Consider the following 469,987-nt stretch of genomic DNA (forward strand, 5'->3'; position numbering starts at 1 on the left):
ATCATTGTATGAAATTTTAGTTTGTACTGACTTCACTAGTGCTTTTCATGCTGCCTGATGTAAAATCAGGCAATTATCTAGATGAGTTGATGTACCCAGTTAGACCTCTGTGTACCCCTGGCTGAGAAGCTCTGCACTAGGCTAAGGGCGATTTGGAGTGTGCCACAGAACTATTCATTCTTTCATAACGAGATAAACGCTGCTGATGTCGTTCAGGGTTAGTTTGGGCTCTGCTCCGTGTCACCCTCAGGAGGTGCCGGGCTGGCTGCCACGGGCCGCACTCGGGGGGCAGGGTGGACACAGCACATGCCCGGTGCTGTCCCCCGAGGGGCCTGTGGGGAGGGCCCCGGCCTGTTCCTTGCGGGCGGCCCGCCCCAGGGGCCACTCGGTGGGGGCCTGGTCTCCCCCAGGCCCAGGCTCAAGGGGGCGGACGAAGGCGGCTCTAGCCCGGCTCCCGGCTCCCCCCTCCCGGTGGGTTGGCCCTGACAGAGCGAGCGGGCGTCCACCCCCGTCACTGGCCCCAGTTAGCAATAGGTCGCGCGCGCGCCTCCAAAACGCCGCGAGATTTCTCTGTGCCTGACCTCTCGCGAGCGGAGCGCGGTGTGTCGCCCTCTGACCCGCTGGCCAGTGCAGCGCATGCGCGCGAGCGGTCTGTGAGGGTGCGGGGGAGGCGCCATTTTGGGCCCGCCACAGCAGGAAGCGCCGGGGATTTGATTGTACGCGGCGCGGGGGTTGGAGCGGCAGGTCCCCGGTACCAAGCCCCGGAGTCGGGGCCCTGCCCCGCCCCCTCCACCAGCAGCCTGCGAGCCCTGAGAGGGAGGCGGGGGCCGGAGGCCCGCGATGGAGGCGGAGTATTACGGCGGGGACCAGTCAGGTGCGGGGCGGGAGACACCGTTTTGGGGGGTGGCGGGTAGCGCTGGCGGCTGCCGGGCCCGGGGCAGCTCCTGCAAGGGAGAGAGTCTCATCCCCTTTCCCGGGCAGCGCCGCCAGGCCCGTCCGACCTGAGGGCTGGACTCCTGTCTCCGCACGGCCTGTCTGGGGCCTAGCGCGGGGTCGCCTGGGCCAGGGAGAGGGGAGTGGGCTGTAGGGGACGGCACGTCCTGGGAGTGCGCGCCTGGCTCTGCCCCCGTGACAGGCTGGCTCGGGGGGAGCTGGGAGACAGGCTGGAGGTTGATGGGGGGGGGGCTCTTCTGGGGGCAGCGAGCTGGGTGACATCCTGGCTGCTGACAGGGTTGTTGTCCTTGGTGGGGAACTAGGTGAAAACTTGGGTGCTGATGGGGGCTGTTTTGGCCAGGAGGGAACGGGTGAAAGGCTGGAGGCCAGCGGGGCTGTCTTTGGGAGGTGGTGCCTGGGTGCTGGGCTGGGCGGCAACAGGTCTGTCTTGGGCAGAGCTGCGTGGGTGACAGGCTGAGTGGTGACGGATTATTTAGTACTGCTTGGAAAAGGACAGGCTTGGTTTTGACCAGTATGGGTGAGACAAATTAAGCATGTAGTTGAGAGATGCTATCAAAAGCCAAAGAGATTACCATGTCAAGTTCTCATTACTGTCAACTACCATTTTTAAATCAGGAGGAGTTATGGAAGCTCAGGATCTCTGAGAATCAGGTCATTAAGCTTTCTGTCCCCCCGCCCCACAAATAAAAGTTTTTTCTAAACAAAGTATCCCATTTGTTTATTACATGTGGAGGTTCTATTAGGTCAGAAACACCTTTAAAGACAGTTGTAGATATCTTAGCTTCAAAATGGTGCCTGCATCACATTGGCTGGTGAATTATTGTAGATTGTCTAGGTTGTTGAGGATGTCATCTTCAACCAGGTTGACCCAGTTGAGCTAGCAAGAGGTTTTGCCTAAGCTAGGATTTAATGTTGACATAAGCACATTTTAACACATGCTAGGTACTAGGTTTTAACTTGACTAGTTTAGCTTATACCTTGACCACAATAGATTTTTAAGACTTATTAATTAGCACTGTTGGCTAACATGCTTAACATCTCAAATCTTAGACTAGATGAAGCCTACTGGCTACAGCATGATCAGCTCAAATGATTTAAGGTCCTGGTTTGGTGAGCAAAAAAGTGGTTTTCAAATGTCAGCTCGATCAGGTTATTTTCACACAGTTAAAATTCCTCTTGATTCTCATTAATAGCATGTCTGCCATGGAAAAATGGGGGTGCTTCTAAAAGATGATAGCTAATATGTTTTAAAATCCTAGAGCAGTCAGGGCAAGTTGTAGTTCTAACATGTGTTAGCTGGTTGAGGTGAACCAATACTTGTTAAAACTACAGCTTGTCCTATCTGCGCTAGACTCTTAAAATATGTTAACTATTGCATTTTAAAAAAGACACCCTTTTCCTAGTGTAGATAGGTCCTAAGATGTAGGCCAACATGTTTGAAGGTTTGTTAGGTGGCTGTGTTATCCTAGACTCCTCTCTAGGATACAGCACAACCAGCTAACTTGCTTTCAAATGTGTTAGCCTGCATATTAATGAGTATTAAGGTGACTTTGAAATTGTGTTAAAGTAATTCGATTGTGCTGATACGATGGAAGAAAGCACCCTTTTTGGCTGTTAAGACAGCCATGGCTGAGGGCTTGACTACATGCCACTTTTGTGCAGTTCTTGTATGGTACAACTCTCTAGTGTGGCTGCAGCTACTGGTGTATATAGTATAACTGTGGTTCTCAACCTGTTTACCATTGTGGGGTATATATGCATATGCATACTGTGGTTCTCAACCTATTTACCATTGTGGGTTGCATATGCAGCTCTCTGTGTTATATGTAGGCGGCATCCACGCAATATATATACTACCTGGATGGCCCTGAGGATGTCATATGGGCTGATTGGGCCCTGATCATGGGAGTTTTACCATTTTAACTACATCTGTTTCTTAACAGAAGTTGTTATAGTAGTACAAAAACTATGCAGACAAGCCCTAAAGCATGTAGGTAATTAACATCATTAGATCTGTGACAGGTCTACTTAAGTGTGATTGAATATGAAGTGATTGATTTTATGATACACATAGTATTTTTGATGATCATAGGAGCCTGTTGGTCACATTGTTATACTGTAAGTTTCTATGGCCTGTGTCTCTGAGAGTAGTGAGGATCACAGTGGCAAATTTGCCTCTGCCTCAGATTTTCTTGATAAATTTTGTTCTGGAGATAATCTAAAGTGATTCATTTTAAAAATGTAGGTGATGGGGAATCGCAACCTGTAAAGGAGCTGTTATAAAAGCAGCAAACTTTATTCTTTTGTCATTTAACTGGTAGTGCACTGTGGCTTCTGGTTTTATGCTCTGAAATCCACTACTTGCTGATGTCTTTTTCTGTCTTTTAACTGTGTCTATTGTTTTAATACTGGAACTGGAAGTTTTGGTTGTGAGTCATGCCTGTTGGCTCTCTGATTTGCAGAAATGTCAAAATGCTCATATTATATAGATATTGAAAGATGTTATTGAATCTTACTTTTTTTTTTTTTTTTTTAATTTGGTGTAGATGATGGTGGAGCCACCCCAGTACAAGATGAGCGAGATTCAGGGTCTGACGTTGAAGATGATGTAAATGATCAGCATTCTGGATCAGACAATGAAAGCTTAGGGCATCATTCAGAGGTACCAGTGAAATATTTTTATTTGATCAAACCAAATATGTCTTTCTGTAGCCTGAGTTTAAATGAGAGAGGGCCTTACTCTTAATGGAGATTAATTTTATATTGGGTTCCTTAAACCAGACCCTTAGAGTAGTCTTGCAAAATTTACTTGCCTAGAGAGCCAGGGGATGTAATTTTTTGGTAAGTGAGTAGGATAATAGTTTTCTTATCATGATAAAATAACAGATTCTGTGCTTTAGCTAGTAAAGTTTACTCCTGAGGGAATTCTGCACCAAAAAAAAAAATCTGCACACAATATTTAAAAATTCTTCATGTTTTATTTGTCAAATAAATGTGGAGGCTCCAGCATGGCAGTGGGGAACTCAGGCCACCGGTTGCACAGAGGTGGGAGATCACCTTGCAGCCCTCCCCTCCCCAGGATACGGACTTGGCAGTGAGGCTGCATCCAACCCTGACACAGCACAAAGGCTGGGCCTACCCCAGAAACACCCTGGGGCCCTGCCCCTCCGTGCCAGGTGCACCAAGATAGTAAGCGAGAGGGACAGTCTTACACGCACACCCAGCTCTGGCCCATGCTCAAGGTGTGGGGCAAGCAGGCTCAGCCCAGCAGGCTCCAAGTGTGGAGGTGCTTAGTGTGGGGGGATCCAGGTATAGAGCTAGAGAGTTCTTTGTGGGGCAGTATGGGTGCAGGTGACTCGGTAGGGGGTCTGGATGCATGGGGGTTTGGTGGGGGGTTCTGGGTGCAGGTGAAATGGGACTCTGCAGGAGATCCAGGTGAAGGTGGCTGGGTCTCAACAAGGTGGTCTAGGTGTGGGGGAATGCATGGGGGTCCCGGTGCTGGGGGAGTGGGCTTTGTGGGGTGGAGGTCTAGGTGCGGGGGCCTTGTTGGGGTGATCCAGGTGCAGGGTGGAGGTTGGGGGGGGGCTCAGCAAGGGGTGGCCTGGGTGTAGGGGTGGAGGTCCAGATGCAGGGAGGGTGGGGCTCGGTGGGGGAGTTCTGGATACGGGCAGCTGAGGCTCAGTGGGAGGTGGGAGGGGTTCTGGATGCACTGGGGTTGGGTGGATGGGGGAGCAGCTCCCCATATAGTGACCCCTCCTCCGGCTGAGGAGGAATGTGAGCAGGAAGCGAGGGGAAGGGGTGCAGAGCTTCTTGCAGCCGGGAAGCTTTCTGGGGGTGGGTGTGACCCTGCCCTGGCTGCTCCTTGCAGGGGAAGAGAGAGTCTTATCCTCTTCCAGCCCAGCCGGGACTAGCAGTTGAGCCTGGTGCAGGGTAGAGCATCTCCAGTGCGAGTCCGTTCTCTATCCTCCTTCTCCCTCCCACCCAGCAGTGATTTACATCTCCACTGGCTGCTCCAGGTGCCCAAAATGATGTGCCTGTGCTGCTTGTAAGAGACTTTTAACCACTCTTTTAGCTTCCTTATCATTTTCTGAAGGGAAGAAAAGAAATCTGTGGGGGACATGAATTCTGCACGTGTGCAGTGGCGCAGAATTCCCCTAGGAGTAAAAGTTTCATGATAGTTTTGCAAGGATGCTTTAGAAATATCCTTACAGATATTGCAACACATTAACATATCTGCAAATAATTTCCAATATATTTGAAATGATAAATGATGTTTTTCAGGGATTTGTAGCTCAGTATAAAATTTTGCATGTTTATGCTGAAGTTTTTTAGTACAGGAGTAAATTTTCTTGGGGAAAAAAAATCCCAGAACAAACACATCAACCCTCCTGATCAATTAAGTTACAGAAAGGGCGTGGGGAAAATACATTTTCGCTATTTTGGGTGTGTGGTGATGTTTTTCTATGTCAACAAGCTCATCCCTGTGGGAAGAGTACAGGCGCCTCTCTTGCAGTTCATGGTATGGATGGCTCCTCATGTGGTCTGGAATCCATATTAGGAAAGGGGATAGAGTTGGGCTGGCCCAGGAGTGGGATGGGGTAGACTCAATGTACTATGACTGGAGTTTGGGAGTGGGATGTGGAGAGGGAAGCACTGCCAGAGCTGTTGCAGGGATACAGCACTTTCATGCACTTCCCATGGGATCTACCAGATTAAAAAGCAAGTTTTCCATGGGCTGTAGAGGATTTCCCCACCCCTTCCCCTCTCCCCTCCACCTGACAAGACATTTATGAAGAAATCTCAATAAGGATTTCTTTGCAAAGTTTTCTCACCTTCCTATTGCTTCCTTCATGAGACGGTATAATCTGGGCCTATGAAATTCTTTTCCTAGTCAGTGATGTGGCAAAGGCCTATTCACACTCATTGTGAAATGCCTTAATTACAATTTGGATATATGCTTGCGTACAATAACTTTCTTGTGTAAGTTGGTTCTCTGTTCCAGGTTGACACTAGGTGATGTGGATGTCTCTGGATGTGTATTATGTGTTACAAACTGTTTAAATACTTAATGTGATACACTGTAACATTTCACTCTTATATAGCTTAGCATGCAAGCCTATTTTGTTCTCGCAGAAGAGCTATTCGTGTACTATATTTTATTCAAACCCCAAATGTTGGAAAGAGAAAATAGAACAAAATATTTTTATTAACAACATGAAATATCATTTTTTAAATTTACTTAAGTTCACATTTTAAATTTAGAATGCCCTGCATGGGGGAAAAAAAGTCAGTGCTTGCAGTAGAAGAAGCCAGATCAGAAATGGTCAGTGGAGGTGATCAGGGATGTCTTCTGTGGTAGTGGGGAAGCTTGAGGGGTGGCCTTGTGTAGGAGCAATTTTCTTAGCATAAGTGAGATGATAGGGTCTCAGAGGAATGGCTTCAATAGATGCAGGATGGAGATCAGGTAGTATTTTAGGGAATTAATAGTTTCAGACTATGACAGGAATTGCAAAACAAAAGAATTGCCAGTCTGATCAGGGAAGGTAACATTGGAGCCTTGGGGCCATTAGCATTTCATCTGATGTATGAGGGTTGTATGTATACTGATGTATGTATACTCTTGTATAGTCTTGTGGGGCATTAGTGTTACATACTGCATTTATGGTCATTTGAGATCTGGTTTAAATACACAAGCAATTGCTTTCAGACTGTCCTTTGCATTGACAAATACTTTTTTCACATATGAGAATACTAACATTAGGGAGCTATCATCACTCTTAAGTGACCTTGTTGTACATGCACATGGCACTATGTAAGGGATATGTAGTATGTAAGGCAGTGGTCTCCAACCTTTTTACGCCCAAGATCACTTTTGGAATCTAAGGGAAACCCAGGATCTACCCCACCCCTTCCCCCAAGTCACCACCCCTTCCCCAAAGCCCCATCCATCCCCCCCCCCCCCATCGCTCACTCTCCCCCACCCTCATTCACTTTCACCGGGCTGGGGCGGGGGGTGCGGGCTCTGGGCTGGGGCCAAGGGGTTCACAGTGTGGGAGGGGGCTCTGGGCTGAGCCTGAGGTAGGGGGTTGGGGTGCAGGAGGGGATGCAGGGTGCGGGCTCTGGGAGGGAGTTTGAGTGCAGGAGGGGGCTCCGGGCTGGGGCAGAGTGTTGGGGTGCAGGAGGGGGTTTGGGGTGCTGGCTCTGGAAGGGGGGTCAGGATGGGGTTCAGGGTGCAGGATAGGATATGAGGTGGTGGCTCTGGGATGGAGCTCAGGGATGGGGGTTAAGTGCAGCCTCCCATGGGGCAGCACTTACCTCCGGCAGCTCCCGGTCAATGGTGGGTGCAGCAAGACTAAGGCAGGCTCTCTGCCTACCTCAGCCCCACGCCGCTCCCGAAAGGGGCGGGCATGTGGCTCCATGCGCTGCCCCTCTCTGCAAGCACCATCCCTGTGGCTCTCCCAGCCAATGGGAGCTGTGAGGGCGGTGCTTGCAGGCAGGAGCAGCGCACAGAGGGAGACGCCTGCCCTCCCGGGGCCACAGGGCTGCGCTGGCCATTTCTGGGAGCAGCATGGGGCCGGGGTAGGCAGGGAGTCTTCCTCAGCAGCAGCCAGAGATTATAATGGTCAGGGAGATCCTCTAGGATCAACCAGTCGATAACGATTGACCAATTTGTGACACTGATGTAAGGGGTAGGTACGCTCTGGCTTGCTTGGAGACTCCCCTGTATTTGAAAATGGATAAAATAATCAGTCCAGTTAATTTCAAACAAGACTCCTAACACTAGATTTTAAAGATATTTGGGTAATCTTAAAAACAAATTTATTTTAAAAAGTGTTAATTTTGCATGCCAAGTCTTAAGGTACAGTAATTTCCAGATTTCCTACAAGTCAAGATTAGAGATGTAGTTCAAATTATAACACACTAGAATCGCCCCCCAAAAGGAATGACTTCAGTGTTTCACCATATTCTCCTTTCTGAATTTGTTTTCTTATGTCCTCTTATTTTCTTCATCCATAGGAAAATGTGGGAAGAATGACATTCAAGGGTAATAAAACCTTTGAGAAAGCCTAATCAGATAAGTCTTTTTAATTACTATTTCGTCTCTAAATTAGAATTCAATTAGATTTTTTTAAAACTAACTTTTAAAACTTTTTAAAATTTTCAAATTTCTTTTCCAGGTTCTTAACTTAAAGAAAGAGGGCTCTAGAGGATTTATTTATGTAGGTCTTAGGATTGTGGGTCTCAGGTATGTCAGGGGAGTGGGGGGGTTCTTTCTACATTTCTTTCCTGGCTTTCCTTCCCCCATCCCACTTTATCTATAAATGTTTTCTTTGATGTCCTTATCAGTTTTGTTTTAGCTAAATAGAATTAGATAACACACAGTTTTAGTACAGTAATGCATATTAAATCAAATTTACAGTGTTGGTATGATTTAGGGGCCAGATTCTGTGACCAGGCCCATCTGGAGCCTTATTGACTGCAATGGGGCCCTGTGGGTATAAGGATCCATCCTTGCATATTCAGTTGCAGAATTGGGGTTCTAGGATTTTATGGAAAACATTTTCTTCTTTACCTTGGATTTTTAAATCAAAATTAATTGCCAGATCACCATTTGATGATTATATAAACTTTGATGTAATAATTCATGGGATCATACTGGGTGGCTAACTTTTTAACTTTATGCATTGATCCAATAATCTATTTACTAATCTGTTAATGTTTTACATAGAGGATTAAAACTATAAATTTGATTTTAATATATTTGTTACATTGTACTGTACTAAAGTCTGCTGTTGTTGAATTCTTTCAGTTAAAAAAATATAATTTTAAGAACATCTCAAGTAAAAAGTTCATAGATAAAGAGAAGGAAGAAAAGAAAGCAAAGGAATTAGAGCAAAAAATAGGGTGGGGGACAGCTATCTGAGACCTATTATCATTGACATTGTCTGATCTTTTCTTTGAACTAAGTATTTGGAAAAGAAAAATAGAAAACTTCTGATATTAAATGCATATGTGTTGCATAATTTCTGCTGAACAAATTTTTAGAGACGAACTAGTAAAATAACTGACTATCTCATAAGGCTTAGATACCAAGCTTCTTCCTTGCTTCATTTTCTAGTTCATCATATTTAGTCATTTAACTAAAATAATATCTCTGCAAAGTCACATTCTTAATGTTACACACATAAACTATGTACTCCAAGACAGACTTTCATAAACTGTATTATTCATAAACACTTTTCAGCTGATATAGTTACCTGTGTATTTTCTATTGTATTCTCTGAAACAGGTCTTTAGAGTGCTTGTTATTTATTTCTAGTAAGGTAGGGCCCAGAGGCCTTAAGCAGGATTGAGTGAGGCCCTATGTTGCTGGGCACTCAACAAACAAAATTAAAGACAATTCCTGCACCAAACATCATACAGGCTAAATAGGATGTTAGCTCCTCTTCATTCTCAGGGTTGACCTGACGCTTACTGTCAGTCTGTCATAGGCTTAGAGAGATACGTTGTTTCCATAGGATGCAACATATATTAATGCGGCTGGAATTGCTATGATTTGCTATAGCAGTATGATTTCTAAGATACGCTATTAATGTGTCTGCGTGATTGTCCTGCTTTGATTTCTTACCAACTAATATGAATACCAAGTTACCAAGATCTTTCTAGTGTATTCCGAAAGACAAACCAATAGCCTGCAGTCAACACTATTGACCTGGGGATCGAATAGTTTTACTTTCTCATTACATATCCCCCAAAGAGTTTCCAGCTCTGGCAGGTTGTAAGATAAAGGACTTAAACATTAATGTTTGTACCTCTGCTGCTCTTTCCCTTCCCAGCAAAATCTCATGCTACTGCTGGCATCATGAACAGTTCCTGGTTTCATGATGCACTGTTCAATGAAATTAAATTAAAAAAAATAACTTGAGGAGAGTGAGTGGGAAGGTACAAGGCTCTTCTACCAGAAGGTGACCAGAAGTTCCTCTAATCCTCCCCACCTACAGCGCTGACCAGCATTCACTCTGTAGATTCCATCCTGACATTCTTGATTACAGCGCTGACTGCCACAGGCATTCTTGACCTTTCTCTTCCTCAGCTGCAGCTTTCTTCTTGATCGTAGCTCTCTTCAATAATGTGTTGAGAGAAAGCACGTCAAATGCAGCAATAATCTGTAGATGTACTTGACATGTTCCTAGTACATTACTTAGGAGATACCTTGCAATGGAGGGGAAGAGAATCAATGTTATGATTAGCTAGTTCCCGAGGTAACCTGCAGTGACTTGTGGGAGGTGGTTAGTACTATGGTCAAGCAGAACTACTGGCCCCATGCTGCTGGAGGAATTTTTCTACCTTTATAATTTTTTGTTTACTTTTTTTCTTAAAATTAATATATTCTCTAATTGTGGCACTGTGGTTTCTTATAAACATAGAAAATGGGAACTACTAACATTATCATCATGAGATTCAAATGGCCTCCAATGTTACAGGGAGAGAGAACCAAACAAGATAAAATGTTAACTTGCTTTTGTGGTGCTGCTGAGAGATTTTACACAAGTAACATTCGGTAACGTTTTGAAGATAAATTTGGTCACATGCATGCTTTAATATCATGTAGCTCTGATACTATCTTGCTGCTTCCTTGTGTCTATAGCAGTGATGGAATTTAGCAGGTAATATCTTTGGACTGCTAGTTAGAGATGAATGCATCACGTGAAATCTGGCATCTAAGACTGAATAGTAAAGAGCATTGCTTTTTTAGCTATCATGATTCTGGAGACAGCAGTTGCTAAAATCAAGATCAAATTTCAAGTGTATGTACATGAGAGAATTTTAAGTAAAACTGGAAATTAACAGTGCTCTTCAGTTTAGCTCTGGTGTGAATGCATCTGAAATATTGTATGCCATTCTCAGTTGTAGGGAAAAATGCATGTAGAAGAAATAGGTGAATAAGGAATGCAGCTTCCCAAGAGAGTTAAACTTATGGCCAAGTGAAGACGTGGGGCGAGATATGTCTATAAATGTGTTCGTGGTAAATAAACGAAAGAAGTTAGTAATTTTGCAAAGATGGTAGAGCATGGAGTCTAAAGCTAAGGAGGAAAAAGTTTATACTAGGCAAGAGAAAAAACTTAGTGAGAAGTGGAGATGTCCCACTTGAATCAGTGCTGTAGAAAGAACAACTGAGTTATTTCACTGTGCTATATTCTCTGTTTGGGAGGAAGACAGGCTTATTCTGACATTGGAAGCTTGCTAAACTATTGAATTAGATAGTATCTAGGGGATGGAAGTCTGAAAAGTTTCTCTGAAGTAATGAAAAGAACAGGAGTACTTGTGGCACCTTAGAGACTAACAAATTTATTTCAGCATGCTGAAATAAATTCCTTAGTCTCTAAGGTGCCACAAGTACTCCTGTTCTTTTTGCGGAGACAGACTAACACGGCTGCTACTCTGAAATCCGAAGTAATGGATGATGATGGTGTTTGTTTTTTTTAACAGGAAAATTTAATATTCAGTTTTTATCCTGGTGGGAGACTGGATTATATAAGCTTCCTTTTTCCATCCAGGATAAATTAAAATGTTAGACCTTGTTACCAGCATTCATATTCAAAAGTTTTTTTTTTAAAGATTGGGCTTGTGACTTTTTTCATTTATTTGTGACATACAAAAGACCTGGTAGGATTGGTTTAAAAATGGCTTGTTTTACTTCTTAAATTAAGTATCAATAATGTCAGCTTTGATCTTTGTTTTTTGCTAAGTGATTTTCTGGGTATCTGAGGAGACATATTGTTAGCTCACTGCTTCATTGAAAGGGCAGAGGTGTGGAATCTTTTAAAAAAGATGTCCTTTCCCAAAAACGTTCATTAGTCATTGAACACGTTAATAAAAATAAACAGAAACCACTGTTAAGTTTGATTAAAAATCTCTTCTTCTCTGTTGTTAAGCTTTCACCCTCTTGATATCAATTCAATAGATCTCCAGTCATAGTTCTCCAGAGCAGACAATACCTACATTTCTAATATAACACAGCAAGCAGGATTAAAAATAAAGTAAAATTCAGGCTGCCTTTGTACATTCTAAGGGCTTGTCTACACTTACCAGGGGTTTGAAGCGTGATGATCAATGCATCGGCCGTTGATTTAGCATGTCTAGACATGCTAAATCGACCAGCAGTTGCTCTCCCATTGACTCCTGTATGTCACGTGAATGAGAAGCGCAAAGGGAGTCAATGGGAGAGCGTCTCCAGTTGAACTCCAGTTCAGCTTCAGTTATTCACGTAGCTGAAGTTGCATAACTTAGATCGATCTCCCCCCGTAGTGTAGACAAGGCCTAAAGAACAAGGCACAAACCCATTCTTTTCCCCTTTGCAATATGTTATAATATAAAGAATAACAGTAGCTGTACATGTTATTTTAGTATGGAATATATTCCATACAAACAACACAATCCCTTCTTTGGGAGTTTACAATCTTAAGGCCAAGATTTTCAAAAGTAATTAGTGATTTTTGGATGGCTCAGTGTTTGGGAGCCCAAACTGAAACACCTTACGAGCCTGATTTTCTGAAAGTGCTGTGTGTGCATCTTCTGACAATCAGGTCCCTTAAGGTGTCTCAGGCTTGGTATTCAAAGTCACTATTTTCGTAAATCTTGGCCTAAACAGATGATTGGACAGTAAAGTGGACAGAATTCTCATGGGGATCGTCTTTTAATGTTTTCATCACTTGGAATAATTTGATGATGGAGCGCTGTGATATAATCTGTTTATTTCTGTGTTTAAAATATTTTCAGATTGCCACACTTAAGCAAATGGAAAGTTATTCTTTGTGTTACTGTGCTGTTTAACTTACAGTTTGTCTGGGATTGTTTTTCTTTTCCAGAATGAACAAAGTGATGGAGAAGATGATGGCCAAACTAGAGGCCATCACGTGACAGACTCTGAAAATGAAGACACCCCAAGGCAAAAAGATAGTGATTCTGAAAATGAGGACCCTCTGAATCACAATGCCAGTGATTCTGAAAATGAAGGGGCTCATGGGGACAAAGACAGTGATTCTGATATTGAGGACCATCCAATTCATCATATAAGTGACTCTGAAAACGAGGATGCCTTAAATCACCATGCAAGTGACTCGGAAAATGAAGAACCTCAAAAAGTTCACAATAGTGATTCTGAAAATGAGGATCTCCATAAGAATCTGCATAGTGAGTCAGAAAATGAGGAACATCAAAAAGGTCATGCTAGTGACTCTGAAAATGAGGAACCCACACAACATGTAGCTAGTGACTCTGAAAATGAGGAACCCACACAACATGTAGCTAGTGACTCTGAAAATGAGGAACCCACAAAACATGTAGCTAGTGACTCTGAAAATGAGGAGCCTTTAAAACAAGCAGCTAGTGACTCTGAAAATGAGGATCTCTTGAAACATGCTGCCAGCGATTCTGAAAATGAGGAGCCTCCGAAACAGGCAGCCAGCGATTCTGAAAATGAGGAGCCCCCGAAACAGGCAGCCAGCGATTCTGAAAATGAGGCGCCCCCGAAACAGGTAGCCAGCGATTCCGAAAATGAGGAGCCCCCGAAACATGCAGCCAGTGACTCTGAAAATGAGGAGCCCCAAAAAGTTCATGCTAGTGATTCTGAGAACGAAGAACCTCAGAAACATCCTGCAAGTGACTCTGAGATCGAAGATGTTCCCAGACGCAAACAAAAAATAGAGTCTGATGACAGTGATGGAGGGAATGGGAAAGAGGCAATGCAGAATGACTCTCGGCATTCAGATAGCGAGCAGGCAGGAGAAGGATTTCATGCGTCTGACAGTGAGGAGGAAGGTCCTAAGAGACGGAAAATAACAGACAGCGATGAAGACGAGGAGAGAGATGAGGACAAGGCAGTCAAGAGGAAAGCAGCAGTCTTTTCTGACAGCGAGGATGATGAGAAAACACGTAAGGAAATACTAACTATATGAGAAACAGTTGTGTAATGGATAACTAACTCTTTCTCCAAGGATCAAATTTCGGTTTAAATAATAATTTAAACTAATAACTGATAAGTTGTGGCTACATATCTTGGAGAAGGAAGGTATACACTAAATGCTTCCAAACTGTTGCTGGAAAAGTTCATTCTATCAGTTTTTCTTTTCCCACCTCTTTATTAACTATACTTCATTGTTTGAGATCCCCAGATAAGAGAAGTTCAGCCTACTATTGTTGTTAACAGTGTGAAATTACTCAGATGTCTTTTGAATATTTATTCTCAGTGTCCATCTTTCCCATAGGAATTCGATGTAGCTAACTTCCTGGGGTTGATAGTCCCCTGTCTTCAGATTGTTCTTTCTGGAAACCCTGTTCTATATAGGAGCAGTTGCTAGGTGGCAGCAACTCTTTTTCTTGATGTATGTAGCCAGCTAATCTATGAACCACTAAGCAGTATCCCAGCTGATATTTTTTCATACACTTTCTTCAAGAATGATTCTGCCCTGAAAAGTGGCTTTGTAAAAACAGCACCTTCTTACCAAAACAGTCTGCTCCCTATATGTATTTAGAATTGTATTTAATTATTGCCTAAAACAAGTTTTTACTGCTATCTATTTGGGAGTGACAGTGAATCAGGGAATGAACAAGAGTAAGTACTTCTGTAAATGTGAGTTCCCATATGGTAGTGAATAGTGAGGTTTGCCTCAAATGAAAAGAGATGAGTCCCAATAGCAGTGTGAATGTCCGCAGTATGAACTTCAGTTCTTAAATGTTTTTCAGATATTCCTACAGTTGCGTTAGTAATTGCCTGGCAAGCTAACTTATATTACCCCCTGCAGAGTTGTTACAGCTATAGGAGAATGAGGTAGATTCCATAATGGCTTGTCAACAGGAGAATTGTTCATTAAGTTCCTGTTACAGAATTTTTATTGTTGGTGTTACTCGAATGAGAGAGAATCCAGCTTGACTTCTAAGCTTGACTTCTAAACTCCAAACTGAGTGTTTAAGACTTGCAGAAAGACATTTTTTTCCTTGAAAATTAAGTAGCTTTCACATAGGATTAAATGAGAGACCACAAATATGAAACTCCACACCGTAGTTTTTAGATAACTGCACTCAAAAGGATCGTTTGCTAAAAATTGTACTGTTCTCTTAATTTTTTATTTCTAATTTACAAGTAACATAAGTTTATTAGAACTATAAGAGATTAGAGAAAAGTTTTTTGGTTTTTTTTTTTGCAGTATGTTCACCCCATGCATTTGACAGCACTTTGAATAAAGTCACTTTCACTGTTATCTTTATATAGACTGTTTCTCCTCTTTTTCACACAACGGGAGAGAGAAACAAAATTTTGAAAATAGGAAAATGATGGTAAAACTACAAAAATTGTCAGTGGGGCTCTAGGTTAAGTGTAGCATCTAAAATCACTTTCTTTATTGAATTGGCTAGATTTCAAGATGACAGTCTCCCTTTAGAGAAGACATGCAGGAGTGTATAAATGATTTTTAGTGAAGGTTATGTTTTAAAAATGAGTATCAGTGGTGACATGGTTAGGAATGCCACTGTGTCTGCACAAAAAATCTCAGCTAAGAGATTGCTGTCAAAAAAGAATTGGGCAGTTTCCATTTCTCTCCCTTGTCTTGTAGTTTTTCTTGCCACAATGTAGTTAGTTGGGAGGACCACTTGTAATTGAGACAACTTAGTCACTATGTGTCCTGTAATATGTTCCTGTGTGTTAGAAGCTGCAAAGAAAGGGCGCGTCATCTCAGATGTGGAAGAATCTGATAGCGATGCATCAGAGAAATCTGACAAAAGAAAGAAGAATGCTGTAGCATCAGATAGTGAGGAAGAGGAGGAGAGCAAGGACAGCACTGGAAAGAAAAAAGAAGAGAAGGATCTTTTTGGGAGTGACAGTGAATCAGGAAATGAACAAGAGTAAGTAAGTTTCTTTCTAAATGTGAATTCCTATAGGGTAATGAACAGTGAGGTTTGCCTCAAATGAAAAGGGATGAGTCCCAATAACAGTATGAATGTCCACAGGAAAATCACGTTAGTTCTTTGTATGTTTCAGATATTCCCACAGTTACATTAGTAATTGCCCAGTAAACATTGTTCTAGTCATTGTCATATTATTCTTGGGTTATCTGTTAGACATGGAGAATATAAGTATATTACTATTACTTTTGCAGGAACCTGATTGCAGATATATTTGGTGAGTCTGGTGATGAAGAGGAGGAGGAATTTACAGTAAGTATGTAAACCCCTGGACAATGGATCTGGTTCAGTTTTGTTATTATTAACTTGTATTTTAGGAGCCCCAGTCATGGACCAGACCCCATTGTGCTAGGTGCTGCATAAATAGAACAAAAAGACAGTCCTTGCCTGAAGGAGTTTACAGTCTTAAGTATAAGCCAAGAGTCATCAGGTAGATACAGATAGACCAATGGGGGAGCACAAGGAAACAATGAGAGAGCATTGGCTAGCATGATAGCTAACCATTGTTTTAGAAGCTTGTCTGTATGTAGTGTTAATCCAGAACAGGTGTTCCACTTTAAAGTCACACTTTACCTTATTCCAGATTAACTTTCATGTGTAGACAAGCCCTGAGTCTGTGTCAGATTCATTGAGGCAGTTCATGAATTAGATGGTCTTGTCTTGCTGTTTGGAGAGTACTGTCTGTGTAAGAATCCTTGTTGTAGATGAGAAAAGTGTTGGCCTGGGTTTAGAGAATAGCATGAAGAAGAGAACAGTAAAAAGATAGTGCATGTATTGTGTAAATTGAGAAGATGTGAGTAAATATACAAAAATAACTCCCCATATTTACTTGCACTGTCTATACCACCAGGGTTTTAACCAGGAGGATTTGGAAGAAGAGAAAGCCGAGGCAGAGATGAAAGAGACAGCAGATGATTCAGACTCTGATGACAACATCAAAAGAGGGAAACAGTAAGTCCATGTGAAGACACGGCAAGGGGTTAATTTTATTTTCTCTCAGACAACTATATATCCCCCTTCCCACCATCCAGCACATGATTTCATGTGACAGGGATCCTCAGAGGCTGAGTGGGCTGCCCGCTGGCTTAGAAAGGCAAGGGACCATATTCAAGTAACATGTTCTGCCACTGGGCCACCAAATCAGCTCCTCTTTCTTTTCACTTTCTAACCTGGTTTTGTCAGTAACTTCTGAGCCCTTAGCAAACCACCTGTGCTGTTCCTGAGGATAATAATTCCCCATCAGAAGTTGAGTGAAACTGACATCTAATCAGTTCATTCTCAATTTTTGATGGCCCACTGGTGAAGTGCTACATGTAGGAACATTGGAGGCATAGGTGTGATATTCTATTAGTGCAGGTGATGAGGTGTGGAAGGAGATGCAATCGGTACGTTTCCTCTTCCTTCCTATGCTTTTGCATATTGCTACTCTAGTAACAGAGCACAACATCTGTGTTGCAGCTGCTTCAGCATAGAGCCTTTCCCCTACAAGTACAGCAAAGTGAAATGGATCCTTGTCAGTTTCATACTGCTGCTATGGGCAGGTGAGAAAAATCGGATTTATTTCCAGATTATAAACCAGTGCATAGGATAAGGATCTACTACACATATCTCTCCAGTGTAGCATTTCCACAATTCACAGGAATCCAGTTCTATATCACTTACATTAGTTCAGTCCTGGGTAGCTTCTGATCAAAAGTGGCCAATAGAGCTGTGAAGTGTCTTGGGAAGGCTGACACAAATGTGTGGTAGGGGCTAAATTAAGTTTCCTACTTTCATTTGTATTCTTAGCAGATTTGAACTCTGGACTTTGTATGTGTATTTTCTTTGATTGTTTCAACAATCAGAAGGTTCTTACTGTAGATTTTGTCTATGCTGGATGGCTTACCACTCACAATCCTTGTTTACCCATCCTGTGAGAAACCCTGCTAAATGAAACCTTACCAAGTTCACAAACCCATAGAATACAGTACAATTTTTATAATATCTCCTTTCCTTGGGAGTTTGAGAGAGAAATATACATAAGCTTAGTGGAAAACTATTTCAGAAGAACAAAGCTAGTCCAGTTTTGACAAAGATTTCTGTGAGACCATGGAAATCACTTAGCCTCTTTCTCTGCCAGTTTTTCACACTAATAGGGATATTGTTTACCTCACAAGGACGTAATGAGGCTTGCTCAGTGTTTGTAGAGCACTTGGAGATCTTTGGATGGATTGCATTATAAAAGTGTGCAAAAGCCATTACCTGCAGAGAGAAAAATGAAAGGGGAAGATTCCTTATCAGACTTCCAGTAAACTCTTTTCTTGCATTTCAGTATGGACTTCATGTCAGATTTTGAGATGATGCTGCAAAGGAAGAAGAGCATGAGTGGCAAGCGCAGACGAAACCGTGATGGTGGGACATTTATTAGTGATGCAGATGATGTAGTCAGTGCTATGATTGTTAAAATGAATGAAGCTGCAGAGGTGAGTTTTCTCATGTGCCAGGAATATTGGTTTAGTTCCCTTTTTGCTCACTGGGAAAGTAATTGTTTTCAGCATAATATAAGACGCAATCTTGTGTTCAGTTGTAGTACACTGCAAATAGCTGAACATTTCAAATATCCAAATACTTTCACTTATCTGAATTTCAAAGTTTTCTGCTGTTGAAAATGAGAATAAAACTGGTGCTTATGGTCTAAACTTTGTTAAACCAGTTATGTCTAGAGTTTTGTATATTTACTTGTTTTTTTGTTTGTCAGCTACCTTGGATACTCAGAATGTATTTCTCAAGTTTCAGTCAATGTTAATTTTATTATAACATTACTTGAATATATAGCACCATTTGTGTTTGCTCTTCTAGACAAGCTTCTTGGGATTGAAACCGTCTTTAGATTACCTACAGCGTTGCTAGTAACAGCACACCATGGTAGATGATGGCAAGACAACAGAATTATGGGAAAGGAACAACTGATGGCAGAGCATCCTTTCTCAAGGAAAGCAGATTATGCATATTTAGTGTATTTTTGTTGCCTTTTTTGGCTCTGAGTATCTATGTAAGGTCATACTCTAGGGAAGAGTATGTAGTGTAGAGGTTGTAAAGGTAACCCAAAGAAGTTTTAAGGAAGCAATTAGGTCGTTTGAAGCATGAGAAGGAGCAAACTTTTCCAGGCTAGATAGCAGAAAAGGCAGTGAATCACACTGAGAAAGTGAGACTGAAAGAAACAGGAAGTGCAGACATTGTGAGAGGGAAAAGTATGGGAGATGAGAAATTAAATATAGAAGAAAGCTGTGTAGAGCCTTGATGTTAAGGACAAGATGCCAGTGAAGTGTCTCAAATGGAGTGATAAGGTTGGAACACTGGAAAGAAGAAAGATTTTCAGTTCCAGCATGTTGGATAGTCTTGAGAGTAGGAGGTGGGAAAAGAAGTTGTTGTACTAGTCAACATGAGGTGATCAAGGCGCAGGTCTGTTGACTGTAATGGGATTTCTTTGCGTCTGTAAAGTCAGGCCCTTGCCACAAGTCTTTTTAGGATCAAAGCTTTTGATAATAAGCCCTTTGGAACTGGGACCACGTCTTTCTATTTGTTTTTTGAAGTACCCAAGCACAATCTGGGTGGTGGTAAATTAGTAATATAATGTGTTGTGCTTTGCCCAAAACTTCTAGGTTAAATTAGCTCTTTGCATGCATTTTACATAGAACGCATGTGTTGTTTTATGTTTTCTGTGGCCTTGATACTTACATTTTATATATATTTGAGTAGGTTTTTTGTGTCTTTTATTAAATAGCTCTGTAGATTGGCTACCCATGTATAATGTGCAGAACTTTTTACAAAACTCTAAATTGGAATTACAATAGAACTGAAGCAGAAAAAGTGAATAATTTTACTGGGAATTTCCCCTTTCCAATTTACCATGTTTTAAGGAAAACGTTGACTGACTAAGTTTGAGACTTCTTAGAGAAATCTTTCTTTAAGCAGGTTTTAGGGCCACATGAAGGCAAGAGTTGCTTCACAACTGGAGTTTGGGTACATCTCAATTAGTGAATTGTCCACCTTCAAGGGTTAATGTCGTTTCCCAGATAGCCATTCTCCTGCAAGAGAATACAAATCATTTTGCTATGACTGTCTGAAGAGTTGGGGTTTATTGCTACTCTTCTCTTCTTTTGAAATAATTATTTTGAAATTCTCTCTTCATGAACTCCCCACAGGAAGATAGACAGCTGAATACACAGAAGAAACCGGCACTAAAAAAGCTAACTTTGCTGCCAACTGTAGTTATGCACCTTAAAAAGTAAGTGTTTGAGTCTCCTCATTACTTATTCTCCTGGGGGAATACTGGGAAGGCTACATATATTAACCCTCTGGTGCTGAGTGTGTGCTAAAAAAATCCGATTCCTTTCTGTTCTAGCTACAATGTGCTGGAGTTTAGGTGGCTTCTCAGAAAGATAATTAAAAAAAAAAAATCCCTTATCTTGAAATGAGTTAAAATGTGTTGCCATGCTGAGGATACAATGTATAGAAACCACTTGCTGTGAAGTAATGGCTGCCTGGCTTTCCCCTATTTAATCTATGCTGAGATGCTTGATAGCTTTGATTTCTTTCAACAGCTTGAGTAGTTTTATAGATCTCAGTTGCTGTTTGGAACAAGTATTTCCTTTAGTTCTGTAGCTTATGTCAGGGCTTCTCAACCTTTTTCTTTCGGAGGCCCCCCCAACATGTTTTAAAAACTCCACGGCCCACCTGTGCCACAACAACTGTTTTTCTGCATATAAAAGCCAGGGCCAGCATTAGGCAGCAGTAATTAGGGCAGTTGCCAGGGACCACATACCACAGGGCGCCCTGCAAAGCTTAGTTGCTCAGGCTTCAGCGTCAGCCTCGGCTGGGAGGGCTCAGGGCCCTGGCCTTCAGCCCCATATGGCAGGGCTTCATCTTTCTGCCATGGGCCCCAGCAAGTCTAATGCCAGCCTTGCTTGGCGGGCCCCCTGAAACTAGCTCGCGGCCCGCCCATTGGGCCCCGGACCCCAGTTGAGAACCACTGGCTTATGTCATAAGTTTTTTGGGGTAAGAGAATGATGGGGTCACTTTCTCTGTATTCGGGAGCCACTATAGAATAATGTCTGTTGTGGAGAAACCAAGAGCAAGGCCCAAGTCTTGTAAGTGGATGTATCTGTGCAGCAAGAGGAGTAGGTGGTTTTTAGAGCTTGCATTAACCAGGTCTCTGAAGTGGGACATAGCTGTTCTTGAAAGGCTGACCTTCCTTTATTCTAAACTTTCCAGACAGGACCTTAAGGAAACTTTCATTGACAGTGGTGTGATGTCGGCCATCAAAGAGTGGCTTTCCCCTCTTCCAGATCGGAGTCTACCAGCACTAAAGATACGTGACGAGCTCTTGAAGATCCTGCAAGAGGTTAGAAGCTGGTGCCTAGCTGTTTGCCTTGGTCTGACTTGCATCCTGCATGCTGAATCTATTCATTAGTGATGAGTAAGGCTATGTTTTAGTCACGGGTATTTTTAGTAAAAGTCATGGATAGGTCATGGACAGTAAACAAAAATTAATGGCTCGTGACCTGTCAATGATTTGTACTATATACCCCTGACTAAAACTTGGGTGCTCTGGGGTAGGGGGCTGCCCGGGGGCATGTGGCCTGGGACCCCTGCTGCTGCTGTGGGGGACGAGGGAGGACTCGCAGGCTCCCTACCCGGTGCCGCAGGGCTCCCAGAAGTGGCCAGCATGTCCCTGCAAACCCCTAGGCAGAAGCATGGCCGGGGGTGTATGCGTGCTGTCACCACCCCGACCACTCGCTCCACAGCTTCCATTGCCTGGGAACCGCAGCCAGTGGGATCTGTGGGGGCAGTGCCTGCAGACAGAGGCAGCACACAGAGCCACTTGGCTGGCTGCGCCTCCGCCTAGGAGCTGAGGGAGGGACATGTCACCACTTTTGGGGAGCCTCCTGAGGTAAGCGCCACCCCAAGCCCTCACTCCTTCACATGCCCCCGCCCTGAACCCCCCCACACCCAAACTCTGGCTGCTGCTGGGGGCGTGGGCGCACGGGCGTAGTAGCCCGGGACTGCCCCAGCAGTGATAGGTACGGATGGCCTGGGGGCTGCCTGAGCAGCTCAGGCAGGCCACAGGCCAGTCGTATCGGCTGCTGAACTTCCCAGACCTCTGTGACAGACTCGCAGCCTTAAAGTGATGAGCCTTTATGAACTTTTAACTCAGAACGTACGTTTCAGGAAATGGCATGTGCAGGTAGTAGTGAGATGCAGTATGGATGCTGCTATCAACTGACCATAGTGGTGAGGCATAGGGAGGATCAAACTCTGAAACAAATGTTGAGTTTGCTTTAAGAGGCTTTTCCTGTCTCATACAAATGTCGTCTGGCTGAACAAAGCTTGGGCAACTAGGGCAACTAGGAAACTTCAATTCTTTAATCCTGATCACTGTTTTGATTTTTCCCTTATTTACTCTATTAAACAAGTCATTATGCTAATCCCTGGCCGTAAAACTGAAAGAAACAACCCACCGAGAGGTCTTTTTGTCATTATCAACAAACTATTGCTTCAGAGCCAGATAGTGGTAGACGGCAATTCCAATATAGCTGTTTGATTAAAAAAGGTCTCTGGAGTGTTTTTGTAGCTATGATGACAATAGCAAGTTAGTAACAAAATATATACTCTGCTTTCAGTTTTGTACGCTAACTATTGGGCTTAGTTTTTGTTAATATCTGGCACCAGTAAGATCAGATGTCATTTATGGTTTACTGAGTATTTTTCTCTCCTCCAGCTGCCTAGTGTGAGCCAAGAGACCCTGAAGCACAGTGGAATTGGACGAGCTGTGATGTACCTCTACAAGCACCCCAAGGAGTCAAGACCCAACAAGGACATGGCAGGGAAGCTAATCAGTATGTAAACCTCCCCCTACAATGCTGTGTCTGCTCACAGAGGTCTCATTTTAGTGTTTAACCTCTGTTTCTTCCACACACTGATTTTCTGTTCTATGTAGAGCAAATTGAACTGGTGATATAAGAGAATCTATATGATCATAGATTAATCTGTGTAACATTGCTTTACATGTTCAAATCTCTGACAAGACGTGTTACATTTAGTTCTTTGGTTTTTTTTATAAAAATTGAAGGACTGCAAGTTGTAGTCTGTATGGAGCACAACAGGTATACATTATCTTTAAGGCTACGATTTTGCCACGGTGGTCGCTGGAAGTCACGGAATCCGTGACTTCCAAAGACCTCCATGACTTCTGCTCCGGCAGCTGGGAGCTGCAGGGTCCCGCTTCATCCCGCAGTGGCAAGGAGCTGTGAGGCACCCCCACCACCTGAGGCAGTGGGCCTCCAAGCCACCATGGACAGCGAGGGACCCCCGCATATCCCCAGCCAGCAGGGCAGGGGGACCCCCGCAGCTTTCTGGCCAGCAGGGCAGGGGGCCCCTCGCAGCTCCCAGCCACCTCGCAGCTGCCAAGCCCCTTCCCATTTTATCATGGATATTTTTAGTGAGTCTGGGACAGGTCACAGTTTCCGTGAATATTTCTTTATTGCCCATGACCTGTCTGTGACTTTTACTAAAAATATCCATGACAAAAACTTAGCCTTAATTATCTGAAACCACATCTGCTATGACATGTTGTAATTCCTTGATACTCATGACACTAAATGCTTCTTCCAAAGCTCTATAGATGGGCAAGAACTCACTTTATAATCCAATAGGTTGGGTTTTAGAAGTCACCTCATTCTGACATGAGACACTAAAAGTGGTTAAAACCCTATTAGTTAAAAAGACAAGCAGCACAAACACTAGCCTTAAGCTGTTGCAAGTTGCATTTAGACCCATTGAAGTTCACTGCAAGTAAAACGTATGTGCCCAGTGATACTGTTTCTGCATTGAAATGTTTCTTTTTACAGATGAATGGTCTCGACCCATCTTTGGCCTTACCTCAAACTACAAAGGAATGACAAGGGAGGAAAGGGAGCAGAGGGATTTGGAACAGATGCCTCAGCGAAGGCGATTGAGCAGGTAGGAGTTACAAATATGGACAAACAAAGAATGTTGTGAATCTGAGACTCTGTTTAGGAAACCTGACCAATATGGTAGATCAGATAACTTGCTAATAAATTGTTAGGGGAAACCTGCAGGCTTCCTCTAAGCAATCCTTTCCCCTTAGTAGATTGCTGTTGTCTTTACCCATGTCCAATTTAAAATGTGTTGCAAGATTTTCTACACTGGATAATGAACTGAGGTTTTCCTTTCTAAATTGGGGCCCTCCTGACTGCTCTCTCAGCGTGAAGCCCCATGTGTGATGGTAGTCAAGTCGCTGTTATTTTAATCTATCCAGAAAATCTACTCCTTTTCTGAGACAGACAGACATAATTGTTCTGTTGCCGCTATCACAACCAGGAATCCTGTGCAGGTTAATTCCTCTAATGTGCTGCTATAGCACTCTTTACTTGAAATTCACCCAGGTAGTTGCTCTGGTTCCTTGAGAGTAGCAGTGGTGTTGGTTATGCCTGCTCTCCATAATCTGGACTGAGTGCCAGCATGCCAAAGGGATATAGTTGAAGCACTTAGTATTGGTAAATATTGCTATCCATAATCTTGGCTCTAAGAAGTTGTGTAATTACTTCTTGCTTTGTCATCACCTGGCAGATGAGTCAGCCTAAGTCACAAGCCACCACTTGTTTTTGCATTTACTCTTGTTTATGGTTTTGGCCTCCTCCTTTGTTCTGCATATTTTTTGTATCTGTGAAGCCTTTTTTTTAAATAGACTTGGTCCCTTTTTATTTGGAGTGAATTTGCCCAAGAGTTATGGGGTTTGCCCTTGTAGCACTCCTTTAGGTTGGTTTGTGTTCTGTTTGAGCTGGTGGATCTTATTTTAATGTGGTGGGTTTTTACTTTATTGTGTAGTTCATAGATGCAGCTCCAGAGCAACATCAGATATTTTGAATACGTGGGGGAGAGGCTGCTGTGATAGGTGGTCTTTGTCCTATGGAGGAAACCCTGTATTTGTCTGCAGCTGTAACATTCTGCTTTGTCTGTACAGTTCTGGTGGTCAGACCCCTCGCAGAGACCTGGAGAAGGTGTTAACAGGAGAAGAAAAGTAAGTTCTCTTTTTTCGCAGCATCCTAGCAATGATGACAAGACTGTCTGTAGGCTCTTCACTGCAGCTGTTTGTTTTCTCTTTGTAATGAAAATGCAGATGCTTGAAGTGGTGGTGCTTTGTGTTTTTAAAGGTGTCAGAAAATACAGCTGATTGAAGGGATTGTATTGATTGTATATCTTTCTGTGTGAGAGTGATCTATTTAACATACATACTTTCTTTTGTTCTCCCAGAGCTCTTAGGCCTGGTGATCCTGGATTTTGTGCTCGTGCAAGGGTTCCAATGCCCTCCAACAAGGATTATGTGGTCAGACCCAAGTGGAATGTGGAAATGGAATCTTCCAGGGTAAGCCACAGAGCAAAGGGAAGAAATTAGTGTCTTATGCTGTCTTAGTGTCTTATATCTAGAAACTCTGTGGTTAAGACTGAGAATCAGTTGATCCTTTAATCACTGCTATATTATTTCAGGTGCCATTGGCCCTTGTGCACCACTTTACTGTTACGTCTATTGTAGTCTAAGGACCATAAGTCCTGCTCATAGGTGGACTCTATAAATCCTATTAAATGGTTTATCTCGTATAAGATCAAATGAAAATCAATAACTGACACAGAGGAACAAGCTATTTATATCAAGGTTAAGACTCTGACTGAAAACCCATTGCTCTAGACCATCTTGGAATCAAAGAAATCTCTTACTATAACTCCTCTTACCCACTTCCAAGTTTTAGTATCATGGCCTTCCTGTTGGCTTTCCCAGAGCTATGAGAAATCAAACACTTGGTAAGTATTAACATTCTGCCACTAAATGTGGCCCATGCATTCCACCTTGGTTCATCCATTTATCTTGTACTAGTTAATTCGTAGCGATGTCAGTATCTTCATATGGCAAACAAAATGTAAGAGGAAGGAGAGATCATTAGATTCTGCTGTCATAATTTTTCCTTCCTTTCATTAATTGAGATGTTGTTCCTAGCCCGGGAGTGTTAAAAAAGGTATTAGTCGCTTGGAAAAGCACAAGAGACGATTTGCTGAACAGAAACGACTCAGCAAAGTGCATCGAGCCATCAAATTCAGCATTGAAGGCAACAGGATGCCCCTGTAGCCCTGACACTCTGCCTTCCTCAAGTTTTAGAGGTACCTTTTAAGGGAGGTATGAACAGTGCATGTGCTTCAGTTGGCAGTCTGCACATCCAGTGGAAGTAGTGTGAATTCACTAACCTGCACATAGGCAGCTCGTCTCTTTTAATCTCCGTAATGTCTGTACTGTGACCTACAATTGTGCAAATTGATTCAGAAAATAATCTGATGTAGCACATAACTTCTGCCATGATCCTGCTACTACAGCTTCCACATGCCCTGATGGCAGGTATTATTTAAAATACCCACCCACAAAAATATCTTTGGTAGGCAGCTAAGTAAAAAGGAAGCCACCTCTGAGTAATCTGAGATGAGCAGGTGTAACGTTGTAAAACATGTTTATGTTTTAATTAGGGCCTCCAGTTTAATTGAAACAGTTACCTAGGAAATGACACAGAACGAGCATTCTTAGCCCTTAATTTAGTACCTCATTGTCACTTCATAATAGCCTCTGTGGCTGAGTTTTTAGTAGTATGAACAAGATCTAAAAGAAGAAACCCTTCAACCCTTTTTGGTCTAGGAAGTTATTTGTGTTGCAAGGCCTTAAGGAGTAAGTGACAGTATAAGGCAAGAGAGTCTTCTGGGGACTGGAGGAAGGCTGATCCTCTGCTGAGGATCTGAGGTGGAGAGAGAACAAGTAGTAAATATTAACCAGAATTTCTTTTGACAACTTAGTTTCTATATTCCAGTTCTTTGAGCGGGGATGGCAGAAATTGATGGCTAGAAAGGATAGTGCAAATAGTGCTAGAATATCCCTGCCACTCTTCAGCTTCATATTTCATTTTTTTTAATTATTGTAGAAAATAAATGAAAAAGCAGAGAAGCCCTGCATATAATTCCAGTCAAGAATCAGTTTTCTCTCTGTATTGTGAATAGAATGTCTGTCTGGATCCAGGTGTTGGAGAGCTGCTACCTTACTAATGGTCTGAATCTGATTATGGACTGGGTACCATTTGGATTCCCAACAAGTAAAAGCTGAGCTTCTGAAGACATCTCCCAAACCCTTTTCTATCCAATCTCCCAAACCCTTTTCTTTCCATGAGTCTCCATAATTTATTATTACTGCACGTTGTGTTGGGATACAGTCTGAATACTCATCTTTTCAAGGAAATATTGCTTATTGACTGAAAGGGCCCTGCTGTCTTTCTGTTGTACAGTTCTGCAGAGCCTTTACAGTTTGTCTATGCAAAATAACTTACCTACTGCTGCATCTCAGCCTTCTGGTTGCAAATAGTCAAAATACAGAAATGAAATGCAAGCACACCTGTAATAGTAATACTTTGTGGACAGTTTTTCTCAGGCATTTTTTCTCCTTTCCACTTACATTTCCCAGTATTCTCCAGTCTTGTTGGTGCCTATTACGGTGACCTGTAGAATCACTTTCAGTTGACCAATTAACATCACCAAGTATGGTCATGTCCTCACATTAGCCACCACCAGGAAACCTGCAGTTTATGAAGCTGTGATGTAATGTACTTCTGGCACTAGATCAACGTTTCTCAAATGTGGCCACCAGGGGCTTTTCTTGTGGTCACAGCCTCCTGGGTGGTGGTTGGTGGGGGGCAAAGCAGCGGCCCCTCCCCCAGGGTCACCAGCAGGTGTTGTTCCCAGCCCCCTCCTGGAGCCACAAATACTGTAGGAGCCAGGTGACCAGTGGGCGTTTCCCCCCCCCCCTTTCCTGGGGCGGTCAGCTTGGGCTTTGGGCTTCAGCCCTGGGGTGGTGGGTGGTCAGCAGGCTCTGTCCCCTAGCTGCAGGGTTTCGGGCTCTGGCCCCAGGCTCTCACCCACCCCACCCCCACGTCGCCCCTAGCTCCAGCTGCCTCCTCCAGCCCCCACTTGTGCAGCAGGACCGCAGGCCTGGACTGACCCCCCACTGCCTCCTCCACCCCCCCCATTCAGTCCCCCCTGGCCCTCCTGCCTCCTTACCTACCTCCCCATCCAGGTTTTAATTTGTCCCCCAGTCTTCTGTGAAAAGTGATATTAACAAATATCACTTTTCAGAAAAGCAGACTTACTAGCTAGCAAGTCTTAAAGAAGGAAAAAAAAACCCACCAGAAAAAGCAAAACAGGCAAAACACCTTATTTGTGTTTCTATTCTGTATCAGTCCACTAAGGAATAGGGACAATTGTACATTATTTGTATTATTGAGTCTGCAAAAAAACCCCTACATAAATAAATTACAAAGATTTGGACATGTATATGTGCATATTTATTTATTTTTTTCCTAAAGTTAATTAAGTATTTTAGGAAAAATTGTCAGCGTGACCACCAGCAAGAATTGGTGGCCGCACTCTGAGGCCACCTAAAATTTTGTTGTGAGAACCCCCTGCACTAGATTATGTTTAATGCAGTTTCTAAGAACTATTCTAACTATTGTGCATTTAGCTAGAATGTGGACAATGAAATGGCCACTTTATTTTCTTTATTCTGAAAGCTTTTATTGTGTGCTGTGTGTGTTTGTAGTGCATATACTTGTGGGATTCTTCTGTCCCAAAAAACCTGTTGGAATTTTTCTGGAACTTTATCAGAACCCTCATTGCAGGGCAACAGGTGCTGGAAGACTTAACAATGCATGCTTCATCTTTCTTGAATCTCTGGGCTTGCTTCTGTTTTTTTCAGTGGTAATTTATGTTTTTTATTTTTTTTTAGTACCAAGGCACCTCTAAGAAGGGGGTAAGTCGACTGGACAAACAGATGCGGAAGTTCACAGATATCAGGAAAAAAAGCAGATCAGCCCATGCAGTGAAAATCAGCATTGAAGGCAATAAGATGCCGTTGTGACCCTTCACAGAATACTCCTTGATCTCTGCTGAGAGATCTGCACCCATAGACTCTTTGGAGACCTTGAAATTTTTTAACGTTGTTTTTTTTAGTGTATCTTTAAATTGTTTGTTCAGCTTCTGATATAAAATGTTGTCTGAGGATTGTGAATCCTGGGACTTTTCCCCTCCTGACTGTATTTAAATTTGTTCTGTTGTGTCCTTTGTACAGATCAAATACTTGTTGTACTGCTGCCCACTTTAGACAATAAAATATACTTCTGTTTTTTGGGGGGTGTCTGTTGATCGGTCAAAGGGGTGGGGTGTGGAGACAGCCAGGACAAGACAGTAAATACCTAATGTTTAGAAACAAGCATTCACTTAGTAATTGTGAATTCTGTTCATACCATCTAGCTCTTCAGTTTTTTCCTTTATTTTGGGGCCAGTGATTTTATTTTAATTACCTATTCTGCCTTTTGACATCAAAGCTGACACTTGCAGCTCTCCAAACACCTTAAACAGTGACTGTCTCCCACTAGTAATTTTTCATCTCATGATGTAGACCCCAAGAAGGTAAGACTTATGTGCATGTCTAAAAATTTGAAGCTTTGTAGAGCTGAAAGTTCCAGTGACTAAAATGATTGGTTGACCTAAGATTGCACAACATTTAGTCATCACTGATAAAAGATCAAGGCAAAATCTTTAATCTGTGAATGATACAGAGCAAATAGCTGCAGTTGGTGAGCAGTACTGTGAAGTATGATGTCATCTTAACTAAAGAAAATTGTCCTTAGTTCAATTACTTTCACTGTCTTAAAAACTGAGCTATAAGGGTGAATCTTCAGGATATCAGGGGTGCTCAAGCAGCCTGACTTAGAGTGCTGGATATTTTCTTTGCTAAATGGCCCATAAAACCCCTAGATGATCATGTTGTTATTTCGTCTTTGCTGCAAAAAAGACTAGAGTGGAATTGTGTACCTCTATCTCTGAAACTGTTCTTGGTGTCTGTAAAACGGGCTGAGAGAGAGGATGCTGGTCCCTTCAAGAGGTTTGGTGTTTAGTGAGAAAACAATGATCTTTCCAAGTAAGCACATAACACTTTACAATCAGAGTGGATACACAGTGAGTTCCTTGAGGCAAGAGTTCTGTTGCCTTCATAGAATATCAGGGTTAGAAGGGCCCTCAGGAGGTTATCTAGTCTAAACCCCTGCTCAAAGCAGGACCAATCCCCAACTAAATCCCCAGATCGCCCCCTCAAGGATTGAACTCACAACCCTGGGTTTAGCAGGCCAATGCTCAAACCACTGATGTGGAAAGCACTTAACATGCTATGGCTTCTGCTAGAAAAAATTAGAACTCCAGGCAACTGGATGCTTCCTCTTCCAGTTTGTTCCCTCTGAAACTGAGCTTGGACCATGGTCATGAAAAATAAAGGCCTGATGTGAGAAGTAGCAGGGAACTGACAATGATGCAGAGAAGCAAACCCATAGATTCTGATCTAGAGCCTATTATTTGAACTTGAGTTGTCGACTGTTGCATTGAATTGCATGGCTTTCTGTTAAGGTACAGTATCTGTTCAACTACATCCTTATGGTACGCTGAGAATTGATTTAGTTTATTAAGAATTCCTTGAAAAAAGGTGCAGCCAAATTCCATTTCTGCTACAGAAGTAGGTGCAACTCTATGGAAACCCATGAAGTGATATAAAATATCAGGGCTAAATGTGGCCCTTAGAGCTTCCTTCAACTAAGCTTTTTCCCCTGTCATTGATGCATGAGTATTTTAGTGCTATTTGCTTCATGGTTGAATGAAGCAGTCTGCCACTCCCCACATGGGGAAGGGTTGAAATTTAAAATTGCAGATTGTGCTGTAGCTCTACATTGTACTTTCTTCCACTTATCAACTGCTCCAAGAGTTGATGGCCTTTCCTGCAATAGGAAATGAGCAGACTTTTCCTTTCAAGTTGATGGGAATCAAATAATCGTTAAAGTTGCATTTAATTTTCTCCCAGGGGTTAAATGCTTTGAGGAGTGAGGGGGAAAGGACACAGATTTCTATTAATTTGAATGCCTATTATTTTTGAACTCTGAAAACTTAATAGTAAATTTGAATGTTTGGTCTCATGCGACCTTAAAAAAATTGAAGTGGGAAGGAATTCTTTTCTATCACTTCCAAATACTGCACAAAGGTACACAGGAAAAGCTTTGGGAACTTTTGAATTTCATTTCCTGTTTGGTCAGCGTGATGAACTCAGCACCACGTAGCAACACAGGTGACCATGCAGTCCTCCCAGAATCGTAGAGCGTAGAATGTTTCTATGCTCCCCGGGATCATCTCAGTCCCTGAGGTCATCACAGATTAGAAGGTGATGACATGTTTTCCAAGCGCATGCAGTCCACCTGCACTGATAGGGCACAGCTTAATGCATGGAGGCATTCAGTGGCAGAGGCTAGGAAAGAATTGAGTGAGTGCGAAGAGCGGAGGCAGGACACGATGCTGAGGCTAATCAGGGAGCAAATGGACATGATGAAGCATCTGTTGGAGCTGCAGGAAATCCAACAAGAGCACAGATCCCTGCTGCATCCACTGTATAACAGCCTCCCCGCCTCCCCATGTTCCATAGCCTCCTCCCCCAGATGCCCAAGAACATGGGGGCGAGGGGAGGCTCTGGGCACCCAGGCACTCCACTCCAGAGGATGGCCCAAGCAACAGAAGGCTGTCATTCAAACAGTTTGATTTTTAGTGTGGCTACAATAAGCAATGTGGCCTTGTCCATCCCTCCTCCCCCCACCCCACCTGGGCTACCTTGTCCGTTATCTCATTTTTTTTTAATAAAGAAAATGCATGGTTTCAAAACAATAGTTACTTTATTTTGAAGTGGGGAGGGTGGTTGGCTTACAGGGAATTAAAATCAACAAATGGGGTGGTTTGCATCAAAGAGAAACGCACACAACTGTCACACCATAGCCTGGCCAGTCATGAAACTGGTTTTCAAAGCCTCTCTGATGTGCAGTGTGCCTTGCTGTGCTCTTTTAGTCTCCCTGGTGTCTGCTCAAAATCGGACACCAGGTGCTTTGCCTCAACCTCCCACCCTGCCATAAATGTCTCCCCCTTAGTCTCACAGATATTATGGAGCACACAGCAAGAACAATGGGAATGTTGGTTGCACTGAGGTCTGACCTAGTCAGCAAACATCGCCAGCGAGCTTTTAAACTTCCAAAAGCACATTCTACCACCATTCTGCACTTGCTCAGCCTGTAGTTTAACTGCGCCTTACTACTGTCCAGGCTTCATGGGCCATGGGAGCAAGGGGTAGGTGCGACAGCGCAGTGCTGCCTGAGGCCTGGTCTACACTACGCGTTTATACCAAATTTAGCAGCGTTAAACCGACTTTACGCTGAACCCGTCCACACAACGAAGCCCTTTATATCGATATAAAGGGCTCTTAATACTGATATCTGTACTCCTCCCTGACGAGAGGAGTAGCGCTCAAATCGGTATTGCCATGTCGGATTAGGGTTAGTGTGGCCGCAAATCGACGGTGTTGGCCTCCGGGAGCTATCCCACAGTACACCATTGTGACCGCTCTGGAAAGCCATCTGAACTCAGATGCACTGGCCAGGTAGACAAGAAAAGCCCCGTGAACTTTTCAATTTCATTTCCTGTTTGGCCAGCGTGGAGAGCTCATCAGCACAGGTAACAATGCAGTCTCCTGAGAATCGAAAAAGAGCTCCAGCATGGACCGCACGGGAGGTACTGGATCTGATTGGGGAGAGGATTCCGTGCTAACGGAATGCTGTGCCAAAAGACGAAATGAAGAAACATTTGAAAAAATTTCCAAGGCCATGATGCAGCGAGGCTACACTAGGGACGCAGTACAGTGCCGTGTGAAAGTTAAAGAGCTCAGACAAGCCTACCAGGAAACCAAAGAAGCAAGCAGAAGGTCCGGGGCAGGGCCGAAAACATGCCGCTTCTACGCTGAGCTGCATGCAATTCTTGGGGGGGGGGGGGGGGGTGTCCGCCACCACCACCACCCTGTCCGTGGATTCCGAGGTGGGGGTGGTAAGCGCAGCCATGGCTGAGGATTCTGCGGACGGGGAAGATGAGGAGGAAGAGGAGGACAAGCTTGTAGAGAGCACCCAGCACTCCGTTCTCCCCAACAGCCAGGAGCTTTTTCTCACCCTGACGGAATTACCCTCGCAGCCCTCCCAAGCAACTATCCCAGACAATGAAGCCATGGAAGGGACCTCTGGTGAGTGTACCTTGTAAATATAAGACATGGTTTAAAAGCAAGCGTTTTTTAATGATTAATTTGGCGTGAGGACTTGGGATGCATTCGCGGCCAGTACAGTTACTGGAAAAGTCTGTTAACATGTCTGGGGATGGAGCGGAAATCCTCCAGGGACATCTCCATGAAGCTCTCCTGGAGGTACTCCAAAAGCCTTTGCAGAAGGTTTCTGGGCAGCGCTGCTTTATTCCGTCCTCCATGGTAGGACACTTGGCCACGCTATGCATGAAGCAAGTAGTCTGGTATCATTGCATGACAAAGCCTAGCTCTGTATGGTCCCGGTGATTGCTGGCATTCAAGCAACATCCGTTCTTTATTTCGCTGTGTTATCCTCAGGAGAGTGATATCGTTCATGGTAACCTGGCTGAAATTCAGGAATTTAAGTAAGGGGACAGAGATGGCCATTCCTACTGGGCTGTTTGCCTGTGGCTTAAAAGAAATCCTTCCCTGCAGGTAGCCACGCGGGGGGAAAGGGGGCGGGCACGATTGGCACTGCTTTTTTCTGCCTTTGGCTGGCAGGGATCTTTCCTGCTACCAGCCACGCGGTTGGGGGTGGTGGTGGAAAGGGGGGGTGTTTAGCAGCGATCTTCCATGATACCAGCCACAGGGTGGTTTCTGCTGCTGCACGTTAACAGGAAAGAAGCAGCACTCAATGGGCTTTGCTTGCTATTTGGGAAAGGAGGGCGCTGGATAGATGAAGGCTGCACAAGACGAAAGACAATGGCTTACCATGGCCACATGCAAGCAGAATTCTGATGCCCGGACCTGCGTCTGTGATCTGTAACACCAAAGCCGCAGGCACTCAATATTAAGAAACAAAATGCGACCTTGTAGTGAAAACACATGTGCTATGTAAGGTGAATAATGTTGTTCACCGTGAAAGAGTATGACCCTTGTTCTCTAAAATGTATCTTTTTAAATACTTCTCTCCCTTTTTTCCCTCCCTCATACAGCTGCAAATTTTTCAAGCATCCCTACTCCGTCCCGAAGGCTATCTCAGATAAGGCGGCGGAAAAAAAAGACACGAGAAGAAATGTTTTCGGAAATCATGGAAGTGACCCGCAATTAAAGAGCGCATCTGAATGAGTGGAAGGACGTGGTAGCAAAGTACAGGAAAGATGCCAGTGACCGTGAGGACAGGAGGGACCAACGTGAGGATAGGAGGGACGAACGTGAGGACAGGAGAGACGCTCGAGATGAGAGGAGAGATGCTCAAGATGAGAGGTGGCGGCAGGAAGATCAGCGGTGGCAGGATGCAATTCTGGGGCTGCTGCGTGATCAAACTGACATGCTCTGGCGTATGGTGAAGCTTCAGGAACAGCAGCAGGATCACAGAGTGCCGCTGCAGCCCCTGTATAACCACCCTCCCCCCTCACCATGTTCCTTAGCCTCCTCACCCGCCAGACGACAGCCCAACCAAAAGGCTCTCATTTTTATAGTGGCCTTTTACTTCCCTACTATTCTCCTCTGAAACCCCACCCAGGCTACCTTGTCAGTTCTCTCCCTCTTTTTATAATTAAGTAATAAAGAATACATGATTTTTAAACAAGAGTGACTTTATTTCCTTAGAAAGCAAGCTGTGATCGAAGGGAGGGTGGGTGGCTTACAGTGAATGAGTCAATCAAGGGGGGAGGGTTTCATCAAGGAGAAAGCAACACAACAGTCACACCGTACCCTGGCCAGTGATGAAACTGGTTTTCAAAGCTTCTCTAATGTGCACCACTTCCTGGTGTGCTCTTCTAATCTCCCTGGTGTCTGGCTGTGCGTAATCAGAGGCCAGGTGATTTGCCTCAGCCTCCCTCCCCGCCGTAAAGGTCTCCCCCTTACTCTCACAGAGATTGTGGAGCACACAGCAAGCAGCAATAACAATGGGGACACTGGTTTGGCTGAGGTCTGAGCGAGTCAGTAATGTCCGCCAGCGCGCCTTTAAACGGCCAAATGCACATTCTACCACCATTCTGCACTTGCTCAGCCTGTAGTTGAACAGCTCCTGACCACTGTCCAGGCTGCCTGTGTATGGCTTCATGAGCCATGGCATCAAGGGGTAGGCTGGGTCCCCCAGGATAACAACAGGCATTTCAACATCCCCAACTGTTATTTTCTGGTCTGGGAAGTAATTCCCTTGCTGCAGCCATTTAAACAGAGTAGTGTTCCTGAAGATGCGAGCATCATGAACCCTTCCTGGCCATCCCACATGGATGTTGGTGAAGCGTCCCTTGTGATCCACCAGTGCTTGCAGCACCATTGAAAAGTACCCCTTGCGATTTATGTAGTGGGTGCCCTGGTGCTCCGGTGCCAAGATAGGGATATGGGTTCCATCTATCGCCCCACCACAGTTAGGGAATACCATTGCAGCAAAGCCATCCACTGTGACCTGCACATTTCCCAGAGTCACTACCTTTCGTAGCAGCAGCTTAGTGATTGCTTTGGCTACTTGCATCACAGCAGCCCCCACAGTAGATTTGCCCACTCCAAATTGATTCCCGACTGACCAGTAGCTGTCTGGCGTTGCAAGCTTCCAGAGGGCTATTGCCACTCGCTTCTCAACTGTGAGGGCTGCTCTCATCTTTGTATTCTGGCGCTTCAGGGCAGGGGAAAGCAAGTCACAAAGTTCCATGAAAGTGCCCTTCTGCATGCGAAAGTTTTGCAGCCACTGCGAATCATCCCACACCTGCAAAACTATGCGGTCCCACCAGTCTGTGCTTGTTTCCTGGGCCCAAAATCGGCGTTCAATGGCTAGAACCTGCCCCATTACCAGCAGGCTCTCCAAAGCGCAGGGGCCCGCAGTTTGACAGAATTCTGTGTCCATGTCCTCATCACTCTCGTCGCCGCGCTGCCGTAGCCGCCGCCTCCTTGCCTGGCTTTGCAAGTCCCGGTTCAGCATTGAGTGCATGAGAATGCGCGAGGTTTTTAAAACGTCCATGATTGCTGTCTTGAGCTGAGCAGGGTCCATGCTTGCTGTGCTATGGCGTCTGCACAGTTCACCCAGGAAAAAAGGTGTGAAACAGTTGGCTGCTGCTGCTTTCACGGAGGGAGGGATGAGGCTGTACCCAGAAGCACCCGCGGAATGTTTTTTGCCCCATCAGGCACTGGGATCTCAACCCAGAATTCCAATGGGCGCGGGAGACTGTGGGAACTATGGGCTAGCTATGGGATAGCTACCCACAGTGCAACGCTCCGGAAATCGACGCTAGCCTCGGTACATGGACGCACATCGCTGAATTAATGTGCTTAGTGTGGCCTTGTGCACTCGACTTTATACAATCTGTTTTAAAAAACCAGTTTATGTAAAAGCGGAATAATCCTGTAGTGTAGGCGTACCCTGAGGCAGAAGCCTCCAGCTTGCATGATATTCCAGGCAGGACTGAATCTCCATTACACAAAACTTAAAGAAGAGAATGACCTGGACTCTGTGGCTCCCATTCGGTGCTCTAGGAGGAGTATAGCCATATCTGTCCAGGCGCCCCGATCACCCTCACCAAGGTCTGCCAGGAGCACCCAGGAGACATACAATGGCTATCAGTCCTACTGCACCATCTGCCGTGAAGGCAAGGAACTGCTGCTGTGTAGCCATGCTGTACCCTATCTGCCAGCAGCACCCAGGACATGTACGGTGATGGTGAGCTGAGCAGGCTCCATGCTTGCCATGGTATGGCATCTACACAGGTAACCCAGGAAAAAAGGTGCAAAATGATTGTCTGCCATTGCTTTCACGGAGGGAGGGTTGACTGACGACATGTACCCAAAACCACCCGCAACAATGTTTTGCCCCATCAGGCGTTGGGCGCTTAATCCAGAATTCCAATGGACAGCGGAGACTGAGGGAACTGTGGGATAGCTACCCAGTGCACTGCTCCACTAGCCACGGTAGTGAGGATGCACACCACCGACTTAATGCACTTAGTGTGGACATACACAATCGACTGTATAAAATCGGTTTCTAAAAATCAACTTGTATAAAATCGACCTAATTTTGTAATGTAGACATACCCTTACCTCTTTTTTGCTAGAATGTGTAAAAGGGAAATACCAACAGGGAAAACTGGCTCCATGATATGTTCTGTTTCTGACCCATGGTAGGAAACTACTGCCGCAGCTGCTGTATACTGATGGGCAAGGTCCCCTGGGAGAATAACATGACGGGGAAAGGAGTTGAGGAAAGCTGGCTGTATTTTAAAGAATCCTTATTGAGGTTGCAGGAACAAACCATCCCGATGTGTAGGAAGAAAGGTAAATATGGCAGGCAACCAGCTTGGCTTAACAGTGAAATCCTTGCTCGTCTTACACACAAAAAAACCTACAAGAAGTGGAAGATTGGACAAATAACCAGGGAGGAGTATAAAAGTATTGCTCAGGCATGCAGGAGTGAAATTAGGAAGGCCAAATCACACTTGCAGTTTAGCTAGCCGGAGATGTTAGGAGTAACAAGAAGGGTTTCTTCAGGTATGTTAGCAACAAGAAGAAAGTCAAGGAAAGTGTGGGCCCCTTGCTGAATGAGGGAGGGAACCTAGTGACAGAGGATGTGGAGAAAGCTAGTGTACTCAATGCTTTTTTTGCCTCTGTCTTCACAGACAAGGTCAGCTCCCAGACAGCTGCACTCTGCAGCACGGTATGGGGAGGAGGTGACCAGCTCTCTGTGGAGAAAGAAGTAGTTCGGGACTATTTAGAAAAGCTGGACGAGCACAAGTCCATGGAGCCGGATGCACTGCATCCGAGGGTGTTAAAGGAGTTGGCCGATGAGATTGCAGAGCCATTGGCCATTATCTTTGAAAAATCATGGCGATTGGGGGAGGTCCCGGATGACTGGAAAAAAGCTAATGTAGTGCCCATCTTTAAAAAAGGGAAGAAGGAAGATCCAGGGAACTACAGGCCAGTCAGTCTCACCTCAGTCCCTGGAAAAATCATGGAACAGGTCCTCAAGGAATCAATTCTGAACCACTTAAAGGAGGGGAAAGTGATCAGAAACAGTCAGCATGGATTCACCAAGGGCAAGTCATGCCTGACTAACCTAATTGCCTTCTATGATGAGATAACCGGCTCTGTGGATGAGGGGAAAGCAGTGGATGTGCTATTTCTTGACTTTAGCAAAGCTTTTGATACAGTCTCCCACAGTATTCTTGCCAGCAAGTTAAAGAAGTATGGGCTGGATGAATGGACGGTAAGGTGGATAGAAAACTGGCTAGATGGTCGGGCTCAACGAGTAGTGATCAATGGTTCCAGTTGGCAGCCAGTATGAAGAGGAGTGCCCCAAGGGTCGGTGCTGGGGCCGGTTTTGTTCAATATCTTCATTAACGATCTGGAGGATGGTGTGGACTGCACCCTTAGCAAGTTTGCAGATGACACTAAACTGGGAGGAGTGGTTGATACGCTGGAGGGTAGGGATAGAATACAGAGGGACCTAGACAAATTAGAGGATTGGGCCAAAAGAAATATGATGAGGTTCAACAAGGACAAGTACAGAGTCCTGCACTTAGGACGGAAGAATCCCATGCACTGCTACAGACTAGGGACCGAATGGCTGGGCAGCAGTTCTGCAGAAAAGGACCTAGGGGTTATGGTGGACGAAAAGCTGAATATGAGTCAACAGTGTGCCCTTGTTGCCAAGAAGGCTAATGGCATTTTGGGTTGTATAAGTAGGGGCATTTCCAGCAGATTGAGGGACGTGATCATTCCCCTCTATTCAGCACTGGTGAGGCCTCATTTGGAGTACTGTGTCCAGTTTTGGGCCTCACACTACAAGAAGGATGTGGATAAATTGGAGAGAGTCCAGCGGAGGGCAACAAAAATGATTAGGGGGCTGGAGCACATGACTTATGAGGAGAGGCTGAGGGAACTGAGATTATTTAGCCTGCAGAAGAGAAGAATGAGGGGGGATTTAATAGCTGCTTTCAACTACCTGAAAGGGGGTTCCAAAGAGGATGGATCTAGACTGTTCTCAGTGGTAGAAGATGACAGAACAAGGAGTAATGGTCTCAAGTTGCAGAGGGGGAGGTTTAGGTTGGACATTAGGAAAAACTTTTTCACTAGTAGGGTGGTGAAGAACTGGAATGGGTTACCTAGGGAGGTAGTGGAATCTCCTTCCTTAGAGGTTTTTAAGGTCAGGCTTGACAAAGCCCTGGCTGGGATGATTTAGTTGGGTTTGGTCCTGCTTTGAGCAGGGGGTTGGACTAGATGACCTCCTGAGGTCCCTTCCAACCCTGAGATTCTATGATAGTAGTTTAGAGTCTAATGTGCTTAAATGCACTAAATGCCTTGCAAGAAAAATCAAAGGACATCACATGAGCAATAAGATGATTAAACCTGCTTTACTGCATGTTGTTAGTTTGAATAATTGCTGCTACTGGGAATTCTAATAGTTCCCCACTAGTTACTATATTCTGTTTGTTCCTCTCCCTTCTTACTGGGTTAAATGTCCATGCCTTTGAATGCTGCTGCTGCTACATAAAGTTTCAATTTTCTTTAGAATAAAATGGATATTTAAAGTTTTTCACCTTATTTTCCTGATTACCATAAAGCTAACAAATGATATTAACATGTTTCCTTCACTCAAACTCCAACTCAGTCTTATCATTAGACAACTGGATGAATTCTGAAGCTTCCACATTGCAGATAACAATCATACTATAAAGTGATTAACTCAGGTATATCACTGTTAACATAGTGAACTGTCCTGATTCTTTTAACAGTTAATGTACTTTCACATTGAGTGGAATAGCTGGAGAACAAAGTTATTTCCTTCCACGGCAACATAAAGACAACAAAATCCCTAAAGCTGTTAAACCCTACACTTTCAACATTTCTAGTGCAGTGGTTTGTATTACAAAAGTCTCAGGAGCAGCAAATACTGTATTACATTTATTAGCAGAACAAGGAATACTGAATAGACTATATTTAGCTTCATATTGAATAAGCTACTTTTTAAAGTTAAAATTTCCAGTTTTATTACTGGTAGCATTTCTGATGTTTTAGAAATGATCCTCATTAGAATGAAGGTAAAAATCTCCCTGCATCAGCTACGTTTTCAACAACCTCCTTTATCCATGGTACATAGTTGGCTACCCGCGTATATGCACCATATTTCCTTTCTTCAGCACAGCCCTCACCCCAACTGACTACCCCTAGAAGGTACCAAGTGTCGTGGTAAGAGACAGCAAAGGGGCCTCCACTGTCTCCTTTACAAGCATCGTGGGCTTTGGCAGCATAGCCTGCACAGAACATATTATCAGTAATGAGCTTTGCTGTTGACTGCCTACAGGTTTCCATGCTTACTATGGGCAGATTGACTTTCATGAGGAAGCGTGTTCCAGGACCCCTGTGATGTGTGGAACCCCATCCACTCACCATCCCCCTAGTCCCTTCTGCAGTCAGCAAGGTTGCCAGGTTAGGGTTTGGAAGGCAAATGGGGAGTGCATACTCATTAAATACGACATCGCTGCTCAAGTAGAGCAAAGCAATGTCACCATTATAGTTATCTGAGTCATAGTGTGGATGTATCCAGCTCTGTTGCACTTCAATCTTTTGTTCTTTCACTTCCCTCTGGTGTTTGTCAAAGTCTCCTGCAATTGAAAACAAAGGTGTTAAAGAATTCTAAATCCCTTCTATAAGAGTTTCATGGGGGAAGCAGCTATGGTAGTAGATTAATGCTTTAACCTCCCAAATTAAATCAAAATAGGTTACAACACCCATGAACCTAAATATGGAGGTTACAGTCTAAAGCCAGCATTGCTACCACTTTATAATTTGGCATGACAACAGCTATGCACAGCAAAGGGTGGGGAGGGGGGAACTATCTGAAATTGTTTAGTGTGAGAGTTTATTGAGTCCTCACTACCATGCTCATGAAGAATTTAGATGCATTTTAAAACACCCACCACAATTTAACTACAGGCTCAAAGCTGGTTGGAACTAGAACTAGCTGGTTTATTAGAATGAACACTGGACTGTTTGTTAATTTGCATGGAGATACAAGCCTGCTCAAAGTAGATAATGAAAGTCACGTGTCCTTTGAAATTTCACATCCTATTTTACGTCTACATGGGTATAGATAGATTAAGAGAAGAGGATACTGATTAAAGTTTCCAGTGCTGCAGGTATTCAGAGCAACCAGTTTCCTCTCCAAGAAAACATTACTCCATCTTAAGAGGGAAGAAAAACTCACTAGCCTTAGTATGGTGGCTTGACTCTTCATAGGGATACAGGGCTCTTCTAATTAGGAATCTTAATGACTCCTAATACAACCCGTAGTGGATTTATCCATATAACACGTTGTAAGGGAGGGAAGTACTATCCTCATTTTATATAGGAAGAATTGAGGCACAGCATAGATTAAGTCAGGGGTTCTCAAACTTCACTGCACCGTGACCCCCTTTTAACAACAAAAATTACTACACGACCCCAGGAAGGGGGACTGAAGCCTGAGCCCTCCAGAGTCCCCTCTACCCTCGGTGGGGGGAGGGAGGGGCACAAAGCCAAAGCCCAAGGGCTCCAGCTATAATCTGAGCCCCACCACCTAGGGCTTCAGCCCCAGGCCCCAGCAAGTCTAAACCAGCCCTGGCAACCCCATTAAAACAGGGTCACGATGCACAGTTTGAGAACCACTGGATTAAGTGACTTGCTCAAGAAGTCTTTGGCAAAGCTGGGAATTAAACCCAAGTCTCACCTTTCTGAGTCCCGTGCCTCAACTACAGACTATTTTCTTCCTCATCATCCAGTCCCCCCATTCCTGCTAAAGGAAATTAGAATCCTGCATACAGTTGCTAAGTAAGTTCTGCTGATTCAGTGAGGCAGATGTGACTTGTTACTTTCACCATGATAGACCATAAGAGAAACTAGCATGTTCTGCTTGGAGGGAACTAGATGCACACACTAGATGGTCCTGCAGGAAACCCTACGAACAGCCAAACTTGGGCTGAGGTTTGTTTTGTTATCAGTGACTCTGTTAACCACAGGTTTGCCCTGTCAGCTGTCTGCGGAAACCTGAAGCTGAAAGTAACTCAATTCCTGCTAGCTGGTTCCATTACCCTGGTCACAGCAGAGCCGGCATTTGCAGGGCTGGGAGTTAGAAAAAAATTCTTTCTATTTATAAACTGAGCAGTGAGAGTCAAGGAACTGGAACACCTCCGATGCCTTTCTAGTCACTTTTCAGAGCAGACTCATGCTTTCATAGTGTCTCTGGGAGCGTAGAGACTTTTCCAGTTGCGAGTTCACTCACCTACAGTAACATGATGTGGCTTAACAATCTCAAGGCAGTGGGCAGCAGTGACCACCCAGCGGCTGCTGATTAAACTCCCGCCACAGAAACCATAACCTCTGCTATTTCGGATAAATACCTACAGTGAAAAAACAAGAGCAAGAACACACTCAACAGGACTTATTTAAATGTACTGTAGTAGTTCCCTAGAAAAGACTACTAATTTTATGATACAGAGGATGAAAATGATTAGGGCTAAATCCCAAATACTACACAGGTGTTCAGAATTAATCAGTGTGATATCACGAGGGTGGATATGTCTAAGGAGTTTAATTGTGGAAAATGATAATAAGATTGTAAGAACAGAGCAGAATAATCACCAGACCAGGTGATTCAAGCAGAAGGCGATAACCAAAGTGAAGATGTCAGTCTTGTAGGGAAAACAAATCTAATGTGAGGTCCAGTACTGGTTGCAAAGCTTTGGGAGATCCTAGAACAAAAGCAAGCAAGGTCAGCGCCAAGAGACTATGATAGCCAAATAGTGCCTAGTTTAAAAAATGCTGTATATGAAGCTGCACAAGAAGAGCGAAAGTTAAGGGCCAAGACAAGAAACAGAAGTATTAGAAATAATGAAGAGGAACTGATCCTGAGCACCCGCAATTTTAAGTTAGTGGGAATTGGGGACACTGAGCCAGCACCTCACAGGTCTCCAGATTTATAAAGTTGTGCAAAACCACACCAAAAAAAGGGCAAGGAAAAATGATATTGGACTTCAGGGTGAGCTGTAAAGGGTAAAAGTGTGTGCGGGAGTGGGGGAGGGGCGGATATCTCCCTAGGCCCCTCTTTTTAATATTAGCTGTTCAGCTGTTGTCTACCCTGCATGGAGTGCTGGCTTTGCTAAAGAATCAACACCATAAACACTTTAATTAAAAGGGCTGAGAAAGATCAAAACACACATTCCCTGAAATTGCAAATAAGTCCTTCACCAAAGCTAAGGGAAATCAGACTTGATATTCCTCATATTTTTAAAGTTAAAATTAAAGAGGCAATGGGGAAGAAATGACATTTTTTGGGGGGAAAACAACAAACTTTCATGCCCTTTTAAAATACAGTATCGTAAAGAAATAAAAAAGGGAACACGCTATAAAAGAAAGCAGTACTAAGGCATAGCTATATGTGAACAAGATTAAAGATGAGCATTAAACCTGAATGTTTGGTATTTCACGACTTTTGTGAGCTTGATGCTTATACATTTTAGCCCTGATTCTGAACTCTTTTACGGTGCTTTGGAACAGGAGTAATGTCACACAAGTCACTGGAGTTACGTCTGTGTAAAAGAGCCAGACTCAGGCCCAGTTATTGTACTGTTAAAAAAGTAAAATGTGAACACAAAAGTGGCAAAGGACAATGAAGCAAGGGATGGCACTACCTTGGATTCTGTATTAGATCCGGGAGGGAAATTATTCACAAAGGGGTCAAAAGAAAGCAAAGGTACAATGTTGTTAAGATAGACCACTATAACAATGGTGTGCATTCAGAAGGAGGCAAATAAGTTGCAGTTCACTAACTATAGAGCAGTCAATCGAGTGTTAAAAGCTGAAAAAAATCTTTAGCCATCAACTAATGAAGAGAGTACAACATTACTGGACTTCCCGCATTGATTTAGATGTAACTTTTCACTCATGGATCAATGAGCCATCATATATGACTTTATTTTGCTGGGATTTTCAAAGGAGCTTAAGAGAATTAGGCAACCTTTAACCCATATGAGACTCCTAATGAAGTCAATTTTTATTGGCTTTAATAGGAGCCGGAGGAAGCCCTTAAATGAGAGTAGAAGGAAGTATGTTAAATCACATGTACCTAACTAATTGAGAGGTACTTCAGCTGACAAAGTGGGTGAAGAGATCGGGTTGGCAGTAGAGAGGTAGACAAGGAAATATTAAATGAAATGCTTCTTCTTATCTGTAACATGTTGCCAGACACCTTCAAAGGGAAACTCGCTTGACTAATCTATTGCTCTGAAAATAATAAGGGATCCAGAAGAACTTCTGATGACATTGTCACCTTGCCAAAAACACCTCAAAGTTCTAGAAGCAGTGAACACGTAAAATAAGAAATACAGATGAAGAACAAATATGGAGAAGGCCAAAATCATTTTAATTACAGATATGGCCAAAATCACAATGGATAGGAAAGGCTTAGGAGTCTTTTTCCCTGGGTTCACTGTCACATGCTGTTATAAGATAGGAAAATGAAATAAAGAGAAGCATCATGAGTGAATATAAAGGTCTGTGAAAAGCTCAGTATCTAAAGAGTAAGTGCCTTTTCTGCTGACGAGAGATGGTATTCGAAACCATGATCCTGTCAGGCAGGATGCATGGAGCAGAAACACAGCCACATACCAAGCAGATGATGCAGAAGTTAAAATCTGAACAGTGATTCATGAAAATATTTGCCACTGACCATTGGGTAAGTAAGTAAACTAAGGTGAAGGACATGTTGGAGCCTGACGATGACTGGCTGGCTGTGCTGCAAGAAGAGGAGCTATAAGATGGACTATATTTAGGATCCCATGTACACCAATGAATGAGGCACAGTAACGCCTCACTTAACGTTGTTATTAACATTGTTACGTGGCTGATCCATTAGGGATCAAGCTCGTTTAAAGTTGATCAGTGCTCCCTTATAATGTCGTTTGGCAGCTGCCTGCTTTGTCCACTGCTTGCAGGATTCTCTGGAAAAGCAGCCCCTCCTTGTGGGGATTAAAACCAGGGGGGGCCGGCAGCCTCCCCCCATCAGCTCCCCTAAATTCCCTGTAAGGTCTGTGGCTCAGCAGCTGCCCAGCAGCAGTTCAGCTGGCCCTCCCCACACTGCTGTGCTGCTCCTGCCCTCTGCCTTGGAGCTGCTCCCCGGAGCTTCCTGCTCGCTGGAGGAGGGAAGGAGAGGGGTGCTGATATCAAGATGTCCCCCGCTCCTGCCCCCCCCACTTTGTACCCCCCCCTCCACAAAGTGGAGGAGGCCACAGGGCTCGGGGACAGAACGGAGGGAGCTTGCTGGAAGCTGGTGCTTCCTGTCAGAACCAGCTGATCTGCTTAAAAGGGCAACATATTTGAAGTGGGGTCACTGTACTTAAAGGGGCAATGCACATCTCGCTCTCTCACTCATGTATGCACCTCCCAGCACTCTGGAAAGTCAGCACCTGTGCAGCCGTGCATGTGCTGTCAGGAGGAGGGTGTGGTGCACCCCAGCTGGATAGTGTGGGCTCATCATCATATTCAGTTTTTGCAGGGAAGTGTTTGCAGCTACTGACCTGCATCTATTGTGTTTCCTCCCTCCTGCCTCAGTCCATGCTGCCTTGTAGAGTGTGAGGCTACATTAACAACAGCGTATTAACCCTTGAGGGCTCAGCTGAGTGCTAGTTCATCATTTAGCAGCAAGGCATTCCCTGGGAAATATTCCACCCTCTTACTCCACCACCTCAACCAGGCTTCACAATCATTCATTGCTGTGTATAATATTAAACTGTTTGTTTCAAATTGTTTAAAACTTATATTGTATATGTATATAATGTCTTTTGTCTGGCGAAAAAAATTTCCCTGGAACTTAATCTAAAGGGGTTGGGGAGTAATTCTCATGGGGAAATTGGATTCGCTTAACATCATTTCACTTAAAGTTGCATTTTTCAGGAACATAACTACAACGTTAAGTGAGGAGTTACTGTAACTACAGTGTGGGTCACCAAAAAAGAAGCTTCAGAGATACACTGAGGATCTACGTGGTTCTGGGTGGCCCTGAACAGGGATACTTGGCAACACCCTGATGAGGTCCTGGCTGTGGCACAGAGTGAGCAGTGATAAGGGAAGGAGATGCCGTGTTCATGACTCAATATGCAAAAGAAATGTTACCTGCCAGGGACAATGGCCACGACGGCACAAAGATCCCCCAGTGATCCTGGTATCATCATGCTCTGCAGTTTGGTAGTCACTTGTCCAGCTGTGTAGATCTTCATCTGTCAGGTTTCCTTCAGCTTCGGTCTGATTGAGGCCGTCATGCACATTCTGCCCCTCTGCCGATGTATTGAGTTCAGGGGTGCCCCCCGCCGCCGACCCATTGAGCCTGGGGGTGCCCCGCTCTGTCATCCCGCTGAGCCCAGGGGCACCCCCCTCTGCCGACCCATTGAGCCTGGGGGTCTCCCCCTCTGCTGACTCATTGAGCCTGGGGGTGCCCCCCTCTGCCAACCCATTGAGCCTGGGGGTGCCCCCCTCTGCCAACCCATTGAGCCTGGGGGTCTCCCCCTCCGCTGACTCATTGAGTTTTGGGGTGCCACCCTCTGCCAACCCATTAAGCCTGGGGGTGCCACCCTCTGCCGACCCATTGAACCTGGGGGTCTCCCCCTCCGCTGACTCATTGAGACTGGGGGTGCCACCCTCTGCCAACCCATTGAGCCTGGGGGTGCCACCCTCTGCTGACCCATTGAGCCCGGGGGCAGCGCCCCCCTCTGCCATCCAGTTGAGCCCAGGAGTGCCCCCCTCCACCGACTCATTGGGCCCGGAGGCGCCCCCCTCCACTGATTCATTGAGCCCGGGGGCACCCCTCTTCACCTTCCCGTTGAGCCTGGGGGCTCCCCCCTCTGCCATCCCATTGAGTCCAGGGGCAACTTCCTCCAAAGCATGCATGGATCTTTTAATCAGCCCACAGGGAAACTGAGCTGAAAAATAAGAAAAACAGCCTTTGGGTTTAAGTGTAAAGTTTTGATCCCTAAACTAATTCTGCTCCTCTTCAGCTGTCTGAAGATGAACCATTGACCACCCATTAATCCTTTCCATCATTCAAATGCAAGTGAAGAGACGTACAATGGGTATCAACTCCTGATAGATCAAACACATTGCATCCACTGGTTCCTAGGCTCTAGGAACCCCGTTACTCATGCCAAGTGCTTTTACTCATTGTACTGTGAGCAGCTGTGTCTGGTACCTCCCCAAGCTCCCTGTCTGGTCACCGAGTCAGCGGTGTACTCCCTGCACTACATAGCACAGTGTAATCTCCTTTTCCTTTGCCCAGGAATTCCTCTCTGCTGAGATAATGTTGGCAGAGCCTGTAAGTCCTAGAGCGATATTTGGGCTTCGAGATCAGAGTTTGCCTTCAGTAAAGGGAGTGGAATAAACACAGTGGAGAAAGCCAGCTTTTCCAGGCTTGCTGGTGTTTCCATTGGCAAATGAATATACTTCAATTCTACATCACAGCAACCAGTTTTTCCCATTGATTCATTGGTGCATGTGACAGTCCAAGGGCAAGTGGGCAACCCAATGAAGAGGGAAGGGCAGCGGCTGTAAACCTGTCCTGCTCTTCACTCTAAGCAACCCAGAGTCCCGGAGCCATTACCTGATTGCGTGCACCTCTTCCTGTCATCACCCAGGGCATAACCCTCCGCACAGGAGCACACCACACGAAGGGAGTGTGCGGTGTCTTGGCAATACTGCCAGCAGCCGCCGTTCTTGTACCAGCATTCAGACTTCTCTGCAGGGGAAAGACATTGAGTCGTTTTGCTTATTGTTAGGAAAGGGCCCAGTAGCACATCAGCGTCTCAGCAGCAGCAGCATCTCAGCCAATGGCAGAGAAGAAATACATGTCTGTGCTATTTGATCTACTGCTTTGGAGGACAGAAGTAAAACCACATCCCACAATTTAACTGAATGGCCAAGATTTGTGTGATTTTGACACACGCTGTCTTAATCCTTTCCCTCCCCTTGCTCATTTATTATTTGCATTACAGTAACATCTAGACACTGCAAGAGGATTGGGGCCCCACTGTGCCAGGTGTTATCCTGACAGAGTGAGAGGCAGGGCTGGATTAATGCAGGGGCTTTAGGGGCTGCAGCCCAGAGCCTCAGGCTAAGGGGGGCACCTCAGGCCTGCGGGCCAGATGCGACCCGCTGTTTCTTTTCATCTGGGCCACGGCAAGTCTCTGCGCTGCAGGCCAGACACCAGTCCCCGAGCCTCGGTGTGTCCCCCAGGGCTGAAGCCGCAAGCACCAGCTCACCAAGATGCCCCTGTGGCCTCTAGGCGAAGGGCATTCAGGGAATCTCTGCGTCCTGCCCCCAGCACCAGCTCCACAGCTCCCATTGGCGCAGAGCGGCCTGGACCCTCTGCCTAGGGACCAGACATGCCGGCCACCTCAGGGAGCAGAGCAACGCGGAGTCAGGGCAGGCAGGGATACTGCCTTAGCCCTGCCGACCAGGAGCCGCTCAAAGTAAGCACCTCCCGGCCAGAGCCTGCACCCCGCACCCCCTCCTGCATCCCAACCCCGTCCCATCCTTTGCCCCACCCCAGAGCCCACCTGCCCCAGCTGGAGCTGTACCCCTCCCTCACCCCAATCCCCTCCCCAGCCGTGAACCCACTCCCTCACTCCAAAACCCCAGCAGCCCCACAAAATCTAGTAGCCCGAGGCGAGTTAATCCGGCCCTGCCCTGAAGAGCTTACAGTACTATCTAGCTCCCTTCTGCGGCTAGTCTGTAAGCGCCTGGGGGTAGGGAAGATGCCTTCACTTGTTTCTGGGAGGTGCTGAACATATTGGTGCATGTGAAAAGATAATAAATAATAGCAACATTGCTCTAATGAGATGCATTTGGCAAATATAAGTGAATGAAACTTCACTGGGAGATCATTGCGGACAAAGAAAGAGTGATTAGTAATTTTTCTTAGTTCCCACTTATAGTTATTCTGGGCAGTAATTTCCTGCCGTGTTCTTTCTTGCAGACTGTAGATGGTGTTTGACAGGGGAAAGAATCAGAAGGTTTTTTTTAAAAAAGGCAATAGTGCCACCATTTTGTTCTAGAATAGTTAACGAAACATGAACTTAGTACATATGGTTTCCTCCATGTTTGTACTGTACACTGAGTGTTGGCTAGCATGTCTGATACATTTGATGAAGCTGATTACTAAGATAATGGAGCCCCAGTCCATGCAGCTCTGTGATCACAGCATTTGTTTCTGTGGTATTAGGGCACCGGAGGAGCTGTGTCTCAATCAGACCAATGGCGTTAATAATAATGTCTTCTTTATAGGTGAAATTCAGCCCTGCTCAGATAGCCAGCACAAGTGCCTACGGTGAATTTCACCCTTTATCCTTTGTTCAGGAGAATGCCTGTGTGCATTTCCACACTCACCTATTTCACACTGCTTTCCTCCGAACAGTGGGGGACAGATACAGAAATAATCATAGTGTTTCAGTTTGCAGACGCCACCGTTCTTACAGGGATTTTCTTTACAGGGATTTAAATCTGTTTGGAAGAAGAGACGCACATTGTGCTACCTTGTCACATCACATACAGTTCCGTGACTTAGCAAAGGCCTGGCACGAAGAAGCTGACATGCATTCTGTCTGGGTCTTCTCTCCACACTGCCTCGGGGCAACCAACAACAGCATAAGAAACAGATAAAACATCTCCCCCGCTCCTACCTTTGTAAACAAACCAAAACTCCATCTGCAAGAAATAATCACAAGAGGGGAAAACATTAGTTAATAGGGCAAGACACATTATCTACTGACTATAGGAAATAATGATCCCTGTAGCATTTTTCCTTAACTAATCTATATTGTGGCAGTGGGTTCACCCTTAGCTGCTGAGAGTGCCTCTTTCGCTAGCCAGTTAACCACTGGGCCAAAGTGACAGTTAACTAGTTAAACTAATAGCGAACCAGGTAGCGAGTGACAGATGATTTTTCTTGCTTTTGCTTTGGAAAATACAACATGGAACGGCATAAGGATTTCCACAAAGATTTTCCTTTTTTAACTTGCCAGTAGCCAAGCGCCCTAATTCCTGTGTTCAGAGACTGAAACTTCTGATCTTCTAGCCTCTTAATTGATCACCTGGGGCTCTCAAATAAGATTCTATTAAAGAGTTTAACAGGTAACCATCCAATCACCTGGTTGTAGATCATTCTACGTCTCTTTGTTAAGTGCTAAGCTTGTCCATCTCTGGTCTTGACAGATCCTGTATCTCCTTTATATTGTTTCCTATATCTGGGGTGGTGAGGGGGGCTTCCCAAACCCCTGCATCTGAAGTAAGCTGGTGGGATCTCCAGAATCAGCAAGGTCAGTATTGACATTGGCCAAGTTTTTCAAAGTTAATTAGTAGTTTTGGCTCCCAACCTCAGGCACTTTAAAGGGACTCAATGTCCTGACAGTGCTCCACATCCACCCACTGAGAATCACCCTTCAACATGTCTCAAGTGGGACATCCAAAAAATCACCTGTTGCCTTTGAAAATTTTGATTTCCTTTATGGCATGCTTCAGTAGCACTGAATTATTCAACCAGCTTTCTTGGCACCATATTTGATGCTTTGCAATTCATCAGAAACCTGGAGTAAAAACTCATGTTCCTTAGAAATGGGGGAATGGGACGTCATAGCCTGTCTGTGCTCTTTTGTTAAGGTTACATATTTTCTGGGTTGTTTGTTTTATGCTTAATTACATTTTTGAAATTAGCTAATAGTAATGATCAAAATTATAATTTTTTTCTACCATTAGCATTCTGGTGGCCTTTGGCCTTGTGGTTTATCGTATATAGGGCCCTACCAAATTCACAGCCATGAAAAACGTCACGGACCGTGAAATCTGGTCTCCCAACGTGAAATCTGGTCTTTTGTGTGCTTTTACCCTATACTACACAGATTTCACAGGGGAGACCAGCATTTCTCAAATTGGGGGTCCTGACCCAAAAAGGAGTTGCAGGGGATCACAAGGTTATTTTAGCAGGGATCATGGTATTGCCAGGGCCAGCTCCAGACCCAAGCGTGCGCTTGGGGCAGCGTCCCACGGGAGGGCGGCAGGCGGCTCAGGTGGACCTCCCGCAGACGTGCCTGCGGAGGGGCCGCTGGTCCCGCGGCTTCGGTGGAGCATCTGCAGGCATGCCTGTGGGAGGCCCACCGGAGCCGCGGGACCAGCGGACCCTCCGCAGGCACGTCTGCAGGAGGTCCACCGGAGCTGCGGGGCCGGCGACCAGCAGAATGCCCCCGCAGTGTGCCGCCGTGCTTGGGGCGGCGCAAATCCTAGAGCCGCCCCTGGGTATTGCCACCCTTACTTCTGCGCTGCTGCCTTCAGAGCTGGGCAGCCGGAGAGTGGCGGCTGCTGACTGAGAGCCCAGCTCTGCAGGCAGTAGCGCAGAAATAAGGGTGGCAATACCATACCATGCCATCCTTACTTCTGTGCTGCTGCTGGCATCTGGCTGGGGGGCCGCCCAAGTGGCTGGCTGTGAAGCCGCTCCAGCAGTGGCTGGTGTGGCTGTCCCCGGGCTCACCTGAGCAGCTGGCCCCAGAGCCAGCTGCTTGGACGGCCATCCGGTCAGTCACACTGGTCACTGCAGAAGTCACGGAGGTCGTGGAAAGTCACAGAATACATGACCTCTGTGACCTCCGTGACAAACACGGAGCCCTAATCATATCAATGAAAATCCTGGGTGAGAACAATCCCAACTGATCAGCTTTTGCTTGCTGCTTTTTCTGAAGTGAAATGCCTCACCGTTTTCTCCTGCGATTGGAAAATCTCCTTTGCCTCCTCGAAGGAGCATGTTTCCTCAACGCATTCTCTCTCCAAGTTCCCTGGGTGAATTTCCTCCAGGAACTGGTTAGCGCGTTTACGGATCTTCAGCACCTGGTGTGCTTCTTCTTTTCTCATAAACACTATGAAAACAAAATTGGATCTGACCATTAATGCTGTCACAGGAAGCCAAAGCTTCATCTTTAGGATAGAAATGAGTAATTTTTGTTTTAACTTGGCTAAATAATGCAGTGGAGGAGATAATTTAAAAAAAATCAAAACAGACGTAAGGACAACTTCATTCAGTCTATGCCCCAACAAAGAGTCAGTATTTCTCTAGGCGGTGAGCAGCTGGATAGTATTTCAGTGGATTAAAAGAATACTTCATTTAAAAGGAGCCAGCCTCAAAATTCATGAGGTTGGGTTAAAGTTCATTTATTTGTGTTAATGGCCAGGCATAGTGTTAGGCAGGTCTCAGTTAATCAAGGACTTACTGTGTCCAAATGAAATAAATAAAACTTATCTAAATATGTTATGTCCAAAATATAAAAACAGAACATTCAGTCTCTCTGCTGTGTCACCTCAGAGATGAAGCCAAAACCCAGGACAAGAAAAAAACAGTAGAAATGAGAGAGAACACCCTGAATATATATCAATAAAGCATACCCATCTTCCCCCGTTACAATGCTTCTTGGCAGAACATTTCTTCCAGTGTAAAGCAACTTTGGACAAAAAAAAGCTTCTGATAGAACATAGCAGTGGAGGAAAGTCTACAATATGTCACCTCCACCTGCTTAGCTATTGCTTACAATCACCTTTCTGAGAACATCAGTGCCTATAGATAATACCTTAAAAGAAAACTGCTACCACTTGGCTTCATGCAGCATTGTGAAAAGTTCCCCACCTATCCTTTGCTTGGGCAGTGACATCACTCTCTTCCCATTTTGGCTAAAACATTCTGTAGAGATTGTCAATTGCATGTCAGATGTTTGGTTTGGCATATCTGAATTTCACAGGGACTGTTGTCACTCTCCTGTTGAACAGTGGCCCTGGAGAAATGGGGAACCGATATCAGAGGTTGTTAAGCAGTTTTTAGTCTCTTATAGTTAAGCAATTGTATCACTGCACCTCTGCTGGATGAGATAATAATGCAATTCCTGAGTCGGTAAATTACTAGTTCTGGGATCCTGGAACCCAATGAAACAAATTAGATTGTTATTATTAGCTCATCTTAAAAGAAACCCCAAAAATCATAGGAATCGTAATCAGCAGCTTCACTGGATGAGTGAAAGGGAACTTCCCGCTCACTGAGCCAGGAGGAGCTGTCCAAAGCTTGTCTCAGCTGGGAGTCTCTGGGCTAAATTTTCAACCTGGCTGCCTGAAGTGAGCCACTTAAATACAATGTGAAGCACTTAAATGCTGATATACGCTCTGATCCTTCAATCAGATGCGTGAGGCTTTTTGTTTCCTTTGCCATTCCAGTTGCAGGATTGGGTCCTTTGTCAGGAGGCACTGTGGAGTCTGGGGGATAGCGCACTGGGCTGAGAGTCAGGAGACCTGAGTTCTGTTCCCATCTGACCTGTGTATTTTGGCAGGTCACTTCATTTCTCATTACAGCTCTACAAAACGGGGTTAATGATACCTGCCTTTGTGAAGCGCTTTGTGGGCGACGTAGGAAAAGCACTACAGAACAGCAAAGTAGTAGTATTAAATCACCACAGGTTCCTAAAACACAGATTTAGGTGCCTCACTTTGGTCACCCAAGTCTGAGAACGTGGCCCTCTGTGCATAACTCATTGGATCCTATAAGTCCAGCATCACAAAGAGGTTATTGGGCCTCAAGTAGGAAGCTCAGATATGGTGAGTTCATTAATAACTATGAATGAATTCAGGTATCAGAGGGGTAGCCGTGTTAGTCTGGATCTGTAAAAGCAACTTTAATCCTGAGCTGATGGTGTCAAATTTGCAGATGAACTCTACAGGTTTTTGCATATTGCCATTCCTAATATCTGATTTGTGTCCATTTATCCTTTTTGCTGGCATATGATGGCATATATTACATGCAGTTACTGGTGAGAATATCTTGGGTCAGTAATGTTAGTCTATAAGGTGCCACAGGATTCTTTGTTGCTTATGAATGAATTCTCATTTTTCTCCTGTGCATTTCAGGAAGTGCCTCTTGCGAGCTGAACCTTCCAGATGCTGTGCTCAGAAAACGGGTGCAGTGTAATTTTAAATGCAGGCTCTCGGTGTGAGAAAGTGAAGTTAAAATGTAGGTCAGAAGTTCCTACCTGAAAATGAAACTGACCAGCTGCTGTAGATGGAACACATTAGTAAGAGAAATGTCACAAGTAAGGAACCTCTAGCCATTTTCGTGATCATGCAGAATCCTCTGGTTTACAGATGGTCACCTGCTGGGAGAAAAGGAGAATGAAGTAGACAGATCCTGGACAAAAACAAGCAGAGAGCAACACATAGTGAGAGAGAGAGAGAGAGAGAGAGAGAGAGAGAGAGGGAAAATGGACTCAAGGGAAAAAAGGAGGAGGCAATGCAGAGAAAAACTAGGTTTTGTTAGTCTTATTCATTTGTATTCTCTCTGACAATGCACATTGTACTAGGAAGCCAAATGCTCCGTTCACAAGGCAAAGGGTGCAGACTGGCAGAACCCAGGAAAGCTGCAGAGGATAAAGAGCCTGAGCCAAGTCCATGGAAAGACACTGAATGACTTCAACGGGCTTTGGATCAGGCCCAAGCTGAGCAGAAACCAGTTCTGACAGCCCTGTTTAAAGTCTATGGAGAACCGCACACCCAGATCTGGCTCACACATTGGCTAGTCGAGCCTGGTGTCTCGTAGCTGCTGTTGAGCTCCTGATGGGCTTGTCAAGTGAGATCCAAATGCTAGACTTTTACACAGTGAGCCACCCGCCAATGCAAGTCCAGAGGACAGCAACACACCCCTGCCAGTAAGGGCTCTGAGGGAACGATGGGATCTCTTCACACTATCATCAAACGCTAGGGAACCTTGCGAGTGGGTCAGTGCAGACTGTTTTGGGACACCGACAGCCAGGGCCCAGAATACATTCGCATTTTGAAAGCGCTGTAATTATAAACACTTACCGTTTTAGGGCACTAGAAGTAATATTTGGATGAACACCAAAGACAGAGATGGGGCCTAGAGGTTGATCATTAACCTATCACAAATATTGACAGAGGAAGCAAAGCCCTTTTGAGCCCATGGAGCCAACCTGCACTCTAAAGCAAAAATGTTTTGTTCCATCTTTAAATCCTGCAGTAAAGGCTGTTTCCCTGAAGCGTGCTTCTTGGGGAGGGTTTTGGTTGTATCATTTATGCTTTTGTGGGAGGGCTTCTGAAATCCCGTCTTTTGGCGGTGCATTGGTATCACCTGGTTTGAATGACCCATGAACCTTTGAGCTCTGTAAATATCTGCTGCAATGGGTGACCCTCAGATTTGTGTGTGGGCAGAAGGATTCAGAGGAGCCATTTGCTGAAAGGCAAATATTGCTCTATGATAATCATGGCTATTCATGTTTGCTGCCATTAGTTGGAACCTTGGCTTAGAAGCTTTGACAAGGTTATTACTTATAGACGAGGCAGATCCTTCTAGCTCAGTAGGTAGCAGCCCCAATACGCTCAGGTGCAAAGGTCCCTGGGGTTCAATTTCTTGCAAATACTTCCCTATCAAGACAATCCTGCATTAATATCCTTAGTTACTCGCACTGCCTTAATTCTAGTCAGGACCAGCTCTACTGTTTTTGCCACCCCAAGCAGCACGCCAAATTGCCGCCGCTGACGGCGGGGGCAGTCTGTGTGCCGTTAGGGCAGCACGGGCGTTTCCGCCGCAGCGGCAATTTGGCAGCAGCTTCTGTTGAACATAGAAGCTGCCGCTGAATTGCCATCGCCGCAGAAACGCGCGTGCCGCCCTGATGACACACAGACTGCCCCTGCCATCCGCAGCGGCAATTCGGCACACTGCTTGGGGGCAAAAACACACAGACTGCTGCCCCTTGTAGATTGCTGCCCCAAGCACCTGCTTGGAATGCTGGTGCCTGGAGCCGGCCCTGATTCTAGTCCCAAATGAAACACACTGTGAAAAGAGCAAGTGTGTTTCAGAGGAGTCCAGGGCAGCACCAAGCATTTGCCCTTCTCTAGCATTCCACTGGACCTGCTCCAGGTAAGCATTTAAGTGCATGCTTAACTTTAAGCATGTGAGCAGTGACACTGGAATCAACGCAACTACTCACATTCATTAAAAAATGTGCATTGCTGAATGGGGATTAGATTTCTTACCAGTATTTGCACATGTGCGCTACAATTGGATCACCACATTCCCTGACCCAAGCTGGGAAAGGTGGGTGGGTGAGATGCTATCATCATTCACCACAGTGCCTAAATTGTTTGATTTCTTGAAGGCTCATCTTTACTCTCTGCAGTAACAGTTATTTTACCAGGTTTAGGGACGAAGGCAAAGCCTACAAAATGTGATTATGTTTCATTTTAGTTTGACTTTGAGTCAATCTTGTGACGCTTACTGATTACACAGATCTGTAAATAAAGTAACAGAACTGGTTGCAATCTCTAGACCAGTGGTTCCCAAACTTTAACAACCTGTGAACCCCTTTCACTACAATGTCAAGTCTCATGAACCCCCTCCTAAAAATGAATATTTCCAGGAATTTTCTCCTTTTCCTGAGTATAAATTATAAAAGCAGTGATGCTGGAAATATAAAATTTGTTTTATGACATGCTTACACACTATTTATTATTATTATTTATAATTACAGTATTTTTATTACATTATGAAAACGGCAACACTCTCCCAAGATCTCACTTTCGTAGCTTGTATCACTTTGAATAAGCCTGTTATAAGACAAGGCTCCTGTGTTTCATCAAGGAGTATCAGATGTGAAACAGCAGGAAGGTGTTTAAGAAGCCAACTCAAAGAGCTCCTCCTACACAAGCATTCAGGTCTTGAGCAGTCCAGGCAAACAACACACGTTACAACAAAGCTTAAACTTGTTCTTCATAATCATTTTAAAAACAATACTAGCTGCCTATTTAATTTAAAAAACAGCAAAAAATATCCACCTCCCTTTCCATTTCTTATAAGAAGTCTTGAAGTTTAAATCTTCCCGGAGTGATAGATAAACTTGCTTTGATCTGCTTAGCTCTTGGAAGTCCAGGGGCTCTGGGCTGCTGGCCTCCTGTTGCCTGGGGTCCCTGGGGACAGCTCTGTCCACCATGAGGGAATTTTTTCCCCGAGAACCCCCTGTAACATTTTACGAACCCCAGTTTGGGAACCACTGCTCTACACCAACAAAGGGACATTAATAAAATACACCTGGTTTTGTCCAATAGTTGCGAGACAAGGGAATCACATGTGCATCATTCATCTGGATGGTGCTGTAAAAGTTAGGAATTAAAGCTCTTCTCCTGCTCCTTTTAGAGTCAACAGCAAAACACCCATTGGCTTCGATGGGAGCGGCATCATGGCCTGAATTTGCAAGTAACTAAATCGGAGGGGAAGTCTCACTTAGCTCACGAACTCTGAACACTGGGAGAAGACATGGATAAACGAGTGGATGCAGCAGTGTTATAATGGCAGCACGGAGTTGAAAGACTGGATTGACTGTGAGGGAGCAAGCTGAAAATCGTGAATAACTAGTAAATGTGCCATGCACAGCTGAAACAGTAACCCGGGTTAACGATGATAGAGTTATCTATGATATCGTTTACTGTTTCCCGAGTGAGAAAGTACCTCTTTAAATCTTGCCTTTTAAAACTGAAATAATTTCCCTTTAACCTGGCATATGAAAAAAAACAAACTCCCACTTAAACTTTAATTTTAAGAAAACACTTTAGGAACATAACATTTAGGGATTTTCAAAACTAACCCAAGGGGGTTAGGTGCCCAGCCTAATAGGAGTCAGTTCCTCTATTTCCCTATGCTGCTTTCAACACCTTAGTCTTATACTGCTTTAATGTGAACTACTGTTATGTTCATCTGGACTGTTCAACTTGCACCTCAGCCCCCAAACAGCTCAGGCGACTACATAAGTCAATTACAGGTTGGTGCATAACATCATATATTTTGTCTCATACTTGGATTGCAAGTTCTTTGGGTCAGGTCCCATCTTTTTGTCACGTAATTGTATAATACCTAGCACACTGGGGGCCTAAGTCACAACTGGTGCCCCTACAGATGAATAACTACCTAAGAAGGGGGAAATAGCAAGGAAAAGAGTACACACAGTTAACATATTCTTGCTTTATATACTCTAGCTTTAATACCAGAAGACATGACAGCACTTTGTACTGTGTATTGTCACTAGCATATGGCCACAGTGGTCCCAATTCCTCTTAATGAGAATCAGCCCTTAGATGAGACGTCCATTGTTTTAATTTGCTGGTGGATCCACTCCAGGTATTGGCTGACTTTGGTGTAGACTCCAAACTTCTCCAGTTTCCCACAACCTTCTCCCCAGCTCACCAGTCCCACTAGGAACCAAGTGTTCTTGAACTTAGTGATCATGGGGCCTCCGCTGTCCCCACCACAGGCATCCTGCTTGTCTCCAATAATCCCTGCACACAGCATGTTCTCAGAGATGTCATGCCTCATAGCTTGGGCACACTCACTCTGTGGGACCATGGGAATTTCAATGTAACGCAGAACAGACGAGTAATTCGAGGAGTCGCCACTTTTGCTCCCCCAGCCAGTCACCACCATCTGCTTCCCATTTGCCGTCAGCTCCTGCTCTGCCAGTTGCTTGGTGGGAAGACAAACAGGGAGCACAAATTTGTTGAAAATCATGGGCTGAGCCAGATGCAGTATGGCTATGTCATTATCGGAGGTCATCTTGCTGTAGTTTTCATGGCTCACTAGCTTGTCAACCACAATGGTTTGCTCTGTTTCCTCATTCCGCAGACGGTGGTATTCCCCTGAAAGAGCAATGAGGAAGGAGATGAGAGATGTTACTGGGCTCCTGGACCTCCAGCCCCACCCCCTGCATCAAACCACATTAGGACTAAAATACATTGAGAGCTCAGATTTGTCCTTGTTTTCTTAAAATGTGAGTTTGCTCAAGTTACCCTGTTCTATCTTAACAGGATTATACTTAACTGGCCTCCCACTCCTTGCTCCACAGGGCAGGGACATCATCTTCTGATTTGCCTATAAAGTATTGTGCACATATCATGCAGAACTGCATAAATATATCAACAGAATGAAGACACTGAAACTCTTCAGTGATGCTCTAGAGTGTCCACATTACAATGGGAATTGGACAGCTGGAGAGAATTTCTTGGGTGGTCCTTTCGTGGGACCCAGCATAAAAGTTTGGTGGAACATGCCTATAACACAGCAAAAGCAATATGCTTGTACAAGTTCTTTGATGTGTTTTTAGTGGCTGATTGGTTGAACTCCCTGACGTAAAGGCCATTAGGGACTGACTTCCTGGACTAGTCCATCCTAGAAGCTGGGATCTGTATTGTAAGAAATCCATGACCACCTAAGACTTTACAATTGTCACTGTGCTGCACACCCATTGGTGATGAAACTTCATCACCCCAGGGTAGTGACTTTATGGACAATTCCAGGAGGACAGTTCCATACCTAAAGGGCTACATGGAAGACAGAGTGAAGGGGCTTATGAGAGAAGTGTACAAACTGGGGGTAGAGGTTTGCACTGCTGGCTCAAAGTGGAGGCAGTTAGGGGCAACACAATGAGATACAACAGCAGATTAACAGGGAGGGCCCAGACTGTGAAGAGCCTTAAAGGAAAGGACAAGAAGATGCATCTGATGCAGTGAAGAAAAGAGAGCCAGTGAAGGGGCTCAAAGCCATGATCAGAGTGGTGGGTCAGAAAAGATGCTCATAGTGGTTTTAATGCCCATGCTGGCATCTCAGATTTTGGGGCAGTGGCACCATTGATTCCCTTATTGGGTACTTCATACCTGTATCTTCTGTACCACACTTAACAAAAAGTATTTTCACTGACTAAGCAGCTGAGGCAGAGGCTGTATTATCCCTTTGCTGTCAGAGCAGATAGGTAGAAAATGCTCCTCCGGAGGGGTTTTATTTGAATGTGAAAGGAACAATGCTTGTGGTGGTTTTTGTTTGGTAATTCAGGGGTAAATTTGGTGGACATTTTCCCATGCTTCGTATACTTCGTATATGTGCAGAGATAGCAGCGCTGGCTATGGCAATGTACAGGGCCGTCTCTAGGTTTTTTGCCGCCCCAAGCAAAAAATGTTTTTCCTGTCCCCCCCCCAGCCCTGGGCTCCCCCACACACCTCCCTGCTGCCCCAGCCCTGGGCTCCCCCTCAGCACCTCCCTGCTGCCCCAGCCCTGGGCTTTCCCCCCTCACCCGCACCCCCTGCCGCCCCAGCCCTGGGCTCTCCCCCCCCACACCCCATGCTGCCCCAGCTCTGGGCTTCCCCTTCCCCGACCAGTGCTCCCCACCCACACACCCCCTGCCACCCCAGCCCTGAGCTCTGCCTCTTCCATCCGCACCCCCTGACGCCCCAGCCCTGGGCTCTCTCCCCCCACACCTGCACCCTCCTTCCGCCCCAGCCCTGGGTCACTGGTAACCTGCTCCCAGGGCAGGTCATTCAGCAGGAATTTTGGATGTGCACAAAACACAGACAGGATTGGTTCCCATATGGTTACAGAACTGCAGTAAAGTGGAACAATTTTCAGCTTGTGTGATTGGAGGATATCTGGATGCATATTATAAGACTGTCCTCCATAAATGAGGAAAAGTTGAGGTGCCTTTATTATTCTTTTGTTCCACTCTTTCTTTCTATGGGGAATTTGCCAATGCAATATCACTGTCTTCCTTTTAAACAAATAAAAGTAAAGGCAATGGCTGTTGAAAATAGAAATTCCAGTCCTAAAAACCACTGGGAAGCATTTCTTGCTCAATTTTATCCTACTTTTTCTACAGCAAATTACAGTGGATCAGTATATTTGATTTGGGAGAAATGAAGTAACAGCTGCCCAAATTGAACTTGAGCACTCCTGAATTTTGAGGTGTTCAAATCTGGAAGACAGGTGCTAGATTCCCTTTCTGAATATTAGCTAAATCTGGAAAGGAAAAGTCAATTTCTGTTTCCATGGCTCAGAAATGGAAATCCTCCTAAGTGCTGGGTACTGTACCTAAAGCTGCCCAGGTCCAGTAGAGCCTCCCCTCCCTTACTTTTCATTTTAAATTCTAGTGGGATCCACGTACCTCCCTTGCTAGGCTTCAGATAGAGAGAGGCACTGTCCATTTAGTCCACTCAATTCCTTCTTTGGGGGCTGCAAGGCGAGGTCACACCGGTATCCCTAAGCCAGTCTGGGGATGTCTTCTGAAGGGGATATCTGGGCCAAAACCTTCTACTCCTTGGGCACACTTGTTCCCCATTCACAGTGCCACCCCGCTCTAGCAGTGAGCTCTCCATTCACAGCGAGCTGCAGCATGAGGTTTTCAGCTACCATACTCCCTCCCCCCCTTTGCTGTTGGTAGTGGCCAAGGGAATGCTGGGAAATGTAGTTCTTTCCCTGCTCCAGGGCTGGTTCTATAGGCATGGAGCTAACCAAGGAACTACAGCTCCCAGGGCCCCTGTTGGTTCTCACCTCCCAGGCTCGATCCCTGCTAGCTGCCACCCCTGCAAATGGGCTGCCCCAAGCAGCTGCTTGCTTTGCTGGTGCCTAGAGCCGCCCCTGCCTGTTGGGTAGTTTTGCAAGGTGGATACATGCCCAACTAAGTATAGATTAAGACTCCTCTGCACGTCTAGTACTCATGGCCTATTCCAGATTTGGGATCAGGAATCTAGAGATGCTTCCTAAGCAGCAACATTCTCATTAGCCCTGGGGCACTGAGTGCAGGCCCACTGCCCCGCTGTTGGGGTGCAAGTACACAAGGTTTGGGAGTAGAAACACAAACCAATCCAAGCTCCAGAGTGTGGGAACTTTACTTCCCCTTTACTTCACTTCCAAGATACGCAGGAGTGCTCACAATGTATCAGCCCACTTAGTTCATAGTCAGGCTCTTAGCTGCTCAAATGAAATCAGATGGGTTTAACAACATATTTTTTAAATCTCAGGTAGATCCGACGGGCTTCCTAGCCAACCCAGTTCTATATGCAGAATGACATGCTCTCTCTATAATCTGGCATCCGTCTCCCAAAAGGACAAGCCTCAGGATCCTGAATTAGAATGTAATATACTAAAAGAGGGTAGCACAGGAGCTGGTCTTTTTTCCATACCAAGTTTTACTTTGAACCTCCCTTTCTCCTCAACGCAGTGTGCTGCCGTTAGAACCCAGGAGGGATGGATGAGAACACCTCCGCACATAAACTTTCCCCTGCCATCTAGCAGCATGGTCTGAAACAAATAAATAGAGAAGAAAGGCACCACAGGATCCAGCTCAGACACGTAGGATATGATATATTCCTTCTGCATGCAGCAGTCTACACTGCATCTTCAGGTACCAGAGCATGTGACATTAGCAGAGGTCAAAGCTCCTCGCTTGGTGGACAGAAGCATCCTAACAAGATATTTACAGTCCACATGGAATGAAGGTTTGGGTTTCGAGCGTTCCATCTAAATCAGTTTTCATGTTTCTCGCTGGCTGGGCTCACTGCTCCGGAGATGCTGCAGACCAGCAGTTGGAAGCATTCTGGTCCTTCTGAGTTTTGGAGATTCTTAGCTCAAGCAAGAGATGGTTTAGCCCAACAACCACCGTGTGCCTGAAGTGAGTAAAACATCTTGGGCTGATTCTCATTTATGCTAAGAGCTCTTTATGCTGCCACAGTGGTGTAAAGAGATCTTAGTCTACATGAGACTCGGGCTGGCAGAAAAGCACTTTCTCTAATGCCCTGGTAGGGTCCATACGGTGGATCCTTCCTCTGTGAGCCCCCAGCATGCTCTGTAAAGGTCTGGTATGTTCTGTTAGACTAAAGCATGCTCTGTAGCTCTAACCGATGCCTGGCAAGGCTTGTTTTACATTTATAAAAACAAAGCTGTCCTAAACCAACAAAGATTTCATTCAGATGCTACTGTGATAGTACTATGATAGCCAGAGTGTGCTGCAGGAGGTATTCAATACGTTCATGACGTGGCCATCCCCCTCTTGGTGGGACACCACAGGCAGGTACATCATGATGCTGCTTGCATTGGAATGGTTAGCAAGAACAAATATAGCTTGGCAAAGAGTGGTAAGGCTAATAAAATACAACAAAAGTTACATTCACTTCAGCTCTCCAACTTTTGATTTGGCCTTGGAAAGCCTAAAATAAGGGGAAGCTTAGCTTGCAATAGCGCCATCATTTGTGACCTAAGTGCTTTACTGTGCATATGAAGCAGTTCTGGGTACAGACTGAAAGCTCCACCACAAAAGATTATGTATTCCTCACCTGCCAAGGGCTGTCTCCTTTTTTTCCCATTTTCCCTGCAATGAGTCGAATTTGGACACCTGATTTGAGCTCCATGCGATCTGCCTTCACCCTTCCACAGGGGAACTCCACTACAAGAGATAAATCAAAAAGAGGTTAACCCGCAAAATTCAGACAATTCAACACAATCACTGTCAGCTTATTAAACAAGAAACTCTCCAACTCACTACTGTTCTAAAAAACCCTCACCCTGTCTCCTTATTTCTGTGAGATGCTCGCAATGGCTTCTCTGCATTCCCTCATTGTTTCACCGAGGGGGAAATTCCCTGATCCTGTGGAGGAGTTTGACTATGTGAGGAGTTCCTAACACAGAGATAAATGATTGATTTCTAATTCCAATAAAAGGAGGTTATTTACCTGTAACTGGAGGTTCTTCAAGATGTGTGGTCCCTATCTGTGTACCACCAAGGGTTATACACATGCACCATATGTCTGGAACCAAAGATTTTGAAAGCTGTAGTATCCATTAGTCCATGCATGTGCCCTTCCTCCACCTTATGTTTTTGTCTGAAGTGATAAAGGGCAAGACGGACTGACCATGCCTTCAGTTTCTTCTCCACCGCAAATGGAAAAGATCCGCAGCAGCGGGGAAGGTGGATGGGGTTGTAATACAGATAGTGACCATACATCTCGAAGAACCTCCAGTTACAGGTAAGTAACCTCCTCTTCTTCTTTGAGTAATGGTCTCTATTGTATTCCATTGAGGGTGATTAACAAGCAGTACCTAGTTAGGAGGACAGTGGAGGAAGATGATGGAACTGTGGAATGGAGAACAAGGCATCCGTCACAGTCTCACACTAAGGCATAATGGGAAGAGAAGATACGTACCAAACTCCACAGGCCCTCCCCCCACATATGTAAGTGGTATGTCATGAAGCGCGGCCGAAGTCGATGTTTGCACTCTCGTGGAATGGGCTCATACCCCAAGGGGTGGAGACAGTCCCAATAACTGATAGAGTGTAATGCGCCCCAAAACCCACTTAGAGATCCTCAGAGTGGAGATCGCTTGCCCCTTAGTCCCTTCTGTTAGAGCGATACACAGTCATGGGGATGTCCTGAATGATCTTGTCCTCTGCAAGTAGAAGGCCAGGGCTCTGCGGATGTCGAGGGAGTGAAGGTGCCTTTCCTCCGTTGAGGTGTGAGGCTTTGGGAAGAAAGCAGGTAAGTGTATGGGATGGTTGAGATGAAAGCAGGATACAACCTTTGGCAGAAACTTGGGATGCAACTGCAGGGAAACCTTGTCCTTCTGAAATGTGATAAAGGGAGAGTCCATCATGGCCCCCAGTTCGGCTACCCTTCTTGCGGAAGTAATAGCTACCAGAAAGGCAACCTTCACGGAAAGGAGCGACAGGAAGCAGGAAGCCATAGATTCAAAAGGTGATTTCTTCAACACCCAGAGGACAAGGGTGAAGGAGCAATGGGATGAACGGGTGGATAAGTCTGGAGGAGGCCCTTCCAAATCCTGGTAGTCAAGGGGAGACTTGGTTTTGTCTGAGGTGATAAAGACGGGGGTGGCGGGCACCGAAAGCAGCTTCATCAGGGGTGGCCAACATAAGCCTGAGAAGGAGCCAGAATTTACCAATGTACATTGCCAAAGAGCCACGGTAATATGTCAGTAGCCCCCCATGAGCTCCCTCACCCCGCTCCCAGTGCCTCCCACCCACCGGCAGCCTTGACAATCAGCGCCTCCCCCTCCGTCCTCACACCTCCCAATCAGCTGTTTCATGGCATGCAGGAGACTCGGGGCGGGGGGAGAGCAAGGGCACTGCAGGCTCAGGGGAAGGGCTGGGAAGGGGTGAAGTGGGGGCAGGGCCTGTGGCAGAGCCAGGGATTGAGCAGTGAGCACTCCCCAGCACATTGGAAAGTTGGTGCCTGTAGCTCCAGCCCCGGAGTCGGTGCCTATACAAGGAGCCGCATATTAACTTCTGAAGAGCTGCATGTGGCTCCATAGCCACAGGTTGGCCATCCCTGGGCTACATGCACCTTGATGGAGTTGAGAGTGAGTCCTGACGCCTTCAGGGACAGAGGTAGTCCAGAAGAAGAGAGATGCCTACATTCTCAGGGGAAAGACCCCTCTTGCTGGGCCCATGAGGTGAAATACTTCCACTTGGCTATATAGGATCACCTCATGGACTCTTTTCTGCTACACGAGAGGATGTCTTGTATTGCTGACAAACATTCTCACTCTAGCGAAAATGCCCATTGAAAAACCAAGCTCGTAGGTGAACTGTCTGCAGATTGGGATGCCTGATCCTGCTGCCATGTTGTGCAAGGAGTCACAGGAAAGCTGGCAGTGGAAATGGGGGATGCGCTGACATGTGGAGAAGGAGGAGAAACCAAAACTGGTGAGGCCAGAATGAGGCGATCAGAATGACCGTTGCTCTCTCCTGTCGGATCTTGTGTAGGACATGCAGCAGGAGCAGTAGGGGAGGAAAGGCATAATTGACCTGGTCCAACCAGTGGATGACTAGGGGATCGCCTTGGTAAAGGGTGCCGAGGCATCCCCTGGCCCCCCGGTGCATTTGCTGTTGGTGTGGGAGGTGAAGAGGTCCCTGGTCAGAGTCCCCCAGTCGTTGAAAATGTCTGTGGCCATGGTGTCATGGTGCTCCCATTCGTGGTCAGCCATGAATTTCTTGCTGAGAGTGTCTGCAGTTACATTCTGAGTCCTGGGAAGATATGCTGCCAACAACAGCGTCTTGGGTGTAACACACCAATCCCGAAGATGAACAGCTTCTGCACAGAGTGCTGAAGACCTCGTGCCCTCTTGTTTCTTGATGTAGTAAAGGGCAGTGGTGTTGTCTGATATGATGAGAACATGATGGGAGTGAATGGATGGGAGAAATGTGCAACATGCTGTCCGCTTTGCCCGAAGTTCCAGGATGTTAATGTGCATCCTGGATTCCCGAGCACTCCAAGTCCCCTGTATCATGTGCTCACCCATGTGGACGCCCCATCCAAGGAGTGATGTGCCTGTGATGATCGTCGTGCTTGGGGAGAACAGGAGGAAGGGTATCCCGGTGCAGACCTGACCAGGGTCCTTCCACCATTGGAGGCAGGAAAGAACCTCGTGGAACTGTCAGTAGGAAGTCCATGGTATGGTGCATGGGAGTATAGGCCTTCTGGAGCCACAGCTGCAGGTAGTGAAAGCGAAGACGAGCAAAGGGGGGGGAAGGGATAGCTCAGTGGTTTGAGCATTGGCCTGCTAAACCCAGGGTTTCAGGGGAGGGAGGGATAGCTCAGTGGTTTGAGCATTGGCCTGCTAAACCCAGGGTTGTGAGTTCAATCCTTGAGGAGGCCACTTAGGGATCTGGGGCAAAAATTGGTCCTGCTAGTGAAGGCAGGGGCTGGACTAGATGACCTTTCAAGGTCCCTTCCAGTTCTAGGAGATTGGTATATCTCCTATTATTAAATTAAAGGCAATAATGTACATACAGGCCACCAAGAAGGGAAAGGCAAGTCCTGGATGGACCAGAGACCACCTTGGTAATCAGTTCTTGTAGGGCCTGGAACCTTTCCTCCAGTAGGTAGGCACGTGTCGAGATTGCATTGATGCAGGCCCCAGTGAATTCTAGAGCCTGTGTAGGATCCAAAATCTATTTTTCTATGTTTACATTCACCCACAGGGAGGAGAGGCATGTGAGCAATATGGAGGTCAAGGCTCGAGCCCTCCTTTGGATCACACTGCTGTCAGCCAGTTTTTGAGATAAAGTAACATAACAACCGCTTGATGCTGATGGTGGGCCACCACCACAGAGAAAACTTCAGTGAAAACCTGTGGAGCAGAGGTGAGTCCGAATGGTAGAACCCTGTACTGGAAGTACTGAGGACCTGCTGTGAATCTCAAGAAATGTTTGTGGGTAGGGTGGCTATCTACATGAAAGTAAGCATCCTGCATATTGGGAGCCATAAACCACATGTCTTTTTCTAGCGAAGGTATGATGGCTGCTAGGGTGACCATACAAAACTTTGCCTTGCATATGAAGTGGTTGAGATGACGGAGATCTAAGATTGGTCTCCACCGATCACCCTTTTTCTTGGGAACCAGAAGGAATAGAACCTTGTGCCCTAATAGGTCACGGGAACAGGTTTTATCACTCCCTTTGGAGTAGGGAGTCCACTTCTAGGGTGAGGATACTGTCATAAGAGTGATCAATGAGGTGAGGCAGCGTCATGAACTCAATTGTATAACCATGTTGAATGACATCCAGGACCCACTTGTTATCAAAATCCATGCTGGTGAGAAGAGTGCTAGATGCCACCCCAAAAGGGGGTGGGCTGGGTGTAAGGCAAAAGGCAAGGTGGTTGGTGGAACACCAGATGCACTCAGAAATATCAATTCTGCAAAGACTGAGTATGAGATGCTGAAGGCTCTGACGATGAACTGAGAGGATGGGGCTGTTGGATCTTCTTTCATTTGTGAGGAGGCTCACTAGGCCACTGATGGAAGGATTGAGAAGCTCTGAATTGTTGTGTCGGTGGTAAGAGGTAGAATTTGCGCTTGGGTGCTGGTATGTAGATACCCAGCAATTGTAGAGTGGCTCTGGAGTCCTTTACTGAGTAAAGGGGAATCGTCAGTCTTCTCATTGAAGAGATGAGACTCATCGAAAGGGAGGTCCTCCATGGTGTGCTGGACTTCCCTTGGGAAATCTGATGAAGTAGCCACCATGCCCTTCACATGACAATCCCCTTAGCCATCGTGTGTGAAGAAGTGTTTGCTGCATCCACTGCAGCCTGAAGTGTTGTCTTCATGACCAGTTTTCCCTCCTGTAAGATAGCCTGGAGGAAGCTTGTCTGCAAAATCCACCACCTTGCCACAGTAAGGAAATAATATTTAGCAAATAGATCCAAGTAATTTGAGATTCCAAATTGAAGGCTGGCAGAGGAGAAGACATTGTGATCCAGAAGATCCAGTCACTTGCCCTCTTTGTCTGCCAGGGTAGAGTGTGGGTGTTGTTGCCACCTGTATGATGAGGGAATTGGGTGGGAGGTGAGAGAACAGAAACTCAACCTCTTCGCTGGTACATAGTACCTCTTCTTAGCCCCCTGGGGGGGGGTGGGTGTGCAAGTGGTTGAAGTGTGCCAGACAGTCTGGGATGGTTGCAGAATGGCCAATTACTGTGGTTGGTACCGAGGCATGCAAGATGTCAAGCAGCTGGTGCTCTTTGTCCTGTACCGCCTCCAGTGGGATGTAGAGGTGTTCAGCCATCTTATGTAACAGGTCCTGGAACTGGTGATAGTCTGGGGACAAGGAGGGAGCTGAAGACACTGTGGCATCTAGGGACAAGGAAGGGAACTGCTCCGGTTCTGGTGGTACTGTTGGAGTTGGACTAAGCGGTTCTTCCTCCCAGTATTGGAGTTCTGAGCACCTGCTCAATGATGGTTGAAGAGGTGAGATGGGGAACTCCTTTCAAGCTGAGTGGGAAGGTTCTGAAGGTAGGTACTGGGGCTGGAACCCCCAGTATGGCCAGCAAGGCAGATTTGATGGTTGCTGTGGAGGGCCCCAAGGAGTGGTGTACCAATGACTTCTTTGCTGGGGATAGGAAGGACACTGCCACTGAGCTGTTAGAAATATTGGTACGGGAGGGGCGGACTATGCGCTTTTGTCTGAGTCCTCCGATGCCGAAAAGTCAGAGCCTGGTTCAAATCATGGAATTCTAGGGAAGTGGGCGGGAACACAGCCCGAAGGGGCTAAGTACAAGGTAGAACAGCCCACCCCCTTAGGTGGCGACTGAACCTGAAGATGTGGAGATGTCACCTCCTCCAAAGCCAAGAGTTCATGAGGCTCAGGGGCCAACTCAAGCTTCCCGGGCATCAACAGTATGTGCTCCGCAGTCAGAACTGGAACCAGAACAGAACTGCCTTTGAACTGAAGGTTCCTTTGACTTTGGCGGTGCCGATCTGGAAGGGGTACATGGCTCAGTGGCAGGGCCAGCTCTGGCTTTTTTGCTGCCCCAAGCAAAAAAAACAACAAAACAACACCTGAGGGGCGGCCGGAGTGGCGAAGCAAAAAAAAAAAAAAAAGGAAACCTGTGGGGCAGCTGGAGTGGCAGAGCAAAAAAACCCGTGCAGGGCATCTGGAGCGCGGGTGCAGGGGGACTCCCAGTGCTGCAGACGTGTCCTGGGCAGCGGGGGGGGGAGGGGGAGAGAGAGAAGGGGACGGCCAGGGCTTCCGCCGCGCCACCTGCTGGGAGGGCTCCGCGCTGCTTGGCGGGGAGGGAAGGACGTGGGCTGCCCTGCCGGGCTTGCTACAGACCTCGCACCAGCTGGGGCAGACGGAGGGTGCAGCCCGCTCGCAGCAGGACGCTCCCCTCCTCCATGCTGCCGCCCCCTAAAGGGCGGCCGGAGCGGCGAACCAAGAAGAAAAAAGAAAAAAACTTGCAGGGCGGCCGAAGTGGCAAAGCAAAAAAAAAAAAAAAGGATTTGAGGGAATGCCGCCCCTTAGAAGCTGCCGTTCCAAGCACGAGCTTGCTCAGCTGGTGCCTGGAGCCGGCCCTGCTCAGTGGACAGGACTAGCTTTCTGTGCAACTTCTTGTCATTCTTGTGAGATTTGGAACATGCCGTTTTCTGTGGCTGGAACTTGTGGATGGGACAGTGTCCTTCCTGGGCCCGGAGGAAGATTTACTGCCAGGCTTATGCACATACTTCTTTGCCTCATGATTAGGTCCCGGCATGGGGTCATAGCACTGGTACCAATGGAACCAGACTGGATCTCTGCGGTAGGAGGTGTGCTCCTTGACTGCTCAGACTGATGTACAGGGGGAGTTCCCCAGTCTGGATCCGACTGTGGCCTCATGGTGACTTCCACAAAGTGCTTCTTGAGGCGGAGAGCCCGGTCTTCCCAGATGTGGTTTGGGAAGGAGAGGCAGACACTGCATCTGGATGCAATGTGGGCTTCTCCCAAGCAGTAAAGGCAGCATTGGTGCTCATCACTGACTGAGAATGAGGGAGGGCAGGAGGCGCAGATCTTGAACCCTGGTATCTTCGGCATAATCAGGTCTGGGTGCTGGGGAGGGTGAGGGTGAGGGGGAAGTGGAAGACCTTTAAAATGGCATCCCAAAATCCTGAAAACTATCACTAATCTACTGCAAAACAACAAGAATACTAAGCATATAGAAGTATAAAACAGTCTTTTTTCTGTGTTTTAGAAAGCGCATCACAAGAGATGAGAGAACAGGAGAGGTCTGACTCAGACCATGCAGCGGTGAGAAGGAACTGAGGGCATGGACGGTACATCCCACCCTTTATCGCCTCCGACGGAACCACGAGGCAGAGCAAGGGTGCATGCGTGGCCCAACGGACACTACTACTTTCCAACTCTCTGGCTCTGGACACATAGTCCATGTGTATAACCCTCAGTGGAATACAATAGAGACCATCACTCAAAGAAGTGGAAAAATCCCAAGCAGAAAATCACTCTGCATGGAATAGATGCATTGGAACTATTAGAAACTGTTGCATATGGTTCTCACATTTCAGAAAAGAAGTGTCCCCCCCATTCTCTTGTTTGAAGAACGCTGTATAAAATTGGAATTTTGGGTGTCCTCCCACCCCACCCTTCCTTCTTACCAACGGGCTCGCACTTGGAATGGTCGTCCATCAGCTGATAGCCTGAGGCACAGCTGCAATAGCGGCGCTGGCTCTGCTTCGGATCCTCATGGCAGAAATGTTCACATCCCCCATTATAAGTGGAGCAGTCGGTGTAGTTAGCCTCTGGGAAACAGAGGAGGGGAAAAGAGATGCAAGGTTAGAAGGCCTAGGAATCACCTGATGGTAAGGTCTGAGCTGGACTTGATGTTCCCCTTTGAAATTGGAATAGGTGCACTGTGAGAGGGAATTGTCCAGTGCCTTGATTTGAAGGAACAGCAGTTGATGGATTTGGGATTCCAGCTTCTGTTCTGACTTTGTGGCATTTGAGCGGCAGATTGAAAATGGGGGTGGCCACTGGGAGTGCTGAGGGAGAGGCCAGGGGCATGATACCAAGGAGTGTGCCAGGAGGTAGTAGACTGAAGGTCTGATAATTCTGCTCCTTGCCATTGAGCATGAGTCTACTGCATACACTGGTCAGCAGTTCGCCGGGAAAGAAAAACAGCTCTTTTAAAAGAGTTCAGCTCAGAATTCACTCATCTCTGCATTGGATTGTGATGGGTTTTTTTTCATTATCTTGCAAACAAAATCCATCCTTTCTTGTTTTGCTGACAGCTTTAGCAGTTGTGGCAGACCCTGTTTTACAGGAATATTTTCATTGGCGAGAGACTTAGACCTCTCCCATGATTACAGATCAGCTTTATGTTATTTTAGAAAACAACAAACAATCCACTGGCAGGCCATGAAATAGAGAAAAACAGCATCAGAAGCAGACAGGTTCTGCAATGACATAAGTGTTGGTTTTCCTATACAGGCAGAGGTACTTCCGCCCCTTCCCCCCAGTTTTATTTCTAATATTAAAATGGTGGATTGAAGCCAGAGTTACCATGTTGGCACAGGCGTCCCTCCCAGCCTTGGTTGCAAATGCAGTTAAATCGTCCAATATTGTCCAGACAGGTCCCATTGAAACAAGGATTGGATAAACACTGATCTCCATCTGAAATACACATGCAGGGAAACCCAGATCATGAACCCTACATCTGACCTCTTCAGTCCCAACCACCCCACATCAGCTCGGCAACTGGGCATTGCGAGCTCGATATCTTTATGGTGCTTTTTTTTTTTTTTGCCTGTTGTATATGTCGCTCTAGAGGTTCTCCAAGGCACAAGGACAATGTGATGGACTCTGAGTTACAGCTGTAGGGCATGTGTGCTGGGGGCAGGAAAGAGGGCAGACAGGCACTGAATGCAGCGGGGCATGGCCTGGTTTTCTTAGAACTAGAGAGCAATGGTGGAGTTCATCCTTTGTGTGCACCAGGGAGGTCTACAGTAATCACCGGGATTAGGAAGGATCCCCCATCAACTTTGACCAGTGACTTGGCTCTAGGAGAGGATATGGAAACAGGCATAGAGGTGTTTGGAATCTGCCCCTACAGTCCATGTAGTAGACGGGGAAACACACTGTGACATGAGAACATAGACTTTGATGCGTAAAAGCTGGAACGAATGACGTAGAGAGAATTAATATACAGTACATGGCAGCAAGGATGCAGAGGTACCCGCTGTGGAGGGGAGGCGGCGTGGAATCAGAAACTTTTCCTTACTTACCAACATACTTAGTCCAAAAGTTTAGCTGTGGAGAAATAAAAACAGGGTTAGGGCTGGAAGTAGACTGTTCAAATGAATGAACTTTAACTGTCTCTCTGCCTTGGGGCAGCGGAGTTCAGGTCTCCAGTTAATAGCAGTAGTATCTCCCCCTTTGACACAGTAGTAATAAGACTCAATTACCTGGCTGGGTGGAGGCTAGGATGTGATGCTGCAAACACAGGTCATACTATCTTCCTTGTGCAGGTCCCGCTCCTCCATTCGTCACACCTCCCCACCTGCCCCCAACCAATCGCCAGCCCAGTACACTGTACCACACCAATCCCAACCAGCCTTTTCCCAGACCCCCCCACCCCCGCCGCAGCCAGCAGCCAACCCCCCATCACAGCACACACATCTTACATACTGCTGAGAGCTCAGGGACATTGGTGCTGGCTGGTCCTGAGTGTGTGTTTGATTCTGCTGATCCAGAGGGGTTGATCCTGGTGGCTCTGGGAGGACCCAGCCGTATCAGTGATGGGCCCAGCTGTGCCCCTTACCTCCCCTCAATCTGCATCAGCTTCTTTGCTGTCAGAAGGCAACTGCTGACTGGGTAAGTCCCCTGTATTTCTGGTGTACAATTACAAGCAGTGCCCAGCCAGGCAAAAAGACAGAGGACAGCAAAGCCTTTTCTTCTAGGTGATTGGCTTGAATCCCACCCACTTTGGTAATGGCCACATGTTGTTACCATACATTCTCCCTTGTGTTATTGCCAATAAAGCTCACGGGGACACTGAAATGTGGGCCTCACCGTGCTCGCTGCCAGGCATGCACATGGCCAGAGGCAGTCTCTGCCCCAGAGAGCTTACCATACTAGAAAGACAATACGCTGAACCCTGGATGAGGTGAATAGTGCAGGAAGGAGGAGCACATGGAAGGAGAAAGTGATTTAAATAAAAGGAGGCTGTCAGGAGGGATTTGAAAGAGGAGAGAGGGGATGGCGCCTGGCAGAGGCTGCCAGATGACTGTAGAAGCTGGGAATGGGCAAAGAGGAAAAGTTCAGAGGGAAGTGACAGCGAGATGTCAGTGGGGCAAGCTTCCAAAGGCCTCCTAGGGGAGGAGGAGGAGCCTGAATGTGCTGTGGTAATAGACAAGAAGCCAATGGAGGGAGTCAAGAAGGGGCAAAGTGGCTCCGAGACTCAGGCTGGCAGGGGAGAGCTGGGGCAGGAGGCAGACAGGAAAAGGCTACCGTGGCCGGGGAGACCCACCAGCACGCACAGGAGAGACAGGGCTGGCTTTGGTTTTGACAACCAGAACTGCGAGGAATAGATGGAGACTACGGGCCAGATCATCCGCTGGTGTAAATCAACACAGCTCCATTGACATCAGCGGAGTGCTGCACATTCACACAAGCAGGGGCTCTGGCCCTAAGAGAGAGGAGGGGTATTTAAGGGAAGCTCTCGTTATGCTCCTGACGTGGATACATTCCCCAAATCAACATTTCACTGGTTAATTCATTCTCACATCCAGCTTTAGGGGGAACGACTTACAGTTGCTTCCCTGGTTTCAAATATCTCATGGGCCTCCTCCAAGTCACACTGCTCCTCATTACATTCTCGCTCCACAGAGCCTGGCTTGAGCTCCTCCAGGAAAGAGTTTGCCCGCTTCTGGATTTTCAGGATTTGGTTTGCATCTTTGCTGCTGTAAAATACTTGAAGCCGAGAGAGGAGAACCAACACAGGGCTATGCATGCACTGAATCTTAGTTTGCAGCCCCTTTCAGAGATATTCACTTATTTATTATCTCCAGCTTAAGGTGCCTGATTTTTAGAGGTGCCCAAGACCACAGAAGCACCTCTAAAAGCAGGGCCGGCTCCAGGCACCAGCTTATCAAGCAGGTGCTTGGGGCGGCAACTCCGGAGCGGGGCGGCACTTTAAGGTATTCAGCGGCAATTTGGCGGAGGGTCCCTCACTCCCGCTCGGAGTGAAGGACCTCCCGCTGAATTGCCGCAGACCGTGATCGTGGCTTTTTTTTTTTTTTTTGGCTGCTTGGGGCAGCAAAACCCCTGGAGCCGGCCCTGTCTAAAAGTCAGGCACAGAAGGTCTGAAGCTGGACACCCAAAAAACCAGAGGGACATAGACTCCGTGACGTTTCCTGAGAACATTGGCCCTGGTTTGGTACTTCTCAGAGACCACGTTCAGGTGGGCAGTGGGAAGATGGCTGGGGTAGAAATATTCAAGAACAGACTGAAGGACAGGCCAATGGTGTGTCTGGGTTTGAGACACAGAGGCTGCATTTCCATTAGAGAACTGAATCATTGGTAATGGAACCACTGGGATTGCACGGTGAAATTAGCAAGTGCTGTGCAGTCACGCTAATTAGTCTGTTTTGGGTATAGTTCTCATAGACTTATAGACTTTAAAGTCAGAAGGGACCATTATGATCTTCTAGTCTGACCTCCTGCACCACACAGGCCACAGAATCTCACCCACCCACTCCTGTAACAAACCCCTGACCTGACCTATGTCTGAGCTATTAAAGTCCTCAAATTGTGGTTTAAAAACTTTGAGTTCTGCCCCATGTCAATGCACAGTACTGCCTTACAAGTATTGCAGGGCCTTCCACCTCTTGCACCTTTCCCATAATGCCTGGTACAGCTCCATGGGGCTGGTACCCCTCCATTCTCACCCGTTCACAGGTTTGGCTTGTTCCTATGGATGTTTCAAGAGAGTTCACTCCTGCACAAATTGCTGCGAATGTGCCGTGAGGTGCAGGGCTGCACCCACCCATTGCAGACGCCGTGCCAAAACACTGTCCAACTGCCTCTGGTGGCCTGGAGCATATTGCAAGAAGCACAGCTTCCTTTGGCTGGAGGGTCTCCAGGAGGCAAGAGGCCTGGGGACTATTCCTATTTGATGTTGTGTTGCAGTCGGTTTGCTTGCTTGTTTTAACTAAACAATTCTTTTTTGTATTTGCCTCACAGTAAGAAGCTGACTGAATGTTGTGGTCACTGTGCTGGTCTCAGGATATTAGAGAGACAAGGCAGGTGAGTTAATGTCTTTTATTGGACCAACTTCTGATGGTGAAAGAGACATGCTTTCGAGCTACACAGAGCTCTTCTTCGGGTCCTGAAGACAAAAGCATGAAGAAGAGCTCTGTGAAGCTCGAAAGCTTCTCTCCCTCACCAACCAAAGGTCCAATAACAGATATTACCTCCCCCAGCCTTGTTTCTCTAGTAAGAAGCTGAGATAGGAGTGATTTAAGCCTGGTTTCAGAGACAGGAAATACTACCAGACCCTGAGGCCAAGCTGTCTAGACTTCCAGGCTTGGGCTGGCGCCCCCTCCCACCTCACAGGGTCCTGGAGCAATGAAACAGCCCTGCAGCCCAAACCCATGAATCCCAAACAGTTGGCCTGGGCCAGTCATGCATATTTAGTTGCTGTGTAGACATACCCTATACCTGTATTACAGAGGCAGCAGGCATGACTCCTCCATGTTCTCACATGGCTTTCCATGGGCCATACACTGGTTTCTCCACATGGGGTGTCCTCTCTGTGTGAAGTGTTAGGTTTCTGGTTGGGTAGAGTCTGAAGTAGGGCTCTGGCTGAAATCCGACAGGGTTCCCTCACAAAAGGACATTACCTTTATCATCAGGATGAGCCTTATCTGACCGTGTGAGGGCTCCTTGCACTAGGATAGCTGTTCTGTCAGCATTACCAATCACTGGGCTGCTGCACTGTCCCTGGGGTACCTCCACCACAGCCAGTGGTGGGGAGAGCAGCATATGCCGGACTCAGGGTTTTAACTGCCACGTCATCTCAGCCTGCTCTGGGCAGGATTAGATACGATGGCAGCAATGCAGAGGCCTGTCTGCAACAGTGCTCTCCCCATGGATACCACAGTGGTAGCTGCACCAGGATAGCACCAAAGGAGACTAGCACAGGGAGAAACTCAGAGTGGAACTTACCTGAAGTCCCATGTCCACGGTGCACAGAGCAGGCAGCCACCAACACCCAAAGAGTACAGAGCCTCCACATAGTGCAGAACGGCACACCTAGGAGATTAAAAGGGAGGAATGAAAGCGCATGTCCCGACGAGGCCCAATGTACTCCCCGAGATGGAGGAATTTCTAGCTAGGCAGCAGGTCAGACTGTTCCCTCCTTTGTTTTCCAGGCCGCCGGAGCCCATCTGAAAGGCTGACTTGCTCCTCAGCTGGAGTGCAAACCAAAAGCAGTGGATCGTTAAAGTCCATCCTAACGGTTCCGCTAGTTCCCTTTGTTCCATCGTCAGCCTCCCCACATAAGTCCTCTCTCTCCTCTTCCCTCCCCAGATTCAGGATTTGCCAAACAAGCCTCCCTTCTAAATCGAACAGGGTATAATACTTTGGAAGCACTTACTGACCGACAAGTTTGAATCACTGCTCTCTACTCTTCTGCCATGAGCACTGGTGGAGGCTAGTTAATCCCTAACTTCAAATATTTACTTATCCCACACGGGCCTTACTTTCAGTCAGTCAACAAACAGGGACAGCTCCTGGGACAATTCCTTGCTCCAAGGAGCACGAGTAAAACGGCCCCTCTGGGGGTCTGAGTTGTTCATGTCCAGGCTTCCTGTTGCTTTATTTTTTGCCACTGACAGGTAAGATCCACTTGAAGCTGATGGTGGTAAATGCAACCATGGCAGAACTGAGAAACCTTCTTGGTGAATGCTAAAACCTGCAGATAAGGATCCACTGCCTTCTCCACACTGGGTGGGTCCCATTCCCAGTATTATTCTACATGGGGGCAAGTGCGTTAGTATTCTCCCACTTTCTTCTCACCTGGACAGTCCCTACCCTGCAATGGGACCACCTTTTGAGCTGAGGAGGCTAGCGCCGACTCCTTACAGCCACATGGGGTCACTAGAGTGCCATAACATGCGCTTTTGCCATCCTGGGAGGAAGAGCTCTGAATGCATATTTCAGAGTAGCAGCCGTGTTAGTCTCTATCCGCAAAAAAAACAGGAGTACTTGTGGCACCTTAAAGACTAACAAATTTATTTAAGTATGAGCTTTCATGAGCTACAGCTCACTTCTTCGGATGCATAGAATGGAACACACAGACAGGGGATATTTATATATACAGAGAACATGAAAAGGTGGAAGTATGCATACCAACAGGCAGAGTCTAATCAATTGAGATGAGCTATCGTTAGCAGGAGGAAAAAATGCATAGATTCCCATGCCAGCACCCCCCCAGGAACTCCCATTCTGTGATTAAATAACACATCATCCTCCCCACTTCACCCTCACTGATGTGATCAGGAGGGAGATCTTTGCTATAATTCCATAATAAATATGTTACAAAATACACACACACATAATCAGAACCACAATAATACACCCTTCACCCCCGTTTTTTTTTTAAATGTCCTCCTTTCAGGAGGACCAAAAATGTTAATTTTTATTCTGATTTAGGTTGGGTAATTTGAGAGATTGATCTTCTCTCTGGAACCCCGAAAACTGCATATAACTCTACATGTTTGTCCCACTGTCCTATTTTATCATTTCAATAAAATCTGTATTATAAAACAGTGGAGAGATCCTAAGAATGAAAAAAGAGAAGCGAAACTATTCCAAATGTGGTCGCACCAGTAGCCGTAATAATAAAACCCTCTGAAAATGGTCCGTGTTCAGCTCTGGTTCAAAAGTTGGGAGAAAGGGGCTGATGGCTACAGTGGGGGAGGAGCTTCCAGTCCCCTGGATCACCAAAGGGAAAGCAGACTCTGCTGACTTAAGAAGGGATGGAGGAATCCCTAAGATCAGAGTGGGTGGGTCTGACCCCAAATCCCAACTCCAAACATCCTCCTGGCATTTAGAGTGATTCAGATCAGGATACAAAGGCCCTGGCCCTGCAATTGGATCCATGCAGAAGGCTCTTGCACCTGGGCAGAGCTACACTGACTTCACTAGGACTCCAGGCAGGTTTAAGGGTCCATCTGTGTAGATCTGACTGCAGAATAGGGGGACAAAGTTTTCAGCTGAGCCCTTCTCTACCTACAACCAGGGTGTGACCTCTGAGATGCAGAAACCTGGGACATCTGGGATGACCCTGAGCCAATAACACTGGACAGGTGGCAGTGTGTACTGACCACCCTTACAGATTGCCTGGGACAGTTACCTCCAAAAAGGGACAACCCTGGGAAAACCTTGTCAGGTGGCAAGTCTAGTCAGCATAGGACTCAAGAAAGAAGGTGCTAAGATAGCCAGGATGGTTAGTACCATTAGAGGCATTAAAGGAAGCCTACACTGTTTGGTAGTAATTTCCATTTTATGGGATACATTTAACATCAACAATAGCTGCACAAAACCAACAGGGACAACACATACCCGGCAAGGGGCTGAGTTAACCCTGCGGCTGGAACCTTAACCTTTGCATTCCCTGATTTTTCAAAATTTCTGCTGTCCCTAATGGGACACAGTAACACGTGCAATTGCCTGATCTGACTCCCCTGAAGTCAGTGGAAATACTGATTAATTCAATGGGTGCTGGATCAGCATTGAAAACATTTTGGGCCCTCCTTGTAGTGACAGTTCTAATACTTGACTGTCTTTTTGTTCATTTGTGCAGCATCTGGCACGAAGGGTTCTGGTCCATGACTGGTGCTTCTAAGTGTTACAATAATACAAACAAAAAATAACAGTATATCAAGTACCTGTTGGACTACATTACCCAGAGGTTGGGTGCGTCTTTTTTGGAAGAGAGAAGCATGGTAAGATCAAGGTAGCTGTATTACCTTACAAAAATACATGCCAGCTGCATAAACTACATGTATTATTGCATGACTGATGGGTTTTTTGGTTTTGCATTTAATTAATCTGATAGTTGGAAAATAGCCCTTTTTTATTTTAATACAACTTATTTAGTGTGGACACCTCTCCAACTGACCGTCTTTTTGGTATCTGGGTTTATGATGTTAAAGTCAGTATTTCTGCTGTTTGAATTTTGACTGTATCCTGTCCATTGATAGCCAAAGCCAGAAGACAGCCTGCTTAAAAGCCATGTGAAGCATGACCTGGGAAGTGAGGGGGACACTTTGGGTGGGATTTTTCAAAGAAGGTTAGAGGCCCGAATCTCACCTAATTTCAGTGGGTGCACAGCCACCATAGTCTCCTTTGAAAGTGCTGGAATCAGGGCCGGCTACAGACCCCAGCACGCCAAGCACGTGCTTGGGGCGGCATGCCGCGGGGGACTCTCTGCTGGTCGCCGGGAGGGCGGCAGGCGGCTCCGGTGGACCTCCCGCAGGCGTGCCTGCGGAGGGTCCGCTGGTCCACCGGAGCTGCGGGACCGGCGGACCTTCCGCAGACACGTCTGCGGGAGGTCCACCAGAGCCGCGGGACCGGCGACCGGCAGAGCACCTCCCGCGGCATGCCGCCGTGCTTGGGGCGGCGAATTCGCTAGAGCCACCCCTGGCTGGAATGATGCAAAGTAACTGAGTTTTAATCACATTGTGCAGCTGGAAGCCAATTTTAGTGGTGACTGGTGGATTAATAAGTAGGAGTTGCTTGCATTTTTTAATTCTTTCTAATGTATAAAGGTGACCTGAAAGGGTTTGTTTTTTGGAGACCTGGAGGGTTTTGGTTGGTTGGTTTTATTTTGGGGGGAAGGGAGGGGGAAGGAGGGATAGTAAGATTTTTTTTCTGCTTTACGTTAGAAAGTCAGGTGCAGTTTGGATTGCAGGAGCCCATTACAGCTGCAGACCTTGTGAAACAGTAACACCAGCCAAACCAGGAGTATGGTGAATCCCAGCGACCCAAAGGAGGACACAAATCAATTCCTCCCATCCCCTCCCTTTGCAGGTCACCTTAAGGCAGCTTTTCTAGGGGTCTGCAGCGTGCTGAGTGGGACTGTCCATGCTAATTGTCCGCACAGCAGCCCATGCTACCGGGTCTGTGATCAGAGACTATGTCATTGCCATGCCAGAAAGAGGTGGGGCTCCACTGGGTCCCACCAAAATAAATTCATTTGATGGTCACTGAATATGCTCAGAAGTGATTTTTCAATGGCTTATAACTCTTATTCACCACTTTTTCTGAACCTGGTCATGGGCAGTCTCTTTGCATGCCAAGGTTGACGGTTCAAGGGTCAGCCATTTTTGGAGTTGTGTGAAAAACACTGTGGCAGTTAAAAGTTGAAGAAGTTATTTTTTTCAACTGTCCCAGGCTTGCCGCGGTCCAGCCGGAGCTCCAACCGGGAGAGCGGGGCCGCGAGGCTTGCCGCACTCCGGCCAGAGCTCCAGCTGGGAGAGCGGGGCAGTGGGGCAGCCGCGCTCCCGCCGGCGCTTTGGTCGGGGGAGCGGGGCCACGGAAGACCTTGGAGCAGACCGCAGCCGGGGTAAGTAAAAAAAATTAAAAAGGCCCCTAAGGCCTAAAGCCAGCCCTGGTCCCAGCAAAGTTTTTCTTCAAAGCTTCCATTTAAAAAACAAAAACTTTCAGCTGAGACTAAACATGGAGGATTTGGGGTGAGGGAATGTCCAGAAAGTTAAGAGCAAATGAAAACAGGGGCTTATAAATGATACTATTGTATTACTTTAACTACTGTATCAGGTTTATCCACTCAGCAAACAGTAATATATTACATGGAGCTGGACTAATTGCCTATAGACAGTGCTCTGTGTTACCGTGTAGGAAACCTGCATTTGACTGGTAATCACATGACCCCAGGAGCTGGAGGTTTAAGAAAAAACACCAAATATTTCACGATCTGTGATAAAATCCTGATGAGTTGGCAACACTGCTCAAGCCCAAGGGCCAGACAGAGAATGGCTTGAGCAGGGCCGTCCTTAGGCATCCGCAGCTGCGTAGGGCACCATGAAATTTGGGGCACCAAATTGCCCCACATTTCATGGTGCCCTAGGCAGCTGTGTGTGCTGCATATGCGGCAGCACCAGCCGTGGCGACCAGCCCTATCCCTCGACTGGCCCCCCTGCAGGCTGCGCCCAGTGCAAGGGGCAGGGCCATCCCTACTGGGTGTGGGGCCCAGGCCAGCTCCCTCCGGCCGGCCCGTCCCCATTCCACCTCGTCCCCCAGTGACCCTGCACTCACTGGCAGCGGCAGGAATCGCAGCAACCTGACCCCAGCCCGCTCCACTCCGCCAGTTCCCAGCTGCGGCGCTCCGCTTCCCGACGCTGGTGAGTAGGGGGAAAGGATCGCCCCCACCACTCACCGGCGGGGGGAAGTGGAGCAATGTGGCCCCAGCCCGTTCTGCTTCCCTTGCCCCAGCCATGTCACTCGGGTTGGGGAAAGGACCACCCCCGGGTGTCACTGGCAGCAGGAAGCGGAGTGCCGCGGCTGGGAGCTGGCTGAGTAAAGCGGGCTGGGGCCGGGCTGCTCTGCTTCCCACCGCTGCTAGTGAGTGTGGGGGGGATCCCTTCCCCCAAACCCCCTCCCCTGAGCAACACGGCTGGGGCCGGGGCGAGGGAAGCGGAGCGGGCTGCTCCCAGCCCCCTGCTAATCCCCTGGGCCACTCTGGGCCTGTGGGGACCCCAGAAGTGTCCCCCCACAGCTTCTGCCTCCCAGACCCTGGGGGGGGTGGGAGGCCTGGGACCTCACACAGCCCCCCTGTGGGAGGGCTGCATAGGGCACCCAAATGGCTAGGGACAGCCCTGGGCTTGAGTCATAAGAAATGATACAGGGACTCCTAAGGGCAGGTCTACACTAAGGGCAGGGGTCGAACTAGGGTACGCAAGTTCAGCTACGTGAATAGCGTAGCTGAACTCGAAGTACCCTAGTTCGAACTACTTACCCGTCCAGACGCCGTGGGATCGAAGTCCGCGGCTCCAAGGTCGACTCCGCCACCGCCGTTTGCAGTGGTGGAGTACTGGAGTCGACCGGAGCGCGCGGGGAGTTCGAACTATCGCGTCCAGATTAGACGCGATAGTTCGAACTCCGAGAAGTCTAACTCACCGCGTCGACCCGGCAGGTAAGTGTAGACTAGCCCTAAGAGACTACTTTCTGGTCCCTCTTGGTCAGAAGGATGGTTAAAGTTTGAACTCTGAGGATGAGAGGAAGATAAAGGGGAATAAAGATAAGGATCTTTGGCAGACTGACAGGAAAGAGGATCCACAGCAAAAATTAAATAATACTGTAGTGAGAGATCACATTCCGAGGATATTATAAATAGATAAAGGCATTAGAAATAGACATCACAGAGGAAAACAATCCTGTAAAGTGAAAAGAATTATGGATCATAAGATTTTTTAGCTCAAAGCCATCCCCTCACAAAGCTGATCTGCAAAGGCAAATGATGGGTTTGGGCTCTGTTGCTTCTTTCTCTTTGATAAAGAGAGCTGAAAGGTTTATTTTCCTTTACACTTCCTTTTCTTTCTGTGCTTTTGCACTAACAATATCAAGTCTGGTGTTCCCTGGTTTTTCTGGAGGACTCCTGAGAGTTCTTAAAATGTGGCTCAAGAGCTCTCTCAGTCCTTTACAGGAGGGGTAGGGTGCTGAATCTTTACCAAAGACATCTTTTCTGTCCAGTGTTTCTCAGGTACTTGAGTTAAATAAAAAAAATGTTCAACAGACTAAGAATCCCTTTCCCCCTCAATTAATCAGGTTTCACTTGCATGATTCTTCTTGGTATCCTGTGTTCTAGTCATCTATTCTTAGGAGATACAGGGTAATAATAATAATGGCTCGTTCTTATTTAGCACTTCCCATCAGCAAATCTCAAAGTGTTTTACAAGAGATGTCAATATTATCCCCACTTTACAGAGGGGAAACTGAGGCAAAGTGCCTAAAGTCACCCAGCAGGCCAGAGGCAAAGCAAGAGTAGAACCCAGCTTTCCTGAGTCCCAGTCCAGTACTCGTAAACAAGACCTGAATTTGCAATGTACAACAAACCACACAACCCTCAGGGCTTCTTTACCCATGATCAAGCAAAAGGCACAAACACCTTTCCCCTCACAGGTTACTTTTACAAGCCAAGTGCTGGTACAGCGCATATGGGAGCAGAGCAGTGTGTCCACAGGATCCTACAGCTACCCCTTCAGTGAATGTACCTAGTAGGGAGGCAGGGCAGAAATTGTTCATTCGCTTGTGGCTGAGAACTCCAGCTTGTCATGGCTTGATCCTAGCACTCATGTTCTTACCAGGAGAGGAGCATTTAGATGCTGTGGAGGGAGCAAATTGGTCATATGACACTCCAGTCCCAGCCTAGCACTCAGTTGATTCATGGACATTTGTTCTACAAAACACCTGTCCAAGGCTCTAGCTGCTCATAGATATTAACAAATGCACAGAAATAAGAGACTAATAGCCACACTGCCAACACTTCGCTATCCACTCCAACCTGACTCCTCCCCTCACAAGACTGGTCATCCTTTGTATGGACCCACTGTTCAAAACTACCACCAGACTCCCCTGACAAACCACCCCTTCTCCCTCTTCCTTCCACTTAATGAAAATACTGGGTTGCGCAGTATGTCCTGAGTCAGCCAATACAGGTTCCCTGCTGTGTCTTTTCCCCCATTGTGATGGAGTGCCCATGTCACACAAGGCCTGACAGGGTAAATTAGGCCAATTAACCTATATGCTGCACCTGGAGGAATGCCAGGGTGTGCTATGGCCTAATGGGCAGATGACGTTGAGCTGAAAGAGGAGTTCGGCTGAGTTTATAAAGCTAGGAAGCTGGCACTAGGAAAGGGCTGCAGAGACATAGTCTGCAGTCACTCCCTGGGAGGAGGGTGGTTTGAGCTGGTACACTGGGGGGGAACGGGGACTAGAAGCTGTAAGTAGTCCAGGGAAGGCGCAACAGGGAAAGCAGACCACAGTTGCCAGATATAGGGTCCCTGGACTGGAACCTGGAGTAGTGGGTCGGCCTGGAATTCCCCTGCTGGCCACTGGGCCATCAGGGCAGTGCTGGAGAAGGCTGCCTGAGACCATTGGTGCAGAAGTGCTTGGGTACCCCGGAAGGGGGAACTGCGTAGTGACCTGGCCAGAGGATCAAGTCACAAAGAGGCAGCAGCAGCTCGTGGGGCGAGAGAGGGGCTGCAGACTAGGTGAGACAGAGATATGGGATGCAATCAACAGAAGGGGTGTTGGCCTCGCAGATCTAATCCCCAGAACTGTGAGGAGGTGCTGTCCAGTGGTGAGTAGCGCACCCACTCACACCAATGTACAAATGTCTCCATCTGTCCACTCACTGTGGGGATAGTAATAGTTACCTACCTTGCAGGCTGCTTGGGAAGTTTGTAAATCTTTTGAACTCCTCCGCTGGAAGCTGCTAGAGAAACGTAATGTATAATTACAATGGGGAAAATACACCATGCCAACTCACTAAATGTAACTGCCCGGTTATCTGCCCACTCAGGAATGAAGGCCTCAAGCCTTTCTACTGGAGCTCCCCTAAGACGTGGGTGCGGGGCTACACAATATGCCAGTAGACACTGCCCACTGCAAACGCCTTTCTCACAGAAGAGCAGCCTTCTGAGTGCTAGGATGTGGGGAGCCACTTCCCTTCCCTCAGTCACTTCTGGTGCCCTCTAAACCAGTCTGCTTCCAATGCTGCCAGCACTGCAAAGTGAAGAAGGGTCTCCAGGGCCTCCCCTCTCCCCATTTTTCACACCAAGTGAGAAAGAAGGTGTGTGGGATGAGGAGAGGTGTGTAGACATGCTTGAATGACAGAAAATCCATTGTTGCTTCAGCACATTAAGGGCCTTCCCCAGTTCACACTGAAGAAATCCACTGGGCCATGTTCAGCCATGTCAGTGGAGTCAGAGCAGTGCTAATAGTGGCCCATTATCCCTGGTGTGACTACAGCTGTATATGGCAGAGATTTGGATATGAGGCTTCTGCAATCCAAAGAAAGAGATGAACTAACCTAAAAATGTGTTTGTCTTAATGGTCTAGCTAAGTGGTAACTCATCTGGTTCGTCCCTGCTGGGGTTTGTCTTCTTTGATAGCTCTTTCTATAGCACTATTTACTGCCCAGTGACCTAGACTCAGACCTGGGTAAGTGGTTCAATTCCACTGAAGAGAATGGCCCTTAGGATGTTATTCTGATCTGGGGGTAAGTGGGTGCATATTTTAAATTAAAATCTGTGCTTTCTTCCCTGTTGTTAAGACTTTGGGGGTTAGTTTATAGAATACAACATAATGTGGTGGTTAACCATTTCTATCTAGCATCAGGCCTACACAACTGCTAGGATTTCTAACATCCCTGATACATTAAAAATATTCCACCTTTTCAGTGGAAAGGCTCCAGCAACTTTCACTCTGTAATTCTTGCATGTGAAGCTCTATTTTCCATCTGAAAATATTCATAATTTATTCAAACAAATATTACTGAGTTTCCACTTACTTTGAAATGTTGTTAAACTGTAAGAACTGTGCCCTAAGGTCAGGAATAACTTGTTGCAAGGTTCTTAGTCTTACAAACACATTGATCGTTATCTGATTACACAGTTGGAAGGAGAATGGAGTTAGAGCGTGGCCTATGTCATTGCTCACTCAAATCCCTCTAAATTTTTAGGTTTGAAGTTTAAAGATTCATTGTTTACTTTTGATTGCAACTGATTTCTACATTTCCTTGGAAAAAAGTATGTTTCTTGCTTTACAAATACATTTTCGCTTATCTCCTGAGTCTAGAAACTGTGTCCGCAACAAGCTGATGATCCAGGAGCCTGCATGATCAAGCTAGAGATAAGTTACAACAGAATTCAAAAAAATTGATGCAGAGCTATACTAGATCACAGGAGGGGAATAACCTCTCATGTTTAGGAAGGTGTTGGAATTTCTCTTTGTCACTAAAAAATACAGCTGGCACTTGAAAGGGAAAAGGGACCTAAATGCCTCTCAAATCCCTAAGGGGTCTATGCCCATTCTAGCAGTGGGTCTTACACCCACAGAAACTATGCAGTAGCATTTGCAGTGTTAGAACCAAGGAATTTGACATTTTTTTTCCTCTTTACACTTCCTGCTATAGAAACTTGTCTAATAAAGTTCAAATAAATACTTCCTCCTGCACACATTGATTAAGCTAATGTGATGAGGAACAGCTATAAATTAATGTACACCAATCAGAGCTATGATGGCTTCACTTCCTTGATAACCCGCAACCCACCCCAGAAGCAGCTTTGAAGCCTCTGAGCTTTTGATGCTATTCAGGATAAAATCATTGTCCCAAAGCAGAGCTTCTTGTTGGGAAAGAGCAATAAGTGGACTTTGTAGCCCACTTGCATGATGAAGATAATAAGAGAGGAATTCCTTTCCAGAAGTTCAGAAACAGGTTTGCTTTATATACAAGAACAACTTATTTACAACAATCAACTGCAAACTATGTACATAAAATACAAGAGGCGTTTCCATGGCAATCACTGTATAAATTATGATAATAAATAGGAGGGGAGCAGATCCCATTCTTAAGGCACAAAACCTTCTTTCCAAGACTGTACAGAGATCCAGGTGCTTCCCTATGCTTTTGACAGGATCACAGGAATGGTATGGACACCCCTGAGGAACAACAGTTGGTGGGCAGCGATACGGACATGCGATAACTGCCGACAGCCTTATAAACAATATTATTTTTCATCTTTCTTTTTTACAGTACACACGTTTCTGAAGATACAAATTTTTTTTGTGTAAACAGTCTTTCACTTTATCACACAGCTCATATATGCATCTTTAAATACTAAAATAACAAAAGAAGCTTTGAATAGGAGTCAGGAGCAGTCCAAGAAATTCTGGGACTAAGCGGCTCTGTACAGTCTGTGAGATTCCTAGCTGCAGAGGCGCCTTCCTAGAGATGGGATCTCTCTAGTGAAATGTATACTGACCAAGTCTTCATTGTCTGACAGAGTACAAGTCACCACTAGAACTAAACAGAATAAATAATACACTTTACCTACACTGAACAGCTGGCACATGCAGCTTTTGGTCAAATGTTTATAGTCTAAGCACTGTAAAGGAACTCCAGCAAAACAGGTAAGACCATGTTATAAATAAAAACCCTTTCCTCCCCCAGGAGGCCCACACTAGGACATTCTTGATCAGCTAGTGGGCAAATCTTGTTCTAACTCATACTGCATGCAATCGCAAGAATTGAATAGGGTGACAGGGCAGAATATGCCACCAATGAATAAATTTCCACTGCAATGCCTGGTAAACGAGGCACTGAACTTCCATTATTGGTAACAGAAACCACACGCCCAATTTGCCACAGTAAAACACTGCTCTTCCCCTCCCAAATCATTGTCAGGGCAGTGGAGTGATGAGGCAGAAGGTGACCTGAAGCCTTGACCCTAGTAACATTTTAATTAAAAGACTGAACTTGTACAAGAGAGCAGTGAAATTCTAACTTTTCCCAAGTGGGTGTTTTGCTTGACAGGGCAGGAGAGTTTTGTTTTTGGCAAAATAGCAATGACATTTTTTTTCAGTCTGGTTTTCCTGAGTTGTCCAAGCCATTTTCTCTCCTACAGAAAAGCTTATCAGATACCAGAGGGACAACTCTGAATAAGTAAGCTAAAACCTCAGTCTGACCACCCAGCACATGGAGACATCTTTCAGTGATGCTTGACACCAGTGCTCCCATTTTAGGCCCAGAGCCTGAGCTATAGAAAGTCGGCATTACTCCCAGTGGCACTGAGGTACACCCTCTCTTTAGATATGTACCTCATGCACAGCCAAAGGCACTCGGGTTAAATATAAGATCCCATTCTCTAACTCTTAAAAAGAGGCAGAACGTGTGTCTCCATTCTCATGGGATGCTGCTGGAGGATAGCTAATGCAATGGAGAGTGACACTGCTATAAGCGTATTCGGAAAAGTCACCAATGAAAAGAAATATATTGGGATACACAGAGGGAAATAAAGAATGCAGAGTTTAACTCCTTGACAAAATGGACACATTGCCAAAAGCAGATGCACAAGTGACCTTCAGTCCTCCTAGGCTAAGTTGCTGTTCTAAGGAGTATGTCTGAACAGGAGGGGACCTGCTAGGATCTCACCATCAGTCTGATTAGGAAAAAAAAAATACAGAGGAACTGTTCCTATTGAGACAAGAACTGAATCTATCCAGGACTAAGTAATGCAAGCATGGTAAGCACACGTTGTTCCTCTAACCATGAGACGTCTTAAAGAAGCATAATCAGAAAGAATTGTGGTTCTTTCACAATCTGAGCAAAAAGAGAGAAATCCTCTTTCCTTGCTGCATCTTCACCAGAATTATCACATGGTACTTCTCTTCCCTGATGTGTTCTCCTACCTGTGCATACACTGCTACCAACACACACACTCTTGAAGATACCATGAAGCAGGCGCTAGTTGGTTATCATCAGTGAGAATGAAAATGTGCAGCAATACTCTTTATTAGGTCCTACGGCTTCGCTTACCCGTGGGTTTTCCTAACACTCACACAGGCCTTGATCAGCATCCAAACAAGCAAATGAAAGCAGCTGTAAGAGAACTATGATTCTTACTTGTTCAATACACTAGGGGAGCCAATGCAGCAAGAGGGCTTTGTACTAATAATTTAAAAAAATCACCGTGGAAAGGGATGATAGTGAAAAGTAAGGAGGGAGAAGCCCTGGGAGCAGAGTTGCAAAATTTCCTCTCTCTGCTCCCTCCCTACAATGGCTTATATCAGGGGTTTTGCTATGGGAATCAAGCATAAGCAAACCCTGATGTCCTCTGTTCGAAAAGGAGACGTGTAGGGAGACATGAACTGGAGAGAAAACAAGACCGTACACTCAAGGCCCAAATAACCCTTGGAGTAATTCTCTTGAATTCAAAGGAGTTGGCACTAGGGAGACTATGGGCCAATTTAATCCCATCACAGAAAACATCATGTCTGACACTGCAGATTCAGTTAACTATACAGACCTTATGAAGAACAGGAAAAAAAAAAAGTTGCTCTCAGAAATTAAATTGTGTGCCACTGTGTATGTGCTCATTTCCCTGTCTATGGGCAGGGTCAGCCAAGTGCCACTCATTTAAAAAAAACAACAAAAACCAAAAACATACAAGAGATGTAACAAAACAGTCCTCCCCTCTTTCCAGCTTTTTGGTGCTAACTGCCAGCAAGCCCCCTCCCCAATGATAATCACACAAACTGAACTAGGTCTGCTGGGCTTTGGGCTTCGCCAGTCACTTGACAGAGGTTAATCAATAAAACAAGAATCTAGAAGCAGTCTATAACCTCTGATTCAGAAGTGCTGATTTTCCCATCTTCCACATGCTGGCATCAAAGGCTAGTTGCCAAAGGGGCATCACTTTTCAACATGATGCTCCTCTGCCATGTAACACTAACTCCAGATGCTTCTACAAAATCCCTCAATGTTCCAAGGCACATGCTCTCTTAGTAGCAGGTACAATGCCATGAAGAGTAAGTAACCCTGTTTCCTTTGGCATCCACCAGCACCGTTGTGAGGGAACAAGGCAGCTTGAGAGAGACAGGAGGGGGAGCAGCAGCACAAAGACTTAAATAGGGGAAAAGATGCAAGTTTCAATGATAGCTTTGTATCCTTCAAGAGAGGGGAGTGTTTTCTGCCCTTGTATACAAATTAAAGCCACAGGTCTATTGTTAGTATCCATTCACTTGTGGTTATGGAAGTGGCACTGACCTGAAAAGAAGCCACTCCTAACCGGCTCCAATCTGGTGCCTGACATGCTGCTCCCCTAACAAGGTGGGTTGAATTGTTTCTGTATCCCATTTGGCTAATTTACCCCTCCTGCCATGAGTGGCTCTTCCCCCCAGCCTCCTAAAGATGAATACTGAATGGGTGATTTAATAAGTGAACTGCCTGCAGGGGCGGCTCTACGTTTTTGGCCGCCCCAAGCAGTCATGCGCGGGAGGCGCCCCGGAGCCGCGGGAGCAGCGGACCTCCCGCGGGCATGACTGCAGAGGGACCGCTGGTCCCGCGTGGCTCCAGCCGAGCCGCGGGACGAGCGCCCCCTCCGCAGTCATGCCTGCGGCAGGTCCGGTCGTCCCGGGGCTCCCGCGGACCTCCCGCAGGCATGACTGCGGCCGGTCCGCCGGCCCAGCCTGCCGCCCCGCCCTGGCCGCAGGGGACGCCCCCTAGATTTTGCCGCCCTAGGCACCAGCTTGTTTTGCTGGTGCCTAGAGCCGCCCCTGACTGCCTGTACTATTTTTGCTCTATCGTCAAGGTATAAGGGGCTAGCCAGAGAATGTCCTTTGTGACTGGCTGGAATTTTCACCTAACTCCAGTGGCTGTGAATTTGGCTGCACCACCATCATTGGCTGAAGAAGGACAGACACAGGCTGAGGGTGAGACTGTAGGCTGGTGCAAAAGGCTGTAACCACATGCATTGTTTGTTGCAAGGCATAAGTGACAGAGAGAGAATCACTGGAAGGGCAGACTTGCACTGGCTTTGAGCTTCTCTTGCAGATCACATGCAATTGAAGGATGTATCCAGAAGGGGGCTCCAATAGGCCAAAAGGACAAGTGTCGCCCCATTTGAGCAATATCAGATACAGCTGTCACATACAGACCAGTGGGAAAGTCTCGGATCTGAAAAGACTATGACTGGCCAATACATCTTTTGCCCTAATAATTCCAATACGATGAAATCACACACTAAAGGTAGCTGTGTTGCAATTGTCAGTTGTCCTGCATTGTCACCAGAACTAAGACTTTCCATGTCTAAGGACAGAGTTCTTCAAACGTCTGATGAGTTCTCTTCTGGGAGGCTCCACCCCCCTCAGCAGATAAGGTGCCTCCTGCTGGATGCAACTGTACCCCACATGAAAAAAGGTAGCACCATGACTGGCTGATATGAACTCTGAACAGTGACAGTTTTGAGCATAGCTGTTCTGGGAGGTGAATGCTGTGCAGAAGTTAGGGGGAATGGTAGACACAGGCTGTGAAAACAGAGGCTAAACCTCGCTGACAAGAGTATTCCGGCTCAGCTCCTTGATCCCGTGTAATATCCTCTTCATGTGACCCACTTTGGTCACTCCCAGGTCCTGGAAGAAAAGAGGAAAGCACATCTTAGATCACAGAAAAAGAAAAAAGCTAGACAGCCAATCAACAGTTACAAACTAATCAGCCGATCACGAATAACAGAAGGAAACCATATGGAAAGACTACAAACCTTACAGTCATATGAATGCTTAAACCAAGCATCAAATGCTTACCAGAGTAAGACAAAGTAACCAACAATCACAGAACTGGAACAAAGTAGTGACTAGCTACAGCTGCAAACCATGTGGCCAGCCGCAGATGCAAAATACATGGCTAGCCAGGAGATCAAACCCTGTGCAGAAAGGACTATATATATCCCAGGGAACTAAGTCAGCAGCCAGCCACAAAACACATGGGTAAAGAACACAACTAGGCACAGATCACACAGAATAACTATGGGAACACTCAAATACCATGCACAGAAATCACAGAAAATAGTTAGAGATCATGCACAGGAGTCATATTATCACTCGTATATCACATTAATCACTGTACAGACAGAACATAAGGCAAGTCACAAATTAAAATCCTATGGACATTCATTTATATCACACACAACTCATGGGCCACAAATACTCTTGTATCACATGCAAGTCACAAAGTCAGTCACAGATCTTCCCAGAAAAAGCTTCTCCCGATGATGGGAGGAGCGCTGTGAAGTATTGCAGACTGGGTCTGCGGTACTGTTTTCTCTCCTCTAAGGATATGACTGGCTAGTCAACAAGCAGCATAAGTAACAAATCTCTGTCCAACTGTCTCATCTAAGACTGTGGTTGTTTCTTTTTAAAAGCAAATGCAATGATCTGCAGGCCCTCAAATATAGCCACACACTCAACTCCAACTAGTCCAAATCGTGACTCATACTGTAAAGGGCTGGTAGTGAGGTGAATATTGAAATCCTCCTGTTACACAGTGCTCCAAAATAAAGAGATTCTCAACAATGACTAGTTTGGGTGTTGGATTGGACCACAACTTCAGGAAACTGGGAAAGAGCTGGACTGTTGGCCTATGGGCTAATGGCTGACTATTTATTCTAGCTTCCTACTATACATTTTAATTAGGGACCTGAGAAGAGAGTAGAATGAGGCCATGATGAACCCATTCATCTAGCCAAAGCCACAGGGAATGGATGGGATGCAGGCCATTTCCAAGCACATTCAGCACAGAAGCCATGCAGATGCAGCTGGCTATTTCTGATGAGCTGATCATGAAAGTACCTTGAGGTCCCTCCGTTCGAGATGCAGGAGCTCAGAGCCCCGGACGTCATGCCGGATGAAGATATCCTTATACTCACAAAGACTGAGATGCTCAAGCCAGGCCGCAACCTCCTCCGTTCCCCAGAGGTGAACTGTCGGAGATGGAAAAGCAGGAGTGCATTGAGTACCCAGAAGCCCAGAGGAAAGAGAGAGTGAGAAAGAACACCGACAGTAGCCAAAACCAAAAGGAAAGCCAAGGGAGAACGTCAAGCAGGACCACAACCCCAAATGAGGGAGAGGAGGACTGACAACAAGATCTATAATCTCAAACAAAGAAGGAGGTCAGATTAAAATCAGAGCCATTCTCTTAAAAAGAGACTAGATGTAATGAACCACAGGAGTCAGTTTATGTCCATGTCCAGTCACTGCCTTGCTGGGACTGAAACTTTACCACCATGTCTAATAAGAAACTCAATTTCCCTCCAATTAAAAAACAAAACAGAGCCATGCAAAATGTTTAGGAGAGAATCATGCCCAGGTTAATTTTCTATTGTTCTTTTAGAGTAAACAGTACATACTGACACTTACATTACTCTTTACATTCATGGCTCATCAAGTGTTTTATAGACAATATGTAAAATCATGCGGGAGGGAGGACTGGCAATGAACACAGGGTGACCTCCAGCTTCCAGATTAGTCTCTAAATAAGAGAAAGAAAAGTCCCCACAAACCCAGTGGAGAGAGATGTCATGGAGGAAAGACTGACAGGACCCACAATTCCATGGAAGAGGACAGTACCCATGATCCCACAGAACAAGTAGTACTCCCAAATTTTAGTGGCAGAGAGTCTTCATAGGTAGAATATAAACCAAAAATCAACTAACCCAATTGGAGAGAAAGTGTCCTGATAACAGTCAATTTGTTGATTTCATGGGCCAGGGTTTTAATCATACTGACCAATAGGATTAGAGCTCAGGGTGCACCAGTGGTGATGCAGGATCCCCAGCCAATTAGACATGAGACTTGATTAAACCCTAGGGGTGAATCAATGAAAGAAACATCATTAACCACATCAGGGAGCATCAGCAGTGGGAGGTTTGGAGTTATGCGGATTTGGGCCCCACAGTCATTTTGATTTCTAAAAGCCTAAGTCCACTCCCACAGCCCTCCCAAAACATTCCAGAAAACAGTCCAAGTCTTGGTAGACCTCTTCGGAGGGTGCCATCAGATTGTCTTTGGGAATATCCGCTCAGTGCAGGGTGTTACAGTTCAAGAGAGAGCACAGCAAAAAAGCTACTTTGCTAAGTGAAAAAGAAACACACTAAACAGAAGTGAGTGTAATGTGTGAGTAAAAGTACATGAAAGGGAAAACAGAGGAAAGAGAGAGAAAAAGACACAAAATGGAGACACAGGCAGAGGAGGGGCAGAGTGTGTGTGCACAAACAGGAGATGCAGGGGCACACAGAGTGAATACACAGCCAGTTGGTACCAGGCAGTCCCATGCTGCTACGAGTCTCCTTATTCTTGTTGTTCTTCTCCTTTTTAAACTTGGTCACCAGTCGAAATTTGCCACTGCGGCTGCGTTTGGAATAATCCAGCATCTGGTTCTGCAGAAACACACAGGGAAATCAATGTAACTTATGTCTCAAATCCATACCAGCTGAATTAACCTAGCATCTAGTGCAGCTCAGAGTCCTCGTGGAGAGGAAAGAGCTTCCAATCTCATGGTCATGAGCGGGGAAGAAAAATGGTCAGTTCCATGTCAACCCAGGGACCTCTGGCAGTAACTCCATGGAGGTTTTTTCTGAACTGATTCTGTCTCACACTGTGACCCACCCACAGGAAGTCACTGAAGCAAGATGAGCAGAGCTAACTAACTAGGACAGCACCTAAGGAAACTGTTTTGCTTCTGTATTTGAGAGTTATTACTTCATCATCACTGGGCTCCATGAGTTGCCATAGCCAAGGGATGTCTGCTAGCTTCCTCAGCTGAAGGTCCATGTCTGTCAGCGCTGCTAGGAGCTGCTCCTTCTGTGGAGGATCCAGCTGCTGCATCAGAGACAGAACCAAAGGCAAACAGCGTTCAGAACCACAGGCTAGAATGCAGAGCATGTTATCTTCTTCAGGATATTTTTAAAGAAACCACATATCAAGACATTCCTTTCTAGACAACATTAAGTTTCCTCCCTCTCAAGGAACCAGAGCTCAGAGCTAACCAGCCTGATTTTGTCGTATAATGTGTAACGTTACCAAACCATGGACGGAATGGACGGCACAATTTGTTTAAATCCCACTGGTAAAGTTTGCACTGACTTGTTACAAAGCCAAATGAGTCCAGGGGCCACCAAAGCTTGTCTTCGTGCCATGGCCACAGTAAAAGAACAGAGGAAGTAAACGGACTGAGGGAAACTACCTCCAAGCCCGTCCCTCCTGTTTAGCCCTCCTTACCAGTGCCATCTTGCCAGCCAGCAGAAGCTCTGTCTCACTATGCAGGGCTTTAACGTTATTCACCATCTCTACAACAAGGCTGCAGTTCAGACCCTGTGGCAACAACAAACATGTGTAAGGGCCAGAAAACACAGCAGTCAAGTGGCTAGAGGGAAAGGAGTCTCAGAGAAGTGAACAAGAACCAAGTAGAAAACAGTAACAAAATTGCGGCAAAGCTTAAGAAACAAACTGCCTAGAAGTACCTCTGTCGATTTGGATTTGGCATATACTTTGTCCATAGATTTGGAGCTGGCATTGACTGCATGAGCAAGTTCCTGTTCCATGTCTTGATAGGACTGGGCTATTTCCCGAATGCTGGGGAGAGAAACATAGACCATGTCAGCTGATCCTCATTCTTTTCTATTCCAATGCCATTCTGGGTGCAGAGGCTATGGACATAGCAGCATGGCAGTGCTCATGTAGGTAATCTGACCTCTGGCAGATCAGTTCCCATCCAGGTGATCTGCCATGGATAGGGCAAGGCAAGCGAGGCATCCCTTTTATATGATCTAATGAAAAGTAGCACAAGTCTAACCCTGGCACGTTTTACCAGACCACAAGCAAGCACAGCCCTAAGACAGCTGAGCTGATTGCAATACCTGTACTTGTATGTCTAAAGGGATTTTTGAAAGAATACACTAATTTATACACTTTGGCACTAAATTGTGCCTGAAAATGAATACATACATGCAATTACTTACACAGATGCAGGGCATGTGCACATTATTTTTTGCAAAGCACAAATTAGGGCTAGATTTTAAAATATGGCCCTATACTACACGTAGGCTGTGATTTTAGCAGCAGCTATGTACATGGTAGTTCAAAGAAAACTTCTGTGGTGTTCCGCTCTGTGCATTTTCTCCTAAATGTTAGTATCAGTGAGCAGGACACCTGCGAAAAGAGTGCAAGTGTGTGTATTGGTGTGAAAGTCCTCTTTCACCAATCTCTGCTGTGGCTCTGGGTTAAAGGTCCCCAGCAAGTCTGGCTTCTTCCCTGAGAAGCAGCTGTTTCACTTCTGACAAATTCACTGGCAACATCTAGAGCTAGAACAACAGATGAACCTAAGTCCCCATGTTCTTTAAAGATATAAAATTAACCTCAGCCTGAAAGAAGCAACAAAGGGAGCTGTGCTTGCTTGTGTCAGGACTGAATTTGGTCCACAGTGACTGAAAAAACTTCACTTTGTAGATTTAAATTCTGGTGCAGCTGCAGTAGCGCAATGAGCAGATGAAATTATACACTGCTCTAGGCTATTCCCAGGGATACAGATGAGCACTGCAGGTGATCAGACAAGACAGACTGCTTTGGAAGGAAAGGGAATGTGACAACAAGCACCACACTCAGAAGCCAGGAGGGGGCCTCGTGAGCCCAGAGGAACAAGATACCACAGTAGGACTGTGAGCCCCAGGAAAAGAGAAGCGGGTCTCACCTATGAATCAGAGCTCCTGCTGCTTGACCAAACTGGTTAATCTGGGTGGACTCTTCTTCGGACATGATCTCTGGGTGCAGGGAGAAAGAGGAGGGCCGGGGCAACTCACACTTCTGTTTATCTTCCCAGGACTTTAGGGTGCTCTCAAATGCCTACAAACAAGGAAAATGCACTCAAAACTACCTTGCAAATCTCCCAGAGAAAGCATGTCAACGTTTACTCCATCAGCTTTCCCACTGGGACTGTGTCTGTATTACAGGCAGGGCTGGCAGCACTGCCGATTATGAAAGTTGCTTGACACTCCCCGTTATAAGACCCTCCTGTTTTCAGTTGCTTACAACTGTGACAAACATTTGGGCTGAAATTTCCCATGCTGGACATTTGACTCAGACTCATTCCTTTTTTTCTGTGTTGGAAAATTTCAGTCCAAACAGTTCAGATATTCCTGAGAATGAGTTTAGGGAAAAATGCATTGTTTTGGCCATGTCAAAAAATTGTGGCCACCTTTTCTTGGAGAAGCTTTAGCATCCCCATGCTTTGGAGCAGGGACTTGAAATTTGGTAGGGGGTGGCCTTTATGTCAGGAACAGGCATTTTGCTTTCCCCATGAAAATCCACACAGAAAAACTGTAGGTCGCACATGCTCAGTAGAAACTTGCTAGAGCTTGACAGGTGCCGTCCTTGAAGATTCCATCCACACTGGGCATACTCCAACTTGGGGCTGAGCAGGCTTTCCCTGGGGCCAGGTATCAGAATGGAGAGCAGGGAGTGACCCCACCTTTGCTGGCAAGGCAGCATGGAAAAAGAAGGCTAAAAATGTGGGGCTAGAACATGACCTCAGGGGATAGGGTATTGAGAGGGGGTAGGGTGAAGGCTGGGACTGGGGAAGAAACTGGTCTGGGACAGGTTGGAGGGAATGGGGCAGAAGGGACCAAGCTCAGGGAATGGACAGAAGAGTCAGGGCCCACTAGAGCACGCTCCCATCCAGAGCCTGGAATGGAACCCTGGAGTGCCACCTTAGTTTGCTAAGCAGTCTGAAGGTTAAGTCTCACCGTTTCTCTGCTGTCAACTAATATCTGTGAAACCCACTACCAAAGTGTCTGTCCATTCCCCTCTAGTGCTGGTCCATACAGAGGATGACAACCTACTACTGCTATCAGTTACTCTGTTAGCTCAAATGGCAGAGGTCTAGGTGATGAATCTGAAATTTCCAACCCCGCTGATGACCCATGTAGGTGTCAAATACTAGAACTGTTTTTCCAGTTTGCTTTTAAAAAAAATAAAAAACAGGAAATGAAACACACAAAACTACGTTAAAAGAACATTAAAAGTCAAGCACTCAAAAGTTAGGGAATGACAGAATTAAGGTTGCTTGTGCCACCTTAGTTTGCCCTCCCTTGTGTATATACATTATGATACAGCCTTTAATTACATGATCATATACTAATTTTCCACAGGACCATTGCTCTGCTTCATTCAGTGCACAGGATGGGCCTGCTCTGGGGATGACGCAGGGTTGTGTAGAAAAGTAGACTTGTCTGTAGGCCCCCTACATTTGTTGCAGAAGTTGGGAGGTGTGTACAGAATGAAACAGGGGACTGCAGGAAGAGAAAGGACAGTTTCACAGTTAAGGCCCTGTCTTTGCCACTGAGTTCTTAGCTGATGCTGGGCAACTCACTTAAACAAAACTTTTCACAGATGATCACTAACTGTGTGTTCCTCATTTTCTGAGTGGCCAACTTGGTACCCTGGAGTCTGCTTTGCAGAAGGGTTGAGCATTTAGAGCTGCAACTGAAGCCAGTGGGAACAGGGCCTTGAGCACAGAAAGTGCTACAAATGCTAAGCAGTCTGAAGAAAAATCAGGCCCTAGGTGTCTCCAATTGGGCACCCAAAATGAGTGGACACTTTTGACTGTACTCTCTCCATGCCTGCGCTCCCAGCTGTAAAATAGGGATGAGACCCTGTGCTGTGAAGATAGAATGATTAATGTTTGTGAACACTCAAGTGATGCACACCATAGAAAAGTCCAGGAGGAAATTAGCACTACTCTCTTAGTAGTGTGCAGTGAACTAGAGGTCATCCACTTTGTTGCTGCTGTAGGCCAAGCTCATCACAGACACCAGGGACTCCAGGCACCCCTCCACTCCCCCCAGAGGCTCCCCATGTGCCACTCTCCCCTCTCCCTCTATTTAAGGGACTCTCTGCAATGGCTCTTTTCCCCGTATGCCAGGGGCTTTGAGTGTCTCTTATGTTCCCCTCCCCCATACCATAATCTCACATTCTCCCCCCCCCCATTCCAGGGGCTCTGTGCACCCCCCATCTGTCACATGCCTGGGGCTCTATGTGCCCCCAATTCCACCCCTGCTAGGAGTTCTGTGTGCCCCCCATTTCTTCACTGTCCTCTTTCCCCTTACCATTGTCCCCCATTGTCTTCCCATGCCAGGGGCTCTGTGCAACCCATTCCTCCTTCCCCCATAAAATTGGTTTTGTGTTCCATCATTCCCCGGTTCTCCCAACACTCCCTTCTCCACCATGTCATGGGCTCTGTGTCCCTCCCATACCATGGGGTCCCCCATTCTCCTACCAGCCAGGGGTTCTGTTTGCCCCCTCCATTGCCTCTTCCCCCATACTAGGGTCCCTCATTCTCCCCACAGCCTAGGGTTTCTATGTGCTTCCCCAATCTTATATCTTTTTTGGTCAGGGATAGAAGACATTCAGGAGGTCAAAATGTTAACCTCTACTGAGAGCTCACATGGGGAGTGTTGTTACTCTGGAAGGTGTCAATAGCTGGCCTCAATGGTCTATAGTCAATGTCAGAGCTGGCTGAAACTGCTGAGTCTGCTAACCAGATGCTAGTGGCTCCGTGTGTCCACATTTCCTCCTTCCAGGTTTCCTCCAAATCACTGGGGTTCCGGACAATGATGCCTAGAACATTCCCTCAAATTTTGGAATTGATTGGGTACAGCATTCAAATATTATCATGTTACAGACAGAGAAATGCCGTTCAGTTGAGTGTAGGACAGGGCTGCCCAGAGGATTCAGGGGGCCTGGGGCAAAGCAATTTTGGGGGCCCCTTCCATAAAAAAAATGGCAATACTATATTCTTGTGGGGGGCCCTGCGGGTCCCGGGCAAATTGCGCCACTTGCTCCCCGCCAGGGGCGGCCCTGGGAAAAATAAACCTTCCGCATCTCGGCACAAACCCAGTTTTGAGAAAACTTCTTTACAAGGTATCACTGGTTCTCAGCATCAGCTAGTGCTAAAAGGCACTAAAGCTCATTAAAAGGGTTGGACAAATATTTTCCGTCAAAACTTTTTTTGGATCGAAAACTAGGGGTTTTTAAAAAGCAGAAAAAAATCACGGACAATATCTGCTTTCCTTCAAAATTTGTTGTGGTTTTTTTAATTGAAAAGCTGAAGTTAGTCTGCCAAAACCTGAATATGGTTTGGGGTTTCAGAAGTGTGTGACCAAATATTTGCTGCTTGCTGTGTTTGATTGTTTAAAGAAACACTAAAAAATTCTGCTTAAAAAAATCGAAAACTTTTGAACCACCTCAGCTTGTGACCAAATGCCTGAGCCCATCCAGTCAGAGATTTTTCCAGGTTTCTGATACTCTGATGGCTTCCTTGACTTATACCTGTCTCCATAACTTTGGGTTCATTTAGGTTAGAACATAAGAACAGCCATACTGGGTCAAACCAAAGGCCATCCTGCCCAGTATCCTGTCTACCGACAATGGCCAATGCCAAGTGCCCCAGAGGGAGTGAACCTAACAGGTAATGATCAAGTGATCTCTTCCCTGCCATCCATCTCCACCGTCTGACAAACCGAGGCTAGGGATACCATTCGTTACCCATCCTGGCTAATAGCCATTAATGGACTTAACCTCCATGCATTTATCTGTTTCCTAGAGACTGGCTCCATGGGGTCCCTCACAAACTGGAGACGGTTACTGTGGGTTTGTCTTTAGTATAGCTTATGTACATACTCCACAAACTGAGCATTTGAGCTTGCTCCAGAATCTGGGATGAGCCTATGTTGTGAAAACTGACATGCTCAAAATAGCACATGCATGTGAATGGACACAGGGTGCTAAAATTAAATTAACCCAGGGGTTCTCAAACTGGGGGTCGGGACCCCTCAAGGGGTCACTAGGTTATTACTGGGGGTTGCGAGCTGTCAGCCTCCACCTCAAACCCCGCTTTGTCTCCAGCATTTATAATAGTGTTAAATATATAAAAAAGTGTTTTCAATGTATGGGGGGGGGGTCGCACTCAGAGGTTTGCTACGTGAAAGGGGTGACTAGGACAAAAAAGTTTGAGAACCACTGAATTAACCCCTCTGAAGCCTCAGGGAATGCAGGGGAGGGAGGGGGTCTCCCTTGGTAGGGTAGGGAAGGAGGTACGTGGTGTAGGATATTGCTCTTCTCATGTGATCCCTCCCCCAGTGGCTAATTTTAAATGAAGCTACCCTCCCCTGACATGAATCTCCCTATGGCACTGAAATTAAATGTAGACTATAATTTGGCATGTGAGAAGTGAAAGGGATGGTAGCCCTAATGGAAAAGCTAACAGCTTGGCTCTTCTGCAAGCCTCAAACTGCTGAATGAGCTTTAGAGTAGGGAAGGCTGTGCCTCCCAAACAGCCTGGCCCTGCTCACAACTGCCCACCCCCCGTCAGAATCCCTGACCCATCCTGCTCCTTGCCCCCTCACTGTCCTCCAGAGACCGCCCACCACCACCACCACCCTGGGACCCCACCCCTGCTCCCGGTCCCCTGACTGCCCCAACCCCTATCACCCCCTCGCTGAGTCCTGACAGACCCCCAGAATGCCCACAATCCAACCCTCCATTCCGTGTACCCTGACCCCCCAACCTCTGCACCCTCCCTATCCCCTGACTGTCCCCGGGACTCCCTGCCCCTTAGCCAACCCCCCCGGCCCCGGCCCCTTACCCCGGCGCCCCGCTCACCCGGAGCCTTAGCGCGTCGTATCCAGCAGTGTCCCTGAACAGCGGTGCAGCATGGCTCCGGCGGGGCTCCTGAGCTCCGCCTCGCGGTAAGGGGATGGGGCTGGGAGCTCCAGGCCGAGTGGAGGAAGCTCAGGCCCCCTTGGAGCACGCAGCCCCGCCCCTTACCACACGGCTCTGAAAGGGGGTGGAGCTCAGGGGCCCCGCCGGAGCCACAGTGCACCGCTGTTCAGGGACGCTGATGTTTCCGCTGAGGCTCCGGGTGAGGGGCGGAGGCGGGGTCGGGAGCCTCACCCGTTCTCTTGGGGGCCCCTGCGGAGCCCGGGGCAAATTGCCCCACTTGCCCCCCCCTCTGGGCTGCCCTGGTGTAGGACCTCGCTTCTCCTGGCCAATAAGGCCTTGGGCCACACACTGAACAATGAAGAGAAAACAAAACATTGACTAGCTCTTCATTAATTGAGTCTCATCCATCCAGTGCACAGAATGAGGCAGGGGTCCTGCGGAAAAAATAGTATGTGATCATGTTATTAAAGACAGTATGCATACGCACAAGGGGGCCAAGGTAAGGTGGCATGGACAACCTTAATTCTAGCATTTCCTGTTTGATGAATGCTTGATTTTTGCAAAGTTACCAATATTCTTTTAACAGTGTATATGTGTGTGTGTATATATATAAAAGTATACATTGCACACCTGTCAAGTATCAGAGGGGTAGCCGTGTTAGTCTGGTTCTGTAGAAGCAGCAAAGAATCCTGTGGCACCTTATAGACTAACAGACGTTTTGCAGCATGAGCTTGCATACGAAGAAGTGGGTATTCACCCACGAAAGCTCATGCTGCAAAACATCTGTTAGTCTATAAGGTGCCACAGGATTCTTTGCTGCTTCTATTGCACCTCTGATATGTATGTCTCTCTCTACAGTCTGTCAGGTTATTGCATTCCTCTCTGGGGTATATATGGTGTTAAAGTACATGTACTGTACTGCAGGGTTACTCTTACCCTGTCTCTAGTTAGTGTCTGTGCCCTGTTCTTATGAACAATCCAAATATAACCAGGGGGTTGAATCCAGGCTTCTCCATCCACTTGTACAGGCACTCCCTCATCTCCCAGGATTGCTATCTTCACTGTCCGGCACTGCGAGAAATAAATGCATTAAATAGGTCCCAAAAGACAAGACATGTTGTATACATTTCCTCTCAAAATGTTTCCCTATGTCTGACAGCCTTGTTCTAATTGCTGCTGGTGGGGCGGGACCACCTGATTCAGTTCTTCCTGTGCAGGGCAAACTCCCTTGGGGCCCTGGCCTTCAATGCATCATCCCTTGGGTTATCTAATGGATTGCTGTGCTAGTCAGTGTTTCAACTGCCACAATCTATCCAGATCACAGTGAACAGTGGAAAACCACTCCATGATCGATACCATCTGAAGCTACTAGCTCTGATCCCTGTAGGCCCCCACATCAGGACTAGGGGAGTCTAAGAGCCACAGGCTTTGATTTCTCTGCCCTGTTGGGATTGACAGCAAGCAGAAACACATTGCAGCCTTCAAACCAAGTGTTCTGGGTGAGGGGGGCATGAGGTTGGCCAAGAAGTTCACAAAAGCAACAGATACCTGTGCAATCCGGTGATGCTGTAGATTTATCACTCGTGACACTGCCATCTGCATGCTACCAAACACGGCTACCACCTCCAAGATCTTGTCATCAAAGGAGGGGGCTGTAAATGTCTAAGCAAACACAAAGGGAGAGAGAATTCAATTCCCATATTTCTCTGTGTTAGAAGAGCTTCCTTCCCTCCCATGGATGGAGGTTTGTGGCTTTCTCTTTTGCTGTTTACTCACTATATAATTAACAATGAGGCTACAAGGTGGATTCTGAAGTGATCCAGGAAGGAGAAAAAGTAGCCTCTGTATTCCCAATGGGCTTCCAAAAGCAGCTAAAGGATCATTCCTGCACAGTGATGACACAAGCCTCTACACAACATTCTTCTTATTGGACTTAATTATCTCCATTATTTGACGTCAAAATTTTGGACCCTCACGCAAAGCCCACTGAAGTTTAAGGAAACACTGCCCTTAAATGGGCTTTAGAGCAGGCCTTTTGAGCGGAGAGGAACAGGGGGGCATGCCAGAGCTCATCTATCGCGCTTCATGAAAGTCAGAAGGATTGGAATAGGATCTAGCTCCAGTATGAACCCCTGTGGCTGACAAGTTGCTGAAGTTTGACTTTTGGGTAGCCACACATTTCAAAGAGAAACCTCAGCCAGACATGCTCTTGTTCCAATTGTCAGGTCTCAGGTGCTACTGGTGCACTCAACAGTAAATACTGAAGAAATTTGTCATGTTCCCATTTGCCACCTTCAAGGAATACTCACATCATCTTCTTTGGTGCCTCCCCAGAAGTTAGTGCCTCCAGCATAGCTGGGAATGTTGAGTACAGCAATCCCCTGAAGACTGGGCAAAGGGATCGGACGCCCATCACACTGCACAGAACAGAAGATAATGTCACATTTATAGCTATGCTGATGTTAGCTGGCAGCAATTTTAAAGCCTCTCCAGATTACTCAGTCATCACTAGGCAGACTGCTGAAGAGAGTAGAACATTGTCAGGATACTGCTGAGGGCACAGTCACTGGGCTGGCACTGAAGCACACTGCCTGCATAACAGGATGAATTCCTAGGACTACTGGCCTTGTCTACACCAGGAAATGATATCATGTTATAATATCAGGGATCAAACAGCTGGTACATGCTCATATGCTGTCCCGGCACTTCTCTGAGTGACTGGCTTGCTTTCCAGAGTCTCAGCTTTTATTTAAAAAGAGAAAGCAAGTCTCCAGCTGGTATGGTGGCAAAAAAACACTCAAAAATGTGAGCCAAGAGTATTTGATGCAGAGAGGCATAATAGCTCTTGGGGTAATGAAGAGCCCTATTCATGTCACCGAGATGTTAACTCTTGATGCCTATTGATGACAGTTTAAATGGCAACATTACTTCATTCCTCATGTAAGAAAGAAGAGGGAGGGGCAAAATTTCCCGTGAGGGCTGTTTCATTCTGGTGACACAAGCAGGTGTCACCACCCCTTTTTCCCCCCAGTCAAGCATGAGCCACGGCTTAGAAATGTAGCAGAGCTCTTGGGCACATTTAAGCCCCAAGTGAGGGGGGGGGTTCAGCTGAGAGAGCCTGGTGGAGCCAATGGCATTGCGATCTCACTTTGAACATCCGTACAATTTGCTGAGAGTGGTGTCGCATTTTGACAACTCATGGATGGAGCTAATGTTGTGGGGGAAGCCTGGAAGAATATCACCATTTTCTTCCCCAATCTGACCCCCGTAGAACATGTGTTAACTAATACAATGTTAGACAACCAGAGTAGATAAGGACAATGGTATTTACAGGAGATACAATGTTAAACACAAAAACCCTTGTCTATGCTGAGGGCTAAGTCTTTGCTCAACAGCATGTTAGTCAACGTTTTCTAAAACGATGTAATTTCCTATCACAAGCACAGATTGCATGTGTGGAGAATGGGAATATCTTCCTAGTATCAGCAGAGGCTACTTTCATCAGACTGAGGGTTGACGTATGCTAATAGTGCAGTGGGGTTGGGGGTGGGGAACCCCAAGGACTGAAAATGGAAATGTTCCTCTGGAATCAACAGGTTGGGTCAGATTCAAGGTGACTGACAGAGATGCTGGAAGGGCTTTGTGTGTTCACTTAAAGACTGATAAATGATGCTAAAATAAATGTGCCAGATCAGAAGCGAAAAATTAAAAATTGACTGGGATGGGAGAAGGAGAGATTTAACCACGTAAGGACATTTTCTTTCTCACCTCCAGCAAGACTTTTTGCTCCAAGTTCTTGTATGTTCTGTGTAGTAGCTCCTTGGTCCCAAGCACTCCATACCACATCATGTTTTTAGTACGACTTCTTAGAGGGGCAAACAAAGAAATAAGAGATACAACAGTCAGCATGAGGCACTGTCATTTACTGTCTGATTGCAAGAAAAGATTATTTCAATGATACCTCCCAACCCGTAAAAACAAGAGTCCTCCTCTTTCAGAAGACACAAGAACTGGAAATTGCCACCCCTTGTATTCTGAAAAGAGGCTGCCCTTGAAAAAAATGAAACAGGAATTAGGGATGATCCACTAACATGAGCTGTCAGAAACATGTGCAGATGCTCCCAAGAGGGAGATGCAACCAGTCACACATATCACTGAGCTAAGGGTGTTGCAGAACATTGCTCAGGACAGAGAAAAACCTATTAACCGCAAGTTGCTTGAAGGACCCTGTTTCTATACAGGTATCCTGAACACTATAGAACTTAGGCTCGATTTATAGGGCAGGGTGTGGGCTTAGAATGGAGTTCCATGGCATTTGGAGTTGGGACACAATTCTTTCATAGCTAAAAAGCAGCCACATGAGAAAGGCTGCTAGTGAGGTAATGAAGTAAATGCCTGAACCACTGCATTCAGTCCATATCAGAGCTAGCTACCTGGATCTCCCATATTATTTACAATGTCTTGAATTAGGAAGTAATCAAGGTGAAACTACTCATGCCGGTTTCAGATGACCAGCTTCAAGGTGCCATAGTAGATTATAAACTGTAATCACTTCTGATGCAATCACTATAGACCGAAAAGACCAAAATCTGCCTCCCAAACAGGGGCGGCTCTAGCCATTTCGCTGCCCCAAGCACAGCGGCACGCCGCAGGGGGCGCTCTGCCGGTCCCGCGGCTCTGGTGGACCTCCCGCAGGCGTGCCTGCGAAGGGTCCGCTGGTCCCACGCCTGCGGGAGGTCCACCGGAGCCGCGGGACCAGTGGACCCTCTGCAGGCAGGCCACCGAAGGCAGCCTGCCTGCAGCCCCTGCTCCCAAAGAACTGACCTACCTGCACTTCTCTGGGTGCTCATCACGTTTGTTGTTGAAGTCCAGAGAGATCTTTGCATCCAATCCAATTCCAAAATAATTATTCATGACACACTTCTCAGTGTAACACTCTCTGTCAAGTTAAAGAAAACAATTTTTGTTAAAGTGACCCATATCTCTTACACCCCTCTCAGCCATCCCACATCTACTGACACACAGATGGTTGAAAGAAGAGGAGGAGACCAGCAGGAATTTCTGTAGTCTAGTGAGAGCTGATTCAACTACCTCATAAGAAACTTCATAAAGAGCAGTCTGGACACACTGTGTTGGAGTCCAAGGTCCTGTGGATTCTGCCAATCCCTGGCCACAGAATCTGCAGTTGAATCCACTCCTGTGCCCCAGAACTGTGCTCAAGAGTCTATGATTTCATTTTGAAAACGTTACATTTCTAGCCCTTATGGCTGTGAAGAAAACCTCGCAAGTGTGGACAAAGTGTAACTGACAAGGTGATAGCTGCCTGACTCAGCAGAAAGCCTGAAACAATAACTCAGTGTGGTCAACTGCTCAGCTCAATGGGGTGAAACCTAATGACGATGATTTAAATATCAATATTTAGCTATTTTACTGCTAAAGATTTGAGTGGAAACATCCAAAAATGGGTTTATCTCACAATTCCAAATCCTTTCCCACTCCCTTTCTGGACACCAAAAGGCCCAAACATCCCGTTAGCCCACAGCCAAACTCCCCCTGTACAGCTTCATCAGACATACCCAATACAACAATCTGCAGCACACCAATTGAAAATTTAGGGACACGGGTAAATGAATGTGATTTACTTTGGGGACAAACACCACAGGGGGATTGCATTTGTCACTTTCACAGCTAAGTCAGTGAAAAATGTGTCATTTTTGCATTTTCATGAAGCTGCTGAAGAATTTACAGATTGCTGCAGAATCTAAGGGGCCTTATTGGAGAATTTAGGTCTTGCTTGCTGAACAGCTAACTGGACTTTGCCCATATCACACTAACTGGGAGAGAGAGACACTCCCTCACATCCACAGGTCCTAGGAGGAGACTGGCCTTGGTTAGATTCTCTCACTAGAAGCCCCATATCTTCTGCATTGACTCCTCATGCCCATACACCTTGATAACTGACATCCAACATGGGAGGGCTGATTTACACATCTCTTCATCCCAGTGCCGCCTACATCCCCAATTAACTCTCAAAACCAACCCTCTTCCCTCACCACAATTTACTGATGCTGAGGTTCATCTGGAACCATTCATTCCCATCTAGCTCCTCTGCATACTCACAGGTTTTCTGGCTCAGAGTTAAAGGGATCTGCATTGATCAACAATCGGCTGATGACCGAACTCCCAGGCAGAGAACCAGACATACCAGCACGAATATCTGGGGGAGAAATAAAGAGGGAATAGTATGTAGAGCATATCATGGAGTTTATTAAATATGGAGGCCAGGGCATGTTAACACTGGGCAAAGAACTGCTATTTACTGCCAGAGCCAAGAGGACAGGGGTGAGAGACATATACCCCCGTTGGAAAAACAATAAAATCAGACATATGACAAATACTAGTCTCAGGGCTCAACCCTAACCAGCACTGGATCCAAACATAGGTGTTAATTCTTCTATTTGGGATCAAAACATTACAATGCGCCAGAAAAGGGCTGTCATCGGGTTTGGCTCTTTCTGGAAACATGAGATATCACTCACTCACTCACTCACACACACACACACACACACACACCCACACCCACACCCACACCCACACACACACACACACACACACACACACACACACACACACACCCACCCACCCACACACACCTCTTTATGGTGGGAAATCCACCTTTGCCTTTTCTTTTTTTTAAAGGAAAAAGGCAAAGTAAAAAGCCCACGTGTCTCCGTTTGTACAGCCCCCAGCACCAAGGAGGGCTCCAGAGCATTCTTCTACCCTCCAGCAAGACACAATCAGCAATCAAGCTGTAAAGGGGGTGGGAAGGGAGTGCATAAGTCTCTCTGCTGGTTTGGGTGTGGTAGGGTCCGTGCCTGGGGAAAAGGGGACAGAAGCAATCTTACTGCAATAGCTCTCTCCTGCTGCTGGGGCAAGGAGCGCAGCTGGGTCTCTGCCTGACTAGACTGAGGGAACAGAAGTGGGGCTCAAGGCTGCACACCGCTCTTCAGGAGCTGCTGCATCTTGCTCCCCACATTATCAGCTATCAACAAAGACATGCCAGGTTTAGTCAGGGAGAAAGTGACCCCGACGCTTTCTGGACAAGAAAAAACCAATGTAAACAAACAAGTCAGGATTTGTGGTGTTAAAAGTTATCAGTGAGTGACCTGCTAAGAACACCAAAGGCTAGAAACAGCTGCAGGATCTCTGAGATGGGAACGAGGGAGACTGAAAGTACTGCCAGTGACTTTGGCCTTGACTTGGAAGGACCACCCTTCACTCTCGGGCCTCTCTTGAACTCAGACTCCAGGACTGTATTGAGAATTTTACACTTATTTACCATTGCAACAACCTCCTGTTAAGCTTATGTTGAGGTTGTTACCTTTGTGCAATCATCAAGACCTAAATCCGGTCTCTGCACTGCACCCATTACATCTGTGTCTCGGTCTCAGCTGAGGGTCGTTCTAATCTTTTCCCAACATCTTCACTATTCAAGCCCATTGGAAAGTTCCCTGAAAACAGATTACTCTCCAACTTGGCTCTGGCAACGGTTTATCTGCGAGAACGGATATCAGGCAAACATTTCATGCCCTCAGCTGGAGAGCTGAAGCTATGCTGTTGTCACCCCAGCTCAGCAGGCTGCCTGAATGGGAAGGGGTGGGTGAGACACTCACTCGGGTAGAGGATCTTTGTGTTGAGCATTGGCAGGTTGTCCCGGTTTCCTGTCTGGGGAGGAAGAGATGCAGAGCTGCCCAACGACAAACTTCCTTTGTTTATTAGCCTTTCACAAGAAGATTTGGACACTACAAAATACAACACAAAACACTGCAATTGACAAACATTGTGTATTGCTCAAACAAGCATACACCAGCACTGCACAAGCAGTAAGGAACAGGGGACAGAAGGTAAAATTACCAGTCACTCAACATCAACACATTCCAGACAACACAAAGCACAGTTACGCAAAGAGACAGAACCAGACTCATGAAGAGACAAAAAGGTTTGGCCCAAGTGCAGCAGACAGACACACAAACACTTGGTACCAGCAGTGAGGCACACAAATACCTTGAACTAATACTAGGAATGGAGATGAGAGAGGTCTGGCTTCAGCTGAAGAAGAAAACAGATGATGGGTATTGGCCTAGTCCACAGACCCAGTTCAGGTCTGAATGTATTTGGAGTGAATAGGGCTCTCTTACAATTTTCTCACTTAACAGTGATTACAAGCTGGTTCCTTGCTTTAGTATCTGTGCAGGAAGGCCGGGGTCCAATAAGAAAATGTCAAAGGGGGAGTGGAGTGGATGACACCTGAGAGCATGGCAAGCTGACAGCACTGGGAAGACTAGCTGCTGCTATCAGCATAAGGCTAATGAATCTCCTGGGTCTTACAAATTGCACACTAAGATCATGACCAAACCCTCAAAAATCTGAGAGGGGTTCCTCTTTGAGAAGGAAGGAGACTGTTTGGCAAAGGGATTGAGCATGGAGAAGATGTGAAGCCTCTGAGCTGAGGTTATAGAACTATCGCCAACCTCACACAGGAGGAAAACGGGTTCCAAGAAAAGATGAGCACAGAAATATTTTAAAGCGCCTATAGAAAAGGGAACCCTAGTGCTTGTCCAAATGCAGGAACCTGGGCTGTCCGACAGCGACTAGTACCTTTCCGATGACTCCTCCCTTTGGGAACTCCATAGTTGCCACTGTGCAATGGCTGCAGGGAGGTTTTATCCTCGTTCCTCAGCTCCTTTCCCTCCTCAGAGGTGGAAAGCCCCAGGATGAAGCCTTCCTGCTCCTGAGTCTGGGCATTCTGCTCATCAACAGCTGGACAGAGAGAGAAATCAGATATGTATCTTACACCTCTGTCATGAGAGTACAGAGGGAAGGGGGAAGGCTGGAAAACAGCAAGGAAATACAATACTGCCCCAAAATTCTATTCCCACACCAGAACTAATCCAAACAGTTGCCCCAGGGTCTTGAATGGGGCGATCCACAGAACTCCTTGCTTAAAAAAACCCAAAACACGTTAGTTTTCATGAAAGATAACAAATTATGAGCCTGATTCAGCACCTATTGATGTTAATGACAAATCTCTCTCTGAGTTAAATGACAGTAGGATGAGGGCTCTGACGGCACTGAATTCATCTATCAATGAATGGCAGTGAAAATGCAGACTTTCCCACACCGTTTAACATGAGTCAGCTCTGACCTGGAGGACTCAACTGTTGGGGTGAGGGTACTTCAGTCTCCAGGCCCACCCATTTCTTGGTCTCTCTGCTGAGACCACGATCAAGAGAGCTTTGATGGACTGTGAAAAAATGTGTCCAACTTTAATGCTTGCCATAACTGTATTTATACTACCTAAGGACCTATCTCTAATTTGAGCTATGCTACAAATAAAGGACCTGCTTTTATTTGCATGAGTTCCCCGGAACTGCTAGCCAAACAGAAGGATGCTAACTGATGTGCATGTCAGATTTCTGTTGGCTCAGCCCAGATTGTGACAATAAAATAGGCCATTTGAAGTGACCACCAACATTAGTATCATGTGGAAAAAAGAGAGGTCTTGGGCATAAACCAATAAAAAGGAAGGAAGGAATTAAATGTGTGTGTGTTGGAAACGAAACGGCACAGAGGACTTAATCAAATATGTTCACAAAATGCAACGGAACTTGTTTGTTCAAGGGATGGTGAAGTCAAATTCTTATGTATTACTCGGAGAAGCCAAAACCTCCTCTGGATGGAACTAACACAGACACAACCTCTCCGCATCAGTTCTTGTTTCTCTGACAAAGGACAGTGATCACCCAGACTATTACACTGTTGTAAATCCAGGTAATATTTCAATGATTTGCAACTTCAGGCTTAGTGCCAAGTTTAAGGTTGCTTACGGTTGTACTCATTTAGGTGTGCAGACTTTAAATCTCTGACTTTTATGCTTTTCTCTCCCTTCTGTAACACACCAATACATACTTCCTTCTCAGTTCAACTGGGATTTCCTGCTTGACTTTTGAAGGGACTGGAACTTGGAGCTGAGGGGAGGCAGGGAGAGGGGGATAGGTCATGGCAGCTGGCATGTTCCACTGGAGCTGGGCCACAAAGGGCCAGTGAGCACACAGTGGGCCTAATGAGTATGAAATAGTCAGTCCAGGTGCCAGTTAAAAGCCAACCATGATGTTAGGTTTTGGATCCAATCTATCTAAAGTATTTTTAAAGCACCTCCCCTCGGAGTATTTACACATTGTACATGGGTTGCGGAAAACAGCAGGCTAGCCAATTTGCCATTCTACTCTTTGGTTTAATTGTTGCCTTCTACCTTGGAGTGTGCTGTGCGATCAAGTAAGCCTGGACAGCTGTAAGAGAACGATGGAAGGCAGGTATTTTAGCCCATGAATGATAAAGGCCCTTCCCGACAAGCTGAATAGAGGTTACCTCAGGTCAACTAGGGACACATGGATCCAATTAAGGGCTGAGGGCAACTTTTCAAAACCTCTGGGGGGCGGTGGAGGGGGAAACAAGCTGCTGCAGGGCCAGTGGCAGCAGGGATAAAGGCTTCTCTAGGGTGAGAGGCTGCTCTCCCCTCTATGGGGGAAAACAACCAACCTGACTGCCTGTTTAGGAGAAGGACTGGCACTCTGGGGCCAACAACAGGACAACACCCCCAACCCACAGAGAGGGGTCAGGGAAAGGTATCCCCCTTTTATTTTGTGTTGTGAATTTGTTTCTTTTATTCACTGGAGAAGTGCTCCTTGGGCTGGCCCCGAGGCCTGCCTTGGCAATACTGATAAATAACCCTGAGGGGAAAGACAAACGCTGTCCAGGCGGTGCTGATTTACCCCAGTCCCCACCACCACCAGAGGGAGAAATGCTAAGTCAAAAGAGACGGAGGAGGTGCCCAGCTGCCAGGTTTGGTTCTGCTCTGATTCTTTAGGGAATGCTTTACTGGAGAGGTGGGTCCTACTGTGCGATATGAAGATGGAGAGGCTAGGACTCTTACTATATGCCTTTGATGTGGGCCCTTTAACTGGGGCCAGACTGAGAATAGCACTGAAAAGATGGCAAAGATTTTCTAACTGTCGGCCTAGGGGTGGAAGGTCAATCCTGTAGGAACCCTTCTTTGTATGGGGAAAAATGCATACAGGCTTACTGGAAGATTGTCATACAGCTCAGGAATGTTGTGGTTAAATCATGAATCCTGCTCCTCCCTGGAGTAAAGGCAGTGTACATGTCCCAAGAGCAGACAATGAACTGCAGGCAGGATCCCCCACCTCTTACCTTTTTCTGCATGCTCTATAATCTGACGAATGGCTTTTTTCAGGCTGTTGGCTCTCAACATTAGCTGCTCCCTAGGCCGGAATATCTGGGGACGGGGAGTGCATGATGATCCCATGGAGTGGTCACTAGAAGAATCACAAGCACTGCCAGATCCATCACCATCTTCTGTCTCCTCTGCAATGGTGGGAGGTGGGTTTGACAGAGACGAAGAGGCTTGAGATTCATCATTTAATGTCTTCAAAAGGGAGTCCAGCTTCTCCTTCAGGACAGAGCACTGCAGGTTAAAGCAGAAGGTTTGTGCACAACCATACCAGTGGAACTGGGCAGCCTGTTGGATTGCTGCTGTACGCGCACCAGCTGGGTCTCTCTGACAGCAGAGTGGTTTTCTCCCATACCTTTCTACATTTGAAGTGCTCTGTTCCCAACATACCTTCCTGGCCATGACCTCCGACTCCTCCGAGCTTTCCGTCGCTTTCTCATAGGCCTTCCCTACTCGAGCCACAAAATCCTTCACTGTCTCACAAAGCACCCTAGGCAAAGGAGGCAGGCAAGACAGTCATTCACAGGTTTGTCCACCATTCTCAGGGTGACTTTTCTCCCTTGATCCCCTGCAATGGGCTCTCCTGGACATACTCACTTGGCTGAGGAGATAACCACAGAGTGTTGGTCAGAAGTCAAGATTTTGGACAAATGAGCAGCCACAGAGTCTTCATAGAAGAGAATCTTCTGCACCTGGTGACAGTCAGAAACAAGCTGTTAGATTACTGTTCCCATGGTGCACCTAGGCCCATGGCCAGGGTTACCATATGCTGTGTTACACTTGGACTTCCCACAGTGCTCTCTAAGGTGCAGGGTCATGATTTCTATTCACTCTATTTTCTTTGGGTTTCCTCTGAGAGCTCTATGGTACAGATCACAGTTACTGGTCTGGCGTGACTATCTGATCAGGAAACGAATTTCTATCAGCTTGTCAATGTGGTACAGAGCTGGGGCTCAGGACTATCCACTTGGGAATAGAAAACACTGTTTTTTATGATTCTGAGAATGTTGTGCAGTTTTCAGTAGCTCCTATAGCATGCCAGCTTGTATGGCAGTTTATGGAAAAGCCAATATAATTTCCAATCCAACCTGTCTTCTTCTACGGCCCTTCACTTGCCTAATATGGAAGCGTCCCCATTTCTGCAGCAACCTATCTCCTATCATGCCTCCTCAGGAGTCTATTGCTTTCGTTAGCCCAATTCCCATCCTTCTCTACAGCAGGTCACCCCTCTGATGTAGAGCCCATGCCCACTTCATTTAAATTCTCTTCTCCATAGCCCGCTCCCTTGTCTGGTTTGAGCCCATCCGCTGCTGAATCCCCACCCAGTCTTTAGCCCTTTGCAGCTGGCTAAGTACCTCAGAATCCTCACTGAAATCTTCAGTGACTGTGGAAGTTGATGACTGACGAGGGAGTTTGGTTTCATACACCATGATGCTCCACCTATTGAAATAAAACCATTGCAACTATTACTACCAAGCTGATGGCCTCCTTGCCATGAGAAATACAAACAACTGGGGACTAAGACAGAATGAAAGAGCTTTTTATATGACCTGAATGAAAGGCTATGCACATGCGCATTCAGAATAAAAAAAAGACCGCATTCCTATAGATGCATGTGTCACATACAGGGGTGCTTAATGTCACAGCATGTCACCTGTAAAGGGGTTTGAACTGGGGGAAGGGAAGGAGTGATACCCTCCAAACAAATATCCTTTTCCATCCCCACATCCCTAGTATTCCCTATTCGCTACCCTCACCTTCTCTAACAGAAAAAAACTGCAGGTTTTGCTATGAGAATTTCCATGGTGCAACTCTCAAAGGCTGCTGCAGACATATTTTTTAAGTGTCAGCTTGATCTAGAAATAAACACTAGCAGTACAGATGTCCACTTCAGCTTTCAGTTTTACTTTTTGATTCAGACATGAAATAGCTATTTCAAATGCTGAGTGAACACCTGATGGCAAAATCACAGACTGTAATGCAGCCAAGTTACACTGAGAAGATTTCTGGAGTACAGAGATTGTGGACCGTGTCAATTTCACTATGCTATCGAACTCCACCACCCAACTTCTAGACATGACATAATGCTCAAGACTATACCGGGGGATAGGGAAGCGGATGTACAAAATGACATAACATCCTTGCCATATCTAAATACTATGAGTTTATTGCAGCCTTAGATCTCCTCTGACCATCCATACCAAACTGTGTAGTGGTTGGGACTACGTTGAAACCACCAAACTCATTTTACAATCATCACTGATGCATGTGTAACTCATGGGAAGTAAGGGGAGGCCTCTGCCTCTCTCCTGCCAGGTGTTACTAGTCACTTCTATATTGCACAATATCTCCTTGGAGCGACTATTCTGCAGGGGTAATAAGCAATGTAAGGCTGCTTTGCCCTGATAACTGGGGGCAGGAGTATAATGGGGAACCACTGGTGAAACTAGTCAGTAATTCAGGCAAATAATAGTCAGGAACAGTATAACTATCCTGGCAGGCTGATGTCTCAGAACAGAGCTTAGCGCACACTCCGGTGGCAGAACTTGAGTCAGAGATGTGAATGTGTGGTTGGGCTGACACTCACCTGTCCAGCATTTTGGTACTGGCCCTCTCCAGCTTCTCCAGGATCTGTGGTAGCTGGGTGTCGTCATCACATGCAGATCCCCAGCCTAGCACCCGGGCAAGATCATTTCCTGTACCCAGGGGAAGCACTCCCAACTGGCACTGCACCAGGAGAAAAGAAACCAATATGGATATCCAAAAGAGAAAACGCAAGCCCCATCCATCCAAAAATAACACTGAGAAGAACCTCACTGATTCCCAACCTAGATCAATCCCTGAGAGAAAACTAGTCATAAGATAAAGAGGATGCCAGCTAGGGCTGACCACAACCAGAAAAAGCTGTGAATCGAGAGAGGAGTAGATTCCAATGATACTCCTGACCTATTCACTACAAAGAAAACCTTTCAACAGCTGGGCAGAGCTCAATATTCTCATTTTACACCAGGTGGTGCTGTTGCCTTTCCTAATGAAATGGCACAGGGATCTCCAGGAGAAAATCTCCAGAATTAACACAACACACAGAACACTCACTTTGGGAAAGTATTTAGCTATTCCTGGACTCTGATACCAAAGGGACTCACACCCTCTCCTAGAATTATTAGAGGGACTGGAGTAGGAGCACTGGCCTTTTGGGAGCTAGACCCAGCTCTCTTCCGGGAGAAATCTATGTAGGGAATGGTGTAGGAGCACTGACCGAGCGAATGCTCAGAGCTACTCCAATACCTGGCTGTCACAGGAGGGAACTGTGTAGGAGCACTGACAGTGAGGGGTGTCACTGTTAGTGTAGTGCCTGGCCCCATTCAGCAGAAGTTACTGCAGGAGCACCGGCTATGGGAAGCTTTTAGTTGCTTCACTCCTGGCACAACTGTATTTCTGTCTGATCAGACTCCTCCTCACCCGTAGTTGTCTGTTCTTCATGCTTACACATGGACAAGCCCTGTGGGCAGGTACCTGTTTGTGAAGATTGAGGCTGTCAATTTCGGACAGAACCCATCCAACACTTCCATCCCCACCACAAACCAGAATCCGGAAAGTGTCAAATTTCTGGAATAAACGTAAACTACAGGAGGAAAACAAAAAACAGATGGGAAGAATAATGTGCTACTAAAGAAACAAGAGTGATTAGCTATTTCAATCTGGGTTACAAACTTTGCTGGGTAGCTTTGACTAGGCTGGTTTTTTCAATGAACACAAGTCACTGCTAGATTTTAGGTGAATTTGAATTCTTCATTGTAAAAAGGAAGTATAAATACAGCTATGTGCAATGTTCATATCTATTCACTGTACAGAATGGAGAATCTATACCAGGGCACTCCACTTCTGCATCAGCCTACTTTACTCTCAACAGTAGAGGAAACAAATATTTGGCAGTTGATAATCTGCTGAATTAATACCTGTCTGCAGATTTTTGGTGTTCTGTATACAGTTAGGTTATTTGTCATGGCTTGGATTGTTCTGAATTCAATATTCAGAGCCATGCTAATTAAAGAAAGACTGCAAGAATGGGGATTCACAAGTGTTCAGGAACAGGAGATTAAACCTCACAATTCTCTCACAAAGGTACTCTGCAAATCATTGCTCTGCTGCCTTGTCTGCTTTGCAACCAGGAAAACAACTCACCACCAAGAAAAGTGTAACTTTCTCATTCATCTGGGCTAGTATGGACACTGTTCAGAATATTAGGCCTAAAAATCAACCATTTTTAAAAGCTGTCTGTGGTTCTTACTGTAAAGCATCTAAGGGTATTGCCTGTACTAAATAAATTTGCTACTGCACTACAGAAAAATCCTATTACTGAAAGCAATCACCACCGCATTGAGAAAAAGCTCTCATAGAGGATGGCATTTTGTGGTGCACAGTTTGACTGGCATGAGTTTGAAATTACTCAGCGAACATTATACCACACCATCATTTATTTTGTTATTGCCACTTTCTTTTTCTACAAAAAAGCAATTAAAAAAATTTGATAAAATTATTTGATACTATATTTCATATCCCTCTCCTTTGAAAACATGTGCCTTAGTACCACAAATTCAACCATACAGGCAGAGAGAAGAAATAACTAGCACTATTTAATTTTATAACCCTCTAAAAATGATCTAATATAACTTTTCCATCAATCAGGGTGCTTCAGTTTTCTGGTCCACTATCTTGCAACCTGCTAAGGTGAACAAAATGTCTATGGTAGCTACAATAGTCCACGAGCCATTAGATTTTAAAATGGTCATGGTCCAGGAGTGGATGCTGCCTGATCTCGGACCCCAACTTAGTATGGTTTGAAATTCCTGCTTTTACTAAAGCCATATTGGGGGAATAGAAAAGGAAACATGTGTAATGGGCTTTTTTTCTTTAAAAAGGCATTCTCCCATGTGAACGAGGCTCGAGATGTTAGAAACAGCCCAGGAGCAATGACTTAGTGGTCAGGGTGGAGGTCAAAGTTTATTCCATGGATGTAATTTTTATTTGCAGCTATTTCTATACAGCTCACTTTGACAGCATCCAAGTACCATCTACAATATCCTGTTTCTCATCATAGCAAATGCAACAGTAATAGTTAGATCAGGATGGCTCTTAGAAGCCTGCCTTCACATAACTTGCTTTTTGGGGCTGAAGCTTTCCATGCTTGGTCTCATCCCAGAGGGGAGCTTCTGGAATCTCAGGGAAATCCTTAGCTGTTTTGCAGTTATTGGAGAATGGAAATGACATATTTCAACATTAACATATGGTTTTGGCTGATCAGTAACTCAACAACAGCTAGGGAAAGCCCCTCCACACTCTTGCTAGATTATTTTTTTTTTTGGAGTGGGAGGGGGGAAGAGAGAGAGAGATTTCAAATCAAAGAGTTAATCATTGCTGTTTCTTTGATATTTACAAGGAATCTGCTCATCCAGAGAATATTTCCCTACCCAAGGTGAGGTCCTCCATTCATAAGATCAAAGACCTGTGCCGGATTCAGCAGCTGTTTGAATCTTCTTAGGAATTTGACACCCTGGTTGTCTCCACTTTTTGAGTTGACAAAGACCAGCAAGGGGCTTGTGCAGGACGGAGGGCAAGTGGCTTTCCAGAACCCTGAGTGGGAAGAAGGAACACAGAAAAGGTGAAGCTGCACTAGGGGAGGAGCAAAGAAAAAACCTCACACCTAGCAGTAACGTTCCCCAAGCACAGGGATGAAGAAGTTAATTCTTTCTCTGAGGTGCTGACATATGCAGAGTAAATGCCAAATGGACACAGCACTGAATCCAGCACGAACCACCTTCCACCAATCATGAGGTCAAATGTTGCAGTTCTTCTAGCCAGATGCTTGAATTGCCAGCTTCCCCACCTCCCCAAAATTGCATTTTGCAGTATGAACAACAACAGCTGCAGCAAACTTTGGGGGCAATAGCAAATAAACTGAATGCAATATCAAAATAAACAGCCCAAGGAACCCAATGCTGATAAGATCATTCATTCTCATGCTTCAGTCAAAACCTCCAGTTTGGGTTTTACTTGAAATTTTAGCAGAATTCATTTTAGGGCCTTGGAGTAAAAATATCTAGTTGAAAGGCCTGTAGCTGAAAGCGAGAGGGGAAGATATTAGTGGATACTTACCATCTGAATCAATGCTGTTCAGAGCCGTGGGAGGGATGACAGATACTTTACAGAGGCCAAGGGGGCACTTAGTTGGTAACAAGTCTTTACAGGTTGTGTGTACCTAAAATAATAAAACTGTATTCAGCCAGCTCCTTCTAAATCTTATTCCACAATGCAGAAACCCATCCCACTTTGAAAAGAGGTCTTGAACAGCCAGGAAAGAGGGAGGGCATCCAAAGAAACGGGAATCAACAGTATGAAGTGACCAAAGATATTTTAAAGAAAGCGGTCTAAAGGCTTGTCTACTTGAGGATTTAGGCCACTTAACTACATGCGTGAAGTTAATGTACATAAATTGAAGTGCATGAAAACTATGTGGACACTCATTCAGAAGTAAAGTTGCCTTAATTCATAAGCTACATTAAACACAGGTTTAAAGCATTTTCACTTATGCACATTAACTTCACACCTTTAGTTAACTGTCTTAACTTTCCTGAGTAGACAAACCCAAGGGTATGTCTACCTTTCAGCTGAGAGCAAAACTCACGCTAGCAAGGCTTGAGCTAGTGTGCTAAAATTAGCATTGCGGATGTTGCAGCTTAGACTTTCAAGCACACTGATCCCTTGGGGTTCAAGCTCTTTTGGCTAGTCCAAGTCTCTGCAGGAGCGCAGTGTCCACAGTGCTATTTTTAGCATGCCAGCTCGAGCTCTTCTAATGAGAGTCTGTCTACCTGGGCTAGGCAGATCACTCCTAGCTGCAGTATAGATACACCCCATGCAGCAAACTGGGTTCACAGTTCATTCATCTCTTCTGTTAGCTTTCCTCAGCCCTTCCTGTTTATACACGCTGCCTTTCCTTTCGCAATGGGCACTTGGCACTCAGAGCACATGATAACAAGGTTGGACCCACAGGGCCAAGTTAATCCCTGGTATAACTTCACCCACCTCAGTGGGAACAGCTGGGTGCTCAACATTTTTGGAAATCAGGCCACTTAGTTAGGTGCCTAAATCTGGATTTAGAAGTCTCACTTCAGGCACCCAGTTTTCAACATTTTGGCCCAAGTGGGGACACAGAAAGTAGGAATAAAATGAAAAATTGGGAAAGAAAAAGGAGCAGTGGAAGAGGGAACACAGAGAATGGGAAAGCACGGAGAAGGGAGGAAGTAGGGTAAATATACAGTGTGGGTGCAACTTACATGGTGTGGGGTAAGATAAGAAAGAAAGGAGGGTGATAAAGTGCCCTGCACAGGTAAACAGAAATTAGGTTAGTGACCTTTTTGCTCCCTTCTGATGTATGGAGAAGGCCCAGCACAAGGGATATTTTGTTTTTAATTTCTGTTGTTGTTTATTTTTAACATGAGAAATTCATGTACTGCTTTTTTTCCTTAATACCCCTGTAGCCAACTGGAAAACTAGCAGGATTTATGATGTCACAGATATTAAGCAAGTGAAATCTGTTGAATTGGGAGGGGAAATGGTTTTTATTGCAGTGGTTTAAAACTCCCTGATTTGTTGTTTGTTTCTGTTAATACTTACTTAGCTCTAAACAGTGGTTTGTAAAAGATTCATCATCTCTACCCACTGCAACTAAGGGCCAAGGACACGCCCTCTACACTTTAGATTCTTTCATCAAATACCTCTGGTAGAAGGATGATGGATAGACATGACAATCCAGGTATTTCTAAGGGAACACATGGGCAGAAAAAAATCCAGAGTATTTTTGGTGTGAAAAAGCTTTTCAGACCTTATATATTCACATCCCAGTGAAGCAACTAGGCAGAAGCCTTACTTCTTACCCTTTGCAGGCCACCTATGACATAGAGAAGAACATGGATACATTTGAATGAGAGCTTGGCCTGAACTGTCGCTTCACACAAACGGCAGCAACAGAGCACACAGCCACGTGTACACTGAGCAATGAGGAAATGACACTATCACAGAGGTGCACCACGTTCACTCAGCTTACCATGGCTTTGCACCAGAGGCAGCGCCAGTCTTGTAAGCGCAGAACGCTGCCACATGTTTTATCGCACACCATGCATTTGGCACTCACGGGGAGGTTTCCTTCCAGCCACTGGTGTGGCATTGAAATCTGCAAACCAAGCACAGAGGGATCACTGTGAGATTCCAGACTACAACTCTAAGAATATAAGACATGGTGTAGCAATGAGACACACACAGATGTGATGCTTGAGGCCAGCAAGGGCAATCTCTAGGAAACACCTATTTATCGATCTTAAGTACTTACATGGGACTGAGGCACAGATAGGCTAAGTGACTTACCCAAGGTCACAAAGGAAGTCTGTGGCAGAGCAGGAACTTGAATCCAGGTCTCCCAAGTCCTAGGCTAGTGCCCTAACCACTGGACCATCCTTCCTTTCCCAAGACTGAGACATAGGGAACCATACCCTTAACTAATCAACCTCAAAGCACCATGTTCTGATGGTCCATAAGTCTACAGTTATGTCTCTGGCCAGCATGGAATCCTATCAGTATAACACATGAGTAATAACGGAAGGCTCTTTCATAAAGAACACCACTTTCTGACACCAAGTGGCTTTACATACCATTCGCATTTAAAGACAAAGTCGGTTATTTCCACAGGACAGTTAATTGTACAGAGTATTTGCCAGCCCCGGCCCATGCAGTTCCGTCTAATTTTTCCACCTCAGGACTTGGGGAAAGAAGGCTTCAACTGCTTCTAGTCATTCCACCCTGATGTCTCAAAAGCAGCATGTGTGGAGGGACATATGCAAAGTAGACTCCACAGTTCCAGCTATTCCAACCCAGCGGGGACATGGTCTAGGCCAATACATACCCCATCTTCATCTTCAATGATATCCTTCCCAATAGACGCCAGTGTCGTCCATTTGCAGTTGTTGGTTGCCCGGACAGCACACCGCTTGTGAGCCTTAAACTTGCATACTAAAGAGGAAGAAAAATAAATTAATCCTGCCACTGAACACATACAGAATGAGCATAAAGGCTGACTGAGCAGTGAAACACAGAGCTTCAAATGTCTGCTCCGAAAGAGAGCACCCTCTGCCTCGTTAGCAATGGCAAAATTATCAGAGCTTAATGCACTGAGTTGGTTAAAAACCTCTATTTTGCTCTAACTGCTAACTCTTGCTCCTCATTTTCACCACTGGATTGTACAAGGGTTAATTATCCCCTTGTTAAATATGACATGATATGTACAGTAAAATATGCCTGCACCCCTTTATACATCATGAGTGTAACCTTCTCCACGCTAGAAGTATGAGCTGCAAGAAGCTGTGAATGTCTCCTATGCCAAAGCTGAGCAAGATTAACCTCCTGCAATTCAAACACTTACATGCACTTGCTGCTGTGGATAATAACAAACACACTTTCAATTTGATTCTTCAAAAACGGATACTTTCACACTTTGGATTTGGAAAATTCTAATATTCTATAGAAATGATTTTGGCAGATCAAAAATAAGTGCTTCACCACACCACTGCCAGATCCAACAACATAAGAACCCGCATTAAAACTACACACACTGTCATCTTCATACAACCCTCTAAGGACCAGATCCTGCATTCGTTATGCACCCAGCAAATTCCCCAGGAAGCCAACAGGAATCTGAGAGCAAAAGGAATGTAGGCTCAAGCCCATAAGAGTTCCATTCTTACATACTCTGTAGCTTTCTGAGTGATCGGTGTCACTTTTCTTCTGGCCCATTCTGTAGACAGTGAACAACAATTCCATTGTTTTAAGCGATCTTTGGAATACAGTAGCGAGTCACCATGGCAATATGCCCTGAGTGAGAGACAATAAAGTGCTTTTACCTTCACATGAGAGTCCATGCGACGTGACCCCAGATAATGCCTCCCGGCACACATTGCAGTACGTTGGCCGAGCATGTGAGCAGGCGTACCAGTTATGCATCCCTGAGAAATGGTCCATACTGTACTGCGTAGACTTAAAATAAATACAGTACAGTAAACCCTAAGGTGGAGGTTGAGAGTTTTCCTAAGAGAGAAACTCAAACATAACAAACAGAAAAGGCAAAAACAGCACAATCTTTTCTGGGGGGTAGGGAGAGTGCAGGCTTTGTGCAGTTAACACACTAGGCAGGCTAAGCACGTAGAACAGGGGTTCTCAAACTGGGGGCTGGGACCCCTCAGGGGGTCGCAAGGTTATTACATGGGGGGTTGCGAGCTGTCAACCTCCACCCCAAATCCTGCTTTGCCTCCAGCATTTATAATGGTGTTAAATATATAAAAAAATGTATTTAATTTATAAGGGGGAGGTCGTACTCAGAGGCTTGCTATGCGAAAGGGATCACCAGCAAAAAAGTTTGAGAGCCACTGACGTAGAAGGACAAGGAGTTAGGTTGCTACGGACCAAGCACCTGGCTACACTGCAGTTGCAAGAGGCTGAATCCTGAGCAGGTGTGACAAGTAGGGCAATGGTGATAGGCTGACCCCAAGCAGTTGAAGACAAGGGGTGCGAGGTATGTGTTCTGTACCTACCTATCCTGTGGTAAGTGTTCTAACACTCACCAAGAGGGGAGTGTACAGAGTACAAAAGTCACTGTAAGAGGGAGTTGTACACAGGCAGCAGTTTGGAGGTTTTGTATATATGATCTGATCCAATGCCCACTGAAGTCAATGAAAGGACTCCCATTAATGGGCACTGGGTCAAGCCTTTAAACAGATGCTATTTGGGAGGAACTGCACAAAACGCAGCTGGTAAATAAGAGGGTTCTTCTATTACCTCAAAATGCTCACGGTTCTGTATAGTCTTCAGTGCTGCAATCCAATCTTCCATCTCTTTTCTATTATCTGCACAGAGGATGAGCTTCCGACACGGGGTGATAACCTGACAGGACAGAGAAAATCACTACGGTGAGTCCCAGGGCTGTCAGGAAGAACAGAGAGCAGGGAACATAGAATAAGAACAACCTTTATCACATGAAATTAAACTGCTTCTGAGGACAGCCTCAGCAATCAGCTGTGTATCTCTCAGCAAAGAGCAATGACACTTTAATGGTATTGCTTGCCTCTGAGGCTAATGCTCTTTTTCTGTAGGGTTTACAGAGCTGAAGAGTTTTTTGTTCCTACTCTGACTCCTGAATTCACTAATAACTAGAGTTTGAGAAAAGCACTGGAGAGTCATCCAAAGAACAGCACAATACAGAAATCAATCACATATATAACAGCAATGTCAACATATTAACTGCATGGATATTGCATGAGGTTTTTTAAAAAATAAACATTTGATGGAATTTTTCATATTAATTTGAACAATATTAAACCAATTTCTATTTTATTTTGTTTACATGGCAACATGCCAACTTCTACCAGTTAACATTCCTATGTAAAATATGTGGCACACTGAAGTTAAGGCTGCAACTCTCAATTACTTAAAAACCTCAAAACCAGGATATGATCCTGTCCTACAACAATACACACTTTCATCACATGAGTGACTGTGAAAGTTGCAAAGCAACCTAACTGACTGTCTCACTCTTACTGCCCTTCCACTCCATGTGGTTTCTCTCCTGCTGCTTCCTCCATCATGGCCACCTGCTTTGCGGCCACATGGAGTTTATAAACTTCTCACGGAGTCACCAGGCCAAAGCTCTGGACCTAGGTTATATGAAGCCAGTCAGGACTCTGGTGTAGCATGCCTCCTCTTTCTGAGCATTCTGCCACCAGGGCAAGAAGCTTACACAGCTTTGACCTTCCTGGATCTGACCTCAGAGCATTCAGCATCCCTTTCCAAACCGTGCGCTTCCTGCAGCGAGTCTGCTCAGGCAGGACTCCTGGGGAAGCCAGAGGGCCCTGCACCTCAACTCGTCAGCAGTGACTCTCAGCCAGCATGTAGAACAGAAGGGTTTATTAGTTGACAGGAACACAGCGTAAAACATAGATTGGTAGCACAGAAATCAGTGACTTTCTGCCAAGTCCATCTTGGGAAGTCCCAGGCCAGACGCCCTGGACTTCCCCTCTTTCAGTTCCTGAAGCAGATTGCCCAGCTACCAGCAATCCGACCTCCGAGACCCCCGTTGCTCCTCCTCCTGGTCTTTGTCTTGCTTCCCGGGCAAAAGAGTCACCTGGTCGTCACCTGGTTGCATCCCCCTCCTGGGTCTCAGGTTATGAAGGGCACCTGCCATAGCATACATGCAGACAGCAGGAGCAGCCTCACCTACCCCAGAGAGTCCCAGCCAAATTCACACATCCTTATTCCCGCCACCTAGGCACTGGTGTAGCACACAGGGAAACTGAGACACACACAGTATTCATTCTGACAACAGCTCTCCCAAATGTAAATTCTTGCTAAAACCAACAGACTATAGATTAATCAACCCATTTTGGAGCTGGGACAAGTGAAAATAAGTTTAAAAATTAGGGAAATATTCCAAAATTGAGATCATCATATTGTCCTATTAAAACATTCAACAAGGCCATCGGTCTGGGGATGGTAGACCGATGTTCTTAGGGTCCGTATGTGGAGCATGGTACATAGGTCCTTCATCAGTTTAGACACAAAGGAGGTCCCTTGGTCCGTCAGGATCTCCTTAGGTATTCCTACTCTGGAAAAAATCTGGACTAATTCTTTGGCTATGGTCTTGGACATGGTATTCCGTAGGGGTATGGCCTCGGGGTACCGGGTGGCATAATCTAGCACTACCAGAACGTACTGATGGCCCCGGGCTGACTTCTCTAATGGCCCTACTATGTCCATAGCTATTCGCTCAAATGGAACCTCGATAATTGGCAGAGGTACCAGAGGAGCCCTTAAGTGTGGTCGGGGCCCATGAATCTGGCATTCCGGACAGGAGGTACAATATCGCCGGACTGCCACATAATTACCTGGACAAAAAAACCTCTGTAGAATTCGATCAAGGGTCTTATCTACCCCTAGATGGGCCCCGAACAGATGACTGTGGGCCAGATCCATTACCGTCCTCTGATGCTTCCGGGGGACCAAGAGTTGTTCTATAACTTGCTCTTGGACCCGGACTACTCTATATAGCAGATCCTTCTTAATCATGTAATATGGCCCTGGGCCCTTAACTCTCCCCTCCACTGGGACCCCATTTACCTCGACTACTTCCTTATGAATATTGTGGTATATGGGATCATTGGCCTGATCCTGACCAAAATTCCCGCGTGCGGTCCCCATTTGTCCAAATTCTGGGGGGGTCTACCTCTGTCTCCCCCTCGGGGAAAGCCCCTGGGGAACCAGGTCCAATGATAGGGTTGTTGATGGCCAACCCAGTCCCGCTGCCACCTGAGCCCCTTCTTTCCCCTGCCAGCGTAGACTACTGGTACTGGGTCAGGATCCTCATCCCCCTCCTTTTATTCACCCTCCGTTCCCTCCGAGTCTTCCTGGGCTTCCCCGGCGGGGAGAACAAATTCTGACTAAACTCATGGAAGGCTGGGAAAGAGTCATCTATCTGGGCCACACCTTGGGTCCCAGGGTCATTATTTTCTTCTACCTCATCCCCAGGGGGTAGGCTATCAAACCCCGGGAAGTCTCGTCCGATAAGGACAGGGTAGGAGAGTTTTGGAACTACTCCCACTGTCAACTTAGTGGGGTTTCCGAGAACTTCTATGCTTACAGGGATGGTTGGATAATAGTTGACATCCCCATGCACACAGGATATTCTGGCACCTCCCTTCCTTGGTGGTCCGAGAAAGTTCTTGGGCTGCTAAGTGTCTCTCTACGAGAGCAACTAGTTCATCATAAGAGGAGGGATCATTTTGGCGGATCCACCCTTGTATGTCTGGTGGCAACCCCCTCATGTACCTGTCCAATACCAGGATTTCCACTACCTTCTCCGGCCCATGGGTGTCGGGGCAGAGCCACTTCCGGGCGAGGTGTATCAAGTCAAATAGCTGGGACCTTGGTGCTTTGTCATCCCGGTACTTCCACTCATGGAAGCGCTGGGCCCTTATGGCCAGCGTCACGCCTGTCCTCGCCAGGATTTCCGCCTTCAGCTGCGGGTAATCCATAGCTGCTTCTGTGGTCAAGTCAAAGTAGGCCTTCTGGGCTTTCCCACACAGGAATGGGGCCAGGAGGCCTGCCCACTGGTCTTGGGGCCAGGCCTCCCGCAGGGCCGTCCTCTCGAATGCAAGGAGATATACTTTATATCATCATCTGTTGTCATCTTCTGTAAATAGTTGCTCGCCCGTAGCAGCCGGGTCCCCTGGGCCCTGTGTGTCAGCGTGGCCAGGGCTTTCAATTGGTTCATTACTTCATTCAGGGTGGCTCGATCTTGGGCCACCTGGTTCATCAGCAGCTGGTTTGTCTCCTGTTGGACACGTACTGACTCTTGCTGGGCTGCCACCTGTACTCTGGTAGCCTCTTGTTGGGCCGCAGTGGCCTGTATCAACGCCTTCACTACGTGCTCCATTTTTTTTTTCTTTGTGATTTACCTTGCCCTGAGATGGCTTGCCACAGAGCCTCATAAAACTATCACATCCCACCCCTGACACCACATGTGGCAAAGTACTTGCTTTTCCTCAGCTGGCTCAGTCCCTTTTAGCCTTGGAGACACAGGCTTGGGCAAAGCAAAGTCCTTCCCGGTCACGCAGGGTCTGGCTGATCCTTTTCTCAGTCAGTCCCTTGCTGTTTTTCTCCCCTTCTGGGGACAGAGTGCAGTCTTCCTTGCTGGAAGAGGTCAGAGTCTTGCTGCACCTACTTGCTGGCAGCTTCTCTGCTTCTCTCACTCCACCCTTTTTCCCTGCCAGGGAGGGTTTAAAAAGGTCTCCAGCAATTGGGGCCAACTGAACCTAATTAGTTCCCTGGTAACCCCTGTTCCAGCTGAACCTAATTTCTCCATGGCTCTCTCTCCTCAATGGATAGGGAGAGGCCTTTTAACCCCCCTGGGACTAATTCCTACCCCTCCCTTTGTAGCCATTTGTCCTGGGTTTGCCACAGTCCCATATTGGCCTCTCACTATTCTGTCTACCTTTCCTTTGCATTAGGATAGTTTACAGTTTTGCCTTTAATACTGTCTCCTTGAGAAACTGCAAGCTCTCCTGAACTCCTTTTTCCCTTAGATTTTCTTCCCATGGGATCCTACCTTTTTTTTTAAAACCCACTGTCCTTATTCTGCTGTTTTTATTCCTTCCCTTCCTTAGAATCATGAAATCTATCCAGTATCATCACAATAGCTAATATCAATTTTTTGTATCCTCTTAAAAGAACAAGAATCTGAAATATTGGCCCAGTAGACAGAAGAATTGAAGCTGCTTTTTGTAACAGATAGCCCCCCAACCTGAAGCAAATACTCACCAGCAACTACATGCCACACCACAGAAACACTACCCCAGGAACCAATCCCTGTAACAAACGCCATTGCCTTCTCCGTCCCCATATCTACTCTAGCGACACTATCATAGGACCCTACCACACCAGCCACATCATCAGAGGCTCATTCACTTGCACATCTACTAATGTGATATATGCCATCATGTGCCAGCAATGCCCCCCTGCCATGTACATGGGCCAAACTAGACAGTCTCTACGTAAAAGGATAAATGGACACAAATCAGACATCGGGAACGGTAACATACAAAAGCCAATAGGAGAACACTTCAATCTTCCCGGACACTCAATAACAGATTTAAAAGTAGCCATACTTCAACAAAAAAACTTCAAAAACAGACTTCAAAGAGAAACTGCAGAGCTACAATTCATTTGCAAACTTAACACCATCAATTTGGGCTTGAATAGGGACTGGGAGTGGCTGGCTCACTACAAAAGCAATTTTCCCTCTATTGGTATTGACACCTCCTCATCAATTATTGGGAATGGACTACATCCACCCAGACTAAATTGGCCTTCAACATTGGTTCTCCACTTGTAAGGTAACTCCCTTCTCTTCACATGCCAATATATATTTACGCCTGTATCTGTAATTTTCACTCCATGCATCTGAAGAAGTGGTTTTTTTACCCACGAAAGCTTATGCCCAAATAAATCTGTTAGTCTTTCGACTCCACGTTGTTTTTGCTTTTGGTAAAGGTTCAGTTCTGGGGTCTCAAACTTCCTGCATTTCCACAGAGAATTGGTCCAATGAAGAATGTTAGATTCTAAAGCCATATAATGCAGCCATGATAAAATGCCAAAATCCAGCACTGGGACAGATTTGTGTTCAGAGAAGTTTACATGCTAGGAGACAAAAAATGGGTGAAAAGATTGTAAGCTCTTTGTAGCAGGGACTGTCTTTTGTTCTGTGTTTGTACAGCACCTAGCAATATGGGGTCCTGGTCCATGACTGGGATTTCCAGACGCTACAATAATTAATTAATTAATTAAAGGTATTTTCATACCTTATTCTGCTAGACAAGAAATCACAGATCTGAAACTAGAAGTCTGGCACACCAACTACAAGCCCAGAAGTGAGGATAAAGTTGTAAATAGGTTTCAGACAGCAAAATTCCCAACTTAATAACAGCTCTAGAGAAACATTTAGCTTGAGATTCTTGATGTCATCGTGATGGGAACTGATGGAATGAGTCTAAAATGCTTGCTTCCAAACCAAGAATATCACAGCCGACTTCCAGTTTAATTAGAAATCGGGTGATATTCAAGATTTTTGTAAAACTTTGTTAGAGATTTTAACTGTAGCAGCTTTGTCTAATAATTCCTGGAAAAGGAGTATGAAGACCTATCGTAGTTGTGATATAACTATCAGCAGTGAAATAGTGAACAAGGTTATATATAAACAATAACGGTGACAAATAAGAACCCGGAAAACACAAAAGAGGTATTTCCCTATCAGAATAGGCCAACAGTTCATCTAGTCCTATATGTAACCTGTCTCTCATAGTGGCTAATGCCAGATACCTCACAGGAAGACGTATACCACTCATTAGGCAGCTAATTGCTCTTACACTGTCTGGTACACCAGAATCCTCAATGATAATCTACTAAGGCCTGGTCTACACCTAAAACTTAGGTCAACCTAGCTATGTCACTTGGAGTGTGAAAAATTCACACGCATAAGAGACGTAGTTCAGCTGTAGACACTGTTAGGTTGGTGGAAGAATTCTTCCCTCGACCTAGCTTCCTCTTCTCAAGAGGTGGATTTACTACAGTGATGGAAAACGCTAACACTCAGGCAGGGGGAGTAGGCAAATCACAGGACTGCTCTTGATGGAACAGGGAGCACTGAACTTGATGGAAAAATTGTCCCCACTGAGGAGAGTGAGGAGAATGGTTTGGGGGGAAAAATGGGTCCAAGAAGCCAAGTGGGAGGAAGGCCCCATCCTCAAACATTTGTTTGTGCACATTTAAACTTGAAATTTCAACCTGAAACTCAGGTTTCAGAGAGGTAGCTGTGTTAGTCTGTATCAGCAAAAAAACGAGGAGTACTTGTGGCACCTTAGAGACTAACAAATTTATTTGAGCATAAGCTTTCATGGGCTAAAACCCACTTCCATCAGATGCATGCAGTGGAAAATACATACAATGTGCCATTTTGCTCAGACTGCTGATTATCCAGCCTGATACCCTGCTGCCAGAAGTGGCTAATTTCTGATTGTTCAAAAGGCGGCAGTGGCCCTCCACCAAAAAAAAAAAAAACCCCAAAAACCCCACACCTTTCTAATCAGGGAATTGTATACATTCATTTCTCACCATGGCAGTGATCAGCTGACACACTGACCCATGAGATTTGGTTACCCTCTCTTGGCTGACATGGCTACAAATATTAATGGTCCGACTATTTTTTTAAGTTCCAGTTCCAGTTTTTGACTAACACCCTGGAACAGCAAATTCCACAGGATGATCCTGCACTATGTGAGTAGCACTTCCTTTTATTTGTTCTAAATTTACCAAGCAGTAATGTCATCCAGTGACCTCTTGTTCTCATATAATGGGATAGCACAAAAACAAGGGACTGATTCACTTTGAATGAGGGAGGGGATTGCTTCCCCCGACAGTTTAAAAAAAAATATCAGAAGACAGAACAAACAAACAGAATCCTGAGATTATTAATAACCCTTTTTTTTTTGGCCTATTTTGGGGTTGGCAGAACTCTGAGTAGTCAGACCCTGAAGTGGCTCAAAGGTTTATCATGATGTGAACTATTACGTAAATTAAACTGGCTTGCTCTTCCTAAAAAGGGAATGCCAAATACCGATGCAGCTGTGGAGCTTTCTGGCATATGAATCTCAGGTTTGGTCCCTAAAATGGTTAGCTAGCATTAGAACACAGTCTATAACAGGGATCGGCAACCTTTTAGAAGTGGTGTGCCTAGTCTTCATTTATTCACTCTGATTTAAGGTTTTGCGTGCCACTAATACATTTTAACGTTTTTAGAAGGTCTCTTTCTATAAGTCTATAATATATAACCAAACTATTGTTGTATGTAAAGTAAATAAGGTTTTTAAAATGTTTAAGAAGCTTCATTTAAAATTAAATTAAAATGCAGAGCCCCCGGATCGGTGGCCAGGACCCAGGCAGTGTGAGTGCCACTGAAAATCAGATCGCGTGCTGCCTTTGGCACGCGTGTCATAGGTTGCCTACCCCTGGTCTATAACATCACTGCTGGTGCATAAAGCAATTGCCTGCTAAGGCCAAAGGTACCATGGCATCAGAGTTAATCAGTAGTGGCAAGGAATGTGCCATTCATTAACTCCATTCTGAAGAGTCATCAGAATGGATGGGAATGACAGAAAATGCTTAAGGATATTGGTGGCAGAGAAACTCTTATTCACTTCAGACAGGACTCAATTTAGTTTACTAGTACCACAGAGAACGTCATCACACCGTTTATGGAAACCACAGTAAGTGTGTCGCTTGTTGGAATCATGGTAGTTCGGCCAACTACCCCTGGGCAATCAAGAAGATTCACAGATTCTCCAGTGAGTCTTTGCAGACACTTCCAGCTGAGGCATCTCAATCCCATCACAGAAAACCTATTCTTCAAGCCATCCAATTCAAAATCATTGACTGAAGCCAGTGCCAAAGGTACGTCTACACTGGGTTTTAAAATGATCAGCAGCAAATCTCAGAACCTGGGCACAGACTTGGGCTCATGCTATGTCACTAAAACAGCAGTGTAGGCATTCGGGCTCGGGCTCGAGCTCTGAGCCCATACCCACAGAGTCCCTGAGGCTAGACGCTGACACTACCCTAACACTTCTCAGGGACTCAGCATCATCTCCTGCACCTTTTCACCAAGAAGTCCATCCACCAACCAGGTTTGTCATCTCCCTTCTGGCTGATGATGCCAATTAGGTCACCATGATACTTCTCTGTCCAAAAAGTTATCACCAGTTTAACTCAACTGACTTTTCAAGTCAGGCCAGCTGGCAAATGATGGAACCAAGTGAGGAAAATCTCAAATTTCACATTCAAAAAACAGACTGAACTCCCCTGGATGTCAGTCCCCAGTGAACAACTGTGAACCTCTACATTAGAAAGCTAACCCAATAAGGATTCCCTTCCTTAAACCAAAATGTAAAAAGAAATTCTGCTACATTTCAACCTTTTTGTGTTTTCTTTTACTGAGCCACTTCCCTTCTTCCTCCTAGCAGTGAGAGTGAAGCCTAATCTTCATTCTCTCAGCTTGCTTCCCTCAAAGGAGTCCTTACCCATTGACTTCTTCATTCTGGTCCTTCCCCAGTATTTCCTGGCTGCCCAGAAACTTCTCAGAGCTGAAGTGGCAGCTTTGGCCAAACACAGTATGATTCTGCTTTATCAGAGTGGATCTGGTGAGCTCAGTGACCACATGAGACAGAAAAACAAGTTAACACTCTGGCCCAATCACAGAGCTGGTTGCAAAAAGACACAAAAGGAGTGATAGAGGAACTTGAAATGATTCTGCTAAATATAGCTGTCCTGGTGCGATATACTGTTGAAGGTAGCCAAAAGTGGGTGTATGACAGGACCTGATAATTTTGGCTGCTTCCTTTTGCTCACATCCTGTTCAAACACACAGCCCTGCACACAAATTTATGAACCCTGAATCCCCCAAGAGCTCCTAACATATTCAAAACAGCCAGTGATTTAATGTACAAAGGGAGGGAGCTGGTCGGGAGCTCAGGGTCGGGCCACTGTAGTTTGCCCACCTCTGATCTTGACTTTAGCAAAGCTTTTGATACGGTCTCCCACAGTATTCTTGCCAGCAAGTTAAAGGAGTATGGATTGGATGAATGGACTATAAGGTGGACAGAAAGCTGGCTAGAGTGTCGGGCTCAATAGTTAGTGATCAATGGCTCTATGTCTATTTGGCAGCCGCTATCAGGCGGAGTGCCCCAGGGGTTGGTCCTGGGGCCAGTTTTGTTCAACATCTTTATTAATGATCTGGATGATGGGATGAATTGCACCCTCAGCAAGTTCACTGATGACACTAAGCTGCAGGGAGAGCTAGATACATTGGAGAGTAAGGATAGGGTCCGGAGCGACCTAGACAAATTGGAGGATTGGGCCAAAAGAAATCTGATGAGGTTCAACAAGGACAAGTGCAGAGTCCTGCACTTAAAAAGGAAGAATCCCAAGCACTGCTACAGGCCGCAGACCGACTGGCTAAGCAGCAGTTCTGCAGAAAAGGACCTGGGGATTACAGTGGATGAGAAGCTGGATATGAGTCAGCAGTGTGCTCTTGTTGCCAAGAAGGCCAACGGCATATTGGACTGTATTAGTAGGAGCATTGCCAGCAGATCGAATGAAGTGATTATTCCCCTCTATTCAGCACTGGTGAGGCCACACCTGGAGTATTGTGTCCAGTTTTGGTCCCCCCCACTACAGAAGGGATGTGGACAAATTGGAGAGAGTCCAAAGGAGGGCAACGAAAATGATTAGGGGGCTGGGGCACATGACTTATGAAGAGAGGCTGAGGGAACTGGGGTTATTTAGTCTGCAGAAGAGAAGAGTGAGGGGGGATTTGATTGCAGCCTTCAACTACCCAGAGGGGGGGTTCCAAAGAGGATGCAGCTTGGCTGTTCTCAATGGTGGCAGATGACAGAACAAGGAGCAATGGTCTCAAGTTGCAGTGGGGGAGTGTAGCGGCGCAGTTACCCTGCTCCGGCCCTGAAGGGGTTAAACCAGCCCTGGGAAAGGGCTGCTCCGGGGAGCCAATAGGGTAGGCTGATTGGGGAAGGGACCACAGCTGGCCCTATAAAAGGGCTATGAGGCAGGTGCTGAGAGAGTCTCTCTCTCGCTGGAGAGAGAAGGACCGGGCTGCCTGGGAACTGAGCAGGGTACCTGAGGGTGAGTAGGGCTGGGGATGGGCAAAGGACCGGGGGAGTTCCGGCCTGGCAACTCCCCAGGCTGCAGGCCTTGGTGAAGGCCCAGAGCAGGTACTGGGGTTGCAGAGGTGCAGCCCAGGGTTAGGCAAAGGCAGCAGGTCCAACCCCCCCCTTGCCAGTGATGAGTGGATTACAGACTGCAGTCTGCCCCAGTGAGTGGGGGGCCTAGATGATGACTGGCAGTAGCCACTGAGGCAAGATGGGGATAGAGGATTGGGGGTTCCCCTGGGAGGGGAGACCCAGAGACTGCGGGGGTACTGCAGAGGACAGAACCCTGAGGGAAGGGGCACCGGGGTCCGGGAGGCACACGGGGGTCTGAGGCAAGCGGGACATGGGCCAGTAGAGGGCACTCCAGAGCTGGAGAGCTAATTCCCAGGATGACCAGCAGGAGGCATCACACCGGAGAGTCTCACCTCGCTATAGGGAGGTCTAGGGTGGATATTAGGAAACACTATTTCACTAGAAGAGTGGTGAAGCACTGGAATGGGTTACCTAGGGAGGTGGTGGAATCTCCATCCTTAGAGGTTTTTAAGGCCTGGCTTGGCAAAGCCCTGGCTGGGATGATTTAGTTGGTGTTGGTCCCCCTTTGAGCAAGAGATTGGACTAGATGACCTCCTGAGGTCTCTCCCAACCTTAATAGTCTATGATTCTAATATTACAGTGGCCCAGCCACTTATCAGCTCCAGCTCCTGGAGCAGCTACAGTTGTAAAGTGAATAATGACATACCTAAAAACAGATAGTTATGTTTACCAGCAAGACCAGTAACTCATCAGCACTAACATATTTCAAGCACGCTGCTGCTAAAGCTCATAATGCACAATATTGATGGGACTGACTGTAAGGAGTTCCCTGGTGTATGGCAGATTCTCTGCTTGACATGCTGCTAAGCCAAAGTATAAAGTGGACTAAGCATGGCTAAAGCAGCTCCTGTTCCTTCAGTGAGTATGTTAATTCATACAGCAGGCAATGAAAAAGGGAGCATAAGCATAAACTTCAGCCTTGCATTAGCAATTTACACTTCAGATTAGGAGCGTGTGTCACAGCTCTGGTAACACTCAGCAGGCTGCTGTGTTTGGGGACTGCAGAATTGGAACTGTGCGCTCTTAAGCTTCCCTTGTTCCGAGTAGGTGCCTTGCACTGTCTCTTTCTCTGGCCTCTCTAGCACACGCCCCAGGCACAGACTACATTACTCCTTCACAGAAATGGGACCTCAAGGTCCAGCTGCTCTATACCCCCCAGGGTACCCCAATAGCGACAAGATAGCACAAGAAATCTACAGATCCAGATAAAACAACACAACATCGATACACCCTTCCCTGCCTCGGTCTTCTCATCCCTCGAGCACTCTTTGGGATTCGGTCACCATTACCTAGGGTGTCCAGGATCCCCACTTCTGCCCATCGCATCTCCTTCGAATCATGCAGTGTGTACATCTCGCTCTTCTCCCCATCCCACAGCAGCCAGCTTCCTTCTTCCTTGACTGGTCCTGCAGTCCAAAAAGGGATCCCTGTGCTACACAAGCACACTCCTTTTGTTCCTCTCTCTCAGCCTTTGTGGTTTTTAAAGGCTAGCACTAATGCCAAGTTTCATAGTTTCCCTTTTCTTGGGAAAGTCCTCTGCTTCAAACCCCAGCCCCCTGCAAAGAAGCTGGAGACAACTGTTTTCACCTAGGGTGTGTCCATCGGATTGTCCTAATGTGCTCCCATCTGAATGGGAGCTATTCTTATCCCTGGTCTGGAACATGCCACCATTCCTGATGGCACAGGGCTGACACCACATCCTCTGAGCTATTCAATGATACAGCAAGTTATAAAATCAGCCAGAATTCATAAGCTGTACATACACTGCTCTCCCAAACTGTCATAGTGTATCTCATTAATGTCAATTAGACAACTGAATTTGGAGGCTGAGATCACAATTCTACAGGCTGGAATAACAACGTGACACAATTTAGGCAAGACTCTCTCTTTCGGGAAGCAAGAAGTAAATTCTGTTGAATTTTCATGCTTCAGAAGATGAGGGATTGAAGCATGGCTTCCTCCACACATCTCTGTCAATGTGCCTCTGTCCTGCTTTACAATGCACCCTTCACACAGCTCTGCCAATGCACCCAAACCCTGATGTTCCAGTGCTGCACTCCAAGAGAGTTCAGTGAATTAGAGCTTTATGAAACTACCTATGTTTGGGATATTCCCAATTAGCATTCACAGCCTAATTGTGCCATACCTCTCCCCTCATCTCCAGATGCCACACTGAACATTCTTCATCCCAGACAGAACTCACCACTTTCACAGAGAAATGTAGTTATTTTATAATGAAAATATCTTTTCCTGACAATCAGATAGTTTCCACCTATGGAAACTACCTTTCATTTCCATCTGATAAAAGACAAGTTAATATTTTAAAGAACCTTCTAAAGCCTGAGCAATACGATTTTTTTGGTAGAGCTGCACTCCCTACCTGAATACTAACCTGCAGCACCCTTGGTACTTTGACCCTGGACTTAGAGGTTTTTAAGGCCCAGCTTGACAAAGCTCTGGCTGGGATGATTTAGTTGGTGTTGGTGTTGCTTTGAGTAGGGAATTGGACTAGATGACCTCCTGAGGTTTCTTCCAACCCTAATCTTCTCTGATTCTACACAGCTCTTAGACTTAACTCTGAACAGGCAGATTTCAGGTTAGACCAGATGACAGAGAGATAGATAATGTTTTCACCCCTCAGCCACGCACTATGTTGCACCACTTTTTGGGGACTAGATTCAATTAACTAGATGTGTTTCTCTTCTGATATATACCAGATCTGTTAGGCCTACATGCAATAAATGCACTAGCCCCCTGCCTTTGATAGTATTTGTTGGCACAACATGTCCCCAGATAAAGTTTAATTTTTGTTTATTCTACATCTTGATGTCTCATCTTCTTCCCTGATGCCGGAGTGGGAAAGCTGACAAGACAGAGCATTCTCTGGGAAAATGACCATCTTTCATCCCAGGGTCACATTCCTATATGCCTCTGGAAACTCTGTTCCTAAACAAGAGGCATTCCTCTTCCTGGCAGTCAGCAGAATGAGCACAGACAAGGGTAGATTCCAGGACTCCTATAATCAGAAAGGAAGTGTGTTGAAAGGTCCTCATCACTGGTCAGCAGGTATAAAGCTCAGTCAGTTCATATGGTGAAAATCTCTGCCTACTCACTTATTCCATAGAGCACTGGGAAAACGCCCTTTCTTCCCTTTGTACTTCCACAGGACAAAGTCCTTCCAGAAAAAATGTTCCCAAATGGAACTACACAATTCTGAAATAAAGGTGAAGTTGGGAAGCTAAAGACATTTCAGAGAAAGTTTCCAAGTCATTCACCCTGAAGCAAATAATCATGAACTGAGGAACAATTCAATGCTCCCTATTGTTATTAGCTGCTGTCTTGGTGGTATAATACCTGTCACGGCTAGCAGCTAATAAAATCTGAGCAAGACAAGACTTTGCCTACAGTAGGAAAATGATCTGTTGCTGACAGCTTACTGTTAGCAATAGCTCCCCACAGCCCCTCACTTAAATAGTGTTGAAAACAGGTTAGCTGCTAGCACAAAAGGAAGTACACTGTTTTCAGCATAATTACTGAAAGCATGACAAACCGAGTGGCTTACCACACTTAGCGTCATGGTGTTCAGGATGGTTTTGTTCTGTCTACAATAGCCGTTAAACCATTTTGAACATCAGTAGAGGGGGGAATGAGAGGAGAGCCTTTGCTGATAACTGTCAGCTGCAAGTCCTTTTCCTGGCTGTAGACAAGGCTTCAAGAGTGTGCATCCGCACAAGAAGCCCTTTTCTTCTACTGCAATTCCAGTTCAAAATTACATCTGCCATGTTCTGAAATGGCTTCTAGTGTCCCTCAGACTCTTCTGGCCTTTTCCTGCTCTTCAGGGATAGGCAGAGAGTTTGTAAACTCACTCAGGAAGGTAGATTAAACACAGGATATAACGCACTAAGGTTACCAAAGAGCAAACAAAGTAGAAAACAAAAGCTGCTAGTGTTCAGGCACAAGGGCAGGAACAGGTGCTAATTCCATACCAATCAATTTCCTTGTAGGGGAATAAAATCCCTTTACAAACAGACATCCTCATAGCTTTCTCCTTCACTTAAACTCCCTATTTATCCTGCCCCTGAGATGTGTCAGAGATGTGGAGTCACATTTCACCTCTTCCAAACAGCATTTTCATCTGTCTGAGAAACACCTAGCACATTTTCGGGTGTTCTTGTAATCTAAAGAAGAAGAAGAATCACCAATCTCAGCAGTACAACTTCTTATAGGGACCATTCAGCTCTTTCCTCTGTATTTGAAGCAATGCCCCACAAGACCTCCCTTAGATGGCTTCTCTCTACTTCTGCATGTCCTGTGTGAGCAGACTAACAACCAGTTCCAGCAAGAGATCAGATTAAAAGTCCTGGAATCCTAGACAGGAAAAGGATTTCTAAAAGATTCTTTTCATAGGCTAGCACTGAGTCAGAAATGTCTGTTTACCAAGGGCCTGTCTCCAGCACAATTTTTTTTTTACTGAGGACTGGAGTGCAAATAACTAAAGCAACAGAGTATTTAGAAACTCGAGCAAATATAATAGGAACTGGGGACAGCCTGCACTGAATGAGGGGGAAAAGCAGTGACACTCTCATTAGTTAAAATGAAGACAGCATTTCCTGTCTGCAGCCTTATTTTCAGTTCTTATAACTCTGATAGAGAGGAAAATCTGAAAGCAACCACTATTACTATAGATATTAAACGTATCAGCAGAGTACGTACAATTTTTTAAATTGTGTATGCATGCAGGAGTGGGAATGACAACAATCCGCTCAGGAGCCTGGTTACTCAAACTGCATTGTGATCTTGTCCTGTTTATAGAAGATACTTTGACAGGGAGAAGATGGGGGGATTTCTCCCTCTGTTTGTGAGACTATGCAGCTGGTCCCTTTCCAACGCCCACCCTCCCAGAGCCCACTACCTCCCTGACGCACACCGTTTGTGTACAGAATGGTGTGGTTGGGGGCAACCTCCCCACTAAGTTTGGTGGCTTCCTGAAGTATGTGACTGTATACGTTATGGAGTATGCATTGGAATGGGGAAACTCTCCTCCCCTGCTCTGTGCCTTCATCCTCATTACCCGGAAGAGCCAGGTTACTCCCTGAAGCATACTGTGCTAAGCTTGTGTCTGTGTGCTGAGGAATTGGGGGCGGGAGATTCCCCTTCCACATACAACAAGACTGGTTATTCCCAGAAGCGCATTATCTATGTCCCTGACGTCTTGGGGAGTTCAGGGTAGTTGCAGACCACAAGGAATTCTCTGCTGTATCCTGACACAGTCATGTCTGACCCTGGTCTCGAGGGCTGAATCTGACTTCTTGCAAAGAGCTTACAACAGAAGTTCCTATATTTCTTCTCCTGATAAAAACAAGTACACCTCTACCTTGATATAACGCTGTCCTTGGGAGCCAAAAAATCTTACCACGTTATAGGTGAAACCGTGTTATATTGAACTTGCTTTGATCTACCCGAGTGCACAGCCCCTCACCCCCGGAGCACTGCTTTACTGCGTTATATCCAAACTATATATATATCCATTCTATGCATCCGAAGAAGTGAGCTTTAGCTCACGAAAGCTCATGCTGAAATAAATTTGTTAGTCTCTAAGGTGCCACAAGTACTCCTGTTTTTTTTGCGGATACAGACTAACACGGCTGCTACTCTGAAACATATCCAAATTTGTGTTATATTGAGTGGCGTTATATCAAGGTAGAGGTGTAACATGTTCTTCCTTGGTGCTTACATTTCAAACCAGCTCAAGGAACCGTTGATCCTGGTTCCTCTTGTTCCAGCAGTGCCTTACAGACACCCAGCTAATGAGCCAACAAACTGGGAGCTGACTTCCAGCCTGATAGCTAGCTGCAACAGTTCTGAGTAGTCCTTCATTCAAGGACAAGCTTCTTCAGCGAAAACATTAACACCAGCTACTCTCCAGTGGCAGAGTGCAGGTTACTCTGGGACAGTACAGCACACACATTCACCTTCAGGGGAAAATATCCGTTTCCATACCACTTCATCAGGCAGGTGCTGTCATCTTACTTGCCTGATGATGATAGTGTAAAGTAGCAAGAAGATAGCCATATTTGCCTCTTGTTACGATCTCACATGCTTCCAGAGAGGAATGGCTGGAAAAGGACAATGTCCTATGTACCCTCCCCCTCACAAGAAATGACAACATGCTCTCATTTGTGAGTGCAAGCAATTCCATACACGTCTTCCTGAAATTTACAGCAACTAGTCCCTTTTCCCCATACCAATGAGAGAAGATGAGAATACTCCACTGGAGTAAGATATTTCTCTAACCTGAATTACCATGCTGCTCCTTTCCCTGTGACCCTGGTTCAGGGGACTCATCAGTTATGAAATAGGATGTACTTCCAACTGTACCACAGGCAACAACTCACTTTTGCACACCCATTCCAGTTCTATATAACTTTTACATATGCATCAGCACAGAAGAGGAGAGTATAATTCACTTTACAAGACAGAGAGCCTGAAGTACACTTACTCCAAAGAATCTGAATTCCTGGTGGGCGGTTGTCCAGGGGCAAGTGCTGTCTTTGTTGATGCCTAGTCCAGCAAACCCTGTTCACTCTTCTGGTCTTAAAGCTGAAGATCCATATTCAATCCTTTTCTAAATTAGAGGGTCCTGACCATATCTCCTCCATCTCAGAACAAACACGATCGACTGTTTGACATAAAATTAATAGGATTATTCCTCTCTGCAGCCACTCTCTTGGAGCACTGGTCCACTCTCCACAAGATGATTAGCTGTGTGCGTAAGGAGGAGCTGGGACAGATTTGCTTCTGCTGGCAGTGAAGCCGGGAGGCAGGCGCTGAGTGTAATAATATGCTGTTTCCTGTTTTATGCCAGAGCTGAGAGGTACGTCCCAACGGAGAGGGGGTGGAGAGGAGTTTATGGAGGCGTCCAGGAGTTCAAGCTCCACCTCTTCAACAAACCAGACTTTAACAGCAGAGGAGGGGTCAAGAGGAGGGCTACTGGCAGCCCCACTGTGTGCTGTGTCTGGGCATCAGCTCCAATCAGCAGAGTTCAGGACAGTATCAATACAGGGGGATCAAACCACTAAGGCTCTTCACACATACACTGCCTGCTTGCCACAGCTGACATCTGGGAACTTTCTCCTGCAGAACCGCTAGGCTCTGAGTAAACTGACGATGAATTGATGTTGAAATCTGCGTAAAGGTCACTAGAAGCAGAAGTTGAATGAAAGTCCAAACAGATCCCAGAGAAGAATGTCTGCTAGAAACAACTGGAAAACCAGTTCCACAGCTGTTGGCTGGAAGTGACACAGGATCTGTGGCTGGAAAGATCCAATGGCCCATCTAGTCCATCCCCTGTTATGGCAGGTACATTTTACTCTTCAGGAAATACACAATCGATTTTTTTATTTCAGCCCTGGGCTTTCCTTTAAAAAGCATTTGTTAACTGCTCCCATCACACCACTTGGCTCCACAGCCAAATCTGGGATCGGAGTGTTTCCCAATAGGCCTCCTAACTCCTATTTCCAGTTCAAACCTGGGCGACATACACTAAAGAAACCTAAATAAGATAAGTAAATAAATAAAATCACATTATACCCTTTCCTTGCTCTAGTTCTCCCTTTTAGCTACCTCTACACAGCAAAGAAATCAGCTGCCAGATATTACCAATGTCTTACATAAAAGACTTATCAGTATCTTTATATCTGAATTGTATTCCTTTATTTATGCAACAGATCACCATGTTGGCCCTGGTCTGCTGCAGAGCACTGTGATCCTACCTGCATTGTGTTTCTAATCATCAAGTCTGCCTCATCTAATTCACATAAGCATTCTTTGTTCTTGTTGCCTCTCCCCAAACGTATCATCTTACAATTCCCAGCATTTAAAAACATCTTCTCTTCTGCCCATTTCCCTGATTTATGGGCATTACCTTTTCCTTGGGCTAAAACCAAATCAAGCCACTCTCCTCCCAAAATGGAACCAAAATCTGTTGTGCTAGTTATCTTAGGGCTTGTCTATATGAACATTTAGTTTTCAGTGAGCTGGGATGTAAATCTACACCAGACTAGCCTGCCATGGACTAACTGTCCTTGTGGACCCTGCTGCAGTGCATTAACAGTTTTAGTTCACTTTGATCTAATTCCGTTTCAAAGATGTCTAGATCAAAGCGAATTAGTAAACTGTTAATGCATTGCAGCAGGGTCCACACAGACAGTCTGTGGCAAGCTAGTGTGGGGGTAGTTTCACATCCCAGCTTGCTGTAAATTAAAATGTTGGTATAGACAAAGCCCTTAATCTTCAGGTACTTCTCCTGACTGCCTGATCTCTCCCGATCCTGTGGCTTCTCTTCACACCAGGTATCCCTCCTTCCACTCTCTTTCTTGCTTCTTTTACTCCTTGCTTTTTCTCCCTTCCTCCCAGTGTTCTGTCCCCTCTTTCCTCACAACCTCTTCCCCAACTTCTCCTCCTACTCCAGTCACTCCTGCCCTGCGTTTTTTGCAATCTCCTCCCTGCTTGCCATCTCCTTCATTAGCTCCCATGCTTCCCAGGGGCGGCTCTAGGAATTTCGCTGCCCCAAGCACAGCGGCACGCCGTGGGGGGCGCTCTGGAGGTCCACCGGAGCCGCGGGACCAGCGGACCCTCCGCAGGCACACCTGCGGGAGGTCCACCAGAGCCGCGGGACCAGTGGACCCTCCGCAGGCACGCCTGCGGGAGGTCCACCGGAGCCGCCTGCCGCCCTCCCGGCGACGCGCCCCCCGCGGCATGCCGCCCCAAGCACGCGCTTGGCGCGCTGGGGTCTGGAGCCGGCCCTGATGCTTCCTCCTATCAAAGAGTGTTGTTCATGCAGCTCTCACACAGATGATCCACTCTTTAGTGCCTCTAACTGTACCACTCTTTGTAAGACAAGAGGACAGAGTAGGGTGCTGAGCTCTGGCCAGCTTGGAGACCAGATGTAGTGTCAAGAAACAGGTCACCCTGCCTAAATCCAGGAAGATGGCAACCTTTTTATTATTAAGGGTAGGTGACATGGTCAGTAGATTTAGGAGCAGAGGCAATACTAACTGGGAGTTGGGCCCATCTCCTGAAACTAAGTCAACTGCTAGTCTGAACTTGAAGTGCAGTATTTACCCATTAAGCAGCACAACTGCTTGGATGTTGGAGCTGCTTTTCTCAGAGAAGGGCCAGTCTTTGCCAGGTCAGAAATTAAATTTTCCATTACAGTGAAGACAAATGGAACTTATGAAATGCAAGGACAACTGCCTTTGTTAGATAACACTAGATGTTTGATATCTCGGATCTAAACCAACACTTGTTAGTAAACCTCTTTGCTTTGAAAAACCAGGAAAAAGTTCTCTCTTAAGTGCACTTTTAAAATGGATCCAAAAACTCTGCATTTGGGAGGGGAAGCGAGCTGAGAAGACACAGAAGGGAAATCAGAGAGCACTCACAAACAGAACTGGAGAAAATTGTAGGGCTCTGAGGAATCCAAAGCAATGACTGCAGTGATGTGGCAGACCAAACAGTATAACAACTACCCAACCTTTTGATTAGCAGAGTAGTTTTTATAGCTCAGGGTGGACCACAGTCAAACCCACGTATGAATCTCAATAGATAGAACAGGCAGAAAGCCACAGAGGCCAGATATTTTCCTACAGACTACCTGAGCAGCCATGATACATAAGCCAGAGAGACAGAGCACCATTTGCTGTTTCCTGAGAACCAAGCTAATTCTCCTGTTCCCTGAGCCCCTAGGAAAGGCAGGGGAGTAGCATGGCCTGGTGCCACTGTCCTGGAAGTGATTCCTCCTTCACAGCTGTGCTCAGATGCAGGAAGTTGTATAAGCAACATGATGATTCCCTCTGCCTCCCCACAATACATCCATTGCCCCTGGCAGAAATGAGAGATGTTCCCAAATTATCACAACTAATACAATAACAATGTTGGCACTTCTACAACGTTTGCATTACCCGAGCACTGTACACATTGTAAATAATCCTCACTAGAGTTTTTACCTATAAAATTATTCTGATTTATAGATTGGGAAGCTGAGGCAGGCATTGGTGCTTTCCCACAGCCACAGGGAGAATACGTGTCAGTGCTGAGATTAGAACTCAAGGGTTCTTGATTCCCTGTCCTGTATAGAAATCACTGGACTCTGGAGAGTAGTTTGGGTACTCACTCTCAGACTCAGCAAGGCCATCTCTGAGCCCTTGAATATCAGACTGGAAGATGCCTTCTATGAGCAAATGCTGGAATTTAACCAGATTCTAGGATTTATGCCATAGCCACTTTGTCCAGATCCATCTGATCAAAGGGCTACAACTTGGGATAAGGCTAATACCTATTGCCAGGATCCTCTGGCAAAGGCATACACAGAACTAGCCCCAGTTCTGCAGCCTTACCTTAACTATCCCTTATCTTCCTCTACTCTCACTATACACATCAGTATGCAGCTCGTTGTGAACTCTGTAGGATCTCTTTTACTTCCTCCTCTCCCTAGGGGTTTATAGCTACAATTTGTAATTTGGCCATGACACATATATAGATTCACACATTCTAAGGCCAGAAAGGACCACTACGTTCATTTAATCTGACCTCCTGCAAAGCACACGCCACAGAACTTCACCCATAATTCCTGCTGCAGAGGGAATTATGCTGTCCTGCTATATAAATGAACAGTATTAGAGAGGCCCAATAAACATGTGTTTAACAAGTGTATCTTTAAAGATATAGATTTAACAGCATACTCAGTCATCCAAAATATTTCATGTATGAAGGGGGATGATTTACAATTGCTGTGGGGAACATACATTTATATTTCTTGACTTTTCTGCACAAAAATCTAGCCATAAGGTTGCACTCATCATACACCTGCATTGAACAGGAACATTCAGTTGTGTGTACCATAATGTAGAAACAACTGCAACCCTCAGCAGGTAATAATGGAATCTCTCTGCCACAAACCAAACCACGTACCATGGTCCAGCATCTTCCTATGGCTTGGTTAGTACAGCAGCTGCCCTTTCAACAATGGCTGAACAGCACTGTTAGACTTCCCCCAGGGAGGGGGCCATGAATGGAGCTGAGAGCTTTTCAAACCAGGCAGAATCTTCAGATTTAGAAAGTGAGGAGAAGGGGGGAAATGGAGGGAGGATGGAAGTGGTCTGATAAATCCTACCGTGAAGCTGTTGTTGATATTCTTAGTGCTAGATTCTGCCACACTGGCATCTGTCAGATCAACCTCATCAAAAATTATCGACTGAGGGAAAAACAAAAAAACAAAAAAAGGAACAGTGAATCAAGTGTGTAAGAAACATCCCCAATGGGGTTCCTATATAAATGTCAGCCCCATACTCTCCAGTAGGGATCTGTGTTGAAAGGGACTGGGACTGACGGTATGAAATGGGACACACAAACAGTTCCATGAATGCACCAGTGCCCACATTTGCCCCAGCCTCCCTTCTCAGTCAACACTCAGGGATCACTTTCATGACATAGTTACATTTTGTTGTTGTTGTTGCTGTAAATGTAGTACTTATGAAAGGAGTAAAATTAACAGCCCTAAAGAGTAGACACGGTCAGTCAAGATACTGACAAGGTGAGTGACAAGGTGGGTGAGGTAACATCTTTTATTGGACCAACTTCTGTCGCAGAGAGAGACAAGCTTTCGAGCTTACACAGAGCTCTAGGTCGCTGATATGGCAAATTCTAGGTTCCCCAGGTCTTCCCTTCATCCACATTTTCTCCCTCCTACTTCAGTTCCTATTGGGTTTGAGCTCAGTCCCAACTATAGAGGATGGAGAGGTAGGTCTGACACACAGCATCACTGCTGGAGTCCCATAAATTCATTGTGTTTTAAATACAAAGGAGCATGGTATTTCAAGCTGTGCAGCTGAGTAAATGAAGGCTTCTGTTGTGATAAAGCCTATGGACAGACACCTCAAGGGCCGCTGCTCTCTCCTGGATCGAGGGCTCACTGCTCACATACACCCATACACCTTCATCCTCCCAGCCGCCCTTTCCTCTGGCTCAGATGCACACTCAGCACCTCACCTTTGCAGTTTTTGCATAGTAGAGCGTTCGTCCTCGCAGTTTGAAATATCGCCTCTTCCAGCGCTGGAATGAGCTGGTCTGTTTCATCAGCATCCCCTCTTTTATGACAGTCTAGAAGCCAAGAAAATATAGGGTGAAATTTTATTTACATACAACCCTCTCCAATACACACCACAAGAGGACTACTCAGATTTATATCAGTATTCTTAGCACCCTCTGCTGGAAACACTTCACAAATTCATTCAACTGAGCAGGTGATTTTATCAATGTTTTGGACTGTAACAGAAAATGTAGCAAATCCTGGGGTGGCATTCAAGCCTTGACACTATGATGTTATGATTTCACAGGGGCACAGATCCTAGATTTGTTCAGGTGATCTTCTCCAGGTGTAACTGTGATGCAGAATGTATAACAGTCATACTCACTGGGGTCACACTCCAGCCATGTCCAATCAGAACCCTTTGATCTTAGAGTGACTATGAACACACACACCTGGTTACACCAGGCCTGTCCATTCCTGCTATATGAGGCCATCAACATTTAACTAGCACAGGAGGTAATCTGCAGGCATACAGGGGTGAAGAGAGAAGCAACAGCAAGGCAGGAAAAGCCTACAGCTTCAGCATTTGGCATTTTTCAGATACTCTTGGCATTGCCTCAGTGTTCTCTGGCTGGCTGCCATTTCCCAGGGCTGACGTGCCAAAACTCTCTACGCACACTGCTCTGGGTTTTTTTCATTGCTCCATAGCTAGAATGACACACAAGCATAGACACACCCCATACACTCATTCACATACTATGCATATGAAGGCTACACAGCTATATTTACACATTCATTTCATCTTACATCAACAAATATATCTGTTACTCCAGCAAAGGGTAGATGCTGGATACCAAGAGCTACATTAAAATAACCTCCAGTTTCTACCTTTAAAATAGAAAAAAGCAAAAAAGTTAGCACAAAGATTTCAACATTATCTTACTGGCTGTGCATATATGCTGCCAGTGCTTCAGAACAGCAAGAGCCATTGTGCAGGGTGTCAATGCTCCAGGACACTTTCCTCTCCTCCAAGGGAAACATAGCCCCCAGTAACCCAAATCTGTCAGTGACAGTCCTATCACATAACACCCAATTAAGAGACAAAGAACAAATGTTTTGGTAACCCTGTATGACAGGTTATTCTCTAAATGCAGACTAGGAAAATGACACACATTTAACATACTAGAGGTCTCAATGAAACACAGGCTCTAAGAGAGTCAAGTCAACTGATGAGTATCAATTAAGACACAAACCTTACCCTCACTGCATAGTTGCTGACAAGCTACTACACCGATGTGAAATCCATCAGAGAGTTGGTGGGAAAATACTCTTGAATTGTTCCAAGGATTTAATGCTTTTTTACGAATCCTTACAAGGGCACTAAACTTGCTTTTTAATGTGCTTAATCTGCTGTGTAAAGCTGTAACGTGGGGCCTTGCTTTCTTAAACAAATGCAGATTTTAATACTTTCTGCAAACTGGCCTTTGCCAAACTCAAAGCCAAAGTTTCCTCAAAAAGCCCTTTGAAAGAGAGTGCTGCGTACAAGAAACATCAGTATGACTCACTACACGCCTCCATAGCATTGGGTCAAGCTAACCTCAAACTAGACAGTGATAATGGGGTGGGTGGCAGCACACTGCTCTTAATACTCTCAATGAAAACCCTGTGGGACAAGAGTGGGATCCTCCATATGTCCGGCCCAGACACTGTGCTCCTCAATAGTGCCCTTCTACCACCAGAAGGAGAGAAGAGTGGTTTCTTGCCAACGAGCTCATCAATACCTCCCCATCATCTCTATTTGAGGTTGAAGAGGTGTCTCTACCACTAAGACCATCTAAATCCCCACCCCAGCCTGTACGCTGAAGTGCTTCCATGTTGAGCTGGTGAATTTACAGGCAAGCACAACTGCGCTCTGCAACAGGCCCATACTCCACTCTCTACAAACCAGGAGATGCTAGCTTGTAGGCCCAAGTACTTTCACAAGGCTGAGGCCTGGCTACTAGTGCTCTTTCCCCTCAACAGCCCCACCCTAACAGACTCAGCTATTGGTTGAGATACCGATTCACTGACTGTGCCTAACCTCATTCCAGCCAGCAAGACAAAAATCTGTGTTTTCTTGAGCACTAAAACTAATCAAAAATTGTAAAACTAAAGACAAAGCCCTAACTGATGACGAAGGCCCTCCTCTTCCCTCTCAGCTCCACACTCCCTAAAAAAGAATGCGGAAAGGCATTCTGGAAATCCATTTTCCACATGTCAAAATGGCAATATATGCCAGAAGAATACACAATATTAGAAAGATCAGGACTATTCAAAATCTCAAGGTAATCTGAATGCTGCTGCTCCTCTGCAGAGAAGCTCAGAAACAAGACCAGAGGGCTGGCCTAGAGGTGGTGCTATGCAGCGCTGTGCAGGAAATCTGTGTTCAGTTAGTGACCCTACTCTGACCCCCCCACTGCAAGAGCGGCTGGACATCCCTGGGAGAGGGAGTAGCTAGAATCACTCCCATCCTTAGATGCTTAGGAGGAAGGGTGGTGCTAGCCTGGGACTTTTGAGACCTGGATTTAATCTCCTACCCCACCACAGCTCCCTGTCTGACCTTGGGCAAGTAACTTAGTCTCATTGTTCCCAACCTGTAAAAAGAGAATAATAGCATTGCCCTGCCTCACAGGATTGTTGTGAGGATAAATACATTAAATATGGGAAGATGCTCAGATATTGGGGGCCATATAAATACTTAAGATGGACAGATAAGGAAGGGGGCAGCATCTGACAGACTTTGCCGAAAGTCCTCTGCAGTCCTTCTTGGTCAGAAGTGGGAGGTTGGGGGGGGGGGGCGCACAAGGTGGCGAGAAGGTGATGCAAGCGTGGACAGATGGTGGGAGGGGAGAGATTCTTGGGATTCTGACAGAAACAAGGAATAATCTTTTCCATTCCTTGGGGGGGTAGGGGGGAGAACAGATACCAAACAATGCCAGGCTCTGGGTTTGGTGTCTGGGAGAGAATGAGACAAATCATCTAAAGGATCCCTGGAAGCAAATCCCACAGATTCCAGTGTCAGCACTCAAGCAGGAGGCCTGCTTATAGGATGCCAATAGATATCAGAATACACCAAGTGGGTTATTTCAAGGTCTTCTTCCAGTGCTCCTTGTTCCAAGACACACTTGCTTTGGGAGCAGCCAGAATCTGACCCTTCCAGGCTCAGCCCGCAGCTTCCTGGCTGGCTTGAACTCTTCCCCAGCCCGCAGTCAAAGTACAAGTTAGTTTGTAACAGAAAGGCATCTCTGCTTTTTCTCACAATCCCCATTTTGTTCCACTCACTCCTTCTACCTTCTGTACTGCTGCTCACATCCCGCTCCCAATCTGATCAGGATGCTCCCTCACCTCCACAGGCGTCACTCACCTCTGCAAGAGACATGCACTCCTCCATCTCTTCCTTTAAATCAAGCTCTTTTAAAAAAAAGAAAAAATACTCTACAGAGTGGTCACCTCGCCCCTCCCTTAAGAAGCAGTTTATGTCACTCTCTAAGTCTATAACTTCAGAAAACCTCAGCGCTACATAACTCAGACATGAAAGGCCAGCGAGAACCCCACACGGTTCTTGCTCTTTCTCACACACACGGCTCGGGGGAGAATGAGCCTCTGGTTTAGCGCTGCCCATCTCTGCATGAGAGCTGCTGTTCTATTTATAGGCAAACAGACAGCTCAGTAAAAAGTTTGGTGGGTTTGGGCGGAAAGGGCTGGCGATAAGATCAAGATGACTTTATAAAACTTTTCAGACTGCTGCTTTTTTTGTACTGTTTTCATTTTACAGTCCCTCTCCACTGACAGTGGAATACCAGCGAGTAAAGTTTGCTGGAGAGAGGGCCACACCCTGTAAGCAAGATGACATTTAATAAAGATTAACTAACACCTGGTCTACGCTACAGAGTTAGGACGATGTAAGGCAGCTTACGTCGACTTAATTGTGTCAGTGTCCACACTACAGTCTTCCTTCCGCCGACCTAAGTGCCCTGCTACACAGACATAATAACTCCACCTCCACGAGAAGCGTAGGGTTTATGTCGGTGTAGTTAGGGCAACTCAGTGTCCGTGCAAACGCTGCGTTACATACCAGTACATTGGCTGTTCACTCTCATTCTTGTCAATTTAATAACTCAGTGCTGGATCTGTGAAACTGACAAGAAAGGCTGGTAAATTCTCTGTTGTGAACCCCGCATCCACCTCACAGCTCGGGCTGTTACCCCAGGACGGGTGGGGGGCTCCAGCTAGAGCCCGGCTTTCCCCCACAACCCGCTCCCTCGGCTCTGATCCAGGCTCCCAGCTCCAAGCCTGGCTGTCACCCAGGCTCTAGGTGGGGTATGGAGCTCCATGTGCAGCTGAGAGCCCCGGCAGCAGTACCCAGGCTCCCAGCAGGAGTGGAGCTGAGAGCCTGGGCTGGGCTCCCAGTGAGAAGCTCTGCGAGGAGCTGAGAGTCCAGGATCTCAGCCCCTCAAACTGCTCCTCTTAAGTCAGTGGAAGCACTCCTGGTGAGGATATGCACCACTGACAGGAGGGTAGTGTGGACATGGAAAACCACAGTAATTACTGCAGTGGCTGATCTACTATACATTGACTTAAGTTTGTAGAGTAGACGTGCCCTAAGAAACTGGGGCAATTATTTCTTTCCCCCACCACAAACACACCAGAACCTTTTAAAAAGCTTGTTAACTAAGGATCTACAACAGTGGTTCCCAACCTGCGGCCCTTGGGCCACTTGCAGCCCAGCCAGCACAGAGCTGCTGCCTATGTGACATCCTCAGGGCCATAGAGGTAGTACTGGATGCGACCCACTTAACACATTGTGGGCCACATATGCGGCCCACAATAGTAAATAGGTTGAGAACCACTGAATTAGGCAAGTATCTAGATGAGTTGATGTACCTCCTGGAAGACCTCTGCGTACACATACCCCTGGCTGAGAACTACTGATCTACACTGACCAGACAACTGGCTATGTAGCCAACTGTTGCTTCCAAGTAAGGTGGGTGGGGGGGAGATAAAAGAATGTAGCCTATTGTTCAGTGCTATACATTGTGGGGAATCCTTCTAGGCCACTGTGGTGATCAGCTGATGCTCTGAAGCAAAATGCAATTTTATTACTTACATCCTCTGAGGAATAACTACATTGGCCATAAGATTATTTGGGCTCTATTTTCAGTCCAGCTACAATATCTGGCTCTCTGACATCTTATGGCAGGATTCCACAGGCTGCCTATAAAGTGTGAAAGGCAGAGTATTATTCCCTCATATTTAATTTACACTCATTTGCTGTTAGTTTTATCAAGTAAGCCCTGGTTATTTAGTTACGGGTAATGTAAGAATGTTCCTGCAACAGACTCACAGTTTTAAATAATGACATGCAAAGCAGATATCCTCACATACAATGTTGAAGGATGTGATTAGACAGCTAGAAGACCCCACAACTCAAATAATTACTCCCAACACCTGGACTTTTCTGCATATTCCATGTGTCTGTCTTTAGAATGTAAGAGCTTCAGGGCATGGACTGCCTTTATTTTTATGTAATGTACAACTTTAACCATGGTGCTGGTGCTAAACAAGTAAATAAATAAAAATAATAATAATTAAAAGATGAGTGAGAACTGAAATCCCTTGAGCAAGCGTTCTTTGATCTCTTGGCAACACTACGGAATTTCACTAAAAAGTTCCCACCAGTTCAGCTGTACCAATAGGGATGGTATTTTTTCATAAAATTCCTAGTGTAGACATGTCTATAAAGGTGCGACTTCACTTGCTTTAATTGATTTTTTAGGATGCTTGACACCTTTACAGCTGAAAACAACAGTCATGATTCAGCCAATCATTAAGATAATGAATATGCACTACATGAGTCAAATATTTTTTCAGGAAAAATGCTGTCAGATTACTAGCAGTCTGACTACCTCTGCCAGCTCCCCTCTCCAATGGTCTCATTGCTGTTGCCACTAGGACTGGATTGTATCCAGCCAAGAGTTTTCAAGAAACTAACATGAGATGGCTGAGCTGCTAAATAAAATCAGATATTATACTGCAGAACTAGAAACTAGACATTGTTGTACCTGTCTTTAAGGTGGTCCTATGCATGATCTTAGCAATCACAAACAAGTGAGCCTTACTTATCTGGTAAATGAAAAAAATGATAAAAGATACTGCTTTGGGTACTTAAACACACATACGGAAAATTAGTAAAGTAGAAAGAAAAGTGATCTAATGGTTAAAGCAGGGACACTGAGCCCTGGTCTACACCTAAGTTCCCTCTGAACTGCGTGGCCGCCTGGCAGGCTATCAAGGGCCGCGCAGGTGGGAAGAGGCACCCCTCCCCCAGCCCTGACCAGCCCCTCCGAAGATAACATGGCCAGGGAGAGGTGCTATTCCCCTGACCCGGCTCAGCCGGAGCTGCCGCAGCTGGGGAGACGCATCTCTCACCCAGCCCTGAGCTGCTGCGTCGAGAGAGAGCTGGGGAGTTCTCTCTCTCCGCTGCAGCTCCAGGGCAACCTGCATCCCAAACCCCTAATCCCCGGCCCCACCCCAGAGCCCTCACCCCAACCCTCTGCCCCAGCCCTAGCCCCCTCCCACACCCCTCACCCCCGGCCCCACCCCAGAGCCTGTACCCCCAGCCGGAGCCTGCATCCCCCTACACCTCAACCTTCTGCTTTAGCCCTGAGCTCCCTCCCACACCCCAACTGCCTCATCCCTGGCCCCACCCCAGAGGCCTCACCTCCCCCCCTGCACCCCAACCCTCTGCCCCAGCCCTGAGCCTGCTCCCACACTCCAAACCCCTCGGTCCTACCCCCACCACACATCACCTCCATATTGGTGCACATAACAAAATTCATTCCACACATGGACATAAAAAATTAGAGGGAGCACGGATCTACACTACAGAGTTAGGTCAACATAAGGCAGCTTACATTGACCTAACTCTGTCTACACTAAAATGCAGCTCCTACCGATGTAGCTCGCCCACTACACTGAATTAATAACTCCACCTCTGCAAGCAGTGAGTGCTTCAGTCGATGTAGTTAGATCAACTCAGGGCTTGTCTACACTACTGCGTAGGGTTGATCTAAGATATGCAACTTCAGCTACGTGAATAGAGTAGCTGAAGTCGACGTACTTAGATCTACTTTCTGCAGTGTCTTCACTGCGGTAAGTCGACAGCTGACGCTCTCCTGTTGACTTTGCTTGCGCTCCTCGTTCTGGTGGAGTACCGGAGTTGATGGGAGAGCGCTCAGCGGTCGCACAATAAATCAACCCCCGCTGGATCGATTGCTGCCCGCCGATCTGGCGGGTAGTGTTGACAAGTCCTCAGTCTCAGTGTAGACACTATGTTGCTTACATCGACTGTTGCTGCCTTTCAGACGCCATCTCACAATGCCCCACACTGATAGTTAAATTGGTGCAAACGCTCCTGGTGCGCATGCGCACCACCAACATCCTGGACTCCCGGGACTCCAGAGAGATTACTGATAAACCCAGGAAACTGAGTAGCAGATACTGCCTCCTCAGCCACCCCAGAACCTGCATGGCACATATAAAAAGCTCAGTGTTCTTCCACTGGGAGCCTGCGGGAGGCATGCCATCTTTCCCCTTCTCCGGTCGGCATGTCTTGGGCCGGCCCGGGGCTGCTCAGGTTGGGGCTGCTGGGGCCGGTTTTGTTCAACATCTTTATTAATGATCTGAATGATGGGATGAATTACATCCTCAGCAAGTTCGCAGATGACATTAAGTAGGGGGGGAGAGATAGATACGCTGCAGGGTAGGGATAGGGTCCAGAGTGACCTAGAGAAATTGGAGGATTGGGCCAAAAGAAATCTGAGGAGGTTCAACAAGGACAAGTGCAGGGTCCTGCACTTAGGAAGAATCCCATGCACCACTACAGGCTGGGGACCGACTGGCTAAGCAGCAGTTCTGCAGAAAAGGACCTAGGGATTATAGTGGACGAGAAGCTGGCCATGAGTCACCAGTTTGCCCTTGTTGCCAAGAAGGCCTTCTTGGCCAACGGCATATTGGGCTATATTAGTAGGAGCATTGCCAGCAGATCGAGCAAAGTGATTATTCCCCTCTGTTTGGCACTGGTGAGGCCACACCTGGAGTACTGCATCCAGTTTTGGTCCCCTCAATACAGAGGAATGTGGACAAATTGGAGAGTCCAGCGGAGGGCAACGAAAATGATTAGGGGGCTGGGGCACATGACTTATGAGGAGAGGCTGTGGGAACTGGGGTTATTTAGTCTGCAGAAGAGAAGAGTGGGGTGGGATTTGATAGCAGCCCTCAACTACCTAAAGGGGGGTTCCAAAGAGGATGGTGCTAGGCTGTTCTCAGTGGTGGCAGATGACAGAACAAGCAGCAATGGTCTCAAGTTGCAGTGGGGGAGGTCTAGGTTAGATATTAGGAAACACTATTTCACTAGGGTGGTGAAGCACTGGAATGGGTTACCTAGGGAGGTGGTGGAATCTCCATCCTTAGAAGTTTTTAAGGCCCAGCTTGACAAAGCCCTAGCTGGGATGATTTAGTTGGTGTTAGTAGTGCTTTTTTGCAGGGGATTGGACTAGATGACCTCTTGAGGTCTCTTCCAACCCTAATCTTCTATGATTCTATGACTTGGGTAGCTTGGGTGGCTTGGGCCAGTCTGGGGCTGCTCGAACTGGCACGGCTGGGGCCAGCGTTGGGCTCCTCCAGCAGCAGGAGGGGGAAGGGGGCCTTGAATTTCCTCTGGACCAGGGGCTTCTCCAGTCATCGGGGGGGGGGGGGGGCGGGCTATGGGGCGAGGCCAGGTAGCTAGCCTCCCTGAAGCACGTGTCCATTCGCCCATGCTTATTACAACAATCTGTAATCCAGTAACTCATCGTTTTGTTTTGTTTTGTCCTATGAACGCACAGGTGTTAACTCTACCTTGAATGGTCCCTTACAATATGTGCTAACTACTTATGCTAAACAATCTCTTCCACCTTGCATTTAGCTTTGACATTCGGAGTGCCATTCCCAGACCTGAAAAGAGCTCTATGTAGCTCGAAAGCTTGTCTCTCTCACCAACACAAGTTGGTCCAATAAAAGCTGTTATCTCACCCATCTTGTATCTCTTGAACAAGTCACTTAGGTTTTGTGTACACTAATACTTTTGTCGGACAGAGGTGTACAAAAAACAACACACACACACACCCCCGACTGACAAAAGTTTTATTGACAAAAGCGATGGTGTGGATAGCGCTATGTTGGCGGAAGACACTCTCCCACTGACACAGATACTGCCACTCATTAGGGGAGGCTTAATTATGCTGTCGGGAGCTCTCCTGCCAGCATAAAGAGGTTACATGGGAGACCTTACAGCGGTGCAGTTGTAGCGGTACAGCTGTGCTGCTGTAAGGTCTGTAGTGTAGACAAAGCCTTAACCACTCTGTGCTTAGATGAAGCCATATGCAAAAAGAGGGATAATACTTCACAACACCCCTGTAATGTAAATTTCTTAGATAACGTCTAAAGGGTTTTGATGTTCTTGGATGATGTCTTAAGTTAGATTTATACTAAATAATAATAAATACTGATCAAGCATCTTTCATGCTAGATTTGGTGAGATGAACATTCCTTGCTTGAGCAGTGACTTCCAAGTTAGGACAGAGGTGCTTTTGCAGAGCTGTATGTACAAAGGTTTGGATAGCCTGTGGCTGGTGCTATTAGCGCTCCCTGGTCATAAACATGGAACTAACAATATTTACAAATAAAATGAAACACTGTAAAGCAGAAAAAGAAACAAAGAGAACAGATTGAGGGCATGTCTACACTAAAAAATTAAGTTAATTCGCCATACAGCCACCACAGTAATTAAATTGCTTTTGCAACAACACTATGCTCCTTGTGTAGACGGTGCACGTCCTCACTAGCAGCGCTTGAACCAATGCAGACAGCAGTGCACTGTGGGTAGCTATCCTACTGTGAAACTCGCCACCATCTAACATAGGGTTTGCAATGCCTCATGGGGGTAAACGAGTGGCGTAGGGGTGATTAGGAACATGGTTTCAACATCCCATGATGCAGTTTTGTCCATGCCATAACTTCATTGGCACTCCATAATGTTTCACACCTCTTTTCAAAAGCCCAGCAAACCTGCACATCTGCCATCTGTTTGAGCATGGATACTGCACAGCCCTGCACTAGTGCAACAAGTGTTGCGAACACAGGGTGCCTGATCCTACAGGATTTGCAGAGCCACCACAGGAGCAACAGGGAACATGATGATTCCTTGGAGGCTATCTTGCTGTGGGACACAGAAAGCAACAATTCAAAGTTGTTGGCAACCACGGAGCAGCTGCAGATGGTGGAGCGCTGGTTCTGGGCCCAAGAAACAAGCACTGACTGATGGGATCAAATTGTTATGCAGATATGGGATGATGAGCAGTGGCTGCAGAACTTTTGGATGTGCAAGGCCACATTCGTAGATGTTTGTGCAGAGCTCGCCTAGCCCTCTGGGTGCAGTGACACCAAAATGAGAGCTGACAGTGGAGAAGCAAGTGGCAATCACTGCGTGGAAGCTTGCAATGCCAGATTGATACTGATCAATCAGGAATCAATTTGGAGTTGGGAAATCCACCGTGAGGATTGCTGTGATGCAAATGTGCAGGGCCATTAATAGAGCCCTGAAAATCCCTGGGTATCCATTTTATATCCACGGATGCAAATATCCTGGGATCATTTTTGCAAATAGCAGCTCAGATGCGGATACAAATTTTGTATCCATGCAGGGCTCTGCAGCACAGATTCACCAGAACGGAGCAACTGTCACCTAGCCCGCAGGCTCCACCTCAGCTCTCTGAATCACGCAGCAGTGGGGATAGCCCGCTGGGCATTCTGGGAGTTGTAGGCCCAGCTTGCTTGGACAGAGGAAGTAAACTACAACTCCCAGAAGGGAATGAGCCAAGCGCCATTTTGAAAGAGGTGTGGTGGTGTAATTTAAACTAGCAGGTGGCAAGGGCCCATGCTATGAAGGAAGAGTAATTATCGCTGCTCTCTTGCTGGGCCTGGTCTGCATGCATTACAGCCCCCACAATTGAATAGGGATGTGATATCCCCTTGGGTGGCACTGCACACAAGGGCCCAGGATTGTAGTCTTCCTACCCAGAGCGGGGAAGGAGGTATGGCAGGGGCAGCAGGAGGTCTCTGAGGAGAAGTGGGAGACAGTTGGAGGTCAGGGGCTTGGCACAGCCCTACGTCACCGCTGTGCGGTGACCTGTGGAGCTGTAAGAAGAGCTCAGCGGGGAGCTATACGGCTCAGGGAAGCTTTGAAAGACCATTTTAATAATGAGCCACAGTAATGTGTGTTGCTGTAGTGTGCTGTGCCTGGCATTGTTGTTTTTTGCACCCCAGTATGAACCTTATAATTAGTGCTGTGTGTGTAGTAATATAACATTGCAAATGCACCTATTGCTGTTATCTGTGAATAGTGTCAGCCCCAGCCTGCATATGCTGTGAACTAATAAAGATTAGTTCAGTTTCCATGGATAGACTTTTATTCCAAAAGCATGCAAAACAGATATGTTTATAACTGAATGAAGCTTTATAAATATACGAAAAAGAACCCTTGAAGGAAAAACAACAGTCATTTCACAAACACATACACCAGTCTCTCAGTGTATGTGCGGCCATGACTGTCTGTACTCTCCCCCGGGGCGGAGTGGTAGAACATAAGAACGGCCATACTGGGTCAGACCAAAGGTCCATCTAGCCCAGTATCCTGTCTTCTGACAGTGGCCAAATGCCAGGTTCCCCAGAGGGAATGAACAGAACAGGTAATCATCAAGTGATCCATCCCCTGTCGACCATTCCCAACTTCTGGCAAACCGAGGCTAGGGCCACCATTCCTGTCCATCCTGGCTAATAGCCATTGATGGACCTGTCCTCCAGGAACTTCTCTAGTTCTTTTTTGAACCCTATTATAGTCTTGGCCTTCACAACTGTGATGTTGCACTCTATATGATTTTATGAAAATATGCTAATGTAACTGGAATATGCTTCGTGCAAAAGGTCTCTTGTAAGGTATCATTACAAAGCTTATAATCTACTGAATGTGATCATCCTATTTGTATAAATGTACCACTCTTGTATCTGAAATACAACTCTGAGGGCCTATTGTAATTATGCAAAGTGTGGGCCATTAATGGTGGTTTGGAATCTTGATGACTCCCATTAACCAGGACAACTGACTGCAGATGGCTCTATTTTACCTGTAAGTCTTCCTGTATAGGTGGCAAGTGAGTAATGAAGTCTTACATGTGATTATGTCACCTGAACTGGAATCCATCTTTAACCTGGTGCTTTTCCATGGGGGTGGGGACCCAGAGGGACAAAGGATTCCCGCCTTATGCAAGAGATATAAGTGGGTGGAACAGAGAAAAGAGAGAGCCATCATGAGGAATCCCCTAGCTACCGCCTGAGCTGGAACAAGGGCTGTACCGGGGAAAGGATTGTGCCTAAAATAGGAAGGCGTCCAGTCTGTGAAAGAGACTTATTGAAATATCTTTCAGGGTGAGATTTTATCTGTACTCAGTTGTATTACTGTATTAGGCTTAGATTTGCGTGTTTTATTTTATTTTGCTTGGTAATTCACTTTGTTCTGTCTGTTACTACTTGAAACCACTTAAATCCTACTTTCTGTATTTAATAAAATCACTTTTTACTTATTAATTAACCCAGAGTATGTATTAATACCCGGGGTGGGGGTAGGCAAACAGCTGTGCATAGCTCTCTATCAGTGTTATAGAGGGCAAACAATTTATGAGTTTACCCTGTATGAGCTTTATACAGGGTAAAACCGATTTATCTGGGGTTTGGACCCCATTGGGAGTTAGACATCTGAGTGTTAAAGACAGGAACACTTCTGTAAGTTGCTTTCAGTTAAGCCTACAGCTGTTAGGGGACGTGGTTCAGACCCTGGGTCTGGGTTTGCAGCAGGCTAGTGGGTCTGGCTCAAACCAAGCAGGGCACAGAAGTCCTAAGCTGCCAGGGCAGGAAAGCAGAGGCAGTAGTAGTCTTGGCACATAAGCTGGCAGCCCCAAGGGGGTTTCTGTGATCCAACCCATCACATCATCATCCTCTGGCAAGGAGTTGCACAGGTTGACACTGAGTTCTGTGAAGAAAAGAGAAAATCAACTGATGTGTCAAGAGTAAATCAACGGATGTGTTCCTGAAATATCAAAGCAAACTGCATACTTACCAGAGGTTCCTTACCCTGCATCATGCTCATCTCTGCTGGACTGCAGGGACTAGCTCGACTGCTCTGGAGTCTAAAACACGTCCTGACTTGCTGCGCCACTGGATCTCCCCAATCGCCTGTCTCCCATACTCCTCCTCCTCACTGTTCACTCCAGGGGCCTGTGTCTTTGACTCCTCTGAAATATCCACAGGGCTTTTTTTGGGAGGGGGGTGGAGGGAAGGGACTCTCTGCTGAGAATGGCATACAGCTCTTTGTAAAAGCACCATGTCTGTGGCTCCGCACCACAGTGACTGTTAACCTCCCTTGTCTGCTGGTACGTATGCCACAGTTCCTTGGCTTTTTAAGCAGCACTGCTGTGGGTCCCTCTTGTTCTCCCCCTCATTCCCCAAACAATCTGCTCATAGATATCTACATTTTTATAGCTAGATCGGAGCTGTGCTTGCCTCTTCTCTACAGTCCAGGAGATCCACCTCCTCCTGTATACTTGAGGTGGGAGCAAGTCTGCCGGAAATGGAATTTCAAAACTTTGCAGGGCTTTAGAGGGGAGGGGCCCTTGGCAGTGGAGTTCAAAATGGTGACCACAGCAGGACATTGTGGGACACCTCCTGGAGGCCACTAAAGTCAATGTAAGTAATGCTGTGTCTACACTGACACTATGTCAACCTAACTATGGGCTTGGCTACACTTACAAGTTGCAGCGCTGGTGGAGGCTTTCCAGCGCTGCAACACACACCCGCCCACACTTTGCAGGGCACAGCCAGCGCTGCAACTGGTTGGTTGCAGCTGGCTGAAAACCCATCCGTTGGGGGGTGCAGATGCAGGACACTAGCAGCTCAAGCACAGGTGAGCAGCACCACTCACCACAGCGCTCCTCCCTCAGGGAAGGAGCTATCCCAGAATTCTTTCAGCCAGCACTCTGCACATCAGTTTGCACTCTACTGCTCTCTCTTGCTCCCGCCCCGCCTTTAAATGCCGAAAAATAAAAATCTCCTCTTCTGTTGCTGCAGCCAGGTGTGGAGTGGCATCAGTTAATCAGTTACAGGTTACAGGTAACCACATGCCTCCACCAGCAAGCGAGCCCCAGCATGGAGCACAGGTGAATTGCAGGACCATCCAGTCAGTGTTTGAGGAGGCTGCAGTTCAGAGCACAGCTGCGGCCGGGGCAGGGAATTACGATATCTTTGAGCAGATATCAATGGACATGCTGGACCAGGGCATCGACGCGGGGGCACTACAATGAGTGGAGAGAAAGAAGAGTGCCTATTACAGCCCGAGCAGCGAGAGGAGGAATCGCAGATCCGGATCCTCCCCCGCCCCGTGTTTTTGGAGATGGACATGGGAGGGGGACTGGACAGGGGGGCAGGGGAGGAGGGAGACAGAGCTGAGGACAGGAGGAGAGGGAGGGAGGAGAGGGAGGAGGAGAGAGAGGGGGAGGCTGGGGGGGAGAAGCTGAAGAAATGATGCCTGAAGAGAGGGATGAAAATGGAGGCAGCCAAGCCAGGGAGGAGAAGTACCCAAGTAGGCAGAGCCAGCGGTCGCAGCAGCCAGCAGCAGCAGAAGATTGCGAAGAGGCGGGAAGCGGGGTTATGGATGGGAAAGCTTTTGGAGGAAGAAGGAAATGTTTCTGGAGGCATGTAGGATGTGGATGTGGAATAGCACGTGATGTGGATAGCCCAGCCGCTATCATCTGTCTTCAGTTATCTCAAAGCTTCATCCAGAGCAGCAAGGCAGGCATGTGCCGCATGTTGCAGAGCCACTGTGTCAGGTCAGCCACTCTTCCAGTGACGTGACCGCCACTCGACCGCCACAGCAGGGGGCTCAGCGGGAGAACACAGGATAGCAGGGCAGGCGGAATCCCCGCTCTCTAAGGTCCCCATAAAAGGGCCCCCTGTTCCTAAAACATCTCTTGCTCTAAAAGTCTTGAAAAGAGTTGGGAGAGAGATAGGAGAGAAGATCACCCTGTGAAATGAAGAGAGACTCTTTTCTTGCACCAGCTCCCTCCCCACTCCACCCTACTCCAGCCACCTAGTCCCCTCCTCTCACCTCTCTCCTCACTCTCCTCCAACTCCCACTTTGTCTTGTTCTGTTTTTCCTTTTTTGGTTAGTGTTTCCTTTTGAGATAAAGATCCTTTTGCAGTAAAGAGGAGTGAAAACTGATCTGTGTACAATTCATGTGTGGAATGATGTTGTTGTGTTTTACATGACAGATCTGTTGTCATTTCTGTGTTGACAGGACTGCCCAAATGTTCAACAAAAAAGAAACAAAACAGAGGCTAAAAATTTGAGAGAAAAAAAGAAGAAAAGAGCAAAAGGACAAAAAAGAAAGAAGAAAGAGAGAAACTGCTGAAGAAAGCAGAGAAAGAGCGAGAGAAAGAGAAGCAAGAAGAAGCTAAGCATCAAGAGGAAAGCAAGAGCGGCTAAGAGTGCGCATGCAGAGCCTGAAAGCCCACCGCCCAGGCCCTGTGCCTGCACACCAAGCAGAGCCACACACCCGTGCCCCCCCCCCAGCCAGCTCCCCCCACCCAGCCCACCCCACAGCCAGCTGCCACCCACCCCCCCCAGCCAGCAGGCTCACCCACCCCCAGCCTCCAACACCTGTACCACACCACCACCCCAGCCTGATACCTACCACCCCCCCCCCCTCTCCCAATCACACCACATCATATGCAAACCACCCTGAAGTGCAGGATTCACAATGCACCCACCCCAGAAGTGCAGGCAAAAATTTGTGACTGTACTGTTCATGGCAAATGCAAACCTGTGTGTCTGTTTGTGTGTCAATTTCTCATGTCTGTCTGTCAAAAACAGTTTTTAAACAATTCTTCAATTCTTGGCAAAAAAATTTTGTATTAATAGATCAATAACAGTTATTTAGAAAAAAAAAAGAAGCAGAAAGAGCAGAATTATTATTATTATTATAATTAAAGAAAGAGTGCAAGTGCTACAGTTCCCTCAGTGCAACTCAACAACAAACAAATCCTTCTGTTCACCTGCTCCTCTTCCCTCTCTGGCTTTCCCTCTCTCCCTCCCTTGCTGGCCTCTGCCTGCTGCCTCTCTCTATTTCTGCTGCTCTTTGGCTGTGCTATGGACCTCTCCCTATCACCCCTGCCACAAATATGCCTCCTTCCCTTGTTTCACTACATGGCAAATATTATGCTTCTTATAAAGCTGGGGGCGCTGCTAACAAGCAAGTCTAGCTTCCCCATCCCAAAGCAGCCTGTTCAGCCCCCACGCCTTGCTCCACCAGCCACAGTCATTCTGCACCATTGTCAGCCAGGCTCTCTTCAGGTCCTTGCTCCTGTCACTCTCCCTGCATCCCTGGTCCTCAGTTCATGAAGGAACTGCTATGGTCTCCCTGATGATCTGGATATGATGGGCATTGGTCATATCATGCATGCCTGTCTCAGGCCAGTCTGCCTGCTGTTGGTCTGCCATCTTCTGTTGCATCCACTGTTCATCCACCTGTAGAAGAAAACCAGCATGCCCAGCCTGTGTATCCCAAGCCCAAAATGAAAGGTGATGAATGCCCCGATCCTGGAGAGCTTGCTCCACAGTTAGAGAAACGAACGATCATCAATGCCAGCCAGGGGCCCCAGAATCATTCTATCGCGGCCCTCAGCCCCTCCACAGAAACCCATTTGCAAAGCCATCACGACCATTGTTGCCCCCATGCCCGCGGTCTTTCTTGCGGATTGCCGATTCACGATTCCCGACATGCACTTGCCCACACCACATTCACCAGTTCCTTCCCACACATGATTCCCGACCGACAACAGAGCTCTGCAATTGCCATCTTCTGCTCCTCTCCCAGCACCCCAGCTTTCTCGCAGTCCTTGCGGCTCTCAATCTTGTGTCCTTGCGCAGAGAGGCTGCGAGAGCACACAGTCCCATGAAAGTGGTTCTCAGTCCCATGAAGTGCTTTGCCTGCTGCTTCTGCTGCCACCCAGACTTGTGCAGCAGTGCCACGTCTCAGTGCTCAAGCCATTGCAGTGCGAGCCACGGCTCAGCTGAGCATTGCCATAAATGAATAATGCAATGACGCCGACTGCACTCTAGTGTCAGACGCTGATATATCATCGATATGTCTGTCACTTTGCGCTACTCAAGGTTGCCTGACTGCAGAAGTCGTGTCAGTGATTTGTGGTGCTGCATCCAGCAGAATCAGCAAGCAGGGCTCCATTTGCCACAGAAATCCAGATTGCCAGACAGAATAACAGACGCTCACCACTCAAAAACTGCCCGGAATGGAATGCAGGGATGTGAACTCAGCAGCGGAATGGATGCTGGAACAGGACCACGGACCGCCACAAACAGGAAGCGGAAGTGCTCGAATGCAAAGCGCGCTGATGCGCCAGGGGATACCAAACGACGCAAGCTGCCTGGCCACACTCAATGCAGACAGCTGGTGCAATGCACAGCGCTGCTGCAGCGCCGGCTGGCAAGCCAGCGCTGGCCTCGCCACCTATGTTGACCTAAGTGCTACGCCTCTCGCAGAGGTGGAGTTATTAAGCTGATGTAGTGGGCGAGTTTACAATGGCTACAAAATTTGGTCACCATAAGCTGCCTTACATTGATCTAACTCTGTAGTGTAGACCAGGCCTTAGACTAACCACGGAGATTCATAGAAAGAGCAACAGACACAGAAAGTCAAAAGGCCAGCAGCAGTTAAACTAATCCAAATGCAACATCCTTCCACTGGTCACACCCTTGAAACCAACTCCAGAAAGCCCTGGGGGAAGCCCAAACTACTCAGAAAACAATACCAACAAAACAATGAAAGACAGGATATGCAGAGAGATATAATTGAAGAGCCATGATTTAGCATCACTGAGGAAAGCACAGTTTCTATATTTGAGGCTAACTGATTACTACTGTTTGGAAAATCAACTTGAAATTTGCCCTGCTAATGCAAGTAAATTAGCTCTTGAAAGGTGAAGAATGCAATTTGGAATTCTTCCACTGTTATGAAAGTGATAATGTATTTATGTGAACTCATTATAACAAAAGGAATCCAGAGAGAGAAAAGAGGATAAGAGGTGAGCCACAGGAATCCAAAGCCAGACTGTATATCGGGGTAGCGGGTCAGTTGGTCCAGCAACAAAAGCCAAGCCTTTCACTGTGGGCAGTGGGTGACGAAGTGGGTATTCACCCACGAAAGCTTATGCTCCAATATGTCTGTTAGTCTATAAGGTGCCACTGCACTTTTTGTTGCTTTTTCCAGATCCAGACTAACACGGCTACCCCTCTGATACTTGACTGTGGGAGGGGTTTTCTCCAGGCCTTTATTCTTACCTTAGTGTGAATAACAGTTATTTAAAACAAAAGTATGTTATAGGATTTTATACTAACTGAAAAACCCATCTCAGGCTACTGATGGAAGCAGCAGCCAGTAAGTCCCTTGGCCCATGCCGCTTCCTGCAGCTCCCATTGGCCCAGAGCAGCAATCTACGGCCAGTGGGAGCTGCGATCGGTCAGACCTACAGACAGGGCAGGTAAACACAGAGACCCGGCCCGCCATGGGCTTTCCCTACACAAGCGGTGACCCCTGTTTGAGAAACCCTGGAATAGATTAACAGCCAGGAAATATGGGAAATGTTGCATCTGTACAGGAAAGGAAACCTTACATGCCAACACATCAGTCACTCAGCTCCCTCATAAGACAAGCCCAGTCAGAGAGCTTCCAGCAAAGCCCTTAAAATAGATGAATACTTTGGTCAGCCTCTTACAACAGAGAGAATGAAAAGCACATCACCACAGCCTGACACAGAATGAGTTAGTAGTTGAACAACTCCTTGTAGCACTATTGCTTAAGCCCTTTTATGCCTTCCACAGGCTTCAAGCATCTTTCCAAAACACATTTATCAGAGGATAGATGTACATAAAGTTCAGATCAACCCAGCAGGTACAGCAAAGCTGAAAGATAAGAGCTCAAATCCATGTAGAGACATGTCTAAAGAAAGACACCAGCTTAAATGTTATCTGAACACTAGTGTATAGAAGAGAGATTTAAAAGGGTCCTAATCCTTTAATGTGAGCTATGTAGACTTAGCTCAAACATGAGATATATTGTATCTTCGACCATCCTACGCTATACATATAACATGCTAATATATTCCTTATGTTATCAGGCTGCAAGAACTCTATTACCTCTACAACACTGCAGCACAGCAACAAAATGCATTCTCTCTCATGAAAACTTCAGCTCTGGAACATGACTATCAAAGCATCTAGGAACCTCCAATACTAACACACAATTGCACTGCCTCTATTATACTGCAATTACCTTAGTTCTCCTACAGCACCAAATCTGGAAAGCTAAAACATGATTGCATTACTAGGGATTTAAAAAATGCACTCATCAGAGGCGAGTCAAATTATTACCCAAGAACACTTTTTTCCCACCAGACCTGCCTGTCACTCCTCTCATTCTGCCTGCTTTTAGAATGAGTAGTGCATTGATCCAGGAACATTCCATGCTCCCTCTGATACAGGAATAATGAACACACAAGCAGAAAGCACATCCAGGAACAGAGCAGGGTTCTTAATCTCAAAGTCACAACCATCCAGCCCTTCCCCTTCTGCTAAATGAGAGAGGCGTGGGCGGGGCTGTCTTGGCCAAGTGGGAAGAAAGGGTCAGTGGGCAAGTCCTGGTATGGTGACGGGAAAAAGTTGAAAACTACTAGAATAGAGGAAAGACAAAAGAGTCATAAACCCAAGGAGGGAGGGAGACTGGAGTTCTGATTCCCCTCTGCAGCCTTCTTCAGTAGCTGATAGATTATGGTCCAAATCCTGCTCATTTTACTCCACACAGTAGTCCTATTGACTGCAATGGGACTACATCCAGGAGTAAGGTGTAATTCAGCCATGTAATTAGTACTGAAAGGATCTTTTCAATTTTTGATCTCTGTTATTTTGTAACAACTGATTTTATCAAATGCTATTCAGTATTTATGCATCAGACAACTTGTGCTTTTAAGTCCATTTTTTCTCATTTACTTTCAAGTTTCCTTTAAAAAATTTTTTTTTTAATTTTCCACTGTTTGTAATGCCCTTTCAGAATGCTCAAAATACCTTTGATCATCTCAAAACACCTTGATCTCTGCAACAACAGCTTCAAGGGAAATCGACATAGCTCTGGGAACAATGATTTATTAACTCGCACCCACAGTACCAGCAGAACAGAAAGCTGGTTTAGCCAGGGACCCCAAAATATTGATCACTGAGATATTTTTTAAAATCTCAAAAAAGCAGAATACAGATGGACCTTCCTCATGAGATAGCAATTTTAAAAGCTATGGACTCTTCCCAGCCACCCAAACTCCATTCCTGCACAGTCTTCCTAAGAAACAGCGAGTGAACAATATGAGAGAAAGGTAGCCTGTGATCAGGGCACTACATTTAGACTTGAGAGACTGGAGTTCACTTCCTAGCTCTGCCACCTACATCCAACATGATGTTGGGCAAGTCCCTTGTGCCTTAGTTTCTCATCTGTAAAATAGGAATAATAATTTCCTGCCCCACAAGGCTGTTGTGAGGATAAATGTATAAAGACTGTGTGCTCATATACTACCATGAGAGAGAGATAAGAGAGCTTTTTTGTTTGGTTTGGTTTTTAAGCCAACTGGTTTCAGATGCAGTTCATTAAGTTTCACCAGTGAAACTGCAGGGAGACAAAACTGATTCCATCTGAAACCAATGGGTTAATCAATTATTATAATTAGTCGTTAGGGCATACAAACAAGCTGAAGTCCTCAGGGTTTTTTTCACACCCCTGAACAACAAAAGTTTTGGCGCAGAAAGTGGCAGTGTAGAGACAGCCTAGGATTATTTTATTTCTTACTGGCACTACTAAAGGTTTCAGTGAACCAGTGTTAGCAATGACTAGTGTAGACAAGGCTCCTGCTTCTAGACCTATTTTTTATTTTCAGCAGCTGCAGGAGGGAAAGACAGCATTGATTCTCTCACCAATTTACTACATTTGAAAACAGGTCACCAGCCTTCCATAAGGCCTGAGCACAGAAGGCATTGAAGTACACCCCACTGGCTGACACCCTGAGAACCGAGGACTATGAGGTCCAGATACGCCCTGACTGTGGGAGCCCTGGGTTCATGGGACTCCCACAGTGAGCCGGTACTGAGAGTGTGCGGAGTCGGTCAACACTACACCCAGCTCATGAGACAGCTCATGGTGTCCGACACCATCAGGTGGTCCAGAGACATCTATACGGAACACATCACGGGACACCGTCAATACCAGGTTGAGTAATCAAGATCGCCAATCAGGGAAATAACCCACTTCCTTCCCTGATAAACCAAGGGATGCATTCCACCCATGTACTTATTCGCTACACTGATACTGACTTGGACTCTTAATACATTTCATGGGTGGCGTACCTAAGCCCACTTATCCACTGACGCTTTAAAAACTCCCGCACCCCAATCTGGGTCTATGCTGATATGTATGTATCTTGTGATCCTTGTAAGCGATACCTGTAATCCCTCATAACTCAAGCCTGACCCCAGATGTACAGTACCTTCCCTCTTAACTTGTGTATATTTAATTTTAAACATTAACTTTAATAAAAATTTTAAATCTGTGCTTATACCCTTTGGAGTGGCTTTCTCTCACGGCCTCTAGCTAGTATGTGTCTATTTCAAGCCTGGCATTTGAGGCTAAAAATCACAACCAACACCCCATTAAATTAACCAACAACACTTGCTATGGCTATGGGTGTATATTTCAGTCAAGAGCACTTAATCATCAGGCAGGTTTGGAAATAGTTGTAATGAAAGTTTACACACTTATAAGTCAGAAGTCCTTTTTAATCTGAAGAAAGGGGAAAAAGATCTTGCAGATGGCAGCAGTACAGGAAACAAAACATAACTCTGAAATATTTGAGATTTACTGTAATGAACAAGTAAATGCAGAGGAACTGACTGGCAGGCTTAGTTGTAAAAGCTTCACACTTGCAATGTTATGGTGAAGAGGCCCCCTACCGGCCACAGCCCAGTAAATTCCTCACATGATTTAGCTGTACAATCAACTGTAGGAACAGCCTTGAGGCAACTGCACCTAAAGAAAGGTGTGGTTAGCAGAGATATACATCCTCAGGGTGCATTGGAATCGTTCATCTGTCATTTCGAACTCCTGAACCGTATGGTAGCCTGCCCTATGTTATTCAATAACTAAAAATACCCAGTGGAAAATTAAGTCTCTCTCTGTAAAAAGAAATAGCTCCTTATCTTCAGCCTGCTTGACTTTTTCATAAATCTAACCACAACTGTGGCTCCTCACACACCAGTCTTGTCTGGCTTTTCTCCACCTTCCTTGGGACAGCCTGACATAGCATGTAGAAGAGAAGTGGATGAAGCAGAAATGATGAAATAAAATGAGGGAAAGCAGCAGAATGAAGCAATCCTTAATGCTGTAATATTCAGGGTTGCTTGGAGAACTTGACATTGTTTAGCAGCTAAAGGTCTTCTGCAGATTAAAATAAGGGAGGCTTAATGGCTATAGACAATTTCTGTTTATAATCCTTGTTCTTAACATGTTTATTTTCACGTTGTGCAAGTAGCTGGTTTAGGCTTTTTCCAGCCACACTGACGTAGGAAATGATGTAAAATACAGCTAGTGATTAAGCAGGGATGTCAGGAAGAGTTGTTTTATTTGAACTGCCGCAAATCTAAGGCACCTATAACCTTGGTATGCCTAGTGTCCTGCAGTTAGGGAGAGGAAGGTTCCCATTCCAGTACTGTAAAAGGATTTGTCCTTGTTTTTATTACTTGCCACAATGCACAGATACTAAAGTCATATCCACTAGTGTGACTGCTGCATCCTTCCTCCTTGTCCACAGGGGATTCCGGCTGCAGGCACTATTAAGAGAATGCAGGGCTCATCCGGCTTTCTGTGGGAAGAATTTCTAACATCCAACCCTTCAGGTGTAGTAGAGGATACAGAAAGTCCTTGATATTTAAAACAGACTGACAGCTGAAATCTAACTATCTGTTTGCAGAGCATGGCTGGGATCTGCTCAGAATGCTCAGGGTTTTGCTGTTTGGTAGACTTCCTCCTGTATTGTCACAGCTAAAGAACCATCTCCCCCACACTGGGAAGAGCACCGTTGGTCTCAATAGTTTTAAATCAATAAGTGACACAGGGTCTCCAGCACCAGACTCCAGCATATGTGCTGAAATGATGATTAAATAGCCCTCAAAATGACTATCTTTCACTGGAAGAGGAGAAGCTCAGAACTGGGACCAGTGTAATGATCTTGAGCAGAATGATGAGAACTCCCACATGTGAGAAGAGGGCAACAATGTCAGGGGCAGAGTCATCACCAGAACTGGGTGTACATAAAAACTATTTATGAGATGGCTCTGACAAGATACATCTGCTCTCCAACCCCCATGAAAAAAAACCCTGCACCACAAAATAAGCCTTCAGCATCCCAGTCAGTACTGTGCTCACCCTCTGGAGATATCAGCAGGGGTGAAAGGATGTTTGACCTGTTATTTCTAGGCAGTAAAACAATATGTAAAACCCCAAGGAACATAGAGGACTTCACAAAGCTATAGGGAGAAGCCAAAGAGCTGCAACACACGAATTAGCACTCCTCTAGGACTGTTCTTATCCCTGACCCAAGGGGGCCCCCATGTCTTCTACCTTGGGGTGGCACCATAGCAGGGGTGCAATGAGAGTTCCTCTAAAGTGGGCAAAATGCTGCCACTGAGACTGACAGCCTAGCACCCTCACAACCAGGGGCGGCTCTAGCCATTTCACCGACCCAAGCACGGCGCGGGGGGCGCTCTGCTGGTCGCCGGTCCCGCGGCTCCAGTGGACCTCCCGCAGACGTGCCTGCGGAGGGTTCGCTGGTCCTGCGGCTCCGGTGGATCTCCCGCAGGTGAGCCTGCGGATGCTCCACCGGAGCCGTGGGACCAGCAGACCCTCCGCAGACACGCCTGCGGGAGGTCCACCGGAGCCGTCTGCTGCCCTCCTGGTGACTGGCAGAGCACCCCCCGCGGCATGCCACCCCAAGCACACGCTTGGCGTGCTGGGGCCTGGAGCCGCCCCTGCTCACAACCACCACCAGGAGATGAGGGAATGCAGCCTGACTACGGACAGGATGGGGGTTGCAGCCTGATCAAGGAAATATAACGAGGAGGAGGACTGAAGGAAGGAGAAGCACAGTCTAAGGGGGCAGCAGGGGCTGGAGTGGAGGGATGGGGGGGGACACAATCTGACCGGGAGCAGATGGGGGTTGGAGGGGTACAGTCTGACTGGAAGGGGGACACAGTCTGATGGGGCATATGAGAAATGAAGGGCACAGTCTGGCTAGGGAACATGGATGTGGAGGTGACAGGGTCTGTCTGGAACCATAAGTATGGGGAGTGCAGGGCATAGTCTGACAAGGGTTATGAGAGTGGTGGTGGGGAACAGTCTGATGGGGGCACAGTCTGACATGGGGTTGTACGAGTCAGGGCACAGTCTGATGAGATGAGGGGCACAATCTAATGGGGGACACAGTCTGACTGGCAGGTATGGGGGTGAGGAGCACAGTCTGACTGGGGGGCACAGTCTGACATGCGGTTGTCGAAGTTGGGGCACAGTCTGACTGGTAGATATGGGGGGGCACAGTCTGACTCAGGGGGATGAGGGCCACAGGGACCAGTCTGGCGGGGGTGGGGGGGGACCAGCCTGGCTCGCGGAGCCGGGGCAGTGCCCAGGGCAGGCTCCGGGCGCTGGGCTCTCGGACCAGAGCCGGCCCAGCGCGGCGGCAGCCCGAGGCCCGACCCGCGAGCCCCCCGCCCCCCGGCCGCGCCGCACGCACCTTCTGGCGGATCTGGCCGGACGTGGAGACCTTGCGGATGAGCTTGTGCGGGGAGCCCGGCTCCTGCTCCGGCTCGCTGTCCGACGACTCCTCCGCTGTGGCGGCGGCAGCAGCGACCCCGGCCTGGGGCCGCGAGGCGCCCGCCGCCGCCATGCTGCAGGCTGAGGAGCGGGGCCGCCCAGCGCCCCCTAGCGGCCGGCGAGAGGGTCTCTGTGACGCGCCCCCTGGCGTGCAGAGGCGGAGCCGCAAGGTCCAGCCGGGAGACACCCCCCGCCCCGCCCCGCCAACATCCCGGGCTGCGAGAAGGGCGCAGGCCCAGCCCGTGTGCTCACCTCGGGTAAGGTTCTGGGGTGGCCCTGGTCTGTCTCCTGAGGGCTCAACGCCCCCGCCCCCCACTGTGTGTGTGGGGGGGCATCAGCACTGACCCCCTGCCCCACACATTGGCTGGGGGGAGTCTGGCCACCCCCAGGAGCTCTCACCCCCAGCCCCTCTGTCCAGCCTCCCCACTGGCCCCCCGCTCTCTCCATTCAGCCCCCCCTTGCCCATCTCAGTTCAGTCCTCCCATTCGCCGCCAGCTCCCTCTGTTCAGCCCTCCCCCCACAGCTCTGACCTTCATCTCTACTGCTGAGACAGGCACACCCCTACCCACGTGATGGACCATCCTCGATGACTTCCCCAACACCAGCCCGGACAGTACTGATGCACAGTGGCATTCAGATCCCAGTTCTGTAGTCAAAACCGGCGCCGTACTGGCCTGAGGCACTTTCACTATGACTGTGGACAATACAATCTCCCATGTTCCCCCAGTGCTGAAGATTTTTGACCCTTTCACTGCATTCCCAACCTCCATCACACAGAAGACCATCCCCTGGGGCCTCCTTGATGGACTGTTGAGAGATGAGAGCTTCTCCACAACTATGAGCATAGAGACCCAGAAATTGGAAACGCCCTCCTGGCATCACTGTGCACTGGTATTGGCAAGAAGATGCCAGACAACTTGTGGATGGGCAGCTGAATTAGACCATGCGAATCATCATGGGAACTTTAAAATCAACACCTCTACCGTGGCTTTCTATATTAGCAAACATCAAACCTCCAGTTATCCATCGAGATGTAGCCACAGCATGATAATGTAAATGGTTCAAAGACTACCCAGCACTTCCCATCTGGCAGGCTATGGCTAACATATGCCAAAAATGCCTGAAATTGCAAAAACGACCATGGACCATACGTGACCACCTCATGTCTCTAGATCTGACCAGGGAATGGCAAAGTGTCTGGAGCTCACCTACCATTCCAAATAAGCACATTATTATTGAGCCAACAAGGTGCTGGCTTAGTTTTGATGTGCCACACTGACTTTGGACCACACTGAAGCACATCCAACAAAGTATGGAAGATACTGCTACTTTATGCACAAGTGGAACATCAAAGACTCCCCTTCATGCGACTGTGGTGTGAACATCCAAACCATCAAACACATTACAATACAGTGCCCCAAATATGGATTCAAAGGTGAACTGAACAATATCTACAGTGTCAAAGAGGCAGCCTTGAAATGGCTCATGGACCTATAACTGCAGCTATAGAATGTTGCTCTGCAGATGTCATATGCATGCAAAAGAGAGAGGCTGTCCTCATTCAACAGTTTGTCCTACATTGTCCCCCAGTTCCCTCGATTCATCCCCCCAGCCTCCCCTCTGCTCCTCCTGAGGCTCTTCACCCACCTCCCCAGGCCTGGGGGGCTGCAGCAGGGTCCCTCGCCCCCCTTGGCTCCTACCCAGCCCAGGTGTTGCAGTGAGAGGAGCAGAGGAGATGACCTGTGGCTCACAGCAGGGGAGGCGGGAGAAGGGGGCAGCCCCACCTCAAGCTACAGGACTCTCTCTCTCTCTCCTTCCTCCCCCCACTCCTGTGCAGGTTCATGGGGAGAGGGAGTAGAGCTCAGTCTGGCCTCTGCTACAGCTCTGATTGGCTGCTCTTCCCCAGGAGACAAGGCAGGGGGGCAGACAGCCAATCGGGGGGCTCCCCTTCCCCCCCACAGGGCTGAAGTCCAGGAAAGGGCTGAAGCTGCTCAGGAGGTGCGATGGGGTGGGTAAAATCCTCTGATGCAGGAAAAAGAAATCAGGAGAGTTGGTAAGAGGGTCAGTCTGCTCCCTCCGTCTCTGCAGCACCAGACCTGGGGAGGGGCAGAGGGGGATGAGGAGCCCTGGAGCTGCAAACCCCTCCCCCAGCCTGCAAAGGGAAGAGGAGACTCTGCGGGGCCCAGAATCACCAAACTCTTTACATTTGGGAAAGTGGGCAAAACTAACAGTCAGACACACACTGGGGTGGGCGGGGGAACGTCAGAAAATCAAACCAGATCAAAAAGAACAGTATCTTTTAAAACCCTCATGTTAGGGGTCTAATTAATAGTTTTTGAACTTCTGGAGTCCACAACCCTGGTATCTATCTATTGCCAGCCGTAAGTATTTAAAAATCATGAGTCAGGTCTAAAGTACAATGATTGGCTTAAAGCTCATGAGATTTTTAAAAAAATAATATGGGTTTTTTATTAGCTTTCTGGTTTTCAAGCTTTTCTCTATAAGCATGGGGGCTAGAATATTTTTTTTTAATGAAAGATTTTTACCTACTCAGAGGATTCTAGTAACTGAGGTGCTACGAAAATCCCCAAATAGTGTGCAACTTACACTAAAATCACATAAGTTGGAAACACTACACAATAGAAAGTGGAACCAGGTTTAGGCACTTTTTAGAGAACTGTACCTTTTAGACAAAGGATAGATGTAATGCAAAGACCAGTGAGGTCCCATCAGTGGTTTAGAATGACAGAACAGAAAGATAAATGAAGCTGTGAAGCAGGTAGAAAGCCTTCATTTGGCCCCACTGTTGCCATTATGCTGACAAATGGGAATCGAAGAAGAAAAAGGCAGGTTGGCTGATGCAGCAAGAACTTGCCTTGAGATCTGTTGCTTCCAGAGCTGATCAGATTGGCAGTGTTGTGACTCACTAACCCAATAAACAGCATATTCTCCCACTATGATACACGTTTCTGCTTCTGCATTTCTCACCCTCCCTACAGCTTCTACCCACTACTGGTGGCCAGGGAGGCTTTACTCTGTCCCGTTCCAATACAGGACCTGACAAGCGTCTGTATTCGAGCACTGATTGGGAATAAAACACTGGGTTGGCAGTAATTGCCAAGAGAAATTGAGTGAGCATGCTCAGCTCTGCCATCTCAGCCCCTCACTCATCTAGACATAACTTGAATAGACATCAAGGGACATTCATTAGGTTATGCTCTATTGGCAGGGCATGCTTAATGAATAGGGGCATACATTTGTCTCACCCCTAACTTGAGACAAAACTGCTGACCTTTAGGGTCCCCCCCCCCATAACAAGGTAACAATCTTTGTAGCCTACATGATTTTTCACTCCTGTATGATTTTTCACTAATTTGACTATATATATTTCCAATATAATCAAAGGTGGGAGAATAACCTGGGCTGGGTTCTGAATGGTTTTAAAACATTAAATAGATTTAAATACACATTACAAAATAAGGTTTTGATCAAAATAATGGGGCATCAGGCTTTCAGCATTTTTTAATCAGCCTTATTAATAACGTACTGGAACAAAGAATTACTGCCGCCTAAAAGAGATTGTCTTTGTAACTTGGCTACATGAATGACTTTTGGGAAAATTAAACAATCAAATGAGATTATGCAGTATTTTTGATAATCTGCAGGGTTTTTTCGAGGAGGGGGAAGAGGAAGTAGGTAGAACAGTTATGCTGGCTTTGTTCTTTCCTTTGAGAAATTCCACAGGTAGACTGGGCAATACAGTTACTTGACTCATGTGTGAGATGCTAGCTTGTGTATAGGTTTCTGAAAGGAGCTTGCCTCTCTCTTGCAAGACTGTGTAGTCTTCAACACAAGTAGTGTATTGATACCACTCAGTTCCTTCATCAGACCGAGCTGGAGTGGTAATTTTGCTTACACAGCATGTGACTAAGACTAGGGCATACATTAATATTTATCATACAGTAACACCTAGAGGCCCCAATTGAGAACTGAGCTCCATTGTGTTCAGACACAGAGTAAAAGATCGTCCCTCCCCTGAAAGGCTTGCAGTCTAAACAGACAAGACAAACAAAGGGTCGAGAGGAAACAGGCACAGAAAGGTGAAGTGACTTGCCTAAGAAGGTCACACAGCAGGTCAGTTGGAGAGCCAGAGATAGCAATTGGGTCTCTTCATTCCCGCCTCTTCTAGAGGAAAGTGAATTGACTGAAGATAATTTCAGATAAAGGTGAGGAAGTGCTGGGGTTGAGGGAGCAGCAATCTCTAGAGAATATGACAAGGAAGAGATCAGTTCTTACTTGTTAATGAATGCACGTGACATTTGTCACCAAGGTATGCCAGAATTGCCCCTGATTTCCAGGTAGCTGCAGTAACCAGAAGTGTTTACCCATGTAGGCCAAGGCCTTGCCCGAGTTCTCCATCCCTGTGTGCCCTCAAGAATGGAGTATCACAATGTATTCTCTATGGGGATATGTTTGAAGATTCACTTGGAAGAACTCTATCTGTTTCCATAAAGCACTATGTACATCATCAGCAATTAACAACAATAAACTTCAGCTAGGGTAGACTGCTTATTGTGTTGATTATGTGTGCTGTGTTAGCAGCATTGACTGATATTCTCCTGCATACGGCTCAAAGGCAGGGGTAAAAGTAACTTAAAGGACTTACCGGTACGCCGGAGTCCTGAGCAGGGGTGTGGCCTCAACCGGAAGAGGCGGGACCTTTCAAGATTTAAAGGGCCTGGGGCTCCCTGCTGTCCCCACCTGAGCCCGGCTGCCAGACCTCAGACAGCACTTTAAAGGGCCTGGGGCTCTCCGCAGCAGCTGGAGCCCTGGGCCCTTTAAATTACTGCCGCAGAAGCTGGTCCAGTCCGGCATGGCGGACCGGACCGGCTTACTTTCACCTCTGCTCAAAGGGTTGACTTTGATTTATAGAGCCCTAGAGGGGTTGTGTCTGGGCTACCTTAGAGAGCTTCTCTCTGCTTCTGCACCATTCTAACTATTGAGATCAGCTGGTGCACGCATAGTAACAGTCCTCAGACTAGAGTGCAGTCTCCCAGGAGAGGGAGGAGACAGAGCACGCTCTTGCCTCTAGAATGTGTTTCTCCTCTTGTAGTAAGAGGAGGCCCTAAGATATAAACCTTGGTATCAGAGGCCTGGTATGAGGCCTGAGGCCTAAACTAAAGTAATGGTCAAGACTTTGCTAACATAAAGCAAAGTTAAGCTGTCAGCCAGAGGCAGGCCCTGCTCACAGAAGCTGGCAAGGAAAAGGCTGATGCTGCAAGAAGATACGTACCTAAAAGGTATCGAACACTAGATATCAGAACATTCACATACTTGCACATTCCACGCAAATAACAAGGAACAGGCTGGCCCATCCCAATGACAGGGGCAAAAGGGTAATATGATGGATAGAGTTGTTTTGTTCGAACCAACATGTACAAGGTGAGAGGCGGCACCTTACTACGTAGAGAGGTTGCACCTCATACGTCAGGAGTGATGTGTAACTTGTTTGTACCTGTGTATAAGAATGCATCCCTGGGGCGGTGTCTTTGTCCAGCCGAGGGGGCAGTGGAAAGTCCCACCACTGACTGAGCTGAGTCCATTGCCAAGAGGCACTTTCTCGTAGTATGCCCTGAATTAGGCTAAGAAACCTACAGGGAACTGCCATTGTGTCCGAGGTCGCAATAAACCTAGTCGACGTGACTTTGCATCTTACTAGACACTGTGGTTATTGGGGGTTCTCGTCGGGTCTGCTGTGTCAGCTATCTGCACAGAGCTGGGGCAGCACACAGAGGGAACACACGCACGCAGCCGAGTGATATCAACATTGGAAAAAGCAGAGCACCACACCAGTAGCATCTGACAACACCTCTTAGTCCAACACATCAAAGTGTTGTCCTTCAGGGAAGGATGAAGTGCTCATCTATTCAGGCTTTTGCTTGTGGCCAGACACATTTTAACTGAAAAATAAGTAAGACTGTCACTAACCTCTGTCATTCGCTTGCAACCATTTCCACTCCTAAACTCTTCCACAGCAATCTAACTGAATTTCTAGGCACAACAACAGAGGTTAACAACAGTTTTTTCTTTTCTTTCAAGGTAGCAACAGTAGAAGCAACCTGCCATGGGTATTTTCCACTTGCTTTATTTTGCAACCTCTTAGTCTCCTGCCCTCCCTTCAGCTCTGACATCAGCATCCTTTTAATCTGACACCACTAATGAATAGCAACCAGTTTGCTTTTCCTCTTTCCCACCTACTCAGGGTGACAGCTGGTTCCTGACACCAAATTGCACTGTATTTGTCAATCTAAAGCTATGCTTTTCTGACTCTGTCTTTCCATACACCATCCTTCAGTTATGCTGTTAGCATTAGACAACCCAGCACTGAAACACTCTCTAGCAATCTCCCAAGAGGCCTAAGGAAAGCCTGCCTATCTAATGCATGGATGCTGGTGTATTAACTAAAGGTTTTTCCAGTCTTCCATTCAGAACTTCCATATGAAGGAGATGGGATAGAGGAAAAGAACACTTGTCACCAGGGTAAAACTGGTTCCTTAAATCCGCTAAGCTTTCCTGGCTGTTTAACTGATTATGGAATTTATGTTCAAAGCAGGCAGCTTCGTATACACTTGCATTAGGAAACTTTAAAGCTATCATAGTATCTATATAGTAATATAGAGTTATGGGAATCTCTTCTGTAAATGGTCAGTTAGCAAGGTTCATAAAAAAAGTGTATTAACTTAATTTTAGGTTCCTGCCACTGGTATCTCATTTTTGTTACATCGAAAATGTAGCACAGAAAGCCTCTGAAGGCAGAACACACTGGAAATGACAGAAAATCATCAAGAACGCTGACAATCATAGAAATGTACGGCTAGGAGGTACCTCAAGAAGTCATCAAGTCCAGGCCTCTATATTATAGCAGGACCAAGTAAACCTAGATCCTGTCTTGGTCCTGTGCCTGACAGGAGTTTGTCAACCCTGTTTTTAAAAACTTCCCATGAGGGAATGCTACAATAAGCTTAAACTAATTAAAAAAGAATAGAGGGCATCAGCTAAGAACCTAGAATGAAAACCAACTAGATCAAAGACAATTGGATTATTCTATTACAGCTGTAAACTTCTGACTAGCAGTCGAAACGTTTGATTTCTTAGAAGACAGTGTAACCTCAGAACCAGAATGCATGAAAGATAAAAGGCTAATCACCCTGAAACTAAAGACAAAGGTCAGCATCTTTTGGTCAAGGGACAAGAAAGTTCAACTTCACTTGCTGAGAGCTAATGAACAGATTGAAAAAGCTGAATTCTCCTCCCTCCCTGTAAGAGAGTTAAAAGTGCTAGTACAAAATTAGTTGCTGAAAGTCTTAAAATATTTTTCTAGGCCAACCTGAGAAAATGGATACTAATCATTAAGGCTGCAATTCTTTCACTGAGGTTGCAGAAGTCATGGATTCCATGACTTTCTGCCACCTCTGTGACTTCCCAGGGCCAGCTGCTCAGGTGCCCCATGGCCAGCCATACTGGCTGCTGCTGGAGCGACCTGGGGCCAGCTGCACCGGCAGTCCCAGGGGCCAACTGCACCGGCAGTCCCAGGGGCCAGCTGCACCAGCTGCTGCTCGGGAGGCCTGAGGCAGCTGGCTCCAGGTACTGTGCAAGCAGTGGCCAGTGAAACTGGTCCAGGGGACCAGGGACGGCTCTAGCAATTTCGCCGCCCCAAGCACTGCGGCACGCCACGGGGGGGCGCTCTGGTGGTCGCCGGTCCCGCGGCTCCGGTGGACCTCCTGCAGACGTGCCTGCGGAGGGTCCGCTGGTCCCGCGGCTCCGGTGGAGCATCCGCAGGCATGCCTGAGGGAGGTCCACCGGAGCCGTGGGACCAGCGGACCCTCCGTAGGCATGCCTGTGGGAGGTCCACCGGAGCCGCCTGCCGCCCTCCCGGCGACAGGCAGAGCGCCCCCCGCGGCATGCCGCCCCAAGCGCGCGCTTGGCACGCTGGGGTCTGGAGCCAGCCCTGCAGGGGACTGCCCAAACAGCGGTCCTGGGGGAGGCCCATTGGGAACTTCAAGCAGCGGTCCCAGGCGCTGCCCCAGGGCCAGCCACACCAGCTGCTGCTCGGGCGGCCCCGGGCAGCTGGCTCCAGGGACCGCCAGAACAGCGGCCGAAGTGGCTGGCTCCAGGGAGCACCCAAGCAGAGGTTCTGGGGGTGCCCTGTGGATCTCCGAGCAGCAGCTGTTCCGGGGCGGCTGGAGCAGCAGCCCGGAGGCCGTCAGAGAGCAGTCCCCAGGAGCAGCGGCCAGGGGGCAGTCAACCCCCAGCACTGGAGGAGGGCCCTCCCTCAGCAGGGGCCCCCCAGAGAAGCAGGCCGCAGAAGTAGAGATTTAGTCACAGGTATTTTTATTTATTGCCCATGACCTGTCTGTGACTTTTACCAAAAATACCCGTGACTAAATTTTAGCCTTACTACTAATCATTGTTTTGTGCAAGTCCATCCCTGCCTCATTCACAGTGCTGTGCATTATTACTTAGTACTACATTGAACTTTCAAAAGTTGTCCGCAGTAGACGATTTTTGTGAGGAAGCTCAGGACACCTTGCAGGCCAGATATACAAAAAGCTCAACTCTGTCATAGCTCCTGAAGCTGGAGCTAAAAGATAAGTGGGAAGCTGCGTTACCTAACTCATGCTTAAAAATAGATTAGGAAGAATGTCAGAAATACATCCAATTAATTATTTCAAGACTACCTTAAACAGAGTTCACTGGATGCTGGACCATCTCTAGAAAACAGGCTTGGTTAACCATTGTAAAAGTCGGAGATGCTATCAACCTTCTGCTAAACTTGCCCATGTCTTCTTCCCTTGAATTACAAAAAATACTAGAGCAGCAGTTCTCAAGCTTTAGCAACCCGAGGATCCCCATTTTGATTTAAACATTTTTGTGGACCCCCAAGCCGACCGCTCAGCCCCAGGCCCTGCCCCCACTCCACCTCTTCCCCCCAAGGTCCCACCCCTGCCCCTCCTCTTCCCCGCCCTCTTTCCATCCCCTCCCCCGTGTGTGCCACGTCCCTGCTCTTCCCCCTCCCTCCCAGCACCTCCTGCACACCACGAAATAGCTGTTCCCTGGCATGCAGGAGGCACTGAGAGGGAAGGGGAGGAGTTGATCAGCAGGGTCGGCAGACCCGCTGGAGTATGGGGTCCACGGACCCCAGTTTGAGAAATGCTGTACTAGAAGAATAAATACAAAAGCCTTTCCACAGTTCTGAATACAAAAATCTGACCCTCTCCAAAGATCCGTGTTGAAATCAGTAGAGGAATTAAATCTACCAGTGAACAATAGAAAATGGGTAGTGATGTGTCTGTTAGTAGCAACACATGCAATACTTAGAAAAGGATATTGATCACTCTTCCACTTGACCGAACTGTGACACTGCACCTCATATTCTTCATAGTGATATTATTATATGATTATGACATAATTATGATGCATATTATGCAAGACGGGTCATGTAAGGTGTCATTGGAAAAATTATGATTTGCTGAATGGGATTATCCTAATTTGTATGCATGTATCATTTTTGTATCTGAAGTTATAAATACTGACTATGTATCTGTACTTCAAATGTAGTTACACATGGGTAATGCTCAGTAGACAAGATGCTTTCAGTCTAGATAGATGGTTGGGAAGGACCTATTCAGGGCAATGAGAAGCTTATTTCCCACCTGGTGAGCCTTCCTGAGAACACTCCAGACAGCCTGTAAGTAATGGCTGCTATGACTCTACAAGGACATGTGACCAGGCCACACGATTCTGGATTCCATCTTGGGATTTCAGTGTTTTTCCACAAACCGGTCTGGGAACTAAGTTTTGAAACAAAGGGTTCTTGCCATATGCTAAAGTTATATAAGGCAGGGAGTGACATCATCTGTGGTTCTTCACTCCCCACACAAGAAGACTCCTGGAAACACCTGAGGAACAAAAACTGAACTGGGAGAAGTGCTGGACCCAGGCTAAAGAGATTTCTAGCCTGTGTATGAAACAGCTGGGAATTCCAAGCTGCAAAGCAAGTGTAGCTTGTGGCTTAAGAATCTGCAGCCTGCTTGTACCATTTCTCAGAGTGAGAAACTGCTAGTTCATATTCAGTATAACTAGTGCAGTGGTTCTCAACCTGCGGCCCAATCAGCACCCATGTGCAGCCCATGTGACATCCTCAATGCCATAAGAGTAGTGTGTGTGTATATATATATATATATATATATATATAGTGTGGATGCGGCCCACAGCTGCATATGCAGCCCACAGTGATAAGTGGTTCTCAACCTATTTAACTAGTGTGTTAGACTTAGTTTTCATTTTTGTTTATTTACTAGGTAATCTGCTTTGATCTGCTTGCTATCTTTTGTAGTTAATACATTTGTTTTATGTTTTAATCTAATCCAGTGAGTTTGGAGTGAAGTGTATGGGAAGCTTAGCTCAGAGGGACTGTTGCATTTCCTTTCCACACGGAGGGGGAGGTGAACTGGATAATAAATTCATAGTGGTTGGGGTTTGGACCAGGGCAGGACAGTATGCTCTCTGGGATCCTAGGCTGGTTGTTATTGTGGCTGTAGCCTCTCTATTATTGGTTCACATGTAGTGGCTGGTTAGCGAGCCTGCATGTAAGTGCAGCTGGGAGTATCCCTGACTGTGTGTATGCTGGTGGAGTGTAAGACCGGGAGTAGGTCTGCAGCATATCACAGCAGCACAGTGTGAGAGGGAGCCCAGGCTGGTGGGTCAGAGGGCTCAGTGGTACCCCACTTAGAGGTGGCACCATGGGGGGAACCTGTCACACCAACTTTGATAAACAAACACAGTTGTGACAAAAAGGAGTAAAATAAATTAAAATGCAGTGTGACACAGGTGCATTAATATGGTTGGGGTACGTCATAGCCTAGACATCGCTGGCTTTGGTTTTTTGACTGGTTTTGGTGCCTTAACTGAGGCACAGAAACCTAAGTCTCAGCAATGACAAACCAGATAGTTCTCTCTGAAGCTATGTCTACACTGCATACCGCTGGTGGCAGCACGCAGGGTAAGTGTAGCTACATGCCACAGTGAAAAGCAGGCTGTGCACACTCTGCAGTGCGTAGCTGCATGTGTCAGGGAAAGGTTTCAGCTTCTCCCCACTGTCAGAGCCTTTCCCCACTGGGAAGTCTTCTCCTAGGGGGAGGGAAGTCTCTTGCAGCAGGGAGGCAGCGGGATGCTAAACTGCTAATAGCAGTGCAGATGGGGAGGCCTGGCTCGGGCAAGCAGAGAACATATATGGTACACACTCGCCCCCCCACCCTTCAGGCATGTCTTTACTACCCTAAGCCATGCCTCACAGCTACACTGCTATCTATACCCGTGCTAGAGAGCTATACGTATATGTGAGCTACATGCCACCAGAAGCAGCATGCAGTGTGGACCTACTTTGATAGGGGTAGAGGGAGTACCCGGGCTCTTCTTTTAAGCCACCCTGTTAGGGAGCATTAGAACCCTGCATAAAGCTGCTCAGATCTTTTGTGAGCTATCGTGATAAATGGGCTTGTTAACACCACCAGAATCCAGATGAGCAATGGCAGCAGCCTCTGCTCAAGGAACTAAGGGAAGATGTAAGGAGGCCACACAGGAAGCCCTAGGAACAGCCTGGCTGGGGAGAAAGCTGAGGTGGAGGTTTATGTTCTGTTATTACCATAGAAAGCCCAAGCTAGGAAGAGGGCAACTTTGACCTCATCCAGCTGTGCAGTGTATTTGGATCAGGTTGAGAACGACACCTACTCAGAGCTGGCTTTCATGAAAAATACTGCCCATTGGTGAGGAAAAGGACTTCAACAGCCTCTGTGTCCCTGTTTCCACTGCTGTTCCACAGGGTCCTCTCCTGTTAGCTGAACTAAGACCCAGAAAAGAAGCTGCTTAATTGCATCTTCCCATGCCTGGAGGAGGAAGCAGATTCATATTAGTGAATTTGAGATCACCATGCAGGATATGATGGAGGGAGAAATGAAATTAGGGACTGTCATTGGGTGGTCTCCCAAGCACCTCCCACCTAGCCTCTGGGATGGCCCCTTGCCTCAGTTTCCCCCTTCAAGGGGCTTTTTCAGTAAATCACAAACCCTTTTGTCCCTTCATAGCCCTTCTTGGGTTCTGGTTTGTTAAATTAACAAAACATTCAACATAAAGTTCTCAAGTCCATTTCCGGGCTTGTGTCTCATGCCCCAGGTTTCCCTGCTGACGCCTTACTCACTCCAGCAGCTTCTATCCACCACTCTTTTCTTCCTGGGAATGAACTCACTCTCCCTGTTCAGGACTAGCAGCCCGGCTTCTTCTTGCTGCTCTTTACAGGGGAATCAGGTAACCCTGTGCTCATGTGTGCTTTCTTAGTAACTTGGGTTAGGTGGCCCCACTCTCGAGCTCTTAATGGGGCAAGTCACCCTGGTACATTGACATTTGATTAAATTGACAGGCACCATATTTAGAACCAAAAAGGATATATTTCTATATATACATAAAGCAGTTAGCCAGTAGAACTCATTGCCTCAAGGAATCATTGAGGTCAAGAGCTCAGCAAGATTCAAGAAAGGTTTAAACAGTTATATGGATAATGAGAACATGCAGAGAAACAATAGTATCTTTAAAAAAAATCCAAAGTTTGGAAGAATATAAACACTCACGCTTTAGGGCACACAAGCCAGTCTCTAACAGATGGATGTTAGGAAGAAACCTGCCTATGGGAAAAATTATTACATAATTGTCCAGCTTTGGGGTTTTATTGCACCTACCTCGGAAGCATCCAATATTAGCCACTGTCAGGCAGGGTACTGGACTACATGAAACCCTGGTCTGATCTGTTACGGCAATTCCTGTTTGTGTGCAGGAGTTTTGGTTAATGGGGTAAAACCTTCGGTTTAATGTACAATGCAGATTGCTCATCCATCTTTACTAAGGTGGCTGTTTTCCACCTTGTTAAATGAGCAGTGTAGCACAGCATTACAAGCAGTGCGGAATAAGTTTTGCAAAATATACTGCTGACTAGAGACAAAGCTCTGATTGAGAACCACTGGGGGAAAAAAAACAAGATTGAAGCAACGATCATGAGATCACAAAACATTATCAGATTTTGCTAGTGCTAGATCGCAGTCCTTCAGAAAGGGAAGTAAACTGCATGCTTTATGGCAGGGGCTGGACTCACAGTGCAAATCTTATTCAATAACCTTGACAGAATTTAGATCCAAAAGTGATCAAAAGAGAAACAAACAGCAGCTCCTTGTAAGCCATTGAGGGGCTCTAGCACATCACCAAGGGCTGGCTAGGTAACCCTTCAAACCATTCCTCCCCTTGCTCAGATTACACAAGCAGTTTGTTGGTCAAGATAACCAGAACTTAATTAACTAGAACTTTTGAGTCACTGGCTCTTTGATCTAACATTAGGCTAAGCAAACTACGAGAAAATTCAGATGCTACAGATACATAATCAGTTTGGCTTTAATAACCTTTTTATTTGGTAGCATCGTAAATAAACATTGACTCATTATCCTCTCTGTTCATCTCTACTGGCTGAACCACAGATGTTTGAGTCTGTTGCATCCTTTGGCTAACAAAGCCAGGTCTTTTAGTCCAGGCAGGAGAGGATCATGCTTTTATATCCACTGCTCCAGAGTTTGATCCCTGCTGCTGACAGCGCACCTAGAGATATCACATTACAACAGCAAGACCTGGCAGTTTAATACAAACAAAAAACTACATCCTAACGTGTTTGTAACTACCATCAGACCCCATAGGTCCTCCAGAAGCCTGTTCTCCAAGTCACTCATCATTTGGAGAAACAGCCTTATTCTCATCTTCATCCAAATCTTGCAGCTGTTGACGAGAAAACTCTTCAAATACCAGGTCTTCATCCTGGGCACTGAAATGAAGGAAAGACAGGCCTTTCAAAACTGCATACCCCCTTCATACCGAGCTCAGTTTTCCACTGGGAGCCCTTCATCGTCAGTTCTCTTTTCCCCTTACATGCAGTGCCCTCTCACTTCACCAGTGTTGTCTTAAGTCCTGAACCAAAGCCCCCTGAAATCAATGGGTGTCTTTCCATTGACTTCAATGGGCTTTGGATCACATGCCTACAACCCAGCCCTGTTGAGCCAGCTGGCACAGCAGTCAGCAGGTGTTTTCTACACCAGTCAGGATAGTAGCCATGGAAGTTTACTAAATGCTGTAATGTCCTTCCCTGCTGAATAGCATCATCTCCAGCTGAACAGCTTGGAAATGGGAAGGGCCTTTACAGACTACTAGAATTAGCCTGTGGAACAGGTCTCATCTTGCTCATTCTACATTACAGTTCTGGACAAGACTAAGAGAATTTCAGATGCATTAATTCACCAGGAGCTAGAATGACCAGCGGGACAATATTAAAAAGAAGCTTCATACCTCTCCATCACTGTAATTACCAGCACGCATAAAAGAGGAAAGAGGAGACACAGCAGAGGATTAGAATAGAGTTTACTCTAAAGCTAAACAGGAATCTCACAAAATAAGAAGAGACAAAAAGATAACTGGTTTAGGAACTGGTGTTTTTTTCTGGAGCGTGAGGAGCAACCCAGAAAAGCCTTATGTCGTGAACTCTATCTCAGTGGATAAAATAATGGTGCCCGGATGAAGCAAAATTAAATCACTTTAGGGCCTGTTTACATGTGGAAACTGACTGGCATAGCTACAGCAATGTAACTATACCATAGCTATAGCTATACCAGTATAACTCCGCATGTGGACACTCAGGGCTTGTCTCCACTTACTGGGAGAATCAACACATGGCGATCAATCCACCGAGGGTTGAAGACCCACTAAAATCAACCGCCACTCACTCTCCCGTCGACTCTGGTACTCCTCCGGAACGAGAAGCATAAGGTAAGTCGACGGGAGAGTTTCTCTCATCGACCCAGCGCAGTGTATACACCGCAAAAAGTCAACCTAAGCTATTCGTGTAGCTGGAGTTGTGTAACTAAGATTGACTGTGCCCCACAGTGTAGACCTGCCCTCGGTCGGAAATAAGAGAGTTTATTCCAGTATAATTACTTGAAACAGAGTAATATGAAGCTAAAGCTCTTAGTGGAAACATATTCCATTAGCAGAGCTCAGACATCAAAGGGGCTAAGGAGCTAAAAAAAAACTTCCCATGCTGGCTTGCTAGGAACAACTGCTGTGAAAGGCGTCTGTGTGCTCACCTATTAGTACCAATCAGAGGTGATACTGTTTTGTGACATGGTGTTCCTCTTAATTGGTCTGTCACTCTTATTTAAAATAAGTAGCCAGCTTGAACGGGGAAGAAGTCATTAATAAGCATTAAGTCAATTAAATCAAATGCTGTACAGAAGACAGAAAGTGGTAGGGACCACATTTCAGCTCTTTTTTTTGGTAGCTTTTATTTTAGAGTGCAGAGCTCAGAATTTTACACTTGCTTAAATCTTACACTTAACCCTTTGGCACTAGCTGAATGCATTCACATGATGAGATTTTAGCCTATGCTTTCCCAGTGAGGCAGCATTCACTGCTGCGTGCTTCCCTTTCGCTAACTTGGTGCTTTCAGCGATCTCTCCATAAAGCAGTGATTAAGCAGAGTGTACTGTGTTGTGGTGGTGGAGGGTTTTTTGGGGGGAGGTCTGCTTTTCTGGTCACTTTAGCTCACCCAGTGACATCTGCATCACCCACCCATCCCACCGAGCCTAATTGCAGCCAGCTAGGCCAGACTGTCCCAGAAGTGGTCAGCGATTCTGGGTGTCTTAGTAACTTGGTGCCATAGGCTACGTCTACACTACCCACCGTATCGGCGGGTAGCGATCGATTTTTCAGGGATCGATATATCGCGTCTCATCTAGACGCGATATATCGATCCCCGAACGCGCTTCTATCGATTCCGGAACTCCACCGCGCGTCGACATGGAAAGCCCCGGACATCGATCCCGCGCCGTGAGGACGGGTAAGTTATAGATATAAGATACTTCGACTTCAGCTACGTTATTCACGTAGCTGAAGTTGCGTATCTTATATCGATTTTTCCCCTTAGTGTAGACCAGCCCTGAGCTCTAGACTCCCAGAGGTGTTAAGCACACACAACTCCAGCTGAAGTCAATGAACGGATGATTCTCAGCACTTCTGAAAACCAGGCCTTTAAAGTGCATCAGACCCAGCACCCATAAACAGAACCGCCTAAAATTAGTGGATCCTTTTTTAAAGCATGGGTCTGTGTTTGTATTTCATACTCAGAGGATCATTTACTGTACTCATTGACTCCATTAAGATATCTGGGATGTATGAATCTCGCCCAGTGGTCCACGCTCAATTGAAAGGAGTTGGAAATTAAATATTTAGAGCAATACGTTTAGAACTGCCATCATACACCGTTTTGCTTTTGAATCAATGGTGTTATTTTTTTTCTTTAAATACAGTCTTTTGCTTTTTCTCCCATTTGAAGTATGATAGTTACTAAGGAAACGATGACATCACTGATGTGGGCGAAGCTTAGTGGTATCCACAAGTGCAGTACGCAGTCAATTTTATATAATGGGCAGGGGGAAACACGTACTGTTTTAGTCAGATTTAGAGTTTGTCAGGAGACGGGTTACATAAGTAGGTACTGTGCTATATGCAGCACCATAACGCCCATGACACACTGCTAGGTAAGATTATGCGCCAAAAGATGCAATTATACTAATTTTAGCTTAAAGCAGCCTCTCTTTCCTACAGGCTCATTAGCTAAAGGCCAACACACTCTAGCAGGGCTTGGGCCAGATTCTTGCCCCGATGCAATGTCATTCTCTGCCTCTTAGTTCATGTACAATTATCATGTAGCTAAAGTTATCAAGAGCCTGAACAAGGCTATGCAATTTCTTGCAACAATCCAATGTCTAAATAAATACAACTCGGACTTTCAGATTTGGGGGTGTGGGTTGTCTCACAGGACAAAAAATAGTATTTCATCACATGGTGCTATAAGCTTGCATTGTGCAATCAGAGCAGTAAATCTATAGAATTAAAGTTGGGACAGATGGTAATTTCTATTATAAGCCTGATTTTATCCTCTCCTAGCTCTTGGGGGGAGGTGGTGAAGCATGTTTACTGATTTTTTTTTCAATTTTAGTAATTTTTGAAAGTTACTATGTAGCTAAGTGTATTACAGGTATGAAATAAGGTTTAAAGAGATGCAACCAATGTGTACACACTGTACGAGAAATCCAAGGCACTGAGACTATACAGAAATCTGAGAAAGGAAAGGTAGTAATCCGTTCCTGTCCATCCCCCAGGCATAGAAATAAAAAAGGAGAGAATAGTTATCAATAGCCCTACACTTCCGATATAAGCTTTTAACTTTCAAAACAGCACTGTATCATTTATAAACACATTTAAGGGACAAAATCTACTGATGCAACTCAGCACAGCTCCATTTATTTCAATGGAGCTGTGCCAGCATGGACCAGTAGAAAATGTGGTGAGAGAAAGAGACCAAATCCTCGACTGCTTCCTCTGCTTCACACATTGTTTGAGATTCCCTAGGCTCAATTCATCCCTGCACAAATAAACATGCTGATACTGGATACATTCTATTTACTCTGACCCTGTATAATCCTGGGTGAGTTTTTTGGGTGGTGATGGGGCAGGGGGAGAAACAGAGGTGGAATTAGCTTAGCCCAGCCCACTGAGGGCATCTTAATATGGTTTTCTCCCCTGGCATTTTAATCCCACTATATTTTTGGCTTTATAAGGTGATCTCCTTCCTGTTTCTCAATTGCATCCTGCCCTCCCTTCCCCCCCCCACCAAAAAAAAAAAAAAGACAGCAAAGTAAGTAGGGAGGCACAACAGACAATTGGTAACTTTTAGCTCATCAGCAATAATGAAGGGAACAGAAAAGATGAGGATGACAACTGATCTCAAAGTCCCCACACATAAACGCATTTATCTATCCCTCTTAGAGGCTGCACAATCAGCTACAAGAATTAGTCTATCTCCTGGTGCTTCTAGATTCCCTAAACACTGTTTGCTGCAGCTCAATCTCTGCCCTTAACTTTTGATCCACTTAATGAAATAACATCTAATTTGGAACTAACAAAGCACATCTTTTTTCTCAGAGTTCAGTGAAAAACTGGTGGAATCACTATCAAAAATCAAAAGCATGAAATCACTAACAGGAATAGTGACTAGAGATAACACAGGAAGCCAGAAACTGCAGGATCTGGAAAGATTTTTAGTTTACCATCTTAATTTGGTAGGTTTAATTCTCTATTGTGGGACCCTAAAACACACATGTTGTGTTTCTAAATCTGCTATGCAGGTTTCAAAGGGACTTTATTTTATTCATTATGTTTTCCTTTTTGAAGCGAAGGCATTTCTTTCCCCAATTAATTGCTTTTAGGGTTCCCTACACAATTACTGGTGAGTCTGTCCTATTATTAAGTTACAGAAAATCTACTATTTTCATCTGTATGATAACCTAAAAATGAACTGTTAGAGAGGACTGTGATTTAGCAAATGATATATGGGCTGCTTCTTTGGTAAGAGGATGTGGTGGGGGAGTGTTTGAGAGGGATGTTTTGCAATCCTGAATTTCCAATGTATCTTTTTTTTTAAGGCCAAGAAAAAAAGATCTATACTCTGGCTGAGACTGGATTGAAGTAAGAGGAAGACCCCATGGCTCTGGCATTAGCGTTTTCCCATAGAGGCACCAGGCCTACTTCCACTGTTAAGTTGCTGAATGTTTGAACATGACGGCACGTGCGCACACATGCTTATGTAATGAACTGTAGCTCCAAACAAACACCACAGCTGTCAGCATCAATCAAACCTGTAATCTTCAGTTCCCATTCTATTTGAATTATAGGAGTAACAATTAGGTATCCAGAAAGAAGTATCTTTGCTGGGACCAGGCCCCAAGCTCATTCACAGTAGGACGAAGTATTACACTCTCCCAGTCGGATAAACTAATCCCAAGCATCTGAGTCCACAAGAGTTCAAGTCCATCTAGAGTGCTGTTTTGCAAAAATCAGATTTGATCCCCAATGTATGTATACCTGTATGGTATACATACAGATGTGCTCACTGTGTTACACTTAGGGCTCATCTTCACTGCAACACCTTAGCCTGAATCAGTACAGTCAAGTTAGCCTAGCTCAAGTAAGAGTGGCCACACTGCAAAATGACAGGCAAGCTACACAAAGCAATTGGATTAGCATCTGAGTTGTGCAAACAGTAGATGGAGCCTATAGCTGGTCACTGCTTTATTAGCTTGAACATCAGCAACACTCAAACTTCAACTCACACCCAGATGGGCCAGCTAGCTTGAGTTTAAAGCACCCTTTAACTCGAGTTACAGATGTATTTGTCAGGGCCAGCTCCAGACCCCAGCGCGTCAAGCGCGCACTTGGGGCGGCGTCCCAGCGGGAGGGCAGCAGGCGGCTCCGGCGGACCTCCCACAGGCATGCCTGCGGAAGGTCCGCTGGGACCGCGGCTCCGGTAGACCTCCCGCAGACGTGCCTGCGGAGGGGCCGCTGGTCCCGCGGCTCTGGTGGAGCATCCGCAGGCATGCCTGCGGGAGGTCCACCGGAGCCACACGGCCAGCGGACCCTCCACAGGCATGTCTGCGGGAGGTCCACCGGAGCCGCGGGACCGGCGACCGCTAGAGCACCCCCCGCGGCATGCCGCCCTGCTTGGTGCGGTGGAAATCCTAGAGCCGCCCCTGGTATTTGTGGACAGGAAGTGGGTTAGGGGTAACAAGTTATATCTTGACCCAACACTGCAGTGAAGACAAACCCTTAGTTGTGGAAATGTTTTTGAGGAATAATTTAAAAGAAAACAAACAAGCAAACAAAAAACAATTATGTTTGAAAGGATATCTACTGAAGTCACTAGAACTGAAAAGCTAGTAAGTGTTCCCACCCCCAAACCCCATTTACTTACATTGTGCATTTGATAGCAATTTGGGTAAAGTTTGCAAAAGTACCTATGATTTAGGAGCTTTGTTTTGCTTTCAAAAATGACTCAGGGCCTCCTAAGACAATGGGACTCAAGCATTTTCAAAAATTGTGCTCTACATGACTCTGGAGCTGAAAAATCCCATGGATTTTCAATGAGACTTTGGCTCCTTAATCACTTAGGCATTTGAAAAATGTTACCCTTGAAGATCTCCAGTCATTTCCACTGTTTCCTCTGCACAGTTAATCAGTTTATCCCTTGCTGGAAAGACCCTTATAAACATCAAGAGGGGAAAAGGAAAAAATAGTTCTGATTTCTGTAAAGCAATCTTTAGTTTAAAAACCCCTATGATATTCTATTTAAAAGATCAGCAATGGAAATTTTCCAAAATTAGCAAGTTTATTACAAATACAAGGTTGGCACAATGTCCCTTATAACGTCTCCCCCCCTCCCTTCCACGTGTGTGTGAAGGTGCCCTATTTTTATATTTTATACATGTGCATTGAGAGAATGTATGTGCCAACTTCTTGAAAACATGGAAGTGGTCTTAATTTGAAGCACTCTGCATCTATTCAGATGTGATATCTGCCTGCCCTCCATTTCTCCTGATACTCTAAATTCTTCTACCAAAATTATCTGCCTGAAGTGTGGGGAAGTAGAAGAGGGCTTTGCTGACAGCATGCGTTCAAAAAAAACAAAAACAAAAACAAAACAAACCACACCACACAAAAAAAATCATGCAATTAAAAAAAAAATCCATAAGATTTTTGGTTCTTTTGATTTGCCTCCTGCTTTGAGCCCTCCAGTTATACTCGCTAATATTTTCAAGCTTTTCTCTGCAGCCATGAGAGTTAGAAATATTGTAAATGAAAGGTGAGATTCTCATGCGCTCGATTCCAGCCATTGAGGCTTTTAAGAAAGACTCCAAAACATGACAACACTCATGATGATAAAGTCACAACAGTTGACAACACTGTCTTCTTTAATCTGCTTGCTTGAGGAGTAACAAACCGTTTGTTACTCATTCCCTCCCCCGAAAGTCAATGTGCGAAGCTTAGAGTTTTGTGTTTCTCATATATTTGTGGAGCCATGTGTCTCCTTAACACTGCTATGGAGCACGCATTTCGTTCAAATGCTTTAGTTTTTTGTTTTGATTTGGTGGCGTAACTTCTTAACATGGAGTTAGAATATTGAGCTCCGCTCTTATTTATTCAACATATCCTGCCATATACTTTATGGCCACTAGGTGTCTCGCTAGATATAGTTCTGCCTACGAATTTGATGTAGCATTTTTCCTTCTCTGTCGTGCAGTTTAAGATTCCCATCAAAGGGAAATCTAGTATGAGAAACAGTTTTAGAAATTCCTTCAGTTCGCGGCATGCTGGCTGCCTTGGCTCGGCGTGGCTTTAATACAAATATGTTTTTAAAAATTAGATCACTTTTTTTAGACCAGATCACTACCCAGCCTTGAACAGCTTTATGAAAACATTACACCCCTTCCAGAGCCATGTTAGCTGGAACTGAGTTTCACTTCCTAACAAGGGCAAAATTAACACGGATAAGACCTTTAGTCTGCGCCCTGATTTGTGTTGTTTCTCTCTCTCGCTACTAGTGTCATCCTCTAATTCAAAGCAGATTAAAGACGACAGGATTGATGTCTGTCCCTTTCAAGTGGGGGTTACAGTTTAGGACAAAATGCCCATCTCTACAGAACCCTTCCCTTTTGTCCCCTCTGACCCTTTCCTTTCGGTACATCAGGGTTGGTTTGCTCATTCGACTTGGTGTCATCTCTTTGCTAAACTTGTCCTGTAGTTCTCGCTTCATCCCAAAGAGCAATAGCTATGTTCTTGGGCACAACAGGATTGCACATAACGCTGTGCTTTAGCTTTGGGCATTTAGTTATTTATTTTGCGTGCCCAAAGACAAGGAGAGAAACAGTGGAGGAGCAAGGAATTTTTCTTTGAATACTGTCTCTGTACACATGCAGAAGGCAGGGCAACTCAGCTAGAAGGGCCTAGAAACATCCAGCAATAAGGTGTGTCAGTTATTAGATAGTGTACCTGTTTCTGAAGTGGTATAGGAGGCCCCGCATAGGCACCGACTCAGTGGGTGCTCTGGGGCTGGAGCACCCCAGGGAAAAATTAGTGGGTGCTCTGCCACTGGCAGCCGAGCTCCTCTCCGAGCGTGCCGCGTACCTGCTCCTCCGCCCACCTCCAAGCGCTTCCCACCCAGACGCCGCCAAACAACTGTTTGGCAGCGTTAGCACGCTTGGGGGTGGGGGAGGGAGGAGCAGGAACATGGCACGCTCAGGGAAGCGGGTGGGGCTGGGGCAGGGATTTGGGGAAGCACTTAGAATGGGGACGGAGTTGGAGCGGGGACTTTGGGGAAGGGGTTGGAATGGAGGTGGGGCCCTCATGGAAGGGGTGGAGTGGGGGTGGGGCTAGGGCAGAGTGGGGGTCGAGCACCCAGGGGAAAGAGGAGAAGTCGGCGCCCATTAGGACGGTTCCATTTAGGACAAGCAGTTTGGCAGGTTCCTCATATATGCACCATCTGAGAGCTGAGCCAATCAGAGCTCATGGGGGAAAAGTTATAAATACTGTAGTTGAAGACAGCCCTGCGGACTCAGTAGCTGATTGACCAAGAGATGGTGTTTGCTTTCAGGGCTTGTACCACTCTGGATACAGGCTACAGATTTCTGTTTGACCAGCAACTGAAACCAGTCAACTATTAATCCAAAGACTGGAATTTTGCTAGCTATAAGAATCCCAGATTTGTTTGCTAACAAGGCTGAGACACATTTGGAAAGCAGAGAGAGACTGCCATTCTTCTCAAGCTCTGAAGAGTCCAGGTGACACACACTACATATTATGGCCATACGATAAAGCCTGAGAAATCATCTCTGAAAGAAAATCAGAGGGGATGTTTGTGTGTGTGCAGGTTAAAAACAGAGAATTGTAAGTGTTTTGTAAATATTGAAATCTTGCATTTAAATGTGTAAAAGTAACAAAAGTGGAGAAGTTTGTCTAATTCAGGGGTCGGCAACCTTTCAGAAGTGGGGTGCCGAGTCTTCACTTATTCACTCTAATTTAAGGTTTCACGTGCCAGTAATACATTTTAATGTTTTTAGAAAGTCTCTTTCTATAAGTCTATAATATATAACTAAACTATTGTTGTATGTAAAGTAAATAAGGTTTTAAAAAATGTTTAAGAAGCTTCATTTAAAATTAAATTAAAATGCAGAGCCCCCCGGACCGGTGGCCAGGATCCAGGCAGTGTGAGTGCCACTGAAAATCAGCTTGCGTGTCACCTTTGGCACCCGTGCCATAGGTTGCCTACCCCGGTCTAATATTTAGCTCTTATACAGCACTTTTTGACAGTAGATAGCAAAGCGCAAGGACTTTACTATCTGATAGCTTTTGTTTAAAAGTTATTCATAAGTATTCCAAATGCTATTTACAATGTTTGTGTATATTAAGTGTTTGATTACTAAGAAACTGTATGATACTCTTTCTTTGAAGCTGACTAGGGACTGTTAACTATATTCAAGGTTTTACATACAATAGCCCTGAGATTAAACTCTGTGTAATGCTTTCTGAACATTTTGGAAGAGACAGAACTCTGACCTGTGCTGCAGCAAAAAGGTAAAGTTGAAGTGCAGGAAATAGGGTGGAAATAATAGAGTTTAACATAATATTACCTCAGCACCCACCTGCCCATTACATATGTTTTGAGGTTATCTGGCACAGCAAACTCAGTTCAGGTCTCTTCCCTGCTCAGGAGGAGATTCTTCTGCTGGGGGAGGAGGGGTTTAATATGATAGAGGTCTATAAAATCATGACTGATGTGGAGAAAATTAATAGGGACGTGTTATTTACCCCATCCCTTGAAATCAAAGGCATCAGGTTTAAAAACAAACCAGGAAGTATTTCTTCACCCAATGCACAGTCAACCCGTGGAACTTATTGCCAGGGGGACGTTGTGAAGCCAAAAGTATAACTGGGTTCAAAAAATAATTAGATACGTTTATGGAGGGTGGGTCCATCAATGGCTATTAGCCAAGATAGTCACGGACATAAACCCATGCTCTGGGTGTCCCTAAACCGCTGACTGCCAGAAGCTGGGACTGGACAACAGATATTGGATCACTCATTAACAGCCTTCTTCCCTTCATTCCCCCTGAAGCACTGGGCACTGGCCACTGTGGGAAGACAGGGTACTGGGCTAGATGGACCATTGGTCTGACCCAGTATGGCTGTTCTGATGTTATTTCGAGGTTTCCCCTACAGCAGGAATCAAGGCATTCATAGCGAGCATCATAATATGCAAGAGACTGCAACACATGGTGTAAGTAGTGAAAGCATGGAATGTGGCGTTACTGACCTCTTATGTTCGGTTCCTCAGGCTTGGGGTGCATGAGACGGAATGGCAGCTCTGTGCTGACTTCACTTTGGGGAGAGAAGAGAATGTATCATACCTACATGCCCATTAAATCCTGTTCCAGTCAAGCTACACCTCCCCAGTATGATCTACCCATGTCTACTAGATGTGAAGTCCAGTTCCACCCATTCCTAAAAAACTCAGCTACATTCAAAGTTCCCTGCCCGCACAAAAACCAAAACCACCAAGTTCTGATTTGCTCGCTCAAAACCCAACTGCAGCCATTGCTGTCCTCTACCATTGGTTCTAGCACAAGGCTTGTGCTTAGTCCTAAGTTACTCGGTTTGCTCCTTTCTAGAGACCGTGCACATAACTAAAGCATGGACATCTTTATCACACTGGAGTATTCAGAGTCCTTTGACCTAACAGGTTAAGGGGTTTTTAATTTATGCGGGGGGTGGGGATAGGAAGCAAAGTGTCATGGCCATGATTGTGTGGTTTGGAAAGGCAGAAAATGTAGCAGCTTTACCTGGAGGTGAGATCTCCCAGCATGCTAGGTAAACAGAAAAACAAAAAGTGCTTGTAATGGGGTCTTTGCTCCATGAATACATCCAAAAAGGACAAAGCCTCCAGCTAACCACCCAGGCCCTATTCTCTCTTCAGTCATCTAACACAATGGCTCTCCAATGGGGGGCTCTGATGGTCCAGAGCACTTCCAGGTGGTCCATCTGCAAGGCTTCCACACAGATATTTCCTGCTCACTGGAGCACAATCCAGGATCCTAAGGCTTTCAAGAGGTTCTTTAGGTCAATAAAATTAGAGAAACCCAAAGCCCATCTCTACACCCTGCATTGTTACTTAATGTCTATCTTTGCTGGATGTTTCTTCTGTGTAAATTCAGCTATGATCAATTCCGCAGAGGACACCAAAATTTGGGGTAGCAAACACATGAGTGAACTAAAGTGAGCTAGAGAAATTAGAGCAGTAAGGGCTGCAGGCATGGAAGAAAGATTCCATATTAACATAAAATCCTCTCACCAGGGTGGGAAGAAAAAGCACATACAAATGGTGGAGTGGGCACCACCAGGAAGCCTCATCCCATTATATGACAGTGAGCTCATTTTCCTCATCTTCTTCACATGGTCTCAGTATTTCCCCCCCCCCGGTATAATCAAGTGCTGTAGGAAAGGGGTGGTGGGATTTGGAATTGGAGGCTGGGAAGAGTTGTCCATCAGATCTTTAGTCATTCGATGAGTTTATGAACCACTGAGTTATAGCAGCATCTCCACTGAATTCAATTCCCACTGGTCCTTTCCCCAAACACCCCCATGACTTTGCTCTCTTCTCCTGCACAATGCAATGCTCAAATATAAACATCTCTGCTTCAAAAAATTAAGCAAGAATAAGAAATCAGACTGTAAAGAATCAGATTAGGTGATACTTATGTATAAATGTTACTTTGTCAAATCCATCTTATGGACTGAGGGAAGGGGGGTCTGAATCTCAAAACGGCAAATGTTCACATGACTCCATTCACAGCTGCCCCCTAAATCCACAGGATGAATCAAAACACAAGCCAGGAGACCATGCAAGACAATAGTTATTTTATCATAAGTACAAGCCAAACCATTGACCCTGTTTTAGATTATAAGAGGATAGAGACACAGAGACTCCAGCGATGCTGAATGCAAGTGCAAATCAATACTTCCCACCAGCTGAGAGTTATTCTTATCCCCTTCCATATTGGCAGTGATATCAGGAAACTGAACTTCCCCCAAGGAACTAAGTAGTGGGGGATAACACCAGCATTTCCCAGTAAGCTCAGTGGGTAGAAGGTCTGGACCACAGCATGTTTGGGCCCAGGGGTGTGCATCTCAGCCTTGTGCAGCAGGCAAGTGACGACTTGGAGATACATTTTTGATTGAAGCTCTATTTGCACTCTTACAGCGTAAAAAACAACACATTTTCAAAATCAGAGAGGAGGTTACACTCAGAATTGAGCTGCAGGGGCATCTAGCATCTGAGGAAGGTTCTCCCCTTACAGATTGGGGAGAATTTAGGGCTGACCAAGTGAGATGACATTGCCTAGAGCAGGGGTCGGCAACCTTTCAGAAGTGGTGTGCCGAATCTTCATTTATTCTCTCTAATTTAAGGTTTTGTGTGCCAGTCATACATTTTAATGTTTTTAGAAGGTCTCTTTCTATAAGTCTATAATAGATAACTAAACTATTGTTGTATGTAAAGTAAGTAAGGCTTTTAAAATGTTTAAGAAGCTTCATTTAAAATTAAATTAAAATGCAGAGCCCCACAGACTGATGGCCAGGACCCAGGCAGTGTGAGTGCCACTGAAAATCAGCTCGTGTGCTGCCTTCGGCACCCGTGCCATAGGTTGCCTACCCCTGGCCTAGAGGCTTCCAATCTCAAGTCAGCATGTTGACTGCACCCCCTTTCTCCTAACTATGGACTGTACTGGGTATTCCTCTACAAAATGGACACATTTTCCATCTCTATTCTATACAGATACCAAGTGCATTGCTCTTACCCTGAGACAATGAGCTTCACCTTCACCTTGTAGGCAACCAGAATCCCCAGCACTGTCTTGTCTATCCCATCCTTAATACTACAGGAAAGAAAAAGAAAAAACAAACAGAGTGAGAACTACACAGTGCACTATTAGCAGATGACTAGAGTCAAGCAGCCAAGTGAGCACATTCCATTCTCAGGTATTAAACATATTGAGACACCTTGGGACAGCCGATAGCCTTCCACACCTGGAAATATATCCTAGGGGACATACCAAGGTGAAACAGATCCCATCCTGAATGAATATAAGGCACTCTTCCAACTCAACCTATACGCAAAACTGAATGTGATATTATAGGACAGTCTCTCTCTACCCTCGCTTCCTCTGATACTCTCTATCAGTTGGTATCAGCTTCAGAATAGGACTCACATGGTACTGGAAGCCAAGTTGGTGTCTTCATCCTTTAACTTTCCATCGAGTGCTATGCCCCGTTTCTCACGGTTATTTGCCAGCAAGGGCAGAAGTATCAATGTCTTGGTGATGATACTATTTGGCTGCACTTTCTCCCTTGGAGTGGATTGGGAGTTAGGGGAGAGAGGAGAGAGAAACAAATTCAGTTTAAGTACAGATCTGGTTATGGGAATTTCAGAACAGATTGCAGACCTGGGCACCAACTGCTCAGTACTTTCCAGGAAAAAAAAAAAAAGCCTCAAAAACAAAGCTATGTCTGGCTTGATCTACAACCAAAAGCAGAAAATCCAACATTTCAGGCCAGGCCCTGTCCATACTAGCAAAGCAAACTTCAAAGCATTCCTGAAAACGGAGCAAGTGGTTTCAATACAATAATCATGTAACTGGTTTTCATGCATTAAGGCCAGAAGGGACCATTATGATCTAGTCTGATCTCCTGCCACACAAAGAACATTCAACTTCATCCAATTAATTTTCAAGCCCTTGATTTCTGGTTGCACTACCTCATATCTTTTAGAAACACATCCAGTCTTGATTTAAAGCAGGCCTGCACAACTCGTAAAGCGGCGAGGGCCATGTTACTCCAAAGAAAACAGCCGAGGGCCGAAACCTCCCGGCCCCGCAGAAACACCCTGCCCCAGGGCCGTCCAGCCCTGCAGAAACAAACCCTCCTTCCCCAGTGCCGCCCCACCAAAACAGCTGTGGGCCAAAAAGGAAGGTTGGGGGTGGGGAGGTGATACTTTATTTTAAATCAACCAGGGGCTCCCAGCTGAAGAGGTGGCTGGGAGCCCACAGGGTGAAATTAAAGGGCCTGGGGCTCCGGCAGCTGGGGGAACCCGGCAGGGCCGGCTCTAGGTTTTTTGCTGCCCCAAGCAAAAAAAATTTGGCTGCCCCCTGTCCCAGCCCTGGGCTCCTCCCTGTGCCCCCCTGCTGCCCCAATCCTAGGCTCTCCTCCCACTGACCCACACCCCCTGCAGCCCCAGCGCTGGGCTTCCCCCTTTCCTCCCCATCAGTGCCCTCCCCCCACCCTGCTGCTGCCCCAGCCCTGGGCTCCCCCTCACCAGTGCCTCCCCCTCCCTCCACCAATTCCTGCCTCCCCAGCCCTGGGTCACTGGTAACGCTTCCAGGGCAGGTCATTCAGCAGGAATTTTGGATGTGCACAAAACACAGACAGGATTGGTTCCCATATGGTTACAGAGCTGCAGTAAAGTGGAACAATTTTCAGCTTGTGTGATTGGAGGATATCTGGATGCATATTATAAGACTGTCCTCCATAAATGAGGAAAAGTTGAGGTGCCTTTATTATTCTTTTGTTCCACTCTTTCTTTCTATGGGGAATTTGCCAATGCAATATCACTGTCTTCCTTTCAAGCAAACAAAAAGGCAATGGCTGTTGAAAATAGCAATTCCAGTGCTAATAAGCATTTCTTGCTCAATTTTATCCTGCTTTTTCTACAGCAAGTTACAGTGGATCAATATATTTGATTTGGGAGAAATGAAGTAACAGCTGCCCAAACTGAGCTTGAGCACTCCTGAATTTTGAGGTGTTCAAATCTGGAAGGCAGGTGCTGGGGTGGGGTGGGGGGGGGAGGAGCAGGGTCGGCTCCAGACCCCAGCGCGGCAAGCACGCGCGTGGGGCGGCCCTTTCCCGGGGGGGCGGCTGGCTGGGCCGGCGGACCTGCCGCAGTCATGCCTGTGGGAGGTCCACCGGAGCCCCGGGACGAGCAGACCTGCCGCAGGCATGACTGCGGAGGGGGCGCTCGTCCCGCAGCTCCAGTGGACCTCGCGCAGGTATGACTGCGGACGGTTCGCTGGTCCCGCGGCTCGGCTGGACCTCCCGCAGGCACGCCTGCGGCAGCTCAACCACAGCCGCCGGACCTGCGAACCGTCCGCAGCTGCGGGAGGTCCAGCCGAGCCGCGCGACCAGCGGACCCTCCGCTGTCATGCCCGCGGGAGGTCCGCTGCTCCCGCGGCTCCGGGGCGCCTCCCGCGCATGACTGCTTGGGGCGGCCAAAAAGGTAGAGCCGCCCCTGGGGAGGAGGGGGCTGTGGGCTCCACGGGGGAGCATGGCAGCAACATGTCTGGAGCTCCATGGAGCCAGACACGCTGGTCTGAGTGGCACGGTAAGGGGGCTGGGGGTTGGAGATGGGGTAGGGGTTCCAGGGGCAGTCAAGAGACAGGGAGCAGGGGTTGGATGGGGCAGAGGTTCAGGGGGGCAGTCAGGGGGGGCAGCAGTTGGATAAGCATGGGAGTCCCAGGGGTTTATCAGGGGACAGGTAGGGGGTGGGGTCCTGGTGGAAAGTTGGGGTAGTCTCAGGACGGGGCAGTTGGGGACAAGGAGAAGGGAGGCTTAGATAGGGGCTGGGGTCCCAAGGGGCAGCGGCATTTAGATAGGGGCAGGAGTCCCGGGAGAAGGGTATCAGGGGACAAGGACCAGCGGTGTTAGATAGGGGGTGGGGGTCCTGGGGGGCAGTTGGGGCAGGAGTCCAGGGAAGGGGCAAACAGCGGCCGTGAGCCGGGATTCAAACGGCTCTGGGCTGCCTGCAGCCGCGGGGAGCCTAGAGCCCTTTAAATCCCAGCCGCCGCTGGGAATTAAAGGGCTCTGGGCTCCCCTCCATTGTGGGCAGGCCAGAGCCCTCTGACTCCCGGCCGCAGCTGAGATTCAAAGGGCTCTGGGCTGCCCGCAGAGCGCCGTGTGCGGGGGATTTAGAATCCCCTCGCGAGCCGCACAGTGAGGGTCCGCGGGCCGCATGTTGTGCGGGCCTGATTTAAAGACTTCAGGCGAAGGAGGATCCTCCACCCTCCTTGGTAAGTTGTTCCAAGGGCTAATTACCCTCACTGTTAAAATTTCGCATCTTTATTTCTAGCCTGAATTTGTTTAGCTTCCACTTCCAGCCATTGCAATTTGTGGAGCAGTGGGTACATCTACACTGCAAAAACAAAACCACAAAAACCCTGCAGCAGATGAGTCTGGGTCAACTAACTTGGTGTCTCAGACTTGCGCTATGGGGCTAAAAATAGCAGCGTAGTCATTCCCACTTGTGCTGGAACCCAGGCTCTGAAATCTGGTGAGGGGGGTGGGTTCATATCCCAGGCTCCAGCCTGAGTTGGAATGTCTACGCTGGTATTTTTAGCCGTGTAGCACTAGTCTGAGTCAGTTGACCCAGACTCAGACTCTCTGCCGTGGGTTTTCAGCTAGACTAGAGATTCTTCTACCGCTCCCCATGTAGGCCCACAACAAGTCACCTATTGGATAAGTAAAGTAAACTGAATTTCTTAAGTCTCACAATCATGTCAAGAAACCACAAATAAACTCCCAGTGTGAATGGAATATCAGCAAAATAAGTTACAGTACTTAATCTCAGATCAAATCGATAAGTCACTCACGACAACAACTCTGCTTTTCTCTTTAATTACTCAGCCCTCTATCCCTTGGTACCAGCCCCTTCTACATTACTGAATAGACCATTTAGGCTTACAGCCTGGAGCATTACATGACTCATGTGTTAGTGCTCCAGTCTACACAAAACAAACTAACTCAGGACTGCAAAGCTCATTTTTTCCCAGTCAAGCACTTGATGAGCAGGCAGCAGGCCAAGGACTGGCATTTAGGTAGGTCACCAGGCTGTGCGCCAGAATCCAGTTCGTTACTTTATCTGGGCTATCTGGCAAGGATACACTGGTGGACTTGATGCAGGTCGTTAGGTTTGGGGATTTAAAATTATGTAGAAGACATGAATATGGTGTTTTTTTTTTTAAACAATAGATATAAAAATAATGGATATGGAATCAAAAACAAAGGTACAGCTCAACATACGTAGCAGCTGTGGGCCCATTTTTGCCCTCTCTGGGAACTGTATTCATAACCAAAGGCAGAATCAAGTCTTGTTTTCCTGGAAACTCACCCATCACTAGAAGGGACTGTTTTATGGTTAGCTCAGGCTAGTATGTTATTACTCAATTGTTGGTCTAAAAGTCTCACTCACTAGTAATAGCTACACAGCTACTGTGATCTTAACTACACATTGAAAACCAGGTAAATATATACAGACTGCTATTTTAAGAGATGTGTTTCATTGACTTGACACTCAATTCTGAAGGGTCGATTAAAGTTATTCAGTTAAGTAGGAATTTTGGGGATGTGCCCCACAGTTTTGAAAGCCTATAACTAAATTTAATAAAATAAAATAGCCCCCCTGAATGGGATTGTATGGCAGTTTCAGTGCAGGATGTGGCACAGCTATTGTGACTCTCAGAAGAGTGCTCTGTAAGCCAGTCATAGCCTGGGGGTGACAATTACAAGTTGTCATTTTGAAACTCCTTTAAAGATGGATGAGATGGATTTATGCTCTTATCACAGTCAACCAATGGAACTCATTGCCAGGAGATGTTGTGAAGGCCAAAACTATAACAGGGTTCAAAAAAGAACTAGAAAAGTTCCTGGAAGATAGGTCCATCGATGGCTATTCGCCAGGATGGGCAGGGATGCAACTCCATGCTCTGAGTGTCCCTCACTTCTGTTTGCCAGAAGCTGGGGATTGGTCACTTGATGATTACCTGTTCTGTTCATTCCCTCTGAAGCACCTGGCATTGGCCACTGTCGGAAGACAGGATACTGGGCTAGATGGACCATTGGTCTGACCCACTATGGCTGTTCTTATGCATTAGAATATCCCACCTTTCAGATCCCTGAGTGGAGGGCTGGGGCAGTCCCTGGGTGGGTGGGAGAGGAGACCCACATCTCATGTCTTTTCCCTTGTATCAAACAAAATTACAGCTGGCAAGAGAATTCTCAGTGTATTAAGTGAACTGTTTTCATCCAGGTCATGGGGTGGAGAGATAGAATGGGGTTGAGCATCAAAAACATGACAGCTTACCTCTGTCAGCATCCCCTTAGTCTGAGGCATGGCAGGGCAGGGTTGCACCAGGAAACTAGCTCCAGACCATAGCTGAGAGCCTTTAATTTCTGGTGAGAGAAGATACTTAAAAGGGGAGTGAAGGAAATGACTGAGCAGAGTAGCGAAGGGAAAGCAGGACAATCAGATACTCACTGCACCTCCTCCATTGCTACCACCTTCGTGTAATAGTCACTCGAGTACAAAACCACATTGGCAACTTGCTCCACTGAGAGAGAAAGAACAAAAGCAGGAGTGAGGGGACAGAATCAATTATACAGACACAGCATATAAACGACTGCCCTTCTCAAGAAGGAACGAACAGGGACAGCAGTTACGGCCCATACAATTCACAGACCTCCCGTATAACACAAGCTCTAGAATTTTACCCAGTTACCCTCACACTGAGTTCAATAATGTGTGTTTGATTAAACACAACTTCCAGAAAGGTACAGGGTCCCAAAGCCATCAAAAGATGGAGAATCCACCATTTCCCTTGGTAGTTTGTTCCAATGGTTAATCATCCTCAGTGGTAAAAATTTACACCTTATTTCTAATTTGAATTTGTCTGGCTTTAGACAAATAGTATTTTCTCCCTGTGGAAATCACAATCAATCCCCTCTTGATCTTTTGGATAAACAGATTGAGTTATTTAAGTTTTTCACTGTAAGGCATTTTCTACCCAGCCCTCATATCATGTGTGTCTATTTTCTGCACCCTCCCCATTTTTTCAACATCCTCTTTAAAATGTGACACCAGAACTGGATGCAGCGTTCCAGTACCAGTCTCCCCAATGCTGTATGCAGGGGTATCACCACCACCCTCCTCCTACTCACTCATTCCGTTTATATAGCCAAGGATCGGATTCATCCTTTTGCTGCAGTATCGGACTGGGAGATCACGCTGAGTTGCTTGTCCACTATGACCCTAAACTCCTTTACAGAATCACTGCTTCCCTGGATATAGTCCCCTATTCTGTAGGTATAGCCTGAATTCTTTGTTCCTTGATGAGTGATCTATCATTTGTCTGAATGAAAACACATTTCGTTTGAATGGCCGAGCTTACCAAGTCACTGTACGACTGCCCTGTCATTTACCATTCTGCCAACCTGTGTGTCGTCTGCAAATTTTAATCAGCAGTGATGTTATATATACTTCCAGATCACTGATAAAAACATTGAACAGTGCCAGGCCCAGAACTCATCTCTACAGAACCTCACTAGAAATAACCACATTCAATGATAATTCCCCATTGACAACTACCAAGTGTCCTGCTGCTCACTCAAACTCTGCATCTCACATATTTAAGACCATCACCTTCCCACAGAGGAGGCAGCATGCTTTAAAGCACTGGACTGGGACTCTGGAGACCTGCTTTCTACTGCCAGCTCTGCCACCGACTCGTTGCCTGGCCCTGGGCAAGTCATTTGCACTCCCTATGCCTCTGTTTCCCCTCCTATCCTTTGTCTTTCTCTCACTAGGTGTTTGTAGATGGCCTAATACAATGGGGTTTTAATCTTAGTTGTGGCCTTTAGGTGTTACCAGAATACAAATTAAAGCCAAGCACTACTGGATCCCAACACCCTGCCCTTGACCTTCCTCAGGGAGAAGGGGGGAACACCTTCAGTGCTCTAAGGTGGACAGTCTCCCATAATGAGAACTCTCTTGCCAGCTGTCATTTCGTTTATAACAGTGATGGGTCAAAAAGCAGTGTAAAATCATGCACACTTTGAAAAGGCACATCTAGAACTGGCATAGACAATTCCTAGCAGAGGGCCATGGAGGGACAGGGTGACAGCTCTGGAGAGTCCTATTTCCTGAAGGGCAACAGAGGCAATGGAGCAGCATAGGGACACTGACAGGGAGATGGAATGGAGCAGGGTGACCCCTGGTCTGTTTAAGTGAGGGACACTAATAGGTTCCAGCTCTGACGACAGGATGAAACACAAACCCCACCCTATGTAGCTCCCATGGGATTAACGACAACAGTAAAAACGCACCCAGCACTCTGATCTTCTTCACTGTTTTCTCTGTATTGTTGGTCACAGTGACAGTGACAGGAATGGGCTCACCATGGTAAAACACCTGGAAGACAGTCAGATGGGCTCAGCACATGGCACACAACCCAGCAGAAGGGCTTGTACAATTTTAAAAATACAATGCTACTCCCAGCCATTTGCAACAGAACCCCCTATGGACTGATGAGGGTATCAACTACTCCAGGTACATACACCCTCAGCTCCTACGGCCTGACCCAAAGCCCACTGAAGCCAATGGGAGTCTTTCCACTGACTTCAGTAGTCAGTCACTATTGAATTGTGTAGCAGAGCACCAGTGAAGGAGCTCACACACTCCATTCCTGGCTACTGCCAACAGCAACTACTAATGGTGTCAGAGCACTTGAATGTTAGGCAAGTCAGAACAAACTGAATCCAGGCACGAACGTCTCAGAGAGGTGGTCTTGGGGCAACGAAGCAGGTATTTGCGTCTGAGCAATGAGCAGATGGAGCTATCTGGGGCAGACTGCTCACCTCTTTACTCAGACGTGCTCTCAGGTGCAGTGGCTTGCTGGACATGAAAAACTGCCAGGTGGTCTCAGCTTGAGGTTGGGGTCCTGGTTCTTCTGGGGCATACTGTACTTTACGGATCAACAGGCGCACAAAGTTCCTGAGGAGCGGCAAACAGAACTGCAATTACACAGAGCAGAACCCCCTATTTCTCTGGAGTGGTTGTTCACCTGCATTCACATCCCTTTCGGAACGTTTCTGATGGAAGGATCTGAACACAGATACCCAGAGCAGAGCTGAACAAGCTCCAAGGGACTGTCCTTATTCCACACACATTCTGTTACCTTTTGGGAATTCGCTCTTCCACGTTCTCTGTACAGAAAGCTTTCACCTCAAAGTCCACCCCACAGCACTGCCAGAGAGAGGGAGGGAGGGGGAAGCTGTGAAATTTGTTAAGTGGTTAGCAGCCTTCCTACACAAGGAACTCTGCAGGTTCCCAGGGTTTGGAAAATCTTATTCCTGAACTTGACAACTGACACCTCCAAGCCTATTATGTTTTCTTGTGAGGCAAGTGCTATAGACTAACTCTGAGCAACACACCCCACGTTTCTTAAAGATTAGCCAGCCTGTCCCGTATTTCTAAAATGACTAACATCAGCACCTGAGATGTGGAATTCCTTTACAGATTGAACCTTCCTTTTTCACCACCTGGAGTCTAAGAATAACTCTTTGCAATCAGACAGAGCTGACTGTTGTCCCTGCAGGATCATCTGCATATTGGACGCTTCTTCTAAGGTACATGCGGCCAAGTCCCATTTGGTTCTCTCTTTAAAGACTTGTGAAACCTTTTGCTAAAATACTTTTGCTAAACCCTTTGGCTAATCTCCAGTGTCTGCCCAACACCTGCTGCATCACTTTTTCATAAGTCCAGTCTAGTTGTTTGGACAAGTATCCAATATTTTAAAATGCATTATCCCTGAGTAATAGCTCTTGTTACCTAGTTACTCTTAACCTGTTGTTGTTGTTTTTTTAACCCAAACATGTAACACAAGTTTTTTCCACATATGCTTTAAATTAATGGGAGATCTTGGCAATTGGTCTTAAAAAAAGGCATTCGGTTTCAGACACTTGAGTGTGAGTGTCTGTGATGTGAGTAAATATTTAATATAACCTTGTCTGACATCACAACACTTATTTCATTTGTGGCCAACCGACATCTCCTGTAGTATTCTGAAGGAAATGGAGTCTCAGGTTTCAGTGAAATGCTTTCTCCCCTCCCCCCCTCGAACTGTTATGCTGCTATTTATCTGTTACTAAATGAGACTGGATACTCAAAATGCCTCTGACTCCATCCCACTCTCTAGCTTATTTCCTGTTGGGTGGTTCACAAGATGGCACTATACCACATTGCCGGTGATGGAAAGTACATTAACTTCTGTGTTACCTAGTTCTTGCTCTCAAAATATTTGAACCAGATATGCATCCCTTGCTCTTTCCTGTGAATTTCTTCCTCAGTAGAAGTAGTGAATATATGAAACCCTGTTGGTCTCACCTTCCCAACATCATGAGGGGCTGGTTGCAGGGAGACTGAACAGGGCAGATAGTCTGGAAACTGAGGAGAAAAAAAAACCAGAAAAATTATCCAGATCCCCAACTGTATTGCTCCTAAAATGATACAGTGCTCGTGAAAGGTGCATGAGTGACAGCCTGAGACAGCACAGTCCGTTAGTTCTCCATAAAAGAGAAGCCTGGGCAGCATCAAGGCAAGCTTCCCCACACTATTCTGCCCAAGTGCCCCAACCAGGCACTGGAGGAACCACTGACATGGTTAATTATATTCCAATAGTGCCTAGAGAACCCAGCTGAGAGAGAGGCCCCATTGTTCTAGGCACTGTACACATGTAAGCTCCTTGGGGCAGGGACTTCTAATTTAAATAGACAAGACAAAGGGTGGGAGGAGAAACAAAGAACCAGAGAGGGGAAATGACTGCCCAAAGTCAGACAACAAGTTGGTAGCAGAGCCCCAGGATTAGAACCCAGGACTCCTGACTTCCAGTTCAGTGCCTTATCCAGGAGATCATTGTGCTTCCCTTTCAGGGGAGTGAGTGAAAGATAGCAGATTCACGTAAGGATCACAGGGGCACAGAGACTGAACTAACAAGGCCAAGGATAGTGTTTGAGGACATCTGTCCATGGGGAACTGGACTGAGATCACTAGAACAGTCAGCAGAGAGTAAGAGCTCTCAGTCGCTTATGGCCTGGGCAGGATGTGAGATTGTGATGAAAGGCTCCAGCTCTGCCCCCCTGGAACGGCATGACCTGGAAGAGAGACTTGTGGAGTTCTACCACCCCCACACTCTAGAAATCCCAACAGTCTGAGCTTGGTGGAGGTCTCCATTTTGTATGGTTAGGAGACATGTCACAAGCCTAGACTTTGCAGAGTCAATTGAAAGCCTATTTGCTACAGTATTAGTATATGGTAGATTCTCAATCTGGATCCTACTAGATACTATGGTCTCTAAGGCAGAGTGAAGGGGATGGGATGTCTCTGGGTCAGGAAGAGGAAGAAGACATACGGGTTGTAGATCTACTCAAGTTAGTGTTTTCTATACAGGGGCGGCTCTAGGCACCAGCGGGCTGCCGCCCGCTTGCGGCATCCTGGGGGGGGGAGGGGCTTTGTGGGTCTCCGCGCGCCCTCCCATGCCTGCGTCCGGTAGGGGGAGGAGCGAGACCCGCGCCGCCGCGCCGGCGCCGGCGGCGGCCCCCCGCCCCTCCGTTCCTCTCCCCTGCGGCGCGACGCGGCAGCAGCGCCGCGTCCTGGGCTCCGGTGGACCTGCCGTGGCATGCCCGCGGGCTCCCGGGAGCGCCCTCCCGCCTCCCCCGAGGGATGAAGGAGGGGACCCGGGGGACGGACGGGGCGACTGCGCTGCTTGGCGCGCGCTCGCTGCTGCGGATTTGGGGCAGCCGCCCGCCCCTGTTTCTATAGCACCTATCAAAGTGGTATCTAAGATGTTCTGATGATACAGTGACAGGCGCCAATATAAGCACCTAGACAGGCTGGTAAAAGAAGATTTGCACATCAACATATTGAGGGGACTTCATGAGTCTCTGGGCCAGACGTGCATGAGGAAGCTTGGGAGCAGGCTAGCAATGGTGTTTTGGGAGATAGCAGGTGGGAGGATTAGTGCTGGGGTAGAGGTGCTGACAGACTGGGCAGAGGGAAGGAGCTGGGCATCCTGAAAAATGGCCACAGAAGTGGCAGCAGCCAGGTTAAGCATCTGACTGTCACTGAGGCCTGTAACCTGGGTGTCACCTTTGACTCTGCTCTCTCACCGGAGCGACATTCAGGCCATTTCTACATCCAACTGCTTTCTCCACACAGCATCTCCAAACTCCAGCCCCTTCTCTTGTCCACACAGCCAAAACTCTTGTCGAAGCCCACATCACTTCACATCCTGACTACTGCAGCCTTCTCCTTTCTGGCATGGATTACTGCCCCTGTGCTCCCCTCATCTCTATTTAGAATGCTGCTGCTAAGGTCGCCTTCTTGGCTAGTCGCTCTGACCACGTCAGCCCTCTGAGGCCTGCCTCTGACTCACCTCCACATCAAATACAAACTTCTTGTAACTTCTTCATAACTCAGTCTGATCCCACTTCGCGGAACTATAAACCTATCGCACTGCCAACCCTTGCCCTCCCTCTCTAAGCATTCCAAGCCTTTTCCTCCACCAGCCAACTTCTTTGAACATCTCATCCTTTTTCATATGCTGCCCCTTATGCACAGGAAAAGCTCCCCACTAAAATCCATGCAGCCACTTCCTTACCTTCTTTCATACCCCTCAAGATGCATGTCTGCTGCAGAACGTACAAAATCCAGCCTGCTGCCCATAGCCACACAGGTATCAAGCGGTCACTTCCCTTCTTTCCTTCCTCTCTCTCATATCCCAGCCCAGTAAAATATTTGCAATAAATGTAACTAATAAAGCAGGGCCAATTTGCCACCAGATTCATTTGCTTCTGTGTTGTATCCACATCCCTTACTCTTGGCCATGCACGTCTTTAGACTGTAAGACCTCGGGGGCTGTCTCTGATCTGTGCTTATACAATGCCCAGCATTATGAGGCCACTAAACCCATTGGGCTTTTGGGTGCTACCCAAGCATAAGCAATAATTGTATTAACTCATTTTTAATAATTATTCCAGCAAAATGCAGAGTTTTTTGCAAATCAATTCCACAACTCAAGGCATAGACAGCCTCATGGGTACGCAAGGCAGTAGTATAGGCAAATACTCTGGCAATAGGAGAGCAAGAGACAGAGGTCGAAACATTAAGGGCTTTTGTTGTCATAAAATCATTATGGTTCCCTTCATAAGGAATTTTTCTGTGCGCAGTCAGGATCCCTCCAGTTTGTTAAATCCCTAGTACACTTGGGGTGGTAAATAATGGTGCCATCTAACCTCTGACTCAAGGTTACAGTTTTAAGTAACATTGGATTAATTATTAATCTCCTCTTCAGATTATCATGGAGTGCTGACAGGATGGATAATAAGGGTCAAGGAGAAGTGGGTCAGAGGCTCTTGTGAGGCACTCACTGTTAAAACAAAGGGGTAAGCATTGTTCCCCAGCTTCTTCATCAGACATTCCTGCAATTGGGAGAGAGATTCCCATTTTTCCACTGGTGGGTACAACTGTAACCTAGAGAAAAAAAGATCCTTTCGGAAGGTCAGACCCATCACATCAATGTCTTCTTGGCCATACCGGAAAGCACAGGTCAGAGTCACATACACTGGAAAGAACATACACAGTAAATTACACGTTTAGTGAGCAGCCAATTCAGAGATTCTGAGACTTAGAGACCATCTGTGTTACAATTACGGAGTCCAGGAAGACAGTCACAACACTGTTGCATCTCCCCTCCGCCCCAACCTGGTTCCAATTTATAGTATAGCAAAGATCTTAAGTTTGTTTTGTAACGAGACTGAAGCCTTGGACCATATTCAGACAGCATGTCCAACAACCAGAGATTCTCTCACCAAGATGGGGTTAATTTTGCATAAGACAAATAGAGCCCTGAAAGCAGGAGAGATCCTTGCTTTGCAGTGAGAGATCACTGAAGAGCTAGCAATCTCTGAAATAATTTAAAACATCAAACCCTTCTTCCCCTTGACGATCTCGGGATCCACTAACAAGACACCATCTAGACAGAAAGAAATAGAAAAGAGTAAATATTAAGCAGTATGGAGAAAAAAATAATTTGGGTTTATTAAGTCAAAGAAACATGTAAGAAGAGTTTGTGGCTGGACTTACCTACAGGTTCCACACCATCTATGTGGTCAATGAAGTCTCGTTTTCCCAGATAGATAGTCACCTGTAGGAAGAAGGCATTGCAGATGGGGCAAGACGAGGCAGGGCATCAATCCTGCCAAGAGCTGAGCACTCTAGCCCAATTGAGCAAAATAACTTTTTAAAGCAGGGGTAGGCAACCTATGGCACACGTGCTGATTTTCAGTGGCACTCACACTGCCTGGGTCCTGGCCACCAGTCCGGCGGGGCTCTGCATTTTAATTTAAATTTTAAATGAAGCTTCTTAAACATTTTAAAAACCTTATTTACTTTACATACAACAATAGTTTAGTTATATATTATAGACTTACAGAAAGAGACCTTCTAAAAATGTTAAAATGTATTACTGGCACGCAAAACCTTAAATCAGAGTGAATAAATGAAGACTTGGCACACCACTTCTGAAAGGCTGCCGACCCCTGTTTTAAAGCATATGCTTAAAAGTTAAGCACATGAGTAGTTCCTATTGAAATCATCAGGACTATTCATGAGCTTCAGCATTTAACTGGATCAGGGTAGAGGGCTCTGCGTGTTGCAGGACTGAACTCCAAAACAACCACACAATTCCTTGTGTCTGTGGCACAGGAGCTGTACAGTGAAGGACTTTTGCCTCGAACTGGAAAGACAGCGAGTCAGCCTTGATTTAGACATCTGGGCAGCCAACAGAGACATGGTCCAATGAGGTGATGGGGAGAGGTGTTGCCATCCTAGCTAAGATTGGTCATTATGTTAAAATGCAAGTAGTCCACTTTATCAATTCTCTAACATAGCCAACTGCTAGGGCGTGGTGTTGAGTATAAATCAAATTATTTTCAAAAGAAGTGGGGTGAAAACAAGTGTCCCATAAATAAATCCCCAGGTAAGTGAGACAGTGGCCCTGTGCATCCATGGCTCAAACTGGTGGGTGTATATGCCAATTACTGTGCTACTTACAGCCTTATCACGGGACATCTTCTTGTAGACAACATGTGATTGAGGGGGACTTGTGTTCTTCAGAGAAATTGAGGAAGGAGTAGCCACCTTATGAGACTCAGCACAACTCATTTCCACAGATGGGTGAGAGACCGGGAAAGAAGAAAGCCTTCCTGCAGCAAGAGATCCTTGGACAAGTGTCAAGAAGAGATGATGAATGAGATTATGGTTATGTTGAATAGGATCCAAAAATCTTAACCAACCAATGTAGTGCATTAAGACAGACTATTCCCTCTGAAAACTCAAGTCAACTCTGGTGCTGGGGAGGAGGGTTTCCTTTTATTTTACTCTTTCCTTTTTCATTTAAGCTTCCAAAGTTAATGCAAAGTTCAATTTTCAAGCTACCAATGGGAATTATGAAGCTAAATTCTCACAGATACCTTTGGGTTGGGAGGGAGAGTAAGATAAATAAGTGTAAGCAGAAGCAGGCCAAAAACCTGATCAGATTTTTTTTTTTAATTTGATCCTTTAACCCAGACTGGAATTTAAAAACAAAAAACAAAAAAAAAAAGTTTCCATTTTTCAAAAGTTTGTTAGAAAATTCAAAGCAAAACTATTTAGCCTTTTGATTGTTCTGTGGGTGCATGGTTGGGTTCGGTTTCCCTTTTTCGGCATTGCCTATTTTGATTGATCATCTTAGTCACATGATACGATTATTTAAAAAATTTAAAGCTTTCAACTTCTCAAAAAAGTTCAGTTTCAAAAATATCCTTTTGAAAATTAAACTAGGCATTACAGAAGACAATGAAAATGTTTATTGATTGCATCTATTTTTCAACCACTTCTGCTTCTTATGTTACTCTATGAATCTTTACAATATGGCATGACATTTATTAGGAACTTACACAACACAGACACTCAGAAATTAGTTTCTGACTCCTTCCTAGAAAAGGCTGGTCCTTCACTTCACCTTTGGAATCAGTTCACTGAAGGAAGTATTTTGAAAGGCCAGGACTAAAGAGAAAAATGAAAACATTTCCCCCCCCCCACACCCTTTGTCAAAGTTGGAGCAACTTTTCCAAGACCAATATGGAATTCCTTGGTGGAACACGTGAGCCAGATGATTTGAGAAAGAGGAAACTAGGGAAAGAAATAGCAGTATCTTTAAATACCTTGCAGTGCTTCAAATTCCACAGCAGCCACCAGAGGAGAAAGTGCCCTGAGCAATAAGATGAGAACTTCTCCTAAACCACTGAACAAAGGTGAATTTTCCAGGCAGACAGGTCCTGCAGATCTTCCCCTGTCTGTGGGAGTGACTCACTAGCCTGCTGGTGAAAAAGGAGAGCAATTTGTAGCCCAAATTGAAAATGGGTTTCTAGTTCTTACTACCCACATTTTCAAGAACTAATCCCCTTCAAGCAGCAAATATTGTACCTGGATTAAGAACAGATCGGCTAGGTCAGCAGTGCTGGGAATTACTTAAGAGACCCCAGATCTTCAAGAGTCTACAGTGCCATCCTCCCAGATTCCTCGGGTGTAAAGACAGTACAGATTTATATGGAGCAGGAGGGTTATGGAAAGCAGCTTTATTCTAAAGCTCTTTCTCCATCTCTTTTTCTATTGGGGCTGCAAATCATGCAGCCTAATAAGGAGCTAAACAAAGAACTATTTGTGAGACGCTGAACTTGCAAGCATTAGAACAAGTCTCTATAAATACAGGCTATTCTAAGAGTTGCAAGTACATTATCAAAAAATAGGTTATTTCCACAAATCGATAAACTGTAGAGTTAACACAAAGCTTATCTATTGTTGTGCCACTGACACCCTCAGGCACATTGTACAAATAGTTTATGTTGGTGGCCCGCCCACTGTTTTCTTCAATTAGTTTATAAAAAGGAAATTACACATACTCAATACATGTTTAAAGATGTACTAAAGATGTACAATAGACATGAGCAATTTGATCAATTTAGCTTCTTCCTGCTCATGAATGGTCTGAAAATAGCTTTTGCTTTTCTTAAATTTCAATTTGATTTTGTTCACACAATAATTTGTGGGCAATTCATGGCTTGTAAACATTTCAGAAGCAGCTGTGTTTGATACTTTGGTGGGACATGTTAGTTTTCATTGGCGAGATCCCTTGGTATTCTTTCCATTCCCCGACTGAATTAAACTCTTGCAATCAGAGTTCCAGTAACCACTCAAAAGGTCAAAGTTTGCTTTTGTGACTATTCACAAACATTTGCTTAGAGTTAGTAGCTGCTGCAAACATCCACAGGTGGGATTTTCACAAGTGCCAAAGAGGTTTACATGAGACTATGTCACTAAATCCTTCAGATGCTTTTGAAAAATCACACCCCTCCTGTCCGTAAGAACTTGATGAGAATATTTGGGGGAAGTAAAAATGTACCTGCACGCCTCAGGTGAAGCCAATTCCATTTTTATTTGAGCAAACATTTATAGGGCAGAGACCAAAGGTGTTCCCCCAGGTCTAGCACTCATCACTCTGTCACAGAACAGGCTGGGAGCAAGCTAATCTTGTTGAGAGCTTCCCTGGTCAGCACTGGGGGGAGAGGGGGTGGGAGAAATGATCACCAGCCCTTCACAACAGAGATAGGGCCTTCATTTACTTTTGTGGAGTAGCTAGCACAAGGCCCTGATGCTGAATGAGGCCTCTGAGCACTACTGAAATGATGGGCATTTTAGGAACAGCTCTGAGGTGGTTCCACCCTTCCCCCATACTTCTAGGACCATGTATGTCTGAAGAGAGAAGAGAGCTATTCCAGGGAGACAATCTCCCATAACTGTACCAGTAAGGCAGAGCCGGCTGTTTATTTCCGGTGGTGTGGTATGTGGCATGCAGCTATTTTGCTATTAGTTTCTGTTTAAAGCTGGACACTTTGCCCTTGCCAGAGCAGACATATTTCACTCAAGCTTGAGCTGCAGAGGCAACTACCCTCCAGAAAAGCCTATTCAACCAGATGGGGATGAGTGGGCTTCGCTGGTAGCTCTGTTCCTGCAGTGTTTCTCAGAGCCTGTGGGCTCATTTCAGGTGGAGTGCAACACCAGTCTGCAGTCAGAACCTCTGGGAAGACTCTCTCACCTTCTAGAACAGAGGCAGAGAACCAGGCAACTCTCAACAGCAAGTACTTCACTTTGTTCTCTCCCTTTCTCCTCTGCTGCCTCCACCACAAGGCTCTTGGGGAAGAGGGCACCATGGAGCTCAGTCATCACCTCCTGGCAGGGAGGCAGAACAAGAAACCTACAGAACCCTATCAGGCTCCTCTGGTTCTTGCTAAAGAGGATGATAAAGGCAAGGCAAGCAGAGATATCGACTAATCCCGGTGACAGGAGGACCCAATTCCCCTCCCCCCCACCCCCTTCCAGCAACTCTGCCACTCAAGATTCTCTTCACCTCCCCACTCCCAGTTACTTCTACTGAAGATGCTGCCTCTTCTAGCATGGCATTACAGAAATGGGATACAGGCTAGGGGAGTTGTTCTTTGTTGATGGCAGTTCCTATTTCATGTACATTTTTCCTTTCCCAACTGGGTCCATAGTCAGTTTCCCCTTGGACACAGACTCACCTGACTCCCAAATAGAGAGGTAAGAGTAAGGACATTAAGCCTCCAAAAGGACTCCAGAAAGCTGCAGCTGCCTTGTCACAGGAATGTGAAATGGCTCCTCCCTGGTCTTCAGAGTCTGAATTGGAAGATGACAAATTTCTCCAAGAAAGCCCAGTGGACCCCACTATATCCTGCTCTTTAAAGCCACTGTAGTAAGAAGAGTGAAAAATCCACTAAGGATCCCCCTAAAATGAAAAGCAAGGGAAAATTCTCTATTCCTGAGTTAACTGAAAGTATAGCTGACGTGAGAGGCTATTAGCAGTCACTGTCTCTGTCATTTCTGCTTCACTGGACTCGAATTTTTGGCTTCTTTGGAAATAAACAGTTGTTTGGAAGATAGCTGAGTGCACACTAAATAGAAAGCAGAGGTACAACCTCAACTAGTTAAACAGGACTTGCACATACGGGAGAATGCAGAAGAGTGGAGTTGATCACTTGATTTACAGATACATACCTTTCTCATAAACAACTACGTATATTTTTAGAATTTTAGATGCTTTGACCTATTCTTACCTTTTGTTTTTATATGGGTTCAATGTTAATTTGCTTAGTAGTATCCAACAAGCAAAACATTTTCTGGCATCAGAACCTCAAACCCAGATTACTGTTTATGTTGTATAAAAATACAAATATGCCAATTTAAATTATAACATCTTAAACCCTTCCTGATCCTCCCCACCACAGCCTGCAGTTCTTATTAGGGTAGAGTTAATCCCCTGGTAATCTTTCATCCCACTGACTCATCACTTAGCAGTCTGCTTTATCTGCAATACCCCTGAGGTCAGCAGGGCACTGGGCAGGTGCCATCTTAGAAGAACCTGGAGATGTACACTTTACTGCAGGAAGCTTCAGGGAGCAGACAACAAACTGAAAGAAAAATGTGCCTCTAAAATCCAAAGGGGCTTTTACCTTGTCAAAACTCTAAAGAACTGCAACTCTGTTTTTGTCATCTTTGCTCTGCCTTTGGGAGTAAGGACCATCAGCTGAGTTTCTGCCACACCAAAACAGGAGGTGATTGGCTAAGGACGTTTCTTAACTGTACAAGTAGTTTGTCCAATATAACTAAAGGAGGTGAAGGCTTTGCTCCATTATTCCAGTGTTGGCACAGGGAGTTACTTTAGTCTTCGGTGTACAGACAGTCTTTATACCACATTTTTAAGACCATGCTGGGAGACTGAGAGGCAACGTAACAGTCCAAGCAATAAGGGAGGAACAGACATTTCACGGCAGAAAGTGTCTGAGAAACTAGTAACTGATGGGGAGTTCTTGAATTCAGTAATTCATCCCACACATCCAAGTATACATCAATCTTTCAAGCTTCAAAACATGGCCCAGAGTCCACAGTGCTAGAAGCTTTAAACAATGTGACACTGGCTCCTTTAACTTCAGTTTCATGACCACATTTTTGATACGAGACAAGGTAAATTTGGCTCTAGGACAATGGATACCCACTGGAAATATCTGTCAAATACAGGCACCGACATTTTTCCCGGTGTGTGCTCCACCCCTACTCCGCCCCAAGGTCCCAACTCCTTCCCTGAGGTCCACCCTCCTGTGGTCGTGCCCAACAGCTGTGACTGGTGGTTGCTGAACACACCCTATTTTTTTCCCCCCATGAGTGCTTGAGCCCCAGAGCACCTGCAAGTCGGTGCCTATGCTGTCAAGTACCTCACCACCACCAGACCCAAACCTAACATTAGCCCATTGAAACAGCAAAGAGAGGAGAGAAGAAACTTGATATCGGTTCCCCTTTCTTTCAGGACAAGAAGAAAAACAAATGAGGAGAAACTTTGTGGGTTTTAAAAGCAGAACACAGGTTTATTTACAATCAAATTCTGGTGGGCAGCTGAATAAATAAAAGATTTGCCCTGTATACTCTCAACTCCCCTCTGCAGAAGTTGTCTGAAAGAAAGACTGGGTTAGAGAGAGACCACTGTCCTAGGAACAACCCTCTTTCCTAACCCATCAAAACACTTCCTTAGAAAACAAGCTCAGAAAGGAAGCAAAATAAAGTGCAAATAAAAAGGCGACAGAACGCTGGTGGCTTATCTTGAGACCCATCTGAGGTGGAAAAGTTTGGCTGGATAAAAGTTACAAAACATCACAGTTCTCCTCCAACCATCTCACATATTTAGATGCCTTAGGATACAGGGTGTACACCCTGTTCAATGGCACAGGAAGGGCTCAAGCACAAAGGAGAATATTGCACATGTGCTCAAAAAGGGGGCAAGTCGCCAGGGATTGCCAGCACCAGAGCATTACATTCAGGATTGAATCCCATTGCTCCCCCATGCTCCACCAACAGCCTCCAATAGAGAAGGACAGATGGACAGCAGAAGAGACTATACATTTATTTTCTGGTACTGGAAGTCTTGGTATGGATACATTCCTCATCACAGCAGCACCACCACTCCCACTGCAGATGTTACATCTCTTCTCTCCCCTCCCCTTCCCCGCGCGCCAACAAAACTGGAAATATATTGGTTCAAATTAAAATTCTCCTTTCCCCACTTTTTGGTACTTTTGCTATAGGAGCTATTGGAGGGAGTTTTAACAAAGACGCATCATCCCTGAAGAATGGACAGTTCCCTGAAATACAGATCAAAATGATGCAGGGAGTTCTCAGATTACAAACTGCCAGAGAGACCATGTCAGAACTGGAGAAGCCCCAAACTCAGCCAACAACACACGGGGCAGAACTGCCAGAGCAACAGAAACATTTAAATTAGTTTACAGCTATTCCATCACTTTATAGACTGACTAGGATCCACTCTGTCCATGTTTCAGAATGCCCTCACCCCATGCCTAAGCTACTCCATGGGAACAGAACACAGGAAACAGGACATGCATTAGGTCAGAATACATGGTAAACGTCTTTCCAACACTTCCAAGTTCGAAGTGCTGTACATACATTTGTATAATAGGGTATTTGGCACAGCTGTCCGGTGAGGGAATCTGGCTAGTACCTTCGGCTCCATCCAGTGCATAGATACTGCATGTCAAGGCATGACTAGTAGTATTCACCATCCAAATCACCTGACCCTTTGCTGAGCCTGAGGGTCAGCAGCATGCTTATAGGCAGTAAAGGGCTCTGCCTCCAGCTCCTCGTCCTTGATTGCCTCATTAGAGCTCTCCTCTGAAAAGCGAAGCCCATTGGATGAAGCCCAAATGCATGTAGGATGAATCTAGGCTTGGGCCTCCATTCTGTCCAGCCCTGGACCGGCATTCTCCCAGTGAGAGACATTTGAAACTGTCTTTCATCTCCTTCCAGTCAAAATTCAGACCACAGGACAGCCTTGTTTCCTTTGTCGACACTGACCACATGGGCACCGGCTGGTGACCATGCCACTGCATTGATAGAGGAGCTGAAAGGAAGCCAGGTGTCAATTTAGGAGAGATTCTAATTTCACAGCAGCATTTAGGATAGGAGGAGTTAAACTCCATAATTTCCCAAACTCATTCATTCTCAGATCTTATTTATGATACCTGCATTTGTAACAGTCTCCCAGGGATATTCGGAGTATATTATACTTAATGCCCTGGTTGTGAACAAGCAATCCGACAACAAAGCACAAATTTCATAGCATTAATTCCCACTTTACTGGTTATTGCTATGAATCCACAGAGAAGCTGCATATAAATAACCCATGCACACTGGTATGGGAATGGACCTCCGCATCTGCAATCCCACCTCTCCTCACTACAGGTCCTATGTGAGCCACAGCTCAGACCCTATACCAGTTTAGTCCGCGAGCTTCCTGTCTCACCTGTGATGCTTTGCGAGCGTTCTCTCCACTTTCCCAGTGAGCACATTCCAGATGTACAGGACCCCATCAGCTGAACCACCTGCCACGTAGCTACCGTCAGGGCTATTGAAACACATATTAGGTGCAGAAGAGAAAAAACTATTTATTTTGAAGTTAGCACTAATCTTTAGTGTTTCCAAAACAAGCAAACTGACATTAATGGTCTGCACTAGCAAATATTAAAGTTTCTCCAGCTCGTATTCACACTGATTAGCAAGATCAAGAAGTTTCCATATCACGTGATGATGTAACAATTGGGTGGCTGGCATTTAAAGACAGGTGTTGGTTCTTGTAAAATCTACTTAGGCCAAAAGGGTGACCTTGGCAAGTCACTTCACCTCTATGCCTCAGGTGGGGATAACGATGCTTACCTCCTTTGTAAAGCACTTTGAGATCAATGAATAAGATGTGCTATAAGCACTAGGTATATTATTCTATTCGATTCCTAACATTAGGCACCTAAAAAAGTCCATCATAATAGCAGCCAAAGGCCCTGAAGAGAAATAGGGCTCCTTTGTGGTAGGCATCTTAAACACATAAAACAGTTCCTCCCCGCAAAAGCTTGTAATCGACAAGGGAAAAAAAGGGAGGCGATGGGGAAGGTTGAAGCGTAAACCTAAGCAAAATGGTTAGGATAAGCCATGTCTATATACACTAAATTTAGCCCTAGCTTTTTAAGTATTTAACCCTTACCTGGTTCCATTGTTTGGATCTTAACCTTTCTATTTTAGTTTTATATTTAATCCCTGTCAGTCATATTTAAAAATCCTAAATGTGTTTTTTTAAAAATCAGCAGAACCGGTAGCACCTTCTATACTTAAGGTTCCCCAACAATTCCTGTTAAAAGACCCTGTTTTCATTTACTTATAACTTTACCAAACATTAACCATTTGGGCTGAAGTTTTCCTTGTCTGGTGTCTGTCCCAGACTGACCATTTTTACCTAAATTTCAGCAAAAAAGGTTCAATCGTTTGAGAAGGATATTAGAAAAATGTTTCCATATTAAAACAATTCTTACATTTAATTGAGAAGCTCTATCACCTGCATGCTTTGGAACAAGGACATATAGTCTAGGGGAAGGGTTGTCACCCTGGTTTCAGAGATGTGCCTTTTCTTGTTCCCATGAAAAGCTACCCAGATTCAGACAAATTAAAGCGCCTGAAAAACTGCAGTTGACAAATGCTCAGTAGATACTTGTTAGAACTTGTCAGCTAAATTCTCTGAAAATTCCATCTATAGTGGAATGTTCCAGGCCAGGGTCACAGAGGCTGAGCAGGAATTCCCTGCAATTGCTATTCCCGACTACTATGACATTGGGCACCAGAACTGACAGCCAGGTGACTATCCCTCTTTTGCTCTCAATGCCCTTGCTGGTGGTGTCCAGGCAGTGTGGCGGAGGAAGTAGCCTGACTCAAAAGCAGAAGGGAGAATGAAGAACTGGCTGAGCCAGGAGACTGGCACTTGGGGCTTAGGAGGGGGTGGGGAGGAAGAGGAGGAGATAGATTGGATGACAAGCCCAAGGAGGAAGGAGGCTGTAATAAAATATCATAACGAATATGCACTGGGGGCCAAATAAAGGCTCCATGGATAATCTTAATTTTGATATTTTCTTGCTTTTCAAGGCTTGACTTTCCAACATTAACTTTGTTTTAATATAGGGTGTGTGCAAACACTGCCTGTTCCCTTTTTCCTGATTTTTACAAATGGTGAGATCTTTTGGTGTCTCATTGTAGATACCCAAGACTGAAAGCAGTTTTGCTGACTGCCCAGTGCTAAGTGTCCCCTTTTGTCTTATGACTAGTGTTAACGGTTACCCTACTGCTTGCAAAATGTGGAGCTTAGAGTTGTAGCACAAGTGATCAAGAAGCAATCAGTGCATGCTGCTGACTGGTAATTAGCTTGACAGTGTATGGTGGTTTGGAACTTTTCCCTCAAATGTCACTGCAGAATTTGCAGTAAACCAAATAGCTGGCCCCCCACCCTCCCATCTCGAACTCCACTCAGTCTCCTCAGTTTGGCCTCTTACCTGAACACGACTCTGGTCCAGTCAGATCCGCATTTGAATCCCTGGGCACTGAAACAAGTTGGAATCAGGTAGTAGTTACGTTCCTCTAATATGAATCTTGGGAAAGCCAGCTCCTCCTCAAGGACTAAATGAAGATTATTGCATTGACTGGGATAAATTCTACATTCTGTTTAACACAAAGCATCTCTCTCTTTCCAACCTAATTTGTAGGACTTTTCTCCCCAGTGAGGGGGACAAGCTGTCTCCTTCAAAGAGTTGGAGGCAAAATCTTGACAAAATTAGGGTGACCAGACAGCGTGTGAGAAAAATCAGGACAGGGGGTGGAGGGTAATAGAAGCCTATACAAGAAAAAGACACAAAAATCAGGACAGTCCCTATAAAATTAGGACATCTGGTCACCCTAGACATAATAGATCTTTGTTGTCAAACCATGGATAATGTGCAAACTACATTATCAGAGACATGGCTCCAAAGGCTTCCACCTCCCCACTGAAGGACTAATAGGAAGGTTTCATTCACAAAAGACAAGGGTAACACCAAAGTTACAATTATGCCACAGAATCCAGTCACCTGCCACATACCTTACTGGGATCACACTCACCTGAAAGTCTGTTTGACAGCATTGACTCGCAAATCAATGATCTTCAGCAGATCATCTCGGGAACAGGTCAAGAGCTCTGTTCTCTCTGGATTCAGATCTAAAGCAGTGATCCTCCCAAACAGTTCCAGCTCCTGCACTATGCTCTCAGTCCTGAAGACAGAAAACAGCATGGGTAACTGAGTATCAAAGATCCTTACTCCTGAAGGAATACTGCGCCACTGTGTGTGACCAGAATTCCCATCCCCCGCAGATTTCTTTGCTTCCCCGCAGAAAAATGACTGACGGGGAAGCAAAAGGAAACCGCAAGAGGGGTCAAGTGCTCCTCCCCAGCAGCAGAGGCGCATCATTTCGGGTGCCCAGAGCTAGGTGATCTCTCACCTCCGTGCAGCCTGTACTCCCCACTGCCATGCTGGAGCCTTCACATTTATTTACTGACAAATAAAATATGCAGATTTTTTAAGCACAGAATTCCCTTAGGAGTAGATCCTGTCACATGAGCATCAAAATCTGTATCCCTAGAATTGTCCCGGTATGGGGATAGGAGAATAGGTATCCACTATTTGTTCATTATCCACTCCCACATTTTTCTTATTTCCCAACTAAAGTGTCACATTGTGGATATTTTGTCCCTAACCAAGGACTGTTCAAAACTTCCTTCAGAACTAGCTAGGGATACCTAAAACTAGCCAGAAAGATAGAGAGAGAGAGCTGGTCTACACTAGGGGGGGATCAATCTAAGATATGCAACTTCAGCTACGTGAAGAACGTAGCTGAAGTCGAAGTATCTTAGATCGATTTACCTCTCGTCCTCACGGTGCGGGATCAACGTCCGTAGCTCCCCCTGTCAACTCCGCTACCGCCGTTCGCACTGGTGGAGTTCCGGAGTCGACAGGAGCACGTTCGGGGATCGATATATCGCGTCTAGATGAGACGCGATATATCGATCCTCAGGAAATCGATTGCTACCCGCCGATACGGCGGGTAGTCTAGACATACCCAGAGAGAACAATGCAAGATATTTCCTTACTCAGGGGCTAATCTGCTGTCAATATATAACACGACATGCTACTAATAGCTCAGAGACCAAAACAGCAGTCTATCATGTGCAAAAAGGTTATTTATCCTTGGTGACTTCCTCATATTCCTGTAATAAATACTCCAAGCAATGGAGAACTCAAAGAATGGGAGGGTCACAATTCACAGATTCATTTTATGTTCTTTAGCATTAAATAATTACTAGAGAATCTAACCCGTGTCAGAGTATAGTTTTACCTGATGTCCCAGAAGCGAATCTTCTTGTCAAAATGTCCACTCATCACACACTGCTCTGTGCACACTATATCATTGCAGCTTGATCCTGCAAATACTGTTTTTATACCTTGAAAAGAAAAAAGGGGGAGGAGGGGTAAGTCACTAACAACACAGTCCCCTTCGCATTGTGCTGTAAAAGTTGATAGCAGTATTTAAAAGTCACTGAGCAGCAAACATCTAAATTCTGTAGCTGCATGGAAACTACTGCCCTGGGAGGAGTTTGGGGTCACGGGGGGTGGGGACAGGTGAGCCTTGTCTTAGAAGAAACTGATCCAAAATCCCCAACAGCACATTATTCCTCTGAACCACTTGACTGCCATGCCCAACATCCCTACAACTGTACAAGGACAGTTGTTTTACCACTTCATAATTAGTCAAACAAGTCACGGATGAATATGACATGCTCCTCTTTATACATAAACAAGGGGGTAGGACACTGGGGGAGAAAGGCTGTGTCTGTGCCAAGTTTTACTATAGAAACCAGGAACATATTTTAAGACAAATGTTTCTGCATGAACTGAATCCTGCCATTTGCTTCACTTGGAGGCAGGAAACTGTGGGTAGGATTTTCAAGAGGGGGCTTAAGACCAGCCCAGGGTTGCAAGGTCTGACCTGCCTCCAAGTTTCTACAGAAGAATAAAAAACCCATTCTACAGTTTGATGGACAAGAGGGTCTACAGAGTGCAGTTGCCCACTCAATCAGCAATGCTTTTCACTGTAGCATATGGTCTTTTCTTAGGTTTCCCATCCAGGTATCAGCCAGGCCTGACCCTGCTTAGCTTGCAATACCGAAGATCAGAATATCATCAAAAAGCAGCATGGCTGCAATTTTCTGCTTTTTGGACAACCACTAAAGAGAATAAGAGGTGTGTGAAAGACAAAAGGGTGTTGGTGCTGGGGTGGAAATGGTTTCCTTACAAACTTTGCTGCGCAGGTCCCAGAGCTTGAGGGTCCGGTCATGACTCCCTGACACGATGCGTGCATTATCCAGCAAGAACTTGGCTGACAGAACCTTCCCACTGTGGCCTGTCAGTGTGTGCTGGGGAGAGAAGATTTACATGGTGTAAATGAGCAGTTTCAGCTACAATTGCTTCCTGTCCTCATGGCTCTGATCTTGCAATTCAGCAGCTTAACGGGGACAAAGTCTTTGATTCAACTCCTCCCACCTTAGTCTAAGGTGTGACTAGAGGCATGGATCACAAAAAAAGCCCACCTTTCCATTCTGGTTAAACAGAATGTAGCTTTGATTCCCAGTCTGCTTCTCCGTGAGTCAGCAAGTGCCGAGAGTACTGCAAAGGCAGCATACTCAGTCTCTGAATAAGAGATACTCTCTCCCGCATTTGCAACTCCTTTGGCTAGTTAAGGAGTAGTTCTCTCGAAATCTATGACTCTTTGCTACCACCCCTAGTAACCTCGGCTGGAAAGATGGTAACTACAAAAGTCTTAAAGGAGAGACCAGGGTATAGACTAAAGCATAGTAAGAGTTGAAATGATGGTGTCAAGTACAGCAAAAAGGGATCTAGTGTTAACTCTGAAGTCTCAGCTTGAAAGCCTGAGATCTCCAGAGATTCCAGAGTTGCTCCCATCAGCAGATTTCCATGACTGTTTCTGTCTGATGCCAACCACAGTCAGGGCCCGTTGGAACATGAAGTACAATCATCACAAATTATTAGATACTTATTTGCCAATCACAGAACTAATGTAGCATGAGGGAACAGGCTGCTGGGAACAGGGAAAGTGATCAGAGAACAAGCCTTGCCAAAAATTAAACCTTCCACTGTTAGTCACTGAACTCCTAACTTGCACACTGCTACATGGCCTACAAAACCACTAGAAGACTTAACAATGGAAATGAAACACAAGCAGAGTCTGAGGAACTGAAAAATTATTGCACAGCACTAAAACCTAAAGGTCATGGATTGTCTCCATGGTTGCAACATGACAGTTAATCTCTGGATACCACAATTTTATGGATAGAGAAGATCTTTATAACCCTGGAGAATATTCCATTACCTCCCGCCCTGCACTGCCACTAACAAGTGAATAGTTGTTTATAAATAGGTAGTTTGATGCAGAATTTAATATTAAACCAACTCAACTTCCCTCAATGCACATGCAAGGAATGCAAAATCCATGCACCAAACCCATTCAGACAACAAATTCAATGTACTGTATTAGCTCAGAGAGCAGTTATGGTACTGACCCAAAGCCAGAAGTTATCAGGCACACTGAAAAATTGCAGAAAGATCTTTTGAAGACTGAGTGGAGTTTTGCATGGGAACTTTTCATACAAAGTTAATGATGATTAAGGTTAAGATTCTGTCACTGGTATTTTTAGTAAAAGTCAGGGACAGGTCATGGGCAATAAACAAAAATTCACAGAAGCCAATAACCTGTCCCTGACTTTTACTAAAAATACTGGGCGGGGGTGGGGGGGGGTAGGAGGAGGAACACAACAAACAGAGAGCTGTCAGGGCGTGCAGCTGCTCCAACCCCTGCTGCTCCAGTCCCACACGAGCTGACCCAAGCGCAGCCACTCTGCCAGTCACTGGCCAGCTGCGCCAGCAGCCCTGGGACTGGACAGCTGCTCCAGACCTGGCGCAGAAGTAGTCACAGAGTTCCCAGAAAGTCACAAAATCCATGACCTCCATGACAGAATCATCTCCATCATCTCCTTAATGATTATCTATTAAACTGTTATACACCTTTGTTTCTAACTGATGGTAGGATTTTGGGGCCAATCTAAAGCTGCAGAAGATTTTGACACATTCTAGAAGGTTTCCCATACAAGATCTAACATTCTGGAGATAAAGAGCAGTCCAGTTAGTTTAACTTCTGTGCCAGGGAAGATAATCATCTGCAAACACTTGGAAGGTGGTAAGGTAATAGGGAATAGCCAGCATGGATTTGTAAAGAACAAATCATGTCAAACCAATCTGATAGCTTTCTTTGATAGGATAACGAGTCTTGTGGATAAGGGAGAAGCGGTGGATATGGCATACCTAGACTTTAGTAAGGCATTTGATACGGTCTTGCATGATATTCTTATCAATAAACTAGGAAAATATAACTTAGATGGAGCTACTGTAAGGCGGGTGCATAACTGGCTGGATAACTGTACTCAGAGAGTAGTTATCTATGGTTCCCAATCCTGCTGGAAAAGTATAACAAGTGGGGTTCCGCCAGGGTCTGTTTTGGGACTGGCTCTGTTCAATATCTTCGTCAATGACTTAGATATTGGCATAGAAAGTACACTTATTAAGTTTGCAGATGATACCAAACTGGGAGCAATTGCAACTGCTTTGGAGGATAGGGTCATAATTCAAAATGATCTGGACAAATTGGAGAAATGGTCTGAGGTAAACAGGATGAAGTTTAATAAAGACAAATGCAAAGTGCTCCACTTAGGAAGGAACAATCAATTTCACACATACAGAATGGGAAGAGACTGTCTAGGAAGGAGTACGGCAGAAAGGAATCTAGGGGTTATAGTGGACCACAAGCTAAATATGAGTCAACAGTGTGATGCTGTTGCAAAAAAAGCAAACGTGATTCTGGGATGCATTAACAGATGTGTTGTGAGCAAGACACGAGAAATCATTCTTCCGCTCTACTCTGCGCTGGTTAGGCCTCAACTGGAGTATTGTGTCCAGTTCTGGGCACCGCATTTCAAGAAAGATGCGGAGAAATTGGAGAGGGTCCAGAGAAGAGCAACAAAAATGATTAAAAGGTCTAGAGAACATGACCTATGAAGGAAGGCTGAAAGAACTGGGTTTCTTTAGTTTGGAAAAGATAAGACAGAGGGGACATGATAGCAGTTTTCAGGTATCTAAAAGGGTGTCATAAGGAGGAGGGAGAAAACTTGTTCATCTTAGCCTCTAAGGATAGAGCAAGAAGCAATGGGCTTAAACTGCAACAAAGGAGGTTTAGGTTGGACATTAGGAAAGTTCCTAACTGCCAGGGTGGTTAAACACTGGGATAAACTGTCTAGGGAGGTTGTGGAATCTCCATCTCTGGAGATATTTAAGAGTAGGTTAGATAAATGTCTATCAGGGATGGTCTAGACAGTATTTGATCCTGCCATGAGGGCAGGGGACTGGACTCAATGACCTCTCGAGGTCCCCTCCAGCCTTACAATCTATGAATATTAAAAGCAATCAAGTGAATTATAGGTGTACTTTAGAACAATACGTGAAATGCTGGCGATCTAGAGAGCTAAAAAATCATTCATGCAACAGATCAAATAATACAACACAGGGCAAAGAGAGAGATTCAAGTTCACTTCTAATGCCTGAAGAGCGTGGGAGGCTAACCAGTGCAGAAATGACTGTAGAGCTTCTGCAGCATTCCAAAATGCTTCATGCCAGATTGCGCACGCAACAGCTTGTAAGAGCAACTAAACATATCTTGGGTTAGAGTCAGCATGCCAAATAATGCTTGGTGAAATATTCCTAAAATAAAAATTCAGGAACAAGGATCATGTCCAGGAGCAGGAACAAGTGAAGCCTCTTAGAAAGTTTCCTCTGCTAAGAGAGGAGACCTCTTTTCAGCCTAGGTAGAACACAGGCATGTCCTTCCTTGGGTAAGGGCCAAAGAGTCCACTCTGAAGAGGTGGAGGAAGAACATGAGCAAGAGATTAATATTTTGTTAAGTATCCTGATTAGAGACTAGTGCTTCAGGGCTTGTCTACTCCAACAATTGAGCCAGGGACCCAGGCTGGCCCCTACTCAGTTAAAATGCATCTATTCTAGGAAACAGAACTGTGTTTTAACTAAAACTCTGAACCATGCTACAGACTTTGGGTGCTTAAGACTGCTGTTTCTTAACATTTAAATGGTTCTAAAATTAATACTTCCTATGTGCAGAGGAAGGAAGGAAAGTTCATATATTTGGTTGCTATTTATCTGGAGAGGTTTCTGTGAGGCTATGTGTAGAGGCCAGGATTGCACATCAGGTTATGTTGTAAAGGCTCTTTTCAATTAAACAGGGATAAAAATTCAATTAAATGTTCTGCGAGGGGAAAAAAAAAAAAAAAAACTTAAGCAAGATCCTAAAACAGTGGAATCTGCAATTTTCCAGTGTCCTTCATAAGAATATAAATGGGAATACCGGGCAGAAACAGCCTATACATTGCTTGCCTTCTGCAGGAGACTCACCCGTAATCGATAGTCATCTACAGTCCAGATTCTGCTGGCGAAGTCATTTGAAGCTGCTAAGAGATAAGAGCCCTGTGAAAACAGGAGGGATTTAAGGCAATTTCCCACAGTGACTGAGAGAAGTAAACTACTATACCCAGCAAGTATTTCCAGAAAGTCTCAATACGATGGGATAGTCATAAGAACTGACAATCCACAGGGTTCACTTTACTGCCATACTGCTAAGAAAACAACTGGGGGCGGGAGGCAGCAATTAAGTTTGGATGAGGAAGAAGATATTCAAGACATTTTTAACAAAGATGTAATTTTTTCGTGAGCCATGTCCACAGATTCCCAAAACAATTAGCTATGAAAGGAATAATGGCCATAGTGCTGGAAGGGAGGGACATTCTTTCCAGCCCATTTCTACTCATAACCTCCTTGCTGCTGCAAGGATAGTGGGATTTTCTACTAGTTTGCCTTCACCCCACCCAGTCTCTATTTTTTCGCTCTCCTTCCACAAAAATGCTCCAGCATCTGCCTCTGCTATTAGGCCTAGCTGACCCAAACTGCAGAGTTAGACTGGCCTGATTCCTGTCAATTTCACTCCCAACTACAGGGTTCTCAACAGAGGTAGTAAAAACTAAGTAAGTTCTGGTCAGGAGATGGACAAATGGATATAGAGTATCCTGAGGGTGGTGGCTCCTTCCTGTCACTCTAGACATAGATCCTATTTCAAGATACTATGGCAAAGTTATTTCTCAAGAAAAATCCCACGAGGACAAGGGGACAAGTCTTGTGCCTGTCAGTCTCAGGTGACTCACTGATTCAGAAAAAATATCATGGAACCCAGAATGCATGTGTTCTAACTGACAAGATCTGCTATGTGATCAAGCCACTTACATCAGAACAAGTTTCTCCAGACAGGTTAGCAACACCAGCCAATCCTCTAGTGCAGTGGTTCCCAAACTTTCTCAATCACAACCCCACCTTGCTCAGTCCACACCGCCACCCCCCAGGAGTCGGGGTGAGGGTTTAGTGGGGCATGACGGGGAGGGGGAGCCACACTCCAGGGATGGGGAAGTGGGAGTGGGGCAAGGGAGGGGGAGCTGCGCTCAGGGCAGGAAGCGAAAGCTGCTGGTACCTCTCTCACGGTAGCCACCCAAGTGCTCCTCCAGACTCCCAGAGCAGCAACTGCTGGTGCTCTTCCCACCCTCCAGGGGCAGAGACCAGTTACTGCGGGTAAGCAGACTTTCAGCATCTGGGTGGCTGGGACTGGGGCCGCAGCAGAACTGGGGGCAGAGCGAGGCTGCATGGCATGCGCTTCCTCCCTGGCCCGCTGCACCCCCCCTTGACATTCCGCTGCACCCCCCTGGGGGGGTGCCTCACAGTTTGAGGACTCTAGTGAACTGGTGAAGACCAACAGAAGATGTTTTTGGAGGTGTATCAGTAATGTGAAAGCACAGAAATGCTAAGCTGTAAAGATGGCTTCAAACTTGGCCTCAGTTCATACACGGTGAAAGAGGTCTCAGCAAGAAAGTTTGAGATCATGTACCCAGATATGCACCTCCAAAACCCCTTATTCCTTTGACTGGTTCTGTTGGATGCAGATCAGAATTGGGCCTGTGATGCTCTAGGGAACATGAACTGAACACATCACCATTTGTCAGCAAACACTCCCCCAGTCACAGCATTGCTGAGGTATGATGGGTGAGAAATTGCTGGGAGCTGAAAGGGTAATGGAAGTGTAATCCTTCAGGCAATCAGACCTTTTACTATTCATCACAGACCTCAGTGAGGCATCTAATCCTCACCACCAAGTTATAAAAATTTCTCAGTGCATACAACAGGAACAGAGACATACAACTCTAGTACTTTCAAGGAGCTTATAAGGAAACAGTGGAAATTCATAGTTTGGGTAAGACCTAGCTCATTTTAAAATTCCCAATAGCCCAGATAACTGGATTTTGTGTATCTTCTGAAAAGTGAAATACAGATCAGAGTTTTAGGGCATGTCTATGGGGTGGAGGAAGAGGGGAATGACCCTCAGGAAAGTTAATCCAAATTACCTACAGGTGTGAATTTGAAGTGGATAAATTAAACTGCATTAAACCCATGTGGATATTCCTAGGCCTGGTCTACACTGGGAACTTACATTAGCATAGCTATGATTCTAAGGGGTGTGAAAATTCAATACCTCGAGACAAAGCTATGATGATTCAACGGTGCAGACAGAACAATTCTTCCACTGACTTAGCTACTGCCTCCCAGGGAGGTGGATTAACTACAGCAATGGGAGAACCCCTCCTGTTGCTGTCATGTCTGTCTATGCTGAAGCGCTGGAGCAGTGCTGCTATAGTGTTTTAAGTGTAGACATACCCCTATTCGTAATACAGTGGCATTGATTTGGTTAAACTCAATTCACTGAAGTGTCCCTCTGAAACTAGAGTTCAGCCTACTGTATAAAAAAGTTTTGTACAGTATTTTAAAATGTATGTCAGGTATTCCTACAAGTATTTTAACTTGTTTCTTTGGGGATGAATTTCAAAGCACATGGGTGAAACTGGTAGCCGAGCACAAGCTACTGCAATTAATTTCTCCCCAAACACAGACTACGGGTATTACACAAATACTCACAGCACTGTCAAATTCAATACTCGTAATCCCTGCGTTACTGCCAGAGAGAGAACTTTTCAGCTCGCATCTGTCTGCATGCAGAAAGAAACAAATAAGCAATGGATTGGAGTGGATACAAATTAGGGGAAGGATTTGAACTTCTGTGTTAGTTCCATTTGGTCAACACATTGGGACAATTACCACAGCAAAACAAAAACGAATTACATAGTGGCACTAGCTTTTGATCAGTTTGCTTGAGCCTGGCTTTAATCCCCAGTTCCGAGTAGTATTTCAGCTGATCTAACATAACTGCTTCACACTTATATAGTGTTTGTCTGGAACTGCAGAACAGCATGCTCAACTTAAAAACACCAGCAACTGAGTTAAAAACTTTAGGAGAAAATCCATTTTGCATGAGCCAACTGAATGAGATTCTAAATTTGGTACAAGACACAAAGTATTCTTTTTGGCCTATGTCACTTCACACAATAACTCAGAGCAGAAGCTTACCTCCAAAGACTTCCCAGAGTTTAACTCTCCGATCCATGCCTCCTGTTGCTAGTAACCGGGAAGCAGGACTGAATTGCACTGCATTCACTTCTCCATCATGTGCATCCTTGGGGGAGGGGGAGCAAAAAAAAAGATAATCACAGCCACCCCAAACGACATCAGCACCAAACAGTCTGTAGCCCCATACAGAGCTTGCTGAAGAGTAGGCTGCACACAATTGTGATCTAGCCCAAATGTGATCATCTTTCATATGCAGAAGGCCCATACTAAATAAAATTAGCAAAGCCTATATTAAACAAATCAGAATACCACAAAAACTCAGGTGGATTACCCAGGTACTAGGATGAGTATAGGAAATCTCTGGGATTTCTTTAGCCATGCAGCAGCCATCTCTATTAAATGAGCATTCAAAGCAAGTGACTGATTCACAAGAGTTTGCTCCAATATTTTCCAGCTATAAAATGAATAATTTAGAGTTGCCTTGCACAGACTCAGACTCAAAAATGGCCTCACCATTCCATAACATACAGAAGAGGTCTCAGCTTGAAAACTTGAGATCACACACACCACAAATCAAGACACCCCACACCCTAAACTCCTTAATTGGTTCTGTTGGATGACATTCAGGGCCATGCTTCCTTACACTGTGGATAACAGGCACTGAACTTATCCTAAATTGTCAGCAGCCTCTCCCGCAATCACAGCACTGCTATAGCACGATGGGATAAAGAGAGACTGTTGGGAGCTGAACGGGTAATGGGAGTGTGATTCTTTTGTGCACTCAGACCTTTTACTAGTCATCATTGACCTCAGCAAAACATACATTAACTATGACCACAAAAGAAGGAACACTGAACATGTGACGGATGCATGCACCTGAGTGAATTTTTGTTTTAGGTGGATATCTAGGCTGAGAATAAAGTCAATACGGATTAAATGGACCTAGCTGCCTTGCCAATTCATGAGTCATCTTCTAGATTTAAAACATTACCTGGAGCAGTTTAAACAAGCAGAGCCATTTTATCCCAGACAGCATTTGCTACTCAAAGATCAAATTCTCCTCTTCTTAGGCAAGAAGAGTCTGAAGAAACTTGTAGTTCCTGGATATACTTACAAAGACATACACTGCAGTAGTGGGCACTCTCACTTCTTTACTGGAACCTGGATGCACATCTACATTTTCCTGGGGAACAGGAAATGAGGACAGAGAGCGCCTCCTGTGATGGGACACAAAGAAAAATATGTTAAATAGAAGAGTGGACGCAATTTCTCTCAAAGTGGCAGGCACAGACCTGGATGAACCCGACTATAACTGTGGGGTGGATTAGAGATGGGGCCAAAATCCTTACTTCATTCTTTCCCCCCTTCCTTTCCGGACTGCATTTTATCAGATTACATCAGTTCATGCCTGCACCTTCTCTTACCTAGCTTAACTTTAGTTTGCTCCCACACTATCAACTTCACTGCCAACCTAATGTCTGAGCAGTCATCTTTTCTTGCACTAAGGAGTCAAACAATGTAAACATCACAATGAGTTTAGAGGGACAGACTGCAACCCCACCATTGTGTCTAGTTCAAACTGCACTACTGTGGCTGTGAGAAGATCCCAGCCAGTGGAGTACCCCATTTGAAAGCCCAGACGCCAATGCTGTCTTACAGAAAGACCTTCCACCTAATGCAGGACTCCACTCAGAGGGTCCGACTACAGCACAGTCACTGGGGAAGAGACCCCAACTAATGAGGTGCTGACTACAGCACTGTCATTAAAAAGAACCAAATCCGCATACTGCTCCACTCAGAAAGACTGCCTGAATCGCTAACTGGAAAGTTTCTAGACAATGTTATGAACATCTGAAGCCTAAGCAGGGTAGTGAAGCTGGGTTCCACGTTACTTCAGTGTCATATATTCACATGCTGGACTAAAAGTGGATAATGTTTTCACCTGGCAGCATCAGAAGAGTGATGTCCCAAAAGGGAAGACTCAGACAGACTGGAGGGAAAGGTCAGAGGTCAGCATACGGCAAGATGGAAGAAACAGGAAGTTGAGGAGAACAAAGAAAAAAAGCAGAAACTAGAAGAAAGGCTGACATTATGATATCTGCATTCCTTACATCACTGAAATTCTCGTGTACGTTGAAACCAATATATAAAACAAGAAAAGGTGAAGGTGTTCTAACCTACCCAAAAATATTAGTGATAGAGTCCAGAAGGCCTCCAGCTGGCTGTGACAGTCGCTTACTAAAGAGGAGGGGAGGACAGGTTTAAGCCTTATGAACAGATTGTTCAAATGAAGATCAATAAATACAGTTCACAACACCAGGTATCTGGGAAAAGATGCTTTCCCTTTCAGCCCAAACTCAAGAAGGAAGACCCCACGGGAGCAGGAGCAGCAGCACATGCAGGTCACCATTAATAACAGCTTGGAATATATAATTGGGGGTGAGGTTAAGGACCTTATTAAAAAAAAACTTTGAGAAAGGACTTTCTTCACTGAGTTTAAGCAATTTGAAACTTTGTTTAGACTTGTCAATCACTCATTGACCCCTATTCTTGCAGTCGGGGGCTGTTCATATAACTCTACCCACCCTTGCTGCTGTGTTGTAGTAAGAAATGTGTGTGTTAAGTCTAGGTGGGAAGGGAGTTAAGTAGCTTTTCAACAGTTTTCATTAACTGCTACCCCTTCTTAGGTTATGTTGACATTTCAAAAGGCACCTTAAAAAGGTACAGGAATATCAATCTACATACCTGGATGTCCGGCTGACAGCTCGCACGGGGGAAGTCTCTTCAGCTTGGTCAGAAGTTTCATCCACAAGCACTTCAATATCATCATCCCTGGAGAAGTATGGGAACATGCCTCCTTTTGAATCAGCCAAATAAGGTCCATTGTAATCAACTCCCTTTGCTAAACCCCAAAGGCAGCAACTCTATTCAGCAATAAAGTGAACAAATATTCCCCCCCATACACACCCTCTCCAGTTCCCATATTGGTTTAAAGTTAATCTGCATATTACCTAGTTGGTAACTTACAGAGGTATGAGCACTTCATACTTAAGGTAGTAAGCGAGCAAGCAAAGCAGAATCTAGGCATAAATCCATTCCAGCAGGGAAGTAATTGATACTATTTTTCCAATCTGTTCAATCTCTGCTCTCACATGAAACCCTATTATACTGTTGCATGTAGTCCCAACTTTTTGCAAACGTAAGTGTCTCCAGTGGCCCTCACTCCCAGATCAAGAGAACTATTCCAACTACCAAAGGCATTGCATCACAGAAATTGTATTCTGTTGAGATACGAGTTCAAATTCACTGAATGAACCTTGGGACTTTCAAACTTGAGTTGATATTCTTAGTCACAGCAGAGTTCCTCATTCTATAAACATACAAATAAGGAAATTTACTGTAGATTTCTGATTTTAAACTGACTACGTTTTTTGTTTTTGTTTTTGTTTTTAAATGGAGATATCCGATCTTCTAGAACTGGAAGGGACCTTGAAAGGTCATCGAGTCCAGTCCCCTGCCTTCACTAGCAGGACCAAGTACTGATTTTTTGTCCCAGATCCCTAGGTGGCCCCCTCAAGGATTGAACTCACAACCCTGGGTTTAGCAGGCCAATGCTCAAACCACTGAGCTATCCCTCCGCCCAATTACTCCTCTATCACAATTACTGAAGATAAAAATGTAATTTACCCTAATTCTCTATAAAAATTAGGGCTGTCGATTAATCACAGTTAACTCATGCGATTAACTCAAAAAAATTAATCGCAGTTAAAAAAATTAATCGTGATTAATCGCACTGTTAAACAACAAAATACCAACTGAAATTCATTAAATATTGATGTTTTTCTACATTTTCAAATATATTGATTTCTATTACAGCACAGAATACAAAGTGTACAGTGCTCACTTTATATTTTTATTACAAATATTTGCACTGTAAAAATGAAACAAGAAATAGTATTTTTCAATTCACCTCATACAAATACTCTAGTGCAATCTCTTTATCATGAAAGTATAATTTACAAATGTAGGGTTTTTTTGTTACATAACTGCACTCAAAAACAAAACAATGTAAAACTTTAGAGCAGGGGTAGGCAACCTGCGGCATGCAAGCTAATTTTTAGTGGCACTCACACTGCCCAGGTCTTGGCCACTGGTCTGGCGGGGCGGAGGAGAGGGGGGCAGGCTCTGCATTTTAATTTAATTTTAAATGAAGCTTCTTAAACGTTTTAAAAACCTTATTTACTTTACATACAACAGTAGTTTAGTTATATATTATAGACTTATAGAAAGAGACTCTCTCAAAACGTTAAAATGTATTACTGGCACGCAAAACCTTAAATTAGAGTGATTAAATGAAGACTCATCACACCACTTCTGAAAGGTTGCCGACCCCTGCTTTAGAGCCTACAAGTCCAGTCAGTCCTACTTCTTGTTCAGCCAATAGCTAAGACAAACAAGTTTGTGTACATTGACGGGAAATACTGCTGCCTGCTTCTTATTTACAATGTCTCCTGAAATTGAGAACAGGCATTCGCATGGCACATTTGTAGCCGGCATTGCAAGGTATTTACGTGCCAGATATGCTACACATTCGTATGACCCTTCATGCTTCGGCCACCATTCCAGAAGGCATGCTTCCATGCTGATGATGTTCATTAAAAAAAAAAAAAAAAAAGTTAATTTGTGACTGAACTCCTTGCGGGAGAATTGTATATCTCCTGTTCTGTTTTACCCACATTCTGCCATATATTTAATGTTATAGCAGTCTTGGATGTTGACCCCACATATGTTCGTTTTAAGAACACTTTCACTGCAGATTTGACAAAACGCAAAGAAGGTACCAATGTGAGATTTCTAAAAATAGCTACAGCACTCGACCCAAGGATTAACAATCTGAAGTGCTATCCAAAATCTGAGAGGGATGAGGTATGGAGCATGTTTTGAGAGTCTTAAAAGAGCAACACCCAGATGCGGAAACTACAGAACCCGAAACATCAAAAAAGAAAAATCAACCTTCTGCTGACTCAGATGGTGAAAATGAACATGCATCGGTCCGCTCTGCTTTGGATCATTATCGAGCAGAACCCATCACCAGCATGGACGCATGCCCTCCGGAATGGTGGTGAAGGGACATATGAATCTTTAGCGCATCTGGCACATACATGTCTTGGGACGCCGGCTACAACAGTGCCATCCGAACGCCTGTTCTCACTTTCTGGTGACATTGTAAACAAGAAGCAGGCTGCATTATCTCCTGCAAATTGTAACCAAACTTGTTTGTCTGAGTATTGGCTGAAATAGGACTGAATGGACATGTAGGCTCTACACTTCTACATTGCTTTATTTTTGAATGCTGTTATTTTTTGTACATAATTCTACATTTGTAAGTTCAACTTTCATGATACAAGTATTGCAGTGCAATCTCTTTATTAGGTGAATTGAAAAATACTATTTCTTTTGTATTTTTACAGTGCAAATATTTGTAATAAAAAATATAAAGTGAGCACTGTACACTTTGTATTCTGCATTGTAATTGAAATCAATATATTTGAAAATGTAGAAAACATCCAAAATATTTAAGTAAATGGTATTCTATTGTTTAATCGCTTGACAGCCCTAATAAAAATACATATTTAATAAGGGCCAATATTTAAAAAGGGCTCTAGGGGTGATCCCGGCAATTACAGACCGGTAAGTCTAACGTCGGTACCGGGCAAATTAGTTGAAACAATAGTAAAGAATAAAATTGTCAGACACATAGAAAAACAAACTCTTGAGCAATAGTCAACATGGTTTCTGTAAAGGGAAATCGTGTCTTACTAATCTATTAGAGTTCTTTGAAGGGGTCAACAAACATGTGGACAAGGGGGATCCGGTGGACATAGTGTACTTAGATTTCCAGAAAGCCTTTGACAAGGTCCCTCACCAAAGGCTCTTACGTAAATTAAGCTGTCATGGGATAAAAGGAGAGGTCCTTTCATGGATTGAGAACTGGTTAAAGGACAGGGAACAAAGGGTAGGAATTAATGGTAAATTCTCAGAATGGAGAGGGGTAACTAGTGGTGTTCCCCAAGGGTCAGTCCTGGGACCAATCCTATTCAATTTATTCATAAATGATCTGGAGAAAGGGGTAAACAGTGAGGTGGCAAAGTTTGCAGATGATACTAAACTACTCAAGATAGTTAAGACCAAAGCAGATTGTGAAGAACTTCAAAAAGATCTCACAAAACTAAGTGATTGGGCAACAAAATGGCAAATGAAATTTAATGTGGATAAATGTAAAGTAATGCACATTGGAAAAAATAACCCCAACTATACATACAACATGATGGGGGCTAATTTAGCTACAACGAGTCAGGAAAAAGATCTTGGAGTTATCGTGGATAGTTCTCTGAAGATGTCCACGCAGTGTGCAGAGGCGGTCAAAAAGCAAACAGGATGTTAGGAATCATTAAAAGGGGATAGAGAATAAGACTGAGAATATATTATTGCCCTTATATAAATCCATGGTACGCCCACATCTCGAATACTGTGTACAGATGTGGTCTCCTCACCTCAAAAAGATATTCTAGCACTAGAAAAGGTTCAGAAAAGAGCAACTAAAATGATTAGGGGTTTAGAGAAGGTCCCATATGAGGAAAGATTAAAGAGGCTAGGACTCTTCAGTTTGGAAAAGAGAAGACTAAGGGGGGACATGATAGAGGTATATAAAATCATGAGTGATGTTGAGAAAGTGAATAAGGAAAAGTTATTTACTTATTCACATAATATAAGAACTAAGGGTCACCAAATGAAATTAATAGGCAGCAGGTTTAAAACAAATAAAAGGAAGTTCTTCTTCACGCAGCGCACAGTCAACTTGTGGAACTCCTTACCTGAGGAGGTTGTGAAGGCTAGGACTATAACAATGTTTAAAAGGGGACTGGATAAATTCATGGTGGCTAAGTCCATAAATGGCTATTAGCCAGGATGGGTAAGAATGGTGTCCCTAGCCTCTGTTCGTCAGAGGATGGAGATGGATGGCAGGAGAGAGATCATTTGATCATTGCCTGTTAGGTTCACTCCCTCAGGGGCACCTGGCATTGGCCACTGTCGGTAGACAGATACTGGGCTAGATGGACCTTTGGTCTGACCCGGTACGGCCTTTCTTATGTTCTTATGTTCTTATGTACATTCATGCATGGTGATGAGAAGAGACACCTCTCACACCGGACAGGAGAAACAGAACAGATTTATTTCCCAGCCCTCAGTTTTGGCACACCTCTACTGCCTGAAATCAGGGTTACTTACTGTTCAACTGGCAGCGGTTCCTTGGCAGCTTCTGCTAGCTCTTTCTGCAACTTGGCTTGTCGCTTCCTGGAGGGGAAAAAACAAAGTTCTTTACATAAGCACAACCTTATAATGATATGTCAACAAATAAATCTAGTGAGATTATATGATGCTAACACACAGGCATCACATGCCAAGGAGGCAAGTATGTAAGCTGCATTTGGAAAGAGCACACTTTGAAAACTGCATACATGGCTGTTAACCAAAAGTTACGAGGAACTGATTCAAATTAATGCATTGCTTGGTCAAATAATGACTAAGTTAACGGGATACAGAAAATGAAGAAATTGTTAAGATTAGTTCAAGGAGGTAAAACTAGGAGTAATCATATCTGATACAAGCATGGTAAAATCAGAAGACATATTCCAGCTGTTTGATCTGTTAGACTAGAATAGTTTCCTGAGGAAAGTGGAAAAGTCATTACTTTAGTTATTTACAATTAGACCAATCCTCAGAGACTATACTTTACTTTGCTAGCCCCACAGGATGAACATGAAGTTCCAGAATCTTTTCTGCCTTGAATGTCTAGGTTTTCAGAGTAGACAAAAAACTCTAGGAGACAATGGTCCCTCGAGGGCTGGCGTACTCAAACCACACTTATTTTACCAAATATATGGTCAAATCTCACCTCAAGTCCTTCTCATTCTCTGCATTGAGCCGATTAGCTTCCTGAGCCTTCTCTGCCATCCAACGTGTGACCAGCTCTTGGTTGTCTTCAGTAGTTTTCCTCAGTTTCTCTTCTAGGGCAGTGAAGGTGATCTGGAGAGCATCATACTCATCCTTCAGTGTTTGATTGGCTCGCTCAAGTTCTTGCAGCTTGCTGCGCAGTTCCTGGCACTCTGTTTCCAGCTCAGAGATCTTTTGCATGTATTCTGCAATCCTGGAAGAGCAACAGCATAAGTAACACAATGAAAAACACTCTTTCAGGCAGAGACCATCTTTTTGGTCTGTGTTTGTACTGTGCCTAGCACAACAGTGTCCTGGTTCATGACTGGGGCTCCTAGGCACTACTGTAATACAAAACAAACACCTGACCAAAAATCTGGGTCTCATGCCCTACATCACAAAGAAGAAATTGCTCCTACTCACTTTGCTTCATTGATCTGCATCTCCCTGTCTTTCTGCTGCATTTGGTTATTCAAATCAATCACTGACTGGGCCAACTAAGGAGAGAAAAAATAATTACAAAAAAAATGCAGGGATGCCACCAGTACATCAGCCATTCACTGGCTCCTAGTCAGAATGTGTCAGTCCAACTTTATAAGTAATGTGCGCATCTTTCAGAACTTCCTCTTCTTCAAAGATAGCAAACAGTTCTGGACACAGTACTAGCAGACAGTATCAGACTGGGAGGTCTACTACTTAGGAGTAGTTGTCATCACTGTTACTATCCCTTAGTATCTCAGCCCTGTCAGACAGAAAGGCTCCTTTGGACACAGCCACATCAAATGTTGAGGGTGAATATGAGGAATAAATCTTCACTTTTTTCAAATATCACAAAAAGCACAGAAATAAAGTAGTATCAGAGGGGTAACCGTGTTAGTCTGGATCTGTAAAAGCAGCAAAGAGTCCTGTGGCACCTTATAGACTAACAGACGTATTGGAGCATGAGCTTTCATGGATGAATACCCACTTCGTCGGATGCAACATTCACCCACGAAAGCTCATGCTCCAATACGTCTGTTAGTCTATAAGGTGCCACAGGACTCTTTGCTGAAATAAAGTAGCAACCAGAAGATTCACTTATGCAGGAAAAGCAAATCCTTTGAACTATAACAATGAATACTACAAGTCAATCACATGAACAGGTTGAACATTCTGCAACTGAGAAGTGTCAAGGGGTAACAAACCTATCAGAAGTTTAAATTTGACAATAGCAAAGATAATGAAACAGGATCAGAATCCAATAGCTTTAGATAATTACCACACAGACACCATGCTCACAAAGGGCCACAAGTAGGCCACACAATACATGAAAGAGGACTTTCTAACCTCGCCACGCTTTTTATGCAGCTCTGTCAGCTCCTCTTGATGTTTAATCCTCAGCTGGGCCATTTCCTGCAATTGAGCTTCATTTCTTGTGCCATCATGCCCTGGACTGGAATTTTAGAGGAGAGATTTCACAAGCTAGAAGTTGATTGCTTCTGAGCCTCTGCCTAGTTAGCCTCATAACAGCATCTCCTGCAATTTCAAATTCGTGTAACTACATTCAGATATTAAGGTAGAGTTAAAACCCTCCAGACAGCCTCCCTGTATTGAAATTTATTACGAAAGGAAGTCTCATGCATATTTGTAAATTCTTCATAGTCTGTCTATACATCCCATTATCCCCCCCATTAAAATAGCCAGACCTAGTCAGGCATGACATTTAAAACATCATTTAAATGCATCCTTCAATAACCCTCTTGAAACAACCTGTCAAGAAATATACAAAAATACTTGAGGTCTTTGCATCCTAGAAGTAGGGACACACTCTGCTTTCCTCAAGTCAGCAAACATGTGACTTAACTCCCTTCAACTACAGGTCTTAAGGACAGAAGTAGTTCTTTTGGACAAGATCTTTTGGATCCTCAGCTCAGACTTTCAGTTCGTTTCTGAAAGTTTTTTTGTTTCTTTGTCTCTCCTGGGGCTGGGGGTGGAGGGGTTCATTCCTGACCTAGAACTCACCTTTCCCGTCATGTTGTTGTACCCATCCCTGTCACCTAATTCTACTTTTTCCTCTCTCAACTGTATGCCTTCAGATATACCATCACCTCCTGACACCATTTCCCTGACTACCCTTCATCAATCCCTTCATCTTTTCTTGCACCTCCCTAAACTTGATCTCCCCACCACAGGACATGCAGAGTTGCTGCTGCTTGCCTTCTGACATAGTCTTTATATTCCAAGAATTCCACTGTCTCCCACATGCATTTGAGGTTATACAACAAAACCTTCCTCTTTGGACCTATTCCTCATGGACCTTGTCTTCCTCTCCCCACTTCCTTAGTTCATTTAGCCCTGATCTCCTCCACCTACTCTCACCTCTTTGTGAAAATGTTTTTTCCTTCTAAAGCTTCTTATATCTAGAATATCTTACCTCCATCTTTTTGCCTCTTCCTAAGTCTTAGATGAAAATAATTTAGCCCTTTCCTGTACATGGTAGGTTTTAAATTTCTCTCCTGTTCCGATTGTTACTTTATAAACGTTTAATTTTTCTTTAGAGGATTTGGGGAAGTGCATAAGACGCTACACAAGTTGAGTCCTAACCTAGGGTGAACACAAGTCTTACAGCATGCCGTACACCCAATACTGTCAGTTACTAATTGCATTATTTTTAATTTACACGCTGTCACTCTACTTATGGGCCCTATCCTCTCCCCCCTTAACAGATTAGTCTATAAAAATAGACTGAAAAGTAGTTCCATAACACACTCTCCTCCCAGCACAATTTTATGTAGTTTGGAAGGGTTCCTTGATTTTCCAGGGACTGAGTTCACTCTCTTATCACCTACTAAATAGAACTTACACCCAGTTATTATATTAAGAGTTCCTGATTTTAGGTTAAAACAGAAGCAAGATGAAGTTTTTTATACAATACCCCAAGAACTGCAAAAACTGCAAGTTTGGGTGCATTTAAAGTGGTTTGTGGAGGGAGCTGATGGAGTCTAGAGTTCTTCAGAAGGCAGCATGTTCCAGGGAATAGGGCAATGGACTGCGAATCAGGGAACCCGAGCTCTATTCCCTGATCTGCTATTGATCTGTTGTAACATCTTGGGCAAGTCATTTGCCCTCTCTGTGCCTCTGTTTCTTCTCCCACACTTCGTCTATCTTCTCTATGGAAGTTGTAAGCTCCTTGAGAACTGGTATTGTCCTATTCTGTTTGTACAGCACAGCGGGGTTCTAATCAGGTTGGAGCCAGTAGAAACTAATATAAACAATACACTACCCATCACTATAACCAAAATCTCTTACGCTTTTTGGAAGATCACACACAGGAACATGGAGGTCAATTTTTAAAAGATACAATTCAAGCAAATCAACTTTTTTAGAAGTTAAAAAAACAAAACCAGTTTTTCTAAAACAATGAAAATCAGAAAAAAATAGACATATTAGTAACCCTAAGCAGTAGAAGAAGGAAACGTGCAGTATCTGTTTGTGTACTCATCCTATGTTTGGCACTCGGTGTGAAGAAAGAGAGGGGGAGAGATGGGACAACCTAGCTAATCTGCTAGGAAGACCATAAAACCAGAAAGGAGTCAGAGTGACAGATTAGTGTTCTGAAGGGAAATGAATGCGAGAGGGATTCTAGTAATGTGGTCATCTCAAACTTCCCTCTCTCACTTTAGTTTACACGATAACAAAGATTTCTATTTTGCCTGAAACCATACCACTTTGGGTTGTTCTTACATTAGATCTCACAAGCTAAGTAGGTGCAAACCAGGTCACAGAAGACTAGATTTTTAGGAAGTGGTGTTGATAACTTATTCTTCCTACCCAGGTAGCACTGACCCAGTGGCCAAATATGGTAATAAGAAGCAATGTATTTCCAGACATCTTCATGTCCAAAGGTAGTGTAAAAAGTCCTGAGGGAACGTCTGTTATCCTGTGACTTACCAGGTGGAACCAGCCATTCCCCACCCAAGTCTTTAAGGCAGGTAAAGACAGTCTCTCAGAGACCCATGGCTGTGGGATTCACTCCCTATCAACATATACAAGAGTATACTGAGGGCACTTCCAGAGTAAGGCTTAGGATTTTACTTGTAAGGCTTTGTTTATATGTACTGTAATCCTTCCCCCACCCCCACCTTTGCTCTTACACTATTATTCGGTTGGGCATAGCCTCCCACAAATGAAAGTTGGCTATCGATGGCACAACTAAGAATCTATTTCAGATGGCAGGGCAGCCTGTTACAATCCCCACAAACATAGCTTTTGCCACAGCAGATACTTGTACAACCTTAAATATTTTGGTCACCAAAGAACCTTTGAGATTTTTCATAAGGCTATCAGCCCGTGTGCTGGTCAATTTCTAACAAGTAATTACACTGTAGTTACTTAATGTTTTGCCTATGGTATGGGTCAAATTCTATTTCAACTAATTACATTCTACTTGCCTAATGTTTCACTTGCAGTTTATGTAGGACATAGTATTATTCATTTCCTATCCTCAACAGCATACAGTGGTTTTACACAACATGTTTTCCACTCTAGAGGTAGCTGCACTTCATTGGTTAGTGTAGCAATCTGCATACATCAATATTCATGACAGTTATAAAGTTAAAGTCTACTATTGTGCCCTTATTGCAATAATATCAGTCCTGATCTGTTACTGTTCACATGCTGTCAACGCATGGAACTATATGTTGCATTATGTTAGGGAATTGGATTAGTACGGACTCAAATGCCAATAGAACCATCAGCACCATCACCACCTGCAGTACCTGGGTTTTTCCTACAGCAATAACGCTTTCTGAAGCTAATGGCCACCAGTCTTTTTTTTGGCATGGGGGCGGGGGGGGGAGAAGGGAAGGGAGGGATGAGGGGAGAAGAGAAGAGAATGCATTCTACCGCTTCATTTTTCTCCCTATGGAAGTCTTCATGACTCATGAGACCATGAAGCCACCAAGTCTGAAAACCTCTACCTTAAGTACAGACCTGGTCTTTCCCTACAGTGCTTATGAAATTGGACAAAGTCACTGACTGAAGTGGTATTGTAAGCCAACAGTGAGAAGTAGTATGAAAGTTATGGGGCAAATAGGTCCAATGGCATAATAGTCCAATTTATGCCGTATCAAATACAGAGGCTGCTAACAAATGACCACATAAACCATTATCTGTCTGAAAATCTATTTGTAAGACAGCTTTCTGCAAGAATGGACTTAAACTGGGTAACAATTGCAAGACCTTGTAATGAAGTGGTCTACAACCTAATCTAGGTTTATCAGGTGCTATTGGAATATTTGGTTCCAAGTTACTGTAGTAACCTATAAAGACCGGATGTATATGCATGAAGTTTTAGTGTATGAGAGACAGCTGACTGAAATGTTCATCTTGATTGAAAAAGAACTCCAAGTACCTGATCTCATGTCTGCTTTGCAAGTCATACTTTTCTGCTTGCAGCTTATCAGCCAGCACAGCATGGAGATCAGTCTTCTCTAGCAGCTTGTTATCTAACAGGACAAGAAAGTACAATTAAAAAACAAGTGAGGAGCAAAACCAGCTTTCTCCATTTATAAGATTTCAGGATCTTGTAGTTAATCCTACACCAACTCATCATATGACACTATGTCACACTGTGATACACACACCCCGTTTTGACTTGGGTAGACAGTGGTTTTATTCCTACTCAGGCTTAGATAACCTCTCAGAAACTGAGACAGTAGAGACCAATTCTGCAAAGTTTTATTCAGAAGTAGTTCTTACTCATATGTACTGCTATTGATAAATGTGGGACTTCTCATGGGAATACAGGTTTGAAGAATCCATCCTTGAACTCATCCTAGGCAAAGGCAACCCAAGTGCAGCCTATAGAACACAACCAGCCCTCTAATATTTGTAATACAACCCTAGAAGACTATTTTACACTACAGGGGGGAAAAAAGTAACAAGTTAGGGTTAGTATGGTAGCACAACAGTTGGGGACCAGCCATCTGCTTCTATTTGCTCATGTTGCAACTATAGGTAAAAGAGATGGCCAAAAACAAGCTCAAAGTGAAAAGCAACTATATTGGACAAGACCAACACTACAGACTTAACACCCCCAACTAAAAGTCAGTATAGGCAACACTAGTGCTGGCTTCACTCCGACAAATACCTGAACAATGCCTTAGAGGAAGTACCTTAAAAGATGAAAAGATACTGCTCACACCATCCACAGTGCAGTGGGACTGAACTGAAACCAGCTTGTCTCTCCTATTAAATGTGAAATACTACACTTAAGCATGAACAACAAACCAGTGCTTTGGTCTTTCATTATATGCAGTGCAACAGTAACGATCATGGTTAAGGTTGCCCAACATTTTCAATTATATCCCCATTTTCGGGTGCTTATAACATTAACAACTTTGGGAACTGTGGGATGCAGCGGGCAAAAGAACTGTGGTTCGTTACACACACTTACACTGGAGTATGATCTCTTCAAAGGCCTGTCTCTGCAGCCGGTCCCGGCGCCTCAGCTCCTCTGCAATGTGTCGTTTCCACGTGGGGAAAGTCGCAGCTCTGAGCCCAGAAGTCATCTCACCAGCACTGGCCTCAGCGTCCCGGTTTTCTACTGAGCCGAGCGGAACCAGGCTAAGCAAGTTACTCCTGCCACAAACACCCTCGCACGCTGAGCCTTGCGACTTCCCAGTGCTCAGGACCTCGTGGTTTCTGGAGGGGCCAGAAGAAGGGCGCACAGGCAGAGAGAGACGCAGACGGGACCAGGGAATACACTCGGGCAGGGGCACAGACACACTCGGGCAGGGAAGAGAAATGCAGACTGCGGGGGTTGTGTAAGGGCAGGACACACTGAAGGGGGTGCGCACAGTCTGAGCAGGGCAGCAGGGGCAGAGCCGGGGGTGTTAAGGAAGTGGTCAACTACCAGCAGGGCGGGGAGATGGGGCAGGTTAGGGGGAGCGGGGCGCACAGCCTGGGTGGGGCAGAGGGCACCTGGCAGCAGGGCGGGCGGAGAGGACAGTGACAGACTCGGGAGGGGCCGGGCGCGGCAGGGCCGGCTCCCCGGATGGGTCTGACAGGCGGGGGCCTCACCACCACTCCCTAGCCTGGGCACAGCCACTGTCCCGCTCGGCCGCGCCCCACCGGCGCCATTCTCCCGAGCCGCACCTCACCGGGGGCCTGAGCGCTCCGAGTCGCACAATAAAGCCGTTGCCGGCTGCCTCCGGTACCGCCAGGCTGCCCGGCTCGGACAGCAGCCGCCTCCCGCCGCCAGTCCGAGCCCTGGCGGACACCGCAGGCTTTGCCAGCACGGGCGGCGCCTTCACTGGGCTCGCTGCGGGCGAGTCACAATCGCTATCCGGCGAACAAGCTGGTCACCTCGGCACAAAATGGTAAGTCGGGGGGCCTCCCCGAGTCGCCATTTTAGAGGCGGTACCGATAGACGGGCTCGCACCGCGTCGCCATCTTGAAGGTGGCACAAAGACAGGAAGGTCGCCGCCATCTTGGGGGTGGTGCCGAAAGCAGCAGAGAAACGGGGACGGAGTTTGATCTGCTTAGAGACTTCGCCCGTTACGGAGCCGCCCCGCCTGTTTCCTGTGGGGCTGGGCTGGGCACAGGCCCAACCGACCCTTCAGCCCGGTTCAGCGCTTGCGAGGCAGACCAGGCCCTCCGGGCGCACCCTGGCCCGGCCTCGCAGTCTCCTGCTGTCGGGGTGTGGCAGTGGCGAGAAGATGGGCCGGGTCCGTGGTGGACCCTCTGCCCATGTGGCCTCTCGGCTGGGGTGGCGGGGGGTGGTGGTGATGGTTTGTGGTGGAGTGGGGAGTGGTGTGCCACAAATAAAGTACACGACTTATATTTTAATATCAGTAGTCTTACCTTTCTAATGCGATGGATGTGCCTCGCCGCAGCCCCTGAGCTGGGAAGGGTGGGAGGGTCTCCCTCTCTCCCCCGGCTGCAGCAGCCCCCAGGCTGGGGCTGGGAAGGAGTGGGGGGTCTCTCCTTTGCCCCAGTAGTCACAGAGCTGAGGCTGAGGAAAAGGGCCATCTCTCCTTGGCAGCTGCAGTCTTGGTGCTGGGGAAAGTTGCCTCTTTCTCTGGCCACCGCAGCCCTGCATGTCCCAAATTCCCCCCACCCTTTCTTCTCACCCCGCTGCCCCCTCCCAGCTACCCCAAGGGCCACCACCTCACCTTACATGTGCGTCTTCTCTAGGATCCAGGCACAGAATTAGTGGAGTCACATCACACCTGTGTGGCTTCACCAATTAGGTGGGTGGCCCTTCATTCTCCTGTGTGCGGCCGCCTAGGTGCGGACCTTAGAAGGAAATATCTGTGGACCATCTGAATGGAGCTGTTCCGCGCACCACAGTTTGAGAACCTCTGGTGTAGACATAGCCGTAGTGATCCTCATAGTGCAGGCATAGTTATATCGTTCAACTAGCTTATTTTGCTGGGGGAACCAATATCAGCTCTCCTACCAAAAGCACTTTTTCGCTGCTATAAGCTGTCTCTCCTCACTGGGAGGGTTTGCAACTATAGGTATACAGGCAAAGCCTTTCTAGTATGGACCTGACTAGGTGAGAGTGGATAGCTGATGTTGGAGAAGAAAAAAAGCTACTTTAAAAAAAAATTCACAACTCATGCAATAAAGTTCTCTGATGGAAAAGAAGCTAGAATGAAGTACAGAGGAGATGCCATGGGTCATCTATCTATGCTGGAGAGGCTTCTGTTGTGTTAATTTAGATAGAATAAATGGGGCACAGATAGTATCATAATCCAGTTCCTGTCCAACATTAAACAAGGTCAGGTTTGGTATACAGAGACCTCAGCCTGTTTCATACCATGTCAAATACACCATAAAAATCTTTTAAAATGTTTATTAAAGATACAGAAAAGAAAGAAAAAGTTAAAGCATTTGAAATGTGAAGCATTAAGTAAGGTTTTCAATTTAACATCTCTTGCTCCCTTTCCCTTCAGATGGAGAGAGTTTTTAAAAGGAAAACTCCCTTGTTTGACAGTCTCTTAGATACTTTCAAAAATAGCAATAACTGCCTTTTTGGGGAAAAGAAGTTAGTTGGGATGAGTTGGAACTGTTGTTATTAAAGTCTGGTCCCATTTCATCACAGGTGGCCAGGTATCTCTGGCCTGGTTTGGTTATGCTCTCTCAGGATTAGAATGAAGAAGGCTCAGGGTCCCAGGCAATGGTGAAGCTAGCTCCAGGAGCCTTTCGGGGGAGGGATAGCTCAGTGGTTTGAGCATTGGCCTGCTTAAACCTAGGGTTGTGAGTCAATCCTTGAGGTCATTTAGGGATCTGGGACAAAAATCTGTATGGGGATTGGTCCTGCTTTGAGTAGGGGGTTGGACTAGATGACCTCCTGAGGTCTCTTCCAATCCTGATATTCTATCTGTTCTGTGGTTCCCACTCCCAGTCTTTCTGTTTAAGGACTCACAAAGGAAATGGTGGATGGAATAGCCCATCCTCTCATTATTCTGTCCACCAGTTAGGCCTAATATCCATCACACCAATTTTGGTTCATTAATTTCTGATTCCCCATCTTCTGTTTTTACCAGGCATTATTTCAACATAGTCCTTGAATTATATTTATGTGGCCTTTTTTTTATTTTTTTTGGACTAACTTAGTCTCTCTATCTGTTTCTCTTGCACCTGTTTGTAATGTTCATTATTGAAAGCAACTTGACTTATAATAATAAATGTAATAGGAAGTATTGTAACATTTTATGACCTTTCATATACTTCACAACTGCACTCACAAAGAGGGTAAAATTATAGGCCCAATTATTAGAACACTGCCCGCTGCCAGACACTGCATGTTTATGGCAGGAAGCCACAGACAAACCACATAGACAGACAGTAGCAGGATTATCTGCCATTCAACAGGATCGTTGAGGAGGCTGATGGTAGCTCACACTTTTCCCTTCCATATCCTTGGAAACCATGGGAAGACTGACAGCAGTTAGGGGGCTGGTGTGCCTATCATGCTGACTATTATCATCTCATTGTTTCTTTGTACTCCCATGTATGTCTCTCTGGTAGGGACTACCCTTTTGTTCTGTGTTTGTAAAGCACTTGGCCCAGTGGGCTCCTGGTTCGTGATTAGGGCTAGTGTGTGCTACAATAATGGCTCCCCACTCCTCTGAGAGAGCAGGGACCTTACAATTGAAATTCCACAATGTGACCAAGATTTTCCAATATGTGAGTTCCTAAAGTTAAGTACATGTGAAGATTTAGGATCCTAAAAAGTGAACAATTTAAAAGCACTGAACAGCTCCCTTTGAAGTAATTGACTTCAACAGGGACTACTGAATGCTCAGCTCTTCTGAAACTCAGGTCCCTTCTTTAGGATCCAAATGTGGTCACCCAGTCTTTACAAATTTTGGCCTATTCTTTTTGAGATTGCTCAGCTTTCATTCCTTCTGTGCGTGAATCAGGCTTTATAAAGTTGGGAATTCAAGTAAACTCAAAATAAGGATATTTGAAACAATTAACAAAACTTATCTTGTCCAGCAGGCAACCTGTGAGTGATGAGAGGGCACAGAGGCATTTGGAGCAACTACTGGTACTTCTAATTTCACTGCTCTACAGCCAAAATGCTTTTGAAATAAATGTAATCAAACTTTACTAATTCTGGGTCACTGAGAACGAAAATGATGCTTAAAATTGTTGATTGGCTCTAGTTTTCAAGATATGCTATTGGGTCAGTATATACGACCCTTGACTTGGGAATAGCGGAGGATAAGTGAGTTATAAAGGGAAGGGATCTCAATTTAAACCAGAAATGACTAAAATACATCTTTGACTGGATCTATGAATAAATCTATGACTGGGTTTGGACAGTACTTGCTTTTTAGGCAAAACAATGAATGATGCAATCTGAAGCTGGTATTGCATCATACATTATATGAATTGCATCATGTTATTCCTAGAAGTCATGGATGATGCAATCATAACGAAGCTTACATCACTCTGCTGAACAAATTGCCCTATATCAGCTCTAGAAATCATACAGTGTCGTGCTCTCTTATTTGTCAGTGTTTGATTTTGCAAAGGGACACATTTCTGTTTAGCCAAAGTGAGCAGAGATGCCTCGTACTTGTGTGAACAGTGCAGATAACTTCTGCTATGTTTGTGGTGAAGTGACTTTTGCATCACAAAAGCGTAGTATAACCACTATGGTTAAGAAAGCCTATCACCTTTATTTGGGCTGCAAAATTGGAGATCAGGACAAGAGGTGGGCCCCACACATATGCTGCAACACTTGTGCAACAAATCTTCGCCAGTGGTTGAACAAGAAAAGGAAATCTATGCCTTTTGCAGTGCCAATGATGTGGAGAGAGCCAACAGATCATACCAGCTATTGTTACTTCTGCATGGTGCCTCCAGTTGGGAAAGGTGTGTCAAAGAAGAAAAAGTGGACTGTGCATTATCCAAACATTCCATCAGCTATACGCCCAGTACCCCACGGAGAAGGACTGCCGGTTCCTGATGCACCAGAATCATTCTCACTTGAGTCAGACGAGGAAGAGGATGAAACTTCTGGTCCTGAACCATCAATGTCACAGGACCCACATTTTCTCCCATCCTCCTCCTCTGAACCACACCTCATAACACAAGGTGAACTGAATGATCTTGTCAGGGATTTGGAACTACCCAAGAGTAAGGCAGAGCTGTTGGGCTCCAGACTACAGCAGTGGAATCTCCTGGCAGGTGATGTTAGGGTTTCCATGTTCCGTGACCATCAAAAGGATCTTGTCCCATTCTTCTTCATGGAAGGTGATCTTGTAGCCTGCAACAACATCGATGGTGTGTTGGCAGCCCTCAACATCGTTCACGATCCAGATGAGTGGAGACTGTTCATTGATTCATCAAAGACGAGTCTTAAAACTGTTTTACTGCATAATGGCAATGTTTTGCCATCAATTCCAGTTGGTCATGCATTCCATATGAAGGAAACCTATGACAACATGAAACAACTTTTGAGGTGCATAAACTATGACCAACATCAGTGGCAGCTTTGTGGCGATTTGAAGGTTGTTGCTCTCTTGCTTGGTCTGCAGACTGGATACACAAAGTACTGCTATTTTCTCTGCGAATGGGATAGTCGTGCAAGAGATTCCCACTACATCAAGAAAGATTGGCCACTCCGACAGTCATTGGAGCCTGGGAAGAAAAGTGTTCAGCATCCACCACTTGTTGAATCAAGGAAGATTTTGTTACCACCCTTACACATCAAGCTGGGTCTGATGAAGAACTTTGTCAAGGCCATTGACAAAACACAAGCAGCTTTCAAGTACCTCCGTGGAAAATTTCCAAGGTTAAGTGAAGCTAAGATAAAGGAACGTGTCTTTGTTGGTCCTCAGATTTGTGAACTTCTTCGAGATGATGCATTTGACCATGCACTGCGTGGCAAGGAAAAGACTGCATGGAAAGCCTTCCAGTTAGTGGCAATAAATTTTCTTGGAAACAACAAGGCAGACAACTACAGGTTGTTGGTGGAAAACCTCCTCAAGGCATACAAAAGCCTTGGTTGCAACATGTCACTAAAGATACATTTTTTGCACTCTCATCTAGATTTTTTTCCACCGAACTGCAGAGCAGTGAGCAACGAGCACGGCGAGCGATTTCACCCAGACATTGCAACAATGGAGAAACGCTATCAGGGCAAATGGAGCCCATCAATGCTTGCAGACTATTGCTGGACAGTGACAAGAGATGCTCCATTTAATGAATACAAGAGACAAGCCAAGAAGCACCGAGTAGACACTGAATAGGACTAAACTATGTACATAATAGTTTTTTGCCTTTTGTTTCATAATAAATTTTAGTTATATAACCCTTTTGCTGATTTTTAAAGTGTTACATAAACAGGACAGGTGAAATATTATCATGTAAAGCAACCATAAACACATGAAAAGACCTAGGTTTACAATTTATGATTAAAACTCTACTATCTACACAATATACATAGACATAAAATGTAAAAATTTAAATATCTTAGAAACAGTAGCCAATCAGTTGTTTTAATTGTCATATTTGAATTCAGCATATCAAATTACATAATAAATATCACATTTTATCTCTGAAGCAGACGACTTCTCAAAAATCGCAGACCAGTGTTTTTAATAGGTGATGGGGGGGGGAACCAAACATTTCATCAAGCATGATTCAGAGTCTACATAAATAGGTTCCCCAAGAACAAAACAAAGGCTTTGTTGTTTTTTCGCAAAGCCAAGAAGTACATGACACTTTAATGGTGTTTGGATGAAATAAATAACTGGTGCATGTGTGTCATGGAGCATGTGCTCCAGTCTGTTTGCTGTGACTCTCTCAGTAATTTGCATGCCTTCACATTTTATTTTTAAGCAAGATGATTAATGCATATGAAACAAGTTCATGCAAATAGTTACTGAAAATCAGTATACTAGCTGAAGGGCTGTGTGCTGAATGCTCCAAAAAGGAAAGGTTAAATGAGTGTCTCTCAAGATTCCCTGAGCCTGGCCTGGATCCACCAAGGTACTTAAGTGCCTAACACCTGATTTAGGTGCCACTCCAATCCACAAAACTCCCACTTGGCTGCTGCCAACCGTGTAGTTCCTAAACTCACTTGGTGCTTACATTTCTTCTGTAAAAGTTCCCAAGCACCTATGTTTTGGCCTCTGGCCATGCACACTGCTGCCTCCCTCTAGGGGTCACACATCTGCTTGAGCCCCAGAGCAATCCAGGAATAGGGTCGGGGGGGAGATAGCCATTCAGCCGCCTGACTCATGTGCAGGGCCCATCCCATTGGGGTGCTCAGAGGCTGCCTAACTCCACAGCAAACTGCCAGGGGGAGGAGACAGACCCGGGGCGCCGGAACAGAGGGCCATGGCCCCCTCACTTAAAAGCCCTCCCCAAGCAATGCAGGGATGTGGAGGAGAGGAGGGGGGGGGCAATATTTGCCAAGTGCTAAGACTAGGTGCAGCACTGAACAAGACAATGGGCCAGACTACCTGCCCTCTGGGCATGTTCACAGTGGGAGGGGACATGTACTGCAATGATCTTCCATGCAGTACTGCTCTAGGCCAGCCACAGTGTCTGTGTTCAGAAAAGTGCAGGGACTGCTCCCTTTGTGTACCTGGGGTGGGTCATGCCTATCTACAGCAGCCTAACCTAATTTAAAAGATGTTGCCATCCACGCACCGCTCCTATACTCCAGGAAGCTCAGGGAGGGATTATACTTTACAAAGCCATAAACCTGCCACCCCCATGTACTACCTGAGGCATAATGCCCCCTCTAAAGGCACAATCAAATTCCAAATGATAACTGTCCCTGCGTCTAATTGCTTACAATCTAATAGCCAGACAGCAAAAACTGGGTATCCAAATATGTTCTCATTGTCAAGTCAGCCTGTGGAACTTGTAGCCACATGAGGAGGCATGCACCACAGGTGACTTTTTAAAAGACTGTATAATTGTATCTTCTATAACAACACATGCAGCTCTGCAGGCTAAGGCAAGGGGGAGAAGCTCATGTTTCTGGGCATAAGCTGTGCCTCAGTGGCCTGCAGAAGGAAAAGCTTTGTCCACTTATTGCAGTGCATCCTTGAACAGGTTTATTATAGGGGAGGTTTCCCCTTCCTCAAAAACTAAGTGCATTGGCACTTCTGCCCCCTGGTTCCTTAGGTTATCTTATCTTTCTGCCTTCTGTCTAAGCTAGCACTGTATCCACCACATTCTCCCACCCAGCCTCTCCCATTTCAGTTGAGCCTCCATCTCTTGTTCATCCTTTTGCTGCCTCTATTGGGGACCCCTCTGACTCGTCTCCATTCTGCCAGACTGCCTCTCACTTCACTTAGGCTGCCTCTACACTGCTAGCTAGGGGTGTGAATCCCAGCTCATGTACACACACTCACGCTAATTCAAGAAGTGCAAGTATAAATAGTGCAACTGCAGTAGCACAGGTAGTGCCAGTGGTGGCACATATGTACATTCAGGTGGGTTTGTCCTTGGCAGGGCTAAACTGTGCCTCCGCTTCCCATGCCACCACAGATATACTCCTATTTATCTTTGCACCAGCTCTCATTGAGTATGTCTACACAAGCTGGACTCACTCCCACCACGTGTAGAGTAGACATAATTTTAGACTCTCCTCCCTAAGTTTCTTCTCCCCTTTTCTTTCCTGGTCACATCTTGTCTCTCTTTCCCCGCATTTCCTCCCTGCTCCTGAAGCACAGCACTCATTCCTAAAATGGCTACCATCTCACATGACTTTGAATAGGTCGGTAACAACAGGTTGCCATCTTATGCTGCAGGAGATTAACTTTTACTCTGTATATGTGCAGTGTCTAGCAAAGTAGAGCCCAGAGCTTGGCTAGGGTCTCCAGGTACCACTACATTCATAATAATCATCACCTACGCATTTAGCAAAATTACATAACTTGAATAAAATCTTGATATTCTTAAATCTAGGCTTGGCGAGCACATTTACACGGCTCTGGTGGTGTCTTCTGCAGTAAGGGGTTATTGAGAATGGAGCCTTGACTACAGTTCTCTAAATACACCTTTTGGTACAGCATCAGTCAGCACAACATTAGAATCCAGCTTGAGCCGTTGCCTATAGCGTGTTCTTTTGATTGCAGCAATTGAGTTTCTTTGGGCAAAACTAGCTTTTGTTCATCTTTAGTAGCTGAAATCAAATTAAGCTAAACTGAGAAGGAAATAAGCACAGCGGTAATTAAAAACAAATTCATGCACATCACATTCTAAATCAGCAGATAATTCTGCGTGGGTGAACCAACTCCTGCATTGAGTGTAACTCACAGCTTTTGTTTTGCTGCCCGTGGGAGCTGGCGCAAAGATGAGCTGTAAATAAAATTAATAAAACAAGATAATGGCAATAAACTGAGAGCAAAGGTTCATGGCAATTTTGTACTCAGGATTCATTTTGTTTTCTGTTTCAGCATGATGTACATGGTGGAAAAATATGGTTAATTACAGTTGGACCTAAACACTTCTTCTACCATCCGGGGTTGGACTATACCAAAATGCCTCTGTACAGTGGGAAAGTTTTGACTTCACATCATGTAATGCTACCAATCAGTTCAATATCCTTAACAGAACCATTTTAGAACAGGTTCTGTTAACAGCCGTATATGAAAAAAACGTAACATAGGCAACAGAGGAAATGGATAATGAGATTTTTTCATATACCGAACAACTGGTATGAATAATAAGCTGGTAATTGCTTACATATATAGAAAATAACATCTTGTGCCTCTGCAGCTCACACTTTCTCTACACTGGAGAAATGTGGCATGCTCAGCACCTGTTTGGAACCCTAGCACTCATGTAACATGTTCACATCCAAAATTGCTAGCAGGAATGCATAGGTGATCACACTGCCATTGGGGTTGCAGATGTGAACAGCTGGCATAATGTGATACTGTCCCAACTGCATTTCACTGCTCATTCAGCTGTGCATAGTATGCAGCAAAGCCTGTGTCCTCCCTTGTACAGTTTATTAAGTATCTGACCCTGGCTGTAACAAATGTTATACAGAACACAACTGGCAGGTAGTAGACCACATTGTAGATGGCAGTGTTACTGCAGGCTGGTAGGCCCCCTTTACCTTGCGATATAAGACATCCAAATGCACAGTCCACCACGCTGCACCTGCTGATTCTGTAGTTTGGTTTCATGACCTAGAGAAGCAGTGGCTGTGCAGATTCTTTGAGACTCACAGTAGGGATGAAGACCCTTTGAATATTAATATTGAGGGGTGGTAATGTGGACTTCTCAGGAGCAGATAGAAGGGCAAAGAATTTTAAAAATTTTTTTTGGCATCATGCACTTTGTCCATCCTGCATACACATCATAGCCACAATAATCAACTAAGACTTGCATCACCACGCATGGTAGCCTCAAGTCCTTTGTCCAACATGAAGAGATTTGCAGATAGTTCTTGGTCAGCTTGGCTAGTTAGATGTCCCTGCAATTCTACATCTTTCCACACACAAATATCTGAGACTCCAGAAAATACACCTTTTGTGCAAACATCTCAAAGTGTTTTAGAAAGCTAGGTATTAACCTTGCATTGTAAAGATAAACTGAAGCCCAAAGGTTAACTGACTTGCATTAGGTCATTAGTGAATCAAGTGGCAGAGTCAAGACCAGTGCTTAGCATCAGGTCATCTGGGTTCTAACCAGAAAGGTTAGTATGTGGACATTGTCTACTTGCTTTTTTCTTCCTAAACTCAACTCTTTCTTCTAGACATTTTTATACAACATTGATCTTACATGAAGGGAACAATACTGCCTTACTGTAATATTGGCAATAGCTCTTGCACCTACCAACTCTCATTCTATACTGGGGAGGTCAGGTAAGCTTGTTTTGGAGACTTTAGTCTTGGCCAAGAACCAGGCTTTTAACAAATTATGGTATTCCATAATAGCACATACTGTAGCTGAAAACTTGAAGCATTTCTGACAGCTGGAGCTCCATGGAAATTAGCACAATAAGGGAATGTAGCTAATTTTGAGGACTAGAAAAATAAGAGAACTGTGTAGTTAGGGGAATATATTTGAGGGAAATCAGTTGTTTTTTCAACAACTTTCTCCCTTCTCTCACAATATTTATAACAATTTAATGGGAAAATAACTGGGATAACAGCAGAGTATAGCAAAAGCAGCATTTTTGGCTGGGAAAGAGTAACTCAGCTTAGTCAATAGTGACCCCTCTTTAAAATGAGCAGCTTTTGTGGAGCAACTTCTGGAGTCCTATTTAGTTCAGAAAGATAGCGGGATGGAAGCAATGAAGGACATCTTCAGGGCTCTAGGCAAGATGGGAAGAGAAGTCATGAAAAGAACCACCACAGTACTAGGGTGTGTGAAATTCATATCTATTTCCTTTTTAGATATAGGATGAGTAGTTGGAAAGAGTCCCAGTTAGTTTATTGAGGCTGTATCCTAAGAACAGTTGACCTTGTCACAAAGATAAAAGTAGAATGTCTCCTCTTCCTGCCAGGAGCTGCTCCTCACAAGTAGTCTACCTTTCCCATATTTCTACCATCTCTCCTGCAGAGCTCTGAAGATCCATTTCCCCTGGCTTTAACACTCCCTTGCCCACACATAACTATACTGCAGCTGCCATCATTCCAGCCAAGGAGAAAAAGTAGATGGGACTCCCTACAGAACCTTGCTGATGTCCCTTATCTAACTCTAGGAGCCAGTGATTAGCGGAGAGAGTTTTCTCCCTCAGGCTTGGTGCACAGCCTCACCCTGTCTTTAGTTATATGCCTCATTGGAGGTTTGACCTGCCATTCCAGATGCAGGTACTGAGTTGGTCCCACCTACTTTCATCTATAGAGGCAGCATATGCAAACTTTTTCATTGGTACCAAATTCCAGCATTGAAAGTAGCCAGATGCTGTGCTGCTTGTAAGGGTATCTCCACATGGAGAGGCTAGTTTTGCTCTATCTCAGTATTTCATTTTCTTTAATATGTGAAGTGACTTTTTTAGGCTCCAGTGTGGGGTCTCACTGGGAAAACACTGACACTGTGTACAAAGCTTTGTCTGTTGGCTCACCACTCATTATCAGTGGGTAAAAGCTTTTCGTAGAACATCTAGCAGAAGTCCCCATCCCCCCACATACACTAATGCACCTTGGTTTTCAATAGGAAAATTATTTTCACTCTTCATATTAGACTATAAAATCACCACTTCAAGCAGGGTATTTCCAAGACAGTGCCAGGAGCTGTATGAATTCCCCAGAGTCTGAAATGGAGAAGTGAAACGCTCTCTAAAGAAAAGAAATGCCTTGTCCATTGAATCTTCCAACAAAGTTTTAGGTTTCTACCGGGAAGACACTGTTAAATAAAAGAGGAGGGTTAAAAAAAATTAGTGAGTGTAGGGGAGCAGGTGCTTCACAGAAAACATATCCTCTGGAGAGAAATCAGTCCTGGGAAGAATTTTGTATGCATGGACCGCTCTCCCCCATCCACCTGCCCAAATCTGCTAGGCCTGGGCTGCTCCAGGAAAATCCAGACCTATCTTTCAGCAAGTGCCATTACCACCAATTAAGCATGAATGTAGATTGGGTTCAAGCATTTTTACCACAGTCATAAAACCTGTTCTGCAAAAAGGTGGATACAAACCTGAGTCCTATGTACACAAGTACAGCTGCATTGCTACTGGGGGAAATCACCCTAATGCAGATGCTTTGTGGAGGAGAGGATAACAAATCAACAATATCAAATCTTCCAAGTTATTCCTTTCTGGCCTTCCTGGTGCATTTGATCCTTTCTGGTGTCTCAAAATAAGTGACTCTGGGCAGGGACTATTTTCATTTAGTGAGTTGTACAGCACTGAACTAATATGAAGTAAACAAGACAGGTAATAAGGGATGGTTAGAAATGAGTCTAATTTTTATTTTTTTAGTAATGAACAGGGAACAGTAGCAAGGATCAAGTCACAAATAGGCCCAGCGTCACTGTAAACCACTGCACTAGTACTTAACATGGATATAGAAATTACAAATATGTTAACATGATTAGTTCTCAGGCAATGATCAAAAATACAATAAGGTCAGCATGAATCTAATAGGATGCTACTAAACCAGCCAGCCAAATGTCCTTCAAAGTAGAGTGATTCCCATAAAAACAAAAATAAAATGGCTGGAATGACTGATTTCCCCTCAGGTCTACATTTCTAGACCATACGTGGGCCCAATCTACCACTCCCATTCCTGCATGTAGTTCTGCCCTTTCACTCTTCCCCAGGATGTTTTTGTGAAGGAAGAACAGCACTAGTTGCTAAAAACAAGAGCTGCAGTGCCAGGGAACAAATCCTCATACTCTCCATGGATGCCTGTATCCGGTGGATGCCTGTACACACCTTGGGGTTCCTACAAGAGACAAGGCTGAAACCCTATATGATGTGACACTCTTAAACATCCATTGTTCAAACTCTTTCCCAGCCTCCCCTGACTCCTTGCTCCATTGGGGTGACCTGCTCTGGGAGCTGTACCGCTGTCAAGATGCTTCCTTTGAAGTAACTGTCACTCAGGATTGGGATTTTGGAACTCGAGAAAAAGGTTTTAGTTTGTTTGTGCAGGGGGCTCTTTCCATCCACCCACCCCATGTCTTTGTCCTTATGTCCTTCCTCTTCTCCAAAAGAGTACTAAGGTATTTAACGCCTTGCCTCCTAGATTAAGTACCAAAGTGACACTGCAGAAGGCTAACTGGGAACCTTGTCCTCTTGCATTTGTCATTGTTGTCCTGTCTCTTCTTCATCTGAACAACTTGTGCTAAATTTCTCAGCTAGAAGACTTTTATAATGATAAAGAGAGAGAGACACTCTCAAAAATAGAACGCCCCAGTCCTTTCAACACCAGACCAGAGGATAGTAATGTGAACAAAGTGGTAATCTTGTTTCTTCCTTTTAGGGTTCCTCCCAGGATGCCATCTGCCATGTTGCAGTCACTGTGGAGACAAGAAAAGACACCAGTCCCTCAGCTTATCTACTGCTGCTTCTATATACTGGATAACTTACCAGAGACATGAGCAGACATAGCTCATGTCTTGTGTTCCCCTTCTTGTCCCATACCCATGTTTCTCGCCCTCACTTCATCCTCTTCCCCACTTCCTGTGATCTGTCCACTTGCCTTTCCAGTCCCTCTTGTTAACACAAAAACTTCACTAAGTCCCCTTTTTATTTTAATAAAGGGCAAAACTCAAAGGCTGGTCCAATTAAATAAATGCTCTTAGATGAAGCTTTATTTATTATTTCAAGTGGCAGCTTGATGTGTATTTCTGGACAACAGCACTGCCTAGATTGGTAAGTATTTTCAACTGATCAGTACCTTGACCCCTTTTTTATTAACCTGGCAAAGCAAACTTACCCTTGAACCATACACAGGCCAAGTTTTGATCTTCTAGAGTAAAGCAATTTGAGTTAGGTGAGCACTAAAGCAACTGAAGTTTTTGCCCAGCCAGGGGCAGCTCCAGGCACCAGCACGCCAAGCACGTGCCTGGGGTGGCAAGCCATGGGGGACGCTCTGCCAGTCACCGCGAGGGCGGCAGGCAGGTTGCCTTCGGTGGCATGCCTGCGGGGGATCCGCTGTCCAGCGGCTTCGGCGGACCTCCTGCAGGCGTGCCGCCGAATCCGCGGGACCGGGGACCTCCCGCAGGCGTGCCGCCGAAGGCAGCCTGCCTGCCATGCTTGGGGCGGCAAAATACCTAGAGCCGCTCTTGTGCCCAGCATACCTGATTCAAACAGTGTGAAAGTAATTACAGCATCATGTGAAACTAATACACTTTCTCCTCCATCCCTCCAACTCCCACAAGCAACATACCGGTGTGGTTGTCCTACCCACTGTCCCCTCTTCGGTTCGATGCTTTCCCTGATGAGGGAGGTCTGAATTCTCCCGGTAGTCTCGGCCCTTGGTAGTCTGCATGTCTAGAACTGCCCGGCTCTTTGTAGGAAGAGGTGGTTTGATGAACTGTCCCTGACTGCTTGGACCTACTTCAGACCTTGAGGGTTTGACTGGTTTTTTCAGTGGTGCTGGGTTTTCTAAGGAGGCAGTTGGCTTCTGCTTGCCCTGAGCCTTTTCACTTATAGTTTTTTCCTCAGATTGGTTGGAGCAGGTGTAGGACCGGAATCTGGGTGTGGGGATCAGGAAAGGAGGGGATGGCTGCTTGTTGGAAGACTTGCTGCTGTCGGCATCTTGCGGCTTAGTGAGAAGGGCGCCATGATTCGGAATAAGTTGGTGCTCCTTTCGCAAGACTGGGGTGTAGTCCTGTTCCTTCTTGGATGCCACCTTCCCCTTAGAGCTCATGGCGCCGTACAGTGGGTTGTCAAACATCTCAGGCTTCTGCTGAATTTCCTCTGGAAGCAAAGACTCTGCCACACTTTTTCCCATGTCAGCTGGCCTACAACCAACAAGCAATATGAAAATGACAGGTGTAATTAGGAGTGGTCACTGAGTGACTTAAAGAAGGGAGAGTGAATAGAAAAGTGACCATGAGAGAATGACGCTGACTGTGCAGAGGGGGAAAGGAGGTGCAGGGAGATAACAGAATACCAGTCAAACCAGTGGGGACAGAAGAGAATGGTGCAGGTTTTTTGTGTTGTATAAGTTTATTGATAGGAGAGCTGAGGATGGGTAGGCATGGTGCTGGGCAAACTCTCCCCAGAGCTCAGTCCTGACAAAACTTGGTTTCTTTTTAAACAGAGATTAGCAACAGAGCCCAATTGTGCCAAGTGCTCTGATGGTTTTGAGAAGAGCACAAATCTGATTGAATTAATAGATCTCTTCACTTATGATGGAGGGGAATGGAATGGAGGTCTCTAGAATGTTAGTATAAGAACTCCTACTACACCAATGTCACTGTTAGGCCATTACAACCAATCTCCTACCGCTACCAGTGCCAGGTGGTTCAGGGGAAGGAATAAAGCATCCCTCGAAGCACCTAGCTGCACAGTATCTAATAACTGTGTATTGCAGGGGTAAGAGGTTTACTTTGTGTTCAGTGGAGCCTGCAACCCCTTGAATTAAAACTAACAGAAACCTCACACCTGACTGAGAGTTGCTGTAGAAAGGGATGAGTGAGGTTCTGTGGGTGCTGCGCTGGTGAGGCTTTCACCAGGTGATCACACGACAGCTTGAGCACTCAAAGGGCAACTCTGCTCTTGTTGGACAGAGTGGAATGGGGGATGAATGGCACATGTTCAAGGGAGCTTGTGAATAACCTCCGTTCCTCACTCCGGATGCCTTCCTTGGACAGTGTGAAGTGGCATTCTCTGCAGGGCAGTGGAGCGGTGGAGAAAGGCAAGGGAAGAAGCAGTAAGGAGTTTTCCATGGAAGAGGGGGCCAGTGCTTGGGATGGAGGCTCCGGTTAACTCCATTTTTGTAGCGTGGCAAAGGGGTTTACTAGGAAACTACACTCCAGTCCCAGATAAAAACCCATCACAATGGCTCCATTAGAAGAAATGGAATGAGGATGGGGGTTACATGGGTGTGGTGTAACCTAATCACCGAGAAGCTTGGCAAACAAGGGATATATATGATGGATGGATTTAAATTCTGCATCAAGGTTGGTGATTACTCCGACACCTGGGCACTAAATTCTGAAACAAACTAGAATTTGCTGAGCTGCACAGAAGTGCAGCTGAAAGCATGGCATGCAAACGTGAGGGTGTGCTCCTTCTGCCAGATGGGAGGGGGCTATCCTACACTCTCCCCTTCGCTTCTGGGTGGCTATGGGGGAGTTCTCCACCCTTTCTTTGCCCTCTCCCTACAATCGAGGTTGGGAAGGAATTACCCACGAAGCTTTGACTTTGGGCTGTAGCACAGGCCTGAGGAGTTGTCGTACTTGTTTCCCTTAGCATGTGCAGAGCCAGCACCCATCTCACTCACCTTCTCTTTCTGTCTCTAGAGGTCAAGGGCCAATGGAGTAACTCATTGCACCTCCAGCTCACCACACAGATAACAAAACTGTGACTGTGTTGGGGTGGGGAATGGGGGAGACCACCAGAGCACCAGTGCCAGGGCAAAGACTCACACATGCTCTTGACTCCTGGGACCAGAACTTCGGTTTGTCGTAGGCTGAATGGATGGTTTTGGAGACAGGGGGGACTGGGAGGAAGGCGTGGAGGTAGACTCCCGGTGTCCCATCACAGGGACGTTCTCTTTAGGCTGCTGGTCATAGGTCCAGAAGGCAGATGGCTGGTCTGATGAAGGGCTCTGCTTAAGCTGGCCAGGTGCAGAGAATTGCTGAGAGAAAGAGACCACCCCCATATAGTTGGGATTGCTGATGTCCGTGGGGGTGGAGCTGCTGAAAAAAGGGAATGATCAGACTCACACTTTCTCTACGCTGTTCCCTGCCAAAAGCTCTCATGAACAGACAGCTACTAAGGAAAGAGCCTAATGCCCACTGACTGCCCCCCCCCTTTTTTTTTAAGGAGAAAAAGATAATGTGGGAGGCTTGTTGGCTGCTCCCTCCTCAGGACCTTTGCAGAGGGGGCTGCCAGGTCAGGGTCACCCCTCAATAGGCTCCTGTGGTGTGAAGTAGTTTATGCACTGCTCTGTAGCTGCTTATAGGGCCCAGAAGCCCTTCCAAAGGCTTCTGGGCCCTGTAGTTCAATGAGCAGATCATAATGCTGCATAGCAGTGTGCAGGCTAGCGCGTGCTACTGCATTCAGAGCACAGAAATCTGGCCTCTCTCTATGGACTGGGAGCAGAAGGCAGCCAACTGCCTGGACAGAAAATGGGTCCTGTGAAATGTATAAACTGAAGCAGTAAGACCTCCTTCCTTGGAGTCAATCTGAAGCATCCTGTGCCTCACTGGGAAAGGCTGGCAGTCTGAGTTCAGCTCCCACACCCAAGCTGGCAAAGTTAAAGTAGCGAGGTTACCGTAACACGTCATCCTTGCCCTGTGCATCTGGAGGAGAGGAAGCATTTCCCCGAAAGCGAGCAACAGCTGCTGCTTCTTTAGCCATCAAGTGAGTAGATTTTGATTTTCTGTTGGAGGGAAAGGGCCGTTTTTAGGACAGGGACAGGACCACAGCCTAACAAATCCATTGTCATGTACTGCCTTGTCAGACAGTTTATTCCTGGTTCCACTCTCCTGTGCACAGAAGCCTACCATAATCCCATTCCTTTACTTGGAAAGACAAGGAGGGAGATCTTGAGTCTGTAGCTGTTACCAGCAAAACCGAGAAGACTGGTAGTTGTAAGGCGGCCACAGGAGCAGCTGTCCAGCTCCTAACAGATCTGTTTTGTAATACACTCACAACCTCCAGTGAGAGTCACACCTACACTCAGCTCTGAACTGCAGGCTGACCACTTCTGGGGGTCTGAATGATCTGTTGGCTCTTTACCTGATAGATTGCTCCCACTCTTTGATGGGATCCAGGCTGCTGATGCCCTTTGGTTTCTGCCCAGCAGTCTCATCCCGTTCAATCTTCACAAAATCTGGAGGCAAAGAAGAGGCATGAAAGAGCACTTGAGTGGGTCACAGTCTCATCTTACGACTTCAAATCTCAGGACTCTGAGCTATGCTGCATTAATGCCTGTATCTAGCTAGATGTCTTAGCCTATCAGAATATCAGTGCATAGACAGGACAAGGAAGAAAGGAGGTCTTCCAAAAGAAAGCCGTGCTGTCTTATCCAATCAGGATCGGATAGCCAGGACATACATCTTCTTAGATTTTAAATAGTGCAGCTATTATTACTGTAACGCCATCAAGGCACATCGTACTTTACTGACAAGTAGAAGACAAAAGTGCCTGTCCCAAAACACTTGCAACCAAAGGCCTTGATCCTAGACACACTTATGTATCTGCATAATTTTACTCATAGTGATAATTCCAGTGAATTTAGTAGGACTCCTGATGTGTAAAATGAAGCCTCTACATACATGTGTACTACCTCGGAGGGGTGCTGGGAGAATTAAACAATGTTTGTAAAGGGATTTCAAAATGTAAAATCCTACAGCAGCAAGCGTTAGAGGATGATGAATGTTTAGCAGCATCTCTTTTCTCCAATGGCTGGCTTGAACATACTACTATTGTCACACAATATAAATAGTTGAGCCTTTGTGGCTGCTGATACCTACTTTGTTATTACGGTTTCAAAGCATGAGCCTGCGTGTTAGTTTCTGCTGAGCAGAGAGCAATGGTAATTCAATCCTAGGAAAGGAATTTAATATTTTTCTATCCTCTTTAGAGGCTGCAGTAGCCACACTCTGGGCATAGCAGGTGTCCAGCTGAGTTGCACTACAGACATTCAAAGTGCAGTTTTTATTACTAACGACAATACGTGGTAACTTGTGTGTTCTGAAGCATGCTGCCATAGGATTAAGAGAACAATACCCAGCAAGCTAGAAAAGGAGGCTCATTTTCCTTTAGTTGAGCAACTGCAGTTTGAGAGTCCTTAGTGCCCTTTTCCATGTGCTGACAGGTGTCTGGACCAGAGGAAAATCTGTCTCCCTGTTATACAGCCATCACAAGTGGAAAAGCAGTAATATAATTCAACAAAGTCTACATTAGTGAGAGACAGGTAGAGGGCTCCCTCAGTCTGTTAATTCACATGCAGAAGGAAGAGGAGGACCTGAATGTGATGGCTGTGTTTTTCTGGAATTGCTCAAGTACGGTCCCCAGGAAGAGAATGATCATCTTTGGATCCCCAGGGCCACCATCGAAAGCTAATGGCTGTTACGAACTAAAAAATGCTGCTAAAATAAGCTCCAGTTCTTTGACAGGAATCAGATCAGGCCCTTCTGGATAAGATCACAGTAATCTGGAGTGAGCCCTCCAAGGGCCAGGGTCTTACCATACAGTTTCTCTCTCTGCTTTCCTTGCGATGTCTGTAACTTGATTTCACCTTGGAAGACCCCTGTTCTCTCACCATGGTGTGTTAGCACAGTATGGAAGGGGACTAGCGATTCTGTAGCTTCTATTCTCAGGGCAATACAGCCCTCACCTAGAAGACAGGGAGGAAGTCTGGAGATGAGAAATTACTAGCATCGTCTCTCTCTGTCACTTCAGTCATCTATTATCTCTGTACATACTGAATAAAGGGACCTTCAAATGTGACTGGAAAGATAATCTTTTGCTTTAAATTACAATATGGATTGTGTGATATCTGCAAACTCAGGGGGGTAAGGAGCATTCACTTCCCTTTTTCAGGTACTCAGTATGGATTTGTACAGGATACTTCAGACACCATTAATGACTTTGGCTCTCTGAGCTTCCATTATTGTTCAGAACAGTTTGTGACCCTTGTCTGAACTAAGTGGATGCCAATAGAGTGGCCCTCTCCAAGTCAGGACTGCAGTCCTTTGGCTGAGCAGAGTATGATAGTGAATTTGGCTGAGCATGGATAGTGAATTTCTCTCGGGCCCTGGAAAAAGTGGTCTCTTATCCATCAGATATGGAGTATGCAAGTGAAGCAGTATTTACAAATCCTGGATAAACCGAATATGATAGAGAATGAGCTCAGCTCTAATCCCAGCAGAGCACATTTCCTTTAAATCCCTTCATTTTCAGGCTGATCCAGTTTGCACAGATGATGTTTATAGTGCTGAGTCTTTTAATCCATATTAGCACAGAATGGTGCACACGGTCTGCATGTCATACGTATTAAGCTCTACATCAGAATACAGAGCACCGTTACACCTTCAGGCTGTAATAATTACTGCCGTTCTCTCCCACTCTTCCGGTGATTTGGAACAATCTAAGGAGAACTTGACTCATACCCTGCATTAGAGCTAGGCACTTACCATACGATTCATCACTGTCTGAAGACTTAATGCTGATCAGGATGTGCTGATCCAGCAGGTACTCCGGGTCTGAAATAATCGGAGTCAGCTGCAAGGACAAGCCCACAGAGGTAAATACAGTGGAGAGGAAAGCACACAGAAATAAAGTTCTCCCTTTGTACCTGGGCCCAGACTGAGCAAGGTTCAACTAGACAGGGCCCTGAGGATTCCTGCCAATTTAATGCACAACCCAGCTCTCTTCAATAATGTTTGAAGATGTAAGATCGAACACAATCCATTTCTAAAATACCTCCTTCCCATTCCCAGCTGGGAGGCTGCACATCAGACATTTACACACAGCACCACTGCAGTACTTCCTTTTGACTGAAAATCCCCAGGTGGAAGTGATTTGGAGCCTAATTTCAATCTGCTCCACACTATGTGGCTATCACTCTGTTCACTTACTTTAAGCTCATGGGGGTTGCCCTGCAAGGCCCTGCAGAGCATTCCCCAAACTACCTGGCCAGACCAGCCTTTCCGAACCCAACAGTTCTCCTCTTGGATTATCCACAAGGGTAGTTAAAGGCTCAGTCTTGCCCAGCCCAAGAGTGCCACAGCTGCAGCTTCTCCAGCCCCTGCCAGTGCAGGGAGTAGAAGAACAGCGACTAGTCCAATAACTGAATTTGGGTCTCTGACAATAGCACAGAATACTAGTGCTAGCCTGTTCATGGTCCTTTTAACATAAGCTTGCCCTCTGGTTTAGAAACAGGTAAATATTTTCTACTATATGCACCTTATTTTCTTTAAGAGGCCATTTCCTCTCTGTGTTGGTAAAAGTTCCACCTTGGAAGAGTGAGGCATTTAACCTGCACTGAATAAAGCACTTTCCCAATCTGAATGCCTGGGCCTTTTTCAAGGATACCAAGAAGAACCACTGACTTGCAGGACAAAGAAAACATGGAAACTGTTAATCTTCATGCTGCTTTTCAAAACGGAGCCTAGCACTTGAAACCAATTTTTATATGAAGAAAAGGTTTGGTTGCTGTTTATCAAACATGCAGACAGAGGATTTCTCTGAAATGGATGTGAAAAAATATTTTCCACTTACCTTAGGAAGGGCCTCAATGAACTTCACCATGAGTTCCCCTTCATTCCCATCCTCATTTTCCCCTTCCTGGCTCTTTACAAAGCCTGCAAAGAGTGATGCAAAAGAAGATAATTGGCCAGGTGAGAAAGAGACCCCCCTCACAGCAAGAACTCAGTAGCAAAGATGCCTTCAGATGCTAGATCCCAAAAGGACCTGCTCTGATTTTTTCTCTTTGGGTACAAGATTTTGAAAGCTCTGGGTTGCTTGAGGGCTGGACCTTGAGGGAATGCTTCCCTAGTAAATTTGCAAATGACCTTACTGTGTAATCGTTAAGTGATTTTATTTTACAGTCAAATTTGGCATTAAAAGACTCAGTACAGGCATGGACAGGAGGATAAGAACATGACAGCTCTTCCCACGACACTCAAGATAGCACACTTTTGAAATTCTAATTTAAGCCTGGTAATACACTGTTTCCATAGAAATCTATGCAAATTTTAATGCAGCCAAAAAATAATCATCTTTTCTGGAACTGTCTTTGACACAGCTCTCTGACATGAGGATAATGTGATGAAGCATTCAGCAGAGGCATGATGTCCCACTTACAGGACTGGCCTGACGATGAGGAATGGTGTAACAAACACAGCATGGGCGTGTGGTCTCACATTACATACTCAGCTGAGACAATAGCCCTTTAGCTGTGGAATACAGGATACAATTTTCAGCACTGAAATGCAGAACTATTCACAGAATCATCTCAGTGGAGTTCCTTTCACTTTCATTTGATCCTCTGATTTATTCCATTGAAACCATAGGAACCAATTAATTAATTATTTATTTTGTACTGAGAGTAGCACAAATATTAATCCTTTTATTTTGAAAGCAAACAATTACTTACAGCAGCATAATAGGAAATGTAATCAATAGAGTGTTCACTAAGCAAAGATTTTCCTATCTGACAAGCGAGAACACCAAAGTTCTCTCGTTAAAAGAGATGTGCTCTTTCTTCAGTCTTATTTGAAAATCTGCTCAAGGAAGATCCTTGTCGATAACACATTATTACAACTAAATGGCTGCATTGCTCAGATTTTGTCAGTAACAATATAGAGTGACATACAAATCACAACATACCTGTAACATCCCTCGCCCCCTCTCTGCAGTCACACAAATAACTTACACAGCCCATTTATTTTGATCAAAGTGAGAGGAAGGGAGTTGATCAAAATAAGCAGAGAACTTTGTAAGGAACAGAGGAGGAGACAGGGAGAACGTTACTTTCTAAGCAGCTGGAGTAGAACTCAATGTAGAATTTGGTCTGGGACTTGGTCTTCAGAGTGGCACAGCAGCTCAGGAATTCTATCTGCCCCTGGGACTCTGTGTACTTGGAATCTAGAAAAGGGAAGGACACCCATTTAGTTCCAAAAGAACACTAAAGATTGCACATTTTCAACAAGACTCGGGGAGCCAGGTTTCTTGTGCAATATATGCAACACATTTATATGGATCTACATATTTCTTGCATGCCCTACCCTTACTAACCATTCTTTGAGACAAATTGTGAGGTGACCCCAACTTCAAATGTAGCAAAGACAGGACTGTGGTCACTGGTCATGATGTCACTGGTGCAGCCTGCCAATGAGAGAAGAAAGGCAGTTAATGCCACGGGTTTCTGTTCTGATCCAAAGAGATGACTGTAATATAATCATCATTCAGTAGCTTTCCAGAAAAACATAATTGTGTCATTGTTGTAACTGTCTCTTCTAATCTATCGTATTTCTAAATCTCCTCATCTTGGAATCTAGGTTTATGTAAACAAGTGGTGTGCAAAGTGGAGGGGGGGCACAAGAGGTTCTCTTGGGGAGCATGAAGAAATTGGGATCCTGCAGGTTCTGCAGCACCTGCTGCCATAATAGTGGGAGAAGGATAAAAATAGAGTGGGTATTGCGGGGGCGAGACAGGAGTGGGATTTTAAAAAATAGTCCTCCTGCATTGCAAACAACATGAATATCCTAGCCAGCAGCTGCCGCTCTCCAGCTGCTCAGCTCTGAAGGCAGCGCCACCACCACCACCAGCAGGGCAGAAGTAAGTGAGGCAATGCTAGTCATTATTGTCCTGATTCAATTTGTGTTATATGATTTCCCTCCATGATGTTATTAACACATGTTCCAAACTCCACAGCCCTGCCCAAACTGAGGTTGGCAAACAGGTCTCTTCTAGTCAAAGGAATGTGTGCTTGCCTTAATTTGCATTTAAGCAGTAATCAGAGTCATCAAGTGAGTATGGAAAAAAAGAAAGCTCAAACAGGTGAGAAAAAGCCAGCAGGGAATATCTTTCTACATAGATTCCATCTCCTAGTTCCTAGCTGGAAATGTTTTTCAAGATGGGGACTGAAACTATAAAAAGGAGGGGCAAACACCCCACGGGACCACTCTCTCTCCTCCTGCCATTGCATTCACTGCACCTGACATGACAAAGGAAGCATTCGTTGGACTCCAGGGAAGTGGTCCTAAAGGTAATAAAGGTAATAATTGGAGATATATCAATCTCCTAAAACTGGAAGGGCCCTTAAAAGGTCATCAAGTCCAGCCGCCTGCCTCCACTAGCAGGACTAATTTTTGCCCTAGATCCCTAAGTGGCCTCCTCAAGGATTGAACTCACAACCCTGGGTTTAGTAGGCCAATGCTCAAACCACTGAGCTATCCCTCCTAACCTACAAGGGTTGGTCAGTAAGACTGCTGAAGCATGTGGTGAGAAACATTGCTTGAATCTGATTTAGTTTGTTATGTTAGGCATTAGTAAATGTTTTATCTTTATTTTTCTTGTAACCATTTCTGACTTTTATGCTTCATTACTTCTACTCTCTTAAAATCTCTCTTCATAGTTTATAGACTTATTTGACTGTTTTCTCTAATCTAGTGTGTTATAAATTGAAGTGTCTGAATAACTATTTGAGATAATGAGCTGGCATATTATTCCCTTTAAGGAATAATGGACTTACAATATTTTGTATTGTCCAGGAGACGATTGTGTAGTACAGGACATACATCTCTGGGGCGAATTCTGGGACTGGGAGTATGCTGGGGTATAACCTGCAGTATAACCAAGGCTGGTGAGGGCCAGAGTGTAACCTCCGGGTGGCTGGCAGGCTGCAGCGACACACGGATACTCAGGATGTAGCTTGCATGCTGGAAAGCTGTTTGTGAGTGGCCCAGGTGAGAACTAGCTCATCAAGGCATTGTAAGGCACCCAAAGTTGCAGGGCAGGAGTAACACAGCTACTAATTAGTCTGGATTGTACCCTGGTATGTCACAGTATCCCTGGCTCATCTTTGCAATATAAGTAGCACACCTGAAGAGCAAATCTAATGAGGAAGAAAATGGTGTAGGAACACAGCTCTGTTATTTCCCATTAGAGAACAATTCAAGGCAAGGTATTCTGAACTGTATGTACTACACCTGTCTGTAGCTGAGGGGTGTTGGCTTGATGTTCTTAGGTTACACTGACATCCAGCAAATACAGTAGGTGGAACACGAGGAGCCCAGATGCCAATTTTTCCAAGTAACTTTATTTCCCAAAGCCACACACTGAATTATCTGCATATAATTTGCCCTCATGGTCACACCACCCCACTTTGTCAGATGAGGTTTCTGAGCACGCCGTCTTCTCACCTGCTGAGCTGGGTGTGATCACTGAGACCCCAGTGCCCAATATCCAGGGTTTTTTAAGGGCTCTTCTGGGATGCCTTTCATTTCTCCCTATAACACAAGTTCTAGCCAAGAAAGGGTAAAGGTAGCTCTCTTGGAAACCCATCAACCCTGCTGTTAGCATCAGCTGAGGGAGGAATTCAAGAGCGATGTAAGGAATTCCCCTGCGCTGGTGCAGGGGATGCTGGAGTTGGGTCTACTGAGTGGAAATACAACATGCTGGCAGTAGACACAGGACTGGCCTGGACTAGTTTTTAATGATTTTGGCACCTTTCATGAGTCTCCCAAGATTGATGGCACTGGAAAGTGAACTCCTCTGCTGTCCACAGGACAGCCACAGCATGGGCAGCAGCAATGCAGGCTTTCCCACAAGCTATTGGGTAAGATTCTCAGCTGCTGCAAATCACCATCATTCCACTAACTTCACTGGAGCAAGGCTGATTTCCCAAGAGGAGGATCTGGCCCTCTGTATTTTACCCAGGCTCTGGACGCCCCACCTGTGGAGAAGAAAGGTAGTTCGGTCTCCAAGACCATTCAATGGGTAGATTGCTGGGATGGTCAGTTGGGATGGAATTTGCTCTGAAGTAGATGCCTATCAAAGAACTGGATCAAGACAACCAACACATTTCACACTGCATTCTATCCGGGTGGGCTTCTTTGCTGCAAACCGGCCCACTCAGACAGTGCCCATAACAGTCTGGCATCAACAATTATGGAGATCCTGCTGGTACCAGTGCTGGAAACCCTGGCTTGTTACTGCCAAGAGATTAAGGGTGTAGAGTGGGATAAAATACAACATGGTTTCACAAAAGGTAGATTGTGCCAGACCAACTTGATCTCTTTCTTTGAGAAGATAACTGATTTTCCAAACAAAGAAAAGGCGGTAGATCTAATCTACGTGGATTCATAAAGCATTTGATACAGTTCCACATGGGAAATTATTAGTTAAATTGGAGAAGATGGGGATTAATATGAGAATTCAAAGTTTGGTAAGGAACTGGTTAAAGGGAAGACTACAATGGGTCATGCTGAAAGGTGAACTGTCAGGCTGGAGGGAAGTTATTAGCCTTGGAACCAATCTTATTTAACATTTTCATTAATGACTATGGCAGAAAAAGTGGGAGTGTGCTAATAAAATCTGCAGATGACAAAAAGCTGGGAGGTATTGCCAATACAAAGGTGGGCTGGAATATCATACAAGATTTAGACGACCTTGAAAACTGGAGTAATAGAAATGCCATGAAATTTAATAGTGCAAAATGCAAGGTCATGCACTTAGGGACTAACAACATGAATTTTGCTATAAGCTGGGAATGTATCAGTTGGGAGCAAAAGAGGAGGAGAAAGACCTAGGTGTATTAGTCGATCACAGGATGGCTATGAGTAACTAATATGAAGTGGCTATGAAAAAGGCTAATGCAATCCTAGGATGCATCAGGCGAGGTATTTCCAGTAGCGACAGGGACATGTCATGACCATTATACAAGGCCCTAGTGAGACCTCACCTGGAATACTGTGTGCAATTCTGGTCTCCCATGTTTAAGAAAGATGAATTCAAACTGGAACAAGTGCAGAGAAGGGCTACTAGGATGATGAGAGGAATGGAGACCCTACCTTACGAGAGGAGACTTAAGGAGCTTGGCTTGTTGAGCCTAACAAAATGAAGGCTGAGGATAGATATGATTACTCTCTATAAATACATCCAGGGGACAAACGCCAGGGAAGGAGAGGAGTTATTTAAGTTAAGGGCCAATGTTGGCCCAAGAACAAATGGATATAAATTGGCTGTCAATAAGTTTAGGCTTGGAATTAGATGAAGGTTTCTAACTATCAGAGGAGTGAAGTTCTGGAACAGCCTTCCAAGGGGAGTAGTGGGGTCAAAAAACATAACTTGTTTTAAAACTGAGCTTGATACATTTATTGAGGGGATGGTATGGGAGGTTGCCTACAATAGCATATAGCCAATCTGCAACTGGTAGTAGCAAATATCTCCAACTGCTTGAGATGGGGAGGGCTCCGAGTTACCACAGAGAATTATTTCCCAGGTGTCTGGCTGATGGGTCTCACCCACAAGCTCACGGTCTAACTATTGCCATATTTGGGGTCAGGAAGGAATTTCCCATAGGTCTGATTGGTAGAGACCCTGAGGGTTTTTCACCTTCCTCTGCAGTATGGGACATTGGGTCATTTGCTGGTTTGAACTACAGTAAATGCTGGATTCTCTGTAACTTGAAGTCTTTATTGCAGGAGTGGATGGGTGAGGTTCTGTGGCCTGCAATGGACAGGAGGTTAGACTAGATGATCATGATTGTCTCTTCTGGCCTTAAAGTCTATGAGCTAGATGGTGTCATAACAAACCCTACAGTGTGGCCAAAAGCTGGAAAAGAGAATCAAGCCAAGGAAGGAGCATTTGTGCTGCAGCCATCTCAACTGTATTCTGCATATAAATGTATAACAGACTTCATTTTCCAGCCATATACTGTGATAATTGGAGACGTAACTCCAAATTGCATGGTTTATTATCATGTCTCTCCTGTGCTGAGAGCCTGGCAGTGCAAGGAGATCCTACAGACACCCCTGTGAATCATTTCTGTTTCAGACCAATTGCTTTGCTATCTACAATCTGTTATCTACCCACCATAGGATTGACACACCACGTGCACCATGGGGTATGATTTCCAAAGCACTCGATCACACCAGGACGGCAAATTGAATTTCATCTGCAAACCAAAGGAGAACTGAGGTCAAGAAGAAGGGAAAGGACAAGTTCTTCTTAAGAAGAGGAGAGAAATCACTTGCCAAAGGGCTGTGTGCTTGTTCCAAATTATTGTTGTCCATTATTTGGCTCCTTTCAAAACATTACAAATTTTAATCCTAATTTGTGCAGGAAATGGAGAGCGATTTTTAGGTCACTTTTCTCTCTGGATGCTATTTTCCCTACACTAGCATATATTTTTTAATTGAGAGGTTTATATTTTAGTTACCACCTACCCCTGTTGCTTTCTGCTTTGTGTATGCATACTTCTCCCGGGTATTTCTTTCAAAACGATAAGTTGGAGCAAAAGTGATCTCTTCTTCCTCTGGAACAGAGAGACAGCTGGTTATTGTTCTGGCTTTAGGAAAGCTCTAGGCCTGGTAAGACGCTCAGTACTCCCCCATCCCATCCTTGCAACATTGCTGTGGCAGAAAGAGTCTTTGAGTGGCCACAGAAAAGTTAACAGAAGGGTAGAGTTAAGAGTAGAAGAGTACAGAATCTTACCAAATTGCAGAAACACCTTTTGGTCCTTTTTCTCCATGAGAAGCTGGTCAAAACCCAGCAACTCTGGATACTGCTGTTGTTTGATCCTCTGGATAATATTCTCTGCTTCCTGGAAACAAGGAAATGTCAGAGTTGCAGAAATGCACTCCACCTTCTTACAAACACTCTCTTGCTAGTGGGCAGGCTATAACACGGGACACTTGTCCATCAAACGACGAACGAACAAAATATTAATGTATACCTGAACACCTGATTCCCATCAGCACCAGACATTCCTACAGTATCACCAAGTCTCGTGCCCATCAAGGATCTACCAAGTATCTGAACACCTGTTCTGACTAGGTCTGGGCCATTATAGAACAAATTGAGGGGTAAAATGAATGAGCAGAAGGGTGTTTTCCTGATCGTGGCATTCTCTCTTGTTGGCAGCAGGGTCGGTGCTGTTTTGGGAATGGTTGTCATTGGGGAGAACTAGAGAATGATGGTATGTCAGATGGCATCATTAGTAGGCCAATGGCTCATTAATCTCTGGAGAGGAGATATGGTGACAACTTCAGATCTCTCCCAGTGCCTCTCTGTCTTTTTGCAAGGAGCAGTTAGTTTGGGGCCCCTTCTCCCACCCTTTTCCAGCTCTCTCTCGCTTTTCCATGTTCCTCTAGATCAGAAGTTGACAACACCTTTAACACAATTAAAGGCACCATCTGCCACTTCAGGAATTCTTGTATCTGCTTTTCTGAACTGCAAGGAATCAAGAGGGGCCGCTAACCGATGTAGGTAGTTCCACGCGGTAGTTCAAGTCTCCCAGCCAGAAGAGATGAGTAAAGCGGTGAGTGATGTTAAATGGACTCAGTTTCTTATCTCCCAGTGTCAGGAAGCGCAGAATGTTCATGTAGTTCTGGTTTCGCCTAACAAAACAAGCAAAGACTGCCTGTCATACTCTGTTGCCATTGGGTTCCTCAGTGCTAGGGGCTGACAGAGACTGCTGCTTTAGCATGCTGGAGCCAGTTAGGCTCAAAGTACAGGAAAGATGAGGTTTTTAGCCATCATTCTTTAGAGAACCCTACACTTCCACTTCACATAGACCCTGATGACAACTATGGAGCCCCTGAATGCTCAGGGATGCCCCGGTGAGGGAATTTGGGCACTGGCAATTGAAGAAGTTGTCAGTAATTAGTGCATTATCACTGCACCTTCCTTGGGAAAGGGAAACAAACTATAAAAAGAAACCAGGACTGTGCTGCTTCAGCAATCAGAGAGCCATTGCCAGGTGAGGGAGAATGCCCCTGATGCAGGCACTCTAGGACAACAACACACTGCACCGGCAACCTCAGCAAGTCCTGGAGGAGGGGACAGGAGTGGACTTGGTATCATATGCGGCTATGAGGATTCTCGGATGCTGCATGTCAGCCTGATGGAGGAGGCACAGTAATTTAGAGCAGCTCCTGACTGCTCCATTTTGTGCTGGAGGCTGTTTCTGTTCCCAGAGAAGCCTAAAATTAAATGGGTGCAAAAGCTGCTCTAATGCCACCCTTGATCCCTCTGCAGGGCTGTGCTTTTTGTGCTGTGCCTCCTGGCGGCCCGGCACAGAATCTTAGCCATCATTTTTAAACAAAGCAAGAAATAAAAAGGTTCTTGGCTAGATTCTGGCAGCCACTCCAGGCACCTGGGAATTTCCTTAATGGCAAGTGAAGCCCCAGCTGGCAGAGCTCCTGCACAGCAATTCTATGCCACCCCCTTGCTTGATCTAGACCTGATGCAGGGGATGTTCCCAGGAGAGAGGCAGCATGACCAACTCATCTCTCCAGCCCAGCTACCCTTAGCTGCCCAAATGGCTTCTTCAGGCTTCTCCAACTTACACCAGGGACTGGATAGGCCCCAGGACTACAAAACCACAGTCCCGTGGCTGTTGCGCAGCACACTGCTTCGCCAGACCGCAGGCTCCATCTCTTTCTATTGATAATGTAACAGCTTGGGGAATGGGATTACCTACCAGAGACACATTTCTCTGCTCCATACTCGACCCCGTTGGGGTATCCTCTCCCACTGTTCCCTGCGACGCCCCTCAGCCTGGGAGGATTGGCCCCTGATGATACCATGAACACTCTCCATCCTCCCAGCCCTCTCTCAGTGTACCTCAGCCCACAAAGGAGACAGTGCCTCCTGCTGGCACTAGGGAGATATTTTCACTCTCCACATTGTGCTTGTGCAGAAAAACCTCCCAGATTCTCTCCAGACAGCGCAAATCATCAAGATTTTTCCATGACATATAGTGGCAGCTCCTCAGGCTAGGCCAGGTGGGCCATGCTTACACTGCTTTGGGTAAGATACATGGGATATCTCTCCACAGCTCTGAGAACACCTTTCTATCTATTTCCTCTGCCCACTTGCAGATGCCAGCAGCTTCCACTTCTGGTAAAGCCAGAGTTACTGACCAGTGTTCCCTCTAATTTTTCCCGGAATGAATTTTGTTATTGCACCAATATGGAGGTGATATCACACATAACCTCCATATTGGTGCAATAACAAAATTCATGTGGTGGGATGGGACCAAGGGGTTCGGCGTGTGGGAGGGGGCTCAGGGCTGGGGAAGAGGACTGGGGTGCAGGAGGGTGAGGGCTCCGGCTGGGCGTATGGGCTCTGGGGTGGGGATGGGGATGAGGGGTTTGGGTGCAGCAGGGCTCTCCGAGGCTATGGTGTGGAGAGAGGACTCTCCAGCTCTCTCTCCCTGTAGCAGCTCCTGGGCTGGGGGGGGAGAGGCACCTCTCCCCCAGCTGTGGCAGGTCCAGGCTGGGATGAGTTGGGTTGGGGTCAGGAGAGGGGGACCTGTCCCCTAGCCATGGCAGGTCATGAGTTGGGGCCAGCGGAAGGGCACCTGTCCCCTGGCCACGGCAGTTTTGGGGCCGGGCTGGGTCGGGACTGGGGGAGGGGTGCTGCGGCAGGTCCAGGGCTTTGCTAGAGGCATCTCTCCGTGCCACAGCCCTGAGCACCTGCACGGTGCTTAATAGACAGCTGCGTGGCTGTGCAGCTTAGAGGGAACTTAGGCACTGACTGGGGTACTCAGCAGCTTGTAGTCTGGTGAGCCAAAACTGCATTAACAGTGAACATATAATAGATTTTAAGGCCAGAAGGGACCATGGTGATCATTTAATCTGACCTCTTCCATAGCACAGGCCAGAGAACATTACCCAGCAATTCCTAACATAAGAACAGCCAGACTGGGTCAGACCAATAGTCCATCTAGCCCAGTATCCTGTTTCTGACAGTGGTCGGTGCCATGTGCTCCAGAGGGAATGAACAGAACAGGGCAATTAGAGAGTGATCCATCTCCTGTTGTGCAGTCCCAGCTTCTGGCAGTCATAGGTTTACGAACACACAGAGCATGGTGTTGCATCCATGACCATCTTGGCTAATAGCCACTGATGGACCTATCCTCCATGAACTTCTCATTCTTTTTTGAGCCAGTTATACTTTTAGCCTTCACAACATCCCCTGCCAATGAGTTCCACAGGTTGACTGTGGACATCAACACCTGCACTTGAAAGGCAATGACATATTTCACCTGTGTTTCTTTTCACTTCCTGAAGTCAAATGGCTATTAACAAACCCTAAGGAGGTTCCATTAAACATGAATGAGACTCCCACAGCTCCTTTATTGCCTGGGAAAAACAAGAAGCAAAAAACATCAAGAAATCAATCCACCTCTAGGCTGAGCAGTAGAAAGATAATAAAGAACATAACACTTCTTAAGTGAAGTGGGTGATGGGGTAGAGGGGGAGGCAGACTTAATCAGTGCAGGAAGAATTATCACATATAGAACAATGTTCAGGGGAAGTTTTTTCTGAAGAAGGCAAAATAAATAAATTTTAAGAAAGCTAATTTAATTTCCATCTGCAATCCAGAAAGGGGGATCCCTCCCACACAGGCTGAAGTCTTTAGTGGGAAAATTTATAAGCCCAGGATTGAGTAGAAAGACAATTTTTCCCTCCCACAACCCACGCTGAGGGGAGGGGATGGAAAGAGGTGGGGGGCAGGAAGAGGAGGGGTGGGGCTTGGATGAAGGGGTGCAGTGGGGGCAGGGCCTGGGACAGAGCAGGGAGTCGAGAGGACGTCAGGGTGCCTATGCTGGGATTCATATATGCCTAGTTGGGGAAGACCAGGGTCACTTCAGCATGACCCAGAGTGATCTTGCTGAGAGAGAACTGTTCATTTCAAGAGTCCCCATGGGCACAGAGTGGATGACATTCTGATTAGATTTGCTTCTGTCTCCTTACCCAGTGTGTTTGCAATTCCTGTCTTCACGTTGTCTGTGCAGATGTGGCTTATCCGGTTCTCATGTTCTGGCTTGGCCAGGACGACAATCCTGATGTTCCAGAGCGTATGGATTGCTATCTGTCAGGGGATGGGAAACTGATGGTTATATCATGGCACAGAGACACCAGACACATCTGGTCTGTCCAAGGCTTTCCCAACTTACTCAGACTCACTGACTGAGATTTTTCTTTGAGTGATGGACTCATGTTCTTAGATTGTGTGGGTGGGGAGAACATGCGCAATTCCTAGCATGCAGATATGCTCAAATTAATCCCTAGATCACCTTGGTTACACAAAAGACAACTTCATTTGTTCACAGGCAAATTCTAAGAGCCACTTAGGGGCCCCATACACAGTGACCTTTCAGATACGATTAAAACTATTCCTCACCCTCACTGAAACTCAGGAGTGGTCAAACATGGTTGTAACACAGTTGTGTCAGTCCTAAACTTTATTATAACCTGGAATAAAAAGTGCCAGAGCCCACAGAGAAAGAGGCCAGAGCAGTCTCAAAAGATATGCCAATAATTTAAAAATGTTCTCCTCTAAGAGGGATGTTCCCATGGCACAATGGCCTAATTGCAGGTAAGTGTGCTACTGTGGGGGAGGGGATGGATCCAAGGTCAAGATCTACCCTTCACGCCCCAGCTGGAAGGCACTGGGAGCGCTGGGGCTGGCTCTGTGCTCAGACTCAGACTGCTCCCAACAATGCCTTCGCCATCTAGCTGATTCAAAAGTAATGGAGTCCATAGACATGTTCAGTCCCCTCTCTGTCAGCAGGATGGTCCCAGCAATGTGGCATTTCGAGAACAGGGAGGCGTGGGCCTGGAGGCTGGTTATTCCTGTGTCTCTTCTAGCTGCTAGGGGAGTGTGCTATCCTTACTTTGCTCTGAGCTGACATGATTCCTCACCATTTTAAAGCTGATACTGGTGATTTCCTGCAAGGATTGTCTCAGAACTTCCAGCCATTCCTTCTCCCCTTGGGGGTCCTCCTGGGTGCCAATGACATAAATGTCATGGGGGATGTAATCAGCGGAGTCATCCCGGGTCTTTCCCTGTCCCTTGGAGAGAAACCAGGATGTGATCTTCTTTGGAGGAGGAGCAGCACCTTTAGCAGCAAATCCAAAACCACAGTGAGTCAAAACACTTGCAGTCAAACCCTCAAGACTACACATAGCATGGGGATAAAAAAGCACACAAACTCACGGAACTATGCACATGTGCATGGGGGAGACAACGGACTTTATGCCCAAATCACGTACTATGGGCTTGGCAGAGGGGAAGCCCTAGATGATGGAGTTGGTGCTATGCCACCTCATTCCTGGGGAAAAAGGGGCATTGACAGGAGCATCTCTGTGCTCTGACAATTCCCATCTATTGGAGCTGCCAATGGAAGTCACTGGCAGCCAGCTGTCACTGGCTATTCGGCTCGAGGCTGGGACATTCCAAAGACAGCTCCAAGGCTGGGGAGCTGCAAGGGTGGCATAAAACCTGCCTTTGCCCCCAGCCATCAGCTGCCCTGAGTTCATTGTGGCTGCATCTGAGGATCAGGGACTGTGAGATTACTGGAATTAACCTATCAGCTCACAGCCATCAGAACAAATGCACATTCCCAAAATGGGAAAAACAGATTCATTTGGGATTCCCCAGACAAAGAGCCCTGCTGTTAAATTCTCTTTTTAATCCCAAGGAGGGTGGTTTCTCCTAATCACATGCAGAAATAGTTGGAGTGCAGTGACTGGACACCCTCCTTTTCCCTCGACCATGGTCACATTGGCATTATGGCCTGTTTACGCTGGAGCAATGCAAAGGGGCCACGGTGCACGCAAAAACTTAGAGACTCAATTCCTCTCCTGTCTCAGTGGAACACGGTCCCTGTGAACGAATCCCTTACTAAGTGAATAGGAAATGCGGAGTCCATCAGTCCCCACGTGGAAGCAGGCCAATGTCAAGGTCGAGATAAGTGTCTGGAGGAACATACGAAGGACTAGATGAGAAGGCAGCACATACCCATGTTCCAGGTCCCAATGAAGATGGTGATCATGTCAGGCTCTGGTTGCTCAGAGTGTTTATTCTTCATCTGCTGCAGAAGCTGGCAGAACCCCTCTCTTTTCTACATGCAGAGGAACAGAGAGACAACTAATGAGATGGCTGTCTCAGTAACGCTTCTTCTTAAAGAAGAACTAATTGAATAGGGAAGTGCCCAGAATATCTAAAGGGAAGATCAGCCTTATCTCTAATAGTCTGCAGGGAGGTTGCTTTGTTTATGGTACCTTCTTAGGAGAAAAGGTGTGTTGTTAGTATGTATTAACTAGTGTGTTCTAAAAGCCTAGTGTAGACAAGGCAGTGTACTACTCTGACACATGTTAAACTGGTCAGGTTAAAGCCTAGCACATAGTAAAGGCAGTGTGCCTTGTCTACACTGGAGTTTCCAAACACGGAAAAAGTGGGATTCAAGGCTAGTGAATGATTCTGGTGTAACTGCTGCACGGCTGACTCCTGCCTTTGCCAGCCACTGAGCATCCAATGAATGGCGCCGCCCTAATCTGCCTCTTTCCCTTTCCTAGACCCTCATCAGTATAGCAGGAGTTATTATTGCACTGTTGCTGCACATGTCCTCCATTCTCTCCTGCATTTGCTGGATGCTCCCACATTATATGATAAATCTCATTTATGCAGAGCAGATTAAAATCCTATAAATGCCCTGGTAAATCTTCTGCCAAGGATCACTGCCCTCAGGCCCATCCCAGTGCTCCTGGGATAAAGTGAGGAAAGACGTTGTGTACCTTAGAGTCAGCGAAAACATATTCTTTCCGCTGTGTTTTCTCTCTTTCAGTCTCCAATACGATCACCAGTTTGTTAGGGAACTTCTGGGACTTGATGAGCTGCAGAACTAAGCAGAGGCTGGGTGTCAACTGCAGAAACCAGAGTCCCAGAAACTGTATCTGCAGAAACCAGAGTCCCAGAGAGAAATACTCCTCTGCTCACTAGAACTGGCCGCAGGAAGCAGCATGCTCCCAGAGATTACTCATTCAGAAATCTGAGGCTCTCTTTGCCCTGCATTGGGAGACCCCCGCTGAGCACACATTCCTGTCAATTCTGCCTCTGAAAAAGGGTTTTATACAGAGCCTGGAATCAAAAAAATGGTAAAGATGGTTTCAGTGGCTTCAGCACTGAGACCCACCAACAGTATTTCAGCTCTAATAACTGTTCCTGATGTGCAGGGACTGCAATTGTTGCTAGGCCTCTATGGGACACATGCGGGAAGGAGGAGAGCTTCTCTTGTGCAGCAGCACCAGAGACAATCTGGTCCTTTAAGTCTGGCCATTTCTCAGCGTTTTGATTAGTTCTGTTCAGCTGGTCAGTGTAGTGCTCTCAGACAGCTGTTGGAATGGCTCAGCAGAAATAACATGCAAGTGCAGTCAGCAAGGGGTTACATTTATACCCTGAAATCAAGAGTCACAAATAGCTCCTTCTGCCTGGTGTTCAACCCAATCTCGTGCCCTTTCTGCATCTCAAGCAGACAATTTATACTCCTTCCTGTGAGCATCTGTGGAAGGGAAGGTGAAAGCTGATCTGATGGTTAAGATGGTTCGGTCCCATGTACATCAGCAGCTAAGCAATTCTGAATCCCAGCTGGGGAAAATCAGCAGTAGAGGTTTAGCTCAAAACTATGGTCAGCAATGGGTCGTTTTCCTAGTGAGGATGGAGCCTGAGTTGATAGTTCTGCCTGTGCTAATCTCTGCAGTTAGAGGCCTGTGCTAATCTTTGGAGTTAGAGGCCAGAGGGGAATTGGAAAAATAACTTTTCCCTAATAAAAATCTTTCACCAATTGTTTCAGCAGTGACCTAACCAGGGATAAAGAGAACCATTTTAAATGGGCCTTCACAGCAAACAAACAACTACCACCACTCTCCCCTAATGACACTAACACCATGGCTACACTGCAGGTGCTACAGCAGCACAGTTATGGCATTGTGTAGGTTACAGCGACCAAAGAGATTTTTCTGTCACGGTAGGAGCTCTACCTGCCCAAGCAACAGCAGCTAGGTCAACGGAAGCATTCTTCTGCCAACCCAACAGCATCTACACCAGGGATTAGGTGGGTCTAGCTACAGCACTCTGGGGTATGGATTTTTAACACCCTGAGCGCCATAGCAATGTTGACCTAAGTTGTGCAGACCAGGCCAAAGTAACAAACCTGACAGCAGTACAAAGACCTCACTTTTCCTAACAGACCCTTTTATGGGTTCAGCGTACCTAGAGAAGAGATGGACTGACACCAGTCTTGGCCTAACATCTCTGAGATGTTTATATCTTTGCGGCTTATCTCCTTGATCTATACTAGGCAGAAATTGGAAATACCTTTGATCAAGGGATGCTGTTTTCCTTGCAGACGTGCTGCCATTGTCTTAACTGAAAGCCATAGGACTGTAAACTAATGCTCAGAAAGAGCCATTTACCACAGCATTGACTTCCCATTCACTGGAAACTGCCTTGGAAACAAGTGATCTAGGTTTACTGGTGCCTTGCAGTAGAACCAAACTCTCAGCATAACAGACTAATATACACATTGGACCAAACCTTGCTCCCACTGAAGTCAATGACAAAATTTCCATTGGGATCTAGAGGACTAACCCCTTATTTGTTACTCGGGGTAACTTACTTTTCTTATGGTTATAGAACTTGTCTTCAGGACCATCCTTGGCTTTCTTGATAATCAATTTCCCCAGCTCCACATCAACTTTGAGGTGTATTTTCTGGGAAATTCCTAGAGAATCTGCTTTCACCTATTGGAAAAGGGAGAGATTTCTCATAAGCCATTTTTCTAAACCTCAGTCAATTGTACTAGGAAGAGCAATACCTAAATCAATGTACAGAGAAACATCTGCATGGCCTGACCCACTTACATCACTTCAAACAGAGAGCTTTAAGACATGGCCCCTACTACAGTACCATAGAGCACTAAGGGACCCCGGGCACTGAGATATAACTGTATTATCTCTACTGTAGCAGAGCATAGTATCCAGAAACTTAAGACACTGAGACATTCCTACATGTCTTGTGTTCTTCTGTAGTAAGATAAGCATTGCTGACGAAGTCTATTTACCTCAAAGGTTACAGGAGGGATGAGAGAACGTCGATGTGTTGAATCAGGTCCTTCAATCAACAGTGTTTTCACCTGTAAAAATTCATGCATATGGGTATCTATTCGGTGACTCTACACTTCACTTGAGGGGGATCAGAGAAGGGAGTAATAAAGGCATTGCAGGAGAATTCTCATTACAGAGGTGGATTTCACTGAAGATGAAAGAAGCATAAATAAAGCCAGAAGCAGATGGGAACATGAGATAGTTATACATCTCTACCTTTTCTTCAGCCGAGGACAGCAAAGAGATCAGCTGATTGAGCTTCAACACAACATTGACTGGACTGGCTTCGCCAAGCAACTGGTAACAATAGCATTAAAAAAAAGAAGAAAAAAAAAGAGAGAGAGAACCATGAGTACCAGACCCAAAGAAGCTCAGAGTTCACATCACCTTCCAGAAACAGCTGTTAGCAGCAGTGTGTTTTATGTCATCTAAGTTTAATCTGTAACGTGAAGCGCAGTGGCACAGAATGTGACTGAACATGCAGGAAAGTTGGGCTGGTGGGAGAACAACCTTGCCAACCCGGTATATAGGTCAGAGGAGGCTGGATGTGCATAAGAGTTGGATTGTTGATGACAGAAAGACAGATCTGTATTACTGGGCCATGGGTTGAACATGCAGATTGGACTTCTGGTTTTCTGGGCTGCAGGATGGAAGAGGTTGGACAAAGGATTGAGGTGGCTTGGCGGAAGGAGGGAAGCGTTTGTCACAAAAAGACACTGACCATCCAGAGGAGTTAAGCTGATGGAAGGACAAATTTGCAATTCTGGGTCACAGGCTGATGGAGGTTGGAAATAGGAATGATTGAGGCACTTTGCTGCACTCTCTCTCTTTGAGACAGGGGGATGGGAGAAGGTGGAGAAGACTATGAGCTAGCTGAATCAGTGGTTAAATAACTCACTGTGTGCCCAGTGCACTGCAGCCAGAAACAAGCTAAAGAGAAAAAAAGTGTTAACCAATCATCTAAATGCATGGTCATTGTTGTGTCCCAAGCTCAGAAAGGCCTCCCTCCCCATCATCTGTGCCTGACAGACACTATCACTCCTCCTTGGCTGCCTTTCCCCACTTCTTCCAGTAGAACTTACTTGAGAACGCTGATGGATACCAGGAGGCAGCTGCTGGTCAAACACCTTCTGGATGGACTCCAAGGAAGGGAGAGTCCTAGATGCCTCACTGAGAATACAAAGACATGTCAAAGGTCACTGCAGGGTTTGTGTGGGGAATCTGGGGCAAGGTCACATGGGGCAACGAAAGAAGGATAAAGCACAAAACCAGTTAATGATGCATAGTCAGTACGGAGTGAATGTGGGTGTCTACACTGCATTAGGGGAGTGAATGCAGCATGGGTAGACAGAACCACGCAAGCTTTATTCTAGCTAGCGCAGCTAAGAATAGCAGTGAAGACGTAATGCCCTGGCTTCAACCTGAGTATATCCCCAAGCTGCCCAGCAAGCTCCTACAGCCCACGCTGAAGCCTTTGCCACTGCACCTATGCTGCTATTCATAGACATGCCAGCTAGATTAAAACTAGTGTGGGTATGCAAGCCTGAGCTGCAGTCACACCTCTGATTGCAGTGTAGACATACCCAGTGAGGTCAGTGCCAACCCTGAAAGATCAGGACAGCGCAGCAGGGTTAGGATGTCAGCAAATGCACCAACAACAGCTCATTTGAACAGAACTCCTTACAGCTCCATAAGCTGGGGCAGCACAGTACCACCAGTGAAGGAGGAAATACACAGATATATTTTTCAACAAATAGAATAAGGGGACAAGTGGAACTGTGGATGTAAAATGAACCAGGCTTTAATTTCCTGAATTCAAACCAAGGGCAGGTTACAAATGAAATGAATGTAGTGAGCCCAGAGGATGCTTGTCCATCACAAAATCTTTGTATGAACTTGGCACAAATTACACTCTCTGCTAATGACCAGACTTAGTACTGGCAGAGCAGCTAGGTCCTGCAGGCCAAGATGAACATGGAGAACAATGTGGCATTGTGCCTAATTAGTAGCCAGAACTAACAAGTCTCCTCACTTTTATAGATACGAATGCACCAGTTTCTCCATCTAGTTCTCTGGAAAAGGTGCTACAGTGAGCATGTACCTGTGGTCTCTGAAAATCGAGCTACTTATTTAGGTGCCTAACTGTGTATTCAATGGCCTAAGCTAGGCACCCACATTTGAAATTTCAGCCTAAGTGACTTGCCAAGGTCATCCAGGAAGTCTGTGATGGAACTGGGAGCCCAGCCCTCCTAGGCTCTCAGTTCTGTGTCACAAAACTGTTCTGCTTTGAACCTTTTAAGTTATCCTAACCTCCCTAAGACTCCCATTAACATCAGCGGACTTTGGTTCAGGCCCTATCAGAAAAGAGGTGGTATTAGAAGCATTGGGAGAAGTTCTACTAGACAAACCACCAGGAAACAATTAAAATATATCTACTTTGAAGCGATGTGCAGCACAGACTGTACGGTTCTGAACAACAGCAACCACAGAAAAACCCGCTGCTTGGCCGTTTCTTACGTGAGAATGGCCCTCTCTGAGGCCCTTTATCACAAAGTGCAGCTTAATGTAACACACAGGTCAGGCTTGGGGAAGAATGCAGAAGGGTATTTACTGGCATTTGTGCTCAACCAAACCACAAAGTGGTTTTAATTGTATTCACACCTCTTTTGTTTTCTCCCTTTGAACTGCTGTGTGAGTAAAATTTTATTCACCAGAATCTTCACAGGAAGTGTCATAAACACTTCTGTCCATCTGTATTTGCATAAGTATTGGCGCCAGAAGTGTTTGAGCAGCCATCTTAAAAGTTCCTTGTGGGAGTCATTCAATCAGAGAGCAGAAATAACACCATGTAATGTAGGTGACCAATCATGTAGGGAATGATGAAGTGATTGCCTGAAACAACAGTCAAGCTGAACAGCTCACAAATAACTCGCATTATGAAATATGTCCACCCAAACCCTTTAAGGAATTCTGACTGAGGAACACCTCCCCATACATCTGCAGGAAGATCCATGGCTGCGCTGACACAAAGTTCCCCTAAAGTTCCCCCTAAAGCTTTTCTCAGCCCCCCAAGGATTCCCCCTTACTATGGAAATCTCTGGGAGAGGTTCAGCCACTGTTCTTGCAGCCTTCCTGACCCTGCCTATACCTCCGTTCCTGAGGCAGAGTACTTGGCCTGGGCATCCTTACAGCCTAGTGACCCCGGAGACCAGTAGTAGCTGGTGCAGTTGAAAACAACCTTCAGACTGCTCTAATTCACACCAGGAGCTGGCCCTTTGCTGAGCTGGCTAAGGAGCAGGGGAGTCAGGGGCATAAAAGGTACTCTACAGCCCTTCTGTGCTCCCGCTCAGCTGCGTGGAGTGCTCCTTAGCCACAGCTCAGACGCTGGCCTTGCATTTCTTGATGGATAACTCGTGAACTGGAAGAGGGCCTATGGTCACCAGTAAATTGGTCCCTTTGAACAGTTAGCCCAGCTCTGCCCATTATTGAGCTGTAAGCAACCTTCTCACCCCCACCCCAAAGGCGGATATGCAGTTCCAGAAAATGTCCACTTTCCCTTGCTAACATTTGCAGTCACATCTTACCCACAGTCTGATGCCAGCACAGGCATGAATCAGCTAGTGGACATCAAAGAAAAGTTCTCAGTCTTTACACTGAATGCAGTGTCACCTGGGTCTGACAACAGCTATCTCCGGACTATATGCAGTATTGATGTAGCCATGTTGGTCTCAGGATATTAGAGAGACAAGGTGGGTGATGTGATATCTTTTACTGGACCAACTTCTGAAAGAGACAAGATTTTGAGCTGACACAGGGCTCTCCTTAAAGTCTTCAGGTCACCCAGAGAAGAGCTCTGTGTCAGCTCAGAAGCTTCTCTCTTTCACCAAGAGAAGCTGGTCCAGTAAAAGATGATATCTCACCCATCCCTAAACTATGTGAGATTAGAGGGGGCTAGGGAGGGACATTATACAACTAAAGATGGGGCATTAGTGCCAATTGAGTCTGCGATTTGCAATTTTCCCCCACCTCAAGGCTTTGCGAAAATAATAAAAGGTACTGAATCCAGTTAAGAAAAAGAAAACACAGATGCCTGAGAACTAGCTGCAGATTTCAGGCTGAATCCCTCAATGAAGCTGGGAAAGAAGCTGAGGTGAATGAAACCTAAAATTAGGTAATGTCACTGAACAAATTACATTTCAGCATCTTGATAGAGGGATTCAGCTAGAGAGGCTGCAAACCATCGCAGAGATTAAGGGAACTACATAAAGCAATTAAGTGTCCAGGTATTTGAAAATTAGTAAATTATGGGAGAATGCTAGGTTCTATGGCTGGAATGCACACACTCCTGAGAAAATCTGATCTGCAGGAGAGAGGTTTATTAGAGAAAGCTGATTGATATGGAAGACAAAGACAGAGAAATGGCCTAAAGTTATTAGGAGTTCACAGGAGAATTGAGAAGGCAAATCCACCAAAATGAAATGATACTGAGATTATTGGTACAGATTTTGGCAGGAAATTGCAGGAGGGAGAAGGAATTGGATGGGATATATCAAATCCATTCCATTTTCAAACAGCAAGTCAGCTCAATGGGTTGATTTTGAAAGTCTCTTACTACTTGAGCAACGCAAACTGAGTACATGACCAGAACTTGATCCAAAGCCCATTGAATTCAGTGGGAGTTTTTTCACTGACTTCATGGGATTTTAGATCAGGTCCCCTCCATAAGAAAGAATCCTGCATTTCCATGTGGGAAATTGCATATGCAAATTGGTCAATTATACATATAATTAGCCATCTCCATGCTGTGGGTGATTGCCCATGAAAAGAATTGCCTTTGGTGCACCTCACCTATCACACAGGTCTTTGAAAATCTGCCCAGTTAGACAGGATAACAACAGATTAATCCATAAATATATGCCGCTAAACAAGGGGTGGAAGGTGGGGCTAACTGTCTGTTGGTGCAACTCCATTGACGTCAATGGACTTTCACCGGTAGAGAATTTGGCCTGGTAATGTTTGAAGCGGGCACTAGATTTTCAGTGCCCTCTCACTACAAATGTTAAAGGGACGCTGACAATTGGAAGAGCAGCTTTGATGCTTGAGAACATTTGATATCAGTAGGTTTTCTTTTTTAAGACTTTCTTATCCCCTTGAAGGGCGATCAGGGATACAAAAACCTAGATAGCACAAAGTAGCGATGCGTTAGAACTCCCTTCTGGGAAAAGCCAGCCTGGCCTTCATTGGAATAACAGCACAGCCCTATCTGAGACAGTTTAGCAATGGAAAAGATTCAGTCCTGATTTTGTTGGCTGTGGGATCCCATTATTCGGGGTTTGCTAATAACTGAGCACGTGGGACCTTCCCCTCCGTGGCTGTAGAGAACTGAAACCCAGCTGAGGGGCACAGAAAGGGAAGTGCTGGTTCTGCAGCATCATACCTCCCACTCTCCGACCTCCCTGGGGACCCTGGGGAGGGCTGGATTCAGGCCTACGGAGCAGGGGAATTCACACTGAGCCAATCCTCAGATGGTGTAACTTGATAACTCCAGTCACTTCAACTGAGCCACACCAATTTACACCAGCTGAGGATCTGCCCCATCCTCCTCCCACCAGCTCTGTGGGAATTCCATTCACAAGTTAGTGCTCAGTGAATCAATATTAGTTCTTGGGTGTGTCTGCCCATGTTTTCGACACTTCTCCTAATTTGTGGGGGTGAGTTCCAGGTGCTGGAGGGCAGTACCCCTGCCTGCACTGCTCCACGGGAGCCTAGCTGCCAAGGAGCCGGTGTGGAAAAGGGTGCTGTGGGCCTCTGAGCCAGCGTGGAGGTACAGGACCTCTCTGTTGGTGGTCAGGCATCCAGATGCTCTCCATGAGGGCTGAGCCCCTTGTTTGTTTCAGAGTATGGGGGAAGCTTGAGGAACAATCAGATCCCGACCGGTACTTGGTCTTTTGCTGGGTATGGGCTCTAGATAGGGAAGGGGTACTTGTAATGGAAACCATACTAGAGTAGGGGTCTGTTTCTCTGCTCACTCCACCTGGACTATGTTAACTGATTTCAGTAAAATCACCCCAGGTTCTCCCTACTGTAACTGAGAGGAGAGTCGGGGTTTGAAGAGAATAGTTATACAGCAATATGTGGGTTTTTTTATATACAACTTTTACTTGATGATTCTTTAGGTGCCATTTATATCTCTTCCTAAGCTATTCAGCTAATCCTTTAATGCATTTTGGCTTTGTTTCTTTCTAAACAAAGTATAAAATAAATAATACTCTATTAACTGAAACCACCCCCAGGAAAATCTTACGTGCTACAGCTGTGTCTTTCAGGCAGATTTAATGTTCCAGGGCCAGAATCTCAGGTGGCATAAATCACCTGAACCTCACTGGAGCATGAGCATCTGGCTCCTGGCCTTTAACCGCATAGGCCATGAGACCGTTGTCTTACTACCCATTTTTAAGGATAAGCAGTTTTGCTGTGCTGGAAATATGGGTTCACAGTTCAAATAGCACCTGCTTTTGACAGTGTTGTGACATTATATTGGCTTCTCTGAAAATTAGGCTCCAGTTACCTGAAGAGCCCTTTGCAGAGCACTGTGAGCAGTTTCTTCAGCTGGGGGAGACTGCTGGAGCCCATCTGCACCATCTCAAAGTCGCTGGTGATGTGAACTCGCAGATAATCCTGGATTAACTTTAGGTGTTCCTCAGAAACACTGTGAAAAAGACTGATGCAGGTAAGGAAACCAGCTTCCCCCCTACTGTCCCCAACCATCAGGCAGCTGAGTTTTGTCTGAAGCAGAAACCTCCACAGCTAAGACATACTCTTGTGTGGCTTGCCTTGTTCTTCAATGTCAATATTCCCTTCTAAGTGGTGGTGGTGATGGTGGTGGGGGAATGGAATTCTTAGACTTTGCCTGAGGATTCCCCACTGCAATAGGATGAATGCTGCCCTGGTGTGGGAGATAAGCAGTTGCAGTCATGACTGAGAGGTAGCTATGGTGGGGGGTGATTAGTAGGTCTCCTGTAGGGTTTGGGTGTGGTGGAGAGGCTGGGGGCCGACAGCCTGGGAGTGTTGGGGGAGCCAGGACCTTTGCTCATGTCTCCATGGCTGACTCCTTCTTCAAAGCTTCTGCCTCAGACAAAGCCTGATTAGAAGGTGAAAGCAGAGGCTGGACTGGAGGCTCCAATTGGGTCCTTGATGAGTGGGGACTGGCACCTCTACCCATGCCGAGGGATGAAGCAGTCAAAGTTTACTGGCTGTTTCATCCCTCAGCAAGTGCAGAAAGTTCTGACTGGCTGCTCTTTTCCAAGGAGGCAGATGGAACAGCGAAGGCAGCCAATTGAAATAGATATCTCTCAGCCTGCCACCTACCCAGCCTGCCAGTCAGCCATCCAGCCCCCATCCTACCTCCCTGACAGAACACCAAACTAGCTTCCTCCGATGCTTGAATGGGTGTCCAGATTCAACAGGCTATGGTGCGTGATGTATTTAGACAGCCACATACTTAGATGGGGCCAGACTCTCAGCTGGCATAAATCAGTGTAACTCCATTGAAACCAATGAAGATTTGCCAATTTACACATGTTAAGGATCTGGCCCACGATCTCTATGGTTTAGGCACATGGTTTCTATTCTAGCCTCTCTCCAATATTATCTTACCGCACATTAGGAAATATCTCCATGGAGGAGGTCAGTATATTGTTTTATACTTGTCTAAGAGAGAATGGACCTGATTCTGACTTCCCTTTAATTGTATAAATCAGGAGTAACTCCTTTGAAGCCCATGGAGTTACACTGGGGTAAAATGAGTGTGGGATTAGACACAGGCCCCACATCCACTCTCCCACAATAGAGTGCACTGACATAACTGTGATATCAGTGACACCTTTCCCAAACACAGCGCCTTCCCAACTCCCAAGAGGGCTTCAGTGTTGATTCTATTGTCCTGATTATTGCCCATCTATCTACGTTTCTGGGGGCAGTGAATGACCAGAGCTCACCTGCTGGTGTCCTGGGACTGCAGCCGCTGAAGTAGCGTCTCAGAAAGGGACAGTTTGCTGACTTCTGCCACCTTGGAATTTTCATTCAGAGTAGACGCTTCTTTCATCTCACTTGCCGGCAGTGCCACCAGGAAGGGTCGTGGGGGTAATATGGGTGGGGTTGGTACAGGGTCTGACATGAAGGAAGGGAAACAAAGTAATTTTGGCAACATGCCTAGACCACTTGCCTCCCATTCTGACCCACAATATCGTCTGCATCACAGTGGCAGTCAGTGCAAAATCCATCCAGATTAATTGGCCTGCAATCACTGAACTGAAAAGATCTGAACTTCATCAGATCAGACCTTGATATTGATAAGGGCCAAATTCTGTTCCCACTGAATTCAATGGTGTGGTATAGTGGGCTGAGTTGAGAGCTGTGAACCCAGAATGCACAAGCAATAATTCTGAGCTCTGGCACTGGCTTATTGAATAGACTTGGTCAAGGCACTTAACTTAAATTTCCCCGTCATTGTGAAGATTGATTAACGTTTGTGCAGTGTTTTGAAAATGTGCATGTGCTATATCATGGCTAGGTATCATTTTTATTATAATGGGTCGTCAGAGGAGTGGGACAGTGCCCAGGAGCTACACGGGAGAGGGAGATGTATAAAGGTCTACATCACCGCCAAATATGGACAGACAGACACACACATTTAACTTCAGTCCACAGTAACTGAATCTAGTTCAGGTTAAGTGGGTTTAGCAGTCTCCATCCTAGTCCTCATTTGTTCATAACAAAAAAAAGTGCTGGGTGCTGACATGATTAGCAGCTTCTCCAGTCACAGAACTCCAGTATTTGAGTTCCTACATCTCCATGGCAGGCACAGTGCAAGGAGAAGCAGGTTGGGGAGAGTACAAAGACTCAAGAGGCTGAGAACGGGCAGCTAAAATGAGTAAATAATGAATGCTAAGTGTAAATAAACCCCTTCCATTTAATGCAGTACGATGACCTGAGTGGCCTCCCTTGTCACGGGGCATTCAGTGCATTCATCACAGCTGAAAACTCCCTCCACTCTCCAGCTTAGCCCCCCCCCCAAAGCCATGCCATTCAATTCGACAGCACTCTGGCTCTTCGATGGGAAGTGGCAATAGCTGCACTTAACCCAATGATATTCACCCTTGTTAACAATCGCCCATCACTTTGTAATGCACATAGTACTTCGTTGTGCTTAAAAATAGAGTGATGCTTATTTTCTTGAAAAGAATGTTCCATAGCTCCTGTGCACATTGTGACTCAAAGAGAGAAAGAAATAATGAGCAACAGCATGACTGATTGGTGCTGCAGTTAGATCAGTACCTCCATGCTTAGATACCACAGGGATAGGAGACTTAACAATGAAATGTATACGACAAAGACATCCTCTAGGCTTTCATATGGCTCCAGAATGATGGTACCTAAGCACCTTACAAAACTGAATTGTGGATGTGACTGGCCTTACTAAAAGATCACATTTTCACTTCTCTTCCTCTAGTGCAGGGGTGCTCAAACTGGGGGTCTGGTCCCCTCAGGGAGTTGTGAGGTTATTACATGGAGGAAGGAGGGGTCGCAAGCTGTCAGCCTGCACCCCAAACCCCGCTTTGCCTCCAGCATTTATAGTGGTGTTAAATATATTTTAAAGTGTTTTTAATTTATAAGGAGGGGAAGTCACACTCAGAGGCTTGCTATGTGAAAGGGATCATCAGTACAAAAGTTTGAGAACCACTGCTCTAGCCAGAGGCAAATAGAGTGGCAACAAGAACCTTTTTCAACTTCCTGCCCTTCGGTTTATTCTTCTTCCTGCACTTTTCTCCCCAATTCTGAGAGCTGGGAGATTAACAGAGCTGGCCAGAAAAGGAGAAAATAACTAACCATTTTGCAAAAAGTGGTGTCAGTTTCTCATTGAAATTTCATTCTTGTCAATATTTTCCAGCCCTCACAAGATCAGAGTGTGTGTGTGTGTGTGTGTGTGTGCGATGGGAAGGCTTGGTTTTATCCTGAAGATAATCAGGTTCATGGTCATGCTCAGCATTTCTAGACAGACAAACAAAAGAGGAGAGAAAGGATGGTCCAGTGATTATGACACTAGTCTGGGTCTCAGGCACCCTGGGTTTGAGTCCCTGCTATGGAGCCTGGGAGCTGTGGCTGCTCAGGAGTTGTGTGGGCAGGCTGGCAAGAAAGCCAGCAGGTTTTCCATTGGAACCGTTTCTGGTGGTATTTAATCAAAATAACATAGTCCCATGGAATGTTTAGATTTTGAAGAATCAGCATATTCTAATAAAAATAATGGCTAGTCAAAATGTTTCTGATTAGCTCTGTACAGAACCCTTAACTCCACAGACAGCTACTAGGGTCCCAGCACCAGAAACCTCACTTTCACATCTCTTTTGGAGGGGAGAACCCCATGAAGCAGTGCAGTAATCTCTCTCCTCTCCTCCAGGACTGCTCTTCACTTAGAGCACTGAGCCAAAACCAAAGTCCTGCTGTGGGACTGACCTGTGATGGCAAACATCAAAGATACAGGCTCAAACTGGCCTGCAATGCCATGATCCTGTCCTAGTGGTATGGAACATGAATCTTCCAGATACAGCAGAAAGGGCAGCTAATGTGTCTCTGCACAGAATGTGGCTCATTCCCGGGGAGCGTGTAGAAGATGGGGGCAGCCAATATAACCCACTGCCTGATTCTGCTCTTAGTGCAGGACAGAACTGTTTGCAGCAGCTGACAGAACAAACTAAAAATACAAATAAGTTCCCCAGATATTTTATACCATAGACCTTCTTCCCCCAGCTCCAGGGAGCTGTACGCGGCACCATGGGGTAGGTGCAACAATCCACCAGCCCTACAATGCTTGCAGTGGGTTTTGTATATGCACACAGTGCAACGTGTACATGCAAAACAAGGCAGCTAGCAAGGATGTCCTGTACTGCTGCAGCTTGTAACAGTGCAGCTTTGTAGTATAGACACAGGTGGAGTCCATGATTTCCTTTCTTTCTTAAACCTGACAAACTGAGGTCAGACGTCCTCACGCTACCTGTTTCCCCATCCTCAGTCAGAAGGAAATCTGACAGCAGGCCCCTTGAACCATGTTACATCAGAAAATCCACCACTGATACTGTGGGCCTGCTGATGGAAATGCCAAACCAGGAGGCGAGTGCCAGGTCCAGCCAGGACCTTCTCACCCAACTGTCTACGAGATAGTAGTAAAGGAACCATCACTGTGGTATCGAAGTGCCCCTGGACAAGCTCATAATTGTTAGAAATATTCTCCATAGCACAGAGATATAAAGAGTATGTCTGCACAGCAATGGCAACCTAGGGTTAGTGGACTCAAGTTGGCTGTGTGTGTCAGGGAACCCTGGGCTTGAGCATCTACGCTGCATTTTAACCCTGGGTTAAGGATATTCTGACCCCTGCTCAAACCCAGGGCTCTAGCATCTACATTGCAGAGCACAGATCTGAGTCACAGTAACCCTCTCTCAGAGTGCCAAGTGCACCCCGCACCCCACCCCAAGTGTCGACACTCTAGCCCTACAAGTGTGGTGCACTATGGGAAAACTCTACTGCCTGCTTCCTAACTGTGACAGTGCTATAGATGGGACTCAGGTGCCCATAAGGGCAGCATGCACCAAAATCTGGCTGTGCTCCTGTGTCCAGGAAGCAGCTTTTTTTGCAAAAAGCTTCTTTTGATGATTCTCCCTTGCAAACCCTGCAGGCTGTCTGATAGTGTGCTTACAGACTGGTGTTCACCAGACAATGGCTTAACGCTGATCTGAGGTGCTGCCGTTTGCAAAGGGACAAGTGGCTACCATTTGCAATAGAGTGCAATAGACTGCACCACAGATTGTTGGCATAGAGAGGACTAAAGAATACCTCCAGAGGACTTCCAGGACCTGGGTCATGCTGGGGCCAGGCACACAGGAAAACAATAGGGCTCAGACCATTAGGTCTCAGCTTAACACAGACTTGGACCCTCCAACCCTGCAGGGCCCTGAGCCCCTAGGTTCAAGCCCTAGGTTAACACAACTGGTGTGTAGATGCAAGAGGGGTTAGGCTTGAGCCCAGACTTACATTGCTGTATAGCAGAGGTTCTCAAACTTCATTGCACTGTGACTCCCTTCTGACAACAAAAATTACTACATGACCCCAGGAGCGGGGACTGAAGCTTGAACTCACTTGAGCCCTGCTATCCGGGGGTTGGGGGGGGGCAAAAGACAAGCCACACCACCCCGGGCACTGAGGGCCAAAGCCAAATGCCAAGGGCTTCAGTCCAGGGCTGGTGGGCTGTAACCTCAGCCCTGCTGCCCAGGGCTGACACCCCTTGGCTTTGGTCCTGGGCCCCAGCAAGTCTAAGCCAGCCCTAGTGACCACATTAAAACAGGGTTGTGACCCACTTTGGGGTCCTGACTCACAGTTTGAGAACTGCTGCTATATAGACATACCCAAAAGGACCTGATTGTCAGAGGCCCTATAAATAAACATGGAGATGTACCTATATCAAAGAACTGGAAGGGACCCTGAAAGGGCAAGGAGTCCAGCCCCCTGCCTTCACTAGCAGGACCAAGTACTAATTTTGCCCCAGATTCCTAAGTTGCCCCCTCAAGGATTGAACTCACAATGCTGGGTTGGGTAGGCCAATGCTCAAACCACTGAGCTATTCCTCTCCCCTGAGCATTCATACCTCCTAATGCAGTCAATAGGAGTTGCAGGCACATAGAACTGCTGAGAATGAAGCTGAGAAAGTCCAAGAAAACTCCTGCCAACACTCCCATCATCTCCAGCACACATCAAGTCCGTTTCACTCCAGGGTCCAAACCATCCACCTTTCCCCTGGATTTCTTACCCGCATCCTCCTCTGGTTCATCAGCTGCCTCCTCCTCTTCCCGTTGGACAGGATATCTCAGGTGCCATACCAGACCCATGTTCTCCTTCTTGTAAAACTCTATCAGTTCATCCAAGTTGTCGAAGTACTTCACTGGAACGCCTTCCGATGCCTGAAACAATCCACAGAACACAGACATTGGCAAACATCGCTGCGGATCGTTCCTACCACGGAAATGTCACTCCTCACTGGAGGCAAAGCAAAGAAAGAGAGAGAAAAAATCGGCTACTGCTGTCCAGAGAAAGGCAGCTCAGCTTTCAGCATCTACCTGACCACAGGCTTTTGTGCAGAACAGCTCACAGAATATAAACACAAACAGATATGCACACATGCCCCAGCCAGCGTCAGCAAAAACAACAACCTCAAAGATTCAGTAAGCCAAGTGAAAGAGATCCCATTTATATGGCCATTTAATTTTAAAGTGTGTTTGGCTTCAGAGCAACAGAGATCTATAAAGGCAGAAGTTTTGACAGGATCGATTCTCATACTTACTGAGAGCAAGGAGCATGGTAGGAATCTCCTCTCACTTTCAGATTGCAAGAGAAACACAATCAAATGCAGCTATTAGTATTCCTTCCAGTACTCAAATAACTAGGCATAATTAGGCTCAAATAAATGGGCCAGCAAACCACTGAAATTTTAAAAGTTTTAAGGTTAAAATGTTGACACTTGAGTGTCTTCAGTTAGTTTTCTAAGTCCATATTTAGGAATTTAAATCAAGTGACCTGATTTTCAGGGGTGCATCAACCACAACCTTGGGCTTGTCAGCTGGTACTCCAAAAGGATTACCTGATTTTAAAAAGTCTGATTTTATTTGGAAAGAAATGTTAAAATGTTCAAGTCCCACAAAGATGAAGGTGACTTCAAGCTCTGACTGATGCCTGTGAGATACTACAGTGGTGTCCACAAAGCTATTCAGGCAAGAACATAGAATGACCACACATCTCATTTTGCTGCCACCTACTCAGCATGTGTTGCACAAAGAGAGTCATGAGCTGATAGAGCCTGTGTTAGAGGCATCCTTAAGGAGATCCAGGCATCATGGGCACAGTATATTTCATGATGCACTTATTCACTATTGTGGCTAAGGTCACTTTTCAAGAAGATCTCTTGCTGGTTGAAATTCTGCAGAAAGTTCAAAATTGCTATGCTCGAAGTGATCTCCCAGCAATGAGAGAGAATGCTGGCCTTTATGTCTGAAAACATATCTTTAGGGATAGCAAACGTTCTGGGGTCTTTAGAGGCAAAGCTACAGAACAATCAGATCATAAGAGCGGCCATACTGGGTCAGACCAAAGGTCCATCTAGCCCAGTATCCTGTCTTCTGACAGAGGCCAATGCCAGGTGCCCCAGAGGGAATTAACAGAACATATAATCAACAAGTGTCACCCTGTTGCCCATTCCCAGCTTCTGGCAAACAGAGGCTAGGGCAGGGGTAGGCAACCAATGGCATGCGTGCCAAAGGCAGCACGTGAGCTGATTTTCAGTGGCACTCACAATGCCTGGGTCCTGGCCACCAGTCCGGGAGGCTCTGCATTTTAATTTAATTTTAAATGAAACTTCTTAAACATTTTAAAAACCTTATTTACTTTACATACAACAATTGTTTAGTTATATATTATAGACTTACAGAAAGAGACCTTCTTAAAACATTAAAATTTATTACTGGCATGCGAAACCTTAAATCAGAGTGAATAAATGAAGACTCAGCACAGCACTTCTGAAAGGTTGCCGACCTCTGGGCTAGGGACACCATCCTCGCTAATAGCCATCGATTGATCTCTATGCTTGAAGCTGCCAATGAATTGAGGAATGTCAGATCCCTCAGGCTACAGCCCCACCATTCATGTGGTCCCAGCATTTTGCCTCCACATTTAGACCTAGTGACATAAAATCATTGGCTCACTGTGGCAGTACACAGATTGACAATCCTCTATACCACCCTATACAGGTAGCAAGCAAGGATGAAAAGGAGACACCTGTGTCAGCAGCTGCCTCTACAGTTACACTCCAGGACCATCAGATAGCAGTGCATAAGCATGTTCAATACAGATTTTAAGCGCCAATACAAATGCTTTTCATGGTCTATTTTTCCTGGTGGAAATACAGTTCTCATTCGTCCTGTAGTACAGCAGTGGCAGATCGTGGGCTTTCTGAAATCATAACAAGCCCACACATATATACGCAGCAGGGCCTGATGCAAACAGGAGAGGGTAGCCTATGTGTAGATGATTTCCATCTCCATCGGGTTACTTTCTACTGGCTTAAAGGGGACCATGAGCAACACACATTTGTGAACACAGTTCCAGTGAGCACTCAATAGCAACAGAAGACAGTGCTAGCCGGAGGCAAGACTAGAAGAGCTATTCTGTCTGATTTGCCCTAGATTTCACACCATTTATTCCTTAAGTAGTAGGACTTTACCTAAATTTGAAATAAATTGCTACAGAGTCTTCTGGACAGTCTCAGATTGGTGGTGGCTGCAGCACATTAATCTAGTTTTCAAACTTTTGCTTTTATCATTAACATACATGAGCTTTCCATACAAGTTTTAACAAATCCTTGTCATTAACTGTATGTGTGGCTTTTAACAGACCCATTTGGGTTTGGTCAGCCTCGGCTCCTTATCTGCATATGTATTTTGTTCAAGAGGCACTAGGTTATATTAAATCAAGAACAAACAAACACATAGGACCAAATGAGAGTCAAATACAGGCAAATCAAGAGCTTGAACATGAGAAACAGTGGTACAAACCCCAACAAGCAGAATGACCTCACCACACATTAAGCAGTGGGGCTCTTTGTCTGCCTTATTGGAGAACAAGTGCTGCCCCTTTAAGGGCTACAGAGCCAAAAGATTGCCTGCTGTGTGGTGGGCATCTCCATACCAGGTCAGCTCCCATCCCTGAGGCAGGAAGAGTGGGGAGATTACTTATGCCCACATCTGTACAGCAAAAGCACTATTTCTGAAACGCCTTTAGAGAATCCCAGCCATAACAAGATCTCATCTTGATTCCTCTGAGAGAATGACACCTCAGCCCAGAAATTAGGGGAGCAATGTTTTCAATATCGAGCAAACACATCTGAAGGTTTGGCTGCCTGTGGAGAAGTGATCAGGACATATTATTCCTAGTGTACATAAATATCTTTTAAAAAGCACGGAAGGAAACTTTCACACAAAACATTATCAGATGCTTTTGAAAATTCAGTCTGAAAGATCTGTGCACAAGCATGTTCCTGCATTCTGCAATAGTTATTACCGGGACACTGCGGAAAGTGTCACTTTCAGCATAAAGCATAGTACTAAGGCTCACACACAATAATATTTATGTAAGGCCATTACTACACTAGGTAAAAGGGGTTGCAACAAACTGCTGGTTGGAATATCTAGAGCTTGCAACTTCTGCAGAACGCTGCAGGTCAAATTCTGCTCTCAGTTGCAATGACTTCAAGAGTTACTCAGGTTTTGCACCAGTGGAAATGCAAACAGTACTTGGCCATATGCATCCATCCCAGGCATTTCATAGTTGTTGACACTGACTGGTTGTAATACCTACAACTCAGAGACCCAGTGAAAATGGAAGTCATTAAAGAAATATGGCTCCTGTATCTAATCTATAATACAAAAGGATCCTGAAATCAATGAAGTTACACTGGGACAGATCTACACTAGAGACCTTACAGTGGCAGAGCTGTACCAATGCAGCTGAGCTGTGATAAGGTCTCCCCTGTAGCCATTCTATGCTGACGGGACAGAGCTGTCCCACTGGTATAATTAAACCACCCCCAACAAGCGGTGGTATCTATGTCAACATAGCGCTGTCCACACCGGTGCTTCTGTCGGGGTAACTTATGTCAGTCGGGGTGTGGGTTTTTTCACACTCCTGACTGACAAAAGTTTTACTGACAAAAGTGCTAGTGTAGACATAGCCTCAGTCAGTCTGCTCCTTGTTTGCCTCTCTTTTACTAAAGCATTTCCTCTGCTCTGAGATTCCAGTTGTTATTATCTTCTCCTAAGTGGAACAACCTACTAGACCCTGAGTTTTTGGCCAGTTGCTCAGATCAAACGGAGCAACATTATTAGGACAGTGGAAGCTAGGCACCCAGCCATGGATCAGGACCTAGGTGCTGTACAAACAGACAGACAAAAATAACAGTCCAATCCCAAAGAGCTAACGCATGAAGTATAAGACAAGAGGCAATAGGTGAAGACAGTCAGATGGGCAAGCACAATGAAACAATTAGGCAACTGTTAAAAAGGAGTGCTGGAAATGGCTACCATTAAAATGACACCATGAAAACCTAACCCATGCAACACATGCTGAGCAACATCATCACCTGCCTCATCTTGTCCCACTGAGTTTAATCCATCTGTGATTAAAATGACACATACACCTCTTTTTCTATAATAAAGATGAAATCAAAATAAACACCAAGCACAGGCAAACAACAGACCAGATCTTCACTCACGAAACGTAACAGAACAGTGCTTAGAATGACAACGGCAACTCTACATACATTTCATAGACTTTGAGAAGGCTTTTGATAGCATTCACAGGACCAGTCTATGACACATTCTGTGGGCATATGGAATTCCTTTCCATATAATCTACCTCATCAAAAGCTTCTATTTCAACTTTACATGCAGTGATGATCACAGTGAGCTCAGTTTTGAAGTCAAAACAGGAGTATGTCAGGGGTGTGTCATGTCTACAATCCTCTTCAACATTGGCATTGACTGGGTAATGAGGCGTACAATAGAAGACACGCTAGGAGGCATTAAATGGACCCTCTTCTCATCCCTTGAAGACATGGACTTCGCAGATGATCTTGCTACTCTATCACATACCCAACACCATATACAAGAAAAAACAACTCGACTCAACGCATTCAGCCAGCAAATTGGACTGAAAATCAACCGCAATAAGACAGATATCATGACCTTTAGTAATGCCTCACCATCACCAGTATGGATAGAGGATTATGTTCTGACCAATGCAGAAACATTCACATACTTGGGCAGCACCATCAGCCAGGACTGTCGAACAAACCAGGACATCCGGAACAAAATCAATAAAGCCAGGAACACCTTCAGGAGCTTAAATACAGTCTGGAGATCATCAAAATACATGACCAAAACCAAACTTAAGATTTATCAGAGCTGCATACTTTCAACACTACTTTATAGTGCAGAATGCTGGGGAATGAGAAAGTATGACATGTCAAAACTATCTTCATTCCATACAACCTGTCTCAGAAAAATCCTCCGTATCTTTTGGCCCACAACAATCTCAAACCAAGATCTATTGACACAGTGCAGCCAAGAGGATCTGAGCACCATCACTGCCAGGATGAATTGGAGATGGATCAGTCATGTACTTCGGATGGAAACTGATTCCATTACCAGAGTAGCAATAAGATGGACACCTGAAGGCAAGTGAAAATGAGGCTGCCTGAAAACAACATGGTGAAGAGCTGTGGAAGCCAAGCTGAAAAACCTGGGGCACAGCTGGGGAACTACTGAAAGACTTGCCAGAAACAGACAGGAGAAGAGGAGCTTCACCACTGCCCTAAACGCCAGAGGTGTAATAGGAACACGATCATGATGACGATGACAGGCAAACAAGCAGGTCTGTGCCATTCTCGTCTTATTGCTTAGCTTTATAAATGTGCATCAACCCTCAAATATGTTAGCACTAGACATTACAAAAAAACCCTCTGAGAAATGACTCGAGAGGAACAGAGACCACTGCTGTTTGGATATGGGGAGCTCATTGCAAATGTACCATATATTTCACACTTATTTTCTCACTTGCTCACAAAGGGCTAGCATTGAAGGGGTGTGCAGAGGAGCTAGACGGTAGTGGGAAACCTCCAAGAGGCATTGAGTCAGTCAGGATGTTTCCAGAGCATGCCCAGACAGTGCATACTGCACTGTTCTCTTTGCCAGTCTAGAAGCATGGGTGCTCTCTCACCTGTGTCAGCCAGTGCCACCTCTTAGCCAATGGAGCTGGGGAGTCAGGTCCCCATTCCCGCCCATTTTGACTTGACCTACACTAGTATTCTTCTTCTAGTTCCCCACTGTTGCACTACCACAGATCCTGTGTCATGGGCAGTAGCAAGCTAGTGTAGACAAGTGACTGGTCTCAACTGCTCTAGACCTGCTCCAATTACCTTGGGGGATTGGAGTAGGATAGTGATGTAAGCAGAGTCAGGATGAGCTCTACCCTGACATCTGGTGATGAAGTATGGGGAGTGTGGAAAGGAATTTCAGGTATTTGCATTGGCACACCCACTCCACCTAGGAAAGCAAACGGCAGCCTGGGATGGTTATTTTGACAGTTCTGGGATCCCCAATTTCTTTGTTATTGGGGCAGGAGGAATAAAGTGTTGTCAGCCTGATTATGTGAATGAGGAGCTATGAGACTGCGTTAGGACAGAGATGTCTCACTATCCATTAAGTAGCACTTGCTAGACAAGGGACATGGGTGCCAAAACTCAGTGAATTGAGAGAGGTTGGGGACTGGTGTGTGTACCTGATGGGATGGGCTCCTTTTGAGGGTCTGGAACACCAATTGCATGTCCTCCTCTCTCCACTGTTGAAGAGCAGAGCTAATTTTGAATCCTTTAGGAATCCATCTAGAGGCTGCTGACCTGAATTCATGTTGGGCCAATGGTGCACTAGCACCGGGGCTCCCCTACTACAAGCTGAAATCACTAAAAGAGCTAAGCTTACTGAGCTGAGATCACTGAGTGCTGTGTTAACTAGTGGGGGAGCCTGAAGATCTATCACTAAGCGGCTGGCAGAGCGGAGCAGTTTGCAGCATGTTGGAGCAGCCCATGGAATAGTGAGCGGAGCGGTTTGTGGTGATGGCTGAAGCGGTTCATGGGTCGGCGGGAGGAGCGGCACAGCCGGAGGAGTGGAGCCAGTCGTGGTGAAGGCTGCAGCAGAACTCTACAGAGAGGCGGAGCAGTTGGCCCCGGCCCACGTAAGGTGTCCCTTAACACCCTGTGTGTGCCCCCCCCCATTTCCACCCAGGCTGGGGGGGTAAAACTCTGCAGATAAGCTGTTGAACTCTGGGGTGGCACTGACCAGAGACAGAGACTTTGGGGTTGTTGGACTTTGGGGTGATTGGACTTAAGACCCTAAGGGGAAAAGGACATTGCCAAACGTACTTGGAGGTGGATTGTTTTTTTTTTTGCTTATGGTTTGTGTTATAATCTGGTTTGTGGTGTTTCTTCAATGGTGATGCCACATTGTTTCCCTCCTTTATTAAAAGGATTTTGCTACACTCGGACTCCGTGCTTGCGAGTGGGGAAGTATTGCCTCCTAGAGGTGCCCGGGGGGGTGGTATGTAATTGTCCCAGGTCACTGGGTGGGGGCTCGAGACGGTTTTGCATTGTGTTATTGAAACGGAACCCCTGGATACTGAACCCCGCCCTTGTTGCTGTCAACTCAGAGGGGCAGAAGGGTTACAGTGACATCGGAATCACCAGAGAGCAAGGGGTTAAAATAGAGAGATTAAACAGGAAACAGCACTGATCCTCGCAGGAGGGCCAAGGTTTGCCATCCTCTCCTTCCATGAAGATGCTTTACCATCCAAGTTGTCTCCCATCCCTCTCACTCTCCAGGTCCCCTCTATCTTTCTCCTGCCCTCCCTCACTCCACTTGTTCCCAAGTCCTCTCCTGCACTCCTAGATCCCCTCTAAATGGCCTTCTATTCTGCCCTAGGAGTTTCCCCATCGTCTCCCTCAAGACCTGGGCTGTGCTCTCCCCTGCCCCACAACTGGCCCTAGAACTTTCCATCTCTCGCCTACATCCTTTGCCTCCCCTGAGCAATCTCTTCCCTCCTTTCCATCCTGACTTCTCCAAGCATTGTCCTCTGCCCCTCAGCTCCATCTGCTTCCCTGGTCCCTGGCATCTCAGTGTTTCAAGAAGTAAACTGTACCCTGCAATGCTCTCTTCCCAGGGGCTGCTCTCTCTGGGCCAAATTCAGGCCTGGGATATAGGAAGAGGAAGGGCTGAATTTAGCTCCTCCTCCTGCCAAGCGTGGGAAGACTTCCTAGTCTACATGGTAACCACAGAAAGCACTCAGCAGTAGGGTGGCTAGGTGTCCAGTTTTTGACCGGAAAGTCTGGTCGAAAAGGGGACCTGACCGTGTCCCATCAGATCTACTGATCAGACACCCGAAGTCCAGTTACTGCAGGTGGGGGAGGTGGGGAGGAGCCAAGTCATCACCCACTCCAGCCCCTACTCAGCTGGGGCTGCCTCCTACCTGTGTTGGGCAGCTGCAGCTCCCAGCCCCAGCATTGCAGGCAAGTCCCTCCTGACCCAGGTAGCGAGGGGGAGAGAAGAGAAGAGCAGCGAGTGACGGGGGAGGGAGAAAGAGGAGTGAATGGGAGCAGGGCCTCAGGTGGGTGGGGCAGGGCAGGAACGGGACCTCAGAGGAAGAGGCTGGGCAGGGATGAGGCCTGGAGGGAAGGGGCAGGGCAGGGATGGGAGGAGAGGTTCTGGCACTCCTGCCCGAGTGTTCGGTTTTTAAATATTACAAAGTTGGCAACCCTACTCAGCAGCAACCCTTGCTCCCCCTTGTGCTGGTGTGCAGGAGGGCATGCTGATATCATCCAACAGACCCCTCCCTCATCTCCAGAGCATCCACTACTCTGGTAACTCCTCGGCCCTCCACAAGGGCTGCACTGGCAGACCCTGGCCAAACCCCACAGCGCTTGAAATCAAAGGAAGCAGACTCTCTACTATACACTCTGGCACTACAGAGAGGAGGGCATTGGCTGGAGCACACATCATCAGTTTTACAGCAAAACTTCCGCAGAGAGCTAAACATCTGGCCTGAACAGCTGAAAAGAGACAGCAAAAAATGTAGTAAGGAAAAGGGGAACTGTAGAGACCTGAGCCTGTGGGCTGCCCACTGTCCAACCACAAACAAGGGGCGGGGGAAACTTGGGCCTGCACAGCAACCAGTCACAACAGTCAGCTCCAATCCACCCCAGAGCGAAGAAAACCACCACTGCTGCAGAATCCCCCCGAAACTGCCACGTATCAGTTTTACCATCTAAGGAGCAATATTATTTGCAAATACTTTGAAAGGATGAAGACTGTGGTCAACAATGTTCCTCCCCTGGCACAATGGAACTCTCTACACTGGGGGTAAAGCTTGTCAGGGGTCAGTCTCAGGCCCCCCAGGAAATAAGGACCAAACCTCCCCACATTCCACTCCAAATACAAGGCACATTTATTTGACCTGCCTTCTCTCTCAGAAATTCTGTAGAACCCCTATTTTATTAACTAATTGGGGATTGAGGACATAGAATATCCCAGTATGGTACATCAGTTGCAGTATAGAGCACTGAATTGCTTTCTTGTCAACATGCAAACCACCGCAAAGTGATTTCCCACACACTGACGGCACTGGAACGCAAGGGGATGTCAACTTGTTCTTCATTGACAGGACTTTCATTATGTGATTTTTTTTCCCCTCTCAGGAAAAATCATTCCTAGAATTGGTCATTCATAAGACTGGTATTCGTAAAATCAACGTTATACTGTACATCACAACAGGTGCATATGTTAAAAAAAATCCCTACCAAACCAAGAGACTCCACTGCACACACTTCTAGTCATGTTGTTTGATGCATTACTTGAAGGCACTCAGATATACCACACCCCACCATCATAGTATAAGAACCTAGATCGATCAGAATAGAAGGCCTATAATTCTGCTCCCTGTCCTGCTGAGATACTGAGTAGTCCCAGAGACACTGATCTGTTGGTGATAGACTGGGGCTATGTCAGAGAATTGCAGAGCTGAAGAGTAAGTAATGCCACAGATTAAGAAATAAAGAAAGCATTATGCAATCTGTAGCTATGTTCAGTCTCTTGTTCAGGAGAGGTTCATCTGAAGGCTGGCCTAACAACTCCCACTGCCAAAGGGCATGAAAGCAACATATTGCTGGGACATATGTTTCAAGTCACACTTGAATTTGTGGGAAAGGATCACAGGTTGGAGAGGAAAAGCAGAAGTAGATAGTAAAATGTACTCCTGGCACTAAGTCTCTCAGCATCTGGGCTCCAAAGAGCATTAGAAAAAAAATTATTGACTTTACACTTCGAACAAACCTCCATGGGAGAACGGAGCTGCATAGCAAGGACCAGCCAGAGGGAAATTAACTTCATACACATCTATTCTGGTTTTTGAAATGAGGAACAGAAATGAAAATGGGCAATGCAAGCAGAAGTGAATGATCTACAGCAGCCGAAAACAAGATGGGCCTGTGGCTGATAGCACGAATTCTTATTTTTAGCATGCGCGCGTGCACCTCTTCTCCCCACTCCTATATACACACAGAGTTTATCAGGCAGATGCAAATTGATGTTCATCACCTGTGACTCCCTCTTCAAACCTACTGTTCCCTCTTTGCCCGGGATTGTGCTAACTTCTTCAAGGAGAAGATCAATAAGAACCAATATGACTTTTCTTTTCATCCTCCTTCCTTTCCTCCCAAAACCCTTTCCTCCTTCTCCCCAGACACATACTTGGAGTTCTCTTACCTACTTTTAACCCCTCCATCTGTCCCTTTGGCTCCAGACCATCCTGGCTTTCTTTACCATTGTTTTCCCTCCCTCTTCCTATAGGCATCTTCTTGTATCTCTCATCCTCCAAAAAACTACTCTCTGTCCTACATGTCTTTTCGGGAGATAGGACAATGACTTTCTCCTCTAAGCTCACTGAACAACTGCTTATATCTACTGTCTCTAGTCACTCCTGGATCTTGGAGTCAAAGGAAGCAGACTCCCCAGTATACACTCTGGCACTACAGAGAGGAGGGCATTGGCTGCACTGCCATACACTCTAATGTAGCTTTTGTTGTTTCCACTCTACGGAAACTAAAGTCTCTAATGACTTGTTCCTGGCTAAATCTCATGGCCCGTATTTCAACCTCATCTGCATCAAGGTAGCTCTAACACTGCTGATCATTTCCTCCTCCTCAACATCCTGTCCTCCTCGTGCCTTAAGAGCACTGACCTCTCTTGGTTCTCTGATCTCTCTGACTGCTCCTTCAACAGCATTTTTCGCACTTCGTCTTTCCTCCTGCCAGACTCCTTCTCTGTGAACATCTCACAGGGCCCTGGCCTTACACCCCTCCTCTCATCTTATCTCTGAATGATCTAAGCTTGCTGGTGCCACCAAAATGGCTTGGCTTAAGACACTTCGAAACTGGCCTTACTGAGAAGTGCCTTTTAGTATTTCTGAGGGGACTAGTGGAGGGATTATGAAGACAGATAAGGAAAACAGCTTTTCGTATATAGAACCCAACGCAAGCTGGGCACCGAAGGGGCTAACTAGGGGTTGTGACAGACACAGACCAGTGGTGTACAGGAGTCTGGTAGAAGGCAAATATACTGGCCACTGGATGAATAGTTTTCTGTTCCCTGAGTGACCAGAGCAGGGGCTGCCCTAGAGCAATCAGGAACCTGCTAGAACCAATTAAGACAGGCAAACTAATTAAGACACCTGGAGCCAGTGAAGAACTTACTAGAATCAATTATGGCAGGCAGGCTAATCAGCACACCTGGTATAAAAAGGACCTCCCATCAGTTAGTGGGGGTCATGCAAGAAGGTGTGCTGCTGGAGGACTGAGGAGTACAAGTGTTATCAGGCTTCAGGAGGAAAGTTCTGTGGTGAGGCTAAAGAAGGTGTTGGGGGGAAGCCATGGGGAAGTAGCCCAGGGAGTTGTAGCTGTCGCGCAGCTGTTCCAGAAGGCACTCTAGACAGCTGCAATCCACAGGACTCTGGGCTGGAACCCAGTGTAGAGGGCAGGCCCGGGTTCCCCCAATCCCCCCAACTCCCTATCAGACACAGGAGGAGTTGACCTGGTCTGTGAGAAACACCAGAGGGGAAGGTCTAATTTGGAAAGGAATCTGGCCTGTCCCCAACCCACTAGGTGGAACAACAGAGACTGCAGAGATTGTTCTTCATTTCCCCCATGCTGGCCAGTGATGAAATTAGCTGAGTGAATGGCAGGTTTGAGCCTCTAGCAAAAACAGCCAAACTGAGGGCTGCTGTGAACATCTGAGGTGAGCAAAATCTGCCAGAAAGTGCAGGACCCACCAAGGCAGAGGAGGAACTTTGTCACAGGGCTCTCTACTGGAGTTGCGAATTTTGGTTGGCTGTATTCCTGGAGGTTTCATCACATGACATAATCTTTAATTAAAGATTAAACTTTAATTCCTGGAAACTCCAGGACAGTCCTGGAGGGTTAGCAACCCTAGTCTTTATAGCAGTGCTATAAATAGAAAGCAAAGGAAGACTGGGGCCCTGAGAGAAAGGAGAAGTGTTTTCTCTCCCTTAACCCAGGCCAGTCAGCAAGGAGGAACTGGGAAACTGAGCATCTTATTATATTGCTTAAGGCCAACTTTTTCTAAGCTTTGTGCTTCAGGAGTAGCCTGACTTTCAAAGTAGAGGAGAACTTGCAGCGTCAGTGCAAGCTGAAAATCAGGCCACTTTTACTGAGGTGCCAAAATATTACCGGGAGACGCTTACTTACTTTTAGGCACCTGGTTTGGAAAATGTTGGCTTAAAACATAGTAAATTAGCCAGGTGAAACTAATCAGCTCATTAGACATTTCTCAAGCAGCCTTTTGCATCTCACTTAAATAAGCATTTACGTTTGTTTCAGGAACACTGAAGTTAGTGCCTCGTAAATGGTTGATAACTGCTTTATCTAAGGCTTGGTCTACACTACAGACTTACGTCACTATAACTACGTCGCTCAGGAGTGTGGAATTGAGTGACAGTTATATCAACCCAACTCCTGGTGTAGACAGCGCTACATTAACAGGAGGGCTTTTCCCATCGACATAGCTACTACCTCGGGGAGGTGGAGTACCTACACCAATGGGAGAAGCTCTCCTGTCAGCGTAGGTAGCACTGTATGTGTAGACAAGCCTTTTTAAAACATCTTGTTAGCTCTTCAGCAAAAGTATCTGATCTTCAGGTTGAAACTTGTGCTAAGCCTTTACTAAGCAATTTTAGGAGGATTCCTCAGTAACTTGACTTTAGACAGGAGTCACAGCAGGGAGTAACAGCTGCTTCCCAAAATACAAGGCATCCATAAGCATGATCTATTTTAATACAGCTTTGGGGGCCCGGAGAAACCAGATGCTAAGTGGACAACATGGACTGAGGGGTAGGCTGGAGGGGCTGGAGGACCCCATGGAGGAGGGGGCAGCTGGGGGACCATGGGGTAAGGGGTAGACTTTGATGACTGGAGAAAAATTAGGAGCAAATGGGGATGAGGAGGGAATTTGGGGGCTGGATGACTATGAAGTGAGGGGGTCTTTGGGGCAGCAAGCAGGTGAGCTGAGCATGGTGATAAGGGGGAGAGGTGAAGGAACGCGGAGGGTGTGGGGGGGTCTACAGCCTGGTAACACATGCAGCAGCCTCTGAGGACCAGCTAGGACCTAGGAGGGACCTGCTACCTCCTACTCAGGAGCAGTTCAGGTGAGGAACCTTTTTACTTACTGCTGCCTGGGGACTGTATAGAGGCTTCTGCCTGGGTTGGGGTGTGGATTTTAGGGTGCCCTGAAATGAAGAGAATGGATGGTGGTTTTGGGGTTATCTGGAGGCCAGAACCGGGGGAGGGGAACAATGAGAGTTGTAGAGGTCAGTGATGGAGCCTGTGGCCCTTGAAGAATTTTTTGAGGGGTGGAGGGGGGCAAGTTCAAGGTGAATGGCTCATGCTGCTTCTGAAGCATGGAAGCTGGATGAACACTATTCATGACATGAATTGGTTTGATCCTGAAACTGCAAGGGTGGCTTATTCAAAGCTGAGTTTGATCTATTGCCTTTTTCTATGTGAGATTTGAGACTAAAATGTTGGAAGTTAATCACTGCTAAATTAGGAGCATGAGAATACGTGATTTGACTTCATAAGGTCTGGAAGAAGCAATTATTGGCCAATGGGAATAAGGAATTATAATAACCTACAGAAAAGTCAGTGTATAACTTTTAAAAATCACTTTTAACTCTTCTGAAGGACAAGTGGACGGAAATCGGATGTACATATCACTGAACAAAGGACACAAACTAAAAGACTAACAACCACACTGTCAATGTGAGAAAAATTTAATCGAGCTCTTTAGAAAGTAACTGAAAGACACCAGTCCTCATTGGCTACCACCCATTTAATTCATTGAAGAGCAAGCTTGACCTGGAGAGATATCATATATGAATGTTTGGCATGGTTACCATGCTTCATATCCTTTTATAGAAAAGAGTTCATGCTAAATGAGAGAGCATTCTGCTCTGCTTTTCACATGGCTCTAAATGAAGCAATTGAGCAGATTCAACATTCACTTGCCTAGTTGACAACACGGAAGTGTGTGTGTTTGAAGCCAGCTGTAGCAATAATTGCTGAAAATTCATTTTAGTTAGAGATGAGCCCAAATCCCAATACATGCACCTCACAGTATTCCAAATTATGGGAGAGGGCTAGATCTGGATATAGCTATGGATCCAAATTGCATCTTAGACCTGAAGTGTGCAAGTCCATATTGAGATCTAACCTCCTCCCTCATCTGGTTTTCACAATCCAGGCCCAAAAGCATAACTTCCACCATTTGGGAAGACAGAGCCTTTTACCCATGCAAACTTTAAATGATTAACATTTGCTAAATATGGAACTTTAAGCACTCGGGCCTAATTTTTCAAAAGAGACTAGCTCTTAAAAGGGCCTGATTTTCAGAGGCCAGTTTTTCAGCACTTTTGAAAATCAGGTTATTGAAAACCTTCCTCTCCATTATTCCTCATATTCCACCCAGGCCTCGTCCTGCCACCTCCTAAGGACTTGTTAATATCCTCTTTATAGGCCCTTGTAAGATATAGCAGAATTGTGCAATTTTCAAAGTAAAGTCTTCATGTGAAAGGCCTTAAGGTTTCAGTGAAGTCCAACTAGCACCCCAAAGTAATAGTTACCTGTCTTTATACTACCATCCCACTCCATATATACCCTCTGCCTAAAATTGCCAAAGTATAAGCAAAGATCAAAATAACAACTTACACATTTCCTATTTCAGGGATCCAATTCCAGTATGCTATAACACAATGCTCACTAAAAAGCCATATGTTAATTGTGATAAATCTAGTTAAAAATACAAACTGGCAAGGTCTCCATGTGGTTACATAAATCTACAATATTATATAATCAGCACATTCCGTAACACCAAACAGATCAATCATTCCAATTCTATTCATTAAAATGTTCCTCTACTCCACCAACACATTGCACTATGACAAAACTCACAGAACTCCAACATAACCATAGTGTTCCCTGAGACTGGATCTCTCAACAGGTTTACACATTTAATGAATGAGATATAAAATCAATATACAGTAACTCCTCACTTAAAGTCATCCCGGTTAACGTTGTTATGTTGCTGATCAATTAGGGAACATGGTCGTTTAAAGTTGTGTAATGCTCCCTTCTAACATTGTTTGGCAGCTGCCTGCTGTCTACTGCTTGCAGGAAGAGCACCCCATTGCAGCTAGCTGGTGGGGGCTTGGAACCAGGGTGACCAGCAGCCCCCTATCAGCTCCCCGGTCTCCTAATTTCCCTGTTCAGCAGCTGCCTGCAGTTCAGCTGTGTCCCTCCCCCTACTGCCATGTGCTGCTCCTGCCCTCTGCCTTGGAGCTGCTTCCCGAGACTCCTGCTTGCTGTGTGGCGGGGGAGGGAAGGAAGAGGGGGTCTAATGTCAGGGTTCCCCCTGCTCCTGCACCCCACTTACCCCATCTTCCATAGAGCAGGGGGGACAGACCAGGACTCAGGGAGCTTGCAGCAGCTGCCTCTCAGCAAGCTGATCTAATTAACAAGGCAGTGTACTTAAGGGAAATGTGCATATCTCCCTCCATTCCTGCTGCCTTGTGTAGAGAGAGAGTTAACCCTTGAGGGCTCAGCCAATTGCTAGTTCATCATTTAGCAGTAAGGGAAATATCCCATCCTCTGACTCCTCCACCTCAACCAAGCTTCACAATCATCATTGCTGTGTACCAGTATTAAATTGTTTAAAACGTATTCTGTGTGTGTGTAATCTATATCTATAGTCTTTTGTCTGGTGAAAAAAATTCCCTGGAACCTAACCCCCTCATTTACATTAATTCTTATGGGGAAATTGGATTCACTTAACATCGTTTTGCTTAAAGTTGCATTTTTCAGGAACATAACTACAACGTTAAGTGAGGAGTTACTGTACTTCTGGCAGTATATTACCATTACAGAACAAACCAAGGGAGCGGTGTTACGTTTGAGTGGGTGGTGTAAATCAGATGAGTGGATAGTGTGTGAGCAAGGATTCTTGGGCAGTGTGGAATTAGCTAGATTCTTTAACTGTTTATTTGCAGACAGCCTCATGTTTGGGTAGAGTTTTTATATGATAAAGCATAAGTTTTTGAAATATACTTCCAGTCTTAGCCCTTCTAAAACTACGTTTTTGTTTATCTCACGATATTTTCTGGTTCACTTAATGCTTCAGCTCCTAGAGTTATGTGATTAAATGGGAATCTCAGCTGCCTTACAAAAAAAAAAAGTAAGTTTCTAGTCCTCATGGTTGCAGAGAAAAGCTTGAAAACTTGAAGCCTACACTCATACACCAGAAGGTAAATAAAAAGAACCCCAATTTCATTATTTTTTAAATCTCCTGATTTTTAGGCCAATCATAATTTTTGCAGGACCTGACATGATTTTCTGAGTATGTGGTGTTGGCAATAACTGAACTAGAAAAGCTGTTGTAGGTCACTGTTATCTGCTCCTCTGTGGGTATTTTAAGTGGCATGTCTGTATTTATTTCTTCAGCAGAGTAAGTTCATTTTGAAAAATGGTAAATGTCATTACAGAACATGATGCTGGCTTCAGAATTCCTAAGAACAGAGATAACACGTGTGTGTATACATAACTATATCATGGGCCAGGTTCTGTCCCAACACTCCATTTACTGAGGGGCTCCTCTACCCTGGGCTGAAGCCAGACAGAAAATAAGGAAACCATAACAAATGCCCTAAATACGTTCCCCACCCTATCTGCTGTATTGAATGGATCTCAACCGCAACACAGAATAAGGCCCTAAATTGCACAATCAAAATTGCTATTTAAAATACATAATGGAGAAGAGAACTTTTGATGTTAAGGTAGTCAGAATTACTGGAGACATACTGCTCACTAAGAAAATTATGTAAGTACTCTAGATATATGTGCATATAAAACAGGATTCATGGTGTCTAACATTGTAGAAAATATTCTTTGTGTTAATATTTGAGAAATAGCATGGGACTGCATAATTAAAAACTATATGGTAATGCAGATGCACGAGAGGTGCAGAGCAGGGGCAGCTCTAGCCATTTCGCCGCCCCAAGCACGGCGGCACACCGCAGGGGGCGCTCTGCCGGTCGCCGGTCCCGTGGCTCCGGTGGACCTCCCGCAGACATGCCTACGGAGGGTCCGCTGGTCCCGTGGCTCCGGTGGACCTCCCGCAGGCATGCCTGCAGATGCTCCACCGAAGCCGTGGCACCAGCGGACCCTCCGCAGGCACGCCTGCGGGAGGTCCACCAGAGCCGCCTGCCGCCCTCCCAGCAACCGGGAGAGCGCCCCCTGAGGCATGCCGCCCCAAGCACACACTTGGCATGCTGGGGCCTGGAACCGCCCCTGGTGCAGAGATAAATTTACAATTTCCTGTCTTCAATGTGCGTAATTTCTCAGCCTTAAAGTTGCAATACTTACTCCATCTTAACTCCTCATTCCCTAAGAGAATCACTTGTGGCAAGTTTTCTGTGGTAACAAGTAAGTCAGGGTAAAATCAATTTTTTTAATATAAAAGTTTCATTAAATTTATCTTTAGCAAAATAAATTAATCTCACTTTCATATAAGTTTTGCAGCTTTGCATACTGACTAGATCTTTACTTTCTGAAGACTGAGGGCTGAATCCTGTTCTCGCTAGAGTCCGGGATCAGTTTGACCATTGGTTTGGACACGTGGAGGATTCCTGTGTCTTTCCAGGCCTGTCAGTTTATGTGATAAAAATGGAACCTGCCATTTTTCACAGAGGCTACATGTGGGTCTAATCTTACCCTTAGCTCCCACTGAAGTCAAACAATACACAGCACCTCATAGGATTGGGCCCATAATTGCCAAATCACCAGTTTTTTAATCAAACAGATGAGTTCAACAATTTTGCATCTATAACAATGAGCCAAATCCCACAGTCCTTAATGCCAGAAAGTCCCTTGGTTCAGGTCTCAATGCAGGCTGCAGAAACTGGCACAACGCAGGTTACAATAGAATTGTTAGTCACAATGACAGTCCGTACGCAGTCCTCTCTCTCTCTCTCTCTCTCTCTCTCTCTCTCTGCAAAGTGCCCATGAGGGACCTGGCCGTGCATTCTCTGCAAACCAGAAATTGCTCCTGATGTCAGTGACAACAGCAATGCCACAAGCAATGCAGGAACTGACCCAAGTTAACGCTCTAATCAGCTCACGCTAGATGGATCTACAGCCATGCATGTACACTGACAGAACATGGTGGAGGATGGAGGGAAGGGTGACGCAGCAGCTGCTCAAGGGCACTCTAAGCAGAGAATCCAAAGACTGAATGACCATGGACAGTGAATTTCCCTTAAGAGGGGAGAGTACTGCTGTCAGGGTGATATGAACAAACTGTCCTGCCATGTGAATGTTCAGCTGATAGAGGATTTGGGTCTGTCTGGTACCTTTCACCAACACTAAGTTCACATGTAAACATGGGACAGTCCAGCCCTTTCCCCTATACTGTTTTTGGATATGGGTGGCAGGATGGAGGTGGGCAGTGTTGGGAGGAACTCTAGCATCTTTCATATCTTCAGCAAGCTGAGTCCCCAGACGCTGCAAATATTGCTGCATTAGTAAAAGGACTAGTCTCTAGGTCTGCAGAGCCTGGGGAGGCTGATATTTCCACAGTGCCACCAGGAGGCCATGCAGAGACATGGCCAGGGAGCACCGTGGGGAGTAGGCGCCACAGGAAGTCCTGCCCATTGTAGAACTGATGAATGAAATTGTTTTTAATTGTTCACTTTATTAATGTAACTTCTGTTTACTGTTTGCCATCCACTACACTTGTCTATATTGTAATTTCTGTTCACTGTTTGCCATATTGTAATTCAAACCCCATTTTAAAACGCTCACTCCATTTTGTAAAAGCTTCCTCCAACCTTCATTTTTGCAAACCCTGCTGTAATTTTATTAGTTTAGTTTAAATGTGTAACTGAGGTATGGATGGATGATGGAATCAACCTCCAGCCCCAGCCTGTCCTGATGAAATAGAGTTCAAACCCCACCGGCTGAAGATGCAGACAAGAGCCCTAACAAAGTAAGAAGAGTCCACCCTAAAAAGAAAAGGTACAATAGAAGAAAGATCAAAGCCAGGTCCCAGGCTGAAAGTCACGCCTGCAATTGACGGGTGATCAATCACCAAACCCAGAGGCAGCATGATACAGCAAGACCTATAGACTCTGGATTCAAACTAAAGCCTACAAAAAGGATGGGTGAGATGGAAGACTTTGGAGGGTAACATTCTGCTGCCAACATGGAAGGGCATCGGTGCATGCCCAACAGAGACCCAGCTCGTCCTTGTGCCTGGCTTTCCTGGCCAGTTAGCCGCCACAAGCTACGAACCCAAGCTGCAAAATCAAGCCACGAACTCAAGCAATGTTCAGGACTGGTATCTATGCAGCAGCTGCAGAACATCTGATGGATGTGTGTGTGTATGTGTGTGTAAATGTGTGTATAGGTATTAGGTATAATGTGTGTGTATAAGGATTAAAATATGTTATTGGTCATAAATCAAATTATCATAATAAATGTGGCATCTTTGTCTTGCCCCCTGAAAAGATCCTTTGTAGTTTGTCTGTACAACACCATAAGACCCAGAGTGACAGTACCTTGCCACTCTCTAATTGGTCAAGTGCCTCTACTTAACCCCAGGGGTTGCCCCAAGAAGTTGTCTGGACAATCACACAGACCTTGGCCTGCGCCAGACTTCACCTCGTTTCCTGATCTCTAGTCTCTGACTCCAGCCTGACTTGGATCCCAATTTCTGCCTCTTGAGTCTAACCCGGTGCTACCGCTGATCTCTGACCCCGGCCTGACTCTGACCCTGACTCTTGTTTATGGGACCTGCCTTTGCAATTCCTTCATCTCTGGCCTGGTGACTCCTGTCCCTGGTAGGCAGACCTCAGCCTGGCTCTGACCGCTCGGCAATACTGCCCACACTCCGGTCCCTTACACCTCTGGCTTGAGCTTCAGTTGGTGTGCAGTGAGTCACAGTTTCTGGCCTGTTTATGAACTGCTCACAAATGGTGTCATTTGTTTCCTGTTACATGTAGTCCTGCTATCGGAGCAGATGCTCAAAATTTACTTGCTACAAAGCTAGGGACAAACCCTACAGTCCAGGTACATCCAGAACTCCCACTCAACTCAGTTACAGCTAAGAGTGATCAGGTTCATGCCCCTCCTGAGCAAAAAATGATGGAAAATGCTGTATTAGAGGGGAAAAAACACTTGCTGCAATGGTGACTTGGTATGAATTAATGCAGTGCTCATGCACAATGTCAGATCATTAGAATGGGAAACTGAAGTCCTGTGTGTATCCAGAGAACAAAAGGCAGCAGGATATCCATGTACTGTATCTTTAAATCTGTATCAGGAAGTCAGCAGCAGGGTAGCTGGAGAAAGTGAAACAGAGAAAGAGAGACACAGACAGAGATGACATGAAAAACACCTTTATTCACATAAAATCACATTAAAAACTATTTAAAATGTTATACAATTACAATATATACACCAAAAGATATGAACAAAATAAAGCAACACACGTCTTAAACGAACATTAAACATGGCTCATTAAAGCATCGTCATCACCAAATTCAAACGATTGTTAACACACCAAGTCAACTGAAAAGTGTCCAGGTTACGAGTCCATTTATAAAAGGTGTAATCAGTTCACTGCTGGGCCACAATCAGTGCATAGGACCCATCACATCGCTCTACCCTGGGCATTCTGATCTGGTGAGATTTCAAAATGGCTAGTTTCTGCCTGACCCAGCAAAAAGTTAGCCAGGCAGGAAGCTCGCTGAATGTGAGCACTGTATCTCGCTACTAGAACAAACAGGATTAGAGAAAACCAGCCCCAAATCACTGAAAAGCGACTACAAAAAAAGGAATACTATGGGGACAATGTAGGAAAAAATGAAACGCTGTGTCTGAAGCCGAAAAAGAAAGTCACCCAGGGCCAGGGGCATCCTCCACGCTGTATTGGGGCGATCACAGAGGATGGCATAATGCTGCACCTTGGCATAGATACCACAGAGCGGCTTCTTGGCCATGGTTGCAAAAGGAACATTCACTAAACGCTCCCAGGACAACAATCTGCCTGGTTGCACAAGAATCTCACCCACAGAAGGAGAGACAGCTAGTGAGGGGAACACAGGATTCTGCCTGGACGATCAATCCCTGCAATAACTTTCTGAAAATACTGAGCAGCCCGCTGAGGAAGCGCTGCCTTCTCCAACACATGCACAGAGGGGATTCTGGCCTGAACAGCAAGAGCTGTTGCTGACCTCCAGCTTGCCCAACTAGGAACAACCAGGTGAGCCAGCCTGGTCAAAACAGCACAAGTAAAGGCAGAAAACAGGTTCCTGGACGAGAGAGCTTCAGCAGGACAAAGTGGGTTAAACAACATTCGCTCTTCCAAGAGCCATAAACTGGAAACTGCCTGGTCTGGCCAGGCACTTCACAGAAGTCTTCAGGTATTAAAATACCATTACAGGCTCTGTAATCGACCAGGTGCCATCACAAATAGGTGAGTGTCAAAGCCCATCCCCCACAGCACAATGGAGGAGAGAGTAGGCAAGGGACTTCCATCTGAGGAGTCAGCTTTCAGCAACTGCTGAACAGACTGGAGAGAAAGGGCTGCCACTTTGCTGATTAAATCAATGAGCCCCTGGCCCCCTTCATCTAATGGCAGGAACAGCAAAGCAGGGCTCAACTAGGGTAAATAGTCAAAAAAATGGGTACTATGCCTTTGTATCCAGCCCAAAAGGCCCAAGGGAGGATCCAGATTCACTAGCTGGTGTCACAATACCAAGGCCACAAGCTTGTTGGCAGTCAAGAGTCCAAGAAAGAGCCAGTGTCATTTCTGCAGGCGGCCTTACACCTTCTCTTCTGCCTCCTCCCAGTTCCTTAACATGGATTGTTCAGATTCAGAACCACACCCCCAACACCTTAATCGCAGAAGTGTCCCATTGCAATTTTTGAGGCAACACAGGGGGACTGCTGCGCTGCCAAGAGCCCAGTAAGATCAAATTGCTCTTAGCCCATTTAATGCAGGCAGAAGAGGCCTGGTCATACACTTGTAAATGAGCACAAAGCATCTGCACGGCCCTGTCAGATGTGATGAAAACTGAGATATCATCAGACAGGTGAACTGGGAAAGCATCCAGCACAGAACGGCCAGTCAGACAGCTTTGTGGATGTGCTGGAATGGCTCCAACTTACAGCATATAACATCCCAGCTGAGGTCATCCCTGATGGATCCCTCTGTGAACTGGGAAGCAGTGGCTAAGACCCCCACTAATATTTAGGACACTAAAAACATTATGGTACAATAAAAAATATATGCCGTGAACATTGACCCAATCCTAAAAGATAACTATGGTGAACTCTATCAAAGGCCTTCTCCTAGCCCATTTAAACAAGCCCCACATCCAGATTACAAAGTTTGGTTAACAGTAAAAACATCATGAATTAAAATCATATTATCCAAAGCACAGTGTCTGGGAATAAAATATATGTTTGATCAGGGTGTGTCAAAGTGTCCAGACAGTCCTTGAGCAGGTTGGCTACAGCCCTGGATAAAATCTTATCATCAGAGCAGAGAAGGGAAATAGGGTTCCAGGTCCATAAGTCACAAAGATCCCCTTTTTTTGTGCAGCAGGGTGATCGCTGTCCTCTGGCAACAGAGGGGCATCTCTTCCTCCCGGATACACTCCAGCTCTACTAGAAAAAAGTCAGGACTGATAAGATGTCAAAAACACCCATCCAAAAAATTTAGATGGCGCCTTGCCTGTCGAGAGCTGCTGGCCTATAACAGAGAGCTCTTGCAGTGACAGCAGGGTGTCCAGCCCTGCAGTTCCTCACCAGTCAGCAGGAGTAACCCCTGGGGCAGCTCCTCCAATCGCCAACACATCCCAGGCCTCAGGTGAGTATGGTGCTCTGTAGAAAGAAACAGCTGCTTTCTGGATCTTTCCAGGGTCAGCCGTCAGATGACCACCCAGCAGCTGTAGGCAAAAAGATCTGCTGATGATCCGTAGACTTTCTCCAAACCAAAAAAGAATCTTATGGGAGGATCATCATCATGCAGTTGAGAAAATGGGCCCAAACAAGGGCTCATTGCACCTTCTCTTCCAACAAGTATCTTAGGAGCCAGTACTTCTCAGTTAAGGTTTGGTGAATCTGCACTGGGTTACTCCCATCAAGGTTGCCATAAAGGCCCAAAATGTCTCATTCCAGGGCACTCACGGCCTGACGCCAACTTAAGTGCAAGAGTGTAATAAGAAAAGCCAAAGAGGAGTTTGAAGAACGGCTAGCCAAAAACTCCAAAGGTAATAACAAAATGTTTTTTAAGTACATCAGAAGCAGGAAGCCTGCTAAACAACCAGTGGGGCCCCTTGATGATCAAAATTCAAAAGGAGCGCTTAAAGACGATAAAGTCATTGCGGAGAAACTAAATGGATTCTTTGCTTCAGTCTTCACAGCTGAGGATGTTAGGGAGATTCCCAAACCTGAGCTGGCTTTTGTAGGTGACAAATCTGAGGAACTGTCACAGATTGAAGTGTCACTAGAGGAGGTTTTGGAATTAATTGATAAACTCAACATTAACAAGTCACCGGGACCAGATGGCATTCACCCAAGAGTTCTGAAAGAACTCAAATGTGAAGTTGCGGAACTATTAACTAAGGTTTGTAACCTGTCCTTTAAATCGGCTTCGGTACCCAATGACTGGAAGTTAGCTAATGTAACGCCAATATTTAAAAAGGGATCTAGGGGTGATCCCGGCAATTACAGACCGGTAAGTCTAACGTCGGTACCGGGCAAATTAGTTGAAACAATAGTAAAGAATAAAATTGTCAGACACATAGAAAAACAAACTCTTGAGCAATAGTCAACATGGTTTTTGTAAAGGGAAATCGTGTCTTACTAATCTATTAGAGTTCTTTGAAGGGGTCAACAAACATGTGGACAAGGGGGATCCGGTGGACATAGTGTACTTAGATTTCCAGAAAGCCTTTGACAAGGTCCCTCACCAAAGGCTCTTACGTAAATTAAGCTGTCATGGGATAAAAGGAAAGGTCCTTTCATGGATTGAGAACTGGTTAAAGGACAGGGAACAAAGGGTAGGAATTAATGGTAAATTCTCAGAATGGAGAGGGGTAACTAGTGGTGTTCCCCAAGGGTCAGTCCTAGGACCAATCCTATTCAATTTATTCATAAATGATCTGGAGAAAGGGGTAAACAGTGAGGTGGCAAAGTTTGCAGATGATACTAAACTACTCAAGATAGTTAAGACCAAAGCAGATTGTGAAGAACTTCAAAAGATCTCACAAAACTAAGTGATTGGGCAACAAAATGGCAAATGAAATTTAATGTGGATAAATGTAAAGTAATGCACATTGGAAAAAATAACCCCAACTATACATACAACATGATGGGGGCTAATTTAGCTACAACGAGTCAGGAAAAAGATCTTGGAGTTATCGTGGATAGTTCTCTGAAGATGTCACGCAGTGTGCAGAGGCGGTCAAAAAGCAAACAGGATGTTAGGAATCATTAAAGGTGATAGAGAATAAGACTGAGAATATATTATTGCCCTTATATAAATCCATGGTACGCCCACATCTCGAATACTGTGTACAGATGTGGTCTCCTCACCTCAAAAAAGATATTCTAGCACTAGAAAAGGTTCAGAAAATGATTAGGGGTTTAGAGAGGGTCCCATATGAGGAAAGATCAAAGAGGCTAGGACTCTTCAGTTTGGAAAAGAGAAGACTAAGGGGGGACATGATAGAGGTATATAAAATCATGAGTGATGTTGAGAAAGTGGATAAGGAAAAGTTATTTACTTATTCCCATAATACAAGAACTAAGGGTCACCAAATGAAATTAATAGGCAGCAGGTTTAAAACAAATAAAAGGAAGTTCTTCTTCACGCAGCGCACAGTCAACTTGTGGAACTCCTTACCTGAGGAGGTTGTGAAGGCTAGGACTATAACAATGTTTAAAAGGGGACTGGATAAATTCATGGTGGCTAAGTCCATAAATGGCTATTAGCCAGAATGGGTAAGAATGGTGTCCCTAGCCTCTGTTCGTCAGAGGATGGAGATGGATGGCAGGAGAGAGATCACTTGATCATTGCCTGTTAGATTCACTCCCTCAGGGGCACCTGGCATTGGCCACTGTCGGTAGACAGATACTGGGCTAGATGGACCTTTGGTCTGACCCGGTACGGCCGTTCTTATGTTCTTATGTTCTTATGACGCAAGGACCATGTGGCAGCCTGGGTAAGCTGCTAGCAGAACAGTTGGATCTGGACCTTACCAACACCCCACTGCTGTCTCAGGGACTCAGACAGGGGCTTATGCTGCTGGCAATGCTCCCAAAACACAGTTAACACAATTCAAGTCCTGTAATAATATTGCATTAAAGTGCCAATGGGAAGCACAGTCAGGAAGAGAGAGAGAGACGCACTTACAGAGACAGAATGATGATTGGCCAAGTGGGAGACATAGAGGATAGAACAAACATTCATGGTACAAAAGTGATCCAGTCTAGCCCCTGAGATGAAGTTGGGAGTAGCTTTCGGCCAAGAGTCCTAACATCTCTTGATGTCCCAACCCCCTTCCCACTATGCTGGGGTCCCCCAGTATTACCAGGGGCCACTGAGCCAGCAGTACATGGGCAGGAACCCCTCAAATGACTACGGTCTCCACACAGGAAACATTTAATATTTTCAGAGGAAGCAAACACTGTATAATCTGCCCCATCTATGTGGTGCTTTAACATCAGGTTCAAGGGCTGTTGAGGGTTATTTAGAACCATACAAAGTGGGCACCGAAATGACATAACATGGTTCCCACTTGGGTTCTTGCAGCCCAACAGAATCATCCTGACAGCAGAAACTATCTTCCCATAATGGGAGAGATCAGACACTAGGGTCACTGAGAAGGAAAGGGGGAGCATTGGAAAAACTACTTTAGTAGCAGCAGTAAACAAGGGAAAATCTGGAACAAAAGACTCCTTGACCCAGAGTCCTTCCTGTGCCAAATTATTCACAAACTACTCCTGGGCCAGGAAGATTACTATAGATTTACTCACTTGAGCGGCAGATTTTATATCAGCATGGCCAATAACCTCACCTACAACTTCCTCCAGGGTGCAGGAGACAGCAGGCACACACCAACCCCCATGCTTGCGAGTCAAACTACTAAATCTATCTGAAGTGGACCCCCTGGAGAACCCACACACACACACACCACCAAGGAAAAAGGGGGTGGGAACAACATTCCTAAAGCAAAGGAATTGCAAATAACACAACAAAAACAAACCAGACTATCAGAAACCCAATTAGTGCACACAGCACACACCAAAACACAGCCTCACTCTCAGAAACTCCCACAAGAGAGAGTAGCATTAGGGATAATCATGTTTCCCTAGTTATTCTAACAGAGTTCCTCGTTCAGTATTAGATGAAAGCAACTCCTTCTGTGATACTTCACCATTGTCACATGATGGGGGAACGGCAATGCAAGCTTCCAAATGCTCAGTCCTATTCTTTAGCAATGAATTCATAGTTCAAGTCTCCATGCCTTTTCGATCCTTGGCCTCTCTTCAGAGTCTGCCAGCAAAAGTACCAACTGCGACAGCAGTTTTTGTGATGTTAACATTCATCCAGTAGGAACTAAACTGAGACCAACTCCTCTCAGATACAGTGGTACAAAGTAAGGGCCTGACCCAGCCAACCCTTACTATTAGGCATAGCCTTACTAACTACAATTGTCACCTGAAATGAGATCTTGTGGCCACTGAAGCAATACTAACTTTTTAGTTTGCGTTACGTTCACCCAAAGAGGACAAGAGCCAACTGTAGCCATCTGGCTTACAGTGACAAGGCTACTTACTATATTTGATCTTGTCATTAAATCGTATCTCCCAGCAACGCTAGCCTTCTTGATGCACTCCAGATTGCATACTAATACCTGATATTTTGATAGAGTTTTATATAACCAAACCACTATGCAGACATTAATTAAGCCTCACAACACTCTCTGGAGCAAGATAAAAATATAAAGAGCTTTATGTACTGTAAAACAGCCTTCATTTTAAATGGGGGGCAGGGTGCTGAAATACATTGCATCTGCAGGATGTGGTTCTGGGTCTCCCAAGCCAATGAGGCCTAGGAGACCAGAAAATGACGCACACAATTCAGCAGTCTCAAGAGAGGAAGAAAAAGAGAAGCTCATGATTTTTTACTTTCTTTTCATTTTCTGTTTGATGTGGCTTGGCCATGTACCTCATAGGACACCCTGAATACTCTCTGGCTCTGGGAGATTATGTACAAGGCATTCTCAGATATCATTTGCCCAATTTGGCTCCAGATATGGCAGGCTAGAGAGAGTAGAGGGAATTTAAAATCTATATCTATATCTCTCCTGCCCTTAGAGGGGGCCAAGGAAATATTTTTTAGTCTTAGCCGTGAGCAACAAAGAGCCCTAATCTGTCTCTGCCCCAGACAACTCTGCTAACATAAAGTCAAAGTTATGTTTGTTTGTACACAAAGAGCAACCAGTACATCAACCATGGACACCAGACAGATCAGTTCACAATTTCCCCAAAATAAAACCTCACACTGATTTTAGTGGGCAGCATCTATGGGAAGCTGGGTTAGCAACTGTTGTAAAGCTGTTGAAGCTATTAAGAGCTGCCAGCAGCTAAGTTATCCTATCTAATACATACCTGCCACAACTACAAAAATCCTGAAGAAATGTCTACAAAGGTCTTTCCTGAACACAAAGATAAACTCCTCTCCAAAAAAATCACTGGAATAGTCAGATGAGTTTAATCTCCCAAGAAACACAAAGAGCTTGTCTATATAGGGACACTAAGGAAAATTAATACGAATTAACTAAAGGTATACATTTAAGGTGGATTATTAAACTGCATTAGATCCCCTGTATGGACACGCTCACTCAAAACTAAAGTGGTCTTATTTAGTTTAAGTCTGAATGAGAGTGTCCATACAGAGGTCTAATGCAGTTTAACTAATCCACTTTAAATTTACATCTTTAGTTAATTCAGATTTACTTTCCTGCATGTCCTTGTGTAGACCAGTCCTAAGAAGTGGGTGAAGACAATGCTATTAGAGACAGCTCTAATTACAAAAAGGGAAACTAATGCACCTTCCCCATAGTCTGAAAGATGAAAACAACTGTCAGAGACAACTTTAAGGGAGAAAGTAGCTTCATATGGTAGAAGAGGGAAAATACCCTAACATTTAGCATTACATGGATGCCATCTATGAAGGTGCAATATATCATGTCTTTCATATCTAGCGTTACCACTAAAGATTTCCAGTAGATTATGGCCCTGATCCTGAGTTGATCTGTACTGGGAATCCACCTGCACCTGATTAATTTCAAATGGCCTTAGTGCAGACATAACTATCTACCTGTGCACATTAGATTGCAGGATCAGGGCCTATATTTGTAACTAACGTACATTGACCTCATCTCATGAGTCTTTCCTGTATCAATTTTAAAAAACAAAACAGTTGTTAAAAAATTAAAACAATAGATATGTGTGTTGGCGCCCTTTTGTCATGAGGCTGGGAATGACGGCTGCTATACGGAGTGCAACGATTTACTCATTCCACTGTATTTTTATACTCTTTTTTTAAAATGAAGGCTTTTAAAAAGACTCACTCCCCTCACTTAATAGATATTACAGCATTGCACAGATGAATTTGACTTTTTGTAAGATGTCTTTCTAAATCATGTGAAGCATTTTGGATCAGACAAAAACTGCAGCAGGCAACCAAACGTGGATCTGATGCCTTGCCCAGCTGTAGCAATGTGTCAAGATCAGAAGGCAGCAGCACGGGACAGGAGCTTTTTGCCGTTTGTTTTGACTATGCAGTTCACTTTACAGAAGAGGGCAAATACTCCTGCTTTATCCCACAGATATAGAATAATGCATATTAAAAATGGGCGTATGCTGTGTTATTGAAAATATGAATCAACAGTAGTGTATTTAGCCCACCCAAACATACAAAGCTATGTTACCATAGTCCCTTTGCCTCCTATAGATCCATCAGAATCCCAACCAATGACGTTACGGATTCAGTGGAATCCCAGAAATTATTTTACACAGACCTCATGATGATTGATGATGCCTGAAGAAACTGGATTTCAGCAGACCACTCTCAAATAGACCCAGTGGAAGATTAGTATCACTAACTGCATCCAGTGACCACTATCAATTGATCCAGTGGGCTCACAGTGATCCCTCCTGGCAGAGATCCAGTGGACTTAAAGACTATGCCATCCACTGATTCTATACATTTCCCAGAGAGCACTAACTCTCAGAAATCGAGCCACCAAACTAATACCTATTAATCTTGAATCTGAAGCTAGGGGTTGCACTTATCAGACAGAGAAACCTTCCCTGGAGGTTTAATTGTGCCTGGGATGATGGGATGTGGTTTTAGTTTCATGTGCACATTATTTCAAGGCTGGGTGGTGTAAATATATATTTTTCATGCTCTTGTTCACTGACATGAAGTGTGTTAGGAATTATGGAGGTGCAATAGCGTTTCAAGTAAAGGCTGCACAAAGCACTCAAAGCCAGGATTAGCTCTCTCTTGTGTATGAATAACACTATGTCTCCTCTCCAGATATGCAGCCCTCATTCTGAACACAAAGAAGCTTGCTGAAAATGTTCAAGTAAACTGCTAATTCCTGGATGAGTGTTTATAGTTCACAAGAAGAAAGCTGGGAAGAACAGTGGAGATGGGATATGGGCAAAAGGTGCAGCAGGGCATGGAGACAGGCTGAGGTCCTGGAGCAGAGGACATGATCGGAGCTGCTCTGTTTAAAGAACTTTACACTGTGGGCAGACAATGTTCTAGCTGATGCTCCAGCTTCTCAAAGCTGCCCAGCACCCTCAGGGCTGCTGCTGCTTGGAGTGAAAAGCTTAGAGCGGCAATCAGAGGAACTTGGCATGTTGGTTAAGGCTTTCTCCATGGGATGTGCAAAATTTTGGCTCCACATCCCCCCTTTCTGGTTACCCCCCTCCTTCTAGCCCCCCACACCTAGCATTTACTCTGGGGAGGGTTATATATATATCAGGAAATTCCCATTCCCTAAAACAAACCTTTTATTTAGAGTTAAGGGTCCTTAACTGTATTTCCTTACAACACGCTAAAAAGTAAGGACACCATTAACTAGTCCTGGGTCCTAGTCCCAGCTCTGCACCGACCTGCTGCGTGACTCTGGACAAGCCATTGCCACTCTGTGCCTTAGTTTCCCCCCACTTTGTCTGCTTTGTCTAGTTAGAGTATAAGGTCTTCAGGCAGGGACCACCTCTCACAACGTCTGTATCCAGCCCCTAGCACCACAGGGCCCCAACCGCAGTTAGGGCTTCTAGGTACTATTGTAATATAAATAATTAGGGCTGTTGATTAATCGCAGTTAACTCAGGCAATTAACTCAAAAAAAGTAATTTTGATTAAAAAAATTAATTGCAATTAATCAGTTTTAATCGCACTGTTACACAATGGAATACCAATTGAAATGTATTAAATATTTTGGATGTTCTTCTACATTTTCATATATATTGACAAAGAGATTGCATTACAGTACTTGTATGAGGTGAATTAAAAAATACTAATTCTTTTGTTTATCATTTTTACAGTGCAAATATTTGTAATCAAATATACACTTTGTTTTCAAATACAGAATACAATATATATGAAAATTTAGAAAAACATCCAATTTAATATATTCAACTGGTATTCTATTGTGTAACAGTGCAAATAAAACTGATTAATTGTGATTAATTTTTTAATCATGATTAATTTTTTTGGGTTACTTGCATGAGTTAACTGTGATTAACTGACAGCCCTAAAATACTATTTCTTTTGTTTTTTTACAGTGTAAATATTTGTAATAAAAATATTTGTATTCTGTGTTGTAATTGAAATCAATATATTAAAAAATGTAGCAAACATCCGAAAATATTTAAATGTTATTCTATTATTGTTTAGCAGTGCGATTAATTTTTTTAAATCTCTTGACAGCCCTATAAATAATAATAGCAACCATGCCCAACACAAGATCAACCCCAAGCCCCGGTCTATCACCATCATGGCATATGACCACTTCAGTACTCTAATATCCTCTCTAGCATGCTTATTTTCACTTTAAAACCCTCAGCGAACATGGCAAAAATCAAAATCACACTGCACAAACTTAACTTCATCCTGCCACCTTATTAGGCAATGTATCAGGTGTACACCAGTGAAACAGTGCACATGCCAATAACGTGTGTATAGCTTTCTTTCATTGTATTGCCTGGGTGAGATGATTTTTTTAACAGTCCCAATGTAAACCTAAAGTAGAATCTGTGTTATCCTCATTGGTGCAACAGTAGCACCAAGAAGTCCAGCTCAAACAGGGATCCCCTTGTGCTTGGCCAGAGGTGGGTAAACTACAGTCCATGGGCCACATCCAGCCCGCGGGACCCTCCTGCCCGGCCCCTGAGCTCCTGCCCCGGGAGGCTAGCCCTGTAGTTCAGAAAGGTGGAAACTTGTAGAGACTTGATTAAAACATCTGGACCCTTGTAATTCCAAACGGCTAAGAACAACACACACACAAACAGAGAGAAAAAGTTCCCTCCTAGGAATTTTAAATTCTCTTCCCTGATTGGTCCTCAGGTCAGGTGTTCACCAGGTACTATGTGTTAACCCTTTACAGGTGGAAACTTAACCCTTAACTAACTATTCATGACAAGCCCCCAGCCCCTCCCCTGCTGTTCCCCCTCCCCCTCAGCCTCAGCTCACTGCGCCGCCGGTGCAATGCTCTGGGTGGCAGGGCTGCGAGCTCCTGGGGCAGCGCAGCTGCAGAGCCTGGCGTGACCTGGTGCTCTGTGCTGCACGGTACGTGGTTGACTCCAGCCGGGCGGCGCAGCTGTAGCACCACCAGCCACTGGTGCTCCAGGCAGCACAGTAAGGGGGCAGGGAGTGGGGGGGTTAGATAGAGGGCGGGGAGTTTGGGGTGGCGGTTAGGGGGCGGGAGTGTGGATAGGGGTCAGGGCGATCAGAGGGTGGGGAACAGGGAGGTTGAATGGGGACAGGAGTCCCGGGGGGGGGCAGTCAGGAAGGAGAGGGGAGGTTGGATGGGACAGTGGGGGGCAGTCAGGGGTGGGGGTTCTGGGGGCTGTCAGGGGATAGGCAGCAGGGGGTGTGGATGGGGCAGGGGTCCCGGGGGGGGCAGTCAGGAATGAGAGGAGGGGTTGGATGGGGCGGCAGAGGGCCGTCAGGGGTGGGGGTTAGGGTGGCTGTCAGGGGAGAGGGAGCAGGGGGTGGGGATGGGGCACAGGTCCCAGGGGGGCCATCAGGGAATGGGGGGTGGTGGTGGATGGTGCAGGGATCCCAGGGGTAGCGTTGGGGGCTAGAAGCAGGGGGGATCGGATTGGGGGGCGGGGCCGGGCCACGCCTGGCTGTTTGGGGAGGCACAGCCTCCATACAAATTTCAAAATCCGATGTGGCCCTTAGGCCAAAAAGTTTGCCTGCTCCTGTGCGAGGCACTATACAAAATATAGGTCCAAAGTTCATATTATCTAAATTGGCAAGACAAAGGGTTGGAGAGGGAACAGAAGTGGAATGACCTGTGAAAGGTCACAAAGCCGGTCACTGACAGAATAGGGAATAGAATAGGGAATAGAAACCTGCTGAGAGTGCCAACCCACTGGATTAAACTGCCTCTTAAATTCTGAGTCTGTAGTTCACTTTGTATTCTCTGCCTGGTGCAAGGTGTGTAGAGATGCTAACTTTGTGTTTTTAGTTGTCATTAAGTTATTAAATAATGTACTGCTAGAAGGCTGGAGTTCAGGTCCTTCACTGCAGTTTGATTTTTCAGTTATTTGTTGTGTGCACAGTGAGCAGTTGTATTGTTGAACTGAAAGCTGATGTATTAGAGAGGTTATTAGTGTACTGGTACGGTGGAGTATCATGGTAGAAGTGGGCTAAGGCTTGGAGAAGGAGATTAGTCTTGGGTTCAGTGGGAATGTCACTTTGACTAATACATTTAACTGTTTTAGTGTAAGAGCTATGGTGAAACAACACATATGAGCAATCTTAAGTGTCAGGGCTTGTTTATGAGGGACATCACCAAGTGGCAAGCCAGGATGTGAATCTAGTTTGTTGTGCAGTAACGTCCAGTGTGAAGATTGCTATAGCACACTACAAATTCTGTAGTGTGCGTTGACATACCATATATACTCATTCATAAGCCAAATATTTTTGGTAAAAAAAATGACACATCAAAGAGCGGGGGTCGGCTTATAAATGGGTCTACACCAACATTTGATGATTTTAAACTCTATGGAATCATTGAATTGAATATCTAATACATTGTCGTTTTGTTTACCTGGAGCGTCTGCAGGCATGGAGCCCCTCAGCTCCCATTGGCTGGGAATGGCAAACCGTGGCCACAGGAAGCTGAGGGGCTCCATGCTTGTGAATGCTCCAGGTAAACAAAACGTCCCGACCCGCCAGCGGCTTACCCTGACGGGCTGGGAGCCAAAGTTTTCCAACCCCTGAAATATAGGGTCGGCTTATGAAAGGGTCATACAATTGTTGCTATTTTTACTTATCCATCTTGGGGGGGGGTCAGCTTATAAACAAACGGGCTAATAATGAGTATATATGGTACTTCCATTTCAAACGTCAGTAAGGCAAAGTGCGCTTGGAACGTTTAGAGCACTGTAGTAGTGTCCACATGGGGCTGAAGATTTGCATTCTGGCTGGCCGTGCTCTAAAGTCCCATTCAGACAAGCCCTAAGCCAGCTACATTTTTGTGGTATGGTGTCTGCATTCAAGTATGGCTTACCTGGACAATTAGCTTATTTTCTTTATTGGGTAGAATCCTGTAGGTATAAACACAATTCTGGAACCTGGAACAGATTGGAGGAGAGGCTGTTAGAAAATATCTACAGGAGAATCTTATCATAGCATCATTCTATAACAACAGAAATTGAATGGAGGACCCTGACATGGACTGATGACTTAATAAGAACATAAGAATGGTCATACTGGGTCAGACCAATGGTCCATCTAGCCCAGTATCCTGTCTTCTGACAGTGCCAGTGCCAGATATTTAAGAGGGAATAGACAGAACAGGGCAATAATCAAGAGATTCATCCCATCGTCCACTCCCAGCTTCTGGCAGCCAGAGGTTTAGGGACACCCAAGGTATGGGATTGCGTCCTTGACCATCTGGCTAATAACCATTGATAGAGCTATCCTGCCATGAACTTATCTAATTCTTTTTTTAACCCAGTTATAGTTTTGGCCTTCACAACATTCCCTGGCAATGAATTCTACAGGTTGACTATGCGTTGTGTGAAGAAATACTTCATTTTAAACCTTATGCCTATTAATTTCATTGGGTGACCCCTAGTTGTGTGTGTTATGTGAAGATGTAAATAACACTTCCTTATTAGCTTTCCCTACACTAATCAAGATTTTATAGACCTCTATCAAATCCCCATCGGTCGTCTCTTTTCTAAACTGAACAGTCCCTGTCTTTCTAATCTCTCCTTATATGGAAGCTGTTCCATACTCCTACATATTTTTGTTGCCCTTCTCTGTACCTTTTCCAATTCTAATATATCCTTTTTCATATGGGGAAACCAGAACTTTATGCAGTATTCAAGGTGTCGGCATACTATGATTTATGTAGTTGCACTATGATATTTTCTGTTTTATTATCTATCCTTTTCCTAATGGTTCCTAACATTCTGTTAGCTTTTTTGACTGCCATTGCATGTTGAGCAGTTGTTTTCAGAGAAATATCCATGATGACACCAAGATCTCTTTCCTGATAGGTAATAGATCATTTAGACTCAATCATTTTATATGTATTGTTGGGATTATGTTTTCCAATGTGCATTACTTTGCACAAGGGTTTCAAATATCTGTTCATTTCCTGAGGACATATTAATTAACAAAATCCTACAGTGCTTAAGCTTGGGGGCACTTCCTATGTTGTAGATGTCAAATCAGAAAGTGATGATGAAAGTGAGTTGTTCAACTCCTCTGCTGGCCAGTAAAAAGAAAACAGCACCTAGTTCTGGCTGCCAGAAGAGTGGGCATGCCAGAAAGGAATGAAAAGGCAGAAATCCCAGACACTAGGCCAAATTCAGAGTTGCATGAGTAAATCAAAGGGTTGGCCTACACACAAATTTGTACCAAGGTAACTAAATAACTAATTTAAATTGAATTACAATAGGATGTTTTTATTCTGAAGTAAGTGTCCATACAGAGACCTGCACTGAAATAACAATGGGTGTGAATTGAAACCAATTTAGTGATTTTAGTGCAAGTAGAACAGCCATAAAGCACACTTTCTTCTACCACCTCCCCAGGGTGGGCAGTAAATCAAATTAGACTTGCTCTGACTTTGCCCCACTCTGTGCCCTAAACTCATTTGCACCAGGCATAGATGAAAACAGAACCGGATTCCTGTCTAAAGGGGGTGCTCGGTCTTTGTCCAACGAGGGACACATCAACAAGTTGTCAAGAACTGGAAGACCAACTTGATGGCAAAGCCATGCAGAATGTGCAGCCTTCCTCAATGGCTGCTGAATTTTGCTGAGCTCACATAATGCCTGGGGGGGCTGCTCCCAGCACAATGGAGGAATACATGCTTATTTACTTTCCAGTGGTTACAGATGTGATCCAACAGCTCTCAGCACCCGCCCAGCACTAAGTTAAAACACACTCCACAAACTGGCTCTGTGCCAACAAAGGACACACATTTCAACCCCATTTACCTCCAAAAACTAATCTCAATCCCGTTTTAGCATCCCCGGGGCAAAACAGATAAGGCTTGCAGCCCAGCCCCAGAGGGTCAGGAAAGGTGGTCAGTGGTCAGCATTCCCAAGGAGGAGGATTGGTTGATGCATACCAATATACTTGTCTCCTCTGTGATTTGGTTTATAAGTTTATTCAAACTAGACTTTTCTGAATCACATCAAGAGCGAGCGAGAGATTTCTTAGGGGTTATACAGCCTTGCATTTGGAGTCAGACAGAGCATAAACCAAGTTACTCACACATTGGGGTGAGATTTTCAATGCTGACTACAGGATTTAGCCACACCTCCCTCTGAACCTGGGTTCTTTTAAGCAAGATGCACAAGAATAGAGCTGTAATGCCCTTCGGAGCCCAGTGCTGCCCCACAACAAGTCTGAGGGCTCATTGTGAAGTGATCTGAGGTGTTCACACACCTACCCACGTCTCTTCAGTGCTCCCAGACCCAGCTAGGGCAGTTCTTCAGCTGATGTCAGCTGTCAGAGCTCCTTTAATGTCAATGGTGCGATGACAGTTGACACCAGTTGGGGATCTCCCCCCAGGAGTGGGATTTGGTTTTGTTTTTATCTGTCAATGCAGAACTCTTCCACCACTTCCTCCTGCAACTATGCAAAAGGGGGCTGAGATGAGAACAGTGCTGCTTATGTAGCTGATGAGAGAAAATTTGTGTGTGTGGAGATTATGAAACTGATAAACAAACCAGCTCAATGACTATCAGGCCATCAAAGCACATTGGGTGCACAATCAGATGGCAGGCACCCGCTCTCAGAGGTTGTTGAGACAGGGTGTTACAGTAGTATTAGAAATATTTAACCAGAGGAACATCTACAGGGGAAGCTAACAAAAGGCTATAAGGTGATAAATGAATGGTGTGAGCAAAAGTGGCTCTTCCTGTGGGAATCCTCCTTAGCAATCTCATGACTCAGCCATGCTCAAATGCGGAATGCTGTGAATCAAACAGTTGGCTAACAACCTCCATTTATCTGCCTTGCTTTTTTGTTATAACTTCATTGCTCTTAAGCTTTTAACTCTTAAGCACCATGACGGCTGCACAGTTGGTCCTAGATACTTTCACTTTTCACCTAAAAAGATTCTCTTTGAGATGTTTCTTCAGAATGTTTTTGGAAAGCCACAAGCATTTCTGATCTTGGACATACTGATGGCATATGCAGCACCCATCAAAGCAATTTCCTGAGGCTAAATGTGTCCCAACATGCTTTCTCATCTGTCTCCTAGCTCCCTCCCCTGCACCAGCTTCTGAAGGCAAAAGAGAGAAAGGGGAATGGGTACATATTTCCTCTCCTCTTCCAGTGTGGCTAAGGCCTTGCTGCAAATCAGAACTGCTTTTTACTGTGTATATTATGGTAGCAACTATAGGGCCCAACCACAATCAGGACCCTGGTCTATTAAGCACTGTACAGATACACAGTGAGATAGGCAACCCCCCTAGGAATTCAGCTGATACCACTGTGGACAGCTCACATGTGGTACCCTTGGATACTGGAGAGATATTGGAGGGGATCACAACTCTGGTCCCCTTCTCTTGGACCATCACTGAGCCGATCATCCACTGGTAACACAGAAAACAAATAACCAGCTCTCATCGAGCACTTTTCATCCAGAAAGCTCTAAGTCACAAAGGAAGTCAGCATCATTATGCCCATTTTACAGATGGGGGAACTGAGGTACTGAGCTAGAAATGACTTGCCCAAGGTCACATAGCAAAGCGCTACTCCTCTACTCAGGAGTGGAACCCAGGGATTTTGGAAGGGACTTCCAAACTCATGTAGGAGTATTACCTCCCTGGTAACAGGATGCCTCCAAAGCCTGTCTGGATGGGCATTTGTCTTAGACAATATTTGGGTTCCATTCAGGAGGTGTCCCTTTCTCTTGATAGAAGATAAATGCCACAGCTCTATTAATGTCTACAATCCTGCTATCTCAGCTATTCCTATGCCTTTAAAAGGTGAATTCACAGGACACCACCCAATGGACGTAATGTATATGAGAGGTGCAAAATGCTCCAAAACAATCCCTCTCCAACCTTAATTTTGTCTGACTCTTCAGATATTTACAGATATACCCAAGTACCCATGGCTGGACTGAAGCAGTGGGAAGTATTTCTATACATGTTTAGTGGAGACAAGGCTCAACAAAGATCTTCAGTTATTCACAAGGTGGAGGGGACATCTTCCTGCCAAGGACTTTTCAACATTTAGAATATGTTGCATGGCTTAGTCTCCAATAAGAGGCCAAAGGAGGTGTCTTTAATTGGAGACATGTCCTGGAAAGAGTGGAATTTTCTTTCGTCAGAAGGATTGAGTCCTCTTCATCCACTGTGTTCTAATTGGTTTCAGCACCAAAATGAGCTTATGTACGTGCCAGTGCCTTCAGGTGTATGAAAGGAAGCCCCTTCCCCATCAAAACATCTGCTCTTTATCACACCCAACACCCTGGCCTTTTCCAGTTTCATTGCCCAGTAGATGAGGGCAATACTGGTCCGTCCAGGTCTTGGTGCCTTTGTGTTTGGGACAAACTCTCTAAGAGGTGCTAAGTCCTGCAAGGGAGCTTCTTTTTGGGTTTGCCTGGAAGAAATCCTTATCGTCACTAAATGGCCTCACAGTGCTACAATTGAAGAGTTCCGACACACAAACTTTCAACTTAGTGATTTTGCAGATATTCATTAGCACTGCTTTCAACTGGTACACGATCTAGAGCCACTGTGTCTGGTCTTTAAAATAGTGATTTTCCTAGAAGGATCTTAAAGGAAAGCCATGTTTTTTTAATAAAGACACACAAGGAAAATACAGTCCTCCTGCAAACTTCCCTCCCCGTCTAACTGTTTATGTTTTCCAGCTTCTTGAACAAAAGCACATCAAGACAGATAGTCCCAGTGGAGGGATAATGCTGCTTCAGACACAGCTTGCAATCATTTCCAGTTGAGTTCCTTGAGTGCAAGAGCTCAGTAGTCATTTCTAGTTCATAAACGGGCAAACCAAGCATTCCAGTGACATGGAAAGAAGGAGAATCACTCTGGTCCTTGCCTTTCATGGTGCAATCAGGTCATAAGGATCAGACTACAGAACAGAGGATGAAAGTGTCTGGAGGAGGAGCATTCACTGTGTATTTGCTGTTTGTACAATTTGTCTAAGTTCTATTTTGCTGCTGTCGGAGCAATAAAAGAAGGGAAGGCATTATTACTTACACACACACACCTCCTTGATCTGTCATTATTCAAATCATTATTTTCCTGCAACATCTCTCCAGGAAAATCTATTTGGCTCAGCAGGATAAAAAATTATTCAAGTCCCCATTCTAATTTCAACAGAGCTGCTAGGTGAACACTAGCTCTGGCTGGAGAATGATAGGTCTGCCTGATGACAACTTTTGAAGTGCTGAAATTTGTTTTCGCTCCATATTAGAACCTTTCAAATGTTTTTGCAAAGCAGAATTGTGTCGAAATGTTTGGTTTTGTATTCAAAAGGTCAGCGTTTTTATTTGGTTCTTTTTTTCTCTTGGCTCAGAAGAGACCAGAGCACCCTGGAGCTCAGAAGCCTTCCTGTTGAAAACTTAATCAAAATTGATATGACTCCACAAAACATCTCAGCTTCAACCAATCATCATATTTCGATGAAAACGTATTTAGTTGAAAATGTTCTGGGCCGCTCCAGTAAACATGAGAAGCACTTTATCCTTAACACTGAGACACTGGGATGGTTTGTTGTTTCCACCTGAGCTGGGAGATCTATTCCCAGTGAACAATTTATTCAGCATGTTTAGTCCCTATTCTCTTTGTGAATTATCCACCAGCAGACTTGATTTTATAAATTGTCCTGGTAATCGACACATGGGTCACATGACACATTTTGGCTTATAATTTGCTTATGACCTGTCCACCCACGACCACCGCTTCAAGCATTCTCTCTTCCTAATTCGCTAACCATGCTGCATGATTGGTCATTGAAGTCACGTGGCCCGAGATTTTAAAAAATGGGGGCTTACAAGTTAGGATCTTAGTTGTATATTTAGGCACCTAAATAACAAGTGGCCTGAATTTCAAAAGTACTGAGCACCTATCAGCTCCCAGTGACTTCAGAGGAAGCTGCTGGGTGCTCAGCACTTCTGAAACCCAGCCCACTTATTTAAGTATCTAAATATGGACTGAAGAGCCTGACTTTTGGCCTCCATTTTAGACAACTTTGGTCACCATGTTGTTTCTGTTCCCTGATTCCTTGTCTCTCAAAACTGAACAAAGGGCTTTCAAAGATGGCTGCGCAAACACTTCAGAGGGAAAACTGATGCAAATATTCACAGCTTCCTAGTGTCTGCAAACAATATTTCGTTTGTGTGTGTGTTTGTTCAAAGCAAATAAAAGGGATCTTGCCAGCGCCCCTGAAGAAGCCAATTTGTGCTATTTATTCCAAGTTATAGTTTAGGAACAAGTGACTTTGGCACCAGCTCTAAATTACATGCAGACAATCCTCAACCCCAGAGATGTAAATGCTCCCTGTCTGCAGTCACCCATTCTCCCTCTGCTCCCCATACACAAACACATCTACCAAACACTCCCTCCCCTCCATATGCCACCCTCTCCACACACATGCATGCTCTCCCCACTATGCACTCCCCTCTCTGCACCACCACCATCCTGTTACCATCCAACATATGTGTAGTAGGACATGCTAGCCTGCTCCATGCACTCTTTCTGAGACTCACACCCTCTGTTGTGTATTGTACTGTCCTCAGAGGCTGGAGCTCAAAGGCGGACGGTTAGACCACAGCTCAAGCAGCAGCACCTCTTTTTAGAACTGAGACTAATGTACTTTAAAGAGGAAGCAGCAGCAGCAAGAAACCTGCTTGTTATTTGATTACTAAGAAAAACATGGTGAGATTTTTTTTAAGTCTGTTCCCAGCGGCTGTGAAATGAAATGATTGTTAGGCCTGAGGTCCCAGCAGGCTAATTTGATTTCTCCCAGGCTGACACCAGCTTTGGATGGTTTAGACACAACAAATCCTGCATTTTGACAGGAGGTTATACTAGATGACCCTTGTGGTCCCTTTTAGCCCTATGATTCTATGGTATGATGGCGCTCTCTGACAAAATTAAGAAAGTCTCAAACTCTTAAATCTGATCTCTCTCTCTCTCCTTCAACCTCTCCTGACACCAAGTATACCAGCTGCACTCAATCAAACAAGACCAGAGGCACTGATCTCTCCAATTCAATCCCTAATCTTCATTCCAGGGGAAGGATCTTTGACTTGGAGTGAAATAGCTGCTAAGGACACTGGGAGATTTTGCCCCTGTTTCTACCATACTTAGAACCCTGCATCCTCTGTAAGGCTATGTCCCTGTTCAGGTTGAATCAGAGACAGCCTCTGTAAGGACCAGTGCTGGCACTCAAAGCTGCAGTACACCTGTCAGAGTGAACAAGGCATTTACTGACCAACCTGCAGTATCAAACGTGCACGGAGCTGTGAGTAATTCAATGGGAGAGAATGCCTGGTGGGCATCATGCTCAGGTGGGGGTTTTTCCCCACTCCAAAGAGAACAAGACCCAGGTGGGAGGGTCATTCAGACAGACCAGAGATAACAGGATGGTTCCCCATCTCTGAATGCATCGATCCACTAGACATTCTTTGGATTTTTGTCTCCTTTTGAATCAGGGGGTTTTGGCCTCCCCTCACTAGTGTGGTTTGTTCCACAACAACTGTCACAAATGTGGTTTCTTTCAATCCTCTCCATCACACTCTGCGGCCAGGCCAGGTTAAACCTACCACACTGCATGGTGGGTTGCACCTTCCTGGTAGGTGGGGTGGCTGTGTCTCTGTGCTGGGGAGGAGGTAGGGGTAGTCCCTACACAGGGGGAGCAGGAGCAGTGGAGCCACACGAAAGGTAAGAGCCATACTTACAGAACACAGAGTGCGTACGCCGAGGAGATCGACTCACTGGCCCGCACTAGGAAGCTGCCATCCTTTCCCACTTTGGAGAGCAGGTCCTCAGCCTTGGAGCGAGTGATGTTCCCATGGTACCAGCACTGATCCATTGCCAGAGCTGGAGGAAACATTATTGACAATCCAGCTGTCAGTGTTTAGAAGCTGCCAGAGCCGTTCGTGTGTCTCACTAACACTCAGCAGCTGCAGCTCACCAGCTTCCTGTTTCAATGGTACAGAGAGGGAAAGGAAACCAAGCCGAGGACGACTTCCTCAGAAATCAAACAGCTCAGAGTGAGCATGACACGTTCCTCCAGCCTCCGCTCCCCCTCAACACCGTAACTCAAGCGGTTAACCACCTGTGTCCCCACTACTCTGCATCAGAAAGTCCCAGCCTGGGGCACAGTTCTGCTCCCCCACTTCAGAGCAACTCCACGGACTTCACTGGAATTTCCTTTGATTTACGGCACTGTAACTTAGAGCTGAGCCAGGCCCCTCTTTCTCCATCCCTATCCTTCCTCCTCTCTCACTTTCCCTGTCTCTGTCCAGTGGTTAGGGCCATAGCCTAGAGGCTGGGAGATCAGGGTTCAATTCCCAGCTGTACCACAGATTTCCTGGGTGACCTTGTGCCTGGTCGGCACTTGAAAATTAGATCAACCCAGCTACGTTGCTCAGGACAGGGAAAAATTTCACACCCTCAACACCACAGCTAGGTCAACCTAACCCCCAGTGTAGATGCGGCTACATCGATGGAAAAATTCCTCTGTCAACCTAGCAACCGCCTCTCGGAGAGGTGGACTGCCTTGACAGAGGAAGTGTCTACACTACAGCGGCAGAGCTAGAGCAGCTATAGTATAGACCAGGGATGGGCAAATTATGGCCCACATGCCCCCTCCAGCCAGTTTAATCCAGCCCTCAAGCTCCCGCTGGGGAGTGGGGCCTGGGGTTTGCTCTGCTCCCCTGCTCCAGCCGGGGAGCGGGCTCAGAGGCCGCTCTGCGCATGTGTGCCGAGGCTCCCAGAAGAAGCAGCATGTCCCCCGTCCGGCTCCTATGTTTAGGGGCAGCCAGGGGGCTCTGTGCACTGCCCCCGCCCCAAGCACCACCCCTGCAGCTTTCATTGGCTGGGAACTGCGGCTAATGGGCGCTGCAGGGGCAGCGCCTATGGACGGGGCAGTGCACAGAGCCACCTGGCCATACATCCGCATAGGAGCCGGAGAGGGGACATACCGCTGCTTCCAGGAGCTGCTTGAGGTAAGCGTCACTTGCACCCCTGATTCCCTCCCATGCCCCAACCCCTTGCCCCAGCCCGGAGCCCCCTCCTGCACCCTGAAATCCTCATATCTGCTCCCACCCCAGAGCCCGCACCCCTAACCAGAGCCCTCATCCTCCCGTGCCCCAACCCCCTGCCCCAGCCCTGATCCCCCTCCTGCCCTCCAAACTCCTTGGTCCCAGCCTGGAGCACCCTCCTGCACCCCCAACCCCTCATCCCCAGCCCCACCCCAGAGCCCTCACCCCCTCCTGCATCCCAACCCCAATTTCGTGAGCATTCATGGCCCACCATACAATTTCCATACCCAGATGTGGCCCTCGGGCCAAAAGGTTTGCCCACTCCTGCTATAGACAGACCTTTAGTTTCTCTGTAACTCAGTTCCTGCTGTGTACAATGGCGATAATAGCCCTGGCCGGCCTATAGGGTGATGGGAGGATAAATAAATTGAAGGCTGTGAAGCACTTTGAGATCTACTGATAACAAGTGCTGTGTAAGAGCTAGATTTTATTATTTCCCCTCATACCCACCAAGGGCCCCCTATGAGAATAAACAACAACAGGATTATTAGCATTGGGCTTGCTGTCCCCAGAGCGCTCCTTTCTTACCTGCAGTATTGCTGCTTTAATCTTCAATACAATCTGACCTGAAAATCTAGCTGGGTGTCATATGGGACTTAAAGGAACCTTGTAAACTATGCCCAGCCAGCATGGAAACAAGTCATTCTTAGAGGCAAACTTTGTCCTGGGGGCTCTGGTGACAACAACCGCACTTCTCCCTCTGTGACACAGCGTTAGTTGCACTCAAAGGTAAGTCAGACTCCGAATGCCCAAGGTGGGATGGGACGGAAACACTTGGCCAGTCTGCAAAGGGAGAGGAAGGCTGGTGCTTTCACTTCCCCTTTCTTTGTCTATACATGGCTTCTCTAGGTTCCTGTCCCGGCCCTGTGCTCACTTTGGCATGCTCAGTACTGGTCTCCAAGGCAGTGAACATGACAACCAAGGGTGTGTCTACAGCAAGCAAACCATTGCAGGACACTGACTGTGTGACATGTTTGGTTGTCTGACCTGTACTTACAACCAGCTGCGTTTGACAGAACCATTCTGGCACATGCACACTTTGGCCCCAACTCAAAGCAGTTGGAGAGCCAGCTTAACTGCCTCCTCTGGATTCTGCTTGCATGGGGAGTCCCCATGCGGTGCAGAGGCAGTGTCAGCTCTACCCAACCCCCCTTCCAGGGCTGGGGTAAGTGAGGTGGCCATGCTACAAGGGACATGGTTGGGGAGTCACTGAGCTCCAGAGATCCCCAACTGCCAGAACAGACCCTTAGAACAAGGGCAGCAGAATATAACAGAGCACCTGGAGTTGCACTGGACTGGTCATTGTTTTGGGGGGAGGAAAATTCAGATAGCTTGGCCCAGAATCTGGCCCCATGTTCCTGACAGCTGCGGTTGCACCAGTGCATTCGGAGCCTCCGTAGGGTCCAGTACTGCTGTTGAGCTCAGGACTTCTGAGTTATTTCCATACACAAGGCCCTACGCTGTGAGAAGGAGGTGGGAGAATAGCTGAACTGGCGTGGCTGCAATGCTTGTGGTTTCCTGTCCATACTGAGGAGTAACTACTGTAGACTGCACTGCTTCAGTGGGTGCCATATGAAAGACCTTGTGGCAGGCACTATCACCAATGTTTGTGAAGCACGTGGGTGGGCTGGGTGTGGCCTCAGGTACTGTATAGCGGTTGTGAGCTCAAGGGGTTCCGGTGAGCTGGCACAGCACTTTTCTGCCTGGCATAAAGTGGCTGGGTGTGAAAAGGGGATGTTACAATCAATTGCACAGTCCTACACATAGCAGCATCCTGCTAGCCACAAGCTGGGTCAGCTTCTCAGGACCTGCCATGGCGTGCACTGCTGAAGCTTCCCTGCATTGCAGTGGTGGCTGATGACTTCTTTGATAGGTGAAGCACATACCACAAAGTCTCACGATTTCCAATATAGGTCCTCGTCCTGGTTGGGGTGTGTCTCTGCTCTGCCCTGCCAGGACTGCAGCCCCGCTGCCGCACCTTGGGTCTGCAGGGATCCAGTGTCACCAGCCCTGTGGCTGTGCAGGGAGCCCTCTGCAGCTCTGCTGTCATGGCAACTGCTCCCTCCCTCACCAGCCAGGAATGTGGGAGCTGTCCCTGGGCAGGAACATTCAGCAGCAGAGTGGCCTCCTGCGCAGCTTGTCCTCCTTGCAGTCCACTGGGCCAGGACTGCAGCCTCCCCCACACCTTGAGACCTTGTGTCTTGGGACCCTCAGCTGTGGAGCTCTGTCAGTGCTGGGAGGGGGGCCCCCAGCAGCCCTGCTGTTGGAACTGGCCTTAACTGCTGCAATCCTGCCACAGCCTCACCAAGCCCATGGCTGTCACATGCTCTCATAGAGTCTCCTAGGTCTGGTATGTCGCCATGGCAACAAGGCAGCTTCCTGAGGCACTCTTGCCTATACCAGGATTTGAGCCTCACCCAGAGCCCTACATTTTCTGGCATTGCGTTTCACAATGGGGATGGGGAGAGAGTGAGTAGTGTGACATTTACATTAAATCACAAGCACTGCTTGTGAACTTACGTCCCTTATTTAATATGTACATGCTTAACTTTCCTTAAACATCAGTGTATAGACACAGTAAATGCAGCTTTGGGGAGTTTGCTGCTGAAGTTGCTGGTTGGGCGTGTCTCACTCGCCTAGGCTGACAAGCCGCCACTGCTATACGGTAGCTGCAGCAGGAAGCAACAGAGCTCCAAATGTCAAGGCAATAGTAAACCACTGCTCAACACAGCCAGGAGATTTCCATACAGTAACTATACGAGCAGCCCCACAGTGAGTGGACCTGGTGAACAAGGTTAACCTTGCTGCTGACTTATATTACAGGTTCTGCTGATTTACTGGAAGTTCGTAACAGGTAATAAGAGGCTTTAAATTCTCAGCACCGTGGTGCACTCCTGAAAAGGCACGAGCCCAGCTGATTCGGTCACAAGACTAATTAGTCTCTTTAACATTTATCTGTGGCTGAAAATACTGCTGCAGGTACCTTAGCAAGATGTCAGCTTTTGGAAGACTCTGAGCTGCTTCTTCCTTCAGATGTGCTAATTTCAGCTAGGGATGCCCCAGAGAGGTATAACGTGGTATTCACAGCAGAACCACTTTAACTTCAAATGTCATGATGGAGGAACGGCTAGGCCACATTTCAGTGACTGGCACTGCAAACCAGCACACCAGGTCACAACACCACGCAGTTTGGGGGTCCTCTCAAACGCAGTGCTTGGGGCAAACTCCCCCTTCCTCCCCACCGGCACCCCTGCCAATGGCATGTACCACGTATATGGCTGAAGGTGCGACTGTGCCCAGCTGTGCAGATCACCCCAGCTCAGACATGCAGAGAAGCTGGGGTGTGCCACATGTGTTTGAGGTGGACCTCACAAAAAGATGGCAGGTGGCATCCCGGAGGGATACCATGCAGATTCCACTGCCTCAAAATAGCACTCAGTCCAGTTCTTATGTCGTTAAAAGATGAATCCCACTGTACTACCATAAACTGCTGCATGGGCTCTAGTGGCATGTGGAGGACATTGTTTCAAAAGAGGATGCGGCCTAGTTCTCATGCTGCTGGTGGGTGAGTCCTATCACAGTGGGAAAAGACTACAGTAGGATTGCCATGTGGTTAGTGTGTGTGGACCCCCTGGAGTCGGATGCCTGGGTCCCAAAGGATGGAGTGTGAATCATGCTGCCCTACCCAGAGACAGCAGTCTGTTCTCTAGCCTCACTTACCGTAACAGCTGCAGCAGCGAACTTTCCCTGTGTGTGTGTTTGTGTTGGAGAAGGGCTGTTCAGGAGATCTGATTAGCTCTTCCATGGGAAGAGGAGATTTTGGAAGTTGTCTTGCCGAGAACTGGCATATATACCATTGGGGGTGGGGGGAATCACAGTGATCTTGTTGCACCCTACAGTCTCTATGATGGGTAGCACTGTATGGAAGGCAACATTAAAACCACAGGGCCCACCACCAGGACAGGTACCTGCACTGTTTTCTTCGTCTACTCACAAGATACTGTGATATCACAATCCCAGCAAAGTGGCACACATGTCTGGATTGGTGCCCATTGTAAAACAAGAGAATAAAAATGGGAAATCTGGGCACAAGAATCCAAATCAGAAGCAGCAGCCTGCAAAGTAACCCTTTGGACAACCACAGCAGCAGCCATATTTTATTACAATTGACTTGAGAGAATGACACCACAGCCAAAGAACTGGGACACATTGCCATGCTGGACAATCACATTTGAAGTCTTAGCTGTCTATGGGAAAAGCCAAAACATTTTTTCCCCAGTGTGGGGATGTTATTCCACCTGGTCTATCAGAGGTGGTAGGATGCACGTATTACATGAACTGGGTTTTCGGCCATAGAGTTAAGGCCAAAAAGCATCACCAGATCAGCTAGTCTGCCCTCCTGCATATTACACCATCCAGCATGCACACACAAAACCCAACGGTCGAACTAGTACAGTGTATACCAGCAGCTGCGATTGTGAATGCACCGGTGCACTGGATCAGTGCTATTTGCATTATGGCTCAAAGCACCCAGCAGTCAGTCATCCCATGAGAACACACAAAGTCATAAAGCATGTGTAAGCAGGGGAATGGTCCCGCTATTGTGGGGAACTTTCCTGGCTTTTGCACTACCCCAGTGAAATGGGCTAGCGGAAGGATCTGAGTTTTCGCTCCTACTTCCTTTACCCAGAGGCCTCCCTGCCCTTGAGGACTCCCCTTCCACTTTCCTGGCTGGCAGAGTCCTCGTAACCCCAACAAGGCTGGGCCCAGGATTCCTGGGGGGCTTGACCCCCAACCTTGCTGTGGTTACCTAGGTCAGGGGCTAGGGTGTTCCCACTATGGGGTACTTTTTTTGCACTGGCTGCTTTTCTGACCCACTGATTATTACATACGATTTAAAGCAATACAGTTTATTTAATTAACAATTAGTTTAAAAAGGAATAAGGAAAAAATGGGAAAGGTTGAAGGAAACACATTACCCCGCTCTGTGGCAGGGAACATTACAAACAGTGTCTTTGGAATGGCAGGGCAGTGCACAGTCTGTTTTTTGTAGGTCCCAGGCCTCCTTCTCAGGCCCTGGCTGTGCTGCAGGGATGCTGTGGGTCGGACACTTGCTCTGGCAGTGGCCACACGCTCTCAGACTTTAGGTGGCAGGGCCCTTCTTTCCAGTGTTGCCCCTGCCCTGTTAGGGTTACGATCCCTCTCCAAGTTTGGCCTGCAGAGCCTCTTGGCTGAGGCGTCTTCCTGTGCTGGGCCCACTGCCCAGGGTCCCCCTCGTTCTCCCCAGCTGCTCACCATACCCGGTTCTGGACTGCTTCACTGTGCCTCAGCACGGCTGCTGCTGCTGCTCTGCCTCCAGCTCCCTGGGCTGCTTCTCTGGCCCCTCTGGCTCTGGTTGCTGCAGCTCTGCTCCCAGGGCAGGTCTGCTCTGCAGGCTGCTTCTGTGACTCTGCTCCCAGCTCTGACCTGCTTCCTGGGCTGCTTCTCTGGCCCCTCTGGCTCTGATTGCTGCAGCTCTCCGCCCAGGGCAGGCAACCGAAACACCCCCACTGAATGTTAGTAAGGGGATAACAGTCCCCTTACACATGGTTTGTCAGGGTCCTCTCAACTGCTCTCAATGGCTACTGCCGAGCATGGACAGATGAGAAGAGCCCACAAAGGCTCCCACGTATCATGGAACAGAAAGCATTTCCTAATGTTATTGACAAGAGAGGTTAAACCAAAGGGCAGATTCCAAACCAGAGCACTTTGCTAAAAGTAGCCAGAAGCTGGTCAGGCAATAGTAATATGATATTGGCCACAAGGGGGCACTTTGGCCTCTGGCCTAGATCTGAAAACAAACCTGCCAAGTGACATTCTTTTATCAGCCAGCCAATTGCTTCTCACTTTGTAGCTACTCCAGCCCAGCCTGTTAGTTAGTCTGCAGCTTGGGGAGGGGAGCGGAGTGGGAAATTACAGATTTCTTTGAGCTGGTCATGAGATTCCATAGTTCCTATCATACTTTGTTCCCCAGTCTGTGGGCTGGACCTGCCTACTGCACGTGTCTTCAGGCAGAACTAGTGGAGTAAGGGAAATTAGGTGAGATCTAGAAGTATTTTTTTAAAACTGCCACCCAGATTGCTCACACAAGAATGCTTTTGCGGGCCTCCAGCTGCTGCAGGCTCACCATCCCCCTTCCAAAAGCCAAGAACACAATAAGAAGCAAGCAAGAGGGGCACTCAAGCATGCAGAAACTCCAACAGGTAATGGTAGTGTTAACCTGACACAGTCCTACATGGGCCACTGCTCTAAATGACATGGAAAGCTCCTGCTAGAGCCCCAAAAAGCAAATACTTTACCTCACTAATAAAGCAAATAAATATGTTTCCCTTGGAGCCATTGCGTGGACACGCACACACACCCGGTCTGTTATACTGCAAATACCTTGGACTGCATCTTTCTGCAGAAACAAAATACTGTCCAGAGAACTGGGTAAAACTTTCATCTCTCTCCATACTTCCACCCCAGCCTACACCTCTGCCCTCCCTTCCCTGGTGTTTGCTGTTGATTCATTTCTGGTCACTCCCTCTGCCTCCTAACAACTTTGTACCTCCCTTCACACCACCCCACATATCTAAAAGAACCTCTTACTCCCTTGGGGGTTAGAGTGCATGACCCTTGCAGGTCCCTTGTAACCTTATGACTCACCATAGGCCAGGTTGCTTCCTTCAAAAAAACTCCTGAAGATCCATCTACTTCATAAGTCTTTCTGGCAAGAATATGCTCATGCCTGTTTGCTTGTATTACACTATGTTCTTGTGAGCCAATTGGGGCAAGGACCCATTATTGGTTTGACACACTGCACCTCTTTTACAGGGCCACGTACACAGACAGCACTTTATAATAATGATCATCATGCTTTCTAGCCACCTGGGTTTGCCAGATTATAAAAGCAATCTCCAGCCTGTTTTATTTAGAATTCTCAGGAAACACTACAACTGTGATGGTTTACGGCCCACTCCTTGGTTTAATAGGACATTCATGCACCTCCCCTCCCAACATAGTAAACTTGAAGTTACCATTAGTGGCCATACTTATTGGGCCTAACCCTGTAGTTCTGGTGCAGGCCAAATTCCCTCCCCCTCCGCCTTAAGACTTGGTCTTCTGCCTGCAAGTGATCTACTGGAGCTAGCCCAATGTTTGAAAGGGAACAGGCTGGACCACGTAAGATTGCAAGAGAGGGAGTGACTAAGGCTTTCTTGGTGGTGAGAAATCCAGCTTCATGGGGCAGTGCAAGAGAAATAGCCACCTAGGAGAGGAGGCTGAGATTGGAGGAGCATGAGCAACCAGGTGGTAGATATTATCTAGACTGGAGTGAGTCCATGGAGGGTCTTGAATTCCAGGAGGGCAATCCTGAATTGGACCCAGGAGTGTTGTAAGCAAGAGACGAGAAGTAAATACTTCAGTTGAGACCTAATCAGCTCAGAGAAGAGCAGGAGTCTTGTTTCCAGTTCAGGGCACCACATTTCAGGAAAGACATGGACAAATTGGAGAAAGTCCAGAGAAGAGCAAAAAGAATTATTAAAGGTTTAGAAAACATGACCTGTCAAGGAAGATTTAAAAAATTGTTTTTGTCTAGTCTGGAGGAGAGAAGACTGAGGAGAGACATGGTAACAGTTTTCAAGTATATAAAAAGTTGTTACAAGGAGGAGGGAGAAAAAATGTTCTTCTTAACGTCTGAGAATAGGACAAGAAGCAATGAGCTTAAATTGCAGCAAGGGTGGTTTAGGTTGAAATTAGGAAAAACTTCCTAACTAACTGTCAGGGTGGTTAAGCAGTGGAATAAATTGCCTAGAGAGCTTGTGGAATCTCCATCGTTGGAGATTTTTAAGAGCAATTTAGACAAACACCTGTCAGGGATGGTCTAGATAATACTTAGTCCTGCCAAAAGCACAGGGGACTGGACTAGATGACCTCTCGAGATCCCTTTCAGTCCTATGATTCTATGATCCAGAAATGGGTAGGAAGCCAGGGAAGAGGACAGAGGATGGCATAGCATGATATGAGAAAGAGAGCAATCCGGCCACAGCATCCTGGCTCCCAGAAACTGAGAGAGCAAGGAGGTGCATTTTTCAGAACACAAAGTGCTGATGGCCCAGAGAAGGATTTCAGCAGAGACAGGGGCATGGGAGAGATAAGGGGCAAAGGTAGGGATGACATTATTGCAAAGCACAGGGGATACCAATGATGTCCACTTCAGAGGAGCATCCCAGGCAGTCTATTAAATATTGTTGGGTAGGTAATGGCCACCATGTCTGCCCACACACTGGCTGCACTGGTGAGTCTGAATGGTGCTATATGAAAATCACATTCACTCTTGCTATTCAGTGCCGAAAAAGGCAGCCAGACAGGAAGGGGTGGAGGAGGAATGAGCAAAAGAAAAGCAGTCCATCTCAGCCAAGACAAAGGCAGGAGATAAAAGCCATTTGCTGACAGGTAAGACATGGCAGTGAAGTGTCAGGTAAGGTGGTTCTCAGATGGACACTGAATGGGCCAGTCCACTGCAGCTCAGCACTCGGATGGAAAGGCTTGTTTCAAAGTGAACATAAGGAAAATGATCTCTTTGTATTGTGAGCTGGAGCCAAACTCAAACAGACAGCAGAACAGCGGGGAGCCATTAGGGCCTCGCTCCATGTGCTGCAGATCCGAATAAGCACACAAGCCCTTGAAGGTGAGAGTGGGTCCTATCCAGCATGCTGGATCTAAGGGACACTTGTTGAGGTACACTCCTAAATTTCTCTGCCCAGCTGGGTCTGTGGGGTGAGAGTAGAGCACCCAGGTGTCCTGACACGTTAGCAGGACTTGGGAAGCCAATAACACTCCCATGGCAGCCATGGGGAGGTTCTACCAGCTTCTCAATCTGTTGACCACCGTCAAAATCCATCCCATGGTTGTAGCTCACAGCCTGGACTCTGGCTCCCTGGCTGCTTCTAGCATTACAGTACAGCACCCTTTCTCCTTGGTTGTGCACTTCAGCTACCTGGCACTCCACAGCATGCTCCTTTGCCACAAAGTTCCCCATTGCCCAGGTTTTTCCGTGGTCAGAACTAACAAAGCAGAAGGCGTGTGGGGAGGGTTTTCTCCCAGGGTCAAGTATCCGATAGGCGTAGGCAGGAATCACAAGACTCCGAGCCTCATTGAGCAACTGTAAACCGTGGCCTGGTCCCACCGCAAAGGTGACCCAGTACTTGTGTGCTGTGCCAATGACAGTCTCAGTGAAATCCTTCGCAGAGCTCCAGGAGCATCCATTATCAGTGCTGGTGACCTGGCACAGATGGACCAAGTTGGTCTTTGTCTTGATCTGGTGGTTTTCAGAGACCTTTCCCGGGACAGCTATAAAGAATAGAATGAGGTTCCCGCTGACTTCATCGTACACAAGACATGGGTTCATGGAGCGGTGGCCCTCCAGCTGAGCATTGACAATGGTCTCCATTTTGGTCCACTGCAACATGGGAGTGCAAAGAGGAAAAAATAAATCAGTGTTACAGAGGAAGGATCCTTGTATAAAACATACAGGCCAGAAACAAGAGGCAGAAGAAGCAAATCTAGTGGTTAGAGCAGGGAACTGGAAGTCAATGGTTTATGCCCCAGCACTGCCACTGACTTGCTGTGTTATTCAGAAAACTAAATAACTAGACTGATTTTCACAGGTGCCAAGCACCCAGAGATCGCACTGAAGTCACTGAGATGCCTGAATATGGAGTCAGGTACCTAGCTTTTGTCATCCATGTTTGAAAACTTTGGCTTAGCGACTTGCCTGAAGAGACATAGAAAGTCAGAAGCAGACCTGAGGTACAGATCCCACAAGTCCCAATTCCCTCAGTCTTTTGTTTATATTTAACAGCACAAAGCATGGCCACAGAGCTAAAAGAGACCGCAAGGGTCGTCTAGTCTGGCACAAAGCATGGCCACAGAATCACAGAGCTAAAAGGGACCGCAAGGGTCATCTAGTCTTTGGACTAGTTGCACTGCAACTAGAAGATGATTGATAATTTTTAGCCTTTGTCTTTACCTGGAATATTTAACCAATATTTTCCTTTGTGGGGTTTGTATATTTTTATTTTAATAAACCTCAGCATGCAGACAGTCTCTTTCTAACCAGCTGAACCCTATCTAACTGAATTATTGTGGGGTTACATGAGCCATTATTATTAAATATTTATATAGCTGTAGTGCTCTGAGACCCCAATTGTGACAGGCAGAGACAGGGGCTTGTCCTGAAGTGCTTACAATCTAAGATAGTGATTTCAACCTGTGGTCCATGAACCCCTCGGGGTCCGCAGACTATGGGTAAGATTTCCAAAAGGGCTGCACCTCCATTTGAAAATTTTTAAGGATCCGCAAATGAAGAAAGGTTGAAGACCACTGATCTAAGACAACAAGCCACATCTGAAGGACCAGAGGAGAGGGGTATAATCTCACAGATACTGTATTTTAATATATTTGCAGTTGTTAGAAGTTATTACAAATGGATCGAGCATCAACTGCCCCCAGCTGTCCGCCAGCCTAGCCATCATTAACCAGTGAATTATTAAGTGAGCCCATTCACTTGAATGGGCTACACACATGAACCAATTACTATATACACGTCCCATACACGCTTTTGTGGGGTGTAGCAATTTTTGACTATTTGTAAACTAGAAATTTGTTGCACCAGAATGAAAAATTATTATTTACCTCCTGTTTTCACCATCTCCCACCAGGCTTACCCCTGAGCCCGCCTCTCTCTCTCTTGGGTCTCTGGATCCATACCAGCTGCTCATCTGTTCCTGTCTCTCTCTGGCTGGCTCCCTGAACCACAGTGGGGATGCCAAGGTGCCCTAGCAAGCCTATTTCACACTCATCTCTCTGGTTCCCTGTCCCGGCTCTGCACCCAGTGTACTGCCCCCTGAGTAAGTGAATCAGAGCTAAAGCAGCTTTAATTAAACGTGCATTACCTGAACACGGTGGGTAGTCCCATCATATGTGCCTCTGCGCATTGCTATCAGCTTGGCATGTTCATCCACCTCATCCTCCCGCTCCTCGGCGAATGCCAGGATGGTGCAGGACTGCGGCATGTAGAGCAGGGCTGGGATTCGATAGCTCCAGAATCCCTTTCGGAACAATGTCTCTTCTTGTAGGACAGGAAGCGAAGCCATCAGGCTGTGGGAATGGGGAGAAACGTGTCATGGTTTGATCTACCTATCACACAGCATGAGAGACAGACATTGGCTGCTTGCTGATCCAGTCCTCCCCACTGGCAGACAGAGGACCCATGAAATGCACTTTTTGCAACCCTATTTGGCTTTTTCTCTTTCCCCTTGGCTCTCTGTACAAACCACTTCATATAATCCTAGCCATGCCACTGACAGTAAAGGGCCTGGCTGATTTTATTGGAATGGAATAAAATAAGCACAATTAATTAATTAATTAAAATGTGCCCAGAAAATAAAAACAAACCCTTTTAGTTAATGAAATTCAAAGGCTGCCTTTGTTCGAATTAGAGGACTGGTGGGAGTGAAACATTACAATATTTTCCCCAAAGAGTTATTGTGGTTTTTCACTATGTTTCCAAAAGCCAACATAGAAACAGGGTCAGTTCTTTTCCAGACAGCACCTCAATACGTCCCAGAAGCCAAAGACAGCCCCTCTCCAAACATGACCTCTTTGAACCCTACAAAGCTGACCACGACCCAGACTGTTCCTGGCACCAGTCTTGTATCATGTGAGGCTGGAGGGGCTGAGAGTACTATACGAGAAGTGGGTACTTAGTGTTGTTCAACAGCAGACTGAAGAGCAGTACTGCTGGGTTCCAAAGGACGTCCCATTCAGTGCTTGTCAGCAAGAGGGTCAGCGAGCTGCATCCAAGGACTTAGGAGTGCAAGGTGTGGGAGCTGCTGCTGGAGAACTAGAGGGTGGCATGGGTGGCAAGTTTGTAAAAATTTTGGTGGGGCCCAGAACCCGCCCCCAACTCCGCCCCCCCCAACTCCGCCCCCACCTGCCTAAGGCTCTGGGAGGGGGCTCGGCGGGGGAGGTCTGGGGTGCAGATCCTGGGCTGGGGATTAGGGTGCAGGAAGGGTGCTGGGTGCAGGCTCTGGGCTGGGGCAGGGGGTGGGTGTGCAGGAGGAGGTGAAGGGTGCAGGCTTTGGGATGGAGTTTGGGGTTGGGAAGGGGTGTGTGGGAAGGGGAGGGAGTTTGGGGATAGGAGGGAGTGCAGGGTGAGGACTGTGGGGCTGAGGATGAGGGGTACATGATGCAGGAGGGGGCTCAGGGCTAGGGAAGAGGGTTGGGCTGTGGGTGAGGGCTGTGGATGAGGGGTTCATGATGTGGGGGCGCTCAGGGCTGGGGCAGAGGATTAGGGTGCGGGGGGATGAGGGGTTCATGATGTGGGGGCGCTCAGGGCTGGGGCAGAGGATTAGGGTGTGGGGGGATGAGGGCTCTGGCTGGGGCTGAGGATTAGGGTGCAGGGGGATGAGGGCTCTGGCTGGGGCTGAGGATTAGGGTGCAGGGGGATGAGGGTTCATGATGTGGGGTGCTCAGGGCTGGGGCGGAGGCTGCGGGTGCAGGGGGAATGAGGGCTCTGGCTGGGGCTGAGGGTTTGGGGTTGGAGAGGCTCAGGGTAAGGGCAGCCTGCCTTGCCAGTACTGGCGGAGGGCAGGCACTAGGACCCTGCGGCAGCAGACAGCAAATCTGCTGGGAGCCCTCCCGGCAGCAGCGCGCTGCGTTCTGTCAGGCAGGGACGCAACACAAGGCGGCGGAGGGGGGGGAACATGCGGAGGGGGGGTGGCAGGCGGGGGCTGGGACCTGCTCCAGGCAGGGTCGCGGCGGCGGGGGGAGACCTGCGGTGGCTGGGGCCGATCCAGGCAGGACCGGGGGGGCGGGAAGAGACCCAGCTCCAACTATTGCTGGAGCAGGGCGCCCAGCCCTGAATATTGCTGGGGCCCGGGCCCCACACAAATATATAACCTGCCGCCCATGGGGATCACTTGGGAGCAGGATCTCCATGTTTCTAATAAGGATGTAGAAGACCACAGATGTGGAAAGCCAATAAGCCTTCTCCGGAACATATGAGTCAAGACTCAAGGACCAGCTCAGGCTCCCGGGAGACTTTACTGAATTTAATTTGAAAACAAAAAACCCTGAGTGATAGGTCTGTGGAGTCACTGTTGTGGAACAATGGGTCACGTGGTTTTCTGGCCATGGTAGGGGCATGGCCAGGAAAAGCAAAGGACCCTCAACTAATGCAAGAAACAAGTGAATGATCAGAATAGTAAATAATGGGTTTGCCACCATGACTCTGCATTTGGCAGTGCCATGATGGGGCAGAGGAGCAGAGGTGTTGTATCACTTATTTGATGGGAGGGCTGGCGAGAGAAGAGAACACAAAGGGATGCAGAGGAAGATGGTTGTGCATCACAAGCTCGGAATTCAGCCTGTGTAGGGTCTGTGGGCCGGTATTGTGTGGCTCTGCTCCATGTAACCCTGCAACAAAATGAACGTTCCAGATTCTTCTCCCCCTTGCACTGCCTTGGTGCAAATCCACTGACTTCAGTGGAGTTAATTCTGCATAAAGGAGAACCAGGGGTATGGGCTCTGAAGCAGTGTGGGTGGAGTGGCAGGAAGCAGGAGACATTACACCGAGGAAGAGATTCAAAGTGCCTCCTACTTGAGTGGGTTCTTGCAACACTCTCAATGAGGGAGTGCCATACCCACTTACAGACACATCTTTGGAAGTGCTACTGGTGCTACTATTCACATGCAGGACCCATACCCCTTCTGAGGAGATCTTTCTCTTCTAGTAGTACGTGTAGGTGCAATGGAGTTATCTGATAAGGCTGCAGGACCAGAGAGAGCACTTCGTCCACCCGGAGAATAATCTGGAGCAGTCTGAGTTTTTCTGCTCTACAAGAGAAAAGAAGATGCATTTAGCAGCTTGTCTAACTGTGCAGCTTTTGCTGACAGTCGTTACAGTGGCGAGACTATCAATAACTCACCAGATGTATTTACTCAGTAAGCTTTATCCCCCACTTTGCACTATATAGGCCCATTTTATCATGACTTGAAGGGTCAGTGCTGATCATGAGCCATTGCACTAGAGGAGATATAGGCAAAGAATGTGTGTGTACTTGCACACTCTGAAAACACTGTGAGAATTTTGAACTAGCATTGTTAGGCAGAAATTGTTTAGACTATATTGTATTAATCTAAGACTAACTGTGCCTTTTGCAGAGCTATCTTACAAGCCACAGAATCACCATCAATCCAGACCAATGACGATGAATAGAGAAGTCTACTCCAGAGAGGCAAATCCTGTCCCACATGGCTGAAATGCAGGGGCCCCATGTGCAGCAGAACTGTTACAACTCCACTGCATAGAAGGGCTGGAATTTGAGGAGCCCACACTGCGGTGTACCTCTTCTGCACAGCAGAGCGCCGCTCCAAAGGGATCCCTATGTTCTGTTAGGTGGAACAGAGGGGCTTCCTTTGGGTAAAAGGCAGAGGAAAGCTCTGAGTACCTGTTCTCCCATCTTCATTGCACATGTACCTAGTCCCACTGCGCTCAGTGCCCTCCACATGCAGCTGCGCAGGGGTGCTCAACCTCAGTGTCACAATCAAGTGTCAGAGGTCCACAGCCCCACTGCACTTCCCACATTTGCCAAACAGGAGGGGCTGTCCCAGGACATAAGAGGAGGTCACTGGGTGGAAAAGGTTGAGAATTGCTGCAGTATTGGTAGCAAGTCTAGGGCCCCTGGACAGCATCAGTGGGAAAGAAAGAGGAAAGATCAGAGACTATAGAGTCATTGCAGTTTATCCTGAAATTTATCTGTAAACAGCCTTCAGCCTTTCTACTTCGCTGAACCTCAGAGGGCGATTCCTCTAGTCCTGTTCTGTGGCACTGCCTGGCAAAGTAGCAGCCGCTAGGTTCTCTTAATAAGCTTTATGCTCTTTACAGTAAAGATTTTTAGTACAGGGTTAGTTCTTTTTCAAGCCAGAATTTCTGACACTGAAGTCACACCCTTTTAAAGGGAACAGCATTGGCACTGCAGTAGGAGGGAAACTGGGGGAAATGCATCCTCCTGGGAAAAGGAGGAGAAATAAAACAAAATCCCAACAAGGGACTACATGGAAGGTTTGAAAGTCCTTTTCCTGGCATTGGCAGAATTCAAGCTGTAAAACATGCTGTGCTGCTTCTGTTGGAGGATGGACACACCTGCTGAGGGTCACACATTCGTCCCTGATGTTACTCTGTCACCTACAGAGCAGCAAGGATTGCACCTGCACTTTCTCATTTGGCCACTAGAGGTAGCTCTCAGAGCTGAGGATCTGGAGGGTGGGGCAAGAAGGAGAGAAAGAGGAGATGAGAGAAAGTGAGGCACAGGCTAACTAAGAAGGGGGAGAGGGATCAAAGCAGAGGGAGCGTGGGAAAGTGTCACTCAAGGTGCTATGCAGAAGTTTGACAAGTGCCTCAAGTACCCTGAGATCCAGGACAAAGCGATTGTATCTAGCACATCCAGAGAGCAAAATGGATTAACACAGAGACCAGACCAATGCTGCATTCAAGCTTCAGAATGAGCCCTATTCGTACGTCAGAATGGGGCCCTTGCTGCCTCCTTCCCTCTGCCCCCTTTGACAGTCCCGGTGGGCTGCTTATAGGGTAGAGCCATCCCATTTAACAGCAGGGGAATGATGGTGGGCTGTAACACAGCTCTTTTGGAGAACAATTTAAAATAACAATGCAAACACTGCACCACTGGCCTCACCTTCTGTAAAAGCTTGTTCCTACTAAATGTAAATCTGGGCCTAAGTTAAAATGCCAGCTTGCTTTAACTGGGAGGCAACATGCAGAGGGAGTTGTGCCCTCTCTGTCCTCATTAGAGGGCTCTGCTCTGGAAAAACTCCGTTCTGGAAGGGATTTGAGATAAAGCCCCAGAAAGCAAGTATGTTTGTTATTCAGTATTGAAAAAACTCAGCAACGTATAGGAGCCAGAATCTGTTGCAGATGAGCACAGAAGTCTAATTCAGAGTCTTTTCCTTCGGGAGCTGTACCTAGCGTCCATTCAAGATGAGCACAGGAATCCAATCAACCTCCTTTCTAGCTCAATATTGGACTAGGGAGTACTTTCTGTCTGACATACACCTCTTCCTTCTGTGTCATACCATCAGAGAAATCTCACAAAACAAGAGAATTTGTGTGCCACCTGGAACAGAGTCTGGGCTAAACCTAGATTAGGTCATGAGATTTCTTAAAGAGCCAGGCAGCCAGTAATTCTTCCAGCACAGCACTTTTGCCCAGTGTATTCCACTCAAAGTCAGAGCAAAGGGGGAACCATTTGTGAGACATATCACACAATACAACCCCAAGATCATTAAAAGCATTCTGAGTTAGAAAAGGGAAAAGCACCTAATTTAACCCACCATTGAACTGGCCCTGAGACTTCTAGCGAGGTTGTAAATTGAAAGACGTACCTGTAGTAAAAACTTAATGCCATGTTTGCCAGGGGGGTCCAACCTGCCCTAGCATGTCCTTTCTTAAACAATTAATTAAGCTCTTCTTTTCAAGTCACTGTCCCATGGGAGGCATGTCCTATAGTCTATCATATAAGGCCCACTCTGCACTGCAGAGGCACTTACACAGACAAATCAACACTTTCTCTACTCTACCTTTGGTGGAGTGAAGCTCAAATGACATTCCTAAGAGATTCCACAAAAGCTTAATGCAGTTACTAGTTCATCACAATGCTCACCCTTATGGAAAAACAGGTAAGAAGGATACAGATTAAAAGAAACACCTCACCCACAGCGTCTCCTGGAAGCTGCACAGAGTGGGGGGGAACACACTGAACTGGTTATGTACAGCGAAGGCTCACCACTAGACGTCTCCCTACATACTAGACCAGGCAGGATCCTTTGAGAGAAAGAGAATTGGCAGTTAGTGTGGATAAGTGACCCAAATCCAGAGTTAAATCTGAACCACTTTCACATACAAGAAGACACTCCAGCTGAACTGGATCAGTTCAGAAGAAAGACATTTAACTTTCTAGCAATAGCAGTTAGGCTACTCATGTGAGTCAGAGCTATTCAACAGGAGTAACGGGAAGGGAGCAGGATGGCTCTGTTCTAGTTAATGGCTAAAAAGTCAGATGGGATGTTTTTCTTCAGGGTCCTGTTGTCCCTTTGTAATGTTTATTCAGTCTCTTAGATAGCAGTTCATTTCAAAGTATTCTTGAGACCTGGGGTTGGTTTACCTGAGTATTATACAAGTCATGGGTTCTCAGCCCAGAGAAGGGTTGCAGCCAAATGTCAGGGAGTGCATGCCGATACATGGGAGGAGGTCCTAGGGTGGAAAAGGTTGGGGATCACTACTGTAAGTAAAGACTGTGGCCCTAATCCAGCCACTAGCTTCATTGGAGTGGACTCTTGCACCTTAATGGAACCCCAGTAGTGCTCGGTATGGGAAGAAAGGTGCACCCACATGGATTGGGGTGAGAGATGCAAAGAGATCCAATCCCATCTCCCTGCCACTGCAGAATTGTTCCCTACAGTGTATTTTCTCTTGCTTTGTCTGGTCCACTTTGAAAAATCTACAGCAGTGGGGATTTCAGCACTCCCCTGGGGAGACCGTTCCACGTCTAAATCATCTCTCTGCCAGGAAGTTACCTTTCCAGGAAAAAAGAAAAAGAGGTTTATCCAGACAACACATTGTACACTGCAATTATTTATTAAACTGCTTTTCACTATCCATGGAAAAACGTGTTTCTCCACTCATTCCAATGAAAATCAGGAGTGACTCAGTCAGAATCAATGGCATTAACTAGAGGAAGAACTGAACCCTTCACATCTATTGTTCTACACTTGTTATTTCTTTGCTCTTAAATCTGACTGTTGTAATGAGAATTTTTTTTAAAAAGGTAAGTTATAAAAAAAATGCAAATAGGATGTGTGGGTGCATTAATAAGGGAATGTAAAAATAATCCAGAACATAATATAATGACAGTATTTGAACAATGGAGCCCTCTCGTTTGGATACTGTGTTCAGTTTTGGGTGCTACCTCTTAAGATATAGCAGTAGTTCCCGATTTAGTGGAAAAGAAAACTGGGAAAAGGAATGTAGAAGTTAATATTGGTGAGTTCATGTGGAAAGAGGTTAATAGGACTGTAAGAAACACTACACTTAATGAAGGACTGAGGGCTTGGCTACACTTGAGAGTTACAGTGCTGGTGGTGGCTTTACAGCGATGTAACTTACTCCCCGTCCACACTGGCAAGGCACATATAGCGCTGTATCTCCCTGGCTACAGCGCTGGTTGTACTCCACCTCGACGAGAGGAATAAAGAGAACAGCGCTGGTGCTGCAGCGCTGGAGTGCCAGTGTAAACAGTGATTAATCTTACTACGCTGTAACTGACCTCCAGAACCTTCCCATAATGCTTTTTAAGTAAAGATAACACTCTTTGTTTTGTTGTGATGCCTCTCTTTGTTTTGTTGTGAACTCGGGGCTCCCAGAGCTGCTTATCTAAAAAACAAACACAGCTACTGTTTGCTCGAGCAGAGGCAGGCAGAGGGATCCCTTTGGAATGTTTGCTTGAGGAGAGAAGCAGCACGGAGGGAAGGGGGGGGTCCGTTTCGGAGCAGCTGCTTATCTGGTCTGTGAGAGGAAAAAAACAAAGAGGGCTATTTGCATTTAGTGAATGAGAGAGGGGTGGGGAAGGGGTCGGAACTTGCAAGGCAGGGAGCTGACACAGTGTCAGCTCCAAAAATCCACTCTCTCTGTCTCCCCCACGCTCCCTGTCACACTCCACCCCACCCCCCTCTTTTGAAAAGCATGCTGCAGCCACTTGAACGCTGGGATAGCTGCCCATAATGCACCACTCCCAGCAGCGCTGCAAATGTGGCCACACTGCAGCGCTGGTAGCTGTCAGTGTGGCCACACTGCAGCGCTTTCCCTACACAGCTGTACGAAGACAGCTTTAACTCCCAGCGCTGTACAGCTGCGAGTGTAGCCAAACCCTCAGATCTATTCAATTAAAAATTATCAATGCAAGTTATATTCCCCTTGCAAAATGCTGAAAACTGAGTTCACTGACTTTGACACCTGCTAGAAATGCAATACCAGTGCAGAGAGTTTAGCATATAGTGTTATGTTGGAAGGTGTTAATGACTGCCATCAATCACAAACTACCTAGGTAAAGTTGATGGGTGTGCTAACAACCATTCTTTCAGGCTAAATAAAGGAACAATTAAATGCCCCTTTGTGTAGCAATAGCTGAAACAAAAGAAGCCAATGCCTATGGCACAAGGCAAAGCCCCTGCAGCCTGGGGTTTCCCTAGGGACCAAGCAGAAACACAGGGACTGGGGCATTGACTGGTTGCAGTGTGTCTAAGCAGAAGCCAAGAGGAAGCCAAAGGTGAAGTGGTGAATGTGGCCCTAGGAGGAAGCCTTGGGGCACAGGACTGGCTGGAAAAGACAAACTTGCCTTTCTGAGCAATTAAACTGCCTGCTGTTGTTTGTTCCTACTGTGTCCAGGGAAACAGCACTTTGTGTACATGTTTTGTAAATAAAGCTGTTGCACAACTAGAGTGACCAGATGAGAGGGAGAAAATATCGGGACACATGGGGGGGGGCGGTGTCCACCGGCAGAGCAAAAAAAAAAAAGCTGAGTGCTGCCGGCGGAGCGGCGAGGGGAAAAAAAAATAAAAAAGGCGGGTGCTGCCGGCGGAATGAAATATCGGGACAAATTGTGTCCCAATCAAAGATCGGTCGGGATGCGGGACAAATGCCTAAATATCGGGATGGTCCCGATTTTATTGGGACGTCTGGTCACCCTATTCACAACAGAAATACCTGACTATTATCAATTTCTCCTCCTAACAGAGATAGCCTGGCAAGGCCCCAAATAGTGCCTAATCACTCAGACCAAGGGTCAACAATATAGTCTGAATTTGCATGGATCCTATTGTCACAAGATTACTTGCTCCTCCAGCCCTTTCAGGCAAGAGGGGCTATTGGCAGTTCAGGGAGGGAGTTCATTTCTTTCTTAATTATTTTCACTCATATCTTAGGCAATTGTTCCCATGGTCACAGTGTTCCTTCCTGTGGATGGAGCTCTCAGGCTTCCTGCTTTGGCTAGCTATGTTCATGGAATCCCTTATATGTACCGCTAACATTTTGTGTTATACATTGCACCATGTATTCATTTTGCTGTATTGATCTGAGGGGAAAATAATTATATATTTAAAAACCAGTGAGATTGGCAAGGCCCAGAGAAGGCCAAGAATATAGAGATATAATGAGGTTTGCATACATGGAGAAATTGTAAACTCACGATTTATTTAGTCTTATAAGGGGAAGAATCATAGAGGAGTCAACTGAGAGATTTTTAGATCCTGAAGGGTAGAACAAAACCAGATCATCTTTGCACTGCTCCATACTCCTTCAACAGCAAGGAGACGTTGAATGCAGCTAATGGCAAGTGGGTTTAAAGAAATAAAAGACTATCCAGTTTCATGCTGTAGTATGTCTCATGATGGAGACGAATCATGATTCCGGTGAAGTCTTCATTGAAGCTGCTGGACACCCACAAACACTAGCTCACAGACCCAGAAACCCAACCTGTCCTGCCCACAATCTCCGCACAAGATTCATCTAAATCTCGGCCTAGATTAATAATCTTGGAACAGACTGCTGATTGTATTGCACCCCCAGGGCTGGATGCTCAGTTTAAGCATATCAGCACAGTTCCAATTGCTTCAGTGGAGCAGCACCAATTGACCCAACTGAGTGTATGGTTCATTGCCTTAACATGTGGAAGTTAGTGAGACAGGAGACCAGATTCCAGAATACAGGAGCCAGATCTTAAGAGAGATCGGATAATTTTATGACCAACAAACATTTATGATATAGTTGTACAGGGCAAGAAATCATGGGCTCAAATTGCAACAAGGAAGATTTAAGTTAGATTTGAGGAAAACATTGCTAATTGTAGGGGTAGTTAAGCACTGGATCAAATTACCTAGAGGGTTGTGGAATCTCTGTCATTGGAGGTTTTTAAGAACAGGTCAGACAAATATTTGTCAGACAAGGTCTAGATCAGGGTTTCTCAATGATCGGTCCCTGAGATCTCCCTGACACAGTTTAGGAAGGCAGCAAGCCAGTCCCTGGTATCAAAAAGGTTGAGCAACACTGGTCTAGAGAGATAATACTAAGGGCTTGTCTACACTGGCAATTTACAGTGCTGCAACCTTCTCACTCAGGGGTGTGAAAAAACACCCCCCCCCGAGCACTGCAAGTTTCAGTGCTGTAAAGTACCAGTGTAGACAGTGCACCAGCGCTTCCAGTGCCGGTAGCTACGCCCCTCATGGAGGTGGGTTTTTTAGAGCACTGGGAGAGCTCTCTCCCAGCGCTGCGCCGCAACCACACAAGCCATGTTAAAGCACTGCCATGGCAGCACTTTAGCATTGCCAATGTAGACTAGCCCTTAGTCCTGCCTCAGTGTGGAGGCCCCTTTCAGTCCTACATTTCTATGGCACTATGCTAAAGGCCTGATCCAACTCCCATAAAACCAATGGAAAGGTTTGCACTGACTTCAGTAGACATGCATCGGGTTTTTCAGAAAGAAATATTAAAACTGCATACTTCAAGTTATCAACTGATCTATTCAGGGGGCAGGAAAAATCGGCTCTTTCCTAGACACTGCACAGCTGTCCAGAGGAATTCTGAAACATCATGCCTAAGCCACCACCAGAGACCATTAGTCTGATTAGGGACAACAGAAATGTAGGTACAAATCCTACATAGAACTCAAAGTATTTTTTGTACAGAACATTTTGTAAAGGGAATTTTGATTAATAGATTCAAAAGGCACAAAAATAGACTGGCTCTGCTTCATACATATCAATGCCTAGCTACCTACACAAAAGGAATTAAAAGACAACAGCAATTAAAAAATAACCATAAAATTTAGCAATCAGATTGCATTATTTACAGCCATTAGAAAAGCAATAGCAATGACTAAGCCAGTTTGCCCTACCAGATGTAAACAGATACCATTTATTGTTTCCACTCATTTGAGTTTGCAGTTCTTGCACATCGTCCAAATGTTTAGATCTTCACTCAGTCATTAAAGATTTCTATTGGGCATGTTACTCATGCATTGTAGTTAAACCTTCAACCCAGACGACATGAAGGACGTTTGATGTGTGTTTGCACTGACTTATCTGAATAAAGGGAGAACTGTTGCTTTAAATTATGTTTGCAGTGACTCTGGAAACTAAAGTAAACACAGTCCTAGGGAAAACTTTTGCTTTCCAACATGCAGTGGTTGGTTACAGAAAGCGCTGGGGCTGAAGGTCGTAGATATTGCCAGCAGGGATTTCCCACTCCAAGAATCAGATGTTTGCTGTAAGTACCTTTAAAAATATCTTTGGGAATATAGTACAGAGTCAGTGGATATACATCCACTGGTAAATGGATGGTAAATGACCACATGGAGAGAATGAACCAGCCATGACAGATTCTCATTAGCAAGTGAGTGAAATTCTGTTGGGGGGTCGGGGGTGATTGATGATGTTGACAGGGCACAATTGTGAGGAAGGAATTTCAGCCAACAAACTAGGACATAAATGAGGAGTCCCAACTGGCACAGACAGGGTGCCACTGTGTGTTGCTTATACTGTTGGAATGCTAGTGGACAGAGAGGAAGGACACACACCATTGGCACAGAACAGCCAGCACAAACAGGTCACGCAGAGCATGACTTACTCTGCTGGGGGAGCCTTTGTACAAAACAGGCATTAACAATTTAGAAGAGAAAATGTAAAGATCTAAGCAGCAAACGTTCCAGGCACCACCCACCCAAACGACATCTCTTCTTCCAGGCCCATGACACGGGTTGTGATTCTGTTCCTGACAGCTATTCATCTGCAATCTCTCACTAAAAAACTATTTTCCTTCTATTATCACCAGAATGAGCTTTCTCATTAGACTGCCAGTAGTTCAGCAGTAAAATCCTTGCAAAACTGTTCAGCATACAATACAGTAATCCAGCGGTTCTCAAACATCATTGCAGCAGGACCCCCTTCTGACAACAAAAATTACTTCACGACCCCGGAGGAGGGTAGGAGGGGAACCAAAGCCTGAGCCTGCCTGAGCCCCGCTGCCCCAGGCGGGAGGACCAGTGTCGAAGCCCAAGGGCTTCAGCCCCTGACAGGGGCACCTGTAACCTGAGCCCTCCCACCCAGGGCTGAAGCTGAAGCCCAAGCCCCACCCCCCAGGGCTGAAGCCTGTGGGCTTTAGCTTTGGCCCCAGGCACTGGGACTTGGGCTTCGGCCCTGGGCCCCAGCAAGTCTAATACCAGTCCTGGTGACCCCATTAAAACTGGGTCACGACCCACTGTTTGAGAACCGCTGATTTAATCTACTCTTTCCCCATCAGTGAAGTTTTGTTTGTTTGTCTGTTTTGTTTAAAATGCAAAGCCCACTGGGGCTCAAAATCTCATAAGAACAAGCTTTCTCCTGAGATTTCAATCTATTGATGGGCTCGGCTGTGTCAGAGGTGCTGTGTTATATTATCTCCTAGACTGGCACTTCCAGTCCTGGCTGAAAGCAGGAAATTGCACTAAAATGAAAAAAAGATTAAAAAATGATGGTAGCCCAACACTTTTGAACCTGCAAAAAGCCCAGGTTGGTTCAGGTTCACTTTGAGAGATGGGTGAAGGTTCAAGTCAGTTCTGATTTTCTCCAGACTCAGAAGTATTGATATGATTGAATGTAAATATAGGAGCATGTGTAGAACAATACTGTCAGTGAGCAGAAAAGTCCTGCCCAGAGATACACAGAATACACATCTTGTTATCCTCTGCCATGGTTAGGGGGACATTTTCAGTGCTGGGTGAAGGGATTAGCTATACAACCGCCATTAACTTTCACAGAGTTACCCGGCTCCAGCAGTTCTGTACTGAAAACTTACATTTTGAAATAACTTATTCAAAAATTTCTATAAGCAGTTGTTACCCATCGTGTGTATTACAGTAGTTCCGAGCCGCAATGATTTCAGACTTCTGAGTGGCTCTAATCCTTTCACAAGGCAATGGCCCTCTGAGGCCTGAAGTAACACAAATTGACAGGAGCCAGTAAAAAACAAAACTGGACTCAGCCCATAGAAGAAATTTCCCCCACCGAAGCTATCCACCAAGGAAATGCACGAGTACAAATAGGCCTAGGAGTGCACCCAGAAGATCAACAAACTTGGGCTTTTCCTGTCCAATAGGGAAGCAAATTCCAGAATCAAGGTCGTGCTCCAAGAGCTTATCTGTACCAACACTTAGTGTGTAGCAGGTGGGGGCGTCAATCCACCCTGCACTGGCCTGCAGCACACTAAACGTCCGTGTGGGCCCTGCTGCCGTGCACTAAACATTCCCTGGGCCCTTTAATCTACTCCCGGTTCAACTCAGAGTGGATCAAAGTGCACTGCAGAGCTTGTAGTGCACCGCAGCAGGGGCCACATGGCTAGTTAGCGCACAGCAGGCTAGCACAGGATAGATTCACAACTCAGCTTACCAAGGACTGTGTTCTTATAGACAAGCCCTAAGAACATTCTGCAACTGGCCCAGTGTAAAAGTCTTGGAGACCAACAAGAACAGTGAAGAGCTAGAATTCCATCGAAAGGACCTGGCGACATGCATTGTGTGAAGTGCACAGAGATCTAATCCCTGCTCTTTCAGGCTATTCTTGCTGTATTACAATAGGCTCCAGCCCAGATTGGGACCCCGTCAAGTTATGTGCTGTGCATACACATAGCAGGAGACCATCCCTCAACAGCTAACAATCTAAATAGACGAGACAAAGGGTGGGAAAAAATAAGGGTCCATTACTGAGGTCCAAGAAGATTAACTGACTTGCCCAAGGTTCCACAGAGAGTCTAGCAGAGCTGGGAACTGAACCCAGATCGCTTGCCTCCTAGTCCATTGCTTGAAACGAGACTCTCTAGGGTCATCCTACCATTGCCCAGTTCACCCACTCACTTCCTAAAACAAGGCATTAGGGAAGTTGTTAGAAGAGCCCTGTGCCATCCTCTACAAGCAGAGGCCATTACTGCTACTGTATTAAGCTGGAAGGATAAAAAAATATTAAGTGGAAGGGAGAAAGCTGTGGAGTCAGTTTCATGTCATGCTGCTGTCAGCGGAAAAGGTTTGAACCTAGGACACATCAGCCAACTATTCATGGCACAATCTGTCAAATTAATACTTTGCTCCAGTTCCATTTCAATCATGTCTGCTTGCACTGTCAATGCTAGCAAGCAGAGTTCCCTGCTAGCCTCATTAAGCAATGGAGCAGGCTGGTGAGCCTTCACTCTGTGATACACTTGGACAGGACACGGGATGACAGGCTGGTGAAGGAGGGTTTGACTGTGCTGTCTTTTTATTTGTCAGGCTACTACGGACAAGTGTTGTGCTCTGAGCCAATAATAAAAGTAACCTTCTGTTAAGGTACAGACTAAACGTTGACACATACAGGTCAAGTCAAATTTACTTTAGACTATTACACTTGGAAGGGAGAAATTCTCCTGCCTGTAACTATACAGCTCTGGTTTTAAGCCCATGTCTGGGAGTGAGGGGAAGTGCATGTGCACAGGATACCAGATGATCGTAGGGTAGCATCCAATCTTATGAGTTAGCCCCTTGAGGTAGGTTCTGGTGACTGACCCCCGCCCCAGCCCTGTTTAGGGGGTGGTGCCATGTCACCCCCACGGAGGGCTGGCTGCATGTCAGGCTGCACTCGCTGTCCCAGAGCAGCCTGGCACGCACACTGGGCCAGCCAGAAAGACAGTACAGGATTGATCTTCAGGCCTTTTGCACAAGTTTGCACTTGGCCCAGCCTCCTCCTTCCCTTCTCCCTAATCACACAATCTAGCCCTTCATCTGACTGTTGGGCTTGGCAGGGAGGAGATTGCCTAAAGAAGAGTCTGGCTCTCATGACAGTTCTTTGATGTGGAGAAAGCACAAGCTGCAGTGACAAGTAAGGAGAGATTTATAAAACTCCATTAGGGAGTGATCAGTGTGGCAGAGCCCTGCAGCAGGACTGGGCTCCCATGGGACCCACTGCCATAATAGTAGTGGGTAAAATGTACTTTGTTGTGGGCAGGATGGGGTGGGCAAAAAAACCCAGTGGTAATTGCCCACTAAAACATTAATCTCTCGTCAGTTTGTCATAAATAGAATTTCAGCAATGTAAAGCTGGTTTGTTTGTTTTTAAATAAAGGTTTTAATACTTCAATTTATCCAAGGAGTAGAAAGACTTGATGTCTATTATAACAGGAGTTAAAGTATTTTTACATGGTTTGACATTATATATTAACCAACCAGGTTTTTGGTTTTATTGGCTTTTTGGGGCGGGGTGGGGAAGGGGGAGAATCTGTCTCTCTTGTGGGATTTGCGGGATCTAAGGTTTTTGCAGGTGAGAGCAGGACAAAAATGTAAGAAACAATGTGGGAGCGGGTGGGAGTGGGAATTGCAGGGTGGGACGAGAGTGAGATTAAAAAAAATAGTCCTACACAGGGCTCTATAGTCCTGGTTCCTTTTCATACCCACCCCATATAGTTTATTGCCAGAAGCAAGCCTACAGTTCATGGAAAAAAGCCACAGTACACAGCTTAGACTTTGCCCATAAATGTTTCAGCCTTCAAGAGTCAAAGGTGACTGATTTAGAAGCGACAGTTCTGGGCCATGATGAAGTGACCTGGGTTTTAATCAGGAACAAAGACATGAGACGCGAGAGTTAATGGCAGGCTGGCTTGTCAGGGTCCACTAAAACATGGCAGTAGGAGATGTGTCTGGTTTGGCGATTTTTAAACCAGGCTATGTAGTAGGCAGACGAGCCTATTGCCCTTGGGACAGACAACACTTGCAGTGCCCAGGAAGAAAATTATAGCTGTGCCCATTTCTATTTCTAGATTTGCCCTGGTTACATGTGAGACACTCATTATGGAAAAAACAAGCACTGAAGGTTATTTCAACTACAGAGGAATAAGAACTCACTGGAAGTTGTACTGGAAACTATCCAGACTGTAGCAGGGAAAGAAGAGAGCTACGGTTGACCAAGCACTGAGTAACTGAGGCCATGTCTACACTATGGGGACTACAGTGACATAGCTATGGCATAATCCCATAGCGTAGATGCACCCTGCAGTGACAGAACAGAAGTTCTTCTGTCCCTGCATTCTTCTGGTGACCTAGCTGCATCTAACCCAGGATTTGTGTAGGCAAAGCTATGGGGCTCAGGGGCATGGATTTTTCACATCCCTGAGCGCTGTAGCTATGTCAGCCTAAATTGTAAGTGTAGACAGAGCTGGAGAACTCTGCAGTCACTGAGTGGAGTATGCAGGTGAACAGACTGGCAGAAAAGGTGCTAGGAAAGACACTAAGAATCCTGTTGGGCTGGTTTTGACTTAGACTGGGTTTTGAATGTCAGGGAGATCTGGATTGCTATTACTGCTACGGTGGGCTAATCTTGTAAAAGCACTGGGCTACATTCAATCCTGGTATATAGGGGCAGCATGTTTGTAGAAATTTTGATGGTGTCCAGAACGCCCACAGCCCACTCCCCCAAACTCTGCCCCCCAAACTCCACCCTCCACCTGCCTAAGTCTCTGGGAGAGAGTTTGGAGGCAGGAGGAGGGTGTGGGAAAGGGGTGGGGGTGCAGGCTCTGGGAGGGAGGTTTGAGGCTGGAGGGGGGGTGGGAGTGCAGGCTCTGGGAAGGGGTGAGGGGGGTGCAGCACTTACCTGGGGCTCCTAGGCAGGACGGGCCGGGGGGCTCCGTGTGGTGCTACCCCCAGGCACTGCCCCCTCAGTTTCCTATTGGCTGCAGGGGCGCTTGGGGTGGGACACAGACCCACCCTGCCCAGGGGTGGCAGAGAGGGGCCGGCAGCCATGTGGAGTGAGCAGGCAGGAAGCCACTCAGCTCTGCTGCACAGCTGGAGGTGAGTGGGGGCCCCGGGCCATTTTAAATGGCCCAGGGGATAGGGGGGCACCCGGGGGCGGAAGGCAGGCCCGAGGCCCGTGGTGCCTGGGCACCAGGAATATTCCTGGTGCCCAGGCACCACAGGCCCATAGAACTCGCCGCCCATGCTGGTATTAACTGATGCAATTCTCTTGCTGACCTGTTTTGTGTGCGTGTGTCTTTAGTGCTCATGAAAGGTACCAGACTGACAGCTCTGGAGTAGGGCATAGGCAACACCCGTGGAAGCATCCCTGCTAATTTACCTCTACCCACATGAGTCACCTCGTGCAGGCCAAGGGGGCATGTTGTATGCAGTATTGCTTTGGAATGTGTAACGCAGACTTGCTGTTTCTGCTCTCTATGGTTAACAATGCCATGTGGACTGTTATGGGGGAGAACCTTACAAGAGTTGAGGTCTTGGGTGTTGCTCTTCCCAGAAGCAGTGAAGTATCATCTACCCTTTTTGTACATCACCAGCATATGGTACTAGTTGTGCTCTGATGCCTGTGTTACCAGTGCATTCACACTTGGGGGCCCTGCATGCACATATCCTGCTGGCCAGCTATAGCACTACACCCTATTTATTACACTTTATAACACTGCTCCTGGCCATGTGCATTCACTACCAACAGCAATTGAAACCGATCGCCAATTGACTTCTCACAGATACGTTAACACCATCATCCCTCTGCCCAAGGAAGAGCAGGGGGCCTTGCATCCTGCTTCCTCTAGTGGCTTCTAAGTGGTGGTGGGCAGCACCAGAGGCAAAAAGCAGGAGGCAGAAAGAGAAGGGGGTGACTGAGAGGCAGAAAGTTGTCAATATGCAAAGGTAAGGCAACAGGGCAGGAGGGAGCAGACCAGGGTTTGCACAGGGTTTCACAGAAACACTCAACCCAGGAATGTACTTTTACTATGGCATGTGCACTAATTTAAGGAAATGAATAAAATAAGGTCAGGCTTTTGTTAATTAATTATAAGGTGTTATAATGAAAACTAGAAAGGCCTGTAGATTTCCACTCATGCTTCTCAATATACTTTAAGAATTAGGTTGACTCTCCCTACACAGTCGCAGTGTATATGGCATGGCCCCACAGGGTGAATGCTTTCATGTAAGAGAGAGCTCTCAGCTACTTCCACTCAGTGAGACCCAGGGGATGAAGCATAAATTTCCGTTGGACAGGATTGGAGATGTAGGAAATTAACAAACATGTCTTTGAAGCACCGACTATGTTTCTAAGCTGTATTATGAGCTCAATATGTGATTTTAGTCTTTGTTTTTGCCATATAAAGAATCAAGAAACAAAGTATAAACAAAAATAAAAGATAAGCCATTCTGCTGGCAAGAAATACATCACGAGTGGCCAACTGTGGCTCGCGAGCCACATGCAACTCTTTTACCATTAAAGTGCAGCTCATGGTGCCCCACTGCCCCCGTCCTCCCCATTCTCCACCTACCAGACTGGGGTGGGGAGAGCTTGGGACCTCTGCCTTGCACCGCGGTGGTGGAGTAGGGGCTTCTGCCCAGTGGGGCTTCTGGCTGAAGTCCAGTGTCCCATCAGGCACTCCCCATGGGGCTGAAGCCCTGAGCCCCAGCAGGTGTGCCCTGCCTCCTGAACTTCTGACGATTGTCGCATGCAGCTTGGAGGGCCTGTAAGTCTGGCCACCCTGAAATAGACAGTTATTTACTGTTATATATACACATACATTCTGTATATATATAATTAGCCAATATAGGAGTTGCTACAACTACCCCTATAATTATCTATGGATCCCCCTTTGTTAGGGCACCTAGGGGTGGTGAGCAAGGGTGGCAGGTTTGTATAATTTTTGGTGGTATCCAGAACGGGTACAATTCCCACCCCCCACCACCTGCATAAGGCTCTGGGAGGGAGTTTGGGTGCAGAGTGTGGGTTCTGGGGTGGAGCAGGGAATTGGGGTGCAGGCGGAGGTGTGGGGTGCAGGCTTTGGGAGGGAGTTTGGGTGCAGGAGGGGTGAGGGGTTGGGCTCTTGGAGAGAGTTTGGGTGCAGGGTGCTGGCTCTGGGTGGGGGCAGGAGGGGTGCAGGGTGCAGGCTCTGGGAAGGCGTTTGGGTGTGGGAGGGGGTTTGGGTGCAGGAGGAGTGAGGGGTTGGGCTCTGGGAGGGAGTTTGGGTGCAGGGTGTGGGCTCTGGGCTGGGGCAGGAGGTTGGGGTGCAGGCTCTGGGAGGGAATTTGGGTGCAGGAGGGGTGAGGGATTGGGCTCTGGGAAGGAGTTTGGGTGCGGATGGGGTTTGGAGTGCGGGCTCTGGGCTGGGGCAAGAGGTTTGGGTGCAGGAGAGCGTGCAGGGTGCAGGCTCTGGGAGGGAGTTTGGGAGCAGAAGGGGTGAGGGGTTGGGCTCTGGGAAGGAGTTTGGGTGCAGGATGTGGGCTGTGGGATGGGGGGGTTGGGTTGCAGGAGAGGGTATGGGATGCAGGCTCTGGGAGGGAGTTTGAGTGCAGAAGGGGGTTTGAGGTGCAGGTTCTGGGCTGGGGAAAGGGGTTGGGGTGCAGGTTCTGGGAGGGAGTTTGGGTGCGGCAGGAGAGGAGTAAATTAAACAGAGGGGCGGGGAACAGGCAAAGCTTTCAGGGATGATCACTAAATGAGGTCCCGTCCTGTCCCGTAACATCTGATGACCCACAACTAAGTCAATGTCATACGAAAACCTGCATGCCAGCCCAGAGTCCCCCACAGGCCTAATCAGGCCAGTGGGACTGGAGCTCAGCATATAGGGTTGGTATCCTCCTCTGCGCAGCTGATTACTCTGCTTGCGGATGGATAGTGTCCAGCCCTGGCTGGCTCCTGGCTCAGGGTATGGCGGGGGGGGGGAGGGAAGAAGGAGGAGAAAGAGGTTATGGGCGCTGCTTGTTTTCAGCCCCCATGTGCAGGGGCGGCTCTAGGATTTGTGCCGCCCCAAGCAGGGCGGCACGCCGCGGGGGGCACTCTGCCGGTCGCCGGTCCCGCGGCTCCGGTGGACCTCCTGCAGACGTGCCTGCGGAGGGTCCGCGGGTGGGCCGCCCGCCGGCAATCCGGCGGATGCTCCACCGAAGCCGCGGGACCAGCGGACCCTCCGCAGGCACGTCTGCGGGAGGTCCCCCGGAGCCGCCTGCCGCCCTCCCGCGGGACGCCGCCCCAAGCGCGCGCTTGGCGCGCTGGGGTCTGGAGCCGGCCCTGCCCATGTGTGCCACAGCTCTTTGGGCTTGACTCTCGGTTGTGCAATGATGAATGTAGGGCTCTGGGCTCTCTGACTGGGAGAGTCAGAACAACTGCTCCTCCAGATGTTGTGGGGAGCAACAACCAGCCTCTTTCCCTGCTCATGCTGTCAGTCTCTCTGCCTCGGCTCACAGGGGCCAGGCCACTTGGGTCAACTGAGCACGCCAGTCAAGGCCCTGGTCTAGCCCCCACAGGCTGGGGGTGTCCCGCGGTCACTGCCAAGGCAGACAGCTGCCACTGTGCTGCTCTCTGTGCCCTGAAGCCCCCACGCTGGCAGAGGCTGCATCTATAGATAAAATTATGGAGACACTTTTTATGTGATCTATATCTTAGAGGGGTGTGTGTATAGCTGTACGAGTGTACACACACACACACACACACACACACCACTTGCTTCTAGCCCTGAAAGATCCTGAGAGACCAGACTTTAAAGTTAGGGACATTTTTATAACTAGAGAATCCATTTTAGGTCATTTTTGGAAGGGCTTTCAACAAATGAGTTTTACTCTCTCCCCCTCCAAGCTGTGTATAGTTGGTCTCATGGTGACTACAGCATATGGCTTTACAGAATGCATAAAATGGTGCCAATCCCAAAACATTTTTTAAAATCTCTAAAGTGTTTCTGAAACGGAATCTCTGTTCCATTATGTGGCACACACAGAATAGTGGGGCAAGATAAAAAGGCTTTATTAGCACTAGTTTGCAGTGAGCTGCACAACCCATTAAAGGCTTTGCCTCCTGTAAATAATGCACCAACCCAAAAATCGTTCCAATAAAACTGTTACGTACCCAGGGCCGTCTCCAGACCCCAGCGCGCCAAGCGCGCGCTTGGGGCGGCGTCCCGCGGGAGGGCGGCAAGCGGCTCTGGTGGACCTCCCTCAGGCATGCCTGCGGACAGTCCGTGGTCCCGCGGCTCCGGTGGACCTCCCGCAGACGTGCCTGCAGAGGGTCCGCTGGTCCCGCGGCTTCGGTGGAGCATCCGCAGGCACGTCTGCAGGACGTCCACCGGAGCTGCGGGACCGGCGACCGGCAGAGCACCCCCCACGGCGTGCCGCCCTGCTTGGGGCGGCGCAAATCCTAGAGCCGCCCCTGTACGTACCACACTGTTGTGTATTCCACATAAACACAAATATCTTTCTATAAAATCACAAACAGCAACATGTTCCCTTCTGCAGCAGCAACTATCTAGCAAATCTTGGGCTACCTTTTAACTTAGACTCCTGCAGTGGGCCTCTGCTCAGGTGACTTCAGTAGAGGCCCACCTGCACATGGAACTCTTTAAAGGATCGAGGCCCATATGAGTAAGAGCTGCAGCTAAACGAGGGAGGGCTGCAGCTTGATTGTGACCCTAGGGTGCGTATTAAATAGACAGTTTACAGAATGAGCTGTATTAGCTTGAATTCTGTGAAACATGAGGGAGGAAATCAATGGTTACTAAATGAAGGCTGTAAAGAAGGGATGAGATTTGTTTTCAGGTGCAAGTACCAGAGTTACAAAATAAGTAAAACCATTGAAAAAGAAGTTGAGAGGGTACAGCAAACGTGCATTTGTTTGTACATTCAGATCATGCTATAAAAAAAAAAAGCCCCACACTCTCTGAAAGGTTGTTAGGTCAAAATATTGTCCTAAAAATGGCCTCATCTGGTTTATTTTGTTTATTTTTACAATGACAGAAATGCACAAGGCATGGTTGTTATGTTTGTGTTTTACATTTTCAGATAGAACAGGAGAACTCATTGCTTTCAGACGGGTAAAACCTTCCAGATGAGGCCACTGCTAAGCGGCTAATACTTTTTAAAAGCAAATTAATAGACTTTTAACACCACAAGGGACCATAATGATCATCTTCTAGTCTAACCCACGGCATAACAAAGGCCACAGAACCTCACCCAGTAATTTGTGCATTAAACCCATCATTTCTAACTGAGCTACACCATTTCTTTTAGAAAGATGTTCAGTATTGATTTAAAGGTTTCAAGTGACAGAGAATTCGCTATGGCCCTAGGTAATTTATTCCAATGGCTAAGTAACTTCACAGTTAAAAATTTGCACCTTATGTCTGGTCTGGATTTGTCTTGCTTCATCTTCCAACCACTGGATCTCATTATGCCCTTTTCTGTTAGCTAAAGAGCTAGCTATCTACTATTAGAAACCTTACTCATGCAGTTACTTGTAGATCAAGATCAAGTTACTTCTTAACCTTCTCTTGGATAAACTGAACTGAATAGTTTCAGTTTCTTAAGTCTCTGACTATAAGGCAGGTTTTCCAAACCTCAAATCATTCTTGTAGCTCTGTCAACATCCTTTGTGAACTCTGTCCTCTGGAATTTGACATAGTATTCCAGTAAGAGACTCACTAATACTGTATACAAAGGGAATACCACCTTCCTACACCTTGTACATGCAAGGATCACATTGGTTTTCTTAGCTACACCTTTGCACTGGGAACTTACACTCAATTGGTTATCTGCTATGACCCCATATGTCCTTTACAGTGTCACTGCATTCCATGAGAGAGAGAGAGTCCCCTACCTCATAAGTGTGACTTACATTCTTTGTTCCTAGATATATGAATTTGCACTTGGCTGTATTAAAATGCATGTTGTTCAAATGCACCCACTTTACAAAATGATCCCCATTGACCTGTCCCCATCATTATTTACCACTCCCCCAATTTTTCTGTCATCTGAAATTACCACCAGCCATTTCCCCCCCCAGATCATTGATAAAGACATTGAATAGCATCAGGCCACGTCTCTGTGGGACTCCCACTAGAAACATCCCTATCGCATGACATCCCATTTACAATTACTTTTTGGGATCCATCAGGTAACCAGTATTTAATCAATTTAATATTAATTTCATATATTGCTTTTTTAAAATCAGGATGTCATATAGGACTAAGTCAAATACCTTACCTATTATGTCAACAGTTATCTTTATCAACCAAACTTGTAACAATCTCTTAAATTATATCAAGTTTATTTGACAACACCTATTTTCAAAAAACCAACAACCCATGTTGATTAGTATTTATTATACTACTATACTTCAATTTTTTTTAAATGATTATGTCCCATATCAGCTTTTCCATGATTTCACCTGGGATCAGTGTCAGACTAGCTACCTTAAAGTTACCCGGATCATCCCATTTACTCTTTTAAAATATTGGCATAACATTAGCTTTTTCCCCCCAGGCCTTTGGAGCTTGCCCTGCATTCCAAGATTTGTTAAAATCATCATCAATGGGTTAGAGAGCCCCTCAGCCAGTTCTTTTCATTCTTGAACTTTTAAAGCAGATCTTTAATCTGCATTTTCTTGAGCAGGAGGCTGGATTAGATGACCTAACATGTCTTGTCATCTCTAACTTCTATGCGCCCTACCCTGCAGTCCTTATTCTAACAAGACTGAGTTTGGTCAACAGAATTTAGTCCCTAGGCTCTGTGGGCAGGTGCCTCACCTCTTCCCGTAGATATAGTGGCTGTCTCAGTTTCCCTCTTGCAGGCAGGGTAGTTTGGCTCCCCAGCCAGCTGTAAAAAGTCCTTCCCTTGTTCATTGAAACAAATTCCTTGGGGCTTGCTACAGCCCAGCCAGGGCCGGCTCCAGCTTTTTTGCTGCCCCAAGCGGCAGAAAATAAAAAAAAGAGAATGAGAAAAAAGAAAAACCCAGTTGAGCTGCCGCCAAAGAGGAAGAGAGGGAGTGAAGGACCCGCCACCGAATTGCTGTGCTCCCAAGTCTGGTAGCTACACCCCTCGTGGAGGTGGGTTTTTTTAGAGCGCTGCGCCACGACCACACAAGCCACGTTAAAGCACTGCCACGGCAGCGCTTTAGCATTGCCAGTGTAGACTAGCCCTCAGGATCTTCAGTAGAACCTGCCTTCTCATTGCTCTCAGAGCATGTTCTCTGGAAGCCCAGCCTCTCTGTAATGGGTCATAATAGATCCCAGCTGATCCATTTACCATCTCCTCCTGGCTTGCATTAACCCCTTTTCTGCTCTCCCACTGCAAGAGAGTTTTGTACCCTATCCTTTAACTGTATGTATATGTGTAGTCTCATTCTGTCACTGGCTTCTGAAGTCATTGGGACAACTCGTGAGCACAGGTAAACACACATGTTTGCACAATCGGGGTCTTTGACTATTTCTTTTGGATTTAGAGTTGTTATATTCATTTTGTGTTAAACATAAGGGCTTCTCTACTTGGTGATTTAGTGCACAGCAAGCCAGGGTGTGAATCTACAGGGCTTGAGCCTGCCACACATTACCTGGCTATGTGGACCCTGCTACTGTGCACTAGAAGTTCCGTAGTGAGCTCTGACATCAAAGCACAGTGCACTAGGGAACTTTTGGTGTATGGCAGCAATGCCCACACAGCCAGTTAGTGCCTGGAGCGCTGTAGATGCACACACAAGCTTGCCATGCACTAAATCGCTGTGTAGACAAGCCCTAATTATATCAGAATTCCAGATTAATTAAAAATACTCTACAGAAACCAATGGAAATAAACTCTGGCTGCTTTAAAATATTACAGCAAAAATTAATACTGCACATGCCTCTTGGCAAAGGTATTTCTCAAGAGTTTTCTTTTTTTTGCAACCTGCCTTAAACAACCCATCTCTCAAATCCTCCAAAGGCACTTTCACAGTTGCACCGCTAGAAGACCTGAGATTTTTGAGGCAGTCCCGAGGGCATGAGAAATCCCCAAAAAGCTGAGTTTCAGGCCAAAAGCTTGAGATTGTGATGTGCTATATATGTTTATGGATTTGATTACTATATTCTTGCCTGTACCTGTTGGGTATGCACATCAGACAATGTGACAAGGAGTCTCTATGACAGTGTCCCGCAGAGAATAAGTCTATAGTATCAGACTACAGCAATGCCTGTTATTTCCTACATCAGGGAGTCTCTGCACAGCATGGCTGGTGGGGGGAAGAAACTAACCTGTTTCTAAGCAATGAACTAGAGTCATCGTTGCTCTTCTAAACTCGTCAGCACAACTGTACAATTTTTATTTATAAAGCAATAAACCCTTCAGCAACCAGACACGTCTCATCTGACTGCAGCTCCCACACCACAAGGAAGATTAGGCTGGTAGGCAGCTGCCTCTACCCAAAAGTCTGCCTCATCTTACTTCCATTCCCAGACCACAAGAGGTTAGGACAACTGGCCTACACTGGGATCAAGCAAAGGGTATAAAAAAGCCAGAGAACCGATAGCCATGCTGTTCGATCTCAAGAGATCTCCAAAGTTAAACAAGGCTGGTCACGGGCAGTACTTGAAACGGGAGAATTCCAACAAAACAGAGTCCCAGCAGAAAGTGGTGTCGGTGGTTACTGGGAGGGGCACTCTTCCCCAAATGTCAGTACTAAATTAATGGTCCAGCATGGTGTTAAGAGGACCATAGTCTTGGAGGTGACATCTTTTGGGTGAGAGACAGAGGCAAGGTCCTCACCATCTGCAGACACTGAAACATGCTCTGTGATTTGCAAGAGTATCAAAGGAAGGAGGGAGTTAAAATTTCCCCAGGAGACTGTGGCTAACTGGTGAATTCATTCACAGCAGGTCTAGAAACACTACAGCAGTGAAAAGGCTGGCAGATACCAGCACTTGGCTTACACTAGCACTCCCACCTGCTCCCCACCGTTGTTATCACCAGTCGTAAAATATAAAAGTAAAATCCCCTTATAATGTAGCTGCCACTACCTAGAATGACTGATCTTTCATGGGATAACACAAATGCCTGAGCAAATGGGGTGAAGTGATCCACCATCACTGAAATACGCCTGCTGCCTCAGGTTTGAGGGCCAAAAAGTCCACACAGACTATTTCCATTGAAAATATACACAAATACATAAGAACAGCCATACTGGGTCAGACCAAAGGTCCATCAAGCCCAGTAGCCTGTCCTCTGACAGTGGCCAATGGCAAGTGCCCCAAAGGGAATGAACAGACAGGTTATCATCAAGTGATCCATGCCTTGTCACCCAATCCCAGCTTCTGGCAAACAGAGGCTAGGACACCATTCCTGCACTTCCTGACTAATAGCCATCGATGGACCTATCTTCCATGAATCTATCTAGCTCCCTTTTGAACCCTGTTATAGTATTGGCCTTCACAACACCCTCTGGCAAGGAGTCCCAGAGGTTGACAGTGTGTTGCGTGAAAAAATACTTTGTGTTTGTTTTAAACCTGCTACCTATTAATTTCATTTGGTGACCCCTTGTCCTTGTATTATGAGAAGGAGTAAATAACACTTCCTTATTTATTTTCTCTATACCACTCATGATTTTATAGACCTTTATCATATCCCCCCTTAGTCGCCTCTTTTCCAAGCTGAAAAGTCCCAGTCTTATTAATCTCTCCTCATATGGAAGCAGTTCTATCCCCTAATCATTTTTGTTGCCCTTTTCTGAACCTTTTCCAATATATCTTTTTTGAGATGGGGCGACCACATCTGTATGTGGTGTTCAAGGTGTGGGCGTACCATAGAGTTATATAGAGATAATATGATATTGTCTGTCTAATTATCTATCCCTTTCTTGATGATTCCCAACATTCTGTTCGCTTTTTTGACTGCTACTGCATATTGAGTGGATGATTTCAGAGAACTATCCACAATGACTCCAAGCTCTCTTTCTTGAGTGGCAACAGCTAATTTAGACCCCATCATTGTATATGTATAGTTAGGATTATGTTTTCCAATGTGCATTACTTTGCATTTATCAACATGAAATTTCATCTGCCATTTTGTTGCCCAGGCATCCAGTTTTGTGAGATCCTTTTGTAGCTCTTCGCGGTCTGCCTGGGACTTAACTATCTTGAGTAGTTTTGTATCATCTGCAAATTTTGCTAGCTCACTGTTACGTTAAATAGGACTGGGCTCAGTACAGATCCCTGGGGGACACCACTATTTACCTCTCTCCATTCGCAGAACGGACCATTTATTCCTACCCTTTGTTTCCTATCTTTTAACCAGTTACCAATCCATGAGTGAACCTTCCCTCTTATCCCATGACTGATTATTTTGCTTAAGAGCCTTTGGTGAGCCAGCTGGTCTTTATACTGGTCGGGCCAGCTGGCCTTTCATGTTTCATGTACTGATGCTGGTATTATGCTTATTTCTTGTATTTAGCTTCAACATCTCTGGCTTTATGTAGCAGATAAAAAAGTACTATGCTTGGGACAAATCCAATTCCCAGAACTAGTCTGATCATGCAGCCCCACAGTCTGCTCCCATTGTGCACTAGGTACTAGCTGTTAATTCACCACCATCTTTGAGTCCACAGAGGGTCCCCTGGCTTTCAAATATAAACAGTTCCACTCCCTTAGAAGCAACCACAGCTACCTCCTTCCCCCACACATCCATGACTGACTTTTCTTCCAGGAATCAGTTTCTGGAGCTTTGTCTAACACGCCAAGTTCAGCCAACTCTCATACAACAGCATCTCCATCACAGAGTAAAGCTTCTGCCCAAGCAAATTCTTCACACTCTAAATTCTCTCTCGAGTCACAAGGAAAATCTTTAGTACTGCTTTACATGCAGCATTTGGCCACATCATCTTTATTTGCTCTGTCTTTTTTTATTATGATTATTATTATTTTAAATAAATAGCCTCCTATTCTCCCAGAGCTTGTCCTTTGGGCCTGTAAACCAGCATATCTGTCTGTAGGATAAACTCAAGTATTTCAGCAAAAAACAACAAGGAGTCCTTGTGGCACCTTAGAGGCTAACAAATTTATTTTGGCATAAGCTTTTGTGGGCTAAACCCCACTTCATCAGACGCATGGAGTGAAAAATACAGTAGCAGGTATAAATATACAGCACATGAAAAGATGGGAGTTGCCTTGCCAAGTGTGGGGGGGAGGTCAGTGCTAACGAGGCCAATTCAATTAGGGTGGATGTGGCCCATTCCCAACAGTTGACAAGAAGGTGTGAGTATCAGAGGGAAAATTACTTTTTGTAGTGACCCAGCCACTCCCAGTCTTTATTCAGGCCTAATTTGATGGTGTCAAGTTTGCAAATTAATTCCAGCTCTGCAGTTTCTTATTGAAGTCTGTTTTTGAAATTTTTTTGTTGAATAATGGCCACTTTTAAGTCTATTATTGAGTGACCAGGGAGACTGAAGTGCTCTCCTACTGGTTTTTGAATGTTACAATTCTTGATGTCAGATTTGTGTCCATTTATTCTTTTGCATAGAGACTGTCCAGTTTGGCCAATGTACATGGCAGAGGGGCACTGCTGGCACCTGATGGCATATATCACATTGGTAGATGTGCAGGTGAATGAGCCCCTGATGATGTGGCTGATGTGGTTGGGTCCTATGATAGTGTCCCTTGAATAGATATGCGGACAGAGTTGGCAACGGGGTTTGTTGCAGGGATTGGTTCCTGGGTTAGTTTTTCTGTTTCCTTGTTGTTTTTGTTGATACAGACTAACCTGGCTACCCCTCTGAAACCTGTCAAGTATTTCAATGACAATGCACCTAGGTAGTGATTTGTAGTGGCACCCAATTTCAGTGTGGTCTGTAGGTGTGTGTTGGTAGTGGGTCTTAAGAACAGACCCTCAATATATTGCTTTTCAGGGACAAATCCCCAGATTCTAGGACAAATTCTGAATGTCTCCAGAGAATTCAAGAGTTTGCCTTGGTTCACAGAATTGGCTTGACTCATTCATTCACTATTCTACTAGCAATAAGGCTGTTGGATGGCAAATACCAAATGAGAAAATTATTGTTGCAAATTGAGTACACACTGTTTATACTCCAGCAAATAACATCTGTTAATGCTCTTTGGGTTAGAATATCTACATGGGAATTGAAAGTATCACCTCCATATTTAACAGCCCTTCATGAACTCATCATATTCACAGGAGACTGTTACAAAACTACTAGAATTTTCTGAGGGTATCACAAACATGTGGACAAGGGGGAATCCAGGGGATATAATGTACTTCAGGGGGGTCTCAAATTGAGGGTTGAGACCCCTCAGGGGGTTGCAAGGTTATTACATGGAGGGTCACGAGCTGTCAGCCTCCACCCCAAACCCCGCTTTGCCTCCAGCATTTATAATGATGTTAAATATATACAAAATTACTAATTTATTGGGGGGGGGTCACACTCTGAGGCTTGCTATGTGAAAGGGGTCACCAGTACAAAAGTTTGAGTGCCACTGATGTACTTGGACTTTCAAAAAGCCTTTGACAAGGTCCCTCACCAAAGGCTCTTAAGTAAAGTAGGCACTCATGAGATAAGAGGGAAGGTCCTTTCATGGAAACAAAGGGTAGGAATAAATGGTCAGTTTTCACAGTGCAGAGAGGTAAATAGTGGTGTACCCCAAGGATCTGGACTGAGATCAGTGCTGTTCAACATATTCATAAATGATCTGGAAAAACGGGATAAGCTGTGAGGTCAAAGTTTGCAGATGATACAAAAATTACTCAAGATACTTAAGTCCAAAACTCACTGAAGAGTTACAAAGGGATCTCACAAAACTGGGTGACTAGACAACAAAATGGCAGATTAAATTGAATATTGATAAATGCAAAGTAATGCATATTGGAAACCATAATACCAACTATACATACAAAGTGATGAGGTATAAATTAGTTGTTACCATTCAAGAAAGAGATCTGAGAGTCATTGTGGATAGTTCTCCAGAAACATCTGCTCAGCAGTCAAAAAGGGTAACAGAATATTAGGATCCATTAAGAAAAGGATAAATAAGACAGAAATCATAACAACTATATAAATCCATGATACACCCACACCTCAGCTACAACATACAATCCTGTCACCCCATCTCAAAAAAGATACTGAATTGGAAAAGGTACAGAGAAAGGCAACAAAAATGATTACAGGTATGGAACAGCTTCCATATGAGGAGAGATTAAAAAGGCGAGGACTGTTCAGATTAGAACAGAGACAACTAAGGGGAGATATGATTAGAGGTTTATAAAACCATAAATGACATGGAGAAAAATGAATAAGGAACTGTGATTTACCCTTTCACATAAACACAAAAACCAGGGATCACCAAATGGAAAGAATAGGCAGCAGGTTTAAAACAAATATAAGGAAGTACTTCTTCATACAAACTCTCAGTCAATCGGTGGAACTCATTGCCTGAGGATGTTGTGAAGGTCAAAAGTATAACTGGGTTAAAAATAATTAGATAAGTTCATGGAGGATAGGTCCATCAGTGACTATTAGCCAGACCATCAGGACACAACCCTATGTTTTGGGGGGCCCTAAACCTCTGGCTGTCAGAAGCTGGGAATGGACGACAGTGGATGGATCAGTGGGCACCAACCACTGTCAGAAGATAGGATATTGGACTAGATGGACCCATTGGTCTGACCCAGTATGGTCATTCTTATGTTCTAATAGTTTCAGCTATTCAGATGGTTAAATTTCCCACAAATCATGAAAATCCTGCTCTCCTCCACTGTGCTCATTTCTGTCCAGACACCATTGGGGGGTGGGGGTGGCTCTTAGCCTATCAATGACTCATCTGTTCAGTCTGGACACCATTCACTCCCATTGGGGAGGGAGAGGGGGGGAAGTGCCTCTTGCAGAAATAACATTAATTGCTTTGTTTCTTTTTCCCCCCCCAACATCAAACATGTTTAATAAGAATGTAGCTGCACCTTTGAACAATCTATGTCAGTAAGATTCACCTAGTCATGCAACATCTAATTCTGTACAAGCCTCCTTTCTTTAAGCACAAGAAGTACATCTGTGTGCTTTCAGCAGGTAACTGAAAGGAATGAGAAGTCACACACACAAGGGCCTCCTCATTTCTGTAAGTGTTTCCTCTGGAGACTTGGATGCAGTGGAAATTATCCCACTGTGGCTAATGACCCCTCTGAAGACTCCAACCCATTGTTTATGAAGAAACAATCCAGTTATCATTTGTTACACACTGAATGATTTCAGCACCAGTATAGTACGTGAGAGAGTGTCTGCCTCAAGGTGCTCACAATCTAGGCAGGTGAGACAAAGGGCAAAGCACAGAGGGATTTTGGTTTAAATGATATAGTTACTGACTTATTTGTGGGGGACATCATGGCAAAAGCAAGTCTATGGGGGGAGATGCGACTGAGGAGTGGGTGGTGCTTTGGAGAGCAGGGTTGTGAGGGCAGGCTAAGCTTGATCTGTCTCCTATTCAAGTCAATGAAAAAAACAAACAAAGAAAAAAAACAACCTTCCAGTAACTTTAATAATGCAGTATCAAGCCCTCTTTGTACTGGTTTGGGGAGGAAACATGGGAAAAGGGGGCAGTAATAGCATCTCCCTTCTTTGTGCTCTCCCCTATTCCATTCTACTAAGCCATGGGAAGTCATACACTCAGTGAGTCTCTTCACCTCAGAGTCATTTAAATACCCCAAATTAACAAACATTTATTGTCAATACATGTCCTATTTAAATGTAAACGCCCAAGAACAGTCCAAACCAAATCCCAGCTCCAAATGCCCCTGAACTTCAGGGAAGTTTGGATCAGAATCAAACTTTGTGGCTGGCCTGTATATCTGTAATGGGCTGAACAGATCCAAACCTTATGGCTCACAGTAAGAGAGCAAAAGTGAACCTTCTCACCTGCACACACTAACAAACCGCTGTGAGGACTGTCCCAGAAGCCGGCTGTTAAATATTTATAGCTCGGTGGTACAGAATTTAACTTGACCTTTTGGTGTCACAAGTTGTTGTGCCTATTTCTGAGTGAGCCCAGAGTTATGCCACCTGTCTCTTTCCCTTGGCAGCAGCTCATAAAGGAACAGCTCTTCCTAATATCCTATTAGCTCCTTTGGGCCACAGAAAACTGCATGTACTTAGAGAGCCTCTGTCAGCAGTAAGGAGGATTTAGAGAGACAGGGACAAAACATTGAACAGTTAAACAGTCCACTCAATCTTGACCCAGTTTTTGCTGGGGAAGATGGTAGAGTGGTCCCAGCCTCTCCTCCTGTCACCATGCCTCAGTGGGTCACAGCTGAGGATGCCAGATTCAGGACAACTGTTGAGAACTAGGACAGACTCACCCCAAACTGGTGGTTATTCTACTATTAGATATACCGAGCCAGCAACAAAAGTAAACTTCTGTCACATCACACTGGTTAACCAGAAGTAAAAAATGCAGTCTCCTTAGGCAGTCCAGCCCTTGTCTCACCACGCAGACATAAGACTTGATGATGAGTGGTTACTGAAAATGAATTTAATCAAACAAAGGGTTCTTCTGATCTCAAAAGATTAGTCATGTAGCCAGGTCACTATGTAACTCAGATCTTACCCAATAATCAGGCTGTTGCCAATCCTTTAGTAGCTAAAAAATAAACCTTTAGATTTTAAGAGGAAAGAAGTAGAAGAGAGTTAAAATGGTTAATTGATCATATACATACAATCACAGCAAGGTGTGTAGCAGTGATGGAATAAGCTGCTGGTTTGCAAATGTCTCTCTGGAAATTACCCAAACAGCTTGGGGATCATCAGTCCTTGTTGATGGCTTTCTTGTTAGAAACTAGTCCAGATTTGCAAATTTGACACCATCAGCTCAGGATTAAACAAAGACTGTGAATGGCTAGCCAACTACAAGGGAGGAGAAACTGCTTTTGGTGTTCACACCTCAACTGCTAGAAGAGGGCCTCATCCTCCCTGATTGAACTAACCTCCTTATCTCTAGACTGATTCTTGCCTGCATATTTATACCTGCCTCTGGAAATTTCCACCACATGCATCTGATGAAGTGGGTATTCACCCATGAAAGCTTATGCTCCAATACATCTGTTAGTCTATAAGGTGCCACAGGACTCTTTGTTGCTTAGTCCAGAGAAATGAAGCAGGATATGAAGACAAAATGGAGATGTTTCCAGGTTCTTGTATACCCTCTTCCATGTGGATGGAAATTTACTGTCCCAAACAGCAGGGGCGGCTCTAGCTTTTTTGCCACCTGAAGCACGGCAGTCAGGCGGCTTTCGATGGCGCACCTGCGGGAGGCCCTGGTCCCATGGATTCGGCGGCATGCCTGCAGGAGGTCCACCAGTCCTGCGGATTCAGTGTACCTGCCGCTGAATTGCCACCAAATCCGCGGGACCGGCGGACCTCCCGCAGGCAAGCCGCTGAAGGGAGCCTGACTGCCGCCCTTGCAGGGAATGGGAGGGCGCCCCCTGTGGCTTGCCACCCCAGGCACGTGCTTGGAGTGCTGATGCCTGGAGCCACTGCTGCCAAACAAACAGAGTTCCCAGCACAGTTTGTGGAAAAGTACAGACCCAAGATGGAGTCCAGGGTCACATGAGCAAGTCACATGCCCTTGCATGGTTTGATGACTCACAAGGGCAAGCCACTGGCCACTTAGAGGCTAAGGCAGCTGCAGGAAGAGCCATCTGGGCGGAATGAGTTTCTTCTACGGTCCATTGTGAGTTAAATTGCCTTTGATAAGCCATCAACACAAAACTGTCTGGCTGCAATGCAAATTTTACCTAATGGGTGTTACCCCAGGATCAAACATATCTGAAATACTGGTACATAATCAATATTCATAACCTTAGATACAAAGATGATACATGCATACAAACAAGATAATCATATTTGATAGACTAACTTTTCCATTGATACCTTACATGACATATTTTTGTATAAGATGTGTTGCAACAGTAGTAGCAACATTGATATACATGGTCATATTTCAATCCATAGCCCTTCCTCCTCTCCAGCAAAGCACCTCTGAAACCCATAGGAATTAGCAAGAGCTAAAGGCTTAAAAGCTGCTCAGGATCAGCCAGCCTCTTAAGAGTTACAGAGCCCAAGGCACCTTTTGCAAGAGTAGGGGTTACGTCCCCATTTCTGTGACCAGCAAATTATCAGAGTGATAAGGGGTAAGAACTACCTGCGATGCTCCATGACTTATCCTTGACATTCATCCTGGGCAATCCCTAGATAGTACCAGGTGTTTGGCTGCTAGAGAGGCTGGTCTGCTTGAGATGCTTCAGAATATAGTCATGTCCATATACAAATCCCATAGCACAAGGGTTGCTGGGGTCCTCCGTGGCAGAATGCTCATGTTTCACTAAAGGAGCATATAAGGAAGCCTTTGGGAAATAAAATCATATTGCGTTTGCAATCTTCGTTGTCAAATAACCTTGCCTAGTAGTTTCTCCTCAACACAAATAGTTAGGAACTCTGTGCATGTCTGTATCACAGAAAGGTATGTGTTGTTACTTCCCAATCACTTACTCACATGTCTCACAAGATGCAAGAAAGGGGTCAATTTCTTACATTAAGGGAACCCTATACAGAGGTAAACGGGTATTATAAAGAGGAGGGTGATAAATTGTTCTCCTTAACTACCAAGGACAGTACAAGAAGTAATGGGCTTAAATTGCAGCAAGGGAGACTTAGGAAATGTTTCCTAATGTCTAACTTAACGATCAGGGTAGTTAAGCACTGGAGCAAATTCCCTAGGGAGGTTGTGGAATCCCTGTCATTGTAGGTTTTTAAGAACAGGTTAGACAGACACCTGCCGGGGATGGGCTAGATCAGTGGTTCTCAAACTTATTTGATCCTGCCCCCTTCTTTGCGTTTGTAGTTATTAGTGCTCCCTCTCCTATGCCCCAGGTGCCCAAACAGCAGCCACCGCTCTCTGGCCACCCAGCTCTGAAGGCAGAGCAGAGAACGGCAGCTGCTGGCTGGGCAATACCATGCCACTCTTACTTCTCCACTGGTGCTGGAGGCAGTGCTGCCTTCAGAGCTGGGCACCTGGCCAGCAGCTGCTGCTCTCCGGCTGCCCAGCTCCGAATGTGCACAGTAAGTTTCCCCTAAAGCTTCTCATACGCACTTCATGGCCCCCAAGGGTGAGCATCCCCCAGTTTGAGAGCCTCTAGTCCTGACTCATGATTCTATGACACTACCCAGTAAAGTTTCCATTTTTAAATAATTTGTTCTGAATAACAAACTCATTGTACCAAGATTGTGATGTTTGTATCATATGGGATGATGATGTGCTAGTCCAAATTAATGTTCAGGACACTTCAAGAAGGCTTGGAAGATGTGGGGAGACCCCTTTAATCACAATGGACCAAAATAAATAAATAAATCAAGGCAGGTGGCAAACGCTATCATCATAGATGGATGGTGCACTCTGATTTCGGAATTAAGTGGAACTTTCTGTTTTTTGTTTGTTTGTGTTTCTGATTCTAAAGCAGAGAGATCTGATGGAGTCTATGGAGGTTACAGGTCTGCTGCCGTTCTGTTCCTAAATGATATCTGTTGTCATGGAGACAGAAGAACTGGAAGAGGTGGAAAGGCATTGCAGAAAAGCAACCAGTGGTGTCAAAAAAGGCAGTTCTCAGCAGACAGCCTCACAGCCTGGTATGAATTCTGAGGATGAGGAGAAGTCAGATGGTGCTGACCATATGACCCAGGACAGTGAGTCACAGATTCACTACATTGCCATTCAAAGAAATTCCAAGTATTATCGGTCCATGAGGCTACGGACCAGACAGAAAGAGAGGAATAACAGAGAGGGAATGAGTGCTAGGCATCCTGTAGGTGAGTACCAGACCCAGAAGTCACTTCTCTTCCTTTTTCCACTGCAATTGGGAAGGATGGGAAGAGAGGGAGCAGGCCAGTGGGGTGGGAGCTCCTGATAGATCAACACTAGAGAAAGTGGGGGATTCCAGAACTCTTGTTTGAGCACCAGCCCTTGCCCGAGCACCAGCCCTTGCCCATCTTCCACAACAGGAGTTTCAGTGCCAATAGATTACTAGTAGCTAGACTGGAACTGCCAAATAGCTGATTCTTTAAACACGTTCTCATTGCAGAGAACCTGAGCAGGCTTGGAACCCATGTTCTGCCTCTCAGCAGGCGGAGGAGAGGGGGGGGAGAGAAATGTTTAAGCAGGGAAGGCCACATAGCAAGAAAGGAGGGAGCCAGTTCGCAGGATCACACCGTGAGGACGGAGTGGAGAAAGCGAGACCTGTACAAAAGAAGAACTGTGCACAGCATTGGGGAAAATCAACAGAGTGAACAGGAAGGCAGAGTGGCAGAAGAGCACACTGCCCCATCCCCAGCAAGTGAGCCATGCTTCCCCTGCCAGCATAATGGTCATTTCCCACACCACCCAGGGGCGGCTCTACGAATTCCGCCGCTCCAAGCAGGGCGGCGCGCTGCGCCGCTCGCGTTGCCGGGCGCCGGTCCCGCGCCTTCGCGGGACCTCCCGCAGACGTGCCGCTGGTCCCGCGCCTACGGTGGAGCTTCCGCAGTCATGCCTGCGGGAGGTCCACACGAGCCACGGGACCAGCGCACCCGCCACAGTCATGCCTGCGGGAGGTCCGGTCGTCCCGCGGCTCCGTTGGACCTCCCGCAGGCATGACTGCGGAAGGTCCGCCGGACCCGCCTGCCACCCTCCCATTAAAATGCCGCCCCACGCGCGTGCTTGGCGCGCTGGGGTCTGGAGCCGGCCCTGACACCACCTGTGGCAAACCCAGGACAAATGGCTACAAAGGGAGGGGTAGTAATTAGTCCCAGGGGGTGAAAAGGCCTCACCCTATGCACTGAGGGGAGATAGCCATGGGGAAATAAGGTTCAGCTGGAACAGGGGTTACCAGGGAACTAATTAGCTTCAGCTGGCCCCAACTACTGGAGACCTTTTTAAACCCTCCCTGGCGTGGAAGCAGGAGGGAGAGTGAGAGAAGCAGAGAAGCTGCCAGCAAGTTAGGTGCAGCAAGGCTCTGAACCCTTCCAGCAAGGAAGGCTGCACTCTGTCCCCAGAAGGGGAGAAAACCAGCACAAGGGACTGACTGAGAGAAGGATCAGCCAGACCCTGTGCTACCGGGAAAGATTTGCTTTGCCCAAGCCGGTATCTCCAAGGCTAAAAAGGACTGAGCCTGCTGAGGAGAAGCAGGTACTTTGCCACACGTGGTGTCAGAGGTGGGATGTGATAGTGAGTGAGGCTCTGTGGCAAGCCATCTCAGGGCAAGGTAAATCACACACACAGACACAGACACAGACACAGACACAGACACACACACAAAAAGGAGGATGTAGTGAAGGCATTGATACAGGCCACTGCGGCTCAACAAGAGGCTACCAGAGTACAGGTGGTGGCCCAGTAAGAGTCAGTACGTGTCCAACAGGAGACAAACCAGTTGATGATGAACCAGGCGGCCCAAGATCGAGCCACCCTGAATGAAGTAGTGAACCAGTTGAAAGCCCTGACCACGCTGATACACGGGGCCCAGGGGACCCGGCCGCTACAGGCAAGCAACTATTTACAGAAGATGAGAACAGATGACGATATAAAGGCATATCTCCTTGCATTCTAGAGGACAGCCCTGCGGGAGGCCTGGCCCCAAGACCAGTGGGCAGGCCTCCTGGCTCCATTCCTGTGTGGGGAGGCCCAGAAGGCCTACTTTGACATGACCACAGAAGCAGCTATGGATTACCCCCAGCTGAAGGCAGAAATCCTGGTGAGGCCACAAGGGCCCAGTGCTTCCATGAGTGGAAGTACCGGGATGACAAAGCACTGAGGTCCCAGCTATTTGACTTGATCCACCTCGCCCGGAAGTGGCTCTGCTCTGACACTCTAATGCCCAAATCTAGGAGAGCCTATGCAATGTGAACTGGGAGATATAGGGGGACCATGTGATCTAATAAGTCTAGTCAGGGTTGCGATGGTCCCTCATAGATACACTAGGCCCATTAAGATGAATGGTATAGAGACGAGAGCATTAATAGACTCGGGAAGTGCAATCACGTTAGTCTCGGGGAAGCTGGTCAGGCAGGACCAACTATCCCGGGCCAAACGCTTGGGAATATCCTGTGTGCATGGGGATGTCAACTATTATCCAACCATCCCCGTAAGAATAGAAGTTCTCGGAAACCCCACTAAGTTGATGGTGGGAGTAGTTCCGAAACTCTCCTACCCTGTCCTTATCGGACAAGACTTCCCGGGGTTTGATAGCCTACTCCCCGGGGACGAGGTAGAAGAAAATAATGACCCTGGGACCCAGGGTGTGGCCCAGATAGCTGACCCTCCCCCAGCCTTTCATGAGTTTAGCCAGAATTTGTTCTCCCTGCAGGGGAAGTCCAGGAAGACTCGGAGGGAACGGAGGGTGGATAAAAGGAGGGGGACGAGGATCCTGCCCCGGTACCAGAAGTGTATGCTGGCAGGGGAAAGAAGGGCCTCAACTGACAGTGGGACTGGGTCGGCCATCAACAACCCTATCGTTGGACCTGGTTCCCCAGGGGTTTTCCCCGAGGGGGAGATGGAGGTAGATCTCCCAGAATTTGGACAAATGGGGACCGCACTCGGGAATTTTGGTCAGGATCCAGCCAATGATCCCATATACCACAATATTCATAAAGAAGTAGTTGAAGTAAATGGGGGTCCCCGAGGAGGGGAGAGTTAAGGGCCCAGGGCCATATTATTTGATTAAGAAGGATCTGCTATATAGAGTAGTCCGGGTCCAAGAGCAAGTCATAGAACAACTCTTGGTCCCCCAGAAGCATCAGAGGGCTGTATGGATCTGGCCCACATCATCTGTTCGGGGCCCATCTAGGGGTAGATAAGACCCTTGATCAGATTCTACAGAGGTTTTTTTGGCCTGGCATTTATGCGGCAGTCTGGCAATATTGTACCTCCTGTCCGGAATGCCAGATTCATGGGCCCCGACCACACTTAAGGGCCCCTCTGGTACATCTGCCAATTATCGATGTCCCATTTGAGCGAATAGCTATGGACATAGTAGGGCCACTGGAGAAGTCAGCCCGGGGCCATCAGTACCTTCTGGTAGTACTAGATTATGCCACCCGATACCCTGAGGCCATACCCCTATGGAATACTATGTCCAAGGCCATAGCCAAAGAATTAGTCCAGATTTTTTTCAGAGTAGGAATACCTGAGGAGAGCCTGACGGATCAAGGGACCCCCTTTGTGTCTAAGCTGATGAAGGACCTGTATACAATGCTCCACATATGGACCCTTAGAACATCGGTCTACCATCCCCAGACCAATGGCCTTGTTGAACGTTTTAATAGGACATTGAAAAACATATTACAGAAAGTGATTAGTCATGATGGGAAAGACTGGGACACCCTGCTGCCTTACGTGCTGTTTGCCATACGGGAGGTTCCTCAGGCTTCCAGTGGATTCTCCCTCTTCGAGCTGTTATATGGTCGCCACCCCAGGGGCATACTGGACCTGGCTAAAGAAGACTGGGAAGAACAGCCAAACCCAGGGAGAAACGTTGTTGAACATGTGCTGCAGATGAAAGACAGAATAGCCTGAGTAGCCCCCCTTGTGCACAAACACATGGAGAAGGCCCAAGGGGCACAACAAACTTACTACAATCGCCAAGCAACGACCCGGAAGTTCCAGGTGGGGGACCGGGTGATGGTGCTCATACCCACAGTGGAGAGCAAGCTCCTGGCCAGGTGGCAGGGGCCATATGAGGTAATAGAAGCTATAGAAGAAGTCGTCGGGTCGCCGGAAGCTGGAGAAGATCTACCATATAAATCTGCTGAAACCTTGGCAGGATAGAAAAGCTCCAGTGGTTGTGCTGGGGGCACCATCCTTTAAAAGCAACCAGCCCAACGTGGTGGGAATATCCCCAGAGTTGATTCTGGAAGAACGATCAGAAGTGATCAACCTGATCAAACGCAACCAGGATGTGTTCTCGGAAAAACCAGGCAGGACTACTGAGGTTCACCAGCACATCTTCACAGAGCCTGGAGTGAAGGTGAACGTCAAGCCATACCAGATCCCGGAGGCCAAGAGAGAAGAGATTAGGAAAGAGGTCAGGAAGATGCTGGCCTTAGGAGTCATCGAAGAATCTCATATTCAATGGTCCAGTCCCGTGGTTTTAGTGCCTAAGACGGACGGCAGTATGAGGTTCTGCAATGACTTCTGCAAGCTGAATGAGGTGTCCCAATTTGATGCGTACTCTATATCCAGGATAGATGAGCTGATTGACAGATTGGGAAAGGCACGGTTTATGTCTACCCTTGACCTTACCAAGGGCTATTGGTAGGTCCCCCTGGCCAAGGTTGACAAGGAGAAGACAGCCTTTGCAACTCCAGAAAGACTATATCAGTACAACTGTTCTCTCCTTTGGGTTGCATGGGGCCCCCGCTACTTTCCAATGGCTAATGGACAAACTGTTACAACCCCATCTCGACGACGTCATCATATATAGCCCCGACTGGGAGATGCACATGGAGAAGGTAGAAGCAGTCCTGGACACCCTGAGGAAGGTAGGACTGACTGCAAATCCCTCCAAATGTTCGATCGGGTTAGTTGAGGCCAAGTACCTTGGGTATATAGTGAGGAGGGGCTTGGTGAAGCCCCAGCTCAACAGGTTAGAAGCTATACAGAAGTGGCCCCGACCACTCTGGAAAAAACAGTTTGGAGCATTCCTGGGACTAGTGGGGTACTATAGGCAGTTCATTTCCCACTTCACCACGAGGGCATGCCCATTAACGGACCTAACCAAAGCTCGGGGCCCAGACATAGTAAAATGGTCTGCTGCAGCCAAAGCTGCTTTTGCAGATCTGAGGAAGGCCCTCTGCACAGACCCCATACTAGTAGCCCCAGACTGGGGGAAGGAGTTTACCCTACAAACAGACGCCTCTGAAGTAGGGCTGGGGGCGGTGCTTTCACAAATGGTCGGAGATGACGAACACCTCGTCCTCTTCCTCAGTAGGAAGCTTCTACTAGGGGATGGAAATACACCATAGTGGAGAAGGAATGCCTGGCAGTAAAATGGGCCATAAAGCCTCCACTACTATCTATGTGGACGGAGGTTTACCCTTGTCACAGACCATGCCCCTTTGTAATAGGTGCACCAAAACAAGGACAAAAACGTGAGAGTAACAAAATGGTTTCTGTCGCTTCAACCCTTCCACTTCACAGTACGACATAGGTCTGGAACCAACAAAGCAATGCGGATGGCCTCTCGAGGGTGCACTGCTTTCCGACCCAAGTAGCCCAACCCCTTAGTGTTGAGCAGGGTGGGGGGCAATATGTGGCAAACCCAGGACAAATGGCTACAAAGGGAGGGGTAGTAATTAGTCCCAGGGGGTGAAAAGGCCTCACCCTATCCACTGAGGGGAGATAGCCATGGGGAAATAAGGTTCAGCTGGAAAAGGAGTTACCAGAGAACTAATTAGGTTCAGCTGGCCCCCAACTACTGGAGACCTTTTTAAACCCTCCCTGGCATGGAAGCAGGAGGGAGAGTGAGAGAAGCTGCCAGCAAGTTAGGTGCAGCAAGGCTCTGGACCCTTCCAGCAAGGAAGGCTGCACTCTGTCCCCAGAAGGGGAGAAAACCAGCACAAGGGACTGACTGAGAGAAGGATCAGCCAGACCCTGTGCTACCGGGAAGGATTTGCTTTGCCCAAGCCGGTGTCTCCAAGGCTAAAAAGGACTGAGCCTGCTGAGGAGAAGTAGGTACTTTGCCACACCCCAAACAGAGGCCTGGGGGATTCTTTCCAGAAAGTGGGCATCTTCGGCTTTCCCAGCCAAGGGGCCCACCTGACTCCATCAGCAAAAGGGCTCATTCTGCCCTGCACAGAATGTGTCCAAGGAAAGTTCCTTCCCTTCTCCAAGCCAGCTTATGAGCAGACAGCACAAGAGCAAGGAGCTGCTGCTTAATATTCTGCTACTGTTCTCAATGAGGTTCCTGGACAGACTGTCTGTATCCAACGCAGACCTCACATCCACCCTGTCAGTACAGCAGCAGAACGAGCTCAAAGTGGCTCTCTCTGCATCTCCTGCTTACCCACCACCACGTCACTGCAGCAGAACCAGCTCAGAGGGGGGCATTGCTCCTGCAGACCCATAACATCATTGCGCCGGACCAGTGTATAGAGTGGCATCTCTTCTGTTTCACCACAGCACCACTGCAGAAGGACGAGCTCAGAGCAATGCTGCTGTATTACGTGCCCACTACAGCATAAGTGCAGTCTGACCTGCTTAGAGCACTGCTTCTCTGCATGCCCACTGTGTCATTCCATTGCTGCAGTAGGAGCCGCTCAGAACGGGGCTTTTCTCCTGCACGCCTGCAGCAATAGTTCAACAGGGTCATTCAGAGCAATGTCTCTCTTCACAAGGCAATGCAGCAGGATTTGCTAGGAGCAATACTTCTCTCCCCTGCATCACTGTAGCAAGCCCAGCCCTGAGCTGTAGTTTCTCCAGTCAATTGGGATGACATAAGCAGCTCTCCTACTTCTCCTTCACCAAGACGGATGCCATTCTCTCACAGCAACTGGGCAGCGTATGCTTTGACACAAGCCTCAGTCTCCTAACAGGAACCTCTTCTCACAGCATTTGCTGAAGTACCTGGAAACAAGGAATGGGTGAGCTCTTTTATCTTAACTTCAAACCCACTTGAATAGCACAAAGTCCAAAAGTTTGACTCAAATGTTAATCTGTTCACATTCCACTAAGGAAAGACTCTGAAACAAAGAAGAAGAGAAAGTAAGAGAAATCTAGTGAAAAAAGTAGGATGGAATACAGAACAGGAAGAAAAATCCAGTTTGAAAGCAAGAAGTGAGAGCAGAGAATGGGAGTGAGAGAAAAACAAACAAAGAAAACTAAACCCAGCATAGACAATGGCCTAGTTTTGGGGGTGATCCTAAGAGACAACATAAGTTTTCCTTTAGCTAGCAAAAGAGGTTGGATTTTGTAACCAAGCTCCTCTGGCAGGGGAAGAGCGTTTAAAGGAGAGGAAAGAAAGGCATGAGAACTCAAGCTAGTTTTGTGAACCCCCAGAAACTGTGCCACAGGTTAGCAAAACCTTGGACTTCAGCCATCCTTATGGAGACCCAGTGGCATCAACCAGGAAGGCATCTCTGAAACATGCTTCATTTCGGGCCCGGACCTGCACTCACTGAAGAGTGAGAGTTTTGCTACTGATTTAAAGTGGGAGCAGGATTAGGATTTAATGCAAAGTAAATCCAATAGAAAATATCCAGCCCCCAAAAGTGAGATGCACCTTTCCCTTTCTCTGATTGCCATGGTGAGCCATGAACTTGATTGGGATTTCTACCACAGCTTTTGTTCCCTGGAAAAGCCATTCCGGCTCCTTTGAGGAAAGAGGAGGAGCAATTAAAGGTAAAGCTGCTCGTCCTACTGAAAGTTTACTTCATTTATCTTTCAGTAAACTGAACTCTTCTATTTTGTGCCTGGAAGGAGAGAGGTACTGAGGTCCTGGCATGGCAAAACAGAAACCAGCACACCCTAGAAGTGCACAGTTAACCCTGTCTCCCTAAATAGTGGAGATGAAAGTCACTGGCTCGGGGGGCAAAGTTTTCAGTGGTTAGACACCCACTTATATACACAAAAATGCATTTGTATGTCTACATTCATTTTCTCATTCGAGTGCATACGCAATTGGGGTAAAGCATAATCATCTGCAGGCAAGTGTATGCACATGGACCTCAAGCCTGCTTGTTTGAAAAGTTGAGCCTTAGGAATCAAAATGCAGCCCATTTTCCCACCTCTTTCAATGCAAACCAGTTGATACCTGGAGTACATGTAAAGATTGTCCCTCTTTTCTGTCATAGCTTCACTCAAAAATGGAGACAGCAGAAGCAAACCTCTGAATCTGGATGTATTATCTCGCAAGGGACCCTCAGTATCAGTAAAATCCGAAGTGAAAAAGTTGGAAGAACAATGGACACAAAGGTAAGGAGGAAAGCAAGAGGGTGGTGAGGATTGCCTAAACTGAACAACAGGGAAGCAATGTCAGAGCTACCAGGCAGAGAGAATACTGTTTCGGAAAGGGACTGAGCAAAATTATATCCACCAGTTCATCTAATCTCAACTTAAACTGCAATGCTGTTTTCATCTTTAAAAATTATACTCATCTAGCACCTAAAACTTTTATGCCAAAACTTTATCAGCATGAGTTTGGAGGCAAAGAGTGAAAGACAGGAGGGGTGGAGAGAAAGAAGAAGGGAGTGAGGAAGATGGAAAGGAAGAAGGGGAGAGCTCCTTTCGAGTGGCATTCATTTTGTCTTTGCAATGCTTAAAAAAAAAAGCTTTCCAGCTTCTTCAGTTTTCTTTCGAGGTACAACATGGTATCATCAAGAGCTGGTAATAGAGTTTTGTACTAAGGTACTCCTATTTGCCCTAAATCCCTCACCTATGGAGGTAATATAAAGGTTTTGATCCTGCAAATCTTTCTTCAGAGCACTACAGAGAGGTGAAGGTTGACAGACTCCATGATAGTGTGAGCAGACACTATGTGTGGGCATAAGTAAGGCTGAAGAATAGGTGCAAGTCCTCCACAGAGTGAAACCTTCACTCTGAGTTCACTCCCTTACGCGCCTGTGTAGACTTAAGTGAGATCCTTAGCATGCAGATGAGGAGCTTAGCTGTGTATTCTCCTCTTTTGCCTCAGTTCTGCTGCTAGGCAGGAAGAAGGGGTGGTTGCAGTGCAGGACACTCTCAAATACAGGATCATGTCTCCTGCACTCTGTGCTTTTACATTGTGTTTATATGCACGATACTGAGTCCAAACCTACATTGTCAAGAATCAAGCCCTGAGACTTAAATACCAGATGCATTACACTGGGTTGAGTGGTGCCACTTATGGGCAAATGAGTATCAAAGAAAGATTCTTTCCAACAACTTTACCTAGGACAAGGACTCCAATAGAGTTTTAATGCCTAACAAATAAATCAGTCAAATCATATTTAAATAAAGTAAATTGTCCTGGCTGGCACTGGGTGTTCTTTGGTATTAAACTGAGCACTTGAAATCAGACAGCTGCAGTATGCTGGAGTGTTAAACCCATCTGCCTTCCTTTTCCTCTCCCACTGGCATAAGCCTGGCTGTCAGCCTCTGACGTCCTGACACTGCCAGTTATGCAACTATAAAGCATGCAAATTATGGTCCTAACTCTGGAGTCAAGAACAATGAGCTGCTTCCTGTGAACCAAATTTAATAGGCTGGGGCTCGCAGAGCCTGACAGGTCAGTACAGGTTACAAGTCATGTGTCTACAGAAAGCAGGCAGTGTGATGGTGCTGAGGAAGGATCATATCTACTGCAATTGGGCAGAGAGATTTGGCACAGAGAATAAGACCTGAGTTTAAGCTCCTAAACTGAGACCCTGTCCTTAGCTTCCCTTCCATAAAAACAGCTGTAATTTACAAGAGCACCACTGGAAATATTAACTTTGGAATAACTACAGGAATCTGGGGATATCACTTATCTCCAAACATCACAATTCTTACCATTTTACCTTGGAAAAGAGCTAGATAAGAAGCCTAAAATGTTATGTACAGTCTAAGAAAGTGTAGAACATTTCACACCTAATATCTTACAGAAAAGAAAAAGTTGGTGCCTGTCAGCTAAGGTTTATCTGAGAGAAGGAGGCTATGGGCCTGGATAGTAGGGATGCTTCCCACTGGAGCAGTTACATAGCCCCATATGGTGTCTCGGGGGAAGCAGCACCAGGTTGCTGGTGGCAGCTGCAGCAGCTGGGCTGCTTTCTTGTTACTTTGAACAGTGACATCAACACTGCAGCATCTGTGCCAGCACTGAGGCTGGGCAGGCACAAGGGTTTTTTTTTTTTTTTTTAAACCCAAGGATTAAAATAAGCAAAGTCTGCAGATTTATCAAGGAATGTGTGTGGAATTTACAACCATGGCAGCTATTTCACAGCACACAGCAACAGGACAGGGCATGAGCAGAAATCCTATAGCCAGTTGAAATCACAGGGGGAATTTGCTACAGGTACAGTAGGAATAACCTATTTATCTGATCTTGATTTGGACAGGACCTTGGCCTTAACACCCTGTTCTGGGATTCTTAATAACCACAAGTAGCAAAGACCTTGGTATTATATCTCATTCAAAGCATAGCAAATTGTGCTACAATAATGCTTAATAAATTAATTAAAATAATGAGTGGTTTATTGACCACAAACACTGACAGTGATGGTTTTTGGGGTACCCAGAACTGTGTCACCTTGTTACCTGCTACCTCCAGCATGACGAAGTCTTGCTTGTGCTTAGCTGGGTATCAGTTCCCTAACATCACCAGTCTCTTAGCCACTCAAACATGCCTCTGGACTATGCCAGCCCTTTGCCTTGCAATTTAATAGGTGCACCCCAGTCCCTTTGAAGCATTCCCCTGTGATATGCAGCCCCGACACTGGCTACTCACAGATATACCAGGCCTTCTGCCCCAAAGGAACAGTATGCACACCAGCTTGTAAGATTCAAATCAGGATCAGCACTGTACTTAACTCCACAGCCCTGAGATATTTATAGTGAAAACCAGAGTAAGTTTATTGTCAAAGATTCAAGTGATAGTGACTAAGAATATTGGAAACAAATGGTTACATACAAAGCCAAACCATAACATGCACATGCTTTCTAAACACTAAACTAGCAGGTTAACCTCCTGTCTGAAAAAGCTTAACTTACCCAAAGTTCTCTGCAGCATTTTCAAGCAACGTTGGCTGAGATCCTGTTTTCATGAATAAAACATGCTGTTCATTTATTCTGTAAGTGCAGGATGAGGGGGTGTGTTATTTCCCTCTTAGATATACCCCCGAAGTTTATTGTCTTTGTACACAACCAGAATACCTCCCTCCACCCCTCTAGCTTGTTTTTTCCTGTGTGCTCCTTTCTTGTTGACTTTGTATGTAACTAGGCCTCTATTTTGTTAGTTTACAATGCTTAATTTACATCCCGAGACAGAGCTACACATTTCTTCCCACCTATTTTTCATCTTTGCTGGTGACTCTACCTTGATACAGACTTTAAAACATATTTTCAGTTTACATACATAACTCCTTACATAGTATCCATACATAAATTTCACAAGACTATTAAGGTCCAGTGTGACATTGGCTTTCATTTAAGAGCCCATGTGATGTTCTTTGGTGAATTTAAATGTACATATCAGAATCAGGATATTCCTGTAACCCCTTTGCCAGTTGGCATTCAGGGGTTCTTGGGTCACACTGACTTTCAGAAACATTAAATTAAATAAATCCTATGATGTTTCAAGTTTCCTCACATATTTTTAGTGTTACACAGGGGGTCTCTTCTATTCCTGTGTACTTAGCACACAGAGGAGGGAGACTACAGAGAAACATGAGTTACCATTACTGAACTAGAAGAGGCTCACAAAACAAGAGCAGTCCTCACAGAAGGACCAAGGTTTTGCCATCTGGCCCTCCTCAGCTACCCCATTCTACACCCTTCTCAAGCTCTTGTCTACCTATAATTCTTCCTGAGTGCTTACTGGCTCCACCTAGTTCTCCCCAGCCTCTCCTCAGTACTCTCCTACCCACAGTCCCTGCCAAGCACTCTTTGCTTCCTCTCAATCTCTAGCCTTGCAAGGTGTAGAACTTCAGGCCCTTTTGCTATCAGCCCCATGCTGCCCACTCTTTTGGCTTTCCCCTGGACACTATAGAGCTCAGCTCCTTCTGGTACCGCTTCTTGGTCTCTATGGTGCCCACTGCCATGGTACCAGAGGGAGCTGTACTAAACAAAAGCACCAGGTGCTTCTCTCCTCCCCATAGTTGGCTGTTGTGGACACTAGCACAGCTCTTCAGCTGGAGATAGTTGTGGTACTGATCAAACAACATTGCCTGATGCTACCTCCATCTGGGTTCCCGTTCACACAATCTTTTCAAATATCAGCCTCTACATGAGCATCCCATAAGTAGACCAGCAGATAGAGCAGTTATTTGAAGATGGGTGCCATCTAGTTTGCATCTTTCCTTTATCATCAGCTAATAAGATGCTGATCAGATACTTAACAGAATTAATAGAAACATCAAGGGGGAAGGAACACAAAGCAAAACAGGGAAGGAATTGGTTAATGAATATTTAGATGTATTCAAGTCAGCAGGGCCTAATGAAATTCATCATAGGGTTCTTAAGGAACTAGCTGAAGCAATATTGGAATAGTTAGCTATTATCTTTGAGAACTCCTGGAGGACAGTTGAGGTCAGGGCCGCCCAGAGGGGGGGGCAAGAGGGGCAATTTGCCCCGGGCCCCACAGGGGCCCCCACGAGAGTTTTTCGGGGGCCCTGGAGCGGGGTCCTTCACTCACTCCAAGGGGCCCGGAAAACTCTTGCGGGGCCAGGCCCAGGAGCTTCTTCCGCTCCCGGTCTTCGCCGGCGGGGGGTCCTTCCGCTCTGGGGCGGAAGGACCCCCCGCCGGCGAATTACCGCCAAAGCGGGACCCGCCGCCGAAGTTCAGCTCGGTCTTCGGCAGTAATTCAGCGGCGGGGGGGGCCCTTCCGTTCCGGGACCCGCCGTCGAAGTGCCCCGAAGACCCGCGGTGGGGGCCCCCCGCCGCCGAATTACCGCCGAAGACTGGGCTGCACTTCGGTGGTGGGTCCCACTTCAGCAGTAATTCGGCGGCGGGGGGGGCCCCCGCTGCGAGTCTTCGAGGCACTTCGGCGGCAGGTCCCGGAACGGAAGGGCCCCCCCCGCTGAAGACCTCAGGCCCCCGGAATCCTCTGGGCAGCCCTGGGTGAGGTCCCAGAGGACTGGAGAAGGGTAAACATAGCATCTATTTTTAAAAGGGAGAACTAAGAGGATCCAGGGAATTATAGACTGGTCAGCCTAGCTTCAAAATTAGAAAGACACTGGTGCAAATTAAACAAACAATCAGTTCAAGAGCATCTAGAGGATAATAGGGTTTTAAGGAATAGCCGTCATTGATTTGTCAAGAACAAACAAATAATGCCAGACCAACCTAATTTCCTTCTTTGACAGTGTTACTGGCCTAGTGGATGGCGGGGAAGCTGTAAACATGATCTCTCTTGATTTTAGTAAGTGTTTTGACAGTGTCCTACATGACAATCTCATAAGCAAACTAGGGAAATGTGGTCTAGATGGAATTACTATAAGGTGGGTGCACAACTAGTTGAAAGACTGTACTCAAAGAGTAGTTATCAATGGTCTACTGTAAAACTGGGAAAATGTATCTGGTGGGGTCCCACAGAGGTCAGTCCTGGGTCTGTTACTATCCAATATTTTCATTAATGACTTGGATAATGGAGTGGAGAGAGTGCTTATAAAAATTTATAGATGACACCAAGCTGGGAAGGGTTGCAAGAACTTTGAAGGACAGGATTAGAATTCCAAATGACTGAAATTGCCCTCCCTCTTGGGGTTAGGGTGCCCTCTCTTGGCAGCATCAGGGAGTTATGTCCATCAGCCATTCTACCTTGCGGCCACACAATCACCCAGATATCAGTTCAGGTCTCCAAAAAAGAGAAATTGACACACCACCAGTCAGCTTGTTTCCCCGGGCTCCTGGCTAGGGTACACAGCAGACACTAGGGCTCCAGCCCTCCAGGTGCAGGCACAGCACTTCACCCCTCTATGGCCCTCTGCCTCCTGGCTGGGGTGGACAGCAACAATTAGACAGTCACTGTCGCTGGCCTACCGGCCTAAACGTTAGTGTGCTGCCAGCCCTAGCATGCGGCTAGGGTTAGGAGGACCTGGGTCTACTCTGCTCCACCAGGTCTCAGCCCAGGGCCCTAGCAGTGGCAGGTGATCACACCACTGGGCTGGCGGGGAAAATGTGGTTGCTGCCTCACGTCCCAACGGCAGAACTGGACCAAAATCTGGTTTTGCTGAGCTACTTCCTTCCTACCAGTTCCTGCTGTCACTGCTCCGTCACTGCTAGGATCTGGCGCTCAGTCTCAGGCAGGCCTTCCTCTGGTCTCTCCCCAGGATCTTCTGTCTCCTGGGGCAGTGGGTTGCCTTTTCTCCACACTGCCAGTCACAGGCTCTGTTGAGGGCTCAGCTCCCTGGGATGGCTTTCTGCCACCTTCCCTGGTCTGGCCTCAACTGAGCTGCAGCCCCCACACTTGGAAGGCAGCACTCACTAATACCCCACTCTGCCTCACTACACAGTACTTAACAAGTTGGAGAATTGGGTCTGAAATCAACAAGGTAAAATTCAGTAAAAACAAATGGAAAGTACTACACTTAGGTGGAATAATCAAATGCACAAATCCAAAATTGGCAATAACTGGCTAGTCAGTAGTACTGCTGAAGAGGATCTGGGAGTTACAGTGGATCACAAATTGACTAGAAGTCAAAAATGTAATGCAGTTGTGAAAAAGGCTAATATAATTCTGGGGTGTATTAACAGCAGACACGGGAGGTAATTATCCTGCTCCTATTTAGCACTGGAGAGGCCTCAGCTGGAGTACTGTCCAGTTCTGGGCACCACACTTTAAGAAAGATGTGGACAACCTGGAGAGAGTCCAGAGGAGAGCTACAAAAATTATAAAAGATTTAGAAAACTTGACCTGTAAGGAAAGGATAAAAAAAATAACTGGGCATATTATAGTCTTAAGAAAAGAAGACTGAGCAGGGACCTGATAGACTTCAAATATGTTAAGGGCTGTTATACAGAGGATGATGACCAATTGTTCTCCATGTCCACTGAAGGTAGGATAAGAAGCAATAGGCTTAATCTGCAGCAAGGGAATTTTAAGTTAGATATTAGGAAAAGCCTTCCAATTATAAGCACTAGAATAGGCTTCCAAGGGAGGTTGTGAAATCCCTGTCACTGAGGTTTTTAAGAACATGTTAAACACCTGTCAAGGATGGTCTAGACTCTAGGCACACTTGGTTCTTCCTCAGTGCCGGAGGCTGAAGTAGTTGACTCTCGAGGTCCCTTCCAACCCAAGATATCAACAGAATCAGAGAAATGTAATTTAATAGATTCTTGTAATGGCACAACGACACTACTACCTTTCATTTTCCCATTGAGCTAGAATCTAGAAATTTGATACACATTAGGAGCCACCAACTACAAGGGAAAAGTAACAAAATGTGAAATTTCACCTTGTCATACCTCACCACAAGGTTACCAGTCTAAAAAGATACTTAAACTAGTTTATTTCTATGTTCATGCTGGATATGAAGCCTCCAATCTGGTGATGAGATTGCCTACAATGACATGATAGGGCAGGGGTCGGCAACCTTTCAGAAGTGGTGTGCCGAGTCTTCATTTATTCATGCTAATTTAAGGTTTCACATGCCAGTAATACATTTTAACATTTTTAGAAGGTCTCTTTCTATATGTCTATGATATATAACTAAACTATTGTTGTATGTAAAGTAAATAAGGTTTTTTAAATGTTTAAGAAGCTTAATTTAAAATTAAATTAAAATGCAGAGCCCCCTGGACCAGTGGCCAGGACCTGGGCAGTGTGATTGCCACTGAAAATCAGCTTGCGTGCCGCCTTTGGCACACGTGCCATAGGTTGCCTACTCCTGTGATAGGGCTTTCCCAGGTGTTTGGCTGTTGGGTCTTGCTGACATGGTCAGGGGTCAACTAATCACCATATTTGGAGTTGAGAAGGAATTTCTCCCCAGGTCAGATAGACCCTGGGGCTGTTGGTTTTTTTGCCTTCCTCTGCAGCGGGGCATGGGTCACTTGCTGGTTTAAACTAAAGTAAATGGTGGATTCTCAGTAACTTGAAGTCTTTAAATCATGATTTGAGGACTTTAATAACTCAACCAGAGGTTATTGATCTATTATAGGAGTGGGTGGATAAGATTCTGTGGCCTGCAGTGTGCAGGAGGTCAGACTAGATGATCACAATGGTCCATTCTGGCCTGAAAGTTTATGAGTCTATCTAGCTGCTCAGAAATGTGGGGTGCTACATGTTAGATCAATCTCTGGAGAAATTGGCTACTTGGCAGAGTGCAGGCAAGTCAAAGGAACATTATAAGCAATGTTCCCTCTAATTTTTTTATATCCATGTGCGGAATGAATTTTGCTATATTAATCAATATGGAGATGATGTGTGGTGGGGGTGGGGCCAAGGGGTTCAGAGTGTGGGCAGGAGCTCAGGGCTGGGGCAGAGGGTTGGGTGCGGTGCGGGGGGGAAAGCTCCAGCTGGATTTGTGGGCTCTGGGGTGGGGCTGGGAATGAGGAGTTTGGGATGCAGGCTGCCCTGGAGCTGGGGCCAGAGGACTCCCCCGAGTCCTTTCCCCACCAGCAACAGCTCTGGAAAAGAGGTGCTTCTCCCCACCGGCAGCAGCTCCAGGGCCTGGGGAGAGGCCCGCAGTAGCCCTGCATGCCCCCAACTTGCTCCCCTCCCCAGGCCCCCATGGCTGCATGCCTGCGCAGCCGTTTATAGCCTGCTGCACGGCTTAGAAGGAACTTGGATTATAAGTACAGTTCATCACATGTCTACATGGCAGACGTAGAACTTGTCTAGACAAACAGTGAGTTTGTGGTAAGCTGGGGTGTAAATCTACCCTGCACTAGACTATCACAGAGTAACTGTCCACATGGACTGTGCTGCCATGCACTAAGAGTTACCCAGTGCACTTTAATCTACTCTTGTTTCAAAGCAGGGTAGATCAAAGTGCACTATGGAACTTTACTATGCACCAGCAGGCTCCACATGGACACTTAGTGCCCAGCAGACTAGTGCTGGGTAGATTTACACACTGAGTGCTCATAGAAACAAGCCCAGACTGACTAGACAAAGAAACCTATATAAACAGAATCATTTCACCTGCTACTGACATGCAGCCATCTCCGAGCACACAACAATTTTTAAAGCACTGTAGTGGGGTCGTTACTCCACTCCTGCCCTGAAGGGCTTAAAGCAGCCTGGGAGAGGGCTGTGGCAGAGAAAAGCTGGGCTGATGGGGAAAGCAGCCACAGCTGTAGCCAGAGCAATCAGAGCCCAGCTGGCCCTTCTAAGATGGTAGTGGGCCAGAAGCAGGGGGAGTCTCTCTCTACCTGTAGAGGGAGATGGACCTGGCTGCAGGGACCTGAGCAGAGTACCTGAATGGAGCAGGGCTGAGGAAAGGCAGAGAAGCTGGGGAGCTCTAGCCTGGAGAGCCCCAGGTTGCAGCCTAGCAGAAGGCCAACGGGTATTGGGGGTTGCAGAGGGCAGCCCAGGGGTAGGCAAAGGCAGCAGGTCCAAACCCAACCTTGCGGGTGATGAGTAGGCTGATACTGCAGTCTGCCCCAGAGTGCGGGGGCTAGACAATGAATGGCAGTAGCCTTATACTGAGGCAAGGTGGGGATAGTGGGTGGGGGCTCCCCAGGAAGGGAAGACCCTGAGACAAAGGGATTACTGCCAAGGGGCAGCACCCCAGATAACAGGGCACTGGGTCCGGGAGGGACATGGGGGCCAAGCGGCAGCAGGACACCAGCCTGCAGAGGGCGCTCCGGAGGCTGGATGAGCTAATTCCCAGAGACAACCAGCAGGAGGCACCGCAGGAGTGAGTCCTTGCATCGCTACAAGCACTTTAAAATCATAGGGACACAGGCCTGGAGAGGACCTCGTGGCTTATTGAGTCCATTCCTGAAGTCCCTTCCAACCCTGATATTCTCTGATTCCTCTGCTATCACAGGCAACCCTGTCATATAATTGCATTCATAAATGTATCAAGATCCATCTTAAAATTAGTTCAGTTTCTTGCTCCCACTACTCCTTCTAAGAGGCACTCTCCCTCCCAGTGCTCCGGGGCTGGGAGGACTGTGGTTAGAAACTTTCCTCTGATTTTGTCTAAATTTATTCATGGCCAGTTTATAACCACTCTTTCTTGTGCAAACATTGTCCTTTATCTTAAATAGTTATTGGCCCTCTCTGGTGTTCGCCCCCTTATGTATTTAAGGAGATCGGTCATAACCCTTCCCCTCTCATCCTTGGTTTTGCTAGGCTAAACAAGTCAAGTTCTTTTAGTCTCCTCTCATAGGCTCTCCATTAGAGCTGAGTGAATAACTGATTTTTTGGTTCAGGGTCTGAAACAGAAGCTTCAGTGCCAATAGCAGTAAATTCAGATTTTAACATGTCACATTTCCTGCACCTAATTGGAGTTACTGAAGGAGCATGTGCATTCCTTTCCTAATGATACCATATTCTAATTCCTATTTTAACAAAAAACATTTAAAATAAATAAAACCCATTAAAAAAAAAGACAGCCAGTGAAGCCTCCAAACATATTTAAGCCAACGGGAACCAAAAATAAATTAGTAACAAAATTGACAAAAGTGTCAGCTCCAAAAGAATTTAGGAAAAAACATTCAAACCATCTCCCTCCACATAAAGAAGTGAGCCATGCATCAGACCCTGAAGATCAACATACATAAGTGTTGCAGGGTTGATACTCCCCATTGTAGGTAGGGTTGCCAGGTGTCCAGATTTCAACTAGAATACCCGGTTGAAAAGGGACCCTGTCAGCTCCTGTCAGCAGTCTCCATGGGCAGTGGGTAGGGGAGGCTGGGCTGCTCCAAACAGCCAGACATGGCCCCACCCATCCTCCCCCTCCAGGGGCTGGGGCCACGCCATCTGCCTTCCCGGGGCTGTGGTGACGCTGCATGTTCTCCCTCCTGGCGCACCAGAGCTGGGGAGGCTGCAGCGGCACCACGCGCTCTCCCTCCCAGCGGTCCGGGGCAGGGGGGCCTATGGGCACTAGGAAGCCTAGGTCAAGGGCCAGCAGCCATGGTGAAGTGGCTCTGGTTTTGGGGAGGGGGCGGAAGGGGCGGTGCCTCAGGTGGAAGTGGTGAGGCTCGGGGCTAGCCTCCCCCACCCAGCAGTTCACATGCCCCCCTGGCAGGCTCCCTACCTGACTCCACACGGCTCCCAGAAGCAGCAACATGTTCCAAGGCAGAGGCGTGGCTGGGGGGGCGGTGGCTCTGTGCGCTGTCCCTGCTGCTCCCATTGGCTGGGAACTCTGGCCAGTCGGACCTGCGGGGTGGTGCCTGCGGCCAGAGGCAGCACTCAGAGCCGCCTGGCTGCATCTCTGCCTCGGAACATGTCACTGCTTCCAGGGAGGTGCCTGAGGTGAGCACCACTCGGAGCCCACTCCCTGCTCCCCCTCCTGCATCCTAACCCCTGCCCCAGCCCTGAGCCCCCTCCCAGAGCCTGCACCCCACACCTCTTCCCACACCCCAACCCCCTGCCCTGAGCCCCCTCCCACACCCAAACTCCCTCCCAGAGCCTGCACCCAGCACCCCCCACCCCCCAACCCCCGGCCCCAGCCCTGAGCCCCGTCCTGCACCCCAAACCCCTCATCTCCAACCCCACCCCAGAGCCCACACCCCCAGCTGGAGCCCTCACCACCCCCACATCCCAATCCCCTGCCTGGATCTCCCTACTGAACCCTGAACCCCTCATTTCTGGCCCTAGACCAGAGAGGGTATCCCCTACCACACTCCAACCCCCCATCCCAGCCTAGAGCCCCTTCCTGCACTGTGAACCCCTATTCTGGAGGCCACACCTCCAGCCGGAGCTCACTTCCTCCTGCACCCTAACTGCTTACCCCAGCCCAGTAAAAATGAGTGAATGAGGGAGTGTGAGGGAGGATGGAGTGAGCGGGAGGAGAGGGGCCTTGGGGCAGGAGCAGGGCAAGAGTGTTCAGTTTTGTGTGATTAGAAAGTTACCATCACACAAAAGCAAACACTCCTGCCCTGCCCCTTCTCCGAGGCCCACCATCCACTCACTCCATCTCCCCTCCCTCTGTCGCTCACTCTTCCCCACCCTCATTTCCCAGTCAATGGGAGCTGTGGAGCTCGGGGCAGCAGCAGCACACAGAGCCCCCCAGCCAACCCTCCACCTAGGAGCCAAGGGACATGTCACTACTTCCGGGAGCTGCGTGGAGTCAGGTAGGGAGCCTGCCAGCCCCGCCAACTGGTCTTTTAACAGCCCGCTCAGTGGTGCTGACCAGAGCTGCCAGGGTCCCTTTTCGATTGGGCTTTCCGGTCAAAAAACAGACTCCTGGCAACCCTACCTAGCAGCTGGAGTCCATGAGGCTGTCCTGGTCCTCAGGGTGGCGAGGCCTAGCAGCCAGTGTCGTTGGTGTCAGGCAGTAGTGTCCAATGTTCACAGTCTCAGGCAATGGTGTCTAGTATCTTGGGCAGTTGCCACACCCAGGAGCAGGTGTGGCAGCGGGTAGGAAGACCTGGATCCACCCTATTCCATTGAGTCCCACCTCCTGGGCCCTGTGGAATCGGTAGTCCTGGGTGATAGGTGCTGGAATTAGGGGTGCTGGGGATGCTCCCACACTCCTTGGCTTGAAGTGATTTCAGTAATATACGGGCTTTAGAGTTTGGTTCACTGGCTCTCAGCATCCCCACTATACAAATTGTTTCAGCACCCAAGTCCTGGTTTCAAGTTCAGGTTCCAACCTCCACAAATGTGTTCCCTGGGCCACTTCCTGTGATTCCAGTTCCGGCAGCTCTGCTGGGAGCAGCAGCCATCTTTCTCCCTCTATCTCCATGGTTAACTGCGAGTCCTCAGTAGACTTGACATCTTTAGCCTCCACAGTCTGGAACTCAAGTGGCTTCCTGGCTGGAGCCTGCAGTGTGCGTTCGCTCTCTTCCTCAGTCAGCCCAGACTGAGCTGAGCTGCTTCCTTTTATATCCTGGTTTCAGCTGGAGCATGCCAAGCAAGGGTGAGAGGGTGTGACCAGTGAATGGTCAACCCTTGCTGGGCTAGTGTGGGATTGATATACCCCATCACAGTAAACTTTGTTGGATCAACAGAGAAAATCAGGTTCAGAAATGAGGGCTCACAACAGAAAATGCCCTGTGTTACCATGCTCCCCCAATACTCAGTATCCACATCTGAGGGCTGCTGGCAAAAGTATTCCTGCTAAATCTCTATTTTTAGGATAGCATGTAAGGAGGGAGGACTATCACAAACATAACTGCAACGCAGATCACATAGCAGCTATCAAACTGATGACGCTCCCAAGATTATTGAAAATGATAGTATATTTGCGTTTGGCAACAGCAAAGAAAGTAGAACCCATTTCAGTAAATAAAGAGAAAACTAGATTGAGAGAGCAAGATATTTTGGCGGGATAATGTGCAGTTATGGCTATTCAGAGCAATGGGAATGTCAGTGTTGCATATGGATACAGTCCAAAATCTCCCTAGAGAAAACTTTTGTGGAATGTTTTCTTAGCTTGCAGGCCCCATTCCATTTTTTCGTGAGTGCCTTGAGTAGAGCGGGATGCCTGGAGTGGATCTGAGTGGGAGTTCCTTGTTCCTGTCATCTTCTGGTCTCTTATTTGATTATTTCACTAGCTACAGACAATGGACAGAGCGCCTATGATACCCATTACTATAGTATCTGACTGCTCACAAATATTAATTAATTATTGTCACAAGATATTATTATCCTAATGTCACAGGTGGGAAACAGACACAGAGAAATTCAGGTCAAAGTATCCACTTCTTTTGGATTCCCAATATGAGTGCCTAGCACCTAATTTATCAGAGTAGTTAGAACTTTATATGTTCAAAGCACAGCTCTGATTGACTTCAGTTGTGGCTATGAGTGAGCAGCACTTCTGTAAATCAGGCCTCGGGGCATGCACTCAGTCACCCAGAAAATGAGGAAGATGCAATCAGTGAAAAGTTTGGTTTAAGTGACTTTCCCAGTGTCAGATAGGAACTGTGGCACAGGCAAGTACAGAAACCAATTATCCAGGGCAGAATTCAATGGAAGGAAACTTGACATCATCCCTTCTCTTCCTGTAATCCCCTGCTATATTCACTACACACCTTCCAACTTCAGCAACAAATGAAGCAGGGGCCTTACAGACAAGTCTCCTTTACTACTCAATCCTGCCTCATCCCCAGGGCAGGTCCAGGTGGTGTGGAAAAATTAGCATGTGACCATGTTATTTAAATACAATCAGAATGCATATGCAAAAAGGGGCCAAATTAAGGTTGCACAGGCAACCTTAATTCTGGCATTTCCTAACTGTTGACTGCTTGACTTTTGCATCCTTAATAATGTTCTTATTCTTTGCAGGTAATTTCCTAGGTTTTAAAAAAAGCAAATTGAAAAGCCAGAAATTCTATGACTAGGTTATTTACACATTCTATTTTCAAGTTCAGCAACTGAGTTGAAATTTTGTGTGTTTTGGAATGACCCAAAACAGTTTTTTTTCAAAATTTTCATCAAATCAAAAGACTTGGGAAAAGTTTGTTTGGGGTCAAATGAAACATTTCATTTTAAAAGGTTTTTTTAAAAAAACTGTAATGAAATTGAAGTAAAATTCAAAACAAAATGTCATTTCAAATAAAAAAGTTGAAATGTTTAAACTTTTTTGGAAATTTTTCCTGCTGACAAAGAATTTGGCGAATTTGACAAAAATTTGCAAAAGATTGTCATTAATCCAAATCTGATTTTTTTTGGCAACAAAAGTTTCATCCAAAAAAGTTGCTTCTAGGTCTATATTATTGCATCACAGGGAAACCTCCTCCCCCCACCTGGCTCTTTTTCTTACTCCCATTCACTTCACCTAGCCAGTCTTTACCTTTCAGGCTTCTCATCCCAGTCTCCTCGATCAGCAATTCACAGTCTGACCTCTTGGGACTCCCCCCAGCTCCCACTCTCCTTGCCAGGCCACTCCTAACCCCTTTCCCCCATAACCCTGTAGCTGTTTGTCCCCAGTTTCCTTCCTTAGCCAATTCCAGTCCCACCCCCTGGCTCTTCATCCAATCTCTCTCTTCTCCACCTTGGTTTCCAATCACATCCTACACTCACTCACATTCCCAGTCTCTCTCTCCCCAGGCTCCTCATCCAATCTGTGTCCCCTATTATCCCCTGCTCCCGGTCCCAGTCTCTTTGCCCAGCCATCCCAATTCTCCCCCTGGACACTGGCTCCTCGTCATTTCTATCTCTCTCCATCTCACCTCCTTCCCCCCACCTCACTGGTTCTCAGTCCCAGTCTCCCACCCAGCTTCTCATCCAATCTCAATCTTGCCCCCCGCCGCTAGCTCCCAGGCCCTGTGTCCATCGAGTCCCAGTCTCTGCCCCAGTTCCCACTCCTAGTCTGTTTCCCGCCCCTACCATCTGACCAACATCCAAGATCCCAGTCTACACACCCCTAAACTCTTGTCCCAATCTATTCCCCCTGCCAGTCCAGCTCTTGTCCCCTCTGCATCCTAATCAGGCAGCTCCCTCCTCCACATTCCCTGGGTATTGCAGGGATGTCATTGAGAACAAAGGACAGGACAATCTCCTTATTCTCAGTCAGATGCCTATAAGCCAGTGGTTTTCAACCTTTTGTACTGGTGACCCCTTTCACATAGCGAGCCTCTGAGTGTGACCCCCCCTTATCAATTAAAAACACATTTTTATATATTTAACACCATTATAAATGCTGGAGGCAAAGCGGGATTTGGGGTGGAGGCTGACAGCTTGCGACCCCCCATGTAATAACCTTGCAACCCCCTGAGGTATTCCAACCCCCAGTTTGAGAACCCCTGCTATAAGCAGCACAACCCACAGCTCCAGACAGCTGCAATTACAGGGGAAATCCTGCTCTGTCCTGGGCTGGAACATGCTCACTGTGGACCACGTCATCAGGGAGTTTAGCTGCCAGGCTCAAACAAGTCTCTACTGAGCATATACAAAATGGATTTTTCAAAGGGTTATAAATTGGCCAAAGTTGGGTGGATTTTCATGGGGACAGCAAAAGGCACATCCCTGACACAAAGGCACATCTCCATGCCGAATTTCAAATCCCTGCTTGAAAGCATGGGGGCACAAGGATTTTTCAAAGAAAAGGTGACCAGAATTTTTTTAACATGGGCAAAACAATTCCATTTCCCCCAGCCTCATTCTAAGAAACGGCTGAAACATTCTGGCTGAAATTTGCCACAAAAATTCAGCTCAAGGTAGACACCCAGAATGGGAAATTTCAGCCCAAATGGTTAAAGTTTGGAAAAGTTATTATAAGCAACTGAAAACAGCATCTTATAAAAGGAAATGTCAGACAACCTTAATAATAGGAGTGCAAAGGACACCCAGAGTCAAAGATTGCTAATTTAAAAATAATAATCAGACCTAACTGGCAGACCGAGACACCATACAAAGAATACCTGAGGCAATACAGAACTGAAATGGGACAGTCCTGGGGGCTTGGCATGTCGAGTGGGGGGGCCACCCGTTTGCCCAGTGCAGGGTTGGTACACCCCATCAAATGATTGTCAGGATTCCCTGTTGCATCAAACAATCATGATCAAGGGGCTCAGGACCTCTGGTGGGCAGAGCAAACAAGTAGTCTGTAGCCCTTGGGCCTACTGGCAAGAGCAAACAATGGCAGTTGGGGCTCTGACCCTCTGAGCAGGGCAGGGCAGAGCAAACAATCAGTCTGCAGCCCCTGGGGCAGGGCAGAACAAACACTCAGTCTACATCCAGAGTCCCTGGTAGCCATGCCTAGTGGCAATTGCAGGCAAGGGTGGGAAGGTAGGGGAACTTGGGCCCACACTACTATACCAGGTTCTTATACTGCCTATTAAGGGTTCAGGCATTGGCTCCTAACACATTCCCTGGGTCACTTACTACCATAAATCCCACCTCAGCTGACAGTGGCTCGGCATCTCCATCAGTCTCTGTGGTCAGCTAGTCATCCACAGCATAGTCTAGGTCCACAGTCCCAACAGCCTGGAGAGTCAATGGTTCCACTGCAGGAGCCTGCAGCACATATCCTTCCTCCACCAGCCCTTACTTAGCTGGGATGTCTCCTTTTATCTGTCCCCTCCACCTGGAGCATGCACAGCAGGGGCTATGGGGAGTGGTCTCCTGGGCTCATAATGATTGGTCATCCCCTGTTGACCCAGTGCAAGGTTGGTACCTCACAGGGACACAGAGCCAAAGCAGAATCAGAAGAGATAGAAGTTAGAAGTGGGGGCCAAAAAACTTCAGGGATTGGGGAGTTCCACTGGTCCTACACTAGAAAGACATGGCCCAGGAGTAAAAATTGTGCACAGATGGTACCTTTAGAGTCTGTGATTAACAAAAAGAAAAAAAGAGACTGATGCCTGAATTCCTGTGCAAAAATAACATATAGGACCTGATGTAACACTCAAAACACTCTACCAAAATAGAGAAGTTATGCTTGCACTACTCATCATTGCAGAAAACACTGCTCAGCAGACACGTGTTGTCTAACTGAGTCACAAAACATACTTGACTAGGTATAACCCTAGTGGAAGTTATAACTGACCCCACATTTCTCCTGTGAGTCAACTGGCCTTGGTTGAACAGGGCTGTTTGTCTGAGCCCCATTTGTAGCCTTTACCTATGCAAGTACCCGCCCCCACTGCCCCCCAAGTAAGGTCTGCTGGTCTGAGTCCTCTGTGTTTCTTCTTTTTAGTTTCTGTAGGAGGAAGATTAATGCAATAATAATAAATAATAATAATACATATAAAAACCTCTTTTTTCCATCCTCAGGAACAGCCAAGTGAGGTTTTTGTCAAGCTTTCCAATAAAATTAACTTTTGTGCTTAGAATATACATGAACAATGTTAGTCCAGTGGGTTAATTACTTTGAAAAACTATTAGCACCTCAAAATAGGGGTTTAGAATAAAAAAATCCAGCCATAACTATAATACTGAAAAAGGCAAATTATGAACTCCAGTAAGTTATCACATTTTTAATTAGCTATGGGCCAGGTCAGCCAAATTTAAAATCTTCTCTTCCAACAGCACTATGCTAAAGGTAAGGACATTTGGCAACCACCCCACCCCCTACTTCCTTGAAGAAATACACACAACTCACATTCCCTCTTCTTAGCACACAGCCACACTGAACATTCCCAGTGCCATGAAGACTAATGAAACGGGGAGAGGCACACATGGGGATAACTCCCAGTGTCAGGGTGCATCAGAAAACCCCACAATTCCTAAAGAGGACCTGTGTTTTTTTGTTTTTGTTTTTAATGTAGAGCTCAGTCTTCAAGTTGCTTTGTGTCTGCTGTGACATCAGTCAGAGCAGAAAGCACTCAGCACCTAACAGGAGGTGTTCACCAGCTTGCAGGATTGAAGCTTCATTTTTAAAATGCACGTCATGCCAGTAGTCAGATTCTCTTTTTCCCACTCCTCTCCCCTGCTGGGTGTGGGGAGCCCTTTCTTCGGGTGTGCTTCTTAAGCACTTGTTCTGATTACAAGGAGCACTTCAGTTATAGACCTAGAGACTGAAGTAGGAGTAGGTGGTGTGTATTTGGCAAGGAAGAAAGGGCAACACTTTTCAAAGATTAAAGTTTAAAAATAAAAATATTCTTTCTAGGGGAAGGAAAATGAGCCTGTCAGTGCATAAAAATGGAACAGGTTTATATGGGACTAAAATCTGGGATGTTCCTTATTATCACAGTAGTGACCTCCCATGGTCACAGAAGGCATTCCATTTTCTAAACTCCTGTTTTCACCTCCTCATAGCTTTCATTAACAAAAATTTTGGACTCACATTTTTCATGCTTTCATCTGAGCCCAAAGGTGAGTTTATTGTGGAAAGTTTGAAGAAAAACCAGGCAGCCTGTCTTAATTATCAGGCAGTTATAGGATTGTGGGAAAAAAATGTTTTCTATTTTTGCATATAACCCAAATGCTTACGTTTCTAAAAAAAAATCTGAAGAAGTGGGTTTTTTACCCATGAAAGCTTATGCCCAAATAAATCTGTCAGTCTTTAAGGTGCCACTGGACTCCTTGTGGCTTTTGTGGATACAGACTAACACAGCTGCCCCTCTGATACGTTTCTAAAAAGTTCAGATTTGTCATAGACTTAACCCCTGAGAGGGTGGCCCAGTAAAACAGGGCAACAGACTGACAGTCAGGATATCTGGGTTCTTCTCCTGACTCTGCCACTGACTTGCTGCAATTTTGAGCATCTTACATTATACCTCTCAATAGTAACTCAATCTCCCTATCTGTAAAATAGAGATAATACTGTCCAACCTTGTACCAAGTTTTCAGATCTACAGAGAAAAAATGCCGTATAAGAATTAATTGTTAAAATATTTGGTTAAGAAATACTAGCACAAAACTTATTAAAGTTGAATTCATTAACCTTTTAACATGCATCAGTTTCTTGTGAGATTTATCTAAATAGGTCCCCATGAAAGTCATATTTAGAACTGTGTTTATTTTAGCACAATTGGTAAAAGTTTGTGCATTTTGCTGCTCTGGCACCCCATTGGTAGATACAGGTTTAGGAAGAACTATCTCACTCTTGGCCCTGATCCTGAGGCAGGAGTGAAGAATAGGCAGCTCTTAACTCTACCAGGAACAGGCTCATCAAAGTAATTGCCCTCCCTTGTAAGTATCAATTCTCTGACCCCCCTCCCCCACAGCTGTTAACCCTTCCAATACTCTTACTTCAGGGACAAGTGCTGAGCTTTCAATCACTATCCACTGATCAGACAGACCAGCCTCATTGCAACTAGTGTTCTTGACCACTTTACCTCATTTCCAAGCCTTTGGCCCTCCTCACAGTTGTCTGTCCCCCAGACCCCTCTACATGACTGATAAGTGCTGTCACCCAGCTTTCCTATCATATTGACCCTCTAACTAGTGACAAACTCCTGACCCCCACTCCTGGTCTCAAACACTCCTTACTCCATCAAATTCACAGATGTGACAAAACACAGAACCCCCTTCCAATTCTCAAACTTCCCATTGTGATAAGCCCCTGACTTTCCCTATTAGCTGTCAAATGCAATATCTATCCCATGTAGGGTGACCAGACAGCAAGTGTGAAAAATCAGGACAGAGGGTGGGGGGTAATAGGCACCTATATAGGAAAGAGCCCCAAATAGTGTGACTGTCCCTATAAAACTGGGACATCTGGTCACTCTAATCCCATGATCCCCCTTTAAGTTATCAAAACCCTCTGTGACCACTAGCAGCTGTTAACCTCTCCCAGCACACCCTCACAAAAGGCCAAATTCTTCAGTAACACTGGTTGTGATGCTTTAGAAAATCAGTGTATGTACAATTTATGAGTTCTGACTGGTATTATGAAATTGCTGTATCATGGATGTGGAGTTAGCCAGGTGTTGTCAAGTCTGTGTTACATAACCCCCAGACCAGGTACAAAGGAAAGCGGTTAACCTCAATCACTGTGCTCTGCCCAATGTGTATTCTAAGAAGGGTTGCTTGAGGGAGGATTGGAAACCAGTTCAACCAAGTTTGCCTGCAAGGCTAGGATTTTCTGGGTGGAATATTTCCCCCAAACAGATGGCCAGAACTAGCCTTTAAAACTACAGAGACTGGATGAGTAGGGTGATACCTTGAGACACACAGGAAGCTTGGGCAGAAGAGAAGCATGTTTAATGCTTTCATAGCAGTGTGGGCTTGTTTAATTGAGGGATCAGTCAGAAAGAAGGAAACTGGGACACAGGTGAGAGAGACATTCCGTGGTTGAGAGAAACTGTGTGCAGGAAGGGGGCATCCTGAAGCCTAAAGAATGCTCAAGACTGGTGAGGAAACTGAAGTAGGGAAATACACATAGGTGTTTTATTGTTTGCCTATATCTTTCTCTCTCTTGCAATATTTAAGTAAAGAGTAATTGTGTTTGGAAAACTTTCTAAAGTCTATCTGTGTGTCTATTTGCTTCATCAATACGTGCCCCCTCAAGAGTTACACTATAAACCTACTAGAGCAACCATGGATGGAACTCTGGGAAAGGGTGTGCTTAAGCTACTAGGGAGTCTGGGAGTGGGTCACCATTGGTCTTGGGGGCACCGAGGGCAGCTAGCCTATGAGATCCAATTTCCATAAAGGGGTAACAGCCTGCCTGTGCTCAGGAAATGTGCTAATGATGCCAAGGGCAAAGAGAGTGCTACAACCTATTCTGCCAAAGGGAAGCTTAAGAGCACATTAATCTAGTGTTTTGGGTCCCCTCCCCAACACAGCAGCCTGGAGTTTCCAGCCAAGAGGGGCTCTACCGGGGATGTGTGTGACAACCATTGTAAACCCAGATGGTATCCACTGGTGGTCAGTTGAGTTTCTCTGGGTTTATACCAGTGTAACTAGAAGAAGTTGGGCCAAATTATCCTGATGCATTATTTGGCAAATAATACAGTATAATAGAGAAAAAAAATCTGCCTTTATCTATACATTGAGATCCACATATGGATTTCATTATTATTGCCTAAATTGTATGATTACATATTGAAAAAAGCCATATTTATATATGCAAAGGGGTAAGTTAAGGTTTGTCTGGGAAACTTGGCTGAGAATTTCCTGTTTAAATCCTCAGATTTAATTTGGCATGAATTACCTTTTTCTCCTGGGAGTTAGCAAGTTGTGGCAGAGCAGCACCCAGCCTGTCCACAAGTTTTCAAATTGATCAGAAGCATGTGACTGTATGCTAAAGTTCAAGTGGAATCAACCTTGAGGCAGCATAAAGATTACCTGAATGAAGACAGATTTTAGATTGCCGAAAATATTGATATTTGTCTGAGCAAAAAAAAAAAAAAAACAACCTGTAAAGCTGACAATTCTTAGGTAGAGAGGGAGGTGCAGGGAAGAAAGGTGCAAAATCCCCTGTATTGGGGAGGAAGGTAATTGTTCTGTCTGTGAGGTAATTTGGATTTGAGAGAAAGTCCCTATGATGGGCGACTGGAGGAGGGAATTATTTTGAGTCTATCCTCCATCTCAGAATTTGCTTGCAGTAGAAGAAATGCACAATATGCACCAAATCTGGGAGTAATCCAAAAACGCTATACTTCCCCTCCAAAACACTCACTGGCCACGCTCTCTCTGCTCCAGGGCGTGAGGTGCAGACAAAGGGGAAGAGAGGTTCTGTGCCCCTAACTGAAGGAAGCAAGGGGTAGGGGACACCTCTATATGTGGGGGGGAGACCTGTGCTCTGGGTTTGAGGGGCTAGGGAGAGGTCCTCTGTGAGTGTGCTGGGCTGGAGGCAGTAAGGGGTGGGTGGGTGCACACATCTCTGAGATCTGGCTGGGGAAAGGGATGGTGGCTGCTGGAATGGGGAGGGGTGGGGGGTGGGAGGGACCTCTGGTGGGGGGGGGGATGTCTGCCTCTGGGCGATGGGCAGGGCGGTGGGCTCTGAGGAGTGCAGTGCTCTCTCAGGGGTGCTCCTGGGAAAGGGGTGCAGCTGTGGGAAGCTCTATCGGGGCAGGTGCTACCTCTCAGGGGGGTGTAGGTCTCTAGCTGGGGAGCGGACTGCTGGGGGAGTGTAGCTCTCTCCAGGGTGGTCCATCTCCTGGGGGCGCTAGCTGGGCCGTGGGGCATCTGGGGGCCTGGTCCATCTCTTGGGGGTTCTAGCCGGGCCGGGAGGCGGGGTTCTGGGGGGAGCGAGTCATCTCCCCGTGGCTCACGAGGGGCCGTCCGTCTCCCGGGGGCTCTAGCTAGGCTCGGGAGCTCTGGGGGGGCCGGTCGGTCTCCCAGGGGCTCGGGGGGCAGTCGGTGTCCGGGAGACTCTGGGGGAGCCAGTCAGTGTCTGGGAGGCTCGGGGGGGGGCAGTGGGTCTCCCAGGGGCTCGGGGGGAGGCAGTCGGAGTCCGGGGGACTCGGGGGGGCGGTCGGTGTCCCGGGGGCTCTAGCCGGGCCGGGGGTCCCTCCCCCGCGCACGCTGCAGGTCTCCATCTCCCTCCCGCGCAGGCTGCTGCCTTCCTACCCCCGTTGCCGTGGCAACCGCCCGGCCTCCCCCAACCCCGCGCCGCCTGCGGAGTCGCTCGGCAGCCGCCGCTCGGAGCCGGACTCGCCGCCGCCGCTGTCACAACCTCACATGGAGCTGCTGGCTGCGGCGCTCAGCGCCGCCTGCGCCCTGGACCGCGACGGCTCGGCGGAGAGCGCGGCCGGAGCCTGCCCGGCCGGCAGGTGAGGGGCGGGGGTTGACGGCGGGGAGGGGGCGCCCCGCCGCGGGACCCACTCACCCCTTCCCGCCTGCAGGCGGACCCACCGCCGGGCTCGCGTCCCTCCTCTGCCCCCTGAGCCAGAGCGCGGTGACCCGCGGACCCTCCAACGCCCCCCCCGCACCCCAATCCTCCTGCCCTGCCCGGGGCTGTTCTCCACTCCCCCCCGCAGCCCAATCCCCCTGCCCCGCCCGGGGCTGTTCTCCACTCCCCCCCGCACCCCACCCCCCCTGCTCCGCCCGGGGCTGTTCTCCGCCCCCCCGGCACCCCACTCCCCCCGCCCGGGGCTGTTCTCCACTCCCCCCCGCACCCCAATCCCCCTGCCCGGGGCTGTTCTCCACTCCCCGCACCCCAATCCCCTGCCCCGCCCGGGCTGTTCTCCACTCCCCGCACCCCAATCCCCTGCCCCGCCCGGGCTGTTCTCCAATCCCCCGGACCCCAGCCCCCTGCTCCTCCCGGGCTGTTCTCCACTCCCCACGCACCCCAATCCCCTGCTCCGCCCGGGCTGTTCTCCGCCCCGGCACCCCAATACCCGCCCGGGGCTGTTCTCCACTCCCGCACCCCAATCCCCTGCCCGGGCTGTTCTCCACTCCCCAGCACCCCAATCCCCTGCCCCGCCCAGGGTTGCTCTCCAACCCCTAGCCCCCCAATGCCCCTGCCCCGCCGGGGGCTGTTTTCCACAACCCCCCATCCCACTGCCGTGCCTGGGGCTGCTCTACAACCACCCCCTCCCCCCAGACTGGGTCTGCTCTCTACCGCCTCCGCCCCCCCCCCAACCCAACCCAACCCAACCCCGGCTGATCTCCACTCTCTGCACTTTCTCCCCTGCACCACCTGGCTGACCTCCAACACCTCCAGCCCTCCTCCACCCCCTTACTGACAGGGGGTTGATCTCCATTCCACCCCCCACACCACACACAACCAGAACTGATCCTCATATCCCCCCCCCCCATACGTATGCATCAACTGGGGGTGTTTTCCATCAAACTCCTCCCCCCCCCCCCCCCCACAACCAGGTTCATCCCTATTTCTCCCCCCCATCTCCCTGTACCAATCCAGGCTGAACTCCAGCTGGAACCGATTCCAGTCCCCTCTCCCTACACCAGGGTATGTGACTGAACTCTCAGCATCCCTTCCCCCTGCCTCCTTCCATGTATTGGAACCGAGATGCATTCATCCTCTGTCCTCCCTACTCTATACAGACCTGAGCTGAATCCCAGCCAGTCTCTCTCTCTCTCTCTCTTTTACACACACACACACCCCCCTCTACCTCTGCTCTGAGGCTGGCTCTATCCTTGCACAGCGCTAAGCTAAGCTCAGTCCGTGATGGGATCCCATACCTCAGCTCTGGGTGGAATCAGGGGAGGTTACTGCTCTCCTGCAGAGCCAAAGCCTCCACTCCCAGTGCTCAAAGACAGCCCCTGTGGCACACAGGAGTTTTTTTGGAGCGGAAGGAGTGTGCCTGCCCTATGGTGGTGAATAGTAGAGTAGTTTTGAAAGATACACAGTCAGGGTCCCTAAATAGTGTGTCTTGCTGGCCACTGATGCTGGTAAGTGCCAGAGCCCATTGGTGTACGTGGAAGCTGGGTGTGTCAAATGCTTGGGCTGAGGGCAGCTCGACTGACAATGCCTGACTGTATACTGTATATTTCTCTCCCAAAGAGAATCCCCTTCCACGGCCGGACTAGTGCTTATCCCTGATGAGAGCCCCGTGCTCCCAGAGTGCCCAGCTGCTCTCCCTGAAACCCTGCAAATGATCCACCCCATGACAACTGACTCCTGGAAAACCCTCATTGAACAAATAGGTAAGGGCCATGTTTGTTGTGCCATAAATTTACGGGCTGCCCAAGGCATTGTGTTGTCTGACAGAAATACTGCCCCTATTAACCCAGGTAATGTTCCTAGATTTCTAGAGTGTGAAGTCTTTGCTCATGCATTTCTGATGAGTGAAGACGCTGAATATAAATAAGAGAAAATGGTTCAAACATTTACATAAAACCCGTTAGAACTAAATTGGGCCTGAAATTTGTAAGAAGTGGTTCAAGTAGGTTATTTTCTAGCCTTTTAATCTTGAGGCAGAATTTATATTAGTTAAAGATACCATCCATTTAAGATTTTCCTGGATGTTAGCTCCTTAGTGTTCAGGTTGCCTGAACCTTGAAAGCAGCAATAATTGGAGAGCAAAAACTAGCCCCCCTAATAGCAGTCATATGCCACCCTCTGCCGCCCTCAAGATTTGAGGGCACAAGAAGTGGAAAAAGCTCCCCACAGGAGTGAGCTCCTCATCAGCCATCAATCCAGATCTTCACTGGATCCGAACATGGTTTATTATTATCAATCATTTATGATAGAGTAGCACCAAGAGGCCTTATCAGGACCCTGCTGTGCTAGGGACTGTGCAGGGAGAGCAAGAAACAGTCCCTGCCCCAGAGAGCTTACATTTAAATAGACTAGACATATAAATAGACAAACATAAAAACAAAAAATGAAAAAACAAGACATCTTTGCTACCTTTTTAAAAACTAAATTGGGGTATTCCCCCCACTCCCATTTTCTAGATGCTCCAGCAATTGCTGATCTAGTGTGCTCTTCTTCCACCCTGGCTACTCCACAGAGATAGATAAGGAAAAGACCAAATAAAAACCAATCAAAAAGTGCCTACAGGCCAAAGATATCTAAAGGCAAACCTTTCAGTTCATGCAATCCAGTTGCTCGTCCCTACAGGAAGCAGTGGGAGATTCCTATCTCCTCCAGGTCTTCCTGAGGATGGGAGCATGGACCAGGATTGCAACACAGCCACTTTTACACGAAAGCTAAATAAATACTGTTCTTTCAACAAAAATCTCAAAATACAAACTCAACATAAAACCCTTTTGAAAAAAGCAACACATTATGTATATACACATTCAACCTCAAATGCAAATCCACATATTTACTTAACTTTATTATAAATACACTTTCCTATGAAGCATATTATTTGGATTACAGGAGCACCCAAAGGCACCAATTGGAATCAGCACCTCATTGTGCTGGGGCTGAACAAAAATACTATAAGAGAGACAGTCCCTGCCTGAAAGAGATTATAAACTAAAGATCTGATCTTGTAATCTGATTCATGTGGATGGAATACTGCACCTGTGCGGAACCCCAGTGGCTTTGTCAGGCTGTGTGTGTCCACTCACATAAATCAGTTTTCAGGATTGGGGCGTAACTAGGGAGAAAATGCAACACAAATAGGGGTGTGGACAGAAGGAGGAAGGAAAGTATGAGAATAACAGGAATACAAAATTGCATATATCGGGGTGGCCAAGAGCCATATGCAGCTCTTTTACAGTTAAAATGCGGCTCACGGAGCCCCCCACACCCTCCCATTCTCTGCCTACCAGATTGGGAGGCAAAGCTCAGGGCTTCTGCCCTGCGGCGGGATGGTGGGCTAGGAGCTTCTGCCAGTGGCGACTGGTACCTGATGAGGTTTGCTCCCCTCTAACAGCTTGAGTCATGCCCCCCCACTCTCCCCGCTTACCCTGAATGATCCTCCCTCCAGATCCCAGATGTTTGCCACTGCCTCTCCCCATGACTGCAGCACCCAGCTTGCCAGCTCCAGCAGCTGCCGTGCAGGGAGGGGGCCCAGTGGCACCAAGTGACTGAGCAGGGCCATCAAATCCTGGCAAAAATCTGGGGGATGGTATGTGATTCAATGGACCCTCCCAGATGTCACCTCTGGTTTCTGCCCAGCAGGGAGTGGGTCTCCCGGCTTCAACCCTGCAGGGTGTGCCTGCTGGGGCTTAGGGCTTCAGCAGGAGCAGGGCTGAAGCCCCGAGCCCGGACAGGTGCCTCCTGTGGGGTTGAAGTTTTGAGACCCCCCCTCCCCTTTCAGGGCTGAACCCCGAGCCCAGACAGACACCTCCTGCAGAGCTGAAGCCCTGAGACCCCCCCATCCCTGCAAGGCTGAACCGCGAGTCCAGACAGGCATCTCCTCTGGAGCTGAAGACCAAAGATCCCCTTTCCCGCAGGGCAGAAGCCACTAGCCCCACCACTCCACCGCAGGGTTGAAGCCCCGATCCCCAGCAGGTGCGCCCCAGCTCTTGAACTTCTGAAAATTGTTGTATGCGGCTCAGAGGATCAGTAAGTTTGGCCACCCCGGGCATATATTCTTAGCTGAATGTATAATTTGGAGACTTTTATATGGCTTTTATATTTGTTTGATATTTTAAATAAGTGGACACTATATTAGTGAATCACTATCGGGCCACTTGCCCAGCATATACAACTTAACTCTCCAAAAAAACCACCAAATAAGTACATTATTAAAGCATTAAATTGTCTATTGTTAGGTGAGAAATAATCAGTGAATATATTTATCGGATTCTCTTTATAAGGTAATAGTTCCTGAAATGTAGATAACAAAAATATGTAAAATATAACCCCAAAATCCATAGGTCAGAGTTAAGGCTGTGTTATGATAAAACGCACATCTTTGTACTTGATGAGAATAACTTAGGTGGTCAGTGTAAAATATATGATTTACTTAGCTATTGATCTCCTTGTCTTTAGGTGCTTAAGTTTTTTAAATTATGTGGTAGGTAATTTAACTGTGGTCACTGAGCAACCCTAACTGGTTTCATAAATGATTTTTTTGTCTTTAATTATGGAGCAGCTGATAGCTGCTCTACAGTTAAGGCTGTATAGCTAAGTTTCTATGTAAAGCTTAATTTAACATCCTCTCTAAAATTCTCTCACACAAAAAAAAGATAAACATTGCTGGGCCAACAGAAATATACAGACCACACTGAAAGACTTGTGGGGTTATACAAATCAGAGTCTTATTGTATAGTTGTGTTAGACACATATCTGTACTGGCAATGTATGTTATGAAGGGATAAGGTATGCTGACATTCTGAGTTTCTTGTGGTTTCCATCTGGGGCAGATTTAAGATTGTTGGGGTTTCTTACGTGGGAAGGGTTACCTTAACTGGTTCTCTCAAGGTTGAGGGGTTTTGGTTTTTTTAAGCATAACATATTCTTTTAAGGAATACGTTGGGGTTGGGGGTGGGGGGTGTAACTGAGCATTTCCTGATTTTCCCCATGTTTGGGTTTTGAAGTTCCATATTCTGGAGGCATGAAAGGATAAGGTGGCTCTGCTGTACAGCAGCAGCCTTAGCTCCACTTTAACAAAGCATTGTTATGTGGCAATCCAGTATAAAGTCCAAATAGTGACTCAGAAAGCCATGTTGTTGAACAGTCCTGGCTTTGATATCTTGGCAGCCTGGAAGAGATGCTCCAGGACATCAGAGTTCCAGAGGGGAGAGAAGGCTGAAGCCTGTAATGGGCCATCATGGGAAATCTGCTAGAGATTCTGATAAGCTATCAGGCAAAACCCTACAGTTGGTAGTGAGGAGGCTACTTGGACCACTGAGGACATTTACCAGGAGCAGGAGAAGTCTGCAGTTAGGTATAGGGTTATTGATGAGGAGAGGCTGAGCCTTGGACGATGCTATGGAAAGCTTGGATCAAGGCATTGAGAAAGCTTGAGTAAGCTAGATGCCAGAAGAACTCAGACAATATTTGTCAGACAAAACAGCTGAATTTTGGGTATAGTTCAGGGACCGTAGTGAACAGTTTTAAATTTGCATACACGCTGCCTGATCTGTTGTCTCCTTCCTGCTGCATTTCTACTAATCTCCAAAGGCAGATGTGCTATTATAGTCTTAATTTAGTGACAATGTGTTAATGAAATGCTTGATAAAGATGTAAAAACAGTACTAGACACCAAAACAACCTCATTGCCAAATATCAATCTAGGTACTTATATGGCCCTCATTACCTTAGTGTCTGAGCATCTCAAATCATAATGGATTTTATTTTCACAATACCTCTGTGAGGTAGAGTATTACATTTTTACAGATGGGGAGCTGAGGCACAGGGTAGATTAAGTGACTTGTGCAAGGTACTACAGGGAGTCTGTGGCTGAGCCAAGAACCCAGTGGGACTCCCAAGTTCCAGTCCATAGCCTTAGGCATTGGACCATCCTTCCTACCCAGCTACAAGAAATGCTGCTCCCAGGAAGCTAAAAAGCTGCAAACTGACGTGTGTAAGATGTACTTGCCTACACCCCTGTTGTACTCTTTAGGAGAAAGATTGCCATCAGTCACAGACTGCACAAGGGTCAGCTGCAGTAGGTTAATTATTCCTATATCTCTATTAGTGGGATTTTTCTTTTATAGGCATAGAAGAGGACGAGGTCCTTGCCCATGGGAGTTTACAGTCTAAATTAGATAACATAAGTTAAATGGATAAAAAAGGGGGAAAGGAAACTGTAACCAGTGGAGAGACATATTATAAGCTGAATCTCTGAGAACAATACTCTGTTGTAGAGCCTTGCAACGTAACCCAACAGGACCTGACTACGAGTGTTGGGTTCAGGTTGAGTCTGAAAACAACCCAACCATTTCGGTCTTGAGTTGTGTTGTCTCTTATCCCTCCTCCTGCCTCACAGTGCTCTGTATGCGCTGTGAGTGAATGTGCTGAGGAGTCGCAGTACCTGTCATGTTGTTCTGTACCAGATATGGACTGGTCATAGAGCTTGCTTATACGCACCAGCTGTGTTCATCATAAGAGCCTTTAATGTTCTGCCAGGTATGTCTGAGGTTCATTTAAAATCAGTTTTTTATAGACAGTGCCACCTAGTGGCTGAACAGTTTAGCATTCCATTACATCTCCCCCTTTATGTTCTACATCTTTTTGGCCCGAGGGCCACATCTGGGTGGGGAAATTGCATGCAGGGCCATGAGTGTAGGGCTGGAGCAGGGAGTTGGGGTGCAGGAGGGAGTGCGGGGTGTGGGAGGTGGTACGGTGTGCAGGAAGGGGCTCAGGGCAGGAGGTTGGGGTGCAGGAGGGATGTGGGGTGGAGGAGGGGGCTCAGGGCAGGAGGTTGGGGTGCAGGAGGGGTGCAGAGTGTGGGAGGGGGCTCAGGGCAGGGGTGCAGGGAGGGATGCGAAGGGGGTTGGGGGTTCAGGGCAGGGGGTTAGGGTGCAGGAGGGGTGTGGGGTGCAGCAGGTGGCTCAGGGCAGGGGGTTGGGGTGCAGGAGGGGTGCCAGGTGTGGCAGGGGGCTCAGGCAGGGGGTTGGGGTGCAGGAGGGGTGCGGCAGCGGGTTAGGGGGCTCATGGCAGGGGACTGGGGTGTGGGATGGAGGAGGGGTTTGAGGTGCGGGCTCCGGCCCAGTGCTGCTTACCTTGAGCAGCTCTGGGGTGGCACCACGTCCCTGTGGCCCCTGGGGGACAGAGGGCTCCGCGCGCTGCCCTTGCCTGCGGGTACCTCCCCGAAAACTCCCATTGGCTGCGGTTCCCCATTCCTGGCCAATGGGAGCTGCAGGGCGCGGTCTCTGCAGGCAGGGGCAGCATGCGGAGCCCTCTGCCTTCCATCTCCCCTCATGGCCACAAGGACGTGGTGCTGGCCACTTCTGGGAGCGGCGTGGGCCCGCGGCGCCACAGGGGAAACAATCCCGTGGGCCAGATCCAAAGCCCTGACGGGCCAGATCCAGCTCGTGTGCCGTAGTTTGCCCACCCCTGTTCTGCATTCTTACCATTTACAGTATTTACACAGTCATACTGTCTTTGAAGTTCATTATTTCTGTATACCTGAAAAAACAGACCATAATGCTCGGTAATGATCTCCCCTGAATTTGAATAAATCTGCAGCTAGTCTCTTCCAAGGTCTGTCAGGTAGGGATGTTGTTATTCAAGGTTCTTTGTGTTTTGTTTTTCTGTTAGTTCTACAATGTTCACATGCAGATACTTTATGTCTTTGCTGATGCTTGGCCACCACACTGACTGGTTAGCCTGTTTATGGCATTTAATTCTTGATGTTCTTCATGGATGAGGTTTAGGATTTCTCCTCTCATTTTGTTTGGAATGACAATAAGTTGCCTTTAATCATGAGTCCATTTGACTTGCTGAAGTCTTTTGTCACTTCCTTAGTATCCTTTTGATACTTGGGCCAGCTGCCCCAATGTAACTTAGAACTTCCTGAAGTTGCATGTCTGTCAAGGTTGCTTTCTGTAGCAGAAATAGTCTCTTTTCTGACACTGGTTTGTATGTGTCTACAATATATACATATGCCTTTACGTCATCTTCAAATTCACACGTAGCTGAGTGCGATGCTGGCCTCCATGACAGAGCGTCTGCTGCTACCAGATTTTTCCCAGGAATATATCTAGCAATTGAGTTAAATTACATTAATCTTAGCCATAGACATTTGCATCTTAGAGGTGCTTGATCAAGATCTTTTCCATTGATGAGTGTTACAAGCGGTTTATGGTGTGTTATCAGTGTGGGTTTGTGGACATCATAGTAATTGGGAACTGAAGCTGTTGAGATACTTTTTTACCTTTTTGAAGGCAGTTTTTTGATTTGGCACCCACAGGCACGATGTGCTGGACTTTAACAGTTCATTCAGTGGTTTTGCCACTGTAGAAAGGTCTTGTAGGTATCGACCAAGATAATTTATCATCCCTGGTGTACATCTCAGTTCTAGTACATTCATTGGTGCAGTCAATTCTTGAATTGCTTTCACTTTCTCAAGGCTAGGATTGATTCCATTTTTGTTTATTGTCTGTCCCAGAAACTTGATTTGGGGCATGCAGAAAACGCACTTTTCCTTGTTTAGCTTCAGTCTAGACCAGGGGTAGGCAACCTATGGCACGTGTGCCGAAGGCGGCACACGAGCTGATTTTCAGTGGCACTCACACTGCCTAGGTCCTGGCCACTGGTCCGGGGGGGCTCTGCATTTTAATTTAATTTTAAGTTAAGCTTCTTAAACATTTTAAAAACCTTATTTACTTTACATACAACAATAGTTTAGTTATATATTATAGACTTATAGAAAGAGACCTTCTAAAAATGTTTAAATGTAAGAGTGGCACGCAAAACCTTAAATTAGAGTGAATACATGAAGACTCGGCACACCACTTCTGAAAGGTTGCCAACCCCTGGTCTAAACTGACTGCTTAGGTTTAGGACTTCAGTGAAAGAACACAACAAAACCCTCAATGAAGATCCATATATCGGAATATCACCCATGAAACCTACAACTCTATTTGTGTTCATTAACCGTTCTACCATCTTTCTTTGGAAAATTTCAGGTGCACTGGTAATCCCAAAAGATAATCTTTGAAAACAAAATCTCCCAAAGGATGTGATAAATGTAGTCAGTTTAGCACTTTCTTTGGCTAATTTACCAGAATCGGCTATGAGAATGCTGTACCTCCTCTCACTTTTAGGAGGAAGTCATGCAATGTTGGGACTGCTTCATTAAGTCCTTTAAGATCCACACATTCATATTTTTCCATTTTTCTTTATAACGGGTAGCATTGTGGCACACTATGCTGTTGGCTCAGCAATTTTCTCAATTATGCCCATCCGCACCATTCTCTCTAACTCATTTTCCACTTTATGAAGTAATAGATAAGAATCCGGTGAGGAGTATGTACACTGTATGGTTCAGCGTTGTCTCAAGTTTATTTGTACTGGATCGCCTTTCAAAAGCCCAATATCACCAAATATTCCATTGAGTTCATCTACCTTTCTAACTAAATCCATCATGGCTGCCACACTGTGGCTGAGAAGGGTGTTGGTCTGTGGTCCTTTGATCACATACACTTGAATGCAAAACTTTTATCTTTGTAAACTAGTTCTGTGATGAACTGGTTCATGCAATTAAGAATACCTCCATGGCTACTCAGAGCTGTGTCAGGTGACTTCAGCTCTGGGAGGGGTTAAAGGTGATTGTGAATCCCTTCTGAGATGACTGGTGAGGGCAGCTCCTAAGTCAATTGTCTTGCTATGAATATTCAATTTTACTCTCCAGGCAGGCTCTATGTCAATACAAGAGCTAGAGCCTGGAAAAAAAATGGCTCTTGATTCTCTGTAATATGAGTCAACTCCCTGACTGCTTTGGTGCGAAAACAGATGCAAAATGTGCACATTTCATGCATTTATTACACAGTGTGCCTCTAGCTGGACATGCATCATCTCTTGGGATATGACTTTTTCCACACCTTGTGTGTGTAGGCTGGAATTTGTCCTTCTTTAGCCTCAGAGTTCTCTCTCCTTGCCTCAGGGGTTTTATGATAATAACACTCAAGTGTCTGTTTATAGTTTCTAAGCAGGTTTCAGGTTTTTCAATTTTCCTGTCTTTTAAACTGTTTGACTAATTCTGCCTGCTTTGCCATCTGTATAGCTGTGCCTAGGGTTAAATCTTTCTTGAGTTGTAGCTGCTATGAAAGATTTTTATTTGTTAACCCAATAACCAGCTTCTGTCTGATATTTCATGTTTTTTCATTTCCAAAATTACAGTTTTCAGCCAACGTCTGCAGAGTTCTTATAAAACGTTCAGCATTTTCCCTTGGTTCTCAAATTCTCTGATGAAAACATCCTCTTTCATAAACCACATTTTTCTGGGATATAAAGTATGCATCAAACATAGCCAGAACCCTTTCATAGTCATTTGTGACTGTCTTCAGTAAAGTCAAAAGATTTAAAGATAGGGTCTGCTTGCTTCCACATAGCGTAAATTAAAAAAGATACTTATGTATCTTCAGTTTCTTTGAGGAGTTTGTTTGCAATTTGAAATCTTGCAAAATACTGCTTCCAGTCTGTTCATTGTGAAGGTTTGTCAAAGTTGAAATTCTCTGGGGTACGGAAGAATAGCATTGCGATGAGATCCTGCATCCTTTATTGCTGTTCCTTCTGTCTCTATTCTTAGTTTACTCCTGACACCATGTCACATTCTTCTGTACCAGATATGGACTGGTCATAGAGCTTGCTTATACACACCAGATGTGTTCATCATAAGTAGAGCCCTGCAAATCCGCAGATATCTGCTTTATATCCATGGACCATTTTTACGGATAGCAGCTCGGATGTAGATACAAATTTTTATCTGCACAGGGCTCTGGAGCTGCAGCACAGACTCACCAGAGCAGGTGGAGGGACCTAGGCTCCCCACAGCTGCCAACACGGCTCTCTCTGACCAGGCTCCGGCTGGGGGTGGGTGGGTGGGGAGGGCGCCTCAGAGCTGCAGCCCAGCCAGGATAAGAGCCGGGCCGGCAGCTGTGGGGACTGTGGCAGACCCTTCGCCTGCCCTGGGTGGGGGGCCTGAGAAGCCCCCGGTCCATGTCCCTGCTCCCCAGGCTCCCTGCCCAGGACAGGCAGAGGGTCTGCGCTGCGGTTCCTCACAGCCAGCCACCCGGGCAGGTGGAGGGTCCACTGTGGCTCTCCAGGGCTGTCCGGCTAGGCTCCATGCTGGCCTGGCCAGAGAGGAGAGGGGGTGGGGGTCAGGGAAGGGGGAGGGGTCCACCTCTGTGAAAAGTGGATGGCCTAGACTCCTCCTTCCCCCACCCTCCGTTCCGGCGCCACTGGGCACTGCTGCGCGGTGATCTGTGGAGCTGTTTAGAGCCCTGCAAATCCATGGACATCTGCAGATATCCGTATCCGTGGATGCAGATATCTGCAGACAGTTTTTGCGGATCGCAGATCGGATGCGGATACACATTTTTGTATCCACGCAGGGCTGTAATCATAAGTGTCTTAATGCTCTGCTAGGGATGGCTGAGATTTGTTTAAAACCAGGTATGTTACACACAGTGCCACCTAGTGGCTGAGCAGTACAATACAGTTTAACGTTCGATTACAGTGCCTCTTATTTGGCAGCACATACAGCTCAGTGAAGCTGTGGAGGCTGGCAGTAGTAGGACATGCAGCTACCACAAGGCCGACCCATCAGGCAGGAAGGCAGCTGGAGATGGATGGCAAGCCTGGGGCATGGTGAGCAGGAAGCTCCCACAGGCCAAACCCCAAGGACAAGGTGGCGGTGCTGACACAGGTTTGGGAGGAAGTGTTGGGTTTGGGTCAGGTTGGTTCTGAAAACAACTCAACATTCTCGGTCAGGTTCAGATTGGCTGTACTCAACTCTGTCTTGGGTCCAGGGTGGGTTTTAAAATTAGGGCCAAGCAGACCTCTGCGCGTCAAACTTGAAATCTATTCCAGGTGGGTGCAGTGAACCAGAATTCATTCCAAATGGCTCCAGGAAACACTAGACTATATATACTGTTACATACTGTAGCGAGGTGATGACCTGCTCCAGCCCTGATGGGGTTGGAGCCAGCCCTGGGAGAGGGCTGGCAGGCTGGGAGAGCAGCCCAGGCTAAGTGGGGAAACAGCCGCAGCTGTGGCCATGCCCCAAATGGACTCAGCTGGCCTGTATAAAGGGGCTGTGAGCCAGGAGCTCAAGAGTCTCCCTCTGCCTGTAGAGGGAGAAGGGCCTGGCTGCAGGGAGCTAGAGACAGGGTACTGCCAGGGGGCAGCACCCCAAATAAAAGGGGCCCCAGGTCCAGGGAAGGACACGAGGGGCCAGAGGACAGGCAGACCACCAGCCTGCAGAGGGCGCTCTGGAGCTGGAATGAGCTAATTCCTGGAACAGACCAGCAGGAGGCGCTGCAGGGGTGAGTCCGCTCCTCTACACGTGGTGGAGAAGTGGGCACGAGCAGTCCGCCCCGATACAAGGGGCTGAGCAAGAGTGAGGACTGGGCGGATTGTGCCAGCAAGCGCGAGGACTGTGAGACAGTTGTCTGGAAGAAGGACTGAGTCTAAAATGGTGGAGAAGAGGAGCAGTTATTGGAGGGCCTGGGCAGCCCATCTGGCCGAGCGGCAGAGGGCGTTGCTCTGGCTGCTACGGGAGTGGGCACCCGGACCCTGTAAGAGACTAGGCGCCAGGGGCGAGAGGCCAGGGCCTGGACTTAATGACTGTTTTGCCGGTGTGCGACGAGGGCACTTGAAAAGGGAGTGCCCCTATCGGGAGGGAGCAGGGAGGCCCTACCCGGAAAAGGCACCCCCTATGAGGGTAACAAGAGAGGCCCAGACTTGTTGGGCCTGTGGGCGGCCAGGGCACCAGAAGAGGAAGCGCCGATGCAGGACTCACAGGGTTCAGGCTAGCCCAATTTTCAGTTTTTAATACAAATGGACAAAATGAAGTAAAATAATAGCAGAGAGAGGGTTCAAAATGAGAATATATAAAACCTATGACTAGCATAGATGAAAACCACTACTTTAGCCATTTCAATCAATGTGACAACAATTCCATACTTCCACACTCTGATTCTAAGATTTGCATTGTTAAAACCAGCTAATACCTAGGCAGCCATTGCTCAATAAAACTTTTGTAACAAGAAGTACACGTATCTTTAGTGTAATCTTTGACTCCTCTTCTGTCCCCATATTCAGGCCAATCCCAGATCATAATGTCTTTCTCTCTTTTCAACATCTTAAAAAAATCAAATCCTACCTTTCAGTCCATCTAAAATGCCTCTCTAAGCCATGATCACCATAACCTCCTGCTTAACTTTCCTGATTCTCACTTTGCTTCCCTTCAGTCTGTCCCAAAATACTGCAGATAAAATCATCTTCACCTGCTGCTCCAGTCACATTAACTCCCCTCACCTTCCATATCAAGTTCATGCTTCCCATCCTTAACAGCAATACCCTTCCCAAGTCCATCACTGTCTATATCTCTGTTTTCATATTATAGTATTTGGCTTTTTGCTGTCTTTGCTCTGCCCAAAGGTCTTCCTACTCATCCTCTTTTCTGTCCTTCTCCCAATATCATGTTCATGCTTTCATACTTTCTCTATGTCTGGAACACCCTCCCCAAGGCAGTGCACTATGTAGGCTTCCCTCTACCTTCAAATCATTCTTTAAAATGTGTTTCTCTCTCCAACCATACCTATGCTGACACTTCTAAGTTAATTATAATATTACAGACTTATTAGGAAAAAACTCTGCAACACCCTATAACAACTTACATCTGGTAATCCAAGTCTGTCTATGTCTCTCTTACTTTGCCTCTGCGTTTGGGCTGAAGGCTCCTTTGGAAAGGGATGTTGTCTTCACTCTTCGGCAGATCAAACAAAAGGTGGATCAGATAGGGAACCTATTAACAAAACAAGAATTTCGTTGCCTAGAGTTTTATTTCATCTTCTCCAAAAACAGAAGAAGAGAGTCTACCCGACAGATCCTTATTAAAGGGATCTGCCTCTAAATGTTTATAAAGAGAATAAACCACAATTCCTCAAAACAAAAACGAAGTGGGTTTATTTGCCCATAACTTTTCAGGACAAGACCCATCAGCACAACTTCCTTCCTTCCACATGTCTCCTCTACTGTGGAAAAGGTAGTCTTTTTTATATAGTCCCCTTATCCCCAGCATGCCCCAGGGACTGCATTTCCCAGCGTTCCCAGCTCTCCTAAGGCTTGATCCTCTAAGCCAGTGAACACTCTGGGCCCCAGCGCAGCAGAGCATTTAAGCACATGCTTAAGTTTAAGTACATGAAGAGTCTCACTAAAGTCAGTGCTGATTCAGGAGGGTTCCCTTCACAAGCTTTGAATGTTCTGTACATCCCAATACATGCGCTGTGTTATGTATAGGGCTGAGCACACTACTGACGATTAACAGATAACATGTATGAAACCATATAAGCATAGTAGACGATGAGAGATTATGAAAGTAGCATCATGATAAACTTAAAGGAAAGTCTCTTTTCTTCATTTATATTGTAGGAAGCTAACAGAAAAGTGTATGGTTCCCAAGGTAGAGCTAATCTTATTGCTATTTTAATCCAGTTTTGAATATCTTTCCAGAAAGAACAGTTTACAAGATACACTGACAGAATGTGGTAATGTGTTTCTTATGTCCACAGTTTTCCCATCATAACTATGTCTAGAAATATAGGTTCAACATTAATTGGTACTGAGTTTAAAAAAAAATTGAAATACCTGGTACATAAACTCCTGACCTATACATTTTGCCAGATAGATTTTAACCCTTATTGAGTAAAGCAAAATAAAGTATTTATGCAATGGCTGACACCTGCATCCTTGTTCATTTAACAATCACAACACTTAGAATCATAGAAGATTAGGGTTGGAAGGGACCTCAGGAGGTCATCTAGTCCAACCCCCTGCTCAAAGCAGGACCAACACCAACTAAATCATCCCAGCCAGGGCTTTGTTAAGCCGGGCCTTAAAAACTTCTAAGGATGGAGATTCCACCACCTCCCTAGGTAACCCATTCCAGTGCTTCACCACCCTCCTAGTGAAATAGTGTTTCCTAATATCCAACCTAGACCTCCCCCACTGCAACTTGAGACCATTGCTCCTTGTTCTGTCATCTACCACCACTGAGAACAGCCAAGTTGCATCCTCTTTGGAACCCCCCTCTGGGTAGTTGAAGGCTGCTATCAAATTCCCTCTCACTCTTCTCTTCTGCAGACTAAACAACCCCAGTTCTCTCAGCCTCTCCTCGTAAGTCATGTGCCCCAACCCCCTGATCATTTTTGTTGCCCTCTCCAATTTGTCCACATCCTTTCTGTAGTAGGGGGCCAAAAACTGGATGCAATACTCCAGATGTAGCCTCACCAGTGCCGAATAGAGGGGAATAATCACTTCCCTCCATCTGCTGGCAATGCTCCTACTAATGCAGCCCAATATGCCGTTGGTCTTCTTGGCAACCAGGGCACACTGCTGACTCATATCCAGCTTCTCGTCCACTGTAATCTCCAGGTCCTTTTCTGCAGAACTGTTGCTTAACCAGTTGGTCCCCAGCCTGTAGTGGTGCATGGGATTCTTCTGTCCTAAGTGCAGGGCTCTGCATTTGTCCTTGTTGAACCTCATCAGATTTCTTTTGGCCCAATCCTCCAATTTCTCTAGGTCACTCTGGATCCTATCCCTACCCTCCAGCATATCTAGCTCTCCCCGCAGCTTAGTGTCGTCAGTGAACTTGCTGAGGGTGCAATTCATCCCATCGTCCAGATCATTAATAAAGATGTCGAACAAAACCAGCCCCAGGACCAACCCTGGAGCACTCCGCTGGATACCAGCTGCCAACTAGACACTGAGACGTTGATCACTACCCGTTGAGCCTGACAGTCTAGCCAGCTCTGTCTACCTTGTAGTCCATTCATCCAATCCATACTTTTTTAACTTGCTGGCAAGAATACTGTGGGAGACTGTATCAAAAGCTTTGCTAAAGTCAAGATATATCACGTCCACCGCTTTCCCCATATCCACAGAGCCAGTTATCTCATCATAGAAGGCAATCAGGTTGGTCAGGCATGACTTGCCCTTGGTGAATCCATGTTGACTGTTCCTGATCACCTTCCTCTCCTCCAAGTGCTTCAAAATGGTTTCCTTGAGGACCTGCTTCATGATTTTTCCAGGGACTAAGGTGAGGCTGACCGGTCTGTAGTTCCCCAGGTTCTCCTTCTTCCCTTTTTTAAAGATGGGCACTATATTTACCTTTTTCCAGTTGTCCGGGACCTCCCTGCATCTCCATGAGTTTTCAAAGATAATGGCCAATGGCTCTGCAATCACATCAACCAATTCCCTTAGTACCCTCGGATGCATTAGATCTGGATCCATGGACTTGTGTATGTCCAGGTTTTCTAAATAGTCCTTAACCTGTTCTTTCACCACTGAGGGCTGCTCACCTCCTCCCCATATTGTGTTGTCCAGGACAGCAGTGTGGGAGCTGACCTTGTCTGTGAAGATCGAGGCAAAAAAAGCATTGAGTACGTTTGCTTTTTCCACATTATCTATCAGTAGGTTGCCTCCTCCATTCATTAAGGGTCCCACGCTTTCCCTGACCTTTTTCTTGTTGCTAACATACTTGTAGAAACTCTTCTTGTTACCCGTCACATCCCTTGCAAGCTGCAACTTCAGTAGTGTTTTGGCCTTCCTGATTACACCCCTGGATGCTCGAGCAATATTTTTATACTCCTCCCTAGTTTTCTGACCAAGTTTCCACTTCTTATAAGCTTCCTTTTTGTGTTTAAGCTCACCAAAGATTTCACTGTTAACCCAAGCTGGTCGCCTGCCATATTTGCTATTCTTTCTGCACATTAGGATAGTTTGTTCCTGCGCCCTCAATAAGACTTCTTTAAAATACAGCCAGCTTTCCTGGACTCCTTTCCCCCTCATATTAGCCTCCCAGGGGATCCTGCCCACCAGTTCCCTACGGGAGCCAAGTCTGCTTTTCTGAAGTCCAGGGTCCATATTTTGCTACTCTCCTTTCTTCCATTTGTAAGTATCCTGAATTCAACCATCTCATGGTCACTGCTGCCTAGGTTGCCACCCACTTCTACTTCCCCTACCAATTCTTTCCTGTTTGTAAGCAGCAGGTCAAGAGGAGAATGGCCCCTGGTTGGTTCCTCCAGTAGCTGCACCAGGAAGTTGTCGCCAACACTCTCCAAAAACTTCCTGGATTGTCTGTGCACCGCTGTATTGCTCTCCCAGCAGATATCAGATTCAAGTATAAACCAAGAGAGATAAATTAAAAGAATGCAATTTATATTATGTAAATGGAGTTAATGACTAACAGGAGACTAATTGGCACTCCTGTGTTGTCAAATCTAGTCATTCATATTCTAGATCCAAGCAATTGGTTTTCGGGTTCCACCGGATGACTGTAAAGAGCAAAATGGAACAACTAACAGCAGCCTTATGAGAAATACTAGAGCATAAAACTTCCAAAGTACAAGATTATTTTGTAGTTTTCTTCTGTTAGAGGTAGGCCCCTGAAAATCAGAAGGAAGTTTTGCCTAATTCAGTGGAACTTCTGCTGCCCCAGATTCTGAAGGAATTTTGGGGAAATCAATGGGAACTTAAGAGTGAATACACTCAAAATATATAAATGACAAGACCAATACATTTAGATATTATTTATGGCTTTGAACAGTTTTAAATATAACTGATTTTATTTCATTCAGTTGGGGGATGTTTATTTTGGATTCCCCCATTAAGATCTTCCTGTTCTGATAGATATTCCGCCATGCCCTAGATGTCTCATAACTTGTCATAGAGCAAAATCCAGTGGTTGGTAGAACTAAGGAACCCTGACTCCCAGATCTCTGTTCTGAACACTAAACGCCAAGTCACTTTTCTGCCTTTAAACATAACATTGAGGATGAGAGAGTAGGTTACCAGATTAATTGAATTAAATGAATAAGTCTGCCACTATCGTTTGAAGAGTTTTCTGTGGTTGTAAGATCAGAAATGTAAATTGTAATTACATATTGTTGTCAAACATTTAGTAGTTTAAATATAGTGAGGTGGCCTCTAAGACTGCTGGACTGAACAAAATGGTTGCAGTTTTCCCTTAAAGTTTTATTTATTTTTCTATGGCTGGCACTTGTCATTGTCATATTCAAGCACCTCATGAACATTAAATAATTTATCCTCATTACACCTCTGTGAAGTATTACAGAAAACAGAGATGCAGAGAGATTAAGTGATATGCTCAAATTCACCCAGGAAGTTAGTGGCAAAGCCAGGAACAGAACCCAGGTCTCCTGATCCCTGGTCTATCTAGTACTTTAATGACCTGATTACCCTTCCTCTTTAAGGACCTGATCCTAACCCCATTGAAGTCAATGGAAGATGCTCCCTTGACTTTAATGGGGATTAAAGTAAAACAGATTTATATAATGCCTCCTCCCCAGCAGATATGTAGATCCTTAATAGTATAGTAGCATCATAAAAAGATAAGGGAAGAGCCTTTTCTTGCAGACCTTTCTAAAGAATCCACTGAGAAATGAGACAGTTCCATTTTCACATATAGAAACTGATAGTGGATTCATCGGATTCTGCATGTACTTCCAGTTTTGTAATTTTATTCTTTCTGCTTTTGGTTGAGGCTGGGAAATCAGAATCTGGCTTTTTCTTTCACTCTGGAATGGATGCTTTCTACCTCTTTGCTTCAATGAACTAAAGTAAAATATTCATGCCAAAATAAATCCATATTCTTTTCCCTATATTGTTCAATAATAGCTCTCTAACCATCATGTTGGCTTCTAGGGCTCTTGTATCAGGAATATCGAGATAAATCTACACTTCAGGAGATTGAAACCAGACGACTGCAAGATGCACAGACAGACCCAGAGGAGTGCTCAGCCAGTGAGGAGATGCCATCAGAGGCAGAACCCACAAATACTGCAGAAAGCAGGACTCTTCCCCAAATCAGCTTGCTCAGGAACTCCACCTCCAGGTTTAACTTGTGGCAGGATCTTCCAGAGATCAGGAGCAGCGGTGTCCTGAATATCCTTCAGCCAGATGAGATCAAACTGCAGGAGGTAATGGAAGGCATGAGAGGGAATAAAGAGTTTCTCTGCTAGGTTTTTGCTTAAAGTCGGTGTGACTAGAGTCACTTAAGTCAAAATATCAACATTCAAAAATAAGGAAGTTCCACTGCAGCCAGTGACAAATTGTGGTCTATTAAATACCCCCATAATGCTAATGAATTTCATTTTCCAAAGAGCATGAGGAAGTCCTGTACCCAGGGCTTAAATTCAGCCAGAGCCTATTATTTTCAAACCCACGGGAGCCCTGGTGCCTTTTGTGGAGGCTGAAGCCCTGGTGCCCCCCTCGCTGAAGCCCCTGAGATCCCCCACCCCTCAGCTGAAGCCCAGAGCCCCGAATGGGGTGAGGGTTACGGAAGACTTTTGGAAATAATCTCTGAGAATTTAAGCCCTTCCTGTATCCTACCCCATCACCAGAAGAGAATCTTGCTGCTGGCAACCTCAGTAGCAACAATGGAGAACATAGCTTCTCATTACTGCTACTGCTGATTTACAAGGAGGTAAAGGAGCAACGAAGTACTAATTACAGTACCCTCTTTGGCCTCCCTCCATGCCAGATAATCCTCTTCTGATGTCAGAGGCAGGAATCATACTTTCTATCATTCCTAGGAAGATTGACTTTGTTTAATATAATTAAAAATGAATTGGAATAAAAGGAATTAAATGGTTGATCACCAGTCCCAGTGGAGTTTCCTTATTTTGCAGTGTTGATTCTTTGATTTACTTTAAAACAGAATGATTGTTGCAGTACGCAAAACTGGGTCAATAAGGATGTATGAGCACTTTAACTGCACAGACTATGCTATCTCTGGATATGGTTTTTGTACTATTAATTTATAGGGCTGTGTCAAATAATGCATGGAGTGGGTTGTTGACTGTACACTCAGGGCTGTCGCAGTGATGCACACGTTAGTGAAAACATTCATTATGGCTTCCGTGCTCCTGAGACAAAGCTGTTGATGCCACCTTTCAGCAGTCCACAGGGCCACTGTTATTAGCTACTGTCTAAAGGCTTTTCACCTCAGGCAGTCTCTCTGGGATATTTTTCCTCTCAGACCAGTGAAGGGATTTAATGCCTTCATTCTTCAGCCAGGATGGTGTACAGACACACCATCAGAAGCACTTACTCCTATGGGAATTCTGTGCCAAAAAATTAAAAATTCTGCACACAATATTTTAAAATTCTGTGTATTTTATTTGTCAAAATAATAAGATATAATCACGCCCGTTTCAATTATTTTGGTAATTTATTTGAAAATACCTGTCAAATATATCCATAACAATACAGACAACAAAAAAGATTCAGGAAATGTTTTTTGACAAATAGATTCCTTACCAGGCATATTAATACAGAACTTTTGAGTAATAATTCATTTAAACTACTATACAGAACTGTATTTTCCGCACCACTTAAAAGCAGTGCAAAGGCTTGGGGGAGCCACGGATAACAGAGATGTTGAGGGAGAGGGAAGTAATTGCTGGGAAGGAGCCTGCGAGTGAACCTGGAGTGTTGTTGGTGTGGATGGGAGAAGCTTGGAACAGGTTTTTTTTAGTGGGTGGGGAGGATTGTTCGGGAGTTGGGGAGCCTCCCCCATACAGACCCTGGCTGACCCCAGCCTCTCCCATTCAGTCAGGCACATCTGCCCCTGTGCCCTTGTGTCCCTGCACCCTGACTCAGCCCCCCCTCTTCCCTCCATCCCCATGTGTCCCTGGCAGCCCCACCCCACTGTCCCAGTGTGACCCTGCACTTGCATTCAGCCCCCACCAAAGTCTGTTCCCTCTCACTAGCCCTTCTCAGTACTAGTCTATGTGACACCCCTCAGCAATCTCATGAGCCCAGCTCTGTCTGTCTGCCTCCACACCCATATCCTGTGCTGCCTCCTCACCTGGCCTTAGGACAGGGTGCTGTGAGGAATACAGTCTCTCTTCCTCCCTATCCGCTGTTGACTGCTACTGCCAGTGAGCCGGCTCCCTCTGTAAAGTAATGCACATTGGAAAAAATAACCCCAACTATACATACAACATGATGGGGGCTAATTTAGCTACAATGAGTCAGGAAAAAGATCTTGGCGTCATCATGGATAGTTCTCTGAAGATGTCCATGCAGTGTGCAGAGGCGGTCAAAAAAGCAAACAGGATGTTAGGAATCATTAAAAAGGGGATAGAGAATAAGACTGAGAATATATTATTGCCCTTATATAAATCCATGGTACGCCCACATCTCGAATACTGTGTACAGATGTGGTCTCCTCACCTCAAAAAAGATATTCTAGCACTAGAAAAGGTTCAGAAAAGGGCAACTAAAATGATTAGGGGTTTAGAGAGGGTCCCATACGAGGAAAGATTAAAGAGGCTAGGACTCTTCAGCTTGGAAAAGAGAAGACTAAGGGGGGACATGATAGAGGTATATAAAATCATGAGTGATGTTGAGAAAGTGGATAAGGAAAAGTTATTTACTTATTCCCATAATACAAGAACTAGGGGTCACCAAATGAAATTAATAGGCAGCAGGTTTAAAACAAATAAAAGGAAGTTCTTCTTCACGCAGCACACAGTCAACTTGTGGAACTCCTTACCTGAGGAGGTTGTGAAGGCTAGGACTATAACAATGTTTAAAAGGGGACTGGATAAAATTCATGGTGGCTAAGTCCATAAATGGCTATTAGCCAGAATGGGTAAGAATGGTGTCCCTAGCATCTGTTTGTCAGAGGATGGAGATGGCTGGCAGGAGAGAGATCACTTGATCATTGCCTGTTAGATTCACTCCCTCTGGGGCACCTGGCATTGGCCACTGTCGGTAGACAGATACTGGGCTAGATGGACCTTTGGTCTGACCCGGTACGGCCTTTCTTATGTTCTTATGTTCTGTTCTGGTGCCACAGCAGCCCCTGGTGGGAGAAAGGCATAACTGCAGCACCTCTCTGGCAGAATGTATTTTCTGTGGGGGGAAAAAAAATCTATGGGGGACATGAATTCTGCACGTGTGCAGTGACGCAGAATTTCCTCAGAACTCTGTTATAAGTAAGGCTGCGTGTCTGTCATGGAGGTCACGGATTCTGTGACTTTCTGTGACTTCTGCAGCAGCCGGTTCGGCTGGCTCTGGGGCTGCCTGAGCAGCTCAGGCAGCCCCTGGGCCAGCCGCGCCAGCCACTGCTGAGGCAGTCTCAGGCCACTGCCCTCACCCCAGCAGCAGTAGTTTGGGTGTGGGAAGGGGCTCAGGGCTGGGGTATGGGGCAGTGCTCACCTCAGGGGAGCTCCCCGGAAGCAGCCAGCATGTCCCTGCAGCTCCTCAGCAGAGGGGCTGGGGGCTCTTCCTGGCCAGTGGGAGCTGTGGAGGCAGCGCTCATGGCAGCGGCAGCACACAGAGCCCCCCTGACCTTTCCTCCCCCTAGGAACTGCAGGGACATGCTGGTTGCTTCCGGGGAGCCGCACAGAGCCAGGTACGGAGCCTGCCAGCCTTGCCAACTCTCCCGCCCACCCCAGCACCAGTGGGGTTCTTGGGCCGCACACTGCCGCCCTCCCCCACAGCACCTGGGTGCCTCCTCCCCTGGCCCACACCCCCAAAGCACCCGCAGCCCCCTGGCCCAAGTTTTAATCAGGGGTATATAGTACAAGTCATGGACAGGTCATATGCCATGAATTTTTGTTTACTGCAAGTGACCTGTCCATGACTTTTACTAAAAATACCCATGACTAAAACATAGCCTTACTTATAACACTGGATTGTCTTTTGCAGAGAGTGAAGACTAGACAATGGTTTTTGTTTGAGCATATGGGGTATCAGCTGTCTTTGTTCAAAGCTAGCAGGGTTGATTTAGGTAGGTTTTAAAATAGGACAGATAGGGTAAGACATTTTGTTTACCCCAGTAACACTTTAAGCAGAGAAGGCTTGAATACAAGATGATGGGAGTTAGCAATGACCAATAAAAGGAGCAATAGAATTCATTCTTTTTAAAAATACAAAATGTAAGAAATTTGGGTAATAAGTAGGAAGCGCAGGAAGTGGTACTTCATGACACCAATTATGACCTTGCTCACACTACCAAAATATGGTGGAACGGGTGAGTCACTGATTAGAATATTAATATAACTATGACCCTGGATAGGCAAGAAATAAAGAGGAAAGAAGGATGAGGTAGCACTTTACATCAGAAGTGAATACAAGAGCAGAAAAATATAAAATAACAGCAGGAGGTATGACTGCAAGATAACGTGGGCTGAAACATAGGACTGGGAAAAACAAAAGAAATCGCGATGGACATGTGTTGTAGACCACAGGGGTCAGGAGGAAATGACAAAAAGTGACATGCTATTGGAACAATTATCAGAAATGACTAAATAACCAATGGGTAGCTTTAATTATCCAGACATCTGCTGAGCATTAAGCACAGCAAAACATGAATCATCAAGGGCATTCTTTAACTATATGGAAGATAATTTAATGATGCAAAAAATAGAACAAGCCAGAAGAGACATTACTCAGGTTCTCACAGTGAACTGCCCTGGAGGAAGTGACAGAATGTGAATGTAATCGGGGAGGGCTTGGAACAAGTGACCATAGATTAAATTACTTGAGTGTATTAGTAGTACCAGAGACAGCAGGTTTGTATATTCCATGAAGGCCACATACATACATCAAATGGGCTGGATGTTTGAGACCATTGATCTACTAGATGCCTGGTCAGTGCTTTCCAGAAGAGAGAGGAGAGCCACATCATGCACTAAGCTGCATCTGCCATTCCTCTTTTCCTCATCCCAGCTCCATCATGGTCTAGAATTGGATTTGGGGTCTACAACAATGGAATTGGTATTTTGTTGTTTCAGGTATTCAGAAGACAGGTTTGACTTCAAAGAGGTGACTCAAAGGGCAATTCCTAACATATACCTTATGAATCCTTATGGAGGTTCTCCTTTCTCTGACAGCTCCAATAAAGGCTATTACTATTCCTGTAGTCAGGGGCGGCTCCAGGCACCAGTGCAGTAAGCGCGTGCCTGGGGTGGCAAGCCGCGGGGGGCAACGTGCCGGTCCCCGCGAGGGCGGCAGTCAGGCAGCCTTCGGTGGCATGCCTGCGGGAGGTCCGCCGATCCCGCAGCTTCGGTGGCAATTTGGCGGCGGGTACACCGAAGGCACGGGACAGGCAGATCACCTGCAGAAATGCTGCCGAATCCGCATGACTAGCGGACCAGCCGCAGGCCGCCTGACTGCAGTGCTTGAGGCGGCAAAAAACAGAGCCGCTCCTGCCTGTAGTATTTGAACACTAATAGGCAATGAGTTAATTGTTGCAACACTCCTCAGAGGTAGTGGTGTTTTTCCTAGTTTGCAGATGGGGAAACAAACCACATAGACCTTAAGTGAATTGTCACAAAAGAAGTGTGATGAAGTTGCAGATAGATTCCAGATCTCCTGAGTCTCAGTCCAATCTCTTAATTGTAAGGCTCACCATCACTTAAGTCCCAACATGAAGCATCTGAAAAGCTGCTTATGGCGAGCACTGCAGGTGTGAAGTCAAGATGTATGTGAAAGGGACAGGCTCTCCCAACCTGTCCCTATGAGCTGTGAAAGCAAATCTGTCTTGTGCGAGGACGCGCAGCCTTCCATCTGCAACCCTATTTGGTCTACTGCTCCTGGGGATTGGTTCAGAGGCCAGTAAACCCGAAAATGGTCAAGCAGGTGTCTGAAAAGTAACATGCTTGAACTTGTTGACTCAGTTCTGCTGGTAGCCCTAAAGTGTGCCAGACAGTTTGGTATTTAGAACTTCTGGATCTGGTAAAAGAGCCAATCCTTGCTTCTGCCACCCCTTCTGGATCATTTGTTGCAACAGAATCAGATACAATCATACAGGTCTCAAGTCTTTGCAATTAGTAGTTTGGGTCACTCTTCTATGACTTTTGGAGACAGTTTTTTTCAGGAAAAGTCAAAGAAGTTATGTGGGAGAGTTTAGAACTATTGGCTAGAAAATCATTTTCAGCTGAATAGGAGAGTTTTTCATCTCTTGAGGCTCCTTCCCTGTAGCTGAGAAGATCAGGGACGTGAGATCTTGGGGCATTGTGGCATCCAGGAAGTTCCGGGGCTTACAAATGCATAGGGACTTCACATGGGGAGGCCCTTGGCTGGTGAGATGTTCCCCTTTTCGGGACAAGACATCAGCCATCTTGTTCAGGGGCCCTGGATGGTACATGATGGTGAAATTGAAGCGTGTAAAGAATAGGACCCAGCGAAGCTGCCTTTGGTTCAACACTGTGGCTTGGCAGCGGTGCTCCAATATTTTATGATCTGTGTATTCCTGTACTGGGTACCATGCATCCTCCAGATAGTGGTTCCATTCTTCAAAGGCTGCTTTGATGGCTAGAAGCTCTTTATCTAGAATTGCCTAGTTCTGTTTGACCAGAGTTAGCTTCTGTGAATAGTAGGCTCAAGGGTGGAGGTGCTGTTGGAGACCATGCCTTTGGGAGAGAGTGGCCCTAATTGCCACATTGGAGGCATTGGTCGCAATGACAAAGGGTGTACTGGGTCGGGATGGACCAGGATTGGGGCACTGGTAGAGGTTGTCTTTAGCCAGCTGAATGCTTGTTGGGCCTCCAGAGACCAGGTGAAGGTGGTGTCAGTGTGGAGAAGTGCTGTCAGTGGAGTTGTTTGGCCAGAAAACCCAGAGATAAAGCACCTATAAAAGTTAATGAACCCCTAGAAGCGTTGTAGCTCCTTGAAATTTTTGGAGGGCTCCCAGGTTTGTACTGCCTCCACTTTTTGGAGGTTCATTTGGAGGCCATTTGGAGACAGGAAGAAGCCGGCCCCTGCCCCTGCTGAAGTTTGCAGAGGGCCACCTCTACAAAGCAGGCATGGTGGAGATTGTCAAATATGGTGGAGATTTCTTGGAGGAAGGCATCCCAGTTTGATAGCATTGGGCTCGCTCGTTTGAGTAGGGGTGAGGCCCAGTCCAATGCATCTCCCATCAGGAGACAAATAATGAGTCCTACTTTCACTTGGTTAGTGGGTTAAGACTGGGGGCAGAGCAGAAACAGCAGCAGCATTGGTAAACAACCCCCTGAATTTTTGCAGTCCCCATTGAAAAGTTCTAGGAGGGAGACTGGGTCCATCCAGGTATGCGGCGTTCTCATCCTACAGTTGGGCCACCAGCTCTTGTAGCATCTGGTTGTCTGCAGAGTGCTGTGCCAGCTGGGCCCACAGTGCCATGTTTCCTTCATGGAGCTGGGTGGACTACCTGCGCAGAGCTTGGTTCTCTGTTGTGAGCTGTGATAATTGGACTGAGAGTAGCAGAGAAGTTCGTAGTCAGGTCCAGGCCAGGGTCATTACCAAGGGCCAGATTCTGAGTCAGGTTTCATGGTTCAAGTCAAGAGGAGAAATTCAAATCAAGCAGAGGTCAAGTCAGGAATTCAAGGGTAAGGAGCAGGAATTGTCGTGGTAGCTACAGAAGATCTGGGTTGTTGCCTGGATACTTCCTGGAATGCACACTGAGTTTATATAGGGTAGGGAGCTGATCAGGAGCCATGAGGCTGCTGTTTGTCAAACCCTTGAGGTGAAGCTTCCCAGAGTCTGTGTCCATAGTGGGTCATGGGAAGTGGAGTGCAGATTGGTTACAACTGCAGCTGGGTGATAGCCTGGAGCTGTCAGCTGCCTGGTAGCTCTACAGGCCTGGGTTCTAGACCCATTGGGGTCTTATTTGAAGAGCAATTCTGCAGTCATTGTTTAGTTGATACCTTCTTCAGTACCACCTCCTTGCTGGTGCTCATTGCTTGCCAGTCTCCCAAGATGGGATCTGTATTGAACCTAGTCAAAAGAGAAAAGTTATTCACTAGTAACTTGAGTTCATCAAGTAGATCATCAGTATAGTTTCCCATCCCCCATCTTCAGAGTTTATAAGATTATGAGGAAGTGGAAGGAACTGAAAGCGTGCCAGAGCTCTGCTTCATTATATAGTCTTGCATGGAGTGTTCCATGGCTTGAGTCAGGGTCTTTCCCTTCTCCCCCTCAAACAATCAAAGCTTTCTAGTCCAGTGGCTCTCAACCTTTCAAGACTACTGTACCCCTTTCAGGAGTCTGATTTGTCTAACATAACTCAAGTTTCACCTCCATTAAAAACTCTTTGCTTACAAAATCAGACATAAAAATACAAGCGTCAAAGCACACTAGTACTGAAAAATTGCTTAATTTTTAATTTTTATATTATTATAAAATCAATTGGAACATAAATATTGCAGCCCCAGAAAACCTCTGTGTACCCCCAGGGGTACGCATACCCCTGGCTGAGAACCACTGGTCTAGAGGATTTGAGGCTCGTATGGTATGCACAGGCATATTCTAAGAGTGTGGACCTGTATATTCTTAAGGAACGCCAGTTACTGGTGAGCAATTTGTTTTTGATGCTATATTGCTTTTCTACAACTATGGTACAGTAGGTTGGCTCTGCAGTGCAGTGCACACAGCAGTACAGCTTTGTTTTGTCGGTAAACTAATCATGCTGGACTCAGAAGAAGAGGCCGAGGCAGAAGTTGTGTGCCATACCAAGGTACCATTTCAGAGTCACTTTCCTGGCCATAATCATATATAGTACATAAGGGGATGCTACTATTGTACAATTTGAGCTTTTATTGCATTTTGGAGCCAAACTGACTGATTCAGGAATGGATGGTTAACTGTACAGGACTGTGTTAGTAGCACGCAGTATGAATGTTTTCATTATCACTAAGGAAGCTCGCGAGCTTTCATAGTGTCTTTTTACAGGTAGAGTGCACAATGAATGTTATGAACTCTCAACCTATTACTATGTTGTTGATGTTTCTTTTTTGGGATTTTCCTCAAGGCCATGTTTGAACTGGTCACTTCTGAAGCCTCATACTACAAGAGTCTGAATCTGCTGGTGTCTCACTTCATGGAGAATGAACGTCTGAAAAAGATTTTACATCCATCTGAGGCTCACATCCTCTTCTCCAACGTCCTGGATGTCATGGCTGTCAGCGAACGGTAAGACAACTGATATTAGCCTTTTGGCTCTGCTGAGTTGGGAACAGGGTCTTGCTACTAGCTCAGATGACTTCTGTTCTGGAGGGATAGAGGAGCCGACTGGGTGAAGACTTAACTCCTTTTAAAGAGTCTGCAATAGTACTAATTGGTTTCCCCTCCAAACTGTTCGGGTCCAAGACTTTAATTGCAGGTCATGATTAATATGAATTCTGGATTTCTCATCTAGTTTCCTCTTGGATCTTGAGCAGCGAGTGGAAGAGAACATTGTGATCTCAGATGTGTGCGACATTGTCTACCAGCACACAGTTAATCACTTCTCGGTGTATGTAACCTACGTCTCCAACCAGACCTACCAGGAGAGAGCTTACAAGCAACTTCTGTGAGTGCTATTATCTGACCCTGAATTATTTGCAAAAAATCCAACAACCACATTTTTTATTCAAGATGACAGCGTTTTATTTTTAACTTGGCATTTGCAGGGGATTGATAACTGGTTTGGAAAACATAAGCTCTACCCTTTCCCTGAACTAGTGCTGAATCTATTTAAACAAAACATACAAATAGTTTACATTTTATTTGAAGGATCAGATGACAAGGTTGAAAACTAGCATCCTAAATACATTCAGAGTTGTCATTTACAAAGTGCAAAGAACATATAATGTATACAACAGAGCACAAAGCTGTAAAATCTGCATGTGTGTGTGACGTGCAGGTAGACGCAAAAGTTATGAAGATAAAGATAGTTGTATGATTTCAGCTTTGTGGTCCTGAGTCTAGTTACAGCTGTCTTGAGATTCTCAGAAAGGCATGTACCCTATGGAGAGTTGATAAATTCTCTTCTTGAAGACTATAAAGCTACTTTCCCCATCTTGCCCTGGTCTTACACTATGTGTAGGTCACCTGCACCAGAGGATTTTGTCCTAAGTGTTCTCTCAAGTATATTCAAATCCAGCAAATTTCTGTTAGCTAGCTGGGAATTTTCTTTTACCAGATCAAAATAAGGGGACCCTAGCAATTTGCCTTTGTGCAAATGAATTAATTTCTCCTTAGTAATAATGCCCCGGATTTTTTTCAAGCCAACCAGTTACAGATTTTGACCCGTACATTTCCACATTTTAGCAACAATCATTTTAGCTAGATTCAGATGAGTATGGAAGAGTACTGCCCCTTTCTTTTCTCTGCCCTCCAGTTCCCTCTCTTTGACCTCAAAAGGACACACTATAGACCTACTGGTTCCTCTGCTACAAGGGAACTGTCTGCTGGATTTAGTAGACTGCTATTTTCAAATGTCATGCACCCCAATGTTTCCTGGGACGAAGGTGAGCAGTGCCTTGTGGGGCACCAGTAACACAAAGAAGTCTCAGAATATGAACAATTTGATGAGAGCAGCTGGCTGAGACCAGAAGAGAAATAGAAGATTGGCTGGGTTGTGTGACATCACTAAGGGGGCCTGTTTGGATCTGGGGTGGCTCCTGGAGAAGGAGTTTGAAGTGCAGAGTCTTTTCGGTCTGGGAAAGAATGATCAGTTTAAAAATGGGATGATTTAGTCAAGCTTTAAGCAAGCAGTAAAACTTTGCAGTGCTTATGTGCTGCTGTATGTTGGAGTTTTCCCCTACATTTAGTTCTACACTCTCTCAGGCATACAATTACAGCCTGTCTTGGATTTGTTAATTCAAGCAGTCATGCAAACATAATACCTGCCTGCCTTATGAATAATTCTTTTGTTTAAATTTCTACTGTGCATTTCCAAGTACATGCATTAAAGACCAATTTCAAACAAAATTAATAGTATCCTCACATCTGTGCTGTTTCTGTCAGCTAGGACTCCAGTAACGTAAGCTTCCTCATAGCATGTTCTTGCAAGTGCCAGGAAACATCATGTAGAGGGAGCTTTCTTAGAGTAGTGTTTTGTTTGTACCAGTTGGGACTTGTGAGATTCCTCACTGCAGCACTGTATTCGTCCTGGCAATACCTCCACCACTGTGAACTCCAAATGGCAGAACCCTGGCAATGCCAGGTGAATCTCAGGCAGTAGGAACTGCTTCACTGCAGTGCCAAATAAGATGTCAGATAAGATTTTTCATGCTGTCAATAACAGCTAAGACTATCTGAGCTTGAGTTGCTTTATGGCATGGCTTGTTCCTATGACTGTGTGGATTTTACTTTGCCACAATGATCCAACTGTGTAAAAATGTATAATTATGCCTCTGACTCATCTACTTGGACACACACCCCATTCACGCACTCCTACACACTCAGCATGTGCTGCTAAATCTATATGTGCTACACATGTGAATCCACTATGGTGACTTGTACATTGTCTATTTTTCCATCCCCTAATACTATAAATAAAGCCAAACTTAAACCAAAATACACCTAGGAGTGTTCAGTGAATTTATTTTCCCCTTTGTTGAAGAGAGGACCAGGCAGATGCTGTCTCTGGGGAAGGGGGTGGTATGGAAAGCAGCACCACACAGAGACATGCCCATTCCAAACACAGGTCTGATACACAAGGAAGTGAGCAAAGCACTCTCAATCTGTCTGTCTATTCTCAGCCAAGACAAGACAGCTTTCCGGGAGGTGATATCACAGTTGGAGATGGATCCCAAGTGCAAAGGCCTGCCCTTCTCATCCTTTTTGATTTTGCCATTTCAGAGGATCACTCGGCTCAAGCTACTGGTGCAGGTACAGCTCCACTCTGCTCTGTCTTCTGACAGTCCCCCATGCTCCCTCCAGGACTCCCCTAGCTAGTTGTCATGGAATGTTAGCATTTTCATGTTCTCACATACATGAGGGATAGCTCAGTGGTTTGAGCATTGGCCTACTAAACCCAGGGTTGTGAGTTCAATCCTTGAGGGGGGCCACTTAGGGATCAGGGGCAAAAATTGGTTCTGCTAGTGAAGGCAGAGGGCTGGACTCGATGACCTTTCGAGGTCCCTTCCAGTCCTAGGAGATTGGTATATCTCCAATTATTACTATTACAAACATAGACACACACTCTTCTCCCTTGCCCCCCGTGTCTTACCTAGAGTCAATATTAAAGCTAGGAGAACCAGCGTGACATCAGGGTTTTAGAGGAGGGGAGAGGAGTGAAGTGAGGGAGTAGGGAAGTGAGGTGGCAGTAGTTCAGGAAAGTGGTGCCAGGCATGAGGAGAGGCAATGCTGGTTCAGGAGAGGAGGAAGCATAGGCCTGCTGGATGAAAGGCCAAGAAGGCAGAGTGATGTAGTCAGAGGAGCATGCACATGTATGATCAGAGTGCAGAATAGACAGATTAATATATAATCAGGGTTGGTGCAGAGTCAGGTCTATGGGACACAGGAAGTGAGAGGACAAGAGCTGAAGGGATTAATGGAGAAAAGCCACTGAAGACTCAACTCAGTATTTTCTTCTCTAGGAAACTGCCCTGAAAGGAAATTACTAAATAGCCAAGGACACACTTCCCAAAATAAAAGTGATGCAATAGTCCCCTTCCTCTCTGATACATACATCTGAAACCTCTGCACAGCGCCATCCCCCTACCCTAAGAGCCAGGCAATTATTTATGAGCACCAAATGTCTCTTCACACTGTTTCGCTGGTGCTTCCCCAGTACTTACCTGAAGAGACCACCTTGTCTTGGGCTGAGTGTGTGTAAATGTGTTTGTGACAATATAATGCTTGAGAGGAATTGTAGTGATGGCCAGCCTTGGAAATCTCTATCCACAGAACAAGTCCAACGGTGGTTGTCATCCCCTTATTGCCTTCCAGTGTACCTCAACCCTGCCCTGGAGGGCTCCCTTCAAATGATGAGGGGATAGTTCAGTCTGAGTGACATGCTGTCTACTGAGATTACCAACAATGTTACCAATTGTTGCCAGGTTGATAAAATAAAATAAAATAAAATAAAATTAATAAAATATGTGTCCACTAGCTACTGGTCTGAGACCATGACACTCATTTTACATAGCCAGTTGATGGAAACAGCTTTCAGTTACTGCCAGTATGGGGTTAGATCTGACTCAGCAACCTCGTGGGGAAAGACTTCATATACCGTTACCTATCCAATATTTATTACTGTTGATAGTCAAATTTGGCCGAGGATGGTACTGTCTGAAAAATGTTGTGTGCTATCAAGCAAGGAGAGAAATTAACTCCACCTTTGCTTCCTGTGCAGAATATTCTTAAAAAAGTGGAAGAGAAATCCGAGAAGGAAACCACTGCCCTTGAAGCACACAAAGAGCTGGAAACAGTAAGTCTGATGGCAAATTTCAGAAGACTGAGAATTAGCCAGCATCCTCAGTGTCTTTAAAAAGGTACTGGGTGATATGCATTCCTGGTGCAATTCCACTGACCTCAGAGGAGTTACATCAGAGATACATTTGCCTCATTGTGTTTCAGAGTAATTATTTCCCCTTATTCTCCACTGAGGGCAGACCATGATAGCAAATAATAGACAGAGGAATTGCTCTTATTATATATTTGCTCTGTAGGAGATTCTAGAGAGAAGAGTTGCCCACACGTTTCAGAGAATACAAATTGTTTTTGTAGCTATTTGAAGGTGATGGAGTCCATGGGGAAATATATTTAATTAGCTGCAGCCAGTAGTGGGACTGTATGGGGGTTGGATTTTATCCTGTGGTGCAACTTACTTTTCTGACCTAGAATAGTAGTTTATTTAATGAGGTGCTTTTTATGAGTGCTTAAGATTGTGTGTATTGCCGTTCCCAAGAGGCCTATAGGAAGGTGTGATAGAGAGGGGAAATTCAATTATGTTAGTTATTTCCAGGACACTACCTGCCAGAGTACACATTATGGGATAGTCTCAGAACATGGGGAAGGCCTAGTGGTGTCTTCCACCTGGGATATTCTGATGGTGGGCGAGGGTTCTCTTACTCTGTCTATATGGGGCAGTATATGTGAGGACCTCTGTGCTAAATGTTTAGAGGTCCTGAAACTTTCTGCAGCTCTGTTTGTTGGGGATAGAATTTTCCAGGGTATTTGAGACATTTGACAGGTGCCACTCCCTTCTTTATTACTAGGAGTCTGTGGTACTTAATGAATCCTGGATTGTGATTTAAATAAAATATAATGTTTTAAATTTGAAGCTGTGCTAAAATGTCAGCTTTCCAGTTGATGGTGCAGTGTCAAATTTGTAAAATCTAGGGCTGTCGATTAATCACAGTTAACTCATGCAATTAACTCAAAAAAATTAATCGCAATTAATCACAGTTTTAATCACACTGTTAAACAATAGAATACCAATTGAAAATTATTAAATATTTTGGATTTTTTCTACATTTTCATATAGTTTATTCTATGTTGTAATTGAAATCAAAGTGTATATTATTTTTATTACAAATATTTGCACTGTAAAAATGATAGTAGTGTTTTTCAATTCACCTCATACAAGTACTGTAGTGCAATCTTTGTTGTGAAAGTGCAACTTGCAAATGTAGATTTTTTTTGTTACATAATTGTACTAAAAACAAAACAATATAAAACTTCAGAGTCTACAAGTCCACTCAGTCCTACTTCTTGTTCAGCCAATCGCTAAGACAAATAAGTTTGTTTACATTTACAGGAGATAATGCTGCCCTCTTCTTATTTACCGTGTTACCTGAAAGTGAGAACAGGCATTCGCATGGCACTTTTGTAGCCAGTATTGCTAGATATTTACAGGTCAGATGTGCTAAACATTCGTATGCCCCTTCATGCTTCGGCCACCATTCCAGAGGACACACTTCAATACTGATAACACTAATTAAAAAAATAATGCATTAATTACATTTTTGATTGGCCTCCTTGGGGGAGAATTGCATGTACCCCTGCTCTGTTTTATCTGCATTCTGCCATGTATTTCATGTTATAACAGTCTCGGATGATGACCCAGCACATGTTGTTCATTTTAAGAACACTTTCACTGCAGATCTGACAAAATGCAAAGAAGGTACCAATGTGAGATTTCTAAAGAGAGCTACAACACTCGACCCAAGGTTTAAGAATCTGAAGTGCCTTCCAAAATCTGAGGGGGACAAGGTGTGGAGTATGCTTTCAGAAGTCTTAAAAGAGCAACACTCCGATGTGGAAACTACAGAACCTGAACCACCAAAAAAGAAAATCAACCTTCTGCTGGTGGCACCCAACTCAATGAAAATGAACATGCGTCGGTCCGTACTGCTTTGGATCATTATTAAGCAGAACCCTTCATCAGCATGGGTGCATGTCCTCTGGAATGGTGGTTGAAGCATGAAGGGACATACAAATCTTTAGCGCATCTGGCACATAAATATCTTGGGATGCTGGCTACAACAGTGCCATGAGAATGCCTGTTCTCACTTTCAGCTGATATCTCCTGCAAAAATGTAAACAAAAAGTGGGCAGCTTTATCTCCTGCAAATGTAAACAAACTTGTTTGGCTGAGTGATTGACTGAACAAGAAGTAGGACTGAGTGGACTTGCAGGTGCTAAGATTTTACATTGTTTTATTTTTGAATGCAATTTTTTTTGTACATAATTATACATTTGTAATTTCAACTTTCAAGGCAAAGATTGCACTACAGTACTTTTATTAGATGAATTGAAAAATGGTTTGTTTTTTACAGTGCAAATAATTGTAATGAAAAAATAAATATCAAGTGAGCACCGTACACTTTGTATTCTGTGTTGTAACTGAAATCAATATATTTGAAAATGTAGAAGACATCAAAAAATATTTAAATAAATGGTATTCTATTATTGTTTAACAGTGCAATTAATTGTGCAATTAATCGTGCAATTAATTTTTTTAATCATGCGATTAATTGTGATACATTTTTTTAATTGCTTGACAGCCCTGATAAAAACCAACAAGAAAAGCCTGTATAAGGCTTTCAGATTTGGCCTGGAATGGTCCAGGAAGCAGACTGACTGAAAATCATTCAAGATAAATGAAGGCAAAGATCTCTAAAGCTGACACTGTTGTTTTGGAATACTTCATATGGCTATATTTTTGCATGTTGCCTTCCAATGAGTGTGATGGCCAGTAGTTTTCAGATCACACCTTGAAGCTGTTGCTCAGAAGTCTGAGGAGGCCTGCTACTGTAGTTGGCTACAAGCATGGCTAAATTTATCATTTAAATAGATGATCATTGCTATACCTGCCTGTCAATGACTGTCAGACTTGGTCCATTTTATAGATCCCTGTAGCATGGTGGCCTGCTTGTACATTTTTAAGTTGAGGTATGAGGCTAACTCTCATTTATCTATAATTAGGTATATATTGTTATGACAGAGCTCACTGTGTGGCGTTGTTATATATAATCTTACAAGTTCTTTTTCTTAGCATGTGAGAAAGTTTTTAGTTGTTGATTTTCTGATTAATTTTCTATGGGGGGCTGTGACAAGCTACAAGAGAGTTTGCTCTCCACCTTAATATTTGTGTTCTTGAGATAGACTTGCTCCCTGTGAACTTGGTATTGGTGTTTGGGCTGAGATCCCTGGAAGAGGTTATTGTCTGCAAGCTGTTTTGTGAACACATCTGTTCTAGTGTAAACAAACAAGTTGCTCTAAGAATATACAGACTTCTGAATTACTGATTTCTCTTCCAACAGGGAGTTTCAGCTCCCTCCCCAACAGCTGCTATTTCTTGACAGAGGGCGAACAATATCTTATTGAAATTAATACTTGCCTTCCTTCTCCTCCATATGAAGATGGTACTTCATGTATACTTTCTAGGTTGAATGTACAGGAAGAAGAGAGGTGATTTGTAGCACTGTAGGATTTGGGAAATAGAGTTTGATTATAGCTGTTGTACCTGCTAGAGACCAGAATATTGGCATAACAATGGAGTCAGTATCTGAATATAGTTTAGATAAGTGCCATATGACCCCTAAATATAAATCCTTCCTAATATTATATCCTTTTTGTTAATCTTTAAGTGATTTTTTAGTGATGGTGAAAAGAACTAACTTGACAGCACCAAAGTTGGATCAGTATTTATTAGTGAGTTCAGTTAACGGTCAGTTTACACCAAAAATTCTCTTAGTGTCATGTATTGCTATAGAATCTGCATACAGGATGATCTTTTTCTATGTATGCATCATTGGTTGTCTAATTCCCACAACCAATGGACTTTCAACTAAGAACAGAGGTTTCTACAAAGCTCTATGTTAACTGCACTTATCAGTATTATGCATTTAGAGAAACCTATATAGAGAAGGAATTTTATCATAGTCATTTGTATTCTTTTAAGGCCCAATCCAACTCCCATTGAACTCAATGGAAAAACTTTCACTATGAAAGCTGGATTGGGTCTTTAATGTTACTTTTTCACTTTTGTAATACGTAAAAATGTTGTTGTTGTTCTATGTGAAAGTTTTCTGAAATTAAAAAAAACCCTGCTAATGAGTGCTAGTTAATATCTCCTTTTTTCCATTATTATAATGCCTACACTGTGGTGCTCACCTATGTAGAAAGATCATGTTATACACCAACACTTGCTAAGTAACCCATGGGAGGAGAGCGCTGCAGCATGGAGTAGACATCAGTTTGGAATCAGACCTTTAGATTGTTCTCTTTTCCCAGGTGGTGAAGGCATGTAACGAAGGTGTCAGGAAGATGAGCCGAACAGAGCAGATGATTAGCATCCAGAAGAAATTAGAGTTTAAGATCAAGGTATAAGTACAGACTGGTAACCCCTGCAGAGATAGAACAGATAACATGTGGGTATTGCAGACACCCAGAATATGAGGAACATAGTGACCAATTGTGAACATTATGGTTTGTGACTTGCCCAGTATCACATAATGGCTCAGTGGCAGAAGTAGGGATAGAATCCAGTTCTCCAGTGCAGCATTCCACTGTGTTAACCATGAGACCATCCACTCTCTTCCTGTTGTCCCCTGCCTCATCCACAACAGACTTTCCAAGTTCTGCAACAAATGAGGCAGGGGTTCTGCAGACAACAAGCTCATTTGCTACACAACCCTAAGGCAGGTCAATCCTGTGCACTGACTCAGGCAGGGGTCCTGTGCAAAAAGTAGTATGTGATCATGTAATTTAAGACCGTATCATAATGCATACACATAAGGGGACTGAATCAAAAGTTTCACAGGCAACCTTAATTCTGGCATTTCCTGACTATTTAGTGCTTCACTTTGTAACCATGGTGTCTTTTAATGTAATTTTTTTGGATGTAATGTCTTAAATCTTTTTTTTTAAAAATACCGAAAGAGAAATTCCATCCCATGAAACTATATTGATCCCCAACTTGGGACATCAGCAGGGTCTGGACTTTCACATCCACAGCACAGACCTTTATTGCTTGAGCTAATGCAATCCCTGGAAGTAGTCATCAGCAGTTATTCTCTGTTTGGACTGGTCACTGTGGGGAGTAGGGGGAAGGAGTTACTTTGCCAGTGGGTTTCACAGCTATTTGCTGACAGCAAAGAAATGTAGAGACTCAGGACTCATGGGCTTAATTCCAGGTTCTGTTGGGCAGTATACTCTAGTGGTTAAACCCTACTGCCCCTGTGCCCATAGCCTATCACCCTTTGCTCCTATCTATTCCACCCCAGTTCCTGCTCCCCTCCCCATCTGCTTCTATCCACCCCATCCCCACCCCCCACTCAATCCTCAGGCTCCTTTCCCACACTGCTGCCCCTGGTTCCTGTGCCTCCCCCCCTCTGACTCCTGCAGTCCCCACTTCCCGATCCCCCCCACTTTATCTCTGCATTCTCTGGTAGCTGTTTCCTCTCTCTCTCTCCACACTACCTGGTTGCCAGCACTTTTAAGTACTAAGGCTGCGTTCCCTGTTATCGGAGCCATGTATACCTCTCCTCACGGTATAGGTCTTGTTCCACCTCCTCACGCGCTGAGGTTTATCTGCATTTCTAGTGTTGTAAGAGTGAAGTAAGGAGCATATGTTACTTATCCTGTAAGGGTTACATAGGATGAAAGGGACCTCCTGAGTTGTTGAGTCCAAGGCCCTGCTACCGTAGCCAACCCCATCATGTAATCCTGTTCATAAACTTATCAAGATGCATCTTAAAACTAGTTAGGTTGTTTGCAGATCCTGCTCTTCTGATCTTTGCTCTCTCTTCCATGTAGTCTGTGCCCATCATCTCTCACTCCCGTTGGCTGTTAAAGCAAGGGGAATTGCAGCAAATGAATGGCCCAAAGACATCACGCACGCTCCGCACCAAGAAACTTTTTAGAGAAATCTACTTGTTCCTTTTCAATGACCTGCTGGTACTCTGCAGGCAGATTCCTGGGTGAGTTTGGGATGTGGCCAACACCTGGATGTGTGTTATAAGCACCCCTCCCCCCTTGGTTCATCCAACCAGCTCTTGCTTAACTTGTGCATGGATTCTTGTCCTATAATTGACCAGATTATGTCTGAAATATGGCAGTACAGAGTCCTGTATCAGAGGCACCATTTCCAGAGGGGCTATCTGAAGATTTCTCCTTTGTCTGAATATTTACACTGCCTCTTCTGCAAACTCTGGATGTTGATGGGCTGCATTCCCATACACAATTTGACCTTTGTGTTACTTAAAATTTCAGGCCAGATCTCCGCTGATGTAAATCAGCATAGCTCCATTGACTTCAGTGGTGCTAAACTGAGCTATAGCAGCTAAAGATCTGACTCTAGAATGTTTGGCTTGCTACTATAAAGTCATTCCTGGCTGATTACCAGTCTGAAGAATATTGTAGTTTAAGCAAGTTAAACCTCTAGTAAAATAAATTCTGTCTGATGGGCTGGGAGTGTCTGATCAGCAGGGAGGTGTGTAAACCAATGTGTGAGGCAAGGGATTGTATCAAGTACAGTGCACACCATCTAGGGAGAGAAAGCTGCCTCAGCTAGGAATATAGCATTTATGATAGAGAAATATTACAACACAAACTAGATGCCAGAGAACAAAAAGTTTGATATTAAAAAGACTTACTGGTAAGGAGTCTGTCTATCCAGTAAAGCATTTCTAATATGCACTTCGTCAGTGTCAGCCAGGTGCCCAGTACTACTTTACTCGCATAGCACTTTCCAACCAAGAACACAGAAGAATTTACAAACATTAGTGATATAAACCTCTCATCTTAGCTTTCCTGGGAGAAAACGTTATTTACATTTTACAGCTGGGAACTGGGACACAGATTAGGTGACTTTCTTATGGTCATACAAAGTTTGTGGCTGAGCCAGAAATAGAATCTAGGTCTCTTGATTTTCAGTCTTGTGCTTTAGCCCTCAGACCATCCATCCTCACTCTAGCTAGGTGGTGTCTCTTCCCCTCAGCAGCCAAGAATTTGCTCTCTGTATCATGCCTCTCTCAGAATTTGGTATTGTTAAAGCCAGACTGCTCCCAGACTGACTGACTGAGCTTTCCTGACCCCTTTGCTTACCTCTCTCAGCGACAAGTACCAGGTATTTGACTCAGCACCCCGAGGGCTTCTCCGGGTAGAGGAGTTAGAAGATCAGGGACAGAGTTTGGCCAATGTCTTCATCCTGAGGCTTCTGGAGAACACGGATGATCGGGAGGTCAGCTACATGCTCAAGGCATCATCCCAGTGAGTATGAAACACTGTCATCCCATTAGCAACCTGCATTACTATTCCCCTGAACCCTCAAAAGTGTAGTGTCCAATCTGCCACGGTCACCAGTCTGGCATCTACCTCCTCACCAGCTGGTCTTATTGAATTCCTATCTATGGGAATACCTTGCTATACCAAGCTGAGCTGAGTCCACCCAGTGCACAACCCTTCCTCTTCCTCCTGATATAACTTCTCAACACAAGACAGAGCTTTTGGGGGGGGGGGGTCGGCTATAAAACTAGATGAGTTTCCTTCCTGTACAAGTGTATTTATGGCATCCTTGTGTAACACGCTGATTTCTAGGTAGGTCAAGACTCAATTAAGATTTGAAAGGAAATTATATGTCTGGTTTGCAAAACTCTCAGCACACATATCCAGATGGTAATTTAAATTAGCAGTACACATGCAGTACATTTATACAAGCACAGCTTGATGTGGATCACTAGGATTCAAACCACTTGAAAAATCTAGTATTTTGCCAGTAACTTATCCCCCTAGCTGTGCACAGTCCCTGGGGTATGGAGCAGTTACTGTAAAGATAAAGGCAGGAGTCCCAGTTCTGTTCATGAGTGTTAAACTCTCTTCTATGGCTGGCCCCAATTCTGATGGCAGCCCTCGCGCTGCTCAGTAGTCTTGAATTCCACTGTGCCGAAGTCTCCCTGGATACCAGAGTCTGTGGTTTTTACTTCAAGATCCAACAAGCTCAGACTGGGCAAATGATTCAACACCACTAACACTGAGCTGATTGTTTCAGATGCCTGGGGTCTGGTTTCCAGACTCGCCTCAATCCAGTCTCTTATTGCACCCACAGTTTTGCAGGCCTAGATAATTATAGATGTGTCCACTTAGCCAATATTTACATCTACATGACATTTGCACCCTAAATTGGGGAAGCAGAAGAGGAGACTGGGGTTTAAAAACCCTGCCATTGAACAGTAATTGGAAGAGATTTTCAACCATGGCCTCAGTCCTGCAGCGAGCCGCCCACACACACATTGCAGGATCAGCGTGACGAGAGAGTAACGTGCGTTGTGACTGCTCCCACCCACCTGCAAACTCTGCTACTCAGGGTGATTAACAGATTTGCTGTAACTGAAAATAGGGATGTTGGGCATCTGAAAGCTACACACCACAAATAAGCACTTAGGGCAAAGGCAACCCTTGCTTATCACAGCTAGCATTGTGCTGATTACAGTATGCTTTGGCAGAGAAGCACTAGCATACTGAGCTCCTATTTTCAGTCACTTATACCTCTGTGGAAAAGGCCAATCTCAGCATTATTTCAGTTACCATAATTGAACATGTGGCCCCTTCTGAGCTTCTAAGTTCCTAGTCAATGCACTTCACAATATTACCTGAGCTTATTAGGTCACACATTCAAACACTGACCTACAGATAGAAGTGATCACACTTTCCAATCAGCACATCAGCACCTCTCCTTTTTTGTTTTTGTCAGTGGTTTTTCCCAGAGAAACTTCAGCATAATTAAATGCAAGGTTTTAGATTACTGGTAAGCTATAGTGCTGATTTCAAATCCAGAGAAGCCAGGACATTTAAATTTCTCACCTCTCCCAGTACCCGTAGCTTTTATGCAAGACAAAGTTAAAACCATACCATTTTGAGCTCAGTACAGAACTTTGAAGATCCAAAATATAACTACCCGGTAGTTAGTCTCCAAGCAGAGCTGCCACATTCCGTGTAGCTCTTCCAGTGGCAAGTATCCTGGGTGAGTTAAGTGGAACTCAACAGGTTTGTGTGGAATTTGCCACCATCTCCTCCAGCTGGCTGGCTGTGGCTCAGTGGCTGGAGTTGGGGTTGGGAGGTAAGTCAGGTGTGAGAGAAGAACTCAGCAGTGGAAGAGATGCAGAACGAAGGCAGGTCCCAGCAGTTTGTGCGGGGAGGAAGGGGATGGGCAGTCACTGATGGGAGTGTGAGGAGGGCACTAATCAGGGGAGGGAATGGCTGATGCAGGCAGCTGGAAGAGCCCTGAAAGCCAGTGTGAGATGGCTGGATTGCGCAGTAGATAGAGAGGTGGTAGATGGAGGCCTCCCTCACACAAGGCCCCTGCAGCGTGACGTGATGTGCCTGCCCCTGCAGCACGGATTATCCCAGAAAGTCACCAGTTCAGCTTGTGTGTGACATTCTAACCAGTGTGTGGGAGATGACAACTCAGGGAAAATGCCAGAGTGTCACACAGATGAGTGATGCTTGACAGACATGGCTAAGACCTGACATGCAGAGATTGGATAGCACACTAATTTCAGGTTGCTGCTTGCACACGGAGAGGGGGTGTGTGCACGCACGCACAGGCAGCAGGAGAAGCAGCCACAGAAAAGGGGCAGGGAAACTATTCTAAGAGGATCAGAGGAGTCAGAGTAACAGAACTGAGAAAGAAATAAAGGGAAGGTCTTAAGGGAGGTGCAGAATAGGAGCAGAGTTGGAGAGGGAACCACACAGTACAGAGAGAATGGAGGGAGGCAGGGAAGGAAGGGCTCTGACAACTGGGAGGGAGGAGAGAAATCCCAGAGGCGATCCTTTCTGCTCACCTGCTGGAAGTGAGGAAGAGAAGAGGGAACAAACCTGCTCAGTGACTTTGGGAAGGGCTGAATGGGAAGCCAACGGTTTCTCACGCCATCTGAGCCTGTGGGGAAAGGGTGTGCACCTTCACTCTCTCAACAGCAGATCAAGCAAGGCATGATGGAAAGCCTATCCTTAGAGCACCAGGAGGACACCCTATAGGGGGAAGAAAAAATAGCTGGAAAGGGAAGTAGAGGGCTGAATATGTTACACCTGCTGTGACCCCAGCTCAGCAACCTGGGAGGAGAACTGTACTAGATCTAGCTTGCCAATTAGGTAACTGTCCATGCAGTTGCCCATATTTATTGCTACTGCAGCAAGTCATCTGTATAGGGATCCATATAGATTCTACATTATCCTAGGACAGAGGTGGGAAAACTACGGCCCGCGGGCCTGTCCTGCCCAGCCCCGGAGCTCCCGGCCAGGGAGGCTAGCCCCTGGCCCCTCCCCCGCAGCCACGCCACCGCACGGGGAGCACTCCAGCCTGCCGCTCCTGCCGGGCTGCGCAGCTTGCGCCTGCCCACCTCCCAGGCTTTCCAGTAAGCGAGTCCTGCCGCTCTGAGTGGCATGGTAGGGGGAGCAGGGGTGTTGGATAAGGGGCAAGGAGTCCTGGGGGGCAGTCAGGGGACAGGGAGCGGTTGGATAGGCGTGGGAATCCCGGGGGGGGGAGGGGGAGCTGTCAGGGCAGGCGTGTGGATAGGGGTGGAGGCAGACAGGGAGCAGGGAGGGTTGGATAGGGGACTGGGTCCCAGGAGGGGGTGGTCAGGGGACTAGGAGCAGAGGGGGTTGAATGGATTGAGGGCTCTGAGGGGGACAGTCAGGGGGCAGGAAGTGGAAGGGGACAGATGGGGGGGCGGAGGCCAGGCTGTTTGGGGAGATACAGCCTTCCCTACCCGGCCCTCCATACAGTTTCGCAACCCTGCTGTGGTCCTCAGGCCAAAAAGTTTGCCCACCCATGTCCTAAGAGAAACAGAGTCAAGTAAAATGCAGGGAGAGAGAGGGGAATCATTCAGAGCTCCTCCAATTTATTAATAGTGACCAGGCTGACCTTCAAATGGCTGCTTGTCCAGCTACCGATGAGACACTCTTACTGTGCCCCAGCTGCCCAGAGAGGGGATCTCTGTTTCTAGCAGAGAAAGGGAAAAAAGTTGGAGCTGGCAAAGAGGGAAAGCTGGGAATGTGGGCCTGGCAATCAAAGCTGATTGGGAGAGTAACACTGTGCTGCAACCAGATGATTGCGCCCTCATAGTTGTGTTCTGTTTTTCTCTGGTCACAGAAGTGAGATGAAGCGCTGGATGATCTCGCTGGCCCCAAATCGGAGAACCAAGTTTGTTTCATTCACATCCAGGCTCCTGGGTAAGAGATGCAGCAGAGATGGATGGAGGGAGGGAGAGATGGTTATATAACTTGCAGTGTGTCATACTCTTCTTCAGAGATCCCTGCCTGGGCCATCTGAAATGCTGGTTGCATCGCAAATGCTGCAACTGATGTTGCATCCCTCAAGGACTCCCCCCTCTTCCCCACACAGGATCTTGCCAGCACTCTGAGTGAGATTGACAAAATCAGCCTCTTTCCTCTCTGTGCCTGGCATTAAGGTTTCTCCCCTGCTCTCCACCTCCAACCCCTCCCCCTGCTCCAGTGATCCCTTTCCTTTCTCCTGCCCCCCTTCACTCCACCGAATCATTCTCACCAGATCACACTAGACATGAAAAACAATGGTAAATCTTAAACTACCGCCTTCCCACCCACTGCCTCCCATTTGCTTAGAGTGTATCTACACTTACATTTTAGCCAGAAGCATTAACACAACTGTAAACTGGTCTGGACAGAGCAGGCTGCCACAACAGAAGCCCTTTACCACAAGTGTGTGCGTTCCAAGGCTGTAAAAAAAGCACACACCATAAAGGTGTCCACTCTAGCTATGGCCTGTGTCTTTTGCTGGTAGGCCCAGAGCCTCATCATGACTCCCATGGAACTGTTCACAGAGCTGCTGGCCACCTGATTGGGCCTTGTGGGATAGCCTGCTTGGGTTACCCCTAGCCTTCCCCACACTGAAGTTAACTCTCAGCCAGGGCCTCTGCACTTTCTCATTGAGCCCTTTATAGCACTGGAGCCAGCCCACTTCTAGCAGCCTACTGCAGCGTTCCCAGCTCAAAGGACCGTCTGGCACAGGCACAGCCCTGTAGATCCAGGCAGCAGGTGTGTCACCAACCCCGCATTGTGTGGGATAACACCCTGGGAGCATAAAGGAACCAGGGATAGTATGATACAGTAATATCTGTTTCTATCTTTACATGCTCCATTTCTCATGTACCTGGTACCTTAGAAGCCTCTTCCCCCATATTGCTCTATCTAAGGGTTTGTCTACACTTAAAAGGCTGCACCAGGAGGGCTTCTCCTGTCGGTGTAGATAATCCACCTCCCCGAGCGTGCTGGATTTTCCACACCCCAAGTGATGTAATTACACAAAAGTTGCTCGCGCAGACCAGCCTACACCATTTTATACTGTACAGTAGTCACAGGACTCTGGGGCAGCTGGATTACTTTGTCCCTCTCTCTCCCTTCCCATTGTCAGATTGCCCCCAGGTGCAGTGTGTCCATCCATATGTGGCTCAGCAACCAGATGAGCTGTCCCTGGAGCTGGCAGATGTTCTTAACATCCTGGACAAGACAGATGACGGTAAGAGCGATGTGGCTCCAGGCATCCCTAAAATCACTCATCACAAGGGCAACAGAGCTGTCCCCTGGACAGGCTGCTTTTGAACACAGAGGGAGGTTCCTCTAGATAAAAAAAAAGTGCCCTTGTTGGACAACCTGGGGGTTCCCTGAATGGTTGTTACTCCCTTTCTCTCATGGGACATCAGCATCAGAGGACAGACCCCTAGGGACAGTGACCCTGTAGGCAACAGCAGAGTTTAGCTGTCATTGGGACTAAACATCAGCTAAGGCCCTCATTCCTGTACCTTGCACTCCCTCTTCTGGCTGAGAAGTGCAGCTACATCCTGTCCCTGCTTTGGGACTCTGTACTGATGTAGCCAGGAATGGTTAGCGAAGAGGTAGCATTTGCTTTTCACTCACATCTGCTTTTTAGCCAGTTTTGCAACTAGAATACAAGGTCAGGTGACCTGTCAGTCAGTGGCTCAGAAGGGATTAGAGCCCAGGCTTTTCCTGGTTTCTTAATCCTTACCTGTATCTGCTAAGCCACCAGTATGTCTCAAGGGCAGTAATTGAACCCAAGCCCTCCAAAGCATAGCCCTGGTGGCTCGCTCTCACTCGTACTCATTCCTGCACTTGGGCATTCTAGTCCTGTTGACTTGTCCTGCTACATGTTTTCCCTGCTCCTCAGGTTGGATTTTTGGGGAGCGTCTTCATGACCAGGAAAGGGGCTGGTTCCCCAGCTCTATGGGGGAGGAGATTCTGAACCCCAAGATCCGATCGCAGAACCTAAAAGAGTGTTTCCGGGTCCACAAGTCGGATGACAGTCAGCGGAGGAAGCTGGGCAGCAGGAATCGCCAATGACCCCTGGTCTCCCCAAGCCCTGGAGCACAAGGAATATCTAATGGCTTATGGAGAGAGATGGAGGGCAGATGCTGCAGACTGAGAGAATGAGGTGGTGGTGCTGGTACTATGAGCCAGGGCACAGGGCCTGGTCTTAACATGCTGGTCAGACCCACTCCTACACAAATAGACTTTGCTCTGTTTACTAAGTTCTTCCCTCCACATTTTGTATTCCTCTGGAGACCAACCCAAGGAAGAGGAGAGGCCACTTGTCTAAAGCTCAAGGAACTATTCAATGTAATGGATTGCCAGTTGTGCTGCCAACCCCAAAGAGTGCCAAGTGCTCCCCTGTGCAGTGAGGAGCTACTGGACAAGACCGCACCAGAGCCACGCAGGAGGTTGACCACAGCTGTAACATACCAGCTGGTCATATATAAGCGTTGCTTCAGTTGCTTTTCTAGTTTAAGTGGATAGACTCAGCTGGGCTGGGGAACAGTTCTACCTTACATACCATAGAAAACTCTCTCAGTCTCCTAGCTACCCCCTTGCTGAGAGATTCCATTGCAGGAATGGGTTTGTGCCACCCCACAACATAGTTCTGTGCGTACACACTATAGCTGAAGCCATTTACCTCTTCCAGTAGGCACCTGACAATTAACATAATGGCAATAGGGGCTTTTTGTGGAGCACATGGTGCTTTTCTGAGTCAAAGCACTTAGAAGAACCTCTAAGTTTGGCAGCACCCCTGTGAGTTAGGTTACTTTAAGTCCCCATTTTATAGGTGGGGAAATTGAGGCAGAGAAGTTGTCTCCCCTGAAATCACAAAGGGAGACTGTGCCAGAGCTGAGAATAGAATTCAGGACTTCTGATGCCCGATTCCCAGTCCTGTTGTTGGGCTGCTGGGCCCACTGCTACCCCCATACTGGTCTTTGAGCCCAGTTCTAGGCAAATGCACTAACAAATTAAACCAACAGCACCACACCCTGCTTTTCAGCAGCCCTAACTCTTTACTCACTATATTCCTACACGCCGATGGCTCAACCCCCAGGGGGTACCAAATGCAAGGTTCTCTGTGCACAGAACAGCAACAGAGGGTATCATCCACCTGCTGCCACAAGCAGGCTGTGAGGGGAACACATGATGGACTTCACTCTAACTGCACTAACAGATGAAAGCACAGGCAAGACCATAGCACCAGTACATGGGGTTTCTTTGCCAGAGTGCACAGCACACATTCAGAGAGAGAGAGCAGATAGGGTAAAAGGAACTATGAGGCCACTGAGTTTGCACATCAGCTGACAAACCATTACACACGGATGATATTCTAGCAGAGCCAGAGGCTTCAAATGTAGGCCATTTCCCAGCATGTTTGTAAATTTGCAGGACTTTGCTCAATCCATTGTCAGTTCCTATTTGGAATGTAATGTAAACTGACCATTTCCACAAATCTCTACCACATTCCGAGACAGCTCCGTGGGCTGTGGAGTGTGTTTCCAAAGGGAGGGGCTGCACTCAGCCATCCGGCTCATGCAGAGGCAGCCCAGCAGCAGTCGGCCCATCTCTAACAAGGAGAACTCAAGCAAAATAGCTGAAGTTGGCCAGGGAGTTAGAGGACATTGTACTAAAGCTATGTGAGGGCCTGCACATCCTCTCTAAATCCAGCTAACCAGCTGTGTGCATGAACTGTATGTACAGTATTGATGCCTCCATGTATATAGGAAAGTCCTCAGTAGCCAGAAGGACAAGGGAATCATTTCCTTATATAATGCAACTCAGCATTGCATGAAACACAGGGCAAGGGATCAAGTGCTTCAGCAGGGAACTGAGAACGGACAGTGGTTGGAAACTGACCCTGAATAAGCATCCTAACAACAAATGGCTATTGGGCCTGCTCTGCTGTAAGCGGTTCCAGAGCGGCCCCTTCTCTGAGTAGCCCTTTGTTAGCTACAAAAAGGACAGCTGACCCAAAGCCTTTATTTGCATGAACATAAATCAGGGAATTTAAATTATTCAGCATCTTTCTGTGATGCAGGAAAGCAGAGTCTTCCAGGCATTTCTTGACACTCAGTGCTGCTTCTGATCTCTGCACGTTCCCCTACTAGCCTTGCTTAGCACCCCACTCTCCACACTCAGATTGGGCAGTATCATGTCAGTGTGGCTGTGGTCAAAAAGAGACGTGTAAAACTAGCACCTTCTTACTCAGCTGATAGATGAGTCACTACCATGTGCTTTAGACCCTATCTACATTAGGCATATTTGCACTGGTGTCACACTACAATTGATGCAGTCAATTACCGGCATAACCCCCACTTTACATCACTGCTGCATGCCTGCATCAGAGGCTCATGCCAGTGTGACTACATCGAGGTACTTTAGTGTAACTGTCTCTGCTGTAGACAGGCTCTTCATACAATGCAGTGTTTAGTATTGCAGCGCTAACACAGCTATGGGAGTGTGAGTGGGATTCAGTTGTAGCTTGCATATGAACAGAATTGTTAAGGTACAAGTGCATGGAAATCTTAATGCTGTATTCAACTCCTAGATACTGCAGTGAGGAGCACATCAGAAACAGCTGACAAATTCAGATCCTGCTCTCTTACACCTGAGAACATTCATAGTTACTTAAGTTAGACAAGTGCCTATAGGCATGTCGACACAGCAATTCAACCCCCGTGGCTGGTCCGGATCAGCTGACTTAGGTTTGGGCTGTGGGGCTGTAATATTGGTGTGTACAAGTTTTGGCTCTGGCTGGAGCCTCAGTTCTGGGGCCCTCGAGGGGGGCTGGTCCCAGAACCCAGCCAGAGCCTAATTGTCTACACAGCAATTTTTAGCCCTGCAGCTTAAGCCATCTGATCTGGGCCAGCCTTGGCTATGCCACAGATCTTGTATTCCAGTGAGGGCAGAGCTCACCTCTCAGTATGGTTACTACTGGTGATATGTGAGCCAGAAGGACCTCAGCTTGACTGACAGATTCCAGCTTGGGTTTGTGGGGCTGGCAGTTAGAAAAACAATTGCCATTTGACTTGTAAATTGAGCATATTTTATCCAGAGATGCTATAAATACAAAGACCACAAATAAATTGTACAGTCACTTTTCTAAGTACAACCAGACTAAGCTCAGGGTCCAAGACTCATAGCAGCAGCTGTTTACAGGTAATTAGTTTAAAGCCAAAACACGGAAGCTCTTGCTATGAAAACTATTTCAGACAAATAGATACAAGCATATTACAGATCATTCAGCCTTGCCCAAATTGTCATGAACATTTCCTAGCCCTGGCACTGGCCTGGGACAAAAATGATTTTTACAATGAAAAACGAAGATACTGTAGTCACCAATTAAAAAATTACTTGTCCTAGGCTAGGGGGCAATGAATTTTACCTGGCTGAGCTCATTCAATGGCCAACTTTGGAGGAGAGGGGTTTCCAGTCCTTCACGGGCCTTTGCCCTCTATCTCAGAACCCTTGGACTTACGCCAACACCTAAGTCACTTTATAGTGGTTTTTGGGACTCTTGACTGTCACACTTGGTACATTCTATTCAGCCACTGAATCGGGTTTGTTCTATGTACATTTTTAACCTCCTCCCTTCCAGACACACAGTCCAAGATGTGTCAGTTTCAGGTGGTCTAATGCTATCGATGGGCTCAGTCTGTGAAACGTGAGTGCAGGTTTGAGATCCCAGGTCATTATCAGGCTGCCTGAGTGGACTGAAAAGAACTCTTGTTGTTGTTGTTTTTCTTGTGGTGAAAATACAGCTGACTGTGCCAGCAACTTCCAAAGCCTGGCCCTGTTTGCGTTTTTCATTTTCTCATCCAGACTGTGACCATCACCATCATTTTCCTCCCCCATCATGCTCATGTGACTCAGCGCATAGTCAGAATGGAGTCAGTTCCGTTCCCCTTCCTAGCTCTGTCCCAGCCTCATGAACATGTTCGTGAGTGGAAGCAGTAAAGACCTAAAGCAATACTGAGCCTTTCAGCTCAAGTGCTGGTTCACATCTGGATCCAGGCACCAGGGACAGTTAATACCAGTTGACAGTTGTTTGATGGCCTAGGTTTAAGAAGTTAGACTGCTTAGCTCAGCTGACAGATGGCCACATAACAAGTCACACCATTCACATGCGACAGAGACCTGTAGATCAGGAGTAACAAGAGCATCTGTGGGTCAGTGTTGGTGCATGCAAGAGGCTGCTCGCATTGACCATCCCGTGCCATTTTCATGGAGTGAGGATTTCAGTTCTTACTTCTAGCAACTCAACACCTTTCCCAGTAAACAGCAACTGCTGCTTATCTGACATTCATACAGCACTACAGTCTGCCCCAGCAATCATTACCCTGGGGGTCAGGTGCTGCCCATTAAAAAACACCTCACTAAGGGTATGTCTATACTACAGTGCTATGGCATCGCAGCTGTAGCACAGATGCTTCCTACAACAAAAGGGATTTTTCCATCAAAGGTCATTAATGGACCTCTGAGGGCCATTCTTCTGTTGGACCTAGTTACACCTACACTGGAGGTTAGAGCAACCTAATTGTGTGACACAGGGTGCAAAATTTTCCAGAGCCCTGAGCAATGTAAGTGGAAATAAATGTTCCTATTTAAGTGATGGGCAGTGAGAGCGGTTGCTGGTGGGACAGTCTCAGAGTTCAGCTTCTAACAGAGACATCCATTGTCTCAGGCAATTGCCTGCCTAGTCTCACGCTGCTGTCATCACCCTCTCTTGCACCTTTGGATGCGAGAGCCCTTTCCATATGGTCTCATACTGAGAATAGAAAACACCGAAGGTCCTGTTCAGATCTCTGACAGGCAGCGGCTGCTGCTGCCACGTTTGACTGCTCACCGCTATACATCAGAGTTCTCTAGTAGCATCTCAAACAAGGCACCATCCCTCAGGGGCACTAAATTGCAAGAGT

General features: G+C 46.1%; 9 protein-coding genes, 1 long non-coding RNA gene and 2 other non-coding genes across 46 annotated transcripts; 3 read left to right on the plus strand and 9 right to left on the minus strand.

Annotated features, from left to right (window-relative positions):
• Positions 1–637: 637 nt before the first annotated feature.
• IWS1 (interacts with SUPT6H, CTD assembly factor 1) lies at positions 638–29,081 on the plus strand. Its single transcript, XM_039488745.1, has 14 exons — positions 638–874; positions 3,501–3,616; positions 12,825–13,890; positions 15,660–15,855; positions 16,110–16,167; positions 16,766–16,866; positions 18,227–18,377; positions 20,100–20,182; positions 21,169–21,298; positions 22,676–22,793; positions 23,805–23,916; positions 24,941–24,997; positions 25,231–25,342; positions 28,784–29,081. Exons 1-14 carry the CDS (start codon positions 841–843, stop codon positions 28,913–28,915), a joined length of 2,466 nt encoding a protein of 821 aa, XP_039344679.1. The 5' UTR covers positions 638–840; the 3' UTR covers positions 28,916–29,081.
• Positions 29,082–40,014: 10,933 nt separating this feature from the next.
• Positions 40,015–54,784, minus strand: LOC120372094 (coagulation factor IX-like). The gene is made up of 9 exons (XM_039488824.1): positions 54,737–54,784; positions 54,205–54,324; positions 51,896–52,056; positions 49,834–49,858; positions 49,541–49,654; positions 47,757–47,891; positions 46,280–47,082; positions 42,393–42,510; positions 40,015–40,737 (listed from the first exon to the last, which is right to left on the minus strand). Exons 2-9 carry the CDS (start codon positions 54,293–54,295, stop codon positions 40,163–40,165), a joined length of 2,022 nt encoding a protein of 673 aa, XP_039344758.1. The 5' UTR covers positions 54,296–54,324; positions 54,737–54,784; the 3' UTR covers positions 40,015–40,162.
• Positions 54,785–57,989: 3,205 nt separating this feature from the next.
• On the minus strand, positions 57,990–85,817 carry LOC120371451 (vitamin K-dependent protein C-like). Of its 7 annotated transcripts, none has more exons than XM_039487209.1 (10): positions 85,755–85,817; positions 84,741–84,792; positions 76,503–76,589; positions 74,086–74,246; positions 72,560–72,584; positions 71,838–71,948; positions 70,934–71,077; positions 63,329–63,438; positions 62,180–62,297; positions 57,993–58,870 (listed from the first exon to the last, which is right to left on the minus strand). In XM_039487209.1, exons 1-10 carry the CDS (start codon positions 85,800–85,802, stop codon positions 58,302–58,304), a joined length of 1,425 nt encoding a protein of 474 aa, XP_039343143.1. In that variant the 5' UTR covers positions 85,803–85,817; the 3' UTR covers positions 57,993–58,301. The 7 variants fall into 7 exon arrangements, with proteins under 7 accessions (XP_039343144.1, XP_039343145.1, XP_039343143.1 ...); XM_039487215.1 differs by lacking the exon at positions 85,755–85,817 and adding an exon at positions 85,029–85,076 and having other exon boundaries at positions 57,998–58,870; XM_039487210.1 differs by lacking the exons at positions 84,741–84,792; positions 85,755–85,817 and adding an exon at positions 83,573–83,680 and having other exon boundaries at positions 57,990–58,870; positions 74,086–74,278.
• A 4,972-nt stretch (positions 85,818–90,789) lies between these two features.
• On the minus strand, positions 90,790–171,752 carry DGKD (diacylglycerol kinase delta). Of its 8 annotated transcripts, XM_039487204.1 has the most exons (31): positions 171,568–171,684; positions 151,637–151,744; positions 146,451–146,561; positions 145,576–145,656; positions 123,823–123,927; positions 122,892–123,024; positions 121,898–122,004; positions 121,046–121,171; positions 119,098–119,200; positions 118,413–118,575; positions 116,458–116,566; positions 115,529–115,668; positions 114,297–114,381; positions 113,539–113,633; positions 113,332–113,431; positions 112,902–113,175; positions 110,289–110,450; positions 109,304–109,432; positions 107,751–107,847; positions 106,459–106,569; positions 105,399–105,495; positions 103,940–104,047; positions 103,179–103,292; positions 102,567–102,701; positions 96,604–96,755; positions 95,378–95,489; positions 95,136–95,228; positions 94,617–94,736; positions 94,177–94,294; positions 92,709–92,839; positions 90,790–91,493 (listed from the first exon to the last, which is right to left on the minus strand). In XM_039487204.1, exons 3-31 carry the CDS (start codon positions 146,541–146,543, stop codon positions 91,404–91,406), a joined length of 3,483 nt encoding a protein of 1,160 aa, XP_039343138.1. In that variant the 5' UTR covers positions 146,544–146,561; positions 151,637–151,744; positions 171,568–171,684; the 3' UTR covers positions 90,790–91,403. The 8 variants fall into 8 exon arrangements, with proteins under 8 accessions (XP_039343138.1, XP_039343134.1, XP_039343140.1 ...); XM_039487200.1 differs by lacking the exon at positions 151,637–151,744 and having other exon boundaries at positions 171,568–171,752; XM_039487206.1 differs by lacking the exons at positions 151,637–151,744; positions 171,568–171,684 and adding an exon at positions 159,754–159,886.
• Positions 171,753–184,249: 12,497 nt separating this feature from the next.
• Positions 184,250–214,174, minus strand: SAG (S-antigen visual arrestin). 8 transcript variants are annotated; one of them, XM_039489336.1, is made up of 17 exons: positions 214,078–214,174; positions 213,816–213,971; positions 212,665–212,831; positions 211,696–211,756; positions 211,541–211,585; positions 210,981–211,174; positions 207,940–207,999; positions 206,732–206,799; positions 206,412–206,547; positions 205,881–205,965; positions 204,037–204,109; positions 198,944–199,081; positions 198,533–198,610; positions 196,520–196,543; positions 195,994–196,058; positions 186,081–186,090; positions 184,250–185,562 (listed from the first exon to the last, which is right to left on the minus strand). In XM_039489336.1, the coding sequence occupies exons 3-17, from the start codon at positions 212,773–212,775 to the stop codon at positions 185,463–185,465; spliced, it is 1,248 nt and encodes a 415-aa protein (XP_039345270.1). In that variant the 5' UTR covers positions 212,776–212,831; positions 213,816–213,971; positions 214,078–214,174; the 3' UTR covers positions 184,250–185,462. The 8 variants fall into 8 exon arrangements, 5 of the variants coding, with proteins under 5 accessions (XP_039345270.1, XP_039345268.1, XP_039345269.1 ...); XM_039489337.1 differs by lacking the exon at positions 186,081–186,090 and adding an exon at positions 195,323–195,405 and having other exon boundaries at positions 185,436–185,562; XR_005584859.1 differs by lacking the exon at positions 186,081–186,090 and adding an exon at positions 195,311–195,402 and having other exon boundaries at positions 185,441–185,562.
• A 3,888-nt stretch (positions 214,175–218,062) lies between these two features.
• ATG16L1 (autophagy related 16 like 1) lies at positions 218,063–247,586 on the minus strand. 8 transcript variants are annotated; one of them, XM_039487553.1, is made up of 19 exons: positions 247,412–247,586; positions 246,706–247,012; positions 245,662–245,755; positions 241,596–241,701; positions 240,693–240,766; positions 240,232–240,483; positions 239,565–239,630; positions 235,020–235,106; positions 234,456–234,512; positions 233,389–233,491; positions 232,275–232,380; positions 231,786–231,856; positions 229,170–229,241; positions 224,932–225,052; positions 223,975–224,080; positions 222,703–222,852; positions 222,102–222,149; positions 220,037–220,138; positions 218,063–219,634 (listed from the first exon to the last, which is right to left on the minus strand). In XM_039487553.1, exons 2-19 carry the CDS (start codon positions 246,818–246,820, stop codon positions 219,541–219,543), a joined length of 1,824 nt encoding a protein of 607 aa, XP_039343487.1. In that variant the 5' UTR covers positions 246,821–247,012; positions 247,412–247,586; the 3' UTR covers positions 218,063–219,540. The 8 variants fall into 8 exon arrangements, with proteins under 8 accessions (XP_039343487.1, XP_039343491.1, XP_039343488.1 ...); XM_039487557.1 differs by having other exon boundaries at positions 246,706–246,953; positions 247,407–247,586; XM_039487554.1 differs by having other exon boundaries at positions 247,407–247,553.
• LOC120372738 lies at positions 230,673–230,939 on the minus strand. The gene has a single exon (XR_005585158.1).
• LOC120372739 lies at positions 232,809–233,083 on the minus strand. Its single transcript, XR_005585159.1, has one exon.
• On the plus strand, positions 247,514–261,175 carry LOC120371623. The gene is made up of 3 exons (XR_005584498.1): positions 247,514–247,630; positions 250,761–250,812; positions 260,675–261,175. It is a non-coding gene; the product is annotated as an uncharacterized LOC120371623 (long non-coding RNA).
• INPP5D (inositol polyphosphate-5-phosphatase D) lies at positions 259,628–340,306 on the minus strand. 4 transcript variants are annotated; one of them, XM_039487547.1, is made up of 28 exons: positions 340,056–340,306; positions 332,163–332,226; positions 297,865–298,015; positions 293,003–293,174; positions 291,574–291,714; positions 286,088–286,175; positions 285,222–285,302; positions 284,963–285,034; positions 284,519–284,642; positions 282,639–282,745; positions 281,863–281,965; positions 280,764–280,960; positions 279,813–279,930; positions 279,101–279,197; positions 276,308–276,446; positions 275,542–275,650; positions 275,274–275,362; positions 274,921–275,002; positions 270,118–270,207; positions 269,854–269,967; positions 268,600–268,682; positions 267,513–267,600; positions 266,564–266,713; positions 265,111–265,204; positions 264,644–264,751; positions 263,793–264,065; positions 261,584–262,160; positions 259,628–260,711 (listed from the first exon to the last, which is right to left on the minus strand). In XM_039487547.1, exons 1-28 carry the CDS (start codon positions 340,208–340,210, stop codon positions 260,709–260,711), a joined length of 3,669 nt encoding a protein of 1,222 aa, XP_039343481.1. In that variant the 5' UTR covers positions 340,211–340,306; the 3' UTR covers positions 259,628–260,708. The 4 variants fall into 4 exon arrangements, with proteins under 4 accessions (XP_039343481.1, XP_039343479.1, XP_039343482.1 ...); XM_039487545.1 differs by having other exon boundaries at positions 291,574–291,726; XM_039487548.1 differs by having other exon boundaries at positions 263,793–264,062; positions 340,056–340,305.
• Positions 340,307–349,970: 9,664 nt separating this feature from the next.
• NEU2 (neuraminidase 2) lies at positions 349,971–417,875 on the minus strand. The gene is given in 6 exon segments (XM_039489395.1): positions 349,971–350,250; positions 350,252–350,904; positions 352,400–352,604; positions 355,213–355,343; positions 370,891–371,100; positions 417,827–417,875. Coding segments are annotated over 3 exon segments (1,134 nt in total). The 5' UTR covers positions 352,601–352,604; positions 355,213–355,343; positions 370,891–371,100; positions 417,827–417,875.
• On the plus strand, positions 363,760–465,555 carry NGEF (neuronal guanine nucleotide exchange factor). 5 transcript variants are annotated; one of them, XM_039489389.1, is made up of 16 exons: positions 363,760–363,840; positions 387,848–388,196; positions 396,210–396,330; positions 419,038–419,256; positions 420,954–421,096; positions 438,195–438,469; positions 447,295–447,455; positions 447,682–447,834; positions 450,011–450,140; positions 451,609–451,683; positions 455,997–456,086; positions 457,521–457,684; positions 458,820–458,975; positions 462,853–462,932; positions 464,152–464,256; positions 464,923–465,555. In XM_039489389.1, the coding sequence occupies exons 2-16, from the start codon at positions 387,905–387,907 to the stop codon at positions 465,093–465,095; spliced, it is 2,337 nt and encodes a 778-aa protein (XP_039345323.1). In that variant the 5' UTR covers positions 363,760–363,840; positions 387,848–387,904; the 3' UTR covers positions 465,096–465,555. The 5 variants fall into 5 exon arrangements, with proteins under 5 accessions (XP_039345323.1, XP_039345326.1, XP_039345324.1 ...); XM_039489392.1 differs by lacking the exons at positions 363,760–363,840; positions 387,848–388,196 and adding an exon at positions 394,972–395,000; XM_039489390.1 differs by lacking the exons at positions 363,760–363,840; positions 387,848–388,196 and adding an exon at positions 395,613–395,757.
• The last annotated feature ends 4,432 nt before the right edge of the window (positions 465,556–469,987 follow it).

The sequence above is a fragment of the Mauremys reevesii genome, linkage group 9 (genome assembly GCF_016161935.1).
Source record: "Mauremys reevesii isolate NIE-2019 linkage group 9, ASM1616193v1, whole genome shotgun sequence".
Lineage (NCBI taxonomy): Eukaryota > Metazoa > Chordata > Testudines > Geoemydidae > Mauremys > Mauremys reevesii.

Coding starts and splice junctions, on each gene's coding strand:
- IWS1 (XM_039488745.1), top strand. CDS start 841: ATGGAGGCGGAGTATTACGGCGGGGACCAGTCAG. Junction 15,856..16,109: donor GAATCAGGAAATGAACAAGA/GTAAGTAAGTTT, acceptor TTACTTTTGCAG/GAACCTGATTGCAGATATAT. Junction 21,299..22,675: donor TCTTGAAGATCCTGCAAGAG/GTTAGAAGCTGG, acceptor TCTCTCCTCCAG/CTGCCTAGTGTGAGCCAAGA.
- LOC120372094 (XM_039488824.1), bottom strand. CDS start 54,295: ATGATCACGAAAATGGCTAGAGGTTCCTTACTTGTGACATTTCTCTTA. Junction 52,057..54,204: donor CTGGTCAGTTTCATTTTCAG/GTAGGAACTTCT, acceptor TTGTTTTCATAG/TGTTTATGAGAAAAGAAGAA. Junction 40,738..42,392: donor GCCACATCATGTTACTGTAG/GTGAGTGAACTC, acceptor TTTCAATTGCAG/GAGACTTTGACAAACACCAG.
- LOC120371451 (XM_039487209.1), bottom strand. CDS start 85,802: ATGCAAGAATTACAGAGTGAAAGTTGCTGGAGCCTTTCCACTGAAAAG. Junction 84,793..85,754: donor GGAGCCTTTCCACTGAAAAG/GTGGAATATTTT, acceptor TTTCTCTAGCAG/CTTCCAGCGGAGGAGTTCAA. Junction 71,949..72,559: donor CTTTTGGACTAAGTATGTTG/GTAAGTAAGGAA, acceptor TGTGTATTTCAG/ATGGAGATCAGTGTTTATCC.
- DGKD (XM_039487200.1), bottom strand. CDS start 171,720: ATGGCGGCGGCGGGCGCCTCGCGGCCCCAGGCCGGGGTCGCTGCTGCC. Junction 119,201..121,045: donor GCCTCTGGTGCAAAGCCATG/GTAAGCTGAGTG, acceptor TTATTATTTTAG/GTACACACAACCTGTAAAGA. Junction 113,634..114,296: donor ATTTCAGTGAGGATTCTGAG/GTACTTAGCCAG, acceptor GACTGTCACCAG/GTGCAGAAGATTCTCTTCTA.
- SAG (XM_039489334.1), bottom strand. CDS start 212,775: ATGAGTTGTGCTGAGTCTCATAAGGTGGCTACTCCTTCCTCAATTTCT. Junction 211,757..212,664: donor AGATGTCCCGTGATAAGGCT/GTAAGTAGCACA, acceptor TTCTTCCTACAG/GTGACTATCTATCTGGGAAA. Junction 211,175..211,540: donor GATCGTCAAGGGGAAGAAGG/GTTTGATGTTTT, acceptor TGTTCTTTCCAG/TGTATGTGACTCTGACCTGT.
- ATG16L1 (XM_039487553.1), bottom strand. CDS start 246,820: ATGACTTCTGGGCTCAGAGCTGCGACTTTCCCCACGTGGAAACGACAC. Junction 240,484..240,692: donor ATGCAGATCAATGAAGCAAA/GTGAGTAGGAGC, acceptor TTGCTCTTCCAG/GATTGCAGAATACATGCAAA. Junction 222,853..223,974: donor ATTCGCTTCTGGGACATCAG/GTAAAACTATAC, acceptor TTCTGTCTTCAG/GACTGAGAGCATAGTGCAGG.
- INPP5D (XM_039487545.1), bottom strand. CDS start 340,210: ATGTTTCCTCCAGCTCTGGCAATGGATCAGTGCTGGTACCATGGGAAC. Junction 291,727..293,002: donor CAGTCCCAGGACACCAGCAG/GTGAGCTCTGGT, acceptor TACCTGCATCAG/TCTTTTTCACAGTGTTTCTG. Junction 275,003..275,273: donor CAAAGCAGAAAGCAACAGGG/GTAGGTGGTAAC, acceptor TTTGGTTTGCAG/ATGAAATTCAATTTGCCGTC.
- NGEF (XM_039489389.1), top strand. CDS start 387,905: ATGATATCTGTTGTCATGGAGACAGAAGAACTGGAAGAGGTGGAAAGG. Junction 438,470..447,294: donor ATGAGATCAAACTGCAGGAG/GTAATGGAAGGC, acceptor ATTTTCCTCAAG/GCCATGTTTGAACTGGTCAC. Junction 457,685..458,819: donor CTCTGCAGGCAGATTCCTGG/GTGAGTTTGGGA, acceptor TACCTCTCTCAG/CGACAAGTACCAGGTATTTG.